This window comes from Lissotriton vulgaris, chromosome 3_1 (genome assembly GCF_964263255.1).
Source record: "Lissotriton vulgaris chromosome 3_1, aLisVul1.2, whole genome shotgun sequence".
NCBI classification, from domain to species: domain Eukaryota; kingdom Metazoa; phylum Chordata; class Amphibia; order Caudata; family Salamandridae; genus Lissotriton; species Lissotriton vulgaris.
Window position 1 is genome coordinate 492066901 of NC_141689.1, and position 576716 is coordinate 492643616.

General features: G+C 47.0%; 1 protein-coding gene across 1 annotated transcript; it reads right to left on the reverse strand.

The window, feature by feature from the left end:
• Positions 1 to 79743: 79743 nt before the first annotated feature.
• CMYA5 (cardiomyopathy associated 5) lies at positions 79744 to 466474 on the reverse strand. Its single transcript, XM_086960732.1, has 13 exons — positions 466269 to 466474; positions 384382 to 389047; positions 273907 to 274002; positions 261902 to 262135; positions 258574 to 258596; positions 254285 to 254406; positions 240775 to 240924; positions 219084 to 219230; positions 196086 to 196233; positions 186584 to 186717; positions 156279 to 156378; positions 111526 to 111702; positions 79744 to 80318 (listed from the first exon to the last, which is right to left on the reverse strand). Exons 1-13 carry the CDS (start codon positions 466373 to 466375, stop codon positions 80066 to 80068), a joined length of 6357 nt encoding a protein of 2118 aa, XP_086816858.1. The 5' UTR covers positions 466376 to 466474; the 3' UTR covers positions 79744 to 80065.
• Between the last annotated feature and the right edge of the window lie 110242 nt (positions 466475 to 576716).

Sequence of the window (576716 nt, forward strand, 5' to 3'; positions counted from 1 at the left end):
CTTGAAATCAATGCACCACACAAACATCGGTTTGGGACTTCTAAAAGGAAGCAACTTCTGCTGCTCATGGGCAGGATCTTGCACAAAGAACAAGCAGCACTGAAAGCGATCGTTTTTTTGCGATCGCTATTGTAAAAAAAAAACACGCCAGCGAGTGGTGAGCGCGCTCTCGCCACAGCAAACATGTGGTTTCAATTATCGCGCCTGTGTCTGGGCATGATAATTAAAACCACATGGCCTTTGGCGTGCGTAACAGACACCAATAGGCCATGGGCGGAGCAATGCGCCCTCCTTTGGCCTATTGGTGCCATCTTTCAGAAACACACGCACGCAAAGGCCAATCACAGAAACCAAAAGGAAAAGCACACGCATGAGCGTGTGTGATTCCAGGCTCCGTTTTGGAACCCCTCACAAAAAAGGCTCTTGCTGCGCGAGCCTAAAGAAGATTTAGTTATTTAAATTTCCCGTGTAGCAATAAAAAATTATGGACATTTTTTGGGCTGCTTCCCTGCTATTAACGATTTACAAAAAGGGGGTGGTGATGAACAGAGTGTCTGAGTTAAACAGACCACTCTTACCCAGTCCAAAGATCAGGGCTTGATCCATCACCGTTATTTATCTCACTGCCCCATCCCAGCTCAGAACCTGGCTATATGCAAATCAGTCTGTCCCTGGCCCAGTGCATCATGGGAACAGGGCAGACTAAACTACCAAGCCAATTCTTCACCAGAAAGGAGACAAGCTACCGGGGACCGGTTTCTGGCATTTCAGCCTTCTTCGGCCCGGCTTGCTTGAATCCTGATGGAGCAGTGAGAAAGGGACTCATGTCTGAGTATACCCTGCCACACCTATAGTGGCCAAAAACGATTTACAAAAAGGGGGTGGTGATGAACAGAGTGTCTGAGTTAAACAGACCACTCTTACCCAGTCCAAAGATCAGGGCTTGATCCATCACCGTTATTTATCTCACTGCCCCATCCCAGCTCAGAACCTGGCTATATGCAAATCAGTCTGTCCCTGGCCCAGTGCATCATGGGAACAGGGCAGACTAAACTACCAAGCCAATTCTTCACCAGAAAGGAGACAAGCTACCGGGGACCGGTTTCTGGCATTTCAGCCTTCTTCGGCCCGGCTTGCTTGAATCCTGATGGAGCAGTGAGAAAGGGACTCATGTCTGAGTATACCCTGCCACACCTATAGTGGCCAAAAACGATTTACAAAAAGGGGGTGGTGATGAACAGAGTGTCTGAGTTAAACAGACCACTCTTACCCAGTCCAAAGATCAGGGCTTGATCCATCACCGTTATTTATCTCACTGCCCCATCCCAGCTCAGAACCTGGCTATATGCAAATCAGTCTGTCCCTGGCCCAGTGCATCATGGGAACAGGGCAGACTAAACTACCAAGCCAATTCTTCACCAGAAAGGAGACAAGCTACCGGGGACCGGTTTCTGGCATTTCAGCCTTCTTCGGCCCGGCTTGCTTGAATCCTGATGGAGCAGTGAGAAAGGGACTCATGTCTGAGTATACCCTGCCACACCTATAGTGGCCAAAAACGATTTACAAAAAGGGGGTGGTGATGAACAGAGTGTCTGAGTTAAACAGACCACTCTTACCCAGTCCAAAGATCAGGGCTTGATCCATCACCGTTATTTATCTCACTGCCCCATCCCAGCTCAGAACCTGGCTATATGCAAATCAGTCTGTCCCTGGCCCAGTGCATCATGGGAACAGGGCAGACTAAACTACCAAGCCAATTCTTCACCAGAAAGGAGACAAGCTACCGGGGACCGGTTTCTGGCATTTCAGCCTTCTTCGGCCCGGCTTGCTTGAATCCTGATGGAGCAGTGAGAAAGGGACTCATGTCTGAGTATACCCTGCCACACCTATAGTGGCCAAAAACGATTTACAAAAAGGGGGTGGTGATGAACAGAGTGTCTGAGTTAAACAGACCACTCTTACCCAGTCCAAAGATCAGGGCTTGATCCATCACCGTTATTTATCTCACTGCCCCATCCCAGCTCAGAACCTGGCTATATGCAAATCAGTCTGTCCCTGGCCCAGTGCATCATGGGAACAGGGCAGACTAAACTACCAAGCCAATTCTTCACCAGAAAGGAGACAAGCTACCGGGGACCGGTTTCTGGCATTTCAGCCTTCTTCGGCCCGGCTTGCTTGAATCCTGATGGAGCAGTGAGAAAGGGACTCATGTCTGAGTATACCCTGCCACACCTATAGTGGCCAAAAACGATTTACAAAAAGGGGGTGGTGATGAGCTTGTTTCCTTCCCAGTATAAGAATTGGCTTGGTAGTTTGGTTTGCCCTGTTCCCATCATGCACTGTGACAGGAACAGACTAATTTGCATACAGCCAGGTTCTGAAACTGGGATGGTGCAGTGAGCTAAAAAACGGTGTTGGATCTAGCCCTGATCTCTTGACTGGGTGAGAGTATTCTGTTTAATTCAGAGACTCTGTCCCTCACCACCCCTTGTTGTAAATATCCCTGCTATTAAGACAAATGTTTTTGATGAATTTACTTGTAAGTCTAATACCGCCATATACGACACATAATTATTTATTAATTTTTGCAGAGCTAGACCTGTCCTGGCAACCAGTACGGCATCATCAGCGTATAACAATATAGGTAGCTGTTTCTTGTTTACCTTAGGTACATCAGACACCTCAAAGCTCACTACTGATTCCACACCGTTGGTATACATTGAGAATAAAAAATGGGCTAAGATTCAACCTTGCTTCACCCCTGAAGAATTGGGAAGGATCTTGTACATTCGCCCTGACTACCGTACCTAACACATGCCGTAGACTGCGAGTATAATTGTCTAATAAAAAGTATAATGTTTTCATCCACTCCCATCTCTTTCAAAATAAGCCATAATTTATTATGCAAAACAGAAACAAACGCAGCAGAAAGATCCATGAACGCCATTAAAACGTTTCCTTCTTTAGTCTAGGTATACTTTGCTGCAATTAGATTTAAATTTAGGCACTGATCCAGTGTCCCCATTCCTTTTTAGGTTTCGCCTGGCGAACAGCTGCGCAAGCAGCGTTTCGTGCAGGCGAAAATCTTTGTTTACCAGTATGGACAAAAGTCCCGCCTCTCTGTTCCATTGGCTAGCTCCATAAATGGAGGCTAGCCATTGGAAGAGAGAGGCGACTCGTGGGCGTTCCTGAGATTTTTTCTCATCCAGCCCCTTTGTTGCCGTCATTGCGGCGGTGGGCGGTTCCTATTTTTTGGGGGGAGGTGAGGTTTGTTTTGGTCATTGCAGGCCGACCGCCGCCGGAAGAAGTCCAGGTGAGTGCTTTTTCTTGCCTTTCTTGCCGTTCCTGCCCCCCCTCCCGCTGTCCGTGCTTTTCCCGCCCCCCTCCCGCTGTCCGTGCCTTTCCTGCCCCCCTCCCACTGTCCGTGCCTTTCCCGTCCCCCCTCCCGCTGTCCGAGCCTTTCCCGCCCACCGCAGCGACCCCCCCCCGCCGAAAAAGCAAGCTCCGATCCCGGCACTGCGTCGAAAGAAGCAGTCCGTGCTCATCGTAAGTACATCTCGCAATGCAAAGGTTTAGGAATCTCTACAGATTGTTCGGGGGAGGGGTGGGCTCTGTTTCTGATCGCAGTGTGGAAAAGTGAAAACCTAGATTGGCTATTGCTTCCACTACTGTTTGTGGGCATGAAATGTACTTTGAAAGTTTCGGGAATCAGTACAAAAAAGGCTTTCTTTTAAACCTTGCTGTTCTAAAAAAAGAAAATATTCAAAGTGTAAAAGTCGGGGCTTCGGGACTGGAGTCCGCACAGGGAAAGACAGATGCCACATGACTAGATCGGTTTATCTGTGACTTTGCACCCAGTCCTGGCGCTGCGTTGACACCGAGGGGACGCGGGACCTGTTGAGTGGTAGGTTTATCCAGGAGTTAGGAGTTGGATACAGAATCGTACACAGAACCGCAAATCTCACGATACATTTCAAGATGGGGAGGGGGCTGTCGCGACTTGAACACAAAACCGGGTAAAGAAGCACGGACCGTGTATGGAACCGAGAACCTCGTACAGAATTGGGGCAAAACTGCAGCAGAACTATTGAACTGTTCAATGAACCGGGTAGAGAAACACGATTTATATGCAGGTTTAAACACAAAACTCGTAAACGGTGGACCGGGACCACGGACCGCCTACTGAATCACAGAGCGAGACCCTGGCACAGAACTCATGAATGAAAGGAAAAAGTAGACCAGCTGGAGGGGATGATGCAATCAGACCGAGGGATTGAGGAGCCTTGAGAACCAAGGGGTCATTCCCAGAACTGTGGGGTCTCGCTGAAGGCACGGTTTTGCAAGTTTGGGTGCAGTTATTGGGTGTTGCTGTTCCTGCTGTGGCCCCCGTGTGCCCTTAGAGTCCAACCCTCTTAGGACCACACTGGACCCCTTCCGTAGATTCGTGTCCCTTATGGCGAGGCTTTCTTTCCTGTTTCCGTGTCTCTCTGGGATGAGAGATGTCATTGAGCGCCCTTCTCCCTTAGTGTCATTGTCCATATGTCAACGGTATGAATAATTCTTTTAATTCCATTCCCTCTAATCTGTTGAGTGATGCGCATTTTACTGCAATGTCTTTCACTACCTTTACCGTGATTTGTCTCAGTGTTTACCTGCAGGGTATATTAGCAGCATGTCTCCACCACTAAGGAAAGTCACGAGGACTATGACATCTCACCACAGATACTCTATAGTGTCCATTTTCTTAGCCAATTTTATGTGTCATATCAGTTTCCTTATATATCGTGCTGTACACACCCTGTGAGTGATAATGATTAAATGTCCTACAATCTTCTCTGGTTTTGCAACAGGTGCTGAAGATCTGCCAGTGCTCATTGCCGGGACTTTATTTTATGTGGGGAGCTAGAAGGGGGAAGGAAGGGAGAGAATCGGGTGCTAGAAAAAACTCGAGGAAGATTACTTCATATAAGTTTTTTACACATCGTTTTATTTTAATTGTAACGGATCTTTGTGCAGAGTGAGTGTGTAGAGTGCAGAGTAGTGAGTGCAGAGTGCAGAGTAGTGAGTGTGCAGAGTAGTGAGTGCACAGTAGTGAGTGTGCAGACTAGTGAGTGCAGAGTGCAGAGTAGAGAGTGCAGAGTGCAGAGTAGAGAGTGCAGAGTAGAGAGTGCAGAGTAGAGAGTGCAGAGTAGAGAGTGCAGAGTAGTGAGTGTGCAGACTAGTGAGTGCAGAGTAGAGAGTGCAGAGTGCAGAGTAGAGAGTGCAGAGTAGAGAGTGCAGAGTAGAGAGTGCAGAGTAGGGAGTGCAGAGTAGGGAGTGCAGAGTAGGGAGTGCAGAGTAGGGAGTGCAGAGTAGGGAGTGCAGAGTAGGGAGTGCAGAGTGACTAGGGAGTGCAGAGTGACTAGGGAGTGCAGAGTGACTAGGGAGTGCAAAGTGACTAGGGAGTGCAGAGTGACTAGGGAGTGCAAAGTGACTGCAGAGTGACTGCAGAGATTAAGCTAATGGCAATGTAAATGACAATGCCATTTATTTATCTGTTTTCAAAACCAACACATAAATACAAATTTTGTCATTTACAATGCCAATAGCTCTAACTTTTCCAAAGGCGAAACCATTGCATTGTAAATGCTTGTTTAAAACAGTATTGAACTGGAATTAAAATATTTTTGTCAGCGGCCCATTCCTCAAGTCCCTTTAACAACAAGCGTTCCGTCTATAAGTGAGATTGGCCTATAGTTCTTAGGCAACGCTTTGGCCCCTTTTTTGAATATTGGCACAATTACTATTGTTTTCCATGAGACCGGGGGGCCTCCTTTAGCAATTGCATTGAAGACATTTGTTAGGAATGTGCTCCAAAGTTCTGAGTATTCAAAGAACAAATCAATAGGGACACCGACGGGGCCTGGAGCCTTCGCACAACTGCATTGGGTAAGGCCATTTTCCACCTCTGTAATTGAGATGCTAATGGATAATACCTACCTGACAGTTTGGGAGGTCCTCATTTAGGTTTACCCTTTCTGCGGCTAACCCAAATATAGCTGTATAATGATCCACCCATGATCCTTCCCCCACATGTGTGCTTAAAGAGGGGTCTGTATCTTGACTCAGAAATGATGAGTTAACTATCTCCCAGAACTCTTTTGTGTATTTTGAGAAGTTGCTGTCGCAATAGCATTCACCTGTACTGGTTTGCTTTTTCTGCGATTCTGACCATGTGCAAGTTGATGATGGTGAGAGATGGTTGGGCCTGCATGGTTCATAAGTGATCCTTGGATCTAAGGTGGGTTATTAGTGTAGTAAAATTTGCTGTTACATTGTCAAGTATTTCATATGGTTTCGGCAGCCAGTTTTGGCGACGCCAATCTTTGGCTTTTGTTAAGTTTGGAAGAAATTACTTTCTGTCATTCACTTGTTTCATTATTGTACTGTTTGTGTGTTTATATATATATATATATATTTATATACATCTATATATATATATGTATATATACATATATATATATGTATTCCACACAAAAGAAAATGTTGCTGCACACTTCTTAGTTTCTTAAGCAGTTATTTTATTATCAGATTGTGACAAAAAGATCCTACGCGTTTCGAACCGTAGTTCCTGTTCACGGCAGTGTTTGTCGTTAGTCCCTTTTTGAATTTCCTATTTATACCATTACATCCATGTTTTAGTTGTGGTGCATGCTGGGCCATGTAGTATGTGAGTTGTTAAACTTTATTAAATGAGTATTTTCAGTATCCCTGTTTGGAGAGAGGTGTTAGACAGCGATGAAATATTTGTGTCACTACACTTATAAGCGTTTTACTAATGTTAGAAAAGACCGCTTATTACACTGTAAATTATAATTGATCGTGTACGTAACGTGTGACTGAGTGTCTATTATGCTATCTGGGGCTGAGTGCCCTAAGTCCGCGCTGTGTATTCCCACCCCCCATATATGATTATCTAAAGGTTTGCTCCGACCCATTGACCAGCAGTGGCGCATCTCATACAGTTGTGACAATCAAGACTACTACATCTTGCAAAGTACATGTTAGTCTCTTATAGTTGAGTATATTTGAAAGTTCATTAATTCTTCCTAAATTGACATCCTTTCTCATTTCATTTACATTTAGATTGGAGACATGTCTGATTTGTGTTTTAGTCCCTCTTCTAAAAATGAACGAGCATTTCCTTGTCTCCATTCAATCCTGATGGCTGCTTGGTTTTGAATTTCATAATCAGCTTTCGTTCTAATCGTCTGAGTTTATGTGTCCGGTTTCCACCTCTCTCATGCTGTGGAATAATTGCCATTCCAAAATATTTGACATCCAATCACGTTTTGCCTTGATGAGTGACTATGTGTTTGGACAATGCATAGGTATGATCACCGTTCTGAATGGCACGTATGTGCTCCAATATCCATTTTTTGAGAGGGCATGTCGTGCTCCCGATGTATTCTTTTCCACAGCAACATTGGAGCATGTAGACCACAAAAGATGACTCACACGTTATGTTAGTTCTGATTTCTACGTTTTTTCCTACTGGATCTTGGAGAATCTTGATGTTACGGCCTATTCTACAGGCTTTACACGTCATACATTTAGTGAAGCCCTTGCTTCTGATTTGGAGCCAGGATTCAGGTTTCTTAGTTTCAAAGTGGCTGCGTACCAGATGATCTGAGAGATTGGGTGCCCTTCGGTATGAGATCAGTGGACGGTCGCCGATGTTTTTCCCTAAATCAGGATCCTTTTGAAGTATGTGCCAATATTTCATTAAGATCTGTTGAATTTTGTAGCTCTCTTTACTGAACGTCAATATCATCCGTGGTTGTTCTTCCTTGATAGCTGTTTGATTATTTTCATTGGCAATCAAGTGAGTCTCTTCTTCAGTTCTTGTGGGTTTAGTTTTCTCCTCTTTGCTCAATATAGTCTCTGCTCTGGTTTTCATTCTTGCTTTAGTTTCGCTTCTGTTTATATCTGTGGTTTTGTATCCACGTTGTTTGAAGCGTTTTTTTTGTTTCTGCAAATTTCTTTTCCATTTCTGTATCCTCAGAGCAATTTCTTCTCATTCGTAACAATTCATCGTACGGTATGCTCATTTTTAGTTTTTGGGGGTGAAAACTGAGTCCGTGCAGGAGACTATTTGTGGCTTTTCTCTTTCTATGGACAGTGGTATGTATTTTGTTTTCTTTGACATAGACCTTTGTGTCCAAGAACTATTTCTCCTTCGTGCTTATTGTACAGGTGAAGCTTAATCCAACTTCATTTGCATTGAGGATAGCGAAGAAGGTATAGAACTCAGACTCTGTTCCTTTCCACAATAGGAACAAGTCGTCAATAAATCGTAGCCACAATGCTATGTTTGCCATATGATGGTCGTTTTCTCCTCTTCAAGCTATGCTCCTCTCCCACCATCCCATCATGAGATTCACATAGCGTGGAGAGAAGGAAACTCCCATCGCCGTTCCACAGCATTGTTCATATATCTTCTTGTTGAAGAGAAATACATTATTGTACAGGCACAGCGATATCATATCAATTAACATCTTCGAATGTTCTCTTTCGTTCATTGGTCTTTGTTGGCGAAAATACCTAATGGCTTAAATCCCAATTTCATGGTCAATGGAGGTGTATAACGACGCCACGTCAATTGTCACAAGCAGATAGTTGGGTTGCCATTCAGTATTCATCAGTATGCGTAGAAAGGCGCCAGTGTCTTTTATATACGAACTCAGCGTAGGGACAATTGGAGCTATAAAATGATCCACATAACTCGAGATGTTCTCATATTGACTGCCACAGCTAGAAATAATCGGCCTCCCTGGCGGTTTATTCAATGTCTTGTGGACTTTCGGAAGAAAGTAAATGGTCAGAGTGATTGGATTTTCGACCATTAAGAATTTCTTCTCCACTTCCGTTATCAGTCCTTTTGATTGCCACAAGTCCAATTTGTTACTTAGATCCATCATGAGTTTCTGGGTAGGATTATTGGCCAACAATTTATAGTTCTTGGTTTCATTTAGTTGTCGCATGACCTCCTCGATGTAATGTTGTCTCTCCATCACAACTATGTTTCCGCCTTTGTTGGCGGGTTTGATCTCAATGTCATTGTTGTTTTTGAGACTTTGTATTGCCATCCGTTCACTTTTAGTTAGATTTTCCCTTTTCATTGGATTCACGTTCTTTTGCATGTTTTCAAGGTCTCCCATTACCAAATCGTGGAAGATGTCGATTTATTTGCCTGGATGGAGAGCAGGGCAGAATTTAGACTTGTTTTTGAAGCCAGTGGCTATGTGGCTGTCTGATGTTATTCCCATTTCATCCAAGATTTGGGTGTCTGATATTTGGGCATCTGATGTTTCATTAGCGAGTTCATATGCTATTCGAAGTTGTGGTATTTCAGTTATTCGTTATATGTTTGAGTTGACTCCTTGTGTACTTGGATCTGGGGCAGGTACTCTGTTTGTGGGGCTTTTGCCCAAAAAAGTCTTTAATTTCAATTTTCTTATATATTTGTAGAGGTCTATTTTGGTATCAACCGGGTTCTTGATGTATTTCAGGGCAGAATGAGAGTCCCCTGTTGAGTGTCACATAATAGACACTCAGTCACACGTTACGTACACGATCAATTATCATCTACAGTGATAATGATCAAAACACTCATGATGTTCATGAATGTAATAAGCGGTCTTTTCTAACATTAGTAAAGCGCTTATAAGTGTAGTGACACAAATATTTCCTCGCTGTCTAACACCTCTCTCCACACAGGGATACTGTAAATGCTCATTTAATAAAGTTTAACAACTCACATACTACATGGCCCAGCATGCACCACAACTAAAACCTGGGTGTAATGGTATAAATAGGAAAATCAAAAAGGGACTAACGACAAACACTGCCGTGAACAGGAACTACGGTTCGAAACGTGTAGGAGCTTTTTGTCACGATCTGATAATAAAATAACTGCTTAAGAAACCAAGAAGTGTGCCGCAACATTTTCTTTGTGTGGAATATTCACGAGACACTGCCCTGGTCTTGACGCGGGCACCCACTAAACCAGCGATTCCGCTGCTACAGGACAATTTGTGTGTATATATATATGTATATATACATATACATACATATATGCATTTTCACAGAAAAATCAAAGGTTACAAAGACATTATAGTTAGGAAATAGAATTAAAAAAAATTAAAAATTCACAGAAAAAACAAAGGTTACGGGGGCGTTATAGTTAGGCTGAGCTTTGACCCGTACAAAACAAGTGAAATTCAGCTGTTATAGTTACCTGAGCTAACTATAACTTATGCTCCCACAATGCCCTGCTTATGACCTCACATATTACATTACTTATGACATTGTCAGTGACATCACTGATGACATCTCAAATGGCATCACTGATGTCATCATCCACAGAACCACTCACAAACCCATAGAACCTCTAGTATGCCCACTGACACACCCACACATGGCCTCAGATATCTTCTCAGCAGTCCCACTGTGTGGGACTTACTGGAGGTAACAGGAGGGGTAGTTGACACCCAAGGTCCCTGTGGAGCCAAAGGAGACTTCATCTCCCAAGAAGCAGTGCACCAGGAGGCACGTTTGCAGAGTGATGGGGAAAAGGGGAGTGGCCTCCGAAGTCCTCCCAGCAATCAGGCTGTGTGGGACTTACTGAAGGTAACAGGAGGGCTTGCTGGCGCCCAAGGAACCTCTGGAGCCAAGGGGTCTTCATCCCCCAACCGGTAGTGCGCCAGAAGTCACCATTGCAGAGTGGTGGGTAAAGGGGGCTTGACCTCCGAAGTCCTCTACACAACTAGGCTGTGTGGGACTTACTGGAGAGAACAGGAAGGATTGTTGCCCCCCCCCCCCACCCCCCCAAAAAAAACCTCAGCATCCAAGGGTACTTATTCCCCCTACCAGTAGTGTGCCAGGAGGCACGTTTGGAGAGTGGTGGAGAAAGGAGATTGGGTCTCCAGCGACTTGCCAGTCTTTTTCTTTCTTTTTCTTTTTCTTTATTCAGGGAGGGAGGCAGCGTGGCCCATCTTCCCTAGGCCAATTTTTTCCTGGTGTCCCCATCTCCTGGAGCCAGGCCTATTGTTCTGCCTGTCAAACAACTCAAGGAGACCTAAGTCCTTAAAGGAGGACTTAATGGAAGTCAACCAACACTTTTTATCCATTGGATCCAAGCTTAAGGAGTCTTTGATTATGCATTGATTCAATTCGATCTCTAATTTTATCTGAACTGAAAGCCAAAGAAAAAGGGAAGGAAGATTGACCATGTTCGACATAAAGTCTTAACCTAGTTCTCCATGAACAATTGATGAGGCAGTGCTCTATGGAAGGGACAATAGGCATCTAAAGAAACAATTTTCTACAGTTTGCAGATTGATTGCTTACATAACCTCATATGCTGAATCAATAAGAGGCAGCAGCAACACACCTTGCCTTCTAGATCTTAAGAATTGTCGTTTGGTTCCCAGCCTAGAGTTAAAATCGAAGACAGAAATTGTTCTGGAGAATAAGTGTCTTTTTTGATGAAAATAATGCTGACCCGTTTTTGGCAGTGTCAACCATTAGTGCAAGGAAGGAGAATAAGTGGAGCCTGCCAATGATGCACTCCTTTGCTCGTACAACTCGAGTTTTAGTCGATTTGAGCACTACTAAAGAATATCATGAATGGGTTGGCTTGTAGACATTTTGAATTCACTTCTTTGGAGCGTGCCTCTGCCGAAAAGGATGGTAGGTAGCTACACAGGCCCACTGTTCTCTCAGTATCAAGCTGGGGTGACTATTTCCCACAAGATTATACCTCCGGATTCCTATGGAGGACAAGAGGCCGCAATATTGGTCCAGTCACCCGCAAGTATAGGTTGGGGAGATCTGAGCGAACATCCAGTCTTGGATGGAGGAATGTGAACTGATATTTTACGCCATTCGATATTTTGCATATATGCGGGGATTCGCTGCATGATTCGATCTACTCGCCACTACAGAGGCGTCTTATGATTTTGACTCTATGAGCACAGGACCGTTTGAGCCTTTTTGAGCCTTTTTGAGCCCTCACGAAGTTCCAATAGAACGAAACGCGTTGGCTGTGGTTGAATTTTAAAATTTAACTTATAGAATAAAGGATATTTTGGATATACTTGAAGATCTCTTTGACGTTGTTTCTGGTACACCGTCCTCACCCTCATGGCATGCACAGTACCCTCATGAAATGGTGCTTTTATTATACTTGCCATCTCACAAGATACACAGTAAAACAGATTATATTTTTGGAGATCGATCATTCTATGATAATTCGTAGAGGCACTGAATATTTGGGCAGAACTGTGCCTGGTCACTCCTTCCTTAGACTTGTACCTGGAGTAGAAGAATGCCCGCGTACCGACCTGGCGCCTTGGACTTAGGCGATAGTAGGTGCTGAATTCCAAGCCTACATCCGGGATTAGCCACAGCACCACTTTGACAATTACTTGGAATCTCCATAGATGTGGGCAGTTAATGAGAGGTTATGAAGGTTGTATTGGTAAAATATAATGGGTTTGTTTGAAGTTGTTGGTGGGTATCTCACCAACTGAATGAAACATTACTTACTTAGAAAGGGAAATTACACAGCATCCCATGCATGTATCGGAGATTGATGAGCAGAAACGCAAGTGGATTGTTTACAGTTCCTGGCACAGGAACACGTACACATTCTTTAGTGCGGCGACAAATAAACAGGGAAGGAGATACATCAGATACAATGCCAGCATGGCTATTGAAATGTGAGTCTTAGAGTATTTTAACATTGCTAATAACAATGGACAGAGTGCACACAGAGTGCTATAAATTATACTTTACCATGGTACTTGCTGTCCATGTATAGTTGCTTGCTTGCCATTGGTTGGCTTTCTTTTTTTTTTTTTTAATTTTTGGAAACCTTTATTGTGCAGTTATAAAAGAACAAATACGGGCCCACAACCTTCCGGCCGGCCACGATACCATTTAAAGCACGAGTGCAAGCAATACGGCGACACAGTAGCACATTAGAACATGTTAGCTAGCAATTGAAATTACACTGAAGAAAGCCGTGATACCGTGTCACAGGAGCAGTGAAGGTTAATTTTAAAGGTTTTGTTGCAAATATAAAAGCAGTCAATTTCTTTTTCTAAAAAAAGGAGTAAACTAAGAAAAGCAGAGTCCGTGCAATCACAGCACGACATAAGCAGGCAACTTTGTCACGCATTCCAACAATAACGGAAGCCAGAATCCCCCCCAGGTAGCATGGCGGCACAAGAATGTGTGAAACAGGATTTATCAAACCAAGCGTCAGTTACGTGTCTACCGCCACCCACCCCCTACCATTCCCGTTCACGGACCCAAGATGAAGAAAGAGAAGAAGAATAGAAAACGAAAGGGAAAAACAAGGCCCATAGAAACTGAAACCAATAAAACTAAAATCCCAACCCCCAACCCCCCACCCTACACGCATGCGGAGGCTACGGCCTACCCCCCCCCCCCCCCCCCAGCAGTGTGCCTGTCGCCCAGTAAACCCGAAATGTAGAAACGAAGAAAGAAAAGAAGAAGAAAAGGAAAACCTTCTAATAACGGAGGAGGGCCACATCCAAGCTCTCCCGGACTCCCAGTCATAAATGTACACTCCACCCCATATGTGTTAGAAAAAACAGTGAGCAGCAAGTACAATATAAAGTGGGGAGAGTCACCACGTTTCGCATCAGTACACTGTAAGGAAGCGCTTCAGTCCGAGTCCCCACCGGCCAAGAATGCACCAGCTACCAAGGGAAATCCTTTAGCCCTGGCCAGTCCGCACACGTCCCACCGAACAGGACTCCCGTAGGGCAACCCCCACTAGCAGAACAAAGGAACAAGATGGCCGCTCTCAGCAGGGAAACGATGTCCCGAAACAAAATGGACGTGTCCAATCTCGATCAGTTCCATGAGCCCAAAGAAGTGGCGTTACCAGGTGCTCCCGATGTTGCAAAGTACCATGAAATAAGAGCAGGGATTGCTGAGCATGGGCAGCCAGGCAAACTAGTTGCTGCGCCTGCGGCACCATATTCAAAGGTAGCGAGACCACAGCAGAGAACATGAGCTCCAGCAGGGGTGGAAACAGTGTAGCGCCAGTGAAATGGGCAGACAATAAACCGCGTCTGCCAACACTGCCGGAAAGGCGAATTTCAGAGCACTCGTGTGGCAACAATGTAGCCCGGTCAAGAGTCAGGAGAGGCAAATCGGTGCATTGAGGAAAGCAAGCCGGCGATGTGCAATCCACCCTGAGCGCGGCAGCTTCAAGTTTTTCACACAGCAATCTAGAGCCTTCACGCAATCCTGCCCGCAATTCGGCAAGTGCAGCGAGAACAGAGCCATAAGTTAAAGCAGCCGGGGATTCCATCGCCTCCACGATCATAGGCGCGGCGCCCAGGTCAGTACAGTGCTCAGGGCCCCACAATGCGATCCAGTCCTGATCCGAGGCATCATCCACAAACACCTCAGCCGAGCCAGCCATCTTTGCAACACCGCCAAGAGAGTCACAGGGGTGCGTGGGCATAATCAGCACAAAACAACAGGGACCCAGGCTACTGGCGCAGTCCAGACCTGCAACTAGTGGGCGATCCGTAGGAAAAAGTCCCACTCCGATCGACACGGAGCGGGAGCAGGCTTGTGGGGGAGCTACGGTAGCCAGATGCCCGCCATCATGGGAGAGGCGCGGCGCACCTCACCTGTAAAATCTGTTAAAATCGGCAGCGGAGAGAACTCCCAGTTTGCAGGCATGCAGATTCCAAGTTAAGGGCTAGTGAGGACCGTAATAGATATTAGCGCAGGTTAGAACGCCAAGACCGCCCCGTCTCAGTCACCCCTCGTAGCTCCAGCAGCCGCCATCTATGCAGCACAGCCTGGGTCCCAGTTCCGGGGGTAGGAATGGTCGTCCAGCCGGTTCGGTGATATCTCAGGCTCGCAGGCAGGCAGGGACATCGGGGAAACGCCAACAAATGCAGCGCACGTTCGCCGTCCTCCCGCTATCGCACCTTGGCAGGATAAAGATCAGGATATCGTCGCGGGGAACAAAGGCTCGAGGAGCCGGGAGACTACACGTCCGTCTCCATCGCCATCTTGGCTCCTCCTCTTGGTTGGCTTTCTTGTCAATCTCATTTTCTTGCTACTTATTCAATGGCTTTCCTTCCTGTTTTTGCACTTGTCTTTCCCCACTCAAATTCCCACTACCCACACTGTGTGTTGCTCTCTCTACTCCCAACTTCCCCAGCCCCTCCCCATCCTCTCACTTTTTTTCCTTATTTTCTTTTTTAGAGACCCTTGTAGCTGCAATTTGCTTCCAGGCTGCTCCTTTCCCCAAAAATGCACCTCCCTGCCCTTTTACTTTTTTATTTTTTTTATTTTATTTTTTTACAAGTCTGTTTTATTTTGGAACAAAACCCCTGGACGGGGCACAATAACACAGCGTTTAGCCTACAACCTCTACCCGATGCCAGCCACGAAGAATGTGCAATGAATTTTAGGTAGTCAGATTGTCTAACACAGCGCTTTGCCTACAACCCCAAGGGGGCCGGCCGCGTGGCTTAGGATGAGCTGTTAAAGTTGTTCAGCGTTAGTAGAGCCCAAAGGACGGATTAGGGAGGGTAGGTGGGAAAGCAACAAACCCAACACGTATGAACGACCCAACAGAGGTCTGTGAACACAGAGAGGAGTTACAGAGGAAGGAGAGAAAAAGGAAAGAAAAGAAGAAAGAGGCCAGAGACAAGAGATATAGTAGATGGCGTGCTAGCAGGGTGGGTGGGCTGGTCCGCGGTTGAGGGGCGGCATCAGGCAGTGAGGGTCGGCCTCTAGAGCTCAGATGTTATGGAGGTCGTCCATGGGAGCAATCTAGTGGGATCTGTAGGGACGACAGCGTCCTCAAGGAGATGTAGGGTTCGGAGCCTAGTGGGAATGTGTTGTGCATGTTCCATTGAGCACAGGTAGCGCACCAAGGGCTTCCAAACTGACTTGAAGCGAGCGTGACGCAACTGTAGCCGCGCCGTGAGAAGCTCCATTGCCAAGACGTGCCATAGCCGTACAAACCAGGAAGCTATGGGAGGTGTTTCACTCTTCTTCCAATATAGGGCTATGAGCTGTTTGGCTGCACCTAGCATTTGTAGCGTTACAATCCAGTCACTACGGGTGAGGGCCTTAAGGTTTGGCGGCCTGACACCCAACAGGATCGTACCCATGGCTTCAGGCAAGGGGAACCCCAACACCCCCCGTATGTGGCTAAGGACCTCCTTCCAGAAGACAGTGAGGAGCGGGCATGCCCACCATATGTGCACAAAGTCCCCCGTCGCAGCTCGGCACCTCCAGCACAGTGGCGAAACATTGGGGAACATCTTATGAAGCCGTAGGGGAGTGTAATACCATTGAGTTAAAAGTTTATAAGCATTCTCCCTCTGCGGGATGCTCCGATATACCTTGGGGATGTCTCTCCACACCGCATCCCACTGCGAGGGCGTAATGTCCGTATCGACCGCTATCTGCCATTGGCGCTGATACGGGTGGATGGGTGTGAGTGGTGGATGCTGTAGAATGTGGTAGATCTGGGAGACCAGCCGTTTTAAGCCCCCGAGGGTGCGCGCCAGGCGTTCGAAAGGGGTGAAGGCGCGTGTAGCAGCTCGGTACTTATCGCCATCGGAGGCCCAATGTCTCAGTTGGGCATATTGCAGCCGTGCGGTGGGCTGCAAGAGGAACTCCTCACGACATTGATCGAACGATTTAAATGAGCCCCTGTCAAACAGGTTGCAGAGCACTCTACAGTCCCCCTGCACCCAGTTCTCAAATGCCCGAGTTTGATAGGCCGGCGGGAAGCAAGGGTTTGCCGCTATGGGGGTATGCGGAGACGGGAACGTAGTAAGACCCCTGTATACAGCGGTGGCATCCCAAATATCAAGCACCGTTTTCGTGGGCACTGCAAGGTAGGCACTTCTGGAGCGGGCCGCTCGATGGATCCACGGCAGGTCCCAAATGGTACGCCCCGTCACCGCCCTGTCCATGTCTAGCCACCCTTTTTCACTCTCTCTCTCACCCCCCATTCTATCACAAATTGGAGGTGCGCAGCCCAGTATTAGTGGACCAGATTAGGGCAAGCTAGTCCTCCCCTGTCTCACGGAGCCATGAGAATTTTCTGGGAGAAACAGGAACGTTTACCGCCCCAGATAAAAGATGTGAGCTCGCGTTGTAGGCTGCGTATGCAGTGAAGAGGGATTGGAGCGGGGAGGCATTGGAACACGTAGAGAATTTTGGGTAGGATCGACATTTAGACTGCGTGGAGGCGGCCCAACCAGGACAACATCAGGGGTTTCCACTGCCGCAGGTCCTCCAGGACCTCCTTTTGGCAGGCACGCCAATTGACAGAGGTCCAGTCATCTAGGGAAGGGGTCAGGGTGAGGCCCAGATATCTGATATGGCGCTCAGCCCACTGGTAGGGCACAATCCCCTTCAGGGTGGAGAGATTCTCCGCCGGGATGGTGAGATTAAGAGCCCAGGACTTGTTGTGGTTGATCTTGAGGCCGGAAGCTCTCTCGAAGAGACAGAGCACCCTATGGACAGCCGGCAAGGATTCCTCTGGGCGCGTGAGAGTAAGGATCAGGTCATCCGCAAACAGCGCCACCATGTTGTCCCGCCCACCGTGCGCTATCCCGTGGATGTCCGAGTCACGCCATATCAGCTCCGCGGGAGGTTCCACTGCAAGGGCGAATAGGAGGGGTGAGAGGGGGCACCCCTGCCTAGTGCCCCTGTGGATCGCTAGTGGCAGTGTTAAGTCTCCATTGACCCGAATTCGAGCTTGGGGCCCTATATATGGAGCCATGATCCTTGCAATTATCTTCGGACCCAGCCCGAGTTTACAAAGGATCGCCCTGACGAAGGCCCAGTCCACCCGATCGAAAGCCTTCTCTGCGTCCAGGGAGAGAAGGCAGGCCGGGATTTTCCAATGTCGCACTTTCCCTACAAGGTGCGCAAGTTTGCGAACATTATCTGCCCCCTGGCGATCGTGGATAAATCCGACCTGGTCTGGGTCCACAAGCCATTGCATATACGGGTCTAGGTGTTGGGCGAGGAGCTTAGTGTATATTTTGAGATCCGTTTTAAGCAAGGCGATAGGGCGGTAGGACGCACACAGTGCGGGGTCTTTCCCGGGCTTCGGTATTAACGCTATCTCCACCATGCCCATGTCAGGGGATGGACCCACCTCTTCAGAGAAAGAGTTGAACAGCTGCAGGAGGTAAGGCCGAAGCTGAGTCTGAAATGTGCGATAGAAAGATAGCGGCAGGCCATCCGGACCCGGCGTCTTCCCCAAAGGGAGGTTCTTAATCGCCGCCGTGAACTCATCCTCCGTAATGGAGCCTTCCAGCTCCGTCGCGTTCCCAGCTGGTATCATCGGTCCTTCGCAGTCATTCAGGAAGGCCGCCATCGCATCCACCGAGACAGGTTCTCTCCCGTACAGAGAGGTATAGTAGTCCACAAATGCAGCCTGCTTGGATTTCTCCGAGACTACTTTCGATCCGTCCTGCATTTGGATACTAGTTATGTGGGCCTTGGCAGCGCGCGCTCGCAGCCTTCCCGCCAGCAGTCGGCCTACCTTGTCGCCACCTTTAAAGTATTTTTGAATCAGGGCCAACAAGGCACCTTCCGCCTTATTGGTGCTCAGAAGTCTGAGTTGCCCTCGGAGAGTGGCCAATCTCCTCCTAGTGTCGCGCGAGGACCGCTCCCGGTCCTGCCGCTCGGCTTCTTAATGTCCACTGCCAAATCAGCCTCCAGTTTGCAGGCAGCTCACCTCCGTGCAATCGCCAGGGAGGTGATGTGCCCCCGAATCGTGGCCTTGAAGGCGTCCCAGACCACGGGAAAGACATATCCGGGGTGTCATTAGAGGCAAAATAGGCGTCTATAGCTTCCCGAATGCTGTCCACATCTTCGGCGTCTCGAAGGACGCTCGGTGGGAAAGACCAACGGGCGACACGCACGGGACACGCCGCCGGGTCCTGGAGGTTCATTTCCACATGGGCATGATCCGACAGAGAAATGTCCGAGATGGAGGCTCTCAACGCAGCGACGCAAAGAGGAAATCGATACGGGAGTAAGACCTGTGGGAGTGTGAATAGAATGAATAATCTCTTAGATCCGGGTTGTGATAGCGCCACACGTCTCAAAGGGCTAAGTCTGCAATCTGCTTGCGCAGCGCAGAGGACATCAGCCCGGAAGCGGATATCGGTCCTGCAACTGGTTAGGAGCATACACGTTACACAAAGTGAACCTGCGCCCTCCCGCATATACCGTGACCTTGAGGAAGCGCCCATCCCCACTCTTATAGGGTCTGGAGTCTCCCAGACTGAAGCCAGCTCTGCATAGTATGGGCACCCCCGCAGTTTTAGTGTCCGCAGCTGCCGAGAACTGAAGAGGGTAGTTGGGGTGGGCCATGCGGTGTGTGTCCCCCTGCAGTAGATGGGTTTCCTGAAAATAAATAATGTCGGTTTGTGTTGGAGGAGATAGCGCCAAACCTGCTTGTGCTTATTAGGGGAGTTCAGGCCCTTAACGTTAAGTGACAAAACCTTCAGGGTTCTAGGCACAGTCGCAGCCATAGCAAGTGGCGAGCGGGATCCGCCCACTTTCCCCGCACCCACCAGCGCAGGGAAAGGCGACCATAGGAGCCTGCCAAAGGATCCACCCTCCCCACCCAGGTGGTAGCCGCCACCCCAACCCTGCCCCACCACCCGCCAAACCAGAGGGAAGGGAAAGAGAGGAAGGCCAAAGGAAGGAAAGCAAAAGAGAGGAGAAGAAGAGAAAGAGAGGAAGAGAGGGAACAACAGGAGGCCAAGCACGCCTCGCATTTACCAAGTGCAACAAAGGCCAACAGGGCCATTTCAGACTACCCCAGTCACCAGGCATCCTCCACCCAAGGGTTTGGACGCACTCAGGAATGTCACTCCCTATGGGCAGCACAGGGGTACCCACAAGTAGGATAGGAAACCTCGACCCCGGCAGCCCCTACAGGTCCAGATCCACCACGGGGAGTCCCCAAGTGCAGGCCGGGGTAGGACGTCACAGGGGTGCAGATCGCCTGCGCTACAAGGAGACTGGTGTTCTGCCCGGCGACAGCAGCAAAGTAAGGGAGTCCAGGCGTCGCAAGGAGTGTCTGTGTAGGCAGCATGTCAAGACAGTATCGCAAGGCAGGAGGCAAAGGAGCGCCCCATAGTGCCAGGAGGAGCCACGGAAGAATACGTCTGAACAAGGTCCAGGTCATGGGGTAGGCGGACGGGAGGACTGACCATCTCGGTCACCCTCAAGAGAGCGGATGTGCGCTATGATGTCCTGCTTGGCCTGCGACGCGGATCTCTCATCCACCGGAGAGGATCTACGATATCGACGAACCTTGGTCCAGTCCGGGCGAGCAGGGACTCTCTCCTGGTGACGTCATTGTGACGGGCTGTGGGTCGGCGATTCCGGCATCTTGAGAAGTTGCGCTGCCTCATGGACTAGCTAATGCAGGACTTACCGGGACAGCTATTAAATGGATCGAATCCTATCTTACAGGACGCTCCTTTCAAGTATGGGATGACAGCCACCACTCATCCACCCTTCCTCTCACTAGCGGCGTTCCCCAGGGCTCGTCTCTGAGCCCGACGCTTTTTAACGTCTATATGGCCCCCCTCGAGGACGTGGTAACGCCATTTAACATCAAAATGGTAAGTTACGCTGACGACACCCAACTAGTCGTCTCCTTGTCCCAGCTGCTTGACCACCCTGAAAATCTGACCAACTGCCTCATAAACATCCACAACTGGATGAATGAATCATCTTTGAAATTGAACGGGACCAAGACAGAGGTAATGCTACTCGGCAAGCAATGGACAACTATCCCTCCCACGATATGGCCCGACGTGTTCGGTGAAATTCCCCTTCCCAAATCAGAAATCAAGACTCTCGGGGTATGGCTAGAGCCACAGCTTACAATGAAGACCCAGGCAACCAAAACCTCGGGCACATGCTTTGGGCTCATGCGTACGACCCGTAAAATTCTGCCTTTACTCCCACCTATGTCCAGAAAGCTCCTTATCCAGGGCCTGGTGCTGTCCCGTTTGGACTATAGCAATCTGGTCTACTTGGGAGCCCCCGAGGCTACCATCACGAAACTCCAGCGGACACAGAACGCGGCAGCACGTATGATTACCAACACCCCCTTCAGAACATCCGCCAAGCCAGCCCTCAAAGCCCTGCACTGGCTACCTATACGCCAAAGGGTGCACTTTAAAGCAATGTGTATTACACATAAGCTGTACAACGGATCTGGCCCTGCGATCCTTAGTAAAATGATTACTCCTTATACAGCTAGTAGATCGCTACGATCTCAAAATGAGAATCTAATCTGCACCCCCAGATTCAAAAAAGTCCGCACAGGAGGCCGTCAATTTTCAGTCCAGGCAGCCAAGGGCTGGAACGCATTACCCCGCGCCCTCAGACTGGAAACCAACCACCTTGTGTTCCGCAAAAAATTAAAGACCCACCTGTTCCCCAAATAACTTCACTCGGCTTCCTCACCTCTCAATAGGATTCAAGCTACATAGCGCGGGGATGCCCTTGGGTCACCAGGCGCTTTAGAAATCGCTAAAATAAATAAAAATAAAAAATGGTAGGACCGGATGACCCTGTGCTTGTCCTCCCAGCGAAAGATAAGGGCAAAGGGGTGGCCCCACTGGTAAGCAATGTTGAGAGCTCTCAACTTCTCCGTCACCGGCCGAAAAGCTCTTCTCCTACGCAGGGTGTTAGGAGCCAGATCCTGAAAAATCTGTATTTTATGGCCTCCGTAGGTGAGGTTGGGCTTGTCCCGGGCCGCTTTCAAGATGACTTCCTTCTCCGTAAAGTAATGCACCCGCGTCAGGATGTCTGGGAGGAGGCCCGCCCTACCCGCAGGTCCCTACACCCGGTGGGCACGATCCAAAGTCGGGGGGAGGCGTCCTCATCCCCCCATACCTCATACAGGAGCTGCGCCACGTAGGTCAGAATATCCGTCCCTTCCTCGTCGAGCGGAACGCCACGGATTCAGAGGTTATTCCGGCGGCTTCTGTTCTCAAGGTCCTCCTCCTTAATCTGCAGTTCAATGTTCTGCTCTTCCAGGGCCGCCACTCTCTGCCACAGCTGCTCCTGGTCTTCCGTGCACGCGTCAACCAACTTCTCCAAGCCGTCCACTCTGTCGCCCAGCTCGGGGACCTCCTTGCGCATCTCCTTAAAACATGTTTGCACCTCCGTGCGTAAGGAGCCTATCTCCATCTTAAGATCAGACATGAAGGAGGCCATAAAGGCCTGAGTCACCGGCGGCGAGTCCGCAGCTATCTCCGGGGGGCCGTCAGCCGACGCCGCCGCTCCAGTCTTGCCCCACATAGCCATCACCGACGTGTCTTTAGCCGTCGCCGCCGGGTCCTGTTTGCCTCCGCTGGACCTTGTCATGATCAGGCCTGTAGGTGAAGGCTAGGTGCTCGTGCCACTACAAGCAGGATACAACACCGCAGGCTCAAGGGGATCGGCAGCGGGGGAGGGATCTACACCAGGCCTCGTCACCACAAGTCCTCTCGCTCCCCTCTCAGTGCGGCAAAGCCACGGGTCCCCCAGGCGGCAGCAGTTCGGTGACCAGTGGCCAGGGCCCCCCGTCCACCACAGACCCAGGCGGAGAGCACGCCGAGGGTGCCCCCAAGCAATGCGGGCAGAAAACAGAGCCCAGCAGTATAGAGCGGTGCTCAAGGCGCCGTACTCGGGGTGGAGAGGCAACAGGCCGGGAGAAAAGATGTGAGAGCGCACACAGTTCAAAGAAGCAATGCCCCAGGTGATGCAACTTCCCTAGCACCGCATTAATGAGTTGTAGCCCGCTCGAGCAGGCCGTGGGAGGGACACCTCCACCGTCGAGGGCCCGGGTCTAGTGGCGCCTGTAGTCCCCCCGGCCAGCCCCTCCACCCAGGCAGTCCAAGGTCCACTCCACCGCACCAAGGGCAGGGTCTCCAAGCTGCAAGGTGTAGGGCAACCCCCAGCGGCAGGTAGTACCTCCCTCCACCATCAGCAAGCACCCAGCGACAGTTCCAAGCATCTGCAGGGCCCCGGCACCCCCGCCAATTCCACACCACCAGTCGGGGGTGGCAGACTGCAACTAGGTGAGGCCCAGCCGAGCGCGACGCTGCGCCGCCGCTGATTTCAGGGATGGCACGCTAGTCGGGGATCAGCACAGGCCCCAGGGGCCCCGGACCAATTCGCACCTTCCTCAAGGAGGGCTCGCAGCACCCCACCACTCCTCACCCTGCAGGTCACTTCCCAAGGCCCCCAGCCGAGTCAGTCCAGGACATACAAGAGGGCGGCCAGTAGGCAGGCAAAGACTCAGTTGCTCTTTGCGTCCCCCGCTCCAGAGGGCTGCAGGGTCCCAACTCTCCCTCGCCGGGCACAGCTTCCAGACCAGGCCCTAGGTCACAAGGGGGGAGGGGCACAGGGGGACAGGCCGCAGCCCGCCAAAAGCACCAGGGGCGAGGGAGTGCCCCCCACGTTCAGCCGCACCCCCCGCAGCCCCCAGCGGATGCACCTCACCTCCTCCCTCGCGCCAGTGCCTCAGGGCTCCTCAACTCGGCGATGCCACCACTGGCCGTGTCCAGGCAGGTATCCAAAATGGCGGCTGTGGCGACCCTCCGGGCCTGCCTCGTCTCCGCAGTGCCGCGTCCCTCCGGCAATCCAGCGCCTGAGGCCGCTGCTCCTTCGGGCCTCTCCGCCTGCCACTGGGGGAGCCCGGTCCCGGGCTCGATGTGCGGCTGCACCGCGACCTCTAGGTAGGCCGGCGCCAAGGCTCTCCGGTCCCGCAGGTCTCCCCGCTGCTCACAGAGGGAGCCCGCCTCCCAGTCCGGCGCTTGTTCCAGCCACGCGGCATCAAGGCCTCCTCCGGCCGGGACCACCGGCAGCTGCACCGAGCTTCGGCGTTGCAGCGCAAGAGCAGAGCTCCCGCCCGGGCCGCTTTGTGGGGCCCACCAGGTCGCCGCCGAGAGTCACCTTGGGGAGGTAGCCCGGGTCCGGGGAAAAGGGTCCGCCGCCGGCCTCCCAGTCAAAATGGCGGGCGCGACTACCCGCTGGGACCCCGCCGTCACACCACCACCTCACAAACAGCTCTCTGGGGCCACGTCGTCGCTTGCACAGCACCCCAATCAGCCAGGGGTCTCTCCTAGCCCCGGAGATGATGAGCAGCCCCCAAACGCCGCTCAAAATAGCTTAAACAGGCAGGGGGGCACCGGAGCTCATCGGAGTCACAACCTACTCCATTGCCGCTGAAGCCACGCCCCCTTTACATTTTTTTTAATGTTCTGTTCCAAGATGAGCGTCTTGTATCTACATTGCACATCACGTTATGTTTAGATACCCCTGGTCCAACACCCCTACATCATTTCCAAATAGGGCAATGACTGTGGGACCCCTCTCTCTGATTTGAAATGGGATAAGCCTTTGCCTTTGTTAGAGTTCTTTCCAGTAATGTTCATTTTAGGCTCACACAGTTACATTGTTCACTCAGAACTTATCTAATGATGGTAGTCCTAGATAAGATCTTCCTCTCCGGAACAGATACTTGGCCAAAATGCACGGAAGGGAATGCTAGCTTTCTATGTATGATCTGGTTTTGTTCTTATGTGAGTGAATATTGGGATCAGCTGATGTCTACATTGTATGGCATCAAACCTGCAAATATATATTTTCGGGAACCTGTTGCATATCAGGTCTGCAACCTAAACTAAACAAGCATTGGCAAAGCCAATAGGTCTAGCATTCGCAACCTTAGTGTGATGGTTATTTTTTTCTTTTTCATCATAGGCATTTGCTACAAAATGAAAAAAACATGGAGCCACCTATACGTGGCCACCATTTGCTCGCAATAAAAATTACATTTTTTTTTAAATCACAGATGTGGTCGTTTTACTACCAGTGTGTTTTAAATAACACACCTTTTAGCTGTTCTATACATTTTATTATTGTTATTTGTGGGAGAAATTTGAACAAATCACCACCTAACCAAGCACTCAATTTGCAGCAGCTACAATGTTACAGTATCATTTAAATACTTTAGCAAGTATTGGCAGATCCAATAGGTCTTGGCGAGTCATATCATTTTTTTTCTTTACTTCCAACAATGCTGCACAGTAGCCGCGGTGCTGTGCAACATGGCTAAACAAAACATTGGCAGAGCCAATAGATCCTGTGTAGGCGAGAACTATTGACTTTGCCAATGCTTGTTACAAAAGCTCTTCACACAGTGCAATTTCCTGTCTAGCCCCTTGCTGCGCCCACTCACACAAAAAAATATTAGTAAATGAAAATAGGACTCTAGAAACCTGCAGAGGACTAGCGTCTCCACTGCTTACAATGGGCTGGTAATCAGCTTTCCACATTTATCAATGTAGTCAACTGAATTTGGCTTGTATGGTTTTAATTAACCCTGGGCGGAGTTCGCAGAGTTGCACCACGCTAAGTGCAAAAAAAAACTAATTTGCACTACGCGGAGCTCCGCAAGCGGCGGAGTATGGTAGGAAAATGCAGTGTGCAGTGATTGCACAGTGCCAGATGCTTGTCCGCACTGTGCAATTATTGCGAACAGCACCATGCACAGTGCAAGCTTACCTTTTCTGCCGCTCAAAGGTTTTGTAAATGCTAATTCTATTAGCGGATAACGTTTATATATGTTATTATCCTTCTGGGACCACCTGAGCAGCCATCTTGTTTCTCAGGGGAAGTGAGGCACAAGAGAGCACAAAACAAGAGTGGAAAACGTGAAAAGGGGGCAGGGTTGAGAACCCCTGACCCCCTAGCCCTTCTCAGGGGGTCCCAGAAGGACCACCAAGTGCAAAAATGTTTTTATTTTATTTTTAAATCGTGGGGTACGCGCACCGTACGCGTACCGTACGCGTACGGTGCGCGTACCCCGTGATTTTTTCTATCTTTTTTTTCTTTTTGCCCTTGGGGGTCCTTTTGGGACCCCCCTGAGAAGGGCTAGAGGGTTGGGGGGGCTCTACCCTGCTCCCTTTTTGTGTTTTCCACTCTTGTTTTGGGCTCTCTTGTGCCTCAGTTCTCCTGAAAAACAAGATGGTGGCCAACACTTCCTGGTTTGGACAGTTTGGAATGTTGACAGTCGACTGCCAGCCAATCAGAAACTCGCTTGCGCACGTCCGCGTACGGTACGCGTACCGTACACGTACGGTGCTCGTACGGTATGCGCATATAGATATATAATTTGCTCAAATTCAATGTTCTCAACAACTACTGGAGGGATTTTCACCAAATATAGAAAAGGCACTACTGCATACCTCGCCCTACCATTTTGCCAAGTTTGGGGTAATTACGTTCAACCGTTCGGGCTGTAGCCATGTCTAAAGGTCCCATAGAAAATGCCATTTGAAAAATTTCAAATTCTATTTTCTCAAGAACTACTGGAGGGATTTTCACCAAACATAGCACAGGCACATCTGCATACCAGGCTCTACCATTTTGCCAAGTTTGGTGTAATTCCATTCAGCCGTTCGGGCTGTAGCCGTGTCTAAAGGTCCCTATGGATATTAACATGGGGAAAACAAGTTTGGGACCCCCCTTTCGGCCCCCGCTTGACGAATCCTCCCGAAACTTTCAGGGAAGGAGCGGAGTGGAGCTGACCTAAATTCTGGAAAATTACACACCGATTCCTCAATCGGCGCCAAAGTTATTCCCAATAGAATGTTGAGCGCATATAGATATATAATTTGCTCAAATTCAATTTTCTCAACAACTACTGGAGGGATTTTCACCAAATATAGAAAAGGCACTACTGCATACCTGTCCCTACCATTTTGCCAAGTTTGGTGTAATTCCGTTCAGCCGTTCGGGCTGTAGCCGTGTCTAAAGGTCCCATAGAAAATGCCATTTGAAAAATTTCAAATTCAATTTTTTCAAGAACTACTGGAGGGATTTTCACCAAACATAGCAAAGGCACATCTGCATACCAGGACCTACCATTTTGCCAAATTTGGTGTAATTCCATTCAGCCGTTCGGGCTGTAGCCGTGTCTAAAGGTCCCTATGGAAATTAACATGGGCAAAACACGTTTTGGGACCCCACTTTTTTCTCGGCCCAGGCTTGACGAATCCCCCCGAAACTTTCAGGGAAGGAGCGGAAGGCAGCGAAGCAATTTTAAGGAAAATTACACACAGATTCCTCAATCGGCGCCAAAGTTATTCCCAATAGAATGTTGGGGATTTCCTACGGTAACTAGGTCCTAACTATATATACCTACTGGCGACCGCCAGTAGGTTATATATATATATATATATATATATATATATATATATATATATATATATATATATACATATATAGATACATATATCCTGGAAACTCGAGCCACTTCCCAATACCACACTCAGCGGTTTTAGGCGAGGAAAGACACAGACCTCTGTAGTTTCTTCTGGGCAGAAATCTTATTTATTAGAGAGACCCAAACACACAACGCGTTTCAAGCCCGTAAGCCCTTGTTCACGTGTAAAAAATTGAGAAACGCCATCTACCATTTAAAGTAAAAACAACCACTCCCCTTGTCTGACATCATAGGTCACGTGGTGATAGGTATAGACAACAGACTTTTTGTACCACAAAAATAGTTTTGTAGTTCCATACTTAATAGGCAGGATAGCAGCATATGACACACTCTTTATATATATATACATGTTATTAAAATTGTAAAACATGTAAAGTACATAAATGTCATAGTATTTATATATAAAAAAAATAAACACTGATTTTCATAAAATTCTCATTGGAAAAATCCAAGATTGCCTACATTTCTACTGTCATATGATTGAATTATCACTGTATAAATCCAAATTTAATCATCTCAAGAGATGACAACCTTCGTGTCATTTGTGCTAAACAATTTGTTTTTTAGGATTTTTAGTCAATCATTTTTTAGTGGATACAAAAGTGAGTGTGAAATGTGCAAAAAAGTGCATATATATAAATATAAAGTGCTGGTATAGACAACGTATTCAATTCATAATTTGATTTTCCAACCTTTCAGATATTGGTGTATTGCTTAAAACTACCAATAGGTCATGGACAAATCTATTGTCCAAAACTGGGATACAATTAATAAAAGCCACCAATATCAAAAATATATGAGAATACAATAATTAAGTTAATTAAAAATCAAATCAGAGGGAAAGAGAGAACTTTGTGTAATTCATATAACCAGGAAATTGATACAATTCACCCTTACCGCTACTCAGTCTAATATTTACATGGAACAATGTACTATATACAGAAAACCTGGGACAACAGCGCCTCTATAGGTTTCATAAAAAATTGCGCATGTCTTCTGTTGTATTCAAACCGTTCGGCCATTTGCAATCGAGCTCAAGAATATACTTTGTTTCTAACTGCCGAAGTTGGCGCTCCCTGTTGCCACCCCGTCTTTGCTTAGCCACAGCATCTAATACATAATAAGACAGGCAGTTGATGTTATTGGCATGAACTCTTTTAAAATGCCTCGCCACAGGGTATGCTGCATCACTGTGGAGAATGGCCCTGATATGCTGCAAGATCCTGACGTGCACCTGTAGCTTCGTGCTACCAACGTAGCTAAGCCCACAGGTGCATGTCAGGACATATACAGCATACTCGGTTTTGCAGTTGTATATATATATATATACCTCAAACCGAGTTAATCAGCAGACAACGACTCCCGCCCTGCCGGAAAGACACCTCGGACACAGACCTTCAGGTAAGTGCAGTTTTATTTTAAATTGTTGCAGAAATATGCCGCATCACGTTTCGGCTCCGTGGAGCCTTGTTCAGTGTAATAAATGGAAAAGGTTGTTGATGTGCCAATAAAATATATATATATATATATATATATATATATATATATATATATATCTCATCCAAATGCCCAAAAGCTTCGCAGGACGCACTCGGCAGCAAGCCTTCCTTTCGGCGTACCAATGACAGCTGGTCCCACACCCGGATTGTTTTTCATTTGCCTTACGCGTTTCGAGACATCACGTCTCTCATCAGAGGCAGCTTTCGCAAATGAGTGGCAAGTTGTTCCTTTTAATTTGTTCACATTCATGCGCCACAATAGATGTTAACGCCCACTTAAAGTTGCGTATATCATGAGATTTGCATGCTGGTAATTATAGTCCAGAGGAACACTTCCTTGTTTTACCTTTAGTAGGTTCCAACTCACTTGTGATGATAAAAGCATGTGTTTCCTTAGTAGGATTCGGAGTGTTTCAGCCAGCAAATTTTGTCAGACTCGCTGCGCTGGTCAGGTTTGAACATGGTTTCAACCACAGCCTCTTAAGGTTTCAAGATGGTGCGTCTTGCCACGACGAGGGCCGCCGTGTAATTTATCTCATCCAAACGTCCAAAAGCTTCGCAGGACGCACTCGGCAGCAAGCCTTCCTTTCGGCGTACCAATGACAGCTGGTCCCACACCCGGATTGTTTTTCATTTGCCTTACGCGTTTCGAGACATCACGTCTCTCATCAGAGGCAGCTTTCGCAAATGAGTGGAAAGTTGTTCCTTTTAATTTGTTCACATTCATGCGCCACAATAGATGTTAACGCCCACTTAAAGTTGCGTATATCATGAGATTTGCATGCTGGTAATTATAGTCCAGAGGAACACTTCCTTGTTTTACCTTTAGTAGGTTCCAACTCACTTGTGATGATAAAAGCATGTGTTTCCTTAGTAGGATTCGGAGTGTTTCGGCCAGCAAATTTTGTCAGACTCGCTGCGCTGGTCAGGTTTGAACATGGTTTCAACCACAGCCTCTTAAGGTTTCAAGATGGTGCGTCTTGCCACGACGAGGGCCGCTGTGTAATTTATCTCATCCAAACGCCCAAAAGCTTCGCAGGACGCACTCGGCAGCAAGCCTTCCTTTCGGCGTACCAATGACAGCTGGTCCCACACCCGGATTGTTTTTCATTTGCCTTACGCGTTTCGAGACATCACGTCTCTCATCAGAGGCAGCTTTCGCAAATGAGTGGCAAGTTGTTCCTTTTAATTTGTTCACATTCATGCGCCACAATAGATGTTAACGCCCACTTAAAGTTGCGTATATCATGAGATTTGCATGCTGGTAATTATAGTCCAGAGGAACACTTCCTTGTTTTACCTTTAGTAGGTTCCAACTCACTTGTGATGATAAAAGCATGTGTTTCCTTAGTAGGATTCGGAGTGTTTCGGCCAGCAAATTTTGTCAGATTCGCTGCGCTGGTCAGGTTTGAACATGGTTTCAACCACAGCCTCTTAAGGTTTCAAGATGGTGCGTCTTGCCACGACGAGGGCCGCCGTGTAATTTATCTCATCCAAACGCCCAAAAGCTTCGCAGGACGCACTCGGCAGCAAGCCTTCCTTTCGGCGTACCAATGACAGCTGGTCCCACACCCGGATTGTTTTTCATTTGCCTTACGCGTTTCGAGACATCACGTCTCTCATCAGAGGCAGCTTTCGCAAATGAGTGGCAAGTTGTTCCTTTTAATTTGTTCACATTCATGCGCCACAATAGATGTTAACGCCCACTTAAAGTTGCGTATATCATGAGATTTGCATGCTGGTAATTATAGTCCAGAGGAACACTTCCTTGTTTTACCTTTAGTAGGTTCCAACTCACTTGTGATGATAAAAGCATGTGTTTCCTTAGTAGGATTCGGAGTGTTTCGGCCAGCAAATTTTGTCAGACTCGCTGCGCTGGTCAGGTTTGAACATGGTTTCAACCACAGCCTCTTAAGGTTTCAAGATGGTGCGTCTTGCCACGACGAGGGCCCCCGTGTAATTTATCTCATCCAAACGCCCAAAAGCTTCGCAGGACGCACTCGGCAGCAAGCCTTCCTTTCGGCGTACCAATGACAGCTGGTCCCACACCCGGATTGTTTTTCATGCTTTTATTATCACAAGTGAGTTGGAACCTACTAAAGGTAAAACAATGAAGTGTTCCTCTAGACTATAACTACCAGCATGCAAATCTCATGATACACGCAACTTTAAGTGGGCGTAAACATCTATTGTGGCGCATGAATGTGAACAAATTAAAAGGAACAACTTGCCACTCATTTGCGAAAGCTGCCTCTGATGAGAGACGTGATGTCTCGAAACGCGTAAGGCAAACGAAAAACAAACCGGGTGTGGGACCAGCTGTCATTGGTACGCCGAAAGGAAGGCTTGCTGCCGAGTGCGTCCTGCAAAGCTTTTGGGCATTTGGATGAGATAAATTACACGGCGGCCCTCGTCGTGGCAAGGCGCACCATCTTGAAACCTTAAAGAGGCTGTGGTTGAAACCATGTTCAAACCTGATCAGCGCAGCGAGTCTGACAAAATTTGCTGGCCAAAACACTCCGAATCCTACCAAGGAAATACATGCTTTTATTATCACAAGTGAGTTGGAACCTACTAAAGGTAAAACAATGAAGTGTTCCTCTGGACTATAACTACCAGCATGCAAATCTCATGATACACGCAACTTTAAGTGGGCGTAAACATCTATTGTGGCGCATGAATGTGAACAAATTAAAAGGAACAACTTGCCACTCATTTGCGAAAGCTGCCTCTGATGAGAGACGTGATGTCTCGAAACGCGTAAGGCAAACGAAAAACAAACCGGGTGTGGGACCAGCTGTCATTGGTACGCCGAAAGGAAGGCTTGCTGCCGAGTGCGTCCTGCAAAGCTTTTGGGCATTTGGATGAGATATATATATATATATATATATATATATATATATATATATATATATATATATATGTATCGTGACCAAGCCTGCTGGGTCAGGCGAAACGCGTTGACAGCGACTAAGGAATAAAAAGAAGGTTTTTCCATCACGTTGTGTCGTCTTCTCTTCGAAAAGCTGTTCGAGGTTTTGAGCACTTTATATATATATATATGTATATATATATATATATATATATTTCCATTCAATTTTTCATTGATACAATGCAAACAAAGGTGCAATCACATTATCCATACTGTATACATATCTCATTTACAGGGTTTTATTGTACATACAGGGTTTAGTTTACATACATCGTGTCACCCTGCAGGGACCAGGAAGAAGCTTATAGCGTGATTAAGTCAATCATTCGGAGACATGTCTGGTGGGTCTTCTCGTTGGTGGGAATAGATATGCTGTAAGGGGTGCCCATATGTCTTTTGGGTCTAGATGACGCTGGGAGTTCCTCAGCATATTTAGTCAGCTTGTCTTTGCAGTATGTTATATCTTTTAACCAATGTGCAAACTGTGGTGCTATTGTACTGCCCCAGTTTTGAGCTACTTTCCTTTTCGCCAACCTAAGTGCATTCGCTACTAGTCTCTGATTCTGTGTTTGCAGCTCTGCAACAAGACCCAGCAGGCACATGCCTGGGGTGCATGCCACGGCTTCCATCATCCCATCAGAAAGTGTCTTAGGGCCATATGTATGAACCCATTTTCCCATAGACACAGAATGGGTAAAATCCTATGATACATCTGGCCCTTAGTGACTTGTACCAAAAAATCCTGTACCTTCTCGCAGAACCACGCTAGATGCATAAAGTCAGCCTCCAATATGTCACATCTTGTACATTTACTGGACTCTCTCAACCTATATCTATGTAGCTGCACCAGGGTGTAGTATAGCTGTTGTATACATTTAAAATGAATGATGCGCAGGTTGCAGTTAGCTGTCAGGTGCCCTTTTAGAGTGCAACAATATGCCCAGTCTTTCCTTGTGATTGGGGTGTCTAGTGCACAATTCCACCACTCCATACTTCTGTTACATTGTGGGGCAGTCTCTGCCTGCATTTCATTACATAATCAGGTAACCAGTTTCTTGCGAGATGAGCTGTCAAGTGTCTGTGTTGCTGCTGGGTGTAGCGAATTTATGGTTTTAAAAGCTTCTTTCAGTCTGTGGTATGTAAATGTCCGCATGGGTTTACTGTTTGCAAGTGCAAGGACGGCTTCCAGGGTGATGAATGTACCGTCGGGGTATGCACCTCCCATAGTGACAATTCCTATATCTGCCTGGAGGGATAGCACTTTAGGTTCCTGTGCGACTGATATGCCAAGGTGGTGTGCCAATGGCAATGCAGGGTAAGAGGGCTGTGAGTGGAGTGGGGTGTACGCCACCCGCTTCCACATCTATATGGGGGAGAAAGGGTGGGGGAGAAGTACCAGTGGTGGGCAAAGTGTTCCTGCCTGCAAAGGTAATATACATATAGGTCTGGGGCCCGTCAACCCGCCTTGTGCATATATTCTACTAATTATCTCCCAGCCAAATGTAGAGTTGGCGTTCCAGCTGGCGTGAGCAGCGTGATGACGGGGCACGCCCGCGGCCATGCTGGGATGCGCGCGCATCCCGAGGGAAAGAGCGCGAGTGTCGGAGCCGGCAAGTTCAGCGGCTCGGCGCTCTCTGATGCATACAATAGAATAAAAGAACGTAAACGATATCAGCGGCTCCTGTCTTCATTGTAAGGCCAAACCAACATTACAATGGCGACGAGTGAGGGATTTACTAAGTGAAATAAAAAAAAACGGCCCATAAGCAAAATCGACCACCGAGCCCTGGGCAGGAGCACAGACTGAGCAGCACTACAGCTCATCAAACAAAACCTACCACCAACCACTGGACAAGGACATCAGAGAGCGTGGCAGAGCCCCACTCACACAAGGGAAGCTCACAGCCACGGAAAAAGGTGAGAGGGCACTGAAGGAGGGGATAAGACAGTAAAGGACCCCACCAACCTCACACCCCAAGGGCCGGAGAGCTGGCGACCCCGGGGAAAGGCGAAGGGGAAGATAATAAAAGCCCCCAGAGACAGCCGAAGAAACAGGAGGAGGATGACTCGCCAGGCAGCCCCAAGAGCCATAGTGGGACTGACCCCCCAGAAAAGCGTGAAAGGATGTGCGCCCAAACATCTAAAGCTATGGCACCGGTTCCATTCCTACCCAAACCAGGGGAACTCCTCATGCGGTGGGAAGATTGGAGAGAATACATAGAGAACTTTATAGAAGTGCTGGAGGATGAAAACGAGGAGAGATTTACAAGCCAGAGGAAGACACGAATACTACTGCTTAACCTAGGCCCGGAGGGGCTCAGGGTTTTCAAGAACTTGGTACCCAAGCAACGGGCAAGTACTGATGATGATGTCTACGCCCACGCCATTGAGGAATTGAATGAACACTTTCGCCCGGCGGTCTGCGTCTCAATCGACAGATATAATTTCCAGCAAAGGAAACAAGAGATAGGAGAATCAGTCGAGGAATACGTAGCGGCATTGAGAAAATTGGACTCCACGTGCAGGTACGATGCATTCCAGGATGAGTTTATCAAAGACCAGATTGTGATGCACACCACGAGCAAAACTGTGCAGGAGAAGTTATGGGCGAGCGGTGACACCACGCTAAAGGAAGTCATGGCGACGGTCAAGAAAGCGGAACTTGCAAAGTGTTGTGCCGAGGCGCCGAAAAAAGAGCCGATGGCAAGACCAATGGTGAACAGGATAGAGGACGAAGGGCCCCGGAGAGAAGGCAAGTACAAAGGTACTGCGCAGAAGAATCCAAACAGATGGCAAGGCAATCCTGGACTCCCAGGAAAACAGGCGGGAAATAACAAAAGGAGTTGTTACAGATGCGGAAGCATGGCGCATGAGGCTCACGACAGAAAGTGCCCAGCGTTTCGCGCCAAATGCCTGTTCTGCGGGATCGTAGAACACTACGAGAAGGTGTGACGCAGGAAATCCACCAGGACCATGGTGAAGTTCGTAGACCAAGGGCAAGAGGATCAAGATGAAGACAACTACGAAGAAGAAGACACGGTGCTGTGCATTTACGACCAGATACTCTGTGTCGACACCAAGAGGTCAACCAAACCAGTGTTGGATATGACGAAAGGAGGAGTGCCAATAAGTGTAGTAGCGGACACAGGCTCACCTTACACAATAGTCCAGAGGGCGGTATGGAATGAGAAATTTACGCCGTCACTGGGCCCAGAACTGGAGCGGTTGGACATTCGACCGGTCACGTACAACGGAGACCGCATACCCATGGCAGGGTTCAGACCATTGAAGTTCGAATTCAAGGGACGCACCGCCATCTGCAAACTGTACGTCTCGGAGAAGGGACCCTCAGTCTTGGGTTGGTTGGACCAAGGGGACTTGGGCATCAAACTAGACCCGGGAGGAAAGGTCCAGATACTACTCACCGAACAAGACAGTTGGCCTGACTTAGACCAGTGGAAGAAGGAATACCCCAAAATATTTGGAGGCAAAGTGGGAAGACTGGAGAAGTTTACAGACAAGATTGTACTCAAGGAAGGAGCGGTACCGGTATTGCACAAAGTGAGGAACGTACCCTTGGCCGTAAGAGATGCAGTGCAGGAAGAACTACAAGAACTAGAGAATAAGGGCATAATCGAACCCATTACGTGTGCAGAGTGGTTGGCACCACTGGTGGTGGCCATGAAACCCAGCGGTAAGGTTAGGCTGTGTGTTGACCTCCGCGAGCTCAACAAGAGCATTGTAGTGGAAAAGTTCCCCTTACCCCGCATCGAAGAGATGCTAGCAAAAACCAGGGGAATCAAGTGGTATTCCACGATAGACTTAACTTCTGCATACCACCAGATCGCATTACATCCTGAGAGCAAGAGATTGACGTCCTTCATCACCCCCTTTGGGTGTTACCAATTCTGTCGCATGCCGTTTGGACCGGCATCGGCTGCGGCAGTGTTCCAAAAACTGATGCACCAACTGTTCAAGAACATGGACGGCATCCAATACTTTCAGGATGATATCCTGGTGATGGGGCGAGACAGAAGAGACCACGATGCTAAACTGACCAAGGTTCTGAGTGTACTGGAGGAAAAAGGCCTGACAGCGGAGTGGAAAAAATGCCGCCTGGGCATGGAATCAGTAACATAGTTGGGGCATGAGATAGGGGTGCAAGGAATCAAACCAAAGACCGAGAATGTAAGAGCAATTTGTGACGCACCGCCCCCCGCTAACAGAGAAGACGTCAGATCCTTCTTAGGGATGGCGGAATACTATAGTAAATTTGTCCAACATTTTGCAACAAAGACCCACCACATGCGACAACTGACAAGGGAGAAGACACCATTCAGATGGACAGAAGAAACACAGCAGGAGTTTGAGAGTATAAAGAGAGACGTGGTGAATGCAGTACCCTTGCAAGGGTACGACCCCCAGGGACTAATGGTGCTCACGACAGACGCCAGCGACAAGGGACTTGGCGCAGTGTTGATGCAAGACAGAGGCCAAGGAGTGGTGGAAACGTTGAGTTTTGCATCACGCACACTGAGTGATACCGAGAAAAAATTCAGCGTCATAGAAAAGGAGATGCTGGCTGTAGTGTGGGCAATGGCAAGATTTTGACAATTCCTATGGGGCACGCGGTTCCAGTTGAAAACGGATCACAAACCATTAGTAAAGGTACTAACCTCAAGTGGACATGCCAGCGCCACGCCCAGAATAGCTAAGATGACGTTGAAGCTGCTGGAATACAGATATGACGTGGAGTATATCCCGGGCAGTCGGAATAAAGTAGCCGACTATTTGAGCAGAGCAGCAGCAATGGAGACTGAAGCAGAGGACGGAGAAATCGGAGGAGAAATGGTGACATTGACGGAGTTCCAAGAAAGGGTCATCAGTAACCAAGAGTGGCACGAAGCCAATAAAGAGGACGGAGGCTTACAGGAGGTGAAGGAGTGCATAGTGAAGGGATGGCCGGAGAAAAGACATATGGATGAAAATCTAAGGAAGTATTACGAAATCAGGAAAGAACTGTCTGTTGGCGACAGAGGAGTGTTTATATACAGAGGAGATAAAGTCATCCCCCCAGCAGGAATTGTCCCGAGGTTACTAGCGATACTCCATGAAGGACATCTGGGGATTGGAAAGATGAAATTACGGACTAAGCAAGGGTACTGGTGGCCAGGTTTGGACGTACAAGCGGAACGGTACGTCAGGGAATGTGCTCAGTGTCAAGAAGCGGACAAAACACTCAAGCCTTTGAGGCCAGCGCTAGGGAAGTTCGAGTCCCCAAGGAACCCGTGGGGAGAACTGTCCATTGACATCTTAGGCCCGATTTTGGATGGACAGGGTACCCAAAAGTACGTTTGTGTCCTCATAGACAGGTATTCTAAGTGGCCAGAAATGAAGGTGGCAGAAGTGATGGACACGGAGACAGTTGTAAAGTTCCTGACACATTTGTAAGGGAAGGTATTCCCAAGTCTATACTAAGCGACAATGGACCTCAGTTCACCTCAGAGAAGTGGACCAAATTCATGACGAGGAACGGAATCCTGTCCAAGCACACATCTATCTACCACCCGACTGGGAATGGTCTAGTAGAATGTTTCAATAGAGTGGTGATGGGGTCGGTACAGGCGGCCATAATGAGTGAGAAAGATTGGGAGATGGAAAATATGGAAAATTATATGGGCCTACCGAATCACACCCACGGGGACAGGATATAGCCCCTTTCAGATATTGAGGGGCCGAGACTCTTTCACGAGCTACAACAGACTGTGGAAAGAAAAAACAGTGACCAGCCAATGGCCCCCTGCAGTAGTTCATGCCAACCTGGAGAAAGCACAAGCTGTTTATGCCAAGCATTACAAATTACGCAAGAATGTGAGAGGCACTGGACTGGAGAAAGGCGAATGGGTGAGAGTCAAGCTGGCGGTGTTACAAAGGAAAGGGGACAGCAAGTACAGTAAACCACTCCAAGTTAAGGAGGTGTATGACAGAGCGGCCTTATTGAGCGACGGAAATGTATGGTCCCAAGATAGAATGGCAAGATGCAATAGAATAGTAAGATGGGAAGCTGACGAACAGGAACCGGAAAGAGCAACGGAGTTTGAACAGGAAATGGACACAGATGCAGAGGGCTTGAATGAGGAGCAAGGCAGTAATGTTGGCCACAACGCGGAAGCGGAGAGGAGCGTAAGGAGATCGATAGGGAGCCCAGCTGAACTGAACCCAGGAGAAGGTAGTGGAGCAACTCAGGAGAGAGAGGACACTCCAACCCCGGTAAGACGCACCCGGGGGGGGAGAACAGAGGTGAGACCATCCAGGTTCCAGGACTATGACATGGGTGATGGACAATAGTTATCAGTTTTGTCATATGTGTAAAAAGGGGAGATATGTAGAGTTGGCGTCCCAGCTGGCGTGAGCAGCGGGATGACGCGGCACGCCCGCGGCCATGCTCGGATGCGCGCGCATCCCGAGGGAAAGAGCGCGAGTGTCGGAGCCGGCAAGTTCAGCGGCTCGGCGCTCTCTGATGCATACAATAGATAAACTATATCAGCGGCTCCTGTCTTCATTGTAAGGCTAAACCAACATTACACTACAGCAGGTTTGTTTACCCGCCCAAACCAATATGATCAGGTTGGAGCGTATAGTGGTAAAGAATGCTTTAGTCAGGTTGAGGGGGACATTGGTAAGCAAATAGAGAAATCATGGGAGTACTAACACCTTTATAACTTCCACCCTCTCTGCTAGTGTCAAGGATCATTTTGTCCATTTAGCTACTTGGTCCTCCATAGTCGATATATGCTCGGCTATAGTTCTCTTTGAGTACAATTGTGGGGTCTTTATGAATCCACACACCCAGGTACTTAACTGGCTCAACACTCCATTCCAGCAGGTCGTGCTGTCTGTTAGAGGAAATATAGTTGATATTTCCCCAGTTTAGGCTACAACTGAAGAGCTTTTCATATATGACATACTCCGTTATCAAGGGGCTTAGCTGTTCTTCCGGGTTTCTGCCATAAAGCACCATGTCGACAGAATTAAACTACTGCCATCTAGTAGCTAAGTGGTGGCAGGCTGTTAGTGTTAGAGCTGCCTAACATCTGTTGGTGTTTTGTTGCACTATGGAATAATGTCTTCGTCCTACTTAGTGGATCAGATTTTTATCTCTTTGAAGGGTGAACGGCTGAGTTGGCCCTGTGGGTGTCCAATGTCTTAAAAAGAGGCTACATTTACATTTTCCAGCATGAGCTTCAAACACTGTCCCCTAGTAAGCGATTGAGAACCTCTATTCCCCTAGAACTCTAGGTAAATGTGTGACACCTATTATTGCTGGTGGGAGGGAGGTTGGCACGCATCACGAACGACGGGAAGGGAGCTAAACAGAGCTTTGAAGCAACAGTGCATAGTGGGAGGGGCAAGGACCCGGATGGGAGAGGGGGAGACAGCCTGCAAACACAAGCAGTCTTGTGCATGTGCAACTTACATAAAACATGAAAACAGCTTCTCCCCACCCCCATCAATTTAGGAAGTAGGTTCCGTGTGTTTGGCTTTCGCAAAATGATGCTAGCTGGACTTTTAGCCCCTACTGGTTTCACAAACCCCTAAAATCCTCCTAATTAACTTTTTTAGGATGTAACACAGGTTTGAGCCAGGTAACTCTGCGTCACTTAGTAAATACCTCCATATTCTGTGTAACACTTGGCAATCCTTCGGAACAGGCCCACTCTACGGTAACTACGCCGCTGAAATAATTTAAAGTATGACTAAAAGTTATTGGTGTGGTGTAGAGTAGAGTGACGTGGAGATCAGTGGATTAGAGTGATGTAGGGTGGAGGTGAGTAGAGTGGCATGAAGTGGCGCAGAGTAGATTGGCAGAGAGTGGTGCAGAGTAGAGTGGCATAGAGTTGAGTAGTGTGGAATAGTGTGGGGTGACACTGTGTGGAGTGTATCTGCGGACATCTAGTCGCGGAGACCAGTGTAAATTCGCAAGTTATGGCCAACCACAATGGAGCGCGGTTTGGATGCGCAAAGTGGATGGGGCCCGGTCTCCGCTTTCGTTTGGACTTAAAGAACTTTTAAGGAAAAATGTGAGAGAAGTTTAGTGAGGCAAGGTAGCTGGCGGTGTCCGACAATGAGGCATCAGCGGCAGGGAGCTGCTGGACAAAGTAGCGGAGAAGAATTCTTTGTTCCGATTTAGTCTTTTTTTTGGAAGCCGAAAATCTCCAGTGGGATGAAGCTACAGGCTGTAGCCAACTGGGGCTCCACGAGGCCGGATACCCCTTCTGCGAGGAGCAGCTGAACAGGATTTGCTGCTATGGAGAAGAACGTAGTGGGAGCTGCCTCAATGTCAGGCCAACCAGTGATTCCTCTTGGGCGGATCGACAAGCACATAGGTTCATGTCAAAGATTTAAGTTGCAGGCTTCTATTTGAGCTATCTGAGCAACTTTAGCACCACTTCCAAGGGTCAGGACTGGAGAGACACCACTTTGAGGGTCAGGACTCAATCAGGCAGGTTGCAGGTGCGGGTTGGAGCCTTTTCTGTCCCTAAGGATCTGGGCAGAAGGCCAGCCAACTAACCCTTGAGGGTCACTTCTGGCAAGTACTGTGTTCAAGGAGAGCAGGGATCAAGCAGCAGGGAAGACTTCTGGGGCTTACAGTAAGCTTCAGGCAGTCTTTCTTGGTATGTATGTATGTATGTATTGTGCACTTATATAGCGCGAATCTGCCACCCAGAGGGTATCCTGGCGCTTTTGACTCTACTGAACCATCTACACAGACACGTTGTTAAGCTGTTCTAGGGAAAAGATGGGTTTTCAGACTTTTCTTGAAGGATGGGAGGTCCTCCAAGCTCCTCAAGGGCAGAGGAAGGGAATTCCAGAGCTTGGCAGCTGCGTGTCCAAAGGACCGGCCACCCATCCGTAGCCTATGGATCCTCGGAACCACCACAAGATGTAATGAAGAGGAGCGTAAAGGTCTCCCTGCGTGGTACCAAGAAAAGAGGTTCTGTAGCATGACTGGACCTTGGTCATGTAGAGCCTTAAAGACCAGGCAGGATGATTTAAAAAGAATTTGCTGTTGAACTGGCAGCCAGTGAAGGTCTTTAAGTGCGAGGGAAGAGGAGGCAGCGCGCGCCTAGAAAGAGCCAACTACGCAGCCATGTTTTGAATGCGCTGCAGCTTGTTGATCAAAGTGCCGGGTGCCCCCCTGAAGCAGTGCATTACAATAATCTATCCTGCTAAGGATAATGCCACGCACCACCTCTGGTCTATCCTGGAGCGGAAGCAGGGGGAGGGTTTTCCGCAAAGTGCGGAGTAGCAGCATACATGTGGAAATGGTTTTATAAACAAAGCCGTCCAGCTGAAGGTTAGAGTCAAACGTGACTCCGAGGTTGCGGGCGGAATCCGCCGCCACCACATTGCCCAAGGAGGAAGAAGGCCATAGATCAGTCGGTAGAGGGCGCGGTACGCGGTCCGATGAGCAGTGGAGTACCTCGGTCTTAGAGCTATTAAATAGGAGGGAGTTGTTTCTCAACCAATCGGCAGTGGCAGTCATACAGCGATGGAAAGTCTCTGTAGACACAGCATCTTCTCCTTCAAGGGAGAAGATGAGCTGGGTGTCGTCGGCATAATTAATCACTGAGATGCCGAAGGATTTGATGAATTTGATCAGGGGGCACAGGTACAAATTGAACAGGATGGGGCTGATCGCAGACCCCTGGGGAACACCCTGTTCCACTCTCCTAATGCCTGATCGAAAAGGGGGTAGTGCCACCACCTGGTGTCTGTTCTGGAGATAGGAGATCAGCCAATCACGTGCCAAACCTGAGCGCGGGAGTCCTGCGAGGCAGATCTCTGGCCCCACACCCAAGATGGCGCCCGTTAATCGGCACCTCCTGGCTACCCACACCCAATATGGCGGCCAAAATACCGCGATGCGCTTCCAAGAAGTCCTAAGTCCCGCAAAATGCGAGTGGCGGTACAATTATAGTGCAGGTAAGAGCTATTTATGACCCCTGAAGATGTCCCCAGCGCGAAGAGGCGACTGCGTCCTAAGTCGAGCAGCGCGGTGGTGCAAGTGCACGTGAAGTGAGTTTTAAAATTATAAAACAGCAAAGTAGCAGCAGCAGCTTACGCGAGCGTGCAGTAGCAGGTAAAGTCTACCTGGACTAAGGGAGTTCCTGCTTAAGTAAACTCCTCTGAGCGCGGGAGTCCTGCGAGGCAGATCTCTGGCCCCACACCCAAGATGGCACCCGTTAATCGGCACCTCCTGGCTACCCACACCCAAGATGGCGGCCAAAATACCGCAATGCGCTTCTAAGAAGTCCTAAGTCCCGCAAAATGCAAGTGCCGGTACAATCATAGTGCGGGTAAGAGCTATTTATGACCCCTGAAGATGTCCCCAGCGCGAAGAGGCGACTGCGTCCTAAGTCAAGCAGCGCGGTGGTGCTAGTGCACGTGAAGTGAGTTTTAAAATTATAAAACAGCAAAGTAGCAGCAGCAGCTTACGCGAGCGTGCAGTAGCAGGTAAAGTCAAGTGGAGCCAAGCGACTCCTCTGACATACACAGCACGCCACAGCAGCAGGCAGTCCTCTGAGAAGCTTTCCACAGGTCCAGGAGTGAATTGAAGAGTGGGTCTGAGGGTCCTATTTCATACCTGGTGCCTTCTTTGAAATGGGAGAAGCTTCTGGTGGCTTCCCCTCACGGAGATTTGTGGATATTTCTGGCTTACTGACCTGCTCCACCCTGGCTACAGGCACAAACGGCAAGTCTGAAGTTCTTTGTGTGAGAGCAAAGCTCAGCCTATACATTTTATAACTATAATACTCTGCATTTGTATATGTGGAATTATGATTTTTTTGTTGATATGTACTACTACAGCACCATGTCAAGCCCTATCAAATCTATGCTTTTGAAAAACCTGTAAGGAAGTGAAAGAAACAAATATGCAATTGAGACAGAATGGTTGTCAGGATGAAAGAAGAGCCCAAAAACTGTAGAATGAAAAAAATAGTAAATTAGGCACGGGCGCCTGGTGTCTGTATGAAGCAAGAATTCAATATGTATATGAAAAAATTCTATTTTAAGGGCAGAGAAAGACAAAAACACATTTGGAATAAGGAGTACTAGTGCCTTGGCAGCCCCTATGATCTCAGACACATTGACATTTTGGCTGTGAACATTTTAAGCTGTATTTGCACGCTTCTAGGAACAACCGAGGAGTCCTGGCAGTCATGTGGTAGGGGCTGGGCATACCTTTATTTGTGTAATGTATGTGCTTTCTGCCATAAGAGTGCCATTATGCGCCTCCTCCCTGGTCAGAGAGCTTTCTATAAACCCTTTGATGGGAATGAGACGCAGAAGGGCCCTGGATTCAGGCAGCAAAGAGCAGGGAATGGGGGAATAGAGTGTTCACAGAGATCAGCTGGGGAATATAATGAAAAGAAGCATAAAGAACCAGAGAAGCAACAACAAGCATTTACAATGCAATGGTTTCGGCATTATTAAAGGTAGAGCTATTGGCATTGCTCATGACCTTTTTTTTTTTTAAAATCATAAATAAATGGCATTTTCATTTACACTATATGCTAACAACAAGAGAGTGAGGATATTCAAAAGGTCACTCCTATATCCCTAGTAATATATGCAAAAAACAACTAAAGAGTGACTGGTCGGTGCTGTGGTCAGAAATAAAAAAACAAAGTCACCAGAAGAACAAACTCATACCGTCAGTGACGAGGCGATACCCAAAACAAAGGCAGAAAATAAGTGAAACACATACAAGAATAGAGGAGAAAAATAACTTATTTTTAAGAAGAACCCTCACTATTCTTCTTATTCTCAAAAATAAGTTATTTTTCTCCTCTATTCTTGTATGTGTTTTCACTTATTTTCTGCCTTTGTTTTGGGTATCGCCTCGTCACTGACGGTGTGTTTGTTCTTCTGATGACTTTGGTTTTTTATTTCTGACCACAGCACTGACCAGTCACTCTTTAGTTGTTTTTTGCATTGTCATTTACACTTCCAATAGCTTAATCGTTAAATAAATGGCATTGTCATTTACAATGCCAATAGCTTAATCGCTCGCGTATGCATGACCTATTGCATTTACACCCACACAGAGCCACACACACACACACACATACAGGCCACCCACACAGAGTCATTCACATAGAGCCACCCACACACACAGAGCCACCTACACAGAGCCACCCACACATAGAGCCAACTACAAAACAAGAAAAACTAGTGCAATCAGGGGGCAGAAGGCAAGAAAAACGAGTGCAATCAGGGGAGCAAAGGCAAGAAAAACGAGTGCAATCAGGAGAGCAAAGGCAAGAAAAACGAGTGCAATCAGGGGGCAGAAGGCAAGAAAAACGAGTGCAATCAGGGGAGCAAAGGCAAGAAAAACGAGTGCAATCAGGGGAGCAAAGGCAAGAAAAACGAGTGCAATCAGGGGGCAGAAGGCAAGAAAACAATAGCTTAATCGCTCCCAAATGCAAGACCTATTACACTTGCACCCACACAGAGCCACACACACACACAAAGCCACCCACACACACATACAGAGCCACCCACACATAGTCATTCACATAGAGCCACCCACACCCACACAATCAATCAATCAATCAAAGATCTATATAAACACCAATATCTATATGGTTATGCAATTTCGTCCTCTACATATTTGCCCATCAGAAAGAATCACTGCAGCTTTATTTAAAAACATGCCATGGCTTTTCAAATATTAATAACTATAAGACATATCTACCGTGTGAGCATCACAAACTGAATTATAGCTAGGTCCTTGAATGGGAGACTTTTACACTATGATACTTGTTGAATCGACCTCAGAAAGATGAGAGGCTGAAGCAGCCCTTTATTGACTCAGAACTATGCAGTTCACAAGTCTGGCACTCTGCCCACAGATTGATCCTGCAGCTGCTTCCTTCTTCTGTGTCCAAATGGCACGGGGACACTGCTTTAATGTGTCACTAGCAACCGGAAATGCGCTCCTCAGAAGATTATTGCAGTACCAGACGCCTGTAATGGCGTCCGTGAGCTGGCCAACCCAGCTCCCAAATCAGCAGGACACGGCCCACCGGCAGCGCTCCCCTCCGCAATGGTCTCAGGCTCAGGTTCCGACTTCACGCCTGCTGAAGACAGTATTACAGGCTTAGTGCTGTCTGTGGACCGCATGAGACACTGAGGGCGCTGCATGGGAGCCCGGAGACGAGGGGGAGCTGAGCTAGGAGTGGAGGAGGTAGGCATGGGGCAATGTATGTTGACAGAGCGCCGGATACCAGCTGCTACCTGCATTCCAGTCTAGTGCCCCCCCTCCCCGACGCGGAGATCCTGTGCGGGCGGGCTGCAGACACCAGACTATCAGCAGCTCAGACTCGTGTTCAAGAGCTCTATTTTTTTGTTTTAAATTTTTGAAAACCTTTATTAGCGCATCCAAAGAAATACAAATACGGGCCCACAACCCTGAGGCCGGCCACGAAAACTGATTAGGCACAGGTGCAAGCAATACGGAGACGCAATAGCACGGCAATATCGATAAACAATTAGTCAGCAGTTACACTGGAGATCACTTGCTATCACGCCTAAGGAGCAATGAAGGTTAATTTTAAAATTTTTAAGTCTGTATTCCGAGTTCTAGCAACCATTAAAGTCCAAACTGTTCCGTTAGAATAGAAAATAAACCATAAACTAAAAAGCAGGGTTCACGTAGGCACGACATATCGATAGCAACCAAGGCACACATCGCCCAGCATCCCAATCCGCAGGTCCCTCCAGGCGGCATGACGGCCCATTAAGTATGCAACAGGAATATCAAAGCCAGGATCATAACAAAGCCTACCGCCACCCGCCCACCAGCATCACCTACGCAAACCCAAGACAGAAAGAAGAGGAAATAAATAAAGAAGAAAAACAAGGCACCATAGAAACAGAAAATAAATAAAATCCCCCCCCCCCCACCCTACACGCATACAAAGGCTACGGCCTACCCCCCCCTAGCAGTGTGTCTGTCGCCCAATAAACCCGAAATATAGAATAAGAGTAAGAGAAAGAAAAAAAAGGTTATCGCATCACATAAGTCATAGGGAGCAAGAAAAGAGCAATCTAAAAAGAGCAATCTAATCTAAAACTCCCATGAAACCCCACCCCAGAGGAGGGCCAAATCCTATATCTCCCGGACTTCCCCGACCCTAAAATACTCTCTCCCCCAGACATGATGGCCAAATCAAGGATCATAAAGTACAATATAAACCGGGAAAGAGACATTATAGCACAACATTCCGCACCGAGGAGGCACCCCATCCCGAGTCTCCACCCGCCCACTTAAAACAGACCGTGTGAGTGAGGGCCCGTCTAACCCTGGCCAGATCTCAAGCGTCCATCCAAAAATGGCGCCGGAGAAGGATCAGCATCAAAAAGAACAAAGAGGCAAAATGGCCGCTCACGGTGGATAAGAAGCCCCCCAAGACAATCCAAGTACTTCCAAGCACGCAGATTCAGCAATCCAAAGGGGCGCCAGTCCCAAGGCCATCAAGTATTTCAGTGCACAAGAAAATGGGGTCTTACCGCGTGTGGGATAGGCAGTCATGTGAAGCAGCAGCAGCGTCAGCGGATCCATGCCGAAAGGTAGCGAGTCTGTAGCCATGATGGAAAGCTTCGACATAGCAGGAAACAATGTAGCCTCGCCGGGATAAGCAGACGGCAGACCGCTGTAGTCACCCGCGCCAGAGGTTTGCCCCAGTTCACCATCGCGTGGCAACAATGTAGCGCGCTCAGTGCCGAGAGGGGCCAGATCAGCGCGGTGATGAGAACAAGCCGGCGATGTATACCCCGGCCCAAGTGAGACGGTGTCCAGCTGTATGATCAGCGCTCGGGAGCATTCTCGCCATTCAGCCCTTAAGTCGGCAATCGCGGCCAGAATGGAAGCACAGGAGTAATCAGGCGGGTGATCCGACGTGTCCACAGTCTTAAGCACAGCACCGCATCCCCGACCACGCTGGAGTCCAATCGGTGCTACACAATCCTGATCCGAGGTAGAGCTCACAATTGCCACGGTGGGGACGGCCGCCATGTTGTTTCAGCCAGGGATTTCGCAGAAAGCGTAGGCAAATCCGACAGCATTAAGGTGGGACGCAATCTTCCGATTCCAACTGAGCCAGTCGCTCCTAAGCGGCAAGTAACGAGAGTTCCCTTCTTGCAAGGTCGGGCAGGAGCGAGCAATGAGGCGATTCACAGCAGCCAGTCCCACACACACACAGGAAGGAGCGACGCGGCTCACTTCGGCATCTCAGAAAGACGGAGCTGTAAAGTCTCACCGCAATCGGTCGGTGCGTCCTGTGCACACGAAGGTCAGTGCAGGTGCCTCCATAGTAGGGAATCCGACAGTGGACACCCGTCACACCACTGATCAAGCAACAATCGGGGCTGCAGCCCTCTCCGGCGGTGCGCAGGGACAGGAGTTTCGGTTTCAGGGCTCGGCACTGGTCGGAAGATCAATGTGCCCGTAACATCGGGAAACAGGCAGGTAGAGACACCGGAGAAGCACCCCCGGTATCAGCGCGCTATCTTCTTCCTCCCTCAGTAGAGTTACGCCAGGATAGTGGACAGGATAGTGCTGCAGGAGAGACAGGCTCGGGGAGCCGGGCGACTACACGTCCGTCTCCGCCGCCATCTTGGCTCCTCCTTCTTCAAGAGCTCTATTGAGTGCCGGGACGGGAAAAAGACACGGCGGGGAGGACAGCGAGACGATCTCATCAGCGGGAGGGGAACAAAGACACGGACAGCGGGAGGAGGCGGGAAAAAAGGCGGCGGGAACGAGAGCGAGAGCAGCCTACTTCAACCTTACCAGCAGCAAAATGGCGGCCTCAAGCTTCCGAAATTGGATTCGGGGGCGTGTTTTGCTGTCCTGAGTGATGGACGACGTCACGAGCTAAAGAACAGCAAAACTTACGCCCCCGAATCCGAAAGAGACGAGGCTTGTTTGGAGTGACTCCCTTCTTTTCCAATGACTGGCCTCCGTTTAGGAAGCCAGCCAATGGAAGCAAACGGAGCAGAGAGGCAGGTTTAAACTGCCCTACTCCAAAACATAAGATCTCCGGACCGAAAGCTGCGCTTTGTGCAGCTTACAGGTCCCTCGACCTAACAAGGAAGTGAAAAAAGTACTGCAAGCCCAGATCAGCTGATCAACACTAAATAAATCAATCAGTACTTGGTCCCTGCTCTATAAAAGGACAAAAACACTTGAAGACAGAAAGTGAAACCCCATGCCGTGACCAATGGGAAGCAACGAAATTACAGAAAGATGAATGCAACCAATAGCAAACAATGGGTAGGATAAAAACCTTAGAGGTTTTTTTAAAAGAAAAAAAAGATTGTCGCAAGTGACAGCGCATTGGCGCTGCCTCAAGTGAGACATATACAGGAGATGGAAAATAAATCACCATATAGGCGAGCATCCAAAGTGCAAGCAAAATAAATTGCTGGTAGACCAAGGTGATCAAAAGAAATATAATGTAACACACACTTTGAAAAAGATTTGTTACTGAAGAGAAAGGAATACTTTCTAGGAGGATGTGAACAGACTTTGTGCAGTCACATAAGATGAAGGGAGTCAACGGATACACATTGCTCCATGCAGTATGCTTTAATGGGTGACAGCAAACTCTTAAAGACAATTAAACAAATCAATGAATGAAGATCACTGATCAGCAGCACATCTAGGTATGTATATTATGGATTTTCAGACACAAATTAGATAGGTGAAGCTGGCTCAAAGGCTAGACCTTAAAAGTTGGAGGTTTGTCTATTGCTGGTCAAGCACTGAATTGCAATTCACCGGCTGCAGAACACGGTCTCTGGGGATGACCTTTGATGTAAAGAATGACAGGAAAGGTCAACAGCTGAGGAATTACACATGACCAGGGTGTCTACGGATGAGAACATGGAGGAAGACTAGTACGAGTGGAGCTGAACATATGAGGTATTTTTATTGAGAGTATGATATGCACTCAATTGACATCCTAACTTGTACTCTTTAGCATGTCGCCTCTCTGCTTGTGGGTTACCATGTTTAAGATACCACATCGTTCTTGTGATGGAGAGTTCTTAATATGCATTAACTGCTTCATCAGTACTGTGACCATTTCTGTTGGGACTAATTCCTTCTTTGAGGAGGTGAAAATGATACCGTTCACAGTCCAGGTGGTATGGATATTTCAAAGCGGGAACCGCAGGGCCAGCCTGCAGTGTACAATTTCACTTGAGCACCACAGCTGGATTTAAGCAGATCGAAGAAACTGCTAACAAGCTTTTGACTGCGTGGAGAGATGCTCACCAGGGGTTCGATATAATTACTACAGTTTTTTCTGCTTTCTCAAACAGTTGGCCCGTAGAATGCAGCACGCATGGAAGTACAAATCATACATCTACTCATCAGTGGGGCCCATAACACTGCGAGATCTTCACAAAACACTTCCATCCTACTTCATGGATCGGTGAGATTCAAAGGAGAGCAGCTGTATCATAGCGGAGTGTCTAAATTAAAACTAAATATTTATACTATTTACACCTGCAGTTTAACCCCTTCCATGCTCATGACGAGCTGAGCTCGTCATGACACCAGCAAAGTGGCAATTTCCAGCACAGGAGGGGAATTGCCTTAGCAGCCATAGTGTTAAATGAGTTTTACCATGGTTTTATTAACAAGACATTTTATTCAGACACACCACCATTATGGTCAATGATCTGCTAGTAAAAAATTAGGAGTAGGAAAATACAAGACCAGCTTAATTCTCCATTTATCTAATTGTTAATAAAAGCAAAGTTTAGCATGTCTAACAGACTTTATTTGCTTTATTTATTTCTTTATTCAAAAATAACTTTAAGAAGAAAAGTTTCATTTCAAACAATTATATTCATTTATTTAAGAGATTCAGAAATAGACATTATTATTTCAATTTCAGAACACAAGTATTAGCAAAAGCCACATAGTTCCCAAAATTCATCTATTCCTAACTTCCCTAACTAATACCCTGAACTAAAGCTCAGTTCGCACTCAAAGAAATAAACATTTATTCAAGAAAATTCTTACATCTCAGGAAAATCAGCATTCCGACAGCATCTCATGAGGAAATCAGAAGAGTGTTTTTTCTTAAGGAAAATGTGGACTTTTTATACCTTTTTCACTAACTTTATCTATATACAAAAGTAACTATCAGCACAAACTCAAGTTCTGATTGGCTCATTTGAGGGTGGATGAGCATCACCTCATCATCCTAATATTCGATTTCCATGGCATCAGCTATATTTTAAAGAGTCCTTTGTTTGAGAAAGTCTTTGGCCTAGTCACATCCTCAACTAGCAACTACATTAACCTTTCCCACGATCAGTAACTCAAATGTTCATACTTTTGGCAGTCATCAGGACTTCTAGGGCAAGTTGTCCTTGAACCGCTTTCGTTCAGGCACAAGCAGCTCACATTCATTCTTGGATTCAGCCGTGCGTGCTCAGCATCTTTCACTGTCACAGTAATCGAAAGCCTCCATGTTTTGGTAGGCCTCACGAGCCAGAATGGGAACTATCAAAGAAACAAACACAAATAAATGTTAATTATTGAAATATAGCCCTTCTGTTTACCTCCCCTCATACTAAGGTTTCCCCGTTAGTTGTTACCTAGCAAAATAAGCAACACATATGCGTGATATACTCACTTATCTCCATGTTTTTGCCACAAAACATATAAACAGAAAGCACATTTATGCCGCTTTTGATTATTTTAAAGCTTTGCATTAATAAACAACATGACGACATTACTGAATTAGTCATAGTTCTCCATGCAAGCAGATTAGTATTCCCACGTGTATTTGTGTGTGCATTCTACACTACGTTGATTAGTTTTTTCCAAACCACTCAATTAATAAAGGTTACAGTTATGAAGAAATTACTTTACGAGGGGTACACAAAATGTTGTTTTTCCACCTCGCTCCATCAACAGCCCCATGCCCAGCCTTCCCAGGCACAGCCTGAGTGGACAAACTGGCCGCTCAGACCAATCATTGATTGGCTGGCAGAGTCAGAAGCCTGGGTGCTTCCAGTGCTGGCTGCAGGCAGCAGTCGGGAAGAAGAAAAGAAGATGAGAAGAGACGTGCGCCGGATGCGGCTACAAAGTAGGTACGTTTATTTTTACTTTTTTCCATCAAAATTCGGTAATTTGGGCCGTTACCAACCGGCATTGGGTGACCTACACCTTAATGATTATTATCTGACAAAGAATAAATCTTGTATCATTGTCGATGAACTTGTATGACCCCCTTTCGTATATATGCAGAAGAATGTGTGATCACTTGTGCACTGAACACGTTGCTTCTTTTTTGCAAAAACATTAAATATGATACTATATTTTCCGGAATTTTTGGAAACTGCATTTCTTTTGTTTTTAGCCTGTGCTAATTCTGTGTATTTTTCCAGGTGTCATTTATTTCTCCTCAATAATGAATTTGTCCTTTCTGGTTTACTTTAATTGTATTGTGAATTTTGCATGTAGAACAGCTGTAGCATCTACGTTTTGTACTGCACCAGGGTCTAGGCAGGTATAGGATAGCCCCTGTTGTAAGAAACATTCCAAGCATTTCTACAGAGCGATCTGCACGGAAGCAGAACACTTCCAAAATGAGGTGGAAACTAAAGTTACTCATGGTGAAATGGAAATGAAGTGAGTGAGTGAAATGGAGGAATAAACCAAAGTGATCCACCCTTAACTGCTATCTGAAGAGTTGGTCACGTGCCAGAACACACCTGGGGACATGTTATAAATTGTGCCCGGAAGCATTGTGCCTGCTTTGTGCGCCCCTGGAGCACAAGGGTAATACAGAAAGGGCTGCAGACGCTTGTGCGTCCCCTTCTGAAATACAGGCAGTGCTGGTGCATGTAGCTCCAGCACTATCATGGAAGGGCTTTCTTGCATTACCATGGGGACATGGCCCTAAGCAAATAAGGGAAACTGTTTGCCTCTGCGCCCGCGCTGTACTATAGACGTGGGCACAGACACAAAGAGGCTCCTAGGAAGTGCACTCACAGTGCGCCACAAAAAGATAGCGCACTGTCACTGCACCTCCTGAAGGCAGCCCTTGGAGGGGAGAAAATTGGCCCCATGGACACACCCACAGATATCCAACTTCAAGTGGAGACAGTAACTCACTGTACTCGCCTGCAGGGGGGGGATCTCGCTCGCTTCCTAAAAGTGCTTCATGGAAATGGAAAGCATTTATTTGTTTTTTGCTAAAAAAAAAATGATAAAAAAAAAATGAAAGTGCAGACCTGCACTGTGAAACACAGCGCAACCTTGAAGCAGCCCCACTGCATTTCAATGACTATTTGACTGCCCTGGGGCAGCACATTTTTTGTAATTATTGCTCTGTCTATGTTTCTGCCTGTTGCACCTATTCAAAGGTGCGCTGTGGCACAAATAGGGACAGTGCGCTCTTTCCCTAATATGGCCTTTGCTGTAGATGTACAACTACTTAAAGCCAAGTTCTACAAAAGAGTGAAGGCTAATGGGAAGAAAATCATGTGCAGGTAGTATCAACATTTGGTTTAGCTTCATCTGGGTTTGCCCTGACCATTTTCCTACAAGCTACAGGGCATGACGTAGGTGCAACATGTGGAGTGAACCCAATCTGCTGATCAGCTGGAGCTGTCAATAGGAACTAGCTGGCTAGTCTGCTGCTCCTGTGATGTTGTTGTGCTTGGAGGTCTAGGTTGAGTTTTCTATTTTCAAATATTGCTCAATATGGGTGCCAAAATGTGTCCTACTGCAGGATTACTGAATTCCATGTGATGATGTAGATGACTTGCAGACTCAGTGCCAGATTGGTGCCTGGTGCGCCCAACTGTTCACACTTCAAATTTTCCTTAACAATGTTTCACCATTGTCGATCGATTCCTTGTCAGATGCCTGCCCTTGTGTTCTCCGATCACCTGTAGAGCAGGTGAGTTTTTTATTAGGTCTCGCCTACGCAGCATGCATGCGCTGCATAGGAGAAGACCTTTAGCCATCGATGCGCCTTTTCAGACAAAAAAGTGCACACGTTGCATTGCTTTTGATAGCAACGTGTGCACGTGCGGCGATTCCCTTGTGGGAGCGAGCGTTGACACCATATGTTTGTAATTAATTTGCAAACATATGGTGCCCCTGCTCGTTCCCAGAAGGGAAACAGGCGCAGGCCCCCTCCTGTCTCCCCTCCCCTGCTGCCTCATCCTTTAGAGCGAGGCGCACGCGTGTTTGTTACCGGCTGCTGCGCTTCATCTTTGATATTTGCAGTTGCAGTTCCAGCTTTGCTTCTTGTTTGTCTTGCCAGAGAAAGAGAGGCTCAGTGAGAGCCGATCTCGATGCAGGACAGAAGAGAAACACCAAACTATGAAAACTCGGCATCTGAGGTGCTTTATCGTACATTATTTCCATAAAAGCTAACAGTGAGATGCTAAAGGCGAGGAAAACAGGATTGGGAAGCAGGGATGGATGGCGTAAGCATCCGCAAACAACACCTCTCATGAATGCTAACTGCCTCTCCAAGCTACGCTCAATATTGAAAGACCTGAGCGTTGCCCTCCACATGCATTATTACTGCTGCATGAACCAAACAGCTATGAGTTGCTGTAAAGGGCGGGGCTGATGAATGTCGGCTTATCAATCGCAGATGACCCTGTGTTCCTCTTTGTTTATATGGTAATAGCCCAGTGAAGAAGGTAAAAGCATCTCTAGGCAGACCTAAAGGGGAAAACAAAGTATCGAGGCTTCAATATCCCAGCAGGCTGATCCTCTGTCCCTCTGCCTATGTTGCTGTTCTGTTTAATTATCTTACATCGTAGAACAGAATGTTTCTTGATATTCTATAAAACAGAGCACGAGGTCTGTCTACATTTGAAGGTACATTAATGTTCAATTAATCAAAGTGACTCCTGTGTGCTGTTCTGTGGTTTGCCCCATTATGCTCGAAAGACGTGGGGGCATATTACCAAGCAATAGCGATAATTATCGCTATTGCTTGGTTAGAGACAAAAAGTTTACCGCAGTGCTGCAGCGATTTTTACCGCAAATAAACCTTGGTATTACCAAGGTTTAACGCAAATGCGGTAAAAATCGCCGCAAAGCATGAATATCGCTGAAAAGTCAGCGATATTCATGCATTAGCGAGCTAATGCTCTTAGCCATGTTATCCACCTCCCATTGGATAACATGGCTAAGAACTGCTCAGGGCAGGTGTTAGCTTTTGGAGATATTGCCGCTTAGCGCGAATATCTCCAAAAGTTGGTAATAGGAGATAGCGATGTTAGAGACTGTTTTCAGTCTCTAACATCTTGGCACGCCCACTTTGCATCTCATTAGTGATAAATATCACTGACATGCAAAGTGGGGCCCAAGATGGTCGCTATCTCCTACTAGCTGTCGATAACTGGTGTTAGGTAATAGGGAGATAATTTTATCTCCGCTTTCTTGGCTTTTAAAGCCAAAAAAGCGGAGATAAACCCCCTTGATAATATGCCCCGAAGTTCTTTGAGACTTTCTGTAAAATGTTAGTCAGTGTTTTTCATGCTTTGATGTGCCTTATAAAATCGTGCTCAGAGGTGGGATTGGTTCATCCTGGTGGCTAATAAGGAGCACATCAAAAGAGAACGCACCCCCTGGCACTCTGTGCAAGATGTCAGAGACCGCGGCGCCCAGTTCATCTGCAGCATACATAAACTCTGCTAACTCTGGCCTGCTTTTCTCTCAGCCTCGTCCAACTACATAACAGGTTCCACAGGTTCTTTCCTTCATGCCGTTGCCCATTATTAGCTGGGTAAATAATGCAGCATGAGGCTGATTTGCATAACAGCCGGGAGCATTATTATCAGCCTTTACTGTGAGCTGCTTCACAGCCTCCATTTCATGGAGCTCCTGTACAAACCATGACTGCCCTGTGTTCAAGGAAGAGCTCCCAAAGCAAGGCTGCCATATTGGGGGTATTTACTGTTCTTTTCACACCAGGTCTCTGGAGGCGACCGGGCTAGGATCGTAGAATCTTATTTCCAGGGGATCTGAATATGCTCTCAGTGCTTAGTTTGTAAAAAACATAAATGCCAGGGCTGTCCTCTGAGGTCACTGCATCTTGCACCACCAAATGCCAGCGTTGCCAATCGCAGTACCCACACAACTACTAACACTCACACTCTAACAAGTGTGACGATTCTGACTATTCCATTCACTTCAGAGGAGTTGGCCTAACTGCTAGGGCGGTCGACCCCGATTCTGGGGAACAGGGTTTGAGTATCATTCTACGATTGGCTGCGCATGCTGAAGCCAACAGTGCAAGCCTCACTGCCCCTCGCCTCCATCGCTAACTTCACTGCCCCCACCTACAACGCGAGCTGCGCTGCCATTCGTCAGCAGTGAGAGCTTCATTGCCACCGCCTACAGCTCAAGATTCACCCGGAAACAGCACAAGCTTCGCTGCCACCCGCCTCCAGTGCAAGCTTCACTGCCACCCGCCTCTAGTGCAAGCTTCACTGTCACCCGCCTACAGCTAAAGCTTAACTTCCACCCTCCAAAAGTGCACGCTTCAGGGCCACCCGCCAAAAGTGCGAGCTTCCTTCAAGGGTAGGACACGTACAGCACGGGACAGGCAGCAGCAACTGTGCAGGCTTCTCTGCTGATTGCCACCACTTTTATGCAAGGACAACAGTGGAAACACACAGACACACAATCATGATGGCCACATATTTGTATGTATCGTGGTGAGTCATATTCCACAACTACAGACAGCTGGTCTGCACAAAGAAAATTGATATTCAAGGACACGCTGAAGAGCAAAGAGTCAAAATATTTAGGAACATATTCTGGGGCTCAATATTGACAATTTTCTTGGGGACAGAGGTGGGCATATTATGTGGCACGGAGACGGTGACTTTCTAAGCTCAATTACGATGTATTTTCTGGCACAGTGGTTGTTACAGTCAGGGGTACCTTGGCTAGATTATGCAGGGCATTAACATGGCAACCCAGTTAGGCAGTCAAAGGGGAGGGGTACAGACACCGTGCACATTCAGTCTGTGGCCTCTCGGTTGAGGCTGAAGACAAAGCGTCAGTTCGGGGCTACTCCTAGGAGTGGGCATGTGGCAGAATGTACAGGCATGTGTTAGTGGGCATGTAGGAAACCTACAGGAGCCTCTAAGCCTGCATAGAATCTCTGAGGTCAGACCCATGGCCTGGCTAAACACAAACAAGCCCGCGAGTGGTGGGCTTGAGGCACCGGCATGTGTTACCCCTGTGTGTAAGGAAGAAGTACATCTACAGTGGGTGAGCAAAGGTGGCTGAGCGCAGAGAGGCAACCTGAAGCTTCCTTCAGAGGTAGGACACATCCAGCCCGGGACAGGCAGCAGCAACTGTGCAGGCTTCTCTGCTGATCTCCGCCACTGTCGTGCAAGGACAACAGTGGAAACACACAGAAATACACAATCAAGATGGCCACATATTTGTATGTACCATGGTGTCATATTCCACAACTACAGACGGCTAGTTTGCACAATGAAAATTTATATTCAAGGACACGCTGAAGGGCAAAGCATAGAAGTATTTACAATCATATTCTGGGGCTCAATAGTGACCATTTTCTTGGGCACAGAGGTGGGCATATTATGTGGCACGGAGACAGTGACTTTCTAAGCTCTTGTGTGTGAAAGAGCGGAGAGGCAAGACCCCGTGTATAAATTGAAGAAAAACCTTTCTAGCAGATGCTGGCTTGATATCATCCAGGGCCAGCTCAAGGCTGTATCTATCTTTAATTTCTAGATAGACTGAGGTTAACTTGCCTATTCGGGGGTTACTATAAAGCTGTGCTATCCCATAATGGACATTTAACAATTTCATAGAGAGTGAGGTGCAAGCGAGCTCCGGGTCGCCCCAGAGTTCCCCCTGCCCCAAACTAGCTAGCATATGTTTAATACACGCAAGCCGCAGCAGTTTGGCTGGCCCCGCAGATTCATCACTTCTTTTAGTTTCTCCCTGTAAGCTACAAGTTCTGGGGTGACCCACAAGTGCCTATATATTAGAGGTCTAAGATTGGATTCATCGGCGATTGCCCTTACGCCCAGATCTAATCGGAGCGGGGTAAGCGGGGTGCTCCGTGGGAGATTTAGCAACTGTCTGAGGAAGTTGTTCTCTGTCTGGGTTAGGCTCTCAGAACTACAGTGGCCCTTTAATTCTGTGCCATACAACGCCCCTCCCAGTGCTTGGACCTTATACATTTCAATGGCAGGGCTCACTGGTTTATGGCTAGACTTACAGAAAACCTTCAAAATACCACCCGACGATTGCAACAACTTCAGAGATGATTTTTTGATTTGTGCTCCCCAATCCATGATCTCTGTGATTGTAATGCCGAGGTAATTGAAAGAGGAAACTCTCTTGAGGGGTTTACCATTCAAGGATGGGTTTGCTCAGGTACTTTTAGTGCTGTTAAACGCCATGAATTTGGTTTTCTGTAGGTTAATCTCTAATCCTCTTTCACTACAGAATACTTCAAATCTATTAAGTACCCTCTGGATCCCCTTGGGTGATTTAGATACTAATAAAGTATCATCGGCAAACATCATTGCTGGGATTATGCGTGATGCCAGCTTGGGGGGATAAGAAAAAGTTACCTATTGTAAGAATAGAGTGATCCTGACCAACACAATTTACAGTACAATACCAATATATGTTAATCCATTCATCCAAGATATGGAAATCTAATCTACATAATGTCAAATGTATTCAGGGAAAATAAGTTTATGAAATCGTGTTAATACGTCCCAAAAACCAGAGCCTTCACATGTGTACTGAAAACAATATTACAAGCACATATTAGTCGTCCCTTTGAGAAAGATGTTCGCGCTAGACTGCGCTCTGAGTGTCCAAGACCAGACCTGGCAGACAAGTTAGCAGAGACTCCCGAAGTTGATCCCTCTATGATTACTTATATGCGCAAGTATGCCAAAGACCCGAAGAAAGGTCTGGATAGATCCTGGAGGTCCTGCCAGGACAAATTACTAGATCTCTTGGGTCCAATGACCAAGATTTTGGACTTGGCGTATTCTGCAAAAAATTGGAACACTCTCATTGATCCCGAAGAGTTAGCAGGATGGCCTCAGCGAGCCATCTGCATTTTAGGTAATGCTAATTGTGCCCTGTCCTGCGAGCGTCGTCGCTCCATCCTGATGAAATTAGACCCTAAATTAACGGATCTTGCATCTTCCGAATCCGGTCCCTTAGCACAAGGGTTGCTCTTTGGTCCTCCCTTTCTAAAAGAACTAACTAATTTTGTGGCAACATTCAGTGGCCTTGACAAGGCGCAATCAAACCTAGGTCGTGCCTTCCGTCCGGTTTTCGGACGGGCCGGACGAAGGGGACGTTCGTCCGGCCGGGGAGGTAACCAGCCTACTCAACGAGGAGGTCAGTCCCAGAGAGGAGGAGCCCAGGACAACTATGGCTCTGGAAAATCTAGATTCTACCCCTCTCGCAAGGGTAGAAACAACTACGGCAAAGGCGGCTATGGAGGTGCCCAAGGAGAACGTCAAGATTCCTCCAACTCAGGTGAGCTTGATTCTAGCTTCGGAGGTTGTTCTGGGGAGCAGACAAAAAAAATTTTCTCCACAACTGGCAGCTAATCTCCAGCGATGCTTGGGTGTTGGAGACGGTGCAAGGTTTCAAACTAGAGTTTTACGAATGCCCTCTCCAACGCCTTCCTTTACCCCTTGTTTTTTCCCAACAAGATCAGGACTTCATCTCCGAAGAAGTCGAATCTCTTCTGGCGAAAGGAGCCATCATTCCTTCTTCCCGTCATCCCGACGGTTTTGTCAGCAATATCTTTCTAGTGGAGAAAAAAGGGGGAGGTTCCCGTTTGGTCCTCAACCTCAAAGATTTCAACGGCGGAGTTATATACCGTCATTTCAAGATGGAAGGTATCCATCTTCTTCGAGATCTTCTTCAAGAAGGAGACTGGATGGTCCGTTTGGACCTGAAAGACGCCTAGTCAAGTCAAGTCAAGTCAAGTCAGAGAATTTGTATAGCGCACTACATACCCAAAGGGTCTCAAGGCGCTTGAGGGGGGGTGGGGAATTACTTGTCGAATATTCACGTTTTAAGTTGCTTTCTGAATGCTAGGTGGTTCTGGGTAAGGCGAAGGTAAGTGGGAAGTGAGTTCCAGGTTTTAGCTGCCAGGTAGGAGAAGGATCTACCTCCCATGGTGGTTTTGTTGATGCGAGGTACAGTGGCAAGGGCTTGGTTGGATGATCGTAGCTGGCGGGAGGGGGTGTAGAAGGACAGTCTGTCTGTGCCGATTTATGTTCCCCACCGTCGCTTCCTTCAGTTTCAGTGGTTGGGGAAATGGTTCGAGTACACTGTACTCCCCTTCGGTCTTTCTTCCGCTCCATGGTGCTTTACGAAGCTCATGAGACCGGTGTTGGAGTCTTTGCGGGCCCAGGGAGTCCGTTTGATTGTCTATCTAGGCGACATTCTTTTGCTGGCTCATTGCCCCTTTTCTTCTGCAACTTCATTTACAGTGGTCCATAGAGCTCTTACAATCTCTAGGGTTTCTTGTCAATCCTCTGAAGTCGGACTTTCAGCCCTCGCAGAAGATGGATTTCCTCGGGTTCCGCATCGATTCAATAGTCTGTCAGCTTCTTCTTCCAGGTCAGAAGATCAGAGCGATCAAACGAGAATTGTGCATGGTCTTGTCCAAACAAATGGTCTCTTTGCGGACAGTGGCTCGGATTGTGGGCCTCTTGTCCTTTTCCATCCAAGCAATTTTTCCGGGTCCCTGACATTATCGCACTCTCCAGCGCCTCAAGATCAGACATCTTCAGAAGGGCCTTCGTTACTCCGACCTCATCCCCCTTTTGGAGGATGCTCGTTGGGAAATGTTGTGGTGGCTGGACCACATGGAGTCTTGGAACGGTCGAGGGCTGTTCAGGAAGACTCCAGACATTGTTATCGAGTCCGATGCGAGTCTTTGGGGATGGGGAGCCAGATGCGGTTCTCTGACGACAGGGGGCCGTTGGTCCCAGGAGGAATTATCCCTCCACATCAATTGTCTAGAGCTTCTTGCGGGCTCCTTTGCGATCTGCTGTCTTTCCCCTCAAGCTACAAACTGTTGCATTCTCCTCCGAATAGACAACATCTCAGCGGTGAGGTATGTCAACAAACTTGGAGGCATGAAGTCCAAACTCCTTTCGGAGATCGCCAAGGACTTTTGGCATTTTTGTTTGCAACGCCAGATCACGATTATTGCCGAGTACCTTCCGGGTCGCGACAATCTTATTGCGGATTGGAACTCTCGTCATCTCCGGGATTACAGCGACTGGAGTCTCTACCCTCGGGTGTTTCGGACCTTGGTCCGGGTTTGGGGCCAAAGCCACATGGATCTCTTTGCCTCTCGCCTGAACAGACAGCTTCCACTGTTTTACAGTTGGCGCCTGGATCCGGAGGCCTTAGACACGGAAGCCTTTCTCCAGTCTTGGCCTCCTCTGCTGTGCTTTGCGTTTCCTCCCTTCATGATGATTCCCAGGGTTCTGGCCCGCACCAGGCGTTTTCTCTCGGACCTGATTCTCATCACTCCTCTTTGGAGGGCTCAGGCGTGGTTTCCAGTTCTTCTGGAGATGAGTTGCTCTCTGCCACTCCTTCTCTCCAACAGGTGGAACCTGTTGCTGGACCCTCTTCTGCAGCCCCATCCTCTCATTCTGTCGGGGCAGAGTTCATATGGTCAGCAGAGGCCATTTAAATGGCTCAACTGAGGCACCTGCATGGCTCTCGTTGAACAATTAAAAGGCTCCGATGGGAAACTTACGTGTTACACATGGATACAAGTGTGCAGCTGATCTCGAGATGGGGACAGGAGTGTGCAGGCTCTACCAGAGGCAGAGAGGTACCCTTTTATGCAGGGCACAAGTCCTAAACAAGCATTTGCAATGCAATAGGTCTCGCAATTACGCAAGTTTGAGCTATTGGCATTGTAAATGACAACGCCTTTTATTTATGTATTTTTTTGTAAAACATAAATAAAAGGCTTTGTGATTTACAATGCCAATAGCTCAAACTCGTGTAAATGCGAGACCTATTGCATTGCAAATGCTTGTTTAGGGTGGTATGGATCTTCTGCCAGTTATTGTGGCAAGGTCATCCTGTGCACCAGAGTTAAGTGAGTCTACTTCAGTTATCATCCCTTCACCTCTCCTGTGTGGTATAACCCTATTGCCAGCACAATGTGTGGAGTCTCCCTTGGTATAGGTTAAAGACCATGCATTTGGTTTCTGACAGCAAGAACAAACAAAATGTAGACCCAAGGAGTTGCATGAGAAGGCGGTGACATACAAACATGATGTGCTAGACCGTACACATAGTGTAGCACAACACACTACAAGAAGTACCTTCACCCCCTCTCCCCCCGTACCTTCACCCCACTCCCCTGGGGTCCAACCCCACAGGATCAAAGAGGATATAATGGAGAAAGTACAGCTCTTGCATAGGACCCATCATCCAACTGTATCTGAGCCTCTCAGAAACTACACCCCAGGAACCACACAAGAATCATCATAGGGTTATTTCACAAGAAAAAAACCACACTTTCCTTGCCATCCAACTAATATGTACATAGCACAGCAAATCCTGCATGTCCAGAGATGCATAAATCAAAGAGGATTCTGAGCCTGGTGAAGAAGTGGAGGTGGGACCTACTGAATTATTCCATGAGGTAATTTTTATAGGCTTTGGGGCAAGATGGGGGAAGGTTGTAGGAGTTTAGGGTGAAAGGTGTATATGGATCTTTGTGGAGCCAGGAGAGAAACTGAGACAAAAACTTAGCAAGATGGGTAACTATACAAAATGGACAGAGGCGATGTAGAAAGGCCAGGGCAGCAGGGGAGAATAGTTAAAATAATGTCTATTAACGTTTGAGTACAGATTTTGTTTGCTTTATTTCTAAAGCACAAAACATATCCGCAAAGGGATGTCACGGTGCTGAGTCGTTACCTGATCTAATCACTGACACATGACACTGGACAAGATACATCATATCATCCATTAGCCCAGAAAAGGCTAGGTTTTCACTCTCTTTCTAAAGCTGATATAATTCTCAATGAGGCGAATCTCCAAAGGAAGAGAATTCCATTGAGCAGCAGCCAAATACAAAAAAGATCGCCCCCCAGTTCTCACTGTCCTTATTCTCTTGGTTTTAGCTAGGGCCATATTGCGAGATCTCAAGTCACTGGTGGCTTTATAGAATTACACTCTGGCTGTAGTATCTCAGGACCTTCATTGTGACAAACTTTATGCTCATAGCTTAATAGTTAAAAGTTTGCCCACTTTTGCATCAGCAGCCAGTGCAAGGAAGCTAAGCAGGCTAAAGCAGAACAAACCCATCCGTGTTACAGATTAGCTTGGCTGCAGCATTTTGGATCACCTGCAATCTTGGGAAGAGGTAAGCAGCCATTCCAACAAATAATGTGTTACCATAGTCCAGACTACTTGTTAGTAGAGTCTAGACTATAGTTTTTCGCCAGGCTATGGGAATCCATTTAAACATTCTTCTCAGCAGCTTAAGCGTGCCAAAGCATTCATTACATGTAGCCCTGACGTACTTTTGCATGGAGCATTGGTCCTCAAAATGACCCGCTAGGACTATTTGGGGAGTATCGCTTTATTTGCATTTTTGTTTTATTTTCATACATTGACAGCTCTCCTAACATTATCATTGCGCATTTCCTTCACGAGAAGTGACTAATGTCCTATGCTGCATAGAGCCCAAATCATTGAAGACGCCTCGGTCAACATCAGAGACACTGTCCAGCTTGACAGGATAGCCCCATATCCCAAGCTAGCTCCCACCAGAGCGAGGATTAGACCTACGGAGGTACGAAGCCTCTGCCACTGAGGCAGCTGTTAGCCTGACCTAATGGCCAAATAGCCATACCCCTCACTTTTTGGCCACCATAAGGAGTGTCTGTCAGGCTGAGCAAATGTCATTCTGGCAGACACTTTTTATTTTCAGGCCAGGCAGCCAGGAGCTAGACATGCGCTAAATGCAAACACCCTGGCTGCCTGAGCTGAAGTTTGCTGGGCTGAAGAAGTCACAGCCCCTGTAGGCATGACCTCTTCAGCCTGGCAAAGCACTTTGTGGCCCTCCCCCTCGTGATGAGGTAGAGGATCATTGATTGCCTCAGACCTTGGCGCTTCAGTTCGAAGCCCTGAAGTGCTCACAGCTGAGTGTCAATCACCGTCACCTCGTCACAGAGCGGGGTGGTGTCAGGGGTCTCACTGACCCCATCCCACTATGTGACTAGTGAGGAACTGCTGCCTTCCCTCATTGGCTGACCCTAGGTCCAAATACTTCAGGGATCTCTGAGGCAGAGCTGCACAGGTAAGTATACTTTTATTTTTGATGAGTTGTGCATGCATGTGTGCATGCATGAATATTTGGGAGTGAGTTTCGTGAATGTATGTATGGATGTGTGTATGTGCATGTGTGAATGCATGAGTGAGTGTGTGTTTATGTCCGCGTTTGTGCCCTGACCACCCACCTTCCTGATAAAAGTACCGGCCGCCACTGGGTAAGAGTAGTTAAAGCAGTGGTGGCAAGCGAAGGGAGATCGACAAGGGCCCACTTCCATGTCACAGGAGGTGACACCAACACACATGGCTGAGCCCTGGGGCTCATACTCTTTGCAGGGCAAATCTAAGAGTTGCATGCCATGGCGGTCATGCAAGAGTTCTCCTAGATGTTCGAAGTGCTGCAGCGACTCAAGAACACTAAGGTGCGCCTCCACATTGATGACACCGTGAGGCTATGGAGCTCTGACTCTGGAGAGTACCCTTCCACCCGAAACCATTGGTGGAGGAGGAACTGCAAAATCTGCAACAGCAAGAGGTGATCCAAAAGGTTACCGGGCCCACATCCTGGGTCTCACCCCTCTTAATCATGCCCAAACCAAAGTAGTCTGGGGCAATTCGACTCTATGTGGACATGCACCTCCTCAACAAGGCCATTCGGCTTGAATGGCATATCACCCCTACTATTGATGATAAAGTTGCAGACCTCAACAGTGCCCAATGGTTTTCAAAACTTGACCTCATTGCCAGCTGCCACCAGATGCAGCTGGATCCAGCCTGTCATTATATAACAACATTATCAACATAAATGGGCCTCATGAGATACCAGAGGCTAAACTTTGGGATATACTCGGTGGCAGAGGTGTTTCAAAACACCATCCCTGAGACCCTCTCCAGCCTTATAGGTGTCTTAAACATTAATGACGACATCCTGATCTTTTCTAAGATATTGGGAGAACATCACATACAGCTCAGAGAAACGCTGGAGAGGTTGGCTGACTGTGGCCTTACACTCCACAAGAAGAAGTGTTTGTTCTCAGAGAATTCAATGTAATTCTTTGGGTATGTATTCTCAAAAGAGGGGCTTAGGGTTGATCTCAGGAGGATGGAAGAAATACGGAAAACGTAAATTCCCCAGAACGCTATGGAGGTGAGGAGTTTCCTTGCAATGGCGAACCTACTGTGGTCAGTTCATTCCCAACCTGGCCACTTTGTCCGAACCCTGGAGAGCCCTGAAGTTGGACGCCACCTGGGAGTGGCCAGAACGCATGGACACTGCATTTAACCATGTGAAGGAGGCACTGCTGGCAGACGCCACCATGGCGTACTTCGACGCAAGATGGAACTTGTTATGGACATTAACCCCATTCGGCAGGGAGCTGTCCACTTGTAGGAGTAGAATGAGGGGTCATGGTTCCCAATTGCATATGCCAGAAGAGCGCTGTCAGGCACTGAGCCTTGATACAATCAGATCAAATGAGAGGGCTTGCGATCTGGTGGAACTGCCACAATTTCCATCTGTAACTGTGCAGACAGCAATTTAAAGTCATCACAGATCACAAGCCACTTGTCCCGCTCTTAGCGCGGAACATCTCAACAACCCATCTCTGCATTGAGTGGTGGGCAGTACAGCTGCAGCCCTATTCCTTTGAAATAGTGTACCACCCTGGCGTGAACAACTCCCAGACTGCCTGTCTCGTCACCCCCAGGAGCAACCTGCCAATGGCCGGAGTTAGGAGGTCGAAGGGGTGAGAGATTTGTACAAATGGTCTTGCATAAGGAGTGACCACTACCTTTGTCGGTTGAAGAAGTCACATAGGCCCCCATGACGAACACAAGCCTGTCCAAAGTAAAAGAGGGGCTCTTTTGGAAGAAGTGGCAGAACTTCCTAGACTGTGCTGGGTTGCTAACTCCCAGTGAACAGATGACAATGACCAAGCTCTTGAAGGTCAGAGATTAACTGAGCACCAGTAGTGAAGGACTGCTGTTGTGGGGAAGTGCTTCGTGATTCCCCAATGCCTGTGGGCTAGGGTCATTGATGTGGCTCACCAAGGTCACCAAGGAGTGATGAAGACTAAGGCACAACTGTGATACAAAGTCTGGTTCCCAGGAATGGACACCATGGTAGATGAAAAGGTTTCCATTCCTGCACAATCACCAGCTGGAACCCACGGCCTGCCCCGGTAATCACTAGGGAACCCTGCCTTAGACCCTGGTCCCGAGTCAGCGGACTTCAGAAGGTTCGCTAATGGATGACTTATGGCGGTGATAGTAGACAGTCCTACAAAGTATACTGTGGTAGAGCTAGTACATTCCACCACCTTTTTCTAAGGTAAAGCCAGTTCTAGAGAAAGTCTTCACCATGCTGGGGCTTCCAGACAAAGTAAAGACCGACAATGGGCTCCGGTTTCAAGGGCAGGACTTCCCGGAGTACCTCTTATCGTTCAACGTCAGGCATCGAAAGGTGACACCACAGTGGCCCCAGGTGAATGGGGTGGTGGAGTTCTTTATGTGTATGTTGATCCTTGCACTCTGCATTGGAGTGAAGCTATGGTGAGGATGCAGAATGCTCTCTCCACCGATTCCTGCGGGCATATCGACAGACCCCATGTAACACCACAGACTGTGCCCCTATAGGTCTGCTGCTGGGAGAGGTCTATTAGTGATAGCATCCCAGCAGGGCCCACCTGGTAGCCAGCAATACCTGATGTGCAAGTGGCTCAGGCGAAAAGGAGGGACAACAAACATACCAGCCCAGCAGTCCACTGCCCCAGCACTAATAGTGGGTGACCAGATTGTGATGCGAGATCGCCACCCTGGGTGGAAATTTCGTGCACCTTTTGTGAAGGATATTTGGAAGATTGTGAACATCAAGGGGGCTATGGTCACTGTTCAGCAAGGCCACACCATGGTAGCCAGGAATGTGTTCTGGTTCAAGCGAGTGTCTTCTGTGATCGAGGAGCAAACTGAAGACCAGGTGGAGCAGGATGACATGTTGTCTGAGGAGGCCGTAGCATCTAGGCCTACTGACGAGGATGCCCGAGGCAGCCCTTGTAACCGCCAGAAAATGTCTGTAGCTGGCTGGCAATTTTCCCACCTGTGATTCTCAGTACCCAGGCGCCACACCTGCGCCACCCACTTTGGGCGCTACACCGGCTGGTGCAAGAGATGATGTTGCTTGGAGCCAGAGGTATGGTCTTCGCCCTAATCCAGTACCGAGCCACTTGCTCCAAGACTAAGTGTGCATGGTGTAAATAAAGTTAGGTATTCATTTAATAAAAGCTGGAAGGCACGTAGAGTGCCACTTGGCCTTTACACTAATAATCTTGCTAATGCAGCCAGACGGCCAGGCATGGCCCAAGGGGATAATTAAACACCAGAGCGGCTGATCAAGGCACTCTGGCTACACCCAGACACAGTGTGCGTGGTCAGGTCATTTATGCTGCGTGCAACTCCCCGGCCTAACTGGGCTCTTTTTGCCATTCTGATTCCATGTTATGGGATGCCGCCAAGTTGGTAAAGTACTCGAGGAGGTGGCCAAATCGGCCACTAATGTACCCGAGTTAATAATCACTCCATTGGTGGCTTAACAAACGTTTGTTTTAAAAGAATAGAATGGTTCTGTACTTTATGTTGGCTACTAATGGTGGCATATGCATTATAATTTGATTTGAGTGCTGTACATTATCACAGATGTTTCTGTATGGATTCATGGACAGATGAAGACTATGGGCCTGGTTCTCCATCTGCACCATGTGATTTGCATTTTGTGGTAGATTTTTTAATACTAAAAGGTTCTTCAAACAATGTGTGGAGTGTTACGACTCGCACTCCCTATACTTATGTGTATGAAGTTTCTGACCTCACTATGGAGTCTCCAGGTGCGGGAAACTCTGCACACATAAGTATAGGGAGTATGAAGTTGTGCAACTCCACACGTAGTTTGTGGATAAGGAAAATGAGTACACCTACTATAAAGTGTAAGTTTACCTTTGAGAATCAGGCCCTATAAGTGAAGGTGACAAAGACTTGTTTACTATTGATTATAGTTTTGCCTGGTGGGACTTCTGGTCATGGTTGTATAGTATTACTGGGTGGTGGAGTATGAAAATACTGAAAAACGTCTTGATCATTATTATAGTTCTCTTATTGATGTATATTCTTAAAAAAAATGTTTAAAAAATCACATATGATGGACAATCACATTGCAAATATTCTAATCCGTTTGTTGGACATGTACACTCATCAATCATCATGGTAAAGCATATCTCTTCCTTTCTAGTTCTTATTTCAGTGAACCCCATCTCTTTCTCATTTATCTAGGATGTCTTTTATTTAGTCTTCCCCATTTGTAGCTTCTGTGGGCATATCTAGAGAGTCCAACCCATAGTGGCGCATCCAGCTGCCCCATACCCTGCGGAACTTTCCGGGGCACCTTCTACTCTTGTATGATACCGGTTCTGCGGACAATAGGTCCATTCCTGTATTCCACTCATGTAATGTCTGCACAGCCTGTGCACCCCAATATCTTGCTATATCTCTTTTTGCAACCACTAGACCTAGGGCGCTGAACAATAGTTGTGGTCTTGAAACATCGACTATGCTGTTTATCCCTAGAAGGATACTTTTCGGTTCTAAGGTGAGGGAGACATGCAGAACCTCATTGATTTCCTGCGTAATCCCTTCCCAGTAGGTACGTATAGTAGGCAGTCTCATATCATGTGATAGAAGTATTAGATAAGTTGCAGACGTGCCGAATCGTCACCTCCCAGGGTGCATCAGAGCAGCCTCCAAATCAATATTTTCCAGTATTCCAACCTCACCCTCCCACTTACCCCTGAGCATTCCTAGGTTCTCAGGCATATTGTTGTTCAGCATTTTGTATGTAAGTGATACTGCTTTTATTGTAAGTGATTCCTGTAATAGCCGGCCATCTAGTGGTGCATATTCCTGGAGGTTGTCCTCCGTCAAGCCCTTCGCTAACCATGCATGTCGTAATTGTGCATATTTAAGGAATTGGGATTTGTGCAGTTGGTATTCAGTGCAGAGGGCACAGAAGGTTCTTACAGCCCCCTTTTCACTGATGTCCTCCACGGTCGAGATTCCCAAAGCGTTCCAGGGGCCGAATCCCTTTAGTTTACTTAATTCCTTCGCCAATTCCCTCCCCACAGCGGCATTGCCCTAGTAATCTTCCGTTCCCATCATAATACCCTAGAAGCCCTTCCCTATAACTCGAGGGTGGTTCGCGTGGCTAGAAGCAACATGTGTTTTCCTTTCCCTTCATATACGTAATGGATAAATGTGTGTGGCGTCAGTGTTTACCATTCCAATCCGTATGTGGGATGGTCGCCCGCTACGTGTATCCAGTCATTGATGGGCGTTAAGTGTTCTGCCAGTAATATGCTTCTGGTACTGCCAACCCCCATTGTATGGATTTTGTTGCAGTGTACGTAGCGCAATCCACAGTAACGAGCGCAACTAAGCATCAATTTCTCTAAATATTGTACGTGGGAGGAGGTGGTAAGTGTTCTATAGTAGTACATATAAGAACTAGAGTAAAGTGACCATTTTCAACATTGCGGCCCATGAGTGGTGGAGTCTCCAATCTTTTCGTATCGTCTTTGAATGTTTCAGTATTCGTTAGACATTTTGTTTCTGGAACAGTCTCTTGTCTGTCGTGAGGTATATACCCTGATATTTACAGCCTTCCTCTACTACCCTCAGGTTTTTTAGCAGACCACTGAGTCCAATCTCTCAGTGGTCTGGGGCTGGATGCCATTGACTTATGCCAATCCACCTTATAGCTTGAGTGTCGTCCATAGTCCTCAATAACCTAGAAGAGGATGGGAATTGTGTTGGCAGATTTACAGTACAATATCGTCTAAGTAGATGGATATTTTCTCCTCATTTTTGAGTCTCTGTGTATGACCTGAATACCCGGATGCTGCCTAACTCTGCAGGATAGCGTCCCTACAGTAAGCGAAAACAGCAGTGGGGATAGGGGACAGCCTTGTCTAGTATCCCAGCCCATTTGGAAGTCCTGTGATATTCTGCCATTCACCCGTACAGTCGCTCTGGGAGAATTATACAGCAACGCCACCCACTTTCTGAACTTTGGTCCGAATCTAAACTTGGTCAAGGTAGCTTCCAAGAAGGGCCAGTGTACTGCATCAAACGCTTTCTCTGCATCGAGGAACAAGACTATATGGGAGGTGTCTCGATCGCTGGTCGCCATTAGCCAGTTGTGGATTCCGCAAAGGTTCCACCTGGTCGCCCTACCGGGCATGAAACCTGACTGATCGCAATGTATCAGTAATGTTATAATGCACTGCATTCTTGTGGCCAGAATGGTCGCAAGGACCTTCACCTCCATGTATAGTTACTGTGTGCAGTTTTGATGTTGCAGCTTATACTTTGTTTAATGTCAGATTGTCATCTAACTCCTGCTGATCAGTCTCCTCCAGGTTCGGGGGCAGTATTACTGTCAGAAAGTCCTCTATCTTGGGGCAATCCAGAGGGGTTTAGCCTCATAGAAATCTCTATAATATGAGGCCAATGCCGTCGCTATCGGCTCATCAGTGGTATATATCAATCCCTGGGCGTCCACTATGGACCAGACCCACCAGCTCTCTAATTGTTTTTTACTTAGCCAGGCTAATCGTTTTCTGGCCTTACCGTCAACATTGTATAATCGATGAAGGGTGGCTACATGTTGGTCTCTGGCTGCATCACATTCCAGGTTTCTGTACTCCTGTCTTAAAGCACCCAGCTGTCAGGTGCGCAGTGGGTCAGGCCTAGTGATGACCTGTTCCTCTGTCATCAAGATCTGGCATTCCAATTTCTCTATCTGTTCTGTCTCCTTTTTCTTTTCCCACGCCAGCTGGTTTTGTGCACTGTCTCTCAGCACCCCTTTGTGTGCCTCCCAGAGTGTGACCCAGGACCTGACCGTTCCCTAAAGGACCTGACCGTTCCCTAAAGAAGATCTCAGTGTATGCCCTTATTCCTTTAATAATATTTCCCTTTTGTAGGTCCCAGACTGTGAGCCTCCATTGAGGTTGTGTTTCCCTATCCCTGCCTCCCACCTACATCCATAATGGCGCGTGATTTGACAGTCCCCTTGCTGAATAGTCTGTTTCTCGGACCTCTCCCAGTTCTTTTCCTGAGATAGAAATGCAGTCCAGCCTCGAATAGACCCTATGTGCCCTGGAGAAATATGACTAGAATTTAGTCTGTGGGTTATGCATCCTCCATACATCCACCAGACCCATTGTGCCCGCAAATCGTGCCAGTGGGGTGAGGGTGGCCGACTGGCCGTGACCTCTGCTGCGATCCAGGGACACGTCCATAACATTGTTAAAATCTCCTTCTATCACAGGAAGGGATACCGGCGCCTCTAAGAGGACTTCCATCACCTTAGTCAATGTGCGTGCCTGTAGTCGTGGTGGGGCGTGGACACAGGCCAAGGTCAATATCATTCTGCCCAAGCACCAGCCACCCCAACGCATGTGCCACAGTGAGTCCACCAATGTATATGATACCTCAAAGGGGAGTGCCAACACCCTATATGTTCCTCTCCCCAGGAACCCACTTGTAGGTGAGTCTCATTTGATGTGGCGCAAGACTAACCCTCTTTTGATCCTGCCCCGGGTGGGCTTCCCCTGAAAGGGCTGGTACACTATTGGGAGCCGGCCGGCTGTAAAAATTGTCTTGTTTGCTCTAGATCCCAGGCCAAGCGTGCTCTAAACTCTTCGTCGTACTGTGCACATGCATACCCCCCCTGTAATCTGCGCTTTCCTGATCACGTTCATATATTTGAATAGTGCAGATATTTTTCTCAGTACACACTTGCATAAATCAAAAATGCAGCCATCAAATTTGCTATGGTCAAGGGCACCCTCGGCCGCTTGGCCAATTCATTCTCTTCCTCTTTAGAACCTTCTTTAGCACTCACCTCTCTATGAAATAATTTCAGCATTTCAACATATACCTACACTCCTGAGGCGGAAGCCGAGAGAATCGCTGCTATTGTCTTTTTAACTTGTTCTTGTTATATTGTGTGTTTTTAATTCACCACTCCCCCTGGTACTCGATCCTGTGACAGGGCACCATCTGGGCTTCCCCGTACAGCGGATTTCAGCGCTGACGTGGGGCTCATTTCTTTCTGCCGCCATCTCCCGGGGTCACGCCCAAGCCACGCCCACTATCGCCAGGCCACGCCCCCTTTCTCCTTATAATCATGTGCTTTCCAAGGACGCGCAGCGGGCGCGCCTAAGGCAAGCCCGTCTACGCCCATCCGCGCCTGGTCGGGCCTAGGGACCAGGCAGAATGGGGAAATTTACAGCTACACCTCCGTTGAACTTTGTTCTTTGCAACACTCTTGCCCCCCCCTACATCGATCCCGCCACAGGCGCTTGCCTAAAGGCTAATAACATCTACCCCTCCCCCCCCCACTTAATTCAGGACACCTCCTCTACCACGCATCAAGGCTCTTATTCTACTAGCCCTACTCCAAGGCATAATGCCCTGACACTTCGCTGCCTATATCTTAACACCAGATCTCTGGTAAAACATCAACTAGACATCTTCTTACTGCTTAAATCGGATAGACCAGACATGCTACTCGCCTCTGAAACCTGGCTCACGAGGACTCCCTACCGGATATCCTTGCAGCTCTCCCGGCAGACTATTATATATTATTAGCGAACAGAGATCCAGGAAAGTCTGGGGGTGGCGTCGCCGCCATCATCCATAAAGATCACAAGTTTACCACCTTACCTTCCTTGGATTTACCAGACACTGAAAACCTGGTAGTTAAATCCGACACAGACAAGGGAACTATGGTTTTGGTATTGATCTACTGCCCACCTAAAACTATGCCTATATTCCCAGTCTCTCTGACTGAGCAAATGGCCAGCCTAGTCGTTAATTATGATAAGGTAATGCTGATTGGGGACTTAAATTATTGGTACAATGACCCGGAAGCAGGACCTCAGGCTACAGAACTCTTTGAGATACTTTCCCATATGAACTTTTCTCAATCAGTTCTGACCCCCACTCATGAAAAGGGACATATATTGGACCAGATTTGGTCACACAATGTTCCATTGTCCACCCCGACGACAATGCCTTGCATATGGTCTGATCATCACCTACTGCAATTCTCCATCACCTTTCATTGCCATACAAATGCCCCCGTTTCCGCGGGGGGATTAGCAAGGAAATGGAGCTCATTAAATAACCAAGATTTTCTGTCTACCATGGCTAATTCTATTCCAGCACCCTCCCCAGACATTAACCTTATGGATAAAGATCTCTCTGACTGGCTCTTGGCGGCCTGCAACGAGCATGTTCCGCTTACTAAGTACTCACGTGCTCGCCGCATGGACGCCCACAGGTGGTTTTCAGCATATCTAAAAAAACAAAAATTAGAATTGCGCCAATTAGAGAGAAAATGGAGACATGGGTACTCTGATGAAGATAGATCATTATACACATCTGCCCGCAGGAAGTATAAGAACTCCATCCTATCTGTTAAGGCAGTTTTCTTCTCCGAAAAAATCTCCAAGGCCCAAAACAAATCCAGAGAAATCTTCAGGGTCGTGAATGACCTATGTAACGATGTTAGAACCTCCCCCTCTCAACCCCCCACTCAAATGATGTGCAATCAGCTTAATAATTTTTTCCAAGGATAAGATTGCCATTATAAAAGAAAGTATTCAGATCAGCTCTATCACGGCGGACAGTGCGGATATTTGCAGAAATCCGTCCGAACTGGAGGTTGTCCCTCCCATAGACCAACCCAGATTAGCAGAATTGATGAATCGTGTGAAGTCCGGGTCTCCTAATGACCCCTGCCCCCCGCATGTACTAAAGGAAGTTTATTCTGTACTTCCACGAGGAATACTCCCCCTCTTGAATGAGTCCCTATCGCAGGGAATAGTTCCCAACTCATTCAAAAACGCTATGCTGGTCCCATTAATCAAAAAACCAGGTGCTGACTCATCTAATCTATCGAACTATCGGCCCATATTGCCTCCTCCCTTTTGGTGCAAAGATTCTAGAAGCCCATGTGGCTAGCAGCATCTCTAACTTTATAGAGACATCTGACTACCTGGAGTTCAACCAAGCCGGCTTTCGCCAGGCGCACTCTACCGAGGCGGTGATCCTCGCTGTCCTGGACACAATGAGGTCAAATGCCGATAAGGGCATACATCAAGCCTTGGTGCTCCTGGACCTGTCGGCAGCGTTCGACACGGTGGACCACACCATCTTATTACACCGTGTCGAACAAGCCGGCCTTCGAGGCGCCGCCCTCCTTTTTAAGTGACCAATCCCAGGCAGTCAAGCTTGAGAACTTCACAGCGCCCAAACTGTCCACCACTTGCGGCGTTCCGCAGGGCTCATCATTGTCCCCCCTCCTATTTAATCTGTACCTTAAACCCCTATTACACTCTTTAAAAAATAGGAAGGTTACAATATACAACAATGCGGACGACCTGCAACTTATTTTTCCTCTAAACTTACCAGACTCCGTCGAGGAATTTCAGGCCACCATGCTACACATTCAAGGGTGGATGGAGTTGAACCACCTAAAACTCAACCCCGGAAAGACCAAGCTGGTACTCCCGGGTAAAAGCTCAACCAGCGGGGGCCCTCACTTCTGGCCGTCATCAATGGGATCTCCTTCATCTCCATCTCTTTCGGTGAAAAGCCTCGGGATCACCCTTAACTCCGATCTCTCCCTGAAAAGTCAGGTGGGAGCGGTGATCTCGTCTAGTTTTTTCCAGCTACGGAAGATTAAGAAAATTGCTCATCTACTTACGCACTCTGCCCTCATCCAGGTGGTTATCACCTTGGTCCTCTCCTGATTAGATTTTTCGAATTCAATCTATTAAGGCCTCCCCCTGGCTCTGTCTAAACGCCTGCAAATCGTGCAAAATCAGGCGGCTAGACTAATCTTCAAAAGCAACGGTAGGAGTTCAGCGAAACCACTGCTGGCCACTCTTCACTGGCTACCTATAGCCCAACGGGTAACTTTTAAGGTAGGCTGCTTGGCCTTTAAGGCTCTCCATGGAAAAAGCCCTAAGTTTATTAACAACCTCATAAACAAACATGTAACAACTCGCAATCTCCGCTCTGCCCGTCTGTCCCTCCTCACTCTGCCTCCCTTCAAAAAGAAACGTCTTGGCGGATGCCGATTTGCTCATTTAGCCACAAAGATCTGGAACTCTTTCCCTTGTCACTCCGGAGATGCACTAATCTTTTGGAATTCAGGGGCGCACTGAAGACCTGGTTATTCAAGCAAGCACACGGTTAGGTTACTGTTTACCATCTTTCTCACCACTAGCGCCATGAAACCTCTGGGTGCCCGTGCGCTTAATAAATCTTGAATAACATAACATAACATATTCACCTTTCCATATGCATTCTTTGGTTGCCAGCATTAAATGCGCCTCCAACGGCTTTGTTACTCCCATGCACAGGAGTTTCTTAATCTTTAACTCTTTACTCTCTCCCCCCTATCCCTACTTCGCCCCTCAATTCGCATTTTTTGAAGGCTCTTCTCATCAAAGTCAAGTTCCTTGCACCATTTGGCCTGCGACGCAACCTGATGGCCCCTATTGGGTCCCCTTTCTCATGCCCTAGGGAATGCTCATTGCACCCACTGGTATTCCTCCGTATCCTTTGACCGTTTGTTCCTGCATTCCTTGCACCCTGCGGACCGCTGAGGTCTGTCGGGTGTGGGGGCCAGCGAGATGGTAGCGGGCGCGCCGCTCAAGGGCCCACCCTCCCTTCTCCTTGGCACTAGCAAGCCGTTCCCAGTTCTGCTGAGTCCGGTCTTCCGCGGTGCTCCTCTGCCTGAAAAAAATTAGTGGTCTGGTGTGCTAAGCCTAAGCAACACTTCTCCCAGCTCCTGTCTGCTTTTCTTGCCTACACCTAAAGTACTCTCGGCCCACCTATGCCCCACCTTAGACAGGTCCCCCACCTCCCTGTCACTGACCTCCCCATCTTTCCCTTCACTCCAGTCCAACTCGGCTGCCACTCCTGCTGGTGACTGGTCCTGCCCTGCACCTGACCCAGAGTCCCCACCACCCTGCCTGACTCCGCCCCCTTTAACCCTTCTATCACGACTTCTGACCCTTTCCCCCAACTCCATGGACCCCCATGGACTGGCTAAGTATGCATCCGCCTGCTCCACTCTATCCAGGCCTTTCACCTTCTCGTTCCATGAGGTAACAATATCTAACCCTTCCTATACCTAGCTACCCCTTGCAGGTTCCCACTCCCCAGGGATTCATTCCTCATCCCCATCTGAAAAGGAAAGCTCCAATATCCCCCAGATCATGGGCTAGATTCAAATTGCTGATGTCCCAGACATACCCACCCTACCCTATTGCTGACCCCCCTTTCCAGGGTGCGCCTGCCCTGTCCCTGCCTCCAAAAATTCTCCTTGGTCGTGCACCCCCAGGAAGAAACCCCTCTACACCCTCCCTCCCACCCTCTACATTCATGTCCTGCTCGCGGGCCCCCATTTCCTCCCCTGCACTGGGGGGTTCATTGTTACTTTCAGCTCCTCGCTCTGGGCTTTCAAATCTTCATTTAACCCTCCCAGCGGGACTATTTTGTCCATTAAATAGACCTCCGCCGCTCCCAAGGCCTCAGTCTCGCTCGCTGCAGGCCCCGGGGCAGACAGGGCCTTCCTTCTCGGCCTCCCAGACGATGCGCTATGCGCGTACTTGCGACCCGCCCTGGCCCGGCACCCACACATAACCTCCGGGGCTTAAAGCAGGCTCGGAGGCTCGACGCAGGGGCCGCTCTTAGGTATACAAGCAGCCCCTGGAACTTTCCGCCCTGATCTTGGCCCTCTTGGGGATGTGCAGGCCGCAACGGCGGCCACCACCCCTGCGGACGCATGCCGAGGAGGGTGCGACAAACTTACCGGGTCTGGGATTAGCAGATCCAGAAGCCCGCCTCGGATAAAAGGCGCACCGCTTCAAGCATGCGGTAATCCTCCATTGTTCTAATGAATTCCTTAGTTGCTGACTAACTGACAACAATTTTCGATACACTACCCTGCTCCCAGGCACCAGGTCACCAGAACCTAAAATGGTGGCTGGGGGAGCGCAAAGCATCCCCTTATAATATTGGGCTATACACAAAAACCAGCCCAAAATCTACAAAATGGGTGGCACCTAGCCAGCCCCGCCCCTCCCAATCTGCCCAGGGGGCAGACCTCGCTGCGCTCGGCTGCCCCCCAAACAACCCTTCTGTACCTTGTGCAGTAAGTTTTTTAAAATGTTTTATTTCTGCTTCCCCAGTGTCCTCCACCCGTGTCCCCCTACCTCCTGCATTCTCCCCCTCTCCCGCCCCCGCCACCTACCTCCAATCAGTGCTGTCCGCCGCTGAATAGAAAATGTAGAAGGGCAAAAACTTCTATGATTAACGGATATTGAGCCAACTTAGTTGTGCGGTAAATAGAACAAGGGGGTGTTTGTTTGTTTAAGGTAACTGTAACATCTCTCTCCCATGTTTTCTTACTCATGCTAACGAGGCATTACTGGATGTCCCATCTCCAAGCCTTGAATAAGCTGCATCCAAGCACACAAAACATGAAAGGTTGAAAACCAGCTTTTTGAGCAAAAATATTTACATTTTGTTACTAATGAAAGCCATCTGCTAATCCTTATGACCTCAGATAGGCACCTACTTGTTCTCATGGTAGAAATGCCAATAAATGGCCCATACTAAAAGTGTGTGTTGTGTGTATTAGGGTATACATTGGGCCTTTGCCTTGAATCGGGGAGCCAAGTTGCATTGCTGATACATGGGGGATCCCCTTGCTGCAATTAGATTCGGCTGAAGTGTGAGATGAGTTTTCTTTGTCACAGGAATTGAAAGTTAAGGAACACATCAAATAAGAATCAGACTTACACACGATTAGGATCATGAGGCACATATACAGATAGTAAGTGATAGAATACTTGGAACTTAATGGAGAATTTGTCTGACATAATAAAAAGTTACCTATTGTAAGAATAGATTGATCCTGACCAACACAATTTACAGTACAATACCAATATATGTTAATCCATTCATCCAAGATATGGAAATCTAATCTACATAATGTCAAATGTATTCAGGGAAAATAAGTTTATGAAATTGTGTTAATACGTCCCAAAAACCAGAGCCTTCACATGTGTACTGAAAACAATATTAACAACGATAAATGATGGATATAGGCTACGCCTGTTTTACAACTGTTTATTTCATCCAAGCAAACACCAAGAAACTGCTTTTTCAGGTCCACAGTATGTTACAATATTTGAGGTCAAACAAGAAGATAAACGCTCTTGCCTTTGTCGCTGACTTGCTGGCTCCTTTTTACAAGTTCTATTTTTATTTCCAACTGAGGATGTTCAATTCATTACCACATTTTTTTAGATCAATAGGTTGTTACATAATGAGGAATGTTGACTGAATTAACACATACTTTGAAAATGAAGTAAGACACTTTGTGATATTAGGTTCTTTCAAACAAAAAGAAGAACTTTCTTTTCCAATTTGAGATTAGTAACCATGTTATGTGAAGAGAAGGAAACACCAGGATATCATGTATAATAGAATGACTCCTCTTCTTTTCGCAATCAGTCAATTAAATAGCGGGGTTACCTTTGCCATAAGTCTCTATTCCTTTAGTTTTTTTTGTTATACAAATTAACTGGTCCAAAGTATAGAACCATCCTCCTACCTGGAGTCTATATCCAATGTCTCTGTTAATGACCTCCATAACAGTACTCTTTGGTGACAGCAAAACTATTTGCTAAACTGCTCTTTTGAACCCAAAATCAACAGTAGCCAATCTATCCACCAGAAAACCGAGTGCTCGCGGACTAAGGAGGCAGCTGTCCAAATGTTTAAATCCAAACAACTTTGACTCCGTGTGGGTAAAGCAATGGAGTACTGACATATAGGGTAACACACAGAAGTGTAGATTGGTCAGCACCAACATATAGAAGAATTTTGTAGAAAAGAACCTAAGAGTCACCGTAAACAAAGAAAACAAAGCTTGAGTTGCCCATGGCACAATGGAAACCATTTCTTGTTATTTCTGCAACTCTGATGAAATAAAATCAATAACAGTTAGCATGCTTAAGGGGTTGCCAGGGATTGTAATTATGACCAGTGGACTAAGGGTCTTTAAATGTCTGTCTTCAGAGCCTCTAGCCATCGGAGCAGAGACAGTGAGGTGACGTTTCTGGGCACCACACCTCTCCGGGGCTCTGCTGTATCAAGACCCAATGTAATACACACTGGACACAACTAAGCGCCAACTTGATGTGAAAAAATCATCAACTATACCCACAAATGATTTGCACAATTTGGATAGTCAGTTAGGCAGGGGTGGCCTTACAACCGCAAACAATTCGGATTTTTTGCAGTTGTAACTGTAGTAAATGAGTGCGAAAATGGATTTCTCCACTCTGAAATATATTTTTCATAGGGAGAAAAGTAAGAATAAAAAGTTAAACAGCACCTTAATCCTTAACCTAAACCTGCAGATTGTCTGCAGTGTGAACACTGCTCAGGAGTAGGACTGGGAGCAATGGGCATACACTTAGAAATGTACGATTGTTGTTTAATTCTGAAAGTCTTCCTTGTGATATTGGGTGTGCCAGAAAATGTGTAAAATCTGGGCAAGTAAGTCTATGATGCATCGATGAACTAATTTTTATTTTTGTAAAACGAGTGCTCAGAGAAGCCCCATTTCTCAAGTGGCACTAAGATTTTTCTGCTCTGCACCCGGTGGTGCCATCAGACACAAAATATTCCGATGGGCAGTTAAATGTATTTGCTGCTGTATAGAAGTATTTGTCCTAAGTACTATGGCAATGCTATTACCATTGGATTAATTAATACACTGTTTTTCAGAACTGTCTCTGAAAGCTATAGCTAAAGAAGAACGTTTGGTTTTACCCAACACACAGCTCCATTCACTGGCCCCAACATACAAAAACTGTAAAATTGAATACAAATATAATCTAAGTAATCCCAGTATCCCCACCCAGTCTGGTCTAGTGCATAGCTGAAGACATGGTTTCCGACCTGACCAATAGGAGAACAGGAAAAACACATTTTATTATTCCCAACTTAAATACACCACTGTACATAGTCAAGTATGGAGAATTAATCAAAAATAAATGGCTATATTCTGCAGCGTATATTTAACCTTAGTATACTAATCCCTACGAGACTTCAGTGATTTGACCTGTTGCAAGAATTTAAAATAAATATTTAAAGAGAAAAAGCACCCAGGTCCACCAACAGCAGTCATTTGGATTAATGTGACAGAGCATTAGCAGTAGACTTAGTGCAGTCTACAAGACAATACAATAAATAAAGCTTATTGTGAATGTTATGTAGGTTATTTAATTAGTTAATTAGAGACTTCGATGAACAAAACTGCAAGAAGCATACGCTAGTCAAATTTCAAAACTGCTAGTAAAGTAACCAGTTTGGAAGAATCATTTTTATTTTTAAATCAGAGAACCTTACCTTATGAATCACGGGGAATATTTAATTGAAGTAGCAATTCAATATATTTTCCCCTCTAACCAAATGAATTAATTTCTACAATGGGAGTTGTTCACTTCAAAAAAAATATTACAAAACAAATGCAGCATTGTAACAGATAGAACACAATCTGAGCTTAACTTTCTTTTCTAAGCCCATGAACCTCAAGCATTCCTTTCTCCTGAGGAATGCTGAGTTGAGGTGTCATTGAAACCTTTCTCAGTGAAACATATGCCTTCTGGCAAATAAGACCTGGAAGTTGGTTAGCTGAGTTTTGCAAAGTCTGGAAGTTCAATTCCTGTGTGCAGGTGCATCTCTCCAGCTGCCTCCAGAGCAAAGGCTGGATGGGAGGCCTCTGTGAACCTGTGTCTGATGGTGAAGAGCAACTGCCTCCTCAACACATTGAAGAACAACAGTCTATCAGCGTTGTAGTCAAGAAGAACACCAATCCGGACCGGGTGCTCTGTCAAGTGGATGTCATTGATGGTCTCATTATGAAGGAACCTATAACAGAAACTGAACAAGACAAACCAGAAGAGACAGATTAACTGATATCCACTGAGACAAAATCATAAAGAGCTAGACGCAGATGACACCTGAACTTTAAAAAAAATGAAGCACACACACAAATTCCATGCATGACCATGATCCAATCTCTGGTAGGTCCTTCTGCTAAGGACATTCTAACGTTATTTCTAAGGTTTATAAGCTCTGTAGCAAGCTTACAAGAGTAAAGTCTAAGAAGTCCACCAACAGGAAACTCCTCCCTTGTGTAATGTTTGGCTGCTAACATAAGGCCCAGAGATGATAATCTGTTGCAACTACAGTCTCCTAAAAACAAGGAATTTTAGTTAGTAATGCTCATACAAGGCTGCAGAGTTGATTACATTTGTGACTTGCTTAAGTTAGTAGCCACACTAAACCTTCACTGAAATAGTGGAATACAGACTGATTTCTGTAGGATGCAATCTCTAACTTTTATCATCATATACTGTAGAATGGTTTAGTTAAATAGATGTACTAATCTCCAGACGTCTTTAGATTCAACTTGTGAAATGTTTGATGCTGGCCTTGTAGTCTCCCTGCCCTCAATACATAATTAGGCATCTGAATATCTGCCTCATTCTCAGAATAAATGCATTCAAGATATAACACTTAATGTTGCAGATGATACATTGATGTAAATCATCATGAAAGAAGGGAAGACACTTGTTAAAAAGCAGGAGAGGAGAGGGTGTCACAAAGATGGCAGCATCAGTGGACAAGGCCCTTCCTGGCTCTGTACCAAACCTTCTGGCTGCCACCATAAACTCAGACTTATCCAGGCCATCCAACATGTAATATTGCAGGCCCATCTAGTGGAAGGAGAGCAGACAATGCAGCCCACTCTGAGGAACCATCATTAGGACTAAGAGCCGCAGCCCGACTGCAGCCTGCATATGAGTTGGCAGTGGCTGCTAGATTGTGGTAGGCCGCACGGAGTAAAGCCTCACCCTGGGTGAGCCTGGAGAGATCATTGTGACTCGGTGCCAGATTGCCCTGGGAGCATGGACACTATGGCTTCTTACTTGATGAGGGGGGAGACAGTGGGGCCAGGCGTGAATGTTGTGTGACATTCAGACCTGTTGTCAAGTATCGGGTGTAGCAGGTAGTGTCAAGAGAAAAGAACTGACAGAGTGCTGTCTTAGAGCAGATGATAGTCTGCAGAGGGGGTACCATGCTGATGAACACTGAAGTTACCCCAGAGAGACGCAGCAACAAGGATCCCCGGAAAGGAGCAATGGCCTCTGGAGGGAAATGCATCCTCAGCCCTAAACGTCAAATTCAGGGTATCCAAAAAGAGAACCACTCCTGGATCCATGGACCGGAAGGGAGGCTCTGAGATGTGAGATCTGAAATAGGAGAACTGTGGCAATCAAGGGCTCAATCCATGGTAAGAGTTTAGTACTTTGAATATCAGGGACTGTGGGCCCAGCGTTCTAGCTAGAGATGAATGCATTCTAAAAGGAGTACCCAAAAGAATCCATTGCTGTACTTTGAACCCACAATAAGTGCTCAAGCAATGTGGAAATGGGAGTGCTAAGGGGTGAAGGCAGCAGGAACATGATCACCTATGCACAACATGGCTCTCTTAAGAGCCCCAGATTCTTTAAGCATAAGCTAAGTACATAACTAAAAAATGACCTTGACTGTATGACTTGCAGTTACATCGTACCTGCAGGCCTGTAGAGATCCATCAAGGCATGGACTCCCTGGGATTTAAGGTGCTGGAGGTCAAGGGCAGAGTAGACTCAGTGGTGACCTTCAACTTACAAATGTTGAAGCCAAGCGGGAGGTGGACCTACTAAAGATCTGAAGAACAGGTCTTACATGGAAAACCTGCAGATCAAAGGTCTGGAGGAGGAGCGGAGGGTTCAAACTTGTCCATGGTTGTGGGGTGGCTGTTTTCCTCGCTGTTGGGAAATGGCCATGACGAGGCATGGCTAGATGGAGGCCAGAGAGTCTGCCCCAGATGCAAACAAAACTCCCAGAGACCATGTAACAAATTCACCAAATTTCACTACTACTCTGATGAAGAAGCTGTGCTCTAAGCCAAAAGGCAAAATGGAGATATCCCCTTCCACAATTCCTCCTCCCATATATCCACGACATCTCCCAGTGCACTCTGCCGTGACATTCAACCTTCAGCCCAATCACAGAGAATTAGGTCTAAAAACATCTGCTTTATGTGAATCTAAGCATTCAGGACAACCTATGACAGGGAAGTGTGATGTATCACCTCAAGGACAGAAACTACAGGGGATTGACATGTCAGAGGAGAACACATTTGGCAAAGGACCTGTATTTCAGATACCTGTGTCAAGGCATGAGCTTGACTATTCCCCTACAGTGGAATAACCCTCAGAGAGGGAGCGGAAATCACAATGGTATTAGGAGACCACAAAAGGAACAGCCACTCCTGGAACAGTTGATGGGACTGAAGGTCCTAGGGAGACCGGAATGTTCAGCGGAAATCCAGCTGGTCTGTTATGTTATGTTAGGTTATTTTTGTCTTGTATAGCGCATGGCTACTCAAAGAGTGTCCAGGCGCTTTATTGCAAACCTGTATCACAACATAACAGAAGAAAAAACAGAAAAGCGGGGAGATCCCTAACTAACATTGAAAACTGATATCTACAAAGTAAAAAGCAAGGTTTTAAGGCCCTTTCTGAACTCCAGGAAATTGGAGGTACTACGCAGTGTCACTGGCAGAGTATTCCAAAGTTGCGGAGCCAACAGTCTGAAAGATCGACCTCCTATACGTGCCCTTTTTATGCGAGGGACCACGGCAAGAAACAGAGACCCCGACCTCAGGGACCTTGCAGGATGGTAAAAAGCTGGCCTTTTTTGAAGATATTTTGCTCCTGAAGTATGTAGAACTTTATGGGCCAAGGTCAGGGCCTTGAAGACTATCCGCTTCCGGATAGGTAGCCAATGGAGTGACTGCAGGAGGCCCGAGGTTCTAGCATGGCCGGGTAATCCAAAAATGGCCCGTGCTGCCGAGTTCTGGACCACCTGCAGTCGTTGCAGCAGATACTCCGGTAGGCCGAGATAGAGGATATTCGAGTAATCCATTCTCGAACCGATTATAGCCTGAACCGTTATCTTCCTATGTTCCTCCGGTAGTATAGGAAGAAACTTGCGGAGCATCCGGAGAAGCCCGAAGCAGGTGCCAGTAAGACCAAGAATCTGGGATCGCAGCGTCAGGCCATTATCGATCTTGATCCCCAGGTTCTAGCTAACTGGGAGGAGCCTGCAGGAGGAAACATATTCGCAGGCCACCATTCCTGCCAGTCTGGGTCCGATCTGCAGTCGAAGAAAAGTACCTCCGATTTATCCGAGTTGCACTTGAGGCTGTTAAGCTGGAACCAATTAACAAGCACTGGCGTTGCCAATAGGTCTCGCAGTAGGAAAGTTGGAGCTATTGGTTTTGTAAATGACAAAGCCCTTTATGTTTTTAAAATGAAAAAAAAATAAAAGGCATTGTTATTTGCAATTGTAATGGTTCCAACTTTCCTACTGCGAGACCTATTGGCAACGTGAGTGGTGTTGCATGTGTGAGTGGCGTTGCGTGTGTGAGTGGCGTTGCGTGTGTGATTGGCGTTGCGTGTGTGAGTGGCGTTGCATGTGTGAGTGGCGTTGCGTGTGTGAGTGGCGTTGCGTGTGTGAGTGGCGTTGCGTGTGTGATTGGCGTTGCGTGTGTGAGTGGCGTTGCGTGTGTGAGTGGCGTTGCATGTGTGAGTGGCGTTGCATGTGTGAGTGGCGTTGCATGTGTGAGTGGCGTTGCATGTGTGAGTGGCGTTGCATGTGTGAGTGGCGTTGCGTGGGTGAGTGGTGTTGCGTGGGTGAGTGACGTTGCATGTGTGAGTGGCGTTGCGTGGATGAGTGGCGTTGCGTGGATGAGTGGGGTTGCGTGGATGAGTGGCGTTGCGTGGATGAGTGGGGTTGCGTGGATGAGTGGGGTTGCGTGGATGAGTGGGGTTGCGTGGATGAGTGGGGTTGCTTGGGTGAGTGGCGTTGCGTGGGTGAGTGTGGTGTTGCGTGGGTGATAGTGGGGTTGCGTGGGTGATTTCCCTTTTAATGAATATTTATTTTTTTAATCATGGTGAGCTGGCCACAGACATGTAGCCCCTAAGCACCGACCATACCCTTGTATATAACACCCAGCAATTAAGGTTGTTGCAGGGTTAGAAACAACTCATGCAGCATAAACACAGGCAGGGCAAAACAGTGGTTTCACAGCAGAATCGGCAGTCTGAAAACCGTAGCAAGGCACAGGGTTTGGGGGACGGGCAAGCAATGAAGAGACAGGAAACAAATTAAATGGGGGCGGGGGGCAGGAACGATTGGAAAGCTCACAGAGGAGGAGAGATAAAAGCTGCAAATGCAGTAATAGAGTGATAGATAGCAAATACAACTTTGCTCAGGGTACTTTATCAATAAAATAAATATTCATCTAAAAAAGTTTGATTGCAAAGCGTCCTGTCCAGCTTAATGAGTGCGTGTTGCAAGCTGGTCAATGATGCCACAGAAAGGGCTTAAAAGTTTCCCCTCTTCTAGGTAAGGACATGGATGGCTGCGCACTCTATGCACGGGGAAGGGTGGGTTGAGGGAAACGTTCCATTCGTGCTCGGAGGGTGGGGGAGGGCTCAACACCATTCCGGAAGGTGAGAGCGCTCACTTTGAAGCTCCGTGGGCTCCTGTGGTGACCTCAAACAAAACAAGGAGGGAAAAAATGGTGTGCCTGCAGAAATGTTGTGTGGGGAAAACAAATGTAAGCCTGGGGCCACGAATTACTTCTTAAATCCACTTGGGAACGTAACTGTCAACGGCAAACGGCTATCTGCTCCACAATAGCAAACAAGACAATTATGTAAAAGAAAATTAGTTTTTGCAGCTTAGTGGATATTGGGAACAGGTTTAGACGCTTTAACCAACTGTTCTTAAAATCGAGCTTTATTTTCCGCAGCACTGTAAGCATGAACACTCCAAGCAGACAGCCCACAGATGTGCATCAACAGACACACCAGTCACACCAGTCACTTAAGAAATATGCAGTGCACAACTGAGGCAGATCACAACAAGGTAGAAGAGTATTCTTCACTGTAGGATTTAGCATCTTTATCTCCAGTGAGGTATAAAAGCTGGATGATTAAAAAAAAAAACACTCTTAAATAATAATAATGATGATGCCCAGGCCAACGGGTCTGGCTTGCACTGGAGTCCTGACTAAAATATTTAATGGTATCACAGTGAGATAGCATCGCAGAAGACTTTCACAGCTGATCATGAAAAGCATTGCACAAATGAATGCGAGTATCTTTCTATTATAAGTTATTTTAATGGATCAGCAGAACAACAATTATGATGTACATTATGATTTAGACTTGGTATGTTTTCGCTGGAATATAGACATTTGTCCGGAAAAACAGTAATGCAAATAGATTCATGCATTTCTTAGGGCGTACCTGAGTGCCAGGGCTGTGGCCGGAGGGAAGCCGGATGGGGGCAGGGGAGCCTGGTGGGGGGCGGGAATGCGAGCGAGGGGAGGAGAATGGAGGGGGAGGCAAGACAGAGGCAAGGAGTGTGGCAAATGGCCGGAGGGAAGCCGGATGGGGCAGGAGAGCCTACGAATGGCGCTTTCACTCCTGTACACCAGTGTTGTGCTCTTTGTAAGCATATAAGAGGCCTTGACGTACAGTGATCTATGACTAATGGACTTGGCTTGAAACTGGAATTATTTCTCAGGCGCAGTGTACAGGAGCGGGGTACAGATTTTCATTTTAAGTAGTGAAAATGAGTGGTAATCGGTGCCGTTCACCGAAGAAAAAAGTAAAGTTTACAGGTTTTATTTTCCATGGCGGGAGAGCCTGGGGCGGGAATGCGAGCGAGGGGAGGCAGGCAGATTACGAGGGAAGCCGGATGGGGGCGGGAGAGCCTGGTGGGGGGGCGTGAATGCGCGAGGGGAGGCAGGCGGATTGGGAGGGAAGCCTGATGGGGGCGGGAGAGCCTGGTGGGTGGGCGTGAATGCGAGAGAGGGGAGGTGCTGGTGTGGGAGGGGGGAGTTGCTGGTGTGGGAGGAGTGCTGCTAGGGGAGGAGAAGCCTGATGGCGTGAATGCGAGAGAGGGGAGTTGCTGGTGTGGGAGGGGGGAGTTGCTGGTGTGGGAGGAGTGCTGCTAGGGGAGGACTGGGCTGGGCTTGCATGCGATGCGCGTGCATGTACACGGGAACTGCATGAAAACCGCGGGGCTGAAAGCCCTTTGGTTTCAGGATGTTTTCGCCACTTGAATTCTCGCTCCGCTCGATGCGCTTGCGCACATCGATAGGTCGCGAGACCTAAAAACAGCCCCAAGGCAACCCCGGATACTCTCTCCATCAAAATCCGCTTCTTTCCCGCAAGTAAAGAGGAGCTGGGTGTCGTCGGCATAGGAAACGATCTGGGCCCCGAAAGACTCCGCCAGTGCCGCCAGAGCGGTCATAAAGATGTTAAAAAGAGTCGGGCTCAACACTGAGCCCTGAGGGACTCCGACACCCAGTGACGGCATCTCGGCGGGGATAGAGGAGGCCCAGACCGTTTGTCGACGGCCGGCCAAGAATGATCGAAACCAGCTGAACACCGTCCCCCTCAGGCCGATCTCATAAAGTCTGGCGAGGAGACCCTCGTGGGGGACGGTGTCAAAGGCCGCCGACAGATCGAGCATCACAAGCATCGCTTTGCCTCCTGAATCCAGCACCTCCTTAATTGCCTCCGAAACTTCCAGGAGCGCTGTTTCGGTGCTTAGGTTGGTGCGGAAGCCGGATTGAGTGGAGTGCAGTAGATCATGGGATTCCAAATAATCAGAGAGCACCTTGTGCGCGTGCTTCTCAAGGATCTTGGCAAAAGCGGGCAGAAGCGAAATAGGCCTGCAATTAGCCAACACCTCCGAGTCCAGGCCGGGCTTTTTAAGCAGAGGGATGATAATCGCCTGCTTCCAGGCCTGAGGGACCACACCTTCACTGAGAAAGCGGTTCAGAATAGGATTCACAATGGGATTAATGACGTCAGCCATTTTAGCCAAAAATTTGGCAGGGCATGCATCAAGAGGTGATCCTGATTTAAGGCAGGCCATCAGGTCCAAGGATGAGGAAGCTGAAAGTGGTGGAAAGTCTGCCAGAACCGGGTCTGCACTAGCTGTTAAAACAGAGACACCCTCTGAATAATAAGAGACTTCAGGCCCCTTCAAGGGAAAAGAGTCCTGAATCAACTTGATCTTGGAGGTGAAGAAATTGGCAAGGGCACTCACCCATGCCTCCGTGGGGGGTACCTGAGTCGAAGGAGCACGAGGGGCCATAAATTCCCTCACAATGGCAAATACCTCCTTACATGAATTGGAGGCAGTCTCAATTCTCCTTGAAAAATAGCCTCTTTTCTCAGAGAGAATGTCGCGATGGTATGCTTTGACAGAGGCTCTGTAGGCAAGTTTTGCAGCGGGATCATATTGCGAATGCCACGCTCTCTCTGCCACCTTGCACGGCTGTCGTGAGGCCACCAGTGCTTCGGTAAACTAGGGAGCGGACGCCCGTTTTACAGTATTGCGAGGAGGCCTCACCGGGGCAAGATCATCTAGCCTCTCCGTGAGCCACAATTGCAACAACTCTGAATCCCTTTCTAGGTCCCCTGTCAAGAGGCAAGGGTGAGCCAGACAGGCCTGGGCCAGCAGTTCTGGAGTCACCCGATGGAAAGCCCTCGATCCTTGGCAAAACTGCCGGGGAGGAGCAGTAGATGGTTTTCTTGCCTCCGACACATAGTACTTGACCAGCCTGTGATCCGACCATAGCACCTGTAAAGGTACTGACATCTCTATAGAAGTCGTCGAGAAGACTAGATCCAGGATATGGCCCTTTTCATGCGTCGGTCCACAATGATATGGAGAAAGGCCGAGAGGAGCCGTCACATCCATCATTTTGATCGTGTCTGCATCCGTTTCATCATCCATATGGATATTGAAGTCGCCTGCCAATATACAGTGCTCAGATCTGAGCACCAGTGTCGAAACTATCGACTGGAGCTCTTCAAAAAAGGTGCCTGTCGGCCCCGGGGGCCTATAGACAAGAAGTCCTTTAAAAGATTGGTGCAGCGATAATACTATGGAGAAAGTGAGGGATTCGCATCCCGTGATGGCATCCATAGGAACAGTGGTACAGGTGGCTCATTTGTTTACCACAAGTGCCACACCCCCCCTCGCCCTTTCAGTCTATCTTGCCTAAAGATATTATAATCAGGGGGGATAGCTGCCGCAATTTCGGGGTTAGAAAGCTCCCCTAGCCACGTCTCAGTCAACATCAGGCACTGAGGTTTTTCTGTTACCAGAAGATCATAAATATCCAAAGCATGCCGGCTGAGAGATCTGGTATTTAAAAGCAAACAGAGATGCTTGATGCTATCTACCTCCCTATCTAACACGGGAGCCCAATTTTTCTGTGGCAACCAACCACAGTCGGGGCACCGACTCTTACCCTTATAGCGGGCCGGAAATACCTTACGGCAGGAGCCCCGCATCTTTTGTAAAGACCAGAGCTCCTGCGCCGAATATTGGAGCATGATGGTAAAGAAGAATAAGGAGGCCGCCAGAGGCCAGTCCAGCCCGTCGCCCTAGTCGCCTCCGGGACGCTGACGGGCGCAGAACCTGCTGCATAACCTGCTGTGCTGGCATTGACGTGAGGGAAAAAGACACAGACACGGACATGTTAGGATAAAGCTCTACCATGTGGAAGCTAGAGATGAGAGATGTTGTCCCCGAGGTGGGGTTTTTATGTTTTTAAAGAGTCTGGAGAGTAGGGTAACAAGATGGTAATGCTTGAGTGGGTGGGGCACTACCATATGGCTGGTTGCTCCTGCAGACATACAGGAATGGGACGGAGGGCATTTCCACTCCTTCAAAGTTTGTTGTGCTGGAAATTTCAAATTTTTATACAGTTTCGGTTACTAGCTGGGTACAGACCTATGTTGGAGGGGTGCCCATAGGCATTCTAGTTCAAAGGGGAGGACTTGGGGAACAAAAGAAAGACTGAGGTGGGATATTGCTTTTCTGATGCAATATTTGAGGTGGGGCACACTGATGAATCCTTACGTCTAAGAAATGGTTGGAAGAATGACATTCTAGACTGACCAATGGTAAAACATTTTTACTTGAATGTTAAGGGCTCGAATGCACCAGTGAGGACAGGGAGGTTCGAGATCTTTACCAGCATCCAAACCCAATAACATATGTTTACAATAAATGTACTTGAGAGGGGTGATGAAGGACAGATGAAAAACAAGGCTCCCCTGGGGCAGTTTACACACCAAACACAATAGGGTAACTATTTTTTCAAAGGGCTCAAAATCAGATAAGGAAGGTAGATTCCTGATAATATGGGGCGATGGGCTGAGCCCCTGTGACCATAGCAAGAATATACACTTCGAATGTGGCACAGAAGTTTCTGCATAACTTTTTTACTTTCTGACACTGCAGGCGCAGACATTGTTCTAAGAGAGGATTTCAAGTTACTATGGGATAGATCTAATGACAGGAAGGACTTTACAGGAGCTTTCTGAAAGGAACTCAAGGGCACCCTTCAGACGTTAATGGCCATGTCCATGGAATCTAGCCTTGCATAGAATATATACTGATGAGTAGCACTCTTTACCCTCTAGCTGAAGAGGTGGCGATCAGAGTGATGGCAACATCTGACTATACCCTCACATCACTAATCCTGACCATGGGCATGGCCATGCCCCAGTCTTGGTTATGGAGATTACATCTGATAATGCTGAGTCACCAAGGCCTTAGGGAAGGAATTGGGAAATAGATTAACGGACACCCTACCCTATGTGAGAGTTTGGATAATACTCCATTGGGGATCTAGGATGTTCTAACATCAGTGGTACGAGGAAAATGCATTGCCTATATTGTACATCTCCTCAGAGTTCAACTTAGGGAGTCTCAGCACCTGGCAGCAGACATGAAGGAACTGAAGGTGTACAGAGAGAAACCCTTATGAGTACTTTTGTCCAGACTTACATTTACCAGTGGTCTGCTGAAATTCTCCTTATATTATTATGAGATCCTTCTGCACGTGTCATGGTTGTGCAAGCAAGATATTTCAGTCAGTTAAGTTTTAAAAAGGAAACATGGTTGCTCAAGGAGCACATATCTACTGCATGGTATCTGACTGGTAGGTAATAGGAGAAAGAGTTCACATATTGGATGTGGACTGTTACTTAGTCCCACACCACCTTGTTATGGGTACTCACAAAGATATAACAGTTAACTAGTCATATTTGATATCTTGACTTGGGCAAGAATGCCAAATTGTTAGATAAATGTGCATGATCCTTAACTTAAAAGGTCTCTTTAATTGATTTGCAGAGGTGAACATACTGAGACCTTCCATGAAGGACGCCACAGTTTCGGTTATTCTTAAGGCCAGTTACGACACTCGCCTCTTTGCCTAATTACCCCTACTCAAAATTGACATTCAGCTATTTACTAAAATGCTAAGTTTATAGAATGGGGATAATCCTTCTAGACACGATCCATCTGGCCAAAGTGGTGTCATTGTACATACTTAGAATAGGAGCCCTGGTGTCAATATGTATTGTGTTCAAGGATGAACTAACTGCCCTACTAAACAACTTTGCTTTATGAGTCTTTACCCTCCGCTTCTGAGTTTATACAATGTTCTCTTTATTCATGAAGTTGAAAAACATTCTTTTTTCTCTCATTAATCAGATTTAGGGCCCGATTTAATTCTTGGCGGGTGGCTCATTTATCCACCAAGGTGACAGAGGCGCCGCCAAATTTAGAAATGTCCGCTGGCCCAGCAGACAGTTCTACCACTGGCAGAAAGCGCCGCCACGAAGGTTCCTATCAGCGCATTGTAAGTTTGACGGACAGCTTCGTTATCATGTAGGACAGAAAACTTTTACTTTAATTTCATTTTTTTTAAATCCCAAAGCAGGATTTTATTTTTCAAAATAAAAAAACAATGTCCTCAACCCATGGGAACTTTGTCTCATGGTGAGGGGGCACTGAACACTTTTCAATGGCACTTACTGCCAGGTTTTTCCTGGTGGTGATGGGCGTTGAAAATCCGCTGTATGTCCACCCATATAAATTAGGTGAGCGGGCATTCAGCCAAACCCACGAGAGCCCTTACTCAATCGGAGGGGTTTGACCATGGTGGAGATAAACTAGATTCCACCATCGCCAAACCCATGGACCAGTGAACTATAATGTTGGCAGTGAAGGAATTCCATCACCGTTGCGACGGAGTTCCCTATCCACCAACATTTAATCAAGCCCTTAAACACCAGCAAAATAATTTGTGGATGAATTGGAGTTCTGCATGCTTACTATTTAACATGTTCATGGTGCTTCTTCAGTATGTGGCTTACAACATAAGGTTAGACCATTTTAAAATCACTTTTAAATATACTCCCTTAATACTTAACAAATACAAGCTGCCTCTTCCTTACTTGAGTTAGAACATAGGGTAGGAGTATTTTTGTCATCCATATACTCCCTTACTATTCAATAAGCTCAAGATGCTTTTTCCGTGCGAGGCTTATGCAGTGAGATTATTTTATATCACCTATAATTATACTCTCTCAATATTTACCAAGTTCATTAAACAATGGTTGTCCAATTTTGCTAAAAGTGTTCCAACCTGCTAAACTGCTGTAAGGAAATGTTTTACACTTGCTCACTGCTTTGTTATATATGTTATTCTATGTTACATGTTATGGTGTAGCTGATATACAGAGACGACCTATGCACATTGTTCAGAGAACAATGTGTGGAGGTCTGCGTTCTGTCCACACTCTTGTTTGGATTAGAGTGCAGAAGGATAACGAAGCGTGAAATCACCAAACTGTCAGCCTTCAATACCAGTAACCTGAGAAGAATCTTGCGCACTTTGAGGCTGCAAACCATCTCCAACCAGGAACTACTCACCAGATGCAAGCAAGAGTAGGACACCATCATTATGAGAAAACGATGGAGATGGATAGGACACACCATCATAAGAGACCAATACTCCATCACAAGAACAGATCTCCACTGGACCCCAGAAGGCAAATGGAAGAGAGGAAGGCTAAAGAACACCTGGGAGTGACTGGAACAACAATTAAGACCCTGAACCACACCTGGGGCACCGTTCATAAACTTGCCCAAGACAGACCGAAGTGGAGGTCCTTCATTGCTGCCCTATATGTTAGTCAGCATGAGGGACACTAAGTAAAGTTACATGTTATGTTAAAAATGTTTTATAGAACATGTCTTTCACGTATAAAGGTATTGCATTGTTACTGAATACAGTGCAAGAGTAGATCATCAGCAGAATTATAATTTAAAAAGCCAGGTTTTAAAGCTGCTCTGAACCTCAGAAGGTGTTCCTCTGTTCCAATCCATGAGTACATTAACTAGAAAGGCAGTTTCATAGTTTGGCAGCTTACTCTCGAAGGGCTTTGGCCCAGTGCACACGAGGAACTTGCAAAATGGATAGCACATAGAATATATGTTGGCAATATTGAACAAATCTAAACAATTTGTTCCGTATGACAATAGGGCCTATGGAGCGGGAAGGTCCATAAACAATGCACGGTAATTTGAAGTACATTTTTTTCAACATGGAGCCAACTGAACTGTGTCAAAACAAGCAACATATAGCTGAATATTTTCATATTTAGTGAAATACAGCAGCAGAATTCTGAATCGGCCATCTGTAAGTTAAAGCTTGCATTGGCAGGCCTAAATATGTTTAATTGCCATTATATGGTTGCTTGTTCTCCCATTTGGAGAGGACATGGCCTTGCAGTTTAGACTTGACTGTTCCTATTGAAAAAGGACAAAGGCTGATTTGCATACGAATAGTCACTGTCTGAAGTGGCATATTGAGCAAAAAAGAGGAAAGAATGAAATGCGACCTACAATAAAAATACCAAGAATTTTCCAAACATTCCAGTTATAACGTTTTGGTTTTTCAGTACCGTAATTGAGCCTACATAAAATGAAGGCATCTACAACTGTGATATATTGATTAAAAAATAAATAAAGGCATTAATCCAGTCGAAATAATTCATGTTTTCGCACAGTCTAGGATTTATCCTGCTCGATTTATGAGCGTTTATGATTAACCACCAGTGAATGGCTCATAGTTTAGCAGTAATGCCAACAGAAGCCGAGGGGGCATTACATTTTAGGTTGAGAATTAACTCTTGTTCATCAGCATACAAAAATAACTTGGCACCAAAAGAATAGAGTGATATGGGCAGCAGCACCAGACAGAAATGAAGCAAAATAGGTCATATAGTCGTACCTTATGGGACACTCATGCTAGCTGTAGTAGGATACGATTAAAAAAAACATGTGACCCACAACCATGCAGCTTCTCTTTAGTCGCCTTACACAACATCTGGATCAGGACTGAAAGGATGACAAGGCAGAAGGCAGCTGAAGAGTCCAATGGCATCAGCAGCTTATCACTCTTGGCATGTTCAATGGCACCAGTTGCTTATTTCTGGGCAAGGTAGACATTGCTAAGGCTCAAAGTGTTATTTCCTTCTGTGAATCAATGGAGCTCAACAGCAGCGACTTGTACCAGTCTTTGAGCCCTCTGGCCAGTTCGGGCGGTGTCTTGCCGAGTTGAGTAATTGTTTGGTTTTTTTTTAACATTAGTGAATCTACTGCAGACTTGAATTTAGAGTCTAATGAGCATACCTCTAACAAACCATTCATTAGATGGTGTAAAATGAGTTATGCAAGCCATTATGGAACAAGAGGCCATGCTAGAAGTCAGTAGCAATCAAAAACTAGTGCAAGGTATGAACTACATTTTTATAAAAGGCGGCTGCTTTTTTACCCTGAGGGAAGCAGAAAGACAACTCCAACATAGGTTAGGAGTGGGAATGTGTTATGCTTCAATAGGTGCACGAGGAGTGCCAACTTAATGCAAAAAAATGGAGTGCAACTGTTTGGGACACAAGAGTTGTAATAGTTCTGAACAATTATCTGCTATTTTAGGACATGAGGTTTTTTTCGGAAAACTAATTTTGGGTTTTTTTTTGTCAGAGAGGCACCAACAGAGTGCTCTATGTTCTCATCTGAGCATAGCTCAACTTTTTCCAGGCAAATCTCAAACTTTTGTTCATTGCACTATTTGGAAGCCTTTCAGGGGGGAAATGGAACCATCTAAAACTATTAAATGAGCATTAATAAAAGCACAAAGATGGGTAGTAGGTTGTTCACATGAAAGATATTCCCAATTCCAAATCAATTGCTGTTCAAGAGCCTTTCCTTGAGCGCCACACCTATTGAGGAACTGGCATCGATTTTCGACTATATAGTGTCTATAATCGATATTTTAGAATTAGCATGATGTATCTAAATGTTTTAACATATGCACGCAAACATTAGCATAACTCCATCTATCATGTTTTAGAACTCTAGCTTACACCACTCTCTGCATTTTACACTTCCTTGGCCTGACCGACGCCATTTTGTGGCCTCACTCGAAGCCCTGCATTAACAGACCCCATTCATTCCCTTTTGATTAAAGCGTTCTCCTAAGAAATGACCCAACTGTTGCAGAATTGCTGTTTCAGCTCGTTAGGCCTGTCAAGGTTGTAGGTATCAGGAGAAGGCCCAATAAGCACATTCCAGGAGGGGTGCGGGGCGGGCTGTCCGGAGGCTGGCAGAAGGGAGTCTCCCGTTCGACCTTGCTAATCTAGGATGAGCTAAACCAAGAGCGCTTTGTCTGCCATATATGGCCTTTCCTTTACGCACCAACCTGTACCAACTTGTATTTTTCCATCTTGGGCAATGATTCTGCAAATGCAACTGTATATATGTGATGTTCTGATAATGTGCCAGCAGTCTTCTTGGCGAACCTCGTGGGGTTAGGTCGCAAGGAGCTCCTCTGGCAGAGTTTGTTTGTCTAATAAATGCTTGGACCTTCTACACTGCCGACTGACTAATTATTGGTAATGGGAATGGGATTGGTTGTGAATATAACTATAATTGGGAGGTGGTAAATAATTTTCGGTACTTCATTTGGCGACTCCGCCGGGACTCCGCGTTGGGGTCGTCCCTCTGTATTTCAGAAAATAATCGGGACATTGAAAGGGGTGCTCCAGATCGGGGGGGAGGGGATTGCAGAATAAACCAACGAAAATTTGGGGTTTTGCTTTACCCTCCCGATTGCGAGGACCTCAGCTGCTAGTGGCCCCACGCCGGAGTCCTTCGGGTGTGACCCGAGAACCAGTCACGTCGACTTCAGCAAGAGTTGGCAGTGGAAAACGTGCAATCAGACCTGTGTGCACCAGGTGAGTGTTTTGTCCTATTTTGTGTTCGATTCCGGATTTGGTACTTGGCATTTGGTGACCTGTGGTCACGGAGATACTCTGAATATAGGGTCTGACGGGGCAACGTTGAAATTGCACGTGCAGGCGCCTCTGGTTTGATTTGTGTGGAAAACTGGAGATAGTGACTATACGCCTTCCGTGAGAACTGCGGTTCTCACTCGGCCGGACTGTTCTCGGGAATGCCGACAGTTGAGATTGGGTAGCGCTCGGACAGATCTGGAGCGGCGCTTGAAAAAGCGGGCTTAGCCAGCATAGTCCGGGAGGTGAACCATGAATGCCGTTGGATGGCCGTAGGGTGGTCTGTGGTTTAGAAACCTGTGTAGACTGTCTCCAGGCAGTTTAAGGATAAGACTGTTATCGGAAGATGTTCTTTGCAGCCTTGGATATTTGAAAGAGTTCTCCATAGGTGAGAGTCGACGGGCTCCACCTTTTTGCAACATTGGCATTGTTGTTTCTTGTATTATCTGTTTTGAGGTATACGAAAAACTCAGTGTTGTTGTTTTATGTCAAGTTGAAGGGTTATTTTGTAAAACAAGTATGACTGTGAATGGATACATTGCCATGTGAATGAGAGAACTGTAATTAATACTACTTGATTCTGTATTCTGTGAATAATATTCGATTCCTTTTCAGCTCACGTACAATAGAGAAGGAAAATGCTGTGCTTTAGTAAATTATGCTTTGGCTGTATCCACCGAGAGAGCGTGAGGTTAGACGAAAGTCAACCTGCCCCTCCGGAAGGAACACCCAGCCATGATATGTATTGCAAACACGGTATTGGCCCCCTTCTCTTTAATTCCTTGTGGCATAAGTAAACCAAGGATAACGTAGAATTACAGTGGCCAAAAACTGGATCCTTTGATGAGAAAAAGATTCAGTATTTACAAGAGCGCCTCTTTGTTAAACGTAGCCGACAGGCCATGTTTGACACTCTTAACAAATGGCAGAAAGAGGCAAAGAGAAGACGTATTCGGTCGGAGAAACTCCTCAAGATGCAGCAAGGGCAGACTATAACGCAGAAAGCTATTGCGCATGACAAGAATAGAACAGAAAAGAACATTGAAAAAGAAGATAGACGATTTAGGCTGCAGTCGATAAAAGCTATGTAACGCGAAATGAAGCTGAGGATGAGATTGAGGATTTGCTAGACAAAAGGCCTCCTCCGCCATATGCCCGCAGCGCATATACCCAGCGGTCCCTGTTCAAACGGCGGCCGCGCCCCTAGCATCAGCGCCAGAGGAGCGGGGTTCCGTCACCCCTGGGCATGACGCCGGCATCGCATCCCCCTCCCGAGGGGACCTGGTTACCCTTGTCCCTGACTCTAGACAGACCCTACCATTCCCTCGCGTACAATTGAGCATCCCGAGTCCTGTAGGGGTCTCTCATTCGGCCAGCACCACACCCGGTATGGCAGACCAGACCCCGAGAGGGGCATCCGGAGGGTTGGATGGTAAACGACTATTCACTAGATCATCTGTGGCATATGGTGAGAAGGAAGTATTAGCAGATCAGGCTGTTCAATGGATAAGGAATAATGCATATACAGTGGAAGACATATGGAGTACAGTGAAAGATTTAGAGCCGGTCATGCAACAACATGTGATATTCCAAATGTCTAATTCCCTTATTTGGTCCTGGGAGGTCAGCTTCAATAATGGGAGCGCTCCTCAAATATTGTACGAGATTCGAGACTAGGCTTATAGATTTAATTTGGCTCCACAAGAGGTGTATACAAATATAGTCACCTAGGTCCAGTATCGAGGGAGATTGTTCTTAAAAAGTCCTCAGTGGACTACGAAACACCCACTGACTCAGTGGACCTATGGGAGAAGTCCACCCCATTTATCATCCCGAAGTTCCTGAACTACGTGATGATAACCAAGTTATTACTCGGCAACGAATAGACGCCCGATTCCAGGAGCAATGGGTGTACACTCCATGGAAGAGAAGCGAGGTCCTTTCCCTAAAATCCCAACTGCCCGACCCCCGAAAGAACCCTACTGCCTATTACAAAGAGCTGACCGAAGCTGCGGCCTCCGCCGTAATGACATTAGCAGATGTCGAGCTGTTCTTTGGGTTACTCGTGCCTGTCGATATATGGCGACAGGTGCATGACTCTGATCACGCAGAACTGGGAGGGACGTGGGATGAACTGCGAGGGTGGGATCGAGACCGCAAACCGGGAGACAAGCCTAGAAATTAAATAACATCCTTGCCCGCAAAAATTATTGCCTTTATGCACACCTTGATACCTCCGAGGAAGGTTGATTGGGACAAACTGACTGCGTGCCGACAGAAGAAGGATGAAAGTGTGTCCGACTTCTTCACAAGGTTTGAAGGAGTCTTTATTGACTTTAGTGGGCAGGATTTGGCTACGGACAGCGGTGAGAGAGCGCAATTTGAATGAAACATATGTCCGTACCATATTTACAAGACTGTAGCATATTTAGGACTCGTAACGTGAAATTAGAAGCTTGTAGCATGAAGTTAGCACATGTAACTTAAGTAATAAGAAATGTATCTGTATTTATTCTAGAATGTGCATTAGAATTAGAAAGGCCCGTATACTTAGGTTGGGCTAATATAGAAATGTGAAAATGCTTAAGAACAGTAGAACGTGCTAAACAGAGTTCATGTACGTATGTAATTATTAAACGGAGAAAGCGGTGCAATGTAAAGTGAAGAAATGTGCAGACTATATAGCACTGTGTAGGAACGAGAGTATAACATTGTATTTTATGTAACAAGGATTCGATTATAATGAATAAGTTACTAATTCGATTATATATATGTGTGTTAAAATTCATACTGTGTAGAAGAGTTTGTAGGAATTTTAGAATAGTGTGATCATATGTGATTTTAACCTAACGGACCAAGGGTTCGCAAGAGTGTAGTCCACTGCATATAATTTAGTGGCCTCTCAGGAAGAGGGGGATAGCTTTGATCTGTACGTGCGAGCCAAGAGTCAAAGGTCTTGTTAAATTAAAGTGACAATGCTGGACGAAGTTTATGGCTTAAGTGAGATAAGGGACGCTTGGAATTTGGGGTCTTGTTTAGAAGTGACTGTTCACAGGACCGAAAGAGGTTACAATCACATCTGTAATGAATAGAGCTCTGTTGAGGTGATAGACTTTGCTCTGAAAGTGTCAACTGGAATGTCATGAGGTTACCAGCACGATGACGAAGATGGCGCCTAAGAAGCAAGGTCAACTTAACAGACGACGCGAAGAGATGAAGCTATGGAAAAACCCAGAAGCGGGACTACGTGAAATGTGTACGTGGTGGGCGTCTCAAAAGGGCGTTCCACCCATACTGTGATTTTGTATTTAGAGACAGCACCCCGGGGAGAAGACAGAACGCAACAGAAGAGGTCAGAGAAGAGAGAGCAGGAGCAGATGGCCTGAGGAGTGAGAGCAGAAGGAGAGCAGTAGGCCGAGGACCCTTAGAGAGCGGATGGGTAGGCAGAAAGGGTACTGCTTCTCGACATAGGTTTCCATCAGAGATTGAGAGAGTTTGAACTTCTTTGGAAGTCAAACTGCTGACACCTTTTTAGGTAAAGGACTTGCTAGTAGGGATGTCATCTAGCATAGAGTAGGGACAGATTTAACTTGTTTATTCACTTCCTGTAAATGACGCATCATATTCATTTTGTGCCTATGCTATTCAATTTGTTGATTCTAGAATTGGTTTTAATCGTTTTCTTTTGTAGACTAAGATTCTTTAGGGAATTTATGTTCCTTTTAGTTCCTGTATACTTGTTGAATCTTATCTTGAGAGGATTGTATTTACAATTGACTTTAGTTTTATATTAAACTTTTTAAACTTTACCAGTCGTAAGTGGTTTTTCAGAGTTGCGTCAGTCTATGGGGTTGGTTTAACTTATGTGGGTTTGCCTTTTACTCAATGACAGTCAATAATCGATCCAAAATTGGATGAATGAGATAGGTATCTAGGTAATCAGAAAAGATATCAAAATCTCATTCCCCGCAGTGGTATTAGGCTATTTGTGAATAGATTCGTTACAAACTTGGCCCCGGAAATCTCCGCACGCTTGCAAGCGGCAGAAAGTACTGGGACTACCTCTACCCCTTCTGTGATCTTAAGCATGGCCCAATATTATGAACATAGGGAGAACGAATGTAAGGAGAAAGTAGAAAAGAAGGCAAAAGACCTTAAAACACGGGTATTACTGCAACAGGTAGTCCGGGGACAAGGAGGGGGAAGAGGAGAAGAGGACCCATGTCCAGAGGGGCGGGTACAGGCCGAGGCACGGGCGGGGCTCCGACTGTGGGTTTGAACCAGTGCTCCTATTGTAGAGAGGAGGGGTACTGGAAAGCACAGTGTCCGCTGTTGCTTGCCCAAAACGGAGCAGTCCGAGGGCGAGGACGTGGACGGGGAGGCCCCGAACGGAGTGAAATGCGCAGAGAAGAAAGATCAGGCAAGTCTGAGCGTAATCATTTCGATAATAATCAGAACAAACAGTACTATCACGATGATTATGAATATGAAGATCAGGATACATATGTACAAGCATAGGACAGCCAGGGACAGAGTAGGGGCCAAGTGTCGATCCCGGTCAATCAAAAGGGACCCTATGTAAAAGAGGAAGTGATGGGGACTTCTGAGAATTTCCTAATTGACACGGGAGCAATGAATAGTTCTGTTGCTCGATCATTGGTTCCAGGGGCGGCTCTGTCCGGGCAAAATAATGTCTCAGTGGGATTCTCGGGAGTCTCAGTTGTCAGTCCCATCTCCAGACCTTTCCCCTTCTCGATCGGTCCCGCCACTATTGACACTCCTCTTTTACTGACCTCACATTGTGGAGAAAACTTGTTGGGTTTGGATATGTTGAAAAAATTAAATGCGACAATACATTGTTCTGCTGACGGGGTCTATTTGACAATTCGACCCTGCACTGAACACATGAAACAGTGCTTTGCTAAGAATGAACCCCTTCCCCCGGAATTTGATGGCATCCCAGCCACGCTCTGGGCAACAGGGGATGCTGATGTGGGTAAGTTGGATATTCTGAAAAAACCAAATGTGCAGAGGGTTGGATATTCCCCCGGTTCACATTACTCTGAAACAAGGTGCGAAAATGCAGCGCATCCCGCAGTACAGAATAGCACCTGCAGGGGAACGGGCTTTGCTGTCGATTATTCAAGATTTGATCGACAAGGGAGTAGTGGAGGAAACAGCTGCTAACGTTTGTAATAGCCCGATTCTTCCGATCTTGAAAAGAAGTCCTGATTCCGGTGAACCGGGTCAGGAAGCTGCTTATCTTTTTGTGATTGACCTTAGAGCTGTCAATAAAATTGTGGTGCCACAGTATCCTGTAGTAACTGACATCACCACGATCCTTACCATGATTCCACCGACTGCACAGTACTTTTCGGTCATTGATCTGAAGAATGCCTTCTTCAGTATTCCCATTCACCCTGACAGCAGGCAGATCTTCGGATTCTCGTTATCTGGACGCTATCTGCTGGACGTTATCTGGACTTCCGCTTCTGGCGCGCACCTCAAGGCTATACTGAAAGCCCGAGCATATATAGCCAAGCCCTTAAGGCTTTGTTAGACAATCTGGACTTGCCGGAGGGTAATGTCCTACTACAATACGTGGATGACTTACCGATTGCCTCAGATAAGGAAGAAGGTTGCAAAACTGGAACCGTTAAATTGTGGCACCATTTGGCTGCTAAGGGAAACAAGGTGTCTTTGTCGAAATTTCAGTACTGTCGACAGGAGGTGACCTACCTCGGTCATCTACTATCGAAGGAGGGTAGACGCCTAACACCTGAACGAATTACTACCATTGCTAAAATGTCTGTCCCTTGCACGCAACGCGACGTTCGCGCTTTTCTTGGCATAACCTCTTATTGTCGCCAATGGATACCTAACTTTTCTCTTCTTGCTAAACCCTTGTTGCATCTGACTACTAAAGATGTGCATGAACCCCTCCCCTGGACGGATGAATGTCAGCACTCTTTTGATTCTTTAAAAACTGCTTTATGTTCCGCTCCCGTCTTGGGCACTCCTGACTACCGTAAACCTTTTGTACTATACGTGCATGAGGTCGACGGTTGCTCGCTTTCGGTGTTAACGCAGGACTTTGGTGGTAAGCAAAGACCTTGCGCTTATCTGTCAGCTACATTGGATAATGTTGCAAGAGCACTTCCAAGCTGCCTGAGGGCCACAGCAGCTGTTGCGGTGGCCATCCGACAGTCAGAAGGACTTGTTCTAAATTCCAACCTGACAGTGATGGAGCCGCATGCTGTGGACACATTGCTAAACAAAACAAAAACACAGCATCTCACAAGCGCACGCCTCACTGGATATGAGCTAACATTATTTGCACCACATATTACGATCACCCGATGTGCAACATTGAATCCTGCCACGTTGTTACCACTCCCTACGAGTGAACTTAATGATGACATACATGATTGCATTTATCGCACTGAAGAAGAAACTAAGGGCAGGATCGACTTGACAGACACTGCTCTAGCTGAACCCCAAGGAAAGTTATATGTAGATGGGTCCTGCTTTAAACTAGCAGATGGAACAACAACAGCTGCATATGCAATTACGACTTTGAAGACAGTGGTCGAAACGTTCCGAGACCTCACCGGTCAGCCCAAGCTGCTGAACTTATGGCTTTATTGCGAGCCTGTGAGCTGAGTGAGGGACTTGAAGTCAACATATACACAGACAGCCAGTACGCCTTTGGCGTGGCCCATAGCTTTGGGCGGCTGTGGAGGGAGCGGGGTTTTCTTACTTCCCATGGTCAAAAGATACAAAATGGCCCCTTGGTGTTGCGACTGTTAGACGCCCTCACCTTGCCCATGAAACTAGCCATCGTTAACTGCAGCGCGCACAAAGCAATAGTGGATGAGGTGGGGGAAGGAAATGCCTTTGCAGATCAGGAGGCCAAACAGACAGCACAGTCCCCAATGTCAACGATGTTTGTGAACTCTTCCGCAAGGTGGGTGGAGGAATCTGAATTGTTCGATAACACCATGGAGAGCGTGAGAGTATTACAGAAGGAGGCTACACCCGCAGAATTAGAGAGATGGGAAAAGGAGGTAGGAAGATTGGATGAGAATAATTGTTGGGTTGATCTGACAGAGAAGCAAAGATGGTTACTGCCCAATGCACTAGTACAGGCCGTTGCGACTATGGCGCACGGCCCTGCACACATAGGAGCAAAAGGTATCTGTGGGCTTTTGGATCCAGTGTGGAACAACCCTAATATTCAAAGGACGGCTGTCCGGTTGGTCCAATACTGCATGATTTGTTTACAACACAATCCGGGGAAGGGGGAGAATGTCTTGAGTGGGAATTTTGCACACCCGACGTTGCCTTTTGAGGTACTCCAAATGGACTACATTCATATGGAGCGTGTCAACAACTTGAAATACGTTTTGGTGGTAGTTTGTGCTTTTAGCAAATGGGTTGAGGCCTACCCCACTAAAGAAAATACTGCCATAGCCACAGCTAAAGCCCTTCTCAAAGAGTTTGTGCCCCGTTTCGGTTTGCCCCGCTTGATCTGGTCGGACAACGGGGGGCACTTCCATGGGGCCCTCGTCAAACATATCTGTGAGGGCCTACAGATTAAGCAAAAATTCCACGCTGCCCGGCATCCACAATCAGCAGGGCTTGTGGAGAAATATAACGGTATTCTCAAACTCAAAATGGTCAAAATACAGGAAAGCACAGGGTTGAAATGGCCTGACACCTTGCCTCTAGCCCTTATGTCACTACGTGTTACCCCACATTCCCGATCTGGCCTTTCTCCTTATGAGATTATTTTCGGTAGGCCAGCTAATGTTTGGGGGGTACCCAGGCCACGATCTTTCTCTGATATTGAATATCCTATGTTGATTGATTACCTCTATGCTTTGACTAAAGACCTTCGTTCTGTTCATCAGTAGGTAGCCTCCATACTGCAGCCACTGCCAAAGGGCCCCGGACATCGGCTACAACCCGGCCACTGGGTACTGGTGAAGAAATTTGAGCGGGACACCAGCCTGGCTCCAAGGTGGTTCGAGCCCCGGCAGATCCTCCTGGCTACCCGGACGGCGGTTAAAGTGGATGGGAGAAAGCATTGGATACATGTCTCTCATCTGAAGAGGCTGCCGTTTCCACTTCCCTATGATCAGCAACGCTCAGGGGGAATTCTGACGCAGGAGAGTGAGAGAGCTGCTGCATTTGTACCCTTTTCTGACGCCTTTGAGATCGAAACAAGGCTAGAGGAGGGAGTGGCGAGACCAGACGACTTGGTCTCTGCTGAATCTGCAAGCGCTTTGAATCCTGTTCACAGTGCCCCTGCAAACGAAAATTTTCATGTGCAAAAAGTACCTGGTGTGCTATTTCCTGATCAGGAGGTGCCGGGTAATGTGCGATACAACCTGCGGCCAAGAAAACAGAAAAACGGTGCCTCAGACCCCACCATCAGGGGATAAGGAGAGACTCGATTGCATAGATAGGGCTTGCTAGCTTGCTGGTCTGAGGTACTGAGCGAGACACTGGACTGAACCCGTTGAGAGGTGGAAATTTGATCACTGTGCTCTGTTCAGAAAGAAAGACTAACGTCAGCAAAAGGCCAGGTTGCACCACGAAATAATTCTGACCACCCAACTTCGGTTCTCTTGGAAATGATGGGAGCCTGCCTGTGAGGCTCTGACGGACACAGGGAGAAGAACCCTCTGGCAGGAAGGACTGCTAGGCCAGAGTTTATTTTTGGACTTTTAGCTAGGAATGTACCCTTTTGGCTGCACTATTCTAGAGGAAGAAATTCCAATTGCCCCACGCTATATACCGTTTTATGAGCCAATGTTTTCCACATGGACCACAAGGGTCAAAGTAGCATTTGTAGTGGTTATAGCTGTCATTATAGCTGTGTTCATGGGTTTATTTGTATATCTGGAACATGAGTACCCTTTGCAAGATTTCCTACCGACCACTGTTGCCCCCTCTGAGCATTTCCTGTATACCTTAGCACCTCACAAAGAACGACATCGCCAGACTTATGCCACGAATGTGTTAGTTGAAATGCTTCATCAAACGCACAGTGTTGCTAATGTTACTGATTGCTGGGTTTGTGGGCTCTTGCCATCCGTAGTGCACAACCATGATTTATTTCTCTCACTGCCTATGTCCTATCTGGGGAGCTGTGAGGCCTGGTTCAGACTGTTTTCAGCTATATACCGTCATTGGGGTGAAAATCGTAGAGATTTTGATATCAATGAACATAATATGGTTATGGATTATATTGATGCACACTATGGTTTTAAGAGAAAGGGTAATGAGGGACGAGGAACAATAGACCCACAGGCCTGTATGCAACGATATCTAGCGATTAGGGATGATGCTTGGATACAAGAAGAACTTTATGACTTTAGAAATTTCAATGCTTCTCAATATTTCCAACTTTTTATTGAACGAAATGTTACCAGAGACCGTGTTGTACCCATTCCTATTTTGAATGTTTCTTCAGTATTCTGTGTGCAAGGAATAGGACGTATACAGGTTGGAGATAGTATCTGCAATTACACCTATCGTCTGCAAAAGCGCATCAGCCCTCCGTTAGTCACCCCACCCAATGCCTATTTTGTTTGTGGTGAAAATGCATACACCTGGTTACCACGTAATTGGGCGGGACGATGTTACATGTCCTTCCTATATCCACCTGTATACATAGCACCTTCCGATTATCACAGGACGCACCAATTACGCCCCATGGGTCCAGTACCCTCGGCGGTACCCCAACGACGACGTAGATAGCTTATCACAACCGAAGTTGATCAAACTGACACCTCCTTACAGCAATTCACAGATTTTAGTGCCGTTCTGGGGCCCCATCTTTAATAGCCGAGAAATAAGGAGATTGTCCAGGATAGTGGAAAATTTTATTAATATAACTACTGATATCATGACCAACCTCACGGTTGAGCTTCAGGTTGAGCTTCAGGCGACGAGGCTCGTTGCGCTCCAAAACCGTATGGTTTTAGACGTCATCTTAGCTGATCGAGGTGGAGCATGCCGCGTGATTGGCAGCTCTTGCTGCGTGTATATTCCAGACTCCGCCCCCTCTGTTCATCTGGCCATTCAGAAATTGCATCGCATTGCCTCTGAGATGCATGCCGATGATGGGTCCTGGTCACTGTCTGGGTGGTTCTGGGGGCTCCTGTCCACCTGGGGATGGAAGATATTGTTGATTCTGGGCGGAGCAGCTGGTATCATCTTTACCTGTTGCGTTCTGTTACAATGCGGCCCGGCCTGTTGCTCCTATTGTGCTTTCCGGCTCACTACCATGTGTGTGCCGGCCCAAGCCCCATCTAAAGCTCAGATGCTGCAAAAAGAGATCCATGAGTTGATGGCCGTTAACGAAGATATTTTTGATGATTAGCCTCTCTGTCCTCTGTATTTAGCTACACCACGCTAAAAGGAGGGTTTGAGGAACTGGCATCGATTTTCGACTATACAATGTCTATAATCGATATTAGCATGATGTATCTAAATGTTTTAACATATGCACGCAAACATTAGCATAACTCCATCTGTCATGTTTAGGAACTCTAGCTTACACTACTCTCTGCATTTTACACTTCCTTGGCCTGACCGACGCCATTTTGTGGCCTCACTCGAAGCCCTGCATTAACAGACCCCATTCATTCCCTTTTGATTAAAGCGTTCTCCTGAGAAATGACCCAACTGTTGCAGAATTGCTGTTTCAGCTTGTTAGGCCTGTCAAGGTTGTAGGTAGCAGGAGAAGGCCCGATAATCCCATTCCAGGAGGGGTGCGGGGCGGGCTGTCCGGAGGCTGCAGAAGGGAGTCACCTGTTCGACCTTGCTAATCTAGGATGAGCTAAACCAAGAGCGCTTTGTCTGCCATATATGGCCTTTCCTTTACGCACCAACCTGTACCAACTTGTATTTTTCCATCTTGGGCAATGATTCTGCAAATGCAACTGTATATATGTGATGTTCTGATAATGTGCCAGCAGTCTTCTTGGCGAACCTCATGGGGTTAGGTCGCAAGGAGCTCCTCTGGCAGAGTTTGTTTGTCTAATAAATGCTTGGACCTTCTACACTGCCAACTGACTAATTATTGGTAATGGGAATGGGATTGGTTGTGAATATAACTATAATTGGGAGGTGGTAAATAATTTTCGGTACTTCACTATGACCCGCTTGAAAGGTATGCTCTCTATTCATGAGTACGCCCAGGTTTGGCTAGTGTCCCTGTACCAGGAAACGGACATTAGGCCTCACAGAAGGTTTGAAACCCATTCACAAATACCATATTATGGATAATTCCGGAAGGAGGGGTAGCTGTGTCAACCACTTGGTATAAGTTAACACTAACACGTTTTTAAGAACAAAGGCAAGTTAGTCACTGCCAGATTATGAACAATCAACAGGTCACGTCCAGATTATGAACAAGCAACAGGTCATGTCTATCTGGAAAAACGAGGAGTCCTCTTAAACAAAAGAAATCTCGGCAGACTGTGACAAAGGTCTCGTTATCCTGTGGATTGCACCTGGGGGAAAGTATGTTTATAACATTGGATTGCCACGAGTATTTACAAACGTTGCACTGTGTGTCACCAAGGGAAGGAAGCTTGTCCGCACCCTATCACCAGTCTATGCACAAGACAAAAGGCATCAAAACCGTCCATTGGAACTTTTTTGTCTTTATACCACGAAGCTACTTCCAGCAATTATTTATTTAGTGGAAGAGGGCGCTGGGAACGCTCTTAAATGTTTTGTTTTACGGCAGACACGATTACATTCTTATTATGTTTCCCACTAGGCTTCGAGAGAAATCTCCAATCACGTTTGTACCCATGTAATGACACTTCGAGGCAGTCCATGTTACAATGTACTTTTTTTGTCGCTTTTACCAAAAATTCACCAAATTGTTTTTAACCTCTTTCATGAAGTCCAGAAAATGGAGGCATTGTCCCCAGGCATATTATTTCTTGCAGCAGCTTTATGATGAGAAAACATGTTTTTAGGTAAGCTCCTTTTTACTTGCTGCAGTACGTTCCAAGATCACAATGTTCCTTGTTTAAGATATTTTTACGTACTGCTTTTACTTTTTATTATGCATTTGCTCAATTAAATATTTTGTTTTTAGCACATGCAGATGATGTTTGACGGTATAGTACTGTTGCATTTGGATACGTGTCTATTTATTGCTGACTTTTATTGCTGCCCCACAACCGAATAAAGTTTTGGAATTGAATTGAATTCCAAATGTCATGCTATTCTGTGTGGAAACAAGTAACTAATATGACTTCTGACCCCACACCACTAAGGCCATATAGCATCTCTGATAATGGTTTTGTGATTGATGATCGGTAGTCCATCACCCTTTTTTTGTATACGGCTTGCTTATGTTGGAGGGAATCATCAAATCGTCCAAGGTAGAATCACAATCTGGTTGTACGCATGCTTCAATAATGACGAGCAAGTCTACCTTCCGATCCAAAATCAAACCAAAGATATGGAAGCAGTTCTTGACTAATAATCGGTCATTCATTAAAGCACAAGGGGAGGCATGGTTATAGATAAATCTTTACTTTTAGAAGATGAAGCAATTTGTTTTAAGGGAATCTAATAGCAGCGATTGTGTGCCCAGAGAGCCCTAATCACCCACTTATCCTAACATTAAGGAGAGAAAAGTGCTACCACTGATTCACTATTGTACCAGTACAAATTAATTTGGGCATGAAGCCTGGCAGCAGGCCCTAGAACAGCCCGAGGGCAGATAGGCACTGGCAGACTAGTTATGGGCACACAGATGGGCAGCAAGCAGTGCATATCCGCAGTACAGATTGTGCAGCGCACATCATTTTAACTGCCTCCGCTGGTCTTGGTTTTGGCCATCCCCACTTTTTAAACCACTTTATGTGGTGTCTGTTGGTATCCTTACTGTGGGCCATCTCACTTCTGGGTAGATCCTACAGACCTACTAATGTGATGCTGACAGTAATTCCATATCACCAGGCTGTTTCAGCTGATCAAAGAAAATGATTCGCGAAAAACTGTAACCGTATGTGTGGAAATGTTCATCTTAACCTGAATGTAATTTTATAAATGTATTTCAATTCACAAGCATCCACAGAAGTACGCCTGGACAATTGTGTAAAGCACAGGTTTCCAGGCATACTACAGGGACGATCATGCAACATTTACTGCAGGCTCCTATCCCCCTCCAGTGTTGTTTTTTTTTGTTAGTTCACACACCGAACACCCCTCACACGGGTAGTGACCGGCTGGCATCGTAGTGACCCTTTCTTTCTGTACTTGCCGTGTGTGCACAAGTTTGTCTTTCAAATTAGTCGCACGTCTAAATGCAAATCTGGGTTGTGGCATTTTAAAATCAGCAATGGACAGCAATGACCAGTGTCTCCTTATCACGTCTTATCTTTAGAGGCCAGGGGATCAAACTTCATAACAACTGGTAGGCAATCCCTAGGATCTCTAGCAGCCCTTTCTAGTAGAGCCTTCAGGGGGGTGTTACGTGCTCTCTGATTATCTTCTTAGGGTAGGCTCTTTGCACCAGTTTCCCTGCTAGGTCTTCTGCTTGCTCAGAAAAGGAATCAACAGTCATACAATTGCGTGGGTACCTCTCAAAAATTGGCCTATGGGCAAATTGTCTCATAGTGCTCTCGGATAGTACGATTGATACTGTAGCAATGAGTTCCTATCAGTACTTTTCTGGTGGACCATCGTGCACAATTTATTCTGTTGTACGGTATTGTCAAGGTCTAACTATACAGCATGCTCGTTGATTATCATCCACGTGAACCGCAGACAGGTGTCACAGCTGTTCAACCAGTCCAAAAATTCCATCAGGACACTCTCTTCTCTGGTCCAGATACACAAAAAATTGTCAATATACCTCTTCCAGAGACCGATGCGTCTCAGGAAGAGGTTTGACGAATGATACATGTTTTGTATCAACATGCAGTCACGTGATGCGCCCGCACTGGGCGTGGAGAGCAGCCGCCGGGTAGATAGCTCTGTGGTTACCGGTGGGCCCTGCTGCTGGGACGAGACAAAGTTTGAGAGTCAAGCGTATGTGGTAAGAGGGTGAAGGCAGACCGCTATTGCAAGATGTCGTGTGATGGTGCTGCGCTGAGATTGGGGTTTGTTTTTTCCCCAGGTAAAAGGGTTTTGAATAATGGGAAGTCCATTCAGAGCGTACAATGATGGATGAGTCTACACATGGGGCAGTGGGCTGTCCAGATGTAAATGAGAGACATCAGACGATACCTTGTGGGTATTTGATATATCTATTGGCCACAGCCCTATTGAGACGCAGTCAGTAAGTCCTGTGTATGTATAAGCAGCACTGAAAAATTGGGAGTGACTGAGCTGTTTTTTGTATGGGAGTGACATTGGGGACACAACAATAATGAAACAGTCTGGGAGAAAGCAAATGAGAATAAAAGCTACATACCGAGTGTAGTACTTATGCGAAGTCTTTGCTATTATTTTAACTGGTGATACAATAAGCAACAATAGTGCTTTAGAATCAGGGGGTAAGAGTGATGAACACACCCCTTTCTGGTCTAGTGTAGGCTGGTATGAGAGCCCTTTGCCGACACCGGGTAACTATAAATGATTGAAGAACTATGCTCTATGAATATACGGTTATTTTTACCAAATTTTATCTGGTTGATCATGTGATTAAGAAAGGACCACTGTTCTCGTTGTTCTTTGTGTTTTCAACCAGCCAATCCGCATTATACAAAGTTTTGTCTAGAGAGGAGAGTGATTGAACACCTTGCCCTGACGAATTTGCCACAACATATGTATTTGGCAATTAAACATGTTGGCCTTCCTGGAAAAGGTTAGCAACATGCTGTGCTTTTAAACCGAGTAAGCTCACATTCCAGAATAAAGAGGGTAATTTGATAGTGAGTCTTAACTCGATTTTAATTGCATTGAACAAGCTGTTCTTTGCATATCACTGGGTTACGGTTTGGGGCAGTTAATTAGCTTTTTTCTGTTCCTTTTATCTTCTATTTGCACTGGACACTATTTTCTTTTTTCTGTGAGTGGGCAACCGATGATGATATACGTGGGCATACTAGCGAGAACCGGCTGATAGCCTCCCTGGTGTGAAGTATTCTTTACTCATATGTTGTGGGGGAGGATATGCGTGGTTGGACACTTTGAGTAACAGCAGTTCGTGTGGCTTTTTAAAACTATATTAGATTGACAGTTCTGGGACTGCGAAAAAGTGGACAGGGTGCCAAAGAGTGGGTTGAAAATGATATTCCCACATTAGAAGCAGTCTTCAAGAGCTATATTGAAGATACTCTCGTGTAACCAGGCCTTTTTTGTATGGATAAGTTGTGAGAGGAGGGTGGCCTGGTGATTTCCCTCTATAGCTCCTGGTAGTTTAAAAGGTTCTTTCTTTGACAATCCCATTCTCTTTCCAAACTGCTTTGCAATCTGGAACCTGGCAAGATAAGAGTCCTACACTGGGATTATGACTAGGGTGCTGTCAGAAGATTAGTAGTCGCCCATATACAGCAGTCTGAAGGCCAATTAGGTTTACTTCCGCTCTTCGTAAACTTCAACTACACGAAAACATAGTTAAAATGTTCCCTGTCGTAAGATTCAAATAAACTTGTCCCTATTCTTATCTTTCATTCACAGCTAAAGAAAGTACATAAATGAATCTTGACATGTCAACTGAAGAAACGGGTAAAAAACATACAACTTAGGAAGAGTAAAACAGTGTTTCTGCAGCTATTAGTAATCTGTGTTACCTTGTTGCTGTTGAGTAACAGTACATGCACCAAGAAGTGGGGTTCTGGTCCAGGACGCTCTTTGGGGGTGTGGATTTATAGCAGACTCCGAGTCGGAATGCTGAACAGTTCTCTACCACAACCTCCCAGTAATGCAGCCCGCGTGACGGCAGCAACTCCCCCAGGATTGAGGGTATCCTAAAAGGAAAGGAGAGGGTACTCAAAGAGTCTAGTATGACACCAACCTGTACCACAAACAGCAATGCAGGATAAACAATGGAATGCGAAAGTCCATGCACTACATTTCGTAAACTGATTCCGTATGAAATCTCACTGGATCTAGAAGGTACACACTCGATTTTGAATATGCATGCCACCTGCTCACGTGTCCTGCAGTGAAGGTCCTCATTTAAGAGCTAAGGAGAGGCAAGTGGTGGGTGGACTGTCACCTGTATATATCTTTTCAACTGCACTTTCCCCATTCATACCCACTATAACATTTTGAGATAAAAACTAATACAGGTAATACAATAAATTATTTTCTTTTAAAATCCTCTTTCAAAAAACCTTTTTACTTGTTATATCAGTACATTTAATGAACAATGTCTTTACAGTGATAACATTCGAATCACGGTTAAAACAAAGTACAAGTCCCATGAATACTTCTTGAAACTCTGATACATTCACAGCCAACGCATGTTTTGCGGCTTACCAACCGGTTCTTCGCGGCTACAAAAAGTGAGCTTACAGAGCACAATAAATATCACTTATTATTTACACCATTCACATTTTTATAAAAATACTACATAACAGACAGAAAGATCATTGTGTAGCTAAATACAATAAACACATACTCGTCTTCTTTTAAACCTGAAGAAAAAAGAATACCTCAAATCAATAAGGGTTATATATTAAAATCTCACTTTCTTTGAGGGAGGACTAGTATTAAACAGACAACATATCCTTATTGTACACTCTCTTACCTCATGTGAGGAAAGTGAAGAGAAAAATAATTAGTAGGTTCAAAAAATAACACTATTCCACATGATTGGTAGTAGAGTCTTTTATGCATGATTTGACTATGAGACCTACTTGGAAGCATCGGATTTACTTTTGGAAAATGAAACATTGATCCTGTACAGCCAGTCTCTAACGTAATGGACCAGTCGCTCATTTCTCGAATACCAACAGCATACATGCCTATGCATGATCACTCTTCACCCGCTCAAATGACTGAACCAGTAGGATCTTTAAAAAAAATGATCTACACAATTCTTGAAGACTGACCACAGCAATTCAGCCCTTTCCCTTTGCAACAACTGAAAGATACAGGTCTTGACAGTAGTGGCATACTAGTGGAGAACACTTTAGTGCCCTGCATGACTGTGAAAACGGTAGCATCCTTCATGTTTAAAATGTCCTAGTTCCCTCCTACACTGGCCTGCACTTTTTATTGCTTGCCATTTTAAAGAACTTAACTGTAGGTATGTGGGTGCAGCCAGGCTCCCCTTGGCAGCTGGTTCCGTTTTTTGCCCTGCTCTGTAAACAGTATGGAAGAAAACAGATTTACTTTTAAAGAAAACTTTGAATATGGCACTTGGCCTCACCAATGTCCCAGAGCAGGATAACTACTTGCTCCATCCTGCCAGGGCAAAGAACAAATGCATCCAAGCCAACGTGATACCATGTCTTACACTTCTGCAAATAAACCTTTGAAGTCACATAGACTGCAGAGGACACCTAAGCCTCGATTACACGTTTAGTGGTAAAAATCACCAAACTTGCACGGTTGTTAAATACCAAATTTGTTGGGTTCAGTAAATAACACATGTTAAATAACACTGATCAGAAGTTTTGACTGCGTACTACAGAATATGTATTTATTGCACATGTTACATGCAGAATGTTTGCTATTTGCCGGGTGAGGTGAATACTGCCCTGATAAATAGCACAAGCACAAATCATCAGGACGTGCCCATTTTAAAACACTGGAAGTTCCTGGAGTAAACAAGCATTTACAATGCAACGGTTTCGCCTTTGCAAAAGTTAGAGCTATTGGCATTGGAAATGACAAAATTGTCATTTATGTGTTGGTTTTGAAAACAGATAAATAAATGGCATTGTCATTTACAATGCCAATAGCTTAATCTCTCGCAAATGCCACACACAAACACACAGACCCACACCTACAAACACATAGAGCGCCCCCACACACAGAGCCCCCCCCACACACAGAGCCCCCCACACACAGAGCCCCCACACACAGAGCCACACACACACACACACACACACACATTCAGGGGAAGGACAAACACAGAAGAAGGCAAGCCCAGACAAGCTAACGAATAAGAAGCAAGCAAATGGGTGACAATAAACCCATCTAGTGGTAACTGATGGGCAGGTTATAAGCCCACTATAAGCACACACTGTGCCTCGCAGCTGTTAATAGTCGGTCCTTAGTAGCTTGGTCTGTCTTGTAGGCTAGACCTAAAAATAGGCGGGGATCTCCTTGGGAAGCAGCGTGAGTGTGAGCAGAACTCGCTTACGACTAGTTACCATTCGTCAGCGTTTATATTTGACTATTTATAGGTATCTTGCAGGACAAATACGACAGAGCCACCATGGTTCTCCTTTCACTGCAGGTTACCCATTTCTACAGAAAGGAAGTATTTCCTTTATTCGCACGAGTGGATTTGGGGGCAGCAACCCCCCCCCACCCCCCAGCAAGTATTACAGCGTTTGGCAATCGGCAAAGCTTTACGTCTTCTGGAACACTGATTTCATACAGAGGTCTCCTCCTGGGGAATTTGTGTTTACCTGTATCAGAAAATCGACACTTCATAGGCTGGGTTAAGAGAGATCCTTTAGAGCTTGGTGCTGGTTCTCTGGTTTCCTTGCCCCCTTCCCCCCCTCCTCCCTGTTTGACAATCAGACTTTTTTACCGAAGCTACAGAAATAAAGTACACACTGTACTGTAGCAGCAGCAGTTAGGTAAACATGCCATTAGAACAGGATACAGAATTGACTACGAAGCTGGCACACTTTTGTAGAAGGGAGGTATGCCTACTTCCAGATTAAATGTACAAATTGATTTCAAGTCGCGATAAGTACAGTGAAAATGAATTCGCCCGTCTTTAATTTTCACGAGGCCAGGCAAGTGGTGCCTGGTGACCGTCCGCACTAGACTTCACGCTTACGCACAAAATAAAGCAGCAAACGGGACAGGCGAAGAACCCTTCCCTTCCCTTCCCCAACCACCTCCCAGGGACGCTGACATGCCGGGACGAATGATAGCACGAAGTAGTTCGACCTACTTCAAAGCAGGCACCCTGGTGAGCCGCCGCCGGAAGGCCCCGTATTGTAATGAGCCTAAGACAAAACGCCATCTCACCAGCTTATCTACGCCTGAGCGGGCACACACTCTGAAAGCCTCGTAGTAGTGAATTTGGCAAGGCACGACCGACAGACAGTCCCGTCACACTTTACAATAAAGACTTGCGACTCGCAGTTTATTTATTTGTTATCCATTATGCACAGCAATTAATTATTTATAATCCAAACCCCCCTCCCCACACACACGCGCCCCCAAGGAACCGTCCTTCGAACTCACGCCATCTCACCAGCTTATCTACGCCCGAGCGGGCACACGCTCTGAAAGCCTCGTAGTAGTGAATTTGGCAAAGCACGACCTACAGACAGTCCCGTCACACTTTACAATAAAGACTCTGCAGCACCCAGGCGTCGCTCTCGGCCGAGCTCTGCTTGCCGGACAGCGAGCAGCACTCCTTGGAGACACGGTGGAAATGACCAAAACATGCCGGAGAAAGAAAAAAAAAACAACCGACCACCTCGGCATGACGTTCTAAAAGGGGCGGAATGAGAAAAAATCTACGGAACGCCCACGAATCTGCTCTGAAAATAACGGACAGATCTCTCTTCCAATGGCTAGCCTCCATTTATGGAGCTAGCCATTGAAAGAGACAGGCGGGACAAAGCCCCGTACTGCTATACAAAAGATTTCGCCTGCGCGAACACTGCTGCGCAGTGGACGACAGGCGAAACCTAAAAACATTAGGAATAGTGAGCAGAAATTTCCACAGCAACGCACAGAGGACTTCAGGGCCCACCAAAACACAACAGCTTCTTTCTGTGTGAGCTAGCACTCAATCATCATCAGCTGAGATCTGGCAAACTCTTCCATATTGAACTCCAGCTGGGTAAAGAAGAACAATTGTACAGATCTTTGAAAGGAAATAGTACTGCCGGCTGAGTCCAGTTCAGGTTTAAGTCCGAGCTCCGTGAGGCGCAGAGCAGAGGCAGCAGCAGGCGGGAGCTGGGAGCTAATCCGAAAGACAAGAGGCGAGAGACCAGAGCCCAGAATTGCCCCGAATCGCCCGCGACCTGTAGGGGCTGCTCAGAGCTGCCCAGAGCTGCGGAAGTCTGCGATGGTCGCTCAGAGCTGCCCAGAGCAGCGGAGGTCTGCCTGCGACCCGCAGGAGCTGCTCGGGCTACTCAGAACTGCCTAGAGCTGCGGAGGTTCGCGGAGGTCTCAACTCCGCAGCCATAGCACCTTCAGCACTTTAGGATTACCGGGAGCCAGAGAGGGGCTGTGGGAAACGAACGGCACGCCAGAAGAGTGGCGAGCGCCCCCCCCGGGTCTGCCCTCGGGCTCGTGAGCTCCTGAGCTCGTGAGCCCAGGTGCAGAGCTCACAAGCAGAGCTCAGGAGAAGGTGCAGAGGCAAAGGAGGACTGGAGGATCGGAGATTGGAGAGCAGGAGAGCGAGAGCACCGGAAGAACAAAGAGAACATCGAGGTGAGGAGGTGTACCACGGTCTGAGAGTGATTACTTGATTGCCTGCCAACTCGCGCATACTTGCGCACACGCCCGCGCCCTACCACGCCCAGAGCACTGTGGCGGTAGAGAGAAGGCTCTGAGGAGGCCGTCGTTGAGGAGAGGCAGAGAATTTTATCGCTAGCAGCCCTGCATGAGAAAGCTAGCAATTGTGGCGGCTCAGAGGTGGTACAAAGAAGGTGTAGAGGAGGACGAGGCTGAGCCGGAACTGCGAGGCTTTTTCTCAGTTTTGTCAGTGCACACAAAAAGGAGAACTCTAACTAATCCTAATTAACCCAGACCAATTCAGGTCAGATCAATTCAGTACTGGAAAAGGGGGAAATATAGTGAGTAGTAACACCAACTTAAGAAACTTACCAAGGAAATGAGATTGGGGAAAGTCCGTCATGTGGCAACAGGCAAAAAATCAAATAAAACAAAAACCAAACTCAAAAAATCCACTGAGGAGGGCACACTCTTTAATCAAACAGGAAAGGCAACAGGCCCGAGAGAGGTTGGTCTCAGCACCGACTCCGACAACAACACCGAGCCCGCGAACGAAACAAAACAGGGATCCTCAAATTCTTCTTTTTAAATGACCCAATGGCGGCAATCTACGCTCCAACAGCTGAGGCCTCCCAGTTGCCAAGCCCAATTCTTCCTGATAAACTAAGTGTCCCCCCCCCGCCCCACAGGCATTAGTAAACTCTAACAACACACCACAAGGGGAATTACCCCTACAAACAAATATGGCAAATTTAGCTGTAGGTAAGCTGGTAACCACAACAGCACAAGTGCACCAGTCAAAGCCCACAACAACTGCCACAACATACACAATAAAATCTACTGTGAATGCAATAATTTTCAAAACAAATGCAACTGAAACAATCAAAAGCGTAGTTTTGGAGGGTGGCACTGAGAAACCCTGTGAGGAAAAGAGAGAGCTAAAAAAGTTAAACAGTAGCGTTGCGGCAAATGTAGCCCTGGAGGGACACGTAACCGCGAAGGGCCTGAAAGATGAAAAAGCAAAGTTAAACAAACCTGTAGCACGGGCAGACCCCACGGAAGAAGTACGTTCAAATATAAAGGGCCCCAAGGACGAAAAATTAAAATAAAAAAAATCTGCAGTACGGGCAGGCCTTACGGAAGAAGCCCGTGCCAAATCATTTTCCCTGCTAAATGACTCCAACTTAGTAGAAATCCGGGAAATATTGGAAACTAATGCTCAGGAAAAAGAATCCCAAGAGAACACCACAGAGTAGATCCAGAATGGCAGCATCCACCCCTCTAAGCCCACCACTCAAGTACGATCTTCAGCATCCTGTATCAGTGGAGGACAGCCATAATCCCACAAGAGTTAAGCAAATAAACCTTTTACCCCCAATAACCATTTCATCCATTAACAGGATAGATCTCGGTCAGGGGAATCTGTGAAGTATCATGAAGATTACTCAAACACACAATGGACTCAAACCCTGATACATACTCTGGATCGAGCAATAAGGGTTTTGAACTACCAGTCAGATAAAATGGAAGTTCAAATAGATCTCGTAAATCTAATTGCTGGCCACATCTCGGGCATAAATACCAAAAAGGATTTAATAACATCCCTATTAACAGGCAAGGGAAATATGGATCAGCAAATAGATAACAAAAAACAATCGCCCAATTTTGGCTGTGGCTCAATTATTGAGAAATTAATAATCCTCCCAGAAATCCTAAAGGACATCTTAAGGGTAGTAAAACAATCTTGTAACAACAAGCAGAATAAAGAAACCCCAAAAAATTTTGAACTAGAGGAAAAAACAAAAGGCATCAATTTAATAAAAGAGGCAAGCAGAAATGCCAAGGGCGAATCAGAGCAAGTGGAGTTTTTGGATTTACCGATACAACAGACCCCCAAACAGACGCCTTACAGAGCTCCCTTAAGTACCCGGCGGTTGCCAAACCAACAAAACGGCAAAGAAAGCATGCAAGGAAGGCCCGGCTCAAATATAACAAACAGCCAAGCCCAGCTTTGGAGAAAATCTTTCCGATATTTACAATTAAAACACCACAAGGGGAAAAGAATAATCCATCGAATGTGCCCTCGCGTGGGGCTGCACAAATTGCTGTAGACCAAACCAAAGTCACTGCGAACTCCAAGACAACAAAGTATGATCTCTATTTCCCCGCCCACACATCAAAAGACGGTCCTCCACATGGGCATAGGATCTCCACCAGAGAAAAAAGTAGGCCAGATACACAAACAGGACGTGCAACAATCAGAAAGAAACGAAGTAACTGACAAAGGAGAAGATCAAGAAAAAACACCTCAAAGGTTAGATAAAAGTGAATTTCGGAGGGGCGTGGCCAAGATGGCGGTAGAGTAAGACGTGACTCCCAGTCCCTCCTGCGCCGCCTAGAACAAAGCTTTGTAAATCACCCTTACCTGTGCCCATCCACGCGGTTTGCGGTGTCCGCTGGGGTCCCCGTGTACTCCTGCTCCCGGCGGAACCTTCATTTCGGAGGTTCGAGACGGCAGCCGCCACCGCCACCGCCAGCAGCGAGGCCTGAAGTCGGGCCGGCCGCGTCAGCGGCGACACTGAAGCCGCGGGTGTCGCGTGGCCTGGAGCTGCGGAGCTGTACCAGAGCTGCCGGGGGAGAACCGAGCGCCCACTCCAGACCGCGACCTCCCACCGGGGGCCTGCAGCTGCCGGGGTGCTCCCGCTTCCGAAATACGATAGAGCGGCCCGGGCGAAGATGGCGGAGACCGGAGGTGAGGAGGTGTGGAGCGCTCGCCTGACGGCTGGGGATCGGCCCGCGGTTCGGTGGACGGGGAATCGCCCGCGCCCCCTGCGTCGCTGACTGCTGACACACATGTCCCCCCTAGCAACCGCATTTGCGGTGCCTGGACTGCCTACAGACCACGTTTTCCTAAGCTGGCCTAGCGTAGAGGCTCCTGAGACAGTGGGTGGGGAGAGAAGATTGCGAGACGGCCACGGTGACACCCCCTTCCTGGGGCCAGACGCTAGGTGCCAGCAACTGAGGCCCGGAGCAAAGAGTTGCCCACGTCAGACCCGAGAATCCCCATGGCCTGAGGGGGACCCACAAATAGCAGTGCGGGCGCCCTACAGCGGACTCCTGCGGGTGGGGAGTCGGACCTAGGGGCCCTCGGGCTACGTGCGGACCCAGCGGAGAGGAGGCCGTTCTAGCGACCTGGGAGGCGGCTGTAGCTGAGGGGGGTGAAACGTGGAGAAGCGGCCCACTAGCGAGACCGGGCCGGCTCCTCCCTCCGGTAGCGGCGAGAGATCAAGAACAGGCCCGGGGGCTGCGGTGACTCGGGGGCCCCGGCGGACGTCGCCTGGAGGGGGCCTTGCCTCGGACAGCGACTGGGGCAACCCCCCCACGGGAGGTGTGAGCATCGAGTGTGGAGCACTCCATATCGGCCCGGGGGTTGGCTGGCAAACCAAGAGGAAGACCGCAAGAGTGCTGCTAGGGCCTAGCTGCCCCCCCCCCCTCCTCAGAGGGCTCGCCTGTGGCCTGGTGGGCAGTGCCTAATGCCTTGGCTGCGAGATTTTTGTGGACTACCTCGTGGCTGATGGTGAAGCAGTGAGGAGTGTGCCTCTCAGCGGTGTGGCAGGGGCCTAGATGTGAGGCCCGTAGGGCGGCCAGGAGTGAGTAGGGAGAGCAGAAGCAAAGAGAGAGATTTCTGGACAACTGCCTGTCGACAGAGATCCCTCCCTGGGACGGCCAGTGGTGGGACTGAAGGCCTGGGGTGCCCCCACAATGGCCTCCAATAGGGGCAAGAAAGACAAGGTCCCCAAAGACACGCTGCCAAAACCGGGGAATGGGAGCCAGCGCCCGGCGACGGCACAGGCAATGCAGCCGGATGATGTGGATGCACAGGCCACAAAGGACTTCATGCTGGAGCTCTTTGTTGCCTTCAAAGCAGACATCCTGGAGGTACTCTCTCAGCCCTCCTCGGACATGTGCAAAATGAGGCTAGATGTCGACTCCATTGGTGAACGAGTGGTGACCCTAGAGGAACACGATGTGTGCACTGCCGGCGAGCTGCATCATCTCCAGCAGGATGTTATCCGCCTGACGGAGCGGAATCTGGACCTACAGGCGCATACAGAGGGCTAGAAAACCGCTCAAGGAGGAACAACATCCAAATCCGGGAAGAGTCTTGGAAAGGTGAGGGTGAGAGTCTCCGAGAATACGTGACGGTGCAGTTCAGACAGATTCTAAGTGAAGGGGACGACTTCGATCTCCAACTGCACAGGGTTCATAGAGTTGGTCTGCCGAGAGGGGCACAGGCTCCACCGCCGGACATCCTGCTCTGTGTCCATAAATTCCAGATAAAAGAACAGATCATGCGCAAAGCATGAGGCCTCGCCACCATCTAATTTCGTGGGCACCAACCCGCCCTCTTCCAAGATCTAGCGGCCTCCACTCTCGTCAAGCGCCGCTGCTTCAAGCCAATCACCTCATATTTGAAGGAGCAGGGCATTCTTTACTCTTGGAGTCATCCATTCCGCATCATTTTCAAGCTCACGGGGAAGATCCTGCAGCTACGCTCATTATATGCGGCTTTCGAGGCGTTGGGTCTGGAAAAATCGGAACCTACAACAAGTGAGGCCGGTTCCCCCCACCGGTGGTGCAGGCGCTCTAGCGAATGGCAGACGGTGGGAAGATCGCCACCGATGGGAAAGCCGAGCCCCTCTGCCAGCCTAATAGAAAGAGAAGCGGCTGTCTCCTTCGTGGCGCTGGTGACTGACAGCGAACCAGTGACATAATATACATATGAGTGTCCAGGTTAAAACTGCTGGGTGGTGCCGGGAGGGGCTGGTGGGAAGTGGGTCTGTGGTATTCATCCTCCTTGCTCCCAAGGATGGACGGTGCCGTGCATCAGGGATGGGCACGGAACTGTAGGTTCTGTTACATGCTAACTTTCCTGCTATTGGTTTGTTGGGGGGGGTTGAGGGGGAAGTCTTGGGGGAATTGTTATGCGGGTTGTTTGGAGCTTTTGGGAAGTCATGGTGGCAGCTTTTCTTTTTGGGGATTTTTATTTCTTTATGCACTGAAGATGGTTTCTTGAACCGATGTTCGCTTAAGGATTCTGACCGGGCTCTGGTTCGTTGGGCCTCCTCCAGCCTTGATAAATCTGACACTTCTCTATTAAGGGTATGGCACCTATTTCAATAACCACCTGGAGCGTCAAGGGCCTCAATTCACCGCAGTAGCGAATCAAAGTATGGAAGTACATTGTAGACCATCACCTAGATGTAATCGCCCTACAGGAAACCCACTTAGCCAGGGCAGACGAATCGCGCCTTACGCACAAATTATTCCGCTTTATTTATAGATCCTCAGCTACCACAAAACACCGAGGGGTGGCCTTGCTCTTCCGCGCTACGCTTCAGTTTCAACCGCTTGGGGTCCAGGGAGATAAAGAAGGCCGATGGATTATGGTAAAAGGTGTTCTGAGGGAAAGGGTGTAGCGCTTTATGCTCCCAACACTGGCCAAACTCCCTTCCTTTCCAGCTTATTAAGGAAAATAACAGACTTTGTAGAAGGCCCCCTCCTTCTCCTGGGCGACTTCAATCTTATATGGCAAAAATAACTTGACAGCACACACACACACACACAGAGTGTGGGGACCTTCACAGGGGAGACAACAACACATTCAGGAAATGGGACTCCTGGACACTTGGTGGGCACTTTACCCACAAACACCAGACTTTACATTCTTTTCTCACGTCCACAGAACATACTCCCGCCTGGATTACATCTTTATCAGCCAATCTCTGCGGGGCACCCTCCAGGAAGCAAAAATGTTCCCCCTCTCGGTTTCGGACCACAGCCTGTACTCGATTTGCCTGCAATGGCAAGGACCGGTACCGACCACCCCTAAATGGTATTTCGCGCCTTCCCTGGTACGTGATAAGGTGTCATGTCTTAAGCTTCGCACGGCCATATCCAGTTTCTTTTAAACTAACCCCCCGGAGGACACATCTGAATTTACTAATTGGGATGCCCTGAAAGTGGTGCTTCGGGGCAAATGCATCGCCCTCAATTCCGCCCTAAATAAACAACGCACTCGGGAGCGCGAAACACTTGAGGCTGAACTTACAGCTGTAGAGCTCTCCCACAAGACAGATCCCACACGACAAAAGCAACAACAACTTACTGCCCTCAGAGGCAAACTCCGAGCTATCTACTCCAATAGGACGGAACTCACCCTCCTTAAGCTTCGGCAGCTGTTGTACACGCAGGGCAATAAAATAGGCAAACACTTAGCGCGCCAACTCAGGGATAAAAGGGGAAAAGAATACATTGGAGGGATCCTTGACCCGTCTGGCCAGATCGCCCACAGGGATGAAGAGAAGGCTGCTGCATTCGGCTCCTTCTATGAGGGCCTCTATACAGGGGAATCCCTGAATGGCGACGCCCAACAGGCGTTCCTGGACTCCTTAGCGTTTCCGCAGGTCTCCGAAGAATGGAATGCTCGACTTACAGTTCCCATTACAATTGCTGATGTCACTTCGGCGATCTCCTTACTGAAAACTATTAAAGCCCCGGGTCCCGACGGCTATACGGCACTCTTTTATAAAACATTTGCCCCTGAGCTTTCTCCGCACCTGGTCTCTCTTTTCAATGCAATGGCCGACGAAAGTAGGATGACAAGCACCATGGCAGAGGCTATGATCTCAGTCATACCTAAGCCAGGAAAGGACCCACAGTGCTGCGCCTCCTATAGACCGATCGCACTGCTCAACTTAGATGTCAAACTTACCTCTTCAATCATCGCCAAAAGACTGAACGACCTCATGCCACTTCTCATCCACCCAGATCAGTCAGGTTTTATTAAAGGGAGACAGACGCACGACAACACCCGCCGAATTATTCACCTCATAGAAAAAGCCAACAAACTCCACATCCCACCAATCCTGGTGGGCCTCGATGCAGAGAAGGCATTTGACCGGGTCAATTGGTCTTTCCTGTTCAGGGCGCTGACCGTCTTTGGATTTTCGCCCAATTTTATTGCCATGGTGCAGGGGAACTATCGTGCCCCCGTCTCGAGAGTGGTGATCAATGGGGCCCGCTCGGACTCCTTCAAGCATTCCCGGGGGACCCGACAGAGTTGCCCCCTCTCTCCACTCCTCTTCGCCCTTAGCATTGAACCCTTGACGATTGCGGTTCGGCAGAACCCAGACATCAAAGGCATTCCGTTTGCTGGAGAATCTCATAAAATCTCTCTGTTTGCCGACGACATACTCTTGTCCCTTACAGAACCAGAGAGCTCCCTACCGGACCTTCATATGGAGCTAACTCGCTTTGAGGCACTGGCGGGCTTCAAGGTCAACTCTGGGAAATCCTTCATTCTCAACCTCTCCCTTCCCACGGAACTAGCGGCTCAAGTTCGCTCATCGTTTCCGCTCACTTGGGCCGCTAGGTCGCTCCAGTACCTAGGGGTGTCTCTGACCCCGACGCTCCAGGGGCTCTTTAGAACCAACTTTCCCCCCCTCCTCGCCAACATTCAGGCAGATCTGGCAAAGTGGAAACCACTCTTACTTTCCTGGCTGGGCCGTATCCACGCAATCAAGATGACACTCTTGCCCAAACTACTCTACCTTTACAAGCTCTTCCCATTGGCTTGGACTCTGACTTCTTTCAGAGACTCAAAACCATGATTTCCCGCTTTATGTGGCTAGTCGCCCCCGCACTTTTCCTTTTCCCATCTTCGTCGCCCCCGCACGGAGGGTGGGGTAGGTTTACCGGACATCCAGATGTATTATAAAGCTGCCCAATTACGAGTACTGGTCGAGTGGACCCAGAAGGATTCTGAAAAACATTGGTTCCACATGGACCGAAGCGTCACGGGCAGGACTATATGGGACCTGGCCTGGCGTCCTCGCAGAGATAGGCCTCCGAACACATACCTGAGCACACCTACACACACCACGCTAAAGGTCTGGGACACCGTCTCCGGCGATGATAGGTGGACAACCTTCCCCTCCCCTTACACCCCGATTCACCACAGGTCCTCCTTCCCTCCAGCTCTACATGAGGGGCCCTTCGACGCCTGAAAACAGGGCGGCTGTCTAGCGCTAATCCACCTGTTCCGGGACCTCTCACTTTCAAAGACTGCCAGGCCGAATTTCACTTACCAGATACGGATCTTACCATTATACTCAGCTCATGCACTGGGCACTACACCCCCACGTCAGGGAAGCGGCTACACGTCCTCCGACCAAATTTGAAACGTTTCTCGCCAAATCTTCTTCAATGAAGGGAGTGATCTCCTATATATACGCATTGCTGCTCAAAACCACTACCTCGCCCAGGCCCAGATACATGGGAATGTGAGAAGACCTCCTGCAACACCCCATTTCCGAAGAAGAGTGGTCTCACCTGTGGGTGGATACCAACCGCTTCAATCACTCTGTTGCACTTAGAGAGGCTCATCTTAAAACTATGATGGACTGGTATCTCCACCCATCCAAACTCCGGCGAATCTTCCCTAACACCTCGGATAGATGCTGGAGGGGGTGTGGCCAACTCGGTGATTTTCGACATATATGGTGGGACTGCCCCTCTATTAGACCTTATTGGGAGGAAATCCTGGCGCACATAAAAGAGATACTAGGATACCCTGTTCCTACTGACATGGCGGGGATTTTGCTGGGGCTGCGAGATCCGTCTCTACTGCACGAGACCCGGGCGGACAAAATGATTATGTAGCTTTGCATCGGAGCTGCCAAGGTCACCCCGGCAGCGGCTTGGAAGAGGAAAGAGGCCCCAGCTATCTCCCTCTGGCATGCCCGCCTCTGGCAACTCCCGAGTCTGGAGCGGATGGCGGACATCTTCAGAGATGATTTTAAAAACGTTGAATTCCGATGGGGTCCGCTAGTAACTTTCCTCTCCTGGGGACTCCCGTCTGCGGTTTGTCCCCCCACCATTAGAGCTCTACATCTTTTCCAACTGTGAGTGATGCACAACGCCGCTACACTAATCCATCTTGGTTTTCGTTCTATTACCTCTTTGTCCTTATTTGCAGTCATTTATTTTAGCACTGCCACCACCATGAGGGGAGGGGGTACAGGGATGGGGATGTGTTTGCCTCTTAAAGTGCAAGGTTTGCCTCCTGTTGTGGCACCTCAGTCAACGCCAGTCTGCCAGGCATTGTATAGCGGCCAGGGAAGGCATGGCTTGGCAGTTCGGGCTGGACTGTTCCCATGAGGCACAGGGTCAGACTGATTTGCATATAGCCATGTCTGAACTGGGGTGGCAGAGTGGGCTAAAGAACGGTGATGGATTAAACCCAGATCTTTTGACTGGGTGTGAGTTTTTGATTGGTTCAGATGCTCCGTCCATTACCACCCCCTTTTGTACCGCTTTTGGCCGCCATAAGTGTGGCAGGGTATGCTCAGACTTGAGTCCCTTGCTCACTTTGCCACTGGATTCAAGCAACCCGGGCTGAAGGCGCCTGGAATGCCAGAAACCGGTCCTCGGAAGCATGTTTCTGGTCCAGGGGAGGCATGGCTTGGCAGTTCGGGCTGGACTGTTCCCATGAGGTACAGGGTCAGACTGATTTGCATATAGCCATGTCTGAACTGGGGTGGCAGAGTGGGCTAAAGAACGATGATGGATTAAACCCAGATCTTTTGACTGGGTGTGAGTTTTTGATTGGTTCAGATGCTCCGTCCATTACCACCCCCTTTTGTACCGCTTTTGGCCGCCATAAGTGTGGCAGGGTATGCTCAGACTTGAGTCCCTTGCTCACTTTGCCACTGGATTCAAGCAACCCGGGCTGAAGGCGCCTGGAATGCCAGAAACCGGTCCTCGGAAGCATGTTTCTGGTCCAGGGGAGGCATGGCTTGGCAGTTCGGGCTGGACTGTTCCCATGAGGTACAGGGTCAGACTGATTTGCATATAGCCATGTCTGAACTGGGGTGGCAGAGTGGGCTAAAGAACGATGATGGATTAAACCCAGATCTTTTGACTGGGTGTGAGTTTTTGATTGGTTCAGATGCTCCGTTCATTAGCTCCCCCTTTTGTACCACAGGCATTGTATAGCAGCCACTGGGGGGATTTGTTCCAACTACTGCTCGACCTAGGACGATGTTCCGCTAGTATCTGAAACTGTGCACCATGTGGTGGTGCTACCCCGCTGTTACAGCAGCCGAGATCCTTCAATGTCTGACGACCTGCAACGGGAAGCCCTCCCTTTTTGACATCTTGTGGTTGCTTTCTATAGGTGCCTTTCATAATTGTCCTGTCATTATGCATGCTCTTCCCCCCTCGAGAGACAGAGCGCCACACACACACACACACTTCCCCCCCCCGAGAGACAGAGCGCCACACACACACACACACACACACACAGAGCGCCACACACACACACACACACAGAGCGCCACACACACACACAGCGCCACACACACACACAGAGCACCACACACACCGAGCGCCACACACACACACAGAGCGCCACACACACAGAGCGCCACACACACACAGAGCGCCGCACACACACACACACACACACAGAGCGCCCCACACACACACGAAGAGTGCCACACATACACGCACACAGAGTGCCACACACACACACACACAGAGCGCCACACACACACAGCTGTTGCGTTTGAGCGTTACTAGCATGCAGACAGAGAGCGCCACACACGCACAGAGAGCGCCACACACACAGAGCACCACACACACAGAGAGCGCCACACACACAGAGCACCACACACACAGAGCGCCACACACACAGAGAGTGCCACACACACAGAGCGCTACACACACACAGCTGTTGCTTTTGAGCTTTACTAGAATGCACCGACCTGAAGCATGCTTGTCAACATTTGGGAACACCCAATGGCAAGAATTTTCTGCAGAAAAGGAGGGCGGCTGCCACCTGGCAATGAGTGACCCATGGTTAAGCAGGAAGTTTCTAAAAATACGTTTTCAAGCATTAACACGTTAGTTTAAAAAAAAAAAAGCTGTCAAAGTGGGGTTGGCACACAGACCACCAGTAGACACCTCAAGGTTTCTCCACACTAGAGGTGAGTCTCACACCGCGCGGCAAATGAACTCTTGGCATTTAATGTGAGTCCCACACCCTGGAGCAGTCGATGTGAGTCTCACACTTTGCAGCAGTCACTCTTTTGCACTCATGAGTCTCACACCTGGGCTTGGAGCAGCCAGTGTCTTAAGGGACCACTGACTTTAATGAATGTTTTTGGACAGCAACCACACATTTTCAGGTAAAACTAACTTCTGAGTTAATATTCAACAGCGCACCCCTTACCCCCGACTAAGAACTGATCGCTTGCAACATGCACAGTGTAGGGGAAATACCTACCGAACGCAAACAATACTTTCCAAGAACTGATCTCTTGCAACATGGACAGTGTAGGGGACATACCTGTGGAGAAGTGTGGCTCAATGGTTAGAGCGGCAGACCCTGATGCAGAGGTCTGGCCCGGGACCAGGGCTCAATACCCCGCCTCGGCGGGTCTTGGGCTCAATTTCCTCAGACCTGATAATTCTCGCCTCGGTGCCTATTCTAATCATTGGTCCCAATCTGCAACTCTGGGCAATAGCTTGCTTAATCTCCACAATGGCCTCAACAGCGCTGGAATGCCTGGCTTCACCTTGGGGGTGCCCAGGAGTGGACATTTCACAGGGAAAAACCAGGAAGGGTTACTAAGCGGTATACGGACAGCGCCGGGACACTTCCGTTGGAGGTAGCTGTGCGCTCTACAAATGCCGGCATTTCATTTCATTTACCTACCGAACGCGAAAAAATCTTTCCAATTGAATAAAGACACACAGTAATGTATAGGGCCAGTGGCCTGCAGCCTTACTTGGCGGCGGTGGTGCTAGGTGATGCTGGGGAGGGACTGCGGATGCTGCTGTTTATGGTGCTGATGAAGCAGGTGTTGCTGTAGTTGGTCCTGGTGGTGGTGCTGGTAGTGGCGAGGGCTGTCTGCCCCCTCTAGGCTTGACCCCAGCTGGTAGTGGGCACCCCCAGGGTGCTGCTGGACACCTGGCTACAGAATAAGCAGGAAACCGGAGCGGGTCCTGTGGGGGCTCCAGGAGGGGGAAGAGGAAGGGCGGCAAGGACCCCGGCGAGAAGGAGTGGAAATAGGACCCCGAGGGGGGCGAGAAAGAGGCGCCGTTCTGCTGCGGGGGGAACGGGGACTCAGGCTCCGTGCTCGCGGCCTGCCCGTGCTATGGCCGGGGCGGCGGGGTGTGCTCCAGGCCACCGGCCCCAGGGGATCCCTACTTGAGGGACTCCCGGCGGCGCGGCTTGGGAGGAGCACAGGGCGCAGCCGGGGGGTAGAAGGCGTCGATAGGAGGGGAGCAGGAACGCAGCAGGGGAGTCTCACAAGCCCAAGTAGGGGAAACGGAGGCAAGAAAACAGAGGCAAGATGGCGGTATATCAAAAGAGGATGCGCATCAGCAGGAGGCTGAGATTCCGAAAAGAGCTGCGGTAAACATATGAAATGAGGCAGTGGCAGTCGCCATTTTCTTACGTGTGTTTAAGCTTGCTCGGTCCAGAGGTAGCGGCTAAGGATCTCACCTGATGGTAGTTAGTGCAGTGCAGTCTGAGCTGGTGCTGAGTCGCCGGATCTCAGATCTCTATCAGGCATGGTCTGAGAGGGTACCAACCTGTCGGACTGGGCACCACGGAAGCGGCCATGGGTCTCACCTGGTGGCGGAAAATCAAGAGAGGGAGTGCATCAGCGGGAGGCTGAGTTTCCTGATGGCAATAAATCCAACGCGGCGGCGCATCCGCGGGAGACTGAGACCCTGTTCTGGGTCAGTGGGAATCACCATTTTCTATTTTTTGTGGATTGACACCAACTTGGTCCAAAGGGGTGCTCTTTCGTGTGTTTAACTCAAATCCGGGAGGCGGGTCTTCGGGTTCATCAGGCCCGTCCGGGAGTGGGGCGGGGGGAGACACGGAGGCCCAGATAGCTCACAGCCCCGTTAGGTAGGGCTATTGCCCAGCCCACCAGTCACGGCCGAGACCTTTTGAAGACGTTGAAATAGAAAATGGACTATTGAAAATCGAGGGGTAAAGTCACAGAAAAAATAGCCAAGCGCGTCTCATGTCAAAAAACGGGTCATTAAAATATAAAATGGACAAAGGAAGAAAAGAAAGCATGTTACATCCGCGGTTCGCATATCATTCGCAATTGCTGAAGGACCGTGACAGCGCTTTTAGGACTCCACAGACACATTTTAAATCATCAGCAGACCGAGCGCCCTTAAGATGGATGACCACGTTTCTACACAGGAGCCAGCAGTCGCTGCACTGCCCTCTACGCTCGCAGGCCAGAAATGGGTCTCCAAAACGCCTCGTCATTTTCCGACTGGGGGGCGTGTTTTTCTTTCACTCCTCTTCCCATTGGCTGGAATGTAAAATTAAAGCCGACGGGAAGAGGAGAGAAAGAACCTAAAAAACACACCCCTCAATCTGAAAAAGACAGGGCTTGAATGGAAAGAGGCCCCTCTTCTCTAATGGCTGGCCTCCGTTTAGGAAGCCTGCCAATGGAGAAGAGGGGCGGGTTTAAGCCCCACTCTGGAAAACATTAAATCTCGCCAGCGAGACTGCGCAAGCGGAGCCTACGCAGGCCGAGACCTAAAAAGGGAAATCACATCAAGCCGGGAAACTACAGACTGATCTCCCTGATAGATGTAGAGGCCAAGCTTTATGCTTCTTGTCTGTTAGTCCAGCTCCAAGATTGGATGGATGAGAAGAGTATAATTCCCAAGTTCCAGCCGGGCTTTAGGCAAGGCATGGGCACCATAACCAACTTGGCCATTCTAGCACACTTAACTGAAAAAGCGCTAAAAAAGAAAACCCGGCTATTCAAATGTATTGTGGATATAAAATCCGCCTTCGACCGAGTAAGTAGGAGGCGTCTTTGGCAGAAACTCAACGCATGGGGATTGCCTAGTACAATGCTCAATGCTATAATCGCCTTATACACTGATACTTGGGCAAGAGTGAAGCTGGGCGACGGGTGCAGTACAACCTCAAGCATCCATACGCAGCAAGGCTTGAAACAAGGCTGAGTTTTAGCACCTAGCCTATTTAATTTGTTCCTTTCAGACATTACATCACATACGGTAAAAAAGTCAATTGCCACCCGCCAACGAGTCAGTTTCCGTTTTACAGTATGCGGATGACATTGTGTTTTGTTGAGCCAAACTCCTATTGGATTACAAAGATCAATAAACAACCTAGTAAAAACCTTTGAATTCCAACAGAACCATTGTTTGCTTGAAGAGTAGTAGCCTACCTGGATCACGAAAAATTGGAACTAAACAAAGAAAAAACTAAAATTGTTCGTTTAGTGGATTCCAAAACCACCAAGTTTAAAAGGTCAGTGAAAGGGGCAATCGTGAAAGAACAAGGCTCCTACAAAAATCTCGGCGTAACAATAGGGCAGGGGACAACACAACACATAAGGAACATAAACTGGCCATAAAAGCTAAAGCTCAATCGTTAATTTATGCATATAGACTACTACGCAAAAAACTGGACTGTCCGAACTATACTCGTCTGTTAAAAGTTATGGCCGTATAAATTCAGCCCTGCCTGTCATATGGTTTAGTTTCCTGGTGCAGCAAGGAAGCTAATTTATTAAATGAACTTCAGACAAGGATTTACAAGGCTGTCTTTGACCTGCCAAAGTCTGCCTCCCCAGCTCCGGTCCAACTGGAATTCGGCCTCCAGAATCAGAATTTTCGGGGCATGAGTGGCTTTGTATAAACTTTGCCACAAATTCCGCTTTTCTAATCCAGATACCATGAACAGATTATGCTGGGATGAAATCAAGCACCAGATGAACCTCGAAATACCGAATTCATGGGGAAGTTACCTGAGAATCTCACTGGCAGAGCTGGAACTACAAACAGCATGGGAAAACGGGGTCGATAGAGCAAGCTTCAGTAAAGCTGCTAATGATGCAGCTAAAAAGAAATCTCTGCTGGTAGACAAAAAAGCAATTACCAAGCGCCGGCACGGGTGGACCGTCATCAACTCTTATAGATCCTTAAAGCCACAAGCATATCTATCCGCTCACTTCAGCTTGCAGTAAAAAAAGAGCTTCATACATTACCGAATGGGTTTGCATGATTCAAAAGACCTGCATCCATCGTGGACTAAATCCTTCCAAACCGCGAACTGTAGATTATGTGGTTTTCAAGCAGAATCTTTAACCCACTTATTATGTGTTTGCCCAGCAGTCACGGACCAGAGGAGACAGTACTTAAAACACAACTTTAGAAGGGAGGAGCTACGCGGGCATCCAAGATGGTCGCGTGAGCAGAGAGCTCCCGAGACCCGCGCCGCCCTTCTTTATCTATCCTTCACCTATCCTGGTCATTTTGATGGGCTTTTGCAGCGATATCTTCACTGATACTAACGATCCTTTTTTGGTCGAAAACGGACCCTGGGGACCATTTTTCTGACATCTGCAACTTTTTGGCCTGCCCACGGGCGCGACCGGGGACTCGGCTACCTACTGTGGCCGACCCGTAATTGAACAACAACGGCTGCCTGGCATCTGGCCCACCGGAGGTGTACTGCTTTCACTTTCGGTTTCCAGCCTCTTTGTTCTTGTCTCCTCCTACTCTGCCTTCGCCTGCTGCCCTCACAGCCCACACTTTCCTCCGTAGGACTGGCACGGAGGCCGCGATACTCTCACTTCACTGGCACATCGGAGTTTCGGGATTTTTCCTCCTTCTCGCCGTTTCTCCTGGCTACTTGGCCAACATTGACCGCGAGATGGCAACGAAAGCGGAGGCCGAAAAACGCCGGAAGGCTGCAACCCGGGGGGGATCGATCCAGTCTAATATGATCGAACGCTACACCCAGCCGAGAGGCTCCCCCGGGGTCACGAGTGTGGGTGCTGAAGGACTTCAAACGGACATGCCGTCCTCTTCGGAAGTATCGCTCCAAGATCTTTTGGCTGCCATCACTGGACTTAAGGCCGATATGAGTCAGCAATTCGAAGCCGTAGTGACCAAAATAGACACGGTGGCGGTGGATGTAACTCTTATTCGGGCCGACTTAGCCAAAACAAATGAGCGGGTGAAGGCTCTGGATCTTAAAACGTCGAGTCTGGTGACGGACATGGCTGAGGCGCAGTCTGTGATTGGTAATCTGCGTGCCTCGCACGATTTGCTGCTCAAGCGGATGGAGGACTATGACAACAGGGCCAGGCGGAACAACATACGCCTAGTCGGAGTGCCGGAATGTGATGGTGCTGTATCGACCGACCTGTTGGTCGAGGAACTTATTGTCGCTCAACTTGCTCCGGCAGGGCTCAGTAAGTTCTTTGCCGTAGAGCGCGCCTATCGTTTTCCAGGAGGACAAGTGAAGCCAGGAAACCCACCGAGGCCTATCATTGCGAGACTTTTTCACTACCAGGACAGAGACGCTATCCTCCAGGCCGCCCGTAAGCACGGCCCTTTGAAATACGACAATAACTCTGTCTCCATCTATCCTGATTTCACTCCCCAAGTGCAGCGACAAAGATCAGGTTTCCTTGGAGTGAAGCGTCGTTTGAGAGATCGGGGCTTGAAATACGCCATGCTGTTTCCGGCCCGACTACGGATCGAATTTCGAGAACGTGCCTACTTTTTTGATCAGCCTGAACGTGCTGCCGACTGGTTGGACTCGTTGCCGGCAGATGACTCTGGAAGTGGAGGCCCTGGTGGTGCTGAAGGTGGTGCAACGGCCCAGGAGTAATATGGGGCCCCAGAGGTTCTGATTGAGACTATGCATTGTACTGTGTAAATTAACTTCGTGCTTTATGGTACTGCCCGTGGCGGTGCGGGAACGGGTGATTTCTCCCTTCCTCCTCGGGGGGTTCTTTGTGTAGATAATATGGGGCGACAGGCACACTGCAGTTGGGGGTGGCTTTTTAGTCAGCAGGGGTGCAGGGAGGGGGGTGTTGTAACGGGTTTCGGTTTTGGGGTTGGTTTCTGGGGACTGGGTTGTGTTTCGTTTAGTTTGTTCTGTCTTGGTTTTCATGGTATTTCACATTTTGCAATGACTTTGATCCGTGGGTTCTGCTGGGGGGTGGGGGTGGAATGTCTTTGTCGCAATGGGGGGGGGTGAAATGCGGGTTCTTTCTTGGAACGTAAACGGACTGGGTGATAGGATCAAGCGGGGCATTGTACTGCAATTCTTGAGGCGCCACACCCCAGATGTTGTATTCCTTCAGGAGACCCACTTGATTGGAAATGCTTGCAAGGCTTTAGACCGCCGGGGTTATCGCCTGGTTGCACATGCTGGTTTCACTTCAGGTTCCCGGGGTGTGGGTATCATGATAAAGTCTTCCCTTGCTCTTGCTATTGACGAGGTTATCCTTGATGACCGTGGGCGGTATGCTGCTGTTTCTGGGAGGTGGGAGGGTAAACAGATCGTGTTTGTTGTTGTCTATATCCCCCCGGGACTGCAGGCTACCACTTATGCCGATCTTGGCAGGACTCTCCTTGGGCTTCCGGACGGATTGTTGATCCTGGGCGGAGACTTCAATTCTGTAATGTCCGGTGAATGTGACCGACTTCCCCCTAGGGTATTGTTGCAGTCCCAGATGTGGCTCAGTGAGATGGCTGATACTTTTGGCTTGGTAGATGTCTGGCGCTCACTACACCCCACACTCCAGCAATACACTTTTCACTCTGGTGCACATGGTAGTCTCTCCCGTATCGATTATTTTTTTATGTTGGCCTCCACACTGTCCACTGTTCGGGAGATGCGACATCTTCCCCGGGGTATCTCGGACCACTCCCCCTTGCTGATTACGATTTCTGTGGGCGGTCTACTTGGCAACAGGGTCCCCCCGATTCCTTCCTGGCATTTCCGAAACCCCCGGCTCCGCTCAGATTTGATAAAGGCAATAGATTGCTACTTCGCTGAGAATGTGGGCTCGGTCACTTCCCCCACTGTTCTTTGGGAGGCCTTCAAGACGGTTATTAGGGGTTCCGCCCTATCATTTATTGCCGCAGAGCGTAGGGTGAAGAGGGAGGCTGTTGTGGCTCTTGAAACCGAAATTACTGCGCTTGAAAGTGAGCTGGGTGGGAATGACACGCCTGCACTGCTGCACACTCTGGAATTGAAGCAAGCAGACTATAAAGCCTGTGTCACGGATGCTGCTAAACTGTTGCGAGCGAATCAACTAGGCCGACTGTATGATGTGGGTGACAAGGCTAGCAAGCTCCTTGCGTGGCTGGATAAGACTGAACGTGCGAGTCGAGTTGTACCGGCCATTGTTCGTGAATCTGGTGAGAGTGTCTCTGATCCGGGTGAAATTGTTGATTGCTTTGTGGACCACTTCCGGACGGTTTACACGCCTGTTAGTGATCGAGATGAGGCTGATTCCAGGCTACTGTTGCGTGACATTGCCCTACCCACTGTGTCGGATGAGGACTGTCTTGCCCTGGAGGCCCCTTTTACGGTTGATGAGATTGCCCTCGCTATCCGATCCTTGCGCTCGGGAAAGGCGATGGGCCCCAATGGACTCCCCATTGAACTTTACAAACTTTGTCCCGACAAGATGGCCGCCCACCTGCGTCACATGTTTCTCGAGGCGGTTGAGGCTGGATGCCTCCCCCTTGAGCAGCGCCTCGCTACCATAGTCGTCATTTATAAGGACGGCAAACCTCGTGACCGCTGCGCCTCGTACCGCCCTATTTCCCTCCTTAACGCGGAACCCAAAATCCTTGCCAAGGTACTGGCCAATCGGTTGCTTAAGGTGATTTGCGACCTGATCCACCCGGATCAATCCGGTTTCATCCCCCATAGGAACACGGCCCTCAATCTGCGTAGACTCCACAGCGTTCTCGCGAGAGCTCCAATCCTCGCCGAGCCGGCGGTGGTCGCTTCCCTGGACGCCACAATGGCTTTTGACACTATCGAATGGCCCTACCTATGGACGGCCCTCGCTAAATTTGGCTTTGGCCCTAAATTCATCGCATGGGTCAAGCTCCTCTACGAACGGCCACTTGCTCAGGTCGCGGTGAATGGTAGATGCTCGGACCCCTTCCCCTTAGGCCGTGGCACACGTCAGGGCTGTCCGCTCTCCCCGCTTCTATTTGCATTGGCGCTCGAACCCCTTGCCGCATGGCTCCGGTGGGAACCCTCTATTAAAGGGATCCGATGGTCCCCAGACCTTGAGGATCGTGTCTCCTTGTACGCGGATGATATCCTTCTTTATCTCACTTCCCCTCAGAAGTCGCTTAACGTTCTTTTCGACGTTCTCACGTCCTTCGGTAAGAACTCGGGACTCATCATTAACTGGACCAAGTCCTGTGTTTACGTTATAGCTGGTACTCTACCGCCTCTACCCCGCAGGTTTCCCATTCTGGTAGCGGCCGACGGCTTTAAGTATTTGGGGATCTATGTGTCCATGACCTCATCGGTCCGCTATGAGCGAAATTTGTATGCTCCGCTCCGTAGACTTAAGCAAGACGTTCGACGTTGGCGCGATTTGCCTCTATCTCCATTGGGCCGGGCGGCTCTCTTTAAAATGATGTCGCTCCCCCGATTTCTTTACGCCCTACAAAATTTTTTCGACCCTGTTCCAGCTCGCTACTTCCGTGAAGTCGAGAGTTTACAGCGACAACTGATTTGGGATGGCCGTGCCCGCATTGCCTTGTCCAAGCTCACGCTCTCCTGGTATGATGGGGGTATTGCGTTGCCGGATATTAGACGGTACTACTGGGCCTCGCACCTGAGCGCTATCAACCATGCGACCTATGCTCCGGAGCCCGCTCCCGCCTTTGCCCTGGATAAGCTATCGTTGCCCGGTGGCAATTTTAATAGGGCTCTGTATTCAAAGGCACCCTTTCGACTCCTTACGGGCCCGACGAAATGTGCAGTGCGGGCATGGAGGGACGCTACCGTGGCCACGGGCTGGGGTGGTAGGCTGACACGTAAGACGCCACTGTATGATTCGGAACGGTTGGGCAACCTGTGGAAGACAAAAGGGTTTGAGAAATGGGACATGATTGGGATCAGCACGGTGGAGGACCTATGGGCACGGGGCGCGGTTAAGTCCTTTGAGTCGTTGAAACTGGAATACCGGCTTGATGATAGAGAGCACTTCCGGTACATGCAAGTGAGGCACGCCTTGTCTTCCGTCTTTCCACCTGGCACCGACATTCCGCAGTCCTCCCCCTTGGAGGATCGAGTTCTAGACGGCCACGTCCCGGATAGTACCATCTCCTTAATCTACAAAAAGCTTATTAACAACAGAGTTGACCAACTCGAGAAGCTCCGGGCGGCCTGGACGGCTGACGGACTTGAATTAGACGACGAGGACTGGCAGTCAGCTGTGTCCTCCCCTAAGGAGGTGGCTATTCCGGCACGGCTTCGCTTTGTCCAGTTGAAGGTCCTCCACCGTGTGTATCTGACTGGAGTGCGTCTGGTGCGAATGGGTTTGGTTTCGGATGGACGATGCAGGCGTGGGTGTGGGATGGATGGTACCTTTCTTCATGTTCTGTGGGAATGCCCGATGATTGCAGAGTATTGGTCCAGGGTGCATGATGTTATGAGTCGTGTCACTGGGATCCCACTGCTTCCCGAAGCACGACGTTGTCTGTTGAATGTGTGGGAACCGTCTGATTGTAATGCTGCCCAGACACTTTGGGTTACCCTGGGCAATATGGTCGCAAAGAGGGACATCGCGCAGCTCTGGGGCTCCCCTAGATTACCATTGCTCAGTGCCTGGAAAGAGAACATGGACTGGTCCATGTTCCGAGAGAAGACTGTGTATGAGGCTCGGGGGCGTCCAGGGAAGTGGTCCAGAGTTTGGGCTCCGTGGAATACTTATCGCGGAGATATCTGCTCCCCTCCGCTTGACTATGAGGTCCCTCTCCCCTCCTCTCCATGATTTACGTTCCTTCCCCAATTTCACTACATGTTTTGTTTTCCCGCTCGTGCTCACCCCCCCCTTGCCAGAGTCCTTTTTACCGCGTCACTTTTCCCCCCCCACCCCCAGCGACCCTTGCCACTATGATACCATGTGTTTGTGTGTTGTTGTTCTTCTCGACAAAAACATAAAATTAAACCTTTCTTATCCTACTGGTATGATACTATGCTCTAACCGATAATGTGGACTTGAAGGATTGCTTCGGCAACGTGCTGTCTCATAATCTACTTTTCACTCAGCCTGTTTATGTCATAGCGGCCGGCCCTGCGGGGTTGTAGGCAGACGCTGTGTATTGTGCATTCGTAAATAAAGGTTTAAAAAAAAAAAAAAAAAAAAACACAACTTTAATGATCTGAGCATTTGTTCGTGCAGGCAAGCGGTGATATGCTGGTTGGAGGGCACTTCCATTATCTTGGCCTGCCGGGGGTCAAATACATAACAAAGGTCAAAAGACTACTATGGCAATCCGATGGGGAGTAAATTAAACAAGTATGATCCGTGCTGCAAGGCTACAGTTGACCCATCACTGTAACAAATGGACAGAATGTAAAATCATTAAGAGACCCTGTTTAGTTGTAGGCTTCTAAAAGATGGACTAAACTATTATACTTCTGAAAACTCGTGCATTATCAAAAAGAATTGCCTCCTTTTAGGGTTCTCCATTCTTTTTAATTAGGCTGCTCTAGTTTTAAATTGTAGCACCCATTATGATGTCATAACGTGCCGCCTAACTGATAGTCCGTCTTTTGTGCTTTTCATTTAGTAGAGTGGGAGAGACTACACCAAATAAGTTAAAGCGCTATCAGGGTTTTAGCTAGGAAAATGAGTTTTTAACGTTTTGAATCGAAAGACAAGCACTAGCACTTTTGTCAAATAGTTAATGGGATTGCGTTAATGTCATTTGTGTTTTAATTGTGAATGTAACGACATTTCTTTTATATGTTTTTTATTTATATTGGGGGGGAATTGTAAAGATTTTAATTAATCAAACAATAAACTATGACTTAACTTGACTTGAATTGTACAGATCCTGAGCTGAATGTCCTGGCCAAGACGGTGGTGGTAAGACACCAAGACCATCTCATACTGATGACACCACCTAAAACAAACAAGAACATGCCAGTGGAAGAAGATAACAGACAAAATCAATACTGCTTCAGCTTGTTCATTTGATGTTGAGAACATTAAAAAAATGTTCTAAACCTTGCCAAGCACAAGCACAAAAGAATAGCAACTGGTGGTGGTGCTAAGCCTCAGTTCTATCTCAAGTCATGGGGAAAAAAGATTATGACCAACAGCAACATGTCTGTATTGAAATACATATGAAAGAAGGTCTTGAATTCGGAGGTCCAAGGTAAGAGACACAAAAGTTGTAATGGAAGTACATTCAGTTGTCAAAAAGCTGGCTTGACTGAGAATCATTATCGTTGTGAAGAGTGACCAATATACTTTGTTACACATATTCACAATCATCCATGTTTCGCACTCTAATAGGGGGAGAACAACTCTATAATGGGATTGCTGACATGCATCGAAGTTGGACTGCAATCATAATGCATTGTAATCTCGATGATGAAGTGTTGATTTGCCTGCCAAGTACTTTGAGAGTGATGTGTCACCACAGCATGACTAATGTTGCTTCTATGCAGCACCATGATGAAACTGTAGTTTGCTCCAGGGCACCAAACACAACAGCTCAGTACATACATGTCCGCATCACATAGCATTTGCACATTAATAGACTGCTTACTTTTACGATTGCAGCACACTTGTTCCTGTCTACATGAGGCCACCAGTTGTACATGAGTGCAGCCAACTGACTTTAGGATATCAGGAAATCCAGCTGTCGCACAGACGTTTGCTTTTAGGCAATGGCTGTGTGGGTGTACAAGAGGAACTGTTTATGCTCCCCATTCACTCTCCGCAAAGCATCTATCACTAAAGAGTAATTTGCTGAAGGTTGGCTGGCAATGCATTGCACCAATACCACCAATACCACTGTGCATTGGATGATGCTTGCTGCAAATAATTCTAGCGCTGCTAGCATTTTCAGGAATGAGGAATGACAGTGGATTCTTAGGGTAGGCACCAGTGCAAGTGTGTAAGTAATGATGAACATATGTTTAGTATGGAGCCCATATCGCGCCTGTGTAGCCTTTGGGTCTCAATCTGACTCAGCCTTACTCTGTCAATCGTGAATCTCAGCCTGCTGGGATGCGCCATAGGAAGTCACTGGCTAGAGACCTTTTTTCCAGTCCTTATGCTGCATGGTTTATTGTAGCAGAACATCAGATTTCGGGTCTGCCTTCAATTTAAGGTCATCTGAGTCTGACATCTGTGACTTAATCTATTCATGGTTTCCACTGCCTAAGCCCACTTGTGAAGTTCCTTATGCAATTTCACCACGCCAGGGTCTCTTAAACACTTTCTGCCCCTCCTTTCCTTTTCTGCAAGGAAAACAGTCATTCAGGCATTAGATACATCTGGAATAGATTACGGTAATGCTATATACTTGGGCATACCAGAATACATTATGGATAAACTGCAGTTGTTCTGGAATGCGGCAGCTCACCTTCTGCTAAATGTGCCGAACAGACAACACATTAGCCCACATCTGCGGGGACTTTACTGGTTACCCATTAGGAAGAGGATCAAATTTAAGGCTCTGACATTGGTAGATGATGCTTTGTATCAGACAGACCGGAATACCTTAGAGCTAGTTTATGCTTCTATAACCCGTCTAGACATTTACGATCTACCAACAAACTTCTAGCTGTGAATCCCAAAGTACCAGCGTCAAATATCTGGAGTCAGATCACTAACATTTCTGGGTCCCTCAGCATGGAACCCGCTCCCGTTGGAGCTATGCTCTGTTAGCAACTCATTGCTGTTCAGAAAGAAACTGAAATACTGACTGTTAGTGCAAGTCTAATGTCCACCTGACCGACCTCTCTACGTTTGCGCCGGAATACTACTGGGGGTTAGCTGCGCGCATTATAAGTTGCTTATCATATAATATCAGGGGCGTGATAAGATTTCCAACACATAACAATCAGGTTTTTGCATAATATGAGTTTTACCAGTCTAGACAGTTACCTGCTTCATAACATCATCTCAACCAAGAAGGAGGCCACAACAGGGCATAACCATGTCACACAGCAAGGGAGGAGACTGGACTATGGCCCCAACTGATCTATGTTGGAATTGTTCTTCTCTGTTGTGAATGGAGCATCAGGCTCAGCCTCTTGGTGGTGAAAGACGAGGCAGTGTAGCACCTCGTACATACTCCTCCTGTATAACCTGGTCTATTGCTGTTGTGAGATACAGAAATACTTATAATATGAGGTACATAGCTTCTGTATGTCTGTCAGGGTGTGAAGGACGTGACCGTCTGGGTTTCTGGTGGAAATGATGATCGTTTGTGGAGCTTCAGACTGCTCTTACCGGGATAGTGGGCAGCAGATGTACTCCCTCTGAATGCTTCAGAGCTGTGGACTCTTTGTAATCGGGAGAGCTCAGCTTGAATAGCAACTCGATGTGTGATCGTCTTTGTTGCCTAGGGGCTGTAAGATCAGCAGTTGGGGCGCACAGAACGGCTTCCAATGAGTGCACCACTGCACCTCGATCTCTAGTGTGTGTAATTGTTTATGCAGTGCTGCCCATACCCCAACAGAGGTGTTTATGTAGATGCCTTGTATGTAAACCTTAAGTATTTCCCATTTGTTGAATGTGTCCTTTGTTGATCCTATGTTTATTTAAAGAAATGCAATAATTCTTCCTGGATAGTGGTTCTGTAGAGTACATCGTTAAACGAAGAGGGTTGTACCCCCAGGTGGGAATGCTGGCAGGTAGCGCACCCCATTGTACAGGGACTAATAAAGGGTTGTGATCGGGCAATTGCTTTAGCCAGGCGTTCACCTCCCAGAATTGAATCTTGCATCTGCAATGAAGAGAGTATCACATCTACTTAATTTCGTTCAGTTTTTGTATTCTTAGTTGTTGCTTTATAGTTTTTTATTAATTCTCTGGACTATTATCAATCTACTAATAAACTTATTTTTAGATATAATACATTTTCACCTGTCTCTTACATTATAATAATATATTAGGAATTATGTCTACTGGCATTTTTCTTCACATTTGGTAGGAATATATTTTTTCATCCTTTGCTTAATTTTTAATATTCGATAATTATTTCTACTAGTATCTTTTTTCAACTTGGTAGTATCATCACCTTCTTCATTTTTTATTATTCAGTTATCTTTTTTATCTTTTATTGTGAGTCATGAGCATCTTCCAGTACATAGATCTCTCACATAAAATATAATACCCCTCTCTCTAATTTGAGCAGCTATGTAAGCATTACACATATTGTGCGCTTCCATTGATCTTTTCAAGCGCCATCTTGTAATGACACTCTCCACCTTGAGATCATTATAACTATAGTCCGTTAACGACCTTTTTAAGCGCCATCTTGTAATGGCACCTTGATTTTGGAAGACATTGTGATTATAGTCCATTTTCACTTTCTCCTATACATCGATCGGACGTAACTTTTTGGCGCCATTAGCAGCTTTAAAGAGCCGTCACCTTTTTTACATTCACCCCTTTGGCCGGTGAGACTCAATTGCTATTTTGGAACTGCACCATCCTGCAGCAAACCAGATTTCTCGATTTTTAAGGTGAGAGTATACCCATCGGATTGATTAAAAGTCACGCATACACGCTATGTGTTGACATCCATTTAATCTTTTCTTTCCACCTTATTACCTCTAGCCACCTTTTAATGCCCGGAACAGTACTACACTATGTCCGGCAACTACTCGTAACCCGTTACCAAGTTTTAAACCTGCGGAACAGCACCATCTTGCTGCCAGCAACTGCTCACTATTTTGAAGGTAAGGACGCCTAAACACGCACAGATATTCCCGGCCGTCACCTGTCTTTACATTTTCGCTCGTAAAGCCACGTGTAGTTTGTTTCCATTGTGTGGCAATATATTTTTGTAATACCCTTTATCGTTTCACCTCATTTTTACCCGTTTGCACATTTAAGCGCTTAGTACATTGGCGTTTGTATACCCACTTATAGCCTATTTTTTATCATGTGGTACATCTTGTTCATGATATCTCCTGCCGCGTTGCTTATTTTTTGCACGTTGGCGTCTATAAAAGCCAATTCTGACCTATCTCTAAATAGGTGGCGTGTCTTTATTCTTTTCAGTCTTTAAAGCTTTCCCGGCATTTCGACCCGTTATTTGGATCAAGGATTTGAAATAAATTATGAACAAGGAAGCATCAGCTGAATGCTCCCAGGTAAACGATATACTTTTGAGAATTTAACATCATTTACATCATTTGTTCATGGGTTCATGCCGTGTGAATGCTCTTTAAATATAATCTATCGAGCATTCAAATAGACTTATAAATGTTTGTATCTCCTTGCAGTTATAAACATATGTCAATAATTGGACACCTATATAAAGTGAAATATCCAGATACTGAGGGACCTAGAACCCACGCTGTGAAAATAATAGGTAATTTTCTTTTGAATCCCAGATCACTAGGAGAACCTCTAGGAATGTTGCCTATATTGTGTTAGACCCCAATTAGTATATATACTGACAGCTTTCATTTTGAAAAGCTCCTTTTCCATTAGTTCTTATTAACATCTAGTCCATACTTGTATCAACAGTATTGAATCTCTTTTGAGTAAGTTATTCCCTTTATATAGCACATTTTAATGCACATGTGAAGAATTGGCAGGAATAAATGTAGAAATAAATTAGAACTAGTAAACCAGTAACTATGTGAATATACCACCTTCTGTGCTAGATTAGCCAGTCCCAATAATCCACTCGTTTATTCCATCTAAAACAATTTTGGCCATGTGCAGTTATGTGTTGAATGGCTCATTGTGCTCAAAATGTCTTCAACTATTTTTTAATTATGTTGTTGATTATTATATATTTTGTTTGATTAGGTATTAGCCTTTATCAAGTGGCCCTGTGTATCTTTTTAAAGAAGTTAACATCGATTCATTTAAACTAACGAATTGAAAGACAACGCTGCAAATGTAAGTTGATTGATTTAGATCATGATGTTACTTAGTAGGATCTGTATATGTTTGTCTCTATCAGTCAGATATACAATGAACTTGACAGGATAGTTTGACCATTTATTGTACATGTAGCTAAGTACTGCATTAAGAGTGTATAGTTACCTGTCTATCATATGACAATGAGGGACCAAATTTTTGTCTGGATTTGATAGGTGGAAGAATTAATTTTCGAGATCTGTTTTATTTAACAAATTAATTGTTTAGGCAGTGAATAATATGTATGGAATATGTGAAACATTATATGTATTACGAATCATAACTTGTTTTCTGTAATGTTCTTTCAGAGTTTTACCTATGACTCCTGAGGAAGGCGGATTTCACTCTGCCGAAACGCGCGTCGAGTCTTTATAATTAATTTTGCAGTAACTCTTATGTCTGTTATTTCTGTAATTCATTGTGATGTTAATATGATGTATATGGTTTTTATGTATTGCCTTTGAATTGTGTTCAACATTTTTAAACGTCAGTATTTTATTGTATCATATAGTTTGACTTATTTGTTTGAGTCTCTATATGATTTTTATCTATGTAACAATTAAACATATAATTTTTAATATACACACCATTCCTCTCGATAATTCTTTTCTTCCCACCGGTCTTAGACTTTCTGGTCGCTCACTTTGCAGATGGCCTAGGATTTTTTACCCACATTGGAGAGTATCACATCTATGCAGGCGATACACGAGCAAGCAGTGTGCATACTTCCTAGTTTGTGGGTGCACTCCCCTCCACATAGCTGTGTCCACAACCTCTGAACCACCCTTAGAATTTTGTAGGTTGTGACCTGCCAAATCTTTGTCGAGGCCCCATTAAAGTTGTTGGCCAATAATTCGAGTTGGAGAGGGAAGTGTGGATAACAGGTAGGCATGTTGTCTATTAAGATTGAGTTGAGAAAGAACAATACCAAGATAGGCACCATTCTGCCATACTATAGGCATCCCACATAAAAGATAGCAACCCTTTGGATCAGTTTGCTGTGTCCCAGCTATAAAGAGGATCCTTGATTTGACTCCGACTGCCACTTTGTATTCCTAAGACTGTTGCGGTTTAAGAGGTGGTCTGCATTTTCTAAGGCATCCCATTTTGGCTGTGTCCCCACTTGGTTCAATGTTCCATACTGTTCGGCCCAATCCTTGACTGCTCAAGGTTCCGTTAAAAAAAAAAGATATCTGTCCGACCTCTATCTTCAGTTTGGCTGAGCAGAGCAACGCATAACTGAAGCCCATCTCCCAGAACTTTCATTTGACCACAGTAAATAAGGAACTTTGTAACTGTAATGCCCACGTGTAGTCAAGGAAAAGGAGTCCCTTTTTATCCTCCACTTCACAGTGGCTGGTGTTTCTAGCTGCTTGCATGACGCTGTTGCAGTCCTTGTACTGTCGCAGTTTTGCCCCCATGGGTCTCAGTGGAGGATGACGTGCCGGCAACCTATGTGGTCTTTCTATTGCAAAGATGGATGATAAGTCCTGTAGGGCCAAGAAGTCAGTTATCCATTTTTCCAGAAATGTCACAGAATCCCTACCTTCCACTACCTTCCGATTTCTGACCACTGTAATATTGTTGCGTCGTGCTCTACCTTTAAAGTCTTCAGTAGTACTTCAAAAATTGTATTCAGTCCATGAGGTCCGGGATCGATCGTCACAACTCAGTGGGTTGAGGCTGGAGTGCTTCCATCAGTCAATTTCCACTGATGAAAACAAGTTACTTACCTGTAACTTTGGTTCCCCAGTATTGGTAACTTTCATAGATTCCCATAGCTTGTATCATTCCCGTTGTCGGAATGGGAGTCTCGGTAACATAAATAACATAGCAGTAGGTACAAAAGAGAAAGAAAAAGGCCTGGGCCTCATTCCCTTTCGTAGCATATCCGCTTTTTTTTGTAAAAGAGACCAAAACTAAGCATCAGCCAATCAGAAGAGCCTCACCCCATAGAACCCTCCTGAAGGAACCTCAGAGCCTCAGATTTTCGTAGCAGTTGTGTAACAGTAACCACATCTGCTGTAGGCTGAGCTTTCCCAGGGGAGGAGGGTGGGCGCTGGGAATCTATGAAAGTTACCAATACTGGGGAACCAAAGTTACAGGTAAGTAACTTGTTTTCTTGCCCCAGTATTGAAACTTTCATAGATTCCCATAACTTGTATCAGAGTAACTAGCTTTAAGAAATAAAGCAGATATTGTGACATAAAAAGAAACATGATTGCCTCTGTACCATTATGAAAGCAGAAGTAAATTATATACTGAAATAACAATTTGTATCGTCAATAAACACAAAATGTGCATAAAAAAGGAAGGAGGGATAGTAGGGAAAGCTCACCAATTAGTGGAAGAGGTTCCTCAAGACTGCCTGGCCCACAGCTGTGTCTTCCTGTGTCAAGGATTCCAAGCAGTAATGCTTCGTAAAGGTGTGCACGCTGCTCCAAGTCGCAGCTCTGCAAATGTCTCTGATGTGTACTCCCGCGAAGAGAGCTGTAGATGAAGCCACGGATCTTGTGGAGCTTGCTCTAATCCTGCTGTCCAGTGGCTTACCCGCTGTTGAGTGGCAATATAGAATAGCACTGGAAATCCATCTTGCAATACATTGCTTTGAAAGTGGAAGGCCCTTGCGAGGACCACTAAAAGCAATGAATAATTGTGAAGATTTACGAAACCCTTTGGTGCGATCCAAATAAAATTTCAAGCACCGCTGCACATCCAGAGAATGAAGTGACCTCTCCGCCGGTGTGGAAGGTTGAGGAAAGAAAGACTTGAGAATCACTGGTTCATTTAGGTGAAAGTCTGAAGGCACTTTAGGTGTGAACCTCGGGTTAGTCCTCAAAATCACAGTATTTCTCTTGAATTGGAGAAAAGGTTCCTGTATTGTGAGAGCTTGCAATTCCCCAATGCATCTCGCTGATGTGAGGGCAAGCAGGAGAGCCAACTTCCATGAAAGAAATGTCATGTCCGTATGATGAATTGGTTCGAAGGGATCCTTCTGTGCGAGAACTAAATTCAAATGCCATGTAGGAGGCGGAGGCCTCACTGGGGGGTAGACTCAAAACAAGCCCTTGAGGAATTGTTTAATTATTCTTGAAGACCAGAGAGAAGGTCCAGATGCCGAGTGTCTGTAGCGAGAAATCGCTGCCAAGTGAACTTTTATGGATGAATGAGACAAATCTGTCTTAGCCAAAGACAAAAGATAAGGTAGAAGCTGATGAGGCTGAGAAGAGAAAGGGTCAACCCTTTCCTTCCGGCACCAAATGCAAAATCTTTTCCATTTTAAACGGTAAGTTTTATTAGTGGAAGTAGCTCTAGCTTGAGATAGAACTTCTCTTATTTCATTTGAGATGGGAAGGTTCATGAATTCTCGCTGCTCAGGAGCCATGCAGTTAGGTGTAATGACTCTGGATCCGGGTGCCAAATCGGTCCGTGGGACATCGTGAGAAGATCCGGAACCGTCCGCAAAGAAAGAGGAGGGACGAGAGACAGAAGGTAAAGTTCTGTGAACCAGAATTGTCTCGGCCAAGCAGGAGCTATCAAGATCATCGTGCACGGTTCCGTTTTGATCTTCCTGATAAGCCTCGGGATCATTGGAATGGGGGGAATGGCGTACACAAAGGCTCTTGACCAAGCTATCGAAAGCGCATTCCCTAATGACCCTCGATTGTGAAGCCTGCTTGTGTAAGACTGGCATTTCTTGTTGGTCGGGTGGCAAATAGATCTATTGAGGGTTTGCCCCACCATTGAAAAATCTCTTCCAAGACCACTTGGTTCAGTTCCAATTCGTGACTGACTGACTGACGATAGCCTGCAGAGTCTGTCCGCCTTTTTGTTTAGGACTCCTGGTAGATGTTCTGCCTGCAGTGATATTCCGTGAAGAATAGCCCATTCCCAATTCTTCTGGGCCTCCTGAGACAATGGAAGAGACCGGGTACCCCCTTCCTAGTTTATGTAGTGCATGACCGTGGTGTTGTCTGGTCGGATGAGAACCTCCAACCCTTGCAGTCGAGAAAGAAATGCTTGAAGTGCTAGCCTGATAGCCCTGAGTTCTAGGAGGTTGATGTGAAGAAGACGGTGCTGGGCCAACCAATGCCCGCTGACATGAAGATCTTGAACCACCGCACCCCAACCGTCGAGTGACGCATCCGTTGTCACCACTTGAGGAGACGGATTGCCTACGAAGGATAGACCTTGGGAAAGGTTTTCCTGCTTTGTCCACCACAAGGCCGCTCTTTTCACTGCGATAGTAATCATCACCTTGTCGTCGAATGAGCCGTGAACCTGCCTCCACTGTTTGTCTAGCTGCTCTTGAAGAGGCCGCATCCGCAATCTGCAGTGAGGGATTAGAGGGATGCATGAGAAGATCACCCCCAGAAGGGATTTGTAACGGCGTACTGAAAGGCACCTTCCTCTTCTCAAGAGCAGCGCCATCTTTTGCAGCTTTTCCTGCCTTTCTAGGGACGGGAAAGCCTTGCTGAGATTTGAGTCCAAGATGGCCCCCAGGAAACGCGCTGTGCTGGACGGAATCAGAGATGATTTTTCCTTGTTGAGAGTAAGACCTAAATTCTGAAATAGGTTTGTACATGCGTTGACTGCTTCCCTCGCAGCCTCCCTGGACGGGGCCTTCAGCAACCAATCATCCAGGTATGGGAAGACCTGAAAGTGATGTTTCCGTAGGAAAACTGCAACAGGTGCCAGCACCTATGGTAAAGATTCTTGGGGCAGAGCGAAGTCCGAAGGGTAAAACCCTGAACTGAAAGTGACTGTTGGCTACTGTAAATCGTAGAAACCTCCTGTGTGCAAGTTGAATGAGTATGTGAAAATACGCATCTTCGAGAGTGGCCATGAAATCCCCCGGATTGACGAGACGTAAAATATCCTGAAGGGAAAAAATCCGAAAGGAATGAGAAATGAGATAGGTGTTTAGCTCCCTAAGGTCTAAAATAGGGCGCCATTTCTCCAGCGTCTTCTTCACCAGGAAGAACCTGGAATAGAATCCTTTCCCTCTTTGAGATAAGGGAACCAGCTCCACAGCTCCCTTCAGGAGCATCTGATGAACTTCGAGCTGCAAGAGACGCAGATGTTTTGATGGAATGGCAGCAGGGGGCTTGGAAGGTGGGATTTGAGTGAATTCCAAGGTATGGCCCTTTCGAATTATGTCGAGCACCCAAAGGTCTGATGTTATCTGAGACCAGTTGCAGAGGTATTGTGACACCCTGCCTCCTACAGATGTTGTCATGGAGGTGAGCACAGCAGGCAGGGCCAGTACGCCGCTATTGCCTCTTGGACGTATCACGTCCCTGGCAGTTCTGTTTCCCTCTGGTATTCGTTCTAGAGAAAGTCAAGGCCTGACCTTGTTTTTGATGATATGGCTGACGATACTGTTGCGACGATGATCCATATGACGAGTACCTTAGCTGCTGGTATGAGCCTCTGTATGACGTCGTACTCCTGCGTCTGGCACCCCTGAAAGGAGCTTTCCAGTACTGAAGCGTACCAAGCGACCTAGCCGTCTCTGCATCCGTCTTTATCTTTTGGAGGGCATCATCTATGGGTTTTCGAATAATGCTTGTCCGTCGAAGGGGAGATCAAGATCTTATTCTGAACCTCTGGCCTGAACCACGTCGCTCTGAGCCATCCCTGGCGATGAAGTACTGCCGCTCCAGCCAAAGATCTAAAAGCTGTAGTGACGATGTCCATGGCACAATCTATCACCTCAGCCAACGTCGCTTCCCCTTCTTGCAGAATTTTCTTGGCCTCACCTTTTGTCTCCTGTGGAAGTTGATCCAAATAAGGTGAAAGGTCACACCACAATTGGCGATCATATCTGCCCAATATCGCCAGAGCATTCGCCGCTCGCACCAGAACGCTAGCCATTGAGGATAACCTCTTCCCAGCGTTATCAAGACGCCTGCCCTTCTTATCAGGAGGAGTTGTAAGTGGTGCCGAAGGGTTGCAGGACTTCCTCTGTGCCGCCTGTGATATCACAGAGTCGGGTTTAGTTTGTCCAGTCAAGGACGCTGGACAATCTTCAGGCGCCTTATATTTCTTTTCCAGGCGTGGTAAGACTGGAATAACAGTAGCCAGGTTTTTCATAGCCTTAAGACCCTCATCCCACACATGCTGCACAATGGGTATAGATCGGGTAACCTTCCTATAGGGCTCTTTAAAGTCATAGAGAAAAAACTTCATCTGTACGGAAGGCATAGGCAGCTTGAACCGGCTTGATGCTCTTTCCATCAGCTTATGGAAACCCCTGACATCCGCTGCGGGAGAATCCACCGGATCTGGGTTAGGCGATGCGGAATCTGGGATCACATACTCATCCCATTCTAAGCCTTGACTAGGCCTGTTATCAATATTCTGATCCTCATCCGAGGAATCATCCTATACGTCCGGTAGTGTTGAAGGAATATTCAAAATAGTTGTTGGAGGCTGAGAGAGCACCTGAGTTGGCAACACTGGAGAAATCATCAATGGAGTTGTAGGGGCAGTCGTAGTTTGAACTGCCGGGACAGATTCTGCCTGAGTCGTAACTTGAGAGGACCTGTTTTTATAGTCCTGCAGCATACTATAGAGATCCACCAAAAGTGAGGAAGGAAAAGACACCATTTCTTGGCATGCGGATTCTTGACGTTGGTAAGAATGTTGGTAAGTACATTCATGAAGAAACTCGCCCTCAGAATCAGTGTCCTGACTTTTAATCAGCAGCTGAGATGGACTGTGGGCATACCCAAAAGAGTCCTGATCCTCTTCGTCAGAATCTTCCTCTTCTTCTTCCAGTAACAAAGCGGGAGGCAAGGGGGTAACACTCCTTGGAGACGTCATGTCCGGAGTTATCCTTTTCAAGGAAATAGTTATTCTCTCTGTCGACGATTGCATCATCGACTGTACCGTGGACGACAGAGAAGGTGAAGGTATAACCGTCGTCGCCGTCGCCGATGGAAGAGACACCGTCGACGGACGGACTGCCGACGACGAGATGGGCATCGTCGACACCGTCGTCAACGAGACCGTCGACAATCCCGCCGTTGTCGTTGTCATGGTAGTCGTCGTTGAAGCACTCGTCGACTACACTGTCGTAGTTACCATCGGTGACGAAATTCTCGTCGTTGCTACCGTCGTCGAAATCCCCGTCGACATCCTCGTCGACGTTACCGTCACCGTCGATCCTGTCGACAACGATTGTGCCTTCGACGAGCCCGTCGACGGCACCACTTTAGTCACCTTAGATTTAGACGTCTTCGTCGACGGAGTCTTCTGCTGCGTTGTCGACAACTTGGCGCTTTTCCCAGACTTCTCAGAAGACTGAGAAGAAGGTTTTTTTAACGTTGAAGCAGTCTCCACCACTGCTGAAGGTGTAGATGGTCCCTCCCTCTCCTTTACACCGTGGTGTGGAGATTTGACAGGACTTTGGCGCTCAGACTCACGGGGTGTCTTTTTGAGGCCTTAACTGGACGCTCCACAGAAGGTGAAGGGGAACCCCTACCCTTTTGACTGACCTTCTGGATGATGTAGCTGAAGAAGAGTCCTCATTGTCTCTTGACACAGTCTCTTTTCTGGACTTCAATTTTTGGAGCCAAGTGAGGAGGCGACCCTCACGGTCACGGAGGGTCTTTGTAGAGAAGGTGCGGCAGATCTTGCAGTCCTCAGCCTTATGATCAGGATACAGGCTATATATACATCCTTATGCCTGTCCTCCACATATAACCTTTTCTTGCCATAGGTGGAACATGACTTGAAAAGGGCCTTCTTCTCTTTGTCAGACATTTCAGAAGAAACTCTAAACAATCCTGAAGAAAAAAGTTGAAGAATATCTCTCAAAAGAGTAGAAAATGAGCAGAGCTCACTCAAAGGAGACTCCCTAAGCACAACGTGCGGTTGAAAATGTAATGCTCTGTGGTTCCTTCAGGAGGGTTCTATGGGGTGAGGCTCTTCTGATTGGCTGATGCTTCGTTTTGGTCTCTTTTACAAAAAGAGGCAGATATGCTACAAAAGGGAATGAGGCCTAGGCCTTTTTCTTTCTCTTTTGTACCCACTGCTATGTTATTTTTGTTATCGAGACTCCCATTCCGACGACGGGGAATGATACAAGCTATGGGAATCTATGAAAGTTACAATACTGGGGCAACATCTCTAACTAAGCCAAGATCAATTGCTACTGCATCACTTTTAGCCTCTATGCAGTCACAGGTAGTGTTCATTGAAGCCAATACAGTGTCTAGCTTGTCTGTGGTGTCAGGGAACAGAGCGCGCAGCTAGTTCCATCTATGGCTTGCACAGGCATTCTCCTTGATCGATAGTTGCACCAAGGATATCTTGTGAGGTTATGTGTGACTATGGTAAAACTCGTATGGTGTACTGCAAACCAAAATGATGTGTGCTTGTGAACCCAAAGATTAATGTTATCATTGCAAGCCTATTAACTTGTATGGTCAGCACACTTTCAACCTGACTCTTCACTGGTGAGCGAGACTGACCCACGAGCAACTGATCATGGCAAGGAGTTGCTACAGTGAATGTTTCGGAAGCCAGTGGGACGGCAGAGGTCAGTGAAGTGGGCTATATTCCCCAGCAAGTGTCCTAGATCTAGATGTTAGTAGGGCGCTCCAATCTCTTGTGGTGATCTGGTCAGACCTGGCTGAGTCCTAGGAGGGTGCAAGTAATGCCATCCAACCCTAGCTTTATAACTGTGGAGTCTCCGCACATAAAAGGCAGGACTATCCAATCTTTGTATGTGCAAAGACTCCGCAGTCGGACAGATATTATTAGTAAAATACTTTTGTGAATAGCAAACAATCGTACACATGCACAAAAGGGTGCGTTTACCTTTGGGAATCGGCTCTCAGTATCTGAAACTTTTCTATAAGACTGCAGTAAAACCATCATTGCAGATATCTCAATCCTAATGGTGAGCACACAAATGTGTATCATTGACTGATTAACTAAAGAAACCAACAGTTATCCCAAAGGGATATTCCCAAAACAGAATAAATAAAGACGAGATTATGCAAAAACTTTAAGACTTGGTGCAATGCCACCATCTCCTCCATGACATGAATTCTGACGTTTGACCAGTCAAACACCCGGGTTCTGCATGAGTCGAGATCAGGAAAAAACTGCTCATGTTTTGTCATGGATAGAAGCCTTCATTCAAACCACATCACCCAATATCTGCTGCACATTTACGCAGAGATTAAATGTACTCCTGTTCTAAAGGTTTCCTTTGTCTGAACTGAGCCTAAACAGACACTTTGGTGATCATTATGCCAGTGAGTGGCAACATTCCTCTTTTGGCAACAATCGTTTCTCATACACACAGGATAAATAACTTTAATGTGGGTACCTTTTGGTTTCTCCTTCACTTAGCAGATTGTGGAAGTAGTGAAAAGCCGCAATTCTCTAATCACGATTCTCAGGGTGGCCATCATGCTTCATTTACCAAACCACTGGTTAATGAAGACAAGAACCGTAGTGCTTGGATCACTATACTACAATGTACTGATTCAGGTATTTCTTTTGGAAATCCTTTGCAATATCTTCAAATGCTAAGTGGGCACAGTAGGAGTGCAGAATGCACAGTTGTTACATGCCTGCCAGTAACACTGGTTTTTAGAGCTATTTCAGGTTAGACTGTAGAATCAGTGTATCTGGGAACATGCCTTTGGAGGCAGGGGCCACTGATATAATGCAGATGCGTGGCGGTGCTTCTGGTGGGTGGAGGGGTCAGACTACTCACCGTTTGTCTGCAAACAACCACAGGTGCATGGCAGTTCTTCAATGACTGTGTGCCACAGGCAAATTCCACAGGTAACTAGTCTCCTATGATCACCAGCACTTTCAGGACCAGGGACTGCAGAAACTGAGAGCCACCACTTGTCCAAGACTGTCCAGTTCTCGGAGTCCTCTAATGCTATAAAGCACAAGGCGAACGTGCAGTAGGTGCCCCAGCAGATGCACTTGGCTTCTGCAGAACTTGAGGTGCAAGCATATGAAATGTTGTTGAGTATCAGAGAGACTCTCTCAGTGGCGAAAACGTGCGACCTGACATCTCCTACTCTCTCTGTAGGCATACCGAGCAGTAGATCATTAACCTATCTTCAGAGAACAATCACCGTCAACTGTAGGGTTGAAGAAGGGCGTTGTGAACTGGTGTGAAAGTGCTTGTGCAGTGTAGTGTACGCATTGGAGTGAGACTCATCAATTAGTACGCAGTCATATGTATGTGTATTAGAAGGATCTGGTGAATCCATGACAGGCAACGCTTGAAGCATACAAAGAAGCTAGGGTTACTGTTGCATAGGAGCTGGATGTTGTGGTAAGCGTCCATGTTGGCGACCTCATGCCACGGCCATAGTAAAAGTCTGAAGCAGGCAGTCAAGCTTGGCTTTAGAATACAAAAGGGACTTTTTGCGGCTTTTCAAAGTCCAAGTGTGTGCAGTCAGTGGTGCCTTTCTTGAGGGGAAAGCTGCTTTAGTTTTGTAATTACCTGTGGTGGAATTATATTGGTGAGCCGGGAGAGGTGAAATACCATGTGACATGAGGTTTGGGTATGTCACAGTCTTACAGATGGATGGCTGTGAAAATCCAGTGTGTCCATGATGGGGAAAGCTCTGGCATAATATGGCAGTGACTTCAGCTGCTTGGCTTTTATGGGCATGATCTGACGGCATTTTGCTTCTGGATGCAGTGTAGGACTTGTGCCTGTGAAGGTTATTGTTGATTTTGGTGAGGTGAAATCTTTGAAAAACATCACACCCATGTACTCACTGACTGCTCTGTTTTATTGACATATCCATTTCGGGTGGTTTCTCCTTGGATGTCCTGTATGAGTATGTGTGACTGGTGGAGTTATCTTCCCATTAGGGGTGACTCTGTTTGCAGGTTGTCAGCATTGCTATTGCTCATTGTGCACAAATTTCTTCTCCTGTTGGGATGCACCGTGGTACTGGTGTTCATGGGCCTGCAGACCTGTGCATCGCTGACCCGTGAATGCTGCTAGTATTATCCCCTGTGGTTCCATGTCCTCCTTAATTAGCAACTTTCAGCTGTCAGCCAATCCGTTTCTTCCTTGCATTTTTACTTACAATGAACAAACCTTGCACATGCTTGACCATTTTTTTCAGTTATTTGAATGGCGGCTGTTATTTCTGGATGGATTGGGCCAGTAAACGCCCTCTTGCTACATTATGGAAGTTGCTGTTTACGCAATCAATGTGTGATAATGCACTTCAGATGTTGGTGCAGCATGGGAGGCTTTTTTCCTGTGCCTGGTTGCAGTGTTCTCCTGGATGAGCGGGTGAGTGATAACAACACTAAGGGTCCTCAAACGCCAGATGTTTGCTTGATATTGTATTCACTGGTTTTTGGCGATTTGGCAGGTTTTCCGATACAAGTCCCACTCAACAACATTTTAAACACAAGTTGCTGTGATTCCAGCTTTGTCCTATCAGATCCCTTGATGCTGACGGTAGACATCCGGTTCCGTTAATACGTCATAATTACATTACCTACACAGGCCCAGAGTATGAGCTGTGATGAGATATGCGTGAACATTCAGGGTGTCAGGATGGCCCTTTCCACTGGTACTGCCACACAAATCCACTCCTTTTATAAGTAAAACCCAGCGGGATGGGGAATAACGACGCGACCTTGATTTATCAAGCGCTGTTACGGTCCTCAGGGGGCTGGGCGGCCGCGCGGCGGTCGCATGCTGGTGACGGAACCGCTCCGTCACCAGCCTCGGTTGAGCTGTGCTCATGACGGAGCGGTTCCGTCATGGCCCGCCCAGCTCAATAGAACGCTCAGCGCAGGCGCGGAATTCGCGCCGCGCAGGCGTTCCAAGCGGGCCATGACGGAAGCGCTCCGTCATCAGCACAGCGCACCCGCAGCTGATGACGGAGCGCTTCCGTCATCAGCGTCCAAGGGGTTAACACATACATGTACCACCTGCTGCGAGCAGCTGGGGTGTGTGTGTGTGGGCGGGGGACGATGTACGCCTGGGGTGGAGGGTGTTTGGTGGGTATGTTGGGGAGGGGAGGGGTTGGCTGGCATGGAAGAGCATTACAAACATCCTGGAACTTGTCCGCATTGCATGTAGCCCTCTCCCAACCTGATTTTACCAGCCAGATTTTACGGCGGATAAAATTGGGTTTGTTGTTCGCACAGCCAATAACAGTGCTTAATTTTAGCTAGTGGTTGCACCTGGGCCGCCAGCACTCACCTTTGGGGACAGCACATACGTTTCGTCATCAGACTTTGACCCAGAGCAAGAGAAGGAAAAACACAAAGGGGAGAAGAAGGAGGAAGAGAAAGTCGGAAAAAAACAGTAAGAAAGAAAAAGCAAGAATGAAAAAGAAACTGAAAGAGTGAGGTAAGGGGGCAGGAGTGTCTGGGGGTGTTGAAAGAAACATGAGGTGGAATTACGTCCACGCAGCCGTGGTATGTGGAACCCTCCCTGATAATGCACAGACAGAGCCGGCCGTGGCCTTCCGAGCACAAACTTGGACCATAGCGCTTATTGCTCTACACTTATGACCTGCCCGCTAAAACCGAATGCAGTAAAGAGAGCGTTTTAAATACACAGGTGAACACATTTCGAACGAGGTCAGGATGACGATGCTGGTCGAGATGTAACATTTTGGAAGAAATGACATCCAACCCATCCTTTAGAAAAGCTGTAGGCATACGAATTCCACCCTCAATAACACTCACTTGTTGGGAGAGTTTATTTGAGTTGACGGCATTCCGCGCGCTGTGTCTAATGAGAGTTCAACTAAAGGGTACTACGTTTCTCTTACATTCATTCTTACTACTAAATTGAAACATACCAAGCCCAAGGCCTGAAATGCGACCCTGACATGTAGCATCATGGCGACGGGTTTGCAACTTACCCGTTAATGAGGCTCTCTTCAGCCAGGCTCACTGAGGCCCCTTCCGGTGACACGTGCAGCGGGGGCTGGGCGGTGTCTCTCAAGAGGTGGAACCGAGTCCCTGGTGTCAATCAAAAGAAAGAAACGTCACAGGCCGGAAACAGACACAAGCTCAATTGTACAGAGGCAGACTCCCACAGTACACTGATCATACGACACGGGTGCATGCACAGCAGGATTGAGGGTTCGGGTCCAGACACGTCCTGTCACATGATACAATCGCCTCCGTTATCCACCTGTCATAGGGACGGTCAGGCAGTGAGCCTCTGAAGCAGTTGTGTCTTTTTTGGCCATGTTTGTCTTTCTGCCTGGCTGAATGTATATCCGTTTGATGTGTCAGTCTGTCCAGCCTCTGGGTTAGTCCCTTCGGTTGTACGTCACTATATCAAGACCACAAAATCTCGATCTACAATAATATCCTATCAACTAGATCAACCTACCCCTACATTACAAGGTGTTTACTTAGACCATTAACTCCACCTGAACTTGCGTTTAGATAGCGGCTAATTTGTAACAAGCATTTGCAATGCAATAGGTCTCGCATTAGGAAAGTGTGAGCTATTGGTATTGTAAATGACACATTTTTTAAATATGTATTGGCTTTGAAAATATATAAATTAATAACATTGTTATTCACAAAGCCAAAAACTTACACGTTCCTAATGCGAGTCCTATTGGCAATGGCCATGCTTGTTGGTAGCAAGCAAGGACAGTGCTGTTGTGGTGCTGAGTGATTATGTGGTTGGGCTGAGTGATGTGGTGGTGTATTAGAGTGATGTGGTGGTGTATTAGAGTGATGTGGTGGTGTATTAGAGTGATCTGGTGGTGTCCCCGAGTGATGTGGTGGTGTTCCTGAGTGATGTGGTGGTGTTCCCAGAGTGATATGGTGGTGTTCCCAGAGTGATATGGTGGTGTTCCCAGAGTGATGTGGTGGTGTACCCGAGTGATGTGGTGGTGTGCCCGAGTGATGTGGTAGTGTTCCCGAGTGATGTGGTGGTGTTCACCCGAGTGATGTGGTGGTGTTCCCGAGTGATGTGGTGGTGTCCCAGAGTGATGTGGTGGTGTCCTCGAGCAGTGGCGGTGCGTCCATTGGGGGCGTTGGGGCGTTGCCCCACTATCCCATGCCATGGACGACCGCACCCGCACTGCCATAATCATTAACTTATTTTAAATAAATGCGCACTGGCTCAGGCACCCGAGCACTGCGCGCGACGGTTCCGGGACCAGCCTGACTGAATCGGGCATCCATAAGGTAGTGGGCCGTGGGGGGCGGGGCTGCAGCAGAAAGAGTGACAGGCAGGCAGCGCACAGACAAGCAGCAGGCAGTGACTGCGCAAGCTAAAAGCCGGAGTCTTCAATATTTTTACTTTCCCGCGCATGCGCACAGTGTAGCCCGTCCCTCCCCCTCCCCTCTCTCTAGCACGCACACACATAGCAGGACCCGGGGCCCCGGGCTCATTTAGGGCAGATAGTCTCCTGCTCGTAGGCCAATCCTGGCGCAGTGGTGCTGATAACGCTGCGCCAGGATTGGCTCCTGCTGCAGCAGGATGGGACCGCGCGTGGGTGTTGGCTGAGGGCCGCACAGTATGGCCAATCACATATGGCTATAATCAGCCATGACGTTTGTGATTGGCCACTTCCCTAAACTCAGTAAACTGCAGTGATGTCACCACGCGTGGCGCACAAGTGCTGCCACACAACAACAACAAACTAGTGAAGTAGTGATAGTGAAAGTAGATCATCAGCTCGTGCGTCGTCGTGACTGACTTGCAGCAGTTTGTGCCTACTACGGATGGACCGCCTGGTGCACTGCTGGTACTACCAGAAATGTATACGAACAGACTCTCACTCCTCAGATATCGAGTGATGTGGTGGTATCCCCGAGTGATGTGGTGGTGTCCCCGAGTGATGTGGTGGTGTTCCCGAGTGATGTGGTGGTGTCCCTGAGTGATGTGGTGGTGTCCCTGAGTGATGTGTGTGTGTCCCGAGTGATATGGTAGTGTCCCTGAGTGCTGTGGTGGCGTTCCTGAGTTTTGTGGTTGTGTTCCTGTGTGATGTGGTTGTGTCCCTGAGTTATGTGGTGGCCGGGCCGGACTGGGAAACAAAACCGGCCCCGGAAAAGTGTTCGGCCGGCCCCCCCTCCCCACTCGGGGGGTGGGGGGGTGGAGGTGCCGCCGAGCTCTCTGACAGGGCCGGTTTTCAGCTGATTTTGGTACAGGGCCGATTTTGCAGCTATGCCGGATCCCACCCGTGCAGCACACCGGGGGATTGCCCGGTGCCTGCTATGGCCAGTCCGGGCCTGTGTGGTGGTGCCCCTGAGTGATGTGGTGGTGTTCCTGAGTGATGGAAGGTAGAGTTGGAAGGTGGAGTTGGAGGGTGGAGTTGGAGGGTGGAGGGTGGAGTTGGAGTTGGAGGGTGGAGTTGAAGGGTGGAGTTGGAGGGTGGAGTTGGAGTTGGAGGGTGGAGTTGGAGGGTAGAGTTGGAGTTGGAGGGTAGAGTTGGAGTTGGAGGGTGGAGTTGGAGGATGGAGTTGGATGGTGGAGGGTGGAGTTGGAGGGTGGAGTTGGAGTTGAAGGTTGGAGTTGGAGGGTGGAGTTGGAGTTCGAGGGTGGAGTTGGATTTGGAGGGTGGAGTTGGATTTGGAGGGTGGACTTGGAGGGTGGAGTTGGAGGGTGGATTTGGAGGGTGGAGAGCGGAGTTGGAGGGTGGAGTTGTAGTTGGAGGATGGAGTTGGAGGGTGGAGTTGGAGGGTGGAGTTGGAGTTGGAGGGTGGATTTGGATTTGGAGGGTGGAGTTGGGGTTGAAGGGTGGAGTTGGAGTTGAAGGGTGGAGTTGGAGTTCGAGGGTGGAGTTGGATTTGGAGGGTGGACTTGGAGGGTGGAGTTGTAGTTGGAGGATGGAGTTGGAGGGTGGAGTTGGAGGGTGGAGTTGGAGGGTGGATTTGGAGGGTGGAGTTGGGGTTGAAGGGTGGAGTTGGAGGGTGGAGTTGGAGTTCGAGGGTGAAGATGGAGGGTGGAGTTGGATGGTGGAGTTGGATTTGGAGGGTGGAGTTGGAGGGTGGAGTTGGGGGGTGATGTTGGGGGGTGGAGTTGGGGGGTGGAGTTGGAATTGGAGGGTGGAGTTGGAGTTGGAGGGTGGAGTTGGGGGGTGGAGTTGGATTTGGAAGGTGGAGTTGGAGGGTGGAGTTGGAGTTGGAGGGTGGAGTTGGAGGTTGGAGGGTGGAGTTGGAGTTCGAGGGTGGAGTTGGATTTGGAGGGTGGAGTTGGATTTGGAGGGTGGAGTTGGATTTGGAGGGTGGAGTTGGAGGGTGGATTTGTAGGGTGGAGAGTGGAGTTGGAGGGTGGAGTTGTAGTTGGAGGATGGAGTTGGAGGGTGGAGTTGGAGGGTGGAGTTGGAGTTGGAGGGTGGATTTGGATTTGGAGGGTGGATTTGGATTTGGAGGGTGGAGTTGGGGTTGAAGGGTGGAGTTGGAGTTGAAGGGTGGAGTTGGAGTTGAAGGGTGGAGTTGGATTTGGAGGGTGGAGTTGGATCTGGAGCACACCGGGGGATTGCCCGGTGCCTGCTATGGCCAGTCCGGGAGTGATGTGGTGGTGTTCCTGAGTGATGGAAGGTGGAGTTGGAAGGTGGAGTTGGAGGGTGGAGTTGGAGGGTGGAGGGTGGAGTTGGAGTTGGAGGGTGGAGTTGAAGGGTGGAGTTGGAGGGTGGAGTTGGAGGGTGGAGTTGGAGGGTAGAGTTGGAGGGTAGAGTTGGAGGGTGGAGTTGGAGGGTGGAGTTGGAGTTGGAGGGTGGAGTTGGAGGGTGGAGGGTGGAGTTGGAGGGTGGAGTTGGAGTTGAAGGTTGGAGTTGGAGGGTGGAGTTGGAGTTCGAGGGTGGAGTTGGATTTGGAGGGTGGAGTTGGATTTGGAGGGTGGAGTTGGAGGGTGGATTTGGAGGGTGGAGAGTGGAGTTGGAGGGTGGAGTTGGAGGGTGGAGGATGGAGTTGGAGGGTGGAGTTGGAGTTGGAGGGTGGATTTGGATTTGGAGGGTGGAGTTGGGGTTGAAGGGTGGAGTTGGAGTTGAAGGGTGGAGTTGGAGTTCGAGGGTGGAGTTGGATTTGGAGGGTGGAGTTGGATTTGGAGGGTGGACTTGGAGGGTGGAGTTGGAGTTGGAGGGTGGAGTTGGAGTTGGAGGGTGGATTTGGATTTGGAAGGTGGAGTTGGGGTTGAAGGGTGGAGTTGGAGTTGAAGGGTGGAGTTGGAGTTGAAGGGTGGAGTTGGAGTTCGAGGGTGGAGTTGGATGGTGGAGTTGGATTTGGAGGGTGGAGTTGGAGGGTGGAGTTGGGGGGTGGAGTTGGATTTGGAGGGTGGAGTTGGAGGGTGGAGTTGGGGGGTGGAGTTGGATTCGGAAGGTGGAGTTGGAGGGTGGAGTTGGAGGGTGGAGTTGAGTTGGAGGTGGAGTTGGAGTTGGATTTGGAGGGTGGAGTTGGAGTTGGAGGGTGGAGTTGGAGGGTGGAGTTGGAGGGAGGAGTTGGAGGGTGGAGTTGGAGTGGGGAGTTGAAGTGGGGAGTTGGAGGGTGGAGTTGGAGTTGGAGGGTGGAGTTGGAATTGGAGGGTGGAGTTGGAGGGTGAAGTTGGAGTTGGAGGGTGGAGTTGGAGGGTGGAGTTGGAGGGTGGAGTTGGAGTTGGAGGGTGGAGTTGGAGGGTGGAGTTGGAGGGTGGAGGGTGGAGTTGGAGGATGGATATGGAGTTGGAGGGAGAGCAAGGAGTAACAGAAAGAGCGTGGGTGCGAGAGCGAGAAAGAAACGTAGAAAGAGGGTAGGAGGAGAAAAAAAATAATACACGAGTGGTGCACACGTAAAAAGTGAAAAAAATGAGTTAAAAACACCTGGCGACTTCTTATATTTTTTAATATTCAGCATTGAAAGGGAAAGTAGGTTAGCGAGAGGGATGTTACGGGGAGAGTGAGGGAGAGTGCGAGAATGAGAGAGAACTACAGGGGAGGAATGGAGATAAGGAGAGCAAGGAGTAACAGAAAGAGCGTTGGTGCGAGAGCGAGAAAGAGACGTGAGGAGAGGAGCTTTTAGTGAGGGACAAAAGGCCCACTGGTGAGCTTTAGCTAATGCATGGCGAGTGTAGGGCTAAAAGAACAAGATAGCGGGGAGTGCATTCCTTTCAAGTCTGATGCGGGGGCGGGGGAGCGGCAGACTTTGAAGACTGATGGAGGCGCGGGGGAGCAAATGGTGAGGCACATGCACTGGCCATAATCTGCATTCCGAAGCCCTCTGGCATCAAAGGAAGGGTGGGAAGGAACGAGCATATGGGGTGTGAGCGATAACGACAGTAAGAGTGGGAGCAGGAAGTGAGGCCGAGCGCGCGCTCGCGAAAGCAGTCCAGATGCCAGCTTCGCGCTTGAATGCCTCACATGCACTGGCCATAATCCGCATTCCAAAGCCCTCTTGTTAGGCTTTCCTGGAGCCCCTCCATAATTTCTCGCAGAAGCAATGCGCAAGCGCATTAGCTACAGCGAGACCTAAAAATGTGTCGGGCCAAACTTATTTCTCCGGAAGCAACCAGGGCTTACACCATCCACTGCCCCTGCCAGGCCTGCTATGCCAGTTCCAGTGATTACCAATCCATCACACTGACAAGACAAAGGTAACATGTTGCACAGGGATCGAGTCAGGGGTACACGCAGGTACACGGCGTCACCCCACTTTCTTCACAGGGTGAACAACGTCCCCCCTGCCAAAAAGCTGGGCCCCACAAAAATATGCTGAACATGTCCCGGTGTAATTTTCAGACACAAGGACACGCTCAGCATGTGACGTCATGAGGTCATTTGCATATTGTCCGTCCCCCCACTTCTTTTTATAGGACTTGTGCCCTGATGTTACACTATTTCAAGCCACTTCGAGCGGCAAGACCAGACTTGACCTTTCTTCTGCATCAGTGGCAGCTCCTCAGCTAAGGCGCAGGAGCGTCGCCCCACTACTGGAGGTAAAATAAAATGATAATAACGTATCATTATCATTTTAGTTTTCCTATTGTAGTCAGTGGCTCTCGGGCAGGGCTGACCAGAGCAGGGGGAGGAGGGGTTTGCACTCCCTAAGTGTGCAAGACCGCTTGGCCGGCCCTACTGGGCCTACCAAACAGTCTTGCACGCTTTGCATCTTTGCCACTAGGCTATAATGTACAGCCTGGTGAGGAGCATGCCCAGCCTCCCATTCCCCATCTGAGCACCAAACCACAGGGCTCAGACCATTGCAGTGATGTGACTGGCTCAGGGGAGCCTGGGTGCCCGGGTGCTTCCTGTCGCAGGGACCAGAGACAGGAAGAAGAGGACCGTTGGCCGAAGCGAGGTATGTGTATTTTCTTTTTTTGTCGTCTCCCCTATGAAGCAAGAATTCAGCTGAAAATTGCAAGCAAGACTTACAAAGCCCTCGACTTCAATACCCCTGAATACCTTGCTCGGATGCTTGATCTTTCGGGAGGCTCCTGACCAGGGGCGGTTTCTGTGTATGGGCCCCCTTTACATTAACAGTAACACTAAAAAAACATTCAATCCATAGCAATGCTAAAACCGTTTTAATTTTAAAATGAAATAGTAAATACACATTTTTTTTTGCAAAAACCTTTATTGCACCATCAAATTACACAGCGGAACACCTACAACCCAGTGGGCCGGCCGCTATAGTGGTCCGTAAATCACATGGCAACAGTGTAGATACAGTAGTCTATTTTCCCAAAATTCAAACAATAGGACAGCTGCCAAAAGGAAAAGGTGCATCATATGCATATGTCTTTATAAAAGTTATTGGTTTTTGGTGTAGTTTTCTGATTTTTCTCCCTCTCCCTCCCCTGAACAACAAGAAAACAAAATAACTGTTAGGAAAAACAATGCAGTCATGCAACTATCAATATTGTGCTATCGTAGCCATCTCTCCGAAAGAACCTTCACTGGAGTCCCTCCCATTCCCGCCAGTTGACCCCGGTTACCATCATGTGTCTTTATGAACATCCCTCTCAAGGAGCGGCCCCCGAGGTCCACCTGTGATTATCGTGCACACCAATGTGGCTGAATGCCTTCACCCCGACTCCGGCTCTCCCCTCCCCTAAGATGTGTGATGTACTAGCCCTCTGCCTCTTCCTCGTCTGAGTCATCTTGATCGTCTTCTGGCAAAGGATCACAAATCTCCCCCCTATATACATTCCATTTGGTCCAGATTTTGTTCCATTTCCCCGGGCATGCACGGTTGGAGTATACCGCTCGTTCCGTTATCATTACTTTATCCATATTTCGACACCATACTGACCTGGTTGGTACCTCCGCCACTCCCCACCTCTGTGCAATATCCCGTTTCGCTATTATCAGCCCCACTGTGACCCAGAGTTGTCCATGTCTAGAGATATCTGTAGGTTCCCACACGTTCAAAACGCATCTTTTCGGTTCTGGCAACAAAGATGTTTCTAGTGTTTGTGAAATCGTCCGCAGTATTTGTCTCCAGTATTCCTGAATCCGGGGGCAGTCCCATATGGTGTGAAAAAATGTACCCTCCTCCCCACATCTACGCAAGCAATAGGGGTGTTGTGTCCGGTGAATACGATGTAGCATTTTCCTGGTGTAGTACACCCTGTGTAATATTTTTAATTGAACTAATCGCAGCCGCGCTGAGATGCCCACTTCCTTAGGTGAAGCTAGTGCTTCATTCCACTCCTGCTCGTCCATCTCACTGGTGTCCCCCTCCCATTTTGCCTTCAAGGACAGTGTTGGGTCCGGTAGATTATTGAGTAATTTGCGATATGTAAGGGATGTAGCACGTTCGACCATGAAATCAGTAAGGAGGCGGTCCTCCAGCGGGAAGGACTCTGGCAGGTCAGTGTCTGCGGGCAAAGCCGTCAATAGTGCGTGGTGAATCTGGACATATCTGTAGAGCTCCCTGTCATTGAGTTCATGCAGTTCTTTCAGTCTCTGGAAGGGTATCACCCCACCCCTCTCCCAAAGATCGTCCCAGTGTGTGAAGCCCTTGCTGTTCCTCATGTTGCCGAGGACTCGAGAGTCCCACAGCGGAGTAAGCTTGCTAATTCTACCTTTCCAGCCCAGCCCAGGGCCGTCGTCGCGGTGTGCCAGATTGCTACCGTGAGTCTGGTGGGTCCCATTAATATGCGAGTTTTGTGTTGGTCATATAATGGGGGCTAGTATACTGTTAGTACCAAGTTGTGCCCTATCTGCTTGGAATGCCGGTTCGGTCTGTGGAGTATGGATCCATTGGTTGATGGGTTTAAGGTGCGCTGCCCAATAGTACAATTTTAGATTGGGTAATGCAATACCACCATCATACCACCCCCTGTGTAATTTGGACTGTGCGATACGAGCGGGGAGGTTCCCCCATAGGAGGTTAGACACTAATGCTGCCACCTTTTGGAAGAACCTGGGGGCCACCTGGTAGGGTGTATTTTCAAGGACATATAGGAATCGGGGCAAGGCCATCATCTTATAAAGTGCAGCTCGCCCCAGAAGTGTCAGCGGGAGTCCTGACCAAAATTGGACGTCATGTTTGAGTCTGTCCAAGTGGGGTTACAGATTTTTGTCCATGAATTCTGCTGGGTCTCTGGTGATATGAATGCCTAGGTATTTGAATGAGGTACCGGCTATTTGTAAAGGGCAGTCTGAATCAAGGACCGGGGCCTGCCCCTTCAGGACGTACAATTCTGATTTTCCCCAGTTGAGTGTGTAGCCGGATACCTTACCATGAGTATCGCAAAGGTGTAAGAGAGCGGGGATTCCCGTATCCGGATTGGTGAGGTATACTAGCATGTCGTCCGCATATAGGGACAGTCGGTCCTCCCAGCCCTCCTTCCAGCATATACCTTGGAGTTGGGGCGAAGTTCTGATCAGAGTTGCAAGGGGTTCTAGTGAGATCGCGAACAACAATGGTGACAGGGGGCAGCCCTGTCTTGTGCCCCTGCCCAAGGAAAACTCTCGTGAGATATGGCCGTTGGCCACTACCCGAGCCATCGGGTCAGTGTACAGCAATTTCACCCACGCGATAAAGCGGGGTCCGAAACCCAAGCGTGATAGCGTCTCAAATAAGTAGGCCCATTCCACAAGGTCAAAGGCCATCTTAGCATCTAGTGCCAGAATCACTGCTTGCGTTTCCAATTAATCTGCCCGTGCCAGTACTCCATGCAATCTGCGCAAATTCAGGGTTGTGTTGCGGTGGGGCATGAATCCGGACTGGTCCGGATGTATAAGAGATGGTAAATGGGGCAATATTCTCATTGCTAGGAGTTTGGCCAAGATTTTGGCTTCTGCATTAAGCAGCGATATGGGGCGGTATGAAGAGCAGGCTTCAGGTGGTTTGCCTGGCTTAGAGATGGCCACTATTGTCGCCGCTCTCTGATCTGGTGGGAGTGTACCCTTCCCCAAACATTCCTTGAACATCTCGAGCAGATATGTACTGAGGGTCTCAGGCATCGCCTGATACCATTCCACGGGTATCCCGTTTGGCCCCAGTGCCTTACCCGGGTTTAAAGCACGGATCGCCATTTGGATTTCTTCAGCGGTTATGTCTGCTTCTAACTCCTCTGATATTTCCGGGGTTAACGTATTGACCTCAATTGGGGCCAACACGTATTTGGCCATCTCGGGCGTTACAGTGTATTCCGGGGTGTACACCCGTTCGAAGTGGTCTGCGAGTAATTCTACAATGTGTCCCGGGTTAGTGTGTGTCTCCCCACGCTCATCCTTCAGTCTTTGAATCCCCCTCGAGTTCCCTTCTCTTTTATCGAGCCAAGCCAGCATTTTCCCGGCCTTGTCGCCCACTTCATAGACCCTATTCTGAGTGTCGGATAGGGTTACCCTGACAAGTGCGCTCAGGTGATGTTTGTACATTTGCTGTTGTAATGTGAGTGCGTCCAGGGTGGAAGGAGTGGGATGTTGTTCATGAGCCGTGGTCAGTGTTTGTAGAGTCAATTCCAGGTCAGCCAGTTCCTGAGACCGTTGTCTTTTGAAGCCCGTGATGGAATTCATGGCTTGACCCCTTAGGACCGTTTTATATGCCTCCCAGAGCACCTCGGCGGAGCGCACCGAGTGTGCATTCTCAGTGTAGTATTGTGTTGTTGATTTTTTGAGAGCTTTGCAAACTTGGGGGATCTTGAGGTATGCGGCATGTATGGGGTAAATGCGTTTACGTGCACGTGTCTGTGAGGAGAGTGTGAGAGTTAGTGGGGAGTGATCCGATAACCCTCGAGGGTGAATCTCCATTGCGTCTACATAATGGAGCCCGTCTCCCAGGGTCAGGAAGTGATTGATTCTAGACAGACTGCCATGTACAGCCGAATGGAAAGTATATTGCTGCACAGCGGGGTGGAGGTGTCTCCAAACATCAACCAGTCCCATGGCTGTCAAAAATTGCTGAAGGCGGGGGACCCCTCCCGTGGAAGCTGGCGTCGGGAACCTGTCAAGCTGTGAATTTAGAACTGCGTTAAAGTCTCCCCCGAGAATTACTTCTCCCTCCGGGAGAGATAGGATAAAGTCGCCCAGTTTAGGGAGGTGCACCGAGTGAAGTGCCGGTGGGATGTATACTGAAACTAGGTTGATGAGCCTCCCTTCCCATTGCCCTTGCAGCGCTGCAAAACAGCCTTGATCATCTGTTTTGGTTTGTAGGGGGAGAAACCGTGTGTTTTTACGCATTAGAATTCCGGTCCCCCTGGAGCCGGACGTGAAATCCGAGTGGACCACCATTGTGTATCCTCTTCTATTTAAGGCCTTGGTAGCCCCCCCTGTTAAATGGGTTTCTTGCAATAGCGCTACGGTGGGTTTTTGTCTCTTAAGCGCGGTGAGTACTAGTCCCCTTTTCACCTTATCCCCCAGCCCTCTCACATTCCAAGACAATAATCGTAGTGAGGGGCATTGAATCTCAGGGTCTACATTCCCCCCGTCAGTCGCTGGGATATCAGCCATTTGGTCCTGTGGGCCCCGTGGGGTGTCGGTGGGGAGGTGTGGCACTCATGGCGGGTGTGTAGTTGTGAGGGAGGACGATGAGTGTCCTCATGGAGGTTGGATACCTCACTTCTTTCTCTCCTTCTGGGATTAACTCAGGTGAACATTTCGTTTTTTCCTGCGACCTAACATACAAATTCCTAACAGAAAAAAAACAACCCTTCCCCCCCTCCCTGCATCCCTGCCTAACGGACTCTCAACTGCCCGCCCCCCGCAACTGTGCAGAGTGCTTAACCCATCCCACAACCAGAGTACTTGCGTGTAGGGGGGAGAGTGTCTCCCCGGGCAGGCGGCATCCCTGCGCGCTTCTGGGGCGGCCATGCCAGAGTCCAGGTGCAGCAGTCAAAATGTGAAGTCAATGATCAGTGATTATCATTAATACAGATCCCGGATTGGGAATCATTCCCCTCCTTCTGCTCCCGCAAATCCGCGGGAGGGAGATCTCTCCGCCCCTTCCCCGCGGTTCGATGTTTGTGAGCCATTTTTGCCGTGTCCTGTGATGTCTTGATCCGGTCTATGAGTTCTACGTTGTCGGCCAACAGTGTGCCACCCTTCCAGCCAGTCCCGGGCAGTATCTGGGGAGTCAAAAAACCACACTTTTTTATCCGCTACGACTCTCAGCCGGGCCGGGAAGATCATCGAGTATGGCAATTCCTTCTCCCTCAGCGTTTTTTTAACTTCTAGGAACGTCCTTCTCTTCCTGGAGACTTCGGCCGTGTAGTCCGGGAAGAAGGCAATCCTTGAGTTCTGAATTTGAATGGCCGGCGCCACTCTCGCGGCCTGCAGTATTGCATCTCGGTCCCTGAAGTTAAACAGTCTAGCCAAGATTGGTCGGGCGAGCCCCCCGTCTTTGGTTTTCGAACCGGAACTCGGTGGGCCCTCTCCACAGAGAAGAAATTCGAGAGTCCCTTGGGCTGGAGTCGGTTTTTGATCAGGCCCTCCACGTAGAGATCCATCGCCCCGTGTCTTCCGATTCCGGCACACCTAAAATTCGGACATTGTTGCGCCGGGAACGGCCTTCTTGGTCATCCAGTTTGTCTCTGAGCAGTCTGTTGTCTGTTTGTAATCGCTCCATTGCTGTTTGTAGTTCGGAGACATCCTGTACTAGAGATTTAGTGACCACTTCGACCTGCTTGACTCTCTCATTCATTTTCTGGAGGTCCGCCCGTATCAGCGTGACTTCAGTGGCCGTAGCACCCACCGTCGCCTGCACCTGGGCCAATGCCGCCAGGACATCTTCAAGCGTGGCCTTTTTTGCCCCCTCTGCCTCCGTCGTTTTCCCGGCGTTCTTGCGTTGTTCTTGGGGTGGCGTCTACCTTTCATACGCGAATTTGTCCAGCTTAACCTGGGTAGTACTGTGCTTGGGGCCCCTGTTCGACATAGTGCAGAGTGCGTTAGTGTCGCCAGACGTCACAGTGGGCCAGTGGACAGGCCAGGTAGGGTCAGTCACTTCGTAGTGGTTGCTGCTCCGTGTGAGCAAAATGGCAGCGTCGCGGCTGTGTTTCGCGGCTTCCTCCGCGTCCCTGGCCAGGTCCTGTTGGTTTGTAGAGTATCGATGGACGTCGCGGGGCTCCACCCGTGTCCTCGGGCCGCCGGAGAGCGGTTCGCAGGTTTTTTCAAGCAACGCGCCCGATGGGCCGGGGCTTCTTCCCCCACACCGCCGCCACCAGGTCACTTCCGGCAGGCTACAGTCTTGCCGCGACTCCGCTGCTTCCAGGCAGACATTAGGCCTCTCCCCTCTCCGGTCTCCATCTGGCGTTTCGATGCGAATTCGGGCCGTCACTGAACCCAAAGTTGCTGCGTTGGTAGCCGCACGGACTCCGGGTCCGGTCCTCCCCTTTAAAGCTCGTGAAGACAAGGATTAGTAGAACGGATTGATGCGGGAAGCCGCCTTGCCCCGGGAGCCTCTCTAAGCTGCGGCCGCCATCGTTGGCTGCTAACCACGCCCCCCAGTAAATACACATTTAAAAGTTGCTAGAATTGGGAACACTGTCTGCCCCACTCACCACGTTGTTGCTGTGATCGATATAACAACAACACACACACACACAGGTGATTCAGTGATTACATTGCTCCCCCTGGGTGCGGGCTGATAATCTTTCGGCCCTGAGGGCGGGGCGGAGCTAGCCGGCGTCCATGTAAGACGCGCGAGCGCGGAGCTCCTCGCCGATAACCCGCCAAACTCCTGCAAACTTATCCTAAACTACCCTGCCGGCGTTCAAAACAGTGGCGGACCTCAGCACAAAGCCCCGGCAGGACGGCGACCCCTTTGTCCGGCGGAGAACGGGGGCGGTGAGACTTGGCGACGGAGCAGACGGAGCAGCGGCAGCCCAGGCCGCGATCCCCGACCTACGCTGCAGAGATACCCGGGTTACGTCGCAGTACGTGCGGCGAGTGTGATCGAAGCGGTCCCGGCCGCCTACAAGGACTACTTGTTGGTTGGCGCGCACTCGGACGGTGCTGGTAGCAACAAAGAGGACCGGCCCGACCCGGTAACCACGGTGTGAAGGAGCACACGGAGTGCGGAGCGCACGTTGGCGGTGGGAGCATCCCCGAAGGCGAGAAGCACAGCTAGCTACCACCGCGTGGTGAAGGGCCATTGGAGAGACGGTGAGTGCTCACTCCCAAGAACCGGGGCAGCTCGGCCACCCGCTAGAGAAGCAGCCAGCAAGGGGCGCTACACGGGGGTGAGGCCCACGGGGCGACAGACATCTGCATTCCGGTGCTCGCGGCCGCCATCTTGGGCGCCGGTCCCGCTGTGTACCACCCTGGTCGTGAGGATCCCCTGACGCTTCGCCCACCGCAGAGCCTGGTCACTAATCAAGTGTGGTGGACCACACACCTCTGGCCGGACGGCTGTATGTCTACTAGAAATACCATGGGGAAGGGGGACAGATCGCAGCCCAAGCTCTCTTTCGACCAGAGGAAGACGAAGGGGGCCGAGGGGACAACGCAAACCACCCCTCCACGCCCGGCGACATCCGAGAACTCTCTGTGCACTGAGATCCGGGACATGCTGGGGAGCATGGAAAGAGGCCTGCAAGGCAGCATGGCGGAGATCAGCACCAAGATTGATGCGCTGACGTACCGGATGGACCGCATGTCCGAGAGGGTGGACAAGCACGCGGAGAGGCTAGACATGGCGGAGAGGCGACTTACAGAGGCGGAAGAGGCCCAAACGGAGTGGGATAAGGACCGCAGACAGTTTGGCCGACTGCTTCAGGTGATACAAGATAAGACGGAGGATTTGGAGGCGCGCTCGAGGCGCTCCAATCTACGCATTACGGGAGTAGCGGAATCCACGAGTACCGGTAAAATGGAGCTGTTTGTGGAGAAGCTCCTTCAGACCCTGCTGGGGGAAGATGTCTTCTCCCCTATGTTCATTATTGAGAGGGCTCATCGCACCCTGGGGCCGAAACCACAACCGGGCCTCCCCCCGCGACCAATTATAGCGAAACTATTAAATTACCGGGACAGGGACTTGGCGTTGCGACTGGCCAGAGAGAAGGGGAAGCTACAGTACGAGGGCATGAACATCTCACTATTCCCAGACTTCACGGCGAGAGTACAGGAGGAAAGAAAGCGATTTGCCCCCTACAAGAAGCAGCTGAAAGACCTAGGCCTCGACTACGCCATGCTGTATCCTGCGAGGCTTCGCATCAACAGACAGGGTCACTCCCACTTCTTCACCGACCCCGCTGAACTTAAGAAATCCTTGAAGGAATGGGAGAAGGACATCCGCAATAGCCAGAGGAGTCAGCGGGAGGCCTTGGAGGACACATCCCGCTTGGATGAACAGGAGTAGCTGGACTCGAGTGCGTCGCTTCTGGCCTGGAGGTGCAAGGAGGAGCTGGAATGGCACGCTGTCACTGCGGCCCCGTAGAGATGTGACTTTGGGGTGAGATCTACCTGGTTCTTACCGGGATGGTTTATCTGCGCTGTGGTCTGGGGGGGTGGGGGGCTGCCTGATCGGCGGGGGGTCGGCTGCGGGGTGGCCCGCCGCACATAAGGGTCTGGACTTAACAGACTGCGAAGACTGGAGCTGGCAGGGCTCAAAGCCACTGGGCGGGGGGCGGGACGGGAGCACGCGTGTGGTCACTAGCTCTGGTCTCACTGCTGAGTCGTTGGCTGGCTAGATTCCTCTGCCCCTGCGCTTTTGGCTTTTAGCTCCTTCGGGGGCTACTTGGGGTTCAGTAGAAATCATTGTTGAGTAGGGAGGGATGGCGGGTGGTGATGAGTCCTGTCTGACCGGGTTGGGGATGGTCGGCTGTGGGTGGGTGGGTGGCTGTTCTTTGGTTAACCTGTTTGGTCTGTTGTGTGGGATGTATGTGGGTGGTGTTCGGGGTGGGTTTTTGTGTGTTCATAGTTGTGGAAACGCTCATGACAAGGAGTGTACATGGTTTGGGGGGACGCAATGTATAACGCTGTGTGTTGCTGCTTATCGGATGCCCTTGGTGGCTGCCCTTATGGTGGGGAAGACTACCCATGCTGCCCGTGGTCTAATGATTGAACAGTTGCATTTGCAATGTCGGATGTCGCCCTGACTGATCGCACACATGCCCCGCACACTCTCAAACTGATGACGTGGAATGTACGGGGCCTAAATGATCACCGCAAACTGAGGAAGGTTACAAGTTACCTACATCGCCATAAGGTGGACATAGCCCTGTTGCAGGAAACTCACCTACCCATTCATAGCAGGATGTTACAGACACGAGGGTTGGCGGGACACATAGTGGCATCTGGCTTTACAACACACTCTAGAGGGGTACTGACCTGGGTTAACCCGTCCTCGCAACTGAAACTGTTCCCGGTGGAGGTAGACACTGAGGGGCGGTATGTCCTGTCCAGATGTGTAGGCAAAGGGCTTGATCTCATGCTTGTTAATGTTTACGGCCCTAACTATGTCAACACTGACTTCTATGCAGCCCTGTCTGCACTATGTAGGAAGCACAATCACCCAGGGTTGTTGTGGGGAGGTGATTTTAACTTTATCTTTGACCCCGAGAAAGACCGCTCCTCAGGACCGGCCCGAAGGCCAGTGGCCTCAGCTGCCTATATGAACACCGAAATGCTCAAACTAGACTTGGTCGATGTCTGGAGGGAGAAGCACCCCTCGCTCGGTGGCTTCACCCACTACTCGGCCTTCCATAATGTCCACACACGTATAGACTACTGGTTGGCGTCGTCTTCGGTCCAGCGGAGTATCGACAAATGTGAGGTACTGCCACGCACCCTCTCTGACCACTCTCCTGTGATGTTACATATCACCACTACCAGGAAAGGTATTCCAGCATTTACCTGGAGGTTCCCCCCCTTTGCCCTGCTTGACGAGGCGTTCCGGGGTGCACTGGCGGAGGATATTGAGGGGTTCTTTGCTGCGAATCTGGGCTCGGTAGATCACTTCTCTACGGTCTGGGAGTCGTTTAAGGTCTTCACCAGAGGCATGGCCATGTCCAAACACTCCAGTACATTGCGCTCTATTAGAAGGGAGTTGACTGCGATGGAGGCCAAATTGGCGGACCTGGAGGATAAACTGCTCAGAGACCCTGGCCCAGAGGCTGACTCAAGATTCGCTCCTCTGTTAACAGAATACCAGGACCTGGCGGACAGGGAGGTCCTCTTCATGGGGAAATATGCCACGGCCCGTGCCTACGGTGAAGGGGACAGGCCAGGTGCACTTCTGGCACGCATGGTGCGGAACTCGCGCAAACCGCTAGTTGTAGAAGAACTGACCACCCCCGAGGGAGGCGTGGTCACGGATGAGGAGCAAATCCTGACGACTTTCCGCCGATATTATGCGGACCTCTACCAATCCAGGTCCCTGGGCGTAGAGGACGCTATAGACGACTACCTGGGGCATATAGCTATGCCATTTTTGCGGAATTCCGACAGAGAGTTCCTTATGGCCCCCTTTCATGGGGACGAAATACTGGAAGCCTTGGCGGGCATGAGGGCGGGCAGCGCTCCGGGTTCTGACGGGCTCACGGTGGGCTTCTATAAAGCCTATGCTGGGATCTTACTTCCTCATTTGATCACCCTCTTTGATGAGATTTGCGAGGATGGGGAAATGCCCCTCACGATGCGGGAGGCACTGCTTGTTACAATCCCGAAACCGGGGAAGCCACTGAACATGTGCAGTTCCTACAGGCCCCTCAGTCTGCTGAATGTGGATGCTAAAATATACGCGAAGGTACTGGCCAATCGGCTAGCCCTCCTAGTCCCGGAACTGGTGGCGCCTGAGCAGTCTTGGTTCGTACCGTGTAGAAATCTGACGTACAATATACGCACAGTCCTGGGTACCATGCAACATGTGCGACAGGAGAATAGAGCACTGGCGATTTTCCTGGATATGGAAAAGGCATTCGACTCTGTCGAATGGCCGATCATGGTCCGGGTGCTTCGGAAGCTAGGTCTGGGTGAACCATTTCTGCAAAGGGTTGGCGCGCTGTATCATCGACCGTCGGCCAGACTGAAACTGGGGGACAGGGTGTCAGCACCGATCCATATCGGCAGAGGGACGCGGCAAGGCTGCCCCCTATCACCTCTTCTTTATGCGCTGGTGGCGGAACCGCTTGCTTGTGCCATCAGGGAGTACCACAGCTTGGAGGGGATCAGCTTCCCCAGCTATAAGATAGGCATATCTACGTACGCAGACGACACCTTACTATACGTCCGTGACCCGGAGGCTAACCTGACATCAGTCCTCAGAGAGGTGGTTCGCTTCGGCGCGCTCTCAGGATTACGTGTGAACTGGGACAAATCTATCGCATTCCCCCTCACACCTGTGACGCAGCCCTTCCCTATGGAGTACCCGCTAAAGTGGACGACTGACTCGGTGAGATACCTGGGCATCCACTTACACACCGACCCGGAAATTCTTGTCCGAGATAACTACGGCGTTGCCTTCGCCAAACTGGTGGAGGATGTGGACGCTTGGTGCAGGCTCCCACTGTCCTTATTGGGCAGAATAGCTATAATGAAGATGATTGTCCTGCCCCGGTTTCTGTTCTTATTCACGAATCTACCGGTGGTGCTCTCGAGGGCCTTCTTTAAGCAACTCACGCAGGTTCTCATTCGGCTGGCATGGGCTGGCAAACAGCCCAGGATACGGTGGGCGACACTCATTCTCCCCTGCGAAATGGGGGGCCTGGGGGCCCCTGACATGGAACGATACTATCGCGTAGCACAGGCTACCCACTTGCACTCCTGGGTTCACGGAGAGGCGCGTACACCGCACTTGCTCCTGGAGCGACTGTTCGCGGACCCACTCCCATTGCCAGAAACGATTAGCCTTCCGCTTGATCGGTCGGTCGGGCGCCTTGACTCCCTTAAGGCGACTAACCATGCATGGCATGCACTGGTGCGCGCCCGCGATTGTGATCGATTGTACTCACCCCTGATGCCGATTGAATGGGCGCTGTGGTTGAGCCCCTTAAGAGAAAAGGGCGTTGTAGAGTCCCTTCGCTCTTTAGGCCTGGAAAGGATGGAGGATCTGTTCGAGGAGGGCACACTTAAAACTTGGGGTCAGTTAGCTTTGAGGACTGCGAGCCCCACACTGCTTCAACGGTTTCAGTTCCACAGACTGCGATCGGCTTACCGAGACGAGTTGGGCCCGTCTATGGAAGAACCTGAGGAGATCCCAGAGTTGTCCTATATTATTAAAACTAAGTCCTCGGCTAAACTGCTCTCGTCGGTCAACAAGTTAGGCGTAGCACACCAGAAACTACCGCAGTCTAAAGCCAGGGAGGCATGGCAGGAGGATCTGCTATCACCCATAGATGATGCCATGTGGAGATATTGCTGCTCCAGCACCCGCAAGATCTCACTCAATGGCAGGCACAGGCTGGTGCACTTTAAGTTCCTCCAAAGGGTGTACTATACCCCAGAGCGACTGCACCGCTATGGCCTGCGGCCCACGGCGGAATGTGAGCGCTGTCGCACCCAGGTCGCCGACTTCTTCCACATGGCGTGGCTCTGCCCCGGTGTGCAAGACTTCTGGAATGCGGTATTTGCGGAACTTGATCAAATGCTAGAAGAAACGCTCCCCAGGACACCGGCGCTGGCTTTGCTGGGCTTTTCTAAACCGCTCCCGCCATCACTTCGCCGACTAGCAGATATGGCGTTGTTGCTCGCCAGGAGAGTAGTTGCGTCCTGCTGGATGCGCGGACCGCTGCCCACCGCGGCGAGGTGGAAGAGGGATCTGCGCTTCTGCTGTACCCAAACTGAGCTGTACAGTGAACTGTTGCCACCTAGAAGTAGGCCAAAAAACTTCTGGGACCTCTACAAGGAGTACTTACGGAAGGGGGAGGAAGGTGATTCCGACACGTCTGAGGTGGTGGATCTCCAGGACCAAGTTTTGGAATAATGGGCTGAGCGGACGGGGGGGTTCCCCTACGGGTAGGAAAGTGGGGAGATTGCCGGGGGGGGGCGCTGGGACACACAAGTAGTCACCTACGTGGGAGGGCTTAACAGGGGGGGTCACCAGAGGGTTTGGCCATTGAAGACATGGGTTGGGAAGTAGCACGAGACATGGTTTTTACATGACACGTTAACACGGCAGGTTTACTCTGAATCAGACTGACTGGGCATTCCACGGAACACACTGGGGAGGGAGGATGGAGTTGGGAGTTGGGGTTAGGGTAGGTTTATGGGCATTTTAGTTCTACTATTGACCTTGCACACACAAGACCTTCCCTCCGAGCTGTTGTTATTGAATAATCAGAAGTCGTGCTGTGATGAGTGCTGCCTTGATGGGGAAGCTACTATCGCTACAGCTGAGCTGAGTCCATTATATGACGCCGCCGGGCCCCCGGGATGCCGGCAATCATGGCTGTGTAACATCTTTGCCTGAGGACTTGCTTGGTCCCGGTGGCCACGAACTGTATGCTTGCTATGGTATTTGTGACGACGCTGGTATTGTTGCTAATAAAGGTCTTTAAAAAAAAAAAAAAAAAAATCTTTCGGCCCTGAGGCCTGTGAGGTCATCAGCTGGGCAAAGGCTGATGGTGAAGGCCTAGTCTCCACCACCTGATGCAGTGGAGGTAAAGTTAGCCCTGGGCGTTTCGTATGCAAGCCCTGTAAAGCTAACCCTCCATGTCAATCAGGGAGTGGAGAGCATTGTTACCCCACCCTTTCCCAACACGTCACAGGTTGGGGTGGGACCACCCTGTGAGGAGTTGGGAAAGGGTGTGGAAGACTGGTTCCAGGCTGGAAGGCAACAAATGAATCAGCGCACACTCACCATGTTTGGGGAGAGAGACTTCCCACAAGATATTTGGAATCCATTTTGGCTCCGGTGTGTGACTGAGTGTTTAGACACATGATTTACTGCAGTCTGCTGACAGTGCTGGTGGTGTCCTTGTACACAGCACTGAAGGTTCGTGTGGTGACTCTAACTCGTGGATGTCGTAAATGGCTTTGAATGAGTCAGCAGAGTAAGGTAACAAAAAATTATAGCAAGGGTGGCTCTAGGCTCATGGTGGCCCTGGGCAGGAAGCGTAGGTAGGGGGCCCCGGAAGAGGGGGTACAGGGCCGGGAGGCCCTCGGCCCTTGTGCATTGCACCTGTTGCACTGTTGATAGTGACGCCCTGGGGCGCGCTGTTCCCATGCACAAGCAGCGCTGCGGCATTCTGCACTGGGGATCCCTGCACTGCCCATGACGACACAGCCCTGGGGAAATGTTATAGCAGAGTTTCCCAAGTGGGGAGAGGATGTGAACCGTCGGCTAGACTGCCGACTTTGGTGCTGGTAACCAGGATTCGAGCCTCGGGTCTACATTCTGTGATTCTGTGCATATCACTTTAGGGAGTAGGGACCCAGGCAGTTTCTTTTTTAAAGCACTGGCACAAATTTGTGGCAGCCCCTGGGGTTTGGCGGCCCTGTGCAGGTGCACAGCTTGCACATGCCTAAGGCCGCCCCTGATTATAGCTAGAGAGTCCAGGCCCATTTTGGTTTGTTGTATTTGAGTTAGTTCATGCTAGGGTCTACTGTTTAACAGGGCCGAACTGGCCTTTGCGGGCACCGGGCAATCCCCTGGTGCGCCGCAAGGGTGGGGGACGGTTTTGGGCCCCTGGGGGACATTTTTGTTACAGGGCCGTTTTTGCAGCATAGCTGCAAAATCGGCCTTGTAACAAAATCGGGCGAAAACCGGCCCCGGCAAAGAGCTCGGTTGCACCCACAACCTCCCCCGGGGTCCGGCCGACACATAGGGGGAAACATTCGAAATAGTCCTTTAAAAAATTGCTGAATAACTCTAGTAGAGTAGAGAGAGTTAGAACCATCCTGACGAAACCTTGAGATAGCTGCCAAAAACACCTTCAACGTGGAATGAGATCAACCTGATTTTGCCAATTGAAGAAAGAACGGTAAGATCTGTTCTGGTTTGGCGTGAATTGGATGCAAATTGGTAGATTGACACCTTTTCCATTCGAGTTTGTATGTCTTAATCGTGGCAGGCGCTCTAGCATTGGCTAAAACTTCTTGACAGTCCGCAGCCATATCTAAGTGTGCAAACTCAAGGTGCTGAGGAGCCAAGCTGCTAATCTCAAGGATGCTGGGCCCAGGTGACAGATCTGACCCCCCTGAATGGACAGAAGGTTCTGTATTGCTAGAAACTGAATGGGATCACACTCCGAAAGGAGGAGAAGTTCGGTGAACCAGTACTGGCGAGGCCATCTGGGAGCAATGACAATGAGGCGACAAGGCTGTTTCTTCATCTTTTTTTTTTTTTTTTTTTGTATGTTCTTATATAGCGCTCGACTACCCGGAGGCATCTCGGCGCTTGCCTTGGGCTTTTTCCCTGTGAGATAGCCCCTAACAGGCATCCCCAAGGTGAAAGCCAGGCATCCCGCCGCAGGGGGCCGTTGTGGAGATTAAGCAAGCTTAATGCCCAGAGTTGCAGAGTGTGAACCCATGATTAGGTCAGGCACCGAAGCGAGAATTATCGAGTCCGTGGACATTTGAGCTCAAGACCCTGCCGCGTCGGGAATTGAACCATGGTCCCGGGTCTGACCTCTGCTTCAGGGTCTGCCTGCTCTAACCAGTGAGCCACACTTCTCCACCTTACGAGAAGTCATCTTACGGATGACTCTGGGAACCAACGGAATCGGAGGAAAGGCGTAGGCATATATCTGAGACCAGTTCATTGAAAGCGCATTCCCGCATGAGTCCTTGTGGGGAAGCCAGCTTGCGAAGTGTGGGCATTTGCGGTTCTGGCTTGTTGCAAACAGGTCCAGATCGGAATGGCCCCACTCCCGAAAGACTCGGTCCAACGTTGGCTGATGGATCTCCCATTCATGATTGGATATTGAAGATCTGCTGAGGGAATCCGCTAGAGCATTGGAGATCCCCGGAACATGGATAGCTGAAATGCTGATCTTGTGACTCAATGCCCAGTCCTAGATCTCCTGGGCTTGTTGAGAGAGCAGGGCCAACTTTGTACCGCCCTGCTTGTTTAAGTAATGCATACTTGTTGTGTTGTCTGTCCGAATTAGTACCGAAGCACCTTGGATGACTGTTCGAAAGGACTTCAAAGACAAGAAAATGGCTCGCAGCTCCAGGAGGTTCATGTGCCACTTCTTTTGCTGCACATTCCACTTTCCATTGACCGTCCTTCCAGAGAAGCATCCAGGGTGATGGTGAAATTTGGTACATTCCGCCAGGACTGCGCCTCCTTCCTGCAAATTCTTCATTCGAGTCCACCAAAGAAAGGCTTCTCGCATCCGAGGAGTTATTAGAATGACGCCGCCAAATGACCCCGAAACCTGCAACCTTGTGAAGGTCTAATTCTGAGATGGCAGTTGGGTATCAGAGGGATGCAGGATGAAATCATCCCCAGTAAAGATTTGAACAGCCAAACTGAAAAGTACCCTTTTTCTTGCAATAGGCGAGCTAGCTGGCAGATCTTGTGTTTTCTCTCTTTTGACACGAAAGCCTGAGTGAGTTGGGTGTCCAGCGTGGCTCCCAAGAAGGACGTTCTTTGCGGCGGAATGATAAGAGATTTCTCGAAGTTGATGGAGAGGCCCAGAGACTAGAATAGCGATAGACATCTCTGAACGTATGCGCTTGCGTTTGCAAGAGAACTTGCCTTGATGAGGCAATCGTCCATTATGGGAAGATTTGAATGCCCTCTATGCGAAGGTGTGCTGCCACTGAAACTAGAACTTTTGTGAAAATACATAGTGCTGACCGAAGTCCAAAGGGAAGTACTCTGAACTGAAAATCCCTTCCAGCCACTCTGAATCGTAAGAATTTTCTGTGTCTGGGGAGAATCGGCACATGAAAATAAGCATCTTGAAGGTCGAGGGTGGCCATGTGATCCCCTACCGAAAGAAGCTGGAGGATTCCTTGAAGTGTTAACGTCCGGAAGGACAACTTTTTCATGTCTTTGTTGAGGGCGCGCAGGTCGAGGATGGGGCGCCATTCTCCTGATTTTTACGTATGAGGAAAAATCTTGAGTAAAAACCTGTTCCTCTTTGCAAACGAGGGACCTTTTCGATCGATCCCTTCCGTATCATCAAATTTATTTGGGTAAACAACTCCTTGATATGAGCTGGAGGTGGGCCCTTGGGAGGAGAGTTTGGAGGGATCTTGATGAATTCCAAATTGTGGCCTCCGGCCACTATATCCAGAACCCACTTGTCTGTAGTAATTTCAGACCAGTTCAAGTAGAATTTGGATATTTTTCCTCCAACCTTTGACTGGGGGAGGGTAGAGATGGTGGCAGGTGGCGTGTCTCATTGCGTCTTGGTGGAATCTCTTCCACGGCAGGAGGGCTTTCTTCTTGACTGCACGTAGGAGTTACGTCGCTGTCCGTAAGACTGTTGCTTGTAGGGCCGGTATCTATGATTAGTTTGAGAGGTTTGATATGACCTCTGCTGATTGTAGCTTCCTCTGCTGGAAAAGGATCCACGCCCCTTAGCACCTCGAAAAGGCGACTTACGAAACTGAAGGCTACCCAAAGATCTTGCTGTCTCTGTGTCCTTCTTGATAGCCTGAAGGACCTTGTCAACATGCTGGCCAAAAAGAAACTCGCCATCAAATGGCATGTCGATTATTTTTGTTTGGACCTCTTGGCAAAAAGATGTGGATTTTAGCCATCCCTGCCTTCTTAGCACTGCTGTACCCGCTAGCTGCCTGAATCCTGTAGACGCCACATCTACTGCTGCGTCGATCATTTCTGCAGAAGTAACTTCACCTTCTCGTAAAATCTGCCTTGCCTCACATTTCGCAGGCTCTGGTAGCATTTCAACGTAGGGGGAGATGTTGGACCACATTTGCCTGTCATATCTCCCTAATATCGCTAGAGAGTTCACGGCACGTACAGGTGTTGCCGCCATAGTGGAGACTTTTTTCCCAATGGAATCTAGTCGTATGCCATCTCTATCCGGTGGAGCATATATAGGAGAAGAGAGGTTCCTGCCCGTCTTTGCGCAGCTTGGGCGATGACTGAAACAGCTTTAGGTTGTCCTATAAGGCATGCAGGAGAGTTGTCCGGTGCCTTATACTTCTTCTCTAACCGGGGCAATACAGCAGGAAGAGCATTGGGTGTTGCCATAATCTTTAATCCTTCCTTCCAGATGAAATCAATGATGGGAATAGTTTTCACTTGCCTTCGTGGTTGATCTTTAAAATCATAAAGAAAGCAATCATCTTTCTTTGTCTCCATTGGAATCAGAAATCTCTTTGTAGCTCTCTGATGTCTACTTGAGGGGAGTTAGTTGTAGCTGGAGCAGAAGGTGATGGCATCTGAATTTGGTACTCATCCCACTCCGACAGAACAGATTTGTCATCCACCTCTCCTTCGTCTCTATCTTCATCCGAGGTGTTAGTCTCCTGAGAATGGTGAGATGGTGCTGGAGAAGGTGGTCTTGGAGATCTCAAGGAAGATGCAGAGGCCTGAGGCATGAGCGTTGATGGGAGAGACCATGCCGACTCAGATGGAGGGAACCGGCGATAGTAGTCATCTAACATGAACTGTAAGTTATTGAGAAGGGCCAAAGGCATCTGTGCTCTGGGCGCCATGGCAGGAGCTTGATCCACAGCCTCAGAGAACGGTTCTTCGTCCTGATCTTCATCCTGATATTTAATGAGTAATTCTGACGGACTCCTAGCAGTGCAAAATCTGTCGTCTACATCTGATTGCTCCTCGTCGTCGTCAGAATCCAGCAATTGGTCAGGTAATTTAAGTGGTGAAAGAGCTTGCAATAACGAGCCACGTCTTTCTAGCAAAGAAGCTGTCGTAGCCGGTGGGACAAAGGAGGCCGTAGACGGTGTGGTGGACCATACTTGCAGTTCAGTGCAAGATGACAGAAGAGGCGTGACCGCTTTTGCCGTCGACGGTGCCGTCGTTGATGGAGATGGTGCCGAAGAGACAATTAACTTCGTCGACGGTGAAATCTTTGTCGCCGATATCTTCAACGACGAGGCATCCTTCGTCGACAATGTTTTTTGTCCACAAGACAATTTTCGTCAACGATGATGTAGACTTCGTCGACGGTGAGGTTGTCGACGTCAAACTAGTCTTCGTCGACGAGGTAGCAGTCGACGGGGTAGTCGTCATCGACGATGTGGCCGCTGCTGAGGTGGTCTTCGTCGACGGAGCACTCGTCGACGGGATATTTTTTCCCTTTGTCGCCGACGACGGAGCGTCGACGATAGATGGCATTACCTTCTAACTTTAACAGAGACCAGCCTCAAAGGAGAGGAGGCTGACAACATTATCATCTTGGGCTTCGGCGACGAGAAGGTGACTGTCCACATTGAAGTAGCATCGACGTTGATAATTGTCGACGGAGGAGCTGTCGACGACGCCGTAGACGGCGGTGTCTTCTTCTTCTGAGGAAAAACCTTCTCATGAAGCTTTTTAGATGCCAGAGACTCTCCAGTCTTTTTAGGGGGGGGATACAGATGAAGATCCAGAAGGTGGAGAAGCTTTTTTTGTAGAAGGCAAGCCAGAACCCTTGGAGGGTTGAACGTTCCTCAACACCTTCGCCCCAGGAAAAGATAAATCTTCCTCAGCCATCCTCTTTATGGAGGATACAGATGACCCTGAGGCCACACTTCCCACCTCAGATAAAGGGTTATCCTGGTCTTTAATCTCATGTAGCCACAGAAGTAGGCGTCCTTCCCCATCTCTGAGGGTCTTCTGAGGGAAGGTCCTGCAGATCTTACACTCTCTCACCTCTCGATCAGGATAAAGGCAGTAGATGCACTTTTTTTGGGGATCTTCTGAAAAAAGCCGGAGCTTCTCATAGGATTCACAAGGCCTGAAGAGAGATTTTTTAGTAATGACATCCTAAAAGGAGTGAAATCCAGACAAAAAAGTGAAGTACTGAGCAGAGCTCAGGGAGACTCCCTTTCACACGACGTGCGGTAGAAAATCTGAGAGCCTGAGCCTCTGGGGAGAACATTCTGGTGGGTGCTGTCGCCTGATTGGCTGCTGTTTGGACTATACAAAATGACTATGATAGTCATGAGTGTGGAAGTTCTTCTCTTGTAGCCTAGGGTTACTTTACTTCCTGGTTGCTTATTACCAAGGTTTTCTGGTTATTAGGTGCATATTATTGCTTTTTTAAGTACCGTGGGACTCCCACTCCCACGACGGGGAATGATTCAGGCATGTGAATCTATGAAAGACACCCCAATACTGGAGAACAGCCAAGTCACTACTTGTCGGTTGTTCACACATCTTGGCAGATCACAATGCTGGGCAGTCACCAAAATATTTGAATGCTGCTGATCAGAAAGATCTAGACATAGGAGAAACAGTCCTGGAGAAACACCATGAGGTCAACTAACAACTACTGAACATCATTCCACCCTGACTGCCCACTAAGTCCCCCAGCCGTCCAAGAATTAAAACCTGATCTTCAGAAAACCAAAATAACCTTGTCTCACAAGCCCAAACACTCCTAGTCCTAAAGTCATGACCACTCAGTAAACACAATCTGACCATGCTCAAGTGTAATCGTACCTCATTGCAGATGGTTCTTGACCTACCTCCAAAAACCTGAAATGTATGCAGTATTGCAACAATAACCCCCCAGATCTACAGACAATATCACAGTGAGCCATCCTTAACCCTCAATCTACAGTCTCTTTATGTAATCCACTGGATCCAAATTCACAGACAGCACCATCAAGGTCCATTAGTATACCACTGACACATAAGTTCAAAATGTCTCCAGCCAAGAATTGTTATTGACTATACAACTGCCTTCATCTCACCTGGAACAGGCTATCAAGCACCTAAAGCTCAACCTAACAACAGCACCAAACAACCACAGATTGAAGTTTGGCAATCTTATTTTGCAGATCTCCTTCCGTAGGCTATTCTCAGCAGCCTTTAAGTAATGTTCCCCTCCCCAAGGTTTTTGAAATCATCTCACTGTGACGGAGAAGGGTGCCTTCAACCTAGGACAGTGCCCTACCAACAACAAAAAGTGGCAGGGAGACCTTTAAGTCATTATTTGTAAATAGATGAAAACTATAAGCCAACTTAATTTGAAAATTGCAGTAGGGAAGTGTAGATGAGCCACACCAGGAGTAATGTGACCTCTGGGTCCAAGCTTGAAAATTGTTCTATGTGTTCACTTTTACATTCGATGCAAATAAAAGATGCGCATAATCTACACAATTACTGGATGGGACTGAAGACTGAAGCGGACGGGAGTATCCACTAACCCAGTGAGAAAAAAGGTAAAGTTTTTGTTTCTTATTCACGGATCCACATATGGACTTGCAAATCCTGTGAGCTGATATTTCATATTTGAAGCCTGGGTGCAGATTTGGTCTGCATGCACATCTGCAAAATCATAAAACCATTTAAAAACAAATTTCTGCTACAAATCATGAAAAGAAATGAAAATAAAAAAAATCCACTGTGCACCTGTGCACGTCTAAAGGCAGTGCAAAGTGAGCACAGTGGCCACATGGGCGAGGAACAAGCTGGAGCTGCTGTGGGTGCAACAGGCGCAGTACAACCGGGCCATGTGCCAGGGGCCTGACTTGGCCCTGCACAACTGGTTCAGTTGAATGTGCCTTGAAGCAGGGCCTGGCAGTAGGCTGAAGGAGCGAGACATGCTGGTGCCTTGTTACTGTATGGAATACCACACACAAGAAGTGTTCGGAATGGAAAACCAGCACTACAGGCACCCTACACCAGAGTGCCTACTTGCTTCTGAGACGTGCCGATGCTCTCCAATGAAAGTTTTGCACCTCTGCTGAGAAGTGCAGGTGGTTTCCCTCGCAAAATAAAGAATTGCAAGCACTCAGCACCTGACCGTCCCGGCCCATTTAAAGCATTGGACATAAGCACACTAAAACAATGAATTGTCACACGTGCGTTGTATGAAACGCTGGCAGCTATGAACGACCCGGGCCGAGGCATTCACCTACATCTGTCGCCGTTCTTACCCAACCCAGGCATGTCCGTGACTTGCAGCAGGATTAAGAACTCCAGTGAGCACGGACTAAACAGGATTTCCCATCAGACAAACGTAGAACCACTTTAACTCCCTTGCTTTACTAGAATGTCAGCCAAGCATCACGAGGTTTCGCATTTCACTGCCAAGCACTATCCCATAATCACATGCAACCATCACTTTCGAATACAGGAATGAATGAATGCCTGCTCGTTGCCAGTGCTACAAAATGAGCCTCGGTAACTCTTGCAAACTTAAAAAGAGGAACCTGTTAGAAATATGTCAGATATGTGCTGATCTTAGACATTGGCAAAGGTGTTTCATATTTGATGCCAGAGAGGAGTCGCTCGGTACAGGAGGCTGGCTGGAGGCTTGTTGGAGCACACCTGGAGCTTCATCGGTGTAAAAGCGACCCCTGTAGGTACAGAGGAGAACTACGAGTGCATTCACTTCCCCTGGAGGGCAAACGGCCTGAAACAGACCACTTAAAAAGGATGGAAATTCGTAAGAATTGAGGGGGAGGAGACCGTGACACCCATTGTGTTACATGTGTATTTAATTCCGCGCTTGCTATTACATGGTACTCGGTAAACAAACTGGGATCCTGCTACGAAAGACAAAGGTGGCGGTGTTAGCCCATGGACAACATAAATATACATATTGTAATTGCTATGTGTATATATATATGTATGTATATATATATATATATCACTTACTTCAGCTGACGAGTCATCAAAGCGCTTTTCGGCGAGTAGCACACAACTCCAGAACCAAAAAGCCTTAGTGGTGGATTAGTATAGTGAAATATGAGTTAATTTGAGCTGTGGACATGCGAGTCTGTTAGTTGAATTGAAAAGGAGAATGGAGGAATAGAACAGGGAAGAGCCTAGAACATGTTTATTCGGAGATCATAGTAGTAGGATGAGGTTTGGGATGAGTAAAGGAGAGATAGAGGTAGGTAGAGTCTCGAGAAATGGATTAGGGAGATCATAGTATTAAAATGAGGTGTCGGGTGAGTCTAAGGAAGGATCCACGAGGGAAGAATTTAGAAAGCATTATTTGGGTGATCTTAGTAGTAAAATGAGGTTTGGGGTGATGCAAGGAAGGCTAGAAGAGGCAAGAGTCTAGAAAGGGTTATTTTGGAGATCATAGTAGTAGAATGAGGTTTGGGATGAGTCAGACAGTGGCGTAACATTAGACCCCACAGCCCCTGCAGTGCGGGCGGGCCAAGCTCCAGCCCCCCCCCCCCCCCACCCCGGTACTGTGCCCGCTGGCCTGAGAATTCCCTAAATTCCCTGGATTTGGAGCACTGCATGGGGTTCCCCCTCTATGCACTTTGCAAGGTGGCGCTCTCAAGTTTCGTTGCACCACTGGAGACAGAGAGTGGAGGTAGAGGATATATAGAGAGAGGTAGAGGGTGAAACATAGGGTAGTGCATTGGAGAGACTCAAATGTTTTCTTCTTTAACAGTAGGAGTAAATTAATAAATACATAGATATATAAGTACATGTAAGGTATAAATGTACCCAGAAGGTAGTATATCAATATGTAAGTTGTATGTAATAAACTGAGACTTCAAGTGTTGATGCACTTTAGGTTAATCTATTTGTATGTTTTCTTTTGTTTTTTCTTTTCAATAATTCAATAGTGAAGCAATTGTAGATAAATATGTATGATAACATTTACATATTGTGATAAGATAAATAAACGGAGAACCATAAGCTTCTGATCAAATAACTTAAATGAAAACTATGCAGTGACCTATATACATGTTAATCATAGAATAATATAAGCATAAGTAATATCTGTTAGGCAGACCTGTAGAATATCCATATATATGTATATCAAGAGACCAGTTACCTTTAGTGGAGATGAGGGCTGCTTCACTCTGCTCACTCGACCCAAAGTTATTGACTGCTCTCACGTAGAAGAAATAATTCTCATTTGGTTGCAGGCAAATCGTGAACTCATAACCTTTTATCCCAGCAATGGTTCTGAAAATTCAGCACAGTGTTATTACTGCATATAATGACATCAACAACAAAGGTCTTAGCATTGACACAAATGGCTGGCATACATGGTCAAGGGGTGTTGCGCGCATTATACTATCACATATAAGTTGATTCCAGATTCAAGCATTTAAAAACAAAATGTCAATCCCTAGCTTCACTAGCAATCTATACCATGAGTAAGGGCTCCCCTGGTCACTATTCTTTGCTACTTTCAGGATGGGGGTCTTAAGGTCACGTGGTTGGAGCTCAGGATGAGCTGGTAGAGTTATTTTGATTTCTCCAACTCTCTGGTGCCTCGTGCGGCTAGTCTAGTAGGCTGGAATATTTCCCATAGGTGGCCCTACCTCTTTATGTCTGTGGGGCCACTCCAGACTGCTCAAGTGTGTAATATGGTTACCCTAGACACTTTGGCTCTCATTCCAAGTCGCCCAACAGTATTCCCAGGGATTCTGAGGAGCTTAGTGTTCTGGGCACAGAATTACAAGGTCTGTAAATATTTAGCTCAGTGATTCCGAGACCAGAACTACAGTGCCTGGATGTGGAGTTATTGGGGATGTAAGCAAAAGTATTAAATGATGGACGGAATGCCAAACAATGCAAACATTCACCTCAAGTCACAAAGATCTGGGTTTAATTCTTTTGCTCACCACGCCACCCCAGTTTGGACCCAGCCATATGCAAATAAGTCTTGACCCTGTTCCTCATGGGAACAGTCCAGCCCAAACTGCCAAGCCAGGTCCTCCCTGGACAGGAAACAAGCATACTGGGACCAGTTTCGGAGCATCACCCCTAATCAGCCAGGCTAGCCTGAATCCAGTTGTGCAGTGAGCATGGGACCCACGACTCGGCATACCTTTCCCACTTAGAGAGACCAAAGCACAAGGACAAATGATGGACAGAATGCTGAACAATACAAATATTTGCCCTCAGCTCGCACACCTGCTGCACAACAGGGGGAGCTGCAAACACTCCCCCGACCCATGACTGCCTCAACTGATATAATAAATACCAATACTCTACAACAGTCCCCACCTCAATTTACCACCTGCTTGAAGCAGGTTGTCGCTTGCACAAGAAAAGACCTAGAAGAAGAATATATGTGGAAAAGGACCCAATAAAACTCATTTTATTTGCCTTTCCCCATTCTGGGCTCATTAACCACATAATGGTCAGATTTTGGTGTAAGGATACCGGTTGGAATCAGATATTCTGGCCGCTCCCGGTATCCCAGACCATAAACTGCATTAATCGAAATTAGCCCATATGTGATTACATTTATACTCCTTCATTTTCATATACTTTCACACAATACTGCACAAAAATGTGTTTAAAATATTTCCGTCCCAAGGTGCCTTGAAACATATATCTCTGTACTTGACACTATATCTGCCACATGTAACTCTGATCCCTCTCCACTTGTTCAAATGACCCCAGGGTTAAGGCTTCTGCTATTTAGATTAAGCTGCACCATCCTCAATTAGGGACACCTGTATCCCGAGATTTGAGCTTCCTCTTAAGCCAGGCTTGCTCTCATATAGAGCTATCTGTCTTTAGATCAAGCTACACCAGCTGCACCCTCATATTGGTGCCATATGTCTAGATCACGCACCTCCTACTAGGGCCCTCAGCTACGAAGATCAGACAACCCTTCCTTCCTGCCACCTTCCCAGCCACCAGCATAAGGCCCGCTTCCCCACAGATCAGCTCTACCACCAAGGAAGGGCCTGCTCCTTAAATCAATGCCTCGTCTACAGAGTGGGGACCTCTGCACCTTGCATTACAGTGTTTTCCCTTCGGTGCGTGGAAAGGTGATGGAAACCCACCATTCAAGGTCTTATCACTTCATGTCAGTGGTTGTTCACACAAACATATCCTGGCTCCCAGCAAGACATACAGCAATGTTGTCTCAAAATGCACTAGGAATAAATGTTTGGGAATTAATTATTGACATGGAGTGGGTATGTGATGGTAAAGGGCTAGAAAACATAACAGTAGTAGCGATGTATGTCACGAACCAGGTGCAAAAACAAATCCACTACAAAGTGTTGCGTAGGAAACTTGATTTTGTAAAGGGGGTCATTAGCCAGAGATTTTAGTGAGGTAGAGGATGAAGACATGGACTAATATGGATTGGGTCACAGGACATCAAAGTTGGCATCGGAGAACCTGAGGAGGGGCATGAAAGACCTGGGTCCTGTTGATATATGGAGAGTGCTATGTCAAGGTCTAACTTTTTTCACAACCATACATATTCTGGAACAGATATGAGATTTCTAACCAAGGATCTGATGAGAGCTGCAACAGTGTTGGTATTGGTTTGATCCCAATATATGCCCATGCTGCAGTCACATTTTAGCTTATGGAATACATGAGGAACCAAGGAACAGGAGGTGGAGATTGAGGAAATATTTATTGCAAAGTGAAGTTTACAGAGCTGAGGTATGAAAGACTATCAAAGAATATCTAGAATTCAATGACAGACCCTAAAATTCTAGGGCAGTATTATGTGATGCTCAGAAGATGGCAGTGAGAGGAAGATGGGAGGAAAATGGGACAAGTCACCCCTTTGCTGAAAAAACCCGGTCTTGACTCTACTGACTTGAACAATTTCAGACCGATATCTAACCTCCCTCTACTTGCCAAAACACTGGAACGATGCGTTCTCCTTCAATTGACTCATCATCTGGATAACATCAATCTCCTAGACCCCCTCCAATCCGGCTTCAGACAAGGCCGCAGCACAGAAACCGCGATGCTGAACATCATAGACGATATTCACGGTTCCCTTGACGCTGACAAATGCTGCCTCCTCATACTCCTTGATTTATCCGCAGCTTTCGACACGGTGGACCATAGGCTCCTCATCAAGACTCTGCAAGTAAGAGCTGGCCTCGGCGAGGTAGTTCTCGATTGGTTTTCCTCCTTTCTACACAACCGCTCGCAAATAATAAAAATGAAGAACTTCACCTCCGAATCCCAGCAAGTCAACAGGGGTGTCCCCCAAGGATCAGTACTTTCTCCTCAGCTCTTCAACATCTATATGGAACCGCTCGCCAAACTACTCAGGAATGCCAATATCCACTTCCACCTCTACGCGGATGACACACAGATCTACCTGGAAACCTCTTCTATTAACGACATCCACCGAGTAAATGCCGTCTTAAATGATGTTCAAGATTGGCTGACAAAGAATCACCTGAAACTCAATCCCGACAAGACCGAAACTCTTCTCATCTCAAACAAAGAAGACAACCCTCAAATCATCGAGTGGCTGAAGTCGATCGATGCTCTTAAAGGTTCTCTCACGCTAGCTGATTCCGTAAAATCTCTGGGCTTCACCTTAGACCCCAAACTAACCTTGACAAACCACATTAAGAACTCGGCAAAAAGCGCATTCTTTAACCTCAGACTGCTGAACAAAATCAAACCTTTCATTCCCAACAAGGACCTCAAACTAGCCACGCAATCACTAGTTTTATCTAGACTGGACTATGGGAACTCAATCCTAACAGGCATCCCCAAATCACACCTGGCCCCATTAAAAACAACATTGCATGCGGCAGCAAGAATGATCACAGGATGCAAAAAATCCGACCACATCTCCCCTGCACTCAAAGAACTTGAATGGCTCCCGGTGGATATGCGTAGCACCTTCAGAACGGCCTGTCTAACCCACAAGGCCCTCCACACCGGAAAACCAGAATACCTGGCAAACAAACTCACAAAAGCTGGCCAAAGTAGAATCTTGAGAAGCTCTAACTCCCTGCTGCTCATCCTACCAAAAACCAGAAAGAAGAAAACTGCGGACTGCTCCTTCTCAGGAAATGCCCCCAAAATATGGAACTCTATCCCCCCGCATATCAGAACCATACCGTCCTATGCGGAATTCAAGAGCCAACTCAAATCCTTGTTCCTCATCCGTTCCCTAGGTCCTGGGTAACTAGGATCAACATCCATCCCCAGAACTATGTGAGAACTCTGTATCCTATTGCCAAGAAGTCCTACTGTACGAACTGTCATTTGATGATCACCTTTATTTGTTACTTGTCTTTTTGTCCACCTTCTCATGCCTTTACTGTAAAGCGCTCTGCTACCTTCGGGTCTTGTTAGCGCTATAGAAAACTTCTAAATAAATAATAAATAAATAATAAGATTATTGGCTCTTGTTCTTGCACATAAAAGAAATTGGGATCTGCAACAAAACAAGCTGTAGTCTGAGCTGGGGTGGCTGAGAAGAGACATAAACATCCAGGATCTGATATTGACCTGGGCAGTGACAAAAATTAGGGGTAAGTTGAACAGCCTGCTAATGAACGAATTGGAATGACTTTCTAAGTGATGGAAGGTATATGAACCAAGGGATTCAGCCCACACGTAATTGTCTAAATGCCTTAAAGGCTAAACATAATCATAAGAGTATTTTTCACTTGAAAGATTAAATTAATAGACTCAAGTTTAAAGACATAGAAAGATTACAAACTTTCATGTAAAGCTGTACTCAAGGTGAAATGAAAATGATACCATATTCTTGCCTTAGTCAAAGTGACTGATGTCCCCAGGGAAGTACTAATCCGACATATTTGCTCAAGGTCAGATAACAAGATAGACTATAGCTGTTATAAGTATACCTTTGGCCACGTATCTTTGACGGGACACCATGTTTTAGGGCCTGACAGCCTCGCTGTGAAATATCTGTTTGTGTTACTGTTACTTTTTTTGCAAAGAAGAAAAGGTCTGGGGTATCACTTATGTCACAGGCCGATGATACCCAAATTCTTGTTTCAGTGGTGGATGAATCTAAAGCAGCCTCTAACCTGCATTGAGGGTATGGCAGCGCGAACCAGATGATCTGTGATTTGCGCTGCCATTCCCACTATGAAATCCATGATGACCCTTACTGATCACTGGGCATTTCCCCTGTCATTGGCCTTTATAAATGTAGTGGTTGCAATGTTTGTCAATTCTCTATTAAGACAACAACATTATAGTACACTTGCAGACATTCTCCAAATGCAATACCGTTAATGTTATATATGCCATACTCTGCCCATGCTCCCTACTTTATATTGGCCAGACTACGTAAAAAGTGAACATCAGACTTTTTCAACTTTGGAATAGGATCAGATGCAAGATCATCACAGCTCCATTGGTTGCTAACTTTATTGATTTGGGTCACTCTGAAAATGATCAGAAATGGTTGGTGATTCACACAATATTGATACCAGAAAGCAGAGGAAATCATGAACATCTCTAGAATCAAGAGGAACTGAAATGGATACTCAAACTGGACACACTGAATTCTGGACTCGCCAGCATGACGACTGGACATCATTGATCTAGAGACTCAGGCTCACAGAAGGTTTGCGGCATAACATACTCTGCAGTTTCTTTACTATGACTGGAGCTGTCGTCTGGATATATTTCTTGTGGTTGGAGAATTGTACTTATGTGCATAGCTTTTTACATTTTACAGGGTATGCAAATAACTAATTTAGGTCTTAAATTCTTCATTGCACCCTTGTGCTGTTCCTATTTTCTTCTCTTCTACTCTGGCCCCCCCTATTTGTGTATTTATGTCTTTCTTCATTCCTTAACATTCCACGTATACCTCCAATATGGCCACTAAATAGGCCATTCCTGGTTTCCCAATTCCTCCCAACCTGGCTGCCATCCTCCAGAATGGGTTGTAGTCTTTTCTCTATTTTCTTTCCTCTATCACACTTGCAACATTGCCGCCGCCATTTTATTGTTGTAGTCATCACATATTGCTTCTGCTTTGGCTAACGGGTCTTAACTGCTCCTGTTGGCTGATTCAGTCCGCCCTAGCCTCTGTCTGAGTCATGTTGATTCCACACACAGGCACTCACAACAGTCCCAAGCAACCGGCTCCTGGTTTCTAGCTTTTGAAACTCGCGGTAACACTGTTGGGCATATAATTCCTGATTTCCGGTAGTATCCTGGCCCCTACAATTCCTTTTTTGCTATCACTACCATTCATAGGCTATTCAGAAAAATTCTTTCTCCGCAGATGGGGAGATTTATTTAGGCATTTCGTTGGAGCTCACCAACTTCCCCCTTTTTTGAACCTGGACTGCATGTTATTTATATTGTTGTACTCACTTTGCTTTCTATTTTCAATGTCTGATAATATGGTCTCGGGCTCATGATAGATGTAAGAGTGCTGATGATGATTCTGGTATTTGTTGAGGATTGAAATACCGCCAACTAATTATACCACAGGCTCACTTTTAAATATATGATTTGTTACGATGGGCCGTCTTGTTCTTGTTATTTTAGCTTACAAGAAGATCAGGTTTATCACATGCATGTGTCACTTATGAAGGAGCACCAAGCACTTTGTTCTGCACTGGCACTCAATGTGCAATGTTTGTGGCTTTAATTGTTTAATTGATTAAAACTGTCATTTGACTGCACAAAAGTTCTGCAAATTCCTTTAACTAGGAACCTCTGTTCCTTGTTCTATCTATGCTACAACACGGGGCATCCAAAATGGCCCCACTGGCTTCAGTACTCAGAGTCAAATATAGGCCTATCCATAGGACCCATTATACAGGCTCACTGTGCATGCATACTTCCTCAACAAGAGCACAGGATGCCATTGCAAGGTTCTGGGTTTCACATAACAGCAAAACTACAGAGAAACAGTAAGCCACATTCTTTCCATGAAAGCAATGAAAAGGTGTTACATGAAATATTCTCAAAGCACGGTATGCTGACACCACCACTTTATATTTACACATAGAACAGGGAATGTAGTCCACTGTCAACTATGATGGCACAATTGATGCATCTTTTCAGGACAAGTCCTAGACCTTACGCAGTCAGTCAGTGACAGGCTAGGCGTCTGCTCCCGGTTTGATTTGCATGATGCCATACCCCAAAAAACGTCAGAATACCAAGTTCACATGCAGACAGGCACTTAGGGCAGAGGTAAACACCTGTAGACCACTGCAAGAGAAATTCCCTTCCCACACCAACACAAACTGCGGCATGGTCCTGGGAACGTAATGATCTACTCCGTTAAAGGAAAAGCAAAGACCCATCAATATTTTAACTGCTGGGCCTAATTTGGCCCCATAAGTAATCAGGTCCGGTCTGTTGGAGGACAAAATAGAATATCCAGAACAAATCCAGGCTGGAAAATATAATGAATAACATCCATGATTCCCTAGTGTGTAATACAACCAATGTATTCCAAATTGTGGACATCAAATCTAAAGTCGGATTAGGCAGTACTTGTCCAGGTCCAGTGGACCCATGAAGAGTGTGGCCTTTTAAAGAGGAACTGTCACAAAAACCTGCTGTAGACAGAAATATGTGTAAGACAGGATTATGTAAGAGTGAATAAAAACACAAGTAAAGCAAATCATCCTTTGTAGATGCTGCTCACAAGGGCACATATGGGAGAAAACAAGACATTATGAAAGGACCAAATTGTTCCAGATCTCTAATATGGGTAAGTCACTCATATACAAACTGTTTAATACACTTTATGACTTCAACATTTCAACTCATATTTGGTAACATACTCATTAGGAGGGTAAGGAAGAGTGAGACTTGTATTGTATTTGTAATACTTTAGTTTTAATATGTGACATATCACAACGTTCCACTGTTATGGGATGTGGAACTCGTGTAGTAGCACCCCCTCAATCTTTCCAAGAGTGGAATCATATTCTTTACTGCTCCACATCATTGAACTCATGATTTTATCTTGTCTTGCATATTGTTTCACATGGGTCACTAGTCGGATCAACTACACATAACCATCCATCATGGCCATCTTCCTTCTCTTCTGACTTTCCTCTGCTCAACGTGTCTCAATTGCAGGCCACGCCCTTGGTTGGCTCCCCCTTATATCATTCTTTCAAATTCTATGTTCTCAAGATTTTGTCTTTAAACCTACTCACACTTTAGTTCCTCTGTGTCTTTGCTGTAGTTTTTCTATTTTCCCTACACCTGATTAATGTATTGATCTATGCAAGTTCTCATGGCATGGCCCTCTGTCACTCGGCAAGCGTCACTGTCGTCCACCAAATCAATCGTTTCGCCTGCAGCATCTCCCTATTACCACCCATTACCACTGTTCTATTACAATAGCATTTCAATTCAATCTACAATTTTATGACTCATGAGGAACTCTAATGCTGCTTACTGCCGTGATCACGTGGCAATAATTAGGCAATTTCAAGGCTCATGTATGGTTAATTAATGGAGTGTATATGTCGATTTCAGGGCTCATATGGGGAAATTTCAGGCTATATGTGGTAAAAGCTATTGCTGCAATAGCTCCTATATGATGGTATTTTCGTGGCTCTTGTGGTCCAATGTCATATTCATATAGATGAATTTCCTGTATAACCAAAAACATTTCATTTGCTCATATGTGGGGTCTGCTATGGCTAATAAAGGACAATTATTGTGATAGTTTCCTAAACACATGCATACAATGCTCTTAGGGCGGTTTATGAATGGAAATGTATGCACCAGTGAAAGCAGTTTCACACTGCATTGATCTTATTGTGTGGTTTAGGGACATATGTTTCATTAATGATGTGACGATATCTCATCCTGGTAAGAGGGACATGCCATTCTGTTATATGGGATATTTTTCACATATGTGGGCAATAGATCTAGTGTTATTTCAGAGTTGCATCTCATGTGACAGAATTCACACGCTGAAACGTGCTTTACCAATCCCAATTCGTGACAGTTCAGCAAAACTGAGTATTGTAACGTCACGTATCAGGTTACTAGAGAAGAAAGATGCAGGTATGTATAGGGATGTGTTTTCTGGTTCGTGATTCGTTTTAGGCAGTAGAAATGCTAGGGGAGTGTCAGAGATGGTTTGTTTTCTCCTCTATAGGTACAGGTCTGGCTCGGTGCCTGTAACAGTCTCGGGTTTTCTGTGTAGGGTACCTAGAAGCATCTCATGGCTGTTATGTACTTCTGCACATTGCAATTGGGAAGACGAGGTGTGGGTGCATGTGCGACAGAGAGAGACAGAGACTCTTCTTGAATAATTTAATGGGTGTCTGGACCCAAGAAGGCATGGTTAGAGTCCTTTACTCCATATAATTCGAGCTACAAACAAGTAAATGCTGTACAGACACCCAACAGAACTAGCGCTGCCTCACTGTTCAGCCCTACATCTCCTGCAGCCCAGAGAAACCAGGAACACACTCAATGCATTAGAACACTAACAAATTCAGGCCCACTGATTCTTTTTAACCAATACTTAGCAAGGCCCCACCATTTTTGCACAGAGCAAGGTTCACCACCCAGACATCAGCCACATTTTAGGAAGAATTCTGAAGGTGACGTTTTACCTCAGACCTTCTCCTTCTGGTGAGTGTTGTTTGCAGCACTCCAGTGTGAAAGTCTCCTTTGCATCAGGATAGGTTGTGGTCCATCGGATGGTGGCAGTATCCCAGCACACTGTACACTCTTCAGCCTTAATCACAGGCGTGGAAGGAGCTGTAATACAGTATTGCATCAAAGACACACTAAGCACTACTGAGTCTAACAAAAAAAACAGACACAATTGTTAAACAAAAACACAACCATGCACCCACAAAACTGCAAGTTTCTTGAAGTGAATGCATTGCTTCAATGATTCCACAAGAACATCTTCAATTCATCTACACAGTACAAATACTAGCAGGTTATGAGGCGTGAGCACCTCTTGAACAGGCACACTGCTGGCCACCCAATTTAGGGAGAGTCGGGGCCTAACACCAGCAGGCTCCTCAAACAAGCCTGAGTTCCCTGCAATATAGTTTTGGTTTCAAACCCCTGCTGCTATTGTGTTGTGTCTGTCTGGCACCAAATACCACACTGAGCCCTTTTTGGAACGGCACCCATCAGTTTAATAGTTTCCTTTTTAGGTCTCGTCTAGCGAACACAGCGCATGCGCTGCTTCTCCTTGGTGAGTCTATTGTTGTGGCTTTCCTTAGCGGAGGGAGACAAACCATGTGCGCGCAAAGACAGGCCATGTGCGCGCGCATGGCGTCTTCTCTCTGGCATCTCCTCTCTGGCATCTCCTCTGAAGGGGGACAGGAGATATGCACTCCGTACGCGTGCACATCTGTCCCCGCGTACAGGCATGGCGTGGTTTCACTTTTCCTACGGCTTGTTAAAACTCTGTGATGAGCCATACAGCACACAAGCGATATGGGGTCATGTTTATCCTACTTCCACCTCCCATTAAGAAAACTCTTTGAAAAAGCCACGGGCCACGCCCATTCCATGTCGTGGATTGGACTGTTTCTAGAGACCCAACGCGTTGTCGCTTTTGTTTTTAATGCGATATTGCGCTTGTTGTCGCGTTGTGTAATGCGCGACAGAAGTCAAGTGGATCTCCCTGGAGGGGTTTGCAAGCTAGGGAACGTTGTTTACTAATGCTGATTTATTAAGGAAGAGCCCAAGATTACTAGGGAGAAGTTGAAGGGGTGATCAGATGAGGCTACATTTGTAGTTATTGGGTAATAGGATCTTACGTTAATAGTTATTTTCATGACTAAAATGGACATGTTTTATGACATTTGATCGGATGCCCAAGTCTAACTCCATCCATCATGTTTATTAATACTTGTAGCACCTGGCAATCACAGAAGAAAACTTGTGTCACCTTGTTGAGTCAGGCTCCGCAGAGGTTCTTACCGGCCTGCCCCTACCCAGGTTACAGCAGGAGGCAGGCCTGAAGCCTATCCCTATTAAACCTGCATGCCACACTGGTCTGTGCTCGTGAGCTCAACCCGGTCTGAACACTATGTCCCTGGTAGTTCAGCTCGAGGGCAAATTGTATCCTAAAAACCTTCTTTGTTGGCAATATAACTTTGCACAGACGCCCAACCGAAACATAAATAAACAAATTCACATTCTAATGTAGTAAAATGACATGAACCTTCAAAAGTTGCCCCAGCGCGTTTTTAGGTGTTAAAACATGGAAACAAAACATGAGGCGTAGCCCAATATGCACTCTAATATGCGTCACCTGCCGGGAAAAACGTGCGTCACTCACATGACTTCCACTTTTACAAAGAGTACAGCAAGAGTCTTTCAGTAGCAAATTACCACAACATTGCTGTGCAGCAAAAGACACAGCAAGGTTGTTCCTGTTCTTAGTAAAAAATAAAGTTTCCTGTTATTGCCACAAAGTCTGCTGCTGACAGCCAAATGCAGATCTGTGGCAGAAGTCACTTTCCTGCTTCCTGAAATACTGTGTTTTACTGTCCAAGAAAAAAGTATCGCTTTTTATCGTCAGACTGAAACTGACAAACTCAACTGGAATCTGGGTTTACTGGTGACGTGACGTGCGCTACTTAACAAGTTAATGCCTGCCAACAAACACTGTGAGGAACTTCCACCTTCTGCCCTGCCTAAGCTTGCATTATAAAGAAATAAAATAAAAAACATCATGTTATATGAAGGAAAGCTCAGATACTGTCTGTACCGCAGCACTGGCACCACTATATTGTATTGCTCCAAGCTCCAGGGCTCCTCAAATAGTTCTGTTGTCGCCGGGCAGTGGGCAGAAAACATGTCCGCCCTTCTCTGTACTCTGCACACGCTGCCATTGGTGACCGGGGCTGGGACCAAGTGTTAGAACTAGGGTTGCTGCAGGCTGTGCTGGTCAGGCGAAGAGCAGGGGAGAACTGCACGCCTGTAGCAGTAGGGACATATCCCTGTGGGTGGCGAGTGACGAGGGTGGTGCCGGACACGCTGCTGACAGAGGCAGGCCATGCAGGTGTGTAGCAGTGACACAGCAGAGATTGGGGCCCATCTTACGTTTTCTGTGAGGACGCTGGTGTAGCTAGGAAGGGCGCCAACTCGTGGTACACACTTGCTTCAGGGACAAGTAAGTGGTGCTGAAGTCTCTCAGGGAGGTGTCACACATTATAGCAGCCACAGTAGAGGCTCTGGCTGTGTCAAAAGAAAGGGACTGCGGGAAATGTGCTTCGAGATGGCAGAAAAGCATAAAAAATGGAATTGCACAATACTTCTTTCAACCTAAAGGAGCAGGCGAGAAGGAGGGTAAGTGCACATCCTACTAAATTAAAGGGGGGGTATGAAGGGGCAGGAAAAAGGACAGAGGCCCTAGATACCACCCCGAGGAACTGGAAGGATAAGTTACTTACCTGTAATCCTAGTTCTCTTCCAGGGGTATACTCATCTAAGTCATAAACAGTGAATTATCCCCGCCCATGTGCGGGACCCCAGAGCCCATACCAATATATATACATATACATATACCAATAAATGTAACTATGCAGCCCCATAAAGTCTAGACTAAAAAAGGGACAAACAGCCAGAAAATTACTCAGCAATACTTGTATAGTAACAGAAAACACTTAAGAAAACGTGTAATAGAGACCATACACCCAAATGGCTTCATACAAGAATTTCTTTATTTTCCAGAACAAGGAAAAACACAAGTATTTGAAATCAGTTTGGCCCATAGGCTGCATAGGAATTACTGTCCTGAGACAGAAAAGATAACTCGCACCTCGCCTTTAAGGCTTACAAGAATCTAGGTACTTTGCCTTTAAGAACTCCAGAGAGACCTATGCTCCCAGCATGCACCACAGGAGACAGTTAGGTCAGTTCTTTATGTAAAGGTGTAAAAAAAAAACACTTCAAAACCGTACTAAACATTGCTAGACCGGGGGAGGAGGGCGGGTGCTTATGACTTTTGATGAGTATACCCCTGGAAGAGAACTAGGATTACAGGTAAGTAACTTATCCTTCTCTTCCAGGGGATACTCATCAATAGTCATAAGCAGTGAATAGAATAGCAAGCCCATACCCCACCCTTCGCGGACTAGCAATGTAGCACTAGTGAAAAAAGCAGCCATACTAGGTACCAACTATCAACCAAACAGATTCCTCAGAGATGCTTGACCTACTCGAGCATCTGCTTCAGTATCTGAATCTAAGCAGTAATGGCAAGAAAAGGTATGAACAGACCGCCACGTGGTTGCTTAGCAAATATTTGCTATGGGAACATTTCTGAGGAGAGCCGTGGTCGAGGCTTTTCCTCTGGTTGAATGTGCTTTAGGCCTACCTTGAAGAACTTTATTAGCTAACTGATAGGCCAAGGAAATACAGGAAACTATCCACCTTGCGATGGACCTCTTAAAGGCTGCTAATCCAGTATTAATGGGACCATAATTGACAAATAACTGGTCCGATTTTCTAATATCTTTAGTTTTATCTAAATAAAACTTCAACACTCTCCTATGGTCTAAAGAATGTAAGGCCCTTTCGGGAGGCGGAGAAGGATTGGGAAAGAAAGTGGGCAAAGTAATCCCCTGATTGATATGGAACTCTGACACCACCTTTGGCAGAAAAGTAGGATGAATCCTAAGAACCACCCTATTTCTGTGAACAACTGTGTAGGGTTCCTTACAGCACAGAGCTTGCAATTCACTTACTCTACAAACAGAAGTAATTGCGACCAAAAAGGCTCTTTCCAAGATAAGTGCTGCAAAGAAGACTTGTGTATTGGTTCAAAAGGTGTTCCCATCAGCTTAGTTAGTACCACATTGAGCTCCCACGGAGGAGAAGGCGCTCAAACTGGTGGATACACCTTTTTAAACCCTTCCAAAAAATCCTTCACCACTGGCATCTTAAAGAAAGAACCCTGTGTAGGAGACTTTCTGTACGCTCTAATGGCTGCTAAGTGAACCTTGATGGAGGAAAATTGCAGCCCCGATTTAGCCAGATACAACAAATATGGCAGAATGACCTGTTCCTGCCCCGTTACTGGGTCATGTCCGTTGTTCAAACACCAGATGTAGAATTGCTTCCATTTGAAAGCATAGGAAGCTCTAGTGGAAGGTCTTTTAGCTTCCTTGAGGATGTTCATACAGTCCTCTGGTAAGTCTAAGTGTCCATACTGCAAGACTTCAGGAGCCATGCTGTCAGCCGCAGCGAAGGAAGGCTGGGATGGAACACACTCCTCTGGGGTGGAACTTCTGAGAGCTGCAGAAGGTCTGGATACCACCACTGGCACGGCCACTCCAGAGCTATCAGTATCATCCTGGATGAGGTCTTCTAAAATTTGGTTATCACCACTGGAATGAGAGGCAGAGGGGGAAAGGCATAGAGCAAGTTCTGGGTCCAGTTTATCAACAGAGCATTCCCGCTTGAACCTGGTTGGGGAAACCTGGATGCGTAGACGGGGCATTTGGCATTTGCTGCGTCTGCGAATAAGTCTACGTCCGGAAAACCCCAACGTCGAAAAATGCCTTGAACAACCTCGTCGTTGAGCACCCAGTCGTGAGCGTCTACGAACTCCCTGCTGAGGAAGTCTGCCTGAACATTCAGGACCTCCGGCACGTGGACTTCTTCGATGGTCAGATGTCTTGCCAGTAACCACTTCCAAATTTCTTGCGCCTCCTGGGACAGAATTCTGGACCTGGTGCCTCCCTGCTTGTTCAGGTAAAACATTGTTGTGGTGTTGTCTGTCTGAACTAAGAGGGAGTTGGGTCTCAGAGACGGGAAGAAGGATTTGAGAGCTAGCTGGACTGCCCTCAGTTCCAGGAAATTGATACGATAGCCCTTCTCTGTGTCCGACCACCGACCTTGTACTTGGAGGTGATCCATATGGGCACCCCAGCCCTGCAATGAGGCGTCTGTCACAATAGTTTGCGTTGGAGTCTCTTGGTGAAAGGGAACACCCTGCAGTAGATTTGATCTCTTTATCCACCACTTTTTGGAGTCCTTGGCCGACTGGAGAAGAGCTATCCGGTCCTCCCACTTTCCTGAAGCCTGTGCCCACTGGTCCTCCAGAGCCTGCTGAAGAGGACGCATGTGCAATCGAGCATTGGGAACAATGAAGATGCAGGAGGCCATGGACCCCAGGAGAGATGACACTTGCCTGACCGTAGGGAAGAGAGTCTGAAGAAGCTCCTGCGACTTCTTCCTGATAGATATGAGCCTCTCCTCCGAAGGACACATGCTTCCTTCCACGGTGTCCAGAGACGATCCTAGGTAGTGAATGTTCTGAGTGAGGTTGAGAATCCATTTCTTGAAATTGACTTGTAGACCTCAGAATGTGAAGACTGTAAGAAAGGTTCGACTGAAGAAGAGATGGAGTGGAATTCTTCAAGAGCCAGTCGTGGATATATGGGTAAATGAAAATTCCTCGTTTGCGCAGAAAAGCCGCCACCACAGCCATGCACTTTGAGAACGTTCTCGCGGCTGATTTGAGTCCGAAAGGCAGGACTCAAAACTGATAATGGCGTTGAGCTATTTGGAAACAAAGAAATTTTCGATGCTTCCTGGACACTGGAATGTGGAAATAAGCGTCTTGCAAATCTATGGAGCACATCCAGTCTCCCTGATGTAAAGGGGGGAAGATCTGGTGTAGAGCCAGCATCCGAAATGTTTCTTTTCGTATGCATCTGTTTAAGATGCGAAGATCCAGAATAGGTCTGTACTCCACAGAAGTACCCTTTTTCTCGACCAGGAAATAATGAGAGTATATCCCCTGTCCTTTTTGATGACCCGGGACACATTCAATGGCTTCTTTTGACAGAAGACTGCATACCTCCTTTTGAAGGATGGGGTGACACGAACTGAGTTTCCTTGGAGGGATTGAAGCATAGTAGATATCCATTTTCAACAATATTTAGCACCCATCTGTCGCTTGTTACATTGTGCCACTCCTCCAGAAAACCAGCAATACTTCCTCCTACCGGAGTGGACAACACGTTTAGAGGAAGTAATTCCTCATTGTCTTGCTGGCTGTTTTGTGTTAGAGGCCTGTTGTTTGCTGTTGTTAACTCTTCCTCTCCCTGGTCTTCTTTGCTGAAAATGAGACCTTTGCTGTTGCTGCTGACCTTGCGATGACCACTGGCTCGATCGACCTTTTTGATGAAACTGGCGTTTGTCATTGGAGCAAAAACGCTTAGGAAAGTCTTTCTTTCTCTCAAGACCTACCGCTTTGACTGTGTCGAAATCCGCTTTCATCTTTGTCATCTCTTCGTCAGCATGTGGACCGAAGAGAGAAGATCCATTAAACGGTAAGTTAGCAATGTTCCGCTGCACTTCCGGTTTAAGGCCAGTCAAACGAAGGCAAGCAGAACACCTCAAACAGATCCCATGGGCATATCCGTGAGCAGCTAAATCAGCCACATTGGCTGAGGCGCTAATAAGCTAGTTAGCGACAAGACCTCCCTCTTGCAAGATTTCTCTGAAATCTTGCTGGTCTTCTTTAGGAAGCTTTTGTACAAAACGATCCAGAGAATCCCATAAGGATCTGTCATACCTTCCTAATAGCGCAGAGGCACTAGAAACGTTCATGAAAGAGGTTGATGTGTTACACATTTTTCTGCCCGTTGAATCCATCATTTTGCTGTTTCTATCTGGAGGAGCTGAGGATGAAGACATCGATGACTGAGTCTTCTGAGCCGCCGCCACTATGATAGAATCCGGAGGTGGATCTGAGCGGAGAAATAATGGATCCTGGTCAGGGGCCTTATACTTCTTCGCTATTCGTGAAGGCACAGAACTCACTGTTGCAGGAGTCAGAAAAGTTTGAGTGGAAAGGTCAAGAATGCCAGGGACCAGTGGAAGCAATGGTCTGGCTGAGGAACGCTGATGTAGTGTTACAAATATTACTGAGGTAGACACAGTAGGCACCGACATTGGAATATTTAATTTAGTAGCTCCTCTACATAACACCTCATTGAAGGTAGAGAGATCGTCCACAGGTGAAACTCATGACGGAGGTGTTGAGGTACAAGTAGGAGAATAGTCTCTCAAAGAAGACTTGGTAGAAGTGGTAGACTAAGTGCAAGGTCTTCATGGACTTCTCCTCGTTGAAGAGTGAAGATCTAGATCTGTGCCTTGAATGCCTATCACGAGATCTCGGAGAGGGTGATCTTGTCGGAGTTCTTCTTTTTGAAGATACTACAGTGGGCGACCTGGATCTGTGTGGAGATCGTCGAGGTGGTGGAATTGGAGACCTCGACAGGCGGGAAGGAGAGTAAGTACGAGAGAAGTCCAAACCAGGACTGCTGATAGACCTAGCTCTCTTCCTCCTAGGTGGTTCACCAACTTCTGGAGATTTCCCCGGTGATACCTGTACAATATGCAGACCAGGTGAAGAAGATCTTGAAGGAGAGTGAGATGCGCCAGCAACCTCCTCCGATGCCCCAGCAAGTTCTTTAGCTCTCAACGTCGATGGCCTCGACGCGACAACTGCTTGTCCCTCGATGTCGATCTATGATGAAGTCCTGTTGGCGTCAAGGGCTGTACAGGCTTCGACGTCCTCAGAGGGGATCTCCACATCGACCTGGCATAACGTCGAGGTGACTTCGATCTTGAATGATGTAGACGTCGTGGTGACTTCGACGTCGAAGGAAGTTGACGTTGTGGTGGTGATCTCAACGTCGAATGGTGTACTCTCGACGTCTACCGGTCTTCAGGTCTCTTCGACGTCGGCAAGCTTCTCAACGTCAACCTGCGGTTAGGCGACGGAGAGTGTCTCGACGTTGATGGGGGTCTAGACGACGATACATGTTTCGACGGAGATAGCCCCACATCTTGGCCATACCTCGGTTCCAAAGCAGGACGCTTTGACGTCAAGGCCCTTCTCGACGACGGAGACTCACGCCGCCTCGACGTCGGAGACTTGTCAGGCCTTTTCTTCAACGGTGATTGTGACACAGGCGGCGAACAGTCTGGAACCAGTCTTTTTCTCGACGCTGTAGATGCAGATTGTAGACGGCTTCGATGTTTCCAATGAGAGGAGGGCACTTGATCCCCAAGGTCACTTTCTGGGTGAGATTTTCCTCTCTCCATCACCGCCTGAAGCCGAATCCTCTCTCTGTCGCAAAGTGTTCTTGAAGAAAATCTTCTGCAGTGATCTACCATATAAGAAGAAGGCAGACAGGCGATACACACATAGTGTGGATCTGACACATCCATCTTTTTTCCACAAGATGGACATTTTCTAAAAAGAGCTGGCATTTTGACAGAAAAAGATGACAGGTTTCTGTCAGAAAAAGAAGGAAAAACTTCTCCCAGCACAAGCCTAATGCTAAACAGCAAGAAAAATTAAATTTTCGGACTAAAAAGCCAAAAAACTGTCGAGCTCAAGCTCCAGGATCCTCACAGAAGGAGCTGGAAAAAAGAACTGACCTAACTGTCCCCTGTGGTGCATGCTGGGAGCATAGGGCTCTCTGGAGTTCTTAAAAGCAAAGTACCTACAGCCTTATTCATGAAGGGGCCGTTTTGCGAGCCCCTAATAGCGAATCATAGCGATTCGCTATTAAGGACTCGCAAAACGGTAATCATGTAGGAATCGCATAATAAAATGCGATTCCTACTGATTCCTTATTTGCGATTAGCAAATTGCTAATCGCAAATAAGGAATAACTCGCCATTCATTCCTATGGGCCAAAAGGCCCATAGGAATGAATGGGGAGTATTCCTTATTTGCGATTAGCAATTAGCTAATCGCAAATAAGATTGCGATTTGAAGGGTGCCAGGGGTGTCCACAGGACACCCTGTAGAACCCCTCAAATGAAATTTCACACAGGTGTTGCACACACACATGTCCAAAGGACATGTGTGTGTGTAACATGCAACTCAGAAAAATGCATTTAAATGCATTTTTCTGAGTTTTCGCAATTTACCGCGAGGTCTGACCTCGCGGTAAATTGCGGCAAGAAATTGCGAATTCGCAAATTTAAATTGGATGTTGAATTGCATTTAAGGAATCTCTAATAGAGATTCCTTAAATGTAATTCCTCGCACATTTGCGACATCGCAATTAGCGATTTTTGCATTTGGGATGCTGAATCCCAAATGCAAAAATCGCACTCGCAAAGGGCCGGATTCTCAGAATCCGGCCCTTTGCGAGCCGATTTAGCCTTCATGAATAAGGCTGCTAGATTCTTGTAAGCCTTAAAGGCGAGGTGCCAGTTATGTTTTCTGTCTCAGGACAGTAATTCCTGTGCAGCCTATGGGCCAAACTGCCTTCAAATACTTGTGTTTTTCCTTATTCTGGAAAATAAAGAAATTCTTGTATGAAGCCATTTGGGTGTATGGTCTCTATTACAAGTTTTCTTAAGTGTTTTCTCTTACTATACAAATATAGCTGAGTGATTTTCTGGCTGTTTGTCCCTTTTTTAGTCTAGACTTTATAGGGCTGCATAGTTACATTTATTAGTATATGTATATGTATATATATTGGTATGGGCTCCGGGGTCCCGCACATGGGCGGGGATAATTCACTGCTTATGACTATTGATGAGTATCCCCTGGAAGAGAAGCTGCAGACGCTGCGAGGGCTGATACTGCTATTATATGACCCGTCAGTAGATCATAAATGTCTTTAACACAGTCTTCAAGGGAAACAAAATGTAAATTCTGATAAAATCACATTTTCTCTCATCCACAAACATGCATACTACATACAAATCTTATCTACCATACATATATTAAATAATTTTCCATGACAACACAGGTCTTGATACTTCTCTAATGTGCAGCTCATTTGGTCATGTTAAGCATAGGGATCTCATATTTCATTTTGAAACATTATTCAATTATATTTATACAGCCCATTTTTATTTAAAACTGTGACTAGTGTATAGTGCTTTTGAAGAAATATCCAATACTCCCCACATCCCCTGGTGCCTGAGAATCACCAATCGGTGACACAGTTATAGTCACCTTAGGCAGTGCTCATTTGCATGAGTTATTGATGAAAAGCATCGCAACCCTAAAACATGAGCAACAGATTCAAATTCTGTGCATACTCTTTTTCCCAGACGTTTGTAAAAGGACATATGCTGGGAGGAAGAAACCTCTGTAAACTCGAAAGGAACTCTGAACTACGCTATTTGGTTCTCTCTTTATCTATGGCTTGTCCAAGAGTGGTACAGGGGGAACACAACTTATGTGTTTTCTCGGATGGAAGAAGCCCATTAATTTCTAGATAACATCAAGAATGACAAGGGCAAAATGGCTGTAGGGTGCAGACGCAAGCTCTATTTTGGAGAGGTGCAAAACTGGCCCCAGTAACAACAAGCATTTGCAATGCAATAGGTCTCGCATTTGCGAGAGGCTAAGCTATTGGCATTGTAAAAGACAATACCTTTTATTTATGTGTCTAATTGTGTGTTTACGCACTGCTTTCAGGTTTTCAAAACACATAAATAAAAGGCATTGTCATATACAATGCCAATAGCTCAAACTTTTGCAAATGTGAGACCTATTGCATTGCAAATGCTTGTTTTTCCAGTGAGGCACAAGCCTCCAGGAAGCAGTGTGTTGCCAGACCACTCAGTTTGGCTGAGGCAGACACCATTTCTATCAAAAAATTACCCGAAAAATAACAATTACTTTTTCTACTCTGGATGGCGTGGTTGAGAAACGCGTGTCCTCAGCAGAAAAACTCTTTGGACGAAAAGAATAAGTGAGATTCTGTAAGTAGCTCCCAAAAAACCCACCCGCAATCTAAACGTGCTTGAAAGAGAGGTGGTTCAAGAAGAAGGGCTTGGTATGGAACCTGATATGCAAGAAGTAGAATATAAGATGGACGATGTGGAATGCTAAAAGATTATATACTAGAGCAGTCCAGGCAGCTTCAATTATCTAAGTTTCCAGGAACAAGGAAGGAAGACAGATTGAGAAATGGGGAAGAGGAAAGGACGCACAACAGATTTCTAATTCCCCAAAAATAAGCCAACTGAGAAGAAAAAACTACAAGGGAAAGGCCTACATAAGTTAATAGCTTGCATGTGAAGTGTTACAGTTTCTCTGGTAAAGATTCTGTTCCTCTAACTTCCTAAAGGTGACATGCTTCATTATAGGGCAACCTAGCATTACAAACCTGGTGGTAATGCGGGCTACAACCCCCTCTTTGAGAGGGAGGAGCTCAGGGATGTTTTTCTGTGCCAGAAAAGAGGTATCCTAAAACCTATAAGACAGCAAGGTCTATTGAAGGGAATAAATGAAAAGTGTGTGTGAGTTAAAACTAACGCTGCGGAGCACCAAGACAAACTTTAATGGTGCGTTCAAAGGTTAGGATTAAAACAAAGAGCTAAGTCGTAGAACAGTGCGAGTCCCCACTCGGCGTTCTGCAGCATTAGTTTTAGCTCACACACAATTTTCATTTATTCCCTTCACCACAACTTGCTCTCCTATAGGTTTTAGGATACCTCTTTCTGACACAGAAAAACATCCCTGAGCTCCTCCCTCTCAGCGAGGGGGTTGTACCTACATTACCACCAGGTTCGTCATGTGAGGAGATTACCCTATGATGAAGCATGCCACCTACGGGTGGGTGAGGGGAACCATCCTGTAAAAGGGATACTCCAGCACTCTTTCTCATATCCGATCCAGGGGTCTTACTGGTGTTTTTCAATTGTGATAGAGAGGAGTCATCCCCTGCAGGTCTTAAAACCTCCTTAGGCCCTTCCTTGTGTGTTTAATTATTTATTTGTGAATTCAATCCCAATATTGTCTGTCAGATAGCAGATTGTGAAAGATTGCTGGCTAGCACATCTCCTCAGTTCCAAATGTGATTGAAAATCCTGCCAAGGTATCCAACAAAATAGCAGGCAGAACTCTGAAGGTGCTAAGACATTGAAAGATTTTGTCCTCCCAGACTGATCCTTCTGTGTAGATCATGTAAGATTCATGCAGATTCCTAAAAAAAGGTAGGCAGGCAGGAAACAGACAGTATGATAAAGCCTCAACAAACTTCATAGGGCACGATCGGTCACACTCTACAAGACCTCCTGACTGAAACCAAGCAAGAAGGAGGGACGGTTTGCGGCAATGATGCTGCTTTTGGCCAATAGGGGAGTGGTAATGTCCTGGGGAGGAAGCACCAGCCCATGCACAAACAAATGGTTTTCCAGGAGAAACCAAAAGCATTCTGGAAATTAAGACCCGCTAAATCACGCCCCAAGGATATCTGGAGCCCCTTTAGTAAATACCTAGCTCTCCAAGCTAAACGAGAGTCATGAGACTGTTGAAACTGGTAATGTCATGCCTGGAGGGAGGTGGAAGGAAATGGTTATGATTAAAGCCACCTGAATAGATTAAAATGCTGTTAAACTTGTAGCTCCATATGAATCCGAACCACGCGGCTAAGCGCAGCCTTTACAGTGGAATATATGTCAGTGAAGCGTGTACTCTGTTATCATGGAAACCGTACTGTTTACTTTGTATGTTGTACAACTTTCAACAAAGTAATTTTAAAAAAGCATTAAGAAGGAAAAATTTGTTTTTTTACTTTAATGACCATGATTATTTATGGTTTACTGTATTTTTAATGTGTACCTATATTTATAGATTACTGTCCTATAATTAATAACAAAAATGTATTATATAGTATAATATTTTTTTTGTTCTAGAATTTCTTTGTTACATTTTTCATTTTTTATTCTATGCACCTGTACTACTGAGCCAGCCACTTAAGCATGTCATATGTCAATGTATAGATACATTTTAACACGCACATGCCTCAAAACAGACAATACATGACTGTGTCTTAATCTGCTGTAAGTATACAACTTGTCTCCCGGGCAGGAGCAAAATCCTACCACTGAATTTAATAGTATTTCATAACTCTTCAGACATGTTCACGTATTTTGTAAAATGTTTAGCACTGCCAAGTGGGACCTAACCTATGGTATCAGTAAAAAAAGTTAGGTCACCAGCTATTTGACCGTAATATCCTGACAAAAATAACCTACCTATATTTTGAATTGCTCAAGGACCTCATTACATGAGCGGTGTGTCAGAATTCACGTGAATCAAACAAATAATTGAGCATCTTGCTTTGGAGAAAAATATTTTAAAAATCTTGATAATCTTCTTTGCATCTTTGTCATCGAAACATATATTATTGTCACCAAAAAATATATGCAGTTTTAATGGGCAGGTTACAAGACAAAGAAAGGTGCTTGGGTGATATCAAAGGAAAATGTGAAACATGTCTAGTACGGAATGCACAAAAAACAGTTTTCTACAACAGGATTACAAACAAGATATACATGACCACTGGCTTTTTTGTATTGCTTTATGTTTCAGGTTGCACACCACCTCATTCACCCACATGAGGATATTGTAAAGGTAGTTTGTCTCTGTAGGGCGTGGCGGCCAATGAGAAGCTCATATCAAGAAGGGAGGTGGTATATGGCACTTACTGCTCTGCGGGACCTATTCGCATCCTTATATATTTGCTTTCGATCACCCAGCCTCTGTCTTAGTTCCTGTTGTGTAACTGTAGAAAAAGCTAAAGCACATAAGGATGATACACTTTATGCTGATCATAAAAGAAGCCCTGCCCTGAGTGTTGTGGGTAAGAAAGCGAGGTCACTTGCATAAATATCTGCATTTAAAAAAAACCTGTGCATTAAATCCATGATTTGTGATAGACCAGGATGTGAATACAGTTGCTATTAGGTTGAAGTTGCCACTGTTTATGAAAGTGTGCCCAGTTGTTCAAGTATCTCTATTAAAAGCAGCTTGCTCTGCAAAGACATCTTGCTTCACATCCCATGCTAGTGAAGAGAATTCAGAAAATGAATCTGAAGTACATAGACTCTTACTTGCAAGACTTCTAAGAGGAAGGTTGTAATATTTTGTAGATTGAAGGGGGTTGGCTTGGAGCAGTGATAGTGGGAATCTGCTTCCATTCTTCATGCTTATTGCAAGACTTTTATGCAAGACATCCTTATGAACCAGGAGCCCGCCATTGAAACTGCAGGCATGGGGGTGAAACGCTGGCAGAAGACTGAAGATATTTCACTGTGCAGACCCCATTGACCAGCTGAGTGCTGAAGCATAAGTGGTAGAGTCCTATGGCTGTGTTATCTCACTCGTTCCATTCCCCTTTTCCTGCTTCTACCACTAGCCATCATGTTTAGGTCTCGGCTAGATTGGCTGCGCACATACGCAGCTTGCTCGGCGAGATTTAATGATTTAGAGGAGTTTCAGTAAAGGGCTTTAAGCTCTGCCCCTCTTTTTCCTTGGCCGGCGTCACTGTTTATGCTAAACGGTGGCCAGCCATTAGAAAAGAGCTCTTTATGACGTATACTTTTCGGCCGTCCCACTTGGACGGCCTCGCCTGCTTACCATGCGTCGCAAAAGGTTTCTTATCTTTATGGGGCCATGTGTTTCAAACACATGGCCCCATAAAGAAAAGCTCCGCCGCGTGTGTATTTTTGCATCACGCTTTTACTTTAAAGTGAAAGGGCGATGCAAAAATATACCCCGGCTGCCTGGCGAGCGCTTGTTTTCATCTTCAGTAAAAACATTTTTAAAAACCTAAAGGTTCACTCAAATATTATCATTTATCATCATACAAATGACAACCTCTTTTTTTGGGGCAGTTGCGTAGCGTATACATTTACGAAACTAGCGCCAGACGGCCCTTTTCGTCAGACACACAATCGCACTTTACGGCGCCTCTCGCTGCCTTTTCATTGGACTATGAAACCACTACTAAGACCTACGCAAAGCCCCCCATGCCTGCCAAGAGAAGGTGTTTTTTTTCTTACATTCAGAGCAGCCCCATTACAGCCAAAAACTGCGGGGCACACCCTAATCCGCATTAGCATTTCTGGTGGGGCCCACAAAGGACTGCTGTCCGTTGATAGAAGCCCTTTGAAATGTATGCATAGGTGATCTGCTGGTTGTCCCCCCAGGGCGCTTCGAAGGCAGAGTCGGGTCATCCAAAGCCAATAGCAGCGGGCTCCCATGCGCGCGCCTTTGAGGATCCCTGCATGTCAATGGGGCCCCACAAGCCTACCCTTTTGTTGCAGCCAACTTCAGCCCTATTATGAGACCAATCCTATTATCTGCTCTGCATTCTCATAATGGCAACTCATGGGTTTTCTTTTTCATCCTGCAAGGGAAACCGCAAACAAACCAGGGAGGAGGAGAGGTCTTCAATGGGGCTTTTGCTTTTAAAGGGCTTGGCTCCCGAGTCAGCTCAGGGGTCGCAAATCTGCACTGTGGTGTTGTTTAATACTAGAAATCTCATTGTTATGGTGAGGAGGTATCGTGCCTTTTTTTCGTTATTATTGTAGACAGTCTGTGTTGTTTTGCAGCTTCATAACAATAAGCAATTAAAAAAAGTTGCCATTATTTCTTCTATCTGTATTTGTTTTGCTGCAAATGGGGCAGAGTGGGTGATTTGGTGCTAAACACACATTAGTTTGTACCGCTCACGCAGTGCCTGTAATTAGACACAAAGTAATGCAAGAAGAAATGATAGCAAGATATAACCTTGTTTTAAATATAAATGCAAAATAGCGAAGAATAAATGGTGGTGTAACATGTGTCAAGAAGTCAGAGACTGCATCCCAAGCCTATCCCATCCGACTTTTCGTACGAATGTGAACAGCCTATATAGTCGCAGTTACTTTAAAAACGTTTGTGATAATCTGACCTTTCCTCCCGGGATGGACCCCAGGGCGTTTCGCCAGTGGCGACCCTCGGAATGCAGGTCGGCTGGTCATCTGTTTGACGTGGATGGCTTTATCCAGTTCGACACCCTGAAGGAGATGTACACTCTGATAGCGCCACAGCGTTTTCAATACTTCCAGATTCGCCACTGGCTCAAACAAGGAGACATGTTACCAATGGCGAGTCAGCGCCTAACAGCATACGAGAAATGGCTCATTACGAAAAAGTCCGACAGACAAGCTATCACAGACCTTTATAAAATGCTAAGTCCGCCCTAGTCTAACTCGTGCTCTGCTAGTCAGAGGTGCTGGGAATCGGAGCTCGGAAGAACTTTTACAGATAAGGAGTGGCATGACATTTACCATAGGGCCCACCACACCACCAGGAACGTGGCAAGTAAGGAATCGGTAGTTAAGATCGCATATTACTGGCACCTAACTCCGGCAAGGCTACATCAAAGTAATCCAAGCCGTAGTTGCGCATGCTGGAGGGGGTGTGCTAAGGTTGGGACACTGACACATTTGTTGTGGTAGTGCAAAGAGGTAACGGACTACTGGAAAGACGTTCTCCACAACATTGACACACACTTCGAGACAGAGATTCCCCGTTTTCCAGCCTACACATTACTAGGCCTCCCAAATGCCTTAACGTTTCCACTTAGAAGTGGAGAAGTATGGCTCACTGGTTAGAGGAGGCAGACCCTGATGCAGAGGTCAGACCCGGGACCAGGGTTCAATTACCGGCGCGGCAGGGTCTTGAGCTCAAAATGTCCACGGACTCGATAATTCTCGCCTCGGTGCCTACTCGAATCATGGGTTCACACTCTGCAACTCTGGGCAATAGCTTGCTTAATCTCCACTACGGCCCCACCGCGATGGGATGCCTGGTCTTCACCTTGGGGATGCCCAGTAGGGGTTATCTCGCAGGGAAAGCCAGGACGGGTTCCCAAAGCAAGCGCTAAGAGACCTGTCGGTGATTTGGCGCTATATAAATCGAAATTAACATAACATAACATAACATAAATCGATCAGGGGGAGACAGATAGGGTTGGCAGTAGGGGCGGCGGCACATCATATCCTCTCAGAGTGGGGTACTACGAGGAAACCCACTCACACGGGCTGGCTCCATAGGCTCTGGTATATAATGGGTATAGAGCGGATCCAGGTGACTCTTACTCAGACGGCAGACTCCTTCACCACCATATGGCAACCTTTCATTACTCTACTAGCTGGGGAATTCAATGAACTTACCTGTCCGAAATACCTCAGGGTGCTGTGACTTGCAGATGAGTTTGCCAGGGGGTCCGGCTCCTCAAGTTAGTACTCACATAAGCACGCTCTTTGCGCTAAATCATGAAGGAAGATGCGACACACCGAAGGGCTGGGCAGGGTTGGGGTGGAGGTGGATGTTTGTTATTGAATTATGCATTATTAGTAGGGGGACAACCACTACTCGCTCTCATGGACACATTGGACTGCCATGTGGTATACGCAGTTCCCTAATTGAGGTTGGAGGGTGGTACGGCGCGGGTTCATGGGGCAGCCATCAGGGACCAAGTTTGTCATATTGTATTGTGTTTCATGCACTGTAAATCAATAAAACAAATTTAAACCAAAAAAAACGTTTGTGACTTGCATTTTTGTATCCAGGGAGATCTTAGCAATAACATGTGAAAAAACGCACTCCAACTATTTTGGGGGGTGGGCAAATGATTGGAGAGGAGTTATACATAGCAAGTTGATTAGCTTGTATAATCGAAACATGGAAGTGTTTGGATTTTTTCAGGAGGTGTGAATTTATCACACGGCGGTACTTAATTGCCTTGCAGCAAATTAAAATATTGTAAACCGCTTTGCAGTGTACACAACATAGAATCGTATCCTACCTTTGGCGTGTTTAAATTTGTCTTTCCCCACAAATAGGCCCCAGGAGTCCCTATTCCCACATTTAGAGCTCGTTGAACAAGAGGCTTGTATAACTTCCCCAGTGGTGGTGAGGTTTATATTGCTAATAGAACTCTTCAAAGTGGGTTGACTGACTATTTCCTCCCTGGCATAGGTTGTGTTTCCTAGAACTGGCAATAAAGCGGCTTATACTATGAAGCCCTGTGGAGTCAGTGACTAGTGGACTAGTTTGCGCCACCAACCTGTTTAATAATTTATTGATTGCACAGATGGCGCCGGGAAGGAGCGTGGGGGTTGTGCCCCGGTTTTTATAGCTGATGCACAGAGCAGTTTATGATCGCTCCAGAGTTCGTATCACCTTTGATGTGGCGTCCCTGATCGCAACACATGGAACCACGGAGTCCCACATTTCGAGCAGGACAGTGGCTTAATTAGGGATTTATTAAACGAGCTTGTTGGTTTATGTATGTACCTAACGTGCATCTGCAAGAGGTTTTACGAGAGGAGAGTTCAATAAACAGGTTCTAAAAGGCTAAATTCAAGTTTGGTATTTTTCAGGGTTGTGATCTTTTATTCGCTCATGAAGTCCTGTTTATCCACACGTCGTCACCTAGCCTGGAAAATGTAAACATGAGTTTCTCACATTTTCAAAGGTCAATGAATGTAAGGGATTCATAAAGTGCCCTATATCATACATACAGGGCACTTGGAATCGCTGTTCACCTGAAAATAATTTGCTCCGGTGTCCTAATCCAGGCCTGCTATATTTTTCCAGCATCCTGCGTTTTTTCAAGTAAAGCGTCTACCTTTGGCACGCAAAAATGTAACTTTCCAACCGCTTTTAGAAAAGAATTTGCTAGTTCTGAAAGACTATTATTACCTTTATGTTTTTTAGGATTCCAAGCACGTAGAGGTTGTAGCAGGTAAAATGATTCAGTGGCTTTAGCTGCTGCCACATGTTCCAACCCCGAAAGGACCCACTTGTCCTTAGGTCACAATAGGAAAGGTGGAGCCGACATCGGCCCCACCACAGTTATGGCGGGGCGCACCGGCCCCCACCCACCCCGGGTACCCTGGTGACCCGGAAGTGATTGAGTCACTTCCGGGTCACGAAGGGAACAAAGGCCAGGCCGGTTAGATCCGGCCTGGCCGATGAAGGGTTAAAAGGCTGTGGAGCGCGAGAGTCGGCCTCTTTGACTCCTGCGCGCCACGTCCTGCCCTTCTAGCCTCTAGGAGGCTGTAATTATTTTCCCCATCCACCATCCCCTGAAGCACATGATTGTTATTGTGTGTTATGAAGGTTTTCACAATTTTGTTACAAATTTTTATGGATGACAAGAGTGTCTGACTAATATGTTTTGTTCCTTAGAACTTTCTCCCGTTTTCAGGTCATCAATCATCGTATTTATTGCTATTCCTTGGTCAGGCGGTAAGGTCATGATTGGTGAGCAGTTAATTTAAGGTCCTTAGGAGCTGCTCCATTCTCGATAAGTGGTCTCTCCTAGAACTCCAGGAGCAGTTACAGCCTGTTGGTTACTTGGGTGCGGGGGAGGGGAGAGTCACGCTTTCTCTAGGTTGGTTGGCCACCCCGCACGTGCACAATGACGCCAGTAAACGGCGCAGAGATGCAAGGGCCCCCTTTAATGGAGTTAATAGAGAGTACAGGGGTAATCGGGGGGCCAAAGTACCCTCACGGTAAGCGGGCCCTCTGCGCATGCGCACTTCAACGGAAGGGAGTAGTTAATAGGCCGTACAGGGGTAACCGGGGAGGGGGTGTACCCCCACGGTAAACAGGCCCTCTGCGCATGCGCTCTCCTTCAGGAGGGCGTGGCTAAGTAATAAGGATCTGACAACAGTTATTGACCTTGCCCTAGGCCCAAATAGGTACGCAGAAAATAAATATTGTATGTGATTGATATGTTAGTCTCGGATAGAAAATACCTTGTACTAAAAGTATGTTATGGTTAGCCATCTGATATCTGTATATATCAATTGTAACGTTTTCTGCGTAATTGTGTAAATATTGTTTATTTCAATTTTTGATTTATTTTGTATGTTTTAATAAATACGGCCGGGGGGTCGAAAGACTCCCCCCCCTCCCCGCCTTCCAAAGAAATCCCTCTCATGTCCTTTTAATAATGTAGGTTAACGGAAGGGTGGGGGTCCTCCGGCAGTCCCTGGCCATAAGACTGTTTGTGAGTAAGTGACGATAATAACTCGCGTTAATTACAGTACGCCAAATCTCTTGTCACTTTATAAAAAGACAAGGTATGCTACAAAGTAACCCGTTTAAAGAAATGTATATACTTGAAAGGGTTGCACAGCTCCCAAAAAGATTTATACTTTGTTTTCTAAATACATGTTTAAGGTGGAATGCCGCCTTCCTTATCAGAAACAAGCGCTTTTTCATGCTGCCGTTTTAAGGTGAGGTGCTTACTGCAAAGAGTTGTGCAGGTATATAAATGGCATTTTCGCCTAATTATTTCAGAAGAACTCTCTCGTGCAGCCGGTTTAATGAAGGATTCATACTATAAATCGCTCGTGGCACCGCTTGTTTTAAACTGATGCGGTTGCGCGCTGGAAGTGGCGCTGCTCCGCACACCCCTCCAAGTAGGCAGGTTTGCATTTGGCGCACTGTGTACACGGCCCTACCATCACCGGCCCCGGGGGTGTTTTTATAAGAGCATTCCAGCGGTCAGGGCTCTTGAGAGAATAAAGCTCTGTTTAATCCCAACACCCTCATAATAATCCTTTATTAGACTACACACAAAGAGGGAGAGACAGTCTACACAACACAAGAAAGCGTCAGACTCTGAGAAACGGATTTGATAAACTCCTTTTCTCTTACATTAAACCGCTTTTCACTTCCAGTTGGGGGTATAAGTCAGAGTCCTCTGAGGAGTGCTGTGAGGGTATATTTTGGCAACTAAACGTACCTGACAATGTTCATTAATAGCAGCCGACTGTGATTTATTTTGGTAGCTGAGCCTCGTAACACCACCCAAAAAGCCAAACGTGCCGCGCCGCTTTAAAAAAAAAAAAAAAAGGAACACTTAAAAGACCTGTGAATAGCAGCCAAAAAAAAACCGGCATTTAATTACAGTGTTGGGGATTTCTGCTGTTTACACGCAGAAAGACGGAAGATTAACGTGAGCGAAAATCGGTTCAAAAGTGCTATGATTATATAAATAAATAATATTGTAGCCCCCACATACAATATAATGTATTTATATAACACTGCACGCCACTTACAGCGCCAAGGTCACACGTTGCTCAGCCCTGGAGTTCTCTGGCCTGCTTTTCGCAGCCAATGCTTCTATATGCTCTAGGCAGCCCAGGTTGTAACGTTCACAAAAGACTTGTATAGAGCTCCGTGGCCATTATTTTGGCATTGTAGCGCCGAGGTCACTCTCCTTCAGTTCAGTTTTAACTTCACCTGTACTAAGCACCAACCCAGCCCTCAAACGAGGATCCGGTGACATAAATATGGTACCACGAGGTTCAACCTCTTGGTAATTTGCACCTCCTATTTGCTAATTCGCAATTAGAAAAACAATCATGCATTGCTTTTAAGGAATCGCAAATTTGCGATTCCTTAAAAGCAATCGTATTATTGGAAATCGCTAAAAATAGCGAATTTCACAAAAATGCATGATGCATCCCAAAAACTTATTTAGGAAGTGCAAACGGCCGAATTTACCGATTCGCACCGTTTGCACTTCCTAAATAGGTTGATGCATGTGGGGGAAAGTAACGAGATTGTGTGGACATAGCACATTTCGTCAAATACGCAAAGCAACACACCATTGTACCTCTCACTTGTATTGACGCACAGTGCGTGGTGCAAAACATTGAGAAATCACGAAAGGAGAGACAACTGCCCTACAAAAGAACCGATTTACCTCGCCCTCGACCCCCAAAACATAACAGTGTAATGCTCACTTCTCTGAAAGTGTAGAAGGCGCACTATATTTCTTCAAAGATGCCGCCCTTTGTGTCCAACCACTAGCCTATGCGCACAACCCATAACAATAATGAAGTTATGAATACACACACATATATATATATATATACCTGTCAGCTCCACTGTGTGATTAAGGGAGAAGGGCATACGTGGAACTCTGTCATAGCGCCAAGAGGGTCTACCTGCAGTTGTTGACACGTGATATTCAACCAAAAGACAGAAGGTGAGTTCTTCGGAAATAACTCAAGAACCCTGTAGACGGCATTGTAGGTTGGGCTCCTGGAACTATGAGATTTCCCCATAGTTATGAACTTGCCACATAATCCATAATTTGCAGATTTAGCCAGAAAATAGTTTGTAGCTCAAGTGCATCAAAAGTTACCAAAAACCCGCCACACGTTGCGGCTCAGTAGCCTGTCATTGCTCTTTTAATGTGCGGTGACAGGTCTTTCTTTTTCTGATTGTTGCCTTTAGGTGTTAAAATAATACTAAGGGGCGGCAACTTCTGCTCAGTGGTAACATTGTAGGAAAGAACACTAATGATGTAATACTGTGACAAACAAAATGCTGAATGACGCCGCACAACGCGTCTTTCCTTGCCACATAATTTAGCTAACCCTGCTGCACGATTCCTCTGGCTCTGGTTACAGACCTGTACAAAAGTTGGCTTCATTGGTTAAACAAGCATTAAAAATGCAATAGGTCTCGCCTTTTATTAAGTTAAAGCCATTTGCTTTGATATACAATACCATTAGCAAAGCAAATGGCTTTAACTTAATCAAAGGCCAGACCTATTGCATTTTCAATGCTTGTTTTGTATATGTGGTGGAGATGGTGAGAGGTTAAACTACTAATGACTCACATTGGATCCTGTGCATAAGGTTGGTGCGATCTGACACTCACTGATTGATTCCAAGGAAAGCAAGAATAAATGAAGTAGTTAATATGGTATTCTAGCACGTACACACTTAGAGGCCTATAGCCTTCTGTAACAACCCCCAGTGATACCTACCAGTTCTGAATAAGAACTTCTCACTGGGCAAACTACACCCAGTATAGTTGACTGCCATAACCCACACACTGTAACACTTGTCAGGCTCCAGTTCTTCTAAAATGCAGTAGCTTTCCTTCACAGTCACTCTGTATTCCTCAATTAGACCTAAAAGAAGCAAAGGTAAACAATGAAGGTTCTGAGTTGTAACAGGCACAGCGTTTTAAAGATGATTTCATACAACAACTAAAAATGAGTCTCTCACTTTATATAATTTAAAGAGCTACCAAAAGCAATGATAAAAATACTAATGTCATAAGTAAGTGTAATGTACAAAGCAGCAGTTTTAGATAGCAGTAGGTGTCTAAACTCTGTGTTACACATGTCACTTCAACAGATCCCAGATAACAGTTGATTGTGGCCACCACAAGTTAGAACATGACTACAGAGTACCTTAATCTACACAATGCACCTAATCCTTGGGTTGGCTTGGAGCTAAATGCAAGGATATCTGATACTCAACTCTAAGATGAATGACATCTGAAGATGTCCTAACATGAGCACTAGACACGCCAGTTCAATAGGACTTTGAACCGGAGCACTGTTGCTGTGAACTTTGCTATTAGTAAAAAAAAAAAATGTATTCTTCCTATTTCTATTTATTTTTGGTTATTGAGTGAAAAAAGGTCGACCCGCTTGAGGCACAGTAATGAATCTAAGTGTACATGCTTGGTGGTGGGACACTCCTTTCACCTCCCCTTCAAACATCCAGTTTAGCTTTCCCCATTATTTAAGAAGTCCTAAAAATAACCAAGAAAAACTACCCTAACTCTCCGTTTGATCCAGAGTCCTCCAGTGTAATTGCCATCTTTTCTCTCAAGGTCCTTTGCGGGCTGCTATTCAAGACTCTAATCAAGGGTATTTTACTTTAAGAGAAGTCCAGTAGCCATCTGATCAGCCCATGGGCTAAATGGTTCATAGATGGTAGCACCATTGAGTGATGCAGTCATGTTCACTGGGTTTCAACCATTCTGTCCGAAAAGAATGGTTTGTTCTCTTGAATAGCCTCATGATAATTCATGAACCATGGCAAATGCTCACCCTCTCCTCCAAACCCTATACACTATGGAGGGGCGGTCGCTGTTTGATCAGCAGGCTTGCTGGACCTTTACAGAACAGTCCCAGATCTCCCTGCAGGCCCTCAGGGAGATATGGGAAGAGGAGTTTGGTAGAGCCCTTCATGAGAAGGAGTGGGCCAGGTTGCAAGGCTACCTGAAGAAGTTCTCCAGGAACGCCAACCATCAACCTATTCAATTCTAAGTATTCCACAGGGCTTATCTCTCCCCCCAACAAATCTGTCGGATATTTCCGGGAGCTCGATATGCGTGCGCCAGGTACTCAGCCCAAGCTGATGACCTAAGCCATATTCTACGGGACTGCCCCCGAAATTGGTCTTTCTGGAACGGCATGACCCATTGCCTTGTGGCAGTCAAGAGAATTGGAGAGATTAACTCATGGGAGGCCTGTGCCCTGGGTATCCTTCATTGCCCCAAGAACCACAAAACAGCGACCCGCTTTCTGAACTTGGCCTTCACATTGACCAATCGATCCATCACAATGAGGTGGAAGTTCCTATTGTCCCCATTCATAGAGACCTGGGAACATACATTCATTAGATGGTCAAGGGTCAAAACGGTGGCCCTCTGCCAGGGGGAGGTGAGGAGCATCCGCAGCTGAATCTACTGTCCCAGCTGACGGATTCCCCGGACTATACCGAACTATTTTCACTGGCTATTTTATGATAATCATGTGCACACACAAACAGTTACTCTACAGATAGAAAAATAATTTATGGAAAATTCAGGAAAATCCAACGATGAAGTTTTAGTTCTTAATCTTTTCTTAAATTGTGCATCCGATACAGTTTATAAACAGCCAGCCGACACGTATTTCATTGTAGAAAAGAGTCTTCTACAACTCTTCAGGGCTGGGAAATAAAGAGACATACTTTCAGTACTCCCAAGGAGTGCATGTAACGTCAGAAAGTAATCAAGCAACAAATGCACATAACTTCTACGTGAGCCCGCATTCAATGTGACAGTATTAAAAGATAAAAAACATTCACCCAAACACGGGTGGAAACCTCAAAGAAACTGTTGTGAAACATCTGTAAATCACAAGTACAAACCATCAATACAGCCATATGGACTAAAAAAAGAGTATGTGGACCTGAAATGTTATATACATGCAAGGATCATCCAGGTGTGAACGAGAGCGAGTGTCCCCAAAGAATTGTAAAGCCAGGTGAAAAAATGTTCGGTCAGCATGGTGTCAATAAGAAATAATTAAAATCCATTATACATGAGGTGTACACACAACCCTTGGTGAGCATAAGTACAAAAAGGAAAATACCTCAATCTCTGTTTTACAATTTTTAAAAAGCTGGATGGAAAAAAGAGAGAAAGGAGATCCATGAGGCACCAAAAATTTCCCAAGATTCAAGAGGGGGACCCAATAACGAACAGAGAGGGGGACTCACTCAAAAGACGGGTTTTAAAAACACGGACAAAGCCCCTTTACAACCATTAATGCAATGGAGACAGGAAGATTCTTACCAGAGTAATGGGAATTACGGTCCATTCCACAGGGACTCTGACCCTTTCCTCACCACATACAGCGCCGCCCCACATATAGAACTCCCCCCAGAAGCCAGCCCTTTTGTAATAGTCTTCGCAGGGGTACCAGAAATTAGGGCTACTGAGAGAGAATCACACTCCCAATTACATGCAAAAATCTCCAAGTGGTTGAATATACATAGACCCTTAAATAAGGGGGACAGAGGAGAGATAGTGCATGTAAGAAGAGTAAATTGGCTTGGCGGGAAGAAAAAAGATATAAGAGGGGACTGCATAGTGGCAAATTTCAGAGACACTGGGCTGGTTGAGTACATCCTGAAGAACCCCAACAGGAATCAAACTAGCACAATTTGTGCACTCCCACTCGGGTATTTTTACCCAAGGAGTTGGGACACTAATGGTGCTCAGGATGGAGGGTGGAACCCGGGAAGACCTCAACGCTTACAAAGACCTAGACCCGCAGGCTTCCATGACCAGTTCTTACCTCCACGAGATTATTCTCAGTGGAGAAACAGATTTGCCCCCCTGCAGTCGCTTGAAGATAATGATTGACTCATTCCAACAGAAAATAATCCCGTAACACTCTTAGCTACCAGTGAATGCCCATGTCTGGAAAGAGAGGGTAGTTGCCTGAGAGACGGGAACAAACACGTTTTGAGGTTAGAAGAACCAACGTCACACGGGGAGGAGACCGAAAATACCATAGAGCTAACAGTAGTGGGGGAGGATAAAATAAATGAATTTAGCGCAGTGAGTAGGAAAGAGAATAGGGCTGGACTGACTGTGTTATCCTGGAACATAGCAGGCCTGGAAGCTAAACTCAACAACAAGGAGTGGAAAGAATACATAAGGGGCTTTCATGTTATAGCTCTCCAAGAAACATGGGCGCGAGACCCTGACCTCTGTCTATTGGAGGGTTATAAATGTTTTTTTAGACCTGCCCAAGAGACGAAATCTGGGAGAGCAAAAGGAGGCCTAGCGATATATGTAGATTTATACCTAAAGGGCACTTGGTCACAGGCAGACTGGGCTTCAGACACATTACAAGCAGTATCACTCCAGGGACAGGGGCAGAGACTACTTTTCCTAAATTTTTATAACTCTGGCCCAGTTGATGGGAACTTTCCTATACTACTTGAGCTTGAGAGCAGGATAAATGAGGAAATAGATCTAAGGACGAAGGGCCCTGAGCCAACTGTCCTGCTGATGGGGGATTTCAATTGTCACCTTTGCCCTTGGTTGTTTCCCATTTCTGCTGATTGGGCCACCTGCCGTTTAGAAAAGGGTCCCCACTTCGTACATAATAAAGAGGGCACAATGTTGATGAAGCTCCTAGACAATTTTGCGCTTACCCATATTATGGACTTAGTTGAACTGAAAACAGGGGAGACACCCATACCCACATTTAAAGGGAGAGGCTGTGGGTCTATAATAGACTTTATAATGATCTCTGCTCACTCCAAAGACCAGATTATAAGAACAAGAACAGAGTGGAGTTCCTTCAGCGACCACAATCCCCTTTCCCTGGAAATTAATTACAAAGACCTACCGGGGGAAAACCTAGGGGGTGTCTCTGAAATTCAACCAACGGACCAAGGGAGACGTATAAGGTGGACAATGATCAACCCGCAAGAGTTTTATACCAAGTTAGTGGGTGAAGGGAAAGGCCATATAGAGACCTGTTTAGATCCCACAATAGAGGGTAGAGGAGTGGTCGTGGCTTTTGAATCCCTAACTAAAATAATAGAAAGGTTATTGACAACTAAGAGGCCTGCCAAGCAATCATCTTCCCCAAGATGGTTTGACACTGACTGCTCAAGGGCTCTAAGAGAACTAAAGCAGAGTTTAAAAAAGGTCCCGAGAAATAAGATTGAAATTGCCCGATGCAGACAGAACTATAAAACACAGGTAAAGAGAAGAAAGAGCGCCCTACAAAAGGAAGTTTGGGCAGACCATAGAGAGGCAGGAGAAAATAGGGACTATGCCCAGTTTTGGAGAATTATAAATAGACCCTGTTACCAAGACTCAAGCGCCCCAGTTATCAGCACCAACATATTACCTGATCAATGGATTAACTATTTTAAATCTCTGTATAACCAGCAGGAGGTAGATATCGGGGATGGGACCTGGGAGGGACCCAGACCAGAAGCATTAGAATTTTCTCTGGAGGAAGTTTTAAAAGCAATTATAGGGTTGACGCGCAACAAAGCTCCAGGCCCGGATGGCACCCCCCCCAGACCTATTTCTTAGTAATACCGATCTATGGGCACCAATTGTGACTAGAGTACTGAACGCAGCAATTAAATCTGGCCTCCCGCGTTCTTGGTCAACTGCAGTGATTGTCCCTATATACAAGAAAGGTTGTAGGGACAACCCACAGTGCCACAGACCAATCTGGCTGATTGATGTCTCTGCTAAAGTACTTGGGAGGGCCCTTTTAAACCACTTAATAGAGTGGACGGACACCCATAACATCTTGGTGGACACGCAGTACGGGTTCCGAACAGGCAGGTCAACTAGTGACCAATGTCTCAACCTATACCTTCTCGCCGCCAAATACACTAAGACGGGGGAAGGGACCATGTATATGGGATTCATGGACCTAGCAGCGGCATTTGATAATATTAATAGAGATAAACTCTGGACACTGATGTATAGATTGGGAATTGACCCGGATTTGATCAATGTACTCAAGGAGTTGCATTGGAATACCACTGCCAAGGTCCGCTATAGCGCGGGGGGGTGAGCACTGATCCCTTCCCGTGCTCTGGCGGGGTGAGGCAGGGGTGTATCCTTGCACCGTTTTTGTTTTCCCTCTACATAAATGATCTGGAGAGTGCCCTGCTAGCTCTGGGGACTGACTGCCCAAGGGTTGGACCGCGCCACATACCGGTACTTTTGTACGCAGACGACGCGGTCCTCCTCGCTCGAACTGCAGTCAGTCTCCAGCTACTTGTTAGAGGTTTTGCTGAATTCATGCAGAACCTGGACCTCTCCGTCAATCTGACAAAGTCTTTTATTATGGTAGTAGGGAAGAAACCACACAAGAGATTTGTGTTAAAATAGGGGATCACGTCCTGGACACTGTGACCACTTTCCCGTACCTGGGTCTCCTATTCGATGAAAAGATCAAGTTTGCCCCACTGATTGAGGAAAGATCGAGGAAACTTGTGTCAGCAAATGGGGCTATATTAAATTTTGCTCGAAGAATGGGTCGTTGGTCTCCTGAGCAGGTGATGACACTGTATAGTGCGGTTAGTACTTCGAAGGCTATCTACGGAGCAGAAGTCTGGGGTTTTAGGGATGCGCAACAGATACAAGGAGAGGAAGACACATTTTTTAAAAAACTGTTACAGCTTCCCCAGAGCATCTCAGCAGCAATCACACACAAAGAGCTAGGTACCCCATATATATCTGACCTGATCAGAATGAGACCAATCTTGACCTGGTGTAAAATCTGGCAAAACCCTAATGCCGAATTAACCAGACAGATCATCAAGGACTGTTTACAGAGAGAGAGATGGCTCCAAATCCCCTGGTTGAAATACATCAAAGAATCACTAGGGTCCATCAACCAAGAAATGTTATTCTCTGACCCCTCAAATGTGGACCCCTCCTGCAGACACTATGTACACAAGCAACTAATGGAAAAATATGACTGCAGGAGGATGGAACTTGACTCTACCAAATCCACGGTACTAGCCCACTCGCTTGTATGCAATGAAATTGGCATGGAACCGTATCTCTTTTTAATGTACAGTCAACATGAGAGATTTTTAATGACTCGTTTTAGGCTCAATTTGTTGCACAATATTTTAGCTTACCCGTCTGGTTTTACGCTAACAATTGAGCAGAAGGGTGCCTGCGGCTGCGACAATAGGTCTCCGCAGGACACCCTTCATTTTGTATTACTTTGTTCGTTTTATAAAATCCTGAGGAGGAGGTTTTTGGTGGACATTTTAAAGGAGTCAAAAATTAACCATGCCAAATCTGCTCTACTATTTCTGCAAAGAGCAACTGAGATACGTACCTTGAGTGGCATTATGAGTTTTCTAAAAATTGTGTTCAAATTAAGAACTACAAGGGGATGATGGTGGACGAATTGGGATGAAATGAAATGTGCTGCACTCTTTTTTTATGCCTAAAGTATGTATATAGTATTAACAAAACCTTTTTTAAACATGATTTTAATTCTGATGTTCAGTATGTTTTTATGTTGTATGTAATAATATGTATTTTTTGTGATGGTTTTTAACCATCGAAATAAATAAAGAACTGAACTGAACTGAACTGAGAGAAAGGAGAAGAACAGAAAGGAGATTTTAAAAGCAGGTGTAACCTCCTTGGTCATGGAGGCCATTCGATCGGAAGAAGATTGTTCAATTATCATTGAGTAAAACCAACTTATCCCATGTCCGGTGCTAATTCCAACTCGGCAAGGTACCATGAGTCTTGAATAGAAGTGTGCGTATCTGTAAATAGGCGGCTATCAAAAACCAGGTTGAGAACCGACAAAAAGACAAGAAAAGGTCACGATGAGTAACTAAAAATTAAACCAAAAAATATTATTCCAAATCCCTTTAACCTAAGAATCTCGAGAACTGGTAGAATCATTACCTGACATTCATAAACGTATGAACAGTAAATACTGTGTTACCAAAAAAGGCCCACTAATAACTGGTTGGGAAAGTAAAAAAGCGTAACCGGTGCTGCACAGACCCACGATATAGTCACAGAAACTCTAGTGTAGAGTTATGCGTCACTCGTATACACCATCCATATTCCAAAAAAGGGGGTATAAATTGGAGTAAATTGATTGTAAATCGTGAATTCGAAAATAAAGGTGAACTAAGCATCCAAGTATACTCTTTTTTTAGTCCATATGGTTGTATTGATGGTTTGTACTTGTGATTTACAGATGTTTCACAACAGTTTCTTTGAGGTTTCCACGCATGTTTGGGTGAATGTTTTTTATCTTTTAATACTGTCACATTGAATGCGGGCACACGTAGAATTTATGTGCATTTGTTGCTTGATTACTTTCTGACGTTACATGTACTCCTTGGGAGTACTGAAAGTATGGCTCTTTATTTCCCAGCCCTGAAGAGTTGTAGAAGACTCTTTTCTACAATGAAACACGTGTCGGCTGGCTGTTTATAAACTGTATCGGATGCACGATTAAAGAAAAGATTGAGAACTAAGACTTCATCATTGGATTTTCCTGAATTGTTCCATACATTATTTTTCTATCTGTAGAGTAACTGTTTGTGTGTGCACAGGATTATCGTAAAATTGTTGTTGTGTGGTTCTCCACACAGATTAAGGGGTTTTGAGGGTCACCCCTTCCTGTTGGCACCATTCTTATTTTAGACATCAATCACACTTAAATCTCTAATACGGCTGAGCGCCATCACTTCCTGGTTACTAAAACCCGTCCCAATCCAGTTATTTCCACTGGCTAACAGCCCTGATCCATCCCTACCCCCAGCACTCTCAGAGTTTTTATAATATGGGAAAACTGGAGGGGACCCAGAGGTGCCCATACCTGGGCTTCCTCACCTTCGATAGCAGATCTCGCTCAAGGGCCTTCCTACCAGTCCACCCCCGAAAAAAAGTTTTTCACTCTGCCATCTCCTTGGGAGTAGAGGCCTCTCTTCCCAGACACTGCGCCCTTGTCCCTGAACTCTCCCTAGCATATGTCCCTTCCCCCACCTACTGGCAGCTGGTACCCCAGGTTCGATGAATCCCCTTCACCCACCCCTCTAATATCCCTACCCTCACTTATACCAGTTTCCATCTTCGTTGAGAAAAACCCCTTAACCGGGGACCTAAAGGCAGACTACCTCCACCACTACCCAATGATAACCCTGCTTATTGTTGGCGTACACTATGATGGTATGGCAAGCAGAGGGACAAGGCACATTGGAGTATGGTCATACCTATTTTAGTCACTGTTTGTATTTCTGATAAAATGCAATAAAAACTTTTTAAGAAACATGGAAAGTGCTATATTTGACTGTTTCTTTTGTCAGATGTTATTGTTCATAGTTACCATTTTATATTACACATTTCTAAAACTCCAACAGTTCAAAACCAAATGCCTACATTTCCTATCTACACTGTGGTTCTTCCGCATTCCCCAAGCTCTCTTGTTTTCACGTTGGGGCCAAATCACAAAGGTTTTGTCGCCCTAAGTTTTGTCTATGTGCTCAAATACCTCCTTTACAAATGTAAAGTGATGCTGCATGTTGACAAACCGTGAATTTACACTCGTAAACAGAACAGTCCAGCCGTGATATTACATGGGAATGAAGTTGCATTTCCACCTTGGAACCCTGGATACGACCAGAATAATATACTGCCACATATAGAAGTAAATCTGAATCCAAGGCAGGAATGGGAGGAACCATCCTTAATATTGGTGGAAGTGTATGCAGAGGGGTTGCTTTAGAGAGAAAAGTGTTTTCCGGGTAGAGAAACAAAATTAGCAAAGTGCCATTGTACTTATGGAGTGCATTTATGTGTGTGTACGTGTACACCTATAAAATTATGTATGCAACAAAGGTTGACCATTTGAGTAACTGGTCCCCAAAAGGTGTCATGGTCTGGAGTTACCCATTCGAATAACCCCTTCTTATTGACTGAAGGGGCATCTCTCCCTTAGAAGTCCTAGCCGGCTCTGTCCCCAGTGGAACAGTATTAGGCACCCTGAGAACAGTCTCCCCATGGAGGATTTCTTGCATCCAACTGACTATATGGTATGTCTTGGCCCTTGAAGTCTCCAGGTATCCTAAGGCACTCCCACTACCCCTTACTAAGATAACACTCACAAGCTCCCTTCGGAGTCCCTACTAGGCGCAACAGCCCCATTTCTCTTTTTAAAGACCCTCCTGACACACAGCAGTCGTCTCAATGTTAGTTCCAATAATATTAATCCAATGCCTGCCACTGTTTCCTCTGCCTTTGGCCACTAAGAACATCAAGATCCTGGTGGCTTACAAGGCATGACCTTTCCAAAGAAGGTATCAGGTAACTGTGAGTTTGAGTGTTTGGTGGGGAGGCCAGATCTTGGGGGCTTTAAACCAGGAATTGCCAAGCAGCAGTGAAATGGGTGTGGTTTTACACACCCACATTTTAATAAAGCTGCCCAGGAGAAAGGCTTTCCTCTCCAAATTTCTATAGAAGGAAGTCAAATCCAACTCCTGAGACCTAGACAGAGGAAAGAGCCTTTCAATCCAGGCATTTTGACTGAAAAGTAAGGACAGCCATCTTCTGTAAAATATTTGTTCTCACATTATTGTTTTTCTGTGTCAGGGCTGTAAACACCTGTTATCCGACAGCAATAACGGGCCTAGACTTTTACCCTGGCTGGAAATGTTACTCTAGAATAGTGAACGCTCTGTACAGAGTGTGTACCCTTTCTTCTGCCACAACAAAGCACGCAAAGTTCTGAACAAGGACCTTACTCAATGTATATCACCTGTGACATGTTTGGTGAATGAACTGACCTAGGTTTAACAAAACATCCGCATTTGTTCTTGTAACTGCGCACACCCTATATATCTCTACCTGCAATTAAATGGATAGCAAAACAGCAAAAAAGGTAAGATTTCCACACAGAATAGGTACTTGGAGGTTTAATCTAAAGAGTAGAAGATACTATGAAGGCACTATATGCTAGTACATGCTTTAAATTCTTCATTTTGTCGTTCCTCCACTGGTTTTGAACCTCTCCTGTCCAGCAGGTCTAAAACCTTGAGGTCCATGTAGGCACCCAGTTTTCCCTAGATTCTCTCAGCAAGTGTCACTCATGATTGTATTTTCCTACTTAGACTCACGACTATGCTCCCGCTGTAATGGACACAAAATGTGCTTCTTGCTTTTGGTCAACTATAGTTCTGGGCAAGATTTCAGCTTGTGCACGATGCCCTTGGTAGCGGGATGCCGATTTTCAGGCACTGAGATCGATCACACTTTCATAGCGTTGCAACTCAGCATTAGTTTACAGTATCTAACAAATGTAGATGAGAAGAGGCCACCCACCAGAGACAGCACGCTATGCTTTGGGCTCCTCATATATCTCAGACAATTTCCTTTACTGATGCATTTTGTGTTTGTTGGATAATATTCTCTTCGCTATTATCAAATGTAGCTATCTTTGCCTTGTGGTACAGCATCCTCTGTGCAAGCAGTCAGACTCTGACCTGACCTGACCTGTCTCAGCAATGGATCTAAGGAGGACCCTCTGATTTTCTAGGACCATCAGATCCGGCACCATATCACACAAATGGCACACAGCCTCGTTCCGTGCTTTGTATGCACACGGCACAGACCAGGGCTGTGCAGCTCATTACAAAAAGAAATGCCCTTTCTCCAGTGCATGCACTATCTCCCGAAGTTAGGGCAGATGCTGGAATGAGTTACTCATGAAAAAATGGAGTGCTGGTTCCTACTGTGCTTTAGTTTCTACAGGAAGCAGTCACCACAGAAGGTGTAAGCATGAAGGTCCCTTTCAGAGGTCACAGTTCATAGTGCAAAAATGTGTACCTGCTGCTAATAATGGTTTGCTGAACACTAAGCTGGTCCTTCATGAATGAATATAGCCAGCTTTAAGAAAACAATCTAACACAGAGGGTTTCTGATGCAATTCTTGTGAGTAGTTTTTCGGGTTCTTTCGGTCATGTCACCAGAAAATCTATGTCAGAAAGGAGAGAGTCCGGAGATGGGCAGCCATCATCGTGAGAAATATATATAGTAGTAGTTGTATAAGAAGAGTGTAAAAAGTTTACACATGTAAACACTGAAGGAAATCAATGAGAAGAGCGGTAGAGAACTTTACAGCTTGAACAAAATGACAGTAAAAGGCAACATTGAAGGATGGCTATGCCTATAACTAGAGCGCAGCCTTTTAGGCTTGAAGAGGGAAGGCTAGGAGAGAACATTAGAACATATTTGTTATGAAACGTTTCGTGACTGCAAGGTAAAATCCCCCAGCATAAACTGCTGAGATAAAAAGAGTACATGAATTAAAAAAAAAAACATATAGACTTGGTAAAGCAGAAATCCAGGATGGGGTTGCAGCGTGAACTATAGGTAAGGAAGTGGGCAGAGTGCAGGGACCTGCAGATGTAGTTTACCATCACAATTTAAGCTGCTGGTATAAAAACCCATTTAAATGCCCTATAAACCCGTAGGATGTAAGGGGATCTTTTAGCAGCAAGTGTAAAATCTTATGAAACTGACTTGGACGCCCTCTGGACTTCCAAATCACCAAGAAACGTGTTCCTCTGCCATAAAAAGGCATTTGACAGCAGAAGGACGCGGTCATGGTCTATATTTCAAAGTATTGAGCATCAATGAAAACTGCTTAAATCGGACCCCGTAACATGTTGCAAATTCCATTGGATCTGCTCTCATTGAAATACTTTGACAATTCAGAGAATTCACTCAGCTTCTTCATCTGAATGCATTTCATTTCATAAGGCTTTATTCAGAACAAAAAACAAGTCCATAAAAGCACAGCATATAAAAGATTACAATATAAAACAACAGCCATGAAGAGCAAGGATGCAACAGTTAAAAACTGTTAAAAAAGCATACTTTTCCTAACATTAATTGATTTGAGAATAAAAGTAGCCGTATAAAAACAAACATCGGGATGATGTAAATTAAAAAGCAGGCTAATGGAGTCTCGTATTGTCCTTACACCAAACTTAACAAACAAGGGCTTCAGATAGGCAATCCGTAGATATTTATACAGCTGGCAAAGCAAAAGAAAGTGCACCGTGCTTTGTGGGGTAGTATTATCACACGAACAAGGGCCAACAGGGTGTAAATGCAGAGAGGGGAAGGCCACAAGGTGGTGGACTACTCCAGTTCTCAGTCTTGCCAACACAAACCGATGTGCTTTCCAGGTCACCTGTGATAAATACGGTTGAAAACCTACAAATTCATTTAAATCATGATAAAAAACACAGGAAGAAAGTTCAGCACTGTTTTGATGTCGCCTTATAGATAGCTGTTGTAAAAAGCAGCCCTTAAGTTCAGTTTTAGACAGCTCATTAGCCCCGCATCGGTCCACAATGATATTCATGTTTAAGATCTCACGAAAATTGTCCACAATATACTTTAACCATGGAATCTTTCCATAGTGGTCCAAAGAAAGGCAATCAGAGATAATGGCTCTACACAGTGAGGTCTCTTCTTTTATCCAAATAGAGCGCCATAGCATCAGAGGTCTGAGGAGGATCAAGTCGGCAAGATGATAAATACCCAATTCGTTATGCACTAAAACATTAGAGACAGAGCTTGGCAGACACAGAAGTCTCTTCAGGAAGACATTCTCCTCGACCTGGAGAGGCCCTGCCGGGGCATGGCCCCAGATGCCCGCTCCATACAGGGCGATCGAGACACAATGAGACTGGAAGATTTTTAACATGACATGGACTCGCCTATCTCCCAGTTTTGTAGCCATAGTGAATATTCCATGAGAACTCCTCGCCATCTTAGCCCGGACATTCTTATGCTCCTTGGCCCAATTATTATTACTAGAGAAAGTGACCCCCAAATAGGAAAAATTATCAACAGTTTGAACCTTTTGACCATCAATAAAAAATGAGAAGTGCTTCTTTCTATTCTTTCGCCTGCATTCCATAACAAAGGTTTTGGTTTTATTTAACACTAATTTTCTACTTTTAATAAATTTCGAAAAGCCATCCATCAGCCGTTGAAGGCCGATAGGGGTGCGTGAAATGAGAACAGCGTCGTCCGCGTAAAATAACACAGGGACGCTGTCTTCGTTTATTTTAGGAGCATCCACTGCCAAGGATTTGAGAAAAGAATCGATCTTGTTAATAAAAAGGGTAAAAAGCAGTGGAGCCAGCACACATCCCTGTCTAATTCCCCGCCCGATTTTGAACATAGTAGTGCATTTCCCCGTTAAGACCATAACGGACACAAGCACGTAATTTGGCGTAAAGACGTGCTAGGAAGTGCACAATACCCTCGGGTGCCCCAATTTCGATAAGCTTAGCCCAGAGAATGCCATGGTCCACCAGATCAAAGGCACTACTCAGATCTGCAAAGCAGAGATAAATAGTGCCAGATTTTGCCCGAGTATATTTACCGATGAGCAGGTCCAAATTTAGACACTGCTCAATCGTGCCACGGCCCTTCCTGAAACCAAACTGACTCTCAGCTAGAATGCTGTTATCCTCCACCCATTCTTCCAACCTTACTAAGAGCACCCTACTCATAACTTTTACGGAGGAGTCCAACAGGGAGATTGGACGATAGTTCTTGACATCCCCTCTGTTTCCTTTCTTAAAGATTGGAATTAAGATTGACTCTTCCCAAGTATGGGGCACCTCGTTACAGACTGCTGCGTTGAAAATGTTAGTTAACAAAGGCCCCCAAATTTCGGGGACCAGTTTGAATATATCCCGTCTGGTCCCTGAGCTTTTCCTCCTTTACTGGCCCTTATGCTATTTAAGACTTCTTGGACAGTGATATCAAGTGGCGTATGTGGCCACGTATCCCCTGAATCCCTTGAAACACTATCTGAGTCAAAAAATTTGGAAAAATGAGAGATCCACTCAGCCCTCAAGACGTTGGAAGTTAGTTCGGGGATCTTTTCATCTTTGAGGAATGGGGAATTAACAGTTTTCCAAAACAGGGTATCATTATTCAGTTCGGCAGTCTGAGTCAAATTATCCCATGCTTCCTGTTGGAGTTCCAGTTTCCTACATTTTAGGGTTTCTTTATATCTAACTCTAAGGTCCAGAACCAGGGACTTATCCCTAGGCATAGCTGATAAGGCTGACTTTAATTCCTTTAGGGCCAAGGTACAAGCCGGATTAAACCACACCCGCAGGCGTTCTTCCTTATGCTTAGATGTAATGGTAAGCTTGGAGTTGATGACGGCATTGATACCAGTAAAGAGCTCAATAGAGCTAGTGGTGCCTTGATCATCTTCTAAAATCCGTGTAATTCCAGCCAGACAACTAGAAATGATTGAATCGGATGTACTTTCCGCCCTATTCCCCTTCCACCTAAGTCTAATGCCGTTGGGATGCACAGCCTCGATGTTATTGATAGTACGCCCCGTTGTGGGGTCCCTTTGTTCTCCCATAACAATGCCTCTACTGTCAGACAATTGTGGTCACTAAGTTGGATATCTATAACTTTTGGTGCCATAATCCAAGCCTCAAGGCTCGACGAGATACAAATGAAATCAATAACAGAATTAGCTGCCCGACCTGTGAAAGTGGGGTGGTTTCCCTCCTGTTCATTTTTCTCGTTTTCCATGATATACATATTATGTGAATCCAGGAGACTATTTAGGGCTTCTCCATAATTATTGTGTTTAAAGTGGGGGGCTCCATCCCCATGACAGTCCACATACATTAACATTAGAAAGTGAGCAAGTAGTGATATTGAAGTCCCCTGCCATAAATAAATCAAAGACTACGTTGGAATCCTTTATGATAACATCCAAAGCACTTGAAAGTGCTCTGACCACATAATTCCTGGTGCCATCAAAAACATTGTTATAGAAGTTGATTAATAGAATATTCCTACCTCCAGTTTTGTGCAACCATAGAATCTGGGAATGCTCCCCTACTTGTACATATTTTTTAACTAGCAGAGGGGTTTGGACAGAAATCAAGATCAAAAGGCCCCCTTTCGCTCTCCCTGATAAAGAACCAGTAGCAGGTAACTGGTAGGAGACAAAACCATTATAGCCTTTAAAGTCCCTACACCAAGTTTCCTGGAAACAGATAATGTCAAAGAGGGCTAAAAATTCTGTCCATCCCAGGCAATCTGATTTGGACCTAATGCCCGCAATGTTCCAGCTGGCAATATGGCAGGTCGAGAAACTGGAAAGGCCTGACCCCACTAAGGGACGACTGCTACCCTGTTGGGATGGTGCAATGTTAGTAATATCAGATGATACCACTGGGCAGCCTACTGCGCTACCCTCCTGGCCCGCTTGTGACTATAGCGCCGCCCGCCCTGCACTGCATTTAAACTGTATTGGCCCACCTGGCAGCAACGTGCATTAGTGGTTTAATTCTCGCTGGCGACCTACTGCCCCTGCCTCGCCTCCCCTCTGACCTCCATCTTGTTTGCTGTTGTTGTTTTCCCTGCCCCTCCTCCCCGCTACCGCCTCCCAGCTGCTGACCCTCCCACGCTCCGCCCCCTCCACCATCCATTTATGGCCAATGCCTCCACGCGCAGCGTCCACGCGCTTCGGACACGCCGAAGGTGCGCCAAAGGTAAGCCCGTCTACGCCCGTCCGCGCCTGGACCGCGCCTAGCGCCAGACCCCCTGCCTCGCGCGCTGCCCAGCCCCCCCGCGTTACCTACGATGCCGCCACCCTCCTAGCCCTTAACCCCGGTCGCGCCCCCAACTGCGTCCACGCCGCTCCTGGACGCACCCATGGACCGTTCTCCTGCTTCTCCTGCAAATTTAGCGGCACCGACAACATCGTCGCTACGACCACAACACAGATTCCCGACCCCAACCACCTAGATTGCATCCTTCTCAACACCCGCTCGGTCCACAGGCACGCCATTGACCTTTGGAACCTACTAGACACCATCTCTCCTGACGTCGCCTTCCTAACGGAAACATGGATGAACGCTTCCTCCGCCCCTGACATCGCCATCGCTATCCCTGATGACTATAAGATCACACGCAAGGACCGCACCGACCATACAGGAGGTAGAATCGCTATCGTCCATAAGAAAACAATCCGCATCTCAACCAGCTCCGATGCCAACCTCGCCAACTCCGAACACCTTCACTTCCAGATCCACATCGACCCCAAGACCACACTCAGAGGCACCCTCCTCTACAGACCACCAGGACCACGCGCAAAATTCAGCGAAGACATCACAGACTTCATCACCCCACACGCGCTCCCCTCCAAAGATTACATCCTTCTGGGAGACCTCAACTTCCACCTTGAAAAGATCAACGACCGCAACACCGCCACCCTCTTGGACAACCTCGCCAACCTCGGACTTAAACAACTGGTCACCTCCCCCACCCACATCGCAGGTCACACTCTCGACCCCATCTTCACCTCCAGCAACCATGTCTCCTTCAGCCGCACTACGGATCTCCTCTGGACTGACCACAGCTGCGTTCACTTCACCTACAACAAGCCGAAACCCATCAACCACCCCCAACCAACTCTGCAAAGAAACTGGAACAAAACCACCACAGAGCAGATCTCCACATCACTCCTTCAAACCTCCCCAGCCCTCTCTTCTAACGCCAACGAAGCCGCCTCCAACCTCACCCTTTGGCTATCCAACACCGCCGACACCTTAGCACCACTGAAAAAACGTCAACACAAACTTGGCTTCAAGAAGGCCTCATGGTTCAACGACAACCTCAAGAAATCCAAGAAACTGTGCCGCTCCCTTGAAAAGGCCTGGAAAAAAGACCCATCCACCAGCAACAAGGACGCCTTCAAAAGCGCCATCCGTACTCACCACCAACTGATCCGAAAAGCCAAGAAAACAGCATTCAAAGATCGACTTGACAACAACGCCCACAACAGCAAGGAACTTTTCAACATCGTCAAGGAATTTTCCAACCCCTCGGCCAACTCCAACGACATCACCCCCTCTCAAACCCTCTGCGATTCCCTAGCCTCTTTTTTCCACAACAAGATAGCTGACATCCACAACAGCTTTGACAACCAACCCGGAAGGCAACCCACCCTACCATCAGCTGACCATCTTCCCCCCGTTAACACCCTTAACGCCTGGAACCCAATCTCCACTGAGGACACCATCCGCCTGATGAATTCCATCCACTCTGGATCCCCCACAGACCCATGCCCCCACCACATCTTCAACAAAGCAGACTCCGTCATAGCTCCGCACCTCCGAGACGTCATCAACTGTTCCTTCAACTCCGCCACCTTCCCAGAAGAATGGAAACACGCTGAACTCACCGCCCTTCTGAAAAAACCAACAGCAGACCCCACCGAACTCAAAAACTACCGCCCCATCTCGCTTCTTCCATTCCCGGCCAAAGTCATCGAGAAAGCTGTCAACAACCAGCTCGCCACCTTCCTCGAAGCCAACAAATCCCTCGACTCCTCACAGTCCGGCTTCCGAGCCAAACACAGCACTGAGACCGCACTCATCGCAGCAACAGACGACATTCGAACTCTACTGGACAATGGAGACACAGTCGCCCTCATCCTCCTCGACCTCTCTGCAGCCTTCGACACAGTCTGCCACAGCACCCTTTTACAACGCCTCAGAAACATCGGAATCCAAGGAAAGGCACTGGAATGGATCACCTCGTTCCTCACCGGAAGAACCCAGAGAGTCCGCCTCCCACCATTCAAGTCCGAGGCCTCTGAAATCATCTGCGGCGTACCACAAGGATCCTCACTCAGTCCCACCCTCTTCAACGTATACATGAGCCCCCTCGCGGCCATCGCCCGCCAACACAACCTCAACATCATCTCTTACGCGGATGACACTCAACTGATCCTATCTCTCACCAAGGACCCCAGCACCGCCAAAACTAACCTACACGAAGGAATGAAAGAAGTCGCCGAATGGATGAAACAAAGCCGTCTGAAACTGAACTCAGACAAAACAGAAGTCCTCATCTTAGGTAAATCCCCCTCTGCATGGGACGACTCCTGGTGGCCAGAAGCACTCGGAAATGCACCCATCCCGACAGACCACGCACGGAACCTTGGCGTCATCCTGGATTCTTCACTCTCAATGAACAGACAAGTCAGCGCCGTATCCTCTTCCTGCTTTAACATTCTTCGCATGCTCAGAAAAACATTTCGCTGGATCCCCTCCGAAACAAGGAAAACAGTCACCCACGCTCTAGTCACGAGCCGACTGGACTACGGAAACACCCTCTACGCAGGTACCACCGCTAAACTCCAGAAGAAACTACAACGAATCCAAAACGCCTCAGCCAGGCTCATATTAGACATCCCACGCAACGAACACATCTCTGGTCACCTTAAAGACCTCCACTGGCTACCCGTCAATAAGAGGATTACTTTCCGACTGCTTACCCACGCACACAAATCACTCTACGACATCGGACCAGATTGCCTCAACTCTCGACTGTCCTTCTACACCCCCTCCCGCCAACTTCGCTCTTCCAGACAAGCCTTCGCCACTGTACCTCGCATCAACAAGACCACCATGGGAGGCAGATCCTTCTCATACCTGGCTGCCAAAACATGGAACTCACTCCCCGCTTACCTTCGCCTCACCCAGAATCACCTAGCGTTCAGAAAGCAGCTTAAAACGTGGATATTTGACAAATAATCCACCTCCCCTTCCTAAGCGCCTTGAAACCCTCTGGGTATGTAGTGCGCTATATAAATGTTATGACTTGACTTGACTTGACTAATCCCTAGTTTATCAGCCAAAACTCCTGATAAAGATTAATTTTGTCCCATACCAGATTGGACCTGTCTCTCCTGTGTTTCTAGGGATACAGTACAGAACTCCAGTCAATCGTTTTGATCTAACCCACTAAGGGATTGAAAACGATTAACGGTGTTCACCTGGAAACCACTTGGGAAACTATATGGGGCCTTTCCCCTCATTTTCTCCCACCCGTGGTTACTAGGGTGATGGCTGGTATGTTGTCTGTAAAAAAAGCCTAAGGGGCGGAGAGAAATGCCCTGCTCATTACAGGGGCGGGATGTGGCTCGAATCAGGGCAGTTGTGGCGAGATGTGGGTTACTAAAATTAATAATGACGTAATCCCCGGCGATGTTCTTCGGAGACGTGCCAATCCAACTGGTTCTGGTAGTAGTCAAAATTTGGTCCGCCAGAGCCACTGGAAAGCCACACTCCCGATTCAGCCATGCCACAGTTTTACATTTAGGAGAATCATGCGATTCAGTAGAGCGGTGGGGCCCATCTTCCCTGAAAGGGGTAACATTAGTCAGGACTGCTACATAGGGTGCACAGTCCGGTGGAAGGTTCGGTCGGGAGAGGCCACAGTTATTAGACTTCCCCCTCTCAATGTTCTTAGTCTTATTCCCTAGGACAGGAATAGCGGGAGGGTTCGAAGGGACCGGTTTAGAACATACTTGTGTTACAGCGGTGTCATTAGTAAGGGCCTCTACCGATGGTAAATTTGGTTTGCCAGTTACACCCTGCTGCTCAGCTGCTATCAAGGGACTACTACTTGAATGTGCAGGAGTGCTAGTGCCTGGCCGGACTGCGCCAGCTCCGGGTGGGCCCTTGTTGGTTCGCACAGGCTTACTGGTGCTGCCCCCGGCCACAACATCTAGTTGCGGGCTATAATTAAGACTCAGACAGGATTGCACCATCTCACCCAATCTAGTCACTTCCTTAGAGACAGAGTCAAGTTTATCCAAGAGTGGAACAACGATGTTATTTAACTTGGCATCAATCATTCCGATAAGCAACTCAAACTGATCCGGAGCTAGTTTCATATGGGTGGGAATAACGTCATTATATGGAGGGTTTAGATCGTTGGAGCCCCCATTAGATACGATAACATTGTTCTTTTTACTTTTACGCTCTCCCCCCTTTTTGGACAATACAGGTCTGATTAAGGGTTTCCCTGACCTCAACTAGATGCGTCAGAGTCATTGTGGGACTCATTTTGAGACTCATCAGCATCTAATGCCTTATCGGGGTAATTAACGTCAAGGACATCCTGTGAGGACTCAATTTCGATGGTGCCCTCCCTTGGTTGACAAACCGAAGAAAGCAATGGCACGGCAGTTATCAATAGACGTCAGCAAGGGAGTTGGTAAAGGAGCAAGGATCTCAGTAGTAGCCAATATGGGAGTAGGATCTGAGACACTACCCACTCCCAGGGACAATCTTCGTTCCTTATTAATCTTGTCAACTACTTTCACTAAGTAGTTGTCAAGTGTGGAGACGATAGGGCGGGGGTTCCCGCCGGCTGTTTTAGACATAGTGCCTTATGTAAAGTATACGCTACAAAGAAGAATAGACCCCAACGCAGTGTTAAAATTATACACTTAAAACAAAATGATGAATAAATCCGAATAGCACTCACTATGAAATGGCCTAAAACCACAATTAAATAATCATGGGTAGGACAGTAACAGACCCAAAGTGTTGGGAACTGAGTATAAAAGAAGTGTTTATTACCATGGGGAACAGTGGAATCCGTAGATCCAGTAGATCCAGTAACGACAAAGTCAGTCAGAAAGTGATGGGGGTAAAGAGACAAGGGGTGGGGCCCAGCCTCGTCCAGTCGTGGACTGTCGTAGACTGTTCCGCCCTTGTCCCGGCCTTAGCCCGGCGCCCGCCCGCGCCCCGGGTAGCGGGAACTATAACTACTTATAAAGAAGGTGGGGGCGGGGCAAAGCGGGGCCGCGAGCAGCTAAGAGGAGGCTGGATTCAGGAGGCGGGGCCGTCAACTAGCCCTCAGGTGTGCTGTTCCCGGGGGCTCCTGGTCGGTGGAGTCCTCCCCTGGGCTGGTGACGCGGTTCACTTTCTCGGTTAGGGGGACGAACGTCAGCGTGTCCCCCTGCTGCTGCTGCCCTCTCCACGCAATCTGTCCCACACAGCAAACTGCTTCTTGAGACATCTGGCTAGCCGTAAACTCATAGAAGATGTATTTGTGCTACAAAGTGAACAAACTCAACAAGCACACAATGGGCCCTAACTACAGTGCAGGGTCTGGAGCTATTACAAATTTATATGAGATTTTCTATATTCCAAAAATATTTCTTAGGCTGGAAGCATCCACGCTAAAGGAAATAGAGACAGTGATGTTTCCTACATGGAGCAATGTGAGCTTTGTGTTGCTCTAGCATCTGGACAGTATGGCCGCAAGCTATGTATATAATTTGTAAATCGCGACTGTTACTCCGAGAAGAGTCCTGGCGCTACTGCATAAGGGCAATCAGTGGGAAAATAGGAGGGCTGAGCCTACGGACAGGAAAAGAGCAAGCATGTATATATGTGAATATTTATAAAGTGGAAACCTTGCCAGGGACAACGGAGTGGTGTACAATTGTCATGCACAAAGTCAACAGTTGTGAACTTTCAACTTACCACTTTCCTCTCTGTTTCCCTGTGGCTCTTCCATGCAGTAAACCTGGAAACAGTCAATGACGTCCTCCTCGCTTACTCGCCAATATGCTGTAATCGATGTGCCAGTTGCCGAGTTGGGTTCCTGGGGCTGCAGCTTTGGGGTATGAGGAACTGAAAACAAACAACTGTATTCATTAGAAAAGCTTAAGATGAAGGAGAATGCCGGATTCAACAAGTTTGTGTTTTACTCTATTCATCAATGCTTGACAAAGTATATATACACTTATCAGCTTTCAACCTATTAGGCTAAATTAAGCAGAATGCAGTGAATGAAATGATGATATATCACCAGCTCGGTATAGGTAAGTCCATATAGCAATCAGGTAGAACAGATAAGGTGCAACATCGATTTCTCTGCAAACTATTGATTGGCAGAAGATCAAATGAGAAGGTTGGAAATGTGCTCCCCTTAGATAACTCCTATGGTTGGAACAGATTTCTATTTACTGACTTATATCATCTGTGTGACCCTTTCATTGGGACCACTGCCCAATGTAGCTAAAAAGGTGAACATTTTAGTATTTTGGTGGGACAAGGATCTGACCTTTGAGCCCAAGATCATTCTAGACTGGACTATGCCAACTATCTTCTTTACTTAGATTGCAAGGAGGTAAAAACATGGCATTTAGGCTGGTGCACAATATACAATAGTACGACTGGATCTATGCTGCCCATAAATCCATTCACTGGGTTTTGGTCACCAGGCGCATTCAATTCAAAGCTTTATATATTCACCACAAGCTGCCCATAACACGAGTCCAAGTTTCCTTCAGAAATTGCTACCTATCTATTTCTCCTTTGATTTACCTCCGGTGCATTTCCCTTTTATTTAACTGCCCCATGTTTTACAGGAGCTAGAAGAGGAGCGGGCATTGGGGGGAGGCCTTTCCTATTTCATCCCACCCTCTGGAATTGTATTCCTCTCCATCTCCATCAGTTACATAATGATTTACAAGTCAATCAGTCAAGCAGGATTTGTAGAGCAAGGCTAATCACCCGTAAGGGTTCTCAAGCACTGAGAACACTACTGCAGGGGAGGGTTCAGTTGAACAGCCAGGTCTTGAGTCCTTTCCTGATTTCCAGCAGAGAGGATGAGGTCCTGTGCTGAAGTGGGAAGTCATTCCAGGACTTCCCGGAGAGGTAGGAGAAGGAGCGTCCACCACTCTTGCTGCGGCGGATGCGGGGATGTGAGCAAGAAAGAGGGAGGCGGAGTGCAGGTGTCTGGAGGGTTGGTGGAAGTTCAGGCGGTGGTTGATGTATGCTGGTTGCTAGTTGTGTAGTGCTTTGTAGGTGTGGATCAACATTCTGACTGACATCTCTTCTTAATGGAGAGCCAGTGGAGCTTCTTGAGGGGGAGGGTGATGTGGGTTTGCTTGAGGAGATCTAGGATGAGCCTGGCCGTTGAATTCTGTAGTCTCTTGAGGAGGTGCGATGTGATTCCCACATAGAGTGCGTTGCCGTACTCCAGTCGGTGGGGACAAGGGCTTGAGTGACGGTACGTCTGGTGTTTATGAGGAGCCTCCTGAAGATCTTATGGAGCATGCGATGGCTGAGGAAGCAGACCGATGAGACTGCGTTGATCTGCCTTTTCATGGTGAGCTTACTGTCCAGGATGATGCTAAGGTTTCGGACATGGTCGGTCGGAGTGGGAGAGTGTCCTAGTTCGGGAGGCCACCAGCCATTGCTTCACAGGGATGTGGTGTTCCCAAATATCAGCACTTCTTTCTTGTCTGAGTTAAGTTTTAGGCAGTTGTATTTCATCAAGCCGACGACACTTGTCATGCACCTGCGGAAGTTGGTCAGTGTGGCAGACAGGTCCTCTGATAACGAGAGGATGAGATAGGTGTCACTGGCATAGGATATTTGTTCTGACGATGTTGACCAGGGGAGTCATGTAGGTGGTTTATTTAAAAAAATGTTTAATCAGTTTTAATATAGCTCAAATTTTTGAACAGAGTAGGGCTGAGGGGCAAACCTTGAAGATGCCGCAGATGGTGTTTTGGGTTTCTGAGGTGAAGAGAGATAGGTGGATTCTCTGGATTCTTACCGTGAGGAAGGTGGCGGTCCATTTGAGAGCATCTCCTTGGATTCCAATGTGGTGAAGCCTTTTGATAAGGGTGTGGTGTGATACTATAAACGCTGCAGAGAGGTCAAAGAGAATCAGGGCAGCCAATTGTCCCTGGTCAAGGAAGGATCTGATGTCATCTGTAGCTGTGATCACATCGGTTTCAGTGCTGTGGTTGGGAGGGAAATCCGGATTGAGAGGTGTCCAGAAGATTGTTGTTCTCCAGGTGTTCTATGAGTTGGCAGTTGATGGCCTTCTCAAGGACTTTGGCAGTAAGGGCAGCAGAGAGCTGGGGCAGTAGTTCTTGAGTTCATTGGGGTCAGCGGATTGGTTCTTGAGAAGGGATTTGACTTCTGCGTGTTTCCATTCTTCAGGAAAGGTGGCCATTGTGATGGATGCTTTGAAGATGGTGATGAGCTTGTTGCTGATCGTTTAGCTCCCAAAGTTGAAGATACAGTGGGGACGGGGTCAATTGGCACTCCTGAGTGGTGGGAGCTCATGACAGCTGTGGGGTTTTGAGTGGTGAGCTGGTCCCATGTGGTGAGCAGGTGTTCATGCTTTATTCATGGGGGTGAGAAGGCTGACGATGTCGGTGGTGGTGGGCAGGGGTTCGAAGTTTCTGTAGATGGTGGAGATCTTGTCATGGAAGAAGTCTGCCAGGGTGTCCCAGAGTTCCTGGGAAGGCGTGATGATATTTTAGTGGCTGAGGGGTTGGAGAACTCTGACGATGGTGAAGATTTTTTTGCTGTGGTTAGAACTTGCTTTGATGCGGTCAGCAAGGATGCTCCTTTTTGTCTCTTTAACCCCCTCCACGTGGGCTAATTCCCCTGTGGTGCGGGGGAAAGAGCGCAGCGCTGCGGTACTCAAGACGAGTCTAGCTCATCATGCTGCGCAGTGGAGCTGTGCTCATGACAAGCTGGACTCGTCATGACTCCGTCCTCTCCCATAGAATGTCCGCACAGGCGGGGACTTAGCCGGGGTGTGGGCCGGCCGCCCTAGTTATGACGAGCTCAGCTGGTCATGAGCACAACTCCACTGTGCCTCATGACGAGCTGAGCTCGTCATAAGCATGCAAGGGGTTCAGGAGTTGATGGTATTAGTTTAGGGATGTCTTGAATGTGGCTCTGTCTGTGGTTTCCTTTTGAGGTATGTGCAGTTGTGTTTCATGGCTCTTAGTTCCGTGGTGAACCAGCTGGCTTGTTTGGAGGACCTCTTGAGTTTGGTGGGTTTTATAGTGTGCGCCTCTGTCAGCGCAGTCGGTGATCCAGGAAGAGAAGCTCTTGACAGCCTGTTCTAGGTTGGTTGCTAGTGTGTGGTTGGGAGGTGTTGAAGGCATCTGTCCTTTGGCTCTCTGAGACTTTGTTCCAGCTGCGGTGTGAAGTGCTGGGCGGCTTGTGGATTGTGCTAGTGGATCCCGAGATGGTGAAGTAGACTATATCATGGTGTGTCCTTGTGAGCTCGGTGACATGGCTGTACTCTACTCTATCGCTGGCCGTGAAAATGGGGTTGAGTGTGTGTCCTGTGATGTGTGTGTGGTTGGTGACAAGTTGGGTGAGGTAGAGGTTGTTCATGCTCTCTAAGAGGTTGGCGATGTTCATATTGTTGAGGTCATCAAGGTGAACATAGAGGTCGCAGAGGAAGATGTAGTGTTTGGAGTCAATGGCGAGCAGTGAGATGAATTCAGATATGGCGTAGCAGTAACTGGAGTGAGGACCTGGGAGTCTGTAGGTGAGGGTGCCTCTGATGGTGGTTTTGCCGTAGGTTCAGAGCTGAAAGTTAAGTTGTTCCATGATTGGAGTGACCTCATCTGTGGTGGTGGTGCTGTGGATGGTTTCCTTGTGGATGAAGGCGATCCCACCTCTGTGTTTGTTGATGTGGTCTCGGTGTACTACCTTGTACCCATCGGGCGTAGCAGAGGCATGTCTGCAACGGATTAAGGTTTGAGTCAGGTCTTGCTAAGGAAGATGACATCAGGGATGAGGCAGGTGATGGTGTCCCAGATCTTGGTAGTGTGTTAGCACAGCGATCGTGCGTTGAGCAGGACACAGTGGGTTGTTCGGTGGTAATTGTGATCAGCGTGATGTGCTAGTTGTGCGTGCAGGAGAAGAGGCAGTGCGGGCAGGTGAAGAGTCCAAACATCAACTGGGGTGAGGTGAGGTAGAAGTTGTTGTTGCGGAGTCTGGGGTCAAGGGCTTGGAGCTCGGTGGAGGAGTATCTTCGGGAGGGGAGAGAGCCAGGGTTTCTGATGCTGGGTGCGGTCCAGGTGCAGATGTGGGCAGACGGGCTTGCCTTTGACATGCCAGTTTACGTGCAGCTGCTTTGCAGCCTCTATTAATTAGGTCCTGGTAGGAAGGTGGGGAGGAGGATGGGAAGCTGAGGTGTAGAGTGGGGCAAATGGGAAGCAAAGGAGAAAAGCAGCGGGAAAATGAAACGGCAGGAGGAGAGCGGCAAGTTGGGAGAGGTGCAACACGCGGTAAAACAAAGAGACGACACAGAGTTTATTAGCAACAATATTACAGGAGGTTATAATCAGGCACTTACTAGAAATTAACTATACAGGCAAAAATAGCAGTGTTACAACCAGGTACTTCCTAGAAATTAAATACAGGGGCAGAATAACAGCGTTACAATCAAGCAAATGCAAAAAATTTAATATACGGCCAAAATAACAGCGGTACAATCAGGCACTTGCTAGAAATTAAATATACGCGCAAAATTAAAGAGAAGCGCAAAACAGCCACAATCAGGCAGTCAGCAATCGGGCAACGAGAAGAGGCGGAGCAAACAGGTGCGGGGTCAGGAGAGGGCACGGCTGTTCATGCGGCAGCAGGGAGAGCTGGGGCGAGGATCTGCCAGAGGGCATTGAAAACCCTTCCTTTCTGCTGGGTTTCCTGTCTTTCTCTGTTACTTTTAACACTGTGATGTCTGATGGCTACTGTTTTGTGCTTTACAAATGTTTCAGTGATTCATTCACAAAGGGTCTTTGGGAACTGTACGACAATCATAGATTTGGAGTACTCAAAGGCATATAACTCATGGATGAACATTTTCAACAGGTTGACTGAACTACAATTGTAAATGGAATGCATTACACATGCAACTTTTTTTTTAAATTCCACTGGGAAATGTTTTAACCCATTGCGAAACATCTTCCATTACAGACCTACTAAATATGAGTGTGTCCCTTTCCATTCCCACCACTGAAAGGCACATACCTTTCTATGGTGGGTCGGGAAGTAACTTGCAAGAGGATATGGATACTCATAAACCTAGAAGTGTCTGGGTGTTCACCTACCTTTGCAGGGTGTCCTACACATGCACCTTCCCAGCACCAACCTTAAACTTGAAAATGAGTCACAACCACTGAAGGGGTAAGTGCCCTTTCCTCAAATACTGATTCTTTGAAGAAGAATACGGACTGTATGTCTGGACGAACTGGATCTGCAAACCTAACTCAACCAAGGTGCACAAAAAGCCTTCATGGCCCAAGTGAGCAGGTAGCAACATCACTTTTAGGCGCTAGGAATAAACCACAAGAGGTAAAACAGGAGCCAAGGACTGGAGAAGCATCAAACATATGAAGGTGCACTGTCTCATCTCTCAGAGTTTGGGTAAATTGAAATGTTCAGGAAAAATGTCTTCGAAGGGGAAAGAGCAGTACTTGTAGTCATTATACACATATTTCATGCATGTTAATATTGAGATAAACTATAGACCCAATGTTATATAAAGAAAACTTTGATAGCCACAGTACTCTTTTTGGTAAATCAAAATTATTTTAATATGAAAATGTAAAAATGCACTATAAAAATATTAGTTCATAACCCATGTATAATCAAACAATTATCCAAATACCAAATCAAATGCTTACACTACCAGTGAGAGGACAAATTGAAGGTTTCATTTTCGAAGTACACAGAAGTAGGTGCGCTCTAAGCAAATACACCAAGTATGAAAAAAACATTAGCGCAAACAGATGAATTTCGTATTTGGAAGACAGAGGGGCATATTCGCAAGCCCCTATCGCCACCACAACGTCACTTTTAGAGACGTTGTGTTGGCAGTAGGGACCTCACCTTATTCACATGGCAGCGTTAAGCCACTTAACATGGCTTAACACTGCCTTGTCAATAGGACCCCTTTCACGCTGTGTTTAGCGTGAAAGGGGCGTGCGTGCAGTGGGTGTTGTGGTGGGCGTTACACCGCAACACCCATTGATATTTACGCTGCCCCCGATTCACAAGGGCAGCGTAAATAGGAGCTAACGCCAAACTTAAGACCATGAAAACCTTGGTCTTAAGTTGGCGATACGAGGAGAAATTCTTTATTGCTCCTTAGTGCAGCACACATGGAAAATGCAAAATGTCATGGTTATGTACAGGAGGTTGTCCCTTCCTGTACATAAAGAAACATTTAAAAAACAAAAAGCTGTTTTGTAACTTACATGTGGGCCTGGGGGTCTAAAGGGGGCACAGTAGATATGCGCGGGGGCTGGAGCGCTACGCGAATCACTGAGACCACACCGCACTGGTAGTCGGAAGTGACGATCACGAGCAGCCGTCCCCCTTTTATTGTTTCCCCGCAGGCCACGCCTGGCCTGCGGATGTAGTGGATAGCCTAAGCGGCCACTAGACCCCCAACTATTACATCCCTATCAAACTTAGTCTTTGAAACAAACACATGTTCAAACATTTCAAACAACAACATGCTCAGTCTCTGTACTTGCGTGGACTTCGAGCTGCGGTGGCCGGACATCCTCAGCAAACAAAGTCCCTCAGTCGCTGGCTCGGGCGGGGGTTCGGCCTCAGGCTGTACCTCTTGGGGCATCTCCGCAGCCCCGTGTCATCAGGGCCTCGGTTCTCGGGATGAGAGGCAGACTGAGGTGCGGAGGTCGTCTCCGCGGGTCCTCTCCTCCGCTACTCCCTTGCCTTTGTTCACTGTTCTCCGGCGCGGGAGTGGTGGCCAGCCTTGGCTGGTCCTCGGAGGCCCTCCCGTGGTGTTCTGCTGGGACCTCCTTGAACCATGAGATGTTCCTGGATCCTTCTTCTCCTCCTCTTCATGCAGTTACCATGGGTTCCGCGGCACGCGGTGACTGTCCAGGTACCTGGCTCGTAGTTTGTTTGTAACTTTCCTCCTGGACAGCGGTCCCGTAGGAGGACGGTGGCCCCTGCCCGGAGCGTTCTTGGTGTGGCATAGCGGCGGAGGCTGACTTGCTGGTTACGGCAGGTTCTCCTTTCTTGCACTTCTTCCGCTTCCAGTGGGGGTGGCGACCACCCTGGCCAGGTGGGAAGTAAGTCCCTTCTCGGGCCACGGAGCATGAGTGCCCACGGGCTCCTTTGGGTTGTACAGTGGAGTGTGCTCCGATATTCTCTCAGGAACTCATGGAGTCTCTGTTCTGGGTCCGCTTGTTCGACTGCTGCGATGCGGAACATCTTATTTGGGGTGCGCATGAAGCGTTCAACATCACTGTTGGCCTGGGGCCACTGAGGGGTGATTCGTCGGTGGTGGATCCCTCGCTGTTTTAGAAATGTGGCAAACTCTGCTCCTTGGAATGGCGGTCCGTTGTCGCTGCGCACTTCCTGGGGAAAGCCGAACATGGCGAAAACCTTCTCTAAGACTGGTCCCACGTGGTTGAAAGCCGTGGATAAGACGGGCTCTACTACGGGGTACTTTGAGAATGTGTCGACGATTACCAGCATATGCTTTCCTCTGGAAAAGCTACCCAAGTCCACGCTCACTTTAGACCAGGGAACGGTGCAGGCTTCCTCAGTAATCGCTGGGATCGGTCTCTCTGGGGCACTTGTCAACTGGGACGGCAACAGCGGCGGACATATTCCTCGACCATGCTTTCTACCTCATTCGAGCCTTCATTTTGGTCACCCCTTGATGTTCACCATGGGCTAGTAGGACTGCCCGGTGCTTAAGTCCTTGCGGTATCACCAATTGGAACCCTCTCAGCAGGATTTCGTCACTGGTGGCGCTGAGTTCATGCTGTGCCTGCCACATCTTCGTCAGGTTATCACGGTCTTCTGGACTCCAGGAGTTAGCCTGGTGGAGGTAGTTTGTCCAAGATCCTTCTTGGACAGCTCGCAGGGTCCGGGTGTATACCGCATCGGTGGCGGCGGCGGCATCTTTCACGTCATCTAGACTCATGCTCTGGGGGCATGCCGCCAGGGATATCATGCGGGCGTAATGTTCCATATCGTCGGCGTCCTCCAGCGTCTCCGACGGAATGGGGTGCTTCGATAGGAAATCGGCTGGGTTTTTGGCTCCGGGCCGGTACACTACCTCCATCTCATATGGTTGCAGCTGAACCGTCCAGCGTTCAATGTGTGGAGGTGGGTGAGGCGCCGTCTCTTTCAAGAGGGGAACAAGAGGTTGGTGGTCCGTGACCATGGTGAACGGCTGTCCTTTGAAGTAAAGATGAAAGTGACTGCAGGCCCACTTGATGGCTAGAGCTTCCCGGTTAATCTGAGCGTACCTCATCTCTGTGGTTGTGAGTGACGTGCTGGCAAATGCTAGGGCTGCCCAGTGACCGGGTTCGTGTTCTTGAGCCAGTACTGCTCCTAGCCCTGCCGGGCTTGCATCGACTAGTACCTCTGTTCTTCTTGCCAGGTCAAAGTATGCCAGCGTTGCCTCCCTTAGGAGGGCATCTTTGATACCTTGGAAGGCCTCTTCCTCTCTTGGGCCACACTGCCAAGTGGCATCTGCTTTTGTGAGGGCCCACAGCGGTTCAGCTCAGGTGGCCAGGCCGGGGACAAACCTCCCGCAGTATGTGGCCATACCCAGGAAGCTCCGTACCTCCGTTGGTGTTGTTGGCACCGGGGCATCCTTGATGGCCTGCGACTTCCTCGGGTTGACTTGGATGCCTTCTTGGTTGAACACATACCCGAAGAACTCAAGGGATGGTTGGAAGAATTGGCACTTGTCTTTGTGCAAGGTGGCTCCATACTCTCTGAGGCGCTTCAGTGTGTAGTGGAGGTGTTTGTGGTGATCTGCGGCTGTTGCTGAGTGGATGAGAATATCGTCGCTCACGTTTAGCACTCCAGGTAGTCCCGATAACAGCTCTCGTATCGTGTTTTGGAATACTTCGGCCACCGAGGATATTCCAAAATTCAGCCGTTTGTACCTCCTTAGTCCTAGGTGGGTGCTGAACGTGGTGATGTATCGGCTTTCTTTGGATAGGGGAAGCTGGTGATACCCTGCGTTCAAGTAAATTTTTGAAAACCATTTGGATCCATTGACATCTGCGATGATGTCATCCATCTTTGGCGGTATGTAGCGTTCCCTCCGAATGGCTTTATTGGGCAGTCTCATATCAATGCATAGGTGTATGGCTCCTGGCTGTTTTGGCTTCTCAGCGATGACCATCGGGGACACCCAGGGCGTGGGCCCGGACACTTTTTCGATGACTCCTTGCCTTGATGGGTACTGAGATCTTTCCTTTAAGCGGTAGGGACGTGTCTGCCCCGTACGCATAAATCCTGGTTTTGGACAGCACTAAAGGAGGGCGAGGTCGTAGGCGGCGGTATTGTTGAAGGCCCATGACGTTCACTGTCACTCCTGTGTTGATGACCGCCTTTATTTCCGTTTCCGCGGCGTGAACCATGCACATTGGCTGTGGCCGGCGGCGTTGCTCGAGTTCCCTTGCAAATGATACTAGGTATACCTCCTCCTCTTCATCTTCCGAGGAGTCCTCCACCGTTGGTAGGTGTCTCTTGCTCTTTCTCTATGTGTCTTTGGGTGGCATGGAGTCTGTCACGGATAGCTGTCGTACAGTCCGCATTGGGGGCCTCGAATTGAGGATGTCTCTGCCCCTGGTGCATCTCCGGCATACAGAGGCAAAGGGATTGGGTATCTCGCAGTTAGTGCAGGTCATTCCCTGGGCAGGGCAGTCTTTAGCGGTGTGTGGTTCATGCCCACAGAATCCACATTTTGATTTGGAAGTGTCCAGCCTTGATTTCCTGAACGCATCTCCTCTTGGTTTGGCTCGGAGGGCGTCGGCTCATTCTGTCTTGATGGCGCCCGACCGCCCTAGGAGCTTGATTGGGGCTTGGTCCATCTCGTTCGCCTGTCATGTCCGAGCGCGATCTTTGGCTGGCGCAGGATGAGGCCTCTCAAGGTCTTGTCGCGGCACCGTTGGATTAACTGTGCTCTGATCTCCTTCGGTTGGTCATCCTCAGTGCATGTGCTGGCGAGTTCGCGGAGGCGGGCGTAGAATGTGTCCATCGACTCTCCCTCCCTCTGGCTTGCTTGGCGTAGCTTGAACCTTTCGAAATCAGGGTTTAACTGCGGATCGATATAAGCATCTAGTGCGGCCACCGCCGCGTTGTAGTCTGTGGCAGCTCCAGTGTTGGGCAGGTGTTTGAACAGCTTGAATATTTCGTCTCCATCATAGTGTAATAATAGGGACCTTTTTACCGCCTTATCTGTTTCTCGGGTCGCGACGAAGTAGTTGTTCAGGCGCTCAATCCAGATCTTCCAGCAGGGAGAGGCGTTGCAGGGTCCTCCAGTTCGCTGAATGGGGCTAAAACCCTTGACACTGCATGTTGGAATGGTGCGGGGGCTGGTGCTGCTGCCTGATCATTGTCCCCATGGCGCCCCCTAGCTGGCAGCGATGGGTGTGCTGCGATGTACCTTCCGCCTTCTATGTCTACTGCAGAATCAGTAAGAGTGGCAGTGTGCCTTAGTTTCACTGTGCTCTTGATGGAGGGCTGGTTTCTCAGTTGCCCACGTGTGCCCTTCCTTGGTTCCCGGCACTGGGGCCTTCCTTTCTGCAGGTAGGAGTCTTTGGTAGCCCTTCTCCCAGGCTGTGTATGCTGCTGAGTCCTCTTAATGGCCCACATGTGCCCTTCCCTTGCTGTCTGGCATTGGGGTGTTCTCTTTTTTTTCTTCCTTCCTCCAGGTGGGGCCTTTGGCAGCCCTTCACTCGGGCTGAGCCTGTTGCTGAGGCCTTCAGCGAGGGCGTGGCTTGTGTGCTCTGCTCGACCTGGGCCTTTGGTAACAGGGCGCCCAGCTCTCCTTTCAGGTCACTTTGTAGCGGCGCACTGACCTTCTCTCGGGTCTCCTACTCCTCGTGCGTGGCTTCTCTGAGGTGAGGGCAGGGTGAGCACTCTCTCCCCAGGCGCTGGAATGCCTCAACGTCGCGCGGCCGCATTGTATAGTTCCTGATTCGGCCGCGGTGCGGGTCGCAGCGTGTGGTGAGCGAGGGTCTGAATATCTCCACTCTTCGCCAGTGTTGAGTGGCAGCCTGGGAGTCCATGTCTATTTGCACAACTTTGGTGAAAAGTCTATGGTTTTTAAATATTCAGCTGTCATAGCACTTTGTGACTTCACGTAAGACTAGGTTTTTCCTTCTTTCCCCTTTTTTTTTTAGTTTTTTTCTTGTTTTTTCTGCCTTTTTTCTCGCTTTTTGTTTTCTCCTTCCCTTACTCCTTAGGGGTATTTTAATATTTATATGTTCAATTGTTATGCCTTAATCATTAGAACATTGGGAATAAAACTGAAACATTGTTTATTACTTTTGTTAAACAGCCTTGAAAAAGTTGTCAAAAGACGAAACACATGTCGGCTGTCTCTGTTCTTTTTCTCCGTGGCAACATTGAAGATTATAACTATATAAGAAAATAAAAGAATCACTGTTTTTTGTATACATCTTGTTCTGCTTTAATATTGTCCACATTTCTTTTTGACTCACTGGAGTCAATGGCTCTGACTTTGAAGGGTTGTGCTCTGTCAACCAAATTTGTGTATTGTGTTTGTATAGGGGTATCTTTTGTACATAGCAACACTGTTGGTGGCCCAGTGTTTGAAATAGAGCACACTGGAGAATATTCATTATATCTTTCTAACTTTGGGGCAAAACTATTATAGAGGTGCTGGTTGAAGTATACCACTGCCATCAAGTGCTCTTATTGACGAGTCTGAAGGGGGCACAGTAGGTATGCACGGGGGCTGGAGCGCTATGCGCAATCACTGAGACCACACAGCACTGACAGTCGGAAGAGACGACCACGAGCGGCCGTCCCCCTTTTATTGTTTCCCCGCAGGCCACGCCTGGCCTGCAGATGTAGTGGATAGCCTAAGCGGCCACTAGACCGCTAACTATTACAACATGTAAGTTACAAACTGGCATTTTAGGTTTGTTTATGTGCAGGAAGGGACACGTACAGGAAGGGACACCTTCCTGTACATAAACCAACTTCCCCTGCACACAGACACCCTTGCACTCTGGTGCAAGGGTGCGCCTGCGTTGGTGCTATGTTGTTAAACTTAGCGCCATCGCACGGGGAAATGCAAGGCTGCACCATGTCCTTGTGAATATGGTGCAGCCTTGCTTTTCCGAAGTGGCGGGGAGAGGCGTTAAGCCCAGAAGGCTAACGCCTCTCTCCGCCACTTCCTTGTGAATATCCCCCAGAGTTAGAAAACATGTTGATGACGTCGTAGTTCAGATGCCTCGAGTATGAATGTGCTGGTAATCCAGGCTACCAGGCTTCCTGACTAGGACACAAACGAATCAGGGTAGCAAGAGGTGTGTCAGTCAAACCAAACATCGCTATATATAACCTTGTGTAATTCGTGAAGGGACAAAATGTAATATTCAAACCCCCACCCCACCCCACTCTGTCCTGCAAACTCAGAATGCGAAGTAACACCGTACCAGGGACAAACTGAACACCACAGGCAGCATTACCCCCCTGATTTACTGCCACACCATTATCCTGTAGCGATTTAATCAGGGCGTTTGGGATGAAGCTCATAATTGTGATACTTGTCCTTTTTTCACCAGAATTCACCTGCACTCTGGCGTGTAGGGACCTGCGACTAGGTTTCCTCATAGGTTCTGTACATCATGAAGATCATACATCAGGAACCTGACAGGCCTTCTTTGCTCCAGGTAAGAAGAGTCCAGCCTGTGACTGTAACCCCGACCAGCCTCATGCCATTACCTGCCCCTCTCTGGTGGCCATCCCTAGCTACAGCAGTATTAACCCAGTATCACTGTAGCATGTTTCTCTTCTACATGACACAGATTATAAGTTAGGCAGACACCACACAGCGGGTATAGGAAGGAGGGACAGTTATGAGTAAAACATTTTTTATTGAAAAAATTAAATATCAATCAAAAGAAAAAGATGACATTTCAAGCATTTCAAAGCCCTATGCATGTTTGCTCTATGCAGTTCGTAAAGGGAAACATACATAAAGCTATATATTCTATGTACCGAAATCACCAACATGTGTAAGTTACATATGCACAGGTTGGATACATCCGTGAATTGCCCAAATGTACAAATTGTGGCCATATTGAAGTATATGTTGTGGTGAGAACTGATTTTGTGAACCGGGTGGTACCTGTAATTCTTTCATTAAAAAGGAAAGATCTGTGTTAAAAGATGTTCTTACCAGCTATGTGCTTTAGCATCTTCTGGTCGCTTTGTGAGGAGTTTTCTGCATAATGGTCAAACAGAGAAAATGCGCTTGGCATCTTTTCTAACGAGAGGGTGTTCTCCATTGCTACCAGAAGCCTGTGGGGAAGAAAACGACAAAAATAAGTCACTTTTGATAATTCACAGGCGGCAGTGATCCTAAAATGAGACGTACTCTCTTCGCCATAAAGAAACAGTCTAGCAAAAAAGAATGCACTTCTGTGATTATCCCCATTAAAAAGGCAAACATTATACATAAAGTACGCATCCCACAAAACAAGCCGATTAGCACGCAATCAAGTAGCACAGTGTTTAGTACATTGTTATTTTAAGCAGCCTTACATATATAAACACCATGCTCACAGTTAACTGAAGGTATATGTATATTCGTCCACACATCTGACCTTCTATGATACTGTTGTCACAAAACTCTCGTATCTACTAAATCTAACCCACTGGTGTATATTCGGTGTGGTCTGTTGTATTACAATTTAATACCACACCTTGCAATACCGATACCATCAAGGTACTTATGGATGGTGGTATTACCTCTACATTCACAAATACTACACTTTGGAATGAAGCTTGTGTGGTAACATCATATGTTTTCCAAACACTCTGAGTTGCCAAACTCAGCAGGTTGCCGTGTTGCTCCACCCACATTCTGCCCTTTGTAATCCTGATTCGAAAGTGCAGTCCTCCTTGCACCCCTCTACCAACCTCACCAGGACGGAGATTTCTAAGGGATTCATATAAGGAAGACTTGATGCCTATTTACCCACTAGAGGTCACTGTTGGGCACAAAGAGTGACTGGACCATATCTCATGTTCCACACTGCCACCAACAGCCCGCCAAATGTAATGGCTAAAGTATTGAAAAACAGTAGCCGTACGCAATACGTTGAGCCAAATGTTGTTTCCTGATGATCAATAAGAATGTTTAGGCCTTTAAACTCACAGCACTACCTAAGGCGATAGGTACCCAATCTCACATCTTCATTTCGCTGTTTCGAAGTTTTTATTCATGTTAGAGACGACCCTCTGATAATTTTTGGAAAAAAATAAAAAAAGATATCCTCTCATGCTCCACCATGCTTCGGTTAACCAAGAACACGAAGTCATCAAGTGTTAATAAGAACAAAATGTCACAAGTTTATTTGTCACTACACAAAGTACTTAGGCAGCACACGTACATTTATAAAATACAGAGCTAAAACATAAGATGGGGTCTCTTATCTGTGCCACTGCTACTCATGGTATGTGCTTCTTTATTCGATTATGTTGCATTTACCGGTTACATAATCCATCCCACAAAGTGCATTATTACCATGCAGGTTGGATATCTATTGCTTAATCCCAAATGTTTTCATTTGACTTTGACCTCAGCAAAAATGAATGACCATCCGCAATCCCATATGTTCTATTAAAACCCAGCGACTATTTATTTTTATCTATGCAACAAGAAGTGAATGACTTGCAAGCGCCAAAGGGTAACTTTTTAAATAGGATGAATAAAAGTCCTATAGAGTTTTAAACCAGCACAGAGAACTACATATGTAAGTACGATCATATTTTTTTAAAATTAACTCACCAAAATTAAACCTGTAACCAAATTAGAACTCACATCAGAATTACTTAAAAAAAAATAACAATGGGGACTGCAAAAATTCAAAGTCCCAGTTCTAGGCATATTTAGCTTTAGGCAAGGTTAGAGCACGCTTTCGTATTCACCTGACTGGGATCTGCACTCCTCGTTCCGATAGTTAATAGGGAAAGGTGTGGGAAAAGAACTCTAGCAAATGCTTAGGTGCTGTCAAATACATAGGCCTTCATTGATTCATTTTAAAACGAAAACAATCTTTCAACTTTGAAGAGAAACAAGCAAGCACACTCTCAAACACGGGTCAGTCACCTCGATATGAAATTCTATAGTATCCCTCCTCCCTGGCGACAACCAACAATGAAAACCTTCAGGAAAAAAACTTTAAATCTTGCACCAAAACAGGTATCTCCAAAGTGGGCGATCTGTGGTCTAAGGGGAGGTAGTCCCATTCGCAGACCTACAACATAACTATAATCTTGCTACAAGCGAAACCTTCCGATTCCTACAGATTAGACATGCCCTAATGGCAGCTATACAACCAGTGAGTACCCTCCCTCAAGTCTCCACACTTGAAGACAGACTACTCACGGAATATATGGATCGCCACGCGGTCTCCATGACATATCAAAAATTAGTAAACAACTCAGCAGATCCAATGCAACGCCTCCGTGAGCGATGGCAGAGAGATATTGGGGAGCTGGAGGATTAGGACAGGCAAGATGCTCTTGGTTCCCCTAAGGAAGTAGCAATACCTTCAATACTGAGACAAATCCAACTCAAAGTGCTCCATAGAGCCTATCTCTCCAGGGACACGTTAGTCAAAATGAGAAGAGTAGACTCCCCAACATGCACGCGCCAATGTGGATACACGGGCACGTTTTACCACATCTTATGGGACTGCCCCAAAATTATGACCTACTGGCAAACAATTATGAACACAATAACACAAATCGGCTGGGCCCAGCTGTGGCCCGAGCCCAAACGTTGTCTCCTTAACATATTGGAGGCGACCGATCTCAGTCGGAACGGTAAAATCTGGGCAACACTGGGTATAATGATTGCTAAACGGAATATAGCCGAACACTGGGGGGCACAGGCCGCCCCAACCACCAAGGAATGGATCAAAGACATGGACTGGGCCATGATAGCTGAAAGAGCTGTATTCGAAAGTAGGGGTTGCCCAAAGAAATAGGATCAGGTGTTGGGGGGAGGGAACACTCACGGGGGACTCTGCACTATCCGAGGGTGATAGCCATAGAGAGGACTCATCCAGAAAGCTCCACTTCTCAGCCACTGGGGACGACTTCAGACAATGTTGAATAAAATGTAAAGTATCCAATGTGAAGAATTGAATATATGGCTCTATACTTTGCAAAATAATGACTAAATGTCTGTCTAACTGGTCAATAAAAAAAATCATTTCCACCAAAACTAAGAGGTTGTATAAACTAGATTTTATTAAATTATCTTCTCCTCTATATGACTCTATTTTATGTACCAGGTTTAGTCTATGTAACGATCGCTCCTCAAATCCATATACAACTATACAGCACTTTAATGTCCTCTGGCCTTGTCCACGTTACGTACAAATACATTAACAGCACTATATCTGGATTAGGTGACCTAGGGAGACATTTACCATCTTATCTTCAAATTAAGCACTGTCGAGCAGCATTTTAAAGTGTTAAGGAACATGCTGAAAACATGGACTACATGGAAAATAAATAGACTGGGCCTTGCTTTTCGATGGTCACTGTCAAGCACACATCTTGGGCTATCTTTAAAGACACTTTAGATGCGCAGAAAAGGGCCAGCAACTAGGGATTTTGGGCTGCTAGTAAATAATTCTACATTGTCCATCAATGAAGTTTAAATATATAGTAGTTTTAAAATATTTTATATGCACTTATGCGGACATGATCTATCGCATCTGCACGGGTAGAGAAACATTAATATACTATCAAGGTCACTGTAATACAAATACAGGTAAAATAATTTTAGCAATACTTGTTAAAAAGGAGGACACATTAAACTGTTTCTAGAAGTATGCTTTTATGAAGAAATACTCTTTTCAGTTGTTAGGAAACTGGAGAGATGTTAAACTATCAGAGAACTGAAGGCTGCGCTTGCTTTTTTCATAATCTAAGTCTGATTACTTGTGATTCGTATGTTTTACAGACCATGGTCCAAACTACAAATAATCATAGTTGTTAGTCAAATATCTATGAATTGTTTTTATCATTTGTGTTGCCACATTTTTACATCAGTCTGCTTCTCTTTTTATGTTTTTAGCGTCTCCACCTAGCTTATATTCACCGCCTTCAGTCCTAATATCCAGTAAACATACAGACTGAATCCAAATTGGGGTCTGGATGCCCAACTTGAAAATCAACCCTATCATCCTAAAAACACGAGGCAGCAGTAACATGGATGGAACAAGAGAGCGCACAATGTATTTTGGGTAGTTTAGTCGTAGGGGTTGGGGATTGTGCAGACAGTACGAGGAAACTGTTGAGATTGATAGCTAGACTTGGGCAGAATTCTCTAGTTTAATTGTTCCTATATTGGTTGCATGCATAAATCTGTCACAGCTGCACACACAGCAACCATGCTGTTCCCAATACTCACGCACAATGAACCACGTATGCATTCTATTTATATACCTGTTGTTGATTTCTTGGGCTGACTGAGAAAGGGGAAACAGAGCACTTATAACAAAACCAGAAACAAAACTGAGATCATGAAACAACAATTAAAGAAACAGTCGCTTCCAAAGAAATACTATCAAGTGCACTCTCAGTATGGCTGTAACGAAGTAACCCTTTCGCATGCATTTTCGCATTCATTTCATATTAATAAATGCAGTACTGTAGCACATTATATCAGATTGAAATATTCACAAATTTGACATTGCCAAACCTATATGAACTGCATCGATCGTTAAATGTTTTTAAATGGTTTCTAAGGAAAAGATAGAAACCTTCCCCAGGATCAGCCTGCCAGAGGTTTTCCCTGTGCCCAGTATGGCCAGTCCAGCACTGAATATATGTGCACAGCTCTCATACTCAAGGATGCATCTCTCTTATTCTGTTCCTGTCTACTACATTTCAACATGAAATTTACATTTCTACCTGAGCTCAGTGTTGTGTTTGAAAGTATTTCTTTAACACGCAGATGTTACTAACTGTGTACTATTCAGGTTTAGATTTGCCATAGCGAATGAAGGCTTGACATCTGGCTTCATGACATCCATTTTATTTCTAGGCGAAGCTGAAGTCCAAATTAACAAACATGATGTGCCTTTGTTTTCCTTTCCTATGTGAAATGTTTTCTTTTACATGATAAACATAGATTATCCTAATTGGCTGCAACAGACCACCTGCAGAGTACAGGCTGGTCCAAAGTATTGTGTTTTATTGCAGATTTTTGTAAATTTGGAGTACATTTAGAGAAGCTGTATTGTGGAGAATCCTGAGAAACTAATGAGTATCTCTTTTAACTCTAGTCTGACTGGATCGTTTTATGGGAACTAGGTGTAGGTGTAACAAATGTTAGAACTGTGTTATTTCAGTTAGGGCAAAGTAGATCATGCAGCAGAAATGCTTTATCCATTTTCAAGACAGTTCAGGGCAGTGTAGGATGCTCTCGTTTTGGGATAACTGTTGTTACGTCACTTTTCCTTTGAGGCAACTTTATGATAGTTCATCCGTTACTTATTTGGCTTTGATTGATTTGAACTTCATATCAACTCGTGCACATTCTAACCCTTAATAAACCTTTATGGTTTAAAAATCTTACAGGTGGAGAATAATGTGCTTCACGTTATTTAACTTTTTTTATTTGTTGTCCAGCCCCAGCAGGTAACTCCAATTCTAAATTCTGATTGCCCCTTCAAAACAGTTGCTGCAATGAGACCTCTGATGATACGAATTAGTGTCAATTGTAAAAATAAAAATAAAAATTCTTGACAAAGAAGCATCGACTTACTCCAGAATTGGATGTTAATCTTGTATATTATTATTACTCTTTTTGTCTTCCTCTCTTGTTGTCTCATTTGATCCCCTTCTATGTTGCTATGTATCAGCTACTAGCCCATTCTTTGCTGACCCCAGGATTTGTAACTGGCCTATGTGAGCACTATTTGATTCATTGTCTGTTTATATTCCCATTTGACTCATGTAGTGAACTGTTACCTTCCTTTCTTTCAAAATGTAAAGCGCTCTGATATCCCTCGGGATCAAGTTTGCACTATATACAACTTCATAAATAAAATAAATAAATGAATCACTCTTTCTGCCGGTTCAAATATATTTAAATATGCAGGGCTTTGTATCTTTTGTCCAGAAATGAATCCTCTATATCTCAAGTCAGTTTTATTTTCATGATTTGGAACTCAGAGGAGGTCCACAAAAGAGAACACGTTTAACAAGTTAATTTAATTTAGGACATAAAACATCATTCATTAAGGTCATTAAAATAAATCCATAAATACATTAAGTCATAAGAACATTAACATCATTTAAACTATATTCTAATCCTGTAACAGAAATGCTAATATCTTTGAATATAAAATCAATAAAATACTTTGAAATAAAAAAAGAAACTATATTCTTACTAAAATCAGTATAAGTTTAAAAATCATTCAAAAAAAGTTAACAATTTGATAACAAAACATTTCATTAGGGAAATTAAATAATAGTTTTAAGGCCATAGAAGAAGATAACACAGACACTTTCAGGGATATAGACATTAACAATTTACAGCCGTACAATAGTACAGCAGGGCAAACAAATAAAATGTGCTTCAGATGTTGAACACCATTCTGACAAATGCTACAGATTTCAGTTGTTCCATACCATTTAGATGTTAAAGATTTTAGAGGCAAAATATCCAAACTTAAGAGTGTCCAAAAAAGTCTAACCCCCATGGAGCATATTCCATTTCACATATGGTTGGCCTTTCTTCATAGCACTGGTATCCTTTATCCTTTTCTTACCACAAGCTTCGTTGTCCAAGCAAAAACGTAGGACCAATGAAGCCTGTTGTAAACAGGTCTTTAATTGGGTAGCGGAACGTGAAAGCAGTATACTTAGGTCAAGCCCGAGTTGATCAAGGGCAAATTTGAAATTCCTGAAGAATAGAGTTTTTTCTGCACAAGAATTACCTTAGAGTATATCCCTCACATTTCTCAAGGCATGAAGCCCACCAAACAATTTCCACCAGACCTTGTGCATAGGTGCTTTTAATACCAAATTCTAGCCTTAGGGCTGCCACTGATGCTAAGTTGTTACAGGGTATTATTCTTATTAAAGTCTGCCTCTCAACCTTATTCGAAAAGCCTCCTCTCTATATCTCTGAGCTTTACTGCATACTTTGACTTGACTTACTCTTCATCTATTTGGGTTATTATCACTATCTGAGTAAAATGATAGCTTCTTTAGAGCCTGGAAATAGATATCAACAGGTCCAAGGTGACCAGTTAACATCTGCAAGGGGATAGAAGGTGTGGGAATTTCATTTGTAGGGCTCAATAATTTTTCATTGGTTTGCGATACAAAACATCAAAACATTTTTCTTGAACTCTGGAAAACATTCATCAGTTGGTGTTTTACGCTGCAACAGTGACAATCCTATAGTTAGGTAGAAAACACTGCGGCCGTAGAAATGTATAATTCCAGTGGCCCTGGTTATAACCAATAGAAAATGCAATGGCCGCTTGGGGTCTCTCCTGACAATAATTTATCTTTAGGAATTCTAAAACATGTGGTAGAACGAAACATGGGACTAACCAGATTCCGATCCTACGTCCTGTTCCATATCAAACGTAAGTCTTTCAGTTTCAGAATGATTCTCAGAGGTGACATCATATTGCATTATGGCCTGTTCCCGAGAGCGAAAACAGTTGTTAAAGGCCTTCAGCCCAAGTTATAGGCCGAGCTGCAGGGGGGCAGAATGTTGTAAGGAACTGGAGAAACAGAATTTCACACTTACGTTCAGAAAAACTAGCTGTTCATGTTCCTCGGTTTCTTTCACCGTCTTCTCCAGTATCCCTTTAGCTGTGTCAATATTCTGCTGGAAGCTGACCATCTGTTCATACAAATATTCCATTTTCAACTTCTTCACTTCCTCAAAGCGCTGTATCTTCTCATGATGCTGGGCTTCCACAATTTTAATCATCTCTTCATTCTGCTCTTCTAGATACTTCTCATTCTTGCTACAGTTTTCCTAAAGGAAACAAATTCAAAGGCATCAATATGTCTCACAGGTTAGGGTGCACCAGTAAAACCTGTAAATGGCTCTGCAATTTAGAGAGCACGCTTAACAAGCCTCGTTTCTGCTCCCTCAAGGCAAATATATTGTGCAATCTCTGCTGTAGTAGATATTGAAATAAGGTGAGCAGCAGAAATCCCCACATTCCTTCTTCGATATTGTTTGAGTGTGGCGCAGTGTCTTTCTGCTGCATCTCAGCACCCTGATTAAATGGAGATTAGTAAAAGGGTCAGCATTCAATATACAACACCCCAAAGCTACCCCTTGCTGCTGCATAAGGCTCAAAATGAAAGCGGTCACCAGGGGAATGTCTCACAGTACGCCTCCAGTCGAAGTCCCCAGCGGACATCATCCAAGGAACATCCTAGAATGTGCATTGTTTGTGACCGCCAGTGATGCAGGTCTGGGTAAAGAGACTAGGTAAAGAGACTCTTTAATTCCACCTCTAGTAAGACTGCGAAACAAATGTATTCAAATACTTCTTTCTCAACGCTTGAGATAAGGAAAGTGTCAGGCTTTGCAGTGAAAAAAAAGACACTGTACCAAAGTGACCGTCTGCCTCTCAGTGTCAACACTGTGATTCCTTCTAAACCACAAGAAACAAAGGGGCTCCTCCTCTCTCCTTGCGATCAGTGCTGTGAGCCGCCAGAGAGCCAGGAACACTGGAAGGGCACCGGCTGCCCTGTCAGTGGCATCCATATCCATTCACACAGTGACCACTTCCTGAGCATTGGGGAGGGGTAGAGGCCAAATGCTCTCATGGACTAAAGCATGTTCAAAAAAGCTTTTTACAACTTCAAAAGATCTCCCACCAAGGTAGATGAGTTGCACTAGCAAAATCATATGTAAACTTCTCTGGCCAACTTACATACAGAAGGGCCTCTAGGGTGCAACTGGAATGTGTACCTGTCTTACCACCCCCTGGGTACTTCTGTAGTATAGAAGTGATCCTGGACTCTTCTCTGATACCATACCTACAGCAAGAGGCGTGTCCCCGTGCAGAACAGAAAATGCCTTTGCCCCTGTGCCTACACCATTTACCGACAGGGGCAAACAGGCTTATAGGACACATGACTGTGCCACCTAAGAACTTCCGCAAGGGTAGACGGGAGTCGGAGGGACTCCCATGGGTTTCTGCCGTAGGCAGATATGGCCACAACCAGTAGGGACTCCGACCCCACTCTTTAAAAATCAAGCCTGGCATCATGCAGTGAAAGGCGGATCTGCGTTTTAAAACGCCAGTCTCGCGTTCACCGATGTTCTGACCCAAGTACAGGAGTGAGTTCATGATTGTGACAATGAAGCCAATTTTCTTTTGCAGTGCGGATGCATGTAGTGAGGCTGGCCCAATGCAGACCAAGACCATGCACCTTTAAAAGGTGTTTTATGTTTTGTTTTGTTTTGTAGAGCACAGTATCATCTTGGCCCTGTACAGGTGTAGGAGCTTGGCCCTGAGAGTAAGGTAAGGGGGGAGCTAGCTGAAGATCCAGGTCAAGAGGGGAGAAGAAACCTCTGATGAGAAGTGGTTTGTCATTCATACTTTGGGTGCGATGTATGAAAAGGCACGCCCTCCAGTTCTGTTTCTGTGCATGAGTGGGATATGTGTCAGAGGGTATTCAGCCTGGGTGCCTGGATGGCAGGTGGAAAGATGTGGCTGTTCAGGTAGACATTGCCAATGATGTGTAGTGCTTTGAAAGTGTGGATGAGGAGCCTGAACTATGCAAGCTTGTGTCTCAGGAGCCAGGGAAGCTCCCTCAGTGTGGTGTGGCGTGACTCCTGCGTGGGAGGTTGAGGATGACTTTTCATTTAGGATGGTTTGCAGTCTTCTGGTGGGATATTTGGTGATACTGGTGTAGAGAGATTCCATATTCCAGTCTGCTGGTGATAACAGTGTGGGCGACTGCTCTTGTTGAGTTGCTCAGAAGCCACTTGACCTCCCTCAGCATCTTATCCAAATGTTTCTGGGGTGCGAGCTGGGAGTGACTGTCGGTCTGAGTTCTGCAGGCCACTAGGTGGAGCCCTAGGTGAGGTTTTTTCAAAGATCACCACTTCTGTTTTCTCAGTGTTGAGTTTGATACAGTTGGACTTCACCCAGGCGCTAAACTCAGACATGCAGGTGGCGAGACTGGCTCCTCTCTTTGGAGGGTTTGTCTGAGAGTGACAGAAAAGTGGTGTGTCACTGGTGTAGAAAAGGATCTTGATGTCATGGGCATGGACAATGTTGGCCAGAGGGGTATTTAGACATTAAAGAGGGTAGGGCTGAAGAGGGTAGGGCTGAGTAATGGGCATTGGGTACGAGTTCTTGGACTTCTGAGGACTAAGGAGCCAGGTTGACTGTCTTTGTTCTTTCTGTTAGAAAAGATCAGATCTAGCGGAGGGCAGGTCCCGGGATGGCTGCCACTCTCCTGGTGTTGTGTGTGAGGATTGAGTGTGAGACAGTGTAAACACTGCCAAGAGGTCCAGTAGGCTTAAGGCTGCAGTTTCTCCCCTGTCCAGGATCATGCAGATGTGGTCTGTCGATGCAATGAGAACTGTTTCCATGTTGTGATTGAGTTAGGATCTGGACTGCGCGGTGTTGAGGAGCTGGTGGTCGATTAGGTGATTGGTGAGGCATCTATTGGTTGCTTTCTCTATGATTTTGGACGGGTAAAGTTGGAGGGAGATAGGCTGGTAGTTTGGGAGCTTGGCTGGGTCCGCTGAGGGTTTCTTCACTTTAGCATTGATTGTAGTGTGTTTCCAGGCTTATGGGCAGGGGACTGCCTCAAAGGAGGTGTTGAAGATGTGAGTGAGTACTAAGCTGATGGGGATGTGCCCTTTGTTGAAAGTATGGTGAGGCACAAGTCTGAAGGGACCCCAAAGTAGATGGACTTCATAGTGTTGGAAGTTTTAACTATGGTGATGGCGAGCCACATGGTCATGGTTTGTTCTTCTTTGGATAGGGGAAGGCTTGCCATGAGGTTGATGGGGTCTTGTTGGGGGTGAAGTTATCATAGATGGATGTGATCTTGATGCTGAAGAAGTCCAAGAGAGTGTTACAGAGGTTTTGAGAGTGGGCGATGTTGCTGGCTGCTTCTGCGAGTGCGATGCAATCTCCCATGATGTAGAAATTTTCTTTACTGCTGATGGAGCTGGTTTCTATGTGGCCTCTGAGGGTTGTTCGCTTGATGTTCTGGATTTGCTGGTATTACTGCCTCAAGGCAGATTTGCAGAAGTATGTGCCCAAGGTTTTTTGGCTTGTGTTCCGGTTGCTTGCAGTGCCGCTTTTTATCATCCGGAGTTTTTCTGTTACCAGCTGGCTTGTGTTCGCATTCTTGTTGTTTTGCTGCACTTGAGGATTTTAGCACAGGTGGTGATTCATGCATTGAAGTTTTTAAAAATTTCCATTACGTTATCTGTTTGCTTGAGGCAGTGCTCTGAGAAGGCGGAAACTCAGTCCTCTTCTGAAATATTTTTCCAGCCAAAGCAGGAATGTCCAGAGGTAGTCGGCCTTCTATGGGACAGGATCTTCATGTTCAAACTGATGAGGGTGTGGTCTCTACAGGTGACTGTTGATGGTTTGTTGACCATGATGTTGCTGAGCGAGGAGAAGACTGGATCCAGGAGGTGTTTAGCGGTGTAGGTGGGTTCAGTGACATGCTGTGTGAGGCCAAGGTTCCTGAGGCTTTCAAAGAGGGTGACAAATTTGGGATGGTGTGGTCTTCTAAATGAAGGTTCAAGTTTCTTAGGAGAGCGAAGGTCCTGGAGTCGGTGATGAGGGGCATAATGAAATCCGTGATATCACTTGTGAATCTGGTGAGTTTGTAAATGATGGTTCCATACGGGTGAAGCTTGTTGTGATCTGTAGCATGAAGGTGCGGTGCTCTATGCAGATGGTTGTGGTGTCTGTGGAGGTGGTGTAGCTGATAGAGTCCTTGAAAATGATGGTAATTCTCCTCTGGGCTTGTGTTGGTGGTCTTGTCTGACAATTTTGTATCCAGCAATGATAGCAGTGGCAATGTCCGGTGCCGAGGCTGGATGAAGCCAAGTTGCCATGAGGAAGCGCACGTCGGCCCAGGGTTTGGTAATTCAGAAGTTCCCATATCCCTGTGGTGTGTTTGCTAAGCGAGTGGATGTTGAGTAGCAACCATGTGAGTGAAGAGCTTTGTGTGGGTGGGTGGCGGTTCGGGTATGTGAGCACTGTCAGTGTGCTGGGTGTTTTGGTGTGGGGTAATGGGTGTTGAGGTGGTGGGGGTATGGGAGTGAGAGTGCACGCAAATTCTGCAGGAGGTGTAGGTGAAAGTTCCTTCTGTGTTGAGTGGCGTTGCAGCAGTATGGACAGCGGTGGCTGGGGTTAAGAGCTCAAAGGAATACAGCAGGCTAGTGGTGGATTGGGGAAGACTAAGGCTTGCTAGCACTGGGCATAGTCTATGCATAGACTGGCTTGCCTGTGGCATACCTTTGGTGCGCCAATGGCACATTTGCACTGTGGCCGCCATTAAGTAGGTCATGGGAGGGGGGGAGCACAAGGGGCTGCGGGCATGGCAGAAACAGGTGCAAGAGGTGGGAGGTGGGAAGCAAGGAAAACAGGAGGTGGGAAAAAATAAGAAGGGCAGGAAAGAACAAGTTACTTACCTTCGGTAGCGCTTTTTCTGGTGGATACAGTATCTGCGTTACCGAAGGTAAGTAACTTGTTCTTCTGATGGATACATCTGCCAGTAGATTCCTCACCTTGTGAATAGATTCCCACAGCAGTCCCACTCCCGGAGGAGGGTGTCCACCCTTCTATACCAAGAACTCCTGAAGGACGGAACGAGCAAAATGTCCGTCCCTCTTAACCTCTGCATCTAAACAATAATGCTTTGCGAAAATGTGGAGGGAGTCCCAAGTTCCCGCCCTGCAAATGTCCTCCACAGGAACACCTCTAGACAAAGCAGATGCAGAAGACTTTGCCCTAGTAGAATGAGCTCTCAAACCTTCTGGAGGTCCTTACCGGCCAGGGAGTAGCATATCTTGATACACAAGACAATCCATCTAGAGTGACAGCGTGCGCTTGTGCACCGCTCTGCCTTTCCTGCAGCCAATGAAACCCACGAAGAGTTGGTCATCAATTCGGAGCTTCCTGCCTCTGTCAAGGTAGAAGCTCACCGCCCTCTTAGAGTCCAGACGGTGAAGTCTCTCCTCCTCCTTGGAAGGGTGAGGGGGAGGATAGAAGGTAGGGAGGGTAATGGACTGCCACAGATGGAAGGGAGTTACTACCTTAGGCAGAAAAGCAGCCCTGGTCCTGAGTACCATTCTTTCAGCATGAATAGTCAAGAACGGGGGTTTTGAACTTAGAGCTTGAAGCTCACTTACCCTCCTTGCCGAGGTAATCGGAATCAGAAAGACCGTTTTAAAAGATAACAACCTCAAGGGACACCTGTGCAAGGGCTCGAAAGGTGAACCCATTAAGAAAGTAAGGACAAGATTAAGGCACAATAAAAGGAGTAAGACCCTTTAAGAACCATAAAACAACAGGTGACTTAAACAAGGACGGCTGGTCCAGCAGGCAAAGGAATGCCGACAAAGCCGAAAGATAACCTTTCACTGACGCTACATCAAATCCTTGCTGAGCCAAAGAAAGTGCAAACTGAAGAATGTTGGACAAACGAGCCTTCAAGGGGTCAATGGACTTCTCTCCACACCATGAGACAAACTTGGACCACCTATAAGAATAGATAGACTTGGTGGAGTGCCGCCTGGCTGATAAAATAACATCCACCACGTCAGGTGGGAGAGAAAAATAATTAAGGTGTAAGCTCTGGAGGTGGGGGTGTAGAACCTGCCCCTGCTACTGCGAGAGGAGGTCTGCCCTGAGAGGTAGACGGAGCAGCGGGCACGAGGAGAGGTGAAGAAGATCTGTGTTCCACACCCTTCTTGGCCGATCCGGGGCGATCAATATGACTTGGGCCCGGTCTTGGCGAATCTTCCTCAGTAACCGAGGAATCAAGGGTTTGGGAGGAAACGCGTAAAGGAGTTGTGAACCCCAACTCAACTGAAACGCGTACCCCAAAGCTCCCTGCATCGGATACTGGGGAATGCAGAAAGACGGGCAGTGAGCGTTCTCAAGAGTAGCAAATAGGTCCACCTGAGGGTTTCCCCACGTCCGAAAGACATGACGAACTACCTCTGGATGTAGCCTCCACTCGTTGTCGGCTGAGAACTGCCGACTGAGACTGTCTGCACGTACGTTCAGAACTCAGGGCAGATGATTTGCCATCAGACAAATCTGATGGTCCTGAACCCAGGACCAGAGACGCAGAGCCTCTCTGCAAAGACAATGCGATCCCACTCCTCCCTGTTTCTTGACAGACCACATCGCGGTAGTGTTGTCCGTTAGGACTTGAACCGACTGACCGCAAAGGGAAGGGAGGAAGGCCTTGAGCGCTAAACGTATCGCCCGCAACTCTCGAAGGTTGATGTGACCCAACCTGTACACCAACTGAGTTGTAATCTGCAGATGATGGAGAACCTTCTCTGGAGACTGTGCTTTGATCAGCCAGTCGTCCAGATAAAGGAATACTAGTATTCCCGCCCTTCTGAGAAGGGCTGCCACCACCACCATCACCTTGGTGAAGACTCGAGGTGCAGTAGTAAGACCAAACAGAAGAACCGCAAACTGGTAATGGCGCAATCCTACCGTAAAACAGAGATACTTCCTGTGCGACTTCAGGATTGGAATGTGGAAATACGCATCCTGCAAGTTGAACGACATCATCCAGTCCTCTTGCTGCAGCGCCTGAAGAACCTGTGCAAGGGTGAGCATCTTGAACTTCTCTTGCTTCAAAAAGAGGTTTAAGATCCTGAGGTCCAGGATTGGACGGAGTCTGCCATCCTTCTTGGGTATCAAGAAATACCGGCAGTAGCATCCCTGACCCCTTTCCTGCTCCGCGCCTTTTCTCAGTAATGCCAGGACTTCCTCCTGCAGGAGAAGTAGGTGGTCCTTCGTGCAAAATTCTTGACAAGGGGAGTCATTTGGGGGAAATTCCCGAAAGGGAAGAGCATACCCATTTTCTACAAGATTGAAAACCGAAAGGTCTGATGTGACCGATTCCCAATTCTGTAGAAAATGAGTAAGCCGACCCCCTACAGGACCAACATGATCCAAAATGGGAGATCTAGGCCTACTTTGCTGTGGCAGGATGGGGGTGGGAAGAGGAAGAGGAGGAGGAGGAAGAGGAGGCCTGACGACCTCGACCACAAGTCCTGTTTCTGCCCCTGTACGATTTGTACAGGGAATTCTGCTGCTGCTGCTGTTGCTGTGGCTGCTTGTAAGAACGAAAGGAAGGCCTTCCGAGTCCTCTGAATCTCTTATTTGAAGATCCTCTGGTTTGTAGGCCTAGAGACGTAGCCGTCGCCTTACTCTCTTTGAATCTTTCCAAGACCGCATCAGCCTTCTTGCCAAACAGACCCAATCCATCAAAAGGAAGATCTATCAAAGTCACCTGTACATCAGGAGAAAACTCAGAAGATTTCAGCCAAGCAGCCCTTCTAGTGGCAACAGAAGAACCCTTGCCATAGAGTCCGCCGTATCCAAATCGCTCTGCATTACCTGGCGAGCGGCATTCGTAGATTTTAAAGCCATGCTGGCCGATGAGAAAACCTTTTTTGCTGACTGGTCCAATTTCTTTGACTCCCTATCACTTGGAACCTGAGGAAAGGCTCCGGTAGATTTCTTGGAGCAGGCTGCCGGAACCACCAGACTCTTAGGAGTTGGATGTGAAGACAAAAAGTCCGGATCCCCAGGAGCAATCCTATACCTCCTTGCCACAGTCCTTGATACTGCAGGAGAAGAAAAGGGCTTACGCCACACCTCCAAAACTGGCTCAGTAATAGCCTAGCTAAATGGCAGCATTGGTTCTACAGCTGAAGAAGGGGAATGAAGCACCTCTGTTAAGATGTTAGATTTAAACTCTGCAGTAGGCAAATTCAAATACAAAAGCTCAGCCGCTTTTCAAATGACCGTGTGATACGGTACAACATCCTTTGAAGGGGCATCAGGAGTCGAAGAAAGCTCCCACTCCGGAGATAATTCCAGACCACTTGCCTCTTTAAGCTCTTCAAATAAGTCCTCAGACTCTTGTAATTCTCCCTCCTCCATCCCCTCTGCTCGATACCTTTGCTCCTCCAATAGCCTTTGAGCCTCACGCCTAGTCCTCATCCTCGGGATCGGCGTCGATGGAGCTATAACCGACTCCGATGGAGCCGGCGTCGTGCTTGGATCCGGAGGCACAGTCAGGGGCGTAACACAGGCCCCTGCAGCCCCTGTAGTGCGGGGGGGCCCTCGCCCTCCAGGGGGCCCCGTCAGCACTGCACTTCTGCTGGGGAGCTCTAGATTAAGTCCGGAGGGGGCCCCTTCATGTACCCTGCAGGGGGGCCCCCTCAAGGTTCGTTACGCCACTGGGCACAGTCTGGAACGTACAAGGTCGTGACTGAACTGGAGCCAGAGAAGATGGTTTCAGCGTCGAAGACCTCGGCGCCGGGAAGTTCCAGGAAGGCATCGCCGACATAAAAGGCAAAAACAGTGCCTGTGCATAAGCCTGCGGAACACCAAGATTATAGGCCATTGGACCCATGGGACCAGAAGGTCCTCCAGAGGGGTACATGGCTCTTGTGAAAACGCCGTACATCGCATTTAAATAATGCGTCGGGTCTTGCCCCGGGCCTGGAAAGTGTGGGTATGGACCTATAGGCTGCTCCTGTCGTGATACAATAGGAGTGGGGTTAACCGAACCCGAGGGCGGATCCATCGGCGTCTAAGACCCTTCAGGTAATTGAGCTTCAATCTCCTCTCGAGATGGAGAGTGCGACGGAGCCGGAGAAGGATTCGAGACCGGCGCCGGGGAATGCTCCGGAGAAGCCTCAGGAGAAGGCTCACCTTACGACTCCGGATTCGAGGAACAGGAGAAGGAGAGATATAGTCCTTCCGATGCCAATGCCTCGAAGACTTCGACTTCAGATCCGACTCTCTTCCAGAGTGACGTCGCGACCCATGCTTCTTCTTCTTGTGCTTCTTCTTAGATCGAGAAGCATATCCCAAAGTCAACCCTGAAGCCTACCTCGATCTCGAACGGGATTTCAAACGTCTCCTACCTCTCTTCTCCTTCATTTTCTCTACAAGTAGCTTTGCCTCTCTCTCTCGAAGCGCTTTAGGGTTAATTTTCTTACAGCTGGAGCATCCTTGGACGTCGTGGCCAGATGAAAGGCACCAAGCGCAGTCCTTGTGCGGATCCATAATCAAAATCAACTTCCCGCATGCCCCACAGGGCTTGAACCCTTATTTCCTCGATTACACTGATTGAGTGAGAGAGAAAGAGAGAAATTGCAAAAGAGCAGACAGGAATAGAGCTATGCAGGAGCCTCGCGCATGGAGCCAGATCCGAGAGGTCCTTGGCTGGGTGGAGGCAAGTCCTGGGGGCTAGGGCTAGCGACCTGATTAATAAAAGATACCATGCCTGATGTCTTTTACAGGGCATAGGCTCTGCCTTTGCTGCTGGTCAAAGTATTATAAATGGGAACTACCTCCTGAATGCACAGGAGGCAGGATGTCTGCAGATCCTTGCAGTTAGCCGCTTATAGCAACACCAGACTGAAACATCCAGGTCCAAGAACTGCTCTGATTGCTCTAAAGATGCTGTTCAGACAAATAACTGCAACGTATACAGACCAATGAGACCACTGTCCTTATGTTATGGGCAGGCGATCACTCATTCAAGAGCAGGCACTTGAATAGTTAAGGTAATTACTAATCCATGTAATATTAATGCGGTCATTGATTTCCACCAGCTAAAGGGTACCTAGATATCCAGTGATCATCTTGTTCCCACAAGCTCCTTCTGATCTTTTTTTAAGGTGACACCTAAGCACTATGGCAATGCCTAACAGCAATCATATTGCTGCTGCTGCTGCTGATGGTCATTACTGCGGTCTAAAACAGCTATCTCTAGAGCTGTGAAGGTGTAAGGTAAAGCATGCAGGTATGACATGAGACTGGAATGAAACTTATTTTTGGTGTTATGCTAGTCTTCCCCACAAAAGCTGTACTGTGGGTTCAAACCTTTATCTTCTTACAACATTTACTCTACAACATAAAATCAGTTACTTATATATGGGACAAAGAAACCCTTCTGTACATTATAATGATATTGCAAGTCACGGAGGAGTTTCATGTAAGATTATGGAACTCCAGGTGACTGACAATATCCTTATCATGTACACCACAGGATACTTTATCCCTTATAATACATGGTCACATCATCACCTTTTCCACAAACCACTTAAATCATTGGTGCATAGCTCTTTCATATAAAAGAGAGAGCATATTTGTATATATGAAGAATAAAAATAGAATCTCCAGTTCAAAATTAAACACTTGAAAAAAACTGTGATATATTTGTTACAATGTATTATAATCAGTTGAATACAAGTCAGGTTTCTTTTTTAAAAATAGACACATGATTCTAACTTTACTTAAATTAATTAAGGAGTGCAAAAAATAAAGATGTTAGCATAAATATTTCCTTTCCCGGGCCGTAATACGCATTGTCATTGTTTGCACCCAGTGCACTTTTTAAAAGGTGCGCTGGGCACAAACAATGACAATGCGCTCCATTATGGTGAGTGAATGCGCTGCCCCCAGGGCAGCTGCGGACTCATGCTGCCCTGGGGACAGGGCTTTCATGTGAAAACACGGACTGGCTGTTTGCAGACTCTCTGTGTTTTCACAGTGCAGGCGGCAACCCTGCCTTCACTTTTAAATGGGATTAGAGATCCCTTTGCAGGCGGATGCAGTCAGTGACTGCACCTGCCTGCAAGGGGATGTCTGGGGGGTCCTACTTTCTCCCCTCTAGAGGGCTACTCTTAGGGGGAGCAGTCACAGTGCAGCACCTTCTAGTGTGGGCCTCCTGAGAGCTTCTTTGCCTCTGCGCCAAAGTCTGTAATATGGAGCGGGCGCAGAGACAAAGGAACTCCTTCATTTGCATAAGGCACACCCATATGAAAATGAGGAAACGCCTCCTTAAGGTAGCGTTGGCAATTTAAGTGCGCCAGCGCTATCTGTATTACTGAAGGGGACGCACAAGCGTTTGTGCCCCCTTTGATAATACCAAAGTGCTCCGGGGGAGGGCAAAGCGGGTGCAAACGCCTGTTGCGCCCTCGGGGCATTTATTGTATTGCGGCCCCTGGTTGCCACTGAACAGCTAGAAAAACAGAGTAGAAGAAAGTAAAACCATGTTCGTTTTCGTTCTAAGAACAGCTGTTTTAATTATGGTCCATGACCAGACCTGCCTTTCCCCTCGGTAGCATGCATTGTGATGTCAGAACAGTCATACAGTCGAGTTCTGTTGTCATTTCTTTATAATTGGGTATCACAAGTCGCCTACTATAAAGAAATTAGAGACATGCTTTTAACGAAGGATTGCAGATTACGTGCTTTATAAATCACTATCATGAAACAGAGGAAGCAGATAACGTGAGAGTCTGCACTTTTAGACGCACAGTTTATTTAATGTAGTTATGCACATGCTACAATGTGAAATAGATAAAATATAAGAGTAGAAAATAGACAAAAGCCTATTGTCACATATGTATCGCATTTAATTCTGGGAAACAAAGTAGCAGGGAATAGAAAATACAGATAAACACAAGCAGAACGAGAGGGTAAGCAGAGGTGCACCCAGCAGCGAGAGCCTAAGCGAGGCTACGTCACTTACCTCAACGGCGTTGTAAAGTGTTTCTATCTCTGTCACAAAATCTTCTGTCTTTATGGAACTCTCTTGCAACTTTTCTAGAACTATCTCCAAATTATTCTGAAAAAGACATAAGCAGACATATAGTTTGATTAAAAATCGATGATGTTCAACATAGGGTGACCAACCGTCCGTAAATTACACGGACAGTCCGTAATTTGGACCTCACGTCCGTTGTCCGTGAGGAAACCTGTGAAGAAGTACATCTCAAATGTAGGATGAATAAAAGGTTTCTTTATTCATATTTCAAGAAGAAAGGATCTCATCCACAGGAGACACAGGCAGGCAGTAACTGACACAGTCCTGGCCTTAATTGGAATCATAACATAACTACATCATGACATTCTAAGAATAGCATTCTACAAACAGCAAGTCACACATACATAACACAGAGAAGGATACCACGCACCTTCCCCTGAAACATAAAAATTGCTATTTTAAAATATAGTCATTAAGAGCTGCAGGAGCACGGGTTAAACATGTACTTTTCCTGACAGGAACATCAGACTTAACATGAACTTCCTTATTAATCGAATTGCTATTTGTTAAAGTCTTTCCAGCAGAACCTGAAAATGAAGCAATTCGATTCAAATTCCAAATCCTTCCATCATTTAGCTTAACAGCGTTACGAAAGAGTTTTGTGACATAAAAGGGAGAAGAAAACTTTGGCCCTGAAGATCTAAGTGGAAGACAAATTCTCACCCGATCCCCAACACACACTTTGGTATGAGCAACTGCATGTCTGCTATCAAAATTCTTCTTCCTCAGTTCAGACTTCACCTCCTGCTTCAATGAACTTAGGCCCTTATTATGATTCACTGTTTCCACCCCTAAATTTCTCATCCAAGTTTGAAATATTGAAGTGTTTGGAGTGCGACCTCGGAAAAGCACAAAAGGAATCTCACCTGTGGTGGAATGTGGTGTAACCCTATATACCATTACTCTTTCCATCAGATTATTTTTCCAATCCGAGCCCTGATCTTTAGAAATCTGAATAGATTCCTTAAGTACGCGGTTGAACCTCTCCACCATTCCGTTGCATTCCGGATGATAAAGTGAACAACGCTTGTGTTTAATACCTTTACTCGCCAAGAAATCTTCCATTTCTTTCGATACTAGCTGTACACCATTATCCGTAAGGATTGTTTCAGGGAACCCTTCCCTACCAAAGACATTTCGTAAAAATTTGACTACATCCTTGGTCTCAATGTTTTGGGTGATTTTTATCTCTGGCCATCGTGAGAACATATCCATCATGACTAACACGTATCGTTGACTGTTCCCAGAAGAAATGGGACCCAGAATGTCTAAGGCTACATCCTGCCAACAACGTACCGACATTTCCCTAATAACCATTGGTTGCGTCCTTGTCTTACACACCTCAGAAGAGTTACATTCAACACAATCACGAATCATTCGTTCTATAAGAAGATCGATACCTGGCCACCAGAAATGTAACCGTATTCTCTCCTTTGTTTTGGATATGCCTTGTTGTCCTTGGTGAGCTAAGAGAAGAATTTTTTCCCTAATCAGAGAAGGTGGGATAAGTCTAGTACCTCTCCACAACAATCCATCCTTTAAGGATAATTCGTCCTTGACATTCCAGTACCTCTTAGCAGTAACACTCAAATTCTTAAGACATGGCCACCCTTTACTCATCAAATCACAAACTTCCTGTAACTCAGAGTCTGTACACATAGCGTCTCTCCAATCACTCTCTTGAACAATTCCTTCAACAATCTCACACACCTTGAACTCATCTACCTCCCAAGAATCTTCAGATGATAAAGAATTCTGGTCATTCTGTTCCACAAATAATCTAGAGAGACAATCCGCAACCTTATTATTCACACCTGGTAAATATCTCACATCAAATTCAAAATCTTGGAGAGCGATAACCCATTTACAAATACGTGAAGAAATGGCATCCAAACCTTTTTTATAAAAGACCTCCTTCAACGGTTTATGATCAGTGTGAACCACAAACGAATTACCCCACAGAAACTTTTTCAATTTCCTAATTGCCCAATAAATACAAAGAGCCTCCTTTTCAATCACAGAATATGACAACTCTGGGCCAACTAAAGATCTAGACAGAAACAAGATGGTAATCTCTTTCCCATCCCTCATTTGCTTGAGCACAGCTCCTAAACCTCGGGAACTAGCATCTGTGACCAAAATTGAATCATAATTTACATCAAAACTCTGTAAAGAAGGAGCTAGACTTAAATCTTGTTTAACAAGTTCATACTCCTTTTGACACACCTGAGACCAAGAAAACTTTACTCCCTTTTTTAATAAAGCTCTCATGTTAGAAGTTTTATTCGCAAAATGAGGCACAAACTTGTTATAATATTCCGCCATACCCAAAAAGGTAATCAACTCTTCTCTAGACTTTGGCGTAGGCAAACTGTGTATAGTTTTCACCAACTTATCCTTTGGTTTTACACCATCAGGAGTCAAACAGTGACCTAAATAGTCAATCTCAGTCAAATTAAATCTGCACTTATTTTCCCTTAAAGTCAATCCTCTGTCCTCAAAACGCTCCAGAACAGATCTAACTCTAAGATCATGTTCACTTTGTGATGAACCAAAAACAAGTACGTCATCTTGATAAATTTTAACGCCAGTAATACCCTTCAATACATCCTCCATCACTCTCTGAAAAACAGAGGCTGCAGAGATTAGGCCAAAAGGTAAGCGAGTAAACTTATATGTGTCAAAGGGTGTGATGAAGGTTGTGAAACCCATGGACGTCTCATCAATCCTCACTTGATGGTATGCAGCCCTAAGGTCCAGAGTGGAGAACATGCATGCATCCCCAAGTTGAGTTAACATGGTATTAATATTGGGAAGAGGGTATCTATCTGCCAGAACCTCTCTATTAAGACCCCTAAGGTCAACACAAAAACGAATCTCGCCAGAGAGTTTACGTGCTAAAACAACAGGCGAAACCCATTCACTTGCCTCAGATTTCACAATGATTCCATCACTCAAGAGTTTCTCTAATTCCAACCGCATAGGTTCTTGCATAGCTAAAGGAACGCTACGCACTTTACATGCCACAGGAACTGCATCTGTCTTCAAGATAATATTGTGAACATAACCAGAAAGACAACCTAGTTTGTCACTAAAGACATTTTCAAATAGCCCTCGCCAATCAGGATAAGACATCTCATTTTTATTCAGATTAGTGGCCTTTTGTACACCTACCACATTACAGCCAGATGTACATCGGGACACATCATTTAAGACAGCATTATCTTCCCCAGAGTGAGATACTATGTCTCTTAGAACAATGCAGGGGTTCTCACCAGGAACTAAAGCGACATGTAAGTCTGCCTGATGAAACCAACTTAGAATGCTGTCCCCCCTGCAGGAGATGTAAATTTCCCCCGCTATAAGTCGTCCCTTGTAGTCAATTTGACCATTGAAATAACCTACAAGTTTAATAGGTTTTCTCCCATAGGCCAGTGGTCTTATATCGGGCTTAAAAACTTTTACCTTTCCAAAAAGTTTCTTTTCAAAGAAAACTTCGGGTATTAAAGTGATTTTTGCCCCGGAGTCAAATAACATTTTGACTTCACAATTATCAATGCGTACGACATCAACAGCACCTTTACACTTTTTCCCATTAAATAAGGAAATTTCACGACAATGTAACTCATCAGAATCAGAAATAAAGTCTTCATCAAATAAGGAAATCTCACCACAATGTAATTCATCTGAATCAGAATCAGAGTCTTCATCAATTATCACTTCTTTCACTTGTTTTTTTTCTCTATTTGTTTGAGACCTGCAAGCCTTCGAGTAATGCCCTACCTTACTGCAGTTGTTACATTTAGAAGATAAAGCAGGGCATGACCTATCATTAGCCAGATGATCAGAGGCATTACAACGAAAGCATTTTAGTTTTGAGTTTTTGGAGGTTCTGGAAAAATTATAAGAAGAAGAAGCAGAGTTGGACATTTTCTTAGCGGTTTTAGTTGTAGCTCTCAGGTCTGCTTTTTCCAGGGACTTCTTATTAACAACTAGGACTTTTTCCTCAGACGTTTCCTTTTCTTTCTTAAAAACCTTTACACATGCATCAGAATGTTCTAGTCTTTTGGCTATAGTGATGACCTCATCTAAATTAGGATCATCTTTTTGCCACAGTTCGTCTTTGATTTTTTCTAAACAACATCCTAACATGAATTGATCACGTATTCTTTCTTCTAAAGTACCTTCAAATTTACAAGTGGCAGCCAATTTGCGCAAAGCTGTGACATAAGTCTCTATAGACTCCTCATCTTTCTGCATACGCCTGCCAAAGTGGTATATTTCTAAAATGGTACTCACTTTTGGCAAGTAATGTTTACTCAGTTTTTTAATGTTGATCTCAAATTCATTTAAATTGTTTGCCTCTTCAGTAGTCAATTCAGGCAAATGTTCGAACACTTCTTGCCCTTCAGAGCCTAAGCAGTGCATTAAAAGCGCAGACTTCCTTTCCGCAGAAAGAGAAGTACCACACACCCTTGCATAATTTAGAAACACTTTTTTCCATTTGGACCAGCGAATGGGTGGATCCCCTGGTTTCGAAAGGAAAAAAGGCGCAGCTGTAACGTTCTGCATAACTCACTTTTAAAATATCGTAAAGTGTAAGCACAAAATAAGGTAAACACAGAAATAAATCAATGAATTAAAATTTGAAGGCAGTATCAGTAAAGCATGTCTCCTCGTCGCCAATGTGAAGAAGTACATCTCAAATGTAGGATGAATAAAAGGTTTCTTTATTCATATTTCAAGAAGAAAGGATCTCATCCACAGGAGACACAGGCAGGCAGTAACTGACACAGTCCTGGCCTCAATTGGAATCATAACATAACTACATCATGACATTCTAAGAATAGCATTCTACAAACAGCAAATCACACATACATAACACAGAGAAGGATACCACAAAACCTTTTACGGACGCCTTTTGTCCGTAATTTTGGCTCTCACAGGGAGCAGCACTGCTCCCCTGTGAGAGGCCTCACCTTCCTGATGGGGCGCCTCGCGCTCCTCCTTGAGCAAAAGTGCAGCCCCTCCCCGCCCATTGTCATTCTGTATGGGGCTGATGATTGCCACATACAGAATGTCAATGGGGCAGTCTGGGCTGGTAAATCATGTGGCGGCCTCCTCCTGCCTCGGTGTACAGCAGGGCGTTCTGTAAAATAAAAGGCAAAACGCTAATGCTGCAACTTTAGCAACGTAAGAAAACAGTTTATACAAAGAAGCCTGTAAAATAAGTTAAAAAGAACGGGTTATCATTCTTTCACTGTCTCATCATTTTTTAACTGAAGTATTTTCAATATTATATCCATCAAAGTCATGGTTGCTGCTTTTTTTTTATTTTAAGCAACTAACCACAATTGACAAAGCCAATAGTCCTGGTTTTTGTTGGTGTAATGATTCTTGCTGTATTATATATCTGGATGCAATGACCGAAACAACATAATACGAGTCGGGCAGAACACTACGCTAGCGCTGATTTTTAGCCTAGGTGTTTTAAACTACGCCCTTAATTACATCGAACACCCCCTTTGAAGAGACCCCCCCAGTTTTTTTACACCACTTCAAGCCCTGGAAAGAACACCATGTCACAGTCACCTCACATCCTGGCACTGTGCATCATGTGTGACTCATGACTTCTACGTTTTCAGACTGCCTATGTGCAGGGGCATAGTGAACTTTCCCGCACCCCACCCCTTGCTTTAGGAACGACAGCGAGGGTGAAGTTCTTCATGGGCCTCTTCTGTCTGCAACTTTGTAGACAAAGACTCAGCTCATAATGTGAAAAGGTGGGTGAGTAAATAAGTGAAGGAATGTGTGAATGGCTGGGTGGATGACTGAAAGGATGAATGGATGAATGGATGAATGAAAGGGTGAATGAATAGATAAAAGAAAGGATGGATGGATGAGTGAAAGTATGGATGAGGGAAAAGGTAAATAGATGTATGTATGGGTGGAAGGGTAGATGGATGGGTAAAAGGGTGGATGGGTGTATGAAAGGATGGATGGATGAGTGAAAGCTTAGATGATGGGCGAGTGAATGGGTGGATGGATTGAATTGATAAGTGAAATAGTGAATGTATGGATGGATGAGTGAAAGGGGTAGATGTACAAAAGGATGAATAGATGAGTGAAGAAGTGAAAGGGTGGATGGATGAGAGAACGGATGGATGGATGAGTGAAAGGATGGATGAGTAATAGGATCAATGGATGGAATAAATGAATGGATGAGTAGATGGATGGGTGGATGATGGATGGATGGATGGATAAGTGAAAGGGGAATGGAGAGAGAAAGGGAGGATGAATTACTGAAAGGGTGAATGGGTGGAAGGATAAGTGACTGGGTGGATGGATGAGTAAGTGAATGAATGAATGGCTGGATGGGTGAAAGGGTAAATGGATGTATGGATGAGTGAATAGATGGATGGGTGGAAGAGTGGATGTATAACTGTCCGGATGGATGGGGTGAAAGGGTGGATAGATGAATAATGGATGGATGACTGAAAGGGTGGATGGAGGGATGGATGAGTGTAATGATGGGTGGAAGGATATATGGTGGATAGGTTTGCAAATGGTTGAATTTGTTTGGATATAAATGGGCACACAGATGGAAGGACAGAATGAATGGTGAAAGACTGAATAATAGATAAAAGAATGATTACGCCTTGTAGCACCCATTATCTTAAGTAGCATTTCCTATATATTGACTTTCACGTTAATATGAGTCATTGTCTCTATATAATGTGTGTGATGTAACGCACTCCGACACCTTGTCCTACATACTTGGGATGAGTAACACTATAAGAGAAATTAAATACACATGAGAGACGGTCTAAGTGAATATAAGGGGCACCATTGAAGGGTGATAGCAAGGCAGGACTGGCCGGACCGGGCATCAGGTGTTTCCCTGGGAGGCTGGAAAGGGGGGGGGGTTTATTACTGGGGGGCTGGCACTGCAAAGTTCCTTATATATCCAGTAGTTTTCAATCCACAATAAAAGCGGCTTCACTTATATTCAGGTGTGGTTCACCATTGTCTGGTGATTAATGTACCAACTGGAGCGAGATGCGAATTTGAATTGTCTAAGGCAGCAAGCTGCAGCCATACTGAAAAACTGTGAAGTGCACGATTGTCTCAACCTAATATAAACCTATTTTGACTTGTACTAAGATGGTTGTCTATTTACTTACATATATACTATTGCGCAACCACCTCTGACGTATCTGTAAAACTTACCTTTTGTCCCGAAGTTTTGTCCTGAATTTTGTCCTGAATTTTTGTCCTGAATTTTGACCCTTTGTCCTGAATTTTTACACTCACCGTCCTGAATTTGCACCTATGCCAGTTGGTCACCCTAGTTCAACATACCTTAATACACGCACAGTAAATACAGTACAGTGCTACGCTGTAGGGTTCGACTAAAGACGAACTACTGATAAAGGACACCTCAAAGTGTTGGTAAAAGTCCTCCCGATTGCCGAAAGCCCCGCGATGTCATACTAATGTCCATTTGTGCGCTATATGGATGGAAAACGCAGTAACAATAACATCAAAGGGATACCGAGTGTAATGCTTTGAAACCACGTAGCAATACTCCATTTGGCCACAAGGTGGCGTTGCACTATAGAGTACATGCGTGTGAGCCTGGAAGAATATGAATAGTTCTGTTCTGCTGGAAACTCGAATCCAGTGAGGAGCTATAGCACAACTGAGACACGGCAGCAGGAATGGCTGCAGTAAAAGGCGAGTTGGTCTTTCTGGAACACATCACAATCATCATGTCCCTCTCCCTATAAATTGCACATTGCTTTAGTTAGGCACTCCAGAGTCCCCATCGGATCCCTTCAACTAAATATGAAGATTCACCAGAGGGAAACAACATGTTTAGGCCTCACCCAGGGCACAAGTCCTAAACAAGCATTTACAATGCAATGGTCTCGGCAATATTATAGGTAGAGCTATTGGCATTGCTTATTATTATTATTATTTTTTTTATCCCTAAGTAAATGTTATTGTCATTTCTATTGTCAATAGCTTAAGTGTTTGCATATGTGTTACATATTGCATTAGACATATTGCATTAGCAGAGCGAGAGTGAGGTAGCGAGATAGAGAGGTATTGAAATAGAGAGTGAGTGATGTAGTGAGAGAGTGAGGTAGATAGAGAGTGAGGTAGTGATGGAGAGTGATGTTGTGAGGTAGTGAGATAGAGAAAGATTGATGTATTGAAAGAGAGAGTGAAGTAGTGAGTGTTAGTGATGTTGTGAGGTATTAAGATAGAAACAGTGATGTAGTGAGATAGTGAGGTAGTGAAAGAGAGCGTGTAAGTGACTTAGTGTATTTGAGAGTGAGGTTGTGAGATAGAGTGAATTAGTAATTTAGAAAGAGAGAGTGAAGTTGTCAAATATTCTACATACCCGTATGTAAACATGCATATGTTAAATTGTTGCTCCAGAGTCTATGATAGTGACTTTTTATTTAACATTAAACATTAAGTTGCATTTTCGATGGGAAATGGCTTTGCAAATATACCTTGGGTGCCTTTTGATAACTCTACGTGGAATTCTGCTTTTGGTTGACATGTCCAGTTTGGTTTCTTCATTTCAAATTTCATATAGATCGATCAAAGGAGAACACTAGTAGTAAATACTCAATACAATGTCCGCTTGTGTATTCTTTGCTTGATAAAGAGGGTTTGTGCGACATTGTCTGCGAATGGTGAATCTTGAAAAATGGATCTGTATTGGCTATGAGCTCTGGCGTATAACGTGTCTGATTAGGAGGGATGGAGTTTGTGCGCGCGCGCCCAAGTGAAAATGGCAGTCACTGTATGAATGTATATATACGGAAGTGCACATGGGACTTGTGCATATACATAGACTGCATCTCAAAGCTATCAGTGCCAGTGTTTGCTCTCCAGTGACAGTAGAAATCATTGACAAATTAGTATACGGATGTCGGTCGCAATGTAAACGATCCCAGGATGTTTGTCCCCTCCCTCAGCCAAAACACACACACCACACACACACAGCTAACAGCCCCTCACCCCAAACACACACAAGCGATAACTTTACATAATGAGAAGCTACTGAGGGTGGAGACTAGATTTGCTAAGGACTGATCAGGGAAAGAGGAACGACCTGTTGTAGGCTTGACAGCAGCACTACATCGGCGTAGTTTGAATGTGTATCTAGTCAACGCCAACAAAACAATTGTGTGATGTACCGAACAGGAATAAATAGCCGCTTGGACGTATTAGCATGCGCTGCAGACATAATGCAGTGACATCTACGCATCGGCAAACAAGTGCCAAGTGCTCCGAACGAACACAGCAGACCTTAAAATATGCATGACCTATTGCATTTACACCCACACAGAGCCACACACACACACATACAGAGCCACCCACACATAGTCATTCACCTAACTACGGCGGAAAGCCTGATTGAGGGAAACGGTGTGCGTGAGAGACGGAGGGAGCATTGTGTTATTGGGAAAATTACGTACAAAAGTAGTGGTTGTTGTTGGGGGAGGTGCCAAAATAAGCAGAGCATGCTGTTCCCTCATAAAGTGTTTGGATTCTGGATTTCAACATCCACAGTTCTTGCATATAGCACTTGATTTCTGTGACCTTATGCATGCAGTGGTAAAGCGCCGCGTCAGGGGCGCTTACCTTCCCGGGTGGGCGGCAGGTCCAGGTCGGTGGCAGCCGGCGGGATGCAGAGGTCGTTGTCCTCGGGAAAGCGGCCGCACTCCAGCATCTCGGGCCAGGGGAAGCCGAAGGCGGACATGACAGGCGTGCAGCTGTCCTTCACCTGCTCGCAGAGCGAGCGGCACGGCTGGATGGTCTCGTCGATGCAGACGGGAGCGAAGAGCGAGCACAGGAACTTCTTGGTGTCTGGGTGGCACTGCTTCTGCACCAGCGGGATCCAGGAGGAGGCCTGCTGCAGCACCTCCTTCAGCGTCTCGTGCCCCAGCAGGTTGGGCAGGCGCATGTTGGGGTACTCGATGTCGTGGCACAGCAGCAGGCTGGCCGGGATGGGCTTGCAGTTGCTCCTCTTGTACGAGAACTCGGGATGTCCGAAGGGGAAGAGCCCGGTGACCGTGTCCATGCAATGCGCTGCAATGAAGAGCAGGCAGAGGGCGCGGTAACCCCAGGTAATGATTCAGCAGTGGGACCGCAGGCTGCGGGGAGAAAGGCTGCTGGGGGTGCCTTGGGCTCGCCTGCGCGAGTGAGGTGCTGGACGAGTTCTTATGGTGAGGGTGGGAGAGCTCACCCTACCTCTGCCTTGCCTAGCTCAATTCGCCTGGCTTTCCGCTCCCTCTGCTAGCCTCCCTCGGCTCCTCTAACTAGTGCTCTTTAATCTTTGGTGGACAGGCAACAATGGCGGCCAAAAGCTTCTGAAATTTTTCGGATTTGGGGGCGTGTTTTGCTGTCCTGAGTGACGGGCGACGTCACTGTCTAAAGAACAGCAAAACTTACGCCCCCCAAATCCGAAAAAGACGGAGCCTATTCGGAGGGATGGCTCTCTCCTCCAATGGCTGGCCTCCGTTTAGGAAGCCAGCCAATGGGAGAAAGGGAAAAACTGAGGCGGGACTAATAGTCCCACTAAGAAACATTAATTCTCGGACTTCCGGTCTGCCTTCGGCAGACCGGATATTACCTCGACCTAAAAAAGAAGTGGGAGGACGCTGACGTCACAACAGGAAGTGACATCACGAGAGGTGGCCTGCACCATCAGACTCATTGCCTCCCCTCGCTTACCCCTTTAATGCGATGGCATCAGAGAAGCCAGCACATGAGCAGCGTTCTGAATGAGCTTCGATCTCGCCCAAGAGAGGCCAAAGAGTGAGTGTGTGGCTCAATTTCCTCCAGTTTTCGAGCTCTCGGTAAAATAAGTGGGGGGACGCCGTCCACCCACGTGGTACCCCGACTCGTGTCATGGTTTCACCTATCAGACAGCCGATGCAAGCGCTGCTGTGAGATGCATTTTTAGTTTACAATGGGCTTAGAGCCCGCCCTTTGCCTACCATTGGTTGGCTTCACTGTCACTCATTTGCTACCTTCTTCATCTTGTGTTTGTCCTTCCCGTGGACCTAGGGTCGTCACCTCTCTTAAGGGCCAGCACTTCAAAATATAGGACAGGCGGGTACAAAAAAACAACCCGGTAGGTACCCTACTTGTAAATGTAAATGTAAATGTAAATGTATTTGAGCTTATATAGCGCACAGCTACCCGCAGTGGGTTTCCCGGCGCTTGAGATTGCACGTGTTTTCTGGCTTTCTCCCTAATATGCTTCTCTTTCTCTCTACAATGGTCTCTCTAATCCGTGTGGTTCTCCCCTCCCCCTCTCTGTGATGCACTCACCTTCGTGTTCCCCCATCCCATCTCAATCGCTTTCTTATCCATGTACTTCTCTCACCCTCTCAGCTATGCATGGCTCTCTCTTGACCGTTTGCTTTTAACGGAAAAGAATAAAAATCCATGGTTCAATGGAATATTGAATGAAGAAAGATGTAATTTGAGAAGAGCAGAAAGAAAATGGAGACAACACCCATCCTCCCCTTCACTGAAATTACTCAGAAAAATCAGAAATGAATATAACAAGAAGATCATCAACACAAAAAAGGAATTTATCAGAACAGAATTGGATAACGCCAAAAACAGACCACGTAAATTATTAGAAATCATAAAACAACAATCTAACAAGTTGGCAAAATCTGTCCAAGAGGTCACTAAAACACAACTAAGTTGCGATGAATTTTCCACCTTCATCATTAACATAGCCAATAAGTTGGAAGAAGAGCTCAAGACCGCCGCAGATATCATCAAAGACAACACGCCTCCATCACTTTCTGATCCGAATTATGCGAACAAGACCACTAAAAACAAAGCACTCCGGAACACTTTCAAATTATTAGACCAGAATGAAATTGCTAAAACACTTGCGACCACGAAACCCAACAACCATTATAACGACCCACTACCATCGAAATGCCTGAAAGAAATCAGCCCTACTATGATTCCAATATGGACAGATATCATAAACGCCTCACTCTCACAGGGGTGCCTCCCAGAAAGCCTGAAGACGGGACAAGTAGTCCCGATCATCAAAAACCCCACAGTGGACCCAACAGATGCAAACAACTATCGCCCAGTGACCAGCATCCCTTTTCTCGCCAAACTCATAGAGAAATGTGTACAGAATCAGCTGAGTAAACATATCACCAACTACTCATTACTAGATGACTGCCAATCAGGATTCAGAGCAAATCATAGCACGGAAACAGCAATCCTACACATTGTTGATGCTGCACTTCAAGCTCTAGATCGCAATCAATCTTGTCTACTCATCCTCCTAGACTTGTCAGCAGCATTTGACACAGTTAACCGCGAAAAATTACTGAACAGACTTCACGACAAGATGGGAATGTCTGGCACGGTACTGTAATGGTTCGAATCATTTTTGAAGAACAGAACTCAGAGATTCCTAGTAAACTAAGGACTATCTCCATCATGCCCAAACACACTCGGAGTGCCGCAAGGATCCACCTCATCTCCTTCACTGTTTAACTTATACATCAAACCTCTTACAGAAATTCTGCAGAAATCGAAAATATCCTACCACATGTATGCAGATGACACGCAACTTTACATCAAGATTGCTAGCCTCGAAGACATAATGATGCCCTCAAAATATCGCTGAAATGGTTAACTAACAATCATCTCAAGCTTAACGCTAACAAAACAGAATTCTTACTCATCTCACCACAAAAAAATCAATCCTTAGTGAAAGAATGGTCCAAAATGATTACAGCATTAAATTGCACCCCAACTCTCGTTGACTCGGCGAAATCTCTCGGAATCACACTGGATGAGAACCTTGATATGAAAACCCACATTAAATCCATGGCAAAAAACACCAGTTTCCACTTGAACTATCTGAGAAAGATGAAATCTTTTCTAACGGAGACAGACTTGAAACTAGTGGTGCAATCGCTGGTTATCTCTAGAATCGAATATGGTTGTACTACTCTTGCTTGTCTACCAAAAATTTCAACAGCACCCCTAAAAGCCCGCCTCAATGCAGCGGCAAGGCTTATTACAGGATCAAGGAAATTTGACCACATTTCGCCCCACTTGAAGGCCTTAAACTGGTTACCCTACGAAGCCACAGTACAGATGAAAATAGCATATATCACCCATAAAGCGATTCATCACAACACACCTAAATATCTCGCCCACAAAATAGAAATCTCAGGAAGAAAGAGACTTGTCAGGAGTGCCAATCATCTGCTCCTGAAACCACCTATCTTTAAGAAGAAAAAAACATATGAGAGGACATTCTCAGGCGTAGCTCCCAGGATTTGGAACTCCCTTCCTGCAAACATCAGAAAAGTTACAAACACTAAAACATTCAAGAAAGAAATCAAAAACTTTCTTATGAGCAAGTTCCTCCCATAAACAAGACAAACGCTACCGAAGACTTGTCTTGGATTTTATGACCAGATACCCAATATAGGAATAGAATTGATTAGACCTCAAAGAAATACTACCTCAGAACATTGGTAACTAATGTCTTAATCAATACCGATCCGTTATTGCTTTCCCCTATATTAGCCTTTTAGTTACTAGGTCTAAAACGACATTAAGTCTGCACTATCTTACTGCTCTATGTACATTATGTTTGTAACCCATATCATATGATGTTAAGCGCTCTGAAACCCACGGGTCATGTCCGCGCTATAGAAAACTGTTAATAAATAAATAAATAAAATCCACGTCCCCACTTTTCTCTCCTTCTCGCTCGTTTACTCGCCCCACACCCTACTTATCCCCGCGCACACCCCCTGTGTTGTTTTCGGCCTGTATTCATTCCGGCCCAATGACCCACCTGCCCCCCGCCAGTGTTGCTTCCCCCACACTCGACACAATAGTTTTTTTTAGGTCTCGCCTACGCAAGGCACAAGCGCTGCTTAGGAGGGGGACCTTTTGGAATCGCTAAGGACTTTTGTTTAAACTTGTGCATGTTTTTCCCTGTTGTCTATTGACACTTGTGCATGTTTGGCGTTTCCCTTGCGGGAGAGAGCAGCGGTGCCATCTGTTAGAAATTATCGCGCCTGCCGCTGCTCGCTCCCTCAAGGGAACCGCTGTACATGCCCTCAGAAACAGATTAACTTTTGCGGCCGCGGGGGCCGCGCTTGTCTTTCAGTGCTTGTTATTTATGTGATCTTGCTAAACAAACTCATTCATTTTGTTTGCGGTTCAACCAAATGAAAAGATTTACCTAAAAATATATGACATCTTTTAAAATTGATATTCTCTTATGAGACCTATGTTTAAAAATGCATTTATTCCGCTGTAAACATGGAAAACTTGGAAGTGAACATCAGCGCTAGAGAATTAAGCGTCAGTGTCCAATCAATGTCGATTTCTAATAATTTAGCCTTGCAATGTGTATTGTGAATTATTGCCTATTTTGAAATATCGTGTTCATGCGTATTACATACTTTTATGAATTAAGTTATGTAGTATAGCGTTTTCAAATGAATGTTAATACTCCCTGCATAGTATTCCCGTTCCTCTCGGTGCACATGCGCAGGAGTGGTATCGGTGTGTGACACACTCCACCTGTATATAATGACAATCGTGCACAGTGATGCACTTTAGTGTGTAGACACAGATGTGTGATGCACCGCGTTTTGGAGGCCCTGCTAGGGATGTGTGGTGCACACCAGAGGAGACAGAATCGTAAGCCACGTGCCATCCAGCGCAGTGACGTGGGGGGAGCACGTGATTTCTGTGTTCGGGGAAGGGTGGTACTGCAGTACTAGGCCATGAATTCGACACAGGGGTTGCAAAAGACTGGCACCCGTGGCAAAAAAGTGGGGAATCCACGGGGACCTCTTGTGCTGCTCGCGCAATTCATAGTTGGGCAAACAGGAGCGTAGTTTTTAGTGGTGCAGCAGGTGCAGTGGGCCAGAGCTGAGGGTTATGCTTGCGTTAGGGACACTGGTCAAGCACATTCTTTTTGAGCCCTGACTTGTGTAAACCGAACCTGCTCTCACAATTGAAAGGGGAGGCTCCGAAGCTGCTAGGGTCAAATAGCAGGAGTGGAAAGGGGCTAATCAGGGGGCCCCTGAAAACACCTTTCGAGGCATTATGCTGCAGTGAGGGCTTTTTTGAAGGATGAGGTCCGAGCCCTTTATTAAGGCAAAACTACCGTGGAGAAAATGTTAACTGTCAGAGCAGCCTCTGAGTGGAGCCCTGGCAGCTGTAATCTGTTTCGGATCTACTTATAAATCATGTACTGTCACATGTGCGCCTGCTCTGCTCATACATGTAATGGGGCCGATGGGTACTAGCTGGGAGTAACAGCAGCGCTCTGATACTGACCAAGCAATCTGACAAGTGACTGGTTTCCATGAACACAATAGCTCTGCAATAAGGTGCTGCAAAATATTCTAAGAAATTTACAGAGTTCTATTAGTATTAGAGCTGCTTCATAGCACTTCTCTTATAGATGTGTTAAAAGGATTGGCCAATGTCGAGAACATGTGTATATCGCTATCCAGCCATTTGTCTATAACTCTATCCATATCTCTGCCCTATCAGTCTGTCTTTCTCGCTTTATTCTATCTATCTATCTATCTATCTATCTATCTATCTATCTATCTATCTATCTATCTATCTATCTATCCGTCTGTCTTTCTCACTTTATTCTATCTATCTATCTATCTATCTATCTATCTATCTATCTATCTATCTATCTATCTATCTATCTATCTATAATGTAATGTAAGAGACATTTCTATCGCGCAACTTTCACTCCAAGGAGTATCTTGGCGCTCACCCAACTCAGATGGAAGAGTTGGAGGGAAAAAAGGATGTCCTGCATTCTACACCACAATTACACCAGAGTCCTACACGTGGCATCAGGCAAAGAAAAGATCCAAGTTTTTTAATGCCTTCCTGAAAGGAGTTTCTTGGGAAAATGAGCGTAAGAAGGGGGGGAGCTTATTCCAGGCCTTAGTGCCCAATACAAAGAGGGATTTACCACCTTTTGTAGCCAGCTTGAATCGGGGAGGTGTAAGTAGATTCTGACTGGCAGACCTCAGACAGCGCGTCAGGTGATATCTTTTGAACCCATTGCATATGTATTTTGGACCTCGTTGGTGAAATGCCCTAAAGGTAATTAGAAGAATTTTAAACAAAATTCTTTTACCTATTGGCAGCCAATGAAGAATGTTAAGTGCTGCTGAGGCTGAAGACCTACGAGGCCAACGCAGTACGAGGCGGGCCGCCGCATTTTGGACCATTTGTAACCTGTGGAGAACGGTTTTATTGACTCCAGCGTATAATCCGTTACAATAATCCAGCCTAGAGCTTATTAAGGCTACTGCGACTGTTTTCCTCGCCGATAATGGAAGTAGATCAAAAAACGTCCTCAGTGCTTTTATGATCTGGAAGCACGTCCCGGCTACTGCCACAGCTTGGGGTTTAAAAGATAATTGATCGTCAAATTTGATACCCAAATTGCGGGCAGATGTGATTGTATTGGGAGGGGCTTCTGCCTCCGCTGGCCAACACATTTTTGGGGAAAACAAATTATGACTCCCGACTGGTAGAATTTCTGTTTTTCCGGCGTTACATTTTAAATGGTTGTTGGTCATCCATTTAAAAGTTGCTGCTAGACATTCCTTGAGCTCTTCCTCTGCACCTGGCCGTTCCCTATCCAGCACCAGTATGAGTTGAGTGTCGTCAGCGTATGAAATGGAACTGATCTGGAAGGACGCAATCCGTTTCGCTAGAGGTACCATATACAAGTTAAAAAGTACAGGACTCAAACTTGAGCCCTGAGGGACCCCTGAGCTGACGTCTTTAGCCTCAGACTGATATTGGCCCAGCACTGTGACTTGGCGTCTATTGCTAAGGAAATTCTTAAGCCAAGCCAAGACCTGTCCTCCTACCCCTGCGGCAGCAAACCGGTCCACTAAGATGTTATGTGAGTCCGTATCGAAGGCTGCCGACAGGTCAAGTAGGATAAGGACAGCCTTCTTTCCTTGATCCATTGCTGCCCGTAAGGTCTCTGCGGTAAAAAGCAGGGCCGTCTCGGTAGAATGTTCTGACCGGAATCCTGACTGATTAGGGTGGAGAATGTTGTTCTTTTCCAAAAAGTTAGTCAGTTGACTGTTGACGAACTTTTCAGTCAGTTTAAACAGGACAGGTAGCAAGGAGATAGGGCGCAGATTGGAAAGGGTAGTGGGATCAGCAAGTGATTTTTTTTGGAGAGGCTTGACAGCTGCAAGCTTCCAATCATTGGGAATGTCTGCCGTAGTTAGAGAGGAATTAATAATCCTGTTGATTATAGGATTAACCATCTCTACTAAGATATGTAACGCTGGGGGGGGGGACAGGGGTCAAAGGGGGGTCCCGATTTGCTAGCCAAGATAGCCTTGGAGGTTTCTTCAAGAGATACTGGGGCAAATTCCTCGAAGCGAGGAGAAGTCTTCATCTCCACTATCTGTTCAGCAGCCACAGTCGCGGTTGCTCCTGATGGAAAAGTCTTCACGATAGTAAGGATCTTATTATCAAAATAGTCAGATATCGCATTGCAGAGATCTTGGGATGGAGGAATCTCTTGCGATAGAATTGATGGATTCATAAAATCCTTAACAATCCTGAAGATTGCTTTTTGTTCCTGGCCTGCCATGGATAAGGCCTGTAGATAGTGGGGTTTTTTTGCGGATTTTATGCCTGCGTGGTACTTCCGTCTCTCTGCCCTATAGATGTTACGGGCGGTGGTATCATAGTTTCGACGCCACCTCCGTTCCAGTACTCTAACCTCGCCTAGCTCGAGTTTCAGGGTCATTGAGAACCAAGGGGCACTCTTTTTGGTCTTGATGGTTTTAGAGTTGTTATTTCTAGGTGAGCTTAGCAGGGTTCCCGCTCTGGCGATCCAGTCACAGAAAGTCTGATTGTCTGCCGAAGTGAGGTCGGTTAGAGCTGGTATACTGTCTTTTAGCTTATCAATCACATCAGGTCTACTGGCTAGTGATTTCCAATTAGGGATAGGTTTGTTTATGGGTTTGTTTATGCGCATCATAGAATTGGTGCTGGAAGTTCCATACAATATTAAAAGGAATAAAAAAGTGATCAGTCCATGTCTGAGGGCTAGGTGGTTTGACTCTCAGGCTGGAGGAGTTGGAACAGATGCAATCCAACAAATGTCCCGCCTGATGGGTGGGTTCCTATCTATCTATCTATCTATCTATCTATCTACCTATCTATCTATCTATCTATCTATCTATCTATCTATCTATCTATCTATCTATCTATCTATCTATCGATCTAGCCATTCGTCTATAACTCTATCCATCCCTCTGCCCTATCAGTCTGTCTTTCTCGCTTTATTCTATCTATCTTTCTGTCTGTCTGCCTGTCTGTCTTTCTGTTTGCCTTATCTGTCTGTCTGCCCTATCTGTCTGTTTGCCCTATCTGCCTGATGCACAAGTTACTTACCTTCGGTAACGATATATCTGTAAGAAACAGTAGTTAGTGTTAGATTCCTTACCTTAGAATATCCCCAGGCGTCAGACTGGATCCGGAAAGTTTTGCGTAGCAGTAACCTTGCGCCTCGGTAGGCGTCGTCTGCGGCTCCGCGTCCGTCATCGGCGTCGTAATCGCCGGGATGAAGTCGTCAGAGTACTTAGACGTAGCCCTCGCGCGCTGACGTCAGTTCTTGTCCATAGCTTTCCGCACCAGGAACGCAGAGCCATGCCAGAGACTAGGGCCCTCAAAGGGAAACACCTTAACCCTAGATGTGAGTTCACAGAAAGGGGAGGATGGGTGGGGCGGTAAGGAATCTAACACTAACTACTGTTTCTTACAGATATATCGTTACCGAAGGTAAGTAACTTGTGCATCTGAAAGAAACAGGTTAGTGTTAGATTCCTTACCTTAGAATAGATACCCCAGCAATACCAACCCTGGAGGTGGGTCTGCGAACCAAGATCACACCAGAAAGCCCTGGAGAACGGAAAGACCGAAAAAGCCATCTCTCCGGACTTGGCTGTCCAGGCAGTAGTGCCTAGCAAACGTGTGCAGCGAGGCCCACGTAGCTGCTTGACAGATGTCCTGCAAGGGGACACCCTGACCCAGGGCAGTTGTAGCCGCCGTGGCCCCAGTGGAATGGGCCCTCAGCCCAACAGGGGATCCTTTCTAGCCAAGGAGTAACAGACCTTGATACACAACACGGCCCACCGAGAGATGGTTCATTTGTGCACTGCCCGTCCCTTCTTCGCGCCCACGTAACCAACAAAGAGCTGGTCGTCCACCCGGAACTGGCGTGTGCGATCTAGGTAGAAGGAGAGTGCACGTTTTGGGTCCAGAGGGTGGAGCCTTTCTTCCTCCTTCGAAGGATGCGGAGGCAGAAAGAAGGTGGGCAAGGTGATGGACTGCCCGATGTGAAAGGCCATAACCACCTTGGGCAGGAAAGATGGACGAGTTTTTAAAACAACTTTGTCCAGATGGACAGAAAGGAAAGGAGGCTTGGAAGATAGAGCCTGGAGCTCACTCACTCTCCTGGCAGAGGTGATGGCAACCAGCAATGCAGTCTTAAGAGTCAGAAGACGAAGAGGGCAATTGTGAAGTGGCTCGAAAGGAGTGCACATCAGATAGGTTAGAACAAGGTTCAAGTCCCACTGAGGCATCATGAAAGGAACGGGAGGAAACATGTGCGTGATGCCTTTCAGGAATCTATTTACAACAAGGGACTTGAAAAGATAAGGCTGATCAGGAAGCCTCAAGAAGGCGGAAATGGCAGAGAGATAGCCCTTAATAGTGCCCAGAGCAGAGCCCTGCTGTGCAAGAGAAAGGAGGAAGAGGAGAACCTCAGAAAGGGGGGCAGAGAGTGGATCCACAGCCTTTGCTGTGCACAATGCCACAAATTTGTTCCACCTGCAGGCGTACGCCGATTTTGTGAGGGACGCCTGGCTGCCAGAATCACATCACAGACTTCAGGAGGCAAGTCAAATGGCCTCAACTGCCGCCGCTCAATCTCCACGCATGGAGGTGGAGGCTGGACAGGTTCGGGTGAAGGACCGTCCCCTGCTGCTGCGACAGAAGGTCCTCCTGAAGAGGCAAACGAATAGGGGAATCGACTGACATGCTGAGTAGCTTGGGATACCAGTATCTCCGTGCCCAGTCCGGAGCCACAAGGATGACTTGAGCCCGGTCGCGCCTGATCTTCTTCAGCACTCTGGGCAGAAGTGGTATAGGCGGAAAGGCGTACAACAGACCGCAGCTCCACTCGCGACGAAAAACGTGTGCCGACTTGGAAATTCCAATGCGCAGAACTGATCACATTGCGCATTCTCGTCGGTGGCAAAAAGATCTAACCAAGGCTCTCCCCACTGCTGAAAGAGGCCTTGCGCCACGTCAGAGTTCAGACGCCATTCGTGATCCATCATGCACTGGCGGCTGAGTTCGTCAGCCCTGGCGTTCAGGGAACCTGCCAGGTGTTGAACCACCAGGGTGATGCCCTGGTGTTTCAGCCATTGCCAGAGGCGCAGAGCCCATGACAAAGGGTCAACGACCCCATCCTGCCCTGTTTGTTGCAGTTCCACCCGGCTGTGGTGTTGTCCGTGAACACCTCTACTACGCTTCCCTGGACAGAGGGAAACAAAACTTTCAGTGCAAGCCGGATCGCCTGCAGCTCCAGAAGGTTGATGTGGAGCCGGGACTCCGCCGGAGACCAGAAGCCTCTGATCTCCCTCTCTCCCATGTGGCGCCCCCATCCCAGGAGAGACGTATCCGTCACCACTACGTGCTCCGGTTGGAGAAGGGGGAGAGATCTACCGCTGACTCACTCGCGGTTCGTGAGCCACCACTGCAACTTTCTTGCAGTGCCCTCCGAGATCCGGACGTGGTCGTACAGGTTGCCCTGATTCTGTGCCCACTGAAACTTCAGGTCCCACGGCAGAGCCCCCATCTGCCACCGGGCGTGATACACCAGAAGGATGCAGGAGGTCATCAGCCCCAGGAGCCGCAGCGTCAACCTGACCGAGACTCGGGATAAAGGCTGAAAGACCGTAATCAGAGCATGAATACCCCGAACCCGCTGTTCGGGGGGATAAACCCGAAACTGCGCTGAGTCCAGAACCGCTCCGATGAAAAAGAGCTTCTGAGAGGGGCACAGGTGTGACTTCGGGCACGTTGGTGTGTCGTAATTTGGCGGTGATCGGATTAGCGTTAAGCTTTGCTACACGTACTTTTCCCTTATCTTGACTATAGTTGTCGGACGCCATTTTGTATGTATCGGCGGCCATTTTAGAGAATGCGTTGCCTCGTGGTCAGCATGCCCTTTTGTCCTTCCTCTGTACCACTGACCACTCGTGTTTGCCCAGCAACAGGCTATTTTTAGTAATGGTCAAGCTCACACATGCGCAGTTCAGATTGACCAGTCATCCCTTAGGAATGTTCCGCCAAACTGACCAGTGGTGTTATAGCTCCTCCCATGAGTTGGCTGTGTTCTAAAAATGACCATATATGTACCTAAAACTCTTTAAATGTGTACCGCCTACCTTTTTATTACTGTAAAACTGTATAAAAGAAGGATTTGCACCGATGTTCGGTGTGATACTTCTTGCATACCGAAGGGTGCTGTAGGAATGTACCACCACCCCATGGGGTCTTAATAAACTTGTCTTTTACATTTTCTAGTTTCCGTGCCAACAGTTCTTATGGTGTAGTGGGTATTCTGCGGAGTATGTAGGCCTGGAGAACCTAATACCACAAATTGGCGACCACGAAGGGACTCATCGGCGACTCGGATGCCCGAAGGAGAGGTCGTGACGAAGGATTGGAAACTCGCCATGGACGCGTACGCTGCCTCTGAGTGACCCGAGTCTTGGCACCCACTGTGTTTTCTTCCTTTCCTTCTGATCTGACCTTCCAGGTGGCGCCGGTCCTCGACTGAGATCCTACTCGTTCGAGTTGTCGTACAGTGCCGATTTGGCTGATTCGATCACAGACCTTGGCAGTTGGAACCTGGATATCTGAGATTTTGGTAAGCTTGTGATTGGTAAGGTAGTCTGCGGACGCTTACTGTGGTTCTATGAATATGTTTTGAGTTAGCTAACATTTGATCCTATGATTTGAACTATATGTGCAGTGCACTTCACATAGGCAGGCATGTAGAGATATTTCTCTAATTTTGTTTGTGTTTGAGCGGCACATTTGTGTGAAGTATAGTAAGTGCCATTTTTTTTGTGGTATCGCGTTTCCTTGATACTTTTTGAACATGCCCTGTTTTAAGCACACTCCGAGGAATGTGCTGTTTTGGAAATGGTACCACTTATCGATTAAATGAATCCCAGCCGGCTCCCCCAGAGGGGACTCCCAACAGAGAGATGTATATAAAATTCGGCCTTCCCCCTATATTGTACAGTAAATAAATACACTAAATCTGATCCCGAGTTGCAATGGCCACTACATGGGTCGTTTGATTTACGAAAGGTTCAGTTTGTGGAGCAATGTTTGTTTCAGCGCAGGTCTAGACAAAATATGTTTGATTGTGTACGAATGTGGGAAAAAGCAGTGCGTGAACGAATGAAGCGTGAGATTGCCTTGGTGGAAAAAGAGCAGCGCAAGGCTGCTCGAGATAAGGCTTTACAGCTGGAGGAGAAGGAGTTACAGGAAAAGAAAGAGAGGGAGGCACGGGAACGTAATTTGCAAACGAGTGGTCAATTTCCTATTCGGCGTCCGCTTTATCCTGTCCTTACTAATGAAATTGATGATTTTTCATTACTAGATCGGTGCCTGCCTCCGTATGTTTCGCCTACGGCTCCGGACGTGGACTCGGACGACGATGGTCAAGGGAGTAAGAGTAAAAGGTTAACTGCTAGTGAAGCCGCGGAGTTGCGCAGTTTAGCTCGCAAGCTTAATTTGAATAAAATAACTATGTGAGAGATTAACATTGAAAGAAATAAGTGGCCAGAGCGAGAGCAGTTGTATTTTTTAAGTGCTTTCGGAGATGAAGTTGTAGAACGATTTAGGAAATATTCAGATGATCTAGAGCCTAAGGACATATCAGTTAATCGTGAGAATATGCGTAAAGGTTTATTTGTTATTACAGATGCGGATGGTTTTTTCCAACGGTTGGTCCAGCTACGGGATGAGGCGTCCAGATTGCGGGAAGCACAAAAAGCAGCAGACGTGCCTGCGCCGGGGTCGACGGAGTCATCCAAACAGTGTTCTGTGTTTGGAACAGATAAGAGTTCTAAAGTTCATGTTATGCCTATGCGTGAAGCCGCACCTTTGTATGTCCCCCCCAAAGGGCAAGGTACCAGTGATGATAAATTGTCCGGAGATGCAAAAGGGTATTTTATATATAATTGGGTGTTCACGCCTTGGAATAGAGCAGATGTTATGGCATTGAAAAATGCTTTACCTGATCCACGTAAAAATCCAGCAGCTTTCTATGAAGGAGTGGAGGGGGCTTTTTCTTCCTGTGTTATGACACTAGTTGATATCGATCTTTTCTTTGGGTTAATACTGCCCCCTGATATGTGGAGAGCAATTTGTAAGTTTGATGACCAAACGATTTTAGGAGCGGATTGGAAAGCAATAGCTCAAGCTGATTTAGACAGGGAGCCTGCATGTAAGCCTTGCCAGTTAATCCTAGATCTCCCAACAGCTATTTTGAATAAGTTAAAAACGCTTGTTCCCCCTAAAAAGATTGATTGGACTATGTTAGCCTCTTGCAAACAGAAACAGGATGAGTCAGTATCTGATTTCTTTTCACGTTTCAAGGAAGCGTTTCATGATTACAGTGGGCAATTATTAACGGATGATACGGGTAGGCATTTGTTTGTCGATAAGTATGTGGCTAATCTCCTGCCGGAGATCGCAAAGAGATTGAAAACTAGAGAAAGTTCCTGGACCACGGCGACCCCTGCGTCTTTGTTAACTATGGCTCAGTATTATGAGCGGCAGGAATTAGAGGCTAAAGAAAGTATTGATAAGAAAGCGAAGGAGTTGAAGACGAAGGTGATGTTGGCTCAGGTTCGTGCTACGCAGCCAAGAGGGAATGATAGAGGCAGGCGAGGAGGGTATGGTACGTCTTATGGTCGTACTGATATTGCTGAGGACCAATGTGCATACTGTAAAGAGTTTGGGCATTGGGCTGAAGATTGTCCGGTGCTTCGTGAGCAACGTAGCCAGCGTGGTCGAGGAGGTGGAAGGACACGGAATAGTTATTCGGGAGCGAGAGGTGGAGCCAGTGATCGTGGTAGGTTTGAGGCGAGAGGTCGTGGTCAGGATGATCGTAATACTTTTGATCGACGGAATCAGTACCAGATATCGGAGGGTGAGAATGTGGAGTCTCAGGATTATGTGCACGCATAGGATTGCGTAGGATGGGGTGTGGAATCGGTTGAAGTGCCAGTAGATCAAAGAGGTCCATATGTATCAGCGGGCGTTTTGGGTTCTACTGATCAGTTTTAGGTTGATACAGGAGCTACTCGCAGTGCTCTGTCTAAAAACTTGGTTCCAAGGGCTCCCCTGTCTGGCGAAACGATTACATGTATAGGGTTCGATGGCACACCCTCTCCAAGCCCACTGTCACAACCTCTTACATTTTGCATTGACAGATTCTTTGGTCTGTGCCCATTCTTATTGTCGCCTCATACCCCAGACAATATTATGGGCATAGATTTGCTTAAATATTTTCGAGCGAGGGGCGTGGCCAAGATGGCGGGCTGAGAGGTAGCACTTGCCGAGAGCTCCCGGACCCCTGAAACCCTGCACCGCTCGCAGCCGCTGATTCCCCCCCGGATCGAGCGGTGACTGAGCCTGGAGACCCCCGTGGTGGTGTGGAGCGCTCGTTGAGCTTTGGGTGCCCCGACAGAGGTGCGATTTTGACCGAGATAGCCTGGGGCGGAGCCCGCTGGTCGGCTTGTGTGCGGCCCGGAGGCCGCGATACCTTCAGGCTTGGGGTCTCGACGGTGTGCTTTGCCGACTGTGAGTAGCCTGCCGGAGTGCCTGCACCGTGGTGATCGAGTGGGTGACGAGGAGGACTTCGCCGGCGGAGCGGAGCCGAACGGAGGAGGGCGACGGAAGCGGGGCCGGCCTCCGGCTACTACGCAAGTCCGGGGCTTGAGAACGCTCGCCTTGCGCGGCCGCTCCGGCCCAACCCTGGTCATAGCGGAGTGGTGTCGCGCCCCCGGAGCATTTCTTCATCCAGACGTGCCGGCCCCGGCCGCCTTTGCCCCGCGAGCCTGCCCTCCGGCTGTGTTTATCGCCATTGGACTCGCGACGGAGGTAGGCCTCATCCCCTGGGCGTTGGCCCATTGACTGTAACGGGCGGCCATTTTGGGAACCACGGACTGGCCGCCCGGCCTTGGTCGGGGCCTCTGTGTGGCGGTGCCTCCTGGCTGGCGAATAGCAGTTCTGACCCTAGTGGCCTCCTCGCCGAGCGACGGCCATCGGTGGCTCCCACGCCGCCAGGATGTCGAATGCCAGGGGTCAGAGGAGAGGCGACCGGACTTTGCCGGACATGTTGGGACGCGGTGCCCTACGCAGCGGAGGGAGCCAGGCCGCTCCGAACTCCCCGGCCCCTTCTAGAGGCGCTGAAGGCGGGGAACCCCCGGTGACGCGATCGTTCCTGGAGTCGCTGTTTAGCTCCCTAAGGGAGGATTTTCAGACTTTGAAGCAGGAGGTGGCCGGGGAGGTCCGCGAGGTACGGAGAGAGGTGGACTCCCTGGGGGAGCGAGTCAACACCGTGGAGGAAGCTGGTCATTCCAGGGACGAAGAGATCACCCACCTGCAGCAGGAGGTCCTGCGGCTGCGGGAGCAGCAGATTGAGCTGCAGGCCCACGCCGAGGACCTCGAAAACCGGTCCAGGCGGAACAACATCAGGGTCCGGGGTGTCCCGTCCGGCGAAGAGGGTGAAGACATGACCGCCTACCTAGAGGCTCTCTTCCGTGCAATTTTGGGGGAGTCAGAGGATTTTCGAATCCGCATCGACAGGGCGCACCGGGTGGGCCGCCCTCGCAGGGCTACGGCGCCCCCCCGGACATTCTGGCCTTCCTACCGGACTTCCCCCTGAAGGAGCGGATCCTCCGCGAGGCACGGCGGCAGCAGCCTTTCCGCTTCAGAGATCACCCGGTAGCCCTCTATCAGGACTTGTCTACGGTCACGCTGCAGAAGAGAAAATCCTTCAAAATCGCTACGGACTTTCTCCGGGAGCAGGGAACGCAGTACTCTTGGGGGCACCCCTTCCGCCTGATTTTCAGGTGGAACGGCATATTGCATCAGCTCCGGTCCCTCCAGGATGTGTGCGCAGTATTGGGCATCACGGCATCGGATACAGACACCCCGGCGCCGCGCCGCAGACGAAGCACCCGAGATGGTTGGCAGCAGGCCGGGGAGAGGCGCTCCCCGCCACCGGAGCGGCCTGACTCGCCCACGATTCGGGCGGACATGTCGGCCGCCATCCAGGAGGCCTCCAGGGCAACAGCGGTTGGCGAAGTGGCCTTGACGGCCTGAACTTACTCCGGGGGGAGTCTACACTAGCCTTTCTTTATTGCAGGTGCGGGGGTTCTGGGGGTGGGGAGGGGCGGGATGGCGAGTGCAGGTGGTTGTGGCTGGACGTCCACTAGACTGACTTTCCACGGCCTTGCCCGATAAGGGCCGGACTGGGACAATGACTTCTTTGAATGACTTGAGGAGCGGGGAGGGGGAATGGGAATTGCAGGGGGATGTTTTGAGTTTGGGGGTTTGCAGGGGGGCTGGGAGTTTGGAGCGGTATGGGGTTGGGTGTGTGAAGTTCCAGGGGAGGGGGGGTCCACTTAGTTGGGGGGTTTTGGGGTTTGGGGACTGCACTTTGCCGTAGGGATGTCTGTGTTTGCTGTGCGCTGAGGTTTCGTGAGGTAGCCTCTGTGTTCGCCTGTTGGGCCTTGCCCACCTTCATGTGCATTTTAAGGGTTCCCCTCCTTGATGGCCCTTAAGGTTGTTACTCTGAATGCTAAAGGGCTGAATAACCCGGTTAAAAGGCGGGCAGTGCTGTCTCTGTTAGAGAACTCCCAAGCTGACATCTGCCTGCTACAGGAGACCCATCTGCTGGCCAAAGATTGTCCCAGAATGCGTACCCCCAAGTTCCCCACGCAGCTTTTTTCCTCCAGCGCCTCTAAAATGGCAGGGGTGGCACTTCTGTTCTCCAAGGGGTTCAGGGGGGAGGTCTTACAAAAGGTAGCGGAACAGAAAGGGAGGCTCTTAGCATACAGGATAAGGGTGGGGGGCTGGTGATGACTGTAGGCTCTATCTACGGTCCCAACGACCATCAAGATCAATTTTTGCACAGGGCACTGGAAGACGTGGCGTCCACCTCTGATAGGCACGTAGTGTTGGGGGGAGATCTGAATCTGGTCTTCTACGCGGCTCTGGACAGGTCTGTGCAACGGCGCCACCAGTTGGGAGAGCTTTCGGGCTCGGTTCACACCCGACTTGAGGAGCTGGATTTGCATGACATGTGGCGCCGCCTCCATCCTGCGACCCGCGCATACTCCTATTTCTAGCACGCACACAAGTCCTACGCGCGACTGGACCATCTACTTGTGACTGGCCCGATGCTCGCTCTGGCCTCGAATGCCGACATGGGGGTCCTCTCTCTTTCCGACCACGCGCCGGTGGAGGGTATCTTCAATTTACCCCCGGTGGCTCGACCAAGAGGGGTCTGGCGACTCCGGGACACCCTATTGCACAGACGGTCGACGGTGCAACAGATTCGCGCGGCCATTGCGGATTTCCGGCGCGTAAACGATAATGATGACACCTCCCGCGCGACGCAATGGGCCGCCCTGAAGGCTGTGCTCCGGGGAGAATTTATCGCTATCTCCTCGGCGGAGAACAGGGATCGCCAGCTCAAGAGGGAGGAGCTTACCCGACAGGTGCGGGAGCTGGAGCAGGTCCATCTTAGGACGGGTGCCCCCAGGGTCTGGAGACAACTGAAAGCCGCCAGGAAACTCTTGTCTGCCCTTGACATGGACCGGGCTGAGTACGCGATGCTTCGTCTGAAGCACAAGTATTATACCGGTGGCGACAGGTGCGGTCGGCTCTTGGCCAACAAGCTTAGGGTGCAACACCAACAGCACCGGGTGAAGGAGCTGGTTACCCCTGCCGGAAGTTCAGTCACGGAAGACAAGCAAATTGCGGACGTTTTCCGTAGTTTTTACGCTGACCTCTACACTGGGGAGGCCCCCTCCCCCCGTGCGGAGGCGGATTATCTGGAGTCGGTGCAGCTCCCGTCGTTGACGCCGGATCAGGCCCAGTATCTGGAGCGGGAGATCCGTATCGAGGAGGTGGTCACAGCGATCTCCCGGCTTAAACCGGGCAAGGCCCCGGGCCCGGATGGCTTCATCCCTCTTTTTTATAAGACCTTCTGTCAGGAGCTGGCGCCTCTGTTGACACGCCTCTTCAACACGTTCTCGGAGCCGGGCGCCATTCCCCCCGAATTTCTCCAGGCCACGGTCTCCGTGATCCCGAAACCGGGCAAGGACCGGACTACCTGTGGATCCTACCGTCCTATCTCGCTACTGAACGTGGACCTGAAAGTGTTCACTAGCATATTGGCGGCACGTTTGGCACTTCATCTCCCGGGCATGGTCGACTCGGATCAAGCCGGCTTTGTGCCTGGCAGGCAGACGGTGGACAACACGAAGAGGGTGACTCATATTCTTGAGAAGGCCTCCAGGATCCCCGGGGAAAGAATGCTCCTTTCCATCGACGCGGAGAAGGCTTTTGACAGAGTGCACTGGCCCTACCTAGAGAAGGTCCTGAGCAAGTTCGGGGTGGGCGAGAAGTTCCGGCATCTGATTTTCAACTGCTACCGGTTTCCGTCCGCGGTGGTCCGAGTGAACGGAGGCAGCTCCCGGCCCTTTCCTATAGAACGGGGTACGCGACAGGGATGCCCACTGTCCCCTTTGCTCTTTGCTCTTTATATGGAGCCGTTTGCTCAAAGGGTTCGACAGAACCCCGATATTATCGGGGTCAAGATGGGAGAATTTCACCACGCGATTAGCCTCAATGCGGACGACGTCATTTTGACGCTCGATGACCCGCGGAGGTCGCTGCGGGCTTGTATCGCGGAATTGGACCTCTTCGCCGCGGTGGCGGGCTTTAAAGTGAATCTCGGGAAATCTGCTGCCCTCGATATTTCGCTAACCGGCGCCACCAGGGCGGAACTACAGAGACTTTTCCCTTTGAGCTGGTCCGGGGACCGGATTCCGTATCTGGGGGTCCTGTTGGCACCCTCCCTCCCAGCGATGGTCACGGCCAATTATGCGGCTTTGAGCACGAAAATCAGAGAGGAACTGGCTCGGTGGGATAAGGGCACGTTGTCGCTGCTGGGTAGAGTGGCCGCAGTGAAGATGACCCTTCTACCTCAGGTACTGTACCTGTTCAGGGCGCTGCCGCTGCAACCCCCCACGGGATGGCTCGCAGAGACTCAGTCGACCATTGCGCGTTTTGTGTGGCAGGGCCGTAGGCCACGGATTAAAAGGAACATTGCTACGCTGGCGCCTGAATCTGGAGGGCTAGGGATACCAGATTTACGGAAATATTTCCAGGCCGCCCAACTTCGCTATCTGGTGGAGTGGAGCCGGTGGGAGTCAGACAAACACTGGCTGTTTCAGGACCAGGCGGTAGCAGGCAGAACGCTACAGGAGGTGCCATTCTTGAGACGGGCTCATCGACCCCCTAACCTATACGCCTCTTTTGTGACGCGTGTCCCGCTTCGGGTGTGGGACTCAGTGGCCACTAGGCATGAACTCACTACCTTTCCCTCTCCCTTCACGCCGCTAATAGGCAACCCGGACTTTGGTCTGGGAACTGAGCCTGGCGCTTACGACTGCTGGCGGGCGGCCCGCTGTTGCACCTTGTATCACCTGTATGGCCCAGAGGGTGTCATCCCCTTCCAGGACTTGCGGCGGGATTATGGCCTCCCTGAGACGGAGCGCATGCGGTATATGCAGGCGCGCCACTGGGCGCTACAGTCCCAAGTGCGCGAAAGGGCAGACCGGGAGATCACGGTATACGAGCGCTGGTTGGTCACTCGCACGTCGGACGCTAAGCTTATCTCTGATTTGTACAAGATGCTGCAGCCCCCCCCCTTTCACATTCACAACCCGGGTCGGGAGCGCTGGGAACGGGAGCTCGTACGAGTGTTGAGTCATACAGAGTGGGACCACATCTCCTACCGCTCACGCCAATCTGCCTATCACACGGGGCTCATGGAGACCTTCACCAAAATTTCGACCTATTGGTATCGCACTCCTGAGAAATTACATGAGATGGATAGGTCAATACCAGGGACGTGCTGGCGTAACTGTGGCCAAACTGGCACGCTTACACATATTTTGTGGGATTGTCCCCTTTTGGCTTCTTACTGGGAGGAGGTCCTTAGCGAGGTTGACAAATGTTTCGAGATAAAGCTGCCACGGTTCCCTGCCTATGTCCTATTGGGATTGCCGAATGGATTGATGTATCCCCTCAGGTCTTGAAGGGGTAGACAGATTGCGATAGCTCTGGGGTCAGCGGTGCAAAATATTCTTATACACTGGCGCTCCACCACGCTCCCCACCGTTGTCGGCTGGCTGCATAGATTGTGCAATGTTCTTGGCATGGAAAAAATGTCCTTAGTGGCAGTGGGGGATGTAGATGCTTTTGAGGAGCTGTGGGCGCCTTTCCATAGTCTGTTGTGTTCTGAGTTCAGGGAGATCACCTGCCCGAGGTATCTCAGGCTCTTACGGCTGACACCGCCGCCGGATCCGCCTGTTTGATTGGTCGGAGTCAGCGTCTAGTAGCGGAGTCAACCGGAGGGTCGCTACGAGGGGAGAGCAGATGGTCATCGGCACAGTGCAGGGGGTGGGTTGGGGTGCTGTAGTTGGGGGGTTTGTTGGTTGGGTAGGATATGGAGCAGGTTGTTTCCCCACCCTTTTTCCCCCCTTCTTCCTTTTTCCCCTCCCTCCCCTTCCCTCTCCCCCTCCCCCCCCCTTTTTTTCTTGTCTTTAACCACAGGCGTGCAAGCTGTATTTCCATGCTGGATGATGCCCATTGAGGAGACAGACATGCTTTGATGTATCTACTGTACCGTACGCATTGATTGTGGGGCACCTGTGGTTTTTCTTTTTCATGTCCTTGTTGTTTCCTTCTTTACCCTGCTTCAATAAAATACTTTAAACCTAAATATTTTCGATCAACAATACGCTGCGCTCCTGAAGGAGTGCGGGTTATTTTGAATGACAATTATCCGGATGTAGGAAGACTATGTACCATGCAGGAAATTGAAGCATTAGCCTCTCTCCCACACACGTTATGGGCTACATCAGACACGGATGTGGGACAGATGCACATTCCGCCTATTCGAATAACTGTTAAGGAGGGAGTGTCTTTGCCACGTGTACCCCAGTACAAGATATCTAGAGAAGGTGAAATTGCCCTGACGCACATTGTTCAAGATTTGATTATTGCAGGAGTCGTGGAGGAAGTTCCCTACAATATTTGTAACAGCCCGATTCTTCCGATCCTAAAGAAAGACACTGACGACAAAGTCTATCGATTTATTATTGATTTGAGAGAAATAAACAAAATTGTAGTGCCCCAGCACCCGGTGGTGTCTGATATCACCACCTTACTTACTTTGGTTCCCCCTACTGCCACCACGTTTTCTGTAATTGACCTTAAAAATGCCTTCTTTTCCATTCCCATCCATCCCGATAGCAGATATCTATTTGGCTTTACGTTAAATAATAAATCGTATAGATTTTGTCGTGTTCCTCAAGGTTATACAGAAAGTCCTAGCATCTATAGCCAGGCTTTAAAAAGACAGCTTGATTCCTTTGATTTGCAGTCCGGCGTAGCTCTTATCCAGTATGTTGATGATATCTTACTGGCTGCAGACACATATGCACAGTGTGAGGAGAGCACTCTTGCTTTGCTCTCTTTTCTTGCTCAGAACAATCATAAAGTTTCTAGGAAAAAGTTACAATATTGTAGACCAAAGGTGACCTACCTCGGTCATCTTTTGTCTAAGGAGGGACGTGCATTAACATCTGATCGAATTCAAGCAATATTAGATACACCAGTCCCCCGCACTCAAAGAGATGTGTGTGCCTTTATAGGTTTAACGTCCTTCTGTAGACAGTGGATAATGGGGTTTTCACACATTATAAAACCTTTGTTAGCGTTATTGTCCAAAACTACACCAATGCCTCTTGAATGGACAGATGAATGTCAGACTGCTTTTGAACAATTGAGACAAGCCCTTTGTTCTGCACCAGTGTTAGGTACACCAGATTACACAAAGATTTTCACGTTGTATGTGCACGAGAAAGATGGGTGTGCATTGTCGGTGTTAGTGCAGACACACGGAGATAAGCAGAGGCCCTGTGCATACTTCTCGGCAATACTTGATCCTGTGGCACGAGGTTTACCCAGGTGTTTCCGAGCAGTTGCAGCAACAGCAGTAGCTATACGGCAGAGTGAGGGAATAGTTTTGTCACACAAACTGTTGGTGCTAGTTCCCCATGCGGTAGACGCTTTGCTAAATCAAACGAAAACACAATATCTCACGAGTGCACGTTTAACAGGATATGAGCTCACACTGTTGGCGCCACACATCACACTAAAGAGATGTGCTACCCTGAACCCTGCCACTTTATTGCCGTATCCGGTTGCTGAGGGCCAGGAGGAAGAACACCATGATTGTGTTTTCCTGACTGAAGAACAAACAAAGGGTCGTGTCGACTTACAGGATACGCCACTTCCAGATGTGGATGGGGAACTGTGGGTTGATGGATCGTGTTTAAGGCTGCCAGATGGCACAACTTCTGCAGCATATGCGATCACGACACTTAAGACAGTGGTAGAAACAGCACGAATACCACAGAAATCGGCCCAAGCAGCAGAGTTAATAGCTTTGATAAGAGCCTGTGAATTGAGTGCTGGCCTATGTGTGAACATCTACACAGACAGCCGGTACGCCTTCGGAGTAGCGCATGACTTTGGCCTACTCTGGAGAGAGCGTGGCTTTTTTACTTCGCATGGAGTACATATCATGCATGGAGAACTAGTGCGTGATCTTTTGAATGCGTTACTTTGTCCAAAGAAAGTGGCGATAATCAAATGCAGTGCACATTAAAAGGTCACTGACAAAGTGGGACAAGGAAACGCTTTTGCAGACAGTATAGCAAGACAAACGGCTATGTTACGAAATGATTCGCCAATGTATGTGGTGAAATCACAGGCTGAGCGATGGCATGATGCTAGAGAGGAGATACTAGACATTCAGAAGTCAGCGTCTGAAGCCGAGCTTGCAACCTGGGCAGCTGAGGGAGTGCTGGATGACGAGGGTTGTTGGCGAAGCAAAGATATGGAAAGATGGAAATTGCCTGCAGCTTACTTGCAGGCGATGGTCCAAATGACACATGGATTGGCACATGTTGGAGCTCTTGCAATTACTCGATTGCTAACGCGAGTCTGGGAGCATCCTGAGATTGCCAATACGGCCAAGAGAGTAGTGCAGACCTGTCTGATATGTTTACAGCACAATCCTGCAAAAGGGACGCATACTCCGAAAGGAGGGTTTGTTCCACCTACTGCACCGTTTGAAGTACTGCAAATGGATTACATCCAGCTTGAGCGTTGTAATAACCTTAAGTATGTCTTAGTGGTGGTGTGTGCTTTCAGTAAATGGATTGAGGCCTTCCCCACGAAGGATAATACAGCGTTGACAACAGCTAAGGTTTTGCTCAAGGAGTACTTCCCTCGATACGGCGTTTGTAAATTTTTGTGGAGCGATAATGGTCCTCATTTTGTTGGGAAAATAGTGGAATACGTGATGAAGGGATTGGGAATCCAGCAGAAATTTCATGCTGTGTTCCATCCTCAGTCAGCAGGTCTTGTTGAACGATATAATGCTACTCTGAAATTAAATATTTATCAAAACAACAAGTGGTCCTGAGCATACAAAGATAACGAAAAAAATGGTATATATAGATCACAATGGAATTCTATATAGTTTAAGATTCCTTGACCAGCCGGCCAGGGAATATTTATTGGTTCAATTGTTTAAGATCTCAAAGATACAAAAATTAACCCAAGTGGTAAGGGTTAAATTGGGGCACAGTCCTGTGCCATATAGAGAAGAGCAAGACAAGAGGGTAAAGGTAAGTGAGAAAAGTTATCAGGCAAACAAAAGTGAGCTAGCAGGTCACTGGCATTAAATATACATTAGCAGTGTATCCTGGAGTCATTCATACAAACAGTGGTATCATATAAGTACATGTATGAACTACTCTGAGGTCGACGTTTTGATCCCTAGCTCGAGTATCACAGGATCATCATCAGGACAAGAAATTAATATTGCCTGAAAATAATTATTTATAACACCAGGTTGGTGGCCCGGGGTAGTTTAGGCTTCACTTGGGAAGGACCTTGTTGCCGGGGAGAGCTCGTGATTCTTTGTAGGTGCACCGTGATTCAGATTGCGGTTTCATTTGAGGTTCTGTGGGAGCGCCGGTATAGGTTAGATGGCATGGCCCAATCTTCTAGGTTGGTTTGGGTTGAATAATAACGAAGTCAAAATTCTGTGATGTGTTCAGTTTTAGGGGCGTCTGCACCTCCGCAAATATTTGCCTCGTTCGGTGGGGAATGGCGTAGATATAGCATAGGTCCGAGGCAGTTATTGAAGGTACTGTCTGCTGGATCTAATTGGAGCGCGAAACAATGGTCAACCAGATGTCTTCCGGGCGGGTGCGCTGTCCTCAGGCGTCTTGCAATGGAGCCGGGTGAGGGAATGCGGCCAGGTAAATGACTGGTCCGCAGTGGGAGACAGCAGTTCTCCGCGGAGGCCGGTCACTCTCAGTGACCGCATCAGTGGTCACAGGACTGTGCCCCAATTTAACCCTTACCACTTGGGTTAATTTTTGTATCTTTGAGATCTTAAACAATTGAACCAATAAATATTCCCTGGCCGGCTGGTCAAGGAATCTTAAACTATATAGAATTCCATTGTGATCTATATATACCATTTTTTTCGTTATCTTTGTATGCTCAGGACCACTTGTTGTTTTGATAAATACTTGCTACCCATGGTCCCGAGTGATTCAATGGGTTCCCCTTGTCCTCGTTGATGACTCTGAAATTAAAGCTAGCAAAGATTGTGGCATCCACATCTTTGAAATGGCCAGATGCCCTGCCATTGGCATTATTATCTATCAGATCAGTGCCCCATTCCCGAACTGGCCTCACACCTTATGAAGTGGTGTTTGGAAGGCCGATGAATATATGGGGGAGTTCCTAAGCCTTGATTGTTACATGATGTGCCTTGTATAATGATGAACGATTATTTGGCACGATTAACAAATGATTTACTTTCCATTCACCAACAGGTTCGAGAAGCGCTCCCCGACAATTCCATTGGAGAGGCTCACAATCTTCGTCCTGGGGATCATGTTATGATCCGTTCTTTCGAGAGAACAAGCAGCTTGGAACCAAGGTGGCGTGGCCCCGAGCAGGTATTGCTTGCAACCCGAACGGCTGTGTGAGTTACCAACAGGAAGCGGTGGGTGCACTCTACTCACTGCCGCCGTGTCTCTCCGGATCTGGTGAGCCCAACTGTACTGTCTGATTATCGAGACATCTTGGACGAGGAGAAGAGCCCAGCTGTTACGTCTGCCGAATCGGAGGGAGCCTTCCCGGACCACACTGTTTCTGGAAGAGAAAGATACAACTTACGACCACGATAAGCAGTTTTGTTTTTTGTGCGAGACTGGTTGAGTTACCGCTCTGGGGTTTGTGAAAACGGAAACCGGGAATATCAAGGGGGGGGATCTGTTCTGCCAAGTGTAGCGACACCCGTCTTGAATCTCGGAGAAGAAACCAACGGCTACCTCGGAGCTCAGCACTCATATTTTTATTTTTTAGTTGTGTTTTTGAGACACTTTGAACTTTGAACTATGACATCTTCTGCAGTGCGAGATAAGAGAATTCTTGGTGCAGTACTATTTGTTTTGACAATTGTTGTGATAGCTGTGATAGCTTGGGTAGTAGAACTTGTGGTACCAGCACGGGAACATTTGTTACCAACTACCCCAATTCCATCTGAACATTTCCATTTTACTCTGCCTTATCATGAAGAGCGACACCGACAAACTTACTTGAACAATAGTTTTATTCAGATTCTGCATCACACCCACAATATGAACTGCTGGGTATGTGGGATGTTGCCTGGACATCAAAAGAAAGGAGGCACACCGCTTATCCCACTCCCGTTTTCCCATAATGGCTCTTGTCATGCCTGGTATACACTCCTATTCACTTTGCGATGGCCAACGAAAGGGGGGCTGCTCTTTCGACTTAATAAGATATGCTACAATGATCGAGATGGCTATCCGCAAGCTGAAGGAACTAAGTTTGAATGGGAGGAGTATCGCCCCGACAATGTTTCGGCACCACGAGTTTATAACAACCAACGGAGTGTCAATATGTCTAGTTCACATGTAATTACTGTTATCGATACTAAAGCTGATCTCTGTGTTCGTAATAAAGGTACAATCCCAGTTGGCAGAAGTGAATGTAACACCACTCTTACCTTTGACACTCCAAATGGCATTTCGTTTGTGGCCTCCCGAAATACGTATTTTATATGTGGAAATAAAGGCTATCATCGTCTCCCTATAGGATGGTTAGGAACATGTTATATATCTTTTGTATTACCCCCTGTGTTTATTGCCCCACCTATGTACCATAATAACTATATCCTTTATCATGACTTTATATTGAATAGAGTAAAGAGAGCATTAGTTCTTGACGATATAGACCAAACGGACACTGCGTTGCAACAATATGTCGATTTTAATTTAGGTCTGTTTTCTTTTGTTGGAGCTGCTCTGAATAGTCGAAAAATACGACGGTTAACTCGTGTTGTAGAAGCTGTTGCCAATGATACTGCTTTTGCGTTAGGAAATTTAACTGAGGAGCTTCAGATAACTAGAATTGTAACGCTCCAGAACAGGATGGTGTTAGATGTAGTATTAGCTGATCGTGGAGGAGCATGCCGTATTATCGGAAGTAGTTGTTGCGTATATGTGCCAGATAACTCACCTTCTGTTTATGATGCCATATCTAAATTACATAAAATTGCTGCTGAGATACATCCTGATAATGGTACATGGACATTTTCGGGGTGGTTTTGGTCAATACTTAGTACCTGGGGTTGGAAATTGCTGACGATTCTATGTGTAATAATTGGAATATTATTCTTTTTATGTCTTTATATCCAGTGTGGCCCTGTATTATGTTCCATGTGCCTTTCTGCTTGTATTCCATCCAGACGAGCCTTTGCTAAACATGAACAAATGATTCATAAAGAAGTAGCACAAATTATGTCTATTGATATTGAAGATGAGTACCCCGACTATGTCCACTATGAGGTAGCTTCAGCTAATCGCTAAAAGGGTCATCTGTCGTAATTTGACGGTGATCGGGTTAGCGTTAAGCTTTGCTACATGTACTTTTCCCTTATCTTGACTATAGTTGTCGGACGCCATTTTGTATGTATCGGCGGCCATTTTAGAGAATGCGTTGCCTCGTGGTCAGCATGCCCTTTTGTCCTTCCTCTGTACCACTGACCACTCGTGCTTGCCCAGCAACAGGCTATTTTTAGTAATGGTCAAGCTCACACATGCGCAGTTCAGATTGACCAGTCATCCCTTAGGAATGTTCCGCCAAACTGACCAGTGGTGTTATAGCTCCTCCCAGGAGTTGGCTGTGTTCCAAAAATGACCATATATGTACCTAAAACTCTGTAAATGTGTACCGCCTACCTGTTTATTACTGTAAAACTGTATAAAAGAAGGATTTGCACCGATGTTCGGTGTGATACTTCTTGCATTACCGAAGGGTGCTGTAGGAATGTACCACCACCCCATGGGGTCTTAATAAACTTGTCTTTTACATTTTCTAGTTTCCGTGCCAACAGTTCTTATGGTGTAGTGGGTATTCTGCGGAGTATGTAGGCCTGGAGAACCTAATACCACAGGTGGAGAACCCCAGCGAGTGCAGGAGGTCCGCCGTAGTCTGGAGTTGGGAGACGACTGTCTGGGGCTAGCCCGCCTTCAACAACCAATCGTCGAGATAGGGGAAGACTGAAACCCCTAATCTGCGCAGATGAGCTGCAACCACCGCCATCACTTTCGTGAACACCCATGGGGCGCTGGTAAGGCCGAAGGGTGGCACGGTAAACAAAGTGCTCGTGGCCTACCATGAACCGCAGGTAACTCCGGTGGGCCGGCAGGACAGGGATGCGGAAATACGCGTCCTGCAAGTCCAACGCTATCATCCAGTCTTCTGGGTCCAGGGCAGCTAGGACCTGAGCAAAAGTCAGCATCTTGAACTTCTCCTTCCGGAGGAAGCCGTTGACGCTACGTAGGTCCAAGATAGGGCGTAGGCCTCCTTTGCCCTTCTTGGGTACCAGAAAATAGTGGGAATAGCAACCACGTCCTACTTCTGGCCCAGGAACGTGCTCGACGGCCCCCTTGGCCAAGAGGGCCGTAACTTCCTCCTGTAGAAGTCGCAAGTGATCCCCGACATGCGGTGGTACTGAGGTGGCATTGCTGGAGGGGTCGCCTCGAAGGGGAGGCAGTAGCCCCTGTGGACGATTTGCAGCACCCACCTGTCCGATGTGATGGAGCCCTAGTGAAGGAGGTGATGGCGAACCCTGCCCCCCACTGGCGTCGAATGGGCCTGAAAATTCGGACTAGGAGGATTTTGAGGCAGATGCTGCGGGGGCAGGTGTGGACTGACCTTGCCAGTGCCCCCCGGCACCGCCATGGCGGTTACCACGTCCGCGTTGAGGTTGGTTCTGCGGCCTGTGGCTAGCTGGATGTGTGGGGGCGCCCCTTCCTTGGCCACGAAAGGGACGAACGGCGGAAGTTTGCTGGTGTTGGCCGAGGCCCAAGGAGTTGGTAGTAGCCCTGGAGTCCTTGAAACATTCTAGCGCACTGTCCGCCTTGTCGCCAAAGTGGCGACGGCCATCAAAGGGCATGTCCATAAGGGAGGCTTAGACATCCCCCGAAAAGTTGGCGGACCTCAGTCAGGCGTGGCGGCGAACCGCCACCGTTGTCGCAATCGCCCTGCCCAGCGAGTCCGTGGTATCCAGTCCACACCGTATCGAATAGCGCGCTTCATCCCGTCCCTCTGCTAGGGCTTGGGTAAGCTTTGCCTGGACCTCCACCGGGCATCACGGCAGCACTTCAGCAACCGTATCCCACAGAGAGTGGGTGTAACGGCCCAAAAGGCAGGCGGTGTTGACAGACCGCAGCCCCAAACTCAGTGAGGAGAACAGTTTCTTCCCAAACTGATTGTACCTTTTGGATTCCTGATCTGGAGGAGCGGTTGGGAATTCGGTCTGGGAGGTAGAGGCCTGGATCACCAGGCTCTCAGAGGTGGGGTGAACCGACAGGAAGCTGGGGTCGCCCGGGGCCGGGCGGTGGCGTCGGGCCACGTTCCAATCTACGGGAAGGCCCGTAGAGGGTTTGGACCAGGCGCCCACCAGAACGTCAGTGAGGGCTTCGTTAAACGGCAGGAGAGGCTCTGAGGAGCTTGCCTGCGGTTTGAGCACCTCAGTGAGGAGTTTAGTTCTCACAGCCGCAACCGGGAGCTCAAGAGCCAAGGCTTTGGCTGCCCTAGTCAACACCATGCTGTAAGCAGCCCCCTCCTCCGTAGCCACGGTAGGAGGGGAGACAAATCCAGTGTCGGGCGAAGTGTCCTGACCGCTGGCCTCCCCCAGGTCGTCTGCCCAGTCCTGGCTCAACCGGCACGGCACTGCATCTCCCGATAATCAGGAATAAATGATGGAGCCAGGTCTTCGGTGAAGGGCTCACCAATCGGCGTCGAAGACGGCGCCGATCCGACGCCGGATCTGGACCGGGGTCGACACCGTCCGAGGACGGCGCAGGGGGGGACACCCTTGGTGACAGCGCCAGCGGAGGGGTCGTAAGGCCTACCGGCGTCGTCATGGATCCAGGTCTGGTTCCTGAGGGGACCTGCGATATCGGGACCGGAGTCGTCTACGGCGTCGGGGCCGAAGCCGCCGGCCCGTTTGGGCTCACAGATGGACCTGCGGGGCCCGAAGGTGCCTCAGCAAGTTCCGACGGAGGGAAGCGCGACCTCTTGGCCGTGAGGAAGGCGCTGATCTCCTTCGGCGTTGCGTGCAGCCCAGGGACCGGCAGGTGTGGAGCTAGACACAGCGGTTGCAGCTCCGGCAGAGCCGCGTGGGTGGTGTCGCCCGAACCCCCGGCCGCATTGCGCGAGTGTCGGGGGGGAGTCGGAAGAGCAATGTCGCTTCTTCGACTTCTTGTGCCTCGACTTACCTGAGGAGTTGGAGCCCGAAGAGTGGTGTCAACTCGCCAAGCTGTGATGCCGGTGGCCCCGCGACTGGTCCCTCGACCTCCTCCTGGACCGGGACATCTATCTATCTATCTATCTATCTATCTATCTATCTATCTATCTATCTATCTATCTATCTATCTATCTATCTATCTATCTATCTATCTATCTATCTATCTATCTTTCTGCCCTTCCATCTATTTGTCTGCCCAATCATCTGTCTATCCATTTCTCTGCCCTATCTGTCTGTCTATCCATTTCTCTGCCCTATCTGTCTGTCTATCTCTCTGCCCTATCTGTCTGTCTATCCATCTCTCTGCCCTATCTGTTTGTCTATCTGCCTGCCTATCCATCACTCTGCCCTATCTGTCTGTCTATCCATCTCTCTGCCCTAGCTGTCTATCCATCAATCCATCTCTCTGCCCTTCCATCTCTCTGCCCTATCTGTCTGTCTGTCAATCTATCTATCCAGCTCTCTGCCCTATCTGTCTGTCTTAGGATAAGCAAGGCTGGCAGTAACTTTGCCTCTTTTACTCCCAGCCTTGTTTCTCGTAAGTAACAACTATAAGTACAAAGTGCATGTTTATGCACCACTTGCAGGTTTCACAACACATAAATAAAAGGCATTGTCATTTACAATACCAATAGCTCAAACTCTCGCAAATGCAAGACCTTTTGCATTGCAAATGCTTATTCTCATTTAGCCGTGGGGCACAGAATTAGGGCTGTTGTACAGCATCGCTAAGAGGTGTTGGCAAAGCCAATAGGTCTCAAAGACAAGACCTATTGGCTTAGACAATACCTGTTCATGAATCCATATGACCTACCTACAATTAGAGCTGTCTTAACCGATGGGCACACTGGGCAATTGCCCAGGGGCCCCACGAGCACAGGGCCACATCAGACCAGATTTTAACACTCATTTTCAGTTAAATATTTTTAGGTCTTGCCTAGCGTTGCAGCGTGCATGCGCTGGTTGCTCTGCGATGTTTATTGTGACAAGGAGATTTCAGAAGGGGACTTGAAGCCCCGCCCATCCTTTTCTTTGGCCAGCATCATTGTTTATGGTAAACGGTGGCCTCCGATTGAAAAGGAGGCTTCTTTCTTCCGCACTGTCTCCTTTTCGGACGGCCCCTCTGGACTGGATCGCTTGGTTGACGGCTATTGTGACGATATTTATTGTCTTTGGATGCGTGGAGTAACGGATCATGTTTACTCCGGGCAGGCAAGGAGCTCAGAGGTGCAGGGGGTCACAGGGAGGACAGGGGGATCCCGGCACACTCTGGGTGCTTTTCCGCTGAGGCAGCAGCGTGTTCATTTTTGCATCGTGCTTTCACTTAAAGTGAAAGCGTGATGCAAAAATAAATACGCTGCTGTTTGCGTAATGCGGACAGCTTGTTTCTCCTCTCACCACTCGCCTGCAAACATGGGAGACACCCGTCAAGGTTAATTCCAAACACCCCTATTTTCGGACAGGGGCACATTATGGATATGGGTACGTGTCATCAGGCAATAAATAAGATTCCCCAAGTCGATACACTGTACAAGGGGAAGAGCATAGAACACAATAACAGTACAGGGCATACACCTCACAGCCCATGCCCCAACAACAGAAAAAAAATAAAAAGGCTTTATTGAAAATAAAACCAGAGTCTACCAGCCCTGCTTTTATCAATCCTGTATTCGCTGGCCTGCAAACCTTTACATCGACTCACCTGTGTTCATTAGTACAAGTTCTACAACCACAGTGTCCAGAAGTTACACACAGTAAACCAAGTTCCGTGCGCGCCAAACTTTCGAAATGGCAAAACCATGCCCACAGACAACTTCTTGACTGCAATCCTTGTTTAAAATGTGCACAGGTTTCGACGCTCTGATTGGCTCAATGGGAATCACTATTATCAACAAAACCTGCCCCTTGTCTGATAGGGTCTTTCAAACAGCACCCACCTCCTTAATTAGTGAGGATATTCATAGCACGCGACATGTCTGCAGTACTAACAGGGTGTACCTATCTCCTTTCTTAAAATCCTAGAATCCTAACTGTGTCTGTGTCCCCACAAATCAAAAAAAAAACTCCAAATTATAAAGGTGTTCTAAAAAGTGTGTGCAAGATGGGAAGGAACCTCACGGAAACAACCACCAGGGAACTGCTGACAGGTACTCATCAGTGTGTTCCACTTATCATCATCGGTGCCTTCCCACCTAAAAATAAATAACGTGTAAGTAATGTGTGTAACTTAACGGTGAAACCAACTACATAAAAATCACTACAACCCGAGTTGTGTCTGTGTTCCATAGGTTTTATTGCTGTGAGGTCACAGCAGGGTGTGGACTGACCCCCAGCCCTGAAGAAGTTGCTGATACAGATTGACAGGCAATGAAACATGTTGGCTTCATATATGTTAAAACGAAGCTCAACAGTAGCTTGTGGTTTTTAATGTGAGCAGATACCCAGCAGCGAATCAAGTTGATTCTAGTGCTAGTGGTGCCTAGCTCATTTTAGTGGGTTGGAACATTGAATTCAGGTGTTCTAGCCTAGGGGGTCGGGTTGTAGTGATTTTTGTGTAGTTGGTTTCACCGTTAAGTTACACACATTACTTACCTTTATAATTTGGAGGGTGTTGTTGGATTTGTGGGGACACAGACACAGTTAGGATTCTAGGATTTTAAGAAAGGAGATAGGTACACCCTGTTAGCACTGCAGACATGTCACTAATTAAGGAGGTGGGTGCTGTTTGAAAGACCATATCAGACAAGGGGCAGGTTTTGTTGATAATAGTAATGTGAGTGGGGGGCAACCTGCACCCTTTTTTCCCTCTGTGCTCCTGTTGTGCAATGGTCAATGGTAATCACAACAACAATTCCACAGTGACGTCATCAGTGAAGGTCTCCTGAAATAGGTTCAAGGAAACTTATCCTTATTTTGAACAAGGCACATACGGGGCATGCTGTCTTGCGGAAGTAATGTACAGGTCATGTAATTGTGTGTCATTCAATGAAATCATGTTCAACTGTGACACGTACATAAGCAAGGTAAACAAATAATAGCGAGGGCATCAACTAATCACAAACCCATAATGTCGCGAGACATTACGGGGCGCGTCTTAGAACAGGAAACAGGAAAGAACAGAAACAATCATTTGCAATGCGGAGCAGCTGATGTTTGCACATTGCTCAGACCTATTGCATTGCAAATGCATGCTTCTTCTATATCCGCCTCAAACTGTGCGCTGCACGTGCTGCTGCCACACCCTTTCCTGCACACGTCAGCGCTTTATAAAACATCGACTCAAATGCAAGCTGACAAATGTCTTGAGGTTCAAATGCGTTTTATGTTCCATAACGCTCATCTTGCTCTGCTGACGCAGCACTGGGAGTTTATTAACCCAAACAATGGGCTCTGTCCTCTCCATCGGAGTAGCTTATGCACACAAAGAGATCTTTCCTAAATGATCCCGCAGACCTCCCGTCTTTGCCCCCTTGGCTGTCCTGTCCCTGTTGAAAAGCCACGTTCTGCTGATTAGTAGCGACCGTTTTCTCCTTTCAGAAGGAGTGTTCTTGGTTTCCTGTTGTTCGTTCTTTGGGACAAAGGCAATGAATCTGGGTTTACAGGCACGTTAGCAATTTTTAGGTCTCGCCTGAGCCAACGCCCTTGCGCATTGCTCCGGCGAGATTATAGTAAGCGGAAGAGAAAAGTCTACCAAAACCGCTGTGGATCGCATACAGTTCATGTGAGCTATGCACGTGCACACTATCGCCAGCCACATAACACACCACCATTTGTGTGTGACTCGGCATCAGACTTCAAAGGCTGCCGCACCCCCGCCCCTCCGCGTGCACATCGCGCACCACCATTTGTCTGTGCCTCAGCATCACACTTCAAAGGCTGCCGCTCCCCCGCCCTCCCCCCCGCTACAGCAATGCCGAGAGCTTGTTTCTGGACGAAAGTGAAAGCCTACCGTCCTTGTTTACAGTAGCATTGCTCCTCAAATGCTGTTGCTGTGTTGCCATCTCTCTAGGGACACTCAGCTTGAAAACACTCGACTTGCTAGCTGCAATGCTACATCCGCTATGCTTTGCCTCTAGACACGTTGATCCCTCGCAGACTGTGCTGACTCTGCCCCTCCTGATTCTGAAACTGACCAACACAGTCACCACGCAGTCTCTTCTCTCTGTCTTATGATGTCTGCCCTGCCACCATTTTCTTCGAACCCACACACCCCCTCACCCTCACCCTCACACACCCTCACCCTCGCCCTCACCCCCATCACCCTCACCCGGTCACCCTCACCCTCACACCCCTTACCCTCACCAGCCTCACTCACCCTCACACCCTCAACCACCCTCATACACCCTCACTCACCCTCTCACCCTCACCCCCTAACCCCCTCACACCCCCACACACCCTCACCCTCACACACCACATCTCTCAGGAACACCACCACATCACTCAGGGACACCACCACATTACTCAGGGACACCACTCAGGGGCACCACCACATCACTCAGGGACACCACCACATCACTTAGGGACACCACCACATCACTCAGGAACACCACCAAATCACTCAAGGACACCACCACATCACTCAGGGGCACCACTCAGGGGCACCACCACATCACTCAGGGACACCACCACATCACTCAGGAACACCACCACATCACTCGGGGACACCACCACATCACTCGGGGACACCACCACATCACTCGGGGACATCACCACATCACTCAGGAACACCACCACATCACTCAGGGGCACCACCACATCACTCAGGGACACCACCACATCACTCAGGGTCACCACCACAACACTCAGGGACACCACCACATCACTCGGGGACACCACCACATCACTCACGAACACAACCACATCACTCAGGGACACCGCCACATCACTCAGGAACACCACCACATCACTCAGGGACACCACCACATCACTCAGGGACACCACCACATCACTCAGGGACACCACCACATCACTCAGGGGCACCACCACATCACTCAGGGGCACCACTCAGGGACCCCACCACATCACTCAGGGACACCACCACATCACTCGGGAACACCATCACATCACTCAGGTACACCACCACATCACTCAGGGACACCACCACATCACTCAGGGACACCACCACAGCACTCAGGGACACCACCACATTACTCACCACATCACTCAGGGACACCACCACATCACTCAGGGGCACCACTCAGGGGCACCACCACATCACTCAGGGACACCACCACATCACTCAGGGACACCACCACATCACTCAGGGACACCACCACATCACTCAGGTACACCACCACATCACTCAGGGATAGCACCCACCACATCACTCGGGGACACAACCACATCACTCGGGGACACCACCACATCACTCGGGGACACCACCACATCACTCTGGGACACCACCACATCACTCAGGAACACCACCACATCACTCAGCAACAACACCACATCACTCAGGAACACCACCACATCACTCAGGGACACCACCACATCACTCAGGGGCACCACACAGGGACACCACCACATCACTCAGGGACACCACCACATCACTCAGGGACACCACCACATCACTCAGGGGCACCGCCACATCACTCAGGGGCACCACTCAGGGGCACCACCACATCACTCAGGGACACAGCCACATCACTCAGGGGCACCACCACAGCACTCAGGGACACCACCACATCACTCTGGGACACCACCACATCACTCGGGGAGACCACCACATCACTCAGGAACATCATCACAACACTCAGGAACACCACCACATTACTCAGGGACACTACCACATCACTCTGGGACACCACCACATCACTCGGGGACACCACCACATCACTCGGGGACACCACCACATCACTTAGGGACACCACCACATCACTCAGGGGCACCACACAGGGACACCACCACATCACTCAGGGACACCACCACATCACTCAGGGACACCACCACATCACTCAGGGGCACCACTCAGGGGCACCACCACATCATTCAGGGACACCACCACATCACTCTGGGACACCACCACATCACTCAGGAACACCATCACATCACTCAGGAACACCACCACATTACTCTGGGACACCACCACATCACTCTGGGACACCACCACCACATCACTCGGGGACACCACCACATCACTCGGGGACACCACCACATTACTCAGGGGCACCACCACATCACTCGGGGACACCACCACATCACTCAGGGACACCACCACATCACCTAGGGACACCACCACATCACTCAGGGATGCCACCACATCACTTTGGGACACCACCACATCACTCGGGGACACCACCACATCACTCTGGGACACCACCACATCACTCAGGAACACCACCACATCACTCAGGAACACCACCACATCACTCAGGGGCAACACCACATCACTCAGGAACAACACCACATCACTCAGGAACACCACCACATCACTCAGGGACACCACCACATCACTCAGGGGCACCACACAGGGACACCACCACATCACTCAGGGACACCACCACATCACTCGGGGACACCACCACATCACTCAGGGGCACCACCACATCACTCAGGGGTACCACTCAGGGGCACCACCACATCACTCTGGGACACCACCACATCACTCAGGACACCACCACATCACTCTGGGACACCACCACATCACTCAGGGGCACCACACAGGGACACCACCACATCACTCAGGGACACCACCACATCACTCAGGGACACCACCACATCACTCAGGGGCACCACCACATCACTCAGGGGCACCACTCTCGGACACCACCACATCACTCTGGGACACCACCACATCACTCTAATACACCACCACATCACTCAGCCCAACCACATCATCACTCAGCACCACAACAGCACTGTCCTTGCTTGCTACCAACAAGCATTGCCATAGCCAATAGGACTCGCACTAGGAAAGTGTTAGCAATTGGCTTTGTGAATAACAATGCTATTAATTTATATATTTTCAAAGCCAACACATATTTAAAAAAATTGTCATTTACAATAGCTCACACTAATGCGAGACCTATTGCATGGCAAATGCTTGATACATACGTGCGTGCATAGCTCTCTTGTGCAAGCAGCTAGTAATGTTCCTTTGGTGCATGCACATACCCTATTTTACATCTGATTTGAAAGGAGTTCAAACGGCCACTACAGGGCACTATTGCTCTACTATGCCTGCCTGTAAATTTCGCTCAGCCATTGCAGGAGGGCTCTCTTCCTCGAACTCGGATCAATTTGTTAAATTAATCACCTTCTCGGGCATCAGGCTTGCTAGACCACGTGTGCCGACCTCAGGTCTTCTTTCCTAAAAAGAACTCGTTAAACAGGAATACACTGAAGGGAACAGAAAAGAAATGTAGATTTTTCAAAAACTTCCAAACTAAATAAAACAAGTATTGGCAAAACCCTTAGGTCTTATTTTTAGTTGAACTTTTGCCTTTGGCAATCAAATGAGTGGGTTGCGGGGTGGATAAAGATGACATTAAAAAGTGCTATAAAGCAGCCAGCGCTTGCCGCTTTTTAGGACACGGGGTGGTGGGAGAGGGGAGAATATATGGAGACTGGAGAGGAGAAACGGAAATGTAGGATAAGTTATTTTTTAAAAAAACAAGCATTTTCAAGACAATAGGTCTCGCATTTACGTGAGTTTGAGCTAAGGACATTGCAAATGACAATGCCTTTTATTTTTGTTTACGTTTTTAAAACATAAATAAAAGGCATTGCTACTTACAATGACTATAGCTTAAACTCGTGTAAATGCAAGAACTATTGCATTGCAAATGCTTGTTATTCCTGTGAGTGGTTGTGGCGGTAGGGCCCAGTGCACTGCTTTTCCCGGGGACCTATAATGCTGTTTAGACGTCCCCGCCTACTATGCTTCAATCTGCTGTGGTAATCCCACAAATTCCACAAAAGACACACAGGGGGCTACTGCTCTCCTTCCAACTATTGTCATGCATCTCGTCTTCCTTCCTTGTAAAAATGTACTGTCAATCTCTCATTGATATCTCTATTGCTGGTTCTTTGCAATGTCTTTGTTAATATGTATGATGCCTTTTGCAGGGCCATAAAACAGGTGTGTTACTTGGGGGGAGACTGCGCTCTTCATCCAGAAAGGGGCCCTCGGTCAGTCACTTGTGTTCTTCCAATGAAAGTCTACCTGGTTGTGGAACAGGGCCCCTCCACTTACTTTGCAGTAGAGACCTCAAATTTCGTTACACCCCAGATATTATGCAGTCATTTGACTATTTTTAAATCGGTTTTTTGGTCAGGAGAGCTATCAAACAGACCCACTCCTTACAGTACACACAAGTAGGCTTTGGTTCCAAATCTGTCAACTGCTGACTTTCTTTGATCAGCCAATGGGTTGAGACTGTGGCAACCATGTCTTGGCTCAGCCCAGTGAAGTATATCCCTCTCACCTAATGATATTGGCTGTTTGGAATGTGTCCTTCAGCCTCCACTTGAGTGTTTGCATTTATCTGCATATGGGACATTTTTAAAAATACAGCCCTCTCTGTCTGCTCAAACTGGATCCTCCTGTGCCTTCTTCTAATGTGCTAATGCTGCATACATTAGCACATTAAACACAGATCTACTCTTTGACCATGCTTTTTATACCAATGACAACCACGGCACGTTTGACTACCAGTTCCACCAGTGTCTTGCGGCCCTAGCAGGATTTCTGAGTTGCACTAGGATAACAGGTAACTCAAGCAAACTAAGATCCTCATCTTTGGGGTGTCTTCTACTATCTAGACCCCATCACTCTGACCAGTGACTACTGTACATGATGTGTTGCTTCAGTACATCATCTAGGTTTTATATATGACCAGGACCTATGCCAAGTTCTGCAGATCCGAACAGTAGCAGCTGAAAGCTTCTATTTCAAACAGCTAAAGAAAATCATGCCTTTTAAGCTTAAGCACAACTAGAAAAGAGTGTTAAATCCTACTATTTGCACATGTCTGGGTTTCAGCACTGGGCATATTTTTTGCCATCTCCTTTCTGTTCAAAGAGGACTACCATCATAGCTATGTTTCCCATAAATTTCGGGTTCCTTCGGATCTGTTGGTGACCCCTGTGTTCCAGACCATCAGCTCAAGTCGATACCTGCCCCTGCAATTCATCCATAGATACCCTAAAATCAGAACTCAATGAAAAGGGTTCTCAAGTTTGGTGCAACATTTTACAATTGTAGATCATCCTAACCTTTGCAAAGCATTAAAAGTATCTTTTTTTAGAAGCTTTAAAACTCAAAATAATATCTACCTTACCTCCTATAACTTATTAAACTGTATATGATATTGATTTCGCTCCACTACAAGATATCTCTCAATGAATGGCCCAACTTCCACCCCACACCTCAATGCGCCCACCCCTGCCAGTAACCTATCATGGAACATCTAGCACAGATAAACATCCCACCATGCTAGTACCCTGGATATCTCTGGTACAGTGCTCAGCTAGTTTTACCCCTGGCTTGCTAATGGCTCTACTCTCTCCCCTGGTGCTTCTCGCACTCCCTGCCTACATCCTACGAGTTGTCATCTTCCAAGGCTCTGTACTAGGCTTGCTTCTTCTTACCCTCTGTACCACACTCCTTTGTGGCATTGTGAAGACATCGCTTACTGCTGTTTATAGCATTCCACAATTTTTGGATTTTTTTTGCAAACGTTTTAATTCTATTTATACATTTTGGCTTAGATTGAGAGGTCTCTAATATAAGTATCCCACAAACATCAACCCTGGTGCCTCCCAGCTATGCTCTTGGTGACTCGTGAGCATGCCCACCAAAGTTGCCTTTTTTCAGTCCAAGTCAGAGGTGGTGAAACTCCATAGCCTTCATCTGTGCAGCCTCTGTCAGCTCCACAGTTATTAACCCTTAAACCAACGGTCATCAACAAAAGGATCACCCAGTCACAGTGGCAATAGTCCTGCCCTATCTGGGACCATGGAAGGAAACATGAGTGATAACCGCACTCTAGGCAGGGGCTAGTGTTACTAGCCACATCCTGCGGTCAAAGGTGATGCTTGGTCCTTTGTGTGGCAATTTCCCTGAGACGCTGGGCTGATGGATCTATAGACAATCCTTTCCCCAGTATGGCTGCCAAGTGGTGACTGTCAATGCCCATAGACCAAGGAAAGCTCAATCCAATGGGTTCACCAAGTTCACCTCAGGTGCACCACATCACCGGTTGTGATACAATGGTGATCAAAAATGCTGAAAATCAATGAGCACTTTACCCTCTATACCATGTTTCTGACCCTACATTTAAAGATGATAACCCCATTGATCTTGAACTATACAAGACCAATGCCTTGAATGGTAAGGCTCTCCAAACAGTACGCTCCTCTAGTATGCATCACAGTGCTTTCTCCATGAAGTGCAGCAGAAAAGGCACTGGGGAATCGATGGGCCCTCCCAGGGATGTAAAGGCCTACACTCTGATGTGGTTGTGTTCCATGTGAGCAGATGAAGTGGGGAGGTGTGCCGGAGCTGGAACTGCAGGACTAATGGATTCTCCCTTAAAAATAAGATCCCTCAATAAAGATCTACCTAGCCATCTTATAGGAGACACCCTTTATAGTTTATGAAGAAGGCACAGGATGCTAGTAGTGGAAAATCCCGTGAAAGATCTTAATTGCTCACCTACTCGTAAGTCAGGAAATTTCATCAGTCATAATCACGGTGGTACCTCACCCATGAGGATGTATGGATGTTACAACACCTCATGCCTCAGATGCAAGGAGGGTGAATCTGTGAGGCACTCCCTTCTGTAAAATGTGGTAGGTGGCGCTGCACAGATCCAGTCTCTAAGCATGCCAAGCAAAAGGGAAATTGATCGCCTATACCTAATGGGCCAAGTGGTCCATCACAGGTGCTTTATTAATCTGAGGGGGAGTCAAGGTTGACATCACCTTCCTAAACTTTCAAACAGAGTGCTCCACCAGCCAACGATGCTGCTTATGAAAGCCCTGTGGTCACACAAGAAGTGAGCAATCCGGCAAAATATGGCCTATCGCCACAAGACTTAATACAACTTGAGTGAGCTGCCCTATATTGAGAGCTCAGCGCTCTCATTTACACTTACTTGTTTGAATGGGCTATCTAGAAGGTCGGAATGAAACAAGCGTTCTTGCATGGGCACCTGCAGCTCCTCACCGGGGGCAGAGAAGCAGATGACTTGGGGTCGCATGCTGCAGACGGGGATGATTTTGGAGATCAGGGAAGGAGCGAGTTTGCTTGTGTGTGCGCATGTCTTGTATCCACGTGCATACATTTGTGATAGAGAAAGTGTGCCAGATGTGCTGTTCCCCGTTTAACCAATTAGTATCTGTCCTTCCTCCCCCGCATCTGGGACCATTGATAGTGCAAACCCCTGGTGTAATTGTGATCATTCTTGGCATATATGGGATATCAAAACACTAACTAGTACCTAGGAGTCAAACATCAAATGGGTCATTCACCATGGAAAACAAAACGGCCGGTCAGATGTTACCGTGACCGAATGTAAATGAAAAGAATTTACAATCGGTCACGGTAACATCTGACCGGCCGTTTTGTTTTGTCTCCTGGGCTAGGAGAACCCAAATGATGCAAAAGAGGACAGTACAGTGTGGCTTCTGATGGGAATTTTTCCATACGCCCTTGAGTCTTCACTCGGCTATTATCACACTAAGGCCTGCATGTGTGTTCCCACTGGTGTTATCTGTATGGTATTATTTTTGTTGTCTATGGTGAATGACCCATTTGATGTTTGACTCCTAGGTACTAGTTAGTGTTTTGATATATGGTTTGGGGCGTGTACCTGGTTAGTCGTTAAACTTGCCCTTGGACCCTCTTTTCAAATTGTTTTGTCTATATATGGGATATCTCCTGCTCGTAACATAATGGTAGACATTCTCAGAATCCCTGACATGGGGGGTTCCCATCCATGGAATAATGCAGGTCCGGCCTAAATGGAGGATATTCTTAGCCAGTGAGGTGAGGAGGTTAGAACCTGAGGGTATTTCGGCCAGTGCTGAAGGGGAGCACATTTTGTGCCTTCGAAGAAAGCAGAAGCGCTGTTACTGTCTTTTTCCTTTCCTCTTATATGTACACTGTTCAGGTGGCTGGAGTGTAAGCTGAATTCTATTCTCCATCTACACATGTGCAGCGTGCATGTAAACAGAAAGTATGTTAAATGCTGATGGAGGAAGTTGGTTTGTTAGTGTTTGGTGGAGTTCTGCCTCACAGGTTCACATGCAATCAAGAAAATACAAGCAACTGATACATTGTAGTTACTCTAAACCAAATAGTGCCCCTACAGGAAACAAGCCACCCCCTGCAAGGTCAATTCTAACTACACACATCTGATGTTATGTAGGTTCAAGAGATATTCACTTCTTGTAACTTATGGGTAAAATGCGTAAAGTGGAATCAGGACGTGAGAAAAAGGTTTACCAAGCCATCCTGGTGTCAGCATTACCAGTCTATATGTAGCACACCCAAAACACATTGGGTCATCATACTATGGCACAGTCAACAGTGCTGGAACCACACAACATCATGGAAGCCAACACACAAGAGCAGACATTTCATTCCAAGAAAAATTTACAGTTGACATAAAAAGCAAATTCTGCATGAAATAAGAGGTCAGGAAACACACTCCACCAACTGATGAAAAGTAGCAGTGACCCCACCTCTTCCAGGAGCAGCGCACACAGACCGCCTGCTGCTACTTGACTAAGTAACACTGCATGGAAGTAAAACCACATATGAACTAATTCCAGTCTGGGAATGCAAAGTAAAATATCAGATGGACACCCTCTGTGCCAATTACATCAGAGATCATATATCACCGCATGAGCCTACGCATCAGAATTGACTGACAGGGGAGAAGTATATTAAAAAAGCGAAGTCAGCAGCCACCACCTGGAAGCCCAATGGACATATTTCGCCACCACATCATCCCCAAAATGACACAATAATTCAACGAACGTAACACAATTCTGTCTTATGCTGACAATAGCTAGACGCTAGAAACACGATGAAAGTACTCAATGTTTCAAAGGTCTTGCTGGAAAAAGCTTCTCTCCTCGGTTGATTCCTCAAAACAGAATTATAATTTGATATGGGATACCAATTAATAACCAGTTGTTAAGAAGGCCTCCAGAAGAGATGATGGGAAAACAACGTTGCCTCTTTCAGGCCATCAAGAAATAATTGGGCGTAGCAACCCAAGGTGACCCCGTAAAATGTATTTTGCGTGCGATCCAGGTGAACCACTTAGAGAAACGCCAGTAAAGCCTCAAAATGACGAGAGTGCTCAGTAGGTGAGCTAAACAAGTAAGAAAAATTGGTGCAATGCCTTCGCTGCGACCCACTACCCTCAACTCTACCCAGGCATGCTTAGGTCCACTCAAGAAAAGAGATTTCTGTGCAGTCGAGAACTGGTGGAGTGTGAGTGGGAGGGAGAGCGGTCCACAGAATAAATGGCCTGTTTGGTTCTAGTCCAGATGTGATGCAGACATGGAAGATCTGAGGAACTTTACTTCCTTGTCCAGACTACAACGAATACAGAAGAACAGACCAGAGGAATATTTTGGAAATTTGGGATCAAGGACACAGAACATTCCATGGTGTATCTCCATGCACACTACCACCTCTGGGTTTCTGAAACCACATCCACAAATGTGAGGGGGGCATAGAAGCAAATGAAGCATGGGCACGAACTGTAGCCAATCTGTGCATCCAGTTAAATAAGAGTAATCTGTACCGTACACGACAATTACACAAAGCCTTCCACAATTGTCTGCAACCAACCCTCTGAATGTGTGCATTGTGATGCATCCACAGAGGAAGCTAAATAACCTTATAAACAAACAAGGTAGCATTGTTACATCAAGCCTCAGAGTGTGCAGCAGACAAGGCAGATCAGTCTTACACACAACAGAGAACCTCTGTATAACCTTTAGGAGTTCAATGATTTACCACCTGGGCCCAGAGCCACAGAACCCTCAGAGATAGGACCTAGGCGTCTGAGGTCTATCCCGGGTCAGGACAGAACTTAATTCATAACGGACTGGTTCAGCTGGGAGGGTAGTGGATGAAACGATGTATCTCTGGATGTTCCAACATGGTTGGCTCTATAACGTAATATCTGTGGGCAACACCCAAGAACTCACAGCACTTCATCACAAGCAGCCCCTAGTAGGTATAGTTAACGCTAACGGCCAGGCAGATGGTTCTATAAAGGCTCTTTCTGGTTGGAGTGTTGTAGGAATTGTGCGATCACATGCTGATCCAGAATACAAGAGTCAGGCGCGCTGTAAGTTAAACTGAGAAATTAGGGGATCAGCCTTTCCACAAGTACAATGTTCGCTTACTGGCATGAACCTCAGCCCCTCAGTCTTAATATCTAGAAAACATATGCAGACAGAGGCACAGTCCCCTCCGGTGATCCTCCCACCATTCTCTAACCAATCACTTCCTACTCCATTTCCTGCCAAGTGGTACATACATGTGACTAATATGCCTGGTCAGCCTTGCACAGCTCTATCCAACCATGCAGTGAACATGGCATTGACACTAAACCATACCTGAAGGGCATTACACCTTCATTTCTGCACAGGGTTGCAACATGGCGTATCCAGCAGGACTTGGCTAGAATCCAGAATCACACCTGCCAAAAATGTGAACATGGCATTGACACTAAACCATACCTGAAGGGCATTACACCTTCATTTCTGCACAGGGTTGCAACATGGCGTATCCAGCAGGACTTGGCTAGAATCCAGAATCACACCTGCCAAAAATGTTCAAACCAGCCCCACAGTGCACGAGACATTAAGTATAATTTGACTGGGGGCCTTGAGGGCATGGTTGGGTCATGGCAGCCCCTCCTGCGTTGGAAGCAGTCCTATGTCCCTCAACTCACTGGAAATACTAGAAGGGTAGAATGTCTGGTCTGGCCCTTCCTTCCTTGGGCTAGCAATGTGCACGGTGAACCATGACTTATTCAATACTTCATTACAGCTGTGTCCCCCATGAGTGCATGGAGTCCTGTATAGGACTCTATCCTACATCATGAACCAACAGTGAGGACACAAGTGACACTCCCTACTATTCCCTCATAATCTAAGTAGAGGTGAGACTGGGTATGGCTGCATATGTCCATATGTCCATCCTCTGATCCCCTATTGCATCTTGGCAGTCTGGATGTTGTAACTGACTTACTACCCTTTACGGCAGGCTACACAGAGCTACTCCTGATTCTGGATATTCCTGCATTTCAAGAATTGGCTGTCTGATGTCTGTTGCCACCATGGACATTCTCTGTAACACAAGGTTTATTGACCTGTGCAGCCTGACCTCAGCAGCACTGCTGATTGCCTACTCCAAAGCTTCCCCCAAAATAACACATGAAGGCCTGCTGGAAAACGCAGGAGGTGCTTGAATGCCTCCTATCTCAACAGTAGAGAGTCATCAATGCACCTTTAGATGGGGATGAGTGGATTGAAGTAAACAAGTACGTCTCTAGTGGGCAGCGGCTGACAACTAAGGAGAGCCTGTTATGTTGGGCATGGTATACATATATCTAAACGTTTGCTGTCAGGAAAGGAAGAAGCATCCCCTGCTTAATTATAGCAATCAAAAACCAATCTGCGCACACTCTATCCACAGGAGCTCCTGCCACTCGCATCAAACATTACTATGGACTAAAGAATACATAAAAACTAGTCTTGCAGAGACATGCATCATGTGAAGTCCTCCTAAACTAGTGACTATGCAGCTCAAACACCCAAAAATCAGACAGTGATCTGAGAGAGAATACTCAATACCATAGTGTGAATGTACTGTGTGCCCTTACTAATGCCAGAATGGATACCAAACATTGGATAATCTATGCCTAGACCCACTTCTTGTTTGTATATCGGGAGGCATTACATCAGGCATACTCAAAGTACGGCCAAGGGGGCCGCATGCGGCCCCCCTGGGAAGCAGCAGCATTGGGCTTATGTTTACTCGACTCAGCACTAACATGGAAAAAATGGTAAATATACAGCAAATAGTTATTTAAAGGGAAGTAACTAGCCCCTTAACTTTAGAAACACCTTCATTTTAAAGATAGCTACTAGATATACATGTTTTGCTTCCTTTACTTCCACTTTACACCCCCCCGCTGGCATCAGTGCGGCCCTCTGTCACACCATAGACCAAACTTTGCGCCCCCCGGAAATTGTTTGTGAGGACCCATGCATTACATCATGGTCAATGCAACGGCAGTACCTTTGCATCGCACCTTATTATATTGGGTGTAATTTTACTTCGTAGATAAGTTTGTAAGTATATGCCCTTTACTACTAGTAAAGGTTTCATTTATTTATTTATAGTAAGGGTTATATACTAGGAAGTTAAAAAACATGTATATAAATAAAACCCTTACTACCCCATAACACTACCCTTCTCTAAACCCCAATAACCCATATACTTGTAAATTAAATTAATTTAACTTACATATTAAAATACATTATTTTGAACTAATTAATATTCCCTTTTTATCTATATATGTACTTTAAATATTAACAAACTTTATCTTTATTACTAAATTGTAAAATATGTGAAATACATATTTCATTAAAATATAATTAAACTGAAGTTTAAGTCTTAAGGTGTGGTTATGGGGTTGAGGGGTGGGTAGAATTACGGGTAGTAAGTTTTTTTATATATATAAATATAAAAAAAAGCTATATATATATATTTTTTTTTTTAACAAAATTTTAGCCGCACACAGAAGTCCTTCAATTCAGTGGCGTTTATTTAAAACAGAGCCTGTCTGTCACAACCGACGCGTTTCGCCCAGCACGGCCTTTGTCACGGTAGGGAGACACTACCTTCACTGCTGTTTTATAGCATTTCCTGTTGAAACCATCCCATTGCATTCTGGAAATGATAGTTTTTAAGTTAAAAAAAGCACTTGTAACCCAAAGACAGAGAGCACGTTTTGTAAAACATTTTATAAAGCATCATAAATTGCACAAATGTACTATACACTTTAAAGGCATCATTCAGAATATAATATCCAATAGCAATGCGACTGCACGTAAAACTATCATGATGCAATTGTACAGAACAAAACGTGCTCTCTGTCTTTGGGTTACAAGTGTTTTTGTAGAATAGTGACTTGGCTCTCAAACTCAATCTAAATGTAAAAGGTCGGACTGCCCACTCTGGACAGCTCTTAGACAGAAGATCGAGGATTACCAGTAATAGGCATATGGTCAAATGGTGTAATATGGAAAACTCAGATGCCATAAGCCAGATTTTATTTTTACTGGCAGGACGGTTAGAGGGAATGGCATCCCTGCTTTCGACAGGGGACTTGGAAGGCTCACTGGGAGAAGCAATTTCTGAGATCCATACAGGGTTGTTTGGAAAATTGAGGAATGTCTTTTTTGTTGAGACCAGGTTATCACTCGAGTGGAAGTGTCCATCGACCTGGTACAAAACAAATAACAAAAGTTATAGTGATGCCAAGACTAATAAAAAACTAATAAAAAATAAAGCTAGGATTTTGATCCAGGCTGGTGTGATAAGATGTGGACTCAAGTGGCACTTTACCTTTCGGAGATAACAATTCCCACTCCGGAGATGTATCCAGACCACTTGCCACCTCCAGTCCTTCAAAATCTGCATCCAAGACAACAATCTCGCCTTCCTCAACGTCCTGATTCTCATACAAATACCTTTCTTCTTCTAAAAGCCTCTGTGCCTCTCTACGAAATCTTATCTTCGGTATCGGTGGCACCAGAGGCGGTGTCAGTGACTTTGGCAATGATGCTGGCAGCTGTTCAGACTGCGTTGGAGGCGGTTCATTCGGTTCCGGGCAACACGGTGCTGATGAAGGATCAATTGGCATCAAAGACTCTCACCCTTCTTGCACTGGCAACGGCTTCTGCTTTCTCTGCGCCGGCAGAGGCCAGGTCACCGGAGTCATCAGCATGAAACGAATAAAAGGAGCCTGTTGAAAATGTGCTGAAAAGCCTCCTACGGAATAAGTAAGTGGCACGATTCTCCTGCTCCTGGTTGGGCAGCACTGGCGCCAGATATGGTAGAGTGACCACTGGATCCAAATCTGGCTCCGGTAGAGGCCATTGTCAGAGTTGCCGACCTTGGAGTCAGAAACGATGCCGAAGGCACCCCTGGAGATGGAGCTGGAGACATTTCCTCTCTTTCTTCCCGAGTCTTCGGACCCGGGGACACCGACCTAGGCGACCCATCCCTGAAAGTGCGACATCGAGAACCATGGTGCTGCTTCTTCTTGTGCTTCCATTGGGACAAACTCGAAGTATGGGGAGACGGCGACACAGACAAAGGAAGAGACCTTTGAAGACCTTTCTTCTGCTTTTTAGCCTTTGCCATAAAAAGCTTCACCTCCCTTTCTTTTGAAGCCTTCGGACTCATCTGATGACATGATGAGCAGGCTTCAACATCCTGATCAGATGACAGTCACCGAAGGTAAACGTCGTGCGGATCAGTGATGGACATGTGACCACCCCATTTCCTGCAGGGCTTGAATCTAGACTTCCTCAGAGGAGACATCTTCACTTGCAACAACGTTGCACCTACAGAAAAGGAAGAAGTCTCCCACAATGTGGAGAGTCTAGGAAAAACTGTTACACATCGACAGCGCAGATAAAAGGGAACTGACGTCAGCACGCCAACCAGGTCTTCTTCTGGCTTCGATGACATCACGCGAAACAGTGGTATTATGACGTACTTCTAAACATGGGAGAGTTATGGAGAACCATTTCCATGGAACGCTGCACATTGGGGATAAACAAAAGGTAAGGAATCCAGAGGTAGATGTATCCTTCAGAAACCACCCTGCTATGTAACACTGCACTTTATGCCACCACGCTCAATGCCAATGCACTCTACTCTGTACCACTCCACTGTACACCAGTGCACTCCATGCCAATCCCCTATACGCCACTCTAATCTACTCTGCACCACTGCACTCTACTCTGAAAGTCTACTCAGCGCCACTGCACTCAGCGTCATTCCTCTCTACTTTGCACCACTCTACACCACTGCACTAAATGCCAATGCACTCTTCACCACTTCACTTAAAACCAATGCACTCTTTGCCAATCTACTCTGCACCACTGCACTCTATGCCACTATACTCTACGCAGTTGTACTCAATCACTGAACTCAACACCATCGTACTCAGTCACTGCACTCTATGCCACTCTATTCTACTCTGCACCACTCCACTCTGTGCCATAGCTCTCTACGCCACTCTACTCTGCACCACTGCAATCTACTCTGTGCCAATGCACTCTATGCTAATGCACACCACTCTACTATAAACCCCTACACTCTAGGGCAGTATACTCTGCAACACTGCACTCTCTGCCACTCTACTTTATGCTACACTTTACCACTGACCTCTACGCTACTTAACTCTGTATCGCTCCACTCTATTCCACAGCACTGTACGCCAATCCACTCTAAGCTCCTCTAATCTACTCTGCACCACTGCACTTTATGACACACTACTCTATACCACTGTACTCTACTCCACTTCACTCTGCTCTGAAACAATCTATTCTATGCCACTGCAGTCTACTCTACTCTATTCCACTCTGCACTAATCCACACCACGCCACTCCACTCTAAGCCTCCACACTCTATGCCAACGCACTCTACTCTGTACCACTCCACTGTACACCAGTGCACTCCATGCCAATCCCTTATACGCCACTCTAATCTACTCTGCACCAATGCACTCTACTCTGAAACAGTTTACTCAGCGCCACTGCACTCAGCGTCATTCCTCTCTACTTTGCACCACTCTATACCACTGCACTAAATGCCAATGCACTCTTCACCACTTCACTTAAAACCAATGCACTCTATGCCAATCTACTCTGCACCACTGCACTCTATGCCACTATACTCTATGCAGTTGTACTCAATCACTGAACTGAACGCCATCGTACTCAGTCACTGCACTCTATGCCACTCTATTCTACTCTGCACCACTCCACTCTGTGCCATAGCTCTCTACTCCACTCTACTCTGCACCTCAGCAATCTACTCTGTGCCAATGCACTCTATGCTAATGCACACCACTCTACTATACGCCCCTACACTCTAGGGCAGTATACTCTGCAACACTGCACTCTCTGCCACTCTACTTTATGCTACGCTTTACCACTGAACTCTACGCTACTTAACTCTGTATTGCTCCACTCTATTCCACTGCACTGTACGCCAATTCACTCTAAGCTCCTCTAATCTACTCTGCACCACTGCACTCTGACACACTACTCTATACCACTGTACTCTACTCCACTTCACTCTGCTCTGAAACAATCTATTCTATGCCACTGCAGTCTACTCTACTCTATTCCACTCTGCACCAATCCACACCACGCCACTCCACTCTAAGCCTCCACACTCTATGCCAATGCACACTACATTACTCAAAACCAATACATTCTACGCCACTGCACTCTATGCCAATCTACTCTGCACCACTGCACTGTATGCCTTTATACCCTATTCTATTCCACTGCACACTTTGCCACTGTACTCTACACCATTGCACTCTACGTCTCTTCAGTCTGCACCACTGAACACCGCTACACTCTACACCAATGCACTCTAAACGAATCTACACTACTGCACTCTACGACACTCTACTCTGCAGTACTGCACTCTCTGCCAGTGAACTCCATGCCAGTGAACTCCATGCCAATGAACTCTGTACCACTCTACTCTGAACCAATACACTCTATGTCACTGCACGCTATGCCAATCTACTCTGCATCTCTGCACCACTGCACTGAACGCCACTATGCTCCACCACTGTATGCCACTACACTCTACACCAATTCACTCTAAGCCACTTTACTCTACACCACTGCACTCTATGACACTCTACTCTGCAGCACTGCACTCTCTGCCGCTAAACTCCATGCCACTTTACTCTATGCCACCCTTCACCATTGCACTCTACGTCACTTTACTCTGCACCACTGTACGCCACTGCACTCTACACCAATGCACTCTATGCCACTCTGCTATGCAGCATTGCACTCCCTGCCACGGAACTCTATGCTCCTCTACTCAGTGACACTTTACTCTACGCCACTATACTCTACAACACTGCACCTTTAAACATTCTACTCTGCAGCACAGCACTCTCTGCCACTGAAATCTATGCCATTCTAGTCTGTGTCGCTTTACTCTATAACAGAGCACTCTACTCTATGCCACTCTATTACACTCTATGACACTGAGCTCTATGACATTTCACTCTATGCCCCTCTACTCTACTCTGCACCACTCTACTCTATGTCAGTGCACTCCACCCTGCTCTACTATGAACCAATGCACTCTTCGCCACCGCACTGTACACCACTCCAATCTAGGTCACTCCATTCTGCACCACTCCACTCTACACCAAGCCACAACGGTACATTCTATGCCACTACTCTACGCCCCTCTGGGACCTCCTCATTAGCACCACCTCAACATTGCCTTCTTCACGGAAACCTGGACGAATGCCGCCTCGGGAAAAGACATTGCGATCGCCATCCCCGAAGGATACAAGATCACCCGGAAGGACCGCCCCAACCGCCCCGGAGGAGGCACCACCATCGCCCAGAAATCCATACTCCCACTTAGCACCCACACCGACTGGCCCACAGACCTGATGGAACACCTTAATAATAATAATAATACCGATATTTATATAGCGCGAACAGCTACCTCGCAAGGAGGTGTCCCGGCGCTGAGTGATCATTTTTCCAGGCAGAATGGGCGGAGAAAGGGGAGGGAGTGTTTAGTTATTCTGGGAAAAGAGCCAAGTCTTTAGCTGCCACTTAAAACTGGCTTGCGTTGGAGCCAATTGGATGTTGGCCGGTAGGGCGTTCCAGAGTGTCGCCGTGCAGGCAGAGAAGGATCTGCCTCCGAGTCTGGCTCTCCTGGCGCGGGGGATAGAAAGCTGGTGTCGTGAATTAGAGCGCAAGCATCTCTCCTGATAATATCTGGGGAGTCTAAGCTTTAAATAGTTGGGACAGGTCCCCTTTTGGGCTCTAAACGCCAGAGTTAGAGCCTTAAACTTGATTCTGCAGGCTACAGGGAGCCAATGCAGATCGCGCAAGTGCGGAGAGACATGCTGTTTAAAAGGGATGTTTTTTAGCAGTCTCGCAGCCGCGTTCTGCACGATCTGCAATCGTTGCACCAGATATTTGGGTAGGCCAAGGTAGAGGCCGTTTGCGTAGTCCAGTCTGGAAGTGACTGTAGCATGGACCACCGTCTTGCGACAGTCTTCAGGCAGAAGGGACAGAAATTTGCGTAGGTTTCTTAGTTTATGGAGACAGCACGCAGAGACCTGCTGTATATGTGGAGAGAAGGAAAGACTCTCATCCCATCTTACTCCCAGATTTTTCGCATTGGTGCTGGGTAGAGGAGGGAAACCCATTTCGGAGGGCCACCACAGGCTTGGGGGGGGCCGAGTATGTTTGCCAAAGAAGATGACCTCCGTCTTACTCGCATTCAGTTTGAGTTTGTTTGCATTCATCCAATTGGCAACATCTCGCAAGCATCCCTTCATATTGCTGAAGGCTGCCTCTGAAACATCCGAGAAGGGGAAAATTAGTTGTGTGTCATCGGCGTATGAAATCGCCTTGACGCCCCATTTAGCAATAAGAGAAAAGAGTGGAGCCAGATAAATATTAAAAAGTAATGGACTGAGGGCCGAGCCCTGAGGGACACCACACCAGAGGGGTTTGGGTTTTGAAGAAAGGGGGCCCAAGGCTACTTTCTGGGTACGATCAGTGAGATAAGACTGTAGCCAGCCCAGAGCCTTATCTTCCAGGCCTGTGTTTTTTAGCCTTAACAGTAGCCTCCCATGATCCACAGTATCAAAAGCGGCAGATAGATCCAGGAGCACCAACATAGCCGATGCTCCTGAATCTAAAGACCACCTGATCAACTCAGCCACTTCTATCAGAGCGGTCTCGGTGCTAAAGCCCGCCCTGAAACCTGACTGGGTTTCATGCAGTATGTCTCTTTCTTCTATGAACCTGTTTAGTTGGCGTTGTATCAGTTTTTCGAGCATTTTGCCGGGGGCTGCCAACAGGGAGATTGGCCGGAGATTGCTAAGATCATCCGGGGCACCGTTTGGTTTCTTTTTTAAAGGCAGGAGTGTGGCATGTTTCCAACAATCGGGGAATAGACCTGTTGCAATGGATGTGTTCCAGATATGTAACAGTGAGGTGGTAATTGAGTCCGACATCATTTTCCAGAGCTTGGGCGGGCATGGGTCATCAGGAGCCCCTGATTTACATTTTTGTAGTTCCCTTTTGGCCTCGGCGAGGGAAATAGGATGGAATTGAGCTAAGGCGGGGAGGGATGCCACATTATCATTTGTGTCGGACATGATTGTGGGCTCGGGACTGGTGAAGGTGTCGTAGACTTTCTCGATCTTTTTATCAAAAAAGACCGAGATGTCCTCGCAGAGTTTCTCCGACGGAGTCACTTCAGTTTCAATTGCCCGAGGTTTAAAGAAGGATTGAACAATTTTAAAAACTTCTTTGCTAGATTGCTCAGCTTGCTGAATGGAGGACACAAAGAACAATTGTTTAGCTTTTTTTATGGATTTGTGGAAAACACGCAGGGCTTCTTTGTAGCAAATTTTTGCTGATATGGAATAGTTTATCCGCCAGAGACGCTCTAGTTTTTTGCAATGACTTTTTTCAGCCAATAGCTCAGTCGAGAACCATGGGGCCGAAGGGGATTCTCTGCGTGATGTAGCGATTTTTGCAGGCGCGATGGTATCCAACGTATTACCTATCCAAAGATTTAGAGCCACAGCGTCCGTGTTCACATCTAATGACAGAGTTGGAGTAGTAGCTGAGAGAGCAGGGCAGAGAGTCTCTGCTGATATGTTAACCCAGTGTCTGCGAACATAGGGTCGTCTCCCTTTTGTCTGGTGGTGGGAGGGGAGGGAGAAAGAAAAAGGGATTAAAAAGTGATCCGTCCAAAGCAATGGTTGTGCGGTTTTAGCTGAACAGTCTGGGATATTGGAAAATATCAGGTCCAACGTGTGGCCTGCCTTGTGCGTTGGTTCCGAGATAATTTGGAATAGGTTCGCCGCTTCCAGTGTAGAAATAAGTTGGGTGGCTAGGGGGCAGTCTGGACTGTCAATGTGAACATTAAAATCGCCAACTGCAATAAAATGGGGGTGAACTATTGAGCTTTGGACTATAAGGTCCATCAGCTCGGCGGTATAGTTGGTATGGCAATCCGGAGGCCGATAGATAATCAGGCCGGCTAGGGACAGATGGGGGTTTATTTGAAAGCAGAAATGAAGCCCCTCAATGCCTGGGATGGAGGTAGGCGTTGAGGATGACAGTGTATATTTGTCTTTAAAAATAATCGCTACCCCACCGCCCTTTTTATCATTTTCTCTGTTTGAGACGCTCATTTTGTAGCCTGGTGGGACAGCCAGTGAGATAGAAGCTACACTATCCACAGACAGCCATGTTTCTGTAAGAAATAAGGCGTCCCAATCGGAGTCCTCTAGTAGCAGCCAGATATCATCCGCATGCCTAGGGAGGGATCTGCAATTTAGTAGGGCGGCTTTAATAGTGATATCAGGGAGGTTAATCGGGGAGCCTGTTTTGGAATTTAAAAATGCTGTTTTAGGGGGCGGAACGTCGCGAAGTGTCTTGTAGCACACCGGACATGATCGCGGAGGTGTAACGTTGGCCAGGTCATACCTGAGCGCATGACAGTGATTGTCTGTATTCAGAGCTAGTAATGCAGACCTGGACCAAACGATCCGCGTAGCGTCCCTACTCTTACCTACAGCGTGGCTTGGCCTTCATTTCAAGATACAGACCAATCTGACCACCAACCTCCAGGGCACCCTCATCTATAGATCCCACGCATCTTTCACTGACTCCATCATCAACATCATCACCCCACAAGCCATCACCTACACCAACTGCACCTTGCTGGGAGACCCCAACTTCTACCTCAACAACCTCCAAGACCCCAACTCCTCCTTCCTCCTGGACGACCTCCTCAATATTGGATTCAAATAGATCGTGCCAGCACCCATGCACTCAGCAGGACACATCCTCGACTTCATCTTCACAGCGGGAAACTCCATCACCTTCAATAACACCTCCGAACTCCCATGGACGGACCATCGCTGCATCCACTTCACCTTCAGAACAACCATCACCCACAAACCTCCACACCAGTTCCAACACAGGAATTGGAACAAGATCTCTGACGACCAGCTTACAGCCTCACTCAGCAGCTCCACCCCAAACACCATGGACGAAGACCCAACCAGCATAGCCCAAACCCTGCACAATTGGATCACCGACTGGGCCAACACCATTGCCCCGCTCAAGGAAACCCCCAGCACACACGCCAAGAGAGTCAGCAGGTTCTCTACCGAACTCCAAGAATCTAGACAAACTCACAGATGCCTCAAAAGATCTGGAGGAACTCAAAAACAAAGTAGACCATGACAACATCAAAGTACCCACCACCGCTCACTACAAGCTCATCAGAAACACAAGGAAGAAAGCACTCCAGGACAGAATCTCCACCCACGCCCACAACAGCAAGGAACTATTCAGCATTATCAAACAATTTGCACAACCCAACAGTGAGACTATAGACATCCCTCCCTCCCAGGACCTCTGCAACAAACTCAGCTCCTTCTTCCACCACAAAATCAAGACCATCTATGATAACTTCGATGATGACAACCTACACGCGGAACCTACACCTCCCACTCTCAATACCACCGAGCCTACACAACAGCAAGGAATTATTCAGCATTATCAAACAATTCGCCCAACCCAACAGTGAGACTACAGACATCCCTCCCTCCCTGTACCTCTGCACCAAACTCAGCTCCCTCTTCCACCACAAAATCAAGACCATCTATGATAACTTCGATGACAACCTACACCCGGAACCTACACCTGCCACTCTCAACACCACCGAGCCTACACTTGCCAGCTGAGCGGCTCTCACCACCGAGGACACCATGAAGACCATGAAGTCAATCCACACTGGGGCCCCCACAGACCCCTGCTCCCACCACCTCTACCACAGAGCCGCTGACATCAACCCCTGAGCTTCGCCGAATCATCAAACGCTCTTTCGAGACCACCTCCTTCCCGGGTGACTGAAAACACGCCGAGATCAACCCTCTCCTGAAGAAACGCTTGGCGGACCCCAGTGACCTGAAAAACTTTACACCCATCTCTCTACTGTAGTTTCCGGCAAAAGTCATTGAAAAAGCCATCAACAGCTAGCTCGCCTCCTTCATTGAAGAAAACAACACCCTCAACACCTTCCAATCCAGCTTCAGGAAAGACCACAGCACCGAAACCGCCCCCCTCGCCGCAACAGACAACATGCACTCCCTCCTCGACAGAGGGGAGACTGTGGCCCTCATCCTTCTGGACCTCTCCACAGCCTTCGACACATTCTCTCACTGCACCCAAGCCCGCAGGTTCCACGATGCAGGGATTTGGAATAAGGCCTTTGACTGGATCCGCTCTTTCCTCTACGGCAGAATGCAGCGGGTCAGACTCCCACCTTTCCTTTCGGATCCCACATTAACCATCTGCGGAGTACCCCAAGGTTCCTCCTTCAGCCCCACCCTGTTCATCGTCTACATGGCCCCGCTCGTCTACAGACTCAACATTGTATCCTATGCAGAAAACACCCAACTCATCCTCTCTCTATCCAATGAACCCAATATCTCCAAACACATCTTTCAAGAGGGAATAGAAGCAGTCGCCAAGTGGATGAAGAACAGCTGCCTGCAACTCAACATCAGACAAAACTGAAGTACTCATCCTGTGCCAACACCCTGACACCTGGAGCAACACCTGGGGGTCCCCTGTCCTTAGAAACCCGTCCACCCTCCTGCAGACCACGCACGTAACCTCTGAATCATCCAGGACTACAAACTCAAAATTGACCGCCAAAACAACACTGTCTCATCCTCCTGGTTCCACACCCTCCGACTCTTATGAAAGATCTTCAGATGGATCCCCCTTGTACACAGAAATACCGTCACCCACGCCCTCATCAGCAGCAGACTCGACTACGACAACACTCTCTACGCCAGAATCAACACGAATCTCACCCGTAGACTCCAGAACGTACAGAACGCCCCTACCAGACTTGTCCTCAGCCTACCACGCCTCTGCCACATCACCCAACACTTGCGGACACTACACTGGCTTCCCAGCGAGAAGAGAATCACCTTAAAGCTTTTCACCAACACCCACAAAGGCCTCCATAACACCCGACCTGCATATTTGAACTACTGCCTCTCTTTCTATGCACCTCAAAGACCCCTCCGCCCAGCCCAGCTCACCCTGGCAATGGTGCCTCGCATTAAGAAGACCAGAACAGGATGTCGCTCCTTCTCCTACCTAGCGGCCAAGAAATGGAACACCCTCCCACTCCACCTCAGACAGATGCCGACACTCTCCAAGTTCTTGAAGGACCTCAAGGCTTGGCTCTTCAACGGATCGCCGTGAACATCCGGGACCTGCGCACCCCCCACCCCCAGCGCCATGAGACCCTCTTAGGTGAGTAGCTGCGCTTAACAAACCCATGATTGATTGACTGATTAGTTGGTTGACTCTATACCACTCCACTCTGCACCACTCCACTCTACGCCACTTCACTCAACTCTGAAAAAATCTACGCTATGCCACTGCACTTTACGGCAATCTGCGCCACTCCACCCCCCATGTCACTGCAATCAACGCTCCAAAAACTCTCATCCAAACCACTCTACTCTATGCCACTGAGCTCTGCACCACTACACTTTGCCTCTGCACTCTACCCTGCACCACTACACTTCACTCTACTCTGAAACCATCTACTCTACGCCACTGCACTTTATACCACTGCACTCTACTCCAGTCTATGGGCCATATGTATCAAGCAAAATTGCCTTCGCAAACGCCGAAATTCTGCAAATGCAATTTTGCCAAATGGTATGTATTAAGGCAAAATAAGGAATCGCAAAATTTGCGATTTCTTATTTTGCGATTGCATTTAAGGAATCGCAAATTTTGCGTTTCATTAAATGCAATGTAAGAAGCACCAAAAAAGTGCAATTTGGCCTTAAGGAATCGCAAATTACCACCAACTTTAAGTTGGTGGTAATTTGCGATTTCTTTGAACAATGCACTTTTTTGCATTTTTCACAGTGCAATGTGAAGCACATACATGCCCTTAAGGCATGTATGTGCGCCACATGTGCACCCATGCTTATTTCAGGGGTGCATCAGGGTGTCCTTTTGACACCCATGCACCCTTGAAAATATTCTCAAATTGCGAATCGCTAATTGAGAATAACTTCGCATTCATTCCTATGGGCCTTCTGGGCAATAGAAATGAATGGGAAAGTATGCCTTAATTGCGATTCGCTATTTGCTAATCGCAATTAAGGAATATTAAGAAATCAGTAAAAAATTTTGATTTTTTACATACATCCCTATTTGTAATGCTCAAATAGCAATTTCTAAAAAATCGCTATTTGAGAATCGCAAATCAGGATGTTGATACATATGGCCCTATGACACGCCACTATGCTGCGCCACTCTACATTATGCCACTCTACTCTAAACCGCTCTAGTCTAAACCCCTGCACTCTGCGCCACTTCTCTCTACTCCACTTTATTCTAAATCAATGTACCCTACACCACTGTACCTATCTCAACTACTTTATGTTACTATGCTCTACAATATTCTACTTTAGACCACTGCACACTACGTCACTCTACACCATTGTGCTCTATGTCGCTGCACTCTACGCCACTCTATTCTACTCTACACCACTATACTCTATGTCACTGCTCTCTGCACCACTTGAGTGGGGTACACTGGGGTAGTATGTGGTAGACTTGAGTAGCATGGGGTGGCGTGGAGTTGGGTAGTTTGGAGTGGAGTGGGGTAGATTTGGGTAGAAAAGAGTGGAGTCGGGTAGATTGGAGTTAGGTGGGGCTGCTTGGAGGGGATTTGGGTAGACTGGGTAGATTGGAGTGGAGTGGAATAGACTGGAGTACAGTGGGTTAGTTTGGAGTGGTGTGGATAGGAGTGGAGTCGAGTAGATTGAGGTAGAGTGGGGTGACGTGGGAATTGGGATGGAGAGGTATTCATTGGGGTGACGTGGGGTAGATTGAAGATTGAAGTGGGGTAGGTTGTACTACAGTGGAATGGGGTAGTTTGGAGTAAAGTGGGGCAGAATGAAGCGGAGAGGGTAGATTGGAGTGAAGTGGAGAGGGGTAGATTGCAGTAAGAATTAGATAACCCGGGGGAAGGTTTGGACGAGAACGGGGTCTGCTTTGTTGTGAAGCCGGGTCTCGGTTAAAAAAAGAACGTCTGGTTTCAGCTCATCCAATAATAATGTAAGCTCAGTTGAGTGTTTGAGTAATGATCTGCAATTTAAAAGAAATAATCCTACGTGGGAAGGGGAGATAACACATCCCCTAGTGTTATCATGTATCTGGAAGGCAAGGTCACAATTAGTACAGTGGAGGAGACCAGTAGCAATATTCATAGCATGTGAGCAATTTGTATTATGCAGTCATTGCAACCCATGCAAGGTTTGTGAGCTGTAACAGAGTGTATCTCCAGGGAAACTGCCAGGGGGGATCGTCCCTGGATCGGGCGCAGACGGGCTTGCCTTTGGTGCGTCCGCTGCGCGTCGGACTGGGCATCCGATTTATAACTTGGTGGTGAGCGTCAACTTGACCGTTAACCTCACCAACCGTACGTCGCCGGAGTCTCCCTCCACGCAACCGGGACGTCACCCGTGGTGGACGGGGGAGGGCGACAGGAGTGCAATAGCAACGCAATAGCATCAATGAATGTCTGACATAATATCGACAGACAGAATATCGAAATACAAAAATATCGGCACAGAAATATCGACATCAAAAATATCGGAGTCATATCTTCATAAAGTACAAAAATATCGAAATTAAAAATATCGTTTTTTAAAATGTATTAATAATCATGTAAAAATAATTTTTTAAATACATATAATTTTACAAATATTAAATACAAATATTAAAACAAAATTAAAACTAATACATATACATTTAAAATAAATAAAACACTTAATAATTTAATGAATTTTTTTTTTTAATTTCATTTAATTGATTTAATGTAATTTTTTTTAATTTTTACCCTGTACGCCTGTACCCCAAAAACCCAAAACTGACCCTGAACCCTAAAAATATCCCTGTACCCTAAAAACCCCAAACTGACCCTGAACCCTAAAAATATCCATGTACCCCAAAAACCCAAAACTGACCCTGAACCCTAAAAATATCCCTGTACCCCAAAAACCCAAAACTGACCCTGAACCCTAAAAATACCCCTTTACCCAAAAACTGAAAACTGACCCTGAACCCTAAAAATACCCCTTTACCCAAAAACTGAAAACTGACCCTGAACCTTAAAAATACCCCTTTACCCAAGAACTGAAAACTCACCCTGAACCCTAAAAATACCCCTTTACCCAAAAACTGAAAACTGACCCTGAACCCTAAAAATACCCCTTTACCCAAAAACTGAAAACTGACCCTGAACCCCTGAACCCTAAAAATACTCCTTTACCCAAAATTAATTAATATTATTTAATTACCAATTAATTATTAATTAACAATAACAATAAAGTAAATATATTAGCACATTAGCTGTAATTAATTTAATTTAATAATTAATATTATTTTTCCCAATTAATTAATTAAGGATAACAAAAAATTATATATAAAAAATTGCTCTAATTAATGTAATTAACTAATTAATATTAATTAATTACCAACTAATTAACTAATTAAAAATATGTACAAAATTATATTAATTAATTAATTAATATACATTCATTACCAATTAATTATTAATTAAAATATGTACAAACATATATTAATTAATTAATTATTATTAAATTACTTCCCACCCTATTACCCTATAAACCCATAACCCGCTACAGAACATATTTATCAATTAATCAATTAATTAAAATTAATTAAAAATTAATTCTCAAATAAATATTTAATAATTCCTACTAATTAATGATAAATTTAACATAATTAAATTACTTCCCACCCTATTCCCCTATAAACCCACAACCCGCTACAGTAGTAAAAGACAATATTAAATTAAATTACATTAAAAATAAATAATAAAACATAATAAATACAATATAATACACACTAAATTTATTTAAAAATTGATATTAGTAACATCGAAGTTATTATTTCGATATTATTGACATCGATATTTAAAACTTCGATATTACTGATATCATACTAATATCGATATTAAGACTGTCGATATTACTTACATTCGATATTTTGTCCCATCGATATTTAAACTTCGATATAATTGTATATCAAAATTTAAAACTCGATATTTTGTCTGTGTACCAGCATCAATAGCGTGGAATCAGGTGAGAGAGTGTTCTTACAATTAAAATTGCAACAAGAATTAAAAAGTGCAGGTTAAAAAGATCGAAGTCACAACAGCTTAAAAACTGGTCAGATTCAATTCTAAGATTTTTAAGGCAGGCGACAATGCAGTTAACAGAAAGCAGAAGCTATCTGCCCTCCAAACGTGCGTCCGCTACGCGTCGGACTGGGCGTCCGATTTAAAACTTGGCAGTGAGCGTCAACTAGACCGCTAACCTCGCCAACCGGAAGTCACCTGGGTCTCCCTCCAGGCAACCGGGACGTCACCCGTGGTGGACCGGGGAGGGCGACAGGCGTGCAATAGCAACAATGCAATAGCAGCAATAGCGTGGAATCGGGTGAGAGAGTGTTCTTACAGTTAAAATTGCAACAAGAGTAAAAAAGTGCAGGATAAAAAGAGCGAAGACACAACAGGATAAAAACTGGTCAGATTCAATTCTAAGATTCTTAAGACAGGCGACAATGCAGTTAACACAAAGCAGAAGCTATCTGCCCTCCAAACGCACGTGGAGTGGAGAGAAGGTACATTGGAATGGGGTGCAGCAGATTGGATTGGAGTGGGGTAGATTGGGGTAGAATGGAGTGGGGCAGATTGGGGTCATTTGGAGTGGTGCAGGGTAGACTTGAGTCGAGAGGAGTGGGTAGACTGGAGTGGGATTGATTTGGGTAGATTAGAGGTAGAGTAGGGTAGTTTGGGGTTGAGTGGGGTAAAATGAAGTGGAGTGATGTGGGGTAGATTTAAGTGGAGTGGGGTAGACTGGGTGGAGTGGAATGGATTGGGGTAGATTGGAGTGGATTGGGATAGATTAGAGTGGAGTAGAGTTAGGTAGATTCGGTGAACGGCAGTGGAGTGGAGTTGATTGGAGTGGAGTGCGGTAGATTGGAGTGGAGTAGAGAGGGGTAGATTGGAGATGAGGGTGGTAGATTGGGGTAGAGGGGAGTGGGGTACACTGGGGTGAAGTGGGGTAGAGTGGGGCCGTTTAGGATAGAATGGAATGGAGTGGGGTGGATTGGAGTGGAGGGGGGTGATTAGGGTAGATTGGAGTGAGGTAAACTGGGGTGGGAGTGTGGTGGATTGGAGTAGATTGGAGTGGATTGGGGTAGATTGGCGTTGGGTTGATTGGGGTAGATTAGAGTGGTGTTTAGTTGGGTAGATTGGGTGAACTGGAGTGGAGTGCAGTAGATTGGAGTGGAGTGGAGTGGAATGGGGTAGATTGGAGTGGAGTAGAGAGGGGTAGATTGGAGTTGAGGGTGGGAGATTGGGGTAGAGTGGAGTGGGGTAGACTGGCGTAGAGTGGGGCAGTTTAGCGTGGAATGGAATGGAGTGAATTGGAGTGGAGTGGGGCCAATTGCGGTAGATTGGAGTCAAGTGAGGTAAACTGGACTGGAGTGGGGTAGATTGGGGTAGGTTGGAGTGGAGTAGAGCAGATTGGGGAGGAGTGGAGATTGGAGTGGGGTATGTTGGAGTGAAGTATATTGGAGTGGGGTAGGGGGGGTGGAAGTGAGGTAGATTGGAGGGGGTCCGGTAGACAGAGGTAGACTGGAGTGGGGTAGATTGGGGTACATTGAAGTGGGTTAGATTGGAGTGGGGTAGATTGGAGTCAAGTGAGGTAAACTGGACTGGAGTGGGGTAGATTGGAGTCAAGTGAGGTAAACTGGACTGGAGTGTGGTAGATTGCGGTACGTTGGAGTGGGGTAGATTGGAGAGGAGTGGCATGGGGTAGATTGAAATGGAGTGAGGTAGAGTGGAGTGGGGTAGACTGGAGTGGGGTATAGTAGAGTGGAGTAGGGTAGACTGGAGTGCAGTAGAGTAGACTGAAGTGGAGTGGGGTGGGGTAGATTGGAGTGGAGTGGGGTAGATTGGAGTGGAGTGGGTTGGGGTAGATTGGAATGGAGTGGGGTGGGGTAGAATGGAGCGAGGTAAATTGGCCCTTGTAATATCTAGATTGGACTTTCGCAACGTACTATACTTGGGGGCTTCCACTTCCCAGCTTAAACATCTGAAGACCGCACAGAATGCAGCGGCACGGCTTCTTCTCCATCTCCATCCACCCGGATTCAATTGCATATGGGGTACAATTCAAAGCAAACACAAGGAGATGATGGACGGAGCGCTGAAACTTTTCAGACACTCACGCCCAATCTGGGTGCAATTCGAAGACTTATGCTACACGCATAAAAGCCTCTTCCAAACGGCCTATGTACCTGAGACCTCTGGTATCGTGGTAAACACCCAAACGCTTGCTTCGCTGTATCCACCTGAACCTGGCTGCAGTCCCCAGTTTCAAGTTAAACCAACAAGGACGACAGACATTTGCATATTTCGGTCCAAAATTGGGTAAACCTTGCCACAATCATTGTTAACCTGTACACTGCTCAAAACATGGATGTTTCAATCTTCTCATTAACAGTCTTCTTGGTCTTTCCAATCCCAGTCTAGTGAGGGACTAGAGCTGGGAAACCTGTTAGGTAGCCCTGCACTCTATACATTGCATACATAAATAATAAATAGATTAGGGAAGAGGGGAACAGGGTAGAATGGAGTTTAGTGGGGTAGAGGGAGCGGGGTGGAGTAGAGTGGATTCAAGTGGGGTACATCAGAATGGGGTAGATTGAGGTGGAGTGGGCTAGATTGGGGTAGGCTGGAGCGGAGCGAGGTAGATTGAGATAGACTGGGGTGGGGAAGAATTGAGTGGAATGGAGTAGGGTAGACTGGAGTGGAGTGAGGCAGATTGGGGAAGACAGGAGTGGAGTGGAGTAGATTTGTATGGGGTAGATTGGAGTGGTTAGATTGGAGTGGAGTGAGGTAGTTTGTGATAGACTGGAGTGGAGCAGACTGGGATCTGTTGAAATGGAGTCGGGTTGAACGGAGAGGAGTGGAGTGGGGTAGATTGAAGAGGAGTGGATTGAGGTAGACTGTAGTGAGGTAGAGTGAAGTGGAGTGCGGTAGATTGGAGTAGGTTATGTTGGAGAGGAGTGAGATCTATTAGAGTAGAGTGGGGTAGATTATGGCAGATTGGGTTACAGTGGAGTGGGGTAGATTGTAGTGGAGTTGGGTAGATTGGGGTGGAATGAGGTAGTCTGGGAGATATGGGGTAGTTGGGGTGAAGTGTGATAGAGTAGATTGAGTGGAATGCGGTAGATTAGAGTGGGGTAGAGTGAATTTGAGTGGGGTAGATTGGAGTAGATTTGAGTAGAGTGGATTTGAGTGGGGTAGATTGAAGTGGGGTAGACCATGGTACATTGGGGTTGAGTGCGGTAGATTGGAGTTGATTGGAGTAGGGTAGGGTAGATTGGGGTGGAGTGAGGTAGCTTGGAGTTTGGTAGTAGATTGTAGTGGAGTGGAATGGGGTGGATTGGAGTGGGCTAGAGAGGGGTAGATTGGAGTTGAGGGTTGTATATTTGGGTAAAGGGGAGTGGAGTGGGTTTGAGTAGGGTAGAAGGCCTGGGGTAAATTGGGGTAGACTAGATTGGTTTCAGATTGAAGTGGAGTGGAGTAGATTGGAGTTGAGTTGGGTAGATTGGAGTGAAGTGGGGTAGATTGGAGTGTGTATATTGGAGTGGAGTGGGGTAGATTTGGGTAGAATGGAGGGGATTGGGATGGATTCAGGTACAGGCGAGTCAAGTGGAGTAAAGTTAAGTGTGTTGGAGTGGGGTACAATGGAGCATAGTGGGATATACTGAGGTGGAGTGGGGTAGATTGGGGTGGAATGAGGTAGATTGGGGAAAAGTGGAGTGGGGTGGAATGGAGTGCGGTAGTGTCACCATCGCGCTTGGTGAAAGAACTACATTTCCCAGCAAGACGCGAGTCGGAACTACAACACCCATGCTCCTCCGCGAATCTCGCGACACTCCGATCACGGAAGCATAAGGAGGAAGCCTTTCCCGAGTTCGGCGTCGGGAATTCTTCCAGTCCAGCGCTTCTGGTGGCCGTTGCTGATCGTCTGTGGGTGCGGTAAGGGTGCTTGCACCAGGAACTGTGGCCGCCTTTGTTTCTATTTGGTTTTGGACGTGTTGGCAAGGTTTGCCTACACGCGTTATTCTGGATCTTCTTGGGGTGACTTCTAAGTCAGTCAGGAACTTGACCCGGTCAGTTTTGTCGGCCGACGGAGACGTGGATGTTTTGGAGATCCACAAGTATCTCCAGTAATTTTGTGTTCCTATAATTGATAACCAGGAATTAAGAGCAAGGAACTCTTAAAGTAAGCTTCAGAATTACTTGAGGATTAAGCCTCTGATTCATTTGCCACGAGTGACGTTAACTACGGGGCCATTCACTTACAGTAACTTTTTTATTTCTTGATGGATATTGTGTTCTGGATGCATGGTGTATTAACTCAAACTGTCTCTGGCTCCCTTTATTAACAGGGGTTATAAATGAGTGGTAGTGGTCTACACTCTAACCCTGTGAAGCGTAAAAGGAGTGAGTTAGGGGTATGTTCATGCATCATTATGATCTCATGACTTTATAGTCTGATATGCATCTAATAAGTTGTGGTTATATGTATATGTTGATTTTGTATCACTGCAGCAACATCCTTTATGCCACCATCTACACAATCAACCATCACCTACCTATCCAAAGGAGTGTATTTTGCTTTTCAGGTATATTTGAATGTATAAGGTGCTTAGTGAGGATGAACAGTGCAATTAGAATATTAAGGTATTCATGATATACGTTCTCTTTGTGTTTTCCAGATCCCCCTCCCTGCTGTCCCTTTCCTTTTCTTCCCTTTTTCCCAACCACCCTAACTCCCCCACTTAATCCTTCCAATGTACTGTGCCATTACGGCAACTCAGACATTGGCTGGATTTAGAGGTGGAACATAATACTTCAAAACGATCCCGCGGACATCCGGCATAACATGTAGTTTGGATTGCGGTGGGGAAGAGTGGGGTGGATTGGAGGGGAGAGGAGTGGGTTAGATTGGAGGGAAGAGGAGTGGGGTAGATTGGAGTAGAGTAGATTGGGGTAGATTGGAGTGGGGTGGATTTGGATGAAGTGAGTTAGATTAGGGTAGATTGGCGTAGAGTGGGGATTAGTGGGATAGACTGGGATGCAGTAGGGTTGATTGGAGTGGAGTAGATTGGGTAAATTTGAGTTGAGTAGATTGGAGTAGAATGGAGTGGGGTAGATGGTGGTGGAGTGGGATGGAGGGAAGTGGGGTTCGGTGGAGTAGGGTAGAGATGGAGTGAGGTAGAGTGAATGGGGGAGGGGAGTTTGGAGAGGAGTTGGGTAGATTAGGGTAGACTGGAATGGAGAGGGGTGGATTGGGGTGCGGTGGAATGGAGTAGATTGGAGTGTAATGGGGTAGATTTGGGTGGAGTGGAGAGGGGTAGAGTGGAGTGGGGTAGATTGGAGTGCAGCATTGTAGATTGGAGTGTAGGTTGACTGAGCTGGAATGGGGTAGATTAGGTTGGAGTGAAGAGGGGTGGATTGGAGTGGGGTAGACTGAGGTGGAATGTAGAGGGGTAGAATAGAGTATAGTTCGGTAGACTAAAGTGTAGTTGGGTAGATTGGGTTGCATTAGGGTAGAATGGGGTAGACTGCGTTGGAGTGAGTGGATTGTAGAGGGGTAGATTGGAGTGTGTTAGATTGTGACAGATTGTAGTGGAGTGGGTAGACTGGAGTAGATTGGGGTAGAGTGGAGTGGAGTATACTGGGGTAGACTGTAGTGGAGTGGGGTATACTGAGGTAGATTTTAGAGGAGTGGGTAGATTTGGGGTGAATTGGAGTGGGGTAGATTGGCATGAAGTATATTGGGGTCGGGTAGAGAGGAGTAGATTGGAGTGAAGTGGGGTAGAGTGTAGTGTGGTAGATTGGGGTAGAGTGTAGTGGGGTCGATTGGAGTGCAGTGGGGTAGATTGGGATGCAGTGGAATTTTGGGTAAATTGAAATGGGATAGATTGGGGAAGATTGGAGTACATTGGAGTGGAAATTGGAGTGTAGGGGGTAGATTGGAGTGCTGTGGAGTAGGGTAACTTGAAGTGGAGTGGGTGCGATTGACGGGGAGTGGTGTATATATAATAATAATACTTACTTGTAAAGCTCAAACATATCACCCCTTAAGCTTTCAAGGTGCTGGGGCCTTCGGGGAGATTAAGTGATCTGTTGCCTAGAGTCACATGATGATGAGCTGAGCTGCCGCCACTCGACCACGAGCCGCCACGAGCCGCCTGCTCCAGGGTCAGCTGCTCTGGCCGCTGCACCACACCTCTCTCTGATATAGATTGGGGTGGACTGGAGTGAATGTCGGTGAAGTGGAATGGAGTGCAGTGGAGTGGAGGGGGATGGGGTAGTATGGGGTAGATTGGAATGGGGTAAATTCAGTTGGAGTGGGGTAGATTACAGTGGGGTAGACTGTGGTAGAGTGGAGTGGGGTAGATTGTGGTGGACTAGATGGGAGCAGAATGAGGTACATTGCAGTGGAGCAGATTGGAGTTCAGTGGTGAACCAGGGTGGTGTGGAATGGGGTGAATTGTAGTGAAGTGAGAAGATTGGGGTAGACTGGAGTGAGGTAGATTGGAGTGAGGTAGATTGGAGTGAGGTAGAATGGATTGGGGTAGATTGGTTAGATTTGAGTGGAGTGGGGTAGACTGGAATGAAGTGGGGCAGTTTGGAGTGAAGTGGGGTAGATTGGAATGACGTAGGATAGATTGGAGTAGTATGTGATTGATTGGAGTGAAGTGGGGTAGGTTTGGGTAGAGTAGAGTGAAGTGGGGTAGACTGAAGTGGAGTGGGGTAGACTGGGTAGAGTGGAGAGGGATAGATTGGGGGAGACTGAAGTGGAGTGGGGTAGATTTTGGTTGATTGGGGTGAATTGGAGAGGGTTAGACTGGAGTGGGTAAATTGGGTTGGAGTGGGGTAGATTGGGGGAAGTGGGGTAGATTGGGGTAGAGTGTAGTGGGGTAGATTCAAATGAGGTAAATTGGAGTAGACTGGGGTGGAGTGGGATAGATAGGGGTGAAGTAGGGTATAGTATAGTGGGGTATATTGGGGTAGACTGGAGTGGAGCGAGGACGAGTGGAGTGGGGTAGAGTGGATTGTAGTGGGGTAGATTGGGGTGGAGTGGAGTGGATGACAGCAGATTGAAGTGGAGTGGGGTAGATTGAAGTAGAGTTGGGTAGACTGGAGTAGGATAGAGTGGAGTGAGGTGGATTGGAATGGACTAGAATAGAGTGGAGTATTATAGATCGGAGTGGGGAGACTGGAGTGGAAAGGAATGGATTGGGATGGATTTGAGTGGAGTGGGATAGACTGGAGTGAAGTGAGGTAGTTTGGAGTGGGGGGGAGTGGAGTGGAATTGGGAAGACTAGGGTGGAGTGCAGTGGAGTAGGTAGATTGGAGTGGGGTAGAGTGGAGTGCATGTCGGCAGATTGGAGTGGAGTGGGGTAAGGTAGATTGGAGTGGAGTGGGGTAGATTGAAGTGAAGTAATTGGGTAGAGTGGAGTCGGGTAGAGTGGAGTCGGGTGGATTGGAATGGAGTGGACTTTAGTAGATAGAAGTGGACTAGAGTAGATTGGAGTGGAGTGGGGTAGATTAGAGTGGGAAGTAGTGGAGTTGGGTAGACTAAGGCGGAGTACAGTCGGGTAGATTGAAGTGGAGTGGGGTAGAGTGGAGTGGGGTAGATTGGAGTGGGGTAGATTGGAGTGAGGTGGAATGGAGTGGGTATATTGGGTAGATTTGAGTGGCGTGGGGTTGACTGGAGTGAAGTGGGGTAGACTGGAGTGAAGTGGGGTAGATTCGAGAGGTGTGTGGTTGATTGGAGTGAAGTGGGGTAGATTTGGGTAGAGTAGAGTGGAGAGGGGTAAATTGGAGTGCAGAGGGGTAGGATGGGATAGATTGGAATTGAGTAGGGTAGATTGGAGTGGAATGGAATAGAGTGGAGTGCGGTAGATTGGAGTTGAGTCCGGTAGAGTGGAGTGGGACAGATTGGAGTGGAGTCTAGCTGTGGCAGTTAGGCCACATCTCTCTTACACTTACAGGCATATGAATATAGGACACCTGTAAGCACTTTTAGTGGAATATATATTTGTGTACGTGCCATTTGACTGGTGCTGTGAAAATAAGCGCCAATTTCCAAAACAAATTAAGGCAAAAACAAACAAATAAGTAAGACAGAAGTTGAAACCAAACGAAATGTGTACCAGTGAAGTAGAAATGACGGACAGAAAAATGAAAAAAAACAAGTACCCTGAATCACAGCGGGAACAACTGAGGACACTAATCAACTGAATTCAATTAGTACTTGGTCCATGCACCAGAGAAATAAAAGGAAGTGACATGAGGCAAAAGATGGCCAATTAGGAGCAGCTAAAAAGAATGACAATTAAGCCAGTAAATGGTAAGTAATAGGCAGGCTCCATGCCACTCACTGTATACAATACCCCTTGCAGCAACAGCACATGTTTGCGGTTAGATTAGACCTAAAAAGCAGTGGCAAATGAACAAGTGGCCATTAAAATAAAGAGGAGCTCTTTAAAATATTACTAAAATAACAAGGCAGGTTGCTGTTCTTAGAAGTCAAGTGGGTATTCCATTCTCATTTGTTGTTTTCTTCCGACTCCTACACACACTTTTTAAAGTACCAGGATGCTTACAGCATGAAAAGATTCCCTCTAAGTGCACAGCTGCCTGCCCTCCTTTTGAAATGTAGAAGCTAAATTAGAAATGAAAAGAAATGTATGGGAAAGCTGGAGTGAGTTTTCAATATTCTTATTTTCGTTGACTATTTAATTTTTCAGAAACTCGGGGCAAAAGCTACACGTTAGAGCTCAATTACATCTCATGAAAGTAAACAATACACTACAAAGATCCTCTGAGTGCTGAAAAATGTTTCACAGAGGATCTTTTGCCGACTATGGGGAAATCTGCCGGCTGCACATTTTATTCTACTTGTCCTTAGGAAAGGCTATTCGTCTGTCTGCTAAATAAATCTGTCGGTACCTGGCAGCTCCCGGAGCCCCTCCTTCTCACTACTGAGAGCTCCTCCCTTTCACTACACTGAGAGCTCCTGCCCAGTCCCTTTCACTACACTGAGAGCTCCTGCCCAGTCCCTTTCACTACACTGAGAGCTCCTGCCCAGTCCCTTTCACTACACTGAGAGCTCCTCCCCAGTCCCTTTCACTACACTGAGAGCTCCTCCCCAGTCCCTTTCACTACACTGAGAGCTCCTGCCCAGTCCCTTTCACTACACTGAGAGCTCCTCCCCAGTCCCTTTCACTACACTGAGAGCTCCTGCCCAGTCCCTTTCACTACACTGAGAGCTCCTCCCCAGTCCCTTTAACTACACTGAGAGCTCCTCCCCAGTCCCTTTCACTACACTGAGAGCTCCTCCCCAGTCCCTTTCACTACACTGAGAGCTCCTGCCCAGTCCCTTTCACTACACTGAGAGCTCCTCCCCAGTCTCTTTCACTACACTGAGAGCTCCTCCCCAGTCCCTTTCACTACACTGAGAGCTCCTCCCTAGTCCCTTTCACTACATTGAGAGCTCTTCCATTATCAGTATAAATTTGCCCTACAGTGACCATGGCAGACGCTCATGATTTTACCTTAGAATGTTACCCTTCAAGTATTATAGTTTTAATCATCAATGTCATGGGTTTTGTTAGAAGGTTTTCAAAAACTAAAGGCATTGCCAGGCTGCAGTTCGCTGCCACGAAGAGCGCATGAGTTTGCCCGACACCCAGTTAAACAAGAGCCCGTTCTGGTGTTTGCAAGACGGACAGGATTCTCAGAAATGGTGCACAATGTTTCCAGCCAAAAGCTGCAGCCATGAACTATACAGGATGTTGAAGGTCCTACAATCACATCAAACAAATATCATACAATGGATGGAGCTTTTCCAGACCAAAGAGTGTAGCTTTGAACAGAAGAGAATATTGTGTATTTATTTATGCTGTATTGCTATGTAAAACAAACAATAGTGCCAGGCCACATAGCATGATGTGAATTATATAGTACACTTTCAGGCCTTAATATTTTTTGCTAAATCGCTCAGCGTGTCAACATATTGCTAGTGCAACCATGATTCCATGGAGTGGAAAGGATATTGCCGGTGGGTATACATTTGTTATGATTTTCAAATAATATTTCCAAGTAATTCTGTACTGTAATGAATGGCCTGGATATTCTTTGTAAGAATACTTCTATAAACGTATAAACTAAGGGTGGTCTACCCAGAATTGTCTTGATGTGAGGCAACTATTTGTGTCAAGATAAACAGAGGATTTGCAAGACATTTGAAATGAATTTACAAAAGGATTAACAGGGGATAGGAAATGGGTATGCAAGGTACCTGACAAGAGATTAGCAAGGGCTTTAACAAGGGATCAGTTACCCATTTCACAATATGTGACCTATGGATTATTAAAGGCTCGGACAGGAATTTGACAAGCTATCAGCTTGGAGTTTTACAAGAGCTCAACTGGGTATGTGCCAGGATAACTGCCAGGTAATTCTAATAGAAACACAACCTATTTGACAAGAAACAGACCCTGTAGCCTCCTTCCCAGCCTGGGTACATGCAAAGGATCACACCACTGACAGAACTTGGTATTACTCATCTTTATTCCTCAGCGTGTAACCATTAACTGAACAATCTTCATCATGAATTCGATCACCCACACCCAAGCACTTATGTCACTGTTCTACTGAGTCCATCAGGGACCAAAAGGGTAACTTACAAGACACAACAGGCTCTACATCTGCAGTGGGGAGTGGATTGCTGAAGGAAACAACCAGAAAAGGTCTGTGGACCTGCAATGTAGGAAAATCTATGTTTTTTTCTCTTATGTGTGCATGATTCTGCAGTGGTAAACACAGCTCTGAAGGGGCCCTAAAGACCAATGGGCACGGTGTATGCCCCATCATATTTTGCAGAGAGTGGGTATGTCCTTTAGAAAGTAGGTGGTTGATGTTACATCTTTAGCATTACTGAGACAACCAAATGCTCTATGACAGCATACCACACCAGTTTGCAAAGCAGTGAATGACTACCCCAGAGAGTCACGAAGGCAGGAAACAAGACTGTGGGAGGCAAATTCATCTGAGCTAGAGAACTATATCTCTCTCTCCGAAGTGTGGGAGGATTGCCAGGCTCATCTCAACCTTGCGTGTGTGCAGGAGGGGTGGAGGTGTGGCCTTCCGACCAGTCTGGAGCATAAAGGGACTGTGGAAACTGGTAGGGCAGCAATTCCTGCATACACATTTACATACATCTCCAATCTCCAATCAATCCACGTGTCAGCCCCATCCATGTCACCAGGTGGCATTAAGTAGTCTCTACTTTATATTCCCTTGCCAGACAGGCAGTGTAGAATGCCGTAGGCACCTCGTGATGTTCATTTGCCTGGACAGGCAGTCTTGGGGTAAAAGGTCAATATTGTTTGACACGTGATCTAAGCACATCTTACAGAGGACATTATCAAATCTGTTCCCAGTAGAACAGTACAATACGCACTCTCCCAAAGGTCAACAGATAAACAAACACTTGTACAAAATCACTCACTCTAACATGGTTATAAGACAGACATGACAAGACAGAACCTAGAGAGTGGCACAGGATGTATATTGGCTTAAAAAGCCAGTGTCCCCTCTCATGCCTTGCCTCAGGTCTCTTCTTGGCCGTCCCATGTGACACTATTCCGCTGTGGATGATAAGCTTTAACAGATGTGAATCATCTGCTAAAGCTCATCAAATACTTACATGATAGGAACCGCGTCATCCTCTTAGCACACTGTAACCGATCCTGAATCCTCTCCAGCCCGTGCACTTGTTGCTTCCAGGCTGGGAATGCCCTTTATAAACACCAGACACAGACATACATCGGCCTTGTCGCTGAGGCATCATAAATACTGGGAGGACTGTTACAAATATTTTAGTCCATAATATTCAGGATTAGTTCATCATTTATTTTGAATAATTGAGGAAAGCACTTGGCATAGAGCCTGGATAAAAGTCCCATCTCGTAGAGAGGCCATAGGTAGCGCCTCTGTGGCAGTGGTGGGGCACCAGGGTGCCCAGAGAAGGTAGTGTCCCTCCTACAGGTGTGTGAACATGCACTGCTGAAGAGAGAAACAGGGGCGGCGCTAGGCTCATGGTGGCCCTGGGCAGGGAGCGTAGGTAGGGGGCCGCGGAAGAGGGGGTCCGGGTAGGGCGGAGCGCGGAGGCCAGTGAAGAGGGGGGGTCAGGGTGTTTGGAAGTGGAACAGAGCCGGAGGCCGCCAAATCCCTGCCAGGGTCCGCCACACAAATGTGTATCCATCCTCAGAGGATTATTATATTAAGGATATATATAGGTGTGGTGGCCCCTGGGGTTTGGTGGCCCTGTGCAGGTGCACAGCTTGCACATGCCTAAGGCCGCTCCTGAGAGAAGCAGCACAGCCTCACAGGTAACGGGTTATTCCAGAAATGTGGCAACTGACAATTTAAGGTCTCATTACAGATAGCTTTACCAATTGTTACCAATACTTTTTAAAAAGTACATATGTAGGCAGTAGTACAGAGAGTAGGCTTTGGGCCAGTTCATATCAGCCATTGGCTCGGATGCGTTTTTAGTGATTTGCCGTTGCTTGGATGGACTGTCCATCAACTCTATGGCACTGTGTGGAACATTACATCGCCCCATTAGTGTTCCCATTAGGTTGTGGTGATGGGACACCAAAAGGAAATCCTACACATCTATGATCTCTGTCCTCTTAGTGCTTCCACTTTACCTCTACTCCTCTCACTTTCCCTCAACTCCCCCACCTTCCTGACTCCCCGTGTTTCTCATCCTCCTCACTTACCCTCCAACCCACCTTCTCCGCGTACTCACTTTTACTTACCCACTCTGTCTGCCACTCTGTGTACTCACTTACTCCCAGTGAGTTGCTCATTAGAGCTGTTTCATTCCCCTGGTTATCAAGAACGGCAAATCTCTTTCCCCCATCCTACTGTTCCTTAGTAGTTCCCTGGACCTATATCCTGAAGGCTGTTCAGCTAATGAGCAGCTTCTATGAAGAAAGAGCTAGAAAAGTTTGCTGTTTTAGATATAAATTATAGATTATTTCTACATGAAAGTGTTTTGTAGAAGAGTTGAGGTGACGTTTTCCATAACATAAAGGAGTTGAATACAGAGCCTTGATAATAATTACAATAGAACATGGATTTAAGTACACTCAATTATACAATATGAAATACAACAATTGATTAGTACTACATTTGCAAATAAAAGTAAGATAATTCCAGTGGGATGGTGGGTTATAGAACCCCTGCTTATCAGCTCCACTCTGCCATTACTGATCTTACATAGATACTCAAGAACCTTTGTTAATTACGACCATCTTCTCAATGCTGATAAATAAAAAAACTATGAATCTAAGGTGTTAGCGAAAGTGCTGGCATCCCGTTTGAATAGTTCGGTTTAGTAAACCAATCAATCGTGAGAAAAGGAGCCTACATTCAAGTATGTAAAAGAGTACAGCCGAGGTGCATTCAATCATGTAAAGCACTCTGGCATGAAGTCCAAACAACAAAAATATGTACTCTCGTTGGCATCTAGAATTTGCTATTGACGACTTGGTTGTTTGACCATTATGAGAAATGACTCTTCACAAAGAGTCCTTTAAAAATGGTAAATGGCGTAATGAAAAAAAGTTCTGCAGCTAAAGACAAAGAAGGCCTTTCAGCCAGATTTCATGCCTGGATAGTCCTTAAATGACGAAAAAACCCTCAAATTTCAGGTCTATCTAGTGGCTGGATGGCCCACACAGCTAAAAAGAGCACTTTATTAGATATTGTTTTGGACTTCTTCCAGGATGTGCCCACACTGCACTCTGGCTATGGGAAGCAAAAACGATGCAGGGGAGGAAAATATTGTTCATATAACTTGTGCTTGTCCTGGTCTTATGAACGAAAGGAGGGCGTAATTAAAAGCAATGTTCAACCAACATACCGTTCGACCTTGCAGACAGCCCATGATTGCGTGCTTTAAAGCAGTCAACATTATTCTAAATTGTCATTTTACTACATTTTTAAAGCACACTGCAAAGAAACTCAAAGACTGTGAAATCATGTCGCTTAAGCTTACGGACGTCATTTTGTATTTACTTTTTTTGTAATATTGTGAATTTTATTATTTATGCTTCTTACCATTAAATCTACTAGAAATTTTAATTGTGTAATGTTTTATTAATTTTGATGTTGCAGTTACAAACGTGTTTATGCATATTTATTAAAAACTGTAGCATACATTATCAAATTATTCCCTCGTCTGAATAGTGTTATTGAGGACCAAATCGTCCTCGATCAATTTGGCTTTATGCCACACAGGTCATTGTTGTGTCCTAGCCGATGGGGTTAATCGGCAGGAGACTCATTGGTCACGGGACCGGGTTATAATAAAAAGAGTTTACGCATGCACGTACGCCAGTGAGGCGACGGCGAGCGAGACGAGAAGAGCAAACCAAGCCCGGCCTCTGAGTCCTTTATTGTGCGCAATAAGTGTAGGCCCCTGTACCGCCAATAGTCCCTCACACCCTTATTGTGCAGCCCCGCCCAACACAACAACTGGCGACGAGGGTGGGCGTGCCCTCGCTGTGTGTACTGCCGAATATTGCTGTGGGGCGGTCGTGAGCCCTGCTTCTGGCTCGCGGCGCTCGTGCCCGGCTCCCGCTGGCGCTGTGTGCCCGCTCCGTGCATCGGAGTCTGCGGGTGAAGATCACAATGCGGCTGCGTTCGGCAGCGCGCGGACACGGTGAGGCGCGTAGGCCCGCGCTTGGAAGGGGACTTTGTTGGTTTGCGCATCCGCGCATAGGCCTGGCACTGCACGTGGATGCATGCGTGTGAGGGAGGGGCATCCTCGACTCCCGGGCAGCGACCGCGGTTACACCGTGTATACACTCATCTGTTGGCCTTTTTCGTGGGGGAAAAGCAGAGCGAAGGCACATCCCCGTGCCACAGCCCCCAGCAGTGCACAGAGTGCTGAAGGAAGGGGCCTTGGGCCTCACATCCGGCACGGGACATACCAAGTGGGCGGAGGCCCCACAAACCCAGGGGACTCAAGCGGCAACAACCAACACGCTGAGGGTGATAGGCAACGACAGAAGGCGCCAATCTAACCACTTCACAGTGCAACAAACAAACATTGGTTACGCCACAGAGCGTCAGGTCACTCACCTCGCAACAAACAAGCACTAGCAACGCCAAAGTGTCTCAGGCCTCTCCAGAGGGGTGGTCATTCAAAGAACAATACGCAAGCCCACAGCAAGGAGCAACGCTAGGTTCCTGTATTGAATACTGTGCTCCCTGCACCAGTCATGGCCACGATACCCCCCATTGAACCCTTCGTAGTGGAGGGATCGCCGTTGTCGCTAGCCCCTAAATGGAAGGATTGGGTGGACCGGCTGTTGATCTTCTTTGAAGCCACAAAAGTTCACAAGGAACAGAAGAGGGCCATGGTCCTTCATTTGGGAGGCAAGGATATTCACAATATTGATAAAACCATAGTGGAAGCGACTCTGAAAAATCACCACACCCTTATAAATGCCCTGAATGCGCATTTCGAGCCTATGGCTAACCAAGATTATGAAAGATTCATTTTCAGACAAGCCCGACAGCTCCCAGAGGGGTCGCTAGACACGTATCATACGCGCCTAATTAACCTTGCGTCGACATGTGGGTTTCCTGACAACACGGAAGAAATACGTGGCCTGATCATACAGGGCTGCGCGTCTGCCAAAATTGAGGGAACGGATCCTAGAAGAGTCGGGCAAGCCACTGACGGATATCCAAAGCTGGGACGCACCAAGGAACTCTCTAAGGCCCGTGCCGCACACATGGAAGCGGCACTTCAGGCGCCCGTGAAGGCGGAACCAGTCAATAGAGTGACCGTCAAATCTCCAACAAAAGGGGCGAAGAAAGGCCCCGGGACAGCTCCGACTGGGCAGCCAAAATCGTGTGGCTACTGTGGAGGTCCACCACATACGTCGGCGGAGTGACCGGCGACAGGGAAGCGGTGCTCAGGATGTGGACGCTTCAATCACTTCGAGAAAGTGTGTCGGGCGAAGAAGTATCGGAAGCCCCGCCAGGTGGTGAACACAGTACCCGAAGGCAACCAGGGCCAGAGCGACATGGATGATGATGACAAAGAGAGGACGGTGCACAAGGTGCACATGATTGGCACCAACACGAGAAGGACCAGACGTCTCCCACAGTGTGGAATCAAACTTGGTACCCAGGACGTCATGGCAGTTGTGGATACTGGGGCCACCATCAATCTCATGGCTGCCGGCCTCCATCAAACGCTGGATCCCGCGCCGGTACTGATACCGTCAGCCATCACGGTATTTGCTTATGGACAAGGCACTCCCTTGCGAATAAAAGGAAAATTCAAAACATTGATCTCACACCGAGACAGATCCATCACCACCAATGTCTTCGTGTCTGAAGATGGACAAGGCATGCTTTTAGGGTGCAGAGCCGCAGAGGATCTGGAAGTGGTCTCGTTTGCGTTTGGGGTCCATCAGGAATCCATTCAACAATTGCTGCTGGAGTTTTTTGAAGTATTCCAAGGTATTGGGAAATTCCGTGGGAAAGAGGTGCATTTACACATTGATCACACAGTGCAGCCAGTCGCCCTGAGACACCGCCATTCCACCTGCGGCCGCTCGTTGAAGAGGAACTCAAGAAACTCGAGAATGCCGGAATCATTGAAAAGGTGACTGGGCCCACCCGGTGGGTTTCGCCAATATTGGTCACACGGAAGCCCAAGCAGCCGGGGGCTGTGAGAATTTGCGTGGACATGCGACTCCCCAACGCTGCCATCAAACGGGAACGCCACATCACCCCAACTATTGATGACCTCATAGGTGAAATGGCGGGAGCTAGTTGGTTCTCCAAGCTAGATCTACACTCTGGTTACCACCAGTTGGTGTTGGACGAGGACTCCCGTAACATTACCACGTTCTCGACACATCTAGGGCTCCGGAGATACACCCGCCTGAGCTTTGGGATCTCCAGCGCGGCGGAAGTCTTCCAGAACGTAATACAAGCCTAGGCACAGTACGGAATCCGCCCTTCTTGCCACCACAGAAAACCTCCGGAGGATTATGGACACCGGTCAGAGTGCTGCGCTGATATTGCTCGACCTCAGCGCAGCATTCGACACGGTCTCCCATAATATCCTACTGAGCCGCCTGGAGAGCATAGGGATCACTGAACTGGCACTGGAATGGTTTCGGTCATTTCTCACGAACAGATCGTTTCGCGTATCAGCCCCCCCTTTTATTTCCCAACCCCATGCAATTGGCCAAGGAGTCCCCCAGGGCTCGGCCCTTAGCCCATCCCTTTTTAATGTGTACATGGCAGCTGTGGCTAAAGAATGGAACCTCACACTAGTCTCATACGCTGACGATACCCAGCTGGTGATCACCCTCACTGAATCACCCTCTGCCACGTCCACTAAATTTAGGGATGGGCTGGCAGCAGTCGCCAACTGGATGACGGCAAACTGCCTGCAACTCAATGCGGGAAAAACAGAGGTGCTACTTCTGGGCAAGAACACTAGCGGTTGGAACGACCACTGGTGGCCTCCCCTGCTTGGTCCTACCCCCCCACCAAAATCCTTGGTAAAAAACCTAGGAGTATGGCTGGACTCTGCACTGAATTACCAGTCGCATACAAAAAAAGTGGCAGCCACTTTTATCGGGTTGCTGAGAAGCCTAAGTCCCATCCTGGGCTTCTTTGACCCCAAGACAAGGCAACTTATTGTCCAAGCCACCATCCTTGCCCGGCTGGACTATGCTAACGTCCTCCTCCTAGGCGCAAATAAAGCTGAGTTATCCAGATTCCAACGTATTCAGAACTCAGCGGCAAGGGCAATCGTAGGTCTGCCCAGAAGATGTTCAGCCAGAGCCACCATTCAGAGGCTTCATTGGCTGCCCATAGAAGCTCGCATCCAGTTCAAGGCTCTTACCATCGCCTTTAAAATCCTTAGATCGGATGGCCCTGAACTACTCCGAACGCTGCTTACTCCTTACAACCCCCAACGCAATCTTCGTTCCATGGGTCAACATCTAGTGGTGGTCCCTCGAACGAAGTTCTGCCGTATTGGAGATCGCTCCTTCAGAGTAAAGGGAGCTAAACTATGGAACTCCTTGCCCCTCCACATTCGTCACCTCACCAATTTGTCTGCTTTTCGCAAAGCAGTAAAAATGCACCTCTTTCCTCCTCTGTAATCCCTTCCCCTTCCCCCTCCCCCCTTTTTCTCCTCAGTTGGCTAGGCTGTGGTTCTCAGCGCCGGGACGCCTCGTTGCTGGGGCAGCTGTCGCGCTCAATAAATGGATAACATAACAAGAGCTCATCGCCGACATTCCGGGAGTGATCAAAGTCTGTGACGATATCATGATTCATGCTCGGAATATACCAGAGCACAATCACCGTCTAACGCAGGTACTCAGGAGGTTGAGAGACGCTGGCCTCACTCTACACCGTGAGAAATGCGAGTTTTTGAAGCGGAAGATCCAGTTCTTTGGTTACACCTTCTCCATCGACGGGGTGAATCCGGATCCAGAAAAGGTGAAAGACATCAAGGAAGCAGCACCTCCCACCTCAGTCACGGAAGTCCGCAGCTTCCTAGGAATGGTCAACTACTATGGACGGTTTATGAGAGACTTGGCCAACCTGACAGTACCACTGAGGGGGCTTCTCAAGGATTCCACGCCTTGGAAATGGGGCCCGGAACAGGACAAGGCTTTTCAAGACATCAAGGATGCGCTGTCTGAGGCGACCACCCTGGCATTCTTTGACCCCCGAAAATTAACACTAGTGGCGGTGGATGCCGGTCCGGTAGGACTAGGGGAGGTGCTGATGCAGCGACGAAGAGCAGACGAGGATTGGGCCCCTGTGGCATTCGCCAGCCGGTCCCTCACGGACACGGAACAAAGGTATTCCCATTGAGAAAGAAGCAATAGCCATACAATGGGGATGCAGACACTTCCACCTGTACGTATATGGGAAACCGTTTGTTGTTGCCACAGACCACAGACCACAAACCGCTGGTTGCCCTATTTTCTGGCACCTCCACCAAGCCTCCGCCGCGCATCGAAAAATGGATGTTGCAGCTTCAAAATTACAACTGCAGGGTCGAGTACTAACCGGGGTCTCGCAACCCTGCTGATTATCTATCCCGGCACCCCCGCGCAGCAACCTTGGAGGAGATGGAAGATGCGGCGGACACGGAGGAGTACATACGTTGCGTCACAGCTCGGTCATGTCCACTGCCAATTTCCATGGAACTCATTGCGGAGGCCACCAAGACCGATGACTGCCTCCAAAGGGCCATAGCTGAGTACAGAGTGGAAACTGGCACAAAGCCAAAGAGGACTGGAAGATCCTGACGCCAGGAGCGAAACGTATCATGGACAGCCTGTACCATGTGAGAGAAGAGCTGAATGAGGACAACACGGGAGGCTTGCTGAGAGGACACCGGCTGGTGATCCCCTCATCACTTACGGACCAAGTTGCTCAACTGGCTCATGTGGGCCATCAAGGGATGGTCAAGACTAAATCTCGTCTGTGGACCAAGGTTTGGTTTCCTCTGATGGACGATCTGGTGGAGTCGATGGTGCGATCCTGTGCGGCCTGCCAAACAACAGGGGAACCTCCTAGACCAGTGCCGATCCTGGCAGAGCCCAGACCCAAGTCTCCGTGGGAGTGCATCAGCCTAGATTTTGGCAGCCTTCCAGATGGCCGACACACCATGGTGGCCATTGACGATCATTCCAAATATCCAGAGGTGGAGATCATAGCCACTAACAGTGCTACGGAAGTCATTCCCAAATTAGAAAAAATCATGGCTGCGCATGGTTTGATGCGAGAACTAAAGGCAGACAACGGCCCTCCGTTTCAAGGTCAAGAACTAGCGGCCTACCTGAAGGCGTTGGGTGTCTGGCATCGGCGGATCACGCCAAGATGGCCGCAAGCGAATGGCGAAGCGGAACGATTCATGCGGACTCTGAATAAAGTAACTCGCATTGCACATGAAAAGGGGCAATCTATTGAACTAGCCATTTTCACATTCTTAAGGAGCTACCGCAAGACCCCGCATACCACCACGGGTGTCGTGCCAGGGGATCTACTCATGGGGCGCGTGGTCACGGACTCCATACCTCATCATCCACAATGGCGGCCCGAATCGCCCAATGAAGGGCTGGTTGAATCCAGACGTCAGAGGACCTATGCTCAGGTCAGTCACCGGAGAAGAGCCCGAGTGCCGCAAATAGTGCAAGGGGACCAAGTATTGCTGAAGAACCGAGTCACCAGCGGCAAGTTCAGACTTGCGTATGAACCTGAGCCATGGACAGTGGTTGACGTCAGAAGCACCAGGGTGAGTGCCACCAGAGGCCGAGATGTGGTGACGCGCAATGTGTCTCATTTCAAAAAGTATCAGAGTGGATGGGCCTACAACTCCCCACCATGCGGGCGGACAATGCTGGACCCCCGGTCCCGAGTCAGACTGTTCCTCGGACTGCACTGGACTGTCCGAGTCCTGTAACGGTTCTAGAACCTCCTGAGTGCCTCCCTCTCCAGAGTGAAGGGGAGAGTCCTGAAGTTGCTGACGGTAACGGAGGTGATTGTGAGCCCACAGCTGAGCTAATGTCGTCTCCGGCTGAGACCAGCGGTGGTGAGAGCCAAGTCAGAAGAGGGTCCCAGTACTGGTTGCGACGGAACCCGATGCCCTCCTGCCGTCTTCGAGATCACCCAATGTAAGACTATTCTTAAATGACTACATATAAAATGTTACTGCTCATGCGAAGTTGATATACAAAGACTGCAGCTGATGCTGTTGAGGTACTGTTTTTGTTTTTGGTTTTCTTTTTGTTTTTATCCTTGTTGGGGAGGAATGATGTGTCCTAGCCGATGGGGTTAATCGGCAGGAGGCTCATTGGTCACGTGACCTAGTTATAATAAAAAGAGTCTACGCACACATGTACGCCAGTGAGGCGACGGCGAGCAAGACGAGAAGAGCAAACCAAGCCCGGCCTCTGAGTCCTTTATTGTGCGCAATAAGTGTAATCCCCCGTACCCCCAATAGTCCCTCACACCCTTATTGTGCAGCCCCGCACAACACAACAGTCATCACCGTTTGATGCTGCAGGTAAACTGTCATCGTCGAGTTGTTCAGGGATTAGTAGAGCCGGGTCGCGGACGGTGATTCATGGATATTTTTACTTTTTACCGGTTTAGCCAAGTACGTTACCATTGAGATGCAGGTTACCGGAGGACTTGATATTGGGTGCATGACACGGCGTAAGGTACGAGTGAGTCGTGAACAGGCGGGCAACTAGAGCCAAATTTCGGGGGGGGGGGGAAAGGCTGAAAAAGTTTTGGGGGGGCTAATTCTTCCAGCCGTAATCAGAGCGGCTGTAAAAGGGATGAAAACACAACAAAAGCCTCATTTACAAGTACCCGGTCTTTTAAAGACCTGTGAAGTACTTGGGTGCGGCTGCGATTAAACCTCGCCAGCCCGCGAAGCTGTCTCAGCCCGGTCTGACACAAACGACGGGGTGGGGGCTGAAGCCCGGTGAGCCCAATGGGTGTTGCGCGCCTGCTCGTGATTACTGCTGATACACATGAGCACATCTTATCATCAGTTTAGTTTGGTCTCTAAGCATTGGTTTTATACATTTAGGTTGCCGTTTGATATTTGTATACTGTGGACATTGGACACAGCTTATATTATTGTGCATGTAAGTTGAGTTTTTTTCAGTCTGACATTCGTTTTGGGTGAACTGGTGGTTGGATTCTATTAAGGACACTTTTTCTTGGTGAAGGTGGTGTTTGCAATTATTTCTAATTGGCAGTTGAAGATACCACCACGGAATGTGGTGCTGTTGTTATGAGCAGCTGATGGGTAGAAATCCATTGAGTATTATTTCCTCCTTATATATTTAATATTGGAATTTATTCTTTATTTTCAGTTTCCCTGACAAAGGGATAAGGTTTTCCCGGAATGCATTGGGAAAACAACTAGGGAAAACGACTACAGACATTCTTGTTTTTGTCAACACGATGTACACAATGTTTGTAATGATTATATAGTTTTGTTTTGTACATATTTACAACAAGATGATTACGGAGAGGAATTTGTAATAAAAAAAATAATGTGTTGAGACTGTGCGTGAATAGCATATTTTGAACATTGATATAGTGTTGATTATTTTGAATGTAAAATTGAGCAAATAGTTATTTGCTCCCCAGCTGTGTGGGAAGGGGCAAGTGAATGTTCACACTTGCATTTACAATTGGCACACATCGAACTTGATGGGAGCCAGCCACCAAGAAATTGGAATCTCCCCATGCAATAGGCCCCTTAGGGCTTTAAATACCTGGGATAATATGCCACCATGGACACGAAGAGGTTCCACAAGGCAAATCTGGGGTGGATACTGGAGGAAAATAAAAGAGATCCAACCCATTTTCGAGGCCTCCCCCGGTCGCTATTGGGGAGTGCAGCGCTACTTAAAATTATAACTGTCTACATTTCTCTACATACTGCAAATCACACAATATGTGGAGCCCAACGACTCTTTTCAATTGGTCGATAGAGTGACAGGGAGCTCCTTTGGGATGGGGGACCACCCAATGTTGTGCTACAGCTGATCACCAGGGGGCCATATGAGGGTGATATTGGCTTGTCCAGCCTTAAATTATATTACTGGGCAGACCAACTGCTCACAATAAATGAGAAGGACTTTTCTACCTAGCAGTAGCAGACCTGCTCCCAGATCGTCAGGCTTCTGAAGAGGAAGGATATGTTGCCTAGCAATATGGTAGCCACAAATGACGGCCCCTCCTGACCCCCACCACGACAACCCTACAAGTGTGGAAGAAGCCCAACAGAAAACTAGACTGGGGAAAAAGCAACACTGGGAACCCCCTTGTGGGGTTCGAAGTTCCTGGGGAATCTGGGTCGCTTGGACTGTGGGAACTCATAGTTAGATCCATATTAGGAGATATTTGGGGAAAGGATGGCATGGACCGATGAGGGCAGAACTCAATAGAAGGTTGAATAATGGTCGCACAATCTACTCGTATCTGTTGTCGGAGATATCCGTTGGTACTGAAGTAAACATGATTTAGTGGAAATGGCGTCCTCGGTCTGTTGATGGGTGCATCTAGTAGGTAGATGCACCCATCAACAGACCGAGGACGCCGGTACGAGCTCCGGGACCACTAGCGAGGATTTTCTGCAGAGCTGAGCACCCATTGTGGTAGCATTTCCCGTCCCGACTTGAACATTATTTGTCATTTCCACTAAATCATGTTTACATCAGTATCAACGGATATCTCCGACAACAGATACAAGTAGATTGTGCGACCATTATTCAAACTTCTTTTGAGTTCTGCCCTCATCGATCCCGGCCTATTACCGGCGCTAGACCCGTCGTTGTGGAGTCTCGCCACAGCGCGTCCTGACTCACCCGGCATATCCACAGAAAAATCTAACGACACCCTGACTGGGTCGGAATTATCACCAGTCGTGGGGGATTATCCTCCTCGTCCATTAGGATCTAGCCCTGAAGATTTGGGGTGTACTCCACTCCAATGAAACATGTGTCGGCTGGCGAAAAAAAAACAAGTGCCACATATTTCGACTGCCCTTCCTCATTGTCTCTAACAATACCAAAAAGTTATTTACTGTTAATATTATTGTGTGTGCATAGGTTGTGTCTCTCAAATTGTAAATGTATGCCCAGCTATACATTGTCAAGGGGTTGTTATGGTCACCCCTTTCCGAGTAGCACCACATCAGCTGAATAGGTCATTTTTAATCTAACCAAATATCCAGTGGAGCGCAACTATTCCCTTAGACTTAAGTGCCCTTGTCATTGTGAAAAGGAAGTTAAGATACTGATGGGATTCTGACTAGTAAAATTCAAAATCCTTCACCATGCACATAAATCTAGGACAAGGCTGCTCTGCATGGGCAAAAGCATGGCCTCTTGTCTGAGGTGCTGCAGCCTCCCAGAAATCCTCATGCATACGATAAGGGTGTACCCCTCCATTCAAATACTCAGGACAGGTGATCGCCAGATAATGAGAGATGACACAGGGGAAGACATCAAGCTCATACCAGCCCTAGTGACATTGGGGATCTGGGGAGAACAAACAATACCGAAATACACGCTTATATGGTGCAACACTGCTCTGATTGTAGGTAGAAGAGAAATATTCCAGTTCTGGGTGGCCAAGAGCAGCCCCGTGGTGACAACCTAGCCAGGAACATGGACTGGTGTCAACAGGCAGAGGAGGTAGCCTAAAGGGTGAGGGGAGGACTGTGGAAATTCCATATATGGTATATATTCCAAAATATGGGACGTGTGGAACGACTACAGAGATGGCGCAGAGTGAATTATAACAGGGTTGAGGACTCGAGGGCCCCCATTTGAGCTGGCCAGCCGGGGACCAGATTGAACGGGCTCATGGATAAGCATGGAGGTCAAGAATGGGGAAAAGGTGTTGAATTGAGGCGTCATATCATGTATGTTCCTTCCCAATCTGGGGGGATAAGTTGTCAAAATCTCAATAAAATGTTGTTTAAAACTAAAAAACAATGAATCCAAAATGTTGTGAGTATGCATACAATCCTGATTGGAATAACTTCTATGGTTAACAAATATGCCATCTTCACAGGATAAATCGAGTACAGATTAAACGTTGGCTCCATGAGAAAATGCTGTGGATATTAATTTTGGACAAACATGAATCTTCTGAAGTGTCCGGGTTTTAGCTGCATGACAAAGGGTGGGAAATCTATTGCGGTGCTAGGGACCAAAGCCTGGAATATGCTCCATAACCAGCTTTATTTTATTCAAACATAAACCAGGTTCAGAAAGGCCCTGAAAACCTGGATCTTTGCCAACCCTGATACTCTATTTAGATCACTTATATGATTCCCTCGTAGCAACTGCCATCTACGGAAGCAAACTATGGGGATACGTAGCCTCGGAGGGAATTCAGGTGGCTGAGAATAATTTCCTAAAACAACTGCTGGGGGTTCCCAAAGGTACTGCTAATTTAATAGTATATGAAGAGACTGGAAATGCATTTATTTCTGATATTCTGGCTATGTGTTCATTGATCTTTTGGCTCAACTGGTGGCTGAATAAAGACTTAAGCCTTAATCATGAGATATTGAAGGAAGTAATGAGTCTGGACCATATGCTTGATATCCCATGGCTTAAATACATAAAGGGTTGTTTTGGTGACCTGGGGCGCCCAGACTTGTTTTTAAGACCTGGTTTTATAACTGCAAAATACGTGGGGCCCGATTCACAGAAATTCACTTAAAATTAGGATTGTTCTCAGTTTAGTAGTAGTAAAGTTAGGACTCCTAACTTTAGAACTCCTAAATGCCTTCTGTGAATACCCAAAGTCTTAAAATTAGGTTTTTTCTCAATTTAGTAGTAGTAAAGTTAGGACTCCTAACTTTGGGACTCCTAAATGCCTTATGTGAATACGGAAAGTCTTAAAATTAGGATTTTTCTCAGTTTAGTAGTAGTAAAGTTGAGAAAAATCCTAATTTAAATACTTTCGGTATTCACAGAAGGCATTTAGGAGTCCGAAAGTTAGGAGTCCTAACTTTACTACTACTAAATTGAGAAAAATCCTAATTTTAAGACTTTGGGTATTCACAGAAGGCATTTAGGAGTCCTAAAGTTAGGACTCCTAACTTCTGTGAATACCGAAATGAGTACCGTAAGTGCCTTCTGTGAATACCAAAATGAGTAAGTGCCTTCTGTGAATACCAAAATGGTAGTAAGTTTATGATTTTGTCTTAAGTTAGTTCTGTGAATCGGGCCCGTGGTGTTTTTAAAGGAATCTTTTATCATGCTAAAAAAAAGCAAACAGAGATGGGGCAGAATTTTCAATAACTAGCGTGCGGAAATTCGTGATGCTGAAAACTATTCCGGGCACTGAGCCTTATATCTTAATGCCTCTGTCGAACTATGAGCGGTTCTTATTGACCAGGTTTAGAATGGATTATTTCCATTTTTTACTGGCTGTTCCTTTGGGGCGCAACAGAGGAGAAGTGCTAGCACACTGTGGCTGCGACAGGAAGTCTCCACAGGACTTGCTGCACTTTATGTTCTTTTGTAGCTTTTATGATGCTCCTGATACTCCTCGGAGGTTCTTTTTAAAATCACTTTTAAAAAAGCTACATTTTTCCAAAGCGCGCCCCACCCTTTATTTTCTACAAATGTTAAAACCTGAATGCATCCCTTTTGTGGTTGGTTTTTTTAAATGCTCATTGAAATATAGAAAATGTATGGAAAATTAACTTTTAAATGCCGCCCGTTTTTTCTTTCTATGTAATACAGTGCTGTGGCCATACGGTCTTTTTAACCGGTTAATTAATTCATCTGTAATGCTGGTATCTTCTTTTATTAATTGGATGGTCTATCCACATTGTAATAATAACACTGTGTCTTTTAATAAATTGTATATACAGCAGTTAAATATTTTATTTTGTATAAAATGGGATTGTCGCTTAGAATGTCTAGGATTTAGAAACGCCCTGTGTCTTTTTATGAGATCTGTAATCTTTTATGGTTTTCTATCTTTTAAACCGAATAAAGTTTTTTATTGTAATTGTAATTGTAATTGATTCCCTCAGTTAGGGCGGTGTGTGTCTTTTGGGCTCCACATAGCGCCATGATGCTCCACGGAGTGAAATCTGTGCTTTACAAGTTAGATAGAACATAACATAACATAACAAAGAAAATGCTTTACAAACTGTTGTGCCACCCAACATTAGCAGTCAATGGACCTGAACGCTACCGAACTCCAGGTCTGCATTATCTTTTTAGCAGAGGAATGGAGAGAGTAGCTTAAGTACATATTTCATACACCCTCGGTCAGAGCAACAGTAAAATATCTATGAGGAGACAGACTGGTCCTCAATGATAGCTTAAGATCATGAAGAAAACTATTAGTCTTAATTGTATCTTTCACTGTCATTTTCAACCATCAAAAGGATGAGTCTTCAAAGGGCCATAGTGTAGCAAGGTCGTTTTCACAAAGTAATTTAGTTAAAAACTCATCTCATAAACCGCCATGATTTTTCTCGTCTGTCTTTTTCCTTCGATTTACTTAGTTTTATAATTATTTATTATTCGTTGTCTATTTTATACTATTTAATTCATTTTGCTATTTGCATACGATGTTACATTTTACGATTTTGCTATATTTAGCTTGTTTTATTTTGTTCTCTTCCCCTTTTCCCTCCCTTTTCATGATTTAGATATAGGTGTTTATTGATTCTGTTTTATTATATCTTCTTCAATTATACATTTGTACTTTTCATATGCCTTTTATTGATTGAGTTTACTGTATTATGTTTTTATTCTATGTTTTGGTTTCAATAAACTTGAACTTAAAAAAAAAAAACTCAGGAAACATTCTTCAAGTGTTAGTCAAGATCTTCTCAGACAATAGTGAAGGAAGGGGCACAGTCTTCATGCCCCGTGTCTTTCAAAGACTGAAAAAATGGAGGGCCAATTCATCACACAACGTACACAGAGATATAAGGGCAAATTCTAAACACACAATTTCTCAAGGAGTCCATTGTCACCGTTTTAAGATCTGCCTCAGTACAGAGAGAGAGGCTTCTAGTGTATCAAATTCTTATATTTAGCCCTTTATAAGTTACTCAACAATAAGAACTAACTGGAGGCCCTTTAGCCTAATATAGAATAAGAAACCATATTACAGATCAAGTAAAATCGTTTAATACTATTGTAGGCTTTTTATTTTTGAATGTAAAAGAAACCTGTTTTGGGGACAACGATAAATTATATAATAATGCAAACATTATAGGTCTGTAAAACAATACCAGAGTCTTCATTTGCTGTAGGTCTAGACAAACCAGCTACATTATATGAACATGATTTCAAGTTAATGATTATAGACAAGCAAGGCACCTCAATTCATACTCCTTGCAAACTAGAATCCCTTATTACACCTACACAACCACCGCCTGCCTGAACCAGTCCAACAATCTATCGAGTTATTTTCTTTGACTAACAGACTGACTTCAGAGGTAGTGTCCCCACCCTCGGAATTAGTTTGAACCATCATCCTTTTTCTCTGTAAAAGATCGGGTGTCAAAACACTGAAAGGCAGAGACAAAGTAGTTAAGGTACATCCTACAAGGGCTCAATTTTTAACCGCATGGCAAAAAACAGAGGAATGCAAAAGCGCTCAAACTGCATCAGAGCTTTGCATTGGAGTATTCTTGGCCATTCATCTTGTTGAAGCTGTTTTCTCCTCACTGAATTCAACTTTTTCAATTTGCCTCTAGTCGCTGAGGTCCAGAATTATAAAGAGTCATGATATTCCCACAGTTTAAACAATCATAGGATCCTTCCAACAAATATATTGGGATGAAAACCAGTTTATGAATCTTGGCAAATGGATAACCTGCTCCCAAACCCTAGACCTACCTTCTCTGAGTTCCCTTCAGGCCTAAAACGAGGAGGGTCACTACGAGATTTATTGATCTGATCCTGATGGTTGCCAAGCTTGCCATTGCACTATGATGTAACTCTTCCCTCCTGCCCACGCCAGCTGCCTGGAGCAGGGTAACTTAGACGCTGGGGACAGATAGAGGGAATGACTCTTCGTAGCTAAGAGAAGAGAGGCCTTCGCAGGTGGCCAATGGCCGTGTACTGGGACATACTTCTACTGTCACTATTGGAGCAGGTTGGTGCTTCCCTGGCCTTGACCAACGGGCACATCACCCCCTTAAAAACTCACTGATGATACCTGGGTGGGTCTCTAAATCAGCTTTACCCTAACTATCTATACAGTACCCACGGCCTACTTGCTTAATCACCACTCCCATGTCACCTATGATATACATAACAGGTAGAGTTATTTAAAGTCATCTTAGTGGACTCCACCCCTTTCCTTACTATGAGACGCCTCACATACCGAGCACTGGCACTCTACCGGCGTGGGGGAGGGTTGTTCTTTTTCCTTTGGGGTATGTTCTTTGCAGGTATAACCTGTCCCTCATAATGGCTCACATTTTAGTTGATAACTCTACATCTCATTAATCCACTCATCGAGATTTGCCTGACAGCTGTACTATATTCGGACAGCATAGACAGAGAGACTCAAAATGTACCTCTCAGCCGATAGATGTACGCAAATGACAATCATTGTGATAAAATCTTCAATCAGTAATACAAGGTATGTGCCAAACATGTTCTACAAAACGTGAGACGGTTGTTTTTGATTATGTATAAAACTCTATACAGATACTTTTTTTAAAAGCTCTGTAATGCAAAATGTAGTCCTCTGTTATGTTCATTGCAATGTGGACAAAAGGACCAGCCGTGTCAGCGAGTGGTGGGCCACTGCATCACAGCAGGAGGAGGAAGGCGGAGAAGGCTGTCACAAATATGCCATGTCACGCAGTAAAATAAAGTCTTTAATCAAAGGTTTATACCGAGGGTGGCTTTCAAATATTTGCTTAGTATTAGGGTGGGCCTTCTAAATATTCTGTAAGAAAACAAGTTACTTACCTGTAACTGTAGTTCTCCAGTATTGGAAGCTTTCATAGATTCACATGTCTGAATCATTCCCCGTCGTCGAGACGGGAGTCTCCGGTACATAAAAAATCAATGCTTATCAGTATAGCAAACGGAAAGGAGGCCTAGGCCCATTTCCCTTTTGCAACCCATAGCCTTTGTTATGTATAAAAAGGCCCAAACTTTTCCCTGAACCAATCAGAACTCCTCACCCTCTAGAACACTCCTGAGAGAACCTTTTGCCCCTCAGATTTTCACGCACTTGTGCATAAAGAACACTTTCCGTGCTAAATCCAAGGTGAGCCTCTCAGGGTAGGAGGGTGGGTGCATGTGAATATATGAAAGCTTCCAATATTGTAGAACTACAGTTACAGGTAAGTACCTTGTTTTCTTACTCCAGTATTGGAACTTTCATAGATTCACATGCCCAAATCAGAATAGCGAGCAGTGATATCACAAAACACATTTTTGCTTACATTTCCTCATTATGCAATGCATTATGAATATAATCAAGCATAGCAAAATACAATAAATGTGTCTTTGCAAACAAGAGAAAAGGATGGAGGGATGGAAAGAAAAGGCTCACCGTCATTGGATGATATTTCTCAGCACTGCTTCTCCTACCGCCGCCTCTGACTCTGCGGCCACTTCCAAGCAGTAGTGCCTGGTGAAGGTGTGCGTAGATGCCCAGGTCGCTGCTCTGCAGATATCCTGGATTGGCACTCCTCCAAATAACGCAGTGGATGTGGACCTTGCTCTCGTCAAATGGGTACGAACTTGTGCTTTTAGAGGTTTTCCAGCAGCCTGATGACAGGAGACAATCGCACTGGATACCCACCTGGCAATCCCTCGTTTTGGTAAAGGGAAACCTTTCCTCGGTGCACTGAAAGCCACGAAGAGCTGTGAAGATTTGCGAAAACTCTTAGTTTCTTTCAAATAGAATTTGAGGCATCTTTGAACGTCTAGCGAATGTAAAACTCTTTCCGCCGTCGTTGTTGGTGGAGGAAAGAAACGTTTTAACACCAATGGTTCATTCAAATGAAAGTCAGTTGGCACTTTAGGAATAAATTTAGGATTAGTCCTAAGAATCAGTCTGTCTTCTTTAAACTGTAAAAAAGGATCTTGAATCGTTAAAGCCTGCAGCTCTCCTACTCTTCTCGCTGAAGTTAGAGCAATGAGAAGCACCACCTTCCATGCTAGGAATTTAAGGTCCGCCCTGTGTATAGGCTCGAAAGGATGCTTCATCAATTGTGAAAGCACTATGTTGAGATTCCAGAGCGGTGGTGGAGGCTTTATTGGAGGAAAAACTCTGAATAATCCTTTCGTAAATTGTTTTATGATCCTCGATGACCATAAAGAGGGACCTGAGGCAGATCTCCTGTAGCAGGATATTGCAGCTAAATGCACCTTTAGAGATGTATGAGCCAATCCAGACTTGGTTAACAGTAAGATGTATGGGATAATTTCATGAGGCGCCACAGTCAGAGGATGGATCTTATTCTGCTGACACCAGAGACAAAATCTCTTCCACTTCTTCTTGTAGGTTTTGTTTGTGCTATCCGCTCCAGCTTTTGAGAGGATGTTTCTACATTCTGTTGGGATATTCAGGTGTCGAAATTCACAGTGCTCAGGAGAAAGGCTGCTAAGGGCAAGGATTTCGGGTCCGGATGGAGCACTTGTCCATGGGACATTGTCAGAAGTGTTTTTTTTTGTAAAACAACAATGTCCCATGCATTTAAGAAATGTATGCGAAACAATGAATATAGACGAAATCAATTCTATATTTGGAGCGACATGTCCAGCCGGACAGAGGTCTTCAATTTTTTACTCAATTGAAAGTTTTATACAAAGGAATACCTTCAACAAATCACCAGTGTGGGGAACAAGCCTGTACCCAAACACAGATCAGTACAGAAGGTTGACAGAAGACAAAACAGGGCTTGTTAAGGCAAAAGAAGCGGTTTCTGTAAAAATTGGAGTGTACAGAAATATCAGGCAAGCACCATTACATATACATAACATATAGATCAAGTTTTTGTATAAGGTGCACAACAGGTCGACGGCGTTTCGGTCCCACTACTTAATCATGGGGACCATCATCAGGACAGCCAGGAAGCAGACTCCACTACCGACTGACCCGGGACTCCTGGCACCGCGGATTTACACAATTGTAACGCGGGTATTCAGAATTGCGCCCGATTCTGGGTTGCTCTGCCTTCATTAGGCATTTTACCATCACGCTCGCTGCATGAATCCTACCGGTAATATCTACCCCGGCATTAGAGGCTTACAACCATAAGGCATTTATTAAATGTCCTGATTTACAGAAACCGCTGCTTTTGCCTTAACAAGCCCTGTTTTGTCTTCTGTCAACCTTCTGTACTGATCTGTGTTTGGTACAGGCTTGTGCCCCACACTGGTGATTTGTTGAAGGTATTCCATTGTATAAAACTTTCAATTGAGTAAAAAATTGAAGACCTCCTGGCTGGACATGTCGCTCCAAATATAGAATTGATTTCGTCTATATGCATTGTTTCGCATACATTTCTTAAATGCATGGGACCATTGTTGTTTTACAAAGTATGCTCCCCGAGGTCCTATGCTGATTTACTTGGGGTCCCTTGTTGTTCTTAACGTTGTCAGAATTGGTGGCATTGATTGGAGGTGGATTGGTTGATTCTCTGACAGTAGCAGAAGTTCCGCGAACCAGTGTTGCCTGGGCCACCATTGGGCTATCAGGATGAGCCGGCACGGTTCTTTCTTGATCTTCGCAATCACTCGCGGCAGGAGGGGAATCGGAGGAAAAGTGTAGGCAAAGACGCCGGACCATGCCATCGAAAACGCATTGCCCCAGGACCCCCACTGGGGAAGCCAGCTTGCGAAGAACCGGCATTTCTTGTTCTCCCTTGTGGCGCAAAGGTCTACTGTTGGTTTTCCCCATGTTCTGAAAATGTTGTCCAGGACTCCTCGGTCCAACTCTCACTCGTGGCAGGATGGTTTGAGCCTGCTGAGAGTATCCGCTTTGGTGTTCTGATCCCCTGGGAGATGTTCTGCTGGCATGGATTTCCCTTGCTGTAGAGCCCATTCCCATATATTTTGGGCTTCCTGGGAGAGGGAGAGCGATCTAGTTCCTCCCTGTTTGTTTAGGTAGTGCAGCGCAGTCGTGTTGTCCGTTCTTATCAACACTGACAAACCTTTTATCCTTGGTAGGAAAGCCAGCAATGCGAAGCGTACTGCCCTAAGTTCTAGGAAGTTCATGTGTAATTGCTGTTCGTGCAACTTCCAACGACCGCTGACCTGAAAGTCCTGAAGAAACGATCCCCACCCTTCTAGGGACGCATCTGTAGTCACTACCAATGGGGCTGGTGCTGCGAGGAACGAGAGCCCTTGAAAGACATTCAGTTGTTGTGTCCACCATGCTGCCGCTTGCCTCATGACCGGTGTTACTTGGATCACATCCTCGAAGGATCCCTCCGCTTGACGCCATTGTAGGTCGAGTTGCTCTTGCAATGGGCACATTCTTAGTCTGCAGTGAGGTACGAGGGGGATGCAAGATGACATTATCCCCAGTAATGATTTGTACCTGTGTACTGAAAGATACTTTCTTTTTTGAAACTCCTGGAAATGAGACACAATCTTTAGCTGTCTTTCTTTGGAGGGGAACGCCTTGTTTCTCTCTGTATCTAAAATTGCTCCCAAAAAAGTTATCCGTTTGGTTGGTTGAAGGGATGATTTTTCCTCGTGTACAGTCAATCCCAGCTTGGTGAACAAGTCTATGCACGCCCTTGTTGACGTTCTGGCTAGTGCTTCTGATGGTGCCTTGACTAACCATTCATCTAGGTAAGAAAAAACTTGATGTTTTTGTTTCCTTAAGGCAGCCGCCACTGGAGCCAGACATTTTGTGAATACTCTTGGGGCTGATTTCAGGCCGAATGGCAGTACCTTGAATTGGTAATGTTCTCCGGCTACCTTGAACCGAAGGTACTGCCTGTGGGAAGGATGGATGGGGACGTGAAAGTACGCATCCTGTAGGTCTAACGGAGTCATATGATTCCCAGGTTCACTGGTTGAAGGATGTCCTGAAGAGAAACCCTCCTGAAAGATTGCTTCTTGAGATATGTGTTCAGGGATCTGAGATCCAGAATAGGACGCCATTAGAAGATATTCTTCCTGACTATAAAGAATCAGGAGTAAAACCCCTTTCCTCTTTAGGAGTTCAGGACCGGTTCTATTGCTCCCTTTCGGAGCATTGTCCAAATCTCCTTCTGGATTTGATGCAGATGGTTGACCTTGTGATACATCGGTGGCGTACAAGGGGCTGTTTGTAAAAATTCTAGAGTGTGGCCGAATTGAATAATGGTGAGGACCCATTGGTCCTTAGTTATCTCATGCCAATTTTGAAGAAAGTCAGAAATCTTTCCCCCCAGGGGAACATATGATCCCAGTAGAGTCAGTGTAGCCGGAACTTGAAGGTTGTCATTGTCGTCGGGTGTTATCTTTCCCTTGACAACCTCCTCTACCTCTTGGAGTAGATGTGGTATAACCTCCAGACTGTCGCTGTGTATACTGCTGATGTTAGGGTTGAGAAGAGCTGGTATAAGAGGAATATCTCCCTTGTTGATATCCTCCTCTGTAAGATGGTTGACTCCTACCCTTAAAGCCTTGAAAAGGAACCTTCCTGTATTGTAGAGTTCCCAATTCTTTAGCAGTATAAGTATCTTTTTTGATACTTTGTAGTGTGTCATTCACATGCTTGCCAAATAAGTCTTCACCGTTGAAAGGAAGATCCAAGATTTTATTCTGGACCTCTGGTCTAAAAGCTGTCACTCTCAACCACCCTTGTCTGCGCAGCAACGCTGCTCCTCCTAGAGACCTGAAAGCCGTTGTCGCTATATCCATAGCGCAATCTATGACTACCGCCGAAGTCCTCACCCCCTCTTGAAGAATCTTTCTGGCTTCCTGCCTCTCCGCTTCTGGCACAGGGTCAATATATGGTGACAGGGCACACCACATTTGCCTGTCGTATCTTCCTAGAATGGCCAGGGCATTTGCAGCCTTCACTAGCAGAGCTGGCATCGAGGAAAATCTTTTACCTGCGTTGTACAGCCTTCTTCCTTCTCTGTCTGGGGGCACCGTAATCAGAGCCGAAGGATTTCTCGACTTCTGCTGCGCCATTTGTGTAATAGCCAAGTCCGGTTTGGGGTGACCCAAAAGACAGCGGGGAGCATCTGCAGGCGCTTTATATTTCTTGTCCAGTCTTGCTAGAACTGGAGTCACTGTAGCCGGTGATTCCATCACCTTTAGGCCTTCTTCCCAAATATAATTTACAACCGGCAAGGACCGAACAGATCTACGATGGGTTTCTTTAAAGTCATATAGGAAACACTCAGATTTATCCTTTACCATGGAAAGAGTGAATCTTTTAGTGGCCCTTTCCATCAGGTTATGAAAACCACCATTGTCCTCTGATGGGGAATCCACAGGTTTTGGTGAGGGAGACGAAGGTGAAGGAATGAGTTAATCGTCCCACTCCTTACTAGGATCCGTAATCTCTCCCTCTACCTGATCATCATCAGTAGTGTCAGGATCTTGCTGAGGTCTTGGTGGCGGAGATTTAGGGAGATGCTCTGGCAAGATCTCCCGCCTACGCACTGGCGTACCTGGTACAGAGCGTAGTCGAGGTGTAAACTCAGGAATTTCCTTAGAGGCCCAAGGCATAGGATATCTTTTCTTATAATCTTCTAGCATGAATTGAAGATCCTTTAATAAAGAAGATGGCACACTTGTCATCTCCTCACGTTGTTCCTAGTGGTGTTGTTGTTGGGGATGATCCTGAAATTCTTCATACTCATCCTGCGAGTCCTCCTCCTGGTATTTCACCCTTAGTTGGGATGGGCTACTAGCATATCCAAAAGGACCACCATCATCTTCGTCCTCTGAATCTTCTTCCTCCAGAAGGTGAGAAGGAACTAATGGCGACACCTTACTTAGAAGACGTACTTTCTGGCGTAATCGTTCTTTTCCAGGCCAAAAAACGCTTTTGCGGGGTTTTTCCCTCGTCGACGCAGCCGTCAACAAAATCATTACCGTCGACGTTGTTCTCACTGTCGTCGTCGATGACGGTCCCGTGGTCGTTGCTGACGACGACGATTTCGTCGACGATCCCGTCGACGATGCAAGTGTAGTCATGGTCGTCGTCAATGCCATCGTCGTCGAAGGACTCGTCATCGACATCGTTGTCGATACCGTCGTCGACGGTGGAAGTGCTGACGGCGACACAGCTTTAGACACAGTCTTTACCTCAGTCTTCGTCGACGACGACGTCGCCTTCGTCGACGATGATACGATTTTCCTCGTCGTCGATGAAGATCTTTTCTCCTTTTCCTCAGAAGGTGTAGAAGATTATTCCTAGATGGTAATTTTGATTCTGGGAGGAGATTTTGAGGGCTCTGAGGCAGTTTTCTTTACCTTTTTCACCTCTGAAGCATGACCCTTCTTCTCCTTAGCTTTACCTGAAGGAGATTTTGAGGGACTGCGCCCCAAAGAGACTGGTGTGGTCTTTTTAGGGGCCTTCTCAGGTCTCTCACCTGAGGTATGGGCCTGAGGAGATCTATTGCTTTTCTGAGATCTCCTGGATGAGGCCGATTCCTCCTCACAATCACTTGAGAGGATATCCTTCCTGGCCTTCACCTTTTGGAGCCAAAGTAGAAGCCTTCCTTCACGATCCCTCAAGGTTTTATTGGAGAAGGTGCGGCATATGTTACAATCCTTCGCTTGATGCTCTGGATAAAGGCAGTATATGCAGTCTTTATGGGGATCATCTATATAAAGCCTTTTCTTAGAGCAGGTGGCTCAGGCTCTAAATAGACCTTTCGTCTCCTTGTCAGCCATGTCAGAAGAAAAAGGAGCTTTAAATAATTAAATCTGGAAAAAGAGACAACCTCAAATCCCAGTCAAAGTGAGCAGAATGAAGAGTTTGAGCAGAGCTCAAAGGAGACTCCCTAGCACAATGTGCGGTAGAAAATCTGAGGGGCAAAAGGTTCTCTCTGGAGTGTTCTGGAGGGTGAGGAGTTCTGATTGGGACTTTTTTACATAACAAAGGCTATGGGTTGCAAAAGGGAAATGGGCCTAGGCCTCCTTTCAGTTTGCTATACTGCTAAGCATTGTTTTTTTATGTACCGGAGACTCTACTTGAGCGCCCATTCTAGCTGTGTGCCTTAGATAAAAGAACCCTCAGACAATCTAATAATCCTCACTAAAGTACATCAATGTCACAACACGAAATGTCCAATATCTAGTCTGGCTGTCTAACAATTGACAGAGCATGTGGCCATTAAACAGGGCTAAATATTTTTTTGGATATAACAGTAAACATTAAGCTCCACTTACAAGTGGGATTTTCACACCCACCATCATATTTTAAATGCAGGTTGGAGGGCCATAGAATTAAGGGCCTGGTTTAGAGTTTGGTGGTTAAGGAAATTCCTCCAATTTGTGAAGAACATGGTAAATCCTCTATTGAAGGATTTCCTTCCAGTGAAAACTCCACTAGCAAAGTTACCTCTGCCATATTATCCCTGTAGTGCAGGTACTTTCACCAGAAGATTAATTGGGGGCAGACAGTACTCCATAAGAGGACTTACCAGTTCCTCCACAATTTGAATACTTTAGGACTATTGGGATTTGGATGACAATAGGTGTTTCTGCCTGTAATACATGTGAACACCACGTTGTCGCCTAGCTCCTTCATTAGACCAACATTGGGAAATATTACCTGGACTTTGTTTGTATCTCCCTTTGTGTCACCAGAATGTACTTTCCCAGAATAGAATTTTGCAAAAGTGACCTTGTATTGACATAGTGATTTCGCTTAACTGCACGATGTAGAAAGTTTAGAGATGTGTTAATAGTTACTTACCACTGTTATGTTTTAAACAAACATATTCAAAATGTATTAAATAACTTCAAATCTCGTAGAGCTCCTTTTGAAACAGAAGCAGTTCCTCTTTGCTCTTGTTTATAGCTCATATACAAGGCCCACGCTCACAAACAGACATAAACATCCCGGTATCAAAATTTTCAAGCCTTGTCTCCCTACACCCAAAATGCCATGAAACTGTACAAGGTGGTATCCTTTTCACACTGCTTTCTAGAATTGCAAACCCAACTTTTACTCCATGTAATATATGTTGCACATCGTTTCCACCTTCGTGATCGAATAAAAAGGAACCATTGGATACATAAACCACAGTGATAGAACTGCAGCTGTTCCCCCTCATTAGTATTCATCCTGTTCAAGACCCAGCTCCTCATTTTCAAAGCTGTCATCACAAAGATGGCAGAGTACCTTGTAGAGGAATATTAATTTCGAGCTGACCCCATGCCAACTGGAACCAAGCTCTGGTGTGACTCAACATCCGGAAAGGCAACCAAGGAAGGCACGCAGGCAAGTATTTTAGATGTGTGCATCAGGCAGTTCAAAAATTGACTCAAAACTAAACCTATTTGTAAACGGCCCCATAGACACCCAGGCACCTGTATAGAAATGCTAGATGTGAGGTCTTCTGCTTATATGTGCTCATGCATGCTGTTCTCTGTGCTATTCTTTATTGTCTCATAAATTGCTCTGCAAACTTTTGGCTGCCTCTCTGGAACTATTTATCACCCACTTTAGTACCCATAACACTTAATTACAAAGTGCTACATGCATTCAGTGCCATACCTTGAGATGCCTGTAAGAACGTCGTACATAAATAACAGCACAGCTTAGGTATAACCTGATTTTCATCCGTTATCAATAATGTTCAACTTACCGTCATCTCAATTACTGCGTTATCTAATGTTGTGACTTCATGGTCTTTATGTTCTCCAAAAATCTTATCGAAGGCAGGGATTGCACATCTGCACAAATAGCAATATGTATCAATTTGAGGCAATTTTGGTTCTTTTGGTGAAGGTGCTTTTCCAGACTCTGGACTTTTCGCCTCGCACTCTGCAGATACTTTTTCCTCTTCTAGCATTTCAAAGGCTGAATCCTCCTGCTCAGTAGTCACATCCTGTGCTAATTCATTTACAAATTCAAAGCCCCCATCACTTGCGTGATCGGAAAAGTCTTTATCCACTAAAAGCATGAGCTCATCCTGCGGGTAATCAGATGACATTTCATCCTGCAACAGTTCTTCATGAGTGATTATTTCATAGTCCACCAAATCCTCAGTTTCTTCTTCATGACTTTGTATTTCAGGCTGTTCCTTAAAGTTGTCCAGTGCGGGTGTGGACTGTGAAGCCACATCATCACAAATTGTATCTGACACCACTTCAGGACTGACATGCTCAGCCTTAATTTCCACTAGATCGTCTTTCATTTGGGTGATTGTGGGTATTTCACAAAGTTCCGTGTTGACTGTTTCAGTAGTTACAACTTGGTCTCTTTCAGTAGATTCAGCCATGTCTGTTTCACCCGCCTGGAACATATCTTGTTGGGCAGAAAGTACCTCAGTGCTCTCAATGACATCAGGAATTTGATGATCATTTGCACTTTCCCTGTCTCCCTTTGCAGATGTTTCATCCCTTTTCCATAAACCTTCTTTCTCACTTACTATACTATCAATATTTTCCTGGGATTGGCTGGAAAAACCTTCCAATATACACCTGTCCGATTGCTCTTCTATATTAAGGACGGAGGGTTTTGAAACTTGCTCCATCTCTTGGGCTTCTTTGATAAGGTGGTCATATAGGTTTTCACCCAAACATGGCTCTCCATGTCTAATATCAGAAATAATGTCACCTGTTGTATCAACTGTTACTGCTTTTGATTCTTCTTCAACAGGTTCTAAATCATCTACACAAGGGGTATCATTTAACATGAACTGGCCATATGCTTCGTCTTCAAAGGAATCTGTTTTTCGTAATACAGTAATATCTTGGTTGGGCACATGACCACATTGCTGATTGGTATCTTCTGCCATTAATTCGTTTTCTGAAAACACAGTTGATTCCACCATTTCCCCAGTGATGTTGACAGGAATGGAAACACTGACATCTTCATCACAAGATGCAATAAGTGGCCCTCCATAAGGTACATGTTCTCCAGGTTCATTTATCTCAAGTGCCTTGAAAGGTCCTGCATCATTTGATTGAGTAACATCACAAATTACAAGTTCTTCAGCATCCTGTGACTGTGCAATGTCTGAAGTTACAACTTCTCTTTGAACATTTGATTGAGCTACTTCAGATGCCAAGAGTTCTTCACTATCATTTGGTAAAGCTGATTCAGATGTCATTACTTCTCTGGCATCATTTGGTAGAGCTACATTGGAAGCTATGAGTTCTGTGGCATCAATTTGTAGAGATACTTCAGAATCCACGAGTTCTGTAGCATCATTGGACAGAGTTCCTCCGTAAGTTATTATTTCTCTTGTATCAATTGGTAGAGAGTCTTTGTCAGTTATTATCTCTCGTGTATCATTTGGTAGAGAGTCTTCATCAGTTATTATTTCTCGTGTATCATTTAATAGAGGGACTTCGTCAGTTATTATTTCTTGTGTATTATTTGGTAGAGAGTCTTCGTCAGTTATTATTTCTCGATTATCATTTGGTAGAGAGTCTTTGTTGGTTATTATTTCTTGTGTATCATTTGGTAGAGAGTCTTTGTCGGTTATTATTTCTGTGGCACTATTTGCTAGTGACACTTCATGAGTTACTAGTCCTACGGCAACATCTGGGAGAGCTATTTCTGAAGCTTCAAGTTCTATGACATCCTGTGGCAGACCCTCTCCAGTAGCTATTAGTTCACTGACATTGCTTGCCTGAACTACTTCAGAAGCTTCGAAATCTCTGAAATCGCTTAACTGAGTTAACTCATGGGGTTTAATTTTGATATGATCAACTGACTGAGTTGTTTCCCAAGATAAAATGTCACTAGGCTCTTCTGACTGAGTATCTTCTGTCAACAAATCTATCCTTTCTCCAAAGTCCTCCACATCTGAAACAGTGTGTTGTGTGACAGAGCTTTCCTCCTGTCTAGTCATTTGACACTGTTGTAGGTTGTGTATGTCATCAACATCTTCAGAAGCAGTTGGTGGACTTGTCTTGTGTTCAGCATAGAAGTCAATAAATTGTTTTGAATCCTCCTCTTCATAATGATCTTTAAAGCCCTTTTTAGACCCATCTATATTGAAGGGCACTTCATCTTTCAAAATGTATTTTTCAAAATAGATTCCAGGCCCATCATCTGTGTCAGAATTTCGTTCTGGGAACGAGCGGTCTGAATTGACACTTTCTGTGTCGGAATGCTCACTTTCTTCTTTTGTCCTATCTCCAGTTGCTTGTTCATATAGATCTGTATACAAAAACGCCAACGCTGGTGGTTCCTCCAAAAGTTCTGGATCAACTAATTTGACTGTTGTTGGAAACAGCATGGAGCGTTCTAACACTCCTTGCTCTGTGTTAAATAAGCATGTACCTGTAAATTCTGAATCATTATTATCCTCTGTTACTTCCATTTTAATCTCTCGGTCAAAAGAATTTTGGGTGCCTAAACCATTCAGAAACGTTCTAGGACGTGGTTCCACTTCCTCTTGTGCAATCCCATAAAAGGCTTCATCAATATCAGTGTCTGGTGAGTAAAATTCATCTTCAAAAGTACTAGCATTCAATCTTTCTGCAAAAGAGCTACTTCCTTCATTGAGTTGTGATGGGTTTCCATTATGATTATTGTTAACTACGTCCCCTTTAATAGACACCTGCAGTTCTGGTGGAATGGGGACTTGGTCATCAACTAAAGTGTACTTTTCAAAGTAATCCATGTCAACAGCACTTTTTATGGTATTGAAATTATTTTCATCTCCGGTCAAAGTTTCTTTTGCAGTTGTTTCAACATTAACTTCATGTCCTTTTATTTTATTTATAGTATCTTTTTTTCTAATGCTGTCTGCAACGCCATTTGCATCATCTTTGAATGCTGCCAACACATCAGCATGATCTCTATCAAGCAACTGATTGGTTTTAAATATGGGATTGTCTTCGAGGTATTCCAATTTATCCTTCATGTGTTCACTTTCTTCTTGGTCAACTGAAGAAAACTGTGGGGGTGCATGAATATTCAAAATTTCATATCCTTCAGAAATAATGCTGAACGCATTGGACTGATCGTCAACATTCTTGGCTTTCTTATTGGTCTCTCTAGGTTTCATAATATTCTCAGAATTATCTGGTAAGATATGTGTATATTGTCTTGACACGCCAACTGCAGTGTTAAGCCTGTGGCTGCTAGTTGCTAATAAGGGGACATTTTCACTCAACAGTTCTTTTTCACCTGTGCATTCAGTGCCTGTCCCTTCTACAACAGGTTTTGGTATTTGCATGCCTAACATGGTTGGGTAGATATGGTTCCCATTTTTGTCATGAATGAGCGTAGGTAATACTCCATTTGAAAGATGATTTGAAACAAAGTCTGAAGGCATGTCCGTCACAGGTTTGTGGTGCCTTTGCTCTGTAGAAGTCAGTCCAGAGTGTAAACTATTTGGATCGGATTTTGTTATGGATATTTCACTCTCAGGTGTAAGGGCTTCATCATTTGGACATGGAACAATATTTTCTTTCGCTTCAATATTAGAATGAACTGTACGAACTCCGTTTGTTAACACAGTCAACTGAACGTTTGCTGAGACAGGTTGTAAAATATTGTTATGGTCTTTACCAATGGTGGAACCTTGGGACTCAGATGCCCCCTTTTTATTTTTATCAACTGATTGTTCACTGCCTTTTGGTAACTCCCCTTTTGCAACAAATGGCACAGCTGGTACCTTACCTCTAGATCTCCTTGGTGGTGGTTTTGGCGGTTCTGAAACAGCATTGAATTTCTGAATTCTAGACAGGACAGATCCTTTGGGAGGCGGCTTTACTTTCTGCGGTGCGCTCTCTGTGCTTACGGGCTTTGCTACAGTTGGCACGTGCGCCATTGTTTCTTCTGTGCTTGGAGGTTTTGCTAAAACTGGTGCATTTGCCAAGGCTTCTCCTGTCCCAGGTAGGTTGTGGTTTACATTTGAGGTATTCACATGGTCGCTTAGTGCTTCTGGGGCAATGAGCTTTGTACCGAAGGCAGGGTACTCTTTCTTTTCTGATTCCGCCTCCTTGCATTCAGATGGCCCGTTCTTTCTGTGTCCCATGTCGCCTTTCAAATGTGACGGAAGCAGAGTTCTGTTTGAGGATTTAAAAACCTTTTTTCGGCGAATTTTGTTTTCATCCATTATAAAGATAACTTTGCCCGAAGGGGATCCTACAGAGGAACTTTCCATGCTGAAAACATCAGAGGTGGTACTTGCTTCTGATGCCCACGGAGTGGAACATCTGCTTGAACTGGTCTCCCACATAATCCCACTGTCTTCACACTGGACGGTCACCATGGAGAAGCTCGGGCTCGACATGATGAACTGCAGCTTTGGCTTGACATCTTCACTCTGGATGATTTCCTTCAAGCTGCAAGAAACATGTAAGATAATACGTTTAAAGCATTCAAGTCAGTCTTGAATCGTGTTCTCAAGATCAAAATAGAATTTTGCCAGCCAGTGTTTCTTGTACTATGCCACAATGCATCCAAATAATTATTTCAATTTTTAAACATTAGATCTAGCTTGAGTGGATGTGCAAACTGGATTTCTAGAGCAATATACAAAACTACATATATCAGGCTCATCTAAAGTCACCCACAAAATACAACCAAGGCGTCACCCACCCTTGGCAAATTGTATGTCTATCTACTTACTCAGAGTGCTCCCCCTGGAAAATGGTAACTCTTTGTAACAGCTGAAAGCTCTGCCCACATCTTCTATCCCACATGATACAAACACCTTTTACCTGTGCCCCTGCTTCACCTTTGGGTAATACTTGCACAGCAGTCAAAATCATACATCCAGGGTGGACCAGAACAGGAACAAGCATTTGCAATGCAATAGGTCTCGCATTAGGAAAGTTTGAGGTATTGGTATTGTAAATGACAAATATTTTATTTATCTGTTGTTTTTGAAAATAGCGAAATTAATAGCTTTGTCATTTACAATACCAATAGTTTTAACTTTCACATACATGACACCTATAGCATTTCTAATGCAATATGTGTTGTATTTACATGACTTAGATGTATTAATATTACAAATAACAATGGCTTTTATTTTTTTTAATAATTAATACTTAAATAAAAGTTATTGTAATTTATAATGGCAATAGCTTAAACTTTTGTAAATAACTTTTGAGAAGATTATGTTCAGTGTATTTTATTGTGATGAAAATCCAAGGACAGAAGTGAAATATTAACATCTTTTTTGTGACATTTGTAATAAATCGTGAAACATTGAGAGAACATATTAGAACCAGTTGTTGTTGAATGGTTGCACAGAGTGATGCTGTGGCATTCAGTGGTGCTGAGTGATGCTGTGGCCTTCATTGGTGCTGTGGCCTTCAGTGGTGCTGAGTGATGCTGTGGCGTTGAGTGATGCTGTGGCATTGAGTGATGCTGTGGCATTGAGTGATGCTGTTGCGTTGAGTAATGCTGTGACGTTAAGGGATACTGTGGCGTTGAGGGATGCTGTGCGCTGAGTTGTGCTGTGGCATTGAGTGGTGCTGTGGCATTGAGTGGTGCTGTGGCATTGAGGGGTGCTGTGGCATTGAGGGGTGCTGTGGCATTGAGGGGTGCTGTGGCATTGTGGGGTGCTGTGGCATTCAGTGATGCTGAGTAATTCTGTGGCGCTGAGTTATTCTGTGGTGCTGAGTGGTGCTGTGGCGTTGAGTGGTGCTGTGGCTTTGAGTGGTGCTGAGGGATGCTGTGGGCTGAGTGGTGCTGTGGCATTGAGTGGTGATGTGGCATTGAGTGGTGCTGTGGCATTGAGTGGTGCTGTTGCATTGAGTAGTGCTGTGGCATTGAGGGGTTGTGTTGGAGGGTGGAGTTGGAGGGTGGAGTTGGATTTTGAGGGTGGAGTTGGAGTCCGTAGTTGTAGTTTGCGGGTGGATTTGGATGTTGGAGTTAGAGGGTGGAGTTGGATGGTGTTTTTGGAGGGTGAATTTGTAGTTGGAGGAAGGATTTGGAGTGTGGATTTGAAGTGTTGAGTTGGAGGGCGTAGTTGGATGGTGGAGTTGGAGATTGTAGTCGGAGGGTGTATTTGGAGTGTGTAGTAGTGCTTGGATGCCGGATTTGGATGCTGGATTTTGAGGGTGGAGTTGGAGGATAAAGTGGTGGGCGGGTAGAGTGGTGGTGCTAGAGTGTGAGAGTGTGGCCGCTAGAGTGTGGGCGTTAGAGTGGTGGATAGGGTTGTGGCGCATAGTGTGGTGGCGCATAGAGTGGTAGAGTGTTGATGGAGAGAGTGGTAGAGTGGTAGCGGTAGAAGGCTGTACTGTGTGTGAGAGAGTGTGTGTGTGAGAGAGAGTGTGTGTGTGTGTGAGAGAGAGAGTGTGTGTGTGTGAGAAAGAGTGTGTGTGAGAGAGAGAGAGAGAGTGTGTGTGTGAGAGTGTGTGTGTGTGAGAGAGACAGTGTGTGAGAGAGAGAGAGAGAGAGAGAGTGTGTGTGAGAGAGAGAGTGTGTGATAGAGAGTGTGTGTGAGAGAGAGAGAGAGAGAGTGTGTGAGAGAGAGAGTGTGTGTGTGTGAGAGAGAGAGAGTGTGTGTGTGAGAGAGTGTGTGTGTGTGTGTGTGAGAGAGAGTGTGTGTGAGTGAGAGAGAGAGAGTGTGTGTGTGAGAGAGAGTGTGTGTTTGAGAGAGAGAGAGTGTGTGTGTGAGAGAGAGTGTGTGCAATCAGGCAGTGCCCGATAGACTGGTCAGACAGATCAGTCGGGACTAGTTTAAGCAGTTTGTGGGCCTGTTTTATTACCAGTTGAGCCAGATTTTAAGGTTCATTTCTCCGATATTACAATGAACAATGTCTGCAGCAAACACAAATGCAGGCGGTCGACCATTCCTTACAAAATACCTATATTACGGGTCTTTACAAGTTTAAAAATAGCATTGATTTGCAAATGTAATGATGGTAAGCGTGTCTGAAGCGAGATGTGTGCGGCATGCTCTATTTAATGTGCTGTGCTGAAGGTTTGCGTCTTAATTTGATGGTAACTGCTGCTGGAACACCGAAGGACTGCAAACGGAGGGTCTGGTTGTGCTTAATAAGACACCATTGTCCCGGCTGTGCATGCCATCCTGCCACGATAGTAAAAACAAACAAAAAAGCGGCAGTGAAAGTACATTACAGCGCTTTCTGCCCATCCCGCCTGACTCAGGAGGGGGTGCGAAGGGAGGCTGCGCGGAGGAAGGAGGGAAGGGAAGAAAGAGTGAAGAAAGCTGAACAGGGAGGGTTTAAGAAAAGAGAGTGTAGGAGTGGGGAGAAAAGTACAAGAGGCTGCGGGGCGGAAGGAGGGTGGCATGGTCAGAGAGGAGAGGAGGGTAGTGAAACAAGCCAAGTCAGGAAAGCGAAAGTGGGGTGTGGGTGTGTGTGTGGGTGGGGTGGGGGGGTATCTGGGAAATAAAATCGGTCCGAGTGCAGAGAAGTACAATAAATATATCCCCGCTCCTCAAACCAATCAGTTTCTCTTTTATCGAGCAGCGCCAAAAAAAGAGTGATTTGACAATGTGGGCATTTGTTGACGGAAGGGAAAGCCTTATCTACCGAGTTCAGTCCCTGCGAGTCCTGGACCAGGGCATGCTTGGGATGTGCTTGCATTGACAGCTAGTGGAACAGTACAGTGGGTTGAGCACTTGCTGTTGTGACATGCATGCAACTTTCAGACCACGGGCAGGAATGTCGCCATGGGTGTCTCAGCCGTTCATTCCGCTACAACAGTTAAAATTTAACACTGGAGTTGATACATTACTAATTAGAGCTATGCAGTTCAGTGATGACAGAGCAACTGCGGACACCGAAGGACTGCAAACAGAGGGTCTGGTTGTACTTAATAAGACACCATTGTCCCGGCTGCGCACGCCATCCTGCCACGATTGTAAAACAAACAAGCTCTTGGCATTGCTGTGGGGAGGGGGGGGGGAGGGGGAGAAATGCGAGACACGGCCTGGCGGCCATAAAAAGTGTGAAGCAGGGGCGGGGGACTGGATGCCTTTGAAGTGAAGCTCTCGGAGGTAGGCGACTCGGGGAGCAAATGGTAAAAAGCGCGTGCATGTGCACATGCACTCGACGTAATCCACGATGGTTTCAGAGCTTGGATGAGCCTCTATACTCTTGTCCTATTATCGCTTGCGCGATTAATAGGACGAGACCTAATAGGGCTCGAAATTTAAAAGTGGCCTCCATTAGAGAATCAGGTCAATTTTAAACTTGTAAAGACAAGCCGCTTAGCCGCAGAAGTGTTTTACACAATGCGGCAGACTGCATGCATTTGCGCTTGCTGCGGGCAGTGTTTGTGGTAACAGTGGTATTGCAAAGGAGTACCTAGGAAGTGGATGTTGAGGGTGCAAACAGTTATGATTCAAGAGGAATCAGTAGTAAAGGTAAAACCGTGCATGATAAATTGTAAAGAACAAGTCAAGCCCCATACACAAGTGAAGCACCATACACAAGTGAAGCACCAGACAGCAGAATTGCACTGGAAGTGTCCGATTAACACATCAAGGTGGCTGTAGGATTGTCAGAGCCTAATAGGACGTTAGAAAGTTGCTTTACACTAGCGATAACCAAGAAATGCCACACTAACAACCAACAGTGGCGCCCGAGTCTCCATAACAACAATATTGACACATGTATTGGTTGCTGATGAAATACATTATGAAATGACATCTTAAGGATTTGTGGGGACCTAGGCAAGATATATTTAGGGGCATCCTATCTGAAACAACTTTGGATGTATTACCACTTTTAGGCTCATTGAAGCCTTCTTACTGACAAACAATATTGAATTATATATTAAACCTTCAGAAATAGGGGCACACAAAAAACAGCAGAAAGCTCAAGCTGGCTGGTGTCCGCCTGCCAAATAGTACCAAAAGAAAGTGCAAACATGCACTAATAAAGCTATTTCTTTTTGGCCTTGGATTTAGATTTTTATTTGAAACAATATAATTTTATGTGAAATTCAGTGCTTAACAAGCTTGCTATTCCTATTGTAAGAAAAACAATATGCGTTCACTTCTCTGGCCGAACAGTTACATATAAACCTGCAAAGTAAGATAAACAGGATGTGGCAAGATACGGGTGTTGGACGGACACATAAATAGAACATCACATAGCGAGAGATGCAAAGTCGAGGGAGAAGGGGTTAGAGATGATGTAGAAAGGATGAAGAAGGGAGAGAAAGGTGAGGTAGCCAGAAGGAAAGACAGAGAGATGTAGAAAGAGGAAAGAATATGTAGATAGAGGAAGAATGGTAGAGTAATAGGTATGGTTTTAGAGTTTGGTAGAGAGAAACACATAAAGGGAGAAGGAGATATGGAGAGAGGCAGAGGCGTACAGAACTCCAAATGGTGCAGTAGCTATAAAGGTGATGCAGAGGAAAAGAAGTGAATCAGAAAATAAAGGTAGCAAGAGGTAGACAGGGACTTAAAGAAAAACAAATGTGAAATAGAAAGAGGTGTATTTTATACAGAAGCGGAGAGTTGTGAGAGGAAGAGATGGTGAGGTAGAGAGATCTATAAAGAAAGAGATTAAGAGGTATAGTTGAGGGGGAGGGAGTGAATTGAAATGGAGGAAGTCCAGAGAGATAGATATGTGTTTGTGAGAGAAGAGACAGAGAGAGGGGAGTTGATAGAGAAAAATGGTTGGAGGTGGATGAATGGAGGTAGCCAACAAGGAGTAAGATATTTAGAGAGGTGAAGGATGTAGAATTATTGAAAGGAAGGTGGAGATATGACGTCGTGAACTAATGATGAGGTAAACTGAGAGGTTTGGTAGTGAGGAAGAGAGAGATTTATGATGTAGAGAAAGAGCTGAGTGAGAAGTAGAGAAATGTAGCACAGTCCTAGAGAAATTGGAGAGGTAAAGGTAGAGATGAGGTGTGGAACGTGAAGTAGATAGAGGAGGGATACAGGGAAATCAGACAGAAAAAGAACAATGAGGTACAAAGCGATGGATGATTTAGAGAGAGTTAAGGTAGTAGGAGGGAATTGAAAGTGAAAGGCAGATGTAGGTGGTAAGAGAGGGGCAAGGTTATGAGAGAGGTATAAAGAGATGAAGTCAAATGAGGTATATTGGGTACATTGAGAGAAAGGTGAGTAGGACAAAGGTGAGGTATAGAGAGTTGAGACAGGATGAAGATACATAAAGAAGCTTATAGACAGGTTAAGATTCCTTCCGATGGAGGTATCATTTCCGGGGGCAGAGCCAGCACAAGACGGAATTCCGAATACACGCGGCTCTGGGTAAAGCAGTTGCGACATCCCCGATGCAAGAAAGAGTTTCTCCGGTATAAGAAACCGGAGGAGCAATTTTCCTGAAATAAAAACAGGAACCTACTTAAAACTACACAAATGGTGTGAGTAAAAAGTCCATTGTTTATGTGTATGTGAGTCCTGACGAAAGCTCTATAGACCCCTAGGGCCCAGAGAGCTGAAACATGTCGACGTTGTATATATAACACTACCCAGATCCAGTAACTCGATCTACAAAGTAGTACTTAAATTCTTTTAATTAATCTGGAAATCACACCAATATTAAAAGCCTTTAAGGGTGACTCTCCAGTTTTTTAATTATTTTTTTTCCATTTATTTTTTTTCCTTTTTTTGAGAATTTAATTTGCACACTTTTTTCACTTCTCTGGACACTGCACAATAGACCAGAGGTGCCTCGGGTTGAGGCGGGCAACACCACTACTTTTGGAGTACCCGATGATAACTGCCAACAACCCGAATGCGGGGCGGATGAAACAGATATACCGCACAACTACATCAGCATTGGGTTTTTTGAGGTTACTCTAAAATCTTCTATACCAATGGTCTAGAAGTGTAACAAGTGTCTGTTTCTCCTTTCTGATTAATTACTATAGACAGGTTAAGACAGAGGGTTAAGGTAGTAGAGGTGATGTGAACTAAGGTGAGAAAAGGCACAGAAGGATTCGTTTTCAATGGAATTGCCACCAACTGCATGTACACGTGAGTTAAGGCTGTGCGGTCCAGGTGTGCACACTAATGGGCTGATTTAATTAATTTTTAGTGCATTGTGCTGCAGCAGCCAAAGCTGATGCTGCTCTGTGTAGCTCCGGGGTGGGGGGAAGCAGTTCCAAGCTATATTTATTAAACATGGCCTGGTACGACTCCCTACCGATTCGCTGGCGCACAAACACGCTGCCGAGCGCCATAAACAATTTGCACCATGATGCAGAGGTGTATTGATGGTGTCTAGCAGAAAATCTGTACTGGAAGCACACCCTTCCTGTACAGCATCCTATACCTAAATAATGTTAAACGTTCCACATGTTGTACATGCACTGTGTGCCAGAGATCTCAGCCACCTTTCAGGGTCCCCCCATTCAGCACAAGTGCACAAGTTCAATTAATATCTGTGAGATATGGGAAACTCTGGGGTCCCTCATTATATTCTGGGGGGGGGGGGGGGGGGGGGGGGCATTATTTGGCATTATGCCACTGCGAACTCCAGTGGCTGAAAGCTGTGGAAGCTGACATGCTTGCAAAACTACCACAGTGCAAGAGCTCATGTAGCCCGAAAAGAGGTGCTATCATTTTCAGTTTCTGTAACCAGAAGCATTTGAAGAAGCATTTCTCCATTCAGACTGCATCAAGATTTTCCTTATTTCCTTCTAAAGGGCCAGGCCTCAACCACCAGGGAAGGAGAGCCCTAAATCAGCCGTGTGGTGTCTGGGCCGCGTGAGGTTCACTCCAAATGCTCCTCTTTGTTGAACCCCGGACATGTAAGGATTTAGAGATCATGCTAGAAGCTGGGAAAGGTAGATCTGTTTCGTGTCCTCCAGAAACTTAGCAATCCCTACACCTCAATCATCTTAGCCATCAGAAAGATGTTACGAAACCTGAAGGGAGGCATTGTGTCTTGTTAGGACATTGGCAATCTTAAGAGATTCAGGAGATGCAATTAGTACTCGCATTACATTATAATCTAGAAAGGCAAGAATAACAAGAACCCAGATCCACTTCTGGCTGGATCCAGCAAGGAGTCAAGGACATCAAATAAAGTGTTGTGCACGATGATGGCAATAGCTGAGTTTTAGGATACTTTAGAGATGTGAAGAGGTAAACATCCCAGGCTCAAGGAGCTCACAGGCACATCTGCCTAAGATCTGTCAGAGAGGGCAGACCTTTGATTTATCTTCGGGTGGCTGCTCCATCAGGTGGCGGAGTGTAAACTATCCTCTTGCATGCTGACAGGGTCACCACTAAAACTGAAGTGGCTTCTGCCAACTAAGCAAAGGGGGTGAGCTACAGACCCTGAGCTGATGAATAAACACACATTCACATCTGTCGAGGAGAATGAGTCTTTCTATAAAATGAGACATGGGTTGAAAGCAAGTGTGCCAGTGCTATGGAAGGCATTTAGGGGCTGTGAGGGAAGCATCTATACAAGCTGTTCTATGTTACCCTCATAGACTGGTTCCTTCAAGACAGTCACATGACTCTTTCAGTCTCCTAGTCTGTCTCCAATGCCTTTTCTCAATGCGTCCCTGTAATATACTATTTGTGACCTTCTAACTACCTCATGCTGTATTGTTTCTTCAACTCTAACTCGTATTAATCCCCTCACATACCTCTTATAAACATAATCACATAACTTGTAAAGCGCTCTCATACCCTCGGATCTAGCTAGCGCTATATAAAACTAAAATAAAGATATCCTGACAATCCTGGAACTGACACTGAACGTATAGAGAGTAAAGCTGTGGATTGAACAAGTGACTATGAAGATACTGCACACGGTCCAAGAGAGGTTCAAATTAAACTCAAGACTGCTGCCTTTAAATGGATTAAATTCCTTCATAAAGGCAAGCTGGTGGGCTACGAGAGGGAGGTGGAAGGACAGCCCCTGCACAGGTTCTGAATATAGAAAAGGGCACTGCCGCAACCAGGAGCACTGAAACTCCTAAGAGTTTGTTGAAAGCACACCTATGTCGAATCTCAAATTTATAAAGTAAACATTGTGTACCCACAACAGAAAGTGAACTGAAAAGGTACTTGTGCCACATAGAATGCAAAAGCGCAATGCATAGTATTCAAATAAAGTGTGGCTAAGGGTCAGGTGTGAGTCAATGCTGCCCCTACCCCGTCATCACTGGGTTTCCCATGGAGATGGTGAAAACACATAACTCCTTGGGAGCTCAGGCCTGCAGGACAAGCCACATTACAACTTGTAAAGTTCTCCAGAAGGACTGGCCTCTGCAGAACACCTTTCATTTAACTAATGTTTCTAGCAATCTGTAATGTTGTTCTCTTGGTGGGGGTGTGGGGCTGATAGCGTTTATTTATGCAGAAAATAGGGAACCGATCCAGTAAATAAACGGCTTATAATTAGATTCCCTCTGAAGACTTTAACATTCTGAGCTGATGATGAGCAGGTAATTCTCCTGCTGCAATTGGGACAAAGAAAAAATACACTGTACTGTGTCAGTCAGTCAGTCAATCCACTTTATTCGATTGGTTAAAATCATATAAGTGCAAAAAACATCACACACAGACAATGTTACAAAAGCTTTAGACAAAATATATAAAAGACACACTATATATATAAAAACATCCTAGCTAAAATATTCACAATTTTTTTAAATATCATTATGGCTTGATAATCATGTTTAGGCAGGATTCGTGATCTGTACTGTACTGTGGATTTCACTATCGTAGTCTACATGTCAGTGGACGAAGTATTGTTTAACTCTGAATCAGTCATTGTATGGCTTATTTATAGATTTCTAGCCAGCGTTTGACCGGATAGATAGGTGGAGACTATAGAGGAAGCTGGCTATCTGAAGGGTTGCCATGGATTTCTTACCAATATTGGTGGAGCTTCCTAAATCTGCATGGACTAGTCGAGAGGAGATGGGTGCTCGAAAGAGAAAATAAGACCCAACGTGTTAAAGTATGGCTGTAGTTTGCCCTACCTCAATTTGCCCTGTAGAATTCAGATGTTATGAAGTCTTTGGCATTCACAAGGGTTTTTCTACTAGTCTGGCAAGAGTTGCCTTACAAATGTTTGCAACTTTGATGATGCCATGAGGTAAATTAGACAACCGGGGTTTACGTCAGCCTAATCTGCCATGAAACATCTTTTTAATAAATTAATTTAGAAAACAAAGGTAAATAGTGAATAACTGTGAACACATGGAATTTCTGTGTGGTATTCCACCCACAATACCCTATTTCAAGAGGTTTAGTGCACGCATTTACCACCTGCTCAGAGCTACTCTTAAGGGTGTGTTGGGGATTTTGTGTGTGATGTATGTGAAGGGTTGTGTTGCAATCTAAGATTTTGAATCTTACTTGAAACTTAAAATGAGATCTGATGTGTTAATCAAACTTTGGGTGCACACTGTGATGGGGCTCCACCCAAGCCTTACGTGTGAATAGTGTCAGAATTACCAGAACCTTTGTTCTAGACACAGTATGCACTACGGGGCTGCCTGCTAAACCTTACTAGTCAAACCTTTTCTTAAGCATAAACAATATTTATAAACATACAAATTCCAACACAAAAGTAGCTGGATGAATTAAGTGTTTAATCCAGTCGTTTCTATTTAAATGGCAAATTCTTGACATGAATCTCCCATAGAACTGAAGGCCACAATGTTCACTTGCAAATGTTTTTGTGTGTGGCATGTGCGTGGGTGGTGAGAGGAAGTAGGGACTGTAGGGGATGGAAGGAGAAATTTTGTTCTGGCAGACAAAAATGTCAGACAGGACTAGGTTCTAAGGCCTGGCTCCTGTAATACCAAAGCCTCAAGCAATTTACCATCTGTAATTTTCAGCTTAAAATAGGGTCTAGTGTTCCTGCACAGGGGTAAGCTGTGTGCGGAACTCGAGGTGAGTCTTGATCAGTCGAAGGGTTGTTGCTGCGTGAACCCTGTTGTGGACCCTGCTTCTCTCTTTGTGGTGTCTGACCACTACGCCACCTCTCGCGGCCCCCGCTTCGCAGGAGCCGCTGGTGTGACCTGGAACTTTGTGGCAGTGCTATCCCCGGGACTCAGAACCCCTAGGATTTGTTTGGAAACATCTGCCCCACCCACGGACAGAGGCGGGACGGCGAGTACCAGCCTGCTCAGTGGTGCTGATCGGCCGCAGCTGGTCCTCTTCCCGCCCCCTCCTGCCAATAAGAACCTGCAGTGAGCATACCTGACTGGGAGCCTCCTTGTGTCAAGCCGAAGGGTTGTTGCTGCGTGAACCCTGTTGTGGACCCTGCTGCTCTCTTTGTGGTGTCCGACCACTACGCCACCTCTCGCGGCCTCCGCTTCGCGGGCGCCGCTCGTGTGACCTGGAACCTTGTGGCAGTGCTATCGCCGGGACTCAGAACCCCAAGGATTTGTTTGGAAACATCTGCCCCACCCACGGACAGAGGCTGGTCCTCTTCCCGCCCCCTCCTGCCAATAAGAACCTACAGTGAGCGTACCTGACTGGGAGCCTCCTTGTGTCAAGCCGAGGGGTTGTTGCTGCGTGAACCCTCTTACTAAAGGACCTGTTAGAAGAGAGGCTCAGACACAAAAATGTACCGCTCCGCCCTCAAAGAAGAGGAAACTACAGAGTAGGGCTCAGGGTGACAATAGCCCTAAACGGAGGCCCATAACTAAAACTCAATTAAAAAAAACATCAGTCATTATTCCTGACATTGCTGCGACAGAAAACCCCCCATTAACCCTAACAAACGAGTTATTGCCAAATTTAGAAAAATTGGTAAGATCCTTACCCCATCCCCTATTAGAAAGGGTAAAGAGATTAAGCGAACAGTTAGGTTTGGTGGAAAAGGAAGTGCTAAAGACCTCTTTGTTGCTAAATAAGCAGCATGGTGTCTGCTGTGGGCCTATAGATAATGCAGAAGGCAAAAAGTCATCATCATCTGAAACTCTTGAAAAGGGTCAGAATCTTCCACACACAAAGAAACCTATAGTGCATAAAGTAGCACAAGCATCTTAATCGAGTGACCAAAAAAAGGGTGATAGTGCAGGAACAACCAAAAAATCCAATTCAGCCGGAAAAGAGGGTAAAGGGCCATTTGAGTCCAAAAATGTAAATAGTTTAAACAAAATAAGAGTGGATTTACCCCCTGAATCCGCCCCTTGCGTTGAGATTATGGCAGGAGTCCAGACTCTCCCAGTAGATGCAAGGGAAGACCAACGATCCCTCAAAAATAAAGTAATTTTTTGGCTAGGTAAAAACAGACCCCTCCCAGCCCATATAATCGGAGAAATTCTAAGTGTTAGGCGGGTTAATTGGATTGGCACTAGGCCTAAAGATAGAACAGGAGATATTATTATCATTAACTTCAAAGACGTTAGAGCAGTGAGACACATCGGTGATTGGTGTGACATAGGTAGTTGTGAAGGCATTTCAACGCATCATTTAAGCTACTTTTACCCTCAAACTGCCTTCTCGAACCCCCAAGTTCCCTATCCAGGACATAGAGCACCACTTAGGTTTAATACAGGACCCAATGGCCACACTTATCGAACCTCTAGTTATCCTCAAAAACCAACCTGGGGAAATCGGGCTGCAAATGGGTATACTATGGATTACTATGGCTTTAATATTCCAACATTCAACCAATTCTCGACATTGTATGGGCTGGAAGATGTGGACTGACTCCAGTGCGTTGGCAGTGAGAAGTTGTCCACATCCTGCAGCTATGAAACCTTTAATACTGAGCATACAGCAAATACTGGGAAAAGGGAAGCGGAACCCTTTAGTAGCCACAAGTATGACTGTTTGGGAGAGTTACTGAATAGCCAAGAACAAACTAGCTCCAGTACAGTAGATGTGGAAGCAATGATTCCAGCCAAGGTAAAAGACAAAGAACTAGATCCACCCTGGAATATTATTAGCCTTCTCTCTTGGAATATAGCAGGCCTGCAAAGGAAAATGGCAATTCCTGAATGGAACTATTTCATTGGCACATTTAATATCTGCATGTTCCAAGAGACTTGAAGCATGGTTCCGCTCCACAAAAATGGGTATTCCACTTATTTTATCCCTGCAACTACAATGGGAAGAGGTCGATCATCGGGTGGATTACACATATTCAGTGTGACATTGAACTAGTGTATTACTGTCCGGGATTCACACTCAAATGATTTATTACATCTATCTCTGAGGGCCAGAAAGGGTGGAACAACATTAGAATTATTCTGTGTACATGCTAGAGGCTCTAGGGGAGGGCAATTGTCACCAACCATAACCCTATATATTTATGGACACGCAATCATGGGATAGGTTGGTAGATATGATGGTCAGGGCTTCCCAAGACAGTGATCACAACCCCCTCTGTATGAGTTTCACCTGGGGGAATAAGACTAAAGAAATAAATACCCCAAGGATGACTACTAAAGAAGTTATTCCCACAAATTGCAAACGGAAAGTTAAATGGAGCAGACTTATCTGCGAGGAAGGGAAACGAAATACTATCAAAGAATTGGTTCACGAAGAGACTAAAAAGCTAACATATAATAGCCTAATACGGCCCGCTCAATCAGATTATAAACCAATGGACTCCTTCAAGTTGCTTGTAGATAAAATAGGAGACTATTTTACTATTAAGACGAAGAAGGGCCCTTGTAACACTAGAGGATCAAATGGTACCCCTTGGTATACTACTAAGTGTAAGGCAAAGAGAAAGGCAATAACAACTGCCATCAAAAGTAATGACCCTCCAGCAGTAAGAACAGCTATGAATGAATACAGCAGGATCATTAAAGTAGCTAAGAGGGACTGGGAAGAGGATCAATGGCAGCAACTTAAATTGCCTGCAATGCAAAAGACTCAACACAGTTCTGGAATCTGGCTAACAAAATGGAGAGAGGAGGGGACGAGGCAATGCCAAACCATATAACAGAACGTCAGTGGCATGCCCATTTTTTAAACTTATATTGTGGGACAGCAGATCTTGAGCAAATCATGGGAGTCTATAATGACAATAACATGGATAACCAAATGCAGTTAGAAAATTTTGTTCCCCGGGAGGTGCAGGGTGCCATCACCAAAATAATACCAGGCAGGTCCGGATGAACTGCCTGGTGACTTACTTTTGCACGACCCTAAGGTATGGTCGGACCTCATCGCACATTTAATGAATTTAATTATGGCTGGACATCCAGTCCCTGGATGCTGAGGTCGTCACCATATATAAACAAGCATTTGCAATGCAATAGGTCTCGCATTAGGAAAGTTTGAGCTATTGGTATTGTAAATGACAATTTTTTTATTTATGTGTTGGTTTTGAAAATAGCTAAATTAATAGCTTTGTCATTTCCAATGCCAATATTTTTAACTTTCGCAAATGTGACACCTATAGCATTTGTAATGCAATATGTGTTGTATTACGCGACTTAGATGTATTGATATTACAAATAACAATGGCTTTATTTTTTTTATAATTAATACTTAAATAAATGTTATTGTAATTTATAATGCCAATAGCTTAAACTTATGTAAATTACTTTTGTGAAGATTATGTTCAGTGTATTTTACAGTGACGAAAATCCAAGAACAGAAGTGAAATATTAACATTTTTTTGTGACATTTGTAATAAAGATTGAAACATTGAGAACATATTTGAACCAGTTGTTGTTGAATAGTTGCACAGATTGATGCTGTGGTGGCGCTGAGTAATGTTGTAGTGGCGACGAGTGATGCTGTGGCGTTCAGTGATGCTTTGGTAGCGGATAGTGATGCTGTGGTGCCCCTGAGTGATGCTGTGGTGATGGGATAGATAGATAGAGTGAGGGGGATAGATAGATAGATAGATAGATAGATAGATAGATAGATAGATAGATAGATAGATAGATAGATAGATAGATAGATAGATAGATAGATAGATAGATAGATAGATAGATAGATAGATAGATAGATAGATAGATAGATAGATAGATAGATAGATAGATAGATAGATAGATAGAGGGCGATAGATAGATAGAGGGAGGGCGATAGATAGACAGACAGACACAGACAGATAGATAGATAGAGTTAGGGCAATAGATAGATAGATAGACAGATAGATAGAGTGAGGATCTCCCAGTTCACGGTTTCCAGAAAGTAAGTAAAGGCCTCTGCATTGTACTAGTTTTGAAATGACCTTCTCTCACCCTGCACGGGTTATAAATATTGCTGCTGGTTTTTGTGTGTTAGTATTGGTGCAGTGATTATTATTAGTAGTAGTATAGTCGTAGCAGCAATGGTAGTAATGCCAGTATTGTATTAATTATGAAGTTTGTCTTGTGTTTGTCTGTAGTGACTGTTTATATCTTTTCCCCTGTGCAGTAGCGTAGCAAGGCTGCCATATACCTGGTGGAAGCGAGGACAATGTCAGATGTGACTGCTTTGGGGGAGGTGGGGAGTAAATACTGCAACTATCAGAGTTCGTAAGCCCTTCGGGACTTTGGGCCCCGATGCATCTGCACCTGCTGCACAATTGTAGCTACGCATCTGTGTAACGCTCCGAAGCCTGTCACCAACTGTCCTCCATCTTGGAGGAATATTGCTCCATCCAGAGGCATCTTATTATAGGAAGGGAAAGAAGGGATCCATTGAGATCCGTTCCTCTTAGAACAGCTGTGGGAAGTTTGCTGACGGGGAGCGCGCGAGGGCAGAAGGCGAGGAAGAAGAATGGGGGGGGGGTTGAAGATAGAGATGTCTCCTTGCTGAAAAGCAGATAGTTGTTGTGTCACGGGCGAGGAATGGGACGGAGAGGGGAAGAGGGGAGAGGAAAACATGCAGAGAATTGGGAGGGACTCTGTGAGAGGGTTTGAAGCTGGTGTGTGAGTGTAATGTACTGCTTTGACCATGTCCCAGTGCATGTCGGGAGGAGCCGGTGAGTGCCCGCGCGGTGATGGGACGGAGTTGCATAGATGAATTACAACTCTCTGCTAGTGCTACTCCCCCATTTATGCACCTCTCTCACCTCATTAACGTAAAGTGCTGCGCTGCATGGCTGGCTCCTCGGGGTAGGAGAGACGCAACGATCGGGGCAAGCTGCAATGTGAGGAAACAAAAAAAACCAAGCATGGGCGGCCGCAAAAAAAAAAGAAAATCGCCCCGAAATGAAAATTTAAAAAAACGCGAGTGATTACGCACGTAGCTGTGTATGTGAAGTAGTGTGCATATAGTGCGTGCGTGTGTAGTATATGTGGATGCATGGATGGTTAGTGAGATTGGTGTGTGTGTGTACGTGGTGTGTATGTGCGTATTTCTCTATTGTTCACTGTTGTCAGTGGCCGTAGGCTGGCAAGCGCTGGTGAAGCGTCGCGATTCAAGAGCCTGGTGGGGGTGGGGGAGCCAGCGAGTAGGAGGGAGGAAAGGAGCATATGGGGATGGGGTGTGAGTGAGGGGGAGCAGAAGCCTTTGATGGTGGTGTGCGAGGCCAGGCGCGCGCCTGGGTAAGCTTCATGCTCGAGTGCACAACATGCATTGTAGGAAATCTGCTGGTTCAAGAGACTTTGGTTCAGATGTAATAGGTTCAAGTATAAATACTCGACCTAAAAAGGGAAGCAACGAAGGAAGAAAGAAAGAAAGAAAATAAGGAAGGAGGTTGAAAGGAAGGGTGAAAAGAAAGATGAGTAAATAGATGGAAGGACATTAAAAAGGGAAAGGATGGCTAGAAGTGTAAAATAATTGGTGATGGGATGGGCGGGAAGAATGGGTGATAGGCTTAATGGATGGAAGGTGAATGGGTGGGTGAGTGGGTGAAAGGATGGGTGGAATTAAAGGATGAGAGGATGGAAAGGTGAAAGGATGGATGAATGGATGCATGGAAGGATTGATAGATGACATCTTGATGGAAGGGAAGATGGAATAGTAAAGAAACTCGTCTAGATAGGGCCCATCTTGCTTGCTTAGTTGATTCAGTGATGGTAACAGTTTGGTTCCAAGTGGGGGTATTTTAATTTTCTGTTTACTCCTTACTGTATACATGTATGGTTTTCAGCTGTGCTGAAAATATTATTCATTTCATCCTCCCCGAAAACGCTATCATACCACATTAAGCCATTCTTGCAGTGGCTGTTTATCAAAAGTGGGAACAAGGCAAGACAACGGATGACTGAGGTGGCGCTGACCGGAGACTGTGCGGCGGATCCCCCTGGCGGGGGTTGTGCCTCTGATAGAACCCCCCCACTGGCGGGTGCACGACAGAGAGCTGCGGACGCCGGCTCTGCAACGCTGCTGGCCTACCTCTGCTGGCCTGCGGAAAGACTCAGCAGCTGTCCTCCGGCGATAGAAGATGGTGCACCTGGCCCAGGAGACATGAGGTGAGCGGGGAAGACCGCGAGTGCTGGACTTTACACTGGGCCCGACCAGTGTGGGTGCAGCGGGGTCACCACACTCGGAGGCACGCCGGAGAGCTGGAAAAAAATGTGTTTTACAACGAAGGACTGACTTTCAGGGATTTTAATCATCGATATCAATTATGAAGCTATCTTGCAATTGAGTTACAGATGGTCCGTCCTTCTTTAAACGAGCCAGCGCTGAAGGGCGCTCAGCCAATGGCGCGCTAGCAGGGCGGAGCCCTGGAGGCGGCCGAAGGGCAGGGGCTATGAATTCTGCACAGCCGCCGTCCAGCCCTGCCCGTGCACTGCAGCTGCCGTTCCCACAGAAAGTTACCAGGCTGCAAGTTGTCAGCCTGTCCCTGGTCTGGAGCCCCTGGCGGCGTCGCCCCCGCCCGCCCATCCATCGGGAGCCGAGGACCCGGAGCTCCATGAATCATTGTCCCCAACAGCAGCGGTGAGGAGTGTGTGTGTGTGCCTGCGCGCGTGAGTGTGTGTGCATGCGTGAGTGTGCCTGTTGCGCCCGTGCGTGTGTGTGTGTGTGTGCATGCGTGAGTGTGGCTGTGTGTGTGTCCATTTACTTGCCGCTTAGAAGAAAAAGACAAGCGTAACCATTTCATTTCTAATTCAGGGCGTTGAGCAAAAGCGAAAGCACGCCCACATAGCAACCAGCCAGCACGCTCCCGAGGACAATTCCGAGTCGGAAAAAGCGCGAGTCCGACTCGTGTCCACATTCCCAAAACAGGGCGACTATAGTTGTCGAGCTAGACAGCAGTGCTTCGTACTGCTTTTGTCTAGGCTCGACCTAAAAACAGTGGTGCTGTAATAAAATTTGGAGGGAGATTTTAGTAAAACATTTTCTACAGCTCCCTGCTAACTTTAAAATGAAGACCTGTTTAGGAGCGTGGGTGCTTCCATGTTTACAAAATTTACTTCCTGTGACATTAGTTAACTGTAAGAGCGTGTCCTCAAAAATTACACCGGATCAGAAGAAGGCGTGGTGGAGGATGCACAGGAGGGATGTATGACGTTACAACGCATACTTTTACAACGCCTACCTTTACAACACGGTTTTTACAACGCATACCATTACAACGCATAATGCTTTTAGGCGCTGGATAGTGAATAGTTTAATTTACTATTCCAACTCCAGTCCCCGTGGATAGTAGGGAAGGTTATTGGATAGTAAATTAACCTATTCCCTATCCTAGAGCGCCCCCCAGCGCAATGCGTTGTAATAGTTTGCGTTGTAAAAGTTGCGTTGTAATGGTAGGTCGTTGTAAAAGTTGCGTTGTAACGGTTGTATACCGCACAGGAGGAACTTAATTAAAATTAATTTATGCTTTGACTTAGAGTTTCTTGTAAAGACACTGCAGAGAAACTGGTGCTACCTCTTCCTTTGCAGATAAACATTGCTTGTGTTTCTTTGAAATGCTGCATATTCATGTCCATTTCATAACAGATTGAGATTGCTACGTTAAGAGTTGGAGAGTAGAATGTGGGTCAGTACATCAAAACCTGCACATTAATTGTAGTGAAGAAGCAAATTCTAAAGGTGTAAACGTCTTGCTTTCGGCCAGACATAGAAAGCGGAGTTTTAGACCGGACCGCTTTGTTAAAATATGAGAAAGTGATGTATTACGGACTGTGATATGTCAGGTAAAACCTGATGCGGTGGGGCTAATGATAATGCATTTGCTTTTCGTTCCCTTTTTTGTTTCTCTAGAAAAGGAATGAGAAACCGATCAAGAAATACTTTTTTCTTATTTGTGTTGGTTAATTATGTAAAGTTGAACATTTTCTAAACTTTATGTCTTTCTATCTTGTGTCCTCTTTCTATCTTTTGAATATTTCAATATCGATAAAAATAAACAACTGCACCTTTCAGGTAACGTGCCTAATGTGAGATTTTTACAACACAGTATAGAGGCATAAAAGAGTGCAGCCGTCACTGTTATGACCTTCAACTCTCTGGCTTACCTCAATATCACTTAATTATGAAGAAATGCATTGCAGGCGATTTCGAAGCCTTTTAAAGCTTACCATACCACAACCTTTGTTGGTGAAAATTTTGAAAAATAAAATAAACCCTATGCGTCGAGTTGCTTCAATAGGAAATTACATTTGGAACAAAGCAATAGCTACTCGTTCCACATAAATAACTTTAGCTCAATGGATCACTTCAGATAACTAGGTGATACTCCAACCTCCTGCTCATTTTTCGATCTTGATATTTTACAGATGAAAACATTCCTCTTAATAAGTTTAAGTAACGAGGAGCTTGGGGATAATCCGGATTGGAACAAAAATGTGCCATGGCGTTCTAAAGTTGCAGAAAAAACACATTGTGTGTGTCCTGCCACCAACAGCCGTTTTAAATTAAACAAGCTAACTCACCGCCGCAGCCCGGCTTCAACAGGAAGCCAGGCAACCTTTGTTGGGACGGGGGCGGGGCCGGACACTCGACCGGAGCTTTCCAGGAGGCAGGCTGCAGTGGCTGGCGCATGGCTCCGGTGCAGAGAGAGGAGAGCTCTGCGTGCAGCCGGCGTCCGCCCGGGAAGCCAAGGAGCGGAGTGCCGGTGTCCCTGTGCCCGTTGACGTCGGAGTGAGCAGCCCGGAGCGGGACGAGTAGAAGTCCGGGTGAGTGGGGCTCCGTGCTTGCGTGTCTGTGTGTATGCAGGGGGGTGGGGGTGGTGGTGGGGGGTGGTTTGTGGGGGTGGGGGGCGGCAGCGTGTGTATGTGTATGTGTGTATGTGTGTGTGTGTGTGTGTGTGTGTGTGTGTGCGCTCGCCTGTGTATTGTGTGCGTGCATGCAGAGGGGTGGGGGCTGGCTGTGTCTGTGTGTGAGCAGGGGCTGTGACTTACTCTGCGCAAGCGCGGCTCAGACGCGCGCTCCCGCGGTCAAAACGGAGACTGCAAAAGCGCGCGTCTGAGTCGTGTCCACTTTCCTAAATACGGGCCACATTAGGTCTGGAGCAGACACTCTCAATGCTCATGCATTGAGAGTAGGTCTGCTCGACCTAAAAAGGCAATAGAGAGGACCCTGCCAACTACAGACCAATAAGTCTAATTGATACAATACAGAAGGTAGTTGGCAGGGTCATAGTTAACAGGATTGAGACATGGCTCCATGACTACAATATTTTAACTCACTTCCAGGCGGGCTTTAGGAAAAACGTAGGCACGATGGACCAGGTCTTCAGGTTATGCGCAGTGTACTGGAAATCTGTAACCATTGCAAAGGGCAGCCTATATTTGGCCTTCATTGATTTAAAAACAGCATTTGATGTAATTCCCCATGCTAAACTTTGGAAGGTCTTGCTGGGCATGGGATTTCCGTGTTACCTCTTGCAGCTCGTTGTTAGGCTCCATGAAGATACCTATGCCAGAATCCAGTGGGCTAGTCAAGGTCAACTCACAGGTAGGGTGCCAGTCAGCAGACGGGTCCGCCAGGTCTGTGTTATGGCTCCGACATTGTTCTCCCTCTTCAGTAATGGGGTGGTTGACCAATTGAGGGAGGACTCTGCGGATGACCCAGTACTGGCAGGGGAGAAAACACCGACCCTCCTCTTTGCTGACGACACTCTTCTGATGTCAAAAACCCCATCAGGCCTACAGAAACTGCTCGATCGATTCAGTAAGTTTTGTGATGAGCGAGGGATAACCATCAACACTCTCAAAACAAAGCTGATGGTGCTAGACTCAAAAAAGGTTAGGAAACCTCAACTTAATCTAAATGGGGCCGCTTTGGAGGTGGTCAGAGAATTTGACTATCTGGGAGTCAGACTATGCAACAATATGAAATTGGATTCTCATTTAGCAAAAATGCTCCTAAATCTTAAAAGGGTGTCTGGAGTCATATTAAGGAACCAGCGCCTATCGATTAGTAGGCCAATAGCTCCAGCCCTCGCAGTCTATGAGGGGAAGGCATTGGCCGTGGCAGTCTATGGCTCCAAATTATGGGGAGGAGAGAACACATTGGATTTGGTAAGAGCTGAAAACAAGTTTGTGAGAGACTTAGTTTCACTACCCATTTCAACCCCTCTGAGACCCCTTTATATTGATTTGGGCAAAAGATCAATTGGTGACATAGTACACCTACGCCCCTTGCTGTTCTGGGTGCGCCTAAGAAGGACACCAGATCTGGCTAAATATGCTTTGGTGCTAGATGAATTGATCACTTTGAACGTTTCCAACAAAATAAAATGGCTCAATAAATTAAAACAGCTGGTGCTAAATCTAGGTATGGGTGATTTCTGGGCTTCACAATTACCACCCCACAAACACATTGTTAAAAAAAATTATTGGGAGTGGGTGGAGGCAGAGAAACTAAAACACACTAAGCAGGGATCATTAACTGATCAGTTTCTGGAACATAAACTAACCAGGAAGTTAGAGCCTTTTCTGGATTACATTCAAATCCCTAGAGACAGATCTCTCAATTTGAAAATGAGATATGGCACACTCCCCCTTAAAAAGTTTATGGCCAGGTGGAAAGGAGGAGGAGACTACGAGGTTACCTGTCCAGGCTGTTCATGCAAGAAGGAGTCGTTACCGCATTTTCTGTTTGCCTGCAGAGCTTATAAGCTACCTCGAAGTAGGTGGTTAAAACTCGTCTGCAGAGAGATGGGTGTTAGAGATTTTAGGATTGCACTACGTATTCTCCTAACTGATACATCCTCCATGTTTATTGTATGTGGGATTGCAAAGTATCTTTCTAGCGCTTGGTTCATAAGGACTAGGCTGCTAGATGCTACAAAATAGAAATGCTATCCCTCTCACGACTGATCCTTCTTACTGAAAATTTGCATATCAGGTTTTTGTAATTAGCTTTTATTGTAAAATTGTTTTTTAAACTCCTTTTTAGAATGAATTGTATTATCTATGTGATATTTTTGTGTATATTGATTTTATGATGTCTGCACTTTTATGATATGGAAATATCGAATAAAATATGACATTAAAAAAATTTGACAACCGGGGTTTACGTCAGCCTAATCTGCCATGAAACATCTTTTTAATAAATTAATTTAGAAAACAAAGGTAAATAGTGAATAACTGTGAACACATGGAATTTCTGTGTGGTATTCCACCCACAATACCCTTTTTCAAGAGGTTTAGTGCACGCATTTACCCCCTGCTCAGAGCTACTCTTAAGGGTGTGTTGGGGATTTTGTGTGTGATGTATGTGAAGGGTTGTGTTGCAATCTAAGATTTTCAATCTTACTGGAAACTTAAAATGAGATCTGATGTGTTAATCAAACTTTGGGTGCACACTGTGATGGGGCTCCACCCAAGCCTTACGTGTGAATAGTGTCAGAATTACCAGAACCTTTGTTCTAGACACAGTATGCACTACGGGGCTGCCTGCTAAACCTTACTAGTCAAACCTTTTCTTAAGCATAAACAATATTAATAAACATACAAATTCCAACACAAAAGTAGCTGGATGAATTAAGTGTTTAATCCAGTCGTTTCTATTTAAATGGCAAATTCTTGACATGAATCTTCCATAGAACTGAAGGCCACAATGTTCACTTGTAAATGTTTTTGTGTGTGGCATGTGCGTGGGTGGTGAGAGGAAGTAGGGACTGTAGGGGATGGAAGGAGAAATTTTGTTCTGGCAGACAAAAATGTCAGACAGGACTAGGTTCTAAGGCCTGGCTCCTGTAATGCCAAAGCCTCAAGCAATTTACCATCTGTAATTTTCAGCTTAAAATAGGGTCTAGTGTTCCTGCACAGGGGTAAGCTGTGTGCGGACCTCGAGGTGAGTCTTGATCAGAATGATCAGAATTCCACCCCACCTTACCCTGCCTATGAGGTTATGATTATGGTAAAAAAAAAGTAGTGTATTTTAGCGTGTCTCCTTTCTGCACAAATCAATATTTTTGATCAGGTGGAGAGGAAATCTGGAAGAAGTTATGTATGTGTTAACCTATTACTATGATGCCTGCGAAAACACTAGAATGTGATTCTGCAAAAACACTATCTGTGATGCTTCTATTACCTGGGATTTTTTCAGGGGAATCATACGAACACCTATGGTGCCATTTAGGTATGCCGTTTTCTAGAATTCCCTGCAAGCCTTGTGATACATTTTCATCAAAAGTGCTTTTACTGATATGACTGGAGCAAGTTCTGCAAAACGTTTGAATTATAACTTCGCTGACATGCATATGACGATATGACCGTCTGGCTGGTATTATTTTAGAATTTCTAAATGCAAGATGGGAGTTTTCACCTTATGCATGGAAGACACTGTTTCCAGCAGGAGAAAGATGGCCAGAAGCTGGGCTCTGATGTTATGAAAATGGAGGTATTTCGTGGCTGGTAAGCCCAGAAAGTAATGGTTAGCCAAGAATGTAATGGTGGGGCTGGAGGAGGCTTATGCAGCTCGTACCCTAAACAGTTCCCCTGCCGCTAAGTGGGACAGGTGAACTGAGAGGTAGGAATATGGAATCTCATTATATGTTATGAACCACCTCTCATTAACTCCCAAAAACCCTCTTTACAAGATGGCCAGAATTTGATGTGTAGATACTAGACAGAGGAATCTCTGGTTGCGGCTGGTATCCCTGCATCTACTTTCGGGTACTCTTAGTTTTCTCCCTAGAATGGGGAATAACTGCACAGATCTGGAAATACTGGGTCTTTTACCATATATTCTTTCCCATTCTAGAAAGAAAACTGCAGACATTTTCCACCTGCTCTAAATATGCGGAAATTGTCTGAGGGAGGACTGGTGGGGGTTAAGGTGCAGATCTGGGTGTGGGGGTCAGAACTGACTGCTATCGGTCTTGGTAAAGTACAATCTGTTCCCCTGTTCTGCAAGTGTCGGGTGGTGACATTCTGTGCTGATGCTAGCAGACCGCAGCAGCTGCTGCAACAGCAAAGTGAGGTCCAGTGATCACAGGCGGCCCGGAAAGATTATGTCTGGAGTTTGAGGACGTGATAATCTCCTGCCGAGAGTCACTTGTCAATGTGGGTCGTTTACTTCCATCCAGAGTTGTGGAAGTGGTTATACTAGAATCTTGATAGGTAAGGAGAGATGTCCTTAATTTTAAATTGCAAACTTTACCACCCAAGGCTCTTCTCTGTGTTTCAAAGCCACCCCAGGAATATTGTACTCAGTCCTAGAGCCCACATCTGGACTGGTGTGTCCCTTATTGAGGCCGTTAACTTTCTCCAGCTAAATGGTGTTACAACTGAAATCATGCTTTTCGGTGCTGCTCAACTGTTATGGTCCCCTGAGTAGTGGCCGTCCGAATAAGGATCACCACCTATTCCAAAATCCGGGCATAAAACTTGATCAGAAGTTAACCATGAAAGACCAGGTGACATCTATCACTCGCTCCTGCTTTCATTTTATGAGGCTACTACGAAGAGTCTTTCCAATGCTCTCACTGGCAGTACGCAAGACCCTAGTCCAGGCACTGGTGATTAGCTGCCTGGACTATGGAAATGCTCTTCTGGCCGCGGTCAACAAATCTCTCCTTGACAAGGTCCAGGTGGGTAAGAATACAGCGGCTTGTCTAATTCACAATCTACCAGCGATATCTGCTTCGGTCCCTTTACTACCGGTACTACACTGGCTGTCAGTGCGGAAGCGTATCACCTTCACAATCTGTTGCCTAGTGCACAACGTGCTTAATTGCAAGGGACCCAGCTATTTAATGCAAAAACGTATCCTCTATTGACCAACAAGGTCTTTAAGCTCTACGAATAAGTCTCTTCTCCCTATAACACGCATTAAGAAAACACTTTCAGGTGGCCGTGCTTTTACATTCTTAGACCCCTATCTTTGGAACAAACTTCCCCTTTACCTACGAGAATGCACCGCCCACTACAATGTTAGGAAATTATAAAAAAATGAATTATTTTAAACTTCTAGGCTCCCCGCCTTGCATTTTTGATCCAGCGGCGCCGAAATATCCCTTCGGGGATGATTTATGTGCATCACAAAATAAAAATAAATAAATCTCTGGGTATTGTGCCCAGTTTAGGAGGCTGCCTTTGGCGTATTTAGTCCAATTCTAGGACCACCTCCGGCACATTGTGATCAGTTCTGAGAGCAACATCTGTCATATTGTCTCCTCTTCTGAAGGTCCGTAAACCAATGTAATCAAGTTCTGTAGGCTATCAATAGCATTCTGTGTCCCTTTGTGGAGAGCATATCTAACGTATTTTATTCAATTCTTGAAGCTATATTTGGTAATGCCGAAATATTGAATAGAGAAACAAAGAGCTACCAAAATATTGAGAAGGTAACTGATTAAGCGTAGGTACATATTTGCTATTTTTAACTCCTGGTCACACCAGAAGTGTATTGGGTAGTTCTGGAGGTTTGACCTAAGTGCTGTGTTCAATTCTGGAGTGTGTCCATTTCTCAAAGCTTCACCTAAGTATTGCTGTCAGCAGCCTTTGGTTAACTGTGTTCAGTTCTGAAGGACACATCTGGAGCTTTCTGAAGCACCTTCCTCTGGGACCATCTCCCGCCTTCTCTACAAGTCCATAGTTGGTCAGCGGCTGCTCAGATGCCCCATGTAGAACATCGGAATATGCGACTCTGAACATTGAAGGATATAACATTGAAGTTGGTAAAACAGAATCCTGGACCCTTCCCAGTCAGGGTTACCCAGCAACCACAGCACCGAGGCTGCCTTCATTGCCGCCACCGACGACATCAGGACCCTGCTGGACAACGGCGAGACCGCAGCACTCATCCTCCTAGACCTCTCTGCCGCCTTCGACACCGTCTACCACCGCACACTACGTGCACGCCTTCACGCTGCAGGGATCTGAGACAAGGCTCTGGATTGGACCACCTCCTTACTCTCCAGCAGAACCCAGAGCGTCCGCCTCGCCCCCTTCCGTTCCAAAGCCTCCAAGATCATCTGCGGTGTACCCCAGGGATCCTCCCTCAGCCCGACGCTGTTCAACATTTACATGGCCCCGCTCGCACACGTAGCCCGACAGCACGACCTCAACATAATCTCCTATGCCGACAACACTCAACTGATCCTCTCCCTCACCAAGAACCCCATCACAGCCAAAGCCAACCTCCACGAAGGAATGAAGGCTGTCGCCGACTGGATGACGACCAGCCATCTGAAGCTGAACTCTGACAAGACGGAGGTCCTCATCCTCGGCTCCAACCCTTCAGCCTGGGACAACTCCTGGTGGCCAACGGCACTGGGGGCAGCCCCGACACCCACCGTCCACGCACGCAACCTGGGAATCACCCTTGACTCAACGCTCTCAATGACCAAGCAAGTCAACGCCTTCTCCTCCTTCTGCTTCAACACCCTCTGCATGCTCCTGATCTAGTGTGGCTCAATGATTAGAGCGGCAGACCCTGATGCAGAGGTCTAGCCTGGGACCAGGGTTCAATTCCCCGCCTCGGCGGGTCTTGGGCTCAAAATCCACTGACCTGATAATTCTCGCCTCGGTGCCTAGTCCAATCATGGAGTCCCACTCTGCAACTCCAATAGCTTGCTTAATCTCCACAACGGCCCCCACAACGCTAAGGATGCCTGGCCTCCACCTTGGGGGTGCCCAGGAGTGGACGCCTCACAGGGAAAGCCAGGATGGGTTCCACAGCGGTATTCGTACAAGCGCCTTGAGACCCTTGCGGGTGAGTAGTGCACTATACAAGTATCAACTTACAATTTACAATTTACAATCTACAGATGGACCCTGACATTTACAAGAGACAGTCACCCAGGCCCTCGTCAGCAGCAGACTTGACTACGGAAACGCCTTCTACGCGGGAGCCCCGACCAAGCTCATCAAACGACTACAACGCATCCAAAACGCCTCTGCACGACTGATCCTCGACGTACCCCGCCACAGCCACATCACCCCCACCTGAGAAACATGTACTGGCTACCCGTCAACAAGAGGATATCCTTCAAGCTCCTCACCCACGCACACAAGGCACTCCACAAGACTGGCCCAGCCTACCTTAACAGATGGCTCTCCTTCTACATTCCCAACCGCCAGCTACGCTCCGGTGACCTCTCACTCGCCACCGTCCCGCGCATCCGAAAAACAACCACCAGTGGGAGATCCTTCTCCCACCTCGCCGCCAAGACATGGAACACCCTCCCACTGACCCTAGACAGACCCAAGACCTGCTGACCCTCAGGAGAATACTCAAGACCTGGCTGTTCGATCAGTTGCGCCCCCCCCCGCGCCTTGAGACCCTTGCGGGTATGTAGTGCGCTTTACAAATGATTGATTGATTGATTGACACAGCGATTGCTTTCCTGAGGGAGATGAGTTGAGCTGCTAAACTGAATTCAAAATAAGGTGTGGTGTAATGGTGCACTGGTATTCAATGGAACAGGTGAGTATAAAAAAAAAGAAACCACACAAGACGGCCAGGCACCAACTCATTCTACTAAAGAAAATAAAACAGCTCCTTTCAAGATGCGATTCACAACGGCAGACCAGGCCCACATACTCTTGCATCTGAATGGTTGCAAAGCCCCGTTCCAGGTCCTCCCAGCTTCTAAAGCACCCCTTTAAAACACCCTAATTCCCGCAGCATGCCTCATTGAGGGCCTGAAGAAATAGTATCACATCATCCCCACCATGATGAAACTCAACTGGATCTCACTTCTGCCCGTCACCATCTTGCACAGCAGCAGCATCAAATACAAATCCACCACACTGTCACCCCTATTTGGCCGGCAAGCTTGGCTCACCATCTCCAGTGATTCTTAGCACACCTGCACCTAGGACACCACCGAACTGGAAAAGAAGAAGAGTTTCAAATAAAGAAGGCTTTTTCCATCTAAACCCCAGGTTCAGGAGTAAGACCCTCGCGGTCACTGGGACTGCCTCAATTTAGGAAAGAGCAGAAGATGCACCTCTTTAAAGAACGCATTCCACTTTTGCCAGTAGCACATACAGCCCGATTCATCATAGACCCGTTTTGCGAGTCTATAATAGCGATTCATAAGGAATCGCTATTACAGACTCGCAAAACGGGATTCATGTAGGAATCGCAAAAAGATTTGCGATTCCTACACAATCCTTATTTGCGATTAGCAAATTGCTAATCGCAAATAAGGAATAACTCCCCATTCATTCCTATGGGCCAAGAGGCCCATAGGAATGAATGGGGAGTATTCCTTATTTGCGATTAGCAATTAGCTAATCGCAAATAAGATAGCGATTTAAAGGGTGCCAGGGGTGTCCAAAGGACACCCTGTAGCACCCCTTAAATGCAAATTGAAACAGGTGTTGCGCACACACATGTCCAAAGGACATGTGTGTGTGCAACATGCAACTTAGAAAAATGCTTTTAAAAGCATTTTTCTAAGTTTTCGCTATTTACCACGAGGTTTGACCTTGCGGTAAATAGCGAACCGAAATTGCGAATTCGCAATTTTTAAATGGATGCATGCATACAATTTAAAGAAATTAATTTAGAAAACAAACGTAAATAATGATAACTGTGAGGACTTGGAAATTCTGTGCGGTATTCTGCCCACAATTCCATAATTCAAGGGATTTAGTACACACAGTTACTACCTTCTCGGAGCGTGTGTGGTGAATTAGGGCTTTTGTGAGGGGTGGTGGGAAGGATTTGGGACTGTAGGGGATGGAAGGAGAAATTTAGTTCCGGCAGACAAAAATGGCATAGATATTATATTCAGCCAGCTCACTGCAAGACTTATAGCCATACTGTGGCATACTAGAGTGCGACAAATTACTGACTGCTGGTTTCTGCTTTGATCAGTGGAAAAAGAAATAGCTTCAATCAGCTTATATTTTCACAAACTATTGGCGAGATGGCCTGGAGGACGGATGCTCTATGTTGCACCTGATCCCCACATCTCACCTCTGCAGCAAAGTACATTTTGCTCTTTCGCGGTACCCATTAATAATTAGAAATACCTGGAAATTGTCTTTATGTGGTTGGCATGTGATCAGACAGCTGAAACGGGGCATAAAATAATTTCTTTGTATTTACTGAAGAGCCTTGGTTGTACCCAAGAGCCTGAGCTTGCTCTTCACTAGATTGTTTTGTTTTTGGTGAAAAGTTTTTTTTTCAGCTTTTTCGGCGGTGCCTTTGCCTTGGCAAGGGATAGTGAGTGGGTGCTCCTGAATGGCCCTTGGAATCAAGTGATCCTAGTTATCCACATATATCACCCTCCTCTCCAAGGTAGTGCAGTCTGGGTGTTTAGGTAAAGGGAAATGTCATTATTTGGGCCTATAGCCGGAACCCATTCCCACAGACCCTCCTTATATGACCTCATGAGTTGCTACTCTATCGTCCCTGAGAAGACCATCCAGTGCACAAACTGTGACATGTAGCATAATGCGGGTTATCCTAAGTTGCTTCACTGTTGCTCCTGGGTGGATCCTTTAGTGCAAACTTACAAATGGTTGCCTAATGCCCACTGCCACGGGTTGTTACTGTGCTGCTCCTAGGTGGCTAATTTTGGGTGGACCCCCCAGTGCATATACTACATCTAGCTGCATAATGCCCATTACCATGAGTTGCTCCTCTGTGGTTCCCATTTAGAACATCCAATACACCTATGACAACTGGTTGCACAATGGCCATTACCATGGGCCACTCCTCGGTTGTCACAGGCGGGCAGTGCACAAACTACGGATGGCCATATAATGCTCATTACCCTGAGATGCTTATTTACCGCGTTCAACGCTGGGGTGTCTCCTTGGTTCACACTATAGTCAGTTGAAGCAAGCACCACCAAGAGCAACAACATTCATGCTTGGGCTATTCTGGCACTCCATACTCGAAGTGGTTTAAAACTGTATGACACAGACGACTCTAATGATGATAGGTATATATTCTGTATGTTAACATACTTAAATAACTCACACCTTTCCTATACACATGCAGACGTGCATGCTCATGCTTGCAGCAACATGATCTGAATGAACAGTGTTAGGCACACACACATAAGACAAGACCACTGCCCACATAAGTCATACTGTACTCACACAATCATCCATCCATAAGCCAGGTCTAAAGCTAAGGGTCCTACCCGTCACTCCATCCTTCATGCCAAGCCACAGAGATTAACGCAAGAGAACATGTCTGGTCCTAACAAATCACTTTGAAACACAGCACTCCCACAGAGCAGTAAGCCACCAATACAAAAATACGCGTTGGTTTCTGGCCAGAGGGTATAAAGTGCTAAATCCATGCAAATATAAAGTAAATCAATTCAATAATCACCAATCCAAAACATATCTTCCTACCAAAAGTCGCGAAATAAAGTCACTGTCCACAACTTCTTAGTCAGCAAGAAAGGCCACTTTATTAAGACAGGTTATAAACAACACATCAAACCACTTCTTTATTTATTTATTTAATTACTAATTCAAACTGCTCTCAGCCTAACCGATCATTCCTACCCACTGATAAACCCCCCACCAAGTTAACCCTAACCAAACCAGAAGCCCCTAACTCTTATGTATACCCCTTCCTTTCCTACAACTGCCTATTGAGGATGGACCAACCCGCTCCAGGCTGCCCACCCCCCACTAAAATCCGCCACCCAGGAAAACCTTTAGAGTTTTCCTGCCCTACCCAAACAGTTAAACTGAACTCTGAGAGCACCACAATTGAAAATCAAAAACTTTTGCAAGTAAAGCGCGTAACTCTAAAAGATAAAATGAGTGACCCATGCGAGAAAGGTGGACACCATCCGCACGAAATAGGTGCCATTCCGAAACCTGCAAATGAGGGTGAGCCAAAGCATAAATACAGAAAGCATTACAATACAGTCTCATAGAATGGTTCAGCTTCTTCCGTGCTTTGTCCATCGCAGAATCATTCCTTGCACCAGTCCAGTGAAGTCAACGCACGTATTCCGTCCAGATCACCATGGTGCTCGCCCATGCGCCTCTGAGTACCTCCAGATCCATTCGCCGTTTGTTAATCAAAGTTAAGCCAGATAAAGAGACCAGGTCGTTCTTGCCCAGAAGAATGACTAGCGGGTCAGGCGGGCCCCCACCCTTAATTCCAAGAGTAGCCAGCAAAGGAAACATACCCCCACCAACGCATTCCTCCAATACCATGCCAAACAACCTAATGTGTGAAACTGTTAAGACCTAAAGATCGCCCACAAAGTTGTCCTTCTGCAGCCACTGCGGCCCACAACACGAAGGAGTGTCCAATAATCCACACCCTCAGGTTTAAGCCAGCCAGCCTGAGCCAGGGACCTAGTAGAAAAAGAAATGTTAACAAAGCAAAGATGTGCTACTTTCTCACATATTGCTCGCAACATCCCGACCTCCGCCTCCCAATTCTCCAGATCTGAGACCAGTCCCACCCCTGCCGGGCAGCCTCAGTCGCCGCCCCAATCCTAAAGGAATGGGTACCAAATTGTGAAGGCTCCAATCCCAGAGCTAACAATACCTTCCGTAACACAGCCAATAACTGGACAACTCTAACGGGACTGCCATCAGCGTGACAAAAGATCACACCAGACGAAAAAGCACAAAACTTCAAAAACACTCCCACTCCCACACCGGGCAACAAGCCACAACACCACTCCAACCAAGAAAACCCACTTACCCCTACCCAGCTGGTCCGTTTTGGAAGCGCGCAAACAGATGCAACTTCCTCACTGGTCATGCCCACCCTGGTGCGCAAGCCCAAAAGCTCAGAGGCCCGAAAGACCCCCCCGAACAAACAACCACACAAAACACAACCTAAATTTGAAAGCATAACAGCAACCTCTTAATTGAAACAACATTTGTCGGAGCAATCCAAAGTGACCGGCCGGCGCAAACACCTGGAAACAGACTGCAGCCTATCTAGGCCCTTAAAACCTTGATCAAACACCCCTCCCCCCCCCACCGTATCTCTTCCCCACCGCAGCAGCCCATAAAAAGAGACCCCCGCCAATTTGCCAGAGATGGCAACTTAAAAACATCAACAAACTTGTTACTCCAAGTCCTAGACTTAGGTTTCTCCGATAAGTGTGAACCTAACGGCATACCAATTCCAGAGTAAGGCAACTTTTTGTGAACAGACTGGTCCCCTCACTTGAAGTCATTGTGTAAGCATGATCCTCTGTCCGCCCCGCTCGAACGGCGGTATCATCCCCTTGTGACTTAATTCACAGCAGCATGCCGCTCAGACAGCTTGGGAAGAGCAACTTGCTCACCAACACCCCCATCCCCAACACCAAGAGAATGAGTACGTTTGACGGGGACACTCTCCCCTTGTTGCCACACAGATCACCACCCATCCTGACCTTTAGGCAACTGCACCAACTTTTGTCGAAACACTGCAGAAATCCCCTGGGCATGGCTTTGTAGAAGATGGAACTTCGTACCAGACTCCTGCAAAAAACTGACAACATGGGATTGCCCCACACCCCCTTTCCAAACCTTATGGCAACATTTCTAACCTCCCCATCACGTACTTCTCCTTCTTCTAAATCATCATCGTCCCTATCCCAATGCAAGACATCATCTTCAACATAATTTCCACTTCCACCAGGAAGCTTCCGATCTCCCACACCTCCATCGTAATACTCCCATTGGATACCATCACTGCGCACTGCGCCCTGATCCTGAAAAGAGGAATCCGCTCCAGGAACCTCTTTCGCTCTCCCCTCCCCAACAAACCGCCATTGGGGCAGCCCGCAACAAAGTTCCCTGTCCGCTCACGCGAAATGGTTGCAACGTCCCCTCCAAACTTATTATTCACATCAGCTTGCTGCACAAACAGCGTTTGAAGATCAACTTGCTCCCCAACAACTTCATCCCCAATACCAATAGATCTAGTACGAAACTGGGAGACTCTCCCCTTGTTGCCAAACAGACCACCAGCCTTCCTTACTTTTCGACACCGCGTCATTCTCTGTTGAAACAACTCAGGGTCCCCTTGACGCGACTTGATTGACGATGAGACTTGAACTTTTGCATGGTCCGCACAGGACTCCTGCAAAATACTGAGAGAAACAGATTGCCCCAACCCACCACTCTCATTTGAACATGTGCAACATCCTCAATTCGTAATTCACCCCCCTCCATGTTATCATTAGACACATCCACAATAAGGTCATCATCATGTCCAACATAAACCCCACAGCCCCTAGGCAACTTGCCATCACCAAGTCCAACAACGGTAGAATGCTAGTGGATAACTTCGCTGCGCACTGCGCCTCACATTCCAGAAGAGAAATCCGCTCCAGATCCCCTTCCAGTGCCCTCCACCCCAGACTGAAACGCCTCCTGCTCAGCCCGTAACTGTGTCCTGACAGCCGAGGACCGACGCACTGTAGCTGTATCCTTGCCGTTGTAGCCGCTCAAGCCATACTGTACCATACTGATATACCCACAAACCCCCGCCGCAGCAGTGGAAACAACCGCGCATGAATCGCCACCTGGAGCAGGCTCCCGGACAAGGACACCGCAGTATGCATAGAGTCAGGCCCAACCCCCTTGCTTCCCAAAGGAAAAAGAGCGTAGCTCGGTGGCAACACACCCCCATGGCCCACAAACAAGCTGACGGAGGAAACAAGTGAACCAAGGGCCCCAAGGTTGAACCTGCTGGGAGAGGGGGACAGCACATAAGCCCTGCCAATTAATTGGAGAGACGTAGCAAAAACCTGGCCAGCCCAACTACACACTGGAGAAACAGGGGCACGAGGAGGGCCATTGTACCCAGAACCATGCCGATGTGACGCTTAGAGTAGATCCATTTGTATCCTCTCCCTATGTATATAGAGATAACTCGAAGCACTAGTATATGCATTAGCCCTCTGTACTCTACAATTCCTAAGTAACACGTAGAGTATACCCATGCGTATCCCATCCCATGTATGCAGAGAACTATAAGATCCAGCCTCCTCAATGTGCGACCCTACAGCCTGCACCTTCACAAGTTCCCTCTGTGCATCCCCCTGCAACTCATGCAAAACTTAAAGTTATATATGTATGTAGTTAGTCAGCCATTCACGCGGTTCCAGAAAGCGCAAACCCCACCCGAAGGCGCCAGAGCGCTCCCCAAAAAGAACAGACTGATACACGAGGAGAACATTACACGTGAACAGATTACAAAAGCAGACGTTAAGTAACATGAGGTAAAAGCGACAATTGTGAGAAAACAAAGTACATGGGTAGCAAAAGCGCCAGGAGGAAAAAGTGACAAATGTGCAGGTTACAAAGAAAAACCAATAACAAGTAGAGGTATAATACTGCAATATAAGCTAGACAACCAGGCACCAGCCTAAACGTAACGGAGGCAATGGGGGCACCTGTGCAATTATCAAAGGCAAACAAAATGTGAGAGGAAGCATACTGTGTGTTACAAGGGAAAAAAGGTGTGTCCAAACCGGTACAACATTACCAACCTCCCCATCACGTACCTCCCCCACCACCCAATCATCAACATCAATATCCAAATGCAAGACAATCATAAGACTCCCATTGGATACCATCACTGCGCACTGCGCCCTGCCGCTGAAAAGAGGAATCCGCTCCAGAAACCCCTTATGCTCTCCCCTCCCCAGAAACCGCCGTTGGGGCAGCCCGCAAATCACTCGGTATTGAAACAGGAAGACATGTGGTAGTAGGAGCCTTACGCCTACGGCCGCTCAGACCGGACTGCGCCCTCACCGAAGCGCCTAACCCCCCATCTGCACCCAGAGGAGCCACAGCAGAATCCCCACCAGCGCCCAACCACACCCAACGGCCGCCGGTCAGAAAAATCAAGGGGCGCCCCCCTAGGCTTGCGGAAGGACACAGGGGGGGGGGGTGAATGTGGGCAGCCGAGGCGTCCCCTACGAGATGCACACCCCCGGAAGGCTGGGAAAAAACAACGGGACAACGGGAAGCAAAGGGGGAACCACCATTCCCCCTTGGAGGCCCCTGCGCAACCCCACTCACGTGAACAGCATGTGGGGGGAGCTCCGCACCGTCAACCTGACAACCCAGCAGAAATCGCGGGAACCCCAGTAGCAGCACATGGTGCAGGCGAAAAAAAAGATAGCGCTGCCCATTCAACACTAAGAAGGGCTCTAAACCAGGGGGACACCACCACTGCAGTGGGGGCAGGAACAGAAGAAGACCTCACCCGGGGCTCACAGGACGAGCCTCTGTGCAGCAAACTCCGCCCCCGCCTACCTCTAACATTCAAGGCAGGCTTAAGGGCCTTGCTAGAGAAAACGCCACCCCCCTGTTTCAGGGGCCTCCCCCCAGAGCGCCCCCGCCTCCCGCAGGACACCCCACGCAAGCCAGCAGCCCCACGAGGGACAGGACATACCTGCAGCAGGGGGCCCGACACTCCGGAGGGAGCTGGCAGCTGCTCCGTGTGAACCACCTCTCCGGAAGGCTCTGCCTCCGGCATTGCCGCCTAGCCGTCGTCCTGGCTCTCAGCTGGAGTAACAAGCATTTACAATGCAATGGTTTTGCCTTTGTTAAAGTTTGAGCTATTGGCAATGCTCTTGACATTATTTTTATTTATGTTTTTTTTTAACATAAATAAATGGCATTGTCATTTGCAATGCCACTAGCTTTATCTTTCGCAAATGACACCCACAAACACCTACAGAGAGCCCCCCCCAACACACACCCACACATCAACTAAAACCTCCCCATATTCAGAACAGCAATAAGACTTGAATGCTCTGAAATCTGAACAGACACTTGTTTGTAAAGCCTGCCTGTGAAAGTAAACCTCAAACTCCTTTTGTATGAGTGGGTGTACTGCTTACTTGTAAAATAGTCCCTCATAAATTGAAATGAAAGTACTCCATGATGGTGGTGGACCAGTACACCAAACATCTAATAGAATAAGGCGACGCTGCCATCCTCGCGTGCACACAGCTTGTATACTTTATCAAATTAGTACCAATATGCATACGTCAGTTGTGCTCTCAGGGCAGATCAATTAAGAGGGGGCAGTGAGTGAATACGACATGTGACAGCTGACTGGAAAGAACGCGGACTGGTAAACGGAACAAGCCCTCTAATACGAGAACGTATTAAATGTATAATTCCACAAATGTGGCACGAGAACATCAACTGTAAGCCAAAAGTTAACAGCATTGGTAAAACGGTCAAATTGAATGCAAAAGACACTAATAATAAAAAAATGAACTAACACCACGATACTGGCGCGCCTTTGAAAGGTGGACAGTCGTAAAGGGGCAGTACTAAAGTAAGGAATTGTTAGGAGTTGCATTTGAGGGCGCGAGCTGTGCCAGGCGCTGGCAGGTAGTGCCCCCACCTTCTCCCAGTGCCTGGCTGCACCTCTGCCCGGTCCCTCCACCGAAGCACCCACCGGTGGTCGGAGGGCCGCGTTACACTCCTTTGGGGGAGGAAAGAGTGAGCAAATATTGGCGGCACATGGGGGCGCTGACACGGGGCACATTGTTCCCCCGCTGGCCCGTCACTTCCCCATTTGCGCTGGGACTACTACAATGCCTCCATCCCGCACCTCAGCCGAAGATACCCCTCTCCCATACCGGGCACACTCACATATCTTGCCCCTGAGGCTCTGCAAAATACGGGGGGTCTCCCAGCTGCCCCCGTCTTCCTCCGCCATGACCAGACTTCAGATTCTAGCTTGCCGACACACACCAACTTCAGGCCATTGGAAACCCAGCCGCGCGCCACCGCGCCCCATGCCTGGCGTCACCGCCCTCCTGCACCGTGCACCAGGTTCCGCCCCCAGCGCCCGACCACGCCCCCCAGGCGCGTCACCGCGCTGCCATAGGTGGGAAAGGGCAGGGCATTCAGTGACAAAATATCCCTGACCTGCGCTGTGTTTATACCGAACACTTCCGCCTGACCTGTTTGTGGTGGCTTAGGTTAGTGCAAGCACAGTCTGCAGGAAGTTTGTGCACCTGGTTGCAAAAACAAATGAAAAGACAGTATTAAAGTCACACTCGCATTTTTTAGGCTAATAGCTATCAGTCAGTTGTATAACTTCAGAGTAGGGTTGTGTCGTGATAAAGCAACCCCAACGGGTAGAGAAACCTTAAACAAAACCAGATGAAACGTGATCCTTCTCTCTCCAGCCACGTTAATTGACAAAGTAAGAATCCACGCTGTACAAAGGTTCTATCAGACCTAAGATGAAAGCACATTCTAAATATTATTAAAGGCAAACATCAAAACAAGAGCACACATTAGTACAGGTTGTCACCAAACGATGCAGGCTGCTTTCTGCTCTCCACTCCTCCTCCTCCCGATGACGCGGCGGAGGCTCGGCCGGCTGGGCCAATCCCAGCGCGGCTCTGGCTGGAGGCAGACGGCTGCTTCCTTCGGCTTCGGGGACCGCGGTGGGAAACAAAGGGACAATGCTGGGTCTTGTGTGCACAAATGTTTTTTTCTGTACTTGGACACCTCGGCGCAAGTGAGGTGGGGGGGGGTCCAAAAAATCGACAAAGGACGATCGGCAAAGGCAACTGCAATGAGGGCGGGTGCCGGCAATGCCTGACCAGATTTGGGGGCGTTCCCGGCTTTCGGCTGACGTAGCGTGACGTAGCCAAAAGCCAAAAATTCTCGGGAACGCCCCCGAATCTGGTCCGAGATTGACGGACAGAGCCTTCTCCCAATGGCTAGCCTCCATTTATGGAGCTAGCCAATGCGAGAGTGGGGACGGTCCAGTCCCCACACACAGATATCATTAAGTTTTTCCTAGCGCATGCGTACTTCGTACGCATTGGCTAGGCAAAACCTAAAAAGCAGGAGCTGAGACAGGTCCCTATCTATAGGGCTCTCACTGTTTGCCCTCATCCTCGGGGTGGGAAAAAAATCTTCACTGTGCAGCAGAGCCACCCTCCACTGCCTTTGGTGTGACAAAGAAACTTGTTATAGTTCTTTGTCTCATCACTTCAGAACCGAAGCATTTTTAATTTTATATACAACGAAGCCATTGTTGTTGCTTATTTATCTCCTGCAACTAAAAACATTGACAAAGCCAATAGTCATGGCTTGTTGTAGGTGTAATGTTACGTGTATTATACATCTGGGCGCAATGACAGAAAGAGATAGCAACATAGCAGTCGGCCTGCACACAGATTGCTATCTTAAGACACCCCACCACCCCAGTTCTTTCATCCCCCTTAAAACTGTCAATGGCCATCGCCGCCCAACACGTGCACATTGCTTTACTGGCACCTTTGAACATGTGCAAGTCTGAATAAGGCCCAAGCCCTCATCGGTTTCGTAGATCTGGGCACCGGGTTGCTAGGGGACCACAGGTGTGCCTTTCCATATTTGGGTGTGCAGAGAACCTGAAGAGTCATGGCGGCGTGCACACGTGTGAGTATGTGGCACAATTACAGAGGAACTGTGAATGCACTTTGTACACCACAAAGGTGAATGTGCAGGAAAACGAGCGAAGGCATTGATGAGTAATAAGTTGAGCGCAGGAGGCAGAGATACAGACAACTGCTTACAAATCAGGAGCTACATTCTGACTTCAGTTTGCATGGAGAGTGGAATTACGAGTTGTCTAATAATTATTGCAACCTCAGTCTACTACTGACAGATTCCGGCGTGTCAAACTTGCAAAAATTCCTTAGCAGAGAAAACCTGGAAAAGGCAAAAATGCAGACTTTTGGTGTGTTTAATACTGAATATGCACGGTGAGCCTTATTCAGAAGCTGAAGTCGGCATTAGAGGTAATTAACACAACCAGTAAATATCTGAACCCATAGAAACAGCATTTTAGTGGGAGTGGAAAACACCGAGCTTTATTCCGCACAATATCCGAGTGGTTTATGTTCAATGCTGAGATCTGTAGTCACGTTTAACCCATTTTAAAATCAGGACTACAAGTTCCAGTATTGAAAGAAAATACCGGGAATGAGTGGCTGCTCGAGCACGGACTGGAAAACTTGAGAACCCGAAGGCGAATGAACGAGAAAACCAGTACAGGCAGGTGTTGCTGGTGCACAAGAAAGTTATGGGTACCGATGAGGGAATATACATTGAACTATAGCTAAAATAAAGCAGACATACACATGCGCGTGCAAGAATGAGGATCAAGAAAGAGCTGGATCGCTGAGGCGTAGTTTAAAGCTGTCATTCTCTGTAAGTCCTGATTATTCTGCTGCTCTGAAGCCTATTGATGCTGTGTCTTTTCTGGTGCACGTTGATGACTCCAATGTATGAATGTACGACCGTCATTGTTTCATGTAAGCTGTTAATAAAAAGAGTTTAAAAAAGAGCTGGATACACAGGGCGGAGTGCAACGAAAAATAGGTCAAATGTGTGCACAGACAAGTATGCATGAGATAGAAGCTCAGCGGGGCGTACGAGAGACGCAAGAAGTGCGTGCGCAAGAAGCACGTGCTCATCGGGCACAGATGCACGGGACAACCTGGCGCGTGCATGAGGTCAGAAGAATAGAGAAACTTAGTGGACGACCAGGGAGTGGCTGGAAGGCGCCGAAATATTTGACTAATGCAGGTAAATATAGTCAGGGAATGCAAAGCACGCTTTGGTCTTTCTGCCCTGTACAGTTCTCCGAGCAGGGGGTGCGCTGCGGGAGGCGACCGACTCACCAGATTACAAACGGAGTGATGCCGAGGGGGATGGGGGCTAAGGAGTGTTTATAGGCCGAGCCCAGCGAGAGACAGGGTCTCTACATAACCATTACATTTACACCCCTTCTGTGTGCGAAGTAATATTAAATGAATACAGCTCTGCGGGCGGCACGGTGTAAGGCGCGCTCTTTCATTACTATTACAGTGAACATAATGCTCTCCACTCCTCCTCCTCCTCCCGATGACGCGCCGGAGGCTTGGCCGGCTGGGCCAATCCCAGCGCGGCCCTGGCTGGAGGCAGATGGCTGCTTCCTTCGGCTTCGGGGGCCGCGGTGGGAAACAAAGGGACAATGCTGGGTCTTGTGTGCACAAATGTTTTTTTCTTTACTTGGACACCTCGGCGCAAGTGAAGTGGGGGGGTCCAAAAAATCGACAAAGGACGATCGGCAAAGGCAACTGCAATGAGGTCGGGTGCCGGCAATGCCGGACCAGATTCGGGGGTGTTCCTGAGGGCTTTTGGCTGACGTAGCGTCACGTCGCCAAAAGCCAAAAATTCTCGGGAACGCCCCAGAATCTGGTCCGAGATTGACGGACAGAGCCTTCTCCCAATGGCTAGCCTCCATTTATGGAGCTAGCCAATGAGAGAGTGGGGACGGTCCAGTCCCCACACACAGACATCATTAAGTTTTTCCTAGCGTATGCGTACTTCGTACGCATTGGCTAGGCAAAACCTAACTAGCGCATGCGTACTTCGTACGCATTGGCTAGGCAAAACCTAAAAAGGCAGGCAGACACGACCCTCGCGACTCCCCCAGCCGCCGTTCGAACGGGGCGAGCAAGCCCCAACCAGGCCGCACCAGGGACTCCAGAGCACAACAAATCTTCGCGCCCCGCCTAGCAAAGGACCCGGAGCGCCATCCGCACTTCCTCAGAGTCCGCCATCAGGTAGAAAACAAACAGGGGCCCGCACAAAAACAAACCTCGCCGCCCGCCTCCCTAGTGCGCAATGCTCCCTTGCCCTGCGCTTGTCCTAGTTCCCCCACCTGGCCCTCACTAATTAACACCCCACCTGCCGTGGCCATCGACTTGCGCGAACCTACCCGGGGAGAGACCGGCTCGCGCATGCCTCTCCCCGGGTCCCCCCTTAGGGTGGAGCAGGAAATGAACACAGTGTGAGCTACAGCTGTGTCTAATTGTTCTGAAAATATAAGCATTATTCCAGCCATCCAACCCCAAGGTAGGAGACACACGGTAGCCGCAACATAAACTGGATTAAAAAAACAATCCAGCATTATTAGATCAGAAAATGCAAGCCCCTGTACGCCTGGCCCTCCACACCTGAGGTGGGAAGGGGGACACAGTATGTGTGCAGCACAAACCACAGCAAAGCACTTAACGTCCAGAAAACATATACAACTCACATAGCAAAATAGGATCCACTGGAATGACTGAATCCATGTTAATGGCTGGTGATTACTCTGGTTAACATTCCAATAAACCATTTTAGCCCGCCCGCGCCATTCTAGACATGGACCAACCACATGCAAATAAGAAATGGACTCTGTCCAGCCCACACTTTTAGGTCACATTACCTCTAATATGGAACACACTAAACTTCGGAGACTTTTCAAGTATGATAGACCACCTTAGAGAGGTGCGGCGTGCCAAAAGGGCAAAGATCGTTATTGGCTTTCTTTTGTGATTTCGCAAGCGTGCAGAAAAAACAGCGGATATGTCAGCTAATCGCAGCAACTCTCAGTGACCAGCCCTCATACGGCCATTTCCATTATGCACAAAACAAGGCGCAATTTATGCATGAAGTAAATTACTAATATTCCATGAAACTTTTATTTTACATCTTTTCAAAGAGGAGCACCAATTCTCGTTTCGTAAAATGTTCAAGCTAGTAGTACAAGTTTAACATTCCACTGGGATAGTAGACTAGGGCGAAATCAACATGTAGAAGCAGATGCACACACAGAGAGGATTTGGGAGGGATCATCCTCTTTTTTTTGTTTGTTTACAGCATCCCAGCAACCCTCCATCTGTGCACAGAGAAGTATTCGTAGTTACCCACTGCGCTGGTATGCTCAAGGCTTACTGGCTGAAAAGCCAGGACCTGCTGAAAGCCACCATCTTGTTGTAGGATCAGCTGGCAAGTATGGCTCAGTGCTGAAGATCAAAAGTAAGCAGAGTTTTCTAAACATTTATGAACGGGTTGTCACATTACAATACAAGCCTGGCGAAAAGGGCTCTCTTTTAAATCATTGTTACTGGGGTATTGTAGCGATACTTACCCCTCTCATATCCTGCTTATTTGTCACAATAATTAGTTAGTTCCCTCTTTGTTTTCCTTATACACGATTATCTGATTGTTTATAGGGGCAACTTGGCAACCAATTTAGGGTTTAAGTGAACTCAGTGAGAGGGATGTCTTTCGTAATAATTCAGGATACAGAGAAAAAGTACTCAAGTAGGTTCTCATTAGCATTGATTGACTTTTGATGGGAGAGATGCCGAATTCCCTACTCATAATCATAAAATGGATTCAAAGCCAACGCGATGGAAATCAAAACCTGTAAACGCCGAACCCGACGTGCGGCCATCTTGGAACACGTTTAGTCCGTCTTCGTCAGTGGGTGTTGTGAAAATAACGACTCGGCGCATGTGTTCCCTCAAGTCATACCTATTTTTACCACCGTCATTCCAGACATGCCGCGATTACAGTAAGCCGCGAGTCAAACTGTCACCGCTTTTGGATGATTTTCAAAGTGCATTCGCAAAGAAAGTGTTTCAAACGCAGCAAATAGTTTTATTTATTTCACTGAAAAGTAATGTAAATAATAATGTGACCTGAGTGTGAAAGAGCACAGCAGGAAGCACCCTTTTGACGTGTAATGTAAGAAGAAGAAATATCTTCCTTGAGCACAATACTCTAGGGAGATATTTGATAAAAGCAGTGTTGTTGCAAACTTTAATACGGTATAGTATACGTTAAAAAAAAACAGCAAAAATAACAGTTCGTGGAGCACCTTGTAATACAAGTATTGCTTTTTTTCCATTTCTTCTCCATCTTAGTGCTCAGTTTCCTGCCTTCACTTTCAGTTGTTCCCTTCAGAGACCCAGTCTTATTTTTTTAAACTACATTTATTTAAATTCATTATATAACTCTCAACATTGTGGGGTTATTGGGAGAGGCAATGTGCTCCCTCCCCAGGCTCTTAGTGCAGGTGGTGCAGTCCAGGAGTTAGGCCAGGGTGATTGGTGGGAGATCATGGGCAAGGGTTTTTAGGTTTTGTGAAAGTTTGCATTTGGAGGAATGGAGGAGAACAAGGTATTCAGGCAACAGGTGCCATACAACACAAGAAGACACGTGTAGAGAAGACAGGATACCACTGGGACAAGGCAAGATTAGTATCGTATTGTATTGTATTCAGTGTTAGAAGTGGGCGGGGACGGAAGGGCACGGCGTGCCCTTACTTCTTAAAATTATGTTAGTCCGTTCCCCTACTTCTTAGTTTTGAAAGAGCGTACGGGGACGATAAAATTGCCATACTTTAAAGTACACCTTTTTTTCACGCATGAGTGGTGCAACGTGAATATTCGGAAGGCCTCTGCACTGCGCCCGACCTCCTCCCCTTCCCCGCTGGGTCTAATGGGCCTGCAAAGTGAGACTGAAAGGGCCATCAGTGTAGCATAGTGCGAAAACGGCTACTCTGATGGCCCTGCGGCTGCTGTGAGCCCGTGATCACACCTCATTTGTGAGGACGCTGCCAGCAAATTTACATGCCAATTTAAAGCTGCTATTAGTTGGTTTTTGTGGCAGTGATATTCACAGTGTTTACCTGCGGAAGCTACGTTCATCAATGCCTACCAGACTGTTTCCCGGCAATCTCGGCCCGGAGGTGCACCGGGGCCGTTCTCACGCCACTTCTAGTTCTGTTGACAGTTGTCCTCCCCATACAGGCCCCGGTGTAACACACACCATTCCAAAGATGTTTGAGAAACCCAAGGGCAAGAGTGGTTTTGCACCCATAACCAAACGAGTAAGCTCATATTTGGAAGCAGTATTTACACCACCTCCTGACCCATGTGCACATGATTTGGCAGATTTAATAATTGCATGTACTAACAGATTCGCCCCCCTGCAAAGCCCCATTGATAATGACGCCATCTGTGCAGACAAATCTTTTCCAACTCAAGCAATGACAGCCCCGGTGTTTGACCCCAGTATTTAGGAGTCTGTTAGTGATTTAAGAAAATATTCCAATGTTCTGAAGTCTATGATTGGTGACCTTATGGGGATGATGAAGGGCAGGAGCAGTGATGGGGCAGGAGCAGTGATGGGGCAGGAGCAGTGATGGGGCAGGAGAGGCGACAGGGCAGGAAAGGAGACGTGGAAGGAGAGGCAATAGGGCAGGAGAGGTGACCGGGCACAAGAAGTGACGGGCAGGTGACATGACAGGCAGGTGATGTGACGGGCAGGTGAGGTGATGGGCAGGAGAGGTGACGGGGCAGGAGAGGTGACGGGGCAGGAGAGGTGACGGGGCTTGAGCTAGAGCAGTAACCGGGTGTGAGCGGTGAAAGAACAGCAGCGGTGAAAGGACAGGAGCAGTGAACGGGGCAGGAGCAGTGAACGGGGCAGCAGAAATGAACGGGGCAGGAGCAGTGAACGGGGCAGGAGCAGTAAACGGGGCAGGAGCAGTGAACGGGGCAGGAGCAGTGAACGGGGCAGGAGCAGTGAACGGGGCAGGAGCAGTGATAGGGCAGGAGCAGCGACAGGGCAGGAGAAGCGACAGGGCAGGAGAGGAGACGTGGAAGGAGAGGCAACAGGGCAGGAGAGGTGACCGGGCACAAGAAGTGACGGGCAGGTGACATGACAGGCAGGTGATGTGACGGCCAGGTGAGGTGATGGGCAGGAGAGGTGACGGGGCAGGAGAGGTGACGGGGCAGGAGAGGTGACGGGGCAGGAGAGGTGACTGGGCAGGAGAGGTGACTGGGCAGGAGAGGTGACTGGGCAGGAGAGGTGACGGGGCAGGAGAGGTGACGGGGCAGGAGGTGACGGGCAGGAGAGGTGACGGGGCAGGACAGGTGACGGGGCATGAGCTAGAGCAGTAACCGGGTGTGAGCGGTGAAAGGACAGGAGCAGTGAAAGGACAGGAGCAGTGAAAGGACAGGAGCAGTGAACGAGGCAGGAGCAGTGAACGAGGCAGGAGGTGCGAACGGGGCAGGAGGTGCAAACGGGGCAGGAGCAGCAAACGGGGCAGGAGCAGCAAACGGGGCAGGAGCAGTGTCGGAGAAGGAGCAGTGATGGGGCAGGAGAGGCGACAGGGCAGGAGAGGAGACGTGGAAGGAGAGACAACAGGGCAGGAGAGGTGACTGGGCAGGTGACATGACAGGCAGGTGACATGACAGGCAGGTGACATGACAGGCAGGTGACATGATGGGCAGGTGACATGATGGGCAGGTGAGGTGATGGGCAGGTGAGGTGACGGGGTAGGAGAGGTGACGGGGCAGGAGAGGTGACGGGGCAGGAGAGGTGACGGGGCAGGAGAGGTGACGAGGCAGGAGAGGTGACGAGGCAGGAGAGGTGACGAGGCAGGAGATGTGACGGGGCATGAGCTAGAGCAGTAACCGGATGTGACCGGTGAAAGGACAGGAGCGGTGAAAGGACAGGAGCGGTGAACGGGGCAGGAGCGGTGAACGGGGCAGGAGCGGTGAACGGGGCAGGAGCGGTGAATGGGGCAGGAGCGGTGAACGGGGCAGGAGCAGTGAACGGGGCAGGAGCAGTGAACGGGGCAGGAGCAGTGAACAGGGCAGGAGCAGTGATGGGGCATGAGAGGCGACAGGGCTGGAGAGGAGACGTGGAAGGAGAGGCAACAGGGCAGGAGAGGTGACCGGGCACAAGAAGTGACAGGCAGGCAGGGGATGTGACGGGGCAGGTGAGGTGATGGGCAGGAGAGGTGACGGGGCAGGAGAGGTGACGGGGCAGGAGAGGTGACGGGGCAGGAGAGGTGACGGGGCAAGAGCGGTGACGGGGCAGGAGCGGTGAACAGGACAGGAGCAGTGAACAGGACAGGAGCAGTGAACGGGGCAGGAGCAGTGAGCGGGGCAGGAGCGGTGAGCGGGGCAGGAGCGGTGAGCGGGGCAGGAGCGGTGAACAGGGCAGGAGCGGTGAACAGGGCAGGAGCGGTGAGCGGGGCAGGAGCGGTGAACAGGGCAGGAGCGGTGAACAGGGCAGGAGCGGTGAACAGGGCAGGAGCGGTGAACAGGGCAGGAGCAGTGACGGGCAGGAGAAGTGACGGGCCAGTAGAAGTGACGGGCCAGGAAAGGGAGGGGTCGGGGGAATTGACGAAGCAGGAGTGTTGATCGAGCATGAGCAGGAGTACTGACTGGACAGGAGCAGTGAAAGGGCAGGAGTAGGCGTTTCCCAGGGCGACTGGAAGGGTAGGGGGCCAGTTTAGTTTGGGGGGGACCGGTTTTGTACAAGTGCAGGAGTTTTAAAAACACTGCAAAGTTATTTGTATATTCAGCAGGTTTCGGTCAACAATACAAGTGCCAAGATAACTTTGGTGATCAATGTACCTTCTGGAGGGAGATGGGAGCATGTTTTGTCTAGTGGCTATTTTACTCATCTAAGGTAGTGCAGAGAGGTAATATGCCTGCTGCAAAGAACATGTACCATGCATATCAAAGAGCAATATGTTATGTGTATAGTTCAGTGGGTACTGCTTTGTGTTCACTTCCCGAATGAAAGGACACTTGAATACATATGGCCTGGCAGTTCGGGCTGGACTGTTCACATTGGGCGCAGGATCAAGACTGATTTGCATATGGCTGGGTCCAAACTGGAATGGCATGGTGAGCAAAAAACGATGGATTTAAGCCCCGATCTCTGAACTGGGGTGAATGTATGACCTTGTTCTGCATTCTGTCCATCAATTGTTCTTTTTGCATTTGTCACCCCGAGTGGGACAGGTATGCTCAGACATGAGTCCTGTGCTCTCCATGCCAATGGAATCAAGCTATCCTGGCTGATGAGGGCTGAAAGCCCGAAACCGGTCCTAGGATGCTTGTTTCCAGTCCAGGGAGGACCTGGCCTGGCAGTTCGGGCTACACTGTTCTCATTGGGCACAGGATCAAGACTGATTTGCATATGGCTGGGTCCAAACTGGAATCGCATGTGAGCAAATAAACAATGGATTTAGGCCCATCTCTCTGCACTGGGGTGAATGTATGATATTGCTCTGCATTCTGTCCACCAGTTGTTCTTTTTACTATATTATGATTGAGCAGCCAGCTGGCTGACATGAATATGAAGGAGCCTTTGTGGGTTTTCGTGAGTCTAGATTCTCCTGAAGGGTCCCTTTCTCTTCTGACCCCTGCTTAACACATGTGTATAGGAGGAGCCCTGCATTCATGACCTCAATGTTTGAGACAAAAAATAATCATGGATTTCTGAACAATGAGAGTAAAAACATTAAGGTAACATGTTGTTCCTGCTTATATTTCACATGCTTTACATAAACCTGTATTCCCTATGAGTGTTTGCTTTTTCCTGAATTAAACCTCAAATAAACATATCCATTCTTTTAATTAAATAACGTTATAAGCTGTAACTGGTCAGTGAAATGCTAAACGTACTAAAAATTGGTATGTTTTGCTATTTCTAGCCAGACCCCCGACTCCGCCCACTGATTCAATCTTCGGTTGTTCCCGCCCCCTGATTCTCCACCCACAGTTCCCCTACTTTTTTTTCCCCACTTCGACCACTGATTGTATTGTAATTACATTTATATATCGCTTACTACCCCATACGAAGCGTCAAAGCGTTTTTCGGCGAGTAGCACGCTACTCCGGGACCCATAGAGGATTAGTGTTGAATTAATATAGTGAAACATGCAAGTACATTTTAAGTGGTGGATAGGTTAGTCAGTTATTTGGATTTGGAATGATAGCAGAAAGGATAGAGGAGGAAAAAGGTTTGTATTCATACCCTTAAAGGATTAGTGGTGAATTAATATGGTGAAATATGAAGTAATTTCAGTGGTGGATTTTTAGTCAGATTATCTGGAGTGAGAAAGATAGCGGAGGGATAGACGGGGAAGAAAGGTTTGCATTCATATAGCACTTGTTACCCCTGATGGGTGTTGAAACGCTTTTCTGGCGAGTAGCATGCCACTCTGGAACCCATAAAGGATTTGTGTTGAAAATTAGTATAGTAAAATATGAAGTAATTTGAGTAGTGGATATGTTATTCAGTTATTTGGGTAGAGAAGGGTAGGTGGCAGGATAGAAGAGGGAAAGAGGTTTGTATTTATATTTATTTTTTTATTTATTTATTTATTTATTTATTTATTTATTTTTAACATTTCTAAAGCGCTGCTTATACCCGCTTGCTACCCCTAATGGCAACAACTTTCCTTATTCTGGGCAGACTTTGGCATCGACAGGGCTGGGCTGTGCTCCGCTCTTACCTACGGGCCGGGCATTGCTCCGCCTACCCTCTCGGCCGGGCTTGGCTCCGCCGAGCACCCTCACCGGACTTCGTTTCCCAGCTGCCCCATCTGCGGCAAGGACGCCACCTCCATCATTGCGTGGCGCCAGGAGGCGCTTAAAGGACGGACCGGGGCCGAGTGCCCCTTGCAACAACTTTCCTTATTCTGGGCAGACTTTGGCATCAACAGGGCCGGGCTGTGCTCCGCTCTTACCCACGGGCCGGGCATTGCTCCGCCTACCCTCTCGGCCGGGCTTGCTCTGCCGAGCACCCTCACCGGACTTCATTTCCCAGCTGCCCCATCTGCGGCAAGGACGCCGCCTCCATCATTGCTTGGCGCCAGGAGGCGCTTAAAGGACGGACCGGGGCCGAGTGCCCCTTGCAACAGCTTTCCTTATTCTGGGCAGACTTTGGCATCGACAGGGCCGGGCTGAGCTCCGCTCTTACCCACGGGCCGGGCATTGCTCTGCCTACCCTCTCGGCCAGACTTGGCTCCGCCGAGCACTCTCACCGGACTTCGTTTCCCAGCTGCCCCATCTGCGGCAAGGACGCCGCCTACATCATTGCGCGGCGCGAGGAGGCGCTTAAAGGATGGACCGGAACCTCGTCCCGCGGGACGCGCGTGGGAGAAGCTCGGGACAAGGGCGGGCCGTCTGTGGCCGTCGGGGGCAGCAGGAGGCTGGGCTGGGCCCACTCTCTAACGTTTTTTCTTTGGAGTCTCCCTTCCAGCTGTTTGTACTGTGTAGTAAGCCGGGGTTGTGTGTCTTTTTGCTTACAGTACACATTATTCTCGTAGCCTCTGTGTTTACTTTGTTTCTGTATAGGTCTGGTATATATGAGATTACTTTCTACGCTGTCACCTATCTTTTTCTTTGAGAAGCTAGGATGTCTACAGTTGTACCGAATTCATTACCTTCGTCTGTTGGGGTTTCTATACTTGGGCCCTTAGACAAATACTTTGCTAGGGCTACCAAAGAAATAGATAAAGAGCTTATGTTGGCGGAGAAACGTGCGGACCGCCGTTTCTCAATCGATCTCCTTAAAAAGAAACCACTAATCTCCCCCAGAAGGTAGTTCTCCCTTCACAACAACATAATAATAGGTCGTTGGAAGCGGATGCTGAGTTATTCAGCACTGATAACATTCCACTCATTTTCCAAGATCAGATTTCGTCTCTACCTGCTATTGATATCTATAATGACCGTACTCCAAATGGGTCACCTGTTATCTCTAACTGTTTAATAGATTTACATTCCCCCATTGTTTTAGATCTCGTCTCTCAGCATAATATAACTGCTTCTTCACCACATTTCAATCCATCAGTTGAGGCTGTCGCTCCTAAAGAGACACTACCGCTGACTACAGCCAGTGTGACTAAAGATAAAACCAAGAAGCCTCCGTGAGCACATCGCTCTCCACCAAAAAAAAGAAGGAGAAAGGGAGGGGTTAAAAAAGGGGAAAATATTTCATGTACCTCCCCTCCTTTAGCGGACCCAATTGATAAACCATCTGACCAATCAGAGAAGGGTATATTAATAGGGCCCCCAATAACACCAATCTTAGGTGCAGAAGCCTTGTCGACTAAAGCGACAATGGAGTCGATTGAACGTCTTTTAAAATCTCTCCTACTCCCACTTATAGAGAGAGTTAAAAGGCTGGGGGAAAAAATTGACTGTATTCTGGCAGCTTCTAATCTTTCTGAAAATCCCAAACCAGTTAAACCTAAGGAACCTTTTCCAACAAATAAGCAGCAAATACAAAAACCATCTAGGTCAGAGAAAGAAAACCTTGTACCCAAAAATAAGCCTGCTCACTCCAACTCAACCAAACAAATGGTTGCTCATGACATACATAAAGAGAAGGTTAAATCAGGCCCCCAAAAACCTCCTCCTTCTATAAACCCCCCTCCAATGAAGGCAACAACAAAAATTAATAGAGCAAAATCAAACCTTAGTAACACTGTGGATCTACCTCCAGAGTCAGCTAATTATGTTATCATCTTGACTGGAGTTCCAAGCGTCCCAGTTGGAAATATTGAATATAATACAAATCTAAAAAACAAAGTTATTTACTGGCTGCGAAATAACAGACCCCTCCCTCCACATTTAAACGGAGATATAATCTCCGTAAGACGATGCAAGTGGGTGGGCCCTAGACCCAAAGATATTGAGGGGGACGTTGTGATAGTAAATTTCAGGAACCACAGAGTGGTTACGTATATTAGTGACTCGTTCCCAGGGAGAAGCGAGGGGGGTCTATCATCTCGTAACCTGAGCTATTTTTATCCTGAAGCACTGTTAATGCCCCCCAATCATCTTTCAATCTGTCGCAATCTTAAGCCCTCAAACTTTGACCACCGTATCCCACATTTTCCCGTTCCCACACAGTACACCAATAATTTTCCTCCCTCTTTTCCACCCCATCGTCCCTTTAGATAGTTCCCTCCATCTAAAAATAATTACCAGCCTATAAATACAAATGAGTATTGGAACATTCCGCTACACAATCTATTCGAACCCCTCTCAGGTCTAGACGCAAATGAATGACTCAATCTGCCATATTCTTATATAGGGGTCACTCGAGATTGTATGAGTGATTTTAACACAGTAAATGAATTTCTTTCTGTCACTCCTACATCGACGAATAGATTCCCCGAGCTAGAATATGATATGCGGGAGGAAAACTGTGTAGCTATAACTGACTTGAATGTGACCCACAATGCTACTCCTTGTTTCTTGAAATTGCAAGATATGGAGACTTCTTTTCTCCCTTTAGAGATAAAAAATGAGTGTTCTGTCGGGGGGAAATTGTCACACACTAGTATTTCTGTTTTGTCTACCTCTATTAATTCAGACACTGGAAATTCTTCACATTTGCCTATAAAACACATGGAAATTAACTGGGGGGGAAATGGGGGGACCGAAGAATGTGTTGACATTGTATCTTTGTCTGTAAAATGCGCTCTCAAGAATCAGGAGGAAAAAGGGGTTATGCCCAATATTCTTACACCTACACCCGTCTACTCTCCATATTCTATACTTACCTGGAATGTAGCAGGTCTTGCATCAAAAATTGTCTTACAACCGTGGCTGGAGCTAGTGAAAAGTTACTCTATCCTATGTTTCCAAGAAACCTGGGCATTAAGCCTAGTGCACCTATTAGGATATCAGACCTTCCACGCTCCGGCCTTGGCGAGCAACCAGGGAAGAAATGAGGGTGGATTAGGCATATATATTAGCATTGCTAGCGGATTAACTGTGTTGACACACATACCTAAAGAATTCTACCAGATAGTTGTGATTAGGTGGGGAAGTTCCCTTAATCTCATCATAGTAAATTTCTATAATAACCTAGCCCCAGAAGTTCTGAAACAAACTTTAAATGATTTAAGTCATACAATTGTCACATTAAAAGAGTCTACACCCAGGCAGTGTATGTTCGCCTGGCTAGGTGACTTTAACTGTAATATTTGCCAGTATGGACCAAAAGAAATATGTGGTGTAGATTTCTCCAAGGATGATACTTTGAACCACTTTATCCACTCAAAAATAGGGGATATTTTAAATAGTTTCCTTTTTTATTTTAATTTGGATTATGTAAATGATTTATGCTCACCGTCCGTGCCCTTCCACACCACTTTCCATGGAAGAGAGTCAAATACTGTGATTGATTTTACTTTGTTTTCTAAATCACATGCCTATTTGCTCTCATCATGGAAAATTTTGGATGGTGTTTATGGGGATCACTACGCCATTGCGTTTAATATAAATAAGCGTATAGAGAGGTTACAAATCAGGAAAATATTACTAGTTACCAACAACCTATCTCCATGGGACGTACCAATGGTTACACCCTCAAATGGGATAAGGTGGTCCCTGAAACATTTCTTGAAAATTTACTTTCTAAAAGAAGATCAGAGATTAAAATCTGCCTGACTCCATCAGAAGATCCTTTAAAAATCCTGGATTCTTTTACAAAAGTACAAGAGACATTAAAACTTCTATCATCCCGTCAATTCAAATCAGGACCTAACAAAACCAGAGGCTGGTTTGATAAAAACTGTACCTCTGCATTAAAATCCCTAGAAAAGGCTTTACATGCAATTCCTAGATCCTTAGAGGTGATCAGACAGGCTAGACACCAATATTGCGGTGCAATTAAGAACAGGGAAAAAGCTCTAAAACAAGAGGCCTGGGAAGCTTTAATTTCCTCTTCAAAAAATAAAGATGCAACCGCCTTTTGGAAGGCAGTAAACTCACCCTTTGTACGAGGAAAACAACCGGAAATGTTAGATATTGCTATAAATGGGGACACTAGGGTTGCCCACTTTAAAAACCTGTATGATAGCCCAGATCCAGATTGTATTTCTCCTAAGGGCAATATTACACCATCTGACAACACCGGATCTTCCCTGAAAAACCTCCCGCTGGATATTGTTTTCTCATTCGAGGAGGTGAGTCTGGCCATTAGAGAAAATCCGTCTGGTAAGGGACCGGGCCCGGATGCAATACCAATAGATGTCTTTAAAGCCAAATTAGATCACTGGGCCCCCCTAATAACTCTAGTGATGAACTGCGCCAATACTCACGGATTATTACAAACATGGTCAGAAGCAATAGTGGTCCCCATCTTTAAAAAAGGGGGCAGGCACAATCCGTCTTGTTACCGTCCAATTTCTCTTATTGACGCCTTAATGAAGGTAGCGGGACGTGTTATTTTAAAACGTGTTCAAAAGTGGATTGAGGAAGCTAACATCCTCTCGATCTTCCAGTATGGTTTTCGACAAGGCATGGGGACGGTTGAGCAGAGTCTAAATTTACATCTTTTAATTTCAAAATACATCGTAGCTAAAAAAGGGAACCTTTTTATCACTTTTATTGACCTGAGTTCAGCCTTCGATTGTGTTGAACACAAGCAATTGTGGGCTACGCTAAAGAGTCTTGGTCTGGATCCTGCAATTCTCAATTTTATTAGAGAACTATATAAGGATGCGGGTGCGAGGGTGCGCTTTGGTCAAAAAGGAGAGTGTTCGCCAACATTTTCTATCAGGAGGGGAGTGAGACAGGGGTGCATTTTGGTGTCCCTGCTCTTCTCCCTCTATATAAATGCGATTGGCGACCATCTCAATAGCTTTTGTTATGATTACCCTCTAGTGCAGGGCCGCCCTGTTCCCATCCTTTTATATGCGGATGATGCCGTGATTTTGTCCCGGACCAGCTTGGGTCTACAACGGGCTGTCTCTAAGTTCACACTTTTTATGAGGGAAAAGGGACTTAAGGTCAACATTACAAAAACTTTTTCTATGTCCTGCCATCAGGGAGCGAAAAAAATACCCTGTCCCATTTTTATAGACGGCAGAAAGATAGAGACAATAGACCAATTCCCTTACCTTGGGATTTGTTTTCATAGGAAATGTGCCTGGAAAAATGCTATCACAGCCAGAAGACTAGCCTTTTCCAAAGCCATTGGAGCACTGCAGAATTTTGCAATTAAAATTGGGGGTAGACCTGTTAAGGAGCTGATTGTCATTTATAAGGCTAAATGTGTTACCACGGCCACTTATGGCTCCGGGGTATGGGGGATTAATTCTCCAATCTGTATACAACAAACTGAGAATCATTTCCTCCGGTATCTCCTAGGGGTCCCAAAATCAACTCCTAATTATTTTATACATATAGAACTTGGTCTCCCCTATATCTCTGATATTATAAACTACTGAACCCATTCTGTTATGGCACAAGCTCTGGTTAACCCCAGAGACAGCCTTTAACCGCAACACCATATCTGACTGTTTACAACTTGACGGTGTAAAGCGAATTAAATGGCTATGTGTGGTGGAAAAAACGATGAATGATATTGGTCATCCGGAGGTTTTTAAAAATCCATCTAGCATGGAAACAATCTCAAGGAAAGGGCTACGCAAAATGGTTATGGACCATCTAGAGAATAAAAGATGGAACACTGAAAAAACAAAAAAATCAGTCCTAGCCTACCAACAAATTACAACTGAATGGGGCCCACAATTGTATCTTACTAGTGATACTAATTGCTATGCTAGAATGCTTCTTTCAAGGTTCAGAATGGGTTCCTTTTTCCGTTTAATCACATTCCCAATTTGTAATGATTGGTCGAGACAAATGTTGCCTTGTCCCTGTGACGATGTAGCCCCTCAATCTAACTTGCACTGCACTTTATTTTGTAAATTTTATCATGTTCCCAGAAAAATCTTGCTCAAACCAATTCTTAAGGAGTGGGGTCTCCGATCTTGTAGAGATGCGTTTTTTAGATTACAAAGGATGGAAACCCCAGAAGTGATTCATACTCTAGCTAAATTCTTGAAATTATTGGTAAAATTTAGAAATACGATGTAATACATAAATTGATTGTACATATTTTATAAACTTTTATACTGTATAGGGTTTTGAAAAACAAATACGTTTTTAAATTCCATTGTATTTATACGTATGAATGTGTCCTATATTTCCCCTATTTTACTTAAATTGACATGGTACTGGCTTCTTTTGACTTATATCTGTATTCGTGTTGTGTTTTGTATCTATTTCTTTTTAACAAATGTATGCTTTTATGATATCAAAGTTTATATCGGAGTAAAGCTTATTTTGAATTTGAATTTAATGGCGTTTTGAAGCGCAAGTAGCATGCAGCCTGGAGACCCATGAAGAAGGAACCAATGTGGTCTAGGTGTGCAGGGGCACTTTCAGTTTGTGTCTACTCTTGCTGAGAAATGGCTCAGTGAGACAAATGATCGCCCCCTTTACCATCTGCAGATCATAAATTTGAATCCTAACGGGGTCAATTCAATCTTTCATCCATCGAATGTCAGTAAATTAAGTACCATTAAATGTGTAACAGTACCGGCCGTTACTTCCACCACCTACAAATGGCAAACATCAAGCACCTAATTAATCTTAATAGGCTTCATGGCTATGGATGTGAGAAAGTGCAGTTCTATTTGTGTTTTACTTGAAGCCGCACTTTTATTTCACTACACAAAGACAGTGAAAATATGTGTGACGTCACAGAGACCCCTTGATTGCACCCTGCAGCATGATGTTTAAAGCACCAATTTGCTGTAGCCCTTTCGGGAACCTAGTCAAAACGGTTGACTTGAACAAAGAAGGTTGGTTCGGCAACTGCAAATATGCTGAGTTGGAAGACAAGTTACTTTTACAGTGCCCAGAGCAGAGCCCAACTGGTCTAAAGAAAGATCAAACAGTAAAACCCGAGATATGGGTGAAGAAAGGAGGTCAATCTGTCTGGATGCACGCCATGCCACAAATTTGTCCCAACGGCATACGTATATTGTCTTGGTGGATGGCCGCCTGGCTGTCAAGATAATGTCACAGACTTACGGAGGGAGGTAGAGAGCTGTAAACTGTTGCCGCTCAATCTCCAAGCATGAAAGCGGACGTTGCGCGGTTTAGGTGCAGGACACTCTCCTGTTACTGCCACAAATGTCCTCCCGAAGAGGCAGCCTGACAGGAGAGCCGATGCTCATACTGAAAAGTTTTAGATTCAGACCCTCCTTGCTCTAACCAGGGCCACAAGAATGACTTGGCCCCGGTCATTCCTGGTGTTCTTGATAACTGTGGGCAGGAGCGGTATAGGAGGAGAGGCATGAAAGAGGCAGGAGCTCCACTTGAAGTAAAAAGCGCCTCAGAGCAAGACCCGCCTTGGAAACTCCAGCATACAAAACTGCTGACATTGCACATTCTCAGAAGTGGCAAAGAGATATAACCAAGGCTCTCCCCACTCTTGAAAGAGTCCTTGCGCCACCCCAGGATGGAGACGCCATTCGTGATCTGCTAGGAATCGAGGGCTGAGTTAGTCAGTTCTGGTGTTCCAGAGATCCCTCCAGGTGTTGAACCACCAGGGAAATTCCCAGATGCAGGACCTTTTGACACAGGGTCCACAACCTCACCTCGCCCATTTTGTTGCGGTACTACATGGCCGTGGGGTTGTCCAAAAACAACTGCACCAGCCTTCCTCTCATCGAAGAAAGAAATGCTTTCAATGCCAACCAGATTGCCTGGAGCTCCAACAGATTGATGTAAAGCCCGGACTCCGCAGGAGACTAGAGTGCTCTATCTCCACCTCTCCCAGATGGCTGCCGCAAACCAGGAGTGATGCATCTGTCACTAGTCAAATTATGGCTGGGGAATGTAGGGATCTGTCACTAACCCAATTGCGGTTCATCAGTCAACACTGCAGGTCTATTGTAGTTTCCTCTGAGATATGAACCATGCTGGAGTGATTCCTCTGATACTTTGCCACCTGGAACTTCAGGTCCCACTGCAGAGCCCTCCTACGTCAATGGGCATGTGTCACCGGAAGGATGCAGGAGGACATGAGCCTCATGTAGTCACACCGAAATCCAGGAAAGATGCTGAAACATCAGTATCACAGCTAGAATATCCTGAACTCGCGGTTTGGGTGGATAGACTCAAAACTGCACTATGTCCAGAACAGCTCCAATGAAAGGGAGAGTCTCAGAGGGAGACAGGTGAGACTTAGGCACATTGATATTGAATCTCCAGCGAATGCAGGTGTTTGCTGCAGTCTGGAGGTTTGGAGACGACCGCTTGGGTGAGCTAGCCTTTTACAGCCAATTGTCAAGGTAGGGGGGAAAGACTGGAACCCCCTAACCTCTGCAGATGTGCTGCAACCACCACCATCACCTAGGTGAACACCCGAGGGGTGCTCGTAAGGCCAAACGGGAACACAACAAAGTAAAAGTGCTCCAGGCCCACTGTGATCCTTGGGTAACATCTGCGGGAAGGCAGGATGGGGATGGGGAAAATATGCGTCCTGCAAGTCCAATGCTTCCATCCAGTCCCCAGGGTAGACATGACCAGAGTTAAGGTGAACATACTGAACTTTTTTCAGGAGAAGTTGTGATGGCGCAGGTGTAGGATACGATGAAGGCCTTGGTCGTCCTTTGCTACCAGAAAGTAGTGGGAATAGTAACTACAACCTACTTCTGAAGCCAACACCCTCTCGATGGCTCCCAAAGCCAAGAGAGCCAACTCTTTTTGACGAGATGGTCCTCCATCAGCCGATTGTAAGTGGGTGACACAGGTGGAGAGGGGTCCAGAAAAGGGGATGTTGTAGCCCCTTTGAACTATCTGTAAAGCCCACTTGTTGGATGTAATTGACTGCCAGTGGTGCAGGTGATTGCGTATCTGGTCCCCTACTGGATTTCCATTGTGTTATGAAGGCAAACTACAGGGGTATGGAGGCTGCGGCTGCCAACCCGTAGCCACAAAAGTGGCTGAAGGCGGACTGGGGTTGGCAAGGGGCCAAGGATAAGCCCAAGAACTGGCTGTAGCCTTGAAGCGCTTCAGTGTTGAGTCAACCTTCTCACCAAAAAGGTGAGAGTCATAAAAGGTAATGCCCATGAACAAGGCTTGGACATCCCTCAAGAAGCCAGTTGTTCTGAGCCAGGCATGACGGCCACGGGCCACAGACGTTGAGAGCAATCTGCAGAGCAAGTCGGTCGTGTCAAGTCAACGTAGAATGATGAACTTTGTGGCATCTCTCCCATCAGCAATATCTTGGGCGAGTATGGCTGAGGCCTCATCCGAGACCATAGGCAGCACTTGCGCGACAGATTCCCACACAGTGTGCTGGTATCGGCCGAAAAGGCCAGCAGTGATCACAGACCGCAGTGCTAGACTGCTGGAAGATAAAAACCTCTTTCCAAAGGTATCCAGCCTCTTCTATTTTCTATCTGGTGGAGTGGAAGGGAATGTGCAGTGCATGATTCTGGAAGTGGAGGCTCGCACAACAAAGCATTCCAGCATTGGGTGAGGAAACTGGGTTCCCAAGAGTGAGGCAATGGCATCAGGCAATTGTCCTGAGCTCAGGAGCCCTTGTGGAGAGCTTTAACAAGGCCTCAAGTAGGGCATCCATAGGGGCTTCATTAAATGAGAGTAAGAGTTTGGAGGGGGCAACTCCAGACTGAAGCGAATCTGTGAAGATGTTCATCTTGATGGCTACTGAGGACAACTGAAGGTCCAGTATCTTGGCTGCCTTCCGCACCACCATTACGAATGAGGCACCATCCTCCATAGCTAATGAGGAATAGAGACCAGGCCAATGTCTGTGAGGAGCCCAAGCCACTGGCACCCGCCAGATACTAGCACCAGTTGTCCCTTGTTGTCTAGTGGATGCTGGCAACCCTAAGGGTCCTCCAACCCTCCCAATCATCACCCTCTTCAGGCCTGCCAAATGAAAAAGGCACTGGCTCCGAATCGGGAAGCATTGGTTCGGCCAGTGCCGGAATCATTCAACGTCGATCTAGCTCTGTATTGGAGTTGGATATAAAATGGGGCCTACAGCTGCTGTGGTGCATCAGGAGTGGGCGGTGGGGAAGGTTGCGGTCTTGCGAGAGGCACCGCTACGGAACCAGCCCCGGATCCAAGGGGCTCGACTACGCCGAGGGCAAAACCACTGGCATAGAACTTATGGGTGTCTCTCCAGTATTCAAGGGACCCAAAGATGCACCAGAGGGGTCGGACTGCCCAAATATGGGGTGCATAGCCTCATGAAAATACATGAATTGGGCAGGGGTCCCTCCAGCTCAGGGAAGTTCTGGGAGGCGTAGATCATTCCCTGGCACGGGCTCTACCACAGAGGAAGGACTGGAGTGCTGACAAGTCTAAATCGGCTTGGACGTCAATCAATCATTCAGGATTTATAAAGCGCAGCAAATCATCAATGAGGGTCCCAAGGCACTGGAGTTGCTCGCTTCTCCAAGTAGAAAGCAGAGAAAAATGAGGCAAAAGCAGGAGAGGCACTCAGAAAAACGGTGAAAGGAAGGAGAAAGCAGAGAAAAATGAGGCAAAAGCAGGAGAGACACTCAGAAAAACGGTGAAAGGAAGGAGAAAGAGAAAAATGAGGCAAAAGCAGGAGAAAGCATTAAGAAAAGCGGGTCAGAGGATGGAGAAAGCATTAAAAAAATCAAGACAAGTGCATAAGAAAGCACTTCGAAAAACAATGGCGGGGGGGGGGGGGGAGTATGGAGAAAGCAATTAGAAATAAGGCAAAAGCAGGAGAAAGCCCTAAAACAAGTTGTGTGTGTGTGTGGGAGGGGGGGGGATTGGAGAAGAGAAAGCAATGGAAAACTAGTGTCTGGGTCACTTTACTATCTACATTTACGGGTGGTAACCTAAAACTTTATTGACAGCTTCTGTCAAATTGATAGACCCCCTATGGCTCTCCTTGAACTAGATGGTTGCACTGCGGGGGAGTAACAGCAATATCCATTATGCTGAATCTCGAAAATGTAGGTCAAATGTAGTTAGAAGATACATCTGACCGAGACAAAGCAGGTTTATATTTAAAGCAAAGAGGAAATAGCAGAATGTCACTAGCTCCACCAGAAAGTCTGCAGACACAGGAAAGCAAGAGACTGACCATGTATGTAAGGATTTTTTTTATTAATTAGAATATTGTCACCTTCTAAATATTTTTGGGCAAATCCAATTCAATATACCATCTCGCAAAGATAATTTACTCATAACTGGCAGGGCTAAGGTCAAGCTGTTTATTGAACCAATGGGTAGCATTGTTCTTGGGTTTTGTTGGCTTCTCGGTTACCTCCTCATCTAACGAAGGAAAGTTAGCCAGAGTAAAAATGTACAATTAGGCTTCTGTGGGAAGGTTTATTATAGGTAACCACTGGAAGACTGTCCTGCTCTTGTGCAAGGCTTTATACGGGAGACTACATACCTCGTAAGGCACAGTGTTTGCACATGGGACTGAATTCCCATCTGATATACTAGTGGATAATATGGTAGTAGGTTTACTTTTTGGAATGGCCATTCCTATTCACCACACTCCACCAATATGGTTTGGGGCACACAGGACACTGCCATAGCATGTGGCGGTCCACTTCAAACTCAGCACAGGAAGTGAGGCGAGGGACAGAAACAGTCCATGAAGGGGGTGAGGGTACACAATGCAGAAGTAGGCTGAGGAGTAGACAGGCGGCTCCTCAGGGTAGATGGTGGGTTATGGCAGAAGAGGAGGGTGAGGAAGCTGGGTTTGAGGGTGGGTAGACTCATCTCTTACTGCAGGTAAGCTTACATTAGGGACAAAGGTGGGAGAGGCTGACACGTCGGCAGGAGGACTGCAGTTTATTAAACTGGGTGGGTCTTTTATGTCCCCTCAAGTCTGGTTCCGAAGAGGGGGTTTGGTCCAGTGCATTCGAACTGACACCGGTGCTGGGCTCTAAACAGAGCCTGGGAGTTTTTACTGTGGCTAAAATGGGTGAAGACAGGGACGCCAGATGGGTCATTGCAATATTGGGATGGTGGTGAAATAAGCAGGGAGATCCCCAGTATGAGTGGTGTTGCAGAGGAGGAGTGGGTGGCAGCCAAGGCACAAAACTGGATCATGAATAATGAGGAGGCTGTGGAGTTGGAGGAAGGGGCGATCCTTGAGGCAGTGAGTTGGTCTTGGGGAGTACTTTAGAGGAATGGTCTAGAGAGGATTCAGGGGCAAGGAGAACGTGGTTTTGTTTTCTTTACTTATGTCATGGTTATTTTTTGTGGCTTTTCAGATGAGTTATTAGGTGTCAGAGGTAATGTAGGCTTCATGAGATCTGAATTGAAGGAGAATTCTGCGTAGGTGAAGATTTGTTTGAAGAGAGGAAAGACAGACCAGAAAGTGGAGGGCAAATTTATCTGATGGTGATCAGGCATATGGAAGAGTAGACCTGCTGAGCACTACTGCTATATTTGTCCATGAGAATGGTACGGTGTCCATTTTTCAATTATTGTGAATATTGAGGATGGAATTACTGTAGTTGAGGTCAACAGACAGGGAATTTGAGACACATTCCTTTTAGTGTGGGCCTGCAAAGAAAAGATGCTGATGTTAGTAGTTGTTCTGAAGGAGTCGACGATTGGGGAGATGGAAATCTAGTTGCTATAAGAGGTATGTGTGGCCAGAGTGGTTGTTGATGTATTGAGTAAATATAATTATCTAGCATGCTTTTGGTTCTCCTTTGAGTTTTGTTGCTAGGTCCTCTGTAGTGGCTGTGTCAGTATGGACCTGTGGTAATTCGATCCTCAAATGTGCAATGAGGCAAGCGGAGATTAGGAGATAGGCAAGCGGAGATTAGGAGATGTGCAAACAACTTAATTTTGACAACCACCAGGTGAAAATTGCATAATGTGGTTTAAGTGAAATGCATTGAGGGACGGTTGATGCAGCAGTTGGTGGAATTGTTTAAAGGTAGGGCTTGTCCTGTGTTTTGGTAATACATCTAAGCGAAAACAATTTGGTTCTGCTGAAAGGTTTGGTGTTACTAAACAATATGATGAGGGATTTGATGGAGATTAAGCATTTTTGGTCAGGGACATCAAATTTATCGACAGAGTTAATGCTCAGGAGAGCATGGCATGGAGCTTTGAAATAGGCAGCAACAGAGAGGGCACATGGGAATTTGAACCAAGAAATTAGGAATTTTTGTAAGGATCAAGGATCAGTAGAGTGAGACATGGCAAGATTCACTTTGAAGACAAACACAATTTCAGGGATGATGAAGTACACTTGTCTATTATGAGCACGGAACTCTATCCGATGGAGTTGTGGATAACCTAGCAGCATTGTGTAGGCAAAAATGTTGTGAGGGGGACAGGGGGGCTGTGGGTCAGAAAACTCCTTGATGAGGGTGTTTCTGAGAGGCAGGTTGGGAGGTTTTTGTTATAGGTTTACAAGCACTGGGTGGTCTCACTACTGGTTAGACAGTCTAGCACGAGGGAGGGAAAGGGATGTGGGGCTAGCAGGAGTTGTTATGAGTTTAAGCACAATCGGTTTGGAAAGGTTTTGGCAATGGGGCCTGCTTTATGGTAGGATGTTTGTGAGGGTTCATAATGTTAAATGGTCGAACAAATTGGTCACCTGGTGGGGCCGAACAGAATCCATCAAAATTAGGATTCCGCCCCATATTATCTTTATAATCAGTATTTCCCATATTTGCCTCTCTGATACAATTTTTATGAAAATAGACACAATACTTACTGAGGTTCTATGGATATCTAAAAAAGCCAGAATTGCTCTAAAGACGCTAAGGCTTCAAAAATAACTAGGAGGCCTAAACCTACCAGAACACAGGAGATACCAACTCACTTAACATGCAAAACAAGGAAGCCAATGGATTCTAACCACTACCAATACCTCTCCCTCCTGGCTCAACATCGAAAAAGATCTGGATAAACCATTATCCCGCGCATCCCTTATGATTATTAAGAAAATCAAAACAGAACACTCTGTTAACAAACTTTCATGCACAATACAGGCACTATGCAATGTCAACAACAAGCTACTCAACAGAATGTGTCACTCGCACTTAGCCTCCCTATGGCACAACGAAAACCTGGGAGTAGAAAAAAGAACACTATTCTTGGAGAAATGGCTGCTGAAGGGCATGCAATTAGTAGGGGACATTGGCACCACCTCAGAACCCAAACCCGTCACCCATCTCATAACAGAGTTAGACCTCAATAATATTGACTTCTTTCACTTTTAAAAATCAAATCACTCATAGTCAGACGTAAACCACCAACTTTTCCACAACTCCCAAAGTCCCTTATTACTTACAGCAAAGAGGGTCACTTGGCTCCCAAACTATATGCTCTCCTTTCCCCCACTAAATCTGCGCTTACCAAACCCATCCAGGCTAAATGGGAAACCCTACTGGCTCATCCTAGTGACTCCCACGTGACAACACCAAAGTTGTTGTTCATTTGGGAAAACCTTACCACTATCAAACTAACCACCTCACTGACACAATGCCACTATTGTATTGCCAATATGGCCCACTGGACCCCTGCCAAACTTTATAAATGAGGCCTCCGCTCCTCTGACACCTGCTGGAGTTGCAAGAAGGATACAGGGGACTTGGAACACATGCTTTGGGAATGCTCCTGCACAAAAAAGTTCTGGAAGGATATCAGTAACACTGTATAATAAATCCTTCATAAAAAGTGGACTCCATGCTTAGCTGCAATTGGACTAGGTAAACTTCCACCGCAAGTAAAAAAAGCACTGAACAAAGACGTACACATTTTATGAAATATACTAGACACAACCAAACTCAAAGTCATCCTGTCAGGATGGAAGGACTCATCCAAATTGTCCCCCCACACCTGGTGGGAATTGGTTAAATTTACCAGAAGCGCAATTAGCTCACTGAATACAGATCTTAAATCCTCACCACAGATCAAATGGAAAATCTGGAATAAACTGGACAACTATATATCAAATGATCCCCAACATCCTAGTTAGGGACACTCCCACCCAATCCCCACCCTCACCCCACTCCCCATCTCTCCTATACACCTCATCTCCTACCCCCCTGCCTCACCCCTCATCCCTGACAACTTCTGTCACTTCCTGCCACTCTGCTTTCACTTTCTACTTCCCTTTCTCTTTCCACCTCTCTATCCTCTCTCAATTCACAACCATCGCCATACAAACAAGATACCATACAATCCTCTAATAGCAACCAACCCAACAATTTGGTGCACCAACACAAATGAGACAATTCTCAAACCAATACACTCACACCTCCTTCCCTCTGAGATGCAACTCTCATTGTTTATGTACTAAACTGTTGTCTCTCACTCAGATTATTGGTATCACCCTCTGGATGGATTGCTCTATATATATTTTCTTTCCTGTATGCAAAAAACCTAATGCATTTTTCTGAAATAAAACAAAAACTAAAAAAAGGAACTTCACTTAGGAAAAGGATTGTTGAGGTATTTAACGGTGGGATTAACGTGATGTAGCTCCATCTTGCCCAAATATTCATAACGCAGACATCCATGTGACACTGTGCTTGTAATCTTACCTTTCCTACCAGTATTTCTTTCTGTGACAAGGAATTTCAAAGAATGAGCTGTCTACTGACATGCTGTGTACTTCGTAGTAGTTAATAATTTACCTATCAAAATATCTCCCAGTTTAGGCAATCAGCATTTCTCAACCTACTTCGCTAACATGCGACTCCCCTTCACCGTCCCTCGGTTATCCTCCCTCCTAGAGAGCAAATAGGCTCTTAATAGGTCCTATTAGCCTCTCATCTATCCTTGTGTGTTTGGGTGAAGAACAGGGACCTTCACTTTCATCACATGATGATCCTTCACTTTGCCAAAAATAGTGCCACTGAGATAAAAGTCACAGAAACTTCCAAGAACTGCCAGACAGGGTGTAAAAAGCCAGTGACCTCTTGATTGCATCTACACAAGGCATTTTGACATTTCTGTATTTTGCTTTTATACAGTGCCTGTACCTGCAGATAAAAGTAATCAGCGTAAACATCAAACGTTAAGTTAGTCTATGGCTTGTGACTCCAACAAGAGGTGACCGTACCTGCCGGCATTCACAATATAATGTAGAGGTTCATCACAGAGTAAGATTTGGCGAGCACCTGTAACCACCTGGTGGGAATATGTATCCCAGTCCTGTTATATAAAACCTGTAGAAAAAGGTACACGCCTGAGTATAGACAAGAAATGTGCTGTCGGTGTCTCGACCCCATCTTCACATCCAGCAACCATGTCTCCTTCAGCCACACTACGGATCTCCTCTGGACCGACCACAGCTGCATCCACTTCATCTACAACAAGCCGAAACCCATCAACCACTCCCAACCTACCCTGCAAAGAAATTGGAACAAAATCACCACAGACCAAATCTCCGCATCGCTCCTTCGAAACTCCCCAGCCTTCTCTTCCAACGCCAACGATGCCGCCTCCAACCTCACGCTATGGTTATCCAACACCGCCGACACCTTAGCTCCACTGAAAAAACGTCAAAGCAAACCTGGCAGCAAGAAAGCCTCATGGTTCAACGATGATCTCAAGAAGTCCAAGAAACTCTGCCGCTCCCTTGAAAAGGCCTGGAAAAAAGACCCAACCACCAGCACCAAGGACGCCTTCAAAAGCGCCACCCGCTCTCACCACCAACTGATCCGAAAAGCCAAGAAAACAGCATTCAAGGATCGACTTGACAACAACGCCCACAACAGCAAGGAACTTTTCAACATCGTCAAGGAATTTTCCAATCCCTCGGCCAACTCCAACGACATCACACCCTCTCAAACCCTCTGCGACTCCCTAGCCTCTTTTTTCCACAACAAGATTGCAGACATCCACAACAGCTTTGACAACCAACCCGGAAACCAACCCACCCTACCATCTGCTGACCATCTTCCCCCCGTGAACACCCTTAACGCTTGGAACCCAATCTCCACCGAGGACACCATCCACTCAGGATCCCCCACAGACCCATGCCCTCACCACATCTTCAACAAAGCAGACTCCGTCATCGCACCGCACCTCCGAGACGTCATCAACTGCTCCTTCAACTCCGCCACCTTCCCAGAAGACTGGAAACACGCTGAACTCACCGCCCTTCTGAAAAAACCAACAGCGGACCCCACCGAACTCAAAAATTACCGCCCCATCTCGCTTCTTCCATTCCCGGCCAAATTCATCGAGAAAGCCGTCAACAACCAACTCGCCGCTTTCCTCGAAGCCAACAAATCCCTCGACCCCTCACAATCTGGCTTCCGAGCAAAACATAGCACTGAGACCGCCCTCATCGCAGCAACAGACGACATTCGAACTCTACTGGACAATGGAGACACAGTCGCCCTCATCCTCCTCGACCTCTCTGCAGCATTCGATACAGTCTGCCACAGCACCCTCCTACAACGCCTCAATAACATCGGAATCCAAGGAAAAGCACTTGAATGGATCACCTCGCTCCTCACCGGAAGAACCCAGAGAGTCCGCCTTCCTCCATTCAAGTCCGAGGCCTCTGAAGTCATCTGCGGCGTACCTCAAGGATCCTCACTCAGTCCCACCCTCTTCAACGTATACATGAGCCCCCTCGCGGCCATCGCACGACAACACAACCTCAACATCATCTCCTACGCGGACGACACTCAACTAATCCTCTCTCTCACCAATGACCCCAGCACCGCCAAAACTAACCTACACGAAGGAATGAAAGAAGTTGCCGAATGGATGAAACAAAGCCGTCTGAAACTGAACTCAGACAAAACAGAAGTCCTCATCTTAGGTACTTCCCCCTCTTCATGGGACGACTCCTGGTGGCCGGAAGCCCTCGGAAAAGCACCCATCCCGACAGACCACGCACGGAACCTAGGCGTTATCCTGGATTCCTCACTTTCGATGAACAGACAAGTCAGCGCCGTATCCTCTTCATGCTTCAACATTCTTCGCATTCTCAGAAAAACATTTCGCTGGATTCCCTCCGAAACAAGGAAAACAGTCACCCACGCTCTGGTCACGAGCCGACTGGACTACGGAAACACCCTCTACGCGGGTACTACCGCAAAACTCCAGAAAAAACTCCAACGAATCCAAAACGCATCAGCCAGGCTCATATTAGACATCCCACACAACGAACACATCTCTGGTCACCTTAAAGACCTCCACTGGCTACCCGTCAATAAGAGGATCACTTTCCGACTGCTTACCCACGCACACAAATCACTCTACGACATCGGACCAGATTGCCTCAACTCTCGACTGTCCTTCTACACCCCCCCCCGCCAACTACGGTCTTCCAGCCAAGCCCTCGCCACTGTACCTCGCATCAACAAGACCACCATGGGAGGCAGATCCTTTTCATACCTGGCTGCTAAAACATGGAACTCACTCCCCGCTTACCTGCGCCTCACCCAGAACCACCTAGCGTTCAGAAAGCAGCTTAAAACGTGGATATTTGACAAATAATCCTCCTCCACTTCCTAAGCGCCTTGAAACCCTCTGGGTATGTAGTGCGCTATACAAATTTTATGACTTGACTTGACAGAGACCAACTTGTCAAAAAGTCCTGATAAGCCTGGAGAGAAAGAGAGCCGGTGATGGAGCACGGATTCACATATTCCGAAACTTGCTTGTATTCAGCCCTCTCTAAATAACTTATAATATATTAACTAACATGTTTTGTTTATTTATATTTGCACTACACAGCATTTCTAGCATCTAGGGTACGCTTGCCTATGTGCTGCTTGACAGCTAATGAGGAGTCTGGCCCTGGTTTTCCCCCTTGACCTTCACCTACCCAGCCGGACATTGGGCATTGTTCCTCCTCGTCTCCCCGCTTTTACCCCTTCCTCCCCTCCCTCCTACGAATTATTGAAACATGTTTATGTGTACTGTACCTTACTATGCTCTTGTATCTGATGTAACTTGTAACGCAACAATCCTAAATGTAAAGCGCTCTGATACCTTCTTGGGTCAAGTTCACGCTATATAAAACTTTATAAATAAATAAATAAACAGTAACTCTAATGCATTAAAATGGCTGCCGAAAACGCGGGAAACCTTCTGCACATGCGTCTGACAAATCTACGTGGCATGACGTACCTCTCTGTTTGGTGGAATAACTTTGCTTCTGCGCACTAGTGCCAGAAATGGCTGCTTAAATTTCACATGCTAATGCTTATGCTGCAGCTTGTACTAAACTTGTTAGTTCGGCTTAATCATTAATGCACAAGTTAAAATAAAGTAATGGGAATAGAGTAGAGATAAATGGTATACAGTGCATTCATTTATTTCTGTATTCTAAAATGTTTCTTTTTGATTTTGCTACTAGCTCATACTTTGGGCCTGATCACTGACACATCTTCCATCTTGGATTTTCTGCACATGCGTACTCTGACTCTGAATTTGTTGAAGCACTGGCATTGAAACCCTGCCAACCCACTTCTTACCCACGATGTGCCTGGGAACCTGATCATCTGACATCTAGAAAGGAAGCTACCAAATACAATGTATTCAAAATGTGTACCAATATTGTTGGGCAGAATAAAATCATGGGAAAGTAAATTGTGGGTGGGGATTCAATCAATATGATTCGAATTGAAATTACATCATCTTAGTATGGTGTGATGACCTCTTCTCGTCTGTCCAACCAATCACTGAAGGAGAACACATAGATTTGCATTATTTAGGTGTGGTACATTGCCCTCGAAATGGTATAACTAAGGTAGGCTCACCAAATGAGACCATATTGTAGACTCCACCCTCAAGGAGACAAAGAACGCTAAGGAAAAATGTCTCAGTCGAGTTCACAAATGACATGCACAAGGCTCACCAAATGAGTCCATATTGTAGTATAGGCAGTAACCAACGTAGTGATCACAGGAAATCTGTAAAACATTCCCTTCTCTTTATTCTCTTATTCTTTTCTTCTCTAACGAATCATGTACAAAAACACACTGGCAGCCGACACGTGTTTCAACCAACGGACTTTCTCAAGGCTAGGAAGTATAGGCAAAGAAACCCGGCACCCCAAAGCACAGCATACCGGAAGTAAATGTGTAAACGAAGAATCTAATGTCTGTAAGCAGACATTGAATTAGAAACAACAGTTGTGCTTTCCTTCACAATATGTACCGGATCCCACAAATTGCAATAGGTCAAAGTCTCCAATAGTTGTAACTAAGTCTGTGGTCCGCCGTTCCCACAACGAGTACCTGTACCTGCAGATAAAGGTAATCAGCATAAAGATCGAACGTCGAAATAGTCTATGGCTTGTGGCTCCAACAAGAGGTGACCGCACAGCAGACAGGATGCATGCCGGTGATAGAGTGCGCAGCGACCAACTAGCTCAGTTTGGCCAATACTCACCGTGAGCTCATATAACATTCACACTTTGAACTAGTAGTCCTGCCTATCCAATTTACTAATTTTAATCACTCTATCAGTCTGCCCACAGGTCCGATTTAGGACTTATACCTGTAAACCATGACTTACCAATCGTTGTCACCCTACTATAAGTCCTGTGGATCAGGGAGTTAGCATAAACAGATAGAGAACAGAACCAGAGAATCATCTGTGTCACGACCTTCTCTACCCGCAGCAATGCCATAAAGTCGGTCGTAAACAAACATTGGAGCCTTGTGGCAGACAATTTAGACCAACCTGTACCACCTATGCATTCTTTTCGGAAGGTAAAGAGCATCCTTCGTCACATTGTCCGATCTTTTCTGGACACCCCGGAGCCTCCCACATTACAATCTATGTGGAATCTTGCCCCCATCATTGGGCACCACCGCTGTGGGCATTGTAAAGCTTGCACAATGACCATACAAACTAAGGACTTTGAATACAGGCAAATAAAGATCAGTCTAAAAATGTTTACAAATTGCAACACAGAATATGTCATTTATGGAATCATCTGCCCCTGCAGTTTAATATACATTGGCCAGACTCAACAAAAAATTAAGGCTAGGATTTTACAGCATTGCAGCAGGATTTGCTGTGAGGTTGTGGGAGCACCTCTTGTTGAACATTTTAGAACGATGGGACATGCCCCTGAATCTCTCCTTTGGCTTGTATTTGAAAAGGCCTCCCTGGGACCCAGGGGTGGTGACATCCAACTTATACTGAACATCAGAGAATTTAAATGGATGTCCCTTTTTGGCTCGGTTGTGAATGGTCTGAATGAATTGGAAAGCAGCCATGCCCAACTGGCAACAATTTGTCCCTGAATCTATCCTGTCTTCATATTTGTTTCTCCATTCTCTCTTTAAAAGCTTCTATCGAATATTTCGGCCTCTGTCCTTTTTACGATGCTTTTACCCTCCTGCGTTGAGAGGTACTGGCTGCAACATGCCCTTAAATAATTTCCTTGTAATCTCTGCCTCTCTTGCTAAAAATGACTTTCTATGTTTCTTGAAATGCATTGTTGACACGTACTGACGCTTTTACCCTCCTGTGTTGAGAGGTACTGGCTTCAATCTGCCAACATATAAACTATTTGTACAACCTTGTCTAGAAGGATGACGTGCTTGACCATTGACAGTTGCCTGTTTTTGAACAAACGCTTTTTTACTCTCCTGCGATGTGAAGTACGCGATAGTTCTGTGGCAACGCACCAATAAGCTTGTTTGTCTTCAGTAATATCCAGAAAACGTATTTAATCACGTCATGTCCAACTGCATCGAGTGATACACGTTTGACACTTATATGGCACCCTAGTGTATTTGAACCGCGTGGTTAACTACGAGACTGTGATGCTCCTAGTACAATCATTACAAAAGGGGGTGGTGATGGGCGGAGCATCTGAATCAATCAAACACTCACACCCAGTCAAAAGATCTGGGTTTAATCCATCACCGTTCTTTAGCCCACTCTGCCACCCCAGTTCAGACATGGCTATATGGCAGTTCGGGCTGGACTGTTCCCATGAGGCACAGGGTCAGACTGATTAACACAACTACTAATCATCACACTCCGACAAGTGTGACAATTTAGATTAAATCAGACCCTCAAAGCAATAAAAATGGCTTGGGTGGCAGGTATTAGTTTCTTTTATTGTGTATTGAATTTTAAAACAACGGTTGTGCGCATCTCAAAATTAGAGAGACAGCGCCTCCATTTTGCAACTGTCCTTAGTGCTGTTGTTGACAATTAAGTACAGATGCCAAGCACTGGAAAGCACCAGCTCAAATTAAGCAGTGAACTGCAGGATCCTCCTGATAGAAAGAAGGACTGGCATTTCTAAGAATCTCCACCACCAACAGCTTGTAGATCTATAACATGAAGATATTCTGGGATTCCCACTCGACAAGAGGTCTCTAAGAAAAGGAGTATGGTTCCCATTATTTGATCAAACTGTGGAGGTTGCCTTGAGAGAGTGTCACACATGTCAAATAACAAGTTGAAAAGAAGCTCCACCCCCAATGCAAATGTCTGACCTACCTGACAGTACTTGGAACCAGACTAGTGTGGACTTCTTTGGATCCATAAAGTCCAGAAAATACCTTGTGGTGCTTATGGATCAATATTCCAGGTCCCCTTTGTTGAAACAGCTATCACTGACCAGTGCATCAGTGGTAATCCTGCCCTTGATAACTTATTTGCTATCAGGAGCATCCCCGAGATCTTAAATACACAAAACAACCAGCATTTAATGAATGAGAATTTTCAGTATGCCACACACCTCGATTCCTGGATGTCAACCATTGAAAGATCCCTCCACTCTAACTATAGGCAAATGACATGGTGGAGCGATTCATTGCAACCCTATAGAAGACTGAACAACAATCAGAAGGTAACAGGATGCCACTACACCATGTTCTCAACACAGTTCTCAGAGCTTATCGAAACACTCCTTCAACCCCTTCAGGAAAACGACCGAACACACTCATGCTGCAAAGTAAAGTGCACACCCGAATATCCAAGCGAACCTCTGAAACCACAGAGTGGTAAAAACTAGGTGAACATAACAGTGACACTTTTCAGCTGAACTAGGGAAATCAACTGCAGCTAAATGTCATGATATTGGTACTGTAACCCATCTAAATTTTACAAGCATTGGTAACGCATCGGTTTCACCTACATGATGCATAATAAGCTGTTTTATCAATCACCTTCCGGGACGAAGGGACGATGAAAAGAGCTCCTTGACAAGCATTACGGTAGTGAAAAGGATGTGGCCAGATCTGCTGAATCGGGAACTGGGAATCTCGGTCGAGTCTCGGCAGTGCTACATCCTGTGATTCTGGGCAAATCACATAATCTCTCCCAAGTGGTACAATATAAACTGCTGCAAGACGAAAAAGCAGAAAGAGGCAAAACTTTGTGGAAAAATAGTTCCACCAAAGAGGATGTTAACACTATTTTGGCTATGGGAAACTGATAAGGGAAGCAGACGAGGAGCAAGCATTGGTAAATGCAAGAAAATATGCTACTGCCAATAGAAATGGAGGAAAAGTAAGTAGCAAGCACAGGAACCAATGAAAAGCCAGGAAAGAGAGAGGGCGGGATGTAAGCCTCTTTTAAGTTTACATTAAAAACAATAGATTTCACAAGCACAGTGCAAGTGCTGTGGACGCGAAACCTAAAAATGGGTGTCTACTCCTTCTGCTATCGTAGCATCGATCACAACCCTACTGCATCAAGTGCAGAGGGACCATTCTATGGAACAGCCAAGCACTAGGTATCTGGAAAACATAGAAGAAGTGATTGTTTAACGCTCAACAAGAACCACAAAGAATCCGATTACACTCATAGAGCAAGTTTAGGATGTGGGGATCCAGTAGGACTACTACCGGACCCGGGTGGTGGGTCAGGGGAGGAAGAATAAAGTTTTCAACAAAAAAAAATACTTACCTGTGACAGCCAGCCTGCTGCCACCTCTCCTTCGTCCTCTTCTTCCTGTCTTGACTCTGGTCCCGCAGCAGGATGCAGGAAGCAGGAAGCACCCAGCGTCCCGATAGCCAATCATATTGGTCTGAGCATCGTGGATCGGCGCTCTGCCTGGGCAGGTTCTCCACGAAGGCTGTAATGCAGCCTGCATGGAGAAGATGATAAGTGCGCCTAAATGTGTGGCCGGCCCAACAGTCAGGTGCTCTTAGGAGCGGGCAAATCACTCCTCCACTGTCTTCTGAGCGGCCCCGCCCCAAATGCAAAGCTGTAGCAGAGGAAACCTAAAATGATAATAATGCAAGTTATTACCATTTTATCTCTCCTTTACTTCACTGCTACGAAGCAATAGGGCGACGCTCCTCCGCCTTAGCACAGGAGCCGCCACTGGTCTCTCAGTAGTCCGAAGAGGGTGTGAATTATTTTAAATGGGGAGGGGCAAGATGCATTCAGGATAACAAGCAAGCAGGGCATCAACCCATGGGTTCTCCAGAGTGACCGTCATGCAGGGGGCATGGGTGGAAAGGGGGGAGGGAGTGGCTTAAGGGCCAGGGCGGCTGACTTTGAAGCTGGGGAACCAGATTCGAGTCTGGCGGCAGGCTCAAACGTCCTCAGATTCCGGGCAAATCACTTAATGTCCCCGTGCCCAAAAATGAATGTATCCGTCTGGAATGCAACTGGTGCTCATGTAAATGCTCTAAAACCTAGGTGAGAAGAACGAGGTAGTGCCATCCGTTATGAGGTATTTGCTGTGCCCCAATGAAGCGCTGCAAACTGTGTGACCCTTAACCGCGAAGTGCACCAATCCAACCTCACATTCGTAGGGTGCTTGTTGACTACTGTTGCACTGGCCAGACACGTTGTGAAAAGGAACAGTCTTGTTTTTCAGAAACGATACAATCTTCTCCCCGTTGCCCACACGTGCTGGGAATTAAAAAAATAATATATATATATTGAGAAAGCCGCGAGGCGAAACGCGTCTGTCGATATGGAGGGGAGAGGACTTTAAGCACCAAATAAAGCATTTCCAGCCTTACAATACAACTCCGAGTGTGCCTCTTATTCTGCAAGTGAGAAAACTGCCTGCTACGTGAAGCTATATATATATATTATATATATATATATATATATATATATATATATATACATATATATATATATATATATATTATCTACTGGCGGTCGCCAGTAGGTATATATAGTTAGGACCTAGTTACCATAGGAAATCCCCAACATTCTATTAGGAATAACTTTGGCGCCAATTGAGGAATCTGCATGTAATATTCCTTAAATTTGCTCATCTACGCTCCGCTTCTTCCCTGAAAGTTTCGGGGGGATTCGTCAAGCAGGGGCTGAGAAAAAAGGGGGGTCCCAAAACGTGTTTTCCCCATGTTAATTTCCATAGGGACCTTTAGACACGGCTACAGCCCGAACGGCTGAATGGAATTACACCAAACTTGGCAAAATGGTAGGGGCTGGTATGCAGATGTGCCTTTGCTATGTTTGGTGAAAATCCCTCCAGTAGTTCTTGAGAAAATGGAATTTGAAATTTTTCAAATGGCCTTTTCTATTGGACCTTTAGACAGGGCTACAACCCGAACGGCTGAACGGAATCACACCAAACTTGGCAAAATTGTAGGGACAGGTATGCAGTAGTGCCTTTTCTATATTTGGTGAAAATCCCTCCAGTAGTTGTTGAGAAAATTGAATTTGAGCAAATTATATATTTATATGCGCTCAACATTCTATTGGGAATAACTTTGGCGCCAATTGAGGAATCTGCGTGTAATTTTCCAGAATTTTGGCCAGCTCTGCTCTGCTCCTTCCCTGAAAGTTTCGGGGGGATTCGTCAAGCGGGGGCCGAAAGGGGGGTCCCAAAACGTGTTTTCCCCATGTTAATTTCCATAGGGACCTTTAGACACGGCTACAGCCCGAACGGCTGAATGGAATTACACCAAACTTGGAAAAATGGTAGGACCTGGTATGCACATGTGCCTTTGCTATGTTTGGTGAAAATCCCTCCAGTAGTTATTGAGAAAATTGAATTTGAAATGTTTCAAATGGCATTTTCTATGGGACCTTTAGACACGGCTACAGCCCGAGCGGCTGAACGGAATTACACCAAACTTGGCAAAATGGTAGGGACAGGTATGCAGTAGTGCCTTTTCTATATTTGGTGAAAATCCCTCCAGTAGTTGTTGAGAAAATTGAATTTGAGCAAAATATATATCTATATGCGCTCACCGTACGCGTACCCTTACGTGCGCGAGCGAGTTTCTGATTGGCTGGCAGTCGACTGTCAACATTCCAAACTGTCCAAACCAGGAAGTGTTGGCCACCATCTTGTTTTTCAGGAGAACTGAGGCACAAGAGAGCCCAAAACAAGAGTGGAAAACATGAAAAGGGGGCAGGGTAGAGACCCCCCAACCCTCTAGCCCTTCTCAGGGGGTCCCAGAAGGACCCCCAAAGGCAAAAAAAAAAAAATTTGAAAAAATCGAGGGGTAGGCACACCGTACGCGTACCCCGCGATTAAAAAAATATCTCTTTTTTGCACTTGGTGGTCCTTCTGGGACCCCCTGAGAAGGGCTAGGGGTCAGGGGGTCTCTACCCTGCCCCCTTTTCACGTTTTCCACTCTTGTTTTGTGCTCTCTTGTGCCTCACTTCTCCTGAGAAACAAGATGGCTGCTCAGGTGGTCACATAAGGATAATAACATTTATAAACGTTATCCGCTAATAGAATTTGCATTTACAAAACCTTTGAAATTTATTGAAAAAAAATATAGGTTTCACGCCTGCTATAGGTAGGAATTAGCATTTAAAAAACCTTGCAAATTTACTGAAAAAACCATAGGTTTCAGGCCTTATATAGTTAGGAATTAGCATTTAAAAAACCTTGAAAATTCACTTAAAAAACCATAGGTTTCAGGCCTTATACAGTATTATAGTTAGGAATTAGCATTTAAAAAACCTTGCAAATTCACTTAAAAACCATAGGTTTCAGGCCTTATATAGTTAGGAATTAGCATTTAAAAAACCATTCAAATTGCTCCTATATAGTTAGTTGTACTAACTATATTTCGCGCACCCGCAATCCACTGCTGATGATGTCACATGTTACATCATTCATAACATGGTCAGTGACATCACTGATGACATCACTGATGACATCTAAAATGACATCACTGATGACATCACTGATGACATCACTGATCACATCACTGATGATATCATTCATGTGATAATACGATGCACCTCCTCACACTCTAATATAATCTTTGATACACCCAGTGTTAAATACAGACTACCATCCTTGAAACCATTGACACACCAATACCAGTTACTACATACGCACTCACTGATTCCTAGGTCTACACACACATTCACTCATTCACCCATAGAATCACTCATACATACAGTCACTCATCAATACAACACTATCATATGCACTCATACACCTATACAGACGCTCACACACTGACACTCATCCATGGAGTTACTCACACACCTAGTCAGTCATGCAAAGAATCAATCACACTTCCAATTCCTCAACTATACAGTTATACACACAACACCTTACTTATTCAAACATATACTAACACATACTTACTCTCTTATACAATCTCTGATACAAATACACAATGATCCATACAGCCACTCGCACATTCACTGGCTCTCATGTATAGTAATTTATATATGCCAACTCTCACATGCACTGTGTTTTACATATGTACTTACTTGGACATGTAGCACTGAGATATCCATTCACTCACCAACACACCCATGCACACAGTCAACCGCCCATATAGCTGTTTCCACATGCACTCTTGAACTCATACACCTAGTGAATCAACTGCTCACACATCTATGCACAGCGTCACACACCTCCCAGCCACCCACACACACACTCAGTCTCCCATTCAAATACTTGGGCAACCAATCAAAACCCATATAGCCACTCATATAGCTACTGATCAACACATGCAGCAGCTTACACAGCAACAGACATACTGCTGCACAGATTCAGACAGTTTAGTCACTAACCCATGCATTTAGTAAGACACATTGAATCACTCACTCATACAGTCAGTTACACACCTACTAAATCCTTCATCCAGACACTCATTCTTCAATATGTAAAACATATTTAAACTTTACAGAAACACACAGTCACTGGATGATGTCATCAGTGATGTCAAATGAGATGTCATCAGTGATGTCATTTGAGATGTCATCAGTGATGTCACTGACCATGTCATGAATGATGTAATATGTGACATCATCAGCAGTGGATTGCAGGTGCGCGAAATATAGTTAGTACAACTAACTATATAGGAGCAATGTCAATGGTTTTTTTAAATGCTAATTCTTAACTATATAAGGCCTGAAACCTACGGTTTTTTAAGTGAAAAAAAATAAAATTATATATATATATATATATATATATATATATATATATATATATCCTCGCCACTCCACTCCCACGAGCAGGTTGCTTGCACTTTCTCACACAGAAAGAAACGTGGAGCACAGACCCAGGTTGGTGCCAAAATTACTTATTTATTCAGCTGCTGTTCCACTCCAGTCATGCACCAGGCGCTACAGAGTGGAAAAGAAAAAAACACACAGACCCTCAACATGTTTACAGACGTCAGTCGCAGAGACTCCCAGCTGGCGAACTTGTCAGAGGCTCTTTAAATAGAAGAATCTAGAGGCCGCCATGCCACAGCGCCGGAGCGCACAGCCTGGAAAGATACAACGTACACAACGCCCTTGCAGGCAGCAGCCGGTGTCTGTATGGCTACAACTGCAAGTATTCCGAAAGTTGTGTTTCACTTGCCCTCGTGAATGTATTTCTGCCTTGCTGAAGGGCGAAAGTTCCCTCCATTAAAATGAATAACGGAAATGCTGAAGAGCGGTTGGTACTGCCCTCTTCACTTTTTTGAAGCGTTCCGAGAAGCGTGCCAGTGTCTCGGGAGGCAGAGGCGCAACGACCCTCGCTGGCAGCAGGTGTGTCTTTATAGCGCCGCTGTACTAACGAGGCGCCCCGCCTATCCCAGCGAGCGCTTACCTGTCCGATAGTTGCTGCGCCTCCCCGGGCTCCAGCGCCGCCTCGTCCTCCAGCGAGAAGGACACCTCGGACGCGTGGTCGCAGTCTGCGGGATGCGGGCCCTCCATGTTCTGGCGCAGAGTTTATTCCTCCCTCGGCCGCTGCCCGGGGAGCTGGAAGAGACTACTCATTCCGGCAGCTTCAGTTCTCCTGACTCAGGAGGGGCTTTAAATAGCATTCGAGAAAGTTATACAGCAACACCACCGAGTTTTGCTTCGGACAGGCTCCCTCTCGCCCTCCCCTGGCTTCAGCGCAGCGCTGGGTCGGGCCAAGTGCTTGTTTGACCTGGGCTCTGCTTTCAACGCCCTGACTTTAACTGCCCAGGTAAATCGCCTTTGGGGTCGTCAGTACTTTTGATGGGAGAGTCAATAGCACACAGGCATTCTTAGACAGTGAGTGCCTACAATTCTATAATTTCCGTTTAACCATTGAATGGCATACATGCCTGTCATGAATTGCACCGATCAAGAACAAGCATTGGCAGAGCCAATGAGTCTCCCCTATGTGACGTGGGCAACCCAGGCAACGGGAAAGTGGTAGGGAACAAGTAACAGTACCTCGATCACAGCATGAGAAGTAGAAGCAATCAGTACTGGGTCCATGCTCCACCGAAATGAGGAACAAAATAGGAAGTAAACCCAGTATGCGCCGGCCAATTAAGAGGCAGCAAATAAAAGTGACAGTGAAGTCAACGAATGTTAAGCAAAGGGCAGCACACCTCTGCTGGTAAACAGAATGTCTCGTAAGCAAACGGAACATGTGCTGTCTCAGGCAAGACCTAAAAAGCAAAGCATTTAAAATGTACTCCAACAGGGGCTGGAGTTGGCAAAGTATAAACATGTTGAACCGGAGCACTCCATTTTCCCCACTCATTAGCTAGAACAAAATAGAGGTTTTACAGGGACACCAATGAAAGCGTCCAATACTTCCTGGTGGGCCAACACAACCATAAACCTCCACAGAGGTTTTGGAGGTTCACAACCCTTTCCTGCAGAAATGTGGGTAGTTGTGACAAAAGAATACATTTGCAGCACAATTTCCTAATGCATTGGTTTCAGAGTAGTAAATGTACAGACAGTTAAAAAAATGGTATCTATCAAAAATTACTTTATTCAGTTTCAATCGAGAAAAGCCATAAAAGTGCATACATAGAAGCCGAATACATTGATAAGAGTTAATACAAATTTAAAAAGACACGTAAGTCGGATAAAATAACTTAATATGCAGACATATTATTAACAAGCATTTGCAATGCAATAGATCTCGCATTAGGAAATTTTGAGCTATTGGTATTGTAAATGACAAATATTTTATTTATGTGTTGGTTTTGAAAATAGCGAAATTAATAGCTTTGACATTTACAATGCCAATAGTTTTAACTTCCGCAAATATTACACCTATAGCATTTGTAATGCAATATTTGTTGTATTCACATGACTTAGATGTATTAATATTACAAATAACAATGGTTTTTATTTTTTTAATAATTAATACTTAAATAAAAGTTATTGTAATTTATAATGGCAATAGCTTAAACTTTTGTAAATAACTTTTGGGAAGATTATGTTCAGTGTATTTTATTGTGATGAAAATCCAAGAACAGCAGTGAAATATTAACACCTTTTTTATGACATTTGTAATAAAGCTTGAAACATTGAGAGACCCTATTAGAACCAGTTGTTGTTGAATGGTTGCACAGAGTGATGCTGTGGCCTTCAGTGGTGCTGAGGGATGCTGTGGCCTTCAGTGGTGCTGAGTGATGCTGTGGCATTCAGTGGTGCTGAGTGATGCTGTGGCATTCAGTGGTGCTGAGTGATGTTGTGGCGTTGAGTGATGCTGTGGCGTTGAGTAATGCTGGGATGCTGAGAGTGATGCTGTGACGTTGAGTGATGCTGTGGCGTTGAGTGATGCTGTTGCGTTGAGTGATGCTGTGGTGTTGATTGATGCTGTGGCATTGAGTGATGCTGTGGTGTTGTGTGGCGCTGTGGCGTTGAGGGGTGCTATGGCATTCAGTGGTGCGGAGTGATTCTGTGGTGCTGAGGGATGCTGTGGCATTCAGTGGTGCTGAGGCGTTGAGTGGTGCTAAGTGATGCTGTGGCATTGAGTGATGCTGTGGCATTGAGTAATGGTGGGACGTTTAATGATGCTGTGGCGTTGAGAGATGCTGTGGCATTGAGTAATGCTGTGACGTTGAATGATGCTGTGGCGTTGTGTGATGCTGTGGCATTGAGTGATGCTGTGGCGTTGAGTGATGCTGTGGCATTGAGTGGCGCTGTGGCGTTGAGGGGTGCTATGGCATTCTGTGGCGTTGAGCGATGCTGTGGCGTTGAGTGATGCTGTGCCGTTGAGTGGTGCTGTGGCGTTGATTGGTGCTGTGGCCTTGAGCGGTGCTGTGGCGTTGAGTGATGCTGTGGCATTGAGTGATGCTGTGGCGTTGAGTGATGCTGTGGCGTTGAGTGGTGCTGTGGCGTTGAGCGGTGCTGTAGCGTTTAGCGGTGCTGTGGCGTTTAGCGGTGCTGTGGCGTTGAGTGATGCTGTGGTGTTGAGTGATGCTGTGGCGTTGAGTGATGCTGTGACGTTGAGTGATGCTGTGGCGTTGAGTGGTGCTGTGGCGTTGAGTGGTACTGTGGCGTTGAGTGGTGCTGTGGCTTTGAGTGGTGCTTTGGCGTTGAGTGTTGCTGTTGCATTGAGTGGTGCTGTGGCGTTGAGTGGTGCTGTGGCGTTGAGTGGTGCTGTGGCGTTGAGTGTTGCTGTTGCATTGAGGCGTGCTGTGGCATTGAGGGGTGCTGTGGCGTTGAGGGGTGCTGTGGCATTCAGTGGTGCTGAGTGATTATGTGGCACTGAGTGATGCTGTGGCGTTGAGTGATGCTGTGGCGTTGAGTGATGCTGTGACATTGAGTGGTGCTGTGACGTTGAGTGGTGCTGTGGCATTGAGTGGTGCTGTGGCGTTGAGTGGTGCTGAGTGATGCTGTGGCGTTGAGTGATGCTGTGGACAGATTGATGCTGTGGTGGCACTGAGTGATGTTGTGGTGGCGATGAGTGATGCTGTAGCGTTCAGTGATGCTGTGGTAGCGCATAGTGATGTTGTGGTCCCACTGAGTGATGTTCTGGTGCTCCTGAGTGATGTTGTGGTGCCCCTGAGTGATGTTGTGGTGCCCCTGTGTGATGTTGTGGTGCCCCTGTGTGATGTTATGGTGCCCCTGTGTGATGTTGTGGTGTGTTAGTGATGTTGTGGTGCTCCGGTGTGATGTTGTGGTGCCCCGGTGTGATGTTGTGGTGCCCCGGTGTGATGTTGTGGGGCCCCTGAGTGATGTCGTGGGGCCCCTGAGTGATGTTGTGGGGCCCCTGAGTGATGCTGTGGTGATGCGATAGATAGAGTGAGGGCGATAGAGTGAGGGCGATAGATAGTGAGGGTGATAGATAGTGAGGGTGATAGATAGTGAGGGCGATAGATAGTGAGGGCAATAGATAGTGAGGGCGATAGATAGTGAGGACTATAGATAGATAGAGGTGTAGAGAGAGAGGGGTGTAGAGAAAGAGGGGTGTAGAGAGAGGGGGGTGTAGAGAGAGAGGGGTGTCGAGAGAGGGATGTAGAGAGAGGGGGTGTAGAGAGAGGGGTGTAGACAGAGAGAGGGGTGTAGACAGAGAGAGGGGTGTAGACAGAGAGAGGTGTGGAGAGAGAGGGGAATGGAGAGAGGGGGTGTAGAGAGAGGGGTGTAGAGAGAGAGGTGTAGAGAGAGGGATGTAGAGAGAGGGGTGTAGAGAGAGAGGGGTGTAGTTAGAGAGGGGTGTAGAGAGAGGGGTGTAGAGAGGGGGTTGTAGAGAGAGGGGTGTGAAGAGAGAGGGGTGTAGAGAGAGAGGTGTAGAGAGAGGGGTGTAGAGAGAGAGGGGTGTAGAGAGAGAGGGGTGTAGAGAGGGGGGTGTAGAGAGAGAGGGGTGTAGAGAGAGAGGGGTGTAGAGAGAGAGGGGTGTAGACAGAGGGGTGTAGACAGGGGGGTGTAGAGAGAGGGTTGTAGAGAGAGGGGGGTGTGGAGAGAGCGGGGTGTAGAGAGAGAGGTGTAGAGAGAGGGATGTAGAGAGAGGGGTGTAGAGATAGAGGGGTGTAGAGAGAGAGGGGTGTAGAGAGGGGGTGTAGAGAGAGGGTTGTGGAGAGAGCGGGGTGTAGAGAGAGGGTTGTAGAGAGAGAGGGGTGTGGAGAGAGCGGGGTGTAGAGAGAGGGTTGTAGAGAGAGGGGTGTGGAGAGAGCGGGGTGGAGAGAGAGGGGTGTGGAGAGAGATGGGGGCAGTGGCGGTGCGTCCATTGGGGGCGTTGGGGGGTTGCCCCCCCGCCCGCACCGGCAGCTCCCTCGGCGTAGCTCTGAACTGAAGTAAACTCTCAGTTTACTTAAGTTCAAAACGCCAAGGGACAATGCCTGTCAGTCAGCATGATCCAGGACCGCCCACCCCCTTCAGAGTCTGAAGGGGGTGGGCGGACCTGTGTCACGTTGACTGACAGGCATAAGGCATTGTCTGGGGAAGGCAGCAGCACACAGGTGCGCATGAGTGGGGCCGGAGGCACGTTTTTCAGCCTTGCCCACGCATGCGCACTTGTACCTGGTGCATGCCCATTAGAAGAGCGAAACCTTGCTCTCCTAATGGGCAGGCGGGCAGAAAGCAACTATGCCCTGTGTCAATCCTGGCGCTGCTCCAGCGCCAGGATTGGCTGGGGACGGAGGGCAGGGTTTCCGCTCAACTATTGAAGGCGCCAAAGTCCCAGGATGCGGCGCTGACGGACGGCGGTCAGGTAAATTACCCTTTCCTTTTTTTTGTTAGAATATGGGATTAGTTTGGTCCGGGGTTAAACGTTTTATTATAACTGCAGCTGGGAGGAAAGACTGCCTGAGGGGGACACGCAGGCGCAGCTGACCTTTCTGTGACAGCCGCTGCTGTCACACTCTTGTGGAGTTTCTGAGGATATTCTCTGTGGGCGCTGAATGAGCTTGGAACACATGCTTATTAATCCTGTTCTCAGTGTCAGGTCATGGAGCCAAGATTACCTCTTTAGGACTCTTCACTTTCACTTTCCTTCAGGGATTGAAAAACAGGCTGTTTAACGAAGAATGCCGAAGTAAACACTTCTCATGAAATGGCTTGCTTAATGATGTCCCCAGGATGCAGAGCATTGTGCTGGGCTGCGGTGTCCCCGGGATGTAGAATATTGTGCGGGGCTGTGGCTCCATGGTGTCCCCAGCATGGAGAGCATTATTCTAGGCTGTGACGATGTGGTGTCCCCAGGATGCAGAACATTCTGCTGGGTGTGGGGCTGGGTGTCCCAGGGATGGAGAGCATTGTGCTGGGCTGTGACACTGTTATGTCCCAGGATGGAGAGAATTTTACCGGGCTGTGATGCTGTGGTGTTACCAGGTCAGACAGGGAGCATTGCGCCACCGGGCTGTGGTGGTGTTGTGTCCCAGGATGGAGAGATTTGTACTGGGCTGTGGCGCTGTAGTGTTACCAGGATAGAGAGCGTTGTGCTGGGCTGTGTGGTGCCCCCAGGGTAGAGAGTGTTCTGCTGGGCTGTGGCGCTGTAGTGTCCCAGGACGGAGAACTGTGTGTTAAGTAAGAAACGTTTAGTGCAGTGGTATGGACATTGTCCCTAAACCGCATAAACCATCCATATGTTTTGGCTACAAAACCACAAAATGTCCCACAAACTGACCTGTGGCTATACAATGCTGTGCCAGCTGTGGCACTGGTTACTGCTACGTCAATTAGTGTCCCGGGTGAATATATGATGCTACTGTGAGAGGCAGTTCACTGAACAAAATGCAATTATAGTAGCGCTCAGCGCCATTGTTACACATGAAGCAGAACTCCTTAATATGTCCTACACCTGTCACTGGATGTACCTGTGCTGAGTGCTTCATGACCGCCTTTCCTTCTGCAATTATCCTCTCATGGATGATGGATGTGATGTGAAAGGTGTCAGTGGTCATATCCCATTCCCACCCATCTCAAAAATAACCCAGACATTGTCATCTTCCTCCTCCCAGATGAAGTGATTACTTGAGACGAGTACCATCCACCCTGGCTTCTGTGATGATACTGTCACATCGAGGACAGCACAGACACACTGATGGGAGCTGTGGCTTCTTTAAGAGAGAAGCACTCATCAGCAGATGGCCTACATAGAGCAGGGACAGTGGGGCACTGCAGGATTAGAGTTGAGAAAGGTCACTTGTGTGACATCCAAGCCTCCTGTATGTGCCTAAAGACTTTACAGTGTTATTAATTGTGGCTTTCGATAAATTAAAGGTGAAGCAGCACTGGTCAGGCTGGGGTATATTTTTAGCTCAATGACATCCCATAGGAAGTATTCAGGCAAAGGGTTGGCAACAACTGGCAGCAGGGATTTGTTTTAGGATTTCCCCCTCCCTACCCCCACAAAGTGCATAGCCTGTGTTACTCTCACACATACATTTTTAAGTGTCCTTATTTCACACCAACTATATCGCAGGAGAGATCACTCATATGCCTGCTTAAAGGAGAAGTAAGTTTATAAATCCATTTAATGTGGATAGCAAAAAAGCATTACTTTGAGAATGCCCACGTGTGCGCTTCGGTGGTCAGGGTACCATTTCGGTGCAGTGTTCACCATTGTCACACAGACTTTTTGCAGATATTACACAGCGCAGCGGCTTAATCAGCATCTGAATACTGATAGGCTGGGTTAGTTTAGCTCTCTGGGGATAGTCAGTGTGATTACAAAAATGGCGAGAAGGAACCCGCAAACCCACCTTATGGCAGTCAGGCTCACTCACTGGGCTCACTCGCCACCGAGCACTCACCTCAAACTCTTACGCCCCACTACTTTCAAATGTCACCAGCCGCCACTGGATGGGGGTGTAGAGAGAGGGGGGTGTAAAGAGAGGGGGGTGTAGAGAGAGGGGGGTGTAGAGAGAGGGGGGTGTAGAGAGAGAGGGGTGTAGAGAGAGGGGGGTGTAGAGAGAGGGGGTGTAGAGAGAGGGGGCGTAGAGATAGGGGGATGTAGAGTGAGGGGGATGTAGAGAGAGTGGGATGTAGAGAGAGAGGGGTGTAGACAGAGAGAGGGGTGTAGACAGAGAGAGGGGTGTAGACAGAGAGAGGTGTGGAGAGAGAGGGGAATGGAGAGAGGGGGTGTGGAGAGAGGGGGTGTAGAGAGAGGGGTGTAGAGAGAGAGGTGTAGCGAGAGGGTTGTAGAGAGAGGGGTGTAGAGAGAGAGGGGTGTAGTGAGAGGGGGGTGTAGAGAGAGGGGTGTAGAGAGAGGGGTGTAGAGAGGGGGTTGTAGAGAGAGGGGTGTGAAGAGAGAGGGGTGTAGAGAGAGAGGTGTAGAGAGAGGGATGTAGAGAGAGGGGTGTAGAGAGAGGGGTGTAGAGAGAGGGATGTAGAGAGAGGGGTGTAGAGAGGGGTCTAGAGAGAGAGGGGTGTAGAGAGAGAGGGGGGTGTAGAGAGAGAGGGGTGTAGAGAGAGAGGGGTGTAGAGAGAGGGGTGTAGAGAGGGGGGTGTAGAGAGAGGGTTGTAGAGAGAGGGGGGTGTGGAGAGAGCGGGGTGTAGAGAGAGAGGTGTTGAGAGAGGGATGTAGAGAGAGGGGTGTAGAGATAGAGGGGTGTAGAGATAGAGGGTTGTAGAGAGAGAGGGGTGTAGAGAGGGGGGTGTAGAGAGAGGGTTGTGGAGAGAGCGGGGTGTAGAGAGAGAGGGGTGTGGAGAGAGCGGGGGTGTAGTGAGAGGGTTGTAGAGAGTGAGAGGGGTGTGGAGAGAGCGGGGTGGAGAGAGAGGGGTGTGGAGAGAGATGGGGGCAGTGGCGGCGCGTCCATTGGGGGCGTTGGGGGGTTGCCCCCCCCCCCCCGCCCGCACCGGCAGCTCCCTCGGCGTAGCTCTGAACTGAAGTAAACTCTCAGTTTACTTAAGTTCAAAACGCCAAGGGACAATGCCTGTCAGTCAGCATGATCCAGGACCGCCCACCCCCTTCAGAGTCTGAAGGGGGTGGGCGGACCTGTGTCATGTTGACTGACAGGCATAAGGCATTGTCTGGGGAAGGCAGCAGCACACAGGTGCGCATGAGTGGGGCCGGAGGCACGTTTTTCAGCCTTGCCCACGCATGCGCACTTGTGCCTGGTGCATGCCCATTAGAAGAGCGAAACCTCGCTCTCCTAATGGGCAGGCGGGCAGAAAGCAACTATGCCCTGTGTCAATCCTGGCGCTGCTCCCGCGCCAGGATTGGCTGAGGACAGAGGGCAGGGTTTCCGCTCAACTATTGAAGGCGCCAAAGTCCCAGGATGCGGCGCTGACGGGCGGCGGTCAGGTAAATTACCCTTTCCTTTTTTTGTTAGAATATGGGATTAGTTTGGTCCGGGGTTAAACGTTTTATTATAACTGCAGCTGGGAGGAAAGACTGCCTGAGGGGGACACGCAGGCGCAGCTGACCTTTCCGTGACAGCCGCTGCTGTCACACTCTTGTGGAGTTTCGGAGGATACTCCATAGCTAGGATTACGAGAGCTTGCCATCTCTGACAGCAAACAGTTTCAGAAGGAGCCTTTGGAGACCACGCTCATTTTCAAAGGCAACTGATTGCTCATATTGGAGGAGTCAGTTTGTTTGCAGGCATTTTTGTCAGGGACAGGAAAGCCTGTGCCATGATCAGCTGGCAGCAATACATGCATTAGAAATATAAATGTTATCTTTGCCAGCTGATTGCACGAGCGTGGCACAGGCTTTGCTGTCACTAATGCTTCCTGTTTAAAATGGCGATGGTGACCGGCAGCGCTTTCCACTAGTTACATTATACAATGACAGTTAAATATTTTTTGTAGACACTGGTAGATTAATCGGCTGGTCTGTTAAAGACATTTCCTGAGCTGCCGATTAATCTCCCCGTGTCTACAAAAAAATATGAAACAGTCAATCATTGTGTAACGTAACTGGTGCTCGTAGAATCGCTACAATTTAACAACAAGCGGGGGCTCTGCTCTGCGCTGAGGAGTGAAGGAGTTGAAGGAGGGGTGGGGGAATCGTGATAGGACCCAGATATTTCTACCACGACAGATGGACTATTTTGCTTGTCAATGCTTTCTTCCATTCCGCTTCATACATGCCCTATAAAGTAAGCGAAAGGCGATTAATAAAACTATTAAACAAGTAGCTAAATAAAATTCACAATGCAGTAAGAATACACCGGTCACTTGAAGGGGTCAAAGACTGCTGACAGCATTGTTTCCCCACATGTCGTCACCATGAACCAAAAACATGCCTGGCAAGCTCGGATTGGAGAGGAGTAATAGAAAGTAGAAACGATCAGAAACAGAGCCATTCACATGGCCTCCTCTGCACACTCCCATACCCTCTTTGAGATCATAGATGGCCCCGCCCCATTCTGTTGTGTCATTGGGCCTAGTGTATCCTGTGCCTCAGACACTGCACACGCCGCGCCATGGGGGACGCTGCCGCCGAGCGGAAGCTGAAACTAGTGACACTGGTGAGGGAGCGACGCCCTGGCACACTTTTCAACTTGCTCCCTAGCAACGGGACTAGGCGGGACCCGGGCAACAGCAGCTCCAGGGCAACAGCTGCTCTAGTTCTGGACACAACACAGCTCACTAGTGCAGGGCAGCGCGTAAGTGACTCAAGTATGTGGATCAAAAGAAAAGCGCGATTTAGTGCATGGGGGAGGGGCATATTTCCAAGGCCCTTGCGCCGCCTGTTGTCACTTTGAACATGGGGGAAAAGTGTCGCACCTGAGGCACAAGGGGTTTGTAAATAAGCCCCCCCCCGTGAACTTTTTTTGCCTCGAGGCACTATTAATTCTGTGAAAGTAAAATAAATTAAAACAGCTTCTTCCGAAACGCACTTTTGGGCCAGGGCATCCCAGTTTCGAAGCAGCTGTTCCGCAGTGTACACCAGATTGGTTCAAATATGCCTTCTTTAGTAGCAGCTGCTATTTACTACCCTAAGGACACCAGCGCTATACAAAATGTTTATTGCAGTTTGATTTTTTTTGATATAGCGTTCACTCCATCAGATTTGTTAATTCGCACTACTGTAGATTACAGGGTTGTTAATGTCTCAATTCTGCAGTAGGTTTCGAAGTGTGACATTAAAATCTGTGCACTGCAGGCTGGTCACAGACACGATCATTAAGTACCTAAGTTCCAGATGCTCGAAAATATTGTGAATTAGGCTTAGCGCTAGTAAGTGGTGGACCTGATCGGGAAGTGGGGGCCATGTCCCCTAGCTCTTCTTGTCCTGCTGTACCCGAGGGAAGGCGCCTCTGCCTGGCGCCTAAAACTAGGAACATTGCTTGCATTTCATAATTGAAATACAAGCTCTTTATTTGCGCAAGCAGCACCCACAGCCTACTTTATTTTCAAATTAATTGTTTACATTCCAAACTTAAGATGCATCATAGATCCTGTTTCCTGGTCCGGCTTTTTCTCTGGGCGCTGTTTTGGCAACTGTGTATTCTCTAAAGTGGTTAAAGTGCAAACATATTACGGGCCCAGTCTGGAAGACAAGTGCTTCGGAGGTTGAACTATAATTTATAAAACAAGGCAAGGAAAGAACATCGGAAGATGAGAAAGAGAGGTGGGGATAATAGAAGGAGATGAGGACGGATAAGCAGAGGCCGGGAGAGAAAATAAAGAAAATGAGGCGAGAGTGGAGAAGATAACGAAATAGAAGAAAGGAGGGTCCGGCTGGGAGCTGGGAAAGAGGCTAAAAGGGCTGAAAGGGAGGGGAGAATGCACGTAGCACATTCCGATGAAGTCTGGTGCGAGGCGTGGGGGCGGGGGAGGGGAGCATGCATATGGTGTTTGAGTGAGCAGCCTTTGATGTGCGAGCGAGTGGGAGGGAACAGCAGGAGGCGGAGAAGCAGATTGCCTTCAAGGCAGGAGGCAGGCAGAAGGCTCGGGCCAGCTCGTGCACGAGAGCACATGCACTCGTGGAAATCCTCTTTTTTGGAGAGCTTAGTTTAACTCTTGGTTTCACTGCTATAGACTCGTCCTATTCCATTCCTGCGGAATGGAAATAGGCCAAGACCTAAAAACCATACAAATTATTAGATATAGATTGAAAGCACAGTATAAAACAGAATAAAAAGTATAACAGTATTCTATTATAGGTTAGTCCTATGGCTAATACAGAATTTCAGGAATTTAGCAATATTTGTCACCAGCATTCTGAGTCCATGAGTTGTAATACGGTAAGGGCATTGACGTAAGCCTGAAATTTTTAAAATTGGTATTAACCAGAGCTTTCTTGGTTCTACATAAAATTTACAGAAAAGGACCACATGAATTAAAGATTGGGTGGAGACATCATCGCAGGGGCAAGGTGGCAGTAGCTTCGACCAATCATTAATTTTAGGAAAGGTTACCAATCGGTGGAAAATATTAAACCTAAAACGAGTCAACAGAAACCTTTTGTAGCCACTCAGATTGCAAATGAAATAAGGCTGAATGGCCATGGAGGATTGGATCAGCAGTGAGTGTTGGACAGAACTTTTGTTAACTTCAGAGACCAGATGCAGATCTTCAAGATGAGTCAGGCATTGTTTTTCCAACCATTTTCTTGATAGCTCTGTAATAAGTAGGGGATTATGATAATATCTTTCTAGGCCCAAATCGTACAGAAACTTCTTAACATATAGAAGCCAACCGATCGTGGCTGAATTTTCAAGTGCGAGACAGTCTTTTAATAAGCTTTGAGTAAAAACTAGGTTCGTGGATGGCCAAAGGCGGTGCCACAATAGAATCGGCTGCATTTTTATGATATCTGTAATGTGCGGCAGACCTAGTTCTAGGTGGCAACTAAAGGTCGAGGTACCTCGCGGAACAGCGAGGAGGAACCTCAGAAAACTGTTCTCCACTTTTTGGAGAGCTTCCACCTGTGCGTAGCCCCACATGCCTGCTCCATAGATGGCTGTACTAAGGCATTTTGCCAGGTAGAGGCGAATCATCTCGGCTGGAGGTCTTTTACCTAACCTCTGTGTAAAGCTTACTAGTTCCGAAGTGGATCTCAAAAATAAAAGCTTTCTGGCTCCTATAGCTTTTCTCCATGTACATTTGTCATCAATTAAAATTCCAAGATAGGGATACGTATTCGTATTCTCCACCTTGGTATTGTTGATGAAGATGTCTCTCCTTTTCTTGTGCCTTGGCCCTACGTTCATTATAAAGGTTTTTTTTAATATTAATTTTTAAATCTAGATTAGACATATAGGTGTTATATCTATTAATTGAACGTTGGAGTTCCAGGGGAGTGCGTGCAATAATCACAGTGTCGTCCGAATAGAGGAGGGCTGGTATTGGGTGATTTTGAAGAAGGGGAAGGTCCTGGCACCCCTCTAACATGGCTGCTTCTAGACCATTTGTATAAAGTGTAAAAAGGAAGGGGCCCAGGACGCAGCCCTGCCTGACAACCCTCTCAACCCTCAACGGCGCTGTCAATCCTCTCCCGCTCCAAACCTCACCCTGGCCGTGGCATTTGAGTACATTTCACGCAGGGTATTAACTAAGGAGAGGTCAACACCCATTTCTGTTAAGATGCCCCACAGTTTCGAATGGCTTACGCAGTTGAAAGCGGAAGTTAAATCTACGTATGCCATATGTAGTCTCCCACCCATAGCATTCATATATTTGCCCATTAGTAATGTCAGGTTTAAAACTTGCTCAGTGGTACCCATACCCTCCCTGAACCCTTATTGGAGATCTGACAATATCTTGTTATCGTCATCCCATTGTTAAAGGCGCTCAAGTATGATGCGCCCCACAACTTTACCCACAGAGTCTAATAACGAAATGGTGCGGTAACAGGATGGGCTTTGACAATCTCCTTTTTTGACCATGATTGAGTCTGACCATGAATCCACCAGACCCACTGTACAAGTTGCTTCCAATACCCTGACCAGTATTGTCGTCCAGAGATCCATGTTATGTTTAAAAAGGTCAACCGGGACCCCGTCAGGGCCTGGCATCTTACCCCCTTTACTTGCCTTTAAGGCAAGCTCGATTTCAGCCTGCGTAAAATCTAAAACAAGAGGGTTGAATGGAGATTTGTGACAAGAGCTAGTCATCCCCAATTGCACAGCAGTTAATCCGAAAATCTGAGAAAAATGTTCCACCCATGATGATTCGTCAATAGCTATTTCATGTTCCCTAGGTTCAGACAGGAATGGAGTTTTAATTATCTTCCAGAAAGCAGTACTATCTTTCATCGTGCAGCTCTTATGGAGTTCTGCCCAAAGCTCCTGCTTCAGTTCAGCTTTCCTTGCTTTGATTACAGAGTAATACGTTTTTCTAAGTTGGATGATTTCTCGTTTATCTCTTTCTGGTTTATGAAGGGCAGTTTTTAGGTTGGAATGTGCTTTAGTGCCAGCACTATTAAACCAGCCCTGTGTTTTGCGCTTATTCCCTTTAGGATAGATACATAAGGTTTCCTTTACTGATTTAGTTATAACCACAAAGTTATCTAAGATCTCTTGGGGAGTAGAGGAGGCATGTAAACATTTGTCGATGGCCTTAGTGGAGTTCTTCACTACTTCCATAGTTATCTTAAGCTTTCTATGGTTCTCTTTTAATTCCTCTAATTGGGGTAATCCGATTACAATATAAGGAGGAGTATATGGCATAAACCCTAGATTAACTTATACCATAAAATTCCTTACAATCTCCCCCCAGATGAGTGTTGCAATATAGGGCAATCTAGTTCCCCAGACCCGAAAATCCCAAGATCCCTAGATCTAGTAACTTGCAGGATAACAGCACAATTTCCAAAGACTCAGAGACTTAAAGAGAGCAAGACTACCGTTAGGGTGACAGTGCAAAGAGGGAGAATACTTCAGTCAGTAATGTTCTCACCCACGCCACAAACAATGTCCCCGAAAATAACAGTCAAGGGGGGCGGCCTTGCCCTGCCTCGTCTGGTCCCTGACAGGCACAGACGGGCCCACCCTTAGCCCGGGCTTCGCACGTCCCACGATGCGGAAGTTCACTCCTCCCTTTAAGTACCTCCTAGCGCTAAGAATCGCGTTGTCGGCGTGCGCGCCGCGAGTGCTGCCGGGAAATGGAGTCCAGCAGTAGCTTTGGCGTGGTGCTGGCGACAAAGCGGTTGGGGCAGGTTAAAGCAAAGTGCCTGTGGTCCTGCGCTTGCCAACAGGCTGTCAGGGTGAGTGTCCCCGCTCCCGATAGAGCTCCTGCTCCACTGAAGCTCACTCCTCCCTTTGAGCACCTCCTGGCGCTTAGAATTGCGTTGGCCGGGTGCGCGCCGCGAGTGCTGCCGGGAAATGGAATCTGGCAGTAGCTTTGGCGTTGGTGCTGCCGGCAAATCGGTTGTGGCAGGTTAAAGCAAAGCGTCTGTGGTCCTGCGCTTGCCAACAGGCTGTCAGGGTGAGTGTCCCCGCTCCCGATAGAGCTAAATGGTATCTAAATTTCACATGGGGCGTTGCCGAAGCAGCCAACATGACAGTAGCATCTTAGTGACGCTCCTCGGACTTCCTCTGCATCCCATCTAATCTGATGACCTTTGTCCCCTACCACAGCTCCTGACCTGCCTCATGCTTTTTTCAAGACCTGCTGCCTGGTCTTTAAAGCTATGAGGGAGATTGGCCCAAAATATCTTCAAAACAAAATCTGCAGATGGACATCAGCCTGCAATCTGAGATCAAACAGTAAAGCCCTACTAGCAATCCCACGTAGCTACCGTAATCGCCTAGGAGGAAAAGCCTTCTCATATGTAGGCCCAAAATACTGGAACTCCCTGCCTGAAGAGCTGTGAAAGTCTCCTTCCATTTGACTTTCAGGAAACATCTCAAAGCCTTCCTCTGTCGCTAAACTCACTCTGGTACCCTAACTCTCGCTTTCAGAAAAAAGGACTAGGCAGCGCGGAGATGCCCCCGGGTGATTCAGGCGCTTTACAAAAACCCAATAACAATAACAATAACCTATGGCGCCTGATTGATGAGTGAGAGCCTGATTATGCCATGTTGGAGCCCCTGAGGCGATACAACTTGCAGCAGGCCTTGCTGCAAATTTTAAAATGGCACAGGCCCAGGGCACTGAGAAGGGGAGCATGTGACACTCAGGGCTCGAGTCGGGGTACCACGCTGGTGGACGGAGTCCCCCCACCTATTTTACTGGGTGGACGCCGTCCCCCCTGTTGTTTTTCCTAGAGGTAGCGTGTGCCACATTTGCCGTTGTCAGCCCGGAGCTCACGGCGAGCTGTGACATCAGCCTCCAGAGGCCTCCTGGATCTAAACTTGCCTGAACTGGGCTTGACTGCATTAAAGCTAAATTACATGACACAGGCTTTAGGTGACTGGTTTATCTGCTTGCAGCGCACCTTCAGCAGTGAGACTTCCTTTACAGCTTGTTACTTAAAGACCACGGGGGTCAAACTGTGTCAGCTGATATGTCACAGTCTGAGCCGTATCAAAATAAGTGCTGGTAATGGACACGAAAGCACCGACCATGTTGAAAGTTCACGCAGCAGGAAGAGGGGTTAGCTGTATATTAAAGGAAACAGTTCGGATAATGAATATATTGCGGTGGCCATATGGTTTAGTGGAATGAGATATTGCGATTTCCCATAGGTGCTGACTACCATACTGGCTGAGCTACAAGGCATGGCCACCGATACAGACTTAGGGCCTCATTATGACGGAGGATTTTCCGCCTCCTCCGGGCCGGGGGAAGCCACCTCTGGCCCGGAGGAGGCGGAAAATCCTCTGCGGACTCACCAAAGACCCACCGCCGCATTACAATGGCTGGTGGGTCTTGGTTACTGTCCGCTGCTTTTCCGCCGCGGTCAGATTACAAACGCGGCGGAAAAGCTCTCATTTGGCTGGCAGTGTCTATCAGACACCGCCAGCCAAATTAGGAAGCATTTGTAAACATGCTTTTCCGCGGCGGTTTTTCCGCCGTGGAAAAGCATGTGTACTTATGATTTTGGGGGCCCGTTGCGGGCCCCCAGGGAGTTGGCGGGTGGGGGGTGCACATGGGGGGTACCTATGGTACCCCCCAGCATTTACTTGCACAAAGCGGCAGGCACCGCGCGGTGCCTGCCGCTTTGTGTATGTAAATGTTAAACATGCACTTTTAACATTGCAGCGGGTACTGCTTGAAGCAGCACCCGTCGCAATGTTAAATATCCAGGATGTGACCGCCAGGGTGGCGGTCACATCCTAATCGAACATGAGGGAACGCCGCAGCCCATGCGGACGTTCCCTCATCCTCTGGGGTCGCGGACGGACGCAAGTCCGTCCGCGATCCTAATGAGGCCCTTAATGTAGCTTTTGAACAAACGCAAGGACCCGTGCAAGCCACCTTTCTTGACGTCACTTCCTGTCGTGACGTCACTTCCAGTGAAAGCGTCTCTCTCCCCCCCCCATTCTCCCCCACACTTCTGTTTTTTAGGGATTGTGCCCTGGTGACACTCCTTCTGCCTGAGACGAACACAGATGTGGGAATGCATAAGGGCCCGTGGAGAAGAAGCAGGGACTTCAAGCAAAGCACTGCCAAGTCCAAAGGATTCCCTCATAAGTGACTCTTTGCTTCACCAGACTGGGCCCTGATAGGCAATGTAGCTAAAGACGGGCAATTGCTGACCACGAGCCACGCATTGCACCAATGGCACAATCTGAGCTTCCCCCCACTCCGGCTCCCTCTGACAGGCCCTGCTTGCTGGGCTATCACTGGGGGTTGGCAATACCGAGTGCAGTCAGGAAAGCCACCCCGCCTCCCGCCCGAGACCTACGCCCCTGGCAGCGACGAGATCTCCTCTCTGGCACTGCTTTTACTCCATGGCCTGTTCCTTCTCGCAGGCTTGAGCGGCACTCTGCTCTGCCTACATCAGACCTTTACTCCTGGCCTCCTGTTGACTGCAAGGGGAGAACTGTGATCTACACTGCCCAGATGGAAGAGTGGGGGCCTCTCTCCAGGGTGATGCCCGGGCCACCTGACGGGCTTTCCTCCTGGCTCTTTGTGCTACCCCCTTAAGGACTTGGATGTAAGCGGACTGGAGATGTGCTATCTGTGACCCGGTTTGTTCTCTGAAAAGTTGGATAGGTGGACATGTGGCGACCTCTAAGGCGGCAACATATGGGAGTAGAAAAGAACCCCAGTCAACTTCCCCGTTTCATTTCGATTTTAGACCCCTCGTGTCTTTTTAGCTTCTGCCTTTCACCTTGGCTGCTTGTACTGCCGCCCTTCACCACTTTGGGTAAGCAGATCGAGTGCAGATTTCCCTTGATTCTACGACGTAGCCATCTGATTTATCGACTATTCAGGCCTCAAAGGAACCACATGCCTGTCTCTCGTTCACTTTACCAAGCCTTCCGGCTTTGAGACAGTGAATGGCTCGAGTCCCCCTCCACAGGGTATAATGGAGAAGGACAAGGCCGGATGACGGGTGCTCAATCCAAAATTGACAGAAACACGACATACCCTCCCGGACTCCAGCAAATCCTGGTGCACTCTGCTGCTGCGGATGTGGCCCAAATACTACAAGCCATCTAGGCCCCACGAGAAGCCCTTGAGTCTGAGGTTGGTGGTGACGTTGCTCTCTTTAGTCAGAACCTCTGCAGTGTGGCTAGGAGGGTTACAGAGGCGTAGAGTAGAGTGTCTACCCTTGAAGACGACTCAACAGATCTCAAGACCTAGGTGGATACACTGCTTTCAACTGTACACCTTCTTGAAGCTAGAGCCGGAGATGCAGAAAATCACTCTTGTAGGAGCGATTTATGTTTGTGGGCTTTCCTGAAGGAGGCAAGACCCCTCATCCAGAGACTTTGATCAAAAACTGGCTTAAATCATGGGTTAATGAAGGGGCTCTGTCGTCCTGGTTCGTGGTTCAGCGAGCGCACTGGTCCCTGATGCAGCACCGCCCCAAGGAGCACCACCACACCCTGTCATTGCCAAAATATGGAACTTTTGTGACCGTGACGCCATTCTTTGGCACATCTCGATTGCAAGCTTCATTTTCAATTGTCTCACATTATGCTCTTCCCAAACTATACCAGATCAACTCAAAAGCCTTCAATGATGTTAAGCAGAAACTCAGGGTGATGTATTTTCAATATATACTGCTCTTCCCAGCGTGGCTACAGGCCATCTTTGGGTCACACTCCCACTTCATTGATACTCCCGAGGCAGCCTGGAAGTGGGCAACCAAACAACGGGCACTTCAACACTATGAACCCCCAGACCATGCAACCCAGATGGGTCATGACTCACCACTCCTGGATGTCACCCACTTCCAGAGCCGAAAATCTACGGGAAGGCGGGGACGATGCGGATCCTGTCCTGAGTCCCAAGATACTGATCCCAGTTGCCCCAGATAGCGAATGAGATGCCCCCTGTTACCCCCAACTCCCAATGAGGCCCCAGAGCTCAAAGGGGCAAATGCCACTGAAGAGGGAGACTCCCTTCGCAGCCTATTAAACTCGCTAATACCCTTTGTTGATATGCACTGGCTCTGAACCCATGTTCTGGCTACAGGTCCTACACAGAAGGAGGTCCACCTTGAATACCCTGCCATGTATATTACCTATTTCGTTGAGGGATGTTGGGCAACAGATGCATCATGGGTGAAAGTGTGCTGTGGGGGTTGTTGTTGGGTGTTGAGTGGGTTTATGTTTTATACATTTTCTTTTCTTTTGATGTGATTGCTCCAGAGTGTGTCTTACGCCATTCACCACGTCATGTGTATTGGTCCCACCCGCCACCTTTTGAGCCCCTATATGTTCCTATGATTGAGTTTAGCCTTATCTCATGGTCTGTTAATGGCCTACTGGACTGTATAACCGCACTGCAGTCCTCATGTTTCTTCGGCATCAGCAGCATCTTCTAGATACCCTCAGCCCCTTCTCGCGCAGGTTTGGTTATGACTGTCTATTACTCGAACTTTAGTAGGGGTTCCAGTAATGTAGCGGTACTTTTTCACAAACATCTCTCCTTGTTAGTTGCACAAACCATAAATGACTCCCAGGGCTGCTATGTGGGAGTTGTTGAGACATTAGAGGGGAAACCCTACAATCTGCTGAGCGTTTATACACCTCCCCATTTACATGGGCAAGAAGTCTGAGACCTCACTGTGGTGGTCGCTGCATTGCCTTACGGGGTGCTACTACTTGGGGGGAACCTTAATGCCATCCCAAATCTTGACAAAGATGTGTCTGGCCCCCTTCATGGGACTGCCATTCTTTTTACGAGACTCTTAGATCCAGGATGGATTCTTTGGGACTTTGCGACATTAGTCGGGTGAAACACCCACGGGAGAAGGCATACGCTCTATCTCAAATTGACAAAATATTGCTCCTGGCCGCAGGCGTGTCCTCCCCTTTGGCTCTCAATATGCTCTTACAAGTGGTATATCAGACCATTCTCCCCTGTTGCTTCGCCTTAGGGTACCGGTGTGTCATAGGAAGCCTATGTGGCGTATGAATACCTGGTTCCTCATGGACAACAACCTCTTGGACCACATGTCTCGGGAACTGCAATCCTATCTTGAGACTGCTGAGGGACCAGAGGGCTGGCACAATATGGCCGGCAAGCAAACCCACAATCCAGGGTATAGCCAAAGTATACATCAAGGGCATAGACACTGACAGACAATGGCGCATTACAGAGCATGAGGCATGCGTAATCCAGTTGGAGAGGGCGACGGACGTGACTGAATAACTGACCCAACAGTTAGAGATCGATAGGACATCTCTGTTCCATCTGGCCTTTCATGCGGCCAGCCAATGTTGGCGTACCTCAACCTAACTTGTATATGAATATGGTGATAAATTTTGTACACTTCTTTATAGATTGGCCTCTTGGAGTGTCAGCTCCCGATTCATTCCTTGTACCAGTGACATTTCGGAGTCCTCGGTCACTGCCGCGGAGGCGATTGTAAATGTATTAGCAGATTATTACTAGATACTTTCTGCCTGTTATCCGCGGCCTGCCCCATATCTGTCCTAGCCATTATTGCTTAACATACCCCTCTCTCACTCTCACCTGATGCAACTTTATCAAACAACCTTACACTCCGTCCATCACCACCCCCTTTTGTACCGCTTTTGGCCGCCATAAGTGTGGCAGGGTATGCTCAGACGTGAGTATCTTGCTCACTTTGCCACTGGATTCAAGCAAGCCAGGCTGAAGACGGCTGGAATGCCAGAAACCGGTCCTCGGAAGCTTGTTTCCGGTCCAGGGAAGACATGGCTTGGCAGTTCGGGCTGGACTGTTCTCATGAGGCACAGGGTCAGACTGATTTGCATATAGCCATGCCTGAACTGGGATGGCAGAGTGGGCTAAAGAACGGTGATGGATTAAACCCAGATCCTTTGACTGGGTGTGAGTGTTTGATTTATTCAGAAGCTCCATCTATCACCACCCCCTTTTGTACCACTTTTGGCCGCCATAAGTGTGGCAGGGTATGCTCAGACGTGAGTCCCTTGCTTACTTTGCCACTGGATTCAAGCAAGCCGGGCTGAAGACAGCTGGAATGCCAGAAACCGGTCCTCGGAAGCTTGTTTCCGGTCCAGGGAAGACATGGCTTGGCAGTTCGGGCTGGACTGTTCCCATGAGGCACAGGGTCAGACTGATTTGCATATAGCCATGTCTGAACTGGGGTGGCAGAGTGAGCTAAAGAACGGTGATGGATTAAACCCAGATCTTTTGACTGGGTGTGAGTGTTTGATTCATTCAGATGCTCCGTCCATCACCACCCCCTTTTGTACCGCTTTTGGCAGCCATAAGTGTGGCAGGGTATGCTCAAACGTGAGTCCCTTGCTCACTTTGCCACTGGATTCAAGCAAGCCGGGCTGAAGACGGCTGGAATTCCAGAAACCGGTCCTCGGAAGCTTGTTTCCGGTCCAGGGAAGACATGGCTTGGCAGTTTGGGCTGGACTGTTCCCATGAGGCACAAGTTCAGACTGATTTGCATATAGCCATGTCTGAACTGGCGTGGCAGAGTGGGCTAAAGAACGGTGATGGATCAAACCCAGATCTTTTGACTGGGTGTGAGTGTTTGATTTATTCAGATGCTCCGTCCATCACCACCACCTTTTGTACCGCCATATCTGTCCTAGCCATTATTGCTTAACATACCCCTCTCTCACCTGATGCAACTTTATCAAACAACCTTACACTCTCCTATCACTACAAATGACATCCTGGTGGCCATCAGAGAACTGAAACCTGATAAGACTTCAGACCCAGATGGTTTCCCTCTCAAATACTACTCCAGATTTCGAGACATCGCCACCCCGCATCTTCTTCGACTATATAAGGAGGTGGTGAACAAGAGTCCTTCCCTCCAGAGTTCGACCCTGCAACCACTGCAGTCATTTCTAAATCAGATTACCCTGCGATGAGTTGTGCATCCTATTGCCCTTTTTTTCTGATTAACTCAGCTGTTAAAATATATGCTAAAATCTATGTGACTCAGCAACAACTAGTCCTTCACTCTTTGATCCTCCTAGATCAGTGTGGTTTTATGCCTAACCGCAGCACTAGACATTGTATCCATTGAGTACATGGTGGTCTAACACATGTCAGCGACATTAGGATAGCGGCAGCCTTAATACTTATCCACTTTGGAAAGGCCTTTAATACCATGGATTGGAATTATCTTGATTCAGTGCTGCACCTTATTGGCCTTGGTGCCCGCTGTCTTACTGTAGTATCTTACAATACTGTCCATGCCTGTATATCTTTATTCATCTTATGCCCTGCCTCTAGAATCTTACAGTTTGAGGATGTGATATAGAATGTTGAGTGTCTTTACTGGAAAGGGACAGTTATGATGGGGCTGAGCAGCATGCTGGCTGCTCCTGGTGGGGTTCTTATACTGGACATATGACTCCTTCAATAAATACTTTAAAAAAAAGCTCTACCAGCCTGGGGTGAAATACTACATTTTATAGGCGACAATTTGATCTCACCCTCAACGTGCTCAACTCAAGAAGTCAATTTTCAAGAAGGCAAGATATTCAAAACCTCATCCATCTTCAAGCAAAGACTCTGGCATCTGAGCCCCACCAGTGACCACCACACCGGTCGCCCTAAACTTACACATGCCATATCTATTTACTATATTCATAAACTCAAGTTTTGCTCAACGTCTTCAACTTCAAGAGAATTCTACACTACTCTAACCTCAACACTACAACAGCAGCACCTCAACAAGGAAGGTAACTGGTGGTTGCCTGAGTTTGTCTCACGTGCGTAGTAAGGTGTTCAAGTTTTGCGCATATCCAGTTCAACCACATTTTCTTGATACCTCCCAGTTCCTGCTCCCTACTAGTTCCTGCTGCTTTCCTAAGTGCTGTGTTTTATTGGGAACAAGTGTAGTCAGGAGTGACGTGCAGTGCTGGAGTGGCATGGACAAGAGTTTGTTTTCAACAACAGGGCGGTGTTTCACCAGTGTCTTGACACACTATCGGATTTCAGCCAGTTTTTCTTTCTGCCTTCAAGTAAAGTAAGTTTTTTCACAAGCCTGGTGACAATCGATGGTTCAGTCACAAACATCTCTTCAAACCTGACTAACGTCCCTGTTATTGGATGTCATGGACTTCACAAGCTCATTGTCATTTTGATGTTGGTTGTTAAAGGAAGATACCAGTACACATCGTAGTGCTCATGTTATCTTCAACGCATTGACGTGTGTGAAGCCACGTGTCCGTGTTTGCGGGTTATGTGTGTTACTTCAAGAGGATGAAATTCTAACTTTTATTGATTCTTGTGTCAAGTACTCATGTTATCTCCAGGGCTTGTGTTTTCAACCAGAGGTTATGCAAACGCGTAGTTTGCATATGTATTCAATTGCAAGTGTTATGTGACATTTGACGCTCGATGGTGCCCTCACGAGCGTCATTTCATTTTTCAAGGAGCCAGCTTTGGTGAGTTCATTTTTTTATTTCTAATAATTTTTTTTATGACAAGACTGGTTAAACTGTCACTGCGCAGTTTAAAATCAGAAGCAAGCATTCTAACGCGCACGCTGACTTACTTGTCACAGGATCGCGTGGATGTGCTGTTGTCTCTGCGGAGGGTCTGTTGCTAGGCAGTTATACTAGCTGGAAGGTCATTTTGGTGCCCTGACACACCGAAAGCCACTCTGTATGCATGTTGTCAACGTGCCGCCATATTGCGGTTGGAGACTCAACACTCTCCAGAATTCCTTAAGCTCCTGTTGTGTTCCAGCCTATGCACGCCTGTGACGTAACAGGCATGCAGCGTAAGTAACACGTGACCGAGTTAAATAAAGAGGGGCCCCGCACGTACGTCGGCACTTGGCGACGGTGCGCAGAGCCATAAAGACAACCCAGTGTCCTTGCATTATTTAATGATAGGCCAAGAGAAGGCCTTGGTTAGAATCCCCAGGTGCCCCCTGAGAGTAGGCCCATTAGCATAGGCCCCTAGCTGTCACTGTCACTGGCCCCGGCGACACAACAACTGGCGATGAGGATGGTCGTGCCCTCGCTGTGCGCGCCTCGTATTCCTGGTTTGGGGCGGCTGCAAGGTCCTAGCCTCCGCTTGCAGTGCTCGTGCCCCGCTCGCCGCACACGCTGTGCGTGGGGGAGTGAAGATCTCGGCCCCCGCCCGTGCCACAGGTGAGCTGCTCAGACCTTGCGCTCCGCTCCCGTGCGCGGCGGCGTCCAACTGCCCCCGCTGGCGGTGGGTGTCGCAGCATCTGCCCAGTGCCACGCTGTCCCTGCACCCACTTCCAAGCCCCGTGCAGCGCCGCATCCGAGCGGATCGCTGGTGCGTGAATCGCGCTGCCCGGGTGAAGCGGCGCCGTGGTGCGCACAGGCCTGGCCACGCCCCTCGCTAACGCGTGGGTGGGGCACGGCCTGTAATACTTCACGCATCGCGCGGGCGTGCCTGCACGTGGCGGAACACCCGGCCGACCTCACCCGGAGCAGTGCAGTGGGGCTGTCGCGCCCCAGGGGGGTCAAGAAGAGAGAAGCGCATGCCTGTGGACACTGTTGGGATGACACAGTACAGCCCGGCCCCAGAAACAAAAACAAAAAAAGAAACATACATACATCGTGCAGCCAGTCGCCGCGCCCTTCACCACCTCGTCAAAGGGTGCACCCAATAGAGTACACAACTCATCAAGTGACACCACGGACACAGTGATACCACACCGGAGTCATGGCCACAATACCCCCCCATCGAACCGTTTGTGGTGGAAGGCTCACCATCATCACTAGCCCCCAAATGGAAAGACTGGGTAGACCGCCTACTCATATTCTTCGAAGCCACAAAGGTTCACAAAGAATAGAAGAGGGCCATGGTACTCCATTTAGGAGGCAAGGACGTCCACAATATCGCCAAAACATTGGTTGAGGCCACGCCGAAGACTCACCATTCACTCATCAATGCCCTGAACACATACTTCGAGCCAATGGCCAATCAGGACTATGAGAGGTTCATCTTCAGGCAAGCCAGACAACTGCCGGAGGAGTCACTAGAAACAGATCACGCCAGGCTGAAACGATTGGCAATGTCATGTGGGTTCGTGGACGTTACTGAGGAAATACGGGGTCAAATAATTCAGGGCTGTGCCTCAGCCAAGCTCAGGGAGCGAATCCTGGAGGAATCTGGGAAGCCCTTAGATGTCATCCTGACCCTGGGCCGCACAAAAGAACTGTCTAAAGCCCAAGCCGCTCACATGGAGGCGGCCCTTCAAGCGCCGGTAAAAGCTGAACCGGTCAACAAGATCCAGGTAAAGTCACCAGCAAAATGGAATAAGAAGACCCCTATAAATTTGGCAGGAGCAGCAGGGAAGTCCTGTGGATACTGCAGAGGCCCACCCCATCAGGCATCGGAATGCCCAGCTCGAGGGAAGAGGTGCTCAGGGTGTGGTCGATTTAATCACTTTTGAAAAGTATGCCGATCAAAGAAGTTCCGCAAGCCACGGCAAGTGGTGAACGCCATACCAGAAGGTGACCCCAGCCAGAGTGATATGGACGATGATTAGGAAGAGGAAAGGACGGTGCACAAAGTGCACATGATTGGCACGGCCACTCGACGAGCCAGGAAGCTTCCCCAGTGCTGCATCAGAGTCGCAGACCAAGAGGTCATGGCGGTGGTCGACACAGGAGCAACCATCAACCTCATGAGTGCAGCCCTATACCGGACAATGGATTGTCCACCAACACTGAGTCCCTCTCCCATCACCGTATTTGCATACGGTCAGGACACTCCGTTAGGAATCAGAGGAAACTTAAAGACGGCAATCAATCATGGTGACAGGACCGTCACCACTAACGTATTCACGTCAGAGGATGGACAAGGTATGCTACTCAGATGCCGAGCCGCGGAAGATCTTGGAGTAGTCACGTTTGCATTCGGAGTTCACCAAGAATCGGTACAGCAGCTCATAGCTGACTTCTCGGACATTTTCAAGGGAGTTGGGAAATTCACAGGTCGCCAAATACACCTACATATTGACCAGGCTGTTCAACCAGTGGCATTAAGGCATCACCGCATCGCGTTCCACCTCCGACCCCTGGTAGAAGAAGAACTCAATAAGCTAGAGGCAGCGGGCATCATAGAAAAAGTGACGGGCCCCACCCCATGGGTATCGCCCATTGTGGTCACCCGGAAGCCGAAACAACCGGGAGCTGTCCGAATATGATTAGATATGCGTCTCCCCAACGTTGCCATCAGGAGGGAGCGCCACATCACGCCCACTATCGATGACCTCATAGGAGAAATGGCGGGGGCGTGCTGGTTTTCGAAACTGGATCTCCGGTCCGGATACCACCAATTGGTACTCGATGAAGAGTCACAACGTTCTCGACACACGTGGGACTCCGGAGGTACACCCGACTTAGCTTTGACGTGTCCAGTAAAGCAGAAGTATTCCAAAATGTGATCCAAGAACTGATTGCCAACATACCAGGTGTAATCAACGTCAGTGACGACATCATGGTACACGCCCACACTATAACTCAACACAACCAGCGGTTAGCACAGGTGTTCCGAAAATTGAGGGAAGCTGGCCTCACCTTACACAGAGAGAAATGCGAATTCCTGAGGCAGAAACTAGGATTCTTCGGGTACACATTCTCAGCTGATGGAGTCAACCCTGACCCGGAGAAGGTGAAGGATGTCAAAGAAGCTGCTCCCCCCACCTCCGTCACCGAAGTCCGCAGTTTCCTGGGAATGGTCAACTACTGCGGGCGATTAATTCGGGATCTTGCTAATCTGACACTCCCACTGAGAGAACTCATGAAAGAGTCCATGCCCTGGACATGGGGACTGGAGCAAGAAAAGGCTTTCAAGGACATTAAAGCAGCTCTCTCAGATAACACCACTCTTGCATTCTTTGACCGCAGAAGCAGACCCTGGTGGCGGTGGACGCCGGTCCAGCAGGATTAGGACGGTGCTCATGCAAAAACAGCGAGATGAGGTGGACTGGACCCCCGTCGCATTTGCTAGCCGGTCACTCACTGACACTGAACAACGGTACTCCCAGATTGAAAAGGAAGCCATTGCCATACACTGGGGTGCAGACATTTCCATCTATACCTGTACGGGAAACCATTCACAGTAGTCACAGATCACAAACCACTGGTTGCCCTTTTCTCGGGGACCTCAACGAAGCCCCCACCTCGCATAGAAAAGTGGATGCTACAGCTTCAAGACTACAACTGCCAGATAGAATACCAGCCAGGGTCACGAAATCCGGCGGATTACCTCTCACGACACCCAAGAGCAGCCACCCCAGCGGAAATGGAGGAGGCCGAGGATACGGAAGCCTACGTCAGGTGTGTCACTGCGCGATCATGCCATCGGCCCCTATCTATCAGCAACGTCGCAGAGGCTACTCTGAAGGATGACTGCCTGCAAAGAGCAAAGAGAGCCCTTCAAAGCGGGAATTGGCGTCGGGCCAAGGAGGAATGGAAAATACTGACACCAAACGCCCAACGCATCATGGAAAGCCTATACTATGTGAGAGGAGAACTGAACGAAAACAACTCAGGATGCCTGCTAAGGGGTCACCGGCTGGTGATACCCTCTGCCCTGACTGATCAGGTGGTGCAACTGGCCCATGTCGGTCACCAAGGAATGGTGAAAACTAAAGCAAGGCTGAGGACCAAAGTGTGGTTTCCGCTCATGGATGATCTAGTGGAAACTACCGTAAGATCCTGTGCGGCCTGCCAAGTCACGGGAGACGCCCCGCGGGAAGCACCAGTCATAGCCGAGCCTCGACCTCAACAACCTTGGGAATGTGTCAGCATGGACTTCGGAAGTCTTCTCGATGGACGACACACCATGGTTGTAATAGATGATCACTCCAAATATCCCAAGGTAGAAATAATAACCACTACTAGTGCCACCGAAGTAATACCCAAACTGGAGAAAATCATAGCGGCTCATGGTGAAATGCGATAACTCAGAACGGACAATGGCCCTCCCTTTCAAGGCAAGGAACTAGCCAAGTACTTGCACGCCCTAGGAACCCGGCACCGCCGCATCACCCCTCGTTGGCCACAAGCAAATGGCGAAGCCAAGCGTTTTATGCGGACCCTCAACAAGGTCATCCGAATCGCACATGACAAGGGACAATCGCTGGAGATAGCGATATTCACATTCCTGCGAAGCTACCGACAAACGCCCCACACCACCACGGGGGTAGCTCCGGCACATGTTCTCATGGGACGGGTAGTGGCGGACTCCATTCCCCATCATCCCCAGTGGACACCCGCAATGGCCAATGAAAGCAGGATCGAGGCAAAGCGACAAAAGTCTTATGCTCAGGCTAGCCTGCGGAGGAGAGCATTCTACACTCGAATCGAACGAGGTGATCTTGTACTGTTGAAGAACAGAGTAACCAGTAGGAAATTTAGATTAACATATGAAAAGAGACCGTGGAAAGTCATCAGCGTGAAGGGCACTCGCATCATTGCCACCCGAGGTCGCGAAGTAGTGACCCGGAATGTGTCCCATTTCAAGCTATTTCATCCGGAGACGGTCACAAGCTCAGAGTGTCCGGCGTCTCGAGTGACTGCGAGTCCAGTGGCTGAGAACATCCAGGAACCTCGCAATGATCCTCTGAGAAACACCTCTCCCGCCGAGGCAAGCGAAGGCCCAGATGATGCGGAAAGCTCCAGTGTGGCACCAGAGGGTCCGGAAGGTGATCCTGCCAGCCACAGCCCAGCTCCCCCGGCAGGGGGTGATGTCCCCAAAACCCGTGGGCCTTCCACCTATAGGCTGAGGAGCAACCCAGCACCTTCCTGCCGCCTTCGGGACTACCTCATGTACTGTGTGTTTAGATATGTGTTTATATGGACTTATCTTATATGCCAATCATGAACCTGAACATTGCCGCACCACCCCAAAGAACAGTATAGTTCGTTCAGAGACTGCACTGATGGTTTTCAATACATGCCTGTTTGTTCTTTTTATATTTTAGAAGGAATGTTGTGTTCCAGCCTATGCACGCCTGTGACGTAACAGGCGTGCAGCGTAAGTAACACGTGACCGAGTTAAATAAAGAGGGGCCCCGCACGTACATCGGCACTTGGCGACGGTGCGCAGAGCCATAAAGACAACACAGTGTCCGTGCATTATTTAATGATAGGCCAAGAGAAGGCCTTGGTTAGAATCCCCAGGTGCCCCCTGAGAGTAGGCCCATTAGCATTGGCCCCTAGCTGTCACTGGCCCCGGCGACAAAACAGCTCCCACACTCTCTACTCACGTAAGGCCAACCACATGTGGTGTGAATTATTGGGAACATCTATTTTGTTTTATTCGCCGAGGGATCTAATGTGCTGCCATCTTCAGGTTAGATATTGCAGAGAGTTAACATTTTTATGTCTCTTCTTGACGTAATAAAGTTTCAACAGAAGCAGGGGACAACGTGGTTTTTCTTTGAGCACTACAAGGAGTTGAGTGGTACCTGTTCCTTTGTTCTTCCGGCTCAAAAAGCCATCTCCCTGCGTGTCAACCTTGTTCTTGGGACGCTCTCCAGGAAAGACAAGTGTGTCCCTGCACCATTTCAATACCCTGAAGCTTCTTTTGCCTAAAAAGTTGATCAACTTCTCCTCATGTGCATTTCAATGAGAATTTTCTCTTGCTTTTCTGGCACTTTGTCAAGGTAAAGTTTTTACGGGTAGTCCTGTTTTTCACGCTAGTTCTACGTCAAAGATGTCATTTCGCTATGTTTTTTTTACATTTCATTTTTTCAGCTCGTTGTGCTCAATTTCAAATACTATTTATGATTCAGGTATGGTTTGTCTTTCAATTTCTGCATTTTTTTTTCAAGAGATATTGTAGAGTTCAGTTACTCAACATTTCTATTTCAATTAGTGCATGTCAAGTGCTCTCTGCCTGAGGTTGTCTGGGCTGCGCTGCATTCGTGCAGTATTCCCAGTGGGGATTGCACATCTCTACTCATGTCAATGTTCATTTACTCTATTTTTCAGAAATTTCCAATTTGTGTAACATTACTCAATTTCAACGTGTGAGCTGCATTTGTGCAGTGTTCCCAGTGGGGATTTCACATTTCTACTTATGTCAATGTTCATTTACTGTATTTTTCAGAAATTTTCAATTTGTGTAACATTACTCAATTTCAACGTGTGCAGTATGCTCAAGAGGTATTGCAAATTTCAACGACATTCGTTTTTTCTAAAGAAGTGCACATTGCTACATTTCCATCAACAGAGTCATTTTCTTTAGTTGGACATATTGTATAATTTAGGGGATGGTGAGTGGGACTGTTCTTCCTTCAAGTTAAAGTACAATCCAAGTGATATGTAGATTGATGCAAATGTTTATGTTACTGTTTTTTTTAATGTTTTCCTTCACAGGATTCTACATTGTGTTATTGCTGTTCAACTCTATTCTATTGTTCCTTTATCGCTATGTTCATGCTTTCCTGCAGTTTGCCCTTGTTGGGATTGCCTACTTCTATTTACATGCATTTGTTACACACTCTCAAAAAAAAATCAACTTACACTCTCAATAATTCAAATTTTCTATTATCAATGTACATGCATGTGTGCAATTTCTCAATAATCTCAAAGTTCATGCTCTTCTGCACTATTCCTTAGTTGGGATTATATACACTCTCAACAGTTCTATTGCTCGATTGTCTCTAACATATCAATGTGAATGCATCCCCTGGGAGGGATTGCACACCTCAATTTGCCCATTCTACTAGTATTCTTTAGTTGAGTTTACAATGGGTAAATACACTTCTCACGGTTTCACAAGCTCAAATCTATTTTCAAATGTTTTCAAATCTTACTCACTAAGTGGGTTCTTATCAATGTCTCAATTGTTAATTTTTGTTAATTTTTCCTGTGCATCGTCGTTCACATTATTGTATTGGTTTTAACGATGCGAGTCGCCCTGCATGAGAACTGATCGACTTGGTGAGCCAAGTGAAATTTTGTTTATTTAATTAGTGTTTTTCTTTTCCTACTACGAGACATCTGCTACCTAACCTTTTCCCTCCTGAGGCGGAAGCCGGGAGGTCTCCTTCCTTTTCTTGGCACCTTTTATCTGAGCGTGTTTGACTTTTGTGACTTTTGTGTTCAGTCATTTTAAAACTGTGTGCAGCTTAGGATCGCGCTAGATTAATTAGCGTGTTGCTGCCTTGCCAGAGACTTCCTAGCGCTTTTAAGCGCTTCGCCTGCTCCCCTCCCCTTACCTGGGTTTTCAGACCGCCCTCGGCCGAGTATTGACGCCGAGGGCTGGGATCTGATTTTGGCCGCCATCTTGGGGGTAGGACTCTCCGCCCTCGTGCTCTAGTAGCGCTATAAAAGGGAAATCGTGATACTTCATCTGGGATTACCATCTGCTACCTAACCTTTTCCCTCCTGAGGCGGAAGCCAGGAGGTCTCCTTCCTTTTCTTGGCACCTTTTATCTGAGCGTGTTTGACTTTTGTGACTTTTGTGTTTAGTCATTTTAAAACTGTGTGCAGCTTAGGATCGCGCTAGATTAATTAGCGTGTTGCTGCCTTGCCAGAGACTTCCTAGCGCTTTTAAGCGCTTCGCCTGCTCCCCTCCCCTTACCTGGGTTTTCAGACCGCCCTCGGCCGAGTATTGACGCCGAGGGCTGGGATCTGATTTTGGCCGCCATCTTGGGGGTAGGACTCTCCGCCCTCGCGCTCTAGTAGCGCTATAAAAATCTCCTCCCCTCCTCTGCGCAGCGGACGCGTACTGCGGACGCGCCGGATCTGCGCCGGAGTCGTGCCAGAGTCCTGCCCGTCTGCGCCCGTCAGCGTCCCGGAGGCGTACGGCGTGGCAGGATCCCTTGGGTTGCTACTTTTTCCCCCCTGTTTCATTATGCTTTCTTACTCCTCTCAGGAGCTCCACTCCCTGCGCACTTTGGATGTGTCCTGTCACTCAGTATTTCCTGGTCGCTATAGGGGTAAACATAAATGCCCTGTCTGTAATTGGCATCTTACTAGCAACCTCCTCCCCACCCGTCCCGCGAAGGACTGCAGCATTAAACATCTTTGCTTACTCCTTAATACTAGGTCGCTGCACAGACACACTCAGGAGATTTTTGATCTCCTCTCTACGACCAGTCCTACTTGTCTTATGCTCACTGAGACTTGGCTAAATGAGTCCTCCCATCCGGACATAGTGGCAGCCATTCCCTCCGAGTATATCATCCATCGACAAGATAGAGCTAAGGGAAGAGGGGGAGGAGTCGCCCTAGTTGTGAAAAAATCTCTCACGTGCACAGTTATGTACACAGAGACCATCGCGGGCGCCGAATCCCTCGCCTTTACCCTATCCCTATCACCTCAACAAGCGGTGAAGGGTCTCGTAGTTTATAGGCCCCCGGATCCTGTGGGATCTTTCTTTGATGATCTCCAGCAGGTCCTGTCTGCACTAGTCTTGAGATCTGAGCAGTGTCTATTGGCGGGAGATTGCAACTTCCACATGGAAGATCATCAGGATCAAGATGCTATTAAGCTGCTGGATATCACGTCTGCCTTGGGCTTGTCCCCTTATCTCTTCGGCCCGACCCATGACAAAGGTCATACGCTAGACCAGGTCTTTTCCACTTCGCCAATCGTGGCTACTGCACTTCTGCCAGTATTATGGTCTGACCATCGTCTTGTCCATTTTCAAATATCTGCCACTGAGAAACCAGCTGTCAGTGCCATGAGACAACAGGGCAGTAACTAAAGGGCGTACCATCGGGTGACTCCAGATCTGTTAGCCCAGGCCCTGGTGGACCATCCTCTGTCCTACACTGGTGATCTGGATAACGACCTTGACATTCTGCAGTCCTGGCTCCTAGCTAGATTGAATGAGCTAGCCCCATTACAGCCACCCAGATCTGATACCCAACGGATCTCGACCCCTTGGTTCACGGTGGAGCTGGCCCATTCCCGTAGACAATGTAAAGTCGCCGAACGGGCATGGAGAGCCCATTATGATACCGAGGCAAAACAGATTTACAAATCCATGATGAAATCTTATCATGGTTTAATCCTACAGGGAAAGAAATGCTACTTTGCTAAAAGAATTGAGGAAGCAGCAAACTCCTTCAAGGAGATCTTTTCGATTGTTCGAGAATTTACCACCCCGCGTTCAATCTCAGCACAGGAAGCCCCGACTGAGACCTGGGCCGACACCATTGCTAATTTTTTTACTACCAAAATTAGGCAGATACAGGACTCCTTTCCCCCAAGACCGACAGCTGATCCTTCGAATCTGTCTAACGAGATAGCTCACCTGCCTACCTCTGGCCCAGTCCTGCTAGACTTCCCGCCTCTTACGATATCCTCATCTCTAGCATTGATGAGGAATCTTAAATCTGGCTCACCTCGCGATCCCTGCCCAGCGAAATTCCTAGCTAGAATGGCAGATGTTGTCAACCCCGTAGCCAATCCTATTCTCAACCTCTCCTTGAGTCAGGGAGTTTTGCCACACTCCTGGAAACAGGCCATGGTTATTCCTCTCCTTAAGAAGCCCAACCTTGACCCGGAAGCCCCGTCCAATTACAGACCGATCTCGCTCCTTCCAGCACTTACTAAAATCTTGGAGAAACACGTTCATAGCGTGCTCTCCAACTTCCTGGAGTTGAATGAGCTACTCCATGCGTCTCAATCGGGCTTTCGATCCAACTTAAGTACCGAGACGGCGCTTTTGGAAGTCTCAGAGATTGCGAAGGAGGTGTTGGCTGCTGGAGGCAGAGTGATGTTAGTTATGTTAGATCTGTCGGCGGCTTTCGACACCGTCCCCCATGAGTATCTCCTCACTAGATTACATGACATCGGTCTAGGGGGGACGGTGCTCAACTGGTTTTGTTCCTTCTTAGCCAACCGCCGACAGACGGTCTGGGCCTCACCTGGATCTGCCGAAATGCCGCCATTGGGAGTTGGAGTTCCTCAGGGCTCAGTACTGAGCCCTACTCTATTTAACATCCTCATGACCCCTCTGGCGACATTGGCGGAGTCCTATGGGGCCCGGATCGTCTCATATGCTGACGACACCCAGCTTCTTTTCACTTGCCGTAAGAGCGAAGATTTCGATGGGGAAAGTATCCGTGAGTGCCTTGGGGCTGTTTTCAACTGGTTCCAACTGAACAGCCTCAAGTGCAACTCGGATAAATCCGAGATACTTTTCTTCGGATGCCCATCGGAACCGGATTGGCATGGTTGGTGGCCTGCCGACATGTTCCCCTCAGCTCAGTCATCTAAATGGGCTAAGAACCTGGGAATTAAAATCGACAACGAGCTCACGCTCAAATCCCAGGTGGCTACTCTCACAGGGACGTGTTTCGGTATCCTCAGGATGCTTCGAAAGTTCTTTCCTCTACTCTCTGAGGAACATCGGAGGATAACTGTACAGGCACTCATAGGATCCAGATTGGATTATGCTAATGCTTTGTATCTGGGTCTGCCGGAATATCTCTTACAGCGCATGCAGGTGACCCAGAACGCTGCAGCACGAGCGATTTTTGGCCTGCATCGCCGTACCAGTGCCTCTAACTTGCTGCAATCCCTTCATTGGCTTCCCATACGGAAGAGGATAATGTTCAAAGCCATGACATTAGCCCATAAAGCCCTGCATGCCACTGGTGCAAAATACCTACAGAAGAGGCTGGACTTTTACCGGCCGACACGATCCTTAAGATCGGAGTCACTGGCACTTGCTGTGGTTCCCCGTATAAAGAGGGCCCGACTGGGCGGCCGGTCCTTTAGATTCCTGGCCCCCCAGCTATGGAACTCTTTACCGCTGTCCCTTCGGGCCACATCCAATCTGCTTGCCTTTAGGAAGGTTCTAAAGACCTGGCTATTTTCTGGTTAGTGCGCTTCCATTTTTAGCTTCTGTTTTCCTCTGTTGTTATGTTTTTCAGTCTCCTCTTGGGTCTGGAGCACAAAGCGCCGGGACACTCCCTTGGAGTAGCCGTTGCGCTATATAAGACTCATAAAAAAGAAAGAAAAAAGAAAGAAAAGAAAGAAAGACATGCACACTCACTGTTGCGCTTGGTCTTCAATTCAAACGACTTGCGCACTTTACTTTGCTTATGGTGTTGCGCGCAGTCATTCAAGAGTCTTCCATGACGTCCATCCTGTCTTCAACATGACGTCCATCCTGTCTTCAACATGACGTACATCTGGTCTTCAACCGTGTCCTGGCGCTTTTCAGTAAGAGCGTGCTGGGAGTCACTCGGTGTATGTCTTCTATATGTACCGCCTTCTTCTTGCTGGCGGTTCCAACTGTATACAGTTTTGTATCTACCCACCATGTCTCAATGCCAACCACGTTCCGCACTTGACGGTTAGAGCCTTTTTTTCAATCAAGGTTTTTCGTTTGCAATGGGACCACAAACATTATTGCTTCTTCACTATGTTTTTCAAAGTGTCCTGCATTAGGAATTTCTCTTCAAGTTCAAGTGGTGAGTGGTTCCTTTTCAAGATCCCCATCATATGTTTCCTTTGAGCTCATCTATGACTCTACGTATAGTGGAATTTAGGCACTAGTTCAAGTACAGGTGGTGAGTGGCGTTGCGTTTTCGTTATCCTCATCGGATCTTCGAAAATGTTGTTTACTCACTTTCTAATTCTAGGCAAACCACGTCATTCATGCGGCCTGTCATTTATCAACAATATTACAATTATATGGGTCTCTTTGCGTTTATTGTACTCTTTTCGGTAGGGACACTGGTTGACCTTAGCACAATCTTCTCAAAGACATCTCCTCAAGTACCTTTCAAGAGAAGCTTGTCAAGGCATTTCTCCTTCTCATTCCTATCTTTTTTTTAGTTCAAAATGCTTAATTTCAAATGCTATTTTTTCTGCTTGTGCATGGTTTTTCCAGTGCTGTTTTGTTATCTATAATGGCATTCAAAGTTAACATGTACATGGACATGTCATCACGTGTCCGCTGTATGGTATGTATGTATTTCAATTTAGTTCAATGGTGTATATACATATATATGTGACCTTGCTTACATGCTATCAAGTTTTTAATTACTAAATTTTCTCTATTTCTCGATTATCAATGTTCATGCATGTGTTCAGTTACTTTACTACCTCAATGTACGTGCATGTCTCCAGTATTCCCTGGTCGGGATTACGTATGCATTCCAGTAGTATTCCTTAGTTGGGATTACATTGTGTTGTACTTACCACGGTATTCACAGTTTCAAATGGTCACTCTCAAAAGTTCAATTGCTCTATTTTTCAATATGTTTTTCAATGTGTGAACTTTACTAAGTTCTCAGTGTGGGGTTGCTGCCTCTCAATTTGTGTGTACTTTCAACGGTATTCACGGTTTCAACTGGTTATCCTCAACAGTTCAATTACTCGATTTTTCAATGTGTTTTTAATGTGTGACCTTTGCTAAGCTGTCAATATGGGGTTGCTGCCTCTCAATTTTTCAATGTATTTCAAAAGAATCAAGCTGTTAATATGGGAGTTTCTCTTTCAATTCACCCTTTATGCGAGAGTTTCAATATGGGTTTTACCCCTCTCAATTGCTCAATATGTTACCTGCTGCATTGTAATGCTCTAAATGCAAAATTGTCTACATTATATTATATTGCTGTTCTAACAGGGTCACAGGAAGAAAGGTTCCTTTGATGTTCTTTCCTCTACTTATCTGTTTTCTTTTGCTATTTCCTCAATGCCTGTCTCCTTTCATACCTGTCCTGCCAGTGGGTGTGTCTGGAGTAATTCTTGTGTTCCTCTTCCACTTTCTTTCTCGTTGTTTTATGGAGAAAGGAGAATGAGTACTTACTTATGTGTTTGTACCCTTCGGTTGTTTCCTCTGTTACTAATGTGTTTGTACCCTTCAATTGTTTCCTCCCACTCCTTCTACCTTCCTTTTCTTTCCCTGCAGTTCTCCTCTTCTTACCAGTTCCTGTTTTTCCAGTGTTTTTATTTATCTATGGTTCTATCTTTTGTTGTGATGGAAGAAAAGGAGATATGTAGTATCTTACACTACGGTCCATGCCTGTATATCTTTATTCATCTTATGCCCTGCCTCTAGAATCTTACAGTTCGATGATTTGATATAGAATGTTGAGTGTCTTTACTGGAAATGGTTTTGATGGGGCTGAGCAGCATGCTGGCTGCTCCTGGTGGGGTTCTTATACTGGATATATGACTCCTTCAATAAATACTTCAAAAATAGCTCTACCAGCCTGGAGTGAATTACTACACGTACCTTGGAGGCTCACCTATACTCGCGACCCATAGCCCAGGTCCTCATCAGCAGTGTGCTCTCTTGCAAATTCCCAATTCGGAGTATGACAACGAAAGGTTTTCCCTTCCCTTCTCCTTTTCACTCTGGCCATCGAAGCCCTAGCTCGTATAATTCATTGTGATGCTCAGATGTTGGAATGGAGATAGAAATGGACGCTGGAGGACAGGATGGCACTATATGCGGATGATGTCCTCCTATTTCTTGCTGATCCCCCAGTTACAAGCAGACGTATCCTTGAAATCCTCCTACTATTTGAAGATGCCTCGGCACTCCTGGTAAACCACTGGAAATCACTCATCGGTCCTCTAAAGGGAAATAATACAATGCTCAAGTGGTAGTCTGACATACCTGTTCGTCGTCTGAGCTTCAAATACTTAGGGGTCTAGCTGCCTGACACAATCTCCATCTTAACATCCTGAGCTGAGTTGCTTTGATCAAAATGATGATACTCCCCCGTTTCGTAGCAGAACTTCCTGCTCCATATTCCCAATGCTTAGTTCACTGAAGTGGCGGCGGTGGTCCTTTGTCTGGTGAGATTGTTCGCCAGGCAATATGCTAGCTAAATGATGTTGCTCAGGATACAATTGTGGCCTGAAAGCGGTGGTTATCTGTTTATATTACTGGGCATCTCACTTCCTGGTTATCAATGATTGGCTGGCTGGTGTTTGGAATGACCCAGCATACCAGTTCGAGCTGACCAACCTTGGTTTTGACAGGGTGATGCTTTATCTTTATGGCCAGCAGGTTTCCCTTGATACTCTGGAGGTCGCCAGAATGATATTCCTGGTGTGGAGGGCAACCAACAGAATCACTGGCTGGAATGGGCGATTGAACCAACAAACCTCTCTCTGGAGGGAACACTGGCTGGATCACACAGCATGATCACACAGCACGATTGGAGGGATTCCGATACTGGGAAGTGATTGGGATTACAGGTCTGGGAGACGTGTGGCACAGGTCTTCTATGCAGTCCTTTGCATATCTCCAAACTCCTTTTACACTCTCTCATACTCAAGTCCATCTACACCTGCAGTTGAGACATTCACTCGGACAATACCGCACCCGCTTGGCTGATCTACCCAATTTTACCCACTGGAAGTGCAATTGTTGATGGGTGGCCTGGGTAGAGGGGGTATCTGCAGCTACGTTGCTCCATAGTTTGTAATCCCCAGAGACACTAGACCTGCTCAGATGGAAATGGGAGGAATGGGTAGGGGAGCTGGAGGAGGTGGAGTGGTGTGAGGTGTGCATGGCTGCTCTGGAGCACATGATATCTACGAGAATCAGACTAATTCAGTTACACTACCTCCATTTAACCTATGAGACACCTCAAAGACATAGGCATTCTCCCTGAGCCTAATTGCCCTCTTTGCTCATCTCCTGGCATAGACTTTTTCCACATGATCCGGTACTGCCCTGCAATTGCCCATTATGGGACCAAATAGGTAGTTCCCTCTCTATTATTATGGCCAAGCCCATCACGTTGACCCCAAGGATGGCCCTCCAGGGTATTCTGCAAGAGTCTGGGAGTGAAGATAGGACACTGGGTGGTTTGGCTATAACAACAAACAATTGGGTCAGGTGAACAATTGTGACATGAATGAATCACAAGGAAAATAAAAAGAAAGAGAAAAGAAGCCTAAATACACATAAATTGATTTACAACAGCAATAAAAATGTATTATGCATGTATTTCATTTTTTATAAAAAGAATCCTAGAAACATAAAAGCTCAAGAAAAATGTTGGCAGAACGAAAAAACACAATTCACATGCCAAACACGTGGCTAACAAACAAACATGATATCTACAAGGAACAACAAAAACAAGATAATGTGTCCTTCTCAAAGTTATGGCCACAAAGGGGCGTTGACGGCATTTCGACCGCTGGGTTTAATATGCGGTCATCATCAGGACAAGAATTTACTTGAGTGAAGGAAATTTATGCTGTATACCATAAAAGATATAAATATCTATCAGTCACATATTGAAAATTGAAAATTAGGCTTCTTCAAAGGAAAAGGCTAGAAAAGAGAGACCACCAAATGAGGGATAATGTATCGAAAGCTACCACCACACCAATTGTGATACCAGCATCCCAAAGATTAAAAAAGGGAAATAGAAATCACCTTAAATTGCAATCGGGCGATCAAAAATTGTGATGGCCCTTGAACAGAATTCCAGACTCTGTGAATGAAATATATATGTATACTTAATAACCATGGCCCCAACCTATGGCAAGAACAATTGGGATTTTTAAAAAAGTTACGCTCAACCACTTACTTAGTGGATTCCACGAGAGACACAAAAATTTATCAGATAGGCGTCTCAATACTGCCTCGAATTGTGGGTTCAACAGGTGGCGTCTTCAAATTATGCTCACCGACATGTCCAATTAAATAGGCTAGAAAGCAAAGGGAGGCAAATAAATGACCTAATACTGTGCCACATATCAATCTAAACACAATGTCAAAGGATTATATACATAAAATCAATATGTCCAAGAAATATGTAGATGATAAAGGACAACGTCAATCAAGACAATGACGTATGTATCCCATATTTAAAATTAGATGGCCCAAAGTTAGGATACAAATAGGTACTGTTGCACGTAATTATCAATGGCAGTCTCCATTAGACCGATATTAGGGCAAAAGACATAACCAATATCCAGACGGTATAGCGTAAATGCACCCGTCATATATGGATTGAATCAACAAGAAAGCGGAGTTGGAATGCCACAATGCAGCCCGCTTCGTGTAAAATCAGGGATTAGACAGGGCATAAGTAGCTTACCTCAACTCAAACAATCGTTCGCACTCACTGTGCTCACAGCACGGCACTCACCAGCGAAAACCGGCGTGCACTAAGAAATAAACAGCGGCCGCACACATAAAGCGTGCTCGGCCAATGGTGTAATGTAAATGAGTGAAAAATTCCACATTTACTCGATATTTTGCTGATATAAAATCAGTGACAAAGAGGGGAAGATGAATTAACATATATGCTGCCGTGTATGATATATCCCGAAAGTGGACCAAAATATGAATTAAAAATATTAAGGAAAATATAGTGCGTGAGCGTCAAAATGGATAAATCAAAAACAGCATTCTCGACATACCGAAAATGTACACAATATTAGAAAAAAATTGGTGGTTTGGCGGCACTGGTGGCCATTAGAGACATTGCAAGTAACTAGAAATTATCATGGCCTCCTAGCTTGACAATGTGGAGATCCGGCATGGACTGGTGTGCCAAACAAGAAAAACCAATCTATATGCCAGGGGTTGTCCTACAGAAATTCAATAACATCTGGGTCAGGTGGTGGGAATATTATGGCTTGTCCTCTGCATCGGAGTCCGAGCCTGTGGATAAGGTGGTACCTTTGAAGTTTATTGAAACTGTGGGTGGGTGGTGAGATGGGGCTTTGAGCGAGATGCAATGCTTTCTTTTATTATGTTTTTGCACTTACTAAAATCAATACAATCTGTTTAAAAAAAAAATTCACATGGCTCATAGCTTTCCAAAATGTTCAAGTGTCTTTTTTCACCTCTATGTTTCACTCCCTCTCATTTTTAGGTCTCACCTTAGCTAGTGCATGCGCTCCTCTGGCAATACTTTTAGTAAGTGGGCTTCAAAAAGCTGACCACAAGCTTTTTGTATGGCCTAATGTGTGCGGTTACGGGCACAGGCACCATCTGGCTTTCCTCTCTCGTCATGGCTCATTAAGCTTGCGCTGAGACATTCCACATCCAACGTTCTTCTTAAATAATGCGGTTTGTAAGGGCTATTTGGAGAGAACGCTTCTGCGCAGAGAGATTAAAAAAACATGACTGCAGATTAAAACAAGCACCTGGTAGTTTCTCGTGCACAAGCGCGTCTTCAGGAGCGCTTAGCACGCCGTGCAAAACATGGGTCAGTTGTGCTTGGCTCGGATGCCAGCATGCCCCCTACAAGGCGCTTCCTTTCATCCAGTCTGCAGATTTCCAAAGACTTTGGAACTCGCGCCCACCTGTGTTTTTATATTAAACATTTTGTGACACTCATATTCCCACGATGTTAGCCGTCGCCCTGCGCCCGCAAAGCCATGGCAACTGAGAATCCAAATCTTTATTTTTTTTTATCTCCGACAAGAACTAGGTACACACGCAGGGAACGTTTTCTTCTAGACAGATAGGACATTTTTAAAGTATTATAAATCAAAGTTTTTGGGGGGGTCAAGGATTTATGATTTTGATTATTTAATGCTACACAATAGCCCCGTAAAAGTTTTTATTTATTTATTTATTTTATTCGGGATGGTTCTTTATTTTGGCAAAAATATATTCACGTAACTGTATGGAGTTCAGAATAGCGTGAAAGTCATCCCAAATAGAACGCCCCATGTCTGTCGGAAAATGTTTGGAGACTATAGAGTGCTGAAAATCAGGGATTATTTGACCAGCACTGGCACCATGTGCACCATGTGCACCATGTGCGAATCCGCGGCAACTACGGGTGTTAGTGCAGTTTAACTCCCATAACCCCTCGCAATCAAACAGTTCCATGTCAGCATTTCCACGAAACTTTAAAGAGTCATATTTCTGAATGTGTGGGCAATCGTTACTGTCAGATTTCAGCATCTTTGAGCAACAGCTGCTGTCTGATGTCTGCATCTGGGAGCAATATCACAATTAAATTAATTCCTGGGACCCCCGCAACGTAGCCTGATTTCTGCTTCCAAGGCATTGCTAGTACACTGCTTAATACGTGAAAGCAAAATCATTTTTTTAAAATAAATAACAAGTGCAGGGAGTGGCGCTGCCCACTCTCCCACTGGCACAGGCCACTCTTCTTCAAACACTTAAACCACACAGTGCCTGTATGCAGCTTAAGTCAAACTATAGCAAGCAAGCACAGATTGTCTAAAAAGAGAGCAGAGAGAGTCCCTCCCCAGAAAAGATTGTGAAAAACAAAAATAGCTAAAATGGTGCATTTTACATCCTCATTTCCACTACAGTTTTCTGCGGAGCCATATGTTTTGAAGGGGTACTCAAAAGGGCACGAAATACAATTGACCCATACGTGACCAGACATCTGTAAAGTGGCTGAGGATTGGGTGACCATGTGTTGTTTCAACAACTTATGACCAAGGCCAGTGGAATTATGCGGCAAGGGAGCACCAAACAACACTGCAATAAAGGTCAAATTATGTGACATGATTTGGCACTTTTTTGGATAGTATTACTTCATTATTTTGTAATTTTTACATACTAATACTATCTGGGTAAAGATTTCACCATATTAGTACCAGTGTAACAACCAAATACAGAAACAGGCAACTGAAAGATGACCAGCTAACCTTTGCGAAGGGGTTTCCATTGCATGTGACTACGTCGCCACATTTTTTGTAACTTTTGATTTGTTTGAGCTAGAAACAAATTCTGCAGATTATGCAGTAGAAGATGGTTTGTGCGGCAAATGCAGCAAATACATAACTATGCGAAAAATGGCACCGGCCACAGAATCACATAAATCCAGTGGTCCTTCTTATGACCCACTGACAGGCATAGAGAAAACTCACACTGCCTTCAGCCTCAGCTCCAGAGCTCTCAATTGTGTCCTCGCAAACCCTAAAATTACTCAGATACCTAAAAGCAGGGCCATTCGAATTATGCTATTCTTTAGCTAGGACGTTTTCTGCATAATTATAGATTTGCAGCATGACACATAATCCATTATCATCATAATTTACAGATTTTAACAAACAAGGTTTTTTTCTACCTCAAACAGCTCCAAATGTACATAAACCGTTAATGTATTACTGCCGCATAATTTGATCCAAGCGCCATGCGGATGACATCACCACTGAGGTTTTCCTGTGCCCAGGGGCTAAAGTGGGGTAAAAAAAACTGGAGGGGTGGGAGGCTCTCAAAGGGGCTTGGTTGATGTAATTAAGGGCATGGTTTAAAATTGCCTAAGCTAAAAACATGTGCTTTGCATAGTGTGCCACCCGACTAAAATGTTGTTGCTTCTGTCATTGCATCCACATATATAATACACCACGTAACATTACACCTACAAGCCAGCCCTATTGGCTTTGTCATTGGTTATTATTTGCATAAGATAAATAAGCAACAACTATGGCTTTGTTGTATATAATATTAACAATTATTCAGTTCTGAAATGGGACTGTGCAAGAACTAAAGCGAGGCTCTTTGAAGTTACATCAAAGGCAGTGAAGGATGGTACTGATGCAGAGTTGATATAATTTTTTTCATCCTGAGGGTAAGGTAAAAAATGGAGAATCCAATTGGGACCCGTCTCCGCACTGCTTTTTAGAACTGCTGGTGCTGAGCACCTGCAGGACCAGGCCCACTTAAAGCCCTGCCTGTGTCACACAATAAAATGTCTGGGCTTGTACAGGCAGTCAGTCGGTGGCAGTCATAAGAGGAAAGAGCAGGCACATTGGGGGCTACTGATTTTCGTATGTCTTTAAAATAATCTGGACAAGCCATTGGAGAGGGCAGCAGAAAAATGAGTGCCGGTTGGGCCAATGCACTTATTTTTCATATCAAATTTGACCCAGAGCAAGACAAAGAGAGGAAAAAAACACAAAGAAGAAATGTGACAAAGTTAAAACCTTCCAGATGGAGCCATGGAGAGATGAAGTAGGATGTTGTATGTGGTGGAAATAGACTAGACAGGCAGCCTTGGAATCCAGGCAACCCTGGCATTCAGTAATAGCAGTGGTGGGCTCTTGAGATGCACTGTGGCCCCTCACATTTATTTGGGTTTTTTAAACAAATTGAGCACAAAAGACGACCTCCCTCGGTTTCCCCTGCTGCCTAGACATGGGTTCTTATTTTCACAGCGCTCCAACCTAACAATAGACACCAAGCGCTAGCCGGCATATATAGAACAATCATTAAAAATGCAATAGGTCTCGCCTTTTATTAAGTTAAAGCCATTTGCTTTGCTAATGGTATTGTAAAACATTTGTTCAGCAGTCAATTCTCTACAAAAATATACATCGGTATTTTCCTTATGAACCCCTTTTGTATCTTAAAATCGTGCGTAAATACCAGCATGAGAAGATTTCTGGCTTGCTAAGGTCTAACTTTTTTAAATGTAGAAACATATCTGAAAGGGACCGTGGTTTGTGGCTTAATTATCCTACTGCAGGTTGAAAGAATTGCACAAAAGAGTTGTGGTGTGATTGAGAGGATAAATGATTCATTTTTGGTGCCTTTATTGTAGCAGTCACAATAGGTAAGTAGTATTACTGTAGTTAGAGGAAGATGATAGTATTTTCCAGCCTACAAGAAAGTTTAGCTGCGGATTTGGAGGAATGTATTTTTTTCAAAAAACTAAAACTGAGATACTAACATATGGTATAGTTTATGAACCTTTAGATGAAAATAGTCAGACTCCTAAAAAACTGTAAGTAGCTTACCTGAAAAAACTGGAACTCTAAATCAATCGAATGGTGACAATGGATTTAAAGCTACCTTCCTCCTGTTTACGGCTAAGTTTCACAGAAACTGCACTATGTCTCACAATCATAAGGAAGAGGACCATACTGCACAGGGTTAGAAGAAGAAATTAAAGCAAAAAGATCCTGTTGAGTATTATAATACACAGGTATTAGAAAGTGAATGTGATGCCCCTTTTACAGGTAGATTTACAAGGGGAAATGATGCTATTAGTCCTGACAAGTCAGAAAATAAATGTTCCTTTCTTTGAAAATAAAGACTGTGACAAGCAGAAAAACCTTGGGCCTTATTATGATGGCAGAGGGACTGCCACCAACAGGCTGTCGGTGGCGGTCCCTCGGCCATCGTAACAGGGATCTCTGTCCCCCATATTACAATGGCTTCTGGACAGGTGGCGTTCGGAAACACAGTCCCGGAAGGCGTTCTTGATCCGACCGCCTGTCAGACCTCCCCCTAGTCCCAGAATGGCGGTGGTGCCTGTCATATATCTCTCTCTGCCGGTCGCTCTGCAGCAGTCACTCCACAGCAAAACTGCAGGCGGAATCGGATTTGGACATAGGCCCTGTGGGTCACCTATGTTGCCCCCCTACATATCCCTTCACCATGTGGTAGGCATGTTTGCATCATGAAAATATCGAACAAGATAGGAGTCAAAAGGCATTTGCATAGCTTATAGCTTCTTTCATTCAGTCCACTTTAGACTGTGAAGAAAATATGGCAATTGTTGAACTTTGGTTTAGCCTTATGGAATTAATATGGTACAAATTACCTGAAAGCTGCTCAATTCTTCTACAAAGTTCAACAATTGCCATATTTTCTTCACAGTTTAAAGTGGATTGAATGAAAGAAGCTATAAGCTCAATTTCCTTGACCTTGAAGTGCATATAGAATGTTGGGATATGTTAATAGTTATAAACCAAGAAGATGGCCACTCTCTAAGTCAAAACTGTTCTCTTGATGATACTTCAGAAGCAGTAGTTGTGGCACAAACAGCAATATTATGCTGAGATATTCTATAATACATGCAACCACAATGTTCTGGATCAATGAGAGAAAGCAAGAACATCCATCACTTTTACACTTTTGACTACAGGATAACGAAGCTGAAGAATACAAAGGGCCAGATGTAGGTCACCCAATACCGGTCAGTAACGGCCGAAATTTTGTATTTACGGCCGTTACCGACCGGTATGTAGAAAATGAGATGTAGGAGTCAAAATGTTACCGATTCGGAAAATATGAGTCGGTATTTTCCCGAATCTGAATATACTGAATCCTTAGTTACCGAATTCTTATTTACCGAACCGTTTGGGGACGGATACCTGCTAGGTAAATGACTTTGACACACCCTGACAGTCATATCAGATGAATGTATCATGATCATGTAATTAATGGCACTCTCTTTTCCACCTAGGCGATAGCGCATATGCCCTACGGTCCTTTGTGCTCACCCCTACCTCAATCCATCTACTCTACTCGCAACGTTGTGGAAAGCACATTTGGACTCCTTAAGAGCAGGTTCCGCTGCCTCCACAAGAGCGGAAGTGCACACCAGTATACTCCAATCCTGTGCTGCAAAATTATAGCGACCTGTGCCATGTTGCACAATCTTGCCACCAAGGAAGACACAGAGGTGGAGATTACACATCATGAGGACATTGATGATGACACAGAACAGGCAGAGCCCTATGCAACAGGAGCAGCACCAGCAACAGATGGGAGACTGAGACGGGCAGAGATCACACGCCAATATTTCTAAGTAAGTAATGAGACATAGACAGGCTTAGTATATGAAGTATGTAGTTTAATTGTCACTACGGCATTCAAATTATAGCACACCATGTTATTACAATGTCTTATTATGACTGGGTTGTCACAGTTAACCTCACCGTGACCTGTCCTGTGGGTTGAGGGCATTTTCAAAGTTTGCGTCCACGCAGTAGAGTGCGGGATGCACGAGGCTGGGTCTCAAGGCTTTCGGTGGTGCCTGGGTCAGCAGATTGGTGCCTGCTGCTCCTACGCATTTCAGGGACAGGAGTGCTCGAGCCACTCCTGCTGGTGGATTCATCTGTTTCCCCCACACCTGTGTCTCCAGCAGTGGCTGCCTGTTGCGTGAGCATCAGCTCCATGGCAGAGGTGACTCTACTCATCCCCCTTGACAAATTGGTGCAACAGTGCACAATTGCATCCTGTATAGCCACAGAACGGCGGCACAACAAGGAGGTTTCAGTGGCAAAGCGGTTCAATGCTTTTGTCTGTTGCCGCATGCACAGACGATCCCTGCGCCTCTCTGAGCGGTCCCTATCTAATTTGTCGCATAGAGCACTCATGCACTGGGTCATGTCTGTCATCCCCTTTGCCACCGACTGCATGCTCTCTGTCATGTTGCCTATGCCCTGGTCGATGTTTGCCATCTTGCAATTCATACTGCGCACCTGCCTGTGAACTGCCAACATTGCCTTTGCCTGCAGGCGATGTACCTTCACCATGGTGGCCTCAAAACCGCAGAAGACCCCCTCACCATCCTGGCCTTCACCTCTCTCCCGTGCCCTTCGGCCTCGGACACTGGACCGCACAGCTCTTGAAGTAGTCTGCTGCCCAGCGTTGTCTGACACAGGTGGATTGGTTGGCATGTCACCCTCCTCATCTTCCGCCTCTGATGTTTCGAGAATCCGGAGAGGGGGCACATCAAGCCTCCTTGCCCTTTCCTGCACAGGTGACTGTGATGTTGGTGTGGGGGAAAGTGCTGCTGGTTCTGACTCTTGAGTCCCAAACAACAGAGGTGACTGAGGCTGTGGTGTGGTGGGTCGCTCAGGTGTAGTGGCTGCCTGCGCTGTGGTTTTCCCTTGCTGAACCGCGCTGTGACCTGCTGTTTCTCTTGTCTTCTCCCTCCTCTCTGTTGTCGGTGCCCTCTCCTCCCTCTCCTGTGCTGTACTGCGCGATGACTCTCCTGTGGACCGATCTGGACATTGGGTCAGTGGTGTAGTTCACCTGTGTGTCATGATTAAATCACATTTCTATCACACATTTGCCTGGTCTTCATCAGCTTCTGGAAGTAGTGTGTGGCATGCTGTAACGACCGGATTCTCAGAACAGGCAGCCTACCAACCGTAGCTAACCCAGTGGTCACGTTGAGGTAATATGAATTTTTATGGTCAATTGTGTCCCCTAACGTAGACCCCAACGGCTCCATGTACGTGCTTCAAGTACATGTATGTTCCCTCCACAACCAGCTATGAAGACGCGAATACATTTGCGTCCAACGTTAACATGTCCTTTTTCATATCCACCATGAATGGGTCGAAAATTCAGTTCCTAAGTATGCCGTGCCACCGTCTTACATGGTGCACTTTCACGTTTTCCTGGCTCTGGCGAGCTAGGCCCTGATTTCTGCCATCGAGCCCTTTCTACCTCTGAAAGCTGCAGCCTGGATCTGCATCCGTGACCCTTGCCTTACTCACTGTGCGGCGAGCGGTGCCAGGCTCGGCCTGCTTGCCTGCCAAGACTGTATTTTGCCTTCAAGTTATCTGCTCCGCTCCTCGAAAATACATTCCTGTCTAGTGTTTTAGGTAAACATCTCCCCAGCTGCAGAGCAAAGGGCCCGGCCTTTCTGTCTCCGTGTAAGTTAATTCATTGCTCCTGTTACCATGGTAGGCCCATGGCCCCCTCGCATTACACGTAGACACGTAGTCGCATATGCATGCACTAGCAGTCAGTATAGAATAGCTTCTGCCCGAGAGACCTTTCCTTCTAGATAATACAGTTCCTCAAACACAAGATATCAGATATGATTTGGGATTAGGTTGTTCTGACACGCCAGACTTCTGTCTCCACGTATAATGCTAAATGTCAATTCCCCTTCACCCTCCAGTTCCACGTCAATCACACGTCATGCTGCTGCGCACGCATCTCTGCCATATATTTCTGCTGACACTGCAGGATTCCTCTATGAATCCACCCACCTGTGACACTCTCATGTGACGTTTCTAGCACACACCTCCGTGTACGCCCTCGTGCATGCCTTCTGTTACGCACATGTGTTCTTATCTCGTTTCTCTCAGCTGTTACGCCTTCTGTATCCATCACCATTGTATGCATTTACTATATATATTGTACTCTGTTAATAAAGTATTGTCTATCCCTTCCTGAACCTTCGTGGTGATGGAACATGATACCTGGTTCGAACCAATTCCATTATATGGAATAAAACCCTTATAAACTCAGATGCCACGGACTCTGCCTCTCATTTCGATTGAGTTATTTTATTGAACTTTACCGCATAGAAATTCCGCACAGGTAAATTTTTATTTACCACATAATTTGGCGCCCGAATAGGGACCCCTCCCCCACCTTACACGCCGGCGGTGCGTTGCAGGCATAGCCCCCTGCCACAGCCGTGACGGACAATTACGCGTACCCGCAGGATTTCCTGTATCTCCCTCAGGCCAACGGAGGTGACTGAGACTGCGATCGACACCCAGACGAGGCGGTGAGGAGTGCGGAGGATCCCGACCAGAGCCCAGCCGAGAGAGCAAGGTCTGAGGTGTTTAGAGGCCCACCAGTTCCGAAGTACCTACGTCACGAGTTGAGTCAAGTCCAGTCCGGTCCAGTCCAGTGTCGAGTTTCCGAGGCCTTCCGTTCCGTGCTTCCCGGTGAGTACCGTTGCTGGGGACGCATCTAGACGGGTGCATTAATTTGTGTCCGGTCAAGACGGGTTTGGGTACACAGACCCGGTCTGCACTGTTTTAGCAGTGTATCTGTACTGTTTAGCAGTATATCTAGTATCCAGTTATCAAGTTATTGTACGTTTCCGAAATGTTTTAATGTATTTTAATGTCGTGGTATGAGTGATTGTTTGATCGTCATTACTGTGGTTTTTGTATTAGTTGTGTCCAAGTTCGAGTAAGTATCAAGTATCAAGTATCTAGGTTCAGAATGCCTCTGTTTTCTAAGCTACGTCAGATAGGAACTAGAAAAGGGATACTCGAGGAAGCTGTTCCCATCCCACCCAGGGACACTCCCGGATATTTTATGTACCACAAACACGGCTTAGATGCCGTATTATATCTCGACTTGTGGGTGGATTACACTAAAGATTTAGCAGAGAATCAGAAATGGCCCGCTACAGGGACATGGGATGCCGAGTGCATCATGAGAGTAGAGGAAGCATTATGGAAAAAGAAAGCCAGACAGTCACAGAAAGATGCCATTGAATTATGGCGTAAAGAATCACATAGACGGACAGAGAAAGCACTCAGAAAAGCAGAGAAAAGTAGAGAGGATTATGAAAAAGCTAAAGAAAGGGAATTACTAGAAGAAGGACAGAGAGTCAGGATAGAGCAACACGAAAGACAGAGCAACGCACTTATGACAGGATTGTATCCAGTCCTGGCCGAGGGCCTGCCCAAGGCGACCCCGGAAATACCGAAAGATCTGCCCCCTCCATTGGTTCCGACTAAATTACGTCACAAGACTGCAGCAGATATTTTCCTTTCATCCTACTTGGATGATGTCGCTCCCGCATATACCAATGTACCCGCTCGTGTCCCACCTGCACCTGTACCACCCGCTGATCGTCTGCCCCCAGGTCCGCAACAGCTGACCCCTCCTGCACCATTTCCTGCACCCCCTATTAATCCGCTTAATCTTTTTGGGGCTGACGCTGCTCAGGCCCCAACCCAGTTACAGCAAGCACTGACCCTACAGACAGGTGATGCTCAAGCCTCCGCCTCAGGAGGTGCATCAGGAGGTTACCATACCCCGCCACCAGTACAGCGATTAACTATTAGAGAACTAGCAATGCAACGTACTCCGAAACCAGTCACAATTGAAAAGCTTAAAGAGTATCTTACAGACTGTAGATATTATCCAGTACCAGGCAAAGACGGTTGCATGTTATTAGCCTCAATACGTATAAGACGCGCTGCAAACTTTCTAGTTCTATTTCCAGGAATGTCAGATTATCTAGACAGGATATATCGTTTTGTTCAGACAGGGGAGGGTCAGGAATGTATACACGAGGCCATGGCACATCAGAAAGTAGATCTTCAAAGTATGATTTTAAGATTCCTCATAAACTGTTTCATAAGAGAACGAGACCGGCCTGATCTAAATAAAGAAGAGATGGAGGTACTAACCACATGGGGTCAGAATATTGCAGACGGAAAACATGATAGACAGAAATGTATAGAGGCCATGTACAGAAAAATCCGTAAAGAAATAACAGTATTTCATGAAAGAGAGAAAGCTGAAAGTGAAGACAAGAATAAATCCTCGGAGGAGGATGAGCTAGAAGAAGACATAGGTACGGTAGCATATGTAGGAAAGGGTAGACCTTTTAATAAAACGATACGTCCAGAAAGCAAGAGACTTTTTCACTCTGCTATGTCAAATCCGAAGACTCCTGAACATCTATTTCAGGCTACCGATAAAGTACTTCAAGAACGAATGGGGTACCACGTACTCAATTCCATGGACGAACAAGAATTAGCCAGGTCAGCAGTACAATGGGCTGACAATTCCGATAAATATAATGATGACGCAGTAGCGCAAACATTTTTGAACCTTTCCCCAGATGAACAGCGACTAGCTGGTATGTACATGATACAGCACCTCCTTACGTTGTATAAAAGCCAACATTCTGATCCAGGTCCCCTACCTGATGTACTAGTAGAGTTACTCATGAATAAATGGAGAGGCCTAGGTACCGATTTAATTAAAATAATTTTAGAACATCGACACAGATATAGTGCCTTCCTGAATCCACAGTTTGTTTCAGCTCCACTCCCGGAAAGAAAAATGTTTTACATAGACAGACAAAATCCCTTACGAGAAGTACACCCAGTTAGGAATAATGATAATACCCTTACACGTGTGTATGTATACACGCCCATAACTAAGATGGAATTATTGGAAATGAAGAAATTAGTGCCCAGTCATGATAAAGACCCTGCAGGTTTTCACCGTGAAATAAAAGACATGTTACTCATGGGAGATTACACCTATCCCGACATTATGAAAATATTGAAAGTATTACTGCCTGCCGGTATTTACGAGAAACTCAAAGAAAAAGAATGGGAGGTGGGAGACAAAAAGATAGATTGGGCTGCATTAGAAACAGAAGAAAATGGCCAAACCCCAGGGTTGGGTCTTGGGGATAAAACAAAAGCCTTACCAGGATTGTTAGTACAGGTTTTGCCACGATTATTAGCAACTAAAAAGGAGGACTGGGATGCCATCTCAGCCTGCAAACAGAAACCCGATGAAGACACTAGTGATTTTTATTCCCGATTTGAGAAATGTTTTATTATTAATAGTGGCCTGAAACCAAGTAGCGAGTCATACCCGCATCTTTTTGTATCCAAATTAGTCGAGAATTCTCTGCCCCAAGTTAAGAATCGTGTATTGAAAGTCGAGAGCACATGGCAAGCAAACACGCCTTCACAAATGTTACAAATGTTACAGTACCACCAGAACAGAATTAGAGAAGAACATGATCACGAACAAAGACGTATGAAAGACACGAAAATGAAAATGTTAGTTGCTCAGTCAGTTCCAGCTGACGGTCAGAAAAAGGGCATGACACAGTCCAATAATTCAGCAGCTCCTGTTAAAGGGATATGCAACTATTGTAAACAGCCAGGTCACTATGTAAACGATTGTGCAGTCTTGAAACACAATATATCCACAGGTAAAACTAAAGAGAGACCACGTCAACCTAGACAAGACCAGGTCCAACAACACGTACCACAGAATGTACAGCCTATGCATGCTCCACAACAGACAGTACAGACCGTAGCGGTACCACAACAACAACCGATTGCCGCAACACAACATACAACTCAGCAGATGTACCAGTATGCTCAAACTGATTATCCCGATTACCAGCGATACACATGAAACAGCCTAGAGAGGGAGGTTGGCTTGCCTCTTATTGAGGTTCCTGTAGATCAAGAGGGTCCTTACGTACATAGTCAAGTATTAGGAAAAGATAGAAAGTTTTTGATTGATACAGGGGCAAGCAGGACGACAATCAGTCACGACGAGGTTCCAGGCGCACCCCTCTCAGGCTCGCAGAATGTTTCCCTTGGATTTTCAGGAAAGCCTATTGTTAATGAAGTATCGAAACCAGTTCCCCTTTCAGTTGGTCCATTGTCTCGAACTACAGATTTATTACTCACGAAATCATGTCCAGAAAACTTGTTAGGTATCAAGACACTGAAAGCTCTAGGAGCTGTAATTTGTTGTTCCCCGGAAGGAGTAAGATTGTTTTTGCGTGACTTTAAGGGTCACTATGTGTTGAGAGATATTGATCCCAGATTACAGAATGTTCCTGCACATTTATAGGCACAAGGCCCCACTGATGTAGGCTGTATGCACATTACACCATATCGAGTTACACTGAAACAAGGTGTTGTTTTACCACGCATCCGACAATACAAGTTACCACCAGATGCTGTAGTGGCTTTACTGAAAATCATTGACGAGCTCATTGCACAAGGAGTGGTTGTAGAAACTGACTCTAATCTCTGCAATTCCCCTATCATTCCAATTCTTAAACGTACTGACCCAAATGCTCCCCCAGTTTATCGATTAGTTATTGATTTACGAGAATTGAATAAATGCATTGTACCACAGTACCCTGTGGTTCCAGACATCTCTTCTTTATTGACAGCTATTGATTCTGAGGCAACGTTCTTTACTGTAATTGATCTGAAGAACGCCTTCTTTAGTGTCCCCATTGATCCGGAAAGCCAATACCTCTTCGGATTCTGTTTAAATGGCCGAAGCTTCAAATTTGCACGCGCACCTCAAGGATTCACAGAAAGCCCCAGCATCTATAGCCAAGCATTGAAAAGACAACTTGACAGTATTCACATGCCTGACAACACTGCCCTGCTTCAGTACGTCGATGATCTACTGATCACCGCCCGAAGTGAACCAGAATGTGAACAAGCGTCACTGACAGTTTTACACTACCTGGCTGACAAGGGACACAAGGTGTCTCCTTCGAAGCTACAATTCTGTGTTCAGCAAGTGGTGTACCTTGGGCACTTGCTGTCCAAAGGGGGGAGACAGCTAACACCTGACCGCATCCAGTTAATTGTAAACATGTCACAACCCAAGACACAAAAGGAGGTACGGGCCTTTATAGGCCTCACTTCTTACTGTAGACAATGGATCCCGCAGTACGCATTTCTAGCCAAGCCACTCATACAGTTGACAACACAGGAGGCAGCGACATCGACTGTCCTCCCTTGGACTCAGGAACATACACAAGCTTTTGACGACTTAAAGAAAGCCTTATGTCAAGCACCAGTTTTAGCAACACCATGTTACAGCAAGCCTTTTACACTTTTTGTCACAGAACGCGAAGGTACTGCATTGTCAGTACTCACCCAAGATCAAGCAGGTTCACACAAACCGTGTGCTTATTTTTCTAGTACATTAGATCCAGTAGCCCAGGCGCTGCCTGCGTGCTTGAAATCAGTAGCCGCAACAGCTCTAGCAATTAGACAAAGTGATTCCATAGTATTAGGACACCAATTGACAGTACAAGTTCCACATTCCGTGGAAGTTCTTTTAAACAGAACACAGACTCAGCACTTGACTATAGCACGACTGACAGGTTATGAATTGACATTATTTCAGCCACACATAGAAATCAGACGTTGCAATACATTGAATCCAGCTACACTTTTGCCATTAAGTGAGACAGACCCTTTGGCACATGATTGTGTTGAAGTCATTACCATTACGACGAAACCCAGACAAGACTTGACAGACACCGCATTACCGGATCCAGACTTGACACTTTACGTGGATGGTTCATGTATGAGAACAAGTACAGGAGAGTTAGTGGCCGCATATGCAGTGACAACAGAAACTGAGGTCATAGAAACACATCGTATTGACACCCTGTCAGCTCAAGCAGCAGAGCTCATAGCTCTGACCCAAGCCTGTATACAAGCAAAGAATAAGAAAGTTAACATATACACAGACTCACGTTATGCATTCGGAGTTGTACACGACTTCGGTGTACTCTGGCGAGAGAGAGGGTTTTTAACTTCTCACGGTGCCAAAATCCAGCACGGACCCCTCATTCAAGCTCTGTTAGACGCAATACATTTGCCTACAGCGATATCCATCATGAAGTGCAAGGCACACACGAAAGTCACAGATACCATTTCCCAGGGTAATGACCTGGCAGATTGAACAGCCAAGCACACAGTTCAGACTCATACTCACGCAACTGACCTGACAAAGACAGTAGTCTCGACACCAACACATTGCATGACAGTTAGGGATCCCGCCCTAGATGTAATTGACATACAGACACATGCTACACCAGACGAAATCAAGAAATGGACTGAACTAGGAGGGATACAGACAGAACAGGGATGGATGACGAAGGGTAAAGCCACATGGTTTCTCCCCGACTCTATGGTTCAAGTTATCATTAACACAGTACATAGTCCTGCACATTTAGGAGAAAAAGCCATGTTAGACAGTATTCAAAACCTTTGGTTCAATAAGCATTTACGAGCAGCAGCAAAACAGAAAGTGCGTACTTGCATGATCTGTTGTCAGTTCAACCCAGGTAAAGGCATTCCCGTAGAGCAAGGTGGATTTCATCCTCCCGATCACCCTTTTGAAGTCCTCCAGATGGATTATATCCAGATGGAACGTTGTCGAGGATTCAAATATGTCCTCGTAGTTGTATGTGCACTTTCCCGATGGACAGAAGCATATCCAGTTCCAGATTACACTGCTCCGACCACTGCCAAGCAGCTGGTACGTGAATTCTTCCCACGGTATGGTTTGCCCCGTGTCGTGTAGATAATGGTCAGCCATTCTCGTCTGAACTTATGAAGCAGGTATCACTCCTGCTAGGATATCAGTGGAAGTTCCACTGTGTCCGACATCCAGAGGCAGGAGGTCTCGTAGAGAGACATAACCAGACCCTGAAAATTCGCCTTGCCAAGATATGTAGGGAGAAAGGCGTAGACTGGATAGTTGCATTACCAGTTGCACTCTTTTACATGAGAATGATAGCACATTCAAGAACAGGGCTATCCCCGTATGAGGTGGTTTTTGGTAGGCCACCGAATATGTGGGGGACGCCTCTGCCTCGTAAGATCACAGATGTTGACTGTAATATGCTGACAGATTACCTTGCCTCCTTGATGTCTGCACTACAATCATGTCGTTCACAGGTAGCTGCAGCCTTTCCCGACAACACCGAGGTGAAGCCACACGAGATCGTCCCTGGAGAACACGTTTTTATTCGGAATTTCGACAGGAGGAGTCCGCTGGAGCCCCGTTGGCAGGCGCCGAAGCTTGTGTTATTAACAACAAGGACAGCAGTGAAAGTGGAGGGCCGCAAGGGCTGGCTCCACTCGAGTCACGTTAAGAAATGCTATGGACTTCCGCCAAAACCAGACTCCCAGCCCTGCCCCCTTCCAGAGACTGATACTAAACTCCCCCTGGTAGAGAAAACTCCTTCTCGAGAATTTCGCATGAAGTTGAGGTCTAGCAAGTCAGACAGTTTAATTGTTTAAGTCCTCCCCTAGGTGAATCGGTTAGACAAGTTTCTGACATGTACAGGTTAGACCCCAATAGAGAGAGAGATAGACAGAAACAGCTCAAGAAACGAGAATATTGTAAATCTCTCCGTAGTCACTGCATTGTGACATTATTGATTATGTTTTTTGAGTCTTATGATTATTGCTGCAAGTATACTGCTACACATGTACTTTCCTATTTTTACACGTGCACATTCTTCTTCAAATGTCACTGTCGAGCACACTTTCAGTGAATTACCCCCGCACGAGTTATCTTACCGACTTGCGCTGCGCAACAATACTTTTATTAGTATGTTACACCATTCCCATCAGACCAGCAATGCTACAAATTGTTGGATATGTGGCCGACTCCCTCCCTATCAGAAATACAAGGGAGTTCTGCCCCTCTTTCCGTATCCGTTCACACACAATGGTTCCTGTGGTGCATGGTTTAGTTTAATGAATTCTTTAGATTCTGATTCCGTAGTTTACCAGGGCAATTGGGTATGGGGAAATCTGAACACAGTTTTGCATAAAGTATGTTTCCCTGACAAGGAGGGTCTTCCACAAAGGACAGGGACCGATCTAGAAAACAAAGTATATGGATTAGGTAATTTTACACTTAACCTCATGATTCTGAATGTCCAGTCCGAAGCCGAACCAGTCTTGCCCGCTATGTCAGTATTACCAGTTAAAGGTGAATTATGTGTCAGAAAGAATGGTTCAGTACACCTAGGTCATAGTAAATGTACTACTGTGATTGAATTCAGTTATAAAGGCAAGTCTACATTCAAAGCTTCCCGTCATTCCTATTTCATCTGTGGTCATACAGCTTATGTTCGCTTACCCCTAGATTGGGATGGTACTTGTTACATTGCATTCCTTCTGCCACCTGTTTTTCTAGCCCCACCTGATTACCATAAGAACTCCCGTCTAGTACCTAATAGACCCAAGAGAGAACTCCCGATTGTCGACTATACTGAAACGGCGTGGGAGCAGTACACAGATTTCAATAAAGGTTTCTTTCCCTATTTCAATAAAGGTTTCTTTCCCTATTTAGGAGCTGTCTTCAATAGCAAATCAATACGTCACTTAACCAGAACCCTTGAAGCAGTAGTAAATGAAACTACTTCCGCCCTAGGCAACTTAACAGAGGAGCAGTCTGCCATGCGGATTGTTGTTCTTCAAAACCGTCTTGTTCTTGACGTCATCCTGGCCGATAGGGGCGGAGCCTGTAGAGTCATCGGATCGAGTTGCTGTGTTTTCATTCCAGAAAACGCACCGTCAGTATACAGAGCCATAACCCGTCTCCATAAGATTGCAAGTCAGATACACCAGAATCCAGGCCCCTGGACATGGTCTGGTTGGTTCTGGAGCGTGTTATCAGCCTGGGGATGGAAAATACTATCCTTCCTCGGAATAGCCCTTCTCATAGTATTCAGTTGTTGTCTATGCCTGCAGTGTGGGCCAGCGATTTGCGGCTTGTGCGCCACATCATGTCTTCCCCATTCAAGTTCACGTTCTAAATCCCGCCAGAAAAAGGAAGAGCAAATGATGTTATATGAACAAATTGATGGACTAATGAAGATTGATATATCATGAAGGGTCCGTAGGGGACAAGGAGGGAATGAGGTAATATGAATTTTTATGGTCAATTGTGTCCCCTAACGTAGACCCCAACGGCTCCATGTACGTGCTTCAAGTACATGTATGTTCCCTCCACAACCAGCTATGAAGACGCAAATACATTTGCGTCCAACGTTAACATGTCCTCTTTCAGATCCACCATGAATGGGTCGAAAATTCAGTTCCTAAGTATGCCGTGCCACCGTCTTACATGGTGCACTTTCACGTTTTCCTGGCTCTGGCGAGCTAGGCCCTGATTTCTGCCATCGAGCCCTTTCTACCTCTGAAAGCTGCAGCCTGGATCTGCATCCGTGACCCTTGCCTTACTCCCTGTGCGGCGAGCGGTGCCAGGCTCGGCCTGCTTGCCTGCCAAGACTGTATTTTGCCTTCAAGTTATCTGCTCCGCTCCTCGAAAATACATTCCTGTCTAGTGTTTTAGGTAAACATCTCCCCAGCTGCAGAGCAAAGGGCCCGGCCTTTCTGTCTCCGTGCAAGTTAATTCATTGCTCCTGTTACCATGGTAGGCCCATGGCCCCCTCGCATTACACGTAGACACGTAGTCACATATGCATGCACTAGCAGTCAGTATAGAATAGCTTCTGCCCGAGAGACCTTTCCTTCTAGATAATACAGTTCCTCAAACACAAGATATCAGATATGATTTGGGATTAGGTTGTTCTGACACGCCAGACTTCTGTCTCCACGTATAATGCTAAATGTCAATTCCCCTTCACCCTCCAGTTCTACGTCAATCACACGTCATGCTGCTGCGCACGCATCTCTGCCATATATTTCTGCTGACACTGCAGGATTCCTCTATGAATCCACCCACCTGTGACACTCTCATGTGACGTTTCTAGCACACACCTCCGTGTACGCCCTCGTGCACGCCTTCTGTTACGCACATGTGTTCTTATCTCGTTTCTCTCAGCTGTTACGCCTTCTGTATCCATCACCATTGTATGCATTTACTATATATATTGTACTCTGTTAATAAAGTATTGTCTATCCCTTCCTGAACCTTCGTGGTGATGGAACATGATACCTGGTTCGAACCAATTCCATTATATGGAATAAAACCCTTATAAACTCAGATGCCACGGACTCATTTCGATTGAGTTATTTTATTGAACTTTACCGCATAGAAATTCCGCACAGGTAAATTTTTATTTACCACAACGTAACCACACTCTTCTCAGGCCACTATATACATGATATCTAGAATACTCACCTGAGAAGGTGAAAAAGAGCTATTTACAAGCCTGTACAATCAAAGATATCACTAACACCTAATGGATTCCATATCTTATCCTATAATTTACCTCATCTTATATTCTTTAACGTCACCCGACGATATCTTTAACGTCACCCGACGATATCTTTAACGTCATCCGACGATATCTTTAACGCAGAGGTCTTCAAACTTTTGTAGGTTGAGCCCCCCCAACTGAATTTATTTAGATGTTGGGCCCCCCCACCACCTCACAGAAATTTTGGGAATCTGGTACACTACATAATCGACCACCACTCGCATCCCGGGCCATATCGAGCAAATAATGTTCAACACAATAAGAGTGTTTAGTAAACTGCAGGTTTGTGAGTGGGTGTGGTGAAATGACAGAGGCTTATTACTCTGCGATAAACATCATTTTCCAAGATAAAATGTGTGCAAATTGTTTTTACTGGGATGCAACAGCCTACTAATTTTACAGCGAATAATATCGGTAATATCCTCCAATTTCTCATATGTGAGGACCCGCTTGGATCTAAAATAAACTTTTTATGGTTGTTGCATGAAACAAACACATTTCTGCAAATAGTAATAGACTTCCTCACATCAATCATATTAAAAAGAAATTAAACAAAACGGTATTTACAAGAATCTATTTTGGAATTATTCCAGGCCATAACCAGAGCTGTCCCTATCAAGGGCCCCCCTGAAAGGCTGGATTGCAGTGCATGTAAATGTGTCCTTTTGTAATTTAGGATGAAAACATTGATGGGGCACAACATTTCGGGTGGGGGCTAACACTCCGAGCCAGGGCTGGCCCTAGCACTTGTTGCACACGGGGCACTAGTCATTTTTAGCGCCCCTCCCTGATTTCCTCCTCCTCCATGGATTTCCTCACTCCCACTCACCAACGATGCCCCTCATCTCTCTATAGCACCTTTCTGGCAAATATTTAATGTTTTATATAGCAATACTCATTGTTTACTCACACTCAGTTCAGTGATCTGCTTGGTACATGTTCTTTTTAGCAGGCACATTAACCCTCTGCACTGTGTGGGTGGCAGGAGTGCCCATGTGAGTGCAGGGTGAGCGATGTGGGAGGGTGAGCGGAGTGAGTACAGGGTGTGTGAGGTGACCATATGAATTTGGGTGCGGATGTAAGCACAGAGTGGGACAAATGAATGTATGGTTAGTGATGGGCTTATTTGAGTGAGATTGCAGATTGAGCAATGAGGGGAACAGGTGAGTGAAGTTCACATGAGTGCAGGTTGAGTAGTGTGCTCGTGCGACAGCAGGGTGAACAGCGCAAGTTATTTGTGAGTGCAGAGTGATCACTGGGAGTGCAGGGTAAGCGGGTGACTGGTATGAGTGCATGGAGATCAGTGTGAGGGCATTGTGATCGCTGTGAGTGCAGGGTGAGAGTGAAAGTGAAGGGCGAGAATGAGTCAGTTGTCTGAATGCAGGGGACATTCCCAGACACTTGAAGTAACTCAGTAAGTTATTGACGATGGCGTAGGGCAGGGCTTTAAGTGGGATGAAAAAACTGGGGGGTCTCTCAAAGGGGCGTGGCCTATGTAATTAAGGGCATGGCTTACAAACACATAGGGTAAAAATCTGTGCTTAGCATACTGTGCCGCCGGACTTGGTTTTTTGTTGTTTCTGTTATTGCATCCAGATATATGATACAGCAAGTGGCTCTGTGGACAACTGGTAGGACCAAAGCTGTCCCCAGCATCAAGTCTTGAGAAAGATCCATTTTGATGAGGTAGGTGCTTCCTCAGTTTAATACTGGGCTTTTGGATGGTTCTTGGAACTCGAGCTCAGTTACCTGGTTTTTGCTGCTGTATGGGTTGGGTTCTTGGATGCTTGAGGAAATCCCTCATTTCCTTAATGTGATGAGCGCGCTGCATCTCATGTTCCCTGTATTTTACTCCTTCAGCTCATCTTGAATCATGAACCTTCTGGGGGATGGTGGGTAAAGACAAAGGCCCTTTAAGTGTTCCTTATAGAGTTTGTGCTGAGGACTATCAGGATTCTCCTACAGGGGCTGTGAATCCATCAGATGTTAAGCAGCTCCTTATTTGACATAAAATCCTTGGACCATGTGTTCTTCCTTACATCTCATGGAAAGCGTGAATCATCTGTTTTTTGTTCTCAGCCACTGCGTTTGCCAATCTAAGACGTTTGCATCCATCTCTCCTGTTTAACTTACCCTGGGTAATTTGCCTTTTATGGTTAGGACTCCCCTCATGAGTAGGGGGTATACATGTCATTATTTCGTGGACTTAAATATTCCATGCTTTAGCTTGGGTACTCTAGGATTTCCTGAGGCATGGGTTTGCGCTCTATTAAATCTAGGAGACCGAGTGTCACTTCCCATCTATTTATTGGGACTGATTAATAGGCACAGAGTCATATATGCTCTCAGAATCACTATTAGAGCTCCGCAAGCCATGTGAAATTCTGGGAATTAGGTGCAGATGCCTTTAGGTGTAGGCCCTGTGTGATGTTCGTTTGAAATGTAGTGGCTTCTAGGTGGAGGTTCCTTAACAAACTGGGCTTGTCTAGGGCCACATGAATCGTGCTACATTCATATCTGAATCCACGTCTTGGGCCCTAACGGGGACTCTGCCCTTTTATCAGACTGTGCGTTAATGCTGCTAAAGCAGTCAACAGGAAGACAATCACAATAGAGGAAAGTTGGATGACACAGGAAAATGAAAATAAAAATGAAGGAGAACGGGAACAGACATGGGAGCACGTACGGGTAAGTTAGGGATTCACAATTCAGAAAGGGAAAGCTCATGTTGTTGAAAAATGTGTGCCGGAAGAAGGGATGGTGTGTGGGAAGCACAGATACTTGGATAGCCACAAAGAAGCAGGAAACAGGCAGATATATGATAATATACAGTACTCTTTCATCCCAACATGCCATCAGTCACACGTGGGGCAATGCTCCACAACCTTTCCTAGTACACCCATATATCCCCAGCTGATCTCGCCTCGTCATCAAATGTGGCAAAGAGCCCTCTCTCCTCGTCGTCCTCCGCAGCCAGTGTCAACAAGATAGCTTGAGGAATGTTCTGAAACAGCGCAGCTCCGTTCTGCTGTTCGCCTTTCTTCACCACCCAGTGGCCATAAATGCGGAAGGCACAGGCATCAATCAGTTTGCGCACCCCCTTTATGGCATATGGCTCTCTCATCAAGATCTCCGTGGTCAGTGGGCGCACCTTCCGGTAGTTGGAGTAAATGCGGAAGGGGGCAAGAACTGTCCAAATAAAAAAAGTGCATGCTGTGGCTGGCTGGCATTTTGCTCACCTGCGGAGTTAACCCTCTCAGGATGGGGTTAAATTTGTAGAGTTGAAATGATTCCGTTGCACTGGGAGGCAGGGAGTCTCTTCTGTTAAAACTGAAATCAAACAGACAGTCATTTCAGCTGCAGAGGGAGTCTCCTCTGCGGCCGGCCGGGCTGTTCGTTTGCTTTCAGTTTTAGCAGAGACTTCCTGCCTCTCACTGCAGCTGGAGCATCTCAGCTGTACCAATTAACCCCCTCCTGGGACTGTTAACATGATAATGACAAAAAGCATGGGCACGTCGTGACTCATCCATTTCCCCCCCCCTCCCTCCTCCAATCATACCGGAGTTCTCCTGTATAAAAAACTCCCCAGACGACTTGCGACGCAGGACGGTGAAGAGGAACAAAGATAAGATTAGAGTGGAGGGCGCGCCCCCCCTGAGAGGGTGTCACGCCCCCCCAGGGGGGCACGCCCCACAGATTGAAGAACTCTGCTTTAACGTCTCCCGACGATATACACTAATGGGGATACTAATGGGGATTCACCTTTAAGAGTTATTTCCCAAATGAAGTCCACACTCTCCCCTCATCATCAGTTACCTTTGCAGAAGGGCATATCCCATGCTTCTGTACATCAGCACCTGGTTAAAAGGAAAGGGTAATCTCATTCATGAAAACAACATTAAAAGATATTTATCATTGAATCTTTATTCTACAATTAAGCATGACAGAATGAGCAAAAAAACCATGAATTAAGTTAGTCACTACCTATAACCTAAAAAGGGGATCAAAAAAAAAATGGTTAAATATATTCTACACTAAGCTCAGAACGCCTCACCTTAGACGTGTGTCTTTCCATTTCAGTAGCGGAACTGATCCCTCCCTCTCTCTCTCGCTTTGTCTTCAATGTGCTCGGGACTCTGCTCTCCCTCTATGGCTCACGAATACACGTCTGCACTGCTATGCCTCACCCTATGCTGCACTGGTTCTGAAATACTCGAACCCTCTTCTGGACTCAGTCTGTGCCACTCCTGTATGATGTCACTACAGGATCCTCAATCACCTTCCTTCTTCGTTTTAGGATTTCAATTAGCTGATGGTATCAATCTCTATGCACCAGCCTTTGGACCAACTTCTTCCTTCCACTCCACACTCTGCTCTCTCCCTCCTCTCTACTTGCTCCTTGATAATATAGAGCTCACTTTCTCTATGGAAAATCCCGGAATTAGGCCGACTCCCACCAAATTCCTGTACCAGTCCCCGGCTCCCTTCGCCTTCCACAGTGGCCACCTGCATAATGTGTCTAGAGCCGGGGAGACAAACACATTCCTTTGATAAGGGCCAGTCTTGACCGGCTCCTCTCTAGCGAATAACAGAATGAATTCTAAACACTACCTTTACCCTGCAAGCTCCTTGGACAGTCGAGGCAGGAATACAAAATGGCTTCTCTCTAGCTTTCGGGCCTGTAGGCCCAAGAAAACGGAAAAAGGCACTAAACCCTGTCAAAGCACATAGTTAAGCCCTACAAATGAACGCAAATGCAACTAAACTGAGATGGTAGTGGATTATAGTCTCCACTAGTCTAAAAATAGACTACAATTACCCTGTCGCTACATTCCACTCCTGACTAAATGTACTGACATCGAAAGTCAAAAAATAAAACAAAAGGAAAACTCAAACAGGACGTATATCAGTCGAAGAATAATAGGAAACAAGACTAAAGGATCTAGCCATAATTCGTGGACGGAATATACGGAAAAAGGATGGTATACATTGAATACAACAACAAATAACAATTAAAAAACGAATTGCTAAGAAAATGCCACCTAATATCTGGCGTAAAGAATGGAAATCTGGCAGCCAATTAAAAAGCCAATCAAACCACCCTACATCTAAATCTTCCCTAACTTCTTGTGTTAGCTCATGTAACTTATTCAGATGAGATCTAATGGATTTAGAATGGTCAGATAAGTTAAAACAACATAGGTCCTCAAACTCTGAACAGCCATGGTCATGTTTTAGTAATAAATAATCTATCGCAGCTCTATTCTGTAAAATAGCACGGCGCTCGCCTTGAGTGTCTGATAACAAGTCGGATAAAATAGCAGACGTATTATTCAGGGATTTCACCATCCAGCAAGCAAGTTTGCCTATAGTCTTGGCATTATATACAGACAACGCGGGAACACCAATAATAGAGGAAGCTAAACTAAGATATTCAGTTTTAGAAAATAAATGTAAGAAGGAATCACTGTCTCTTGAAAGTGGAGGTGCATCACGCACTATGCGGGATGACGCAGCCTCATCCGAAGAAAACATCAAAATACTTAATCGTGTTAAAGCACATAGACCTCCAGAGATATTTGCAGGAATATAGGACCAGGACACATTGCCACAGGAAAAGAGCCATCCGGGCGGTAATAACAAATGGTAATAATGGCTTGCAGTCACTATAAGACGTTTGCAACTCATATGATTCTGGACTGAAGTACACACTGCAGGAGTCCTGGCAACGCATAACATTATTTCATAGGTGGAAAATGGGTTAGAGTGTTCTAATCGTAATTGGGCACATTTGCCTATATATCTAGGGTCGCAAGTCATATCATAACAAATGTCACTTTCCGTAATATTATATGTCAAAATTTGAAAAGTCAATGGGGATTCTGGTTCACTCAGAACAGTCAATGAAATGCAATAATCATATACGGAAAAATCGGAATGAATAAATGTAGGATAAACTTCAGATACATTGAAGAAATGTTGAAGGTAGGCTGTTGAGATTGGTACAGCCACAAGGCACGTTGTGAGGAGGTCGTTGACAGATCTCATAGATGCTAAGCAAAAGTGAGTAGAATTAATGATTGTCTGGGCTAGATGCATCCAAAAGTTAGTAGTGATATCCCACGAAGCAATGGAATGACGTTCTCTGTCATTAATCCGGTCCTGAGTGCTCTCTTGACTCTCGGCGCAACAGACCAAAGGGAGTCCAACGACGACACATCCGGCAGCAGCAATCCATGCAATGATCTGCATTAAAAAGAACAGGCATTACTCATTCTCGCAAAGAACATTTATCAGCCGGGACTACATCCCAGCTTTCCTGCCCTGGCCTCATCACTAGTATTGTGTTGTCAGATCCTATTGCTATAATTTCGGCCTGTTCAGGGGGAGTATTCAGCGACTGCACCCACACTCTAGCTCCAGGATTATCAGTTGAACCAAATCCACTGGTTCCACGCATTGTTAACAGAGTTGGAGCAGTGTCCTTTTGAATCGCGCCACTGAAAACAGGCATAATGACCAATTAAGCGATTCGATCAGATACTTGAATCTTGATTTCGGAATCGCCACTATTCAACAGGATGACTTTTATTTCTCCTTGGTAATCGCAATCAATTACCCCACCATGCACCTGGATGCCTTTTAAAGCCAAACCAGATCTCGGGGCAATCAATCCAAAATGTTCTGCTGGTATTTGAACACCAATTCCGGTTTCAATTATCAGAATACTGTTGATTTTTAGAACAATCGTTTTCAAAGAATGCAGGTCGAAGCCTGCGGACCCAGGGGTAGCTCTGCGTGGAGCCAAAGCTCCGGGGGGTGATTTCCCAATAGGAAACTGTACTTTTGACTGAATTAGGTTGAACATCAACAGTTGGAGGAAACAAACGCATTAAAGGAGAATTCGCATACAAATAAGGTCTGTTATTCAAAATCAATAAAGCATCGGATAAATGGTCTCTCCAGTTCTTTAAGGTGCCATCTGATAATTTGCACAATTGGTCTTTTAATAATCCATTCATTCTCTCAATCAAACCCGCAGCCTGTGGGTAATAAGGAATGTGAAACACCCAATCAATATTGTTATTTGCACAATAATTTTGTACCAATCTTCCTTTAAAATGTGAGGCATTGTCAGACTGCACCTGAAGTGGAGTACCATAATATAATGTAATCAAATCTAATGTCTTCATTGTGTTAGCTTGAGTAGCTCTCTTGCATGGAAAAGTGATTAGAAAATCGCTATAAGTGTCAACAACTGTACAGAAATATTGGCAATTTTTACTCATAGGCAGAGGACCAATATAGTCAATCTGCCAAATTTGTGCGGGGGATTTACCTCTGTGAAGTTGACCTTTCACTATTCGAGGTACCTCTCTATGTCGGGAATGTTGGCATATAGGGCAATGAAGTATTGCTGTTTTAATCAAATCAAGGGGAATATGAATGCCTCTATCAGTAGCCCACCTGCTAGTAATTTTCTCTCCAAAATGTCCTGCTTTTTGGTGGGCCCATTTCGCCAATCCCGCCAAATCAGAATTTTGTTGGTCCACCACTGCCTCAGAAATTTTAGATTTCTCATTTGCAATGTTATTAAACAATTTGTCAAGTGAGTCAATAGGCATATGCGCATCAACATGAAAAACTGTGACATTGCTTTGAGGAAGTATTTCATAAATTTCGTGCCACAATTCTTTACCCCAGATGGTTTTGTTATGAACCATCCAATTATGGGACTGCCATGTAGGTAACCAGACCACAAATCCGTTCGCAGTTGACCATGAATCAGTAAAAATATGACATGTTCTTGGCAATTCTTGTTTTAAAACTTAGCACACAGCATACAGTTCGGCAAAATGACTACTTCGCCCTTCACCAGTGGTGCTCAACAATTTCTGAGTCGTGGGATTATACGAGACTGCTTTCCAATGTCTCTTTTCTCCTATGTACCTGGCTGAACCATCCGTAAACCATACATGTTTTCTATCCTCCATGGACAGATCATCAAACGGCATACCCCACTTAACAGGAGATTCCTGTATTATCGGTATGGAGAGCTCTTTCTCTCTCTCTTCCATCTGCGCCTGCGCCACTTTCTCATTCAACATTGCGACTCCTTTTGAGCCCACAGTAGCCCGGTCTTGTATATACCACTTCTATTTTATGATGCTCACTTCCTGAGCATGGCCAATCCTATGAGTTTTCGGCGAACTCAAAACCCACTGCATTGTAGGAATTTCTGGTCTCAAAATCACATCATGTCCTAATGTTAACTGCTCAGTATCCACCAGAGCCCAATAGCATGCAAGCAACTACTTCTCAAAAGGTGTATAACGCTCACCAGCCTCAGGTAACTTTTTAGTCTAAAAACCTAGGGGTACTCTAGTTTGACCCTGCTTTTGCAATAAACTCCAATTTGCATACATATCTTGTACAGATACAATCAGATCCACATCACCATCACGCACTGGCCACAGATCCAAAGCATGTTGAATCCCTTCTTTCGCCAAATCAAACGCATCTTGTTGTGCTCTGTTCCATTCAAACGCATTCTTTTTACGTGTAACTTTGTACAAAGGGGCCAGAATCTGACTTAAATGTGGAATGTGTTGACGCCAAAAGCCAAATAAACCAATGAATCTTTGGGCTTCTTTTCTGTTTTTAGGAACTACAAATTCTGCAATTTTCTGTTTTACTTGTTGAATCACTTCTCGATTCCCTTCATGCCAATGAATACCTAAGAACTTCACATATTGCGCTGGACCCTGCAATTTATCAGGATTAATCTCCCAGCCTTTGCTTTGTAAATGCGCAACAATTCGTTCTAACTGTATTCGCACCTGATCTTGTGTTTCACCTTGAATTAGTATATCATCTATATAATGACACACCTGAATATTTGGATCCACAGTCACTTCATCTAAATGCTCTGCCACTATCCTGTGACAGATTGTCGGACTATGTACATAGCCTTGGGGAACACTTCTAAACGTCATTTGACGGCCATTCCATGTAAAACTCAATTGTTCTTGCCATTCGGGAGCAATTGGAATAGAAAAGAAAGCATTAGCAATGTCAATGGTTGCATACCATGTTCCTGAATGTTTCTGGATTCTTTCAATTAAAGTAATAACATCAGGACTGCAACAGTCAGGGAAGGTGTATGTTTGTTCAATTCTCGGTAATCAACAGTCATGCGCCAAGAATTATCACTTTTGCCTACCGGCCAAACAGGATTGTTCCAGGCCGAAGTAACAGGAATTACCACTCCTGCATCCATCAAGTCTTGAATGGTAGCACTGATCTCATCGTGCCCACCGGGAATACGATATTGTTTCATTGAAACCACCTTCGTGGCTTGGGGAATTTTAATCGGAGGCATTTTTAAACGTCCGACTCTCACAGATTTTGTTGATATGTAATGCTTGTGTCCAAATTTGTAACATCCGTCATCTAAATACAATGTCATACCTTTTAAAATATCAATTCCAATTATATATTCATCAAGAGGTACCACCAATACATGATACTCTTTTCGGGGGTTCCAACCTATTCTCAATACAAGTTTAGTTTGTACTGCAGGGGTTTCTTTACCACCTAATCCAGTAATCGTGTAGCCTTGTCCTTTAAACTTTTTGGGATTTCCAGAAATTCGAGTGGCCTCCGCTCCAGTATCCACCAATGCTCGGGCCCTCCGTATATTTCGATGTCTCCAATAAATTTCAATGTCTACATAAGGCCTGTAATCTTTGTGAGCCCAATTTTGGACTGGAGCTTGACCTACTTCCTAGTCTCGTTTACTGTGTTCTGTCGCCCAAGTCAAATCAGGATAAAGACTCTCATATCGTTTAGGGAATGTCACCTCTCGTTCATACCCTCTCTCTTCACGAAAAGGGTTTTTGTCATTTGAAAAATATTGTGATCCCCGTTCAAGGGATCGTGATCTTTTGTCTCTCGATCTCACCTCTGGGGATTGATCTCTCTCTCTTCTATCTCTGCGTTCAGACTGATCTCTTTTCTTCTCTCTGTCTCTCTCTCGCTCTCTTCTGGAATGGGACGATTTATCTCGTGTCCTACTCCACTCTCTCACTCTCTCACTCTCTCTGCCTCTCTCTCGACGTGGCGTAGCATCATCCCCACTGCCCTCAGAACGATTAAGATCATAGTCCTGTTTACGGACCTTTCTAGCTCCTTCCTTCCTGTCCAGGCCACGCTTACGAAATATAGTCCATAACAGATTATTAGGTAAATAATGAATGTCATCAGCTTTCACACCATCCTTTATCAGAGCTTGAAACATGTCACGTCTAGAGAATCTGAAATCATTAGTGCGACCTTACGGTTGAGACTGTCGTTCAGGTTTAATCCACTCACCCAACTCACCGAGTTCGCGCACAGCTTCATTCACTTCAGACAAAGCATTATTAGTCTGATTAATCAACAAAGTCATCATCACTTGTTTATATGCAGGAGGAGAAGTACGAATGATTCTGTTCCTCACAGACGCATTGAGCAAACCATCCATCAACCTATTCGCCGTACCTAAAAAGATAGCGGTCTTCATAACTTCCTCCTTCAATTGCTGAGAAGCATCTCTCAAAGTATACCACGGCCTCTCATTAAGAGGCCAATCAGATTCAGTAAGGTACTTATGATTACAACCTTCTACGGCCAACTGCAACCGGTTTGTCTGATCATCGCTATTATAATTATGAAAACATTCCTGAACCGTAGGATCAGAACTCAAAGTACAAAATTTCACAGCATCACCTCGATCCAACGAGATACCTGAAGCACCTAAATCAAAAAGACGAACCATCCAGGTAAGCAAGGATTCACCCGACTTCTGCCGGAACCTATCCAAAATGTCATTTAATTCTTGTTGAGTATAATTTTCCAAGCTGTCAAGCACAGTCTTTAGAGTGACAATGACGTCTAGTGCGAGAAGGCGCACGCGCAGTATTCTCTTCAGCCTAAGAAAAGGAATCAGATGAATTCCAAATATCACCATGCCATTCGTCAGGGTTCCAATCGAGCCCTGCTTTCGCAACAACCATACGCACTTTTCTGGTGTTAACTGTACGACGTCTGTGTCGATACTTGTATTTCGCAATGCGCACAGCAGCCCTGTCGGCCACAGCCTGATACGTTTCTAACTTGTCAGCAAGCAATTTATTTTGACATTGTAAAAGAGTAACATCATTCTGAACTTGAACAAGCTATTCTTCCAAAGTTTTATTCTCACGTTGTAATCGAGAATAATTCTCATCTACAAGCCTGTACGCATTTAATAAAATCCAACCTCTACGTCCCAATATGGGAAGCTCATCGCCTTTCACCACCGGAACTTTCTGCAGGCACGCAACCACCTGAGCTGGCTCAGCATCTACCAAACAGGAATTCCAGTTCTCACTTAAACCAGCAGAATTAGCCCATTCATGAGCAAGCGCCTCATAAGCAGTCGATTCCCAACCAGGAATTTCCAAAGGCAACTGAAAAGACGGTTTCAACTTTTTTAGAGAACATCATACAATCATAATAAACAGACAAGAACAAATAAAAAATAATATTAAATAAGAAAAAAAACTGTACAATCAAACAAATATATACAATCATCCACGGCGAGAACCAACGGACCCCCATACGGAATCACGAAGGCATACCTGCACCCATCAATCGAAAACGGTTCGTGACCCCAAATGTAACGACCGGATTCTCAGAACAGGCAGCCTACCAACCGTAGCCAACCCAGTCGTCACGTAACCACACTCTTCTCAGGCCACTATATACATGATATCTAGAATACTCACCTGAGAAGGTGAAAAAGAGCTATTTACAAGCCTGTACAATCAAAGATATCACTAACACCTAATGGATTCCATATCTTATCCTATAATTTACCTCATCTTATATTCTTTAACGTCACCCGACGATATCTTTAACGTCACCCGACGATATCTTTAACATCACCCGACGATAACTTTAACGTCTCCCGACGATATACACTAATGGGGATACTAATGGGGATTATTTCCCAAATGAAGTCCACACTCTCCCCTCATCATCAGTTACCTTTGCAGAAGGGCATATCCCATCCTTCTGTATATCAGCACCTGGTTATAAGGAAAGGTTAATCTCATTCATGAAAACAACATTCAAAGATATTTATCATTGAATCTTTATTCTACAATTAAGCATGACAGAATGAGCAAAAGAAACATGAATTAAGTTAGTCACTACCTATAACCTAAAAAGGGGATCAAAATAAATGGTTAAATATATTCTACACTAAGCTCAGAACGCCTCACCATAGGCGTGTGTCTTTCCATTTCAGCAGCGGAGCTGATCCCTCTCTCTCTCTCTCGTTTTGTCTTCAATGTGCTCGGGACTCTGCACTCCCTCTATGGCTCACGAATACACGTCTGCACTGCTATGCCTCATCTATGCTGCACTGGTTCCGAAATACTCGAACCCTCTTCTGGACTTAGTCTCTGCCACTCCTGTATGATGTCACTACAGGATCCTCAATCACCTTCCTTCTTCGTTTTAGGATTTCAATTAGCTGATGGTATCAATCTCTATGCACCAGCCTTTGGACCAACTTCTTCTGTCTACTCCACACGCTGCTCTCTCCCTCCTCTCTACTTGCTCCTTGATAATATAGAGCTCACTTTCTCTATGGAAAATCCGGTATTAGGCATACTCCCACCAAATTCCTGTACCAGTCCCCGGCTCCCTGCGCCTTCCACAGTGGCCACCTGCGTATTGCGTCTAGAGCCGGGGAGACAAACACATTCCTTTGATAAGGGCCAGTCTTGATTGGTTCCTCTCTAGCAAATAACAGAATGAATTCTAAACACTACCTTTACCCTGCAAGCGCCTCGGACAGTCGAGCCAGGAATACAAAATGGCTTCTCTCTAGCTTTCAGGCCTGTAGGCCCAAGAAAACGGAAAAAGGCACTAAACCCTGTCAAAGCACATAGTTAAGCCCTACAAATGAACGCAAATGCAACTAGGACTGAGATCGTAGTGGATTATAGTCACCACTAGTCTAAAAATAGACTAAAATTACCCTGTTGCTACACATGCCTTGCTGAATTCTATGGTGACTGCATTGATGTATCTACCTATGACTACGTATCCCATGATGCATTGCTGGACATAAGTAAAACCTGTTCTGGAGTGTGATGCAGGCACACACAGTGGGGAAGGGGACAGGGAAATAGGTGGGGATTAATGTCCATGCTTCTTACCTTTTTTCCTTGCAGCTCTGGCAGAGCTGTCAGCGTCCCCAATGCCATGGATACTTTCAGGCTCCAGGGTGGATTCAACCAGCTCCTCAAGGTCTATCAGTTGTGGTGCTCTGTTTTTTCCTCCACCTGTGGCTGCAGGTTCTTTAATGTGTGCAGAATTATTTTTCTTAATGATGATACGCAGATCGTACCATCTTTTTTTGAGGTCATCTAAGTCCCTGTGGGTGACCCCAATGGCATTGACCTTGGCTTGGATGTGTAGCCAGGTAGTACGTTTCACAGACTCTGCAACATTTGGGTGTGGTGTTTAACCACCTCCTCAACCAGCACCTGCAGTTCTGCTGTGCTGAATTAGGTTTTCCTCCTGCGCTCTGCTGCATCCTTTTTGCCATCCTGGGTCTCCATTCTGCTGCTCAGGTATGCTCCAGTAAGCCTGCTTCTCTGTCTTTCCTCCTGCTCTCCAAACTGTTCAGTTGCTCTGCACCTGCATGGGTGTGGCCACTCCCAGGTATTGGGGAGGGGTGCTTAAATCTGATTGGTTGGTTCCTCTGTACCTTTGTTGTGGGGTGTGGTGGGTGTTACTGATTGGTTCACAGGCTCACATGTTTTTTTTTCAAATTCCCGATTTGGTATTTACCTATTCAGTATTTTCCGAATCGGTAAATACCGATTCGGTAAATCCCATTAATTCCTATGGGCCAGAAGGACCAGAGATATGAATGGGTATTACCGAATTGGTATTTACCGATTCGGAAAATATCGAATCAGTAAATACCGATTTTGAATTCCGAGTGATACCGAATCAGTAAATTTTACAGATTTTTTAGCTACATCCCGTTTTCCGATTCTGAAATACCGATTCGGTATGAGTCGGTATTTAAGAGTCTGAAAAAAGAATTTATCTACATCTGGCCCAAAATGAGGTAATTTGTGGATTACAGCCAAGTCATACAATAGCAAAACTGATCACTTTTAAGTAAGGAGCAGTATCTGACGATGTCTTGCGCTTGAGGCACACTCAAGCCAAAGAGACACAATTTTCATTATTTCTAGGGCTCTTATATGCACTCAAAAGAAGATCTAAGAACCTTTGCCTTGCCTGTTTTGATTCCTGATTGTCCCAGAGGCGTCCACTAGGTGGCGAGCGTGTGTGCGGCTCTATCGAAGCAGAGCAGACAGACACAGACGCCGAGCGAGCAGGAGCCGCGGCAGGAGCTCCAGTGAGAGGCTTCTTGGGTTTTTCTTGGGGGTATCCAGCCTCAGCCCCAGGCCCAAACCTCAGCCCCAGGCCCAAGCCCCCCGCACTTGATTCAGCTCTCAAGCTCTCCTTCAGCTGCGCAGATGGGAGGCCGAGACTTTGGACCTTGCCCCTGCATAACGTCTGGACGCTCAGAGCCCAGAGCCACCGAGGAAGGAGAGGCGCGGTCGGTGGCACTAGAGAGCTGAGCATAGCGAGCGTTGCAGAGACCAGCCGTGTGCGGAGCCGTGGAGTAGGGGGGCAGTGCCGAGCACCGAGCGGACCCGTGCTGAGCCGAGCGGGGGGGGGGTCAAGCAGCACGGAGAACAGGAGAGCGCAGTCGTAGCAGACCCCCAGGACCCCCAGGAACGCAAACCGCAAACCGGCAAATCCACCGGCTGGTAGTTGAGACTGCAAAGCCACTGGCTGGTAGTTGAGACTGCTCCTCCTCGCAACACACAGCTCAGAAAAGCGGAAGCACCGTCCGTGCGTCCTGCAGCGCCTCATAATTCCAACGCACCGGAGGCAGCGTACCACTGTCACTTGCGGTCCAACGAGTCGTCTGCCCCAGCCTGCAGTATTGGTGAGTGAGGCTACCGGGGGAGTACCGGTTTGACTTTGAGCAGCGCTGCACTGCTCGAGAACCGCTCAAGAACTGCCTGAGGCCGGAGGCGAGGCAGGCAGAGGGGCACGGGTATTTTCCGTTGCCCTGCACCCCAGCATCACTCAATTCAATAGAAAAACACAACCTGCCCAAAGCCTGCCCACAAGACAGTAACCCATCTGGCAGGGGCCCCTCCAAGCATCCCTCTAAGCACCCCTAGGAGCGAGAGGAGCGAAAGGGTGTCAAGGCACCAGACGGGCAGGGCTGACAGAGAGACAGAGAGACAGAGAGACATTAATTGCAGGATTAAAGCTGGCGATTGAAGGACGGCCTAAGCGGAGGGAGCCAAGCTTGGCTTGTGACTAGCGTAGTCCAGCCCAGCTCAGATCAACAAAGCCAAGCTCCACCGTATTTTGGTAGCCAATCAGGAAACCTAAAAATAACAACTAAACACAGAAATAAAGCCCAGCGAAGCAACAAGCGGACTCCAACTGATCAAGGTCGGCTCGCTAGAAAAGCAGTGGCCTACCTCTAAGCTAAGGCACCATTTATTACTCTGTTCCGGGCTAAGCAGCCCCATATACTCGCTATAAAGCAGGTAAGAGCAGCCACATTGCCCAGCACCATCCTCCGCCCCCGCTCTCTCCCTGACGGCAGCTGTCCCTGCCACGGGGCAGACGGGCATGGGAGGGTGAGCGTGAGCACGAGGGCGAGTGTGAGGGTGAGCGTGAAGCAAAAGTTGCGTGGCAATCACTAGGGGGGGACAATCTCCCAACACAATCCTCGATCCTGGGAGTACAGCCTGGGGTCGGCCTGCCGGCGGGCACCGGCGGGTGAGCACAAGCCCAGACAAGAACGGTGGTGGCTGGCTGCATGCAAGTGCGACTGCGAAGACCTGCACAGTGATACCAACACCACCTAGGCAATACCGAGGCCGCAAGCGCGCAGCATCAGCGGGAGGCGGTAGTTAGAACATAGGTTGCAAGCAAGTGTGAGCACGGAGACCCACGCTGCGATAACAACGCTGCTGCAACCCAAAGACCGCAAGACCACAACACTAGGGGGATCTCATAGCCCGGATACATCCAGAAAAAACCAAAGCGCGAGCAGCTGCAACCTAGCTGCAGAGACTTGGTATACGGGGGACGTGACTTGCAGTAGCTCTAGTCCAAAAAATGAGGTCCGGCAAAGTAAAAAAAGCACCTAGCGATAAACCGATAACTCGGAAGGGCTCAGCCAAATGGAGAAGACTTGAAAAAAATTTTGCACATAAGGCCAATAGCACCCTAAAAAACCCTTTAATATCACCAATTGCTACTCTCTTTGAAAAATCAATAGCGAACAAGAACTCCCTACAGGATCTACGATTCAACTTCCGGAAAGACCCAGGCGAGGCATTGTTTTCCTCTACGACAGATGTAGCGGGCCTTTAAACCCCACTGGATCCAGCGAGAGAATTAGAAGACAACAATCAGTCGGCAGAGCCCAAGCCCCGTCAAGGCGGGGAATTGAACCCTGGTCCAGGGCCGATCTCAGCTTCCGGGTCTGCCGCCTCTAACCCCTGAGCCTCACATAACATACATTGGAACGTCCCCCAGCAGGCTCAGGTGCAACAAAGAGCCGAAAGGACAGCCTAGCTACTCACTTAGTAACAGACTTAGAGTACCTAGGTATGCGAGTACTGAATGGCAGGACAGAGAAAGACAACCCACCAAAGAAAACGTTTTACGGTCCTTATAGTCAATCTACACTGGATTTTACTATAATAAGTCTTCCATTGATCCCTTCAGTACACACCTTTTACATCGAATATACAACAATGAGCAATCATAGTATGCAACACCTGAAAGTCAACTTTTTTGCAGATACACTGCAACCGGTGTATTCCCTGGAGGGCCATCTAGGAACAATCAATCAGAAACGAATACACTGGAATAGTTCGAACAAACTGAAATGGAATTCAATAATAAAGGCCGCCCTGCAAGAGACGAACAGAGCTACAATGGATAAGATACAAGCCTGGTCTCTTATTCTCGCGAAACTAAAATTAAAAATTAAACCAACTAGAACAGTGGCAAAAAATAAGCACCCGACAAAGAAACTGCCCTTGGCACTACATGAACAAAGAAGGGCCCTAAGGAGAAGCCAAAAAAAACTTCAATCAAAAGTGAACGACGCGAGCTACCTGAAGACTTTTCTTGTCTAAAGAAAATTATATAAAAAAAGGATCTGGGAGCAGAAAAAGAAGGCGAATGACGACTTCTGGATTAATTTACTGGCCAGTTCTAAGTCACAGGATTCGTATAAATTTTGGTCCATAATAAACCAGCTGACAAGGCCTCCATTCGTACTGTCCTCGAACATTCAAGAAACGGTATGGACAACATTTCTGTCGACAAAATTTGAAGAAAACCAAAGGAACGCTCCTGGGCAGATAGCGGAACCAGCGGAACCACGTTTAAACAGCTGCAAAGAACATTACCACACCAATCACACAACAATGGCACAAAGGACAACTCCACCTACTGAAGCCATAGATGGCCAGTACACGGCTGATGAGATTATCACCACCATCAGAAAGGGAAAAAGTAATGGAGCGCCGGGCCCGAATGGCATCCCACAAATTGCCTTTAAGGAAGCACCAGACTTTTGGGTCGATGTTCAAAGTTATAACCGCATACCAGAAAGCTGGAAAGGTTCTATCATCACCCCAATATACAAAGGAGGAGACAGAGCTAACCCTTTAAATTATCGCCTAATAACACTCCAGGACATCGAAGCTAAATATTTTGCCTCTCTCCTTTTAAAAGACCTAGTAAATTGGGCAGATAAAGCAATAATCCCAATAAACCAAACTGGTTTTAGAGACGGCATCGGAACTACGTCTAATATACTAACAATAACTATGATAGCAGAAAAATGCCAGCGTTTGAAACAGGACCTGAACCTCTGTTTTATTGACCTGAAGGCGGCCTTCGACTGCGTTGATCGCAAGCTATTATAGGCAAAGCTGAAAGCTTGGGCCATACCTGAGAAAATACTGAGGGGGCTACTTCTATTCTACACCGACACTTGGACACAAATAAAGTTAGGGGACAGATCACACCTATCAGGAAAAGTATACACATCGATCGGATTAAAACAGGGTTGTGTATTAGCACCCCAGCTTTTTAACCTATTCATTTCAGACCTCTCGGGAAATTTAAACACCTGCAATACGCACGCACCGAAACTTGGTAATTTTCATCTTACCCATTTGTCTTACGCCGATGGCATTGTGCTTCTGAGCCTAACTAAAGTGGGCCTGTCCAGACTACTGGCAGTAACGTCAGAATTTTTGACGATAAATAGCCTTGCTCTGAATTTATCTAAGACAAAAACTATGTCAATAACCAACCGTCGTACAGTGCAACTTAAATCACTGGAAAAAGTAACAAACTATAAATACCTAGGATACTACCTCGATGACAAGCTCACTCTAAACGCCCCAAAAAAATATATGAAGCAGAGAGCCGGATCATTAACATTCGCACTTAGCTCACTGGCAAAAAATTTGGAAGGCCCCTCGCTGAAACCTCTACTAACAGGGATGGCAACCAAAGTACTTCCAACACTATCATATGCTAGTATAGCCATGCAGGGTAAGGATGATATCACCTTAAACAGCCTTATCACAAAAATCTACAAGAAGGTCTTACAACTCCCACGCTCAGCTTCACCTGCCCAGACGCGCTTAGAATTTGGTCTGATGAACGAGTCACTGGGTAGACTCTACACAAGTATTAGAGTATGGTATAGAATTAAAACGAATTCCATAAATAACACCTTGGACAGCTTGTTATGGCAGGAATTAGAAAACCAACAAAATTCTGCAGCGAACAAATAACTGACTGACGCTCTGGAGCAAACATGCACTATAAACCTGTGGGAAAAAAACCTGCCATTCACGTCTTTTAAACAGGTTTTAAACAAAGCGGCCAAATTCCACTCACTAATTAAGGACAAATGTATCTTTGCCGCCCGCTCCCATTCATGGACCGTGATTAACAGTTACAACAATCTCACCTCGGCTACCTACCTAGCATCAACGTATTCTGTGTTTATAAAAAAAAGGCTGATGGCAGTGAGATTCGGCAAACTACCAACTTTGGCAGATGAACCTGTCTGGAAACGCTCAGATGCAGACGCCTGTCGACTATGTGGCACTACAAAAGAAGATATAATCCATATTATATGCCACTGTAAAACATTGAACCGGGAGCGCACACTCTTTTTAAAGAACATTTTTAGGGCCAAAAGTCTACGCACCTGTAGATCGGCCATTATTGGTGCCCTAGACTCAACAGACACTATAATTAATTGCAAATTCATAAAGTTCTTGATAGCCTTTGAAAAGCGTCTGAAAGCTGTTGAAATTTTATAATAACATTTTCAGTATTTTTAACTATTTTAACGACGAGCAATTTGATAAAGCTCCTACCAGCATCATTTTAAATTTTGCGCTTTAAACTGTACTATGAAGAATTTTATTGATTTTGTTTTATTGAAATGTTAAATTTTTTTCTATTGGCTTTGTTATGGTTTTAATTAACTAAACAATAAAGTTTATATTTATACAGTGTTATATGTCGAGGTTTTAAGCTTCTGATCTAGGAACCTTAACTATGGCTCAGCATCATGATATTGGTGCTGTAACACTTCTATACTTAATAATTGGCATGTTTACATTCTCTGCTATTAGTACCATTGATCACAACCCCAGTACAACAAGTGCAAAGGGATCATTCTATGGAACTGGAATTTCTCACTCTAAGCATCCTATTATAACAACTAGTTCTACAAGTTAAACATAAAAATCAGTAGAAGATCTTACAAGAAGATTATCAATTGCATGAATTCAATAGTACCTCCAGTTGATGTTAACAAGCGAACTGACTCTCCTCCACAACTCTCAGATCTTGAATATGCTCCAGAAGAATTGCAGATGACAGAGTTGTTAATGAGTGTACTTGATCAAGGAATGTTTAAGTTGATTGCTAAGAAATAGTGTGATAACGGAGATTGCAGGTGCTGCCAATCACTAACTTTCTTATTTTGATTTGAACATCTGACCATGAAACAAATGTTGCAAATGACCAATTTGTGTCCTTTTCAATTGGGTTCTTTTATTTGGAGAAATATTTATTTTATATTTAGATCTCACCCATTTAGAAATTTCAAACGAAAACTTTTTTAAGACCTTATGTACAACAACAAAGTATTTCCTATTCAAACAAGAAAACAATTTTTTATCAAGAAATAGAAATTTTTAGACTTTTTTGGACAACATATACTACATACATTCAATCATACCACTCACAAACCACGCTATTTACATATATACACACACAACAAAGAACATATAAATTGTATCTACAATGTAATAACTTTGATTTACAAAGAAGCCTTGAAAGCAATCATATTTTTTCAAAAACGTTTCAAAAATAAGTATCACAGTTTTTTTGTTTTTTTAAGGCTTTAAAGAGTCTACGCGTTTCGAACTCATATAGATGGATGAGTTCTCGTCAGGACCAAGGTCTCTCAGTCACTTGGGGACCAGAAGTATAGATAAAGTTGCCTTGACACCACAACATATGAATGGGTCCAGGCTCCATGTTGAAAGGAGATGTTGTAATCTAGCTGTGCAGCCGTGAATCTTGTCCAAATGGTTTAATGCTAAGTCTCGTTTGGACGCGTTGCCTGTGCGTGGGGTTTAAGTCTTATCTGGAGTTTCCCAGTGCCGAACAGCGTTCCTTGTTACCGGTCGTATGAATGGCACGGACAGCGTTCTCCTCTTGCTTGCCGTCTGAGTGGCGCAGCGCTTCCGGGTCCGCAAAGGATTTTTATGGACAAAGGATTTGTATGGACAAGATTCACGGCTGCACAGCTAGATTACAACATCTCCTTTCAACACGGAGCCTGGACCCATTCATATGTTGTGGTGTCAAGCCCCCACTCCTGCTGGTTTCCCTCGACCCTTTCCCATTCGCCACCCCGCTCCCACCTCCCAGCTGCTCCTCCCTCCCACTGATTACTTAACGGAGTAGCCGTGCGACGGGGAGCTGTGACCTAGCCTGACCTCGTCAGTGCCGGTCGCTCCACCCGCCGCGTGGCCCCTCCAGGAAGTCACCGGTTCCCTGCTGCCGCCGCCGCTCGCATCGCTGCCCTGATTGTGCCCCCACTGTGGTTTGTAGTATCGCCGTAGATTGTACTGTTCTGTTCTGTTCCTGTTGCCCTTGTGCTCTGTACTGTTCTGCCCCCTGTTATCGCCATAGTTTTGCCATGATTGTAATGTTCTGTTCCTGTTGCCCTTGTGCTCTGCCCCCTGTTGTCACTGTTTGCCCTAGCCCTTCTGTCTCCGCTGGCCCACCCCACTCCCTGCCGCTGCTCCCCCGCGGCCCCGCCCTCACTCCTGCTGGTTTCCCTCGACCCTCTCCCATTCGCCACCCCGCTCCCACCTCCCAGCTGCTCCTCCCTCGCTCCGCCCCCCCCACTCTCCATTAATGGCAGAGTCCGCGCTACGTGCAGTGTTCACGCGCAGCGGGCGTGCCGATTGTGCACCGAAGGCGCGCCAAGGCAAGCCCGTCTGCGCCCGTCCGCGCCTGGACCGCGCCCACCCCCCAGACCCATTGGCCCCCGCAGATGCCATCCCACCCACCGGACGTACGACGCCGCCTCCCTCAGCGCACTCTACACCGGCCGGATCCCCGGCTGCCACCGAGCCACCCCAGGACACACCCACGGACCCTTCACCTGCCAATCCTGCAAGCTCTCCTGCATCCGGACCTGCACTGCACCAGCACCCGCCAAGCCGAGCACCAACAGAAACCACCTGAAGTGCATCCTGCTCAACACCCACTCCGTCCACAGACACACTGAGGAACTATGGAACCTGCTCGACACCACATCTCCGGACGTCGCCTTCCTCACGGAAACCTGGATGAACGCCTCCTCAGCGCCCGACATCGCAATAGCCATCCCGGAAGGCTACAAGATCACCCGGAGGGACCGCGCCAACCAGACAGGAGGAGGCATCGCCATCGTCCACAAGAACACCATCCGCATCACGACCAACTCCGACGACACCCTCACAGCCGCCGAACATCTTCACTTCCAGATACACACCGACCCCAAGACCACACTCAGAGGCACCCTCATCTACAGACCCCAGGACTCCGCACACAATTCAGCGAAGACATTGCATACTTCATCAGCCCACACGCCCTCCGCTTACTACATCCTCCTAGGGGACCTAAACTTCCACCTGGAGAACAACAACGACAACAACACCACCACCCTGCTGGACAACCTCGCCAACCTCGGACTCAAGCAACTGGTGAACACCCCCACCCTCTACACCGGACATACGCTGGATCCAATTTTCTCCTCCAGCAAGTACATCTCCTTCAGCCACTCCACAGGACTCCACTGGACAGACCACAGCTGCATCCACTTCAGCTTCAGAAAGACCACGACTCACCACCTCCCGCAACAGGTTCCCCGCAGGAGCTGGAACAAGATCACCACCGACCAGCTCACCACATCACTGAACCAGAACCTTCCCACCAGATCAACGGACCCCAACCAAGCAGCCAACAACCTCACACAGTGGATCACCAACTGTGCTGGCGACCTCGCACCCCTGAAAAACCATCCCAGCAGGCCTGGAAGCAAGAATGCTTCCTGGTTCAACGACGACCTCAAGAACTCCAAGAAGAACTGCCGCACCCCCGAGAAAGCCTGGCGAAGAAACCCGACCGCAGACAACATGACCGCCCTCAAGCATGCCACCCGCAAACACCACCAGCTGATCCACATCACCAAGAAGTCAGCATTCAAGGATCGACTAGACAACAACGCTCACAACAGCAAGGAACTCTTCAGCATCGTCAAAGAGCTCTCCAACCCCAGCGCCGGAAACAACGACATCACTCCCTCCCTCACAGGACCACTGCGACGCACTCGCCTCGTTCTTCCACAGCAAGATCGCAGACATACACAACAGCTTCGGCGAACAGACCACGCATCCAACCACAGAACCAACGCCCCCCACCACTACCCTCCGCGGATGGACCCCGGTCAGCACCGAAGACACCATCCACACAATGAACACCATCCACTCCGGATCGCCAATCGACCCATGCCCCCACCACGTCTTCAACAAGGCCGACTCCGTCATCGCACCCCAACTCCGGGACATCATCAACTGCTCCCTCAACACCGCCACCTTCCCAGAGAGCTGGAAGCATGCTGAACTTAGCGCCCTCCTGAAGAAACCATCAGCAGACCCCACCGACCTCAAGAACTACCTCCCCATCCCGCTCTTCCCGTTTCCTGCCAAAGTCATCGAGAAGACTGTCAACAGACAGCTTGCCGCCTTCCTCGAGACGAACGGATCCCTCGACCACTCACAGTCCGGCTTCCGAGCCAACCACAGCACCGAGACCACCCTTATCGCAGCCACTGACGACATCCGAACCCTGCACGACAATGGGGAAACAGCGGCCCTCATCCTCCTGGACCTCTCTGCAGCGTTCGATACTGTCTGCCACCGAACCCTAGTACAACGCCTCAGCAACGTTGGAATCCAAGAGAAAGCACTGGAGTGGATCATCTCGTTCCTCGCCGGAAGAACCCAGAGTCCGCCTCCCCCCGTTTAGATCCGAGGCCACCGAAGTCATCTGCGGTGTACCACAAGGATCATCACTCAGCCCCACCCTCTTCAACGTCTACATGAGCCCCCTCGCAACCATCGCACGCCAGCACAGCCTCAACATCATCTCCTACGCCGGAAACACCCAGCTGATCCTCTCCCTCACCAACGACCCAGCCACCGCCAGAACCAACCTACACGAAGGGGTGAAAGAAGTAGCCGAGTGGATGAAGAACAGCCGCCTGAAACTGAACTCAGACAAGACGGAAGTCCTCATCCTTGGATCATCACCCTCTGCCTGGGACTACTCCTGGTGGCCCCTGGCCCTAGGCAGCGCACCCAAGCCAACGGACCATGCACGCAACCTGGGCTTCATCCTGGACTCCTCCCTCTCGATGACCAGACAAGTCAACGCTGTCTCATCATCGTGTTTCAACATCCTACGCATGCTCCAAAAGATCTTCCGATGGATCCCCACCGAAACCAGGAAGACGGTCACCCAGCCACTCGTCACCAGCCGACTGGACTACGGAAACACCCTCTACACCGGAACCACAGCCAAACTGCAGAAAAGATTCCAACGCATCCAGAACGCCTCCGCACGACTCATCCTGGACATCCCCCGACACAGCCACATCTCCAGACACCTGAGAGACCTGCACTGGCTCCCCGTCAGCAAGAGAATCACGTTCCGTCTCCTCACCCACGCACACAAGGCCCTCCACGACCTGGGCCCCAGGTACCTCAACAACCGCCTGACCTTCTACACTCCCACCCGCCAACTACGATCAACCAGCCACGCCCTCGCCGACGTTCCACGCATTCGAAGAGACACAATGGGAGGAAGATCCTTCTCCTACCTGGCAGCCAAGACGTGGAACTACCTCCCCATCCACCTCTGTCTGACCCAAGACCACCTATCCTTCAGGAAGCAACTTAAGACCTGGCTGTTCGAGCAGTAGCGGACCTCCTCCCCCAAGCGCCTTGAGACCCTCCGGCTGAGTAGCGCGCTATACAAATTTCTTGATTGATTGATTGATTGAGGGTGAGGTACCACATTGGACAGTGGAGCCCTGCTTTCCACCCCGCACTGTCCATTCCTGCTGACTTGGCCTGCAAAACTAAGCTGATTGCCTGCTGGGTCAGAAGTCACGGTGGGGTGAACTGGTGACTTATGAACACCCAGGGTAGACGGAAGACATAGACTGAGAAAACAACAATCGCCAAAAGAGAAAACCCACATAAAAATGAGGTTAACTACTGAACGGCAAGAAGGTTAACTCATGGACGTCGAGTCACCAAAATGCTAAGGTTAGCGTAAGTGACATCATATGCCCTTTGACCATCCAGAAAGTGACTTCATATGCCTTTGACCATGGTGATATCACAGGGAGTGATGTCACATGATCTTTGAGCCTTATGGCATTACTGGGGTTGCCTCCATTGAAGTCAAAAACCTACAATTACAATATGTGATCATGAACTAGCTCCCATCAACCATATGCACCTCATTTTTTAGGTCTTGCTAGGAGGGCCTTTAGCTGTTGTTCTGCTCATTTTCAAGCACACACTCGTGCTTGTGGCAGCATCCACCTTGCGGGAGTGCGCAGGAGTGTGCCACAAGCATGAGTGCAGTGCTTGAAAATGAGCAGAGTACGCGCACCGGCATGCACCACTCCCGGGCTCACCTCCTGCTGCCCCTCTCTGTCACGCGCATTCCTTGTTTTGTCATCTTGCCGATGACTCATCTCCCCGATTTCACTTTATTACTGACAGCACTTTTTAGTCAATTCCCTTTGGGGAAATTAAAAGTGAAAGCCCTTAGTTTTTCAAACTGTCAAAATATTTGAAATGCATTTCATTTGTATGTGTCTTTTTAAATAGCATCCGATATTTCACTCATACAGTGGAAGTTTTGTTGAAGAAAATGTGAAAAGAAGAGCCTACACAGGTTTCTTTGGTATCTTCTTTGTAGTTTATAAATCATAAAGCATCCCAGCAGAGTATAGCATCTTTCACAACAAATGCTCTCTATCAACTGTTCACTTTGGAATCCTCATGAACTTCCATTCTAAATGTCACTAAGCAACCAGGACTATGACATGGAGAAGTAGACATCTCGACATATCTCCGTTTATACAAATACAAGGAAAGTGAATATTACATAGACAATAATGATAATTAACCAAGTTAAATAACATTTAACAACTTCACAACTAAATTGTACTTATAAAAAGTAAAAGAAATATAAAGAGTAATTAATAAGAGCCTACATCCTAATACTTTGCAAATATTTCCTAAATTAGACTCCACGGTTTACTTTTTTTTTTTTTTAATTCTTTTTATTAACAGATTTTAAATATTTTCCACCCTCTGGAACCCAGAGGGGGCGTGGAACAAGTAAACAGTAATACATAACCATAAAATAGGCGTGCAGTACAACTCACTATGCCATAAACAGAAAACTTCTTCTTCATAACAAAATATTACATCAGTCCCAATTGAGATGGACTCGCTATCCTGATATTTGCATATTGGTATCACTTATATACATTATATATACATTAGACAATATTACCAATTATATACAGAATATATACATTTCCTATACAAGTCATCCTTCTTCCTTCCATTTCGTTATTGCCTCCCATATTTTCAAACCTAATTTCCTCGAATTTTTCCCCCTTCTTGAGTAGATTGCTCTTTCTAGATTATATATACTCAACAACCTAGCTAACCATTGCTGAAATGATGGTGCCATTTGTTCTAACCATGCAGAGGCGACACATAGTCTATACACTGCCATAGCAATAAAGATACAGTATTTCCCTGCTTCATCTTCATTACTTCCATCTACCCCTAGCAAAATAATCACAGGTGTTAAATTAGCAGCTAGTTTTAATGCCCTTTGTAAGAACATTTCTATCTCCTTAAGTAATGTAGCTAAGCATGGGCATGTTGAAAACATATGAATAGCATCTGCATTTACACTCATACACCTAGGGCAGTTTATACCAGTTGTCGCCCCCCATTGTGCTAATTTAGCCGGGGTGTAATATAGCCAGTACATAGTCTTGTAATGCTGTGCCTGTAATGACGCAGAACATAGAATATTTATCCCTAAGTCTAATGAAACATTAAAACATTCTTGTTCTATGCCCAGCTTCATTGACCAAGTTTCCCCCCATTTAGCCATGTTGTCTGGTCTATGTTCATTTAACTCGGCGTAGAACCTTTTGATAGTACAATCTACTCCAGTCTCTATTATTTCTAATATATTATTTTTTTCAAATCCTCTTGTCCCCCCTCTTTTATTTTGTAGAAAACTTCTTACTTGTAAGTATTTGAAGAAGTGACTTCTTGGCAAATTAAAATTTTTCTGTATTATTGCAAATTGTTTCACCCCTTGTGTCCCCATAATATCCCCCAGTTTTATTACCCCTTTCCGATACCACTCTGCATATACTGAGTCAGAAAATATATCTCCCGGAAATACCATATTCTCATATATCCTCGTGTATCTATTCAATTTTCCCAAACCAAACTTTTTCGTAAAAGCCTTCCATATATTGTATGCTCCCAACATAGTCTTGAAGCGTGTTCTTTTAAAATATGCCGTGTCAAAGTTTTTCAAAAAAATATTTTTGGTTTCTTCACCCATTAAAATGCCATATATTGCCAATGACCCCAGATGATCTTCTCCTTCTGCTTCAGCTCCACCTATTAATCCCATCATATACTGCAGAGCAGTAGCCCAATAATAAAGCTTGAAGTCTGGTAATGCCCATCCTCCTCTTTCTCGTGGGAGTGCCAAGAATCTCGCCGCCCTCCTAGTTTTGCCTTTGGACCAAATGAATTTATTAATCATATTCTCAATCTTTTTAAACCACGCATTATCAAACCATAAGGGAATTGTTCGGAAAAGGTACAAGAATTTCGGCATAATTAACATTTTTACAATGTTTACTCTTCCAACCAAAGTAAGGTGGAGGTTGTTCAATCTATTTAGCTCTCCCCCTACTTTCCGTACAATAGGATCAATATTTAGTTCTACTATCTTTTCTAAATCTGAGGTTATGGTTATTCCCAGATAAGTTCCCGTCAGCGCCACCCGAGAATCCTGGCATAGAGCCTTGTTATTTTTTATGATTTGTGTTTTTCCGGTGTTCAAGGAATACCCAGACACCTTCCCAAATTCTTTTGCCTCTTGTTCCACGTATCTTATAGCCTCTGTGGGTGAAGATGTTATAACCGCCACGTCATCAGCGTATGCCAAAATCTTACACTCCCCCCTAAGTGAGACGATTGGGGAGATATTCCTATTTAGCTCCAGTCTTCGAATTAACGGGTCTAGATATATAGCAAACAATAGCGGGGAGCATGGACAACCCTGCCCTGTGCCCCTATCAATTTTTACTTTGTCCGTTAACCCCACATTAATTCTAATTGCCGCAATCGGATCTCTATACAATGTCTTTATCGCTGTCAAAAAGCCATTACCAAATCCCAATTTTTCCAGAACGCTCCACAAATATACCCATGATACACGGTCGAAAGCTTTTTCAGCATCCAGTAATAATACCGCAAATGGGTCCCCACTAGCCTCTGTCTTATCCATAAGGGTAATTAATTTCCTTACGTGGTGCGTAGTCCCCCGTCCTGGTATAAAACCATGCTGAGTGGTAGTAACTAGAGGTGTTATTACACTGGCAAATCTAGTTGCCAGTGCCTTTGAATAGATCTTTGTGTCTGTGTTCATGAGAGTGATTGGTCTGTATGACCCCGGATCTGTTGGTATTTTTCCTTTCTTAAGGAGGACCACAATTTCAGCCTCAGACCAAGTATTCGGTATTGAGCATCCCTTCTGTGCCTGTTTCAAAGTGTAAAGCATATCTCCTCCTAACTCCTCCCAGAACACCTTATAAAACTCTAACGGAATTTTATCTGGACCAGCAGCCTTTCCTGATGGTAAACTCTTCATAGCTGCTTTTACTTCCTCTAGTTCTAACAAGTTATCGATCCTCTGCTTCTCTGTTTCATCCAACTGCCTCCCCTCATAGTAATTCAGGTACTCCATTATGTCTTCAGGATTTTTTGTTTGACTTTCAGAGTATAACTTCGTATAAAAGTTCCTGAAGACTTCCCTTATTTGTTGTACATTGGTTACCATCATCCCTGAGGTATCTTTTATTGCTTTTATCTCACCAAGAGATGCCTTGTGTCTAGTTCTAGCTGCTAGCATTTTGCCAACTCTTTCATTCAACTCATAACAGTTCTCTCTATTCACTGTGTATTGTTTAGCTGTCCTTTCTGCTATATACTCTTCTGCTGCCATTCTTAATTTTACAAGTTTCATATATGCAGAATCCATTGGAGCTCCATTATCAGTTTGATCTGTCCTATTGTTTAATTCCTCCTCTGCCAACAATAACTCCCTCTTTACCCGGTCACTTCTTTCTTTCTCCTCTTTCCTTTTTCTAGCCCCAAAGCTGATGGTCTCGCCCCTTACTCCAGCCTTAAAACAATCCCACACTATCCCTACGGGTGCTGTATGTCTATTTATATTCAAAAATTCGGTTATCCATCTCTTCATATGTTGAATGTATGCATCCTCCACTAGCAGTGCCTTTTCAAATGTCCACTCCAATGCCTTCCTTACCGCTGTCATACCCTTCAAAGTGACAATGAGAGGATTGTGGTCCGATAAAAGCCTTGGTATTCTTTCAATCTCTGCCCCATCGATGCGTTGGCTACTAATTAAAAAATAGTCTAATCTCACGCTTATTCTATGGGGTGCTGAGTAATATGTAAAACCATCTTGTCCTGGGTTAAGAGTATCCCATACATCAAGTAATCCATTATTCCTGGCTAAATTATAGATTGCTTTAAAAACTCTTTTCTTCCTCCCTTTATATTTAACTGGGGGTCCTAGCCCCAACCCCAATCCCCCTGCTCCATTGATATTAAAATCTCCTCCTATCAGTATAAAGGGAGCCCAGGTTGCCAACTCAATATCAATTTCTTCAAAAATCTCCGGATCATCTCCTGTAGATCCATAAATAGACCCAAGAGTAACCCACGTTTCTCCAACCATACACTCTACTAGGGCCCATCTGCCCCAAACATCCTCCCATTTTTTTCTAGTGATGATATCTCTTTGCTTTGCCATCACAGCAACCCCCCTATTCCTGGTTCCCTGCCTAGAGTGTGCTATAACAGTGAGGCCTAACTGTTCTAGGAGCCTAATTTCAGACACCTGTATGTGGGTCTCTTGCAGTATTAAAAAATCTAATCTTAGGTTTTTAATCAGGACTGCTGCCTTCTGTCTTTTTGCCTTATCGTTAAGACCACATACATTCCATGTCATTATTCGAATACTCATCCTGGGTTTTCGACAAATATAACCATAGTTTTAATCATTTCACAAAAAAAGTAACACACTTTGTTGCCACGGCTTTATACATCACAAATATTTCTTCCATTTTGTTAATCCTCTTATTCCATAATATTTCCTGTCTACTATATTTCCAAATTACTCTGTGTTCCTTGCCCCCCCTGTGCCCCCCACCCTGAACCCCCACCCCAACTAACCCACCCCCCCTACAGGCAAATAGGTCCAAGGGACCTATGTGTGACAGCTGTGTCTGTTTGGGTCCCGCGCCCCCCGCCCCCCCCCCCCCACTCCTATTGTCTTCCTGCCCATTGGCAAAGAAGATGTACACTTGTTGATACCTATCTACAAAAATACATAGCAATATAATACTATACAATTCTGCAATCTTGTGCTTCTTCTTCTGCTTCTGCTTCCAGAATCCATACCCTAGATCCTGCTGTCTTTAGCCAGTAAATCTACCACCAGTTCCCTGTCGGCATGTGCCTGAGAGTGTGTGTAATTCTGCGAGTTCCTTTCTTTGAGCCATGCCAAAAATTTGGCCGCTCTGATCTCAGAATAGAAAATTTTGAATTGACTATCTTTTACCACCTTCAGCCTACTGGGGAACATTAGATATGCCTCACAACCAATTCTCTGAAACGGAGCTATTAGTTCCCGCAGTCTCCACCTACGCTCTACCGTTGTGTGGCAGAAGTCTGGTCTAGCAAAAAACTCTACCTCCTGATATCTACATTTTGTCTGTGGCCTTGCTTTAGCCATTATCTCTTCTCTCAGTAAATAGTTGCCCACATAGATTAAAATTGCTCTAGGCTTGTTTGAGCCATCCCCCTTCCTCTGTATGAATGGAAATCTGTGAGCACGTTGGATCTCTGATTCCCAGTCCCAGCCTTTTATGTCTGGGAGTGCCCCCTTAAGAAGTTCTATTGTGTAGGCTCTAACGTCCTTTCCCTCTCTTCCTTCCGGAATGCCTAGGAGTCTGACATTATTTCTCCTCTGCCTATTCTCGAAATCTTCGAGCTTCCATAACACATCACTGTTAGTCTTCTCTTGATCTTGTCTAAATTCCTTCCAACCTTTCATTTCATCTTCCAGGGTCCCTGTTCTTCCTTCGACCTCCGTAAGCCTCCCTGCCAATTCTGTGCATGCTTTATTTACTTTCCGAAGGGAGCTTTGTATTTTTTTACTTTCCTGTCTGGCTCTCTGACTCTCTACCCTCGCCTCAGTCTGAATTTGTTTAAGCATTGAAAAAATCATTTCAAACCCCATAGGTGAATCTTGGCGTTGAGGTTGTACCTGACTATGGGTCTGACCATGGGTCTGGGTCTGGGTTTCAGGTTGACCTTGCCTGATTCCCTCCTCATTCATCCGTAAAGAGCCCATGGTTTCATCTAGGGCCCCAGCACCCTCTTTATACATCTGAGATGTAGCTGCATAGTCCCAGTCAAGCCTCTTTGCAACGTTAATAGCTGCTGGGCTTATAGATCCTTTTGCTCTTCTCCTTTTTTTAGTCAGGACTTTTGATTTACGTTTTGCAACTATATCTTGGTCAGAGACCTCTCCAGAGCCTGATGTAGATGTGGACCCTGTTTCTAGCCCTGACAGTGTCTGATCACTCCCCAAGTCTGCAGTAGAAGAGTCCTCCAACTCACCCCCCCCCCGACTGCCCCCCCCTCCCCCACCTCCTCTCCTTCCTCCTCGCCTTCATTAACAGAGAAGAAACATTCATCATTAGGGGAACCAGTTAGAGCTATCAGTGCCTTGGGGTCACTGTTAATCATGTCGTTCATATTATTATCACCATTACCATCTCCTTTTCCATCCCCCCCCACCTCAAAATGTTTACTTATATTAGTCTCGTTGTTACCCCCCCTGTTACAGACAGATTAGGAGCATTGAGACTGCTTTGTCCCTCCCTTATTGCCTCTGTTAGTGCCTCTGTTAAAGCCAGAATGTTATCTGATCCCAAGTTTGGAGGTAAAGTACTCTCCTCAGCATGATGTACAACACTGCCGTTCTCTATAATGCCAACGTCCTTGCCATTGACAGTGGGCACATCACCCTCTTTTGTGTGCCTCCGTTTGTCCTGCTCAAAAGAGTTCTCTTCTTTCTCCTGTGATGAGCCTCCTTGTGGTGGTTCAATATCTCTATATGCCTTCTTATTCAGAGTTTTCGCATTGTCAGTCTCTATTGAAGAGCTAGATACCAGCAGATTACTGTCTACATCTTTCGTGAGGGAGCAGCGGTCAGGGTCAGGGTCTAAACTCGCAATTTCTACAGATTCTGGTTGAGCTATAGCGGTGCCAAACGCCAGGGAATTAGTTGCAGAAACAGGAAAAAAAGTCTCTGAAACTAGCGGCTGCCTCAAGTTCCCTTGTTCTGTTGATTTTCCTTTATTTCCCTTATTTGTCAAAGCTGCCTTACTTTTATCTTTTTTCTTAGGTTTCTCCCCCACGCAGCTGCCAGCCTCCTTACTTCGTACTGCGCTCCTTCCTTGGTCGGCAGGCTGTGGGTCCTCAGTCTCCTCCTGGGTCCGTGTCAGTTTCTTTGTACGGAGGTTAGCCGCCGGAGCATCAGAATCGCTCCAAGCAGCTTTCTCCTCCCTCAAAACTTTTGAAATCTTCGGTGCCATTAAACGCCAAGTTGCAGACAGCGCTGCCGCCGTTGAACTCTGCTGCCGATGTCGTTTCAACCGCCGATACTGTTGTTTCCAGGTATTCGCCTTCACCATCAGCTGACGAGCATTAGCCAATGCCCGCGTCAGCACTACATCCGCCGCCGGGAAGGTTAGCACCTCCGTTAATGCCTGCATAAACAGCCACATAGGCTGATTTTCTCCCCGTTTCTTTTTTTCCAAATGAAAGCCGCCGCCGCCACACAGAGTAGATGTAAGCATTCAAGATGCCGCCGTTCTATTATATCATTCTTCCTCTTTCACACGTAAGGTCAGGAGCCGGGGAGCAACAGAGAGCACGTCCTCTCCCTACAGACTGTCAGCAGCCATCTTGCCTCTCCCCGCCCTTTCCAATGCTTGTTTCAATAATATCACGTGAAGTGTGCCGTCGACTCCACGGTTTACATACTTTGCAAACATTTCCTAAACTCCAAGTTGTGTCATCTTCCAAAATTACAACATTAGACTTCACATTTCTAACTTGAAAAGGTCCCATATATTTGCTTTCACCCTTATGAACCCATTCATTTTTCCGTACCACAACACAATCACCCACTTAAATAGATAACTGTTTTACTCATTTTCTAAAGTTGTACACACTTGTCATCCTTTCTTGACCTTTTTCAACTTTCTTCAACATTTGATCAAGATCAATCCAGATTTTCTCTATTTTACACAACCAAACAGGACATTCTTTTTTTCCTGGTTCTCTACCCTTAAGAAATACAAAAGAAGCTATACCTGTATGAAAAGTGTGGAGTGATCCCATGCATCCACATCATTTTCCTTTACTCCTGTCTCCAAGATAGACCATTTGCAAGAGATAACTGTGTATTTTTCAAGTAACTTCCAAGCGTCCTAATGTAGGTGCTTCAGAGATTTTCTTTTTTATAAGTTCAAAAGCTTCCTTGCACTCATCAGACCATTCAAACAAAACATTTTTTTTCATAATTTCTCTTAAAAGCTGAACAAGTTCAGTAAAACTGATTACATATTTAGCACAATACTCTGCTAATCCTAAAAAGGATCGAAGTTCATCCTTAGTCGTTGGTTCAGGAGCCATTGTAATTGCTTTCACAATGCTTTTCTTGGGTCGTATACCTTCTGAACTTATTTCATGTCCCAAATAATCAACTTTTGTCTTCCTCAATTGACATTTTTCTCTTTTTATTGTTAAATTATGTTTCTCAAGTCTTGTCATCACTTCTTCAAATAACATATCATGATCAGAATAATCATTTTACAGCAATTTAAATATCGTCTTGGAAACACCAAACCTTTTTTATGTCCCCAAAAATATTTTTCATTGCTCTTTGGAAGACGGCCGAGGCCGACGCCAAACCAAAAGGCATCCTTTTGTACCTAAACGCACCAAGTGGGGTGGCAAGGGAAGTCAGATGTCTGGATGACTCATGCAATTTAATTTGGTGATAAGCTGCAGACATATCTAGAACACTGAAAATATGCTCATCACCCATGGTTGACAACATTTCTGATATATTAGGCAGCGGTTCTCTATCTACCCAAATATTTTTGTTGAGATCACTGAAGTCTATACAATGACGAATTTTACCACCATCCTTTGGGGCAATAACAATCAGGGCCAACCATTCGGAAGCTTCGATTGGCTCAATAATCTATTGCTTCAATAAATTATCAATTTCTTGATGTAAAGGCTCTAACATTAAATTTGGTACATTTCTTATCTTATGAACAACAGACTTAGCATTTTCCTTTAAAATAATTTTATGTGTAAATCCTTTTCATAGGCCTAACCTCGAACTAAAAACCTTAGGGTATTTTTCAAATAACTTATTTTCATCACTTATGTCTTGAATAGATGTCTTTCCTAGAACCATAAAAGGTTCTTTGGCATTTGTGTCAATAATGATGTTTACATCTCTCTGATGACCCCAGCCAAGGAGATCAGAACCAAAATCTGTGATATATACTCTACCTCTAACTGCTTCACCTTTGAATTTTAAAGTCAATCAACACATTCCCAAAATGTCTTTTCTTTTTCCTGCATACCCCACTGCACGAATATCAGAACTGTATATAATTGGACCACTTTCCCTGGACCAATTATTTTCAAAAGATGTGTTGGATATAAGAGTATATAAACTTCCAGAATCTGCCAATACCCTTATCTCCTTTTCATCAATCAAGATATTACAATGTTTTTTTTTCTAATTTAGCCATGCTTTCCATCTTTACATTATGGGAACATATCTCTTCAGTTTTCCAATCTTGAATTCTTTTTTTATCTCTTTCAACCATTAAAACATCATCAACATATTCACAAATATCTTCTACTTCTTGAACCCTATTTCTCCCAATCACTTTTGTGCGGCACATTTTGGAAAAAATTCCCCTTTTTCCACAACTTCTACATAAGGTCCCTCTTGCCATACAATTGAGACTGGTAGCTATATGCCCTGGAGCACCGCATCTATAACATTTAATTTCTCTAGATTGGTAACTTCCTTTTTCAATTTGAGATGGAGGCCTTTTAAGGTCTACATTTGATTTTACTTCTGTTTTCCTATCATATTTTTTTCAATAACTTCAACTTTTTCTTGTTTTGAGTTGCTAACAGAACCTTCCATTTCTTGTATCCACATGTCAGTATGTTCCATTCCTTTTGCAATTTGGATTGCTTCATCTAAGGTATACTCTTTTGTCAACAACGTTTCTTTTATCTTTTTGTTAGTACATCGTACTATTGGATCCCTTATTAATGAATCATTTAATTACTCAAATGTACATGTCACATCTAAACCTCTTAATGTAGAAACATAGGATTTAATGTCCTCACCTTCCTTTTGGTTCCTAGAAACATTTATGACGTTCAAGTACAACATTAGTTTTGGGTGTAAAGTGTAGTTCTAACATTTGTATTGACATATCATAAATGTTGCAAGGTTGCCCCTCACCGATTCCTAAAGAAATTTCTGGTAGTTCTTCATATGTTCTTCTCCCTTCAACTCCTAAATGATGTAAAAGAATTGCTTGACGTCTAACCAGACCATACTTATCTCCTCCAATGGCTAAAAGATAAGTCATGAATAGTTTTTCCATTGTAACCAGGGTACGGATGGCTCTCCTGGTGATGTTAAGAAGGGTGGTGGAGATGATGTAGATTGATCTGACATAGTACCTGTAAGACAAAAGAAAATAGAAATCTAAAATAACAATTTAAAATAAAAATTTTAAATAATAGGTTAAAATAATGAAATCCTTTGTTGTGGTATGTTGAGCTATATTTGTTTCCTTTAAGTCCTTATTTAACCGCAAAACTTCCAATAGTTTTCAATGAGTTGTTTAAGTTTCCTTTTAGTAGATTTGTGTTATTCTCATCACTGGAAATTATCTCTCAGTTTCTTGTGTTATACTCTTTTTACTCCCTTTATAGTGTTTATGTCCACAGTATATTCGTCAATAGCCAAGTCCCTTTTCAATGTTTATTGTTTTTGAGCAGGCAACAATCCAGAAAAGACTTCCGTAGACGTGAGGTAGTCAAGCGTGCAGCACTAAAACACAACTGCCAAGAAAAAAACAGAAGATTCTCCAGACGTGAGGCAGACCAGCATGCAGCACTGAAAGACGATCGCCGAGAGGGCCAGAGGACACTCCAGACGTGAGGCAGACCAGCATTCAACACTGAAAGACGACCGCCAAGAGGAACCTAGGACATTCCAGCAATACGGCAAGGTACGGAGTGGTACAGTTCTGATGCCTCATACATGCTTCTGCTTTGCGCTTGGCAATCATTTCAGCAATACGGCAAGGTACGGACCGGTACGACTCTTATTCCTCATACATGCTTCCGCTTTGCGCTAGGCACATTCTCCCTTCACGCAAATAGCAGGCTTAGTTTAAAATGAAGTTCTAGCGCCTGGTTTTATACGCGCTTGGCTTGAAAATGCAGCTTTTAATATTGTCTTTTCTTTTACGCGGTTGACTTCACGGGTGCGGGCTGCATCTCGGGCATTGCTAAGAGATTTTCACGCTCGAGCAGGCCGCATCTCGTGTGTTGTTAGGAACCCACGAGCGGGTTCGGTTTCTAGATCAAATCCTCTAGTTTGATGTTAAAAATTACACTCTTTACCAATATTGTTGGACAAAAGAGTGATTAAAAAATGTAGTGCAATTAGGTTGAGTAAATAATGTGTACTCACGAAATCTTTTAAAATGTGACCTTAATCTTTCTTGTTAATCCAAGGGTAGAATGCTGATAACTGCCCCTTGCGCAGGTCCTCATTGCCATGAAAGCACAAGTTACTTACCTTCAGTAACGATATATCTGTAAGAAACAGTAGTTAGTGTTAGATTCCTTACCTTAGAATATCCCCAGGTGTCAGACTGGATCCGGAAAGTTTTTGTCAGCAGTACCCATGCGTGTTGCTAAGCATCGTCTAATGCTCTGCGTCCGTCATCGGCGTCGTGATTGCCGGGATGGCGTCGTCGGATTACTTAGACACCGCCCTCGCGCGCTGACGTCAGTTCTGTACATAGCTTTCCGCGCAGAGCCATGATAGAAACCGACACTGGTGCCATGAAACTAGGGCCCTGAAAGGGATGAACCCTAGATATTGGTTTGCAGAACGGGGAGGATGGGTAGGGTGGAAAGGAATCTAACACTAACAACTGTTTCTTACAGATATATCGTTACCGAAGGTCAATCAATCAATCAATATATTTATAGAGCGCTACTCACCTGTGAGGGTCTCTAGGCGCTGAAGGGAGGGGGGTGCTGTTACTGCTCAAATAGCCAGGTCTTTAGGTGCTTCCTGAAGGTGAGGTGGTCCTGGGCCAGTCGTAGGTGTGCGGGGAGGGAGTTCCATGTCTTGGCGGCCAGATAGGAGAACGATCTTTCTCCGGTTGTGGTTCTGCGGATCCGTGGGACGATTACGAGGGCGAGGCTGGCGGAGCGGAGCTGGCGGGTGGGAGTGTAGAACGAGTCCAGGATGAATCCCAGGTTGCGAGCGTGGTCCGTGGGTGTCGGTGCGGTGCCCAGCGCCGTGGGCCACCAGGAGTCGTCCCAGGCAGATGGGGATTGTCCGAGGATGAGGACCTCTGCTTGTCTGAGTTGAGTTTCAGACGGCTGAGCTTTATCCATTCCGCGACGTCTTTCATTCCTTCCTGGAGGTTGGTTTTGGCAGTGGCTGGGTTCTTTGGTGAGGGAGAGTATCAGCTGGGTGTCGTCGGTGTAGGAGATGATGTTGAGGGTGTGATTGCGAGCGATGGCGGCGAGGGGGCTCACATAGATATTGAAGAGGGTTGGGCTGAGCAAGGAGCCTTGGGGTACGCCGCAGATGATCTTGGTGGCCGTGGAGCGGAAGGGAGGGAGGCGGACTCTCTGGGTTCTGTCGGAGAGGAAAGAGGTGATCCAGTCCAGGGCTTTTCCTTGGATCCCAGTGTTGTGGAGGTGGGTTATTAGGGTGCGGTGACAGATGGTATCGAAGGCTGCCGAGAGGTCTAAGAGGATGAGAGCGGTTGTATCCCTGTTGTCCATCAGGGTCCTGATGTCGTCGGTGGCTGCGATAAGGGCGGTCTCGGTGCTGTGGTTGGCTCGGAATCCGGACTAAGATGGGTCGAGCGAGTTGTTTGCTTCGAGGAATGCAGTCAGTTGTTTGTTGACGGTCTTCTCGATGGCTTTAGCCAGGAAGAGAAGGAGAGAGATGGGGCGAAAGTTCTTGAGGTCTTTAGTGTCGGCTGAGGGTTTCTTCAGTAGGGCGTTGATCTCTGCGTGCTTCCAGCTTTCTGGGAAGGTGGCTGACGCGAAGGAGTTGTTCATGATGTTCCGGAGGTGGGGTGCGATGATGGCGTTGGCTTTGTTGAAGATGTGGTGAGGGCATGAGTCAGAGGGAGAGCCGGAGTGGATGGTGTTCATGACGTTGGTGGTGTCTTCAGTGCTGACGGGGGGTCCAGGCGCTGAGGGTGGTGGGTGTGATTTTTGGTTTGGTGGCTGGAGGCGGGGTTTGGGTGCTGAAGCTGTCGTGTATGTCTGCGATCTTGCGGTAGAAGACTGTGGCGAGGGAGTTGCAGAGGTCTTGCGACGGTGCGATGTCGTTGTTGCTGGCCCTGGGGTTGGAGAGTTCTTTTACGATGTTGAAGAGTTCCTTGTTGTTGTGGGTGTTCTTGTCCAGCCGGTCTTTGAACGATGTCCTTTTGTTGGTGCGGATCAGCTGGTGGTGTTCGCGAGTGGCGTTCTTGAGGGCTGTCATGTTTTCTGTTGTCCGTTCGTGGCGCCAGGTTTTTTTCGAGGGTTCGTGCATCTGAAAGAAACACATTAGTGTTAGATTCTTTACCTTAGAATAGATACCCTGCAATACCAACCCCGGTGGTGGGTCTGCAAACCAAGATCACACCAGAAAGTCCTGGAGAACAGAAGGGCGAAAATGCCATCTCTCCGGACTTGGCTGTCCAGGCAGTAGTGTCTAGCAAAGGTGTGCAGCAAAGCCCCCGTAGCTGCCTGGCAGATGTCCTGCAAGGGGACTCCCCGACCCAGGGCAGCAGAAGCCGCTGTGGCCCGAGTGGAATGGGCGCGCAGCCCATCAGGAGGCTAATTTTTCGCCAAGGAGTAGCAAACCTTGATGCACAAGACGACCCACCAAGAGGTGGTCCGCTTGTGCACCGCCCGTCCCTTCTTAGCGCCCACGTAACCAGCAAAGAGCTGGTCGTCCACCCGGGACTGGCGTGTGCGATCTAGATAGAAGGAGAGCCCACGTTTTGGGTCCAGACGGTGGGGCCTCTCTTTCTCCTTCGAAGGATGCGGAGGCGGAAATAAGGTGGGCAAGGTGATGGCCTGCCCGATGTGAAAGGCTGTGACTACCTTGGGCAGGAAAGAAGGACGAGTCCTCAGAACAACTTTGTCCGGATAGACAGAGAGGAAAGGAGATTTTGAAGATAGAGCCTGGAGCTCACTCACTCTCCTGGCAGAGGTGATGGCAACCAGGAATGCAGTTTTAAGAGTCAGAAGACGAAGAGGACAGTTATGAAGTGGCTCAAAGGGAGCGCACATTAGAAAGGTCAGAACAAGGTTCAAGTCCCACTGAGGCACCACAAAGGGAACAAGAGAGAACATGTGTGTGATGCCTTTCAAGAATCTATTTACAACAGGAGACTTGAAAAGAGAAGGCTCATCAGGTAGCCTTAAGAAGGCTGAAACGGCCGAGAGATAGCCCTTGATAGTGCCCAGAGCAGAGCCCTGCTGGGCAAGAGACAGAAGGAAGAGGAGAACCTATGAAAGGGGGAAGAGAGTGGATCCACAGCCTTTGCTGTGCACCATGCCACAAATTTGTTCCACCTGCAGGCGTATACCGTTTTGTGGAGGGACGCCTGGCTGCCAGAATCACATCACATACTTCAGGAGGCAAGTCAAATGGCCTCAACTGTCGCCGCTCAATCTCCACGCATGTAGGTGGAGACTGGACAGGTTTGTGTGGAGGGCAGCCCCCTGCTGCTGTGATAGAAGGTCCTCCTGAAGAGGCGGACAAATCGGGGGATCGACTGACATGCTGAGTAGCTCAGGATACCAGTATCTTCGGGCGCAGTCCAGAGCCACAAAGATGACTTTGGCCCGTCTCGCCTGATCTTCTTCAGCACTCTGGGCAGAAGTAGTATAGGCAGAAAGGCGTACAACAGACCGCAGCTCCACTCACGACAAAAAGCATCTCTGAGCGAGTACTGCCTTGGAAATTCCAACGCGCAGAACGGATGACATTGAGCGTTCTCTTCGGTTACGAATAGATCTAACCAAGGTTCTCCCCACTGCAGAAAGAGACCTTGCAACACGTTCGAGTTCAGACGCCATTTGTGATCCGTCATGCACCTGCGGCTGAGTTTGTCCGCCCTGGCGTTTAGGGAACCTACCAGGTGTTGAACCACCAGGGTGACGCCCTGGTGTTCCAGCCATGTCCAGAGGCGCAGAGCCTCCTGACAGAGGGTCCACGACCCCACCCCGCCCTGTTTGTTGCAGTACCACTTGGCGGTGGTGTTGTCCGTGAACACCTGCACTACACTTCCCCGAACAGAGGGAATGAATGCCTTCAGTGCAAGACGGATCGCCCGCAGCTCCAGAAGGTTGATATGGAGCCGGGACTCCACCGGAGACCAGGGACCTCTGATCTCCTTCTCTCCCATGTGGCCCCCCATCCCAGGAGGGACGCATCTGTCACCACTACGTGCTCCGGTTGGGGAAGGGAGAGAGATCTGCCGCTAACCCAATCGCGGTTCGTGAGCCACCACTGCAACTGGCTCGCAGTGCCCTCCGAGATCAGGACTTTGTCAGACAGGTTGCCCTGATGCTGTGCCCACTAAAACTTCAGGTCCCACTGCAGAGCCTGTATCTGCCACCTAGTGTGATATACCAGAAAGATGCAGGAGGCCATCAGCTCCAGGAGCAGCAGTGTCAATCTGACCAAGACTCGGGATAAATGCTGAAAGATCGAAATCAGAGCCTGAATATCCCGAACCCGCTGTTCAGGGAGATAAACCCAAAACTGCGCTGAGTCCAGAACTGCTCTGATGAAAAGGAGCTTCTGAGAGGGACACAGGTGTGACTTCGGAACGTTGATTGAGAACCCCAGCGAGTGCAGGAGGTCGGCTGTAGCCTGGAGGTGGGAGACGACTGTCTGGGGCGAGTCCGCCTTCAACAACCAGTCGTCGATATAGGGGGAAGACTGAAACCCCTAATCTGCGCAGATGAGCTGCGACTACCGCCATCACTTTCGTGAACACCTGTGGGGCTCTGGTAATGCCGAATGGGAGCACGGTAAACTGAAAGTGCTCATGGCCTACCGTGAACCGCAGGTAACGCCAGTGGGCCGGCAGGACGGGGATGTGGAAATAAGCGTCCTGCAAGTCCAACGCTACCATCCAGTCTTCTGGGTCCAGGGCAGCTAGGATCTGAGCCAAGGTCAGCATCTTGAACTTCTTCTTCCGGAGGAAGCCGTTGACGCTCCGTAGGTCCAAGATAGGGCGTAGGCCTCCTTTGCCCTTCTTGGGTACCAGAAAGTAGTGGGAATAGCAACCACGTCCTACTTCTGGCCCAGTACCGCGCTCGATGACCCCCTTGGCCAAGAGGGCCATAACTTCCTCCTGCAGCAGTTGCAAGTGATCCCCGACATGCGGTGGTACTGCGGGGGCATGACTGGAGGGGTCGCCTCAAAGAGGAGTAGCCCCTTCGGATGATTTGCAGCACCCACCTGTCCGACGTGATGGTACGCCATTGGGGGAGGTGATGGCGGACCCTGCCCCCCACTGGCGACGAATGTGCCTGAAATGCCGGACTAGGCAGGCTCAGAGGCAGATGCTGCAGGGGTGGGTGTGGACTGACCCTGCCGGTGTCCCCTGGTACCGCCGTGGCGGTAACCACGTCCGCGTTGAGCCTGGGTCTGCGGTCTGTGGCTGGCTGGACGTCTGGGGGCGCCCTTTCCTTGGCCACAAAGGGAGCGAAAAGCGGAAGTTTGCTGGCGTTGGCCTAGGCCCAAGGACTTGGCCTTAGCCCTGGAGTCCTTGAAACACTCCAGCGCACTATTCGCCTTGTTGCCAAAGAGGCGACGGCCATCAAAGGGCATGTCCATGAGGGTGGCCTGGACATCGCCCGAAAAGTTGGCGGACCTCAGCCTGGCATGGGGGCAAACCCCCACCGTCGTTGCAATCGCCCTACCCAGAGAGTCTGTTGTGTCGAGTTCACACCGTATGGAGTAGCGTGCTGCATCCCGCCCTTCCGCCAGGGCTTGGCAAGCTTTGCCCGGGCCTCCTCCGGGCACTGTGGCAGCACCTCCGCAACCGTATCCCACAGAGAGTGGGTGTTACGGGCTAAAAGGCAGGCGGTGTTGACAGACCGCTGCCCCAAGGAGGAGAACAGTTTCTTCTCAAACTGATTGTACCTTTTGGATTCCCGATCCGGAGGAGCTGTCGGGAATGCGGTCTGGGAGGTAGAGGCCTGGATCACCAGGCTCTCGGGGTGGGGTGAACGGACAGGAAGCTAGCACCACGTTCCGATCCACAGGGAGGCATGTGGAGGGCTTGGACCAGGTGCCCAGCAGAACGTCGGTGAGGGCTTCGTTGAACGGCAGTAGAGGCTCTGAGGAACTTGCCTGCAGTTTGAGCACCTCAGTGAGGAGGTTAATCCTCCCGGCCGTGGCAGGGAGCTCAAGAGCCAAGGCCTTGGCCGCCCTGTTCAACACCAGGCTGTAAGCAGCCCCCTCTTCCGTAGCCACGGAGGGAGGAGAGACGAATCCAGTGTCGGGCGAAGTGTCCAGACCACTGGCCTCCCCTAGCTCCTCTGCCTAGTCCTGGCTCAACTGGCACTGCAGTGCCAGAGGGTCCTCAGACCCCTCCCAGTCCCCCTCGTCATCCATCTCCTGATAGGGAAAAAGAATGGAGCCGGTCGTAGGTGAATTGCTTACCCATTGGCGCCAGAGACGGCGTCGGGCGGTGCTGGTCCGACGCCGGACCCGGACCGGGGCTGGGACTGGGGATGACGTCGTCCGGGGACGGTGTCGTGGGCGACACCCTCGGGGTCGGCGCCAGCGGAGGAGTCGTTAGGTTGACTGGCGACGACCCGGATCCTGCGGGGTCCTGCGGCGTTGGGACTGAAGTCGACGATGAGGCTGAAGCACCCGACGGCGCCGTAGCCGCTGGCCCGCTAGGACTCCCAGACAGACCCGCGGGGCTCGAAGGAGCCTCAACAAGGTCTGACGGAGGGAAGTGAATCCTGATGGCCACGAGGAAGTCCCGTATCTCCTCCGGCATCGCGTGCAGCCCAGGGACCGGCGTGGAGCTGGACGCGGCGCTTGCGGCTCCGGCGGAGCAGCGTAGGCGGTGTCACCCGAACCCCCAGCCGCATCGAGCGAGCGTCGGGGGGAGTCCTAAGAGCGATGACGCCTCTCCGACTTCTTTTTCGAGTGCCTCGACGTATCAGTACGATAGCATATGCCGACGATACTTAGCTGGTATTAATTCTTGACAAAAACCTAACCAATGCTGAATTGACCCTGAAAGAATGCCTTTCAGCAACATTTTCATGGATGACTGACAATCACCTAAAATGTAATTCTGCAAATGTAATTCGTGTATGTCTGCGATCTTGCGGTAGAAGACTGTGGCGAGGGAGTTGCAGAGGTCTTGCGACGGTGCGATGTCGTTGTTGCTGGCCCTGGGGTTGGAGAGTTCTTTTACGATGTTGAAGAGTTCCTTGTTGTTGTGGGTGTTCTTGTCCAGCCGGTCTTTGAACGATGTCCTTTTGTTGGTGCGGATCAGCTGGTGGTGTTCGCGAGTGGCGTTCTTGAGGGCTGTCATGTTTTCTGTTGTCCGTTCGTGGCGCCAGGTTTTTTTCGAGGGTTCGTGCATCTGAAAGAAACACATTAGTGTTAGATTCTTTACCTTAGAATAGATACCCTGCAATACCAACCCCGGTGGTGGGTCTGCAAACCAAGATCACACCAGAAAGTCCTGGAGAACAGAACGGGCGAAAATGCCATCTCTCCGGACTTGGCTGTCCAGGCAGTAGTGTCTAGCAAAGGTGTGCAGCAAAGCCCCCGTAGCTGCCTGGCAGATGTCCTGCAAGGGGACTCCCCGACCCAGGGCAGCAGAAGCCGCTGTGGCCCGAGTGGAATGGGCGCGCAGCCCATCAGGAGGCTAATTTTTCGCCAAGGAGTAGCAAACCTTGATGCACAAGACGACCCACCGAGAGGTGGTCCGCTTGTGCACCGCCCGTCCCTTCTTAGCGCCCACGTAACCAGCAAAGAGCTGGTCGTCCACCCGGGACTGGCGTGTGCGATCTAGATAGAAGGAGAGCCCACGTTTTGGGTCCAGACGGTGGGGCCTCTCTTTCTCCTTCGAAGGATGCGGAGGCGGAAATAAGGTGGGCAAGGTGATGGCCTGCCCGATGTGAAAGGCTGTGACTACCTTGGGCAGGAAAGAAGGACGAGTCCTCAGAACAACTTTGTCCGGATAGACAGAGAGGAAAGGAGATTTTGAAGATAGAGCCTGGAGCTCACTCACTCTCCTGGCAGAGGTGATGGCAACCAGGAATGCAGTTTTAAGAGTCAGAAGACGAAGAGGACAGTTATGAAGTGGCTCAAAGGGAGCGCACATTAGAAAGGTCAGAACAAGGTTCAAGTCCCACTGAGGCACCACAAAGGGAACAAGAGAGAACATGTGTGTGATGCCTTTCAAGAATCTATTTACAACAGGAGACTTGAAAAGAGAAGGCTCATCAGGTAGCCTTAAGAAGGCTGAAACGGCCGAGAGATAGCCCTTGATAGTGCCCAGAGCAGAGCCCTGCTGGGCAAGAGACAGAAGGAAGAGGAGAACCTATGAAAGGGGGAAGAGAGTGGATCCACAGCCTTTGCTGTGCACCATGCCACAAATTTGTTCCACCTGCAGGCGTATACCGTTTTGTGGAGGGACGCCTGGCTGCCAGAATCACATCACATACTTCAGGAGGCAAGTCAAATGGCCTCAACTGTCGCCGCTCAATCTCCACGCATGTAGGTGGAGACTGGACAGGTTTGTGTGGAGGGCAGCCCCCTGCTGCTGTGATAGAAGGTCCTCCTGAAGAGGCGGACAAATCGGGGGATCGACTGACATGCTGAGTAGCTCAGGATACCAGTATCTTCGGGCGCAGTCCAGAGCCACAAAGATGACTTTGGCCCGTCTCGCCTGATCTTCTTCAGCACTCTGGGCAGAAGTAGTATAGGCAGAAAGGCGTACAACAGACCGCAGCTCCACTCACGACAAAAAGCATCTCTGAGCGAGTACTGCCTTGGAAATTCCAACGCGCAGAACGGATGACATTGAGCGTTCTCTTCGGTTACGAATAGATCTAACCAAGGTTCTCCCCACTGCAGAAAGAGACCTTGCAACACGTTCGAGTTCAGACGCCATTTGTGATCCGTCATGCACCTGCGGCTGAGTTTGTCCGCCCTGGCGTTTAGGGAACCTACCAGGTGTTGAACCACCAGGGTGACGCCCTGGTGTTCCAGCCATGTCCAGAGGCGCAGAGCCTCCTGACAGAGGGTCCACGACCCCACCCCGCCCTGTTTGTTGCAGTACCACTTGGCGGTGGTGTTGTCCGTGAACACCTGCACTACACTTCCCCGAACAGAGGGAATGAATGCCTTCAGTGCAAGACGGATCGCCCGCAGCTCCAGAAGGTTGATATGGAGCCGGGACTCCACCGGAGACCAGGGACCTCTGATCTCCTTCTCTCCCATGTGGCCCCCCATCCCAGGAGGGACGCATCTGTCACCACTACGTGCTCCGGTTGGGGAAGGGAGAGAGATCTGCCGCTAACCCAATCGCGGTTCGTGAGCCACCACTGCAACTGGCTCGCAGTGCCCTCCGAGATCAGGACTTTGTCAGACAGGTTGCCCTGATGCTGTGCCCACTGAAACTTCAGGTCCCACTGCAGAGCCTGTATCTGCCACCTAGTGTGATATACCAGAAAGATGCAGGAGGCCATCAGCTCCAGGAGCAGCAGTGTCAATCTGACCAAGACTCGGGATAAATGCTGAAAGATCGAAATCAGAGCCTGAATATCCCGAACCCGCTGTTCAGGGAGATAAACCCAAAACTGCGCTGAGTCCAGAACTGCTCTGATGAAAAGGAGCTTCTGAGAGGGACACAGGTGTGACTTCGGAACGTTGATTGAGAACCCCAGCGAGTGCAGGAGGTCGGCTGTAGCCTGGAGGTGGGAGACGACTGTCTGGGGCGAGTCCGCCTTCAACAACCAGTCGTCGATATAGGGGGAAGACTGAAACCCCTAATCTGCGCAGATGAGCTGCGACTACCGCCATCACTTTCGTGAACACCTGTGGGGCTCTGGTAATGCCGAATGGGAGCACGGTAAACTGAAAGTGCTCATGGCCTACCGTGAACCGCAGGTAACGCCAGTGGGCCGGCAGGACGGGGATGTGGAAATAAGCGTCCTGCAAGTCCAACGCTACCATCCAGTCTTCTGGGTCCAGGGCAGCTAGGATCTGAGCCAAGGTCAGCATCTTGAACTTCTTCTTCCGGAGGAAGCCGTTGACGCTCCGTAGGTCCAAGATAGGGCGTAGGCCTCCTTTGCCCTTCTTGGGTACCAGAAAGTAGTGGGAATAGCAACCACGTCCTACTTCTGGCCCAGTACCGCGCTCGATGACCCCCTTGGCCAAGAGGGCCATAACTTCCTCCTGCAGCAGTTGCAAGTGATCCCCGACATGCGGTGGTACTGCGGGGGCATGACTGGAGGGGTCGCCTCAAAGAGGAGTAGCCCCTTCGGATGATTTGCAGCACCCACCTGTCCGACGTGATGGTACGCCATTGGGGGAGGTGATGGCGGACCCTGCCCCCCACTGGCGACGAATGTGCCTGAAATGCCGGACTAGGCAGGCTCAGAGGCAGATGCTGCAGGGGTGGGTGTGGACTGACCCTGCCGGTGTCCCCTGGTACCGCCGTGGCGGTAACCACGTCCGCGTTGAGCCTGGGTCTGCGGTCTGTGGCTGGCTGGACGTCTGGGGGCGCCCTTTCCTTGGCCACAAAGGGAGCGAAAAGCGGAAGTTTGCTGGCGTTGGCCTAGGCCCAAGGACTTGGCCTTAGCCCTGGAGTCCTTGAAACACTCCAGCGCACTATTCGCCTTGTTGCCAAAGAGGCGACGGCCATCAAAGGGCATGTCCATGAGGGTGGCCTGGACATCGCCCGAAAAGTTGGCGGACCTCAGCCTGGCATGGGGGCAAACCCCCACCGTCGTTGCAATCGCCCTACCCAGAGAGTCTGTTGTGTCGAGTTCACACCGTATGGAGTAGCGTGCTGCATCCCGCCCTTCCGCCAGGGCTTGGCAAGCTTTGCCCGGGCCTCCTCCGGGCACTGTGGCAGCACCTCCGCAACCGTATCCCACAGAGAGTGGGTGTTACGGGCTAAAAGGCAGGCGGTGTTGACAGACCGCTGCCCCAAGGAGGAGAACAGTTTCTTCTCAAACTGATTGTACCTTTTGGATTCCCGATCCGGAGGAGCTGTCGGGAATGCGGTCTGGGAGGTAGAGGCCTGGATCACCAGGCTCTCGGGGTGGGGTGAACGGACAGGAAGCTAGCACCACGTTCCGATCCACAGGGAGGCATGTGGAGGGCTTGGACCAGGTGCCCAGCAGAACGTCGGTGAGGGCTTCGTTGAACGGCAGTAGAGGCTCTGAGGAACTTGCCTGCAGTTTGAGCACCTCAGTGAGGAGGTTAATCCTCCCGGCCGTGGCAGGGAGCTCAAGAGCCAAGGCCTTGGCCGCCCTGTTCAACACCAGGCTGTAAGCAGCCCCCTCTTCCGTAGCCACGGAGGGAGGAGAGACGAATCCAGTGTCGGGCGAAGTGTCCAGACCACTGGCCTCCCCTAGCTCCTCTGCCTAGTCCTGGCTCAACTGGCACTGCAGTGCCAGAGGGTCCTCAGACCCCTCCCAGTCCCCCTCGTCATCCATCTCCTGATAGGGAAAAAGAATGGAGCCGGTCGTAGGTGAATTGCTCACCCATTGGCGCCAGAGACGGCGTCGGGCGGTGCTGGTCCGACGCCGGACCCGGACCGGGGCTGGGACTGGGGATGACGTCGTCCGGGGACGGTGTCGTGGGCGACACCCTCGGGGTCGGCGCCAGCGGAGGAGTCGTTAGGTTGACTGGCGACGACCCGGATCCTGCGGGGTCCTGCGGCGTTGGGACTGAAGTCGACGATGAGGCTGAAGCACCCGACGGCGCCGTAGCCGCTGGCCCGCTAGGACTCCCAGACAGACCCGCGGGGCTCGAAGGAGCCTCAACAAGGTCTGACGGAGGGAAGTGAATCCTGATGGCCACGAGGAAGTCCCGTATCTCCTCCGGCATCGCGTGCAGCCCAGGGACCGGCGTGGAGCTGGACGCGGCGCTTGCGGCTCCGGCGGAGCAGCGTAGGCGGTGTCGCCCGAACCCCCAGCCGCATCGAGCGAGCGTCGGGGGGAGTCCTAAGAGCGATGACGCCTCTCCGACTTCTTTTTCGAGTGCCTCGACGTATCAGTACGATAGCATATGCCGACGATACTTAGCTGGTATTAATTCTTGACAAAAACCTAACCAATGCTGAATTGACCCTGAAAGAATGCCTTTCAGCAACATTTTCATGGATGACTGACAATCACCTAAAATGTAATTCTGCAAATGTAATTCGTGTATGTCTGCGATCTTGCGGTAGAAGACTGTGGCGAGGGAGTTGCAGAGGTCTTGCGACGGTGCGATGTCGTTGTTGCTGGCCCTGGGGTTGGAGAGTTCTTTTACGATGTTGAAGAGTTCCTTGTTGTTGTGGGTGTTCTTGTCCAGCCGGTCTTTGAACGATGTCCTTTTGTTGGTGCGGATCAGCTGGTGGTGTTCGCGAGTGGCGTTCTTGAGGGCTGTCATGTTTTCTGTTGTCCGTTCGTGGCGCCAGGTTTTTTTCGAGGGTTCGTGCATCTGAAAGAAACACATTAGTGTTAGATTCTTTACCTTAGAATAGATACCCTGCAATACCAACCCCGGTGGTGGGTCTGCAAACCAAGATCACACCAGAAAGTCCTGGAGAACAGAACGGGCGAAAATGCCATCTCTCCGGACTTGCTGTCCAGGCAGTAGTGTCTAGCAAAGGTGTGCAGCAAAGCCCCCGTAGCTGCCTGGCAGATGTCCTGCAAGGGGACTCCCCGACCCAGGGCAGCAGAAGCCGCTGTGGCCCGAGTGGAATGGGCGCGCAGCCCATCAGGAGGCTAATTTTTCGCCAAGGAGTAGCAAACCTTGATGCACAAGACGACCCACCGAGAGGTGGTCCGCTTGTGCACTGCCCGTCCCTTCTTAGCGCCCACGTAACCAGCAAAGAGCTGGTCGTCCACCCGGGACTGGCGTGTGCGATCTAGATAGAAGGAGAGCCCACGTTTTGGGTCCAGACGGTGGGGCCTCTCTTTCTCCTTCGAAGGATGCGGAGGCGGAAATAAGGTGGGCAAGGTGATGGCCTGCCCGATGTGAAAGGCTGTGACTACCTTGGGCAGGAAAGAAGGACGAGTCCTCAGAACAACTTTGTCCGGATAGACAGAGAGGAAAGGAGATTTTGAAGATAGAGCCTGGAGCTCACTCACTCTCCTGGCAGAGGTGATGGCAACCAGGAATGCAGTTTTAAGAGTCAGAAGACGAAGAGGACAGTTATGAAGTGGCTCAAAGGGAGCGCACATTAGAAAGGTCAGAACAAGGTTCAAGTCCCACTGAGGCACCACAAAGGGAACAAGAGAGAACATGTGTGTGATGCCTTTCAAGAATCTATTTACAACAGGAGACTTGAAAAGAGAAGGCTCATCAGGTAGCCTTAAGAAGGCTGAAACGGCCGAGAGATAGCCCTTGATAGTGCCCAGAGCAGAGCCCTGCTGGGCAAGAGACAGAAGGAAGAGGAGAACCTATGAAAGGGGGAAGAGAGTGGATCCACAGCCTTTGCTGTGCACCATGCCACAAATTTGTTCCACCTGCAGGCGTATACCGTTTTGTGGAGGGACGCCTGGCTGCCAGAATCACATCACATACTTCAGGAGGCAAGTCAAATGGCCTCAACTGTCGCCGCTCAATCTCCACGCATGTAGGTGGAGACTGGACAGGTTTGTGTGGAGGGCAGCCCCCTGCTGCTGTGATAGAAGGTCCTCCTGAAGAGGCGGACAAATCGGGGGATCGACTGACATGCTGAGTAGCTCAGGATACCAGTATCTTCGGGCGCAGTCCAGAGCCACAAAGATGACTTTGGCCCGTCTCGCCTGATCTTCTTCAGCACTCTGGGCAGAAGTAGTATAGGCAGAAAGGCGTACAACAGACCGCAGCTCCACTCACGACAAAAAGCATCTCTGAGCGAGTACTGCCTTGGAAATTCCAACGCGCAGAACGGATGACATTGAGCGTTCTCTTCGGTTACGAATAGATCTAACCAAGGTTCTCCCCACTGCAGAAAGAGACCTTGCAACACGTTCGAGTTCAGACGCCATTTGTGATCCGTCATGCACCTGCGGCTGAGTTTGTCCGCCCTGGCGTTTAGGGAACCTACCAGATGTTGAACCACCAGGGTGACGCCCTGGTGTTCCAGCCATGTCCAGAGGCGCAGAGCCTCCTGACAGAGGGTCCACGACCCCACCCCGCCCTGTTTGTTGCAGTACCACTTGGCGGTGGTGTTGTCCGTGAACACCTGCACTACACTTCCCCGAACAGAGGGAATGAATGCCTTCAGTGCAAGACGGATCGCCCGCAGCTCCAGAAGGTTGATATGGAGCCGGGACTCCACCGGAGACCAGGGACCTCTGATCTCCTTCTCTCCCATGTGGCCCCCCATCCCAGGAGGGACGCATCTGTCACCACTACGTGCTCCGGTTGGGGAAGGGAGAGAGATCTGCCGCTAACCCAATCGCGGTTCGTGAGCCACCACTGCAACTGGCTCGCAGTGCCCTCCGAGATCAGGACTTTGTCAGACAGGTTGCCCTGATGCTGTGCCCACTGAAACTTCAGGTCCCACTGCAGAGCCTGTATCTGCCACCTAGTGTGATATACCAGAAAGATGCAGGAGGCCATCAGCTCCAGGAGCAGCAGTGTCATTCTGACCAAGACTCGGGATAAATGCTGAAAGATCGAAATCAGAGCCTGAATATCCCGAACCCGCTGTTCAGGGAGATAAACCCAAAACTGCGCTGAGTCCAGAACTGCTCTGATGAAAAGGAGCTTCTGAGAGGGACACAGGTGTGACTTCGGAACGTTGATTGAGAACCCCAGCGAGTGCAGGAGGTCGGCTGTAGCCTGGAGGTGGGAGACGACTGTCTGGGGCGAGTCCGCCTTCAATAACCAGTCGTCGATATAGGGGGAAGACTGAAACCCCTAATCTGCGCAGATGAGCTGCGA

Bases quoted from the DNA above. Each gene is read 5' to 3' on its own strand.
- CMYA5 (XM_086960732.1), bottom strand. From the start codon at position 466,375: ATGGAGGGCCCGCATCCCGCAGACTGCGACCACGCGTCCGAGGTGTCC. The intron at 156,379-186,583 runs GTAACTGGTCTC...GATTGACACCAG, and splicing joins AGCCCTCATCTCCACTAAAG to GGACTCGGTTCCACCTCTTG. The intron at 80,319-111,525 runs GTAACACAGATT...TGTCTTGTTCAG, and splicing joins TGTTACTCAACAGCAACAAG to TTTCTGTTATAGGTTCCTTC.